At 44.2% G+C, this 486,700-nt stretch overlaps 6 protein-coding genes and 1 pseudogene across 16 annotated transcripts; 2 read left to right on the top strand and 5 right to left on the bottom strand.

Moving 5' to 3' along the window:
• The first annotated feature begins 16,955 nt into the window (after positions 1–16,955).
• On the top strand, positions 16,956–21,394 carry SRSF5 (serine and arginine rich splicing factor 5). Of its 3 annotated transcripts, none has more exons than XM_074909680.1 (8): positions 16,957–17,098; positions 17,618–17,763; positions 17,972–18,042; positions 18,240–18,335; positions 18,669–18,738; positions 20,022–20,095; positions 20,387–20,497; positions 20,631–21,394. In XM_074909680.1, the coding sequence occupies exons 2-8, from the start codon at positions 17,638–17,640 to the stop codon at positions 20,875–20,877; spliced, it is 795 nt and encodes a 264-aa protein (XP_074765781.1). In that variant the 5' UTR covers positions 16,957–17,098; positions 17,618–17,637; the 3' UTR covers positions 20,878–21,394. The 3 variants fall into 3 exon arrangements, 2 of the variants coding, with proteins under 2 accessions (XP_074765781.1, XP_074765780.1); XM_074909679.1 differs by having other exon boundaries at positions 20,628–21,394; XR_012633857.1 differs by lacking the exon at positions 20,631–21,394 and having other exon boundaries at positions 16,956–17,098; positions 19,011–20,095; positions 20,387–20,462.
• Positions 21,395–23,723: 2,329 nt separating this feature from the next.
• SLC10A1 (solute carrier family 10 member 1) lies at positions 23,724–28,780 on the bottom strand. The gene is given in 7 exon segments (XM_074909166.1): positions 23,724–23,761; positions 24,850–25,049; positions 25,203–25,306; positions 25,950–26,162; positions 27,634–27,817; positions 27,819–27,845; positions 28,437–28,780. Coding segments are annotated over 7 exon segments (1,110 nt in total).
• A 39,497-nt stretch (positions 28,781–68,277) lies between these two features.
• Positions 68,278–201,866, top strand: SMOC1 (SPARC related modular calcium binding 1). Of its 2 annotated transcripts, XM_074909105.1 has the most exons (13): positions 68,278–68,563; positions 111,553–111,724; positions 119,711–119,823; positions 129,913–130,012; positions 132,569–132,616; positions 152,426–152,482; positions 157,231–157,311; positions 175,324–175,516; positions 176,404–176,486; positions 180,078–180,183; positions 189,670–189,917; positions 196,381–196,431; positions 198,417–201,866. In XM_074909105.1, the coding sequence occupies exons 1-13, from the start codon at positions 68,456–68,458 to the stop codon at positions 198,431–198,433; spliced, it is 1,377 nt and encodes a 458-aa protein (XP_074765206.1). In that variant the 5' UTR covers positions 68,278–68,455; the 3' UTR covers positions 198,434–201,866. The 2 variants fall into 2 exon arrangements, with proteins under 2 accessions (XP_074765206.1, XP_074765207.1); XM_074909106.1 differs by lacking the exons at positions 152,426–152,482; positions 196,381–196,431.
• Positions 201,867–209,879: 8,013 nt separating this feature from the next.
• Positions 209,880–325,062, bottom strand: SLC8A3 (solute carrier family 8 member A3). Of its 7 annotated transcripts, none has more exons than XM_074909672.1 (8): positions 324,543–325,062; positions 302,296–304,107; positions 235,978–236,084; positions 225,093–225,110; positions 215,136–215,260; positions 214,505–214,604; positions 211,956–212,188; positions 209,880–211,580 (listed from the first exon to the last, which is right to left on the bottom strand). In XM_074909672.1, exons 2-8 carry the CDS (start codon positions 304,059–304,061, stop codon positions 211,032–211,034), a joined length of 2,898 nt encoding a protein of 965 aa, XP_074765773.1. In that variant the 5' UTR covers positions 304,062–304,107; positions 324,543–325,062; the 3' UTR covers positions 209,880–211,031. The 7 variants fall into 7 exon arrangements, with proteins under 7 accessions (XP_074765773.1, XP_074765774.1, XP_074765779.1 ...); XM_074909673.1 differs by lacking the exon at positions 235,978–236,084 and adding an exon at positions 234,495–234,598; XM_074909678.1 differs by having other exon boundaries at positions 302,296–303,974; positions 324,543–324,617.
• A 24,091-nt stretch (positions 325,063–349,153) lies between these two features.
• On the bottom strand, positions 349,154–349,278 carry LOC141962237 (U2 spliceosomal RNA; annotated as a pseudogene).
• Positions 349,279–358,459: 9,181 nt separating this feature from the next.
• COX16 (cytochrome c oxidase assembly factor COX16) lies at positions 358,460–406,883 on the bottom strand. Of its 2 annotated transcripts, XM_074909668.1 has the most exons (5): positions 406,779–406,858; positions 403,746–403,863; positions 395,096–395,173; positions 373,097–373,159; positions 358,460–358,874 (listed from the first exon to the last, which is right to left on the bottom strand). In XM_074909668.1, the coding sequence occupies exons 2-5, from the start codon at positions 403,809–403,811 to the stop codon at positions 358,758–358,760; spliced, it is 324 nt and encodes a 107-aa protein (XP_074765769.1). In that variant the 5' UTR covers positions 403,812–403,863; positions 406,779–406,858; the 3' UTR covers positions 358,460–358,757. The 2 variants fall into 2 exon arrangements, with proteins under 2 accessions (XP_074765769.1, XP_074765770.1); XM_074909669.1 differs by lacking the exon at positions 403,746–403,863 and having other exon boundaries at positions 358,464–358,874; positions 406,779–406,883.
• A 3,849-nt stretch (positions 406,884–410,732) lies between these two features.
• LOC141962082 (deubiquitinase DESI2-like) lies at positions 410,733–470,806 on the bottom strand. Its single transcript, XM_074909666.1, has 5 exons — positions 469,376–470,806; positions 433,321–433,393; positions 431,912–432,005; positions 430,734–430,875; positions 410,733–413,792 (listed from the first exon to the last, which is right to left on the bottom strand). The coding sequence occupies exons 1-5, from the start codon at positions 469,412–469,414 to the stop codon at positions 413,550–413,552; spliced, it is 591 nt and encodes a 196-aa protein (XP_074765767.1). The 5' UTR covers positions 469,415–470,806; the 3' UTR covers positions 410,733–413,549.
• Positions 470,807–486,700: the final 15,894 nt, after the last annotated feature.

The following is a 486,700-nucleotide window of genomic DNA, read 5'->3' as shown; positions in this document are numbered from 1 at the left end:
AAGCAAAGTCCTTGAAGTTATGAGATTTTTGTATGTTTACATAGATGATTTTATCCTCTGCAGAAGAACAGGCAGGTTAAAAAGAAGGGAAGGGGTGACATCTACTTTCTGCCCATTTCCATTTATTCCCTAAAATATTCCCACACAGTAAACTGATCTTGCTGTAGTTTTGTCACTGTGAAACTGGAGCTCTGTGGCCTGTGCCTGCCCTCCTGTAGCAGACAGTTGGCACGTGGGAGTCAGTGGCCTCCAGGATTTGCTTTTAAATTATTATTGTTTTTCACTGGGCTGTGGTCTCCTGCCACAGCAATTCTGGCAGCCAGGAACGTGCCCAGTGTGGTTTGTTCTGCACCTCTTATCTATTAGACACATTGGGAGTTATTTGTCACCTCTGGTTTGTGCCTGTAATGACTGTGGGAGCCAAGCCCGAGGGAAGCCAGCCTGAGGTGGGTGGTCTGGGAAATCCTCCTTAACCGTTGGCTTTTTGGCTGAAGGGCGGAAAGGCCAGGGCCTGCAGGAAGACCTCCGCTTCCAGAAAAGCGGCCCCGCCACAAAGCCGCTTTTGCTCAGGAAAGGGGATAGATGGGCTCCTGCCCTCACCAGGCGTCCTGCCAGCTGGCGCGCTATATGCCCAGCTCCCAGACAGGATGTTCTGTACGTGTGGGTTTTCCAGGAACACACCAGCCCCGTTACAACCACATGCTTTAACTCTTTAACAGGACCGAGTGCATCTGGAGCCTTTCCTCGCCACCTCTGGCTGCTGCATGTAGCCATGTCCCTGCTGGAAAGCTTTGTGGAGCGGGATTGTGTTATCAAATCATCCCTTGATGTACTGTAGCCTTGCCCCTTCTGGAGACATCCCCTGCATTAACAGCTCCCCCAGCCTCTCACCTGTTTTAAGGGTGTCACAAAATGCAGATTCCCCCTCCTGAAAGCAGAAGAATGCCAGCAGGTTACATGCCAACAAGTCCTATGCTTCACAAAACAAGAGTCTGCGCTCTCCTCACCTGCCAGGGCCGTGCCAAGGGCCCCTTACAAGTGCAGCCACTGGAGAAGAGAGCTGGGATACGCTGCCAGCCCCCATCCCTCATCGACTGCGGTGCTTGGCGAAACTGCAGTGGTCTCTCTCGCAGCACCAAGCTGGCATCTGAGAGTGCAGGGAAGGAATGGAAAAACATAATGGACTTCTGATTCTTTTTTCCCTTTTGCAGGAGGAGGATGTTTACCAGCAACCTTCAGTGAGAGCTGGGCTGGGATGCAGCAGAGCCAAGGAGCCCTGAGGGTACCTGGGCATTAGGTGCTTGTCCTTTGGCACCTCTCTCTCATCTGGCCTGCACTGAGCTCATGGTGGGTCTGTGGTGGACAGTTCAGGCTTTTCATGTTACATTCATGGGGAAAAAAAGGCAAACCAGATTTTGGGACAAAGAGGAGACAGAGTGGTGCCAACACACTGGTGTTGAGGGCACAAACACTCTTATTGGCTTTGAAACAAAGAGGTTCACTCAATGGTCAGGATCGAGTATAACTGTTCAGCAGGGATTCTTTATTTGCAGCACCGGGGATCCCTCCACCACAAGTACCACACTTACTAACAAAACTCTCTAATATACACAAAAAGCATACATATGCATTAGATTTCTTAGAAAAGGCAGTCTTATGCTAATGGGTTCTTCAAATTTATTTGCATAGTCTTGAGCATGTGTAGTTAAAATAGAGTGAGGGTCTTCTTCCCTCCTTAGGGGTCCACACAGCCTTTCTCACACTGTCTGTTAGTGAACATCAGGTTTCTAGTGTCTGTATATGGTCACAGAGTTACTTCATTCGTCCTTCAGCTCCTGTTCCAAGGTAGTTAGTTTAGTCCGGTTTTCAGTCACTTATCTTGACACTGGCGTCGTCTTAGGCACTTGTTTTCTTTAGATTCCTGCTATTAGGGATGTACTCAGGGAATTTTTTTCAGACTGTCCAAGGTCTGTCTTATCTTTACTAGGCAAGGAGTTAAAGGTTTTAAAACATCTTACAAGTGGGTAACTGGTTAATGACTACAGAGAGTAGTTATGAAGAAGTATAAATGAAATTATATACATTACAATAAAATACAGGAAAAAGAAAAGCTAGTAAAATACGAGTGATGTCTAATGTTAAAGCTAAATGTCTTATATTACAGGTCCCTGTACATAAGCAGTTTCAAGTATACTTGTAGCAACTTCCCTTTAGCTTCTCCAGGCATGCTGCTCAGGTGTCCTTGTAACTACCTTAGGGGGTGTTGTTTGATACCACGCTGTGTTTAGCAGCTCTGCCTATCAAGTGGGCTTTGTCCTCCAGGCCTGTGGATCCCAAGTGAGGCTGGGGGACCTGCTTCATAGGGCCAACATGTCATCCCTGTCCCCACATGTGCCAAACCACAGTGCCCAGCAGCCCTGAGGCTGTCGGGTGCTGCTGGGTGCAGGGCTGAAGCTCTCAGGGAAGGAGGAGGGACCCACAGTGGGCTGGAGCATGCTCTGGACACCTGTGAGCACCGAGGAGGCCTCAGTGGCAGGTGGGTGTCTCTCCCCAGCCATGTCTAGGGCTGCCACCTCCCCACAGCTCAGCAGCAGCTGGGGCTGGGAGAAGGATAAAGGACGGGTTGGAGAGCTGGCGGTGGTGGTGCATGTTCCTCCTTCCAGGTCAATGGCAGCTGGGGCTGGGCTGGGCAGAGCGGCTGGCTGCATCTGGCACACAGCTGGATTTACTTCTGCACTGGCTGTGCCCATCAGGCAGGCCGTCCCTTGGGAAGGGCTAACGCGCTACCCATATTTAGAAAGTGTATAATGTTCATCTTCAAACCCAAGTTTAAAGTCTTATGTTGAGGAGACCAGAAACCAGGTTTGGGAGTAGCAGAGTTTTCCTAGGGAGGAAAACTTAGGCAGTGAAGCCCTCTTGGACAAGCCCGATGGAAGCCAGAAGAGGAAGCCTAACCCTGGGTTGCCCACCTCACGTTCCTGTCCCTGGGTGCCGCAGGGCAGTGTGGGGCTCCCTGCGGGTGGGACGGAACAGCAGTCTTGCTCAAATGACTTTCCTCCATCTCCATGAGCTGCCTGTGCAGGATGGCAGAAATGTCCCTGTGACAGCTGTTTTCAAGAGATTCATGGTCCTGGGTTGAGCTGTGCAGATAAAGTTGTTACCATCCCACAGTCTGTGTCTCCCTTCATAAACATAACCTGGCTCCAAATAATTGCTTCCTCCGGGAAGCTTTACAATAGTTGATTTGTTACAGAAACTGTTCCGTATTTCTCTTGTTCTTCTGTGGTGCTTTTTCAACAGCCTTACAAATAACTGGGGATTTATCTTCATGGCATCTCAGTGGGTGGAAAGGCCCACGCTCTCCCTGTTGATGGGAGTGGGGGGAAATAAAGCACAGCAAACTGAAGTAACCTTCTCCAGGTCATACCAGAGGCTGTGCTGCAGGCAGGGAAACAAACAAACGCTCTTAATGACACCTTCAGCACGTCTTCTTCCAGCGCTTTGCTTTAACCACGAGCTCCTGTTACTTCTGCATGTGGTGATCCAGTCGTCGCCCCAGGGAGGGACCAGGGATGGCCCCTTTATTCTGGTGCAGGCTGTGCCCAGAGGGAATAGCTGAAATGGTAATTCAGAGATATTGATCCTCCTCATCGTGGAAGCGTAATGCCAAGGGCAACACCTGCTACATAATCGCCCTCTTCTTATTCTGCCTTGTGGCTAACGAGTTTGAGATAAACCAGTCAGGGCTGTGCCCTGGGGAATCAAATGGAGGCCCTGCTGTTCCCAGGGTAAGACAAGTCAGCGGGCCTCTGGGAGGGTGGTGCAGGGAGGTTAGCTTGCTTCCTCGCTGCACTTTGGCAACAAAATCGGTCATTTCAGAACAAGGTGGTAAAAATGCAACTGAATGGAGCACGGAAGGGGTCTGGATGCAGGGGAACGGCATGTGGTGCTGGGATACATCTGAAGCGCTGGAATTAGGTTTTCTGGCTTACTAATGCAATAGGGAGCAAAGTGTGGTGGTGTTTTGGTTGGTTTATCAGTTGTTGGGCTGGTCCCCGACCCTGTGAATTGAGAACAAAGGATTAATGCCTTGTAGTTTGCCCCTGTAATTGGCAGAAACAATTATGAGAGATCAAGGCAGATTATATGTTTCTTCCTTTGTTTCCTGTCCTGTTCAGTGTTTGTACAAAGCCATCTTCATCATTTTATACCGGGGATTTTTCTGTCGTTTTTTGAGGACGCAAATCTTGACCTTTCCCAACAGGAGCACAAACCATCTATCTTATTGCTAGCCCACAAGCCGAGGTGGCAAGGAAGGGGTGTAAATGGGCTGAGAGGAAAGCAGTCTTTCCAGACTGCCTCTAGCAATGTCGGGGGTGACACCGTGCGACCCAAACGTGACCTTTTGGGGCGCTGGGGGATGAGGGGGGAGTGCTTGTCCCACGCAGTTGACCTCAGTCTAACGTCATGAGGCTTTCTTTCGCCTGAGTTCCCAATGCTGGTTTGAAACCTGTCGGGGATGGTCCCCTCTCGGGGTCACCGTGCCGGGCAAACCCCGGACGGGGAGGCCGGGGGGCCCTCGGCGCTGCCCCGCGGAGCGGCGGCTGGGCCGGCCCCGGCGGTCCCACACCCCCACCTAGCGCCCGGCCAGAAACGAAAAATTATTCTGGGAGGGAATAGAGAAAAGGTTATTCGTATTTAAGATCAAAATAATGCATGTTTTGGGGGGAAAAAAAAAAATCACAACAAATCTACTTTAGCAACCAGAGCACTGTTACAGAGATAAACGGCTCTAAACCAGCCCTGATGGACATTAGGCCAGAAATTAGGATCACCACCATCAGTTAGATACTAGCGAAGCCTTGGGGCAGGCGTAGGGGAAGCTGACTGGTTTTAAGATGTAGTGTGATCGCTTTATGAAATGTCAAACGCTTGCCTGAGAATGGGGCCTTGCAAACCTTATTCCTAAGCTGGACTTTCTTCTTATTGTAACAAGCCTCCGTTAGCACTGCCAGATGTCTTCAGTGGTGCCAGCAAGAGTGGCCAGGTTGAAAAGGAGCAGGTAAATGCAACTGCCAGGCCACCTAAGCCAGAACAGACTCTCAAGATGACAAAATCTGAAATAGCGTGGCTTGGGTGCTCTGCTGCCGTTGTGGATGGCAGCAGGGTTGCTGCTCCTGGCCCACCCGGAGAGAGCATCTCGGGGTGCGCTGGGAGGCCGCTCCTCTCCATAGGCTCTAGCCTGGCATGCCCATCTGCAGAGGGCCGCAAGCCCATCCTAAACATACTCACCTGGCCTGGGCCAGAAACTCCTTGGCAAGAGACCTGATGGTGGAATGTGAGGGGTTTTTTTTGTTTTGTCAAGCAAAACCCTGCTTATTTCTTCAGTGCAAGGGTGTTGAATTTGTTTGTAGGATCTAATGGCCATTGGGAAAACAAATCTGTGGCTGCGCAGGGTGATCAGCTCCTCCCTGCAGTTAGCAGAGCTAGCTGCTTGCTTTGCCAGAGCAACGTGCAGTCATTTTTCTTACACGAGAGGAAACAAATTTTTCAGACGTGATGCCATTCTGGGCAGTTATTGCAGTTTCCTCTGAAATTTTTAAAAACACAAAATATGATTTCTTTGTTTTGATTTTCCAAAGCCCAAAATATTTTTCTTATTTTATTTGGTTCCATAACCGAAAAAAAAGGTTATTTAAAAATTTTATGTGTCTCCTTTTTAGTCTGGTGAGGGAGCAGGGGGATATTAATGCTTGAGGGGGATTCCCTCCCTCCCCTGTTTCTCAAAGAAAGCTTGCCTTGTTTTAAGTGTTTTCCTTCTGCCTGTCTCCATAGAAAATATTAGGGATATGGGGTCTGGTATTCATTATAAGCTCCCAACAGAGCAAAAGATCAATGAAACTTTAAATAAAGCAGCTGTGAGCCAGTATGTCATTTAGCTGTTGAAGTTAAAAGAATGTATAACAAAAATGGAGTGTAACCATTTGGTGAGGGGCTTTGTTCACTCTTTCAGAAGCTTGTGTGATGTTGTCATGTGGTGGCTGCTTCATGGTCACACAAGGCAGATCTTGTCTGAATTTTCATCTGTGTACCTACCTACCTACTAGAGCATATTACATAGCCATGACCACTTTTACCTTTGCATCTGGGTTGCCTGATGGTTTAGCTACAAAGCTACCCTTTTTTCCCTTGAATAAATAATTAGGTAAACCACAAAAGCTTAAAAAATGTCTTTTCTTTCAATAGGGAGTGAAATGAAAAAAGTCCTTTTTTTATTTTCTTTTTTTCCTTATTTTTGTTTTTTCTAGCTTTGGGGAAAAAAAAAAAAAACAACAACAAACCGAAGATAGGACCCAGTGCAGTTGTCAGGAATGCTCCAAGTTTTCCTGCACACACTGTGTAGTCACAGCATGTCACACACGGAAAGCAGAGCCCAGCAGTATTTTCCCTGGGTCACTATTCCTCTCTGCCTTGAAGCTGCCTGCCAGAGCCAGTGCCGTATGTCCCTGTGTCCATCCCAGTCGGACAGCTGAGCTAGGGTCACAGAGAGCTTTTTTCACCGGACATGGAGTCCATTTTCCTCCCTCTCCCAGCAGTGCAGTTCAGAGCAGCAGAGGTTGATCAGGCCAGCCTTGTAACACAAATTCAGCCCTGCCTGAAAAAAAGCCCAGAGGGCTGCCTGGAGGTTCACTCTCACCAACAGATGGGAAGGAGGGGTGGGAGGCACGCTGGGGAGCAGCCATCTATTCAAGCATTGTGCTATCTATCGTTTTAATCAGCTGTATTGCACTTTAAGTCTAAGACACAGGAAAACAGAGGTCACACAAGAGCAATGTAATGATCAGAGGCTGTAAGGACTTACAAGAAAAGCTGAAAAGGGATAAATATGCATATCTCAGCTGAGCAGGGATGGCTAAGGAAGCTTGATATTACCATCCAGAGGGAACAGTCCCCAGGGAGGAAAAAGGAGCTTTTGGCCTACTTCAAGGGCTTGTAATTCAATGTGACAGGAGGAATTTTGAAAGGCAAATATGGGTTAAAAAACCATTCCTTGTGATGTCGTCTGTTAAATTGATTTCCCACAGGGAGCAACGGAAGCCCAGGTTCTCACCTTGTCTGTACGCTGGGAAGGGGATGTCCTTTCGTGTGCTTTAAGAAAGGCAGGAGGTGGTAACAAGGAGACAGGGTAAGTACTGAGTGATGGACTGGCCTGCCAGGCTCTTTGTCTTCCAGCTTTCTGCCTGCCAGAAATAATGGCCTGTCCTGTTGCTTATCCTACATGCCATCCAACGCTTGAATTTGACAATAGTAACAAAAGAAAACTCTTCTGTGGGTGTATGTGCTTGGAATTAGCAACTGGGGATGTTGGAGGATTGTGTAGCAGAATCAGACCCCTGGAAAATCTGATACAGCTTTATATAATGCACTGTGCAGCTCAGGAGGGTGCATGAGAGATGCCTGGGCTATTTCAGAGCTGCAGAAATGGTGCCAAATAGAAGACATCTGCATAATCGTGTCTTTTGTTGCTGGCAGACACAGGGTCAGGACATTGTGGTGGCCAAACACTTAATTCTAGAGCGATAGGTGTAGTATGTGGTTCTGAATGGTCTGGGGGAAAGAACAAATAGAAAATGTGCCTATTCCCCGAAGTGTTTAATCTTACTAAAACAGTGTAAAGTGTGATTTAAACAGTAGGTGTTCTGGACATTGTGTTTGTGAGCAAAGCTCAAAAAGTATCTGAACAAAGAATTTTTATCAAAAGGGACATCCTCAGCTCAGTGCTGAAAAAGTAGCAGAGTCACTGATCTGAGCACAGAATTTGGGAAGGCAGCTGCACCATCAACACATCCTTCTGGGAGGCGACACCAATTCCTGTGCCAAGCAAGCAGGCATTTTGGAGCAAGAACTGCAGAAGGAGCAAAGCTAGTGCAAACAGATAACGACTCACTGGCAGGAACCAGACAACAGCACTCCTGGACTCGTCCTCTGTGGTGTCCCAATAAGCTCAGGGTGCCTTGACTGTGCATTTGTTTTCTGAGCTGGAGCAGGAAAGCTCTGCTCCTCTCTGGCTCTGCAAGGAGAAGCCACACTGCGCAGGCCCAGCACATGGTGCTGGCAAGCCCAGGGCAGTGCAGGTGCTGCTGTTGAAAGGTCTGGGAATCAAGCTGCTGCCTTTTCTGGAGTAAGTCAGGCAGTGGCTTTGCCATTGCCTCGTGATGGCCATGGTCCTTGTGCCTAAACTCTGCACGAGAAGAACCCCCATCTCTGAGGCTGAAAGTTTAAGTTCTGGCACCAGGTTAACAGGATGGCAGATAATTAACCAAAAGCACTGGATTCAGATAGATGTGGGTCTGGGAGCCAGGCTGGGATACCAACCTGCTCAATGGGAACCTAGTCCATGGATGTAAACTTACTGTCAAATCTAACTAGCCATGTTAGTAAACTGCTGAAGGAGGTGAAGGTTTGATAACGCTGACCAGCTCCGTGTGCTGCTTATGCTTCCCTGGCCCCAGGTGGGTGACAGCCAGCCCCTCAGAGCCCCACTGAGGTGACAGAAGGGGAGGCAGTGCTGGAGACATCCGTGACCTTGGGTTACTGTTGCTCTGCAGCCTGGCATGCACAGCAGCTCACTGCGCACTGATGTCAGGGCTCTGAGGTTAAACTTGGTATGAGCTGACCCTCACACCCTAATAATAGCCTTTAAGGTTTATACAGAGAGTAGCACCGTTCAGTCAAAGCAGTATGCCTAATGATTAAGAGATGCATGTGAAATGTTCCACAGAGCCTTCCAGCTCTTGCACCCTGGAGACCGTCCCACTTCCACCTCTGTGTTTGCTGGCGTAAATCACTTCTTAATGCCTGCAGATGAGAGTGCTTTGTAGCACCAAACTCCCCGTGTGCTGATGGAGTGCTTCTTGCAGAAAAAGTCTGTGTCTGAGGATAATATGAGCCAAAATCTGCTGAGTCTTATCTTTCATTTAAACAATCTTTCCAGCATTTGTGGTTGCAAGGGGAATATTCAGAAAATGATTTGTTGTCTTCTTGAGGGGTTGGGTTGCTAGTGTTACAGGATAGGGGAAGGGTGCGTTCCAGTGTCCTCCCTAATTATTCTAGTTCTGTGCTGTTATACCTGTCACATAGACCTCAGGATGGTTTAAAGCTCAGGCACATGGTGGCACAGTGCCCAGCAGAGAAAGAGCACTTCAGACATAAATTCTGTGGTGTGGATACGGTGAGGTCTAGGAACTACTTCTCTGACAGCAGAACCCCATCAAGGGGAGGAATGATAATTCTGGTTCAAAACCCAAAATAGTTGATATTACAGTAGCCCTGAAAGTTGAGTCAGTAAAACTGAAGGAGAGAGAACAGCAAGTGGGAGAATCTGGGAGCAGAAACCTCCTGAACCAAGTCTGGCACTGAACTGACTGTAGCATCAAATCATATCTATAGAAAGACCATGTATTCCTGTATCTTTAGACAATATGAAAACAAAGAGTTCTGTATTGGTATGAGTACTTTCAAAGGGTTCTAATGCTTAAATATATTTTTTCAAAGTAACTATAGTAGCATGAAAATTCCATATAAGCTAGGCATAATTCCTGGATGGCTAAACAGTCAGTGAAATTACAGCTTGTTTTCCAGGAACATCTATCGGAAGTTTGGAGGAACCAGGATGTCATATGGATGTGTCCTTTCTGGTTTGTATTTTTATCTGTGTAATATGACAACTAGTTTAAACAGCCTCTTGTGATTACAGCTTAATGAGAGTTTTTCTGGATTGTGCCAAAACCACTAGTGATGGGACACATACCATCCTCCCCAGACTTGAAAAGCATGTGAAAGGTAGGTGATATAAGCATGACAAGACACTTAGAGCATTGATAACACTCTGGCCTTTTACAAGGGTTTGACCTCTGCTTCTTGAAGATACCACAAAGCAATGTATTCTGCTCTTCAGGAACCGCCTGGCAGCCATATGCGTGTTGGAGTAGTATGGTGCCATAAGGAAACCGTTAAATCTGACTTACCTTAAGGTCATTAAGTATATCATCACTTGGCCCTTAAATATCATGCCTTATGTTGCCATATTCCAAAATAGGTTTTACCTATTATTGTTTCCAAAACAGGTTTTACCTATTATTGTTTCCAAAATAGGTTTTACCTATTATTGTTTCTGCAATGCCAGTGTGTTTGTTATTTTCAGGTTACAATCCACTTTAGCTCAAGCCTTTACAGATGTTGCTACTCCCTAAATGGGGTTTCTGATTTTGTACTAGTGGATTAGACTTCCTAAACAGAGTCTGCTCTTGTTCTTGCAGAATTTCATCTTGTTGAATCATTCCTTTGGTTTCTGAGACTAATATTGAATTTCTGTTCTTGTCTTCAGAGTGTTTGAAACTCTCCCCAGACTGATTCATCTGCATGTTTCAACACTGCACGCTCTAATCTGTTTAACAAATTATTAATGCAGGTATTGAATGGTCCTGTGCTAAGAAGAGATCCCTGATTCCCCAAAGGAATTGTCCCCAAGTTTGTCAGGGAGCTATTTTGAATATAAATTCTGAAAAAGTTTGGTTTCCAGCTTACAATGAATTTTAACGGTATTTTCCTGTTTGCTTAAGAAAGATAGACTAAAATCATTATTGTAGTCAGGTTCAACACATTTTTTCCATTGCCGGATAGCTTAGTTGTTATAATAAGGAGTATTGGATTCATTTGAAACAGCTTGTTCTTGATTGCCTGCTTTGTAGGCGTGAGCAGCTTACCAGTGTACTCAATGAAAGTGCTTCTAAATTGATGATTTAATCTTTTGTTTCACTGCCTTTCTGACCTTTGAAGTTAAGCCTGCCAATCAAATAATCACTGCTGTCCCAGGAAGCTAAGCATTCAGGATGGTGCTAGAGATTTCTTAGTGATGGTTCATTAGTTACTTCAGGGAATTTCTTAGGGATTAAAAGCACTGTCTGCTTGAGAATATGTGAACTTTCTTCATCCTGTTTTTCCCCTTCTATGACCTATGTTCTTCACATCCTTTTTAAGATGAATATTGGGTCTCAGTTAAGCAAAGGTAAAGATGACATGACATGCTCAGTGTTTGCAATCTGCCATCTGCTGAAAACAAAAACTGCTGCCAATGTTAGTCCCTGGGTCTGTGTAAACAAAGAAGATGGTTTGTCAAAACAAAGACATGGCATGGTTTGAGCTGCTTGGAAATGTAACGGCAGGCCATGACCATGAGTGCAGTGGTTGCATTTGGGGGTACATCTAACATTGAGTTAAATCACAAAGGGGCTCAGGTGGCTTTCAGGAGAGGTCTAAAAGGGCCAGCTGAGGAAGGACACATGATCCTACAGAGGCTCTCCTGTTACCCTCTGAAGGTTTATAAATAGCTTTGACCCAATAAATTGTTTCTGTAGCAGTCTACGGCTTGCTCTCACAGCGCTGTGAGATTTCCTCATGAGTTCAGATTCAGCATCTACAACTAAACATGCTGAGCTGCTGTAAACTTGTTCTGATGATTGAAATATTAACCTAAGGAGAAAAAAACTATTTTCCACTTTGTACCTGTATGCTTCATGTTGGACCAGGTACCACCTGTCCTTCTGCAGCTGGCACAAATTCAGCATAAAAACGTAAAGGTAACCTAAACTTTGTCGCATGCACTAGGTAATGTAAAAAAAATGTGATGGCATGTAATGCCTTGTTGGTACTAAATCTCCACTGGGATGTGATCTGATGTGATGATGCAGTATGCTGCTGTCAGTCTGCCTTAACTGCCTCACACAGTGGCAAACCACAGAGACATAGGCCGTGCCTGTTCCATATCCTAGAGAGGAGGAGATGGTCGGATCCTGCCTCTGCTGCTTTTTCCTGGGCCACAGCCATTAGCACAGCCCTGAATAACACTCACCTGAACTAAGAGCTAAGGTCTGCAACTTCAGTGATGAGCTACAGATCCCCCTGTTACCATGAGGTACTTCTGGGACTAGTTGAATATTGCTGCTGAGCTATAATTAATAGGATGTTACTTATGTTTGGCTAGGAAAGATGTGTGTGAGGAACTGTATCCAGGGGTTCTACCAGAGCCAGCTGAAACAAGGTCAGTTAGGCAGTGAGGGTCTGTTCAGACTGTGGAAAAGTAGCCCTTAGTCAGCCTCCTTAACTCTACCAACTGCTTAGTAACAGCCCTGCGACAGCATGTTTCTCTCTGTATTACAGTCTAGTGCAAAAAAAGGTGCTACAACTAAATATATTTCTGGTTGGCAGGCAGGGAATCTCAGTCTGGCAGTAACACATAAGAAATCTATATATTTGGATTTGAGCAATTTGAAAAGTTTATCTTTCCGGAGAAGTGGAAAAACAGAAAAACCCAGTGACAGTTATGTCTGAATGTCTGCTATTCTATTATTTCTAGGTCAATTTCCATTTTCTTTCTCCAAACATTTTGAAGAAAACCAATTGGTGCTCAGAGATTAAACTCTCTGTTTAGTTTTTGCTGTCTCCTTGAGACTTTTGCAAAGCAGCTCTTGAGCCCTCATTGCTGCTACCTTTAAGAGGGCTATACTGAGTCTAGCAGTAACAGATCGCAGAGCCTTGGTAAAAAGGGCAGAGAATGCATAGGTAAATAAATGTACAGAAAAGGAGAAAGTAAAGAAAGGTAGAGTATATTAACATGGAGAACCACAGTGAAAATAATAACAAATATATTCACCAGTAGCAGGAGCCAGCTACATTTCTGCTTCCATTCACAGAACTGCTGCAGAACTGGGCAGGTGTCGAGTCTTTGACTGTATGGCTCATACAAGCAGCCTCACTGTGGATCTGAGGGGCCATAGTTTTTGCAGAGAGTCTTTGGCAATGGCAGGTAGAGTCTCTAACGTGGAATCTGTCTTTTTACCTCTCCCTCACTCCTCCATTTTTTTCCTGTTCCCTCCTCCGTGGTTTAAAGCTGTCTGTAGGGTGAAGTCCTATAAACTTCCTGTATGCAGAGCATACTCCAGCAAGTTATGCCAGAGCTCCTCTACCAGTTGGTGAAGAATCACCTCCTTTTGCATGTTTTGAACTTGGGCTTCATTAGTTTCATCAGATGACATCTAATTTTTGTATTTGTGTGAGAGACTGAAATGTCCCATGACTATCTCAAAGCTTGGTTGTGTCTGTGCAAACCTCTAAGACCAGCTTCTGCAGCCTGTGGATTGGTCTGGGGAGTGTCGCCCAGGGAAGCAGGGGTGTATTGATGGATGCACCCCCCCCACACTTCTTTTCGGTTGCATTGTCCCGACTCCTTAGACAAGCCTCAAAAGGGCAGACATGCACTGAGATATCCCCATCATGTAGCCATTAGTGGTTGTGCTGTGTAGGCCAGACCCCATGCATGCATTGCTAATGAACTGCTAAGGGTCAAACGTTCCTGCCCAAAAGCCAGATCAACAAAACCTGTAGGACTAGAGAAAAAAAACCTAAAGGTGGGCAGATATGCCAATCAGCAGATGCCATGAACTTAAAAAGGCAACAGAAACTTTGCTCTGTGTGCATCCACCATCGAAGAACTGAAGATTGAGGACAAATGGAACACCGCTGGGTCCATGGTGGTAACTATTCTTGCAGATCTATCCCGCATCCTTGCTTTTTTTCTGTCTTTTCCTTCCATTCTGTCCTATTGTTACCCTCCCCTTCTTTTTTTTTAATAATAAAAACCTGTTTTGGGTATAAGGCATTTAACCTTGTTTGTGTCTTAATCTCGCTCTTGGGATTGTATCAAAACCTCCCCTGATACTGGATCGGGACAATTTGGAAGAGATGGTGAAGAGTTAATCCCTACTGACTGTTTTTCACAAGTAGTACCAGAATGTAATGGTGGCTGGCTGAGACTTTATTTCTGCTTTCATTTAGTCTTCTGCTGCCTCATCGCCTTCCTACTTCCAAGTAGTTGCTGTATTTACCTAGTTACCTTGATGAATTAACTAGAGGGATTTCAGCCTGCTTGTGTGCCTTTCAGCAGCCCAGGGAGTTGCAAGGAAGGTAGAAGTGTGGATATTATTGGGCTAGCCAGCAGCAAGAATATTAACAAGTCCTAGGTGGTTTTCAAACAACTTCAAGCCAAAGGGAGAAGTACTCCTTCCTGTTAACAAAAAACTCAGAGACACTGGGTAGGAAACAGATGTGCAGGCTTAGACCCTAAGTGAGAAGCCCATGTGAAGAAAAAAGCAATATGACCTTTACGTCGGTAACACAGTTGGGTAACACAGGAACCTTTTAAAGAGTGATTGTTGTTTCCTGGATCCCCTCCTGACTTTTATTTCTCTTCTTCCAGTGGTCTGAAAATGGGATGCAGAGAGGAGATTATTGCCTTGCAGTAACAAGGACAACGCTTTTCAGGCTGCAGTTTCACAGTGCTAAAATGAACAACTTTTCCTTAATGGGGTGCTTCTGCTCCTTCCTCTACTCTCTGTTCATCACTAACCCTTGTTTTCATCCCACTACAAGCTGGTTTTCAGGGAGTTAAACCAGCAGAAATCTGCTTGCTGCCTTCGATTCACGGAAAAAAGGCTACAACTCTATTCGAATAGAGTTATAAAGCAGGTATGTTTACTGCGGCCAGGGTGCAAGGGGATTTCTCCACAAAGCTTGCACAAACCACCACCCATTTTACCAAAACTTATAGAGTGTGGATATCCATATTCATTGGGTTACATAACACAAACATACATATGCATGAGTAGGGCTGGGTTAGTTAGAAAGCATGGTGTCAGCAGTTTATGTTATCTTTGCACCTGCGCATTGCCTCCTGGTGGTCGTCTCTGGGAGGAAGGCTCGTAGTCTTTCTCACCCTGTTTTTTCCACGGAGCATGCGCAGATTCTCTTGGCCAATTTCTTGAATAACAAAAGTGGTTTTCAGCTGGTTTATTTTTCTATCTTATCTAAGAGAACAAATAGAACTTCTACCATTCGTCTATGACTATCTCTATTCACTAGCAAAATTCCAACTAGTTAGAGCCACCTGTTCCTCAAGGACAGAGCATAATATTTTGCTGAACATTGTAGCCCTTGGTAGATTTTCACAGTAAACTGTTTTGTTTTGATGAGCACTGTAGTCCTTGGTAAAATTTCACAGAACAGTCTGAGCAAGCAGGATTCTTAATATTAAAAAAACCACTGTAAGTAAGTAAATAAGTTGCTAAACACTTTTCTATAAGTAAATAAGTAAATAAATCTTAAAACAAGTAATAATTTTTCTGTATCACCTTTTCCAGGGCTAGCTTTTGCTGGTTTAGCTTTGTGGACCAGCTCACTCTGCAGAAGAGTCCCAGTGTTGACAGGAACAGGACTGCCTGTTCCCCTGGCACCTGTTAGAGCACTATAACTCATTATGAAATTAGCAGTGTTAAATGTTAGATGGCACATTTGAACTGTCTTCCCCAGCAGGTAAAGGTTCCCTTTATCCACAGGGATAATCACAAGTGTTGTCTTTCATTGCTCAAAATCCTCCCTCTACTGCAGATTCTCCCATGTGTGTATCGTCTTTGATTTTCTCACAGACCCAGATGTTGCTCAGAATGGAAATATGCATCTCTGTAATTCGGGAGAAAAGCAGGTCATGCTATCAGTTGTCCTTGCTAAACCTTCAGCTACACTGTAGCCTTTTTCATCATTGCCTGCACATAGCAGAAATAACTTTCCCACTTTGGGGACTTTGTATACTGTTGCAGTTTGAGGAATGTGAGTGGGAGCAGTCATATAAAGCTATGATATCAGTGGCATCATGCATAGTATTGTTCCAGGGAACTTTATGTCAGTGACCAAGCATGAAAAAAGAGAAGCTTGTCCCTGTAGAACTGATTAATAACAGACACTGGGTGTAACCAAGATGGCATTTCACAGTCGACAAGGGGCGTGGGTAGGGGGTAAGACTCCAGGCAGTGTGGGACTCTAGGTGATGTCAGGGAAATGCTATCAAAAGGGTCATGCTGTCCTCAGGTCAACCTGATGTAGCTATAATTGCTGGCTAACTCTGGGTAAAGCCAGATGATCCAGCAGTGCACAAATCTGGCAGTGACGGTCACAGAGCCACAACCTCCATCTGTATTAGAAAACTAGCGGGTGTATCTTGGACTTCCAGATGTCTTCTGCATTTTGAATGCCCCTTGGGATAGTCCATTGCCTTTAATAATCTAGAAGCCAAGGTGTGATAAATTTTGCAGTTATATAAACCAGAAACGAAGTCCAGCTATCTATCTTGTCATTACACACTTGATTCCAAATGAGGATGCAAATAGTTCAGGTGCTCCTTACATATTTTTCTCTCATTCTTTTCTCATCATGGCCAAGAAACGCCTATTCCTGCAAGACCTTTCCCGCTACCGTGCCTGCCTGACACACAGACGCAGCAGTTTTTAGTCCGTTATGTACTGTACGAATAAAAGAGCCTGATGGTTCTGTTTGTCACTTCAGTTTTAGTGACAGTCCTATACTATGCAACACTGTGAAAACCCAGGTTTGTGCTTTTACTGCCTTCTCAAAATGGCTTCCAGATGAGGTAACACACAGTGCTTTCCACACTCCGGACCAGCATTAACGCCATTGTCCGTTTTCTCCCCACACAGGCAGCTTTAGCTTACCGCCACCAGCTACCCAGCCCAGGCCGGATGGGTTGACAAGCGAAGGTGAGCACGCCAGCGGCCATCCTCCCTCAGCGCAGCCAAGGTGGTCTCGGGAAAGCCCGTTATAGGGCGGCAGGTACCGAAGCGCGACCGCCCCCCACTCCTCGGCAGGCAGGGCCGGGCCCCCGGCCCTACGGGAGCGGCGCCCGCCCCGCCGCGGTGCCTCGGGACCGGGCCCCGGCACCCCCTCCCCGCCCCGGCCTGGATTCTCTGGGGAAGGGGCGGGGCCACCGCCTCCGCCAATCGCCGCGCCGAGCCAGCGTCACGTGAGGCGGCGGTGACGCGCGGGGCCGCCTCCATTTTGCAGCGCAGCGGCGGAGCGGCGCCGCAGTCCGGAGCCGGCCGTCGCGGAGGCAGCTGCCTGTCCGCCGGTCCGCCGAGCGCCGACCGCTCCGCGCGCTCGCCCGGCTCGGCCCGCAGCAAGACTCGCAGCCCAGGTTCGTGACAGGCCGGGGCCCCAGCGTGGCGGAGCGCGGGGCGCCTCCCTGTGGAGCGCAGCGCCGCGCCGCGGGCGGGCGGGCGGATGGCGTCGGGGGAGCAGGGTCGATGGGGCAGGGAGCTCCCGGCTGCTCTGACCGGCGGCCTTGTGCTCTCGTCCCGCTGTTCTACTCCGGTGTACCCCGCGGGGTGGGCGCCGTTGGTGGTGGGTGCGGCCCCGGGCGCCATTTTGTGGCGGAGCGGCGGCGTTCGCTTTTCTCCTCTTGCTCGAGGGCAGCGGCGCGCGTGCGCTGGCAGGGAGGGACGGGCCACGCCGCGCTCGCGTGCTGTGGGCGGGGCTGCGGGCCCAACCGCAGCTTCCTATTGGTTTAGGCTAAGGCGGGCCCCACCTGGCTCCTTCCTATTGGGCCGGAGCGGGGACGGGCCGCGGGTCCGCTGGGGGCTGCGCGAGGCGGGGGCTGCTGAGTCACCGGGCAGGGCCGGGGGCACTGACGGGCCGGGGGCCGTGTCTCCCGCAGCGAGCTCCGCGCCCACAGCCATGAGCGGCTGCCGCGTCTTCATCGGGAGGCTGAACCCGGCCGCCAGGGAGAAGGATGTGGAGAGGTTCTTCAAGGGATACGGCCGCATCCGGGACATCGATCTGAAGAGGGGGTTTGGGTTTGTGGTGAGTGCGCCTCTCCGCAGGGTTCCGCCGGTCCTCGGCGGTCACTCGGATCTCGTGCGCGTTTGATGTGGACGAAGCGACTTCTAAAAATAATGCCCTTAACGTGCTCAGCTAAGTAACCTACGTGGCAAATAAGTATTTGTTAATGCTTTAGAGATGTAGTATTTTTTTTTTTTACTTTTCTGTTTTTGCTGTGGTGGTTTTGCAGGAATTTGAGGATCCAAGGGATGCAGATGATGCTGTCTATGAATTGGATGGAAAAGAGCTTTGCAGTGAGAGGTGAGGTACCCTATTTCATGTATGTATAAATGTGAATATCTAAAATAAGAAGTGAGTCAGTTTTAACTTACGTTATGTTATCAGTACTCTTTAAACTATTTTGTGGGTTGTGGTTTTTTTTCCCTGTAACTATGAAGGAATATGGAAGAAGGAAAATGTAAAAACGTATGGGTTTTAATTTCTTTTTTTTCCCCCAGGGTTACAATTGAGCATGCAAGAGCACGCTCTAGGGGTAGAGGCAGAGGGAGGTACTCTGACCGTTTTAGTAGCCGCCGTCCACGTAGTGACAGGAGGTATGTATAGCTTTGAAGTGACATAGTTTAAAAGAAATACTGTGGACTCATCTGATCCCAGGAGCTTGAGCTAGAGTGAGATGTTAAATGGTATTTTTATTCAGTCATTGGATGTGGCAGTAGGATAGTGATGATTACAAAACTCGTCTTTATGCTTCCCCTTGGCCCTTAAAGTACTTAATCCTTGTCCTAGATTAGTCGGGGCATTCCATAGTTAAATTGTGTAGTAATGGTGGTATGCTGAGACTGGTTATTGGTACAGCCTTTATTAATATTTATATGTGGCTATATTTTAATTCCTAATGAAAGTCTCAATTGTTTATTTCCAAACAGAAATGCTCCACCTGTAAGAACAGAAAATCGCCTCATAGTAGAAAATTTGTCTTCCCGAGTCAGCTGGCAGGTTTGTTGAAACACGATTAACTATTTTGACTTCATTTAATGGGTATGTAATGTAATTATTTTGTAAAATAATTAATTAAAACGTAAATATAATTTCTTAAAAAATGTTTATGTAATTAATGTAATTTTAAATAATGTAATTTAAATATTTTGAACGAAACTAGTTAATTTAAATTTATAATAATAATAAATGTATATATTTGAGGATATATATTTATTTTTTCTTGTTTTTTAAATCCATTTTAACCACATATTAAACCCTTTATTTGCCAGCCTATCTGTGTCGTTGGCCTTATGACGAGGAGTGCCTGTGGGTTATCCTAATCGTTCTGTCTTGGTCACTCTTGGTTGGGCCTGGTTGACTTTCCAGTCAGCTCCTACAATGTCACTTGGCCACCTCTAGATCTGTGTTTGCCGGTCTAGACGTAATCGATGCACTCCTTAAAGTGCCACATTGCAGCGATCCCAGAGCGTTAACGAGATCTGATTCCTAAGTTGAGAGCTGTTCTTCCTGTAACGCTTCCGAATAAAGAGGTCCTGGTCGAAAAGAGTTGAAAGATACGAAATTAGGTGGTCGTTGGAATCCTGATCGCAGTAAAGTGGTCCTTGGTAACATCAAGCATAGAGAATGTCTGGATCCATCAATAGTCTCCTAATAGGGAGGGCAGTGCGATTAATGGCTTCCATCGACTGGGTAGTGTTCGTCAAGTGGGTGGCGAAGAGCCAGTCGGGCATATATCATGACGGTATCTCCGGTCGCTTAATGCAGTTTGCTGCTTGGCTAGCCTAGGGAAATGTTAATAAAGGTAAAGTAAACTATATTTTTAATGACATATGGGGCACAAAATAATTGGTGTTATGTAAATGTAATTCTGTATGTATATAAGATTCGTAATATAAATGGTGACTGAAATAGTACAAAAATATATGGGTAGTATTTCACACTCAGTCCAGAATATATACAAATGTACTTTTTTTTCTCTCTCTCTCTCTCTTTCTCTTTCTTATTTAATCTATATGATCTTTGTAGACTAATATTTTCCTTAATGTTAAGACACTTTATTAGCATTTTGCTTAAAGCAATATGCTTTTTTCATTTATTTCGTGCCCTGATAGAGATAATTCAATTTTGATAGAATACAAGGATGGCAATTGCCATGTTTGTAATTTATCTAACATCTTCTCTTTCAGTAGTCATAAGTTTCTTTTGTTTGTTTTTAACTATTTTTATATAGATAAGTATTAATTTCACTTCTTTGCGTAACATAACTGGTCTTGTGTTAGGATCTCAAAGACTTCATGAGGCAAGCTGGGGAAGTAACCTTTGCAGATGCACACAGGCCTAAGTTAAATGAAGGGTAAGCTTCTGAAATAATCTCTTAAAAGCTGTAGAGTAGTATTTGTATCTATAATATTTGGGGAGGATGCTCAGCAGCTGTTCATGGTTTAATTTGGCTACCCTTAGAAGGTGCATTCTCTGGTATTTGTGAAGGGGAGTTCTTCAATTCATGCTTGAGTTCAGGCAAGGGATGACCATGCTGAGCAGTGTGAGGTGTTTTTTTGTTTTTTTTTTTTTTCTGTCATCAAAAATACAACTTGTAATAGTGAACTCTGTGCGCTGTTTTTTGTTCTGGTTTTTTTTTCTGTAGGGTGGTTGAATTCGCCTCTTACAGTGATTTAAAGAATGCTATTGAAAAGCTTTCTGGTAAAGAAATTAATGGAAGGAAAATAAAACTAATTGAAGGCAGCAAAAGGCACAGGTATGGATTTCTAGTCTCTTAAATACACACTAAGAAAGCTTTAAAGCCAGTGACCAACTGGAGACCAGCCTGGTTATTGCCATGGTCTGTGACGTTTCATTGCTGACACTGCTGCTCTTTGTTTCCTCAGTAGGTCCAGAAGCAGGTCACGGTCCCGTAGCAGAAGCTCATCCAGGTCTCGTAGCCGTTCCCGTTCCCGCAGCCGCAAGTCTTACAGCAGGTCAAGGAGTAGGAGCCGTAGCAAGTCTCGATCAGTTAGTAGATCTCCAATGCCAGAGAAGAGCCAGAAACGTGGTTCTTCCAGTAGATCTAAATCCCCATCATCCGTGGATCGACAGAGGTCTAGATCGAGGTCCAGATCTGTTGACAGTGGCAACTGAACTATAAGTAACTTGCCCTGGGGGCCCTTTTTTAAACCATACTTGCTAAAACTTGTGGTAAGTATGTGACTTTCTGTGGGGAAGGGTTTGGATGGGGAGGGGGGAGGGAGGGGGAACTTTGTAGATGTGGACCATGGTGGGAAGGGTTATTGACTAATTGTATTAAATGTTTTTTGATAACCCTTTTCTTGCTCACATTTTTTTGTGAATGTCTGAAGTGTATAGTTTGTGTATATTGGCAGAGCTCTTTATAACTAAAGCAGACAACTTAAATTTTTTTGTACTCCAAAAAGTCATCTGAACACTTAATTCCCAGTAAATGCAACTGTGAATAGCAACTCAACATTAGTTTAATATCTCAAACTAATAGCTTTAGGCATCTAAGAGCTCTACATGTGCTGTACATAAAGCTTTATTTCAGAGGGTATTTTTTTGTGCTTTTGGATCATTGTTTCACTTATAGGTCAGCAGATAAAGTGCTGGTCAGTACTGGTAATAAAATTTTATTTTAAAAGCTTTTCATTTGATATGACTTGCACTACACTTAAGAAAATGCCCATTTCACTACCCTGTGGTAATAATATTCTATAAAGCACCCTAATTCTTGATACCTAAGAGTTAAACAGCTCAAATAAAGTACAAAGAAACGTGTCTCTGCTTCTAGTGTTAATAAAGTGTGACTGCGCCTCGTGTTGGACAGTGTTAAAATGTTTCTTAAAATGTGTCTGTAGCAAGGCTATCGTTGAGTGTTTCATGTGTGCCATTTTAAATACATCATGCTGGGTCCTTAGATATCTTGGTGTTCTGAAATAACCTTGGTAATAAGGAGAATCGTGCTGTCATAGTTCATAGCAAAAGGTGGAATGGACAAGTTGTTCAAGTTCTAATCAGTGTTTGGCTGATAGGCATGGAATATAAAAGATGGGTGTATTGGCATACTTCATCAGCGTGCTTGTGCACACGTGTGTGAGAACATTGAGGTGTGGACAGAGCACTTCATAGGCACTAGTGCTGTTCTGGAGGAAGAGGAGGGATTTTTAAGTTGGTGGGTGGTCATACTGCAGCCAGCATTTGGTGCTTGTTCCTTACAGGGGCAGCAGCCCTCTGCAATCCCTGTGTTTTCTCAAGCCCTCATGCCACAAGAGAGTGTGTTAGAATTTAGTTTTAAAAATAAGATGCGTTTTCTTTATACGGTGCTTTACAAAGCTACTTCAGTAATCCACTGAACCCTTTCCAAAAGATCTCGAGCTCAGGCTGGGTGTTGGATGAGGTCCTGGGAAAGGCGGGGGGGCTGTGTCCGGAGCAAGGTGGGTCACTCGGTGTCTGCAGGCCGCACTGTTGTGCCATTCTCGTAAATGCGTCCCAAGAACATCTGTCCATTAAGGTGGTGACCCTCGCATCTCTCCTGGGAGCAGGCAGGGAGGGGTGCTCAGATTGGTATGTGGGTAACTGGCTTATTGGTAGACAGCTCTGGGGAGGGGGAGGCTCCCTTCTTGGAGGGTGGTTAAGATGCTGGATCACCTTGAGGCATGGAAGAACAGGTCTTTAACCTCTAGGTGAAGGCAGCACTGCTGCTCGCCCTGGTGCAAGGTTAACTGGGTTACCTCATGCAAGGTTAGCTGGGTTACTTCAAGTCAGGATCCTTCCTGCTCGCTTGAATGATTACCAGCATCTGTGTTCAAGTGGGACTTGGCTCCAAGAGGAGCCCGGGTGGCTGGAGGCACCTGATGATTGGAAAGGGGGGTGGGACACTCTCTTCCTCCTGCTAAATAGGAAGCGTTGCCTGCCCTGTAAATTCAGTTCCCAATGCTGTATCTAAACCACAGCACTTGCCTTGCAAGCAGCACGAATGAATTTCTGCATTTTAGGTGGCGAGCTGGGTGTTGAGAGGATGAATACACAGTTTAAAACAAACTCCTAGGCTTTGCACTACAGAGGGTTACAGTGACTCTGGCCAGAAATGATTCTGCATTTTTGAAGTGTAGGTTCTTGGTATGAGCCTCTTTATTCTTAGTTAAGATTGATTACTTGAGGTTACAACGTGTCCTTTGCACACTGGAGGTGTTAATGCCAATCTTCCCTTGTACTCATAAGCCAGACTGCGGCCAGAGCAGGGGGTGTGTTTAGCTCACTGACTCTGCAAAGCAGGGCGGCTCCAGGCTCATCTGTGTTGGGACGTGCAGCTTGCTGGGCCCACACTTGATGTGTTGAGGAGTTGGCGTAGCTGCAGTCAGTTTTTGTGGCCTCTGCTATGTGGAGAGCAGTGGTGTCCCACGCAGGGCTTGGGTTTCGGAAAAGGGCAGTGACCATGGGCTGCTCGGCGGCATGCTGGGACTCTGGCTCCTGCGCTCAGAAACTTTCACACCTCATTTTGAGACTTTGGTAGAGAAATTTCATTATTCTTCAGTGTCTTTGGGAGCTGCCGGCAGGACAACTACAGGTAAGTGATGTTTAAAAAAAGGGAACTGATGTGGGCAGTGATTTTCATATGGGCAAAACGGGACAGTCACTTGGGAGTGTAGCCCTAAGCTGTCCCAAAGGGTTGTCACTATGACTTGGAAATCACTAGAAGCGTCCCCTGTGGGTGGGCAGGAGAGGCTTCATCCGAAGCAAGGTCTTTGGGAAATAATGGTGAGGGTGCAGATAGCTCTGTGGCCATCCCTGTCTCTGGTGTAAAATGAGCATGGAGATAAAAAGTCTGACACAGAATTTCTGGAGACCTGTAAGCCGGCTGCAGGAGGTAGAGCTCAGAGGGGTTGCAGCAGTGGCTGCTGCAGTATCTGTATCATTTGCCTGGTTTCCCACTGTTTCTGCAGGATCTTGACACTGGTTTCATTTCTCAAGCACTAACTGTCCACACCTGCATAGATAATTTTTGCTGCATCTGAAGGAAAAGGAAAATGTGGTGAGAATAGGCAGCTCTGAAACCAGGCTGTGGGAAGATTCTGACACAGCTACAGTTAGTGTTGCTGGGTGATGTAAAGCAAAAGGAAGGAATGTGGAAGTCCTGTCAAAATTAAGCCATTTTTGTTTCCAGTCACTTACAGATCAGCCTGAAAAGTCATCCTTTTTATAGCAGTCTTACCAAGCACCTGTATGGCTTCTCCACTATCAACTGCGTTGTGCTGAAGGCACACCTGAGGATCCAAATTGGGCGGGTTTTCTTTCCCCAATAAGTCATCCTTCAGCTAGAGCTGTAAGATATGGTAAAGTGCTCTCGTAGCAGCCCTGTGGCAGCTGCTCAGCTGCTTCTCTGTCCCAAGGAACTGGAGAAAGCTGGTCTGGAAGAATCAGCGGGATAACTGGTGCAGGATGCCATTCAGCAGTGCATTCTCCAGCCATCTTCACAGACACTCAGCTGGGCTTTGGCATTATGGACCTGTTGAAGTTGGAGAGGTCTAGCTTGCATCTATACCCACACTGTATATGTTTTAATTAAGCTTGAATCTACTTACATATCTTTCTAGCAAAAGATCTACGTTTCCTTCCTTCAGCTGCAGTACTTGACAGTTTTGTTGTTTTCCTTCTCCCCACTCCAAAAGTGACACCCTTCAGTGAATCTCAACAGTTTACAACAAAGCTGGAATTCGTTGCATTAAAGCATATCTAATGTCCTCGTGTAGTTTTAGGGGGGTGTGTGACTCTTCTGTGCATGTGCTCAGTGCCAGTCATAGCTCTGCAGGATGCCTGTCCTAGTTAAAGCATAGGACTCTGAAAAATCACTTGAGAGCTGATATTACAGATAGTATATTGCTATATGAAACATTCTGCTGATGAAAAAAGTCATCATTTCTAATGTCTTCAGTTACCTGTGGATTTTTGACTGATTTGTATTTAACACATTGAATACTGTAACTGAGTTAAAGGACAACCTGATTCTGCCCTTTAGAAAGCAGCAATTCATTGCTAATTACGTGTAAGCGTATGTGGTTTGGCTTGGAAAGTGTAAGAAATTCAGGAGCGAAGCTGTACTTGCCATTTGTTTCTTTATTCTGGCATGGATTCTGAAGACCAGGATCAGCAGAAGTCCCTCTCCAAGCTGGAACAGCAAGTAGAGCAGTGGGAAGAAGTGCAGGGGGCTGATGATTTCTGGGGCGAAGGTGAGTTTGAGGATAGTTGAGCAAAGCTGTGTGTTCTGGCAGCCGGTTTCCATGCACATTGTCTGCCTGCATCTGAAGGAGGAAAAGTTAAACAGATTGCATATTTAATCCACTTTTAAGCAATTTAAAAAGAAGCCTGCCTACCTTGCAGTTGCAATGCTTTGTGCAGTTGCCTGTGCTAAAAGCTGCGTTACTGGGAGCAATACTGGCATCCCTAGGTTTTGCCTCGTGCTCCCGTTGCAGTGTGCAGACAGATCACGTGATAAATGTGGACTTCGTGCTTGGAGGTGTTTGGAGGCCTTGTGCCCCACTCTGGGTGCTGCAGCAACCTGCAGGGAAGGAATCTGCTTCCAAGGTAAAAAGAGGAGTCCAAGGTGCAAAGGTAAAAAAATAGTGAGGAATAGTGGATGTTCTACCTGGATTAGATAGGATGAGAAAGGGAAAGAGTGGGTTTTATATGCAAGGTTTCCATCCTAAATTCCTGGGGTTTCAGCTGAATGCACTGACTGGTTTGGGATAATTATCAGCTGAGGAGCAGTTGTGTCTCTTGGGGTTTGGTCTCTGTTGGTCTTCCCTAGTTCTTTGGTGCTATTCATTCTCCCCCAACTTTGTTACTGAGAGCAGAGGCTGGTAACGTGTGCTTAGCAGGTCACTCATGACCTCAAGGCAAACCCATCCATCTGCTTGTTCAGTGAACCTGCATAACGGACTTTCACCCCTTCTGTGGTGATCAGACACCTGTGTCAAAAACTGCTCCAGGTGCCCCTCCCCTCTTGATTTTGCTGAGCAGAGGTTGGAGTCACTTCTCTCCCAACTTGAGGTGTGGGAGTATTGATGTGGGACCAGCTTGCAGTGTGTCTGCTTGTACTCCTAGGGCTTGCTTTGGAGATGGCAATCAGTGTTTATTCTAAAAGTACATCCATGTTGAAACCCATGTTTTCACCATTGCTCCATAGACCAGAGCTGTCATACCTCTCTATTCTTCTGGTGATTGAGAGTGAGGGGATGGGGGAGTGAAGGAACACCATGGGAGGGAACATAGCCCAGCAGGCATCCAATAAAAGGCATCAAGGCAAAAGATTCCAGGAGGGATGGTGAGAAGACGACCATGATACTACTTGCCACATAGGCCACAGACAGAACAGTTATTGCAGCAGATGACACTAGAATCACAACCATTCCTGCCTAAAATAAAAGCGGTCAAGACATGGACAACAGAGAAATCCCCAGCAAAATCTGCCTCAGCTGTTGGGAGCAGCTGTGTCCAGTTCCCTGTCCATCACATATGTAAGTATATAATGAGGGTGCACAAGTGCCTTTTGTGGACATAAATGTTACAATTAATCAACAAGAGACCATCCTGAGGTAATTACCTTGGGCCTTAAGTAGCCAAGTATCTTTCTGGTGCTTGCTCCACCAGCCACTTGTTTCTCATCCATTGCTATGTCCCAGGTCCCTTTGTGGCTCTAGTCCACCCAAAGCAGGTGGGGAGGAAACCACTTTACTCACAGGTAGAGCCTGCCTACACCTACAGCAGGTGTAGGTGCTGGTGGCTGTTTCAGATCGTCTCATTGGTGTCTGGGGATTTGGCAGATGAAGGAGCTGGGGAATTTTGGGAGAAAGAATACAGCCTCCTGCCTGTCTCTCCACTTTGGAGTCAATTTGGATGGAGTTCCCCAGATGTTTTTTAAAAGCAAGTTTCTGCCCCCTTCCTCTTTTGTAGAGAAGATAAATGGGAAGGTGGTGTTATCAGAAAGGAATATCAAGGGTCAGCTGAGCCAGTGTAGGTCATCTTACCATGCTAGGCTTTGAAAGCTTCTTTTGAAACAGTCCAGTCATCACTGCCCTGTGCTGGGTAAAGGAACCTCCGAAGAGCTCTGGTCCTCCTGCGTCTGCTCTAGCATGGGTTCCCGTACTTCTTAAAGGTTAGTGATTCCTATTGTCATTTTACTGGGTCTGTTACTGAGTCTTGGCACCCATTTCTTGCTGTGTTTGGTTCAGATTTCTCTGAGATGAAGCCTTAGTGAAATAAACTATGAAAAACAGGTTTACAAAGTTGTTAGCAGCTCTCTGGGTACTGCTAGTGGAGCTCTTGAGTTAGACAATGGTGTGTAGCTGGTTGGCTGGATTTTCCTTTTGCTCTTTAAATGCCTGATGTACAAAGGAGGCAGGGAGATGATTCCAGGCATAATCGAGTGCTTAGTGATCTAGTGGTTTCTGCTGGATAGATCTCTCCCTGACATAAGCAGCAACTTTGTGATGTGACTTTTGCCCTGTGCTAGACCTCTGAGAGCAGTGGAGTGAGTTAGTTGTTTGTTTGTTTGTTTTTTTTTAAATCTGGGGTCTGCTTTGGTTACAGCAGTAGTCAGGGCAGTGCCCTTGAGGTTCATTAGTGCTGCCTGTAGCAAAAGAAAACAAAACCGAAGCCAACAAAGGAGAGCAAGGTAGGAAATTGCCTACAAAATGTTGTTTGTCTGGAGAAGGTGGAGGACTTCTCTTTGGGCAAATTTTGTAATGATTAAAGTGGATGTCTTGAGTTCTACTCTCAACCCTTTCATTGATTTGTGGCATGCCTTAAAGAAGTTAGAATTTCTGTGCCTCTATTTTTGGAAACTTGCTTGAGGCCCTTGGGCAACCAGCACAGGATACTTCTTACTTGATGATACTTGATGATAAAGCCAGTGTAATGTGGTTTCTTCTCATTCAAGATGATACTGACAACACAGGGGATTAGCATTAGTACCAGGGAGGTGACTGTTCCTTTGTAAGGTACCTTACCCTCCAAATCTCCCTCCTGTAATTCTCCTGAGTGAAGGTACAGAAGCAGAGGCGTTAGCCCAGACTGTTGAGCATGTGGTCATTACAATGCTGAGATGAAGAAAGAACCCCTCAGTGGTAAGACACCTTTTCTTACTAACCTGGACGCATGTAAAGCATGTACATGTTTTAATGTAAGACTTACATCACTCTTTCGCAACCTATCACTGACATTTCCCCAACATCACTGTCAGGTTGTAGAAGGATGTGATGTGTCTAGAGAAGGGAGAAGATGACTCAAGTTCTATATAAACTCAGAAAGGACCCTTGTAATGGGTACAGCTCACATTTCAGAAATTCGCAAGCCACAGACAAAGTAATACTTCATATTTTCACTCTGGATCTTGTTTAATCACTAGGGTTTGTTGGAGAGTGGTGTTCTGCTAATAGTTCAATGTTTCTCACTGATGCAGCCTCTTCAGAGCAGTATGCCATATGCTTCAGAGAAAAGTACAAACTCCCATTTTATTGTAAAACAGGGACAAATTTGCTCATTGAGCAATAAGGGTGCTTTAAAAATATTCTAGAATTAGTATTCCAGTCTCGGTCCAGCTTGTTGGGGATTGCTAATGTTTATTAAACTAGTTTCTGAACCAGTCATATGACTAGATTGGCCTGTGCAATGAACCCAGCTTTCCTTACCTGAGGTTCATGTCCCCTCTCAGTGCCAAACTAAAGACGTTGGAGAGGTTTCCTCTTGGGCAGCAGCTGCGGGTGAGGGCGGCCAGGGATTCTGTAGCACCCAACTGGAAGAGCTTGCCCAGTATGAATGCTGTTAAGGGCATGATGCCGTACTGAGCTGTTACGGCAATTGCCATGCCTTTGTGTTTCCTGAGGTGAGTTGTGATCTTGGCTATCTGCATTGTACACCCCAGAAATACCATGATCAATAAGACCACAATAAGGATCACATTCAGGGCTTTGTCCATGGCCTGCTGGCTGAATGCAAACAGTGGTGCCACACAGGTCAAGGAGGTGCTCTGCATGCCACCTGGGCTCTCAAAAGCTCCCTTGATCTTGTTCACCATGCTGAAGGGTTTAGAGGTCCCTTCTTTTGTAAGTTGTTGGGAAGGTGAAGAAGGGATTGATTCAGAAGTCCAAATAACATCCAGTTAAAGCAAGCAAAACATGAGCTCTCTTTCAGGCCACCACTCTTGTTCAGCAGCTGTTGAACAGAAATCCATGTTTGGAGCAATCAATCGGCTGTAAACCCCACTTACTTCAGTAATACCTTGTACAGTTTGTGTAGCTTCTGCTCTGGTCCCCCACCTCTTCCAGCATTTGCTCTCACTGTGAGAATGGGGGCATAGCTGGTGAGAGCGAGAGGGAGACTCGTTCCAGACTAGTAAAGGCTGGCACTTCATACAAAGGAAAATGAACCACAACTCTTCTCCAAAAGATACTGCCAAGGCCAATGCTTAAAAGCAAGATGCATCCAGGGTACTTTATTTTTAATGAAGGTTATAAAATACTTCTGCTTCTGGCCATAAATCAATCTCTCAATAGGAGGGCTAGGAATAAACTTTGTCAGTGGACAAGTAATTTCTCTAGTGAACTCTTAGTGGCCTTCACATCTCTTTTCCTGATGTGTTAAGTCTGATACTGTCTAGAAATATTTTGATTGCATACAGGAATGAATTCTCCAAGCCTTTCCAACATCCAAAATATTATTCCCTCCTTAGCACTGAGGGGAGGTTCTGCATGGCAGGAGCCTCAACCGGCCTCTGTAGTGCAAAGCTGTGCTTGCTGCGGCACAGCAGTGTTGCTTTCAGGACCTGAGGAGCTCTGCACCATGATCCAGCTAGGGTTGCAGGCATCGCCCAAGCTCTGCAAGCGAAGCCAAATATGCAGCTTTTACCCACCCCAGCCTGCTACCTGCCTTGTGCTTTCAGTACAAGGATGCACGGCACGATGTACGCTTGGTGCTCTGGTGTGCAGGGAAACAGGAGCAGGGCAGCTGGTGCTTGAGCAGGAACAGGGGCCAGAGAGGTGGCTGATGAAGATTGTTCCTCCAGCTGCTGCAGAGGTGACCTCCCTGCCCCTGGCTGTACAGGGGACATGCTTCCCTGGGTCTGCCATGCTGGGGAATTGCATGTTGCCTGCCTCGTCCCCTGGTGCCACGCTCCCTGGTCCCTCTGCAGGTTTTGCCTTCAATTAAAGCATTTATTGCCTTCAAGTTGACCTGAGCCAACCCCTAGGTCTGGTGTGGGTCTCTGGAAACATACAGAGCTGAACACATTAAACTAGAGCAAAATGAATGCCATTACCCTACATGCCTGTGGATATGGCTGTAGGAGGCTTTGGTGAGATTACCTGCTGCTCCACCCCTTCCCGAGTGATAGCGCTCTTCAGTCCTTCTGCTTCAAGAAAATCTTTTGCCCTTGGCAATATCTTGTCCTTTGCTCGCAGAATATAAAGCCTGGGTCTAAGAGAGCCTTGTAGATAGGGAAGCTCTTATATGATAGTTGTGTTACAAGACTGGGGAAGGGATTTTAACAGTGAGGTTTGCTGCAATATGGCTGAGCTCTAATCCCTTTGCTGAAGGGCATTACAACACTGCAGTAATGTGTCCATCACTCCTATTCATCTGGGAGCTCAGCAGGCTCAGCCTCTCCAGCTCCATTGCTCTGGAAACACTGCTGGCGCCAGGCAGGAATGTCAGAGCTGTTCTCCCTGTTCCTCCCCACTTAATCTCGCTTTGATGAGGAACTTTGTTCTCCAAGCTGGCAGCCAGGCTGGAAAAGCACCAACAACGGCTCTGGAGCCCAGCATGGACATCCCTTATCAAGTGGGGAGGAGCGGTGCCTGTAGAACCCTGGACAGCCGTGCCAGCAGCTCCTGGTGGCTCTGCATGTCCATGTCTCTGGCTTCTCCTCCACCCTTGTGAGCACCACACCACCGTGCCTGGAGACAAGGGCCCTTCCTGTAAATCACAGATGGTGTTTTGAGGCCTCTGTGTCACTGTGGTGGCAGAGAGTACTGCCTTGCCTCATTGCTGGCTAAGCAAGTGGGAGGAGGTGGCCTGCAGTACTGCACACATTTTATTTTTCCTTGGGTATCTGCAAGATTTCCAGGCACAAGTAAGAGCTGCCCAAGTAGCACATGGGCAAGATTCATGGGAATTAGAAGAAAAGGTAGGAGCAAAGCCCACAGAAATTCCTTCTTTCTATCCCTCCCTTCAGGTTTTTTCCTGCAGATCCCCAGCCTTCCTAAAGAAATGCTTGTTTTCACTGTGTTTGCCTTCTAGCTGTGTGCTGAACTTTGTCAGAAGATGTGAGAAAGGTCAAATCAAACAATTAAATGGTTATAAACATCACTGCCTCAGCAGTGCCTAGACCCCACCCCAAGCTTAGTGCAGCTCAGGGTTTTAAAATGATGATGTTGTAATGCACTTACCCTTTGTCTTTGCAGGGCTGTAGAAGAATGTTTCAACTACCCCAGTAATTAAAAAAATGCCTGCTAGTTGTTTGCTCTTCAAGCGTTCCTGCTGGTTCCCAGTAGTTCATGCAGGAAACACCACAGGAGCCAAGGGCGAGACTAGTCGAGAGAAACAGAATAAATTAGGATCATTATTTTGACCCTGATTCATGCTGGGACATCCAGTTGTTTTACACGGGTACTGGAGCTGGGAGCTTGCATTCAGACGTATCCAAAGAGCCGCCTCGCAGCTCTAAAGCTGCTTCTCCCCGCCGTGGGACCTGGGAGGTGGGACTGCCGAGGAGCATGGCCGGAGTAAGGAGCAGGGTCCCGTGACGGGAGGCACTGTGGCCCAGGTGGTGCATGGGCATGCTGCTGGTAGCCCACGATGCTGACCTCATGGCTGCATCACCTACCTTGGTTCAGAGGAGGCTTTGGCCTTGCCTGTCTGGCAAGAGAGCCTCTAGCTTCATCCCTAGGCAAGGTGTGCCTTTTCCTTCCTTTGACCACTTCCTGGGCTCAGTTCTTAAAATTTCTAGATGTTCTTTTAATAGTTTCTTTTTTATTTTTTTCCTCACAGCTCAAATATGCTCAAGCAGCTTGCTCCCTGCACAAAGGACTTTGCCTCTGTCTGTGCCCTTGTGCTGCGCAAAACTAAGGAGCTTCGTGGAAGGTCCCACACAGCTCATGCCACTTGAGGGCAGTGGTTGCATGCCCAGAACCTCGTTGCTTTCTGAGGATAAAAGACCTCATAAAACAACAAAGTCTCACCGTAGGTGCCATCGCTTAGATCTTTTTTATTAAGTCAGATACTCCCAAATTCAGAGATACAGTCTAATACAACAGGCATCACAGGATGCTTAACAATCCTGAGGCGTTAAAGGAGATGTTTAAAAAAAAAAAAAAATGTAAACAAGATTGCAGACTTCCTGTTGGAGCTCAAAATGAGCTGTGTTGTAGACTCTTTTTTTTAAATACACCAAAGGAGTCAGTGCTTAATGCTTTCATAATGCATCTTCATAAATTCACCTGACAAATATGAAATGGTTCACATGCCCCTTTCAATGGTGGGGAGCTGAGGTCCAGTTTTCTGGTTTGCAGCTGGGACTGCCATTTCTTCTGTGTTTTTACACAATTTAGCGTAACTTGAGTTTAGCCCAGTGGTTGCCCAAAGGCCGTACCTCAGCAACGTGCCCGACAGGAGTGGTGGTGACTTGATTTGTGCCAGATTTCACACTGTTTCACTGTTGGCCCCCAATCCAAAACATGACCTTGGCATCTGGTGTTTGTATTTTGTTCAGGTAAGGTTTTCTCACTGGCTCATAAATTTGCTAACTTCTGTGTGATTTTGAGGCAATTTGCCCACCACAGCCCTGCCCAGATGGTGGGTGCTGTGCTGGAATATCTATCAGAGGTTCGAAGAGGGAAGGCTTCTGCTGGGACAATCATGACTTGTCACAATATGTTCCAGCTGTGGCTCTCCATGCCACAGTTTTGGTCCTATCTATGTTTTTTCACTTCTGTCATCACCAGAGGATTCAGCCCACTTAAATGGGATGCCCTCCAATTAAAATCTAGGTTTGGTCTGCCCTGTCATGGGAACAGTTGTGTGTTTGGGGTGGTGGTTAGCTCTGCTTGTGTCTGAGCCCCCTGAGACATAGTCAGAAACGAGAACAAATTGAATGGGCTTGTCTTGAGATGCAGACCCCTCACCACCTGGTGTGGAGCAGTCTGGCACAAGCTGCCATGTCCCATTGGCCAGGGCAGCTGTAGCCTGATGCCGTGGTGATGGCCACACTCCCCTCTCCTGACCTCCATGCTGGGTGCCATCGTGTTTCCATGCCAGCCCCATGTTGGGGATGGCTACCCAGCGTGTCACAGGGAAGGGGCACATCTAGAGTGGGACAGGGTGAGGCGGGGCTGGAGAGGCTCCCCCAGGTCTGAACAGTCCTGCTGTCTCCCTGCAGCAAGGCTGAAAGCCCTGCCATACCAGCCGCATGCCCTGGAGGCCCCCTGCAGCCGCCGGGGATGTGCCAGAGATGGACGGTGGTGTGATCCATGGTTCACTGTCCAGCTGTGTCTGCTGTGGCATCCTAGTGTGGATGGGGGCCCCATCCTGGCAGCCCATGGCAGGGTGTCTAAGGCCGTGCACCCCTGCCTTCCTGGTGGCAGTCATGCCCTGTCCCCCACCGCCAGGCATTCAATGGCTCCCTGCCCCCACAGTGCTACTCTCTTAGAGGTCCTGAGTGCAGACAGGAGACAAAGTTGTTTATATTTATTCAAATCCCATTTAGCATCCATCAGGCTTAAAAATCCCATGACTACACTCTTATATAATTTTGTTTGATAGGAAAATAATTAATTTTGCAATTAAGCTGTGCCCGGAACAAATGATGTAAGAGCACTCCCGTATGGGCTAAATTAGTGCCTGCTGAGACACAGCGCCAGCATCTGTCTGGTTTAGTGACACTTATTTTCAACAGCCAGAGGAAGGGATAGTGTACCCTCCTCTGACTTCACTGATGACTTCGTCTCAGACAGAGAGGACTTGGCAGTGTCATCTGGAGCACAGTTTGGTCAGTCAGCAGTGAAAATCAAGCTTGCTCTGATGCCTCTTCTCTATGTTAGGGAGGTGGTTTTAAATTTGAGCTTGCTGGCCAGGTGAGCATTGCTTATGCCTCAAGTGGTGTGGGGAGCTCTGGAGAAAGGAAAGCTGTTCCCGAGTGAGGCACTTCGGCCATTGAGACCACCATTTCAGTAGGCAGCCTCTTCCTCCTCACTTCTACAACAAGGTTTTCCACCAGCACTGTGAAGTGCCAAAGGGGGTCGTCCCCTGTCCTTTTGGTGGTGTTACTACCCTAAGTGATTTTGTTACTCCAGAGAGAGAGCTCCACTTCTGGAAAGGGGTGATCTTACAATTAGCAAACATGGGCTGCCATGAATTTCTGACTACTGCTTGGTTTTCTCTAAGAAGCCCATAGCAGCCAGCGCAACGTGGTGGTACATGGGAGAGACTCTATTTTCCCTCGGTGGGGAGCAGTCTGCAGGTCTGGGGTAGAAACCCCTCTGCTGATGGGAGAGAGGTACTTGCATGTGTTGAGGGGAGCACTGGGGGCACTCCACATTCCCTGATGCAGAGGGTGGTTCTGGCTTTGCCATCTGTGCCCACAGAAGGGTGTCAGCAAGGTACTGGAGCAGGTTCACCTCAAGGGTGGATGTTTTTGGTGGGCAGCTCCACAGAAGGAAGTCTGTTCATGTCCATGATGCTTATTTCTCCCTGTGGGAAAAGAGATTTATTGTCTATTGTAGTCACTTGTTAACTACGTAATTAGTGGGTCTAGTTAATCTTAACTGTTTCATTTCCTCAGGGACCAGATGTCAAAGACAGCTTCATAAAAAAATGGACAGCTGAAGTTTCCTTGAAACTTGGGTAAAATGCTGTTGTCAGGCCAGTAGGACCTTCCTTAAGCCTGTATCCAATCTGTATAGCCTTGACTATTGCTCCTAGCTTTATGGGAGAAATGAGCCTTGTCTGCAGTTCCTCTGATCTTTGCAGAAGAGTGATAACTTTGGAAAATGCTGTTTTCTCTGAGTCAGGTGAGAATCTTCTTTGGCAAGAGCTTGGGAGGGCTGATCTGGGTGGCAGAAGGTTCCCTAGTCTCTTGTCCAGCTTCCATCTGTAGATGCCATACACCTGTGAAGGGCAATTACACCTTGAGCTGAGGTGAGTGTGCTTAATTTGTATCAAAGCTTATATTTGAAATAATTTCATTGGGTAGATTGTGCTCAAGTTCTACCTCCATAGCTTTAAACAGCTCCATCAGTGACATGAAGTAGCTCTTCTTCCTACATGATGAATATGAAAATTTAATAAAGTGGGAATTAAGAAATAAGGTGATCAGTAATGGTCAAGGATTTCTGAAAGAGGCTAAGACCCTTATGCAAACCCCAGGGGTGAACCAGGAGGTCTGTGAAAAGGCAGACTCACCTAGTCTTTCCCCTCCTGTTTGCTCCCCAAGTTCCCATCTGAAGGGCAGCCAAATTGCCTTTTATAAGGAGGGGAAATTGTCAGGTCAAGGAGAAGGTATGGAAACTATCACTGGGGTTTAGAAATGAGTCCCCATGTGGCTGTGTGGGAGACTTCTAAAAAGCATGTAAGTGCCAGGCTACGTAATGGGGATTAACTCCAAGCAAGGTGCTCCAGTGGGTGCAGAGCAGCAGTGCTGCAGAGCCACTCAGCTTGGTGCCTGCATGTGAGGGCTCAGTGGGACAGCCAGGGGTTTCCTTGCATCACCAGAGAAGAGCATCCCACTCTCCCACAATGCCTTGGCAGATGTTGGTGAGATGTCAGCAAAGCCTAGACTCTGGAGACCACCCCTCAGCTGCTGAAACAATGCTTCAGCCAGCAACCAAGCAGCTTGAGCTACCTGGAAACTTTAATCCTCACCTGCAAATTCATTTGGGTAAATTATCTTTTGATATGCTGGCCCCCATATCCTCTTGTCTCTCAACTCTGTTGTGTTCTCCTCAGCCACTGTTCTTCCCAGCATGAGAAGGAAAAAATCTCTCTTTTGGAAAACAAAAAGAAAATATAATTTAAGGAACACAGTCCAAAACAGAGCTATATTTAAGTACATATCTGATTTTGTAGAACTACACTGACACTTCAGAATTACAGGGCTATTTAGGAGGGAAATGGTGCTGTCACTCTGGAGACCATGGCTTTGCCTGGTTCTTGTCTGCTCCTTCAGCATCCTTGCATCACTGACTGCTGTGCCTGGAAATGGCCTTGTCTCTCTTCTCTCTTCCTCTTGTGGTTACTCACAGACTTTGCAGAAAATCTGTAGATGGTGCGTATTAGGAGATCAGACTTCTCTCTCTCCCATAGGTGTCTTAGGAGCTTTGAGAAGAGGACATGTTAGCCTACTTAACAGTGAAGATCTGTCTCCCTGAAGGCAGAAATGGCTGCAGCAACCACATTGCACTTGTTCATGAGGCTCAGGACCAAGCAAGGCATTGAGTGGATGCCTGGGGTTGGTCTGGGCCTTGCTCCCTGCTTTATCACAATCTCTTGTGTGGGGAGAGCAGTGGGGAAAGCTCCTGAAGATATCCAAGCTTAGTGAGAGATGAGCGTCGCACATTTTAGCTACAGAAGGGTTTTCTTTTAAGCCTGATTCAATTCTCAGCAGTCACAGAAAGGCCAGTGTGAAGGCCTGGCTCTCACAGCACCCCAGGGCACTCCGAGTGTGCCGTCCCAAGGAAGCACCCTGAGCAGGCATGAGGAGCAGCAGTGCTTCACAGGCAGCACTGCAGCTGAGCTGGGGCACCTGAAACCACGTTCCAAGGGATGCCTGAAGCCTGTCAGTCCTGGATGATTGGCCCAGCTCTTGCACGATCTGTAATCAATCAGTGAGGTAATCCTAAATAAATATCTGGGTGTAGAGCAGTGCTTGGATATGGTCACCTCTTTGGTTACAGCACAAGCTCTGTGAGTGCTCAGTGACGTGGTTATGCCACTGCTTTTTAGTTTGGATCTGGGGGGAGTTTTGCTCTTTCCCCCACACCCTTGTTTTGTTTCCTTTTTCTCCAACTTCAGTGTTAGGTTAATGGTTGGACTGGCTGATCTTCAAGGTCTTTTCCAACCTAGACGATTCTGTAAATTCTGTGAAACTTGCACCTTTTGTGGTGGGACCCTGCTTCAGCCTGAAGAGGCAGGACATGCAGAGGGTTATGGTGCTTATTTGCAGGAGAAGAGAGCTGGATTTATTTCCTTGCTTACCCCTGCTGTAGGACATAGGTAAGCAAATTTTTGCCTCTCTCCCACCTCTGCATTTCACTTCCTGGTGGTGTGGTGAGGATGAAGACCCTGGAGGATGGGTGACATGGTACTGGGCTCCACCTTACCTTGATGCAACGCTGGGAAGGCTGGGAGCTTGGATGGGCTCTAGGTGCGTCCTTTGGTCCGAGGAGGGCTCAGGGTCCCCGGCACCCTGGGAGATGGTGTGCACCATCCCACAGAAGTCCTTTTGCCTCCTGCCTGAACTGAGCCATTGGCCTTTCTGTGTGTTGCAGATGGGTCACAAAAAGGTCAAGAGGGCTGTTGAAAAACCTTTGCTTATTTATGTACTTCACCATCTGCCTTCACCTTTTGCAGTCCCTTAGGCCCACGTGTGCTGAGCTCTGCCTAGTGCAGCACCTCCAGGTGCTGGATCCCAGCCTGGGCACCGAATATATTTTTCATCCTCCTGGATGTTTTGCCGGGTTCCTGGGCTGGTGGAAACCTCGTGACTTTGAGTTCCACCAGTGCATTAGGCACCGTTGTCTTTTGGTTACTGGCATTCCTGTGGTTAGCCCCCATGCTCAGCCTTGTCTAAGCACCTGGGCAACAGCAAGCCAAACCCAGAAGCGCAATGCTTTTGTCTTGCTTTAAGTAGAGTAGGACACAATTATTAGTGACGTGTTTTTATTTCCATTTGTTTATTCTGACAGCAACCAAAGGAAGCCATTATCATCACAAGAAGATTTTTCAGCAAGTGTTATGGTAAATAAAGCTAATAAGATCAGTGCAAAAGAGGGTATCATGTTCTCTTAAGGGCAACAATTGATAATCAGGCTGTTACAATCCAAATCCTTTCAAGAGGCACAATAGTGATTCTGCACTCTGATCAGCCTTTAATCTTGGAGGATCACTGAGCTCTTTACAGACTGATACATTTACCGCAATCTGCCCTGTAACAGAGCTATCCCTGTAAAGACATTACAGTTCTTTCAGCGCCTTTGGAGGTGAAGAAATGAAGTTGGATGGCACCCACCTACCCTTTTTGGGCAATATGTTTCTGTATGGATCAGTCTAAAGATGGAAGGTCAGGTCTGAGTTTGACCCTAGATAATGTTTCCCAACCTCCCCTGCTCCATGAACAGCAGCAACCCGGAGCACACAACATGGTCTTGGAAACAGTGCGCTCCTCTGGTCTCCTTAGCCTGGGGCAGCAGCCGCAGTTTTAACGTTTCTGCAGCCCTTGGCTGAAAGCAAGATTGTTCTTGGAGGCAAAATGTCAGTTGAAGACCTGCTCTTCATGCTGGCAAACAAAGTACTTAAGCAACACAGTGTTTGTTAAAACAGCAAAATATCTTCTAAAAGTGTTTTTGCGCAACACTGGAGAAAATGGTAAGAGACACGTACACTGCGGGGTGTTCATTCTTGAGATCTCCAGTATTTCCTATTCTCCTCATTTTAGCGTAAATCTTTTGATCTTTGCTGTTTGCCCCAAAGCTGTGGGCATTAGGTGAGCTTCTCAACTTTATTTTATAATAAAAATGTAGAAGTTTGTAGCCCTCAGGGATTTGGAGAAAAGTTTGAAAATGCAATCATAAAGTTCAAGAAACCAGGGTGCAATTAGGAAAAGCTCAAACATTTATAATTTTCTTTAAAAACCAGAACAAAAACCCTTGTGATTTTTAAGCCGTGATTCTCTGGAGCCTGATGCATAATTTTTGAGTATGTGGGGTTGGCAGTGCTGGAAAGGATGCTTTTCTCTGCCCAGATCATGTTTTTCTAGTGGGAATTTTATTTACCAGCTACTTTAACTGTTTCTGCCTCTCTTTCTTGGTTGGACTCTCCTGAGGCTGAGGAGCCCTCTCCATCTCTGGGGGCTTGGAAGGGCAGCCGGAGGCAATGGTGGCAGCTGGGATCGCCCCAGCAGCAGATGCCAGGCTGCCTTGTTGTGGGTGTGTCTGGCTGTGGGCTTCAGCCCTGCCAGGCAGCAAGATCTCTCAGAGGTCTTGAAGCCCACTGTTCTGGTGAGGAAGGATCTGGGGACCTCCCTAGGGCAGCAGCACCTCTTGTCCCCCACTGAGTGGTGCACGGCTGCTCCTCTGCGAACCGACAACTTTGCTTGGAGGATTATCTCTAGTCTGGAAAACTTGCCGGAGGGATGTGAACTCCCCTGAAGGCTCAGGATGGGAAGGGGCTCTTTCTTTCAGCTGCTTGTTTGCATGACGTGGTGGTTTCTGTGAGCAGGCCCCCCATCATGACCCTGCTCTTGGTGGGGCACGGAAAGGCATGGTCCCTTCCCAAAAATCCCACAGTGACAAGGCTGGTCTCTTCCCTCTGCTTCTCCCGCCCCGGGCAGTCCTCCCTCAGGCACTGCTCTTTTATATTTTTAGAAAGCATAGTTTATGTTTTTCAGTGGTAGCTTTGCACGTCAGCAGCAACTGCACAATGAGCTCTCAGGGGCCTGTTTATTTTGCAAGCAAGGGTCGTACCCTGCAACAGTGTTTTCTGCCATATTGTCCTGAGCACCCTGGGCTCTAGCTGCTTCAAAATGGCAGCCCATTGTTCAGTGTCTTAAGCCCTGCTTGAAACCAGGTCCCCTGGCACCCATTTTAATAGCTTCTCTCTGTGATCTGTTTATCTCCCCAGTGCTTTCAGGGTGAGTGGGGAAGGGCTCATTCCTTTTTTAGGGACCTATGCAGCAACATGCTGCAAGCAGCCCCTTTCTCTGCCTCCCTCCTAACTTTTTGGGGTAGTCCTAGTTTAATCCAGCGTGAGCCCCATGAAGAACTGGAGGGTTTGGGGGCTGGCCATGCTTGCTATGTCAGGCTTTTTGTTGCAGGGGCATGGCACAGCACTGCCTTTGCAGACTGATGACTGCAATAAGGAAATTATGTTTCCACCTGCTCAGTCAAAGACAGTTTTGAATTATAAAAAAATATATATATCAGCCCTCTGGATAGAGAAGGGTAGTGATGAGCAGGGCTTTGTTCTGCAGCTTTAGGATGACTGTGGAGACCAGGGGAGCCATTTACCACCTTTTGTCAGAAAAGATGGCAGGATCAATAGAAATGTTCAGAGGCTAATGCCTAGATGGACAAACCCAGGATCTCCTCCCTTGCTGGCCAGGGTCTTCTCCCTCACTGGCTTTGCTCATGGACTCTGACAACTCTCCTTAGAAATGACCATGTTCCACCTACCCCTGACTCCACTCCACACACCCATATCAACATTGTGTACTCATATTTTCCCACAAAAATAGTTTATTATAAGAAGCTTGTTTCTCCACCCTCCTCTTGTAAGCACCTGTGAGTTGTGTGGCCACTGTGGAACACCCTTGGCTAACCCGTACCATCTCCAACTAAGCTTTCAGGGCTCTGAATGTTTTCACATTGTCGTGGTTTAACCTAGCTGGGCTGAGCGCCCTTCCAAATCATCAGGCTGACACCACTCATGATGATTTATGTTCCCTGAGAAATGCAATTGTAACTATTTCCATTAAGAAAGACCTCAAAACCATAAATGGCTCCAAAGTTGTGAAGAATGCCCCAGTCTGGGACTGCAGTGCCTCTGGCTCCCTAAAAATTGCCATTATATTTTCCTGAATTTGGCTGTATCCGATGCTTCAGCTAAAATAGTGTTTTTACTTCTAGCACGTACACATGTGCAAGGCACACCATTTTCTTACCCTAACGTGGTGCCCACACCTTCAGACTCTACCAGGACTCCTTTCTCCCACTAAGGCTTCTCCCCAGGTAAAGTTTGTCCTGTTCCTTCCTGTATTTGCTCATGCACTTTCAAAATAAGCTCTCCAGAGCCCAGGATATTATTGGTGTTTATTCTGGGCTTGTTCATGGTTTTGCTAGCAAAGAGGGCACAATTCTTGGATGGTTCATGGGACAATGAACTTTATTTCAGATGCAGGCAAACCCTAGCTTGCACTTAGCATGTGCAAGCTGCTGTGCAGCGCTGCATTCACCTATGGCGGTATATAAAGGGTAATGATAATGTTGCCCAGAAGGCTAACACATCAAAGGCCAAGGAGCAGTTAAAATGTATTACGAGCTGTTGGCAGTGATTGTGGGGGGTATTCGTGTGTTGCTGGTTTGGACGGCCCGAGTAAATGAAAACCCTCTGGATTAATTGGTACACCAAAGAGATTTGGAGGAAAATGGAGGCTGACGGAAAATGACAAACAAGGAAAAATATAGATATCTGGGTGTGCTGACCTGTGGTGGGGCATTGCTGATTAACTTGTGGCTCCCTACTGTGCCCTCAGAAGCTGAGGAGAGCTAGGGGTGCCCTGCCAGCAGCTTGCCTGGGGCTCTGGTGGGATTGGGCTGAGCCCCACGGGCAGCATCTGCAGCGCTGCTACCAGCACAGCCGAGCGGGTAGTTAGAGGTGAGACTTACCAGGTGTCTTGTGACACCTGGACACCATGGGACAAGAGTTTAATTATTTTTAATGATGTGGGGATTGGGGGAGGGAGAGGAGGCCCTGTGGTGCCTGGTGTCACAGAACAACTGGAGCTGGGAACTTCAAGATCAATTTGCAGAGACCACTGGCTGAATCGGATGATGACCAACATGGGGAATATTGGATGATATGGTCCTATCTTTTACTATGATACCCACATTCCAGCTACTATTACATGTTTTATTACTAATGCTTCAGTTGTGCACAAATAGCATCTCACCTAAGTATTACAGTGACAGCCATACCAACACCAATCATACCAGCTTATTCACATGCTAACTGACTGGCTGGAGCAGGACCGCCAGTGCTCAGCACAGCATGGCTGCACCGGGTAAGTTGTGCCCTTGCAGACCACCTGACTGGTGATTGAGGCAGGGTACACATGCTGATGACAGCTGGCAACTGGTACTGACCTGGGGGTCTTTCACCCATCCACACTGGGGCTGCAAGGGCAGAGGCTCCTTGTCTTTCTGATCAGCAACTGGGTTCACCAGTGGGTTTCAAATAGAATTTCCCCAAAGACACCCTGCCACAACTTGTGCTTGAATGAGTGATCTCTCATCTGGATATCACATGGGTCATCTGCCAGGTAGTTCCTCAGTCCTCTTGCCATGATCTTACCTAGTCATTGCTGACTCTGATAGGTCACACTTTTCTACTGTTAGTCTTAACTAGACACCTCACAGTTTGGATGGTTTCCCATTCTGTTACACCAATTCCCCTGCAGCTCAACAGTTTGCTTCATTCCTGTACCCAATATATGGACTCTATGTTTCACATATTTGTCTCTTGCAGACTTGAGGAATCCTTGTCATAGGAAGAAAAGCACAGAAGGTGCTCCTGGTCACATGATGATTTAGAAGCTTTTTCTCCTTGCATTATCCATTCAGTGAATGGAAGAGGGGAATGAAGAGGCTGCTCGAACTGGCAGGTTCTCCCAACCACATGTCCTTCTTCTGGCAGCTGTGTGAGTGTGATGGGGATGGAAAGTAAAAACATGGGGTGGGGAAAAATTCCAGAGGGGCCTTTCTCTGTCCTTTGCCTGGATATACTTAGGAGAAAATTATATGAGTACACTGGTTGGCAGAAAGACAGAGAAGGAAAGTGTGATATTGTATGCATCGGTACTTGCACAGGTAGGATCGCTCATCTCCCTGAAAGCTTGACTCCTGCTGACCCAAGTCTGATAGGCTCCCATCTTGTCTCCCAGATCATTGTCGCAGATGATTCAAAGCATGGCTCAGCTCTGCATCCTCCATCACTACCCATCCCACTGTCCTGCTGGCAATATCTCCTTTATTCCATGGGTGTCACAGGAAAACCTTGTTTTCTGCTTGTACCAGGGAGCACTGTAGCAGAGTGGGAGCAGCAGCAATCTTCTACACTTTTTTCATACAGTGGGGGCATAAGAATGAGCATCACCAATTTGTTCATGTTCATGAAAAATTTCTTGCTTTTCCCATAAATCTGAGACATATATAAAGAATCGGTTTTCAGTCTTAAAGCTAAAGACAAGCATCAATTTAAAAATCTATTTATAAAGTGAATTGCATTGTAATTTATAATATTAAACTGAAGTTTTTAAAGTGCTCTCACCCTTGGAAAAAAGAGACCATTTCAGTTTTGGTAACTAATGATGAACTGTTTTCTATAAAGGTGACTGAGCATAGCACAAAGAGTCCTAAATTTATTTATTAGCTTATTAAACATAATTAATTGAATCTGGTTGCTAATATTAGCTATGCCTCTGTAAGTGAAAAGCACTTTTGGTTAGCTAGACAGTTTCTTATCAAAGAACAAAACCACAACATTGAAACATATGCAGCTTACTGAATAATCATGTTATTTGTTAGACAAGCAGAAGAATCATCACTGAAGTGCTCTCAAAGTGCCAAATTGGGTAATATACATAATTAGGCCCCATTTGATTAGATATGTGCCCATGGTAACAGCCACACTCATGATCTACGTATTAGTACAGCCTTGAAATAATCTTCAAGGGGGATGATGGCAACAGAACAATCGTCTGAAGCTTCACCGAGGAGACTTTTGGAACATAGCCTACATGCTGATTTCCTCTGTTCCTGTGGTTATTATTTATTTTATCTTACTATCTTTTATTTTTGAAACAATGCATGCCTTGGTTCTCAAAGGTGATATACTGCTTCCATGAAATGTCACTACACTTTTATCCCTAAAAGGAAGATCTCCTAATCATCTGCATCGCATTTTAAAGCCTAAAACCTTCCTATATTTAGGGACGCATCCCAGCAATTGGCAAGGCTGCTGCAAGCTGTTCCTAGGAGGTGGGAACAATCATCATCTGGAAGCTAGCCCATCTCAGATCCAGTCTCCTCTCGCAGCCTAGGACAGCCCGGTGATGGATAAGGCCTTCTGGATGTTCTCTTAGGCTTTTGCAGGAGCCTTGTGAAGAGACTGCAAAGTCTCAGCAAGAAGACTGATCTTGCATCAGATCCAAGCTCCTGAGAGAGCCTACAAGCACTGAGCTACTGCCAACCCACAGGGAATGAATCTGAAGTGTACTGTTTGGGTAACAGTGGAACCCAAGAGAGTTTGTTTAGCTGTAGATGCAATATGAATTGTTCCTGCAGTTTATTTTTACATGCTTAGAGGGTGAATGAGTTTGGAAGAGTTGGAGAGAATCGGAGAATTAGCAGAATGAATTATTATTAGGGGTTATTTATACAAAATGAGGGAAATACATCTCCTGGTGCAACACTGTATGTCCAGGGCTGATGAGAGTTGCTCCTTTTGCAGTAATGCCTACTGGGAAATATTTAAAAGAAGCTTTTTCCCCCAATAAGGAAGAGAGCAAGATATGGAAATGTTCCCCCAGATGAAGGCACCAGGGAAAGACTGGTCTGCAGCAGTAAAACCTAGGCAATGGATGCTGAGGGTCTGGTAGGAGGGGAGTGTGGGGCCCCACTCCTGGTCAGTCCAGGCCACAGGGCTAAGGTGTACATGGCTAGTCTGGTCTTGTCAACTGTCCCACCAGTACGAGAGAGCCATAGCATACCCACAGATGAACACCTCACCCTGTAGAAACAAGATAGGACCTGTTGTCAGGGGATCCTGTTTAGAGAGATATGATGGAGAGGAAATCAACACTGAAAGACTGTGGAAAATAAATGAACAATGATGATTTTGGATGTTTTTTAGCTTTGGGGAAGAAGAGGGCTATCCCAAGCATATGGGAAACACAGAGCACCTAAAAAGCGTTGATGATGGGGAGCACAAGGGAAGACTTTATTCCCTGCTTTGGCTGTTACCTGGCACAGAGGAGGGGAATGCTTTCTCCGAGGGGCCAGTGACACAGATAGCCACATTGGCAGCCTTCAGCTGGAGGGCAAGAACACCGTTGTGTCCCCATAAAGTCGTTGAACTGTTACTAGATGCAGTGTTAGGATTACACCTATTGAGGCAAAAATAGACCTGTGGATCCACCTTGGGCATGTAGTGCATGATTAGGAGCGTATCACCTTTTTCCATATTAGCGTGCTCTTAGCAATGCTCAGGACACAGGATCCATAAATCTCAGCAGTATAAATTAAGATCACCGGTCAAATTACACTAAAGTTGTGAGATTTCCACAGCCTTCCCTCTTCTCTTTCAATAAGTGCTGGTTTTAGCACTACTCTCCGAAGTGGGGGATTATTCAAATCAGTTCCTCACTGTTCACATTGGCACAAAACTATGAAGTCTGAAATGGGTCAGACCAAACCCTGTGTCTGCCCTGGCTGAGAGCATGAGGGCTCTAAAGGAAATTGGGTTGTATTTGAACCCTGCGGTGATGGTAGTGATGGCTGTGCCAGCCCTAAACACCCTGTTTTTAGGGTACCTTGAGGACAGTAACTGCTTGTGTTTGACAGTGCACTTGTACTGGGTATGCCAAGGCACTTGGGACCTCCTGCAGACTGAAAGGAGTCCCGCAGTGATGGGGACGAGGCCTGGCAGCTCTATGGGTGGTGAAACCAGTCTGGAGAGAGGCCTGGGGGTGCCACTGAAAGGCACAGTGGCTGTAGTCTGTGTGCAAGTGAGACTGCTCACGCACACTTGTGTGTACAGCAATATTGGTCCCTCCTGTGATAAATGGCTCTAAGTAGAGCTATGTGAAATTTGGATTTCTCCTTCTGTTTTCCAGAACAGAACAAACTGGGGCAAAAAATAGGAAAAAATTGTTTCCTGGAATTAAAACAGTCATGTTCAGAAATGTCTCCGTGTTCTGTTTTGACAGTTTTTGGATCAAAGTGAAGCATTTTGACGTTTCTGAGGTAGGAATGTTTTGTTTCAATTTGTTGAACTGACATGAAACATTTAGTTTCAAGTCTGCTTAACATTAAAGTAGGCAGCGCCTTTCCTTGGGTTTGGGTCCCATTCTCTCCTCTGGGCTGTGCTCCCTGGGAGCTCTGCCCAGCTCCCATAAAGCTTGGGCAAGGTCCACGTTGTTCTCAATAAAGGCAGCTCAGCCACAAGCCCCACACACAGGAAAGAAGAGAGGCCTTTTCGGGAAAGTTCGTTTTGATGCAGGACTTGACTAAAATGAAAAATGTTGAGGGCAGTTGAAGCAAAATGCTCTGTTCCGGTTCACCTCCAACAAAACATCATTTCTTGTCAGCAGCATCCCTGTCTTCCCACAGGCACTTTTTGTGTTGCAGAAGCTGTTTTCTGGTCAAAAAAGAAGGAGATCTCCCAGTGAGTGCCTGCATAGATGCTGACATGATCTACACCAATAAGGTCCCCGAGGTCTGCAGACTGGTCCCCTGGACTTAGCGGTGAACCTTTAGTGTCAGCCAAGCAGATTCTCCAACAGTCTAAAGACTAAGCTCACCTGCTTGGGGGCTGGCTGAAGCTGGGGCAGCCTCTGGCTTGGCTGTCCCCAAGGGGGACGAGGGGACTGCAATAGAAACAGGAGCTTCTCTTAGGACATCAGCAGAGCCTGCTCTTTTTATAGAAGTGACTCTACGGTCTTCTTGGGATTTCTGAAGAATTTTACCTAAAAGTCGTTCCAGAAGTTGCTTTGGTTCATTTTCAACAGCTCTCAATAGCACCAGGCAGATCCTACTACTTACTGTGGGGGATAATTGAACCCTTGTCCCTCCCCCTTCCCTGGGCAACAGCTTCAAAAGATCTCTGATTTTGCTCGCCAATCAAACAATCTCATTTGCAAAACAACTGCAAGGGCCCTTCGAAAGCAGAGGGCTGGGTCCTTTGTTAAATAGTCGCTTTTGGTGCCACAAAGGAACCATAAAGGTGATGGAGCTGCAGCCTGGACAGCCGCATTTCCTGGACTGTGCAGGCTGGCCTCCCTCCCCACCCCCCGTGTTGTAATTTCAGACCCCGAGACTAAGGATTATGCAGGGCTTGAGCCCACGGAGAACAAGGTGCATTGCAACTATTCTTAGCTCCAAAAATTATTCCTGGCTTTGCTTTGAAATCTGAACCAGGGTTAATTTCTCTCCCCCTTCCCCCAGTCTGTTTCCTCTCCTCTTTCATGTACCTATTTGCATAGACTGTCATCGTAAGAATCTCCATTAAAATTGAAAGCCTCCTTCCTGCATGTCACCTCTCGCAGCCCCCTTCCGCTTGCCCTGTGTGACTTTTGGAGGGCTGGAGAGCAAAGGTCCCGCGCTAGCATCACCTCCCCGAGCCCCGCATTCCCCCTGCCGTCAGTCCTGCTCCTCCGTTGCTATAGGAACATGGATCAACTTGGGAGTGCCAGAGAGAAAGAACAGAGAATTATCTTAATTATTTAATGATTGATTAATATATGTTTATAGAGCACTTCAAAACCATGCATCTTTCTGTAAATTGTTTATTAACTGGGCAAGTGGTGTAATTTGCTGAACATCCTCCACTCTCATTGGTTTCAGTGGGAGGAAACGCTGGTAGGTGGCTTGCAGGTTTTGTGATAATTGTATTACTAAGAATACTAGTAGTTCTGCTTCAGGAAAATAATTTAAACATGAGCCTTCACTTCAAGTTTTTGTAGGCAGGGCTGCTCCCAACACCTGCCACTGAGGTTGCTCAAATGCCTCCATTATAAAGACCTGTGTTCAGCTGTTCTTTGGCAGATTATACACACCTGGAAAGAAGGGTCAGGTTTTCTTCTCCTTGAGGCTGGACAAAGAAAGGACTGGGAGACTGTTTGCAGTTGGTGGTGCAGTATGGCTGGTTGGTATGAGGAGGCTTCTGGCTAAGCTGCTCCTCTCCTGTTGAGTGATAGTGTTTTTGGCAGGAGGCTGTCAAGGCTGTTGCTAAAATTTGTGTGCTGTGTGCCTGTAGTACTAGGTTAGAAGGACTGTACATGCAGGCTGCATCGGTCGGGTGAGGAAGTATGGAAAAAGGAGCATGGTGCTGGTGCTGTGCCTGCTGTCTTGCTCCCATGTCCAGTTGAGTAGACCCATGTCTACTGCTCATACTGGTTGTGAATCCTGATCTCTGCCTAGCCTGACCCAGGTGAGCTGCTGAAGCTGGCCTGCCTCTGCTCCCTCCAGCTCCCAGGACCTTCTTCAGGCACTGTAAACTGTGAGTGCACGAAATCAGCCAGCACTAGTTGTGCAGCACCTTTTCTGTTATGCCTGGCCTCTCTCCAGCTTCCTCCCTCTCCTGCTAACGAGCAGAGACAATCCCAAAGTGGGATGTAAGGTAAATGCAGACCGGTCACCTGAAGAGCTCTGCTTCACTAAACAGGAGAGTCTGCGACAGGCAACACACTGCCCTGCATGCTGGAGAAATGAGACTTGCAGTCTGAACAGCTCTGGTGTGAGCTGTCACACACCTTGGAGTCCTGTAGGGCTGGTATGACCTCAGGCTTCATGCCTGATGGTCCTTGTAGGTGCAGGTGGTGAGATGGGCTGATGCAATAGGATACAGGCGGCTGCTGAAAGCTGATGCTCCCTGTCTGACGCAGGCAGGCTCTTTCCCTGAGTAAGGCTTGCAGGACCACAGCTGCTGTGATGGAGGATGATTGGGAGGGTAATAACTATAGCTGCTGCTCTTGGAGGGGTTGCTCTGTACAAAGCATGAAAGAGCTGTGATGCCATGGGATGGGCATTGATCAGGTGTATGATGTGCACAACTCCCTAGTTTTTAAGTGGAAGCACAGAATGAATAAGGAGACTTGCAAAACAAAACAGATTTGCCCTGGATTCACATTGATATTTAGGATGTCCTTACTCATCTGAAGGACTCTCATGCTTGTTGGCTCCTGTGAATCCATTTGCTGTAGAGCAGTCATCCTGTAAAGATGCCTTCACATGTGGCAGCCACCTTCCTGGTTTGTTTATGGGGCTTAATCATGCGTTGCTGCAGAAAAGTCTATGCTCCAGCTGAAGAAAGCAGTAGCAGGATTAAGTTGTTCCTCTGTAGTGGTTCAGCACTAGAGGGGGATGTAGCATGTGCTTTCCAGCACGTTTCATATGTGCATGCATCAATATTTTACAGCAGTATTTATGAGGAGGCTGTTTTTTTAATTGCCAACACGAAGATTTTTCTGTTGCAGGACAATAGGGCAATTTTCTTACATAGGATGAAAATCAGAGAGCTGCTATTTTCCAAGCCTTAAAAGACTGCTTGTGGCCAATGAATTCTGTTATGTTTAATGTGTGTCTTAGATACTGGGGCCTCAGAATTTAAGGTGATTCTCGGGTCTTTTTTTTTTTCTGTCTGACGTGAGCAAACAGCACATAGAGGTTGCTCTTGAGCTTGGCTGTAGCTCTACTCCAGGCTGCCGGCTGGAAGGGTCTGAGCTCTGCCCTTCTTGCCGTGGGGACACTTTGTGTGCTGTGCTGGAGGGCTGCAGCCCAACTGTGGTAGTGAGTCCTGTGAGCAGCTGAATGAAGGCGTAAAGCCAAATCCACCAGACTCCACTTGCTCGGAGAGCTGCACATTTCTGTTCTCAGCAAAAATGGTTCTTTGACTTTGCAGACATCCCAGTAATAAAAACCAGTTGTCTGCTTCATACACAAGCAAAACACTTTGCAAAAAATGCTGCTGCCTCGTGAAGGTTTTGCAAAAGCTGATCAAATTCCTGTCCTCTTCTCTTGTTTTCCTTCTCATCTCCAGTGAGCAGTTCTCATTCCATGTTTTACTCCACAGCGCAGGAGTGTTAGTGCGGAGAAGGGACTTGCTAGCCCGTTTGCCCAGGGAATTTCTCCCTGTGCGATGGGTATGGTATGCTGGGAGAAGAGCAGCCTGGCTGGTGTATGCCATATACAAGCACAAACGCAGCTGTAGAATGTGGGAATGCCACTTGCTGAAGAAAACCCGTATTCAGGCCAGTGGATAGAGACTCCTGCAGATCTGGGTTTTGCCATTTTGCTCTATGGGAAACCTTCTTGTGCAGCCTCGTGCCCTCCTCTCCGCCTCATACCCTGGACATCACACGGGGCTGCGGTTCCCACCTCGCACTGAGGGCAATGTCGGCTAGCCAGAAAAGATGTCCTCATTCACATTTCCACATAGAAACTTTTCTTCCCCTACTTTTAGTGCCTGTAATTACCTCTTTACTCCAGTGCCAGCAACCTTCCATCAGGCATCGTTATTAACAGAGAGAAAAGAGAAGGGGAGGGAGGGAGGGAGAGAGAGCGCCACAAAACTTAATTTAATCGCAGCACCCCATGCTCAATTTAACAGACACAACAGCTCAGAATGGGGTCCCTGTGCAACGGGAGGGCAGGCAGTGGAGCGTCCCTGGAAAGAATTAATTGTGGATGACAATGTGTAAACAGTGCAGATGAATAGGGCATGCAGGTGTGAGGCACCGGGGCCATCCCGGGGACTTTTTCACACGAATTTCAGCTCCTTCACTGCTGACCTGCTCCCAAAAACGTGATTAGTGTCGGCGTTGGGAAACCATTCAGGGTGTCAGGATTTGGCACATATTAACTAGCCCCGGGGGAGAGGGGAGGGAGTGCATGGGGGCTATGAAAGGAGGAAGTCTGGCGGACAAGGGGATTGTTAAAGGGCCAGAAAATCCTCATTGCTCCGAGGTGCCCTTGCTGCTTGGAGGAAAATGGAAGGGAGCTGAAGCAGAATAGAACTTTGATGCATCCTAGCCCTAACCGAGCTATGTGTAAAGCAAGGTATTGCTTCGTGGAATATTTTTCTCTGGGTGTCCATCATAAATATTGATGATGTTTATATTACTGACGTTTCCTTGGCTGTGGCTTTCATGGTTCTAGACACTTCAGTTTGAGAGATAAACAGTCAAAACAAGCAGGAAAATAAATGACACAGCAGCACCAAGAACAGGAAATATCTCCTGGGTAACATATGGATGTTATTCAGCATGCAAAAATTCCCCTTCATCAATATGTACTCTATGTGTAAGGTGATACACACAGACTGGGGGTTGTATAATGGGCCCAATTTACCAAGCACGAGGCTAGACGCTCTTGAATTATGTTCCCTAGGCCAGCCTGGCTCTCTGCATCCAAATGGAGGATTTCAGTGCAGAGAGCAGATGAGGTTACTGATCTTTTTTCTCCACTTGGGAGAATGATGTGAGGAGAAGGACAGAATTTGGTGAGGACTACTGTGAATACCAGTGTCTCTGCTGGACTCTGTTACACTCTTTCTCGCTTGCTGGGAACCCTTTCCCTGACTGTCCCATGGCTTGGGCAGCATGGCAGGGCTGCTGTGCAGATGTCTGCTGAGATTCTCAGCTTTGCTCTCCCTAGACTGCTGCAGCCCAAAGGCTCAGGCCTCATGTAATATAACAATAATAAAAGTTATTCTAACTGTAAACACACCTGTGGATGTGAACGTGAGGCTGGATTCTTGCTGGCCCAGTGAAGAAAAAGGGCATTGGGACTGATCTGGTTTGGTAGAGTAGACAGCTGTTCAGGAGGAAGGGTGGACCAGTCCCTTGCCAGGCTGTTTCAGCTTGGAGAGATAGGTGGTGAGGAGAAAGCATGAAATATCAGCACAGAAACCACAAAGGACAGTGAACCTAGTAGAAATCTCACCTCACATTCAGAGTTGAACTTAATTAATCACTGTTGGAGAATCAGCTGCTTACTTTGCTCAGTAACCTACACATATGCGACTGTTCAGCACCACTTTTCAGAAAAGTCTGGTGGTGGCTATCGCTGCCTTCAAGGGGTATTGTGGGGCTGAGGTCACGCAGGGAATTACTGCACTCAGGCTGTGGAAGTTTTGCCTTTGGTTCTGATTGTGGCAGCTGTAGATGATTTCTCTGGTAAATCACAGCAATGGATATGTGGGAAAGGTATTCCATAAGTACTAATATGACCTGGCAATGCTTTTATGCTCAACTAAATTGTTAGCAGAAGAGCAAAACTTGTTTGCTGTTAAGCCCTGTGATATCTATCTAAATTCATAAGCAGTAAGAAATAATGACACAGGCTTTATCCAGTGTACATCTGGGGGAGTCCAACCCTGCAGCTCTTGAGATGGGACCCTCCCCACCCAACAAGCTTCCCAAAAGCTGGGCACCCAGCTGAAGCCATTCATCTTGATTCTCTCTGGGACTCCAAAGTGTGCAGCACCTCACTTATTTTACATGGCCTCAGCAGGGACAAATGACAGTTGTACTGCAACCTGCTTGGCTGGCTGCTGCCACAAATCATAATCACTGCTACTAGTGTTTCTTTCCCTGGTTTGTCCCCCCATCAATTGTTCCTGCCTCCCCCACCTGAGGAGAGGCTGCTCAGAGTACAGCTACCCCTGTGAAAGCTGATGCTAAAAGGACTTTCTCCCTATGAACTGTGAATGGTAGTTATTTTAAAAAAACATCGGAAATAAGTTGATTCTGTAATGGGTGTTCTCGCCAAGGTGAAGGTGACATTTTTCAGAAGGGTGAGTTAGCCTTGTTGCCCCAGACAAATTCCAAGATACTGGCTTTCTGCAGTTCTCAGGAAAGGGTGTTGCATTTGCTGCAATATGGCTGTTTCACAGTGTCCAGAGTTCCATGCAGTGATGCCTGTGTTTGGCCCCCTGATGCTCATGTTTTTAAAGCGCCTTTTTTTGTTTGTTTGTTTTTGTTTTCCATATCATTTGCATTGAACCACTGTTTTGAGAGGCATTTATTCATCTTTTCATTTTTGCTTTTCACTGAGGAAGAATAATATGCTAGAAATCTCACCAGCTGGACAGCTGGTAACTTACTGGAAGGAAGAGGGCTGCAGGAGCCAAGGAGAGGATCAGCTCCCAGACACCTGACCTAGGGACTGCTACAGGCAATGCAGGACTGTCTCCAGGTAGGCTCTGTGTATCCTACAGTATGAGCTAACTGGATCTTAATTGATACACCAACAAAGACTGGTTTCTCAGAAAGGCTGTAATACTTCATCAGCTAGAGGACCCAACAGATGTTCTTTATTTGTACTCACAGTTGGATCACTGGATCTTCACTTGCACTGTATTTAAGGTTGTACCCTCTATCCATGCCCCTGCCATAACTCTTTGTGGGAAGCTTTTCTTGAGGCTACCCCACAATGACAGTGCTCAAGCCCTAAGGCATTCCAGTTCAGAGATGTCTGGATAGCAGGACTGTGTTGGTTTGTTCCTGGACCTTGGTCCTAGCTGAAGGACCTGGTGCCATGCCTCCAAGATCAGCTCTGCTGATGTTAGCCAGCTGAGGACTGAGGTAAAGTGCTGACTTTTCATGACTTCCTACATTTTTTTGTGCAAGATCTTGCTTTACAGTCACTAGCTGCCATAGAACCAAGGAAGGCTATGCTGAAGTTGCTCTAGTTCAAGAGCGGAGGAGATGGGGCTCATGGAAGGTCAATAATTTGCAGGCAGTGAAAACAGGACAGCTGAAGAAAGTGAGGATGTGGCTCCCCAATCAGCTGTGTTAAACTGAAGACCATAGCTCTAGCTCAAATTTTTACAGAATCCTCACACCACTCTAAACTGATACTGCATAAGAAATACGCTCTTGTGGTGACAAACTGCCCTTTTTTGTAGATTCTCCAGTAAGTGCAGACATTCTCAGGCTTGCTGAGAAATCAGTGCAAGGAGGGAATCTGGGAAGTTTAGAAGTCATATGTGGATGTACCTCTTCTCCAGCCAGCTCCACTGCTGTCTCTGGTACCTAGCATGGGATCAGAGCCTGGCCAGGGTGGTGGTGAAGGGGCTGGGCCGCTCAGCACTGTGACCTTTGCAAAGGTGCTGATCAAGTTGTGGTGCAGGTGGGGGGATCTGCTGCCCTCCCAGGCTGCAGAAATCCTTGCATACAAACATGTTGTGTCTGTGGATTGAATGATGGATTTACCTACAAAAATCTGAACATTTCACATCAGAATTCCTGATGGTATTCCTAAATTATTGTGCAGTTCATGCAGCGCTTCTTCTCACTGCTTTTTCCTGACATCAGCTGCCCTTTATCAAGCCTATCAGCTTGTTGACTGAGCCTAGATCCACATGTCTCCTGAGCCGTGTCTTTCTTCAGATCTGTCCCACTGGTTAACCAGGGAAAGAGCTCTGCTCTGGAAGCAGATGTGCCTGAAAATGAACTTGTCTGCCTGACAGTTCTCTTTTATGTGAGAAGGGAGCTTGATAGGATAAAAGGAGAAACCTACCCTTCCCCCAAACCAAGGCAACAATATTGAGAAATCTCCGTAACAGTGAGAAACCCCCCCCCTGGTGTGGCCAATAGGGATGTTGCTCACAATTAAATAAAAAGGCAACTGAATAAGTAGTTCAAATGGTGTAGAATTCTTCATGGTTGTTCCTTTTGCCAGCTGTACTAAAGGTTTTCTCTTGCTTTCTCACAAACACTTCTGCAGTGGATATTGGTTATCATATCTGATGAATGTAATGATATACTGAGTCCAGATTTGCAAATGTTTCTGTTGTGCAAGAGAGCATTCAGCAAAATATTTGGCTTTTTTCAGGCCCCTGCCAGTGTCTGGCAACACTGGAGTCTTCCAAAGTGCTCTTAGATACAGAATCTGAGTACTTATTTTCCTTGTATCGAGGCTAGCACAAAAGCTGCCTTCAGAAGAGGTTACAACAGAGGGCAAAGAAACAGGAGCTCTGGAGTGAGAGACAGTAGTCTGCCCTAGGAAAGAAGAGCTGAAGCTCTGGGTACTGAGGGCTACTGGATTCCCTACATAAGGTCCAAGCTAGGATGAAGTCTGGACCTGCCAGGGGTAGGAGACCTGGGAGCATGGAGGAAAGGCTGTGAGGGGAAATTCACTGCTCAATATTCAGACCAAGGAGAGACGTCTCACAGCTTAGTCTCCAAGGGGTCATTCATCACCGTAGCTTAGCCAGGCTGCTCGCAAGCTGTGCTGGTCTGGCTGTAGCACAGAAATGTAGTGGTATGGCAAAAACCAGTATGGTGAAATTATGAAAAGCAAAGTCTCTGCTGGTTTATAGGTGATCTGAGGGGTGGTGAATGAAATGTTGTAGAGCTTAAAGTCAAAATGTATTTCTTTAAAGCTGGAGATGGGTTGACTAATTCTGGTAAAATAAGACTGTGTCAAAGCTTCAGCCAAAACTCAGATTAAGTAAATTCTGAGTAACTTGCTTTTCCTGACATGTTTTTGAAGTCTGCATTTATAGATTCTGCTGGGCGTACTTGCAGAACTGCTAAGAGATAGGCTTACTGCATATTTTGTATTTCCTAATCAGTGCCTACACTAAGGCAGAAGAGAGGCAATACTGATTTCTCAGTGCAAATTGTTTTCCTGGAAGACACTGTGAGTCTGAAGGTAGACAGGGCACTTCCTTTAGTCCCAAGAGTTTATCTGTATTAACTGAACCGAAAACCAAAAAGTCAGAATCCCCCTAAATCCTATCTGTTACACAGGGGTGGGCAGTTGCTAATGCAGTTTGATCTGGAACAGGCACCAATGTGGTGATGCTGGGATGTTCAGTCTGTCTGTCCAGGTGATTAGTTGCCAGCAAGTGAAAGAACTCCCTTGCACTGCCAGTCCCTAACCTTTGCATGGGGTGGAAGCAGGTCTGATTCTGCTGGCATGGCCAGAAATGCAGGGTTTGTTTTTTCTGGCTCCAGCTGCAGTGATCAAACATAGGGCTGCTTGACAAATGCCCCCAGACACCCTCAGTCACATGAATTGCATATCTTGTTATCTGTTTCTGTGGGTTTTGTCCCCTGTTTTGTCGCGCCCGAATCTCCCTTTCTTTTCCTCATTCGAGAGAGAACCTGCACCTACTACTTTTTCCTCCTTAGTTCTAGTTTTGCCATATCCATACCTGAATTTGTTATTTCTGATACTGCTAGCCAGGTCATCTCAGCCTTATGTGCTCTTATGGGTGTGTTAGCAGGCAGATTGGTCTGGCAAGGTCCCATTTCCCAGAATGTCCCCAGTGCTCCACTCCAGCTATCTGTGGTTCAGCTGTTGCTCACACACCTCCCCCTTAACCACCTGAGGGATCCTGCCAGCCGTCACAGCATCATCTGTAGCTTTTGCCAGCTTCTCACAATATTCCCTCTCACATCCAGCTTGCCACATATCATATCCGCCCTCACGTCCATTAGCTTCCACACCTTTTCCAGGTAGCTCAACCTCAGGCCAAGGTCCAGCTGACAGCCTGGTGCTATCCCCATCCCCATCTCCAGGCTGCAGCATTATTATTTGCTTGTAAATCATCTATATGAAGACTATTAATATATTTATTTGACATCATAAATTTAAGCCATTGCTGAAAAGTCTTGGATTTTTGAAGGTATATGATAAGAAAGTCAAGGCAGAGGTCGCCTCTGAGCAGTTGTATGTTCAGCTTTCCAGCTAATGCTAAAACCCATGGCTGTTTAATAACAAAGCAGACTCAAAGAAGGTGGTCGTGAAATGTTTGTGGATGTCCTTGCATGTTCCTTGGCAAGTCTACGGTATCACCTCTAGTACCCTGAGGGTGGTGAAATGATTCAGCTTGGTTGTTTCTTTCACACCTTCAAGAATGTGTGAGGTGTCATTTTGGATCTGCTAAGCGATGCTGGATGTCTGCCCAAACCAAAATGCTGGCTGTGGGAACAGTTGAAGTCCTTATGAGAGAGACTTGGGGGAGAGGAGGTGAAAGCAGCCAATGGCAGAAGGGAAGAGCACTCGTGAGATGATCCCTGTGTCTCTGCCCTTCCCCTGGCACTCCAGTTTTGCATCTCTGCTGAGCCCCAGCGGAGCTGGTCCCTCCTGGCTAGCCGAGGATGGGGAATGTCTTCTCCACTCAGGGGTGCTGGGCAAGATGAAGCCACCTTGCAGCCATGCTGCTTGCTCCCAAGAGGGCTGTGCTGCTGCTGGGGGACAGAGACCTGCCGGGGGTAAAGCCCTGCCTGAGGCAGCTGCTGTGGTTCAGCTGCAGCTGTAGTTCTGCTCTCACCCTCCTGCCATCCCCTGGCTCAACTCCAGGTTCCGCCAGCAATAGCAGACCTCTGCCTGAGACTGCTGGGCTCTTTGGGTCCCAGAGGCTGGCACACCTGGGGAAAAAGATCCTTTATGAGACCAGCTCTCATGGATCTTGGGCATTAGCACCACAAAAAATTGTAATATGGTAAAGAACTTGTTGTGAAGCCACAGGTGTGAGGAGTGAGTAGGTAACACACATCTGAGAGGAAGGGGTCTAGTTCAGGCTACTGTTTTTGACCTCAAGAACTAAGTGAAACTATCCTAGCTGTGAGTGCCCACTGGATTTGTATCAATCCATAGGCTACCAATGGATTGCAACAGCATCACTGGTTAATGTTCATGTTTCAGACTAAACTTCTGCTGGTTTAGGCTTACAGAATATGAGCACTTTGGGCAGAAATCATCTGCTTGTCCACTGTTTGCATGGCAAGATCCTGACCTGTGATTATTTCCCCAGTAAGAATAATATAATTTACATCACCTACTTAAAAAAAAGCCAGAGAAATGGGACTTTTTTAGAGAAGCAGATTATGGTTAGAGAGAAAGACACTGAAATGTCTGAAAACACCTACTAACAGAAATACACAGAAACCTCTGTTTAACCTCACCAGAGTCCTATTTTCTCCATCGGGGCAACTTTATCTTCTTTTGCGCTTATGAGAAGTGAACCATTTGGCTAGTTCCCACCTGAGATTGCACACCCAGGATTTCACCCAGCTTCTCCACTTCAGTTGTGCAAACAGATTTACCTGCTTTGCCAACAAAGGCACTGATGGGGTGTGCAGCCTTGGCTGGTGTTAATTCCTGGCCTCAAAAATTTGAGTGGTTAGCTGTCAGTGACCACACTCTGGGATGGCTGCAGAAAGTTTGGCTGAAAATGTTTTCTGGAAAATGTATGAGGATCAGTCCTCTGAGAGTATATACATATGTATGATTCTCCTTTGCTCTACCAACTAGTTGTTTAGGTAGTTTACTGGAGAATCAACTTTTTGTTTGATGTATGGAGCCTGACAATGTATCTTCATCTTGGGTCATGTTCAGGAGACATTAATACTGCAGACAATGAGAGATGACATTTTACAGCAGGCCTGCTGGCTTACACAGGTATTCAGGGGCCAGACCAAGAGACTAGTGCCAGCATCTGTCTCAGCTGGTATTGCCAGACCTGAGACAGGCCCACAGGTATCCCACAGTGATGCCCTATCTGCATTTTGGAGGCCAGAAGGGACTTCCAGGTTGATTCAGCCATCAGAGGGTTACCCCACATTAGTAAAAAGGGATGTGTTGCACATGTAAGGGGAATAGCTGTCTCTTGCCGCTCACAGTGGAGGACAGTGAGGAACCACTATGCCAGGGAGCTAGAATGTGAACAAACCTTTCTGTAGCTCGAAGGTGCAGAGAGGCCTGTGATTCTAATATAATGCCTGACCAAAAGCTCATCTGAGCAAATGGAGAGCACTCAGAAAGCTTTGTTCCAGGCCTAGAGCAAAACCACTCATGCTTTGGGGAGGACCTGCATGGCCCAGATGCAATGGAGGCTCTTCACAGGCGTGGGGCAGGTCCTGTGCTGCCAGTCAGTTCCTGCACGCACGTGGCTGCTGTCAACATCACCTACTTGCCTTTTCTTCAACATGCGGCTAAGTGGAGGAGAGGCTTCTTTGACTCTGCTGGAGTGGCATGGGAGTGTATTCCTCCTGCAATCCAGGAGCATTTCTGCACGTTTTCACAGACCATGTGGGTCAGGAAGAGGCTGTGCAATGGGCATGTTTCAGGAGACCTGCAAGTTCAGAGGAGACCATAGATATACCCCCAGGAGGTCTTCTTTTAGTCAAGTTGCATGTGCTGTGAGGACTCTTGTTTTCTCAGCAGGGTGGGAGCAGCCTTTGGCAGAGCTGTCATATGCATGGGGCTCTGGCATTCACCTGCAGTGCATTTAAGGCAGGTCTGCGTATTTGGGAGGCATTTCCACACATGCACACAGGAGGGGTGCTTGTACACAAATATATGTATATGTATATATAGCTCATGTGGCTGTGTTTCTTTGAACTGATCCAGTATCCCACTGAAGTGAATGGGAGGTGGGTAAAGCCTACAAGCCCACTCATGGAAGTAGCAATTTGTATGAGCACGTCCTTGCTTTTGAAGTAGACTACTGTTCTCAGCAGACTGCAGCCCTTTTCACATCGCCTTTTGTATTTTTCAGTATGAAAATACTACATATGCTTTGCCTCTCTGAAGCCTCCTCTTGCGATGCGGAAACACATCTCTGTCAGTGCACTACGCATCCTCAGCACCTGAGGAAGCAAGTGGCAAGCAGTGGGGACTGATGGTGCTCAGCACTCTGCTGGGAAGTCTTCTGGATCAGCTCCATAAGCCATAGTCTCTCTTCTTGCTCTCCGCTTCATCCCCAGTGTGTATTACACTTGCCCCAGCTTTGAAGAGATAATTTGCACTCTCCTAGTTCATTAGCTGCTACCCCCTCCTGTCTGTGGGCAAAAAAAAAAGCCCTTACTGTTCAAAAGAACACATGCAGCAATCATTAATGCTGACCCTAATTGTGCCAATTCAAACCACTCAATAGCTCTAATTAAAACCTCTCTTGTGCAGGGCACTGAACAGTAACAAAACTGTCACCCCAAACAATCAAATCATGGAGCTAAGATTTTTTTTTCCCCTGTTGTGTTCAAATGTTGTTGCTGCTGTCGGAAGGGTCATCTGAAGGGATTAAGTATGGGGCTTTGTAGGTTGTAAAGTAGGGGCGGGGGGGAATATCTAAACCCAATCAATATCTTTTGGTCACAGTTTGAAATCAGAAGACCCCAACTCTTTTCCAGGTCTCCTTTCATCCACATTACCCACCCCCATGCAGCAAGCAACACCTGCAAAGTAGACAGGCTCTTGGTTATGAGACACATGGACACCACAAGTCAACTTAAACATCTGCAAAGGAGGGGGTGAGGGGGAAACCCAGGCGTGCCTATCCCTACAACCTTGTTTCTCAGGGTCCCTGACTACACTTTCCTGTGCGCCATAAATAACTCTGCAATTACATTAATTGGTTGCATATTTGTTGACACAGGGGTGGACAAGGGTAGGTTATGGTGGGAGGATTTTTGCTTTCAGTGCAATTTTATACTGCTTTCTTCAGATGTCCCTTAATCCCCACTCTCCCCTCCCCCATTATTTAGGATTCGCATGTCTTCCAGAATAACTTTATAAGCCTGTGGGTGGGAAAGGGGGGGAGAAAGAGCGTTAAAATTCGTTTGATGGCACCCATGCACACACATCTGTTCTGCCGTGTTTCCCTAGCAAAGTCTATCAATCAAAAGAAAAAGGTTGATATGTATCACAGTGGGATATTTCAAAAAGCTGGTTGTAGGCAATTGTGTGCTAGAAGGTTTATTTCTGCACTGAGTTTCTGACGGGTCAGAAGAAGGAAGCAATATACACGTACACCTATATTTTTTTGTACATTTACCACTTCTTTTAAGAAGGTAACAAAATTAATAGAGCAATAGCATTAACTACTGAAATTCCAGCACCGGTATCTTTCGCTCTGTTTATTGTTGAATGTGTTCTGAGGCCCAAATCTGGGATCAAATGTAAGAGCCTGAAAATGCTGCAAGCACTTTTGTATCTGTGGTTCTATTTTAGATCATTACAGGCACACATGCTAGCTACCATATGTGGCTCTGGGTTCAAACCACCATCTCAGAGTATTTGGTATGGGGTACTTGACTGAGTCTTTCCTTCCAGTGCCTTCTTGGCTTGCCTTCTTTTGCTAGCAATCAGAATTGAAGTAAGAAAGTTCACGGCATGTTGTGTTTCACCTTTCCTCCTTTCATCTCTCCTGAGCTGCTGTCCCAGCTGAGGACTAGGGAGTAGGATGATACCCATAGAGCCCTGGCAGTCTGCCTCTTCAAACACCCTGAGCGCTTTCTGTTAGAAACCACCTTCGTTGTTTCTTGTTCCGACTGCTGAGTTGTGCCATGTGCCGTTACAACATTGCCTTGTCTCAGCAGTGAAGCCGTTTCATTTAGCGATCCGTAAAATAGCCCACATTTAGAGTACAGCTTGACTCAGCCTTTAAGTATTTAGCCTTGGTTAGCGACTAAGCACAAAACCTTGATGTATAAACATATAAACACACATTCTTCATGTATAGAAGCAACTGGATAAAACTTAAGAATGTTTTTAAAATGGTTTGAGGTGAACAGTCTCCTTTTGTGCAAACTCATAGCAAACTTGGGCATCTGAGCAGATATGTTCAGGATAAGGTCGATTTTCACCAGTTTGCCTCAGACCGTGTGAATCCTAACCCAGAGGTCAGCAGAAGGGCCCTGCTCTTTTCTAAACGTGGGGGTGCTGCACTGTGATATGTGACAGCGCTGATCTGCTCCTGTCTTTCTGTCACCACTGAGCGGTACCGCAACACTCTATATTTTTTAAGGGTAATGGGCTTTTACAATGTGATGAAGAGAAACAGGCCAACAGTACTATATGGCATTCAAACCAGTGCTTTTCAGAGCAAGGTCCTTTCAGCAGCAGCACTGAAGAAAACAGAGCTCGCTCTTTGACAGTTCTGCTGTCTGTCAGAAGCTGGGGGAGATAGCACAACATTCATGTGAGGCTCTTCTTGACATTTGCTCAAGAGGGGGAAATAAGGCACAGAGAAGTTTTTTGACTGTCTCCAGGTCCTTTTAGCAATCCAACAGCCAAGCTGAGAACAAACCCTGGGACCCCAGTATCATGTCTAGCCTCTGGAAAGCACCACTTCCTTTTCTGAGCTGCTTCTCGCCTGTCTTCATACGGGAAGCACCTCTGTTGATCTGCGAGCTGAGGGTAGGGGATTTCTGTAAAATACACTCTGGTGTAGATTCCCATCGCTTTCTGTATGGATCTCCCACGGTCTTTTGTCTGCACTTCCATCCTCATTTCTTGTCCCCATTTCTTAGGCAGCAATGCTGGAGCCTATCCTCTTGACTAAGCTGTTACACTTTAATTTTCAACAGGCCCCTATTGCTCTTGCACCTTGTGTGTGGTCTTTGAACGTTATGTGGCTCGGCAGCTGGGAATAGTGAGTGGGTGGGCAATTTAAAACAGAAAAGACTCTGTATCAGCACAGGGCTGAGGTTTGAACTCTGCTCAGCTTTGGATACGTGTAGCTGGTTCTCAGGGCTGTGATTTAAGTGCAGTTTTGCTGGTGTCAGTGTGAAGCCTAAATCAGTGCTAAGAAACTGGTAGGGAAGAAAAAACAAACTTTGTCTGTCCGATAACGAGTGTTACTCTTGGCCCTGATGAAAAATTGCAGGATCAAGGCATCTTAGAATTTGTATCTCGCTGTTTTGTCACCTTTTGCCTCTGCCACTTGGAAGACAAAGAGTGTCTAATATGATGCCAGGACTTCTTTGCTGGAGCATGTTTCTGAGCTGCTTTCATGCCATTTAGGACACAATTCTGATTCTGAGTTTCCTGAGGATCAGGAAGGAGGCCGATGAGGGGGGTGCTGACCCATGACACAAAATACTTTTTTCCATTCATCTGAGCATCTCTCTAAGGAAAGGTAAATGTGCTCAGGTGACAAAAATAATCCCAATGTCATGACTTGTTGAGTTCACAGGGCCTGACTGTTAGCAGCTTCCTCCTCCTCCTTTTTGCTATTGTCTGTGCTGGTGGAGGATCACATCGAAGGGACGTCAGGCAAAAGACCTTGCCTTCCATGTGCCCTGGCATGATTCCCCCCTCCTCTCCCCAATTCTTTTGCACTTTCGATGGTGACCCCACTCTGTGTGGGCAGATAGCTCTCATGTACGGGAGATTCACCACCTTCTCCCCCTCACATTTGCAGCCCAGAGTACCCAGTCCTCAAAATTTCAGCGCGGAGGTATTTCTTTCCCCACCCACTTTCCATCTATCCCACCCAGGTAGACAGGATGAGCAGAAAGAATCCTTGCCTTGATAAGATTGATAAATGAGGTTGGAACAGAGCTCCTCTCTTCTGGAGTCCATATGGAGTCCAACCCAGCTTCAATCTCATAGCTGATTAAAAAAAAAAATAAAATAAAAAAAAAAAAAAATTGGCAAGTGCCTAAGTACTTCTAAAGATTCTAAAAGTTAAAGATATGGTCGATTGGCATTCTTTTTAGAGCCTGGAGTGATATTTAATTTACTTCACAAAAATTTTAAAAAGTGCACAATGAACATTAGAAATTTGTTGCATAGATTATTGGAAGAGTCATTTAATTTTCCGGTGCCACATAAATACTCAGCATTCACCATCAGTGCACTGGGCCTCAATTAATTCTCAACATTATACCCTAGAATTTGCAAAACACAGGTAAGAGTAAAAAGGCAAAAAAGGAGAATACCCTTGTTTTCAAGGAGCTGGCAGATTACAGACTAACATCATCCAGGTCATTGTGAAAGTTCCATCCTTAAAAATAGGTATGTGCTTCAGCACCATGAAAAAGCATACTGAAGTCCAAATGGTCTTTACTACCTCCTTACTACATCTTGCACTTCATTGCATTCCTTTTTGGATTTTGTTTTGTTTTCATAATAATACTGGTGTATGGCCAACAGCCTCTTCCTGTGGTGGAACAACATAAGGGCATGAAGGTATGGCTGGGTAGTAGGATCAAACGGATGGGCTCTAGTGAGAGGTGAAGGTTTGGCAGTGATGGGGAACTAACCAGAACTACAAGCAACTCTTTGGGAAACCGGAGAAGTACAGCCAGGACCCACACAATTTAAGATACTTTCTAGAGAAAAAGTCTGCACAGAATTTCTATATGAAGTGTAATGAATGAAGTGACAGACTCTAGATGGATTTCATGGAAAAAGACTTGCAATCCTGTCATATTCTTAACAAAAGGTTTTGTTCAAATATAAATGAACATTCTGCAAAGAGCTTCCAGGATGAAAAGCCCAATAGGTCACTTACTATTACTAACAGGGTTTTTGTTTCATCCAGGCATATATGTAATTAGCTTTCTTAAGAAGCTGAGACTCCTTTTTGTTGACATAATCCAGTAACTACACCCCAAGACATGCTAACAGCAGTGTGTCTACATCTTAACAAGTGTGAATACTTTGCCCACAGCAGCAACTGTGCTGACAGTGGGATGACACTGTAAAATTGCCTTATGCTGTGATGTGAATCCTTTCAAACCCAATTACTTTTGGTTTCCAGACTCATAATCACTATGAGTCAAACTTACTCCTCCCCACTACCCCCATATTTAATCTGTTTCTGAGAAGCTCAGAAATTGTATTCTACCTCATTTTATGGTGACTGCACAGACTCTCTCATCCTATGGCTACTATTCCAACCTGCAGAGGGTCATGAGTGTGCTCAACTGTGGCTTTTCAGTCTTTATTCTGGGCTGCCATGAACACGCCTTTGGATGGAGATTTGGGGGTGTCAGCATAGTAGAAAAGACTCTTCCACTGCTGCAGATTCTCAGCAATTAAGGCCTGGCAGCAATGGATAATTCTCTGATTATAATTACTCAAATGATGTTAAAAAAAAAATAGCTCTTAATTCTGCATCATTACAACCTACAACGATCAGTCTCACAGCAAATCCCCCCTGTTCTTCTCTACTCCTTTTGTGACAAAAAGTGAACTAAATCTAGACCTGCTGCAGGAACAGTTGTAGCATCCACTGACTTAAAAAAGAACCACTAACATTAATTTAGTCCTTAAAAGCAATTAGCTCATATTTGGAGGCAGCAGATCACTCTTTATTGGAAGTGTGAGTAATCATTTCTGCTAAACATGTACAAGAGGGTATACAGATCTCATGACAGTTCTGTTGTGAGTGCCAATACTATTCAAAAGAGGACAGTGATCTTCTTAAACTTGTCTGAGGACAAGACAAGTAGATGCAGAAGCAAATAATCAAAGCAATTAAACGGTTCTCCCTGAACAATTGTCAGGACCACCAATACACACGTTCTGTGCCACGGGTATGCGGTGGTGTGCATGATATGCATGCACCATAGCAACAAGATATTAATCATCAACACATACAGGCACATGATGGGGTAAGTCTTCAGAGGTGCAAGTTGTAGGGTGTATCTGGTATAAACAACAAGCCCCAACGGTACCAGTTTCAGTGCTACCTCTTGCAGCATTGCATAGTTGAATTCATTATGGCTGGGCTTAAATCTTCCTCAGAAGGACCTGAATTTTGAGCCTGGTGTACAAATGCCTGGACATGAAGAACAACTTCTCTTCTAGTTCCATGCCCCTCTCTCTTTGTAGTTTTCAGTTAAACACCCTGGGCAAGTTCTTTGCTGGTGAGACACCACTGACTGAAGTGGCACTGTGCCAGTGCAATGTTTGGCACTGCATCCTCAGAAGGATGGCAGGGATTGATTTTCGGAGGAGCTCAGGTGAGAACGTTAGGCACCCAATTCCTCTTATGTTTGGACACTAGCCTCCTCTCAGCTCATCAGCATCTCTGCAATGCCACCAATGCCCAAGGCAGGCACCTCCTGCTTGCCAGAAACCTGGAGAGAATGAACAGACAATTTAGTGGCACAAAACTTTCTGTTTCAGCCATTTGTTTCATTTACCTAGATTTTTCTTTGAAGATGGCATATCAGTAAAGTGCACCCATACTGACTGGAGTATCAGGCCCAGTATGCCAAAGAGTCAGGCATGCAATTTCAATGGTGACGGTGATTCACCACTGGAACAAAGACATGTATTCTCTCTCTTGACTGTGGGGCTGAATGTCCTCCATCCACCTTTGCTAAGGTTTCTGGGCTCAGAACAGCTCAGTGAAATGTAATGGTTGTGATACATAGGCCAGGTTATGGAGTCTCTTCTGGCCTGATTATTGCACTAAGGCAGTTACTATCTGGAAAGGAAATGCACATCCCTACAGAGAAACACCTGGCCTTGGGAATATTGATCAAGTCTAGAAGTATATGCTGCAAGGTTATGAACAGCTTTGACCACAAAGGGGTCAAGGGTCCAGTTACTGGGAATTTTTGAGCCTCTCTGGAACTTCTACTTGGTGTTATGACACTGCTGGTTTCAGGGCCTCATAGGCATTGAAGGGTAGGCTTCCAGTGTAGCCAGTATTCTCTGTTAGAGAACGGAAAAACAATAATTTTTTCATGGTGTTAATGAGCATTTATGCAACAGAGAGATCCCAGTATCCATGGGTTTGTCTGTGGAAAATACACCAAGGGAAGACATAATTGTTTAAAGTGCAAGTGATAAAGAACACATGAAAACACCACACAAAATAGGTCAGATGCAAAAAACCTCCTGATGAAATTGGAGAGAGGAATGTAGGCAAGTGGGATATTGTTATCTGGACTGGAATTTAATCAAGACTTAACTATGAGATGATGTGGTACTTCGGTGGTGGGATCACCGCCTCGACAAAACTGTACTAGATTCTGCCTGTCTTTTCACAGATGTCAGGTGTGCACTGGTATAACTTGTCCAACCTCAACAGAGCTGATCCTGATGTACATAAGGACACTCATATTCAGATTTCCCAGCTCTCCCCCTCCTCTTCCCCTCAAGGTCTCTCTGCTCATGTCATGTGGAATGGCAGAAGTTCAGGTGTGGATCAGAGAGACTTTGAAATGGAAAATCAGAGGATACCGCAGGCCATATTGAAGAATTGTTGGCAAAGCTTAGGACTAGGATAGCAGAGTGGTGAGGGTTAGGACTAAGGTACATCAGTAGGCTTGTATGGGTTGCTGGGTTTGGAGCTCCGGAGAACTATGCAAGCCAAGAATAATGAATACTGGCAGAGCTCCGCGTGAGTAACAAACGGCTTATCCTGCCTAGGCTAATGACAAATGTTACGTACTGGCATTTTTTAAATAAGTACTTTTTTTTTTTTTTTTTTAAGAAAAGAAAGATTAAAGCAACCGCTATAGCTAAACAGTCTGCTTTGCTCTGATAAGATGCCAGAATTATATGACTTCTACTGTGTAACAAGGTTCTTCATGTGGGTGTAGCAGCCCCTCCCCATACCTAGCGGATACACTCTAGGGAATTTTACAAGTGTGAGTATTGCCTCTTGTAAGGTCACTAAGAAAGTTAAATACGTTGTATGAAGAAATTGCGTGTCTTGTGTGTTCCATAAAAGCACCACAAAGCAGTCCCTTGAAAAGGTTATTATTGCTATTATGTGCACAGCAATGACCTTCCATGCATATTATTTTGCAAATGTTGGGCCACTGCCCTGCCATGCCCTCCATCAAACTCATGCTAGTAATTTAAAAATTACAGGAGGACTCAATGTAAATGCAAGCCAGGCCAGTTCACATGGTACCTCCATCACTTCAGCAGGTAGAGAGAGGCTTGGCTTTGCTCTCCAGCTCCACTACTTGGGTTCTACATCTTACTGCCATGGTACTGCTCTCTCTGTAGCTCCTGATCAGACAGACATGCCTGCAGAGACTGAGCCCTGCCGGTAGATGCATCTCCATTTTTCCCCTTCTCCTGCTCTGGCCCCACAGCTGCACCCGCTTGCCTGTTGTGTGACACAACGCTCCCTTTCTACCCAAGCTTCCCATTACTGAGTGCCTGGTTGTGCCTGGACGTGCCGGGACCCACATGCAGCCTAGAAGGGCTTGTTGTCTCAAGAGATGTTGAACCTGATCTTGATGGTTGGGCTTGCTGTCTCAAGCGATCTCAAACCGCATCTGGTGCAAAGACCCCAAGCACGTCACCTCCACGAGGTCTCTGGGCTTCGCTGGGCAATGCAGAGCAACGGGCTGTGGGGCCGCTTTTGCAGTTGCGAAAGCTGGGGAAGATCTTCAGGGATGGGCAGTTTGTGTGCCTGTGGGTCAGCCACGTTCTGAGATGTGTTCCGAGCCACGGAGGTGACAAGGGGACCTACACACCCCGAGACGTGAACTTGCTGCTACAGCAGCCTTGGCCCGAGAGTGCGAACCCAAGGAAAGTGGTGTGAGGACCGTGAGGTAATTTCCTACGGCAAATTTACTTGCTCGTTGGCCCGACCCGACCGCACGGCTCAGCTGCCACCGCCACGGTCAGCCGCCGCCGCGGGGCTGGGGCCGGGGCTGCCCAGAAAGGCTTCGGGCGGGCGGAGGGGACGAGCGGCGCAGCCCCCCGGTGAGTGCCGGCCGCGCTGCCTCTGCTCGCCTCCCGCAGCGCCGCCGGCGCTGCCCGGCTCCCGCGCACCCCGCCAGCAGCCGAGGGCGCGACGGCCGCTCCAGTGCCGCCGGCACGGGGAAGCCGCTCGCCCCTGGCCGGGCCGCCGGCAGCACCGCACCGCTCCGCCCGGGGCCAACCTGCGCCGCCCGCCTCACGCCCGGGAGCGGCGGCGGGGCGGGGCGGGTGGCCCTGCCTCCTCGCCATTGGCCGCGGCTCGCGGCGGCTGCGCTGCGATAGGTGCGCGCCGCAGTCAGTGGCGCCCGGCCCCGCCCCGCCGCGGCTTTATAACGGGCATCCCCATGGCCGAGGCGGGTAACCTGCCGCGGCGGGAGGGGGCAGAGCCGGCCCGGGGCACCGCGCTCCGCCCGTCAACGGACCCGCCGCCGCCGGGCTGAGGGGCGGCCGCCCGGGAGAGCCGCCTCCGGTGGCCGCAGAGCCCCGCCGTCCCGCCGTTACCCCGCCGCCCTCCCCGAGGGACGATGGTGCCAAGGGCCTGGCGCAGCGCGGGGGCTCGCCCGTTCCTGCTGGCGCTGCTGCTGCTGGTGTATCTGCCTCAGGGTCGCGGCCACCGAGCCACGGGGCCCCGGGTAAGTGAGTCGCCACCCTGGCGGCGGGGCGGCCCTTCTCCCGCCCGCCCTGCCGCGGCAGGTTGCCCTGCCCCCGGCCCGCCGCCCCCGCGCCCTGTCAGCGCCGCAGGTGAAGCCCCGGTGCCCGCCGGCGGGGAGCCCCGGCCGGCCCCGGCCCGCGGCGGGCGCGCAGCCCCCCCGGCCCCGCGGGCCCAGACCCTGGCGGGGCCTCCCCGCCCGTTAAAAGCCGGGTACCGCCGAATGCGCGAAGTGTGTGTGCATCGGCGTTAACTTGTTGGTAGTTGGCGCAGGGGAAGAAAAGGGAGGGAGGGGGGAGGTTGGCAGGCTGGGCTTTTGTATTTGCTCTTCTCGCATTTAATGTTGCCCCTGTGTCCAGCCCATGCCTTTAGGACTTTTTTTTTTTTTTTACGCTCCAAGTAGGGATTAAAGGAATCCCTGCAGTAAAGCTAGATGCCTTCAGCCCAGACTTCTCCCTGTAGGAGTCGAGCTCTGTTTTTTTCAATCTGACAATGTTTGCCTCTTACTGGGGCTCTTAATTTCACTTACGAAACTATTACATTGCTCTGGGGGACAACCCAACATCTTTTCTAAATATGGTCCTCCCAGTGAGCTAATATTACCGCTGCAGCACCACTACGGAGTAGCATGAGAGCTTTCAATTATAAAGCTGCAAAACAGTAGCTGTTCTTCAGCCAATGCTGCAATAAAAGCAGAGCTCTGGGTAAGTGGAAAAACTTGATCTCTCTGCAGGCGTGTTGGATGCATTGACCATGCGCATTCTTGACCCATCAGTCTGAAATGCTATGAAATGTAGTACCTAATTAACTTACGCCGTGGTTAGGCAAGACCAGGAGTCTTTGGAATCTCTACTCGGCCGAAGTATAACAATAAGGGACTTGAGCACAATGTTCTACTTTTTTAATAGAAGTGCTGTTTGACCATGGTGGCAGTTAAATGCTTTTCAGAGTTAGGGAAAGTGTACTGGCTGCACTGGTGTCCTTGTGTTCAGCTGTGCTGTGTAGCCTCTTTTACAGCCAGATGTGTAACAGCAACTGTAGAACGTGGCAGATCAGAACTAGTGTGTGTGCCATAAATTCTTGGAGACCTGCTCTAAAGGATGGGGAAACATAGGGGTCTTATGCATATATCTGTATTACCCGATACCAAGCATAAACCTCAAAAGTGGAGTGGTGCCAAGTAGAGAGGAGCTTTGAGGTGATAAGTAAGAGTCTGGCTAGATGTCTAGGGCCTTTCATCAGCACCCGTATCTAAATGCTTTAATGAAGATCAATTCAAACAAAGAATAAAACAAAAAATTCCAATGGCAGTGCATAATTGCAAAATGAGCCTGTCTATCAAACACTTTTCGTATATGCCATTTTCATATACTGCACTTTACAAGGTTGTTTAATTGCTCCCAGTGCTGTGTCGTCTTTGGAATGGGAGCTACTTCAGGAGAGTGGAAAACCAAATACAAAGGACTACTGATTTAGCTTTTGCTTTAAGTGAACGGACTTTGCCGTTTCTCTGACTTTGCCATTTCTCCCTTCATGACTGGGGGAGAATATCAGCTGTGAGCACCAATGTCTACAGTTCTGTAGAAAGATGTGCCTTAAAGTTTTAACTGCTTAAACTTATGATCTCTTAAGTGGAAGGCTGTGAACTTGCAGGCATCTTAATTGATGAAGCCTGTCTTCTCACCCTTCTAAATGTCATGCTTAAGTGCACGTGAAGGTGGGGAGTTTGGTTTGCTCATTTGCAAACATGTTGATTGATATGATAAGCCCCTGAGCTTTATCTCTTCTAGTGATTAGACATTGACAGTAAAGTTGTCATTAGTATAAAGGTGCCATACTTTAGATTCTAATGTACGCAAGAAAATTCTTTATTATTCATTTTTTAATGATGATTACTAAGTTACATCAGTCTCTCTCATGCTGACTTGTGATCAAGATCATATTTCTGTCAGGAACGTTCCCTGGATGGGGAGGGGGGTGTCAGTGTTGCAGTTCTGGGGTCTGATCATGTAGTTGTTCAATTGCCAAGTGTGATATTTACCCTTTCACATATTCTTTTCTGTATGGTAAGCACTAGAACTACAATATTTGCAAGCTGAAATACTCTTAAAGGTGAACAGCAGCTTTTAATCCTACTCAATGAGCTTAAATGAGCAGCAATAATGCTTGAAGCAAGTTCTTGATCTTCCTCGCATTTCCCTTTTATTACTGTAGTGTTGCTGCTAGACTGGGCAGCCAGTACTGTCACTGAATACATAGGCAGAGAAATATGCCTTGCTACTGTTTGAGAAAATGATGAAAAACTAGAGAGTATTGAAATGAAATAAGTACATCTACATATCTTGTGCCAATAAGGGATCAAACTTTAGGATGAAGTGGGTTAGTTCAAGATGATTACTTGAATACCAAGGTCAATTACAAGTGCAGTTAGTATCTAATGGCCTGCTGAGGTACTTCTGGCTCTCAAAAGCTGTGCAAATCTTGCTGTTTCCTGTTATAGTAAAACTATGAGCAGTGACATGAATCCCTTAGACTTGGGAATTGTCAATGACCTGTAGGAAACATCTGGCTTTCATACATATGTTGTGGCCCACCAACAGTTAATAATAACTGTCTCAAGTGAAGCCCCATAGTAAATCCAATACCATGGGTGTCCTAGAAATAGCTTGTTTCCTCACTTAACAGACTCTAGAAAAACTTCTGTTGTGTTACACAATTGCTTGGTCACTTCTCTTGTAGGTCTAAAGAGCACAGTGAAAGTAGTCAACTGACTATACTTGGAAAATGTCTGTCTGAAGGATGTTATCTTCTGGAAAAAGATAATCAGCCTTTGCTTTCTATTCATATTCTCTTCCTGTGTGCTTCCCTCTCTGCTGGCATGACATCTGTGCTTGTGTGACAAGCCAGGTCTTTCTGTTTCCCTTCCTTGACCCCAGAGTGATAGATGGGGAGCTTGACTGGGCTGGCTCTTGCATCTCCTACTCTGTGGTACATTTGAGCAGTACTTTCACAGCAGGTTAAATAGATTGTGCCACTAAGCTATTTTCCCTCATCTGGACAATAAATTGTGACCCTTGTCTGTCTTCTAGTTCAAAAAGATTGATCTGTGTAGGCCCCTTGCTTTTTGAGTATAATGCCTGACTATTATGAACTTGCTTCATTTATGGCAGAGAACTGTTGGTGGCAGTAATGACAATACTAGCACAGGAAAATGGTGAGTGCTAGCAAAAGGAGCAGAACATGACTGTAGCAGTCAAGCTGTCCTAGGAACAGGCTTGGATTTCTGGAATATTGGAGATCTGTACCCCCCCAGTGACAGCAGAGGACTAAGGAATGGAGGAGGAGGGCAGGGCAATCACTGTAACTTTCTTCCTAGTTTCATGTGTGGAAACATGCCCTATCTGTCCTTGAAAGACATGCTGGTTGGAGATAGGGAGGGACCTTCCAGTTCAGTGCTGTTGTAAAGGGGAGTAGATAGTAAAACTGTGAAGATACCCACATATTCCAGTGCATAAACTGGAGTGCCACAGAGCAATGGGAGCTCTGTGCTGCAGCTGGCTACTGGTTAAAACCCCAAATAAAACCTCGATAAAAAGTGCTGAAAAGGCTTCTGCAGTTTTGCCATTCCCTCTGGAGGAGCAAGCAGTGTTGTAGCTTGTGCCAAGAAGCTGCATGTATGTTCTTATTGGAGCCCTGCTGGGAAGGCTCCACAAAGCAGGTATCTTTACAGATGCTCTATTAGGGACACTGCTCTTCATAGTGGGAGGAAATCAGAAAAGGATGTATGATAAAAATATAAAGCAAGGGGCTCTATATGAAGGAGAACTAGAAGAGTGAAACTTAGGATAGGTTTTCAATAGCTGTATTTTGTTTCTTGCTTTGAGCTTAATCATCGCTCTGCATTGCAAAGGTCTATGCTGATAAGTAATAACTGAAGCATTTTAATGTTTTAGATTTCCTTACTGTTGGAGAGTAATTTTAATGAAGGAGTAAGTACCCAAAGGCAAGTCTTTAGACAAGCGTCCCCTGACAGGACAGATTTGTTACTCTATGGCAAATAGCTTTTGGTTATAGACACTCTGTTTTGGTTTGAGAGATGTTCTTGCCTAAGTGGAAGCTCTAATTATATAGAGAGTATACTAGTTATTTCTCCCCCTCCTTGTTCCTATTTAGAAGTTTAGTCAACTGAGTTCCTTGATGTGTACCAAAGAAACTGATCTGATTTGCTTTTTATATGTTATGCTACTGTTGAAGAACAGGATTAATTCTTGTGTGGAGAAATACTAAAATGTTATGTTCCAATACATTAGTATTAGAATGGCAGGTCCTGTTCTAAACAGGAAAAAAGTGTGGGATCTGACTTGCTCCATGTAGTCGTCGAGTTGGTGTTTTAACTGCCTCAGCTTCTGAGTTTGCTATGAGACTATTTCACTCAAGTTAATGACCTATGATGCTAATGAAAGATTTCTGGCCACCAGAAGATTTGATACAGAAAAAGAAACTGCTCATGTATTTCTGCTGGGGGTGGCAGCAAGCTCTGTAGCCAGTAGAACACCTACAATGATAACCTCTTGGACTAGTTCTCAAGTTTCTAGCACTAGTCATGTGCTAAGGTAATCTTCACTGCCATCAGCGCAGAGCAGATGCTGTCTTGGCTTCTTTCATTTCCAGATGGCCTGAAGCAATTGGTAAGATGACTGTAAACCTCATTTCAGTGGTATAGTAGTTCTGAAATATTAATACTGCTGTTTAAATATCTTAGATGTTCTTATCCTGCCATCTCAAACTAATTGCGACATTACTATGTCAAAAAACCCCAAACAAACAAAAACCCATTTGTCTCCTACTTGGCTGCTGAATCCCCAGTTCTTTCTGGGGCTGGCACATCTGACAGTGCAGTTAAGTGTTACACAATAAACTTTATGCTCACATTAAAAGCTAAGCATGGAGCAATACAGGTGAAACTGAACCTAACCCTTGAAGGCTGCTGTGCTGACTGTCATACAGCCTCCTGTGTGACAGCATGGCTTTCTGTCAGAGCCCCCCCCCACCCCCCTGGCAGCTGCCACAAGGTCTGGTGTTGACCCAACATCCAGGGACTTTCTCACACAGCAGACCTTGAGCTGAGCTTGGTGTGCAGTGGTGGGAGTTAACTGCATTGTCATCAAGTAAAGTTCTAGCAGAGAAGTGGATGTTAAAACTTGTGACTTGAACTATGAAGCCTACTTTGTTGTGTTAAAAGTTTAACTACTGTCATTGTATTGGTAGGACTTTAAGCTTCCTATGCATGTTTGTGAGAAGCTCTTCCATTTGTGAAGTCCTTACCCCAACACTGAAGGCTGCTGTTGCTGTGGGTGAATCACTTCTGTGCTGGAGCTTTCTGGGTAAGATGTGAAGGTCAGTGTGAGCTGTTTGCTTACACAGAGAAACTACCAGGATGTGACAAATGTGGTATGTAACTGTCTCCCTCTTCTGACTGGCTCACAAGGCTTGTGTTCAGCAGCTTACATGTGAGCCCTGTGAAGCTTTCTCTGTGTGGTGGCTTTACTGCCTGCAGGTACAAGGAGGGAGTATTCTAGCACCAAAACCCTTCTGGTGATGACCGAGAATGTAACTCCGCCCCCTTTTTGGGGGGGCGGGGGGGGGCGCATTGTAACTATAGGAGAGTAACAGCAGGAAAGCATAACTAGTTACACCAGAGTGTAAAGCTTGCACTCAGGGCAGTGAAAACAACCACCCACCATACAAAGGAGCTCTTTGTATGTGACCTCATGTAGGCTATCAGCAGCTCTTCAGCCTGAGAGCAGTCGGCTCCCTCTGGATGAGGCCTTACCTTGAAATCATGCTCGTGGCTCCTGTCCTGGATGGTTTTTCTCTTTATCACAGTAGCCTCTTGATGTGACTTAGACTCCTGTGGGATGCTGCAGTAACACTGTAGATAGTGTTAGTGATATTCATGAGTATTAGAGAGGAATCATCTGCTTGTTTGGTGAGGAAAACACTGTCTTGTATAGTGGGCCTGCCCACTCACAAATGTGATTTCTTATGAAATTGAGGAGACAAACATGGTTGCAATGCTCCCCTGCAGGAATTGCTGGGGGAAGCCTGTACTATCTGAGTAAAAGGCCTACATGCTGGAAGTGCAGTCCCTACAGTGAGGGGAGGGGTGATGGAGCAAACAGAGGCTTTGCCTTATGAAGGGGTTCATTCTCGTCTGTGTGACCCTTCCAAGGTAGTCTTAAGGGTGTCCTGGGAGTAACTGGCTGATGCTAAGGTGCCAGCATTAGCCTTGGTGGAAGGCTGTCCTGTCAGATGTTTCTAGTGCTGGTGTCTCTGGGGTGGTTGTGCTTCTGTCCTCAGAGCAGTGGCCTAGGAGCCCCCATAAGTCTCAACTGCCTGTGCTGTCAAACTCTTCCCTGGTGGTCTCCCAGCTGTAGCCTGCTTGGGAGGACATGCCTGTGTGTTGAGTTTGTGCATTTTTGCCTCCCCCTGGCTTGTGGCTGAGCCAGCTGCTTTTGAGGGCCCACTGACAGGTGTGTTCTCATTTGGAGTGGCATGTAGCTATGCAGTGGGGAAGTGAGTGGTAGGTGTGAAATGAGAGCAACCTTAGACCTTGAGGGGAAGCACCTGTGCCTAGAGGTGGGAAAATAACACTAGTTACTATAGGAACAGAGGCTGCATCAATAAAGTTTGGCTCAGGGTTTTGTTAAGTAAGAGTCTGGCAGCAAAGCCTAGGCAAGCTACCCCACCAGTGCTGCTGGCAGACTCTTCCATGCAGGTGGAGGAAGCCATGCAGAAACTGATGTGTGTAGGCAGATAACTTGCTCTGCCATGGGCACCCAGACTCCTCTCCTGGGATGGAGCTGGAGTTCCTAAGGAGTAATTACTACTTCTGGATGAAGAACATGAATGAATGTGGGCAGGACAGTAGTATACAGGTAAGTGCTACAGAGTACCACACTGTTCAGTACCTGAGTGTAGACCCAGACCATATGCCATAGTTCTGTAAACTGGGTTGCCTTGTCCCAAATGCTCAGACTTGGAGTGACTAAGGGGAAAGAAGAAAACTGTCTGCATTCAACATTCTCTCTGTGCGATGCATAGACTCAGTCTAATGAGACTAGTTCAGTAGGCTACATGGCACCCTTGTCAGTCTAAAGTTAAATTTGACCCATTGCTGGAAGAGCATTGGCCTAAAAATTTTTCTGTGTTCCGAGTCCTGTGGCAAAGTGGAAGAATGTAATTTCACCCTTTTGAGAGTAGAAGAAGCCTGCTGTTCTGTGCCACTGAGATAGCTGGTAAAAGCTGAGGTTACAGGGTAGTAAAGGTGAGGACTTTTTCATGGATGGGCTTCTGATAGAAAGAATCGTAGGAAGGGAAGGTGTGTAGGAATAAGGAAGATGGGGAAGTAGAACAGATAAAACTCAAAAAAGCAAGTTGTTTCTTCTTGGCCACTGGTCCAGTTAATGATAGTTGGAATTGTATCCAGAAGGAAGTGCTGATCCTCAAATAGGGAGGAGAGGTTCCAGATGCTTAGTGGGTAGATTCTGTTTCAGAGTTTCTTTTGGCTACCAGTCATCTCTAACCATTAGCTGGGTCATGGACTAGGAGGAATGTGGAAAATGTTGCCCATCCCTGTTCTCTTCCCTGTTCTATGACTGAGATCAATCACTTAAATTGCTTGGAGAAACCATACTCTGCCTTCTGATGAGAGAAGTCCGCTAGCTCAGCTGCTATACTTAGGCTTGTTGTGATGCATGGAATAGTCCTTGTTGTATACTCTTGTGGAGTTCCAGAATACTGGGTTAAGAACTTTTGTTTTGGCTATACAGAAAGCCTGAAATATGAGATCCTCTGATCTTTCAGTTGTAATTCTAATACTTTAGGGTTTGACATGCCTGCAAATTAAAACAATCCAATACAGTCTTAATGTAAAGGTGACTATTCTATATTCTACAGCCACTGTGAAACTGAGTGGGCTCATGGCTGTTCCTTGGGCTGCAGAGGCAGCAGTATGGCTACATATAGAGGGGGAGTTAACCAGGGATCAACTAGATAAGGAAGCATCCTCAGGTGAAAACACCTGGTAAAGGTAGTGGTATCCTTTAATATACAACAGGGACACATGCCTATTGGAAAGATGTCCAGATGTACACTATCTCTGGATCTTGCTTCTGTGTGTACCAGATACACACCACTCAGAAGCAGATAGGACGATAATCTTTTGTTGCAGCATAGCATCCCTTGCGTAACATGAAGATTAAAGAGCCTATTCTAGCTGGTACATCAAACTATTTCCCTTCCCATTTCTTTGAAGCAGATTTACATGCAGTCTACACTTAGGTTTAAACAGATACTTGGTGGAATGAGGTACAAGTTAAGAACTAAAAAGCCAGAAGCTCTTGGGTGTAATTTCCAAGTGGAGGATATTAAATGAGTTGGAGTTTGTGGATACTGGCCAGATAAAGGGGTTTCTGTCTGTGCCAAGTATCTACTTCTGATTTGGGTCTAGTTACCATACACAATGGTGGTAACTCTTGTTGGCTTCTACCTGGAGCTTTTTGGCTTACTCCTCTGCTCTTAAAAGTGAGCCAGCAAGTGCTGCAAAAGTAGATAGGCTGTGTGCAAAAGTAGCTTTAAAAAATGTGCATGTGTCTGGAACACTAGAGGATAATCTGCTCCAAACTTGTAAGGGAAAGCTGAGTTTTAATATATACAGTTCTCAGTTTTAGTGGAAGCAAAATAAATCTAAGGTAGAAGTCCATAAAAGACTGACATGTATAAAATGAGCAGGGCTGTTCATAAAGTGAACACTGTTTTTTTGCTACAGAATTCTAGAGATTAACTTCACTTGCTTCACTTTCTGTGTCTTATTCTAAAAATATGTAAATCTAGAAGAACTTGCTCCACCCTTTTAATTTAAAACCAATACCAATATCTACCTCCAGGGCTTTGGTGTTCTGTCTGGTAAGGAATCTAGTGTAAGGCAGTAATGCAGCACTGCTGCCATATCTTCCTGCTGTTTTAACAAACTGTAGCCAGTTGGATTCCCAGTGCTGCTGCTGGTGGTGTTATTTGTTCTCAGTTGGATGCAATGCATCTGAAATATTCCTGAGAATTATGCTTGATGCAGAAATCTATCCTGTTAGAGCTTTAACTTAGCTTCTGAACACAGTTGCCATGGGATAGGATATCCTAAGTGTACTGCATGTATACAAGGCCATGTGTTTACTTCTTGACTGTAAGAGAATGGTGCTTCTGGCTGCTGTACCTGAACACCTCAGGTTAATCTAGAGATGCTGTCCTGTAGCTTTGTAGGTAAAATATGAAATGATGGCAGAGCAGCTGCTGCTTATGAATAGGTAATACCCAATGGTGGAAGAAGGTATTTTAGTGATAGCTAGTGGCTGTGCTACCCAATGAGTGGCTAATGCTTTCCATAAGGGGATAAACAATTTTTATCAAGGTTGCTACTAGCATTCCTCTGACTTTGTCAGTGTCTATAGGCTATCTTTCCTTCTTTACTATTACACAGGTACAGACAGTATTTTTAGGAGCAGAAATCATACCCTTAGGTGCAGGATTGAAGGTCAAAGCTGTCTTCTACAGGCTTTAGTTTGTTAGGTGCTCTGTAGAGCCAGTGAGGTTCTGCTGCATCGAGACAAGATGTTCTCTTGGTGGCAGTAACTGGTCTTGTGCTTGCTTTACTCTTCCTAGTTTAATCTTGAACTGTAGAAGGAGTAGTGGTGCAATTTCTACAGGCATTTACAAAATGGACATAATACTTTGCTGGTGATAGTATTAATGATGGTTAGACCCATTGTCTGGAAGTATGTCAGTCCAAATTTATTTTTTTGGATGCCGATCTTCAGGAACTTCAGGGAGCTGAGCATTCTCTTCACAGTGAGCTCTGAAAGGGCTTTATGCTCCAACTTCATGGTGGTTTTCTTTTTTAAATTAAGGACTCTTACATTGAGGCAAGTCAGTTGGCTCTGAAGTAGTCTGGATGTTACTGGCTATAGCTGTTGAAGTCTTGGAAACCTGAAGTTTTCTAAGGCTGCCAGGTTTTGTCCTCTTCTCAGTTCTCCTGAAGTAACATGTGCTGACAGAAAAAAAATTGTATTCTGCTGGTCTTGAGCTGTCACCTAAGATACTACCCTTCTTAAAACTTGTAGAGTTATTAAAATCTAACTGCAGGAACTCTCCTGAACTTCACAGCTCACCAGTTATGCACACCCTGAAAATCAGAATTATATTTAAGGTGGCTGATGGAGCTTTAAATAACTAGTCAAGTTAAACTTTTGCCATGTTGTCGCTAGTATAGGTGACTCTTGAGGGTGAATAGGATGCGGAGAAGGAAGCAATCAGTGTGAAACGAGGGTTGATGATGCTGTTGTCCTTGTCCTCAGTTGTCAATGAGACTAATTTTCAGGATTTTTACTGGTAATGATAGATACTTAAAGGAGTTCCAAACTAGTTGGTTTGGGAACAGAAAAGTTGAGCTTTTCTTTACCACAAAAGAAAGTGCTTCTTTACCTGAAGCACTTTGACAGCAGTATCCGAACTGAAGCTAGCTGTTGCTCATCCACATACTTCAGTGAATGGTTTGCAGATTTCTACTTTGGATGTAAAAGCATCCATAGGACAAAGTACCTTAACTCATCTGCTCTGTGTTGTAACATCTGTCAGTGTATAAACAGCTATAATGTGTAGCTATATTAACCCTTATCCTAGGAGGATGAAGCTATCCTGGTTTGTGTGTGTGGTTCTTGTATGAAAGTAATTAAAAAAAATCAGTCCCAACTCCCAAATTGAGTTTTGCCTGTAGAGTTAACTTCAGAAAAACTCAGTATGTTTTCTACAACACTATAGAGTTTTTTGATGTTGAATTTGGAACTGAGTGGGGGGAAGAAATCTGCCACACTTGGGTAAACTTAAGCATTCTTAAAACCTGCCCTTCAACATCTCTAATTGACCCAGTTGTATGACAAGTACATTTTCAGCCGAATATGTGAGACACTGATCCAGGTTGAATAACTGGTGAGTGTCAGAAGTAAACAAAGTTTTTGTTTTCTGTCGGAACTCTTAAAGAATATATGTAAAAGTCTCCAAGATTGGCTTCCAGTTCTGCTGGCATGAAGACAAACTGAAACCAAAAAAAGCTTCTGCAGTTGCTTCACGTAACCTAGGGACTTTCCTTCTCAGGAGGCCCAGAATAGATGGGGAGAGTTCGGTAGGAAAATCCCATGCGATTTGTGAAAAGAAGGATTTGATTTTAGTTGAAACTTTAAAAGCTGCAAGCAACACTTGTGCTGTTGGGTGAATGACAGTCCCAAACAGAAAGTCTTGGCTGTCAGCAGGTTTTTCACTGTAGCAAAGACTGAGTTCCAAAGGCATATCTCCCTTTCCCTATGTTAAAAATGGTATGCATCATCACAGTAACTGTTCTTCCTGTTAAACTTGGTACTTTCTCAGGTGTCTCATGCAACTCTTAGCTCATTATTGATTTTCTTACAAGTGTCCACATCTGACCTTACATGAGCCTCCACTAAAACTACTTCTAAGTTAACCTGCCCACTGATAGTATCACCCTGATAGTTATACACGAAAAGCTTCTGACTAGCTTTTTCCTTATGTCCAGACTCTTGTCAAAAGCTGCTCCACACCCTCCAAGATATGTATACCCTGTGTGTGCCTCTGTTCATGCAGGGCAAGGAGAGTGGGAGAACAGTTCTGAACTTGGTAGTTCTTGCTGAACCCTGCCTGAAGCCTTCCTCCTGCCAAAGGTGAGTCCAACCTCAGGAATTCATGCTTTTCTTTGCAAATCACTGGTGCAAGTAAATGAAGTTAAACTGCACATAGATTTTTCCACCTGACATGCTTTTCTTTGGTTTGTTCAGCTTTGATAAACTCTTCTCAGGTGTAGAGATGTAATCAACCTTTCACTGCAGTGATTAACTGCAATGTGTCAGAGCAAAAGCTAAAGATGACTTTCACTTCTCTTTCCTTGTCTTCACCTTGCATAAGACCATGGAGAATACAAGCGTTTATATTCAGGAAGTGCCGGAAGGCTAATGGTAGACATGATGAGGTCACCTTAGATTAAGAGGACAAAATAGGGTGTTATCTTTGGCTTGACTCTGGTTAGTATTTATTAGAAAGCAAACCTAGGGGTTACCACAAACAACCTAATCCAAGCATGTCAACTCTTCCCTGTATGGCAGACTAATGTTCATGCATATCCATACATTTCCTAAGGCAATCAATTAGGATCAAGTGAGAAGAGATAATCTTGTTAAATCTCATTCCAGTGTTCAGATGGGTAGAACCATACTTATCTAAAATTGCTTTAGTGGGACTTGCTAGTGGCTTTTGTTTCACTAGCAGATGCTGATGTAAAAATACAAGACTCTTGGCATCAGTTTTGTTGTGAGGTGATTGATGCCAGTGCTAGGCATTGTTTACACAAAGTGTCAGAATGAAGTCACTACTGGATTCAACAAGATACTTACTGAAGACAGCACTTACAAATGCTGGCACTGATGAAGTTTCCTTAGTTAATGCCTGTATTAAATTGCAACCAGGATTTGATGTCTCTGAATAGAGGAAACATCTTAGAATAGGCAGGGGACAGTGTTCAAGGAAGAATTTCTTTTCCCAAAGAGTAAGGAGTACTTTCTTTTTCCTCATTCCCCAGCTCTGTCCTTATTTTTGCTTATAAAACAGGGCTGGATTTCAGTATCAACTATTTAACTGAAACTTGTCAAGCTGCTGCCTGGCTTCTTGTTCATCTTGAGCACTTGGCTTGGAACTCCAGATTCCTGAAGTGAAGGGAAAGCACCAGGAAGTTTTCCCCTTACTTTAGAGAGAGACATGCCTCTGCCTTAGGTATTTTCTGGGGAGGAAGCTGATGGTACCCAGTGCAAAGGCTGCTCAGCTTGAATGGTTTTAGCTGGAACTACTACTACAGTGAATTTGACTTTGTAGGAAGCTTCCCTTTAAATGTGATTTTTGACTTCAGGAGAAGTCTTTGTGGAAATTGAGGAAGATATGAAGTCATCCCACTTTGAATCACTGCCAGTTGAGATTTAACAGACACTACAAGCTGCTAAAGAGGCAGTTGTGGAAGACTGAATGAGTAACTTGCAAGTGTGTGTCTTGGTTGAAGCTTGGAATCTGCTCTGGTAATTGCAATATAAGCTCTTAGGCTAGAAAAAACCCAAAATGCAGGTGTTTCTTTATCAGTCTGGAAGGTCAACAGTTCTCCTGGATAGATGGGAGAGCTCAGAACTTCTGAGTTGGTGTCAGTCAACATGAGAAGATTAAACAGAACTAATTAATCATTTGCATTCATTTAATTCTCCATTCCTTTCCTTGGTTGATTTATTTGTTGTTTTATTAATTTATGCAAGAGAAAGCTTCCTTTTTAGATTTCAAACTATCCCTGTATTTCTTAGGTCTGTCACCTCCAATGACAAGCAAGATGGCAGTAAGTTGTCTACAGGACTAAATGGCATGGGCGGCTCTTAGCTGAAGTGTGAGGATGGTGACTGAACTCTGCAAACAAGAAAGGCTTCTGCTGTATTATAGGCTGTTTATGGGATGCAACTTCCTTCAGGAAATGACCAGCTGCTCTGGCATGGCATCATCTCCATGGGCTGCAGGGCAATACCTGCTCCACCGTGGTCTCTTGTATGGGCTGCAGAGGAATCTCTGCTTTGGCATTTAGAATACCTCCTTCTCACACTTCCTCCCCCTGCCATGTGACAGTCTGCCTTTTAAGTATGCTTTTGGAGGCACTGCCAACTTGGCTGATGGGCTCACCTTTGGTCGTCAGGGATGTGTTGGGGAACCAGCTGTGTCCAGCAGAGAGCAGCCCCTGACTTCTCACAGAGGCCACCTCTGCACCATGCTGCTGTCAAAACCTTGCCAAGTAAGCCCCACACAGCTGATCAGACCAGGTTCTACACTGTTAGTCTACAGGTTGAAGAAGCAATTCTGCCTTGGCCTGTCAGTGGATGTGCCTGTGCTTCTGGAAGTACCACCAATGTGGAATTCACATGTCAGTCAAACTGGTTGTGTCCTGAAGTCAACTGCTTTGACTCTTCTCAAGGCAGTGTAGGTGTTTTACAGAAGTTGCATATGGTTTTGCTGTGAAAGGTGCCAATGTACCTAAATAAACTCAGAAGATACAGACTAACATGTATTCTACTGTGTTTTTCATTTTTAAGATGTTGCCTCAAATTCACTGAGTACTTTCAGGTTCTGTTCACATATGAATGTAGATTTCAGTATTGATTGTACTACTGTTTTTTCCATATGAGTGCCTCAGCTTCCAGAGTATTGCTGTTCTGTACTGATTGTGAACAGCTGCTTTGCAGGCATGTGTGTGACTTAGGGGGAGTGAGTGACTTCCACAGTAAGGGAGGGGAAAGTGTGATCATCTTACTTTAAGTTCTTTGGCATTCTAGCTTCTACACACTACTGGTATTTCAGATCATGGGGTACTGATGTAGGTTCTCTGGTAGTGAGTTGGGTGGGTGATGGGTGCTAAATCCCAGAAGAATTTAGGCACCTAGATCTTAATTTCTGTAAGTTCTGGCTCCTTAAGGAGCCTCTAAATCTAAAAAGCATGGTGCTGCAAGGCTGTCACAGACCGACTAGGATTGGCTCTTCACCTTCCCTTTTTGGAAAGGGAAGAGAGCACACAGTTAACAATGGGAAGATGTGATATTGCTGGTCCTGGTATTGAATAATTCTGAAAGAGGAGTGCCAGATACTGTAAATCCTGGGAAACTTATTCTCTATAACATCTGGATCTGGTGTTCTGCATCCTTGGGTGTGGACAGGCCCCTATGCTTTGATTCCCTGATGAAAGTATGTTTGGCCCTTATCAGCAAAAAGCCTATCTAGAGTCATGTGAGTGTTATCCAGTGAGATATAGGATCATGTGGAAAAGAATAAAACTTCACACTAGTTTAATTTATGAGCAGTTCTCATCTCTTAGAGTTCAAGTTGCAGGTGCTGAAACTTGATGTCTAATAGTGCTAGTGCTCTGTGCCTGCTAATGGAGAGGAATATGAAATACTTGAACAGAAGTGGCTTCAGAGAAAAGCTACTGCCCAAATACTTGTCTACTTAACTGTAAATCAAAGATTAAAACTTCACTTCTCATCTCTTAACAAGCCTGGGGTTTTTTTTACTGTTGCTTGAGGCTAAAACCTTTCTCTGATAGTTGTCTTTAAACTGTGTCTTTTGCTGGACAGAAGTTAGTAATTTTGGTCACAGTCTCCAAACAGGATAGAAATAAACCTTTTAAAGTTTCTAGAATCTGCCAGCTTCTCTAACATTTTAATCTGAGGGTTTAGGCCTTTACAAAATTGTTTCTCAAAGCCTCATGAAGGCTATGCCACTGCAGTAATTCACAAGCACTTACTGACCTTACACTTTAAAGCGATAATAAAACTGTATGTACTTTCTTGCATTGCTTGCTGCCTTTTAACAGGATTTTGTACAAGCTTTAAGTAAAACAAAGAAAAAAAAAAAGGGCTTGTCCTAGCTGTGGATGTATCGATGGTTAAGATTGTTGGCAAAGAAACAACAAAAAACAAACTTAGTTGTGTACTCCTGAGCTGTAGCAGCCTCCTGTTTCTGGTCTCTTTTCAACCCATAAACAATCATTTGTTAAATGCATACTGTTGGTTTGTCTCCAGGCTCATGGCTGAGTGTGTTTTCTGATCCCCTGCTATGTATTGAACTTGTCTGTCTGTAGCTCCCAGCAGGACAAAGCAACAACTCACTCCTGTGGCAGGACTGACACTTAAATTTTGCCTGCCAGTTTTATGGCTGGAGCTGGATTTAGTCACTTGCCTTGGTGGTCAAGTCTGAATGAAGGACAAGTAGTGAAGGGACCCTAGACAGCTCTAGCCTCCTGGTTGAAGCACTGACATAACTTGGAATTTGAGCAGCATTTAGATAAATACAGGAGCTCTCATTATGATATTGCAGTTCCTAGTAGTCTGCCTGTGCTGGCTGTAGGGATGGACCACACTGAAAATGAGCTCTTTCTGTTCATACTGACTTTGCACTTCTAGTTATTAGGCAATTAAGACACTTAAAAGTGCTTCAACTGTTTAATTCATGCATCACGCGAGTGAATTGAGTAAGGTTAACCTTTGAAATGGCATCTAAAAGCACAGTAATTGAAAAATCCATGGCTGCTTGCAACTGTTACCTTTTGGAGACTGGATGCCCAGCTTACATTGAGAGCAGATGCATCTCTCCTGTTTCAGAAGCCCAGCTTCTTACCTGCTCTCAAAGACTAGTTCCCTAACTCTTCCCATCATGCTACTTGGACTGCTTGTACATCCCTGGATTGGAGATGTTGGTTCAGTAGTAGTACCTGGTATTTACTCTTAAGCAAGGGGCAATAACATGACTAATGACTACTGGGTAGGTACACAATGTGCAGTAAATCCTAGAGTTGTACTTCAGAGCTCCAGGCAAAGTCTGGAAGTGCTAGTTACGAACTTTAATGCTGTACCATTATATAACCCCTGTGAAAAAAAAAAAAAAAAAGGAGTTACAGCTCTCAGTCTCTGCTACAAGCTAAACTCTGAAGTGAAAACACTGCTTTCCTGTAGCATATACTTGGGAGCTACACTAACTTACAGGTATGCTTCCTACCATCTGCTCAGAGTGAAGTAGTCTTTTTTTTGTGCTGTTCATAATGCAAAGTTCTTCCTGCTGTCTTCTTAGCAAAAACAGGGTTTGTGTGTACTCTCACCATGAGTTGTGATAGCTGAGAATAGGAACAAATGTTAACATCTACTAAGAAAATACAGTAGATCCCTTCCGCCCAGGTTTGTGTTAAGAGTTGCAGTGTCCTGGTATGACGTTCCAGCGAACTGTAAGAGCAGTCTGACATACATGAGGTGTAACTTTATTGCCAAGGATGTGCAAGACAAACAGATTATTTCTTCAGATTTTTAAAGATAGGCTAGGTTAAGACTCTGCATAAAGCTTGCTGAATAGGGAGGATTTATTCCTCCTACCTTGAATAGGGTATATGTCTCAAAGCAGTAGTAGCTTATTTCTTTGCTAATGTGAAATGAGGGAGACTGTTTCAATGTGTGAATAGTTAAGGGTGTCTGGGCTAACTTCAGCTGAAGGTAAATCCCTCTGCTTTTAACATAGGAACACTTTTCTGGTGTCTTGTGCTGGCAGAGCTTTCTACCCCTAGTGTAGGTATAACTGAACACCAGAATTGTCCGGGCTTGCTTTAAACATCCACATTGGCTATCTACAAGAACTTAAAAGGAAACTATACATCTCTCTGGCAGAGATCTGGGGTAATTTGTATGTCCCAACCTTGGCTTTATAATTAGTTTTATCCTGCCACTTGACTGGAAGCTTTCCCTGCATACCTGGTGTAGTGGTGGTGGGTAGATCCGATTTGTTGGCCTGTGCTTTTGCACTCTGCAGGGATGCCCATCTTTGCCAGCAACTGTAGAAGACATGCCTATGATCTGACAAGAGCATTGCCTGGACTTCATGGAGCTGGGTGCACAACCTGGAGATGCTCTAAACAGGCATACTTTGTCATGTTTTCTCCCACTTACTGAACTGCGCAAGGGCAAGATGCAATTCCTGGAATAGTGTGGTTGTATCACACTGGTTATGATACTGCTGTGTAATGCCCTGGGCAAACTTGTTTCAAACTGGATGTGAAGCAACACTTGAGGGGTTTATGTGTCTCCTCAGAACCTGAAGACTTATCTGCAGTGCACTAGAAACTGAATTTTCCAGAGGTTTTTGGTGGATGGGTTTGACCCTATGTTCCCTGAAAGGTCTTTGTCTGAATAAGGGAATGAAACTCTGAGCCCTCAGGTGTGGGTGTGATAAATGAGATTTAGCCTAGCTAGGGCACACTATTAATTTAGGCTTTTAACATCTACATTCTCTTTGCTATTAAGTCCCATGGCCAACCTGTGCAAGGTTCTTGACAGCTGCTTTTTATTCTCTATTGTCAAATATTTAAGTACTTGCTTGAAAGAGAACAGTGAGATGATTCAGTTGAGTGCAGGGCTTCTCTACTCATCTGTTGCTTGTTAAATCTGAATGCAGGATTGTCAGTCATCTTCAGTTCTCCTTGTTTAGGTTTGCAGTATGAGAGTGAAAATCTGTCATGGGTGTATGTAAATACAGTATATTAAAGCAATCACTCTGCAGCTGTGAACAAGGCACTTGATGGGAATAAGGAAAGCAGGTCTAGAACATGTAGCGACGTTGAACTTAGCCTAGAAGGGAAGAAGACAGTATTGCTATCTGTAGATGGGGCAGAGAATGCTCAAAAATCCTTATTGCCTTCCAAATTGTCAAAAAATTGAAATGAGATGTCAAAAACTTGACCAATATACAGAGTGGTGTGCTGGGGTGGGAAGATAGGAGTTGATGTGATTTGTGGCTTGATGAGGTGAATTTGCTGATGTAAGCTAAAGGCTCAAATCTCACATTAAGGCAGTTATCCTAACTGTGAGATGTCTTTCATGTGCTTCTAGGCATGAGCATCCAAGTGATGTTGTGATCACTGCGGACAGTGAACTTTGAGAGAGAGAGAAAGCCAGTATCAAAAGTCTCTGACTTCCCTAAAAGCATAGGGCAAGACCTGTCTCTCACACTGAATCCTATTTTCAGAGTAAATGTCAATGCCCTCTAGTGGCTTTAGCTGTACAAGGAGTGGCTGGCTTGTTATCTAGAACGCTTACCTCGGGTGTTTTGCTCAGCAGGAAGAGGTAGCTGGAAGTGTGTTCTGGGGACAAAGCTATGCTGTCACTATATGAGGAGGAACAATGGAAAACACCCAGAAAATACTTCCCAGCTTGAATTATTTAAATATTATGGAATGTCAGGCATTCCAGAAGTGAGATCTGGGGGTACTTTTGCCTTTTTAGGCTGGGAATAAACCTTCTCTGAGGAGCCCACTGCAGAAGAGTTTCAGCATTCCATTCTGTAAGAGCCTGGGTTTTAAGAAAAAAATCAGATACTCAGATACTAAAATGGGAATCTAGCCAAGACAGACTTTCAGAATAGCACAGTGCAGAACTGCATCAGGAGCGTGAGGTAAAACAGGTTTTACCTCATACCATGTAGATAAAATGCACACCACTTTACAGTGCAAGAGCCATGGAAGACTGTACAGGCTTGGGGACTCCGAGTAGTTGGAGGTCTGTATGGGCAAATCAGCTACAGGTTTGAGCTCCTAACAGTTAGGTTAATCTGCTAAAGTAACTGCTTAGCTTTGAATGCTGTTGCCTGTGTGCTCTCTAATACAGCTTCTTGTTCTTTTGAGGAGTAAAACCTGGGATGTTCAGTGTTTGTGTGGCTATAGAAGGTAAAAAGGTGTTTGGTGGCATAATTGGCTGTCTGCACTTGCTTACTACCAAGAAGGAAAAATGGAATATGCCTTAAGGAGTTTTCAAGATCAAAACTGCTTGCGAGACTCTTGCCTTTAAATCTGATCTTTAAATTTACTGTGGCTTCTAATAATGTAGTAGTTCAACTTTCATTCAGAATGTTGTTGGTGAAAGTTAATTAGATGCTTTAATTCCACTTGAATAGTCTTCCTGACCAATGATATAATTAATTGGCCATTTGTGCCATTTGGAGGTGTATGCATTGGTGTGCAGCATACTGATAAAGTGTTTCAGAGATGGCTTTCTTGCATGCTTAGTATAAAGTGCTTTGAACTGGAAATTGAGCAATTACCTCTGGAAGCAGCTAATAAAAGCAGTGGAAGTTGTAGTTAGTAGATTGTACTGAATGAACAAAGATTGGGTTATGCATCTGGCTTTTGAAGGCTTAGTCTGAGTGTGCTTGTGGATTGGAGAATCTCTGTCCTGGTAATTTGCTCAAGTTGTGTTTTAAGTTAGAGTACTCTAAATAGTTTCAACATGGTAAAAAAAAAAAAAAAAAAAAAAGCTAAAATGCAATAAGACTTGTCTTTTCTCTTTAGATTGTGTTCTGTGAAGTGGTGCTCCCCCAGTGTGTTAAGGCTTTGTTCTAAGAATTGAAGGATTTCGTTTCACTAGGCTTAGTTAGGATCTTGAGTCACTGTTCAGTGAAGTAAATCACAGGCTTGGTAAGAACTTCAAGAATACCTTGTCCTGTACTGTTACAGTGGATGTATACCTGCCAGAACACTTGTCTGATCCTTCTTTTTTTGGTTCAGTGATTTGTTTACTTCAGTAGGAAGAGAATAAAGCTTCCGAACAAACTCAGTGTAGTCCCTTTCCCCCATCATGCCTACTGCAGCTTCCTATTTCCTAGTTCTAAAGTATCTAAAGTTACCTTGCCCTGTAGTACTCCTGCACAGATGTGACTAGATGTCTGAGGGATTAACCAGATGCCAGCTGCTGCTTCAGTCTGTAAAATGTGGACTTGTCCAAATAAGAAATCAGATAAAAACTCATCAGGCTTATGCTCAAGTCTAGAAACTGAATCATTATTCAGCAGATGGGGAAATCCTTTAAGGTTCTCAACCACTGTTTCAGCAGATTTGTATTCCAATGATTAAGCATTTAGCTGGACTCTTCAGCTTCTAGATTTTTCATGGATACTACACTTGATTACACTTGTGTTGCTGCGTTTATCCAGTCAATCCTGTTTGATACAGAATTTGTGGACATTCCTGTGCTGTATAGGGAGGAGCAATACTGAGATGGCAAAACAATTGCTAAAGCTGGCATGAAACTTCTGTAGCCTCTTTGAGCAGTTGGCTTGGGTGCATCTGCCAAAGCCTATAGCTATTGGTTTCCCACAAAGGTACATCCCTTAGATCTGATATTTTTAACTCTGAGTTTGTCAGCAGCTGAGTGGGTTTCTCTGTGAAAGGGAATGATGTTAACAGCAGTCCTACTTGATCTTCTACTCATATCCTAAGTGTACTAACCTGGATTGTCAGCAGGGTGTATATTCTGCCACAGATTTGCAGGGTGGGAACACTCCAAAGGAATTGCCATGGAAGTATTCAGGAAGAATATATGCAAGCTGTGAGTTGTCTTGAGAATTAAATGCTGCATCAGGCTGACTACTTTTTCTGGCTCCTTTCTTGTCTGCCCCTTGTAAATTAAGAATTTGAAGGGGGTTTCTGCCTTTTTGCATGTGCTGTCCCATTGCGTGTTTTGGGGTGCCTTACCCTTTTCCTGTTCCTAGTTAGATGGATGATTTTTTTTTTTTTTTTTTTCTTACAAAGGACCTTCCATGTGTTTCTAGACTTGCAGCTGAGAGAAAGTGCCAGCACTAGAATAGAAAACAAACTCATCCTTCTCTGCCTCTCCGAATGCTTTCTATCCTGCAAGCCAGTTAGATGATGGCAAGGGACAGTGCCTGGACCTCCTGTGTTGTGCTAACCTCTGAGGGCACAGGGTACTCCTTTGAGATTCTACTTCAGCTCTGCTGTAGTTGGGTTGGTGCCATGTTTATACTTATCTTGCCCCAAAGGTGGGGAAAGGGAAGGGAGGAATGCCAAGTATCTTCAACTTTTCACAGGATGTGATTAGGTAACTTAAGAGGATTTTCAAGTCTTTCAAACAACCAGTAAACATGTCAAATGTGATGGAAAGCTCCAGAGTTTTATATGGAGAACCTAAGTCTCTCTGTCAAACTTGGAGCATCAGGTTAGTGTTGAATTTCTACTGTTTTGACCCCTCTCCTTTGAGGGGGAAGGTACCAGCTGTCATGGGAGGGGGAAGATGGTCTTTGAGGGCCAATAAAGGAATAACTTGTCCCTTCACTGCTGTATCTTATGGTTTTGGGTAAGCTACTAATGAAATCATAACTTAGTTTTATAAGAAAAACGGTGGCATGTTACTCTTACAACTGCATGGGTCTGAGTCTCAAATTCCACTTAACTCTTAGACTTAAATTAGTATGTACATAACTTCTTTAAAAGCCCAAAGAACTCCACAATAAGCATGCTGTGTATTCACTCAACTGGACTGACTCTAGCTTTTGTACCACCTTTTGCATATTTCTACCTAACGTTTCATTGACAGGTGAAAAATCTCAGACAATGCATAGTGGTGTTCTGCCTTGTCCCCAGTGTGGTACTCATGCAGGAGTTAAAAGCACAGCAATAGGTTCTTGTTTAACTCTACCCTATTGAAGACTGTTTGCTGTACTGGTTAGGTTAAAGCAGTAGCACTGCTTCATTCACTTCTGTCCAATGTTGTTCATCCATTTCCTATGTTAGATAGCCAGGCTGCATCAGCAAGCACTTTAATTCAAACACTGCATGTAAGTGAAGCCTGTGTTTCCTTCACAGCTGTAATTGCTCAGAGGTAAGAGGCAAAAGCTCTGAGGTGTAAGGAGTTAACTACATACTGCATCTGACCACAGTGATGCATTATTGTACTCTTTTCTTGGATGTGCATTTGGTGAGTAACTATGAACGTGTCTGGAGGCTGGGGGAGAATAGCTTTCCAGGCATAAAATGCCTGGAGAATGGTGGTAGCTTGTGCTCTCTTTTATCTTTTCTACTGGCTTGTTTTGTGAACTCGAGTGAGTTACCATCTCTAAAGCTCTTTAACCTAGAGTGGGATAATGCCTGCCTTACAGGTATGTGGCGGAGCCTTTTTCCTAGTAAATATGCTGTAGTCCACAGATAAAAGAAGTCTTAGAAGTGCAAAACCTCTGAAGCTGCACAGCATGCTTATAATATATCCCCATTAAACAGCTGTTTGGCAATGTCTAATGCAATTTCCAGTTAATGAGGGATGTTTTCAGGCCCTGCCAAGAGAACAGGTGATGTTTTGAACTGATATTTTTAATAAGCCTTCTTTATTTCATAAGACGCAGCCACGTATATATCCTGTTGCATTTGATGAGATCCTGGCCATTCTTGTTCTTAAACAGGACCCCAAATTATTCTTGTTCATGTGTTGCACGGCACTTAAGAGAATGTCTGCCTTAAAGCTCAAACAAGAACAAAGAATGTCTGGAGTGCTTTTGTGTTGGTATCGGTTTAGGAACTGCAGAGAAGAAACTCTTCCAATATCTTTCCTGCAATCTAGTAAAACTTGGAATAAGATACACTGGAGGGTTTGGTATGTCCTCACTTAATTTTAAGTGCAGGAACGTGCTCTATAGGAAAAACTGTTCCTCCAAATGGTTTTCCTTGTCACTTATGTGACAAGTGCTTATCTTACGCTTTCAAATAAATCTGAAAAAGGGGTGGGGGGAAGTAGAGGGGTGCCAGGCCCATTTCATTTAGGATAAATGGTGAGCTTGCAGTTTAAGGAACTTGATAAATATGCTGATGTAAGTAAGTATGGTCCTTTGCCTGTAATTCAGGGAGCAAATAAGGCTTTTGGACTGGACTGCCTGGAAACATGGGCAGGGGGATGAAAGCCACTGTCTGGGAGAGAACTGAGGAAGTAGCATCTAGTGAAGCCACTGGCCATTAGGAAATGGAGAAGGGCTTGAGGGCGGGAGAATGAGGAGGGAAGCGTATCTGGTGCATAAGGCTTCAGTTGCCTGCAGGCAGCCCCGTCCTGGTTCCTCGAGGCAGGTTTGTAGCCTCTGAAATAGCAGTGTCGTGGGGTGAAGGCGTGGATGCATCCCTCCCCTTTGCCTCAGGGGTACTAGGGCTGTTACTGTGATCACCGTTTCCATTGCATCAGTACACAGCAATGCTCTTTCACTCAGAGGTGCTGATTTACTCAAGGGATGGGCTAATATGGTAGAATTTGCCCTGCCTCTCACCACAATGCTCCTGCACCCCAGAGCCCCAGTGCAAAGAGTATAGGCTTGCTGAGTGGCAAGAGAGTATTTGGCTGTCTTGGGGGCTGGATGCAGCCTGTAGGCTACCAGTCGAAGAGTCCTGACAAGTTATCTAAGAATGCCTGAGATGGCAGTAGTCTCTCACTGTTTTCTGTAATCCTCAGTTATTTTGGGCTGTTTATTTATAGGGTTTAAGTATCTGAAGCAGGATTCATGCTAATTGTTGTATTGATTTGCTGCAGAAGCACATGCTTGCCATGTAAGAGTTCTTATGGAGGGGGAGGGAGGTAAGAGGTGGAGGAGTGATACTATCTGTGAGCTGCCTTGGCACTAAATGTCCTGTCCTCTCACTGCTTCTAAAACATCTGGGAAGGAAAAAAGGCTTATTCTTGGCATTGTCTTCTCTTGATTGTAAAGTGCAAGGAGCTAAATCTTACAGACGATTGTGGACAAGACACTTAGACTGAAAGACTCAAGCAGATAGAGATCACTCCTGATAAACCATATTTGGGTTGGGTAGAGATGAGAGTAATTAAAACAACCTTTGTGATGGACGCTGTTTTGAAAACAACATACAGTCCTAGGAAAGATCTTTACAGTTAAATACTCTGTGACTTTTGTACTGGGCTTTCATTTGACCCTTTCTATCTTCGGTCCTTCAAAGCTCTCTCAGTATCTTTCCTGCTGCTCAGTTTGTTTTTGCAGGTATTGTGCTTTTTACTTAAATGCTGAATTGAAGCTCCTTGCTGATGCTTAGCCTCTGAGGCTAGAATACCAAGCTGGCGCCACACATTATCACAATGTAAAGCAGTTCTTAAGACAATCAAAAGCTACAGTGTTTCTCTGGTGTTCCTGATTAATTATCAATATCGCTTCATTAAGGCTAAATAAGTTACCTTTCTCAGGCAACATTGCTCTGCTCTTCTTGAAAAAGAACTTAAGCTTGGTAAACTGAAGAGATCAGTTGACTTGAGAATCCCAATTCCCTGTGGTTAAGACACAGACATTCTTCCAGCACTTGAACCCAGTGCAGAACCCAGTTTAGTGTGTGGGGAGAGGAAGTCCGGAGGTCAGTGAACCGTTCTGCTAACAATGACCGTAAGAGTAAGTCCTCCTACAAGTAAGCTGTTGAAAAAACCTCAAACTGATTCCCTTGTTAAGTTTTCTTGTTGGTGTATGACTTCTTATGGGAATTGCTTTCCATGCAACTACATACTGTTTACTGACTACTGGTTTAATTCTTTCATTTTTTGTAGAGTCAGATATTAAAGTATCTTCTGTATTTGGATAAACATCCTTTGCATGCATGGACATTGCTTAAGGGTAATACAAATATGTGACTCAGTAGCCAGAACATCTGTGAAGAAAGTTATTGTAGGAGCTCATGATCAAGTGCTTATTAGGCGTCTTGAAACAGACCTTTTGTGATACTTCTGCAGTGTAAGAGTGCTATTTATTTGTGTTGGGGCAGATTGCTTGTGGCTCTTGCATCCTGTATTCCAGGTAGTGAAACTAGACGGTGTGCTTGGGAAAAGCACTGTCTTCTGGACTATGGTACTGCTGCTTTTCATGAGCTGATCCTGATCAAAGGGCTGGGGGAATCTCTTATTCTTGGTGCTTATGGGAGAAGGATAACTAATGTAAGCCAAAAAGTGGCAGATTTTATCAGAAAAAATGGTTATGCTGGGGAAATCATTATAAGTAGGAAATGGAGTGAGATGCCCTGGCACAAGGTGACAAATAAAAGTCAGCAAGTTGTCAGGTCCCTACCTATGCGTTGCCTGCATTAATCCATCCTGGTACCATTGTCTTTGGGTATCTGTTGCTATGATGTTGACTCCCTTTTTTGAGGATTCCTGGCTAACCAGTACTGAAATGAAGATAAGCAGTTCCAGTATCATCTAGTTGTGAATCTGTCGTGTGGCACCACCAGCAGGACCAGTAAAGTCTCATTCTGCCTGAACTGCTTAGTAGTATGTGGGAAGAATTTTAGCTGAAAGTAATGTCTGTCATGGGCTGCTTCTGCTGCTAAAGATGACTTCTGCTTAAGTAGACAATAGATGAGGAAAAATAGGATTAACTAGTAAGAGTGACTTGGTGTATTTTTCCTGTGTACTTACTGTGTACCTAAGGAATTTGACCAATGAATTTGGGTTAATTGCTACCCGTTGAACAATATGGTCTAGCCTGTAAAATCCTGCAAAGGCTAGCTACTGATTTATGCATCCTCCTATAAAAGCAATCTCCTGGTTTTGAGCTAAAAAGGAGTCTCTTAGATGCTTTTCCTTGCAGGCTGCAGTTCTGGGGAAGGTAGACTATTTCTGCTTCTTTGAGTTGACATAAGTATTAGACAAGAGCTCTTCTCTGCATAAAAATATTAAAATCAGCCATCATTTCACAGAATCTTCATGTCCTTGAATTCTCCTGGGAAGGCAACAGTAAGACAACCATCTTCTAACAAAAATCTCATCTCTAAATTCACACTATACTGATTTTCTGTGAGGATTCTGTGTTTCCATTCCTTGGCTTGATCTCTTCCCAGTTCAAGCTGAGCCTTTTTCATAAGTACTTAGCCATCTGAAGCATTACACACCTTCAGAGCTTGCCAGTTCAGAGAACTGACTTGAATAAAAGTCTTTGGGGAAAGTGTCGTTAGCATATGGTGACCTGTTATTTAGGTGGACTAGGCACTCCGACTTTGTTTCCTGCTCTTTAACAATTTATTCAGTAATAGACTTTTAAGGATCCATACTTAGATTTTGGCACTTCTGAAGAAACTTCCATTCCATACTCAAGGATACATGCAGGTCCTGCTTCAAGGCTGTCTCACGTAAATTATCACATAGTAGTCCATTTGTTGATTGCAAACCTGGGCTTCATCCGATTTAGAGAATTTTAAGTGACTCCATTTTAAGAGTAGTGCTCAGTTGAAGATCTCTGCTCTGAAGCAGTCCTCATACTCTGTAATAGAATCCACTTCTGGGTATGAACATGGAGAATGATGAAATCAGCAAGGGATATAAATCTGTGTACTGGAGCCAGATACTGCCGTCAACTTCTTTGCGTGCAAACTTCAGACCTTCCCTCCCTTAAACCTTGCTCACAGGTGTTCAAAATCTGGCTCTGGTTTTACCTACTGAAACTTTCCCTCCCTTTTACCTAGGAATTAACGATGACTAAATTACCCTGCAAACTTTTCTAAAAAGTTTGTGTTGGGCTCCGCTTACAAATGAGGAAATTCCAGTGGTGGGGGGAGAGGGAAGAAGGAAGCTCCTTGGCAGAGACTTCACAGCCAGACTTGGGAATTGCAATGAGCCCTAGTCCTGTGTGAGCCCTAACATACCTGTGCTCTTAGCAGGCTCTGTGTACCCAGGGGGAAGGTAGCTGAATTCAGAGATGGGTTCTGTACAGGACAACTTAGTATTGTTTTCAGATGGTTTGTGTTTTCTTAAGGATAATTTGTGTTTGCATTTTTTTCTTGCTCTTTTTTACTCTGCTTTTATTTTAGGTAACGGTAATGCCTTCTTGGCACTGTGTTGATATCCAAGTGTAACTGCAGTGTGGTGCTTCTAAAAGATCTTTGCAAGAAATTGAGCTACTGTTTCACTGCCCTCTGGCCAACAACTATGTGATATCCAGAGGCTTGTTAGCAATAGGAAACTAGGCTATGCTTATCTTGCTCTGTCACTGAAAATAAGAATAAATAAATAGGAATAAAATCTGCTTTCAGAATTTAAAATTTTTATCTGGCTTAATGGATCAAAACCAGGACAACATTAAACTGACATTTCTCTGTAGTTTGGAGTCAGAAGTCATGTGAAAACAAAAGAATATGCTGGTACTTGAGCTGTAACCAGTAACAGAGGATTGGGCGTTGAAGTAGTATCCATAGAACTGGATTACTGAGTATAATTAGGGTGTTTGAGGGTCTGGTTAATGGCTTCCTCTTTCTACTTGAATTTTAAATAAGAAATTGGCTAATGAAGTTGTATGGGTTTGTAATTGGTACTGGGAAGAGAGAAAAAGTCTAGGAAGCTGGACAAGTTGAGAATGGGAGGGGAGGAGCTGGAATAGTGATGAGGGATGGTAATGAACCAGCAGCCTGGCATGTGAATAAACCTGGGAAGAAGATGCCTGGTGCATGAGCTGGTAACAACATTTGTGTATGTAAGATGTTAGTATAATTGCTAAAGGAAAAAGTCTTTCAAAGTCAATTATAGGAGTGGTCTTTCTGTGTGCAGGAACTGGCAAACTTCAGCTGGGAGGAGCAGACATGACTCCTCAGCTTTAATGTTTTCTTAAAGGTTTCAGTGTTTTCCAAGTAGGTATTGGAAGAGAGCTGATTAAATGTGTAGGACCTCTCTGAATCTTAAGAGACTGGAATTAAAAAAGAGCAAAGACAAAGAGTGAGCAAGTAAGAGTGAGAAACTGGGAGTGTCTGGTTACAAGGAGACTTGACTGGAGAAATGTGTAGAGCAGTCATGGCAAAATCAGGATTGACAAGGATAAGCAAGCTGATTCAGACAGAATTAGGCTAGAATCTTTACTGGCGTCCACATCTTTATTTTTCAGAAGTCTGTGAAATCTTACAGCTAGGCCAGGTATGCAGCTGTTTCTCATGCACCTACAAAACCAGTTTTAATGTGACTGTCAGACGAATTTCTTAAATTAAAAGTTATTTCCTCTTGAGTCACAGTTGACCTAAAATGACTTAGTGTCTGCCTGTAGTCCTATCAAACAAGATAAAATAATTTTTTTTCTAACTTTTCCCTTCCTACTTAGAAGGCTGAATTTCCCTGGATTTCTTAAACTTGATTTTTCCTCCAATTACCTCTTGCTTCCTGGTGTGGACCAAAAAGCTCATAAGAAGTGGGGTGATATGTGATTCAGTGTGTCAAGATTATTACTTTTTTAGGTGAAACTAGGACTTCTCAATGTTTAAGACAGCTAGTGCCTGGGATAACTTTAAGCTTGAAGAGGTTGCTGAGCTCAGGGGAGGGGAGAAGAGAAGGGTCTTTTGCTTCAGAAGAGGCTGCTCCTCAACCGGAAGCCCACTGAAAGTTGCCCTGGCTGCTGCTGCCACTAGTCTTGCTAATATTTAGATAGCACTGAGCTGCTTTTTGTGGGATGGATGCCAACCACCACAGTCTAATCCTCCATTGTTGCTATCTGTCTACCTATTTGTAAACAAACCTCAAGTGGGGTCTGCAGCACTTTATAGCTGTAGTGACTACAGCTCTCATGAGGCTTATATTTGAGTAGAGTGAGGGAGTGTGATTATTTAATGTCGTCTTGTTTGGATGAGAAATGCATGCTGTAATTCCTACATGGGTGGCTGCAGGTGGATGGGGAGAAGTGATTACTGATCCTTCATCTCCTTTGTTCTCTACCAATGCATTAGCTTGCCTGCTATCCCCTCAAGCAGTATTCTATCACATGAGCAGTAAGCAGCCTACCCTTCAGTTGTGTTATTCAATGATAAAGCAAGTCCTGCTTCTTCTGATCCTTCCTACTGGTCCCACTTCTTCCTGGGCTCATCTTTTAGGCCATAGTCCAGGCTGTTGGAAAGGTGGGCAATATCCTCCAACGCACAGAGGAACTTTGGTGTTAGAAAAGCAAATCTTTTCAGTGCGATCAGGCCCAGAAGCCTGGTAGGCTATAGAAGGTATGAAGACCCTGTGCAGAATCTCACTGTACTCTTCCAGATGTGGTGATGGTACAAGTACTACTTACTCTTTGTAGTCTGAAGCAGTCACAAAAAAACTGTATGTGGAAGCTGGTATCACAGCCTGCTTTAAGTCTGTCAACTAAAAATGTCAGTTTGATCTTTGTCCACTGTGAGAAGTCCGACCAGTGAGCCTGGGTATGTGTTTGTACTGAGGCCAGGTCTTAGACCAGACAGAAAGAGATCCAGAAAATCTGAGGAATCCAGATAAAGCCACAGCTGTTTTGCCACAGCTTTCTCAATAACATGCCCTGAAAAGGAAGATGAGAGTCTGCAATAATCTTGCCAATTATCTGTGTCAAAGATTTGTTGTGCAAAGGTCTCATATTTGGTTATATTAAGACTGATACCGTGCTCCCTTCAGGGAGGCAGACAGCAAAAATAGACCAATATGTATGTTGGATATTTTTTTTTTTTTAGCTTCCACTAGAGAGATACATACAAATTGCAGCACAAAGTTAGCCGAGCACTTCCAGACCCCAGTGAGTGCAACTGCAGGGAAGTTAACATGAGGAGTGCTGTGTAAATTTGGACTAGAGGTAGCTACTTGTATGAAAGGCTGTCAGTCCTGGACCAAACAGCTCATGAAGATACCCCACTAACTTGGATGGCTTTTAACTGTGAGGGTCTTGGTGACAATGAAAGTTAACTTCACTTGTGTTTAAGGTGAAATACTGTAGAACTAGAAATGCTCTAAAATTTTTTCCACAAAAAATAAGGAAAGCATGTCTGCCTCTAGCAACAAGGAATCAGCATGAATATTCTGCAGCTCCTCACTGAAAGTGTGAAAAATAGTTCAGTGTAGCTGGAAGCACCCTTTCTGCAAGCTGAAAGTAAACAGACTAAAATAAACAGTTCTATAGTACAAAATGTTGTGAAAAAGCTGTCAACCTGAGAGAGTGAACAGCCTGTATGAAGATCAGTCACTAGTATCTTTCTGCTGGGATGTGGGGATTAAGTGTATGTAACATGGGGGGAAGGGAAGTGCTTTGGGAAAGGAATTTTATATCTTGCTGGTGAAACTCATACCAACAATCTGGGGTAGCATCAAGATACCTGTAAATGTTTCTTCTTTTGAAAACGCCCCTGTTCTTGTTTCCACTTCTACGTACTGAAAACTGCAGACCTCATATCAGCAACCCTGACAGCTTAGTGATGTTCCCCCTCACTACAGGAAAAACACTGAGGTGCTGGAGCATGTCCAAAGAAGAGAAACGAAACTGGTGAAGGGTCTAGAGCACAAGTCTTATGAGGAGCGGCTGAGGGAACTGGAGTTGTTTAGCCTGGAGAAAAGGAGGCTGAGGGGAGACCTTACCGCTCTCTACAACTACCTGAAAGGAGGTTTTAGCGAGATGGATATTGGTCTCTTCTCCCAAGTAACAAGCAATAAGACAAGAGGAGATGGCCTCAGGGGAGGTTTAGATTGGATATTAGGAAAAATTTTTCACCAAAAGGGTTGTCAGCATTGGAACAGGCTGCTCGGGAAAGTGGTTGAGTCATGATCCCTGGAGATATTTAAAAGGCATGTAGATGTGGCACTTAGGGACATAGTTTAGTGGTGGACTTGGGCAGTGTTCATTAACGGTTGGACTCAAGGGTCTTTTCCAACCATGATTCTATGATTCCTTGTAGATCTTGGTGGGAGAGGTTCAGCTGGGAACATCATACAACCCATGGCTGTCATTTCAGTGCGAAAAATACTCCTGACCTCTGTAAACAGATTTTCATGCTAGTGTAATAGTAATATTGCTGGGTAGTTCAGCAGTAGTGATAAAATACAACATCTTACTCCCAAGCTATTGGAAGGCATGTGAACTCCACTTGAATAGGCTAGAAAACCTTGCACACTAACAACTTGCTAGTTTGAAGTGGTGTTGCATAGTTCAACTCTGCAGTAAGTGGCAATGCTGTAGTGATGCTTGACCTGATTTTTTTTCCTTTCAAATTCAGTGATCAGCAGCTCAGTTACTTTGAAGAAAAATGCAAGTAACTACTGTAAAGGAATCCTGTCTGCAGAAATGGGAAAATGTATTTATTCTTCAGTGTATACAGTAATGCTTTTCTGAAAGTTGTCTGTCACTGACAGCAGATGATGGCATTAAAGCTAACCATGGTGCAGCTTACAAGAAACTTTCATTCTTGCCTCACACGAGCACTTTATCTTAGAACTGTCTGCAGCTCTTCCAACTCCTGAAGCAACCGGTACACACATCTTGTCTGTTGTGGAAAGGTTTTTTTTCATATAGTTAGATAGTCATATTAAGTTACTTTTTTTGAGGTGGGAGCAGGAAGCAAAGAGTTAGCTTCATACCAGCAGAACTGAAATTCATATTTTGAGCCTTCTGTGTACAGCAGGTTCTTCCATTTGTGATTCAGAAGGACTTCAGTAGTGGGGAAAGCTTCTCTGCTACTGCCTGTGCTGTCCCAGAAAGCTTTGACTGTCTGACAGTCCAAGGAAGCATTGTCCGGCACTTAATTCATACATAGGGCAAAACTCTGCGGGTGGTTACCCTTACAAAACTGAGGGAAGCATTTGGTTTAAATCTAAGTAGAAAGATGAGAATTACTGTAAACACTGTAAAATACAATGCAAACAGAACTGCAGAACAAAGTAATGAAACAATGACTCTTTCCCTTAGGGAGTTAGAGGGAAAAGTTTATTTTTTTTTTCTGACTTGTGACAGGAGTTTCAGTTCTGTTTTGTACATCCTTTTCTGATTCTTTCCCTCTTGCTCTAAATTCCTGGCTGGCATATTTCTCTTCTTGGTTAGCAGGACTGTTTTTTTGTTGTTCTGAATTTAAACCTTGCCTTAGACTTAATATTTCTGTTTGGGTCCCTGTAGGATCCACCAAGGTGGTTTTGGCACTTGAGGCAGTGAGTGTTAAGAAGCCAAGCCTGGAATCCTTATGATGACAAAAGTACCCCACTGGAGAGCTATTCTGAAAAGTCTCTGCTGGCCTGCTAAAACAAGAGTTAAGATTTCTAAATGGTGTCTTTAAATGTAATAAATTTGACTTGTAAAAAGTTGAGTCTTTGAAACTACATGTCTGCAGATCAAACATGTGCAATCTTATTGTCAAATACCTGAATGTATTGGTAGGTGGACATCAACACTGGAGTGTTCTGTAGTGGGGGTAAAGAGTACCTACCTCATAGGTATTAACTACACAGGTAATACTTCTGCTAATGAGTATGTGTCTTTATTTATTGTTGCCTCTTATCCCTAGATTTACAGCCTATGGATTAGCACAACCTCTATGATAATAGGAAAACCCCCTTTCTTTTTAAGAGTACTGGAATAATGTTAGCCATAAATGTTGAGAAAGCTGCTGTTTTCACAGTATCGGCAACATGAGCCACTCTGTACTTAATATGGGAACACGATATTATGTATGAACAAGGTGAATTTCCTGTCTTTTTTTTTTTCTTTCTTAATTTTCATGATCTTTGACACTTCAGAGGAGTAAGAGTGTAAATAGGAGCAACCTCCTTTATTATTCTGTATAGCTGATGGGGCCAGAACCAACTCTGAACATGTCTCTGGAGATGGCAAGGTAGGATTATAGAAGGAGACATGTCAAGATAGTTATGTCCCCAGACAGTAACAATATTGCTTCAGAAGCTTTGACACTGAAATGTTGATAGTACATGTAAAGTCAAATGAAATGGGGAGCAGCCCCTGATGCAACCGTCTTCCCCTGAGAGTTATCTTTGGTTAATTATTTTCTTTGGATCATGTAGGGGTAAGAATATAGTTAAGAAAAGCAAGCCCTTTAATGTTCACAGTACCTCCTTTTTTAATATCCCTCCTGTGCAATGGAATTTCAGTCCTGGCATTCAGTTAGTATACCTATACTGATGGGCAGCCAGCCCTTGCTGGGTTTTGGACTAATGAGCTCAGCTATGTCTAATATCTACTTCTTGGTTCTGCTGTTGGCAGCAGTAACAACCACCATAATGAAGGCTGGATGCCAGCTTCAATCTGAATGCCTCTTTCAGCATTTTAGAAGAATTGATTTAAGAAGGGCTGAAACTTGTGGAGCTATGGAGTTTAATGGGTGGCATTGTCCATCCTGGAAGATCTACAAGAACAAAACATTTGTGGTCTAAGGAGTGCCTTTGTACAGTTTTATTTCTATTGGAGCTCAACTCTGAAGATATGGCTGCCAAACTGTGTTTGTAAACTATGTTTAATCATCATGTCTCCTCATGTGATGACCTCCTATCAGAGTAGAGCAGTTCCAGAGATGGTAGATCTTCACACACCTGCCTTGTTTACAGTAACAGTGTCTAATACATAAGTCTATGAGTGAAGTGAGACACTTCCTGTGGTATAGACTAGATAGTGGGGAAAAAATATCTGGCTTGATGTAAGTTCAATTGTATTTGTTTTGCTGTGTGTGCTTACCTAATGTGCCTTGTGTGCATGCTAAAGGGAACTGATGGTACCCAGGAGACAGTGTTCAGAGGGTTTCAAAGCCATCTTTGGTAAGAATTGATATCCACTTTTTGTAGTGGACAGTGGGCAGTCTCTGTCATGTACAGAAGGTTTTTGTCTTACTGGGGAGAATGAGTGATGACGGGAGGAGAAAAGGTGTTTTATATCTTATTGTCAGTTTGGGATGTTTAGAAAGCTTATCAGCTGACTTGGAGACTCCACTTAACGTAGGTGCCCTGGTCTTCAGCAATAATACTGTGGAAGGAAAGGGCAAAGTACTTTGAGTGCTTGAGAGAAAGATAGCATGAGAAGGTGCTTAAGAGAAAGGGATGTGGATGAGATGGTATCTGGTAATGAAGCCAACTTTTAATGGAATTGGATTTAAAGGGAATACCTTTATAGCTATTGGGCTACTGATGGAAATGCAATAGAGAATTTGTACTTATCAAATAGGTTATTCATTTAAGAATGCTTCAGCAAACCTTGATTGTAATCGGACATACTTGCAGTTAATGTGTATCCTTGCATTACATAGCAAAGACTTGAGAAACTTACTTGATATCAAGACTCTTCTGCCCTTTGAAACGAGGAAGAAGTGTTATGCTGTTCATTACAGCATAGTGAAAGGTATTACTGTCATGTTGGCAAATGCGCATTCGTAGAAACTTAGAGACAGGGAAGGGTCTTGCACTAATGTTCTTGAGAAGCAATAGGCCCCAGCAAAGTTCTGGTGGAATTATTAGGAAGGAACTAAATGTAGGTGGAGGGGAAGATTATTGTGGATTACACAACTGGATCTAATTGCATCTTCTAACACCTCAAGAGCTCAGAACTGATGACCCCAATTTCCATCTGTCTGCAGTACTCCAAGCTCTTGTAAATGGGGAAGAAACTTTCTTAGGCTGACTGCGTAGCCAGTACTACTAAAGGTAGTACAAGGGGAGAATAGGGTCAAGAAAGTATTCTTTCATAGCCACTTTTTGTATGTGGCTGAACTTCCATGTGAGTGCACAGAACTCTACAAATCCTGGAACTGACTCTTAGTGGTTTATACAGTGGAGGGTAAGAAAGCATGTACTTCTATCTTCTCTATGATTCAAGAGAATCAGGGCCAAGAGGATTTGCCCCAGATCATGAAGAACACATGCAGTGGTTTAAAGCATTCAGCATGATAGCATTTGTATAAGGATAGGGATCGCTTTTTTTAGAAATCTTGCTTGAGATACTGTCCTTTGTTAAAGTATGCACCTGACATTACTTCAACCCTTTTGCTTTCCTGAGAGCTTCTTCTGAGGAAAACATCTCATTACAATGGAATAGCTGACTTCTCACCTTCTAGTGACAGCACAAAGTTGTGACCCTGCTACATTTGCTAGAGGAGAACAGCAGCCTCAACTATCATTATGACAAACTAAACCGGGGGATATGGTTACTCAAAGGAGACTAACTTGGCATAAATTATATGGAAGGGTGTTTTGAGTTTGTTTTCAAGTTATGCTGAATAAGCAGAGGATTCACTAAACCAGAAAGACTGGATCGGGTTATTAGACAATACAGTTTACTAAAGACAAGATCCCACCTTTTATGTCAATGGAAGTTTTGCCGTCATTTTCTTTGGGACAAGAAGTTCATTGCCTGACTATGCAAACATCTGGATTTTCTATCTGGTTCAACATGTATAGTAGCAAAGCTAAAGAGAAAAAATAGTCCAAGTTAAACATGCCTTCTCTTGTCAATGTGTTTGACAAATTAAATTTAATCTCAAGTTTGTTCTAGGCTTACATGTCATCTTGGCTGCAAGAATAATCTGAGTATAGGAGAGTGAGCTTTGACAGAAACTGAAGTAATGTTATTTCAAAGGAATTAAATCAGTCTCTACCTTAACATTGCCAAACTTACTAGAAAGGTTTAGAAGTGTGTTAGCAATGTGAGACTTGAGCTGAAATTTCTATTTTGTGTTTTAGGGTTTTGGTTTCCTCCTCTTAGTTGATCAGTATACTGATCTGTGGTACAATTTAGGAGATGTTTAAACTTGATGTTTATAAAATCAAAGTCACTTTTTATAAAGGTGATATAGACATGTGGATAAAAATTCTGTAGAAGAAGGGATTATATGAAAATCTGAAATAAACTTCTTGCCCTTGATGTCTCTAGCATTTACCTTCCCACAAGTCAACTGTAGTTAAACACTTGGATAAACTTGCACCTCAAAAGTAAAAAGAGATAATTTTAAAAGTTCACTCCCTGACTGCAATGGCTTTTTCTGTTAAACACAACAACAAAAAAGCCAGTAGAGCTTCTCTGTGATGTCAGATTCTAAGGGTTTGTCCTGAACCATTTGTCCTAGGTGGGCTTTTCAAATATGCTGTTAGGCAACTTGTTTGGATCTAGTACCTCATCTTCTAAAAGCAGAGCACAGCTGCTGCATCATATTTGGGAATCAGTTTGTGTTGAAAACCAAAGTGTTTCCTAGCTAGAAGTCATCTAGCAAATGAAGCATCATACTTGAGCGCTCTCCTTCATTGTAGTGACTTACACAAAACAAAGATTGAGGGAGGATAGTGGGGGGAAGGGAGAATCACTGTAGAAAAATGAGGTTTCTAGCCTGTAGGGGCAGAAAATTGTCTTGAATTCAGCTCATAGAAATACATCTAGAATTTGCCTGCTTTGTGGTGTGATCCTATATGTTTGCCCAGCCTTCACCATCCTCAAGCACAAGCTGTGTTCTTTGAACCCATTCTTGTTTGCACAGCTGGGGGCCTGGGATTGAAACATAAGTGATGCTTTAACTTAGGCTGGATTCTTCTTCACTTTGCAGGTGGGATGACTCAAAGAATAAAAGTATTACAGTATCCTTCTTGTAAGTCCCTCCTGTCTGGGGAAGGTGCTGTGCTCTTCTGAAATTTGTTGGGAAAGCCTTAAGTCTTGGTATAAAACTGTAGGGTGCTAGAAAACACCCACACAAGGACTGGAACTTAAGATGCAGTACTTCATGAAACTTGGGTTTAAAAACATATTGTTAAACCGAAGTCATCCAGATGCAAGTGAAATACAACTTGTGAGCATTTCCAGAAAGGGACTATTAAAATAAATCTTCCTCCCCATGTGCCAAAACACATGACAGACTTCCCAGGGAGCTCACTTAGAAAGCCTTTTTTCAGTAGATAGGTTCTGAGGCTGCACGGGCACTTTCAGGACAGAGGCTGGACACCCTGGTCAGCTGTTGAGAGTTGTGGTGGCTCTGGCTGGTTGATATCTTTCTGTACATGGAAGACTTCAAGTCCTGATGGTCCCATCTCTGCCAGAGTTTCTAAGGCTTTCAAACTTTCTCGTATTTTTAGAAGCTAAGCTTTTGGGACTCTGGCTTAGAGCAGGATCTTTGACACCTTTGAGGCCTGCTAGGCTTTTGGTTCCATGGCAGGAAACTTGGCTGAAGTCCCAAACCCATGGTTGAAGTCCTTGTGCCCTGTAGGCAATCTGCCATGGGGCTGAGAGTGTAGTCATGATTAAAACTGGGACTTGGCTCCAGCCCTGTCTCTAGTATGGCTGGCTGCACCAGTTTGGAGGCTGAAACCAAAGCATAAATCTGTGAGGTTAAAACTAGGAAATGTGAAATGATGCTTTCCAACAGCAACAAAATTGTCCAGAAGTTTATAGTCTCCTCTGCTGTGTAAAATGGTATGGTTTTCCTGGGGAATTCTCCCCAGGAAGGACTTGCTCATTTGTACCTAAGACTGGACAGTCTGAGTGCTTAGACAAATGGGTGGGTGATCTGTGCCATATGAACATACCTAGATTGATCACTTTTTCCAAAGATGTATTCTAAGAGTCTTCAAACTTGAAGTCTGCCAAAACAGGAGTAAGGCATTGCACATGCTCTTTTCTTGATCTCTCTGCTTCTCAGTTTTGTTAGGCAGCAGCCTGCAGTCCTGATCGGAAGTGAAGACACTGTTTAGTGGAGGCGTCTCTGCTTTGGTCTGTAGTGGAATATTGTCTTCCAGATTTGTTTCTTAATAGAATTCCACTTTCTCATGTTCATTTCACTCGTGTCCCTTGCTCTCCCTTTCCCCTGAAGTCTTGCTAAGGCATGTTAATCTGGACTGCAATGCTTTGGCCATTTTTCGTTACCTCCATCACAAAGGGCTGTGCTGTTCTGTTTGTGCTTATAATGTACCCAGATGGTGAATAGAATGAGTGACCACCAAGCTCATTTTCACTTGTGGGGTCAGACCTTTCTCTGCTAAATAACACAAGTGTTCCCAGCTGCTGTGCAGCTGCAGGGAGTCTGCTTTCCTTCACAGGCATTAAAAACCCTTTAATCAGTGTTTGTTGTTTGTCAGCAGTGGTGTTGAGGTGTGGAGAAAAAGAACAGATATGCTTTGTTGGCAAAGTTAACTTTGTTCTGACCTCTTATCTTCCCTTTTTCTTTTCAAGTCTGAAGAAGCAGAAAGTAGTTTGGGAAGTGGTTTCTGCAAGCACCTGTGTAAATGTATTTGCTAAAGGAGGTTTATGTCCTTATACAGATACAACATTTGACATAAAAAGATGCTCTGAGAGCTGCATTGAACTGGAAGCTCTTTAGGGCAAGGACTCAAGTTGGTTGGTGTAGGAGCTGTGCAAGCCTCTTTAATGTAAGCAAATACTATGAAAATACAAATACTGTTGTCTAATACTAGTGTTACTTACATTTTAGTATTGAGTCTACATTCAAGGGGTCCCATTTGCAATCTTGTCAATTTTAGTATTTATCTGGAAAATAGATTGTTCCTGCTAGTTTTTGTGGGTTATTTTGTGGGGGGTTGTGTGTGGTTTTGGGTTGTGTGTTTGTGTGGTGCTGTTGTGGTTTTTTAGTTCTGCTTTTAATAGTTCTTCTACTATTAAAAAAACCCAAACCCAAAAAACCCGATAAGCCAGTGACACCATTTCCAGTCTCATTTGTTTTGGATGTAGTCTGTTCTGAAACAAATGGGAACACAGATATCAAGAAGTGGCTTTGAGAAATCTCGGGGCTAAAATAATTGTTTCCCTCTTCTTTCCAGATGACGCTTGGAAACCTGCTGGTGCTGCACATGTTTACAGGGTTACTTTTTCCCTCAGTCCAGATCTGTTCATGTTGCGTGTCTGTGTGTACAGCACCAAGCACTACTCTGTTGATTCTGTTTTTTGCAAGGACTGTTTGTGGGGGTGTCCTGAAGCTGTTAGGACATCAGGCTTTGATCTGAGCTTCAAGGGTCATAATAGGACATCTGCTGTTCAAGTCAGGATACTTTATCTTGCTACTCTTCCCCTGAAGGGACCAGTGAATCACGTTACTGCCTCACCTGTGTTTGGGGAAGGTCAGTACCAGGTGTCTGGGCACCCTGTGCATGTTGCTCACAGCCCTCTGCCTGGCTCAGCAGACCAAGATGCCTTCAGTGACCAAAGTGTTCTTTTGGAGCAGGTCTGTGCTCCTTGGAAAAGCAGTGCCTGCTTGCATGAAGTGGGAATAAAGAACTGGGAATGAGTAATTTATGAATCGTAGTCCTAGCTGTTAAGAGATTCAAGTGCTCTCCCCATGGGCAGACACATTTCAGTGTGTTTCTTCTTCGGGTAGCTGAGGCTGTTTATAAAGGAGGGCAGTTGTCATGCTTTCAGACAGGCAAAATGCTAGAAAGAAAACTCTGCTGGACAGCAGGGGATGGACACTCAAAACAGCTAGTATGTTAAATGACTCTGGATGCTCTGTGTTGATCAGTTCTGTAGCATGAATGCTTACTAGTAAGAAATGGGACAAAGAATCACTATTTTAATCTCTGAAAGCTGGCAGGGCTGCCAATCAAAGACAAGGGCTCTGAGCTACAGTGGAGCGGGTGTCCTACTGTAAGGGGGATTTTTTTGAAGCCCTTCGGTAATATCTCCAGGAGATCCAGCCTTTCTGGCAGTACTTTCTGATCACGTGAGAAGAACCCTGATCAGACAGGCATGATCCTGGATCCTTCTGGAAATTAATGCAGACTTTTACAATTATAATCTAGCTGAACAAAACAAGCACCATCTTGTGCAACTACGTAAACCATAAACTTTTTTGGCAAGGCAGGTGTGGCATCTTCAGTGTCTGGAAAGCACCTAACATGCTGTGTGGGCTCCCTACTGTAATCCAAATTACAAACACTAAAAAGGCTTTGATTTTTTTTTTTTTTAATATATATATATATATATAACATGGTTCTCGGCTTAATTTGGGTAGGCAAGAACTTCATAGACTGCATTGGGGTGCTCTGCATGTTTTCTCAGGCCCTCATAATTAATCAATGCCAAGCTGTTCCTCCTCATCCCTCTGCGCGAAGGCACTGGAGGAAAGCTGTTCAATAGCCTTAGGTTTAGCTCATTTGTCAGCCCTGAGAAGGATTTTCTATTCTTCAGAGATGCCCTTTCTGGAAGGAGGGGCATTCCTGGCCTGCAAGTCCCCTCTATACTAAGTATTTTGGTACAGGCTGCAGAAGGCTTAGGGGAGTTTTCATGATACAAGCTGACTTTTCAGTAAGTTCATAATTTGGTTTCATGCTGGGAACCAATAGCTTTTTTGGTGTACCTCTGGGTAATTCTGATCTGTGGAACTCAGCTTCTGACAGAAGGAATTGGCAAAAAGTCTCATGCCAGTAGCTCAAGCCCTCAAAGTTGTGATAAATGGCAGATGCATGCATTCCTTCTAAACCAGAATGGCTTCTGTGTTTAACTGAATACTTAATCGCTATATGTGCACTATACTGTGCTATCAGGCAGCTCTGCTTTTAAAGTCTGTTTATACAGACAGCTGAAAAGCCTTGCGAGCCTTTCAGGGTCTCTGACATCACACTCTGGGAGGAAGCTTCAGCATCTTCAGTTTGCTGCTTTTTGCTGTGTGTTTACAGTCGCTGGTGATCTTTGCACCTTGGGGGCTACAGAAAGACATTACTGTAGCCAGACCTGTTCCAAGCTAACTTGTGATACTCCAACCCCTGACAAGAACTGGACAAAAATCTGGTCCAGCTTTACAGTGTTTTTATAGTCTACTCCAGGTCTCTATAAACCATTTAAAATTGCCTTCAGGTTTAAATTTTCCAATTTCCCATTTGGAACAGGTGTTGCCAGGTTATAGAAAGTGTTGCAGAAAAGGAACAAAAACATTTTAAAAACTTGGTGCTGTTACAAATTTTGGCAAGTCTCTGACAGATGAGATTTAAAAAAAAAGTTTGCCCCACTGAAATTAAAAGTGCAGATCTTGCTTACTTTTCCCAGCTGTCATGTTTACATAGAGGTTTTAGTAATGCATGAGTCTTCAAAAGATCCAGCAGTACAGAGCTAATATGTTTTTATATGAAACTATGCAACTTCTCAATTGTTTTTCATCTCATTTAATTGGGGAGATAAAGAAGGTGAAGAATTTTTTTTTAAAATGTCAAAAAACAAATTTCAGAGATGCATGTTCTTGGAGTGGTTAAAAACCAACCCAAACTAGGCTTCAGGCAATGTTTTTTCAACAGCTTTAACCTCAAAGCATAGAGCAGACAGCTTTGTAGGCAACTGTAACACGAAGGTGATTATGGCAGTGACTCACACTTCCCTGTAAGGCATCCAGCTATCAACACACTTGGAGAGCCGTGGCTTTGTGCATGCAGGCAGGATGTCAGTCAATGTCCACTTGCCAGCCAGCCCCGAACTGCTGAGCTCATACCTGCTCTGACAGCAAGCTGGGATATTGGTGTATTAGAGAGCAGCTCTGGTCCCCCCAGGCTTGTAAGAGGCTTAAGAGATGGGAGCTTGGGAAGGGGAAGTGCAAGGCAGGTTTAACTTCCCTTTTCTTTGCTTAATCCTCATGGGACTTGTTTCAAGAGTCCCCTGAAATCTTCCTGTGAGCAGGTGGTTGGGTTTGGATAATAGTTAAACATCTGACTGACTAACCACTAAGCCGGGTAGCATGGAAAGTGGAAGGAGCTGCTACTGTCATGTCCTGCTGAAACTCTATGCCAATGGTTATGGAGAGGACTAGGAGTCAGGGTCCTCAGGAAGACAGTATGACTCTCAGAAAGAGACCTGGGTTGCCCTATAGCCAGCTCAGAGTACAGCTGAGGCTACAACAGTAAACTACTGCCAGATGTTGAGATTTGCAGGGAACAAGTGGACAGAAAATGGGGACTCATACGTGTCCATTGTGGGTTTCCTCATCTCCAAAAGACAGGGCAGAATCCAAGCTGTCTTCAGAGAAGGGAAACAGCAGTGATGGTGCACAGAGGAAGTCTTCTGGGCAAGGAATTGGGAGACTGGGGTAGTTCACATTGAGAGACTTAACAAGAAAAGAGTTTACACAAAACAGGCTGCATCTGGACTGAATGCTTGGGAAGAAGAGGTATTCAGAAAGATGACAAATTCAGACTTCTGAAAGGAAAAAGCTTTTCACATCATGTGCAGTTAGATTGTGGGATGCATGGAATGCAGTTGCCAGCTGGGCAGGATGTCACTGGGAAAGAACAAAATGTGGCTTTAGGAGTGTGCAGGTATGCTGTTGCAGGTGGTATCCACAGATGACATAAGTAATGCTTTAACAAATAACTTGTGATATAAAGCTGGCCACATCCATGGTTCAACCACCAAGTTCCTCTGTCCTCGGTGATAAGTTTCTTGCACCTCTGACTAAAATTGTCTAGTACCAGATGCTGTTTGTGGCAGGGTGCTGGGCAATCTGGGCTGTTGTGACTCAGTATTGCCCTTCCCGTGTGGGTTGTGTTTGGCTTTGCACATCTTATGTTTTCAGAGGTGAGGCAGAGTGAGTAATGTTTCCGTTCTATTAAAGAAAATGGAATGGCAAAGACCCTTTTTTTTTTTTTTTGTTTTGTTTTGTTTTGTTTAAGATGTACGTCTTTCATTTTAAGTCCCCTTCAGGCAAAGTCAGCTTTGGTAGGTAGCTTAAACTGCATTATAGACCATATTGCTATTGTCATAAAAACAAAATACACTTGTTTTGTTTTGGGAAAACAAACAAAACCAATATTTTTTTTTCACTTCCTCCAGTTTTTAATAAGTGACCGTGACAGAGACCCTCAGTGTAACCTGCATTGCTCCAGGTCCCAGTCCAAACCCCTCTGTGCCTCTGATGGCAGAACATACGAGTCAATGTGCGACTACCAGAGAGCCAAATGCCGGGAGTCAAGTCTGAGTGTGACTCATCGTGGCCGGTGCAAAGGTAGGTGAATTTCAAATACCTTTGAGGGGAAGAATGGGAGTCCTACCTCATAAAAAACTGGATTCTTAGACCCTTGAGTTTAGTACCATGCTCTGTGAGTAATCTGATTGGAATTGTACATTCGTGTGAGCATGGGTATCTGGGTTTAGGTGGCAGGAGTAAGAACAGACTGAATTATCAGTGAAAGAAGGCAAAGAAGCCAGACACATCACTGAAAAAGGCCAGAATATGTGGCTGCAGAGCTGAAGGAGCTGGCCCCATGGAAATGCAAAATCAAATCCTGAAAGAGCAGCTCTTTCTTGCTACCTATGCTGGTGAGGAACTGTGATACCTTCGAGTGATAGGAATGTGGAGTGGGGAAGAAGTACAGTGCATGTTAGACGTCTAGTCCCTTTTCAGATGTACACAGCCTTTCTGTGCTGAGCTAATTAAGAAGACGGAATGCATGCAAGGCTTTACATGGCCTCTTTTCTGATTGTTTGCTGTTACACATCTACTTTTAAGTGAGAATATTGTTTGTCTCTCAATTCAGCTCTTCTTCAGCATAGTCCAAAGATGAAGTTGAAACTTTTTTAAGGAATATTGGTGTCTTGTCACACAAATGTTTTGCTTCTACAGTGAAGTGAAAAATCAAGTTGAGTGCATTTTCTGAGAACACAATTGTATCAGAGGGCAGATGGCACAGATGTTTTTAGCAATTGGTTAAAGTGACAGGAGAGACTCATTAAAATCCCAGTGGAAGGATAAATAGGTGTATATTTAAGCCTAGCTTTTGTTTATAAAAGCTTTTTTACTATTATAAAAATACCTCTTTGTCAGAATTATGTGTCCTAAAATGGAAATCGCTTCTCAATGTATTGACAAGCTTTATAGTTCAGGTGAATTATGAGCATGACCCCAAATATTGCTCTTTTTATAGACAGTTTCTTATTGGAAAAAAAATTACTTGTATGATTTTAATTTTTTTTTTCTCATTGCTGGGTTGCTTTATGGCAGCTTCTCTTCTTTTGAATCATGCTGCTTTCTGAGTACTGAAAACCCAGAAGCTTTCTTCTCAGGGCCTGAGAAGCAGTTGAACTGTTCTTGCAAGTGATACATTTTTGAGTGTCACAATAAGAAGTGGTAGGGTGGGAGTCCTGCTTTTGCTTTCAACACTTGAGCAGAGTGGCTTAGATAAGCAACTCCATGGCTGATGGCATGTAAACTGGCACTGTTCAGTTACTTAAAACATGGGATCTGAAATGTATTACCTCCATGTACAAAAGTGTCTGTTTCTGGAAGTAAGAAAATGTTGACTGCCAAACTACACAGCCTACTGTATATCGTGATTGCAAAGAGTCCCAAAGAAGTAACTGAAGACTTTGTCTTAAGCAAGGTAAGACATACTTTCCTTTCTGCTCTCTGACACAGCCATAATGTTTAGCTGAAACTACTCACATTCTCCTTTCCTTTTTCCTCTTATTCTGTGGTACTATACAGTACCTAATAACCAGGGAGTGTTTGACAACTGCCAAGTCTTGGTTTTAACCCATTAACAGTCCCATGAATCACTGGGAAGTAGGAATATTCTTTTAACTATCACATTCAAATTTAACCTTTCTGGTTATTTCCCTCTGTGCTGCTATTGAAAGGTATTTTGTTTTTCTAGTTGCATTAGGAATATGACCTCTAGTTGCTCATAAAGATCATGGTTCTTGGCAAGTACAGACAGTTGTGAGACAGGTGAGCCTAACTACTACAGGAGGTTGGCCAGGTCTGTATCTTGTACTCACACAAAGGAAAGTATCAACAGCAGTGTTCGAGCACCTTCTGCTGTAGTAGGGCACCAGGTTTACCCTGAATGGCTTTCATTCCTTCTGCATGATTGAGATGCTCTACAGGTGAACTACTATAGAACTGGAAGGGATCAATCCATGGGCCATCGAGCCCAGTCACATGCAGTTGTGATAGATACTGTATCCAACACTTTATCCTTATGAAATGAGCAGTTCTAACTTGTGCTTCCTTCTCTGAGGTGGGAAGAAAGCCAGGTGACTAAAATAAGGTAAAGAGGAAGTATATTGTGGACAGCAAAGCATAGTTTTGCACCCCAGATTACAATAGGTTTCCAATTTCATATGCCGATAACTTGAACTGTACTTGTGTCAAGGCAAGCAGAATGGTTTCTATAGTGTGAACAGAACCTTTTTGATTCAGCTAAGGACCTTTAAAGATTAAATCTTGCCAGCCCTTTGGGAACTATAACTCTTATTCAGCTCTTGCTCCTTGCTAGCTTCCTCATGTGCTTTTCAATGAAATTCCTTCAGTGCTAAATTATCTTAACTCCCTCTGAACCCTCACTCACACATCACAAAGGGTTAAAAGTCAGGAGTAGCTTAAAATGATCAGACTGTGGCATCCATGACAAATGGAGCCTCATTGATGAGAATCCAGAGAATAGTTCCAGATGGTGTAACTGCGTGAAATACGCAGCCAAGCACTTCTACCTGGATCTTTTGTTAGCAGACATCTTAAGATCTAATGTCACATAAGAGTTCTGCCTCAAAACTTTGCAGGGATGAAGGACAAATACTTGTTAAATGAGTCTTGGCAAGCTGTCAAGATCGTGCAGTGATTGTTAGGGTACATTGGGTATCTGTGACTTAAAACACATTTCTTTGTTAACTGGTTGGTTTCTAGGAACTTGTTTGGCCTATTGAATTAAAAAAAAGGGATGGGAGTGTTCTAAAAACTTCCCTTTAGACTTGTAATGATTGGTTTTTGAAGTCTTCTGATAGGTTTATTCTACATAGTGACTTGTGATCTAAGAACAAGCTATCTGTAAACTACTGGTCAGAATTGTAACAGGGATCTTCAGTCTTTCTCCAGGGACACATGGGTGAACACAACTTTGGCTAATGTCCTGGGAAGGGAAGGGAAGTCTCCTTCTGCCTAATGATGGGGTTGTTTGAAGGTAGTCTTTTTCCTCCACCTACGGTTCTTGTTGGACAGGAGATAGTATTTTGAAATAATTTTTAGTCCACTTTCTAGATCCATGTGTTTTGTCTTTGAACTTTCTTATTCCTAGTCAAGGGAGTGGGTCCCTCCTTGGCAGCAGTTAGTCAATAAAATCTTAAATGATGCTTTCAATCACTTTGCAAGTTTAGTCATGTTTTTAGGTATGCTCCAAATAACTTAGGGAACTCTGGAGTAGAAATGGTATGTGGGTATCAAAGGAGGAGCAAAGCATGTTGTTGGAGATTCCAGGTGTAGGACTTGTCAGAAATGAAGTGGAAAACAGTGGGGAGAGTGAAGAATGATTGACTCCCTGTGGGACAGATGGGCATGTGTTTGTAGTTTGCTCAGGTTCCATTTTTTTGCCTGTTTTATGCAAAGACAAAGATCATTGGCTGGAGTAAATGGGTATGAATCTGCTGACTTCAGTGTAGCTGGACTGCTTCGTGTCTGGTGGGGACCTGGCCTGTATGTGAGACAGTTACCTAATGAAGCTAGAAATAGTTCACAAGCTGCTTGGATCAATTTTTGCCCTTTGAGCTTTTGATAAAAACAAAGTAGAATTTAAATTAAATAGCTAAATTTTGGGGGTTGCATCATATAGATTTACTGCTAGTGTTGTGTGGATGTCTTGAGATGTTTTACTTTATATTAGTAGAATAGCTTGGGTCTTTATACCATGATGCCTAGTGTCAAAACTGCCTCTGTCTGTTGAAGAGAGGATGCTGGAATTCTCGGGGCCCATTCAGGAGTGCACTGTGTATATTATGAAGGACACAGTGGTCTCATTTGAATAAACTGTTCATGAATAAGATCAACCATGGTAACTAGCCAACTTCATTGCAAAATCCAAAATGATGTGCACCTGCATTTGGCTGCACCTCGATGACTGTGTCAGTTTTGGGCCCCTCACTACAGAAGGGACATTGAATTACTCGAGCGTGTCCAGAGAAGGGCAACAAAGCTGGTGAAGGGTCTGGAGCACAGGTCTGATGGGGAGCGGCTGAGGGAACTGGGGGTGTTTAGTCTGGAGAAGAGGAGGCTGAGGGGAGACCTCATCGCCCTCTAGAACTACCTGAAAGGAAGCTGCAGAGAGCTGGGGATGAGTCTCTTTAGCCAAATAGTAAGCGACAGGACAAGAGGGAATGGCCTCAAGTTGCACCAGGGAAAGTTTAGACTAAATGTCAGGAAACATTTCTTTACAGAAGGGGTTGTTGGGCATTGGAATGGGCTGCCAGGGAGGTGGTGGAATCCCCATCCCTGGAGGTGTTTAAGAGTCGGGTCGATTTAGAGCTTAAGGATATGCTGTAGGTGGGAACTGTCAGTGCTAGGTTGAACGGTTGGGCTAGATGATCTCCAAGGTCCTTTCCAACCTAGATGATTCTGTGATTCTGCATTCTGCAGATTAGGCCACAGATGTCAAAAACATCACTTGTAGTTCACAGTCTAGTTGCCAGCTACCAACTCAAGAAAGAATTTTCTTTAAAAGGCAACTTTCTGAGCTGCAGTAAATCTGTCCTAAGATATTTAAAATCAAAATATTAAATGGCTCTGTTTTTAAAGAAGTCACCCTGTTTAGGTTTTTCGCCTTATGTGAGGGGAGAAATTCCTATTTTGTCTGGACCATGAAACTGAAATGTATTAGTGGTATTCTGTTTTATAAGCTTAGTGTTTGATACTCCAGAGAACATTTTTAAGAAGAAGGAAGGAAGAGTTCTGAAACACTCAGATTCACATATCTATTCTGAATTTCAATTGTTAATCTACATCATAACATCATGCTTCAGTAAAATTTGTAATGCATCTGATTTGGGGTGAGCTATTTGGCAGCTACTTCTTGGCACTTATGTAATATTTTACATTTTCTAATTAACAAAGCAGAAATAGCAAGGTGAAGTCATCCCACTGAAATCACATGTTGATGCAAACATTATAAAAATACCAGCCTGTAGAGTGAGGAAGAAAAGGATTGACAGTCCTTTTAAAAACAAAACTGGTAAATGTTCATATTAAAGGCACTGTTTTTACTAGTACTGAACTGTGAAATGACAGACAAAAGAGACAGCAGTATGCACACACCTGTCCAACCAGGGTGGTATATATGTGGTTATTCCAAGTTAAGGCTGTGAAAGGACGGGCATGACCTTTGGAAATTAATAAAGGAGGATGGGAGAAGTAACCAGAGCTGAGCGTTCATGAACAGGAGAAAAATTGTCTTGTCTTCTCTACCCTTCAGCAACAATCTGTGAAGAGACATCGCTTGAGCCAAGGGTTGAATTGCAACACAGGATGCAGTGGTGTAGTGGTGGTGTGCTACGCAGCGTGATAGTAGAGTTCAATCTATGAAGGCCAGTTAAAATTGCCAGGAGAGACATAGTCGCCTTAGCAGTAACATGTTTATATTGTCTTCTCCTTATAATAAGGGCTTGATTGTATGCGTGTTTGTCTGCTCATTAGACAAATTGGACAAAGATCTGAGTTAGTCTTCTTCTGCCTGGGCTCCTAATGTATTTATACTACAGGGGATAGCACAACATGTTTGTTCCTACCAGCTATGTGGTGAAGCATCCAGTTTCAGTCATGTAGGTGTGAGGGTGCCAGCACTGAAGTAGGTGCTATGTGGAAATGCTTTATGCTTCTGTTTTATGTTCAGGAGAGGAACCACATATGCCTGTCTGCAGTCCTGTATCCTCAGATGGAGAGACTAGAAAACACACTCTCATTTGTGAATCTGTGGTTTGATTTTCATGTGAGAAATTTACAACTCTTTTTTTTCCCCTTTCCTTATTACATGCAGATCTTCATAATCTCTGCTATTTTTTTGCTACTTATTTGTCTCCTGTGGAGCAGAACTTGAAGGTGTTTCTTGTCAGACAGCTAGCTGTAAAACAGAAGGTGCAGCCACACCATCTGGTTTTGCAATAATGTCCTATGTCATGCCAAGCAAATTAGACTCTTAAGCTTGAACAGGAGATCTGCAGGTGATGGTTAGGTGTTCCATTTAACAGCACTGCCAGTGCTTCATTTTGAGCTGAAAGAACAAGCATGTGTTGGAAGGGTCAGTACTGCTGACAGGACCATCCTCCAGTGGAGGTGTGCAAACAAGGTCTGATCATCTGGTCACTTTGGCAACCAGGAGAAAAGGAAATTCCACTTTAGAGGTCATATCATGGTTAATTAGAAAACCAAATACTGCTTCTCTAAATTCAGTGTAAATTTTATTCAAGAAAGTCTTCGCATTCTGTGAATAACAATCTTGCTCTTTATACAAGCTCATAGTAGGTCCACCTGAGATCAAAGCTCCATGTGCTACGTGTATTGTGCAAACACCCCACAAATTAGAGTCTAAAGATGAGTGACATAGGATCAGAAGGGACACAAGGTCATAGGGAGGTGAGGTGACCAACTTGTGGGTCAGTGGCAGAGTTGATACAGGCACTCTTGCTTTGTTGACCCAGTGCCTAAGCTACGGACATCTATGCTGAATACTACTGCTATGAATAATTACTTTTTCCAAAGAGTAGGGTTTGATTTCCATAATTTCAGAAGACTTATGAAATCCTTCTTGGGGAGTAATGTAATGTGTTTAAAAATGAAACTATGTTGGCAAACTGGAAACTTAGTCTTCTGTGTCACCAGTTGTGTAAATAAAGGACTGGGCTTGAAAGTTCTGCTCTATGTCTTTATCAAAACTATTTATAGCCATGTCACTGGTTTCTGCATCTAGATATGCTTAGATGGAAATTGCTTCTTTTGATATGCAGTGTGAATTCAGTTGATCTGAGAAGCCAGACTGGCTTTCTAATTCAGTACTAGTATTGGTGATTTTGTTGTTGAAGTTCATGCCATCTGTGAAGCAGAATATGGGATCTTCAGGGATCCAGTGGAATTTTTTTGTTAAATATTGTGATTTCTGTGCCTGGTAGAATGAGAATTCAACCTTAATCACTCTGTGGTGCTGCTGAAGGATTCCAATGATCAGATTTTGAAGTTCCTGCACTGAAAATATTTCAGTCAGTGGATTCATCAGAGAAGGAAGAAGGTGCTAGTCCCTGTGTCAGCCCCATGGAAACAGATGTTTGCTTTTTTCTTCTTTTTCTAGACTGAACAGCTGTACTGTTAGACATCATGTTTTTAAATGTAAACATTGAGTCAATCTGTATCTCTGCAGGGCAGAACTCTCCTCTTTGACTCATCAGTCATCAGTGTTAGGCTTATCTGGGTCTATGCTCTGTAACAGTGAGCTGGACCTGGAAGGGGTTAAGGTCATGCTACATCCTGCCATCATCTGAAATAACTGCAGAGCTGAGTTTTTAACCCCTGCAAGTTCTGCTTGCAGAGCAATGTTTTTTCTTGGAAGCAAAGTAGGAGAAAATATAATGCATACCTGGCTGTAAGCACTGGGACTAGAGGTAGAAGCTGGCTTTCAGAAAAGCACAAGCAGTGGCATATCTACCTCATCTGAACTGCACAAAGGTGGAAGTTCAGATGGGTGGCTAGTTATTTTAGCATTTACTTTGAGTTGCTCAGAGAAGGAGGTTTGCTGGGGCAATCCCTTCTTCACATTGCTCGCTTCCGGGCCTGAATTACTTGGCCTGTGCTCAGCATCCAGTTTCAGGCTGTTAATACTAACACAAGCATAACTCCCTCTGGGAAGACCTTTCACTGCATGGACACTGTGCTCCAGCACTTGTTGGAAGAAGCTTCCAGAGCTCTTGGATGACCATAAAAACCTAGTAAATCAGGCAGCTCTTCATTTCCTGTCTCATAGTTTGATTGTCTAGGTTCATATTTGTCTTTGGGATCGTGAGTGTGAACTCCATAGCTGAGTTGTTAAAGTACAGGCAATGCTCCTTGATGCCTTATATTTGTTTGCTTGGGGTCCGTCCCCGTCCCGTTCCCCCCCATCCCCGCCGTGTGGTGCATCTGGTACCTTTTGAAGAGGCCAAATGGTGTTTGCAATCTAAGTGGGTTTTGCTTTCATCTTTGTAGATGCTGGCCAAAGCAAGTGTCGATTAGAGAGAGCTCAAGCACTGGAACAGGCAAAGAAGCCCCAGGAAGCCGTCTTCATCCCTGAATGCAGTGAGGATGGATCATTCACGCAGGTAAAATTTCTATTGGCTTCCTTCAGCCAGGTTCCCAGTGACTGCAGGAGATTCTCTGTTAAGGCATAAGCTGATGATAGCAGCATGGGTGCTCGCTCTGACTTGGTTAGGTGAAAATGTTGAAAGCTGGGGACTTGTTTAACCAACCGGAAACTTTGATTTGGTCACCATACCCTAAGACACATACATATGTAATGGCATCCACCTCCAATGTAGCACAGAAACAAATGGCATCAACCTCCAGCATAGCACAGAAACAAAAACAAGTTGCAGGGGAGGTCAATTATTTCCCTGAAGATGAGCTGCAAAGCAAGCTGTGGCTCTCACAGAACAGTGTGGACCAAACTTCTTCTGCTGTACTATGGACCTGTGCTTCATCTATCCCAGCAAAAAAAGAGTGGTCTGTTGAGCCTCTTCACTCTGCAGGGTACTTGTTAATGACAGACTCCTCTTTCCTGTTCTGTGCCCTGTTGTGGTTTGGGGGTCTGGCAGAGAGGTGATGAGACTGCTTTGTTTGAGTTTTTGATTCTTCACTGTTCACTTGCTGAAACTAAACGATGTACTGGGATTGCAGATGTGTTTCATAATGCTGCTTCTCTTGATAAGCAGTTACCTCAGGCAGGGGTAGCAGAGGAGGCTTATGATTTGTTGGCTTTTAATACCTGTGAAAAATGAAGAGTTAGTCCTGGTCAATGAGCATCCTTCAGAAACAGTGGGACTGGGAGAGGTCATACAGAATTCCAGAGAAGTTGAAGTATGGCAAAAAGAAAAAGCTCTTATGAAGGAGATTTTGAGAGTAGTAGTTTGCTGAGGCAGGGTGGAAATGAAGAGTGATACTTGGTTCTGTTACCGCTAGCTTACTGAGTAGTGTCCCAATGCTAACCGAACTGGGTGTTAAAAATGGCTCATGTGCAGTTCCCTAACAGGTAGGAGGGGTATGCTATCTGCTCAGTTTGGCATGCATCTCAAATGCCAAAATCCTGCAACCCTGATGACCTCTACTTTGTGAACTCAGGTAAATCACACAACTTTTTTTGCCTTAGCTTCCCTATATCTAACACTACTCTAGAGATCTTGTGCCTAAGAGAAATTTTAACATTCATTAGTTATTTTTTGCAAAGTCTTTTGAAGGTAAAAAAAGAAATTCCAAAATATAATCAATATTGGCTTCAAAAAGATGAGAAAGACAAAAAGCTTTGGGGTTGGTTCAAACACTTTGTGATGCCTGGGGGAAGAGGAGAGGAAAGATTTTTCTTGTGATAACCCACCAAAAATTTTTATTCCCCCCCTCAGCATTACACTCCCATTATCTAGTGTGTGGGAGTGTTTTTGTTTTGTTTTTGATTTTAATGGTGAAGTGAGAAGTTTTATCCATCCTGCCAACTCCGCATACTTCTTTGGAGCAGCATCATATTTGTGTACAGTGTGGACCATCTTGGGAAGGTGGGGGTAAGAGAGAAGGTGTCTGCAGTTTCTTGCAGTCCAACTATACTCTTAGATGTTGAAATTTTATTTTGTGTAGAGCTGCTCAGGTTATGTTGGCACTGGAGGGGAATACCTATAAAACCTAGTGCAGTGGGCCAACTAAGTGTTCCATGTTAAACTTTATAGTTCAAGAAAACATGGGGAAGGAAAGCTGACTTTCCAGTGTCTCTGTCATCTGCCCATCAACCTCTCAGAGAGTAAAGTAGGGGTGAAATTTTTATCCTAATAATCTGGACTGAGAGTGCAGTTGATAAAGCTTTGTTTCAGACAGGTTTGTTTGCAAGGTTGGTACTGGTGTCTGGATTGCAGAGCAGTTGCTGGACCTCTTTCCTGCACATTCCCTGGCCAGTGTGGATTGCAAGTGGAGGGGCAGCATGAAACTGCTTACAAAAACAGTGTGTTTTCAGCTGTCAGCCAAGTGATATTTCACATTCTTCTTCCATTCAGTCCTATCTGTGAACACTGAAATGCTTTTGTTTTACCTGGCATGATGAAGGAAGCCTCTGATCTCTTTGTAGCTGGAATTAACTGGAATTCATATCATTCCTTGGATCATAAAAATACCCCACGTTCCACATACCTCAGGAACCAGCTTCATTTATATTGCAGCATTTAAGGTCACTGTCCCCGCATAAAGTGTGAATGAAAAACAATGTCTGAGGAAGCTAACTGGTTCAATCTGCATTTGAGACAAATATTTCCTTTAGTTCCTGGTCCAAATTAATTAAACTTTGATTTTAAAAGGATGTATAAATTAGAATTTTGGTGAACAGTCTAAACAGTTTTTGCTTCCAGCAACTCATCAATTTCATCTGGTGGAGGTGGTTTGAATACTGCATCTCTTGTGCAGACAATTGGCACCCCTGGGTTCTGCTGTGCAGGGGAGCTGTGTAGGCCAGTTCTTGAAGTCCCTGAGACCTTGCTGAAGTCAACTCTGAACTGTTATTATCTTATTCTGGTTCGGTACCCAGAGAGTTGCTCCATCCAGACTCCAACATCTCAGTCGGGAAGTCCAGAACACAGCAGCATCTCTCAATGAAGATTCTATGAAAAACACCCACCATGCTCTTCAACCTTGAATCCGCATCCCAACAGGAATCTAAGCAGATGCATACTCTTCAGGGTATACTTTGCATGTAGAGTTGGTTAGGGAAATTTTTTCAACAACTTTCCCCCTTCTATGTTACTGTTATTGGAGGAATATTTTGGGTAGAAGAAAAATTCTTCTCAGAGGGGAAACAAAGATGCATGAATATATTTAGAATATTAAATGTCTTAATTATTATAGCACTCACTCAAGATGCAGATAATTTTCTTTCAGGTCTTGAGCTGACCCTCTTTTTTGTAGATGCATACACAGTAGGTGTTCAGGCCTACATCATTGTCCTTGCCATCAGACTTCAAAAGATCTGGGTTTTTGTTTAATTACTTGTTGGAAATTCTTGAAAGTTTTGCAGGAGTGAAAAATACAAACAGCACAGGATTGGGAGCTGCATTTGGTAGTGGTAACTGCATGTTCACAGAACCTGCTTGGTCTTAACCAGATTGAACTGTTGCTTTTGTGGTTTATCATTTATCCTCTTGATTAGAAGCTAAATTGAAAGCAGCAATGACTGAAAGCAGCATTAAGTGAGGCTCTTTCTGCTGAAAGTAGATCAAGTCTGCCCTTTCCAGCTGTGGAACTGCATGCAGTACCAAACTGAATTTGGAGCTGGTTCCAGTGTAAATTGGATGAGGCTATAGGGTGGTGAAGAGAACACGGCTACTCTGATGTTCTGTGACAAGCAGCGTGTGCTGCATGGGGCAGTGGCTGCAGAGAGGAGACCATGCTCAGCCTATCTCCTCCTGCTTCACTGCAGTTGAATGTAGCAACAAGGGTGAGAGGAAGGAGGGTCTGAAGACAAAAACCTTGGTTTGTCTTGCATTTAAACCCAGTATTAGAGACATCCTCTGTGTCTTAAACACTTGTATAATCCGTGGGTTTTTTCATTGTCTGTAAAATCTAGACTGAAAAGAAGTGCTGCCACCAATTCTGTTGCTTGGATGGCCAGTTTTTGTAGGCATGGCTAGTTATAACAGATTTTGTGTACTGCATGAAGGGGAGCAGGCACCTGTCAATTCATTGGTTTTCTTAACTTTTTCTATGCACCATGTGTGCTGCTCCCCTTATTCTGGGAGCTTGTGTATTGCAAAGATCTTAACAAATCCCTTTTTAGCACCATTTACACATGTAAAAATGTGGCATGGATTTGCAGCATGGGAGAGCTGGTGGCATTGCAGGCATGATAGGATTACTGTAAAAGGTAGCATTGCTCTGGAATTGCTGTTTCTTCATATTTGAGTCTGTGGGGTTTATTGCTTCCTATAGGAAAAGCTCTCTGCACTTAGCCCATAGTAATATAAGCACGCAGATAAAATTTGTGTTATTTGCAACATATGATGTTTGTTTGGTAGGAGTAATTTGATTAATTGCATGAAACTGTGATCATGTACTGTGGTGCAAAATTGGACATGACTAAAACCAATTTCTGTTCCCAAGACTTGCACTTTCCTTTTTGCTGTTATGCTGCATTTTGCATAAATGCCATTCCCTTTCCATGCTGAACTTAACCTGCTGTGATCTGTTCTTCATAAACAACAGGCTCTATTGGGTAATCTGCACACTTTCTTTTGCTGCTTAGTGCCATTGGGCTTGTTGCCATGGGCTGAGAGAGACTTGCATTCTTCATAGTTTTCCCCCAAGCAGTTTTTTAAAAAAGGTTGCTGAGGTTTTAAACGGGATCAGTTTCAGACAGATTAATATGAACATGAAAAATGTTAACCCTGCGTTGGGTGTGTAGTCTTGTGGGGCTTTTTGTGGTGTGTCTTGCTATTTGCCACCACCTTCCACTGCCTAGCTGTGGTTTCTCTTCCTTGCAAGTCTGCAAGTGGCTGAGAGCAAGTCTTCTTGGAGAGTTTCTTTGAGTTTAGGGCTCTCAAAACTGCAGCTGCTGGCAGTTATGATTGCAGCCCTGAGATTTCTCTTACAGCAAGTGCATCAGTCAAACCTGTTGTCTTATGATGGGATCAGTGAGTGGGCTAGCTTTGTTAGAACAGTTTTCCATAATCAAATAGCTTCCAGAGCACTCCCATGTCTGGTAATACAAGTCTGTTTGGAAAGAGTGATCTATATTATGGTCCATAGCAATAGTTTCATTCTGTGCTATGCTAATGCGTGTACAAAGTACTGCTTTCTCCTAAGACCCACAAACAGACCCCTTTCCTAAGATGTGGGGAACCCTCTCAGCCTTCAGCGTGACTTCATGATCCAAGTCTGTTCCTCTGCATTGGCTAGTGTGGCCTGATGCTGGGCAGGATTACAAACCCATTTCTTAATGCAGCACAGTGTGTAGACATGTCCCGCATTCCCTGGATGCTGTCTATTATTCCACTATTCAGTGCTCATACTCTAGCACTACTAAGCTCCCAAGGATTTAACCTTTCCATTCAGAAGGAAAGAACACAGTCTGTCTTGCTAGATTAAAGAAACTCTTTCTTCCTGAAGAATTTGGACTTTTAAGCCAGAACCATCTACTAATTAAAGACACCCCTTCTGTAAAAGACTGTAGCTGGAGCTCTCTGAATACTGCTCTGCAGATTTGTCTGCTACTTACACACTTGCTTTCTTCCTGCAGCTCTCACTGTATTTCTTGTTTGTATATTGAGCTAAAGATAACCTGTAGATGGGTAAGGAGGTAGCAACTTCAGTTATATACAGCATTTCTTCAAAGAAGTACCAGTCAAGAGAGCAAAAGAACAGATTCTTAAAGCAGGAGTGGACATCCCTAAGGAAAGTGACAATGTAAGATCCTTCTTAACTTTAAAGGGTCACATTCTGTGTCAGAAGCAGAGCTTCTCTTGGGGATCCCTCTCCTGAGCTAAAAATGGTATCTGTGCCACAGTGTGCGTTGGGAATGCCCTTGACTGTGGCTAAGATTCTTTTGCCACAAATCTCCTCTTCCCCTGGTTATATGAATAGTGAAGTTCCCGTGGAGCAAGCATTTCTTCAGTGGTGCATAGACTTGAGGGAGGTGGCTGCTGCATAAAGCCCTGGTGGGAATATTTGTCTGTACAACATCATCTGGAAAGAATTAGATGTGAACAAAAAAGTGACAAAAATTATTAAAGGGGTTACCGTCCCAAAGAAACTCAAACTTAAGGTGCAGACTAATTCACAGCTCCCTGAAACTGTCTGTAAGGGCAAGGCAGGCTTCTGACAGCAATCAGTTGATTCTTAATCTAGCAGGAAGTGTGACAAGATCCAGAGTCTATGCAGTACAGCAAGGCACTGAAACCAGTACAGAGGCATCACCACTTAGAGTTAAGATAAATAGCCATCAGGCCAGTGTGCTGATTGTGTGCTGTAACTTGGGTTCAAGAGGACTTTCTAGATGAACCTCAGTGGCTCAAACAAAGGAAAGGCTTGATTAAAGAATTGCTGTGTGACACTGCAGCTTCTGCTCTCTGGGTCAGGCCAGATGACCTACTGGCTTGGAACAGTTTAATTAGCTGTTTTCACAGTGTTTACCAGAAGCAGTTGGGTGCACCCAGGGTTTGGAGCCTTGCCTCATGCTGTGAGTGTGGGTAATAGCTTTGCTGCCTGCCCTCACCCTCAGCAGTGCCATTCAAAAACTCAGATGTGTTTTTATTTCTTTCACAGAAGTAATGCTTTGAATGCAGAAGAACTGTCCTTCCCTTCTCTTCTCTGCCCTCCACTATGGAAGGAGCCAGGAAATGTTTGTCTGATCTGTGATGGGATAGGAACTGGTTATCAAACTCTTCATCTGAACAGCAGTGAAAGGCTAGTCTGAGCATTGCTGTTCCTGTGCTCAGCCCAGTGTTTGCCCATTTCCAGTTTACCTTTTGAAAACAACCTCTTGATCCTCATTTGTCAATTGGCTGTGAAGGGATGCTGCTGCTTTCTTGTTGAGAAGCTTTGGACTGCTTGGGAATCTGGTTCTGGCACTGACACTGATAGATTGAAGAAACCCAAACTGCAGCATTTTTTCCCTCAGGAAATTAAGAGGCAGAGTTGTCTGTCAGTGACTACACTTTCAATGGTTTTTTATTATAATGAACTTGATGAGAACAGGTGTTTATCCATGCGGCCAGTGGCTAGTACATTAACTGCTGTTTCATTTCACACGTAATGGCAGGGGGGAATAGAGGAGCTGCTGCTACCCTCTTAATTTGGGCAATGGTGGAGGAGCAATTTTTGTTGGGCTTATCCCTCGTGCTTTTCACCCTTCAGTTGAGGCACAGTTGAGATGACTTATCTCTTACTCCTGAAAAAGAGGAACAAAGTCGTCCTGCACTATCAGGGATTTGGGTGCTTGCAGAGCTTTAAACTACAGTTTGGTTTTTTTGAAAGTGTAGCTGTTAATGGAGAATCTGTTGGCTAGCCAGAAATAAAACCTGCAAATCAAAAAATGATTTGCAGGTTTTATTTCTTTGATTCCCTATTATGTAACTTAAAATGTTCAGCTGTTGGACAGGTGTTTCTTAATTTGAGATGTCAAACTCTATCTGTCATGTGCTTTTCCAGCAGTAATGAGTATTATGTAGCTGAAGTTTGGTTAGCAATCAAGTTTATTTTGTATATAAAATTGATAATGTATTTTCTCTGACACAATGCTTAACTTTAGAAGACTGAGAGCCAAAAATGTCAAACACACTTTTTCTAACATGTATGTTGATACAGCTCAAATTAACTCAGTAACTGAAGATTAGATCTCTGCAGTAAACAGACGTCATTTTTACACGGTTACTCTTCTGATTATAATAGTATTTAAAAATCTTGCTACTATGAGAGTATGATTAGCATGAGGTTGAATTTCAGGTAGGAGATTTAAATGGAATTTAGAAACAAACTCAAACCTAAGATCTTTGGAAACTCATGGGAAAAATTTAAAGTTAAAAACCTGAATTTTCAAGATTTCTTGCTATATGTGCTCTGGAATAGTTGACACTTTGCAGAGTTTGTGTTTACACACACTGTTTCGAAATGGTGCTGGATCATCTATGGCCTTTACATTTTGTTAAATGCCATAGCAGTGTGATGTAACTGATGAAAAATTTACCAGGTTTTCTTTCCCAGCTGCAAACTCTAGGCTGTAGGCCACTATTGTTATGACACCTAAATATGCTGAGACCTGGTTCAGGTATCATGGTGAGAGGTAGCATCTCTCAGTATCTCATGTGATTATGAAGACATTTAGGAGAGCCAATTGCAGTGATTTTTGAGGCTTCCAAGGTGTCTGTTCTTCATGGGTGGTTGTTTGGCCTTTAGGATAAGGACTGAGATTTAGTTGCTGCTATTATCCATAGTAGGGAGGTCCTTTGGTGCTGCAGTAGAACCAGAAGTAGTTGGTTGCAAAAGTGCTGTCAATCTGAGATTTCTTAGCTTAGTTATTTATAAAATTACTTTGCTTTTATAGATGTAATGTGCTTGGCTTGCATAAATGAGTGTAGGTAATGAGTACCTCTTCACTGAGATGAATTGCATAACATGCTCTTAGTTAATGCATCTATCCTAAATTTATGTCAGTACATTTTTTGGACTCCTCTGCAATGTAATTTTTTTTTCTGAGGACTTGGCTGAAGGACTGTCAGGTCACTAACACTTAAATTTTTTTAAATGCTGGGTACGCTGGATTTTTTCTGTAATGTAACATGGAATGACCTTGCCCTGTGAATTCAAGACCCTATCCTGGAATTTGTCTTCATCTCTGGGTAAGATTTTTACAATTAATGCTCAGATCTAAAGATAGCTCCTTGTGCTGTTGGGAATGCAGTAATGTGTGTGTGAATCAGCAAAGATAAACACAAACCCAACCAGCTCCATAACACTAGTTTTGAATGTGCAATTGATTAGGTTGAACTATAAGAAATATTTTTCAACGTGATTATTGCCAATTATGTTCATAGGACTTTTGAATAATTTGCAATCAATTTTGTGATAGAGAGAATAAAAATGAAAGTGTGCAGATAGCAGTGACAATGACTTTAGTAACATGGGTACATGAGATTGTTGTTGATTTTGGCTTCTAAAAGTGAACTTGCTTGAGGCAAAATGATTGATTTGCACTTTATTAAAACCCAAGATAAACACGTGGTACCGTGTTATAATTGCTCTTAGATCATGTTTTATGGGATACTCAAAGCCTTTTAAAAAGACTGTCATTAACTCTCTGAACAAACTCTGCTACCTTAGGGAATCGAAGCCAGCTGTCAGCAAGGGGGAATGACTGGCTTAGTTCTGAAGGTTCCCTAATGAAGGGAATGGCGCAAACACCCCATCATTCTTCTCTTCTGTGTGGTGAGGACTGGAATGGGATATTGGCTTCAATGAACTTGTTTGGAAAAAGGGAGAATGGGCAGAATTCAGTTTACAAGTAAAATAATAAGGCAGTGTCTGAAGTGATCTAATTTCATGGCTTTTTTTTCAGAAATATATTGAAGGAACCATCTCTAGCTTGTAGTAACAAAGGCATTTCTATACCATTTCAAGATGCTGGAAGTGCTGATGTGCACACCTAACCACAGCTGAAAGTGTGTTTTATTAAAAAAGATTTTGGAACCTGTTAGTATTTACACAGATGCCTGTATGATGATTATTTACTTTTGTCTCAAGGGAAGTGAAAAGCATCCCGAATTTCATCCAAATGCTGACCACTCTCTGAAAGCTGAGGCAAAGGCTGTAATTAGATTTGTTAAGTTGGCTGAAACTATAGTACCATTGAAGCAATATCTGCTTAGATGTTACTAAGACCAGTCTGCTAGATTGAGATTTATCTGTTTTCACTTTAGAGGTCCACATCTGAACTAGTTATTCTGGTGTCCTTCCATGGTGAAGGAAGGAACTGGGCAACTCTAGATGTTTAGTTCAGAAGTAGAGCTTTAAAGTTAAGCAAGGTGAGTCTTATATTGTGTACCTTTTGGCTCATTAGAGCCTTCATCAAATGTTCTTAAGTCCTTGTCAATACATAAAGAGCAAGCATGTTGGATCTTGCTCTTACTGCCTAGGTTGACATAGTAATGGGAGAGACCTTAAATCTGTCTGGAGAAGGTTTGTTAACATAAGTTAGTGTTGTGTTTTTGCAGTCATGTTTACTGAACAAAATGCTCTCGAAATGCCCACAGATGTTGTTCTTAAGCAGCAGATGGGGAACTGGGCCAAGGTGGCCTTTCCACATCCCTGCTGGGTTGCAGTGGGACAACTATTTAATGGTAAATAGTAAATGGGATTTAGCAGAGGGTGGAATGAGCTGAGGCACAAATGCTGCATCCCCAAACTGAAGTGTTCTCAGCTGACTACTTATAACATTTTTGCCTCCTGAACTGCAGCTAAAGGAGTTGGAGGAATAACCTTTCTTTGGGGAGGGAGGTGAGGGGAGAAAGAAAAGATAATGATATTGAAGATACTCTTCTGTGTGACCTTTTTACTCGGAAGCATGTGTTTGTGGTGCATCTGGGTTGGGATTTACACTAAGATACTGGATTATAATAAAAGCAGTGGGTGATAGAGTGAGAAATGAAATGCCTGCTCTTTGTTTTATTAAACAGGTGCAGTGCCATACCTACACTGGATACTGCTGGTGTGTGACACCTGATGGCAAGCCTATTAGCGGCTCTTCTGTACAGAACAAAACTCCTGTATGTTCAGGTACTGTGGGAGTGGCTTCAACAAATACTAATTTGATAACTGAAGGGGGTTGGGGAGAATGCATCCTGTGAGAATGCTTAATCTTTTCAGGTGACTTAGCCAGTTTACCCGATTTAACACTGCAGCTGTGCTTATATTTTCCTGGGTGTTTGCTGGCATTTGGAAGCTGCAAGAGAGCTTTGACTGTGGCATGTCCACCCCGCAGTTAGGGTAAAGACACGCCTGCAAGGCTCACTGAGAAAAATCACTGAGGTAACAGCCTGTGGTAGCCAAGGCAAGAGTCAGAGTGTTGCTGTGAACACCGAAACCAGAGATTTCTGTAACAGATGGGGTAACCTTTTTCCACAAGCTGTATTTTAACAAAGTGGTTCTCAGACTGTGTTAAGTGGGCTATGGAGTCATTTTGCTTTCAGTGACTTCAGTTAAAAGTTTGATAAGGTAGTTCTGTGAGAAACTGGTTGTTGTCGACTGCTAGCCCCCAAATCCGGGGTCCTGCTGGTATAATGGATTTGGGTCTTCTGGCTGTGTTGCTCAGTTCCAGGATCCCCATGTTTGTGTCATGGGGCTGGACAGCACTGGGCTTGCACCACAGCTCACAAGAGGGAGGTCCAGAGCTAGGCCTGTTACTCATGGGTTTATTAAGCGATGTGCTTCTGGGCACTCAGCCTGACACTGCTTTGTCACTCTGTGGTTTACTGGACAGAGTGATCCTGTTTTCTTTTTTTCCACACCATTCAATATGTCAGTGCAAGGCTCAGATGGGATGAGGTTGGGCTCTAGATTTTCATATGGCCCTGATCACTAGTGTACAATCTAGCTTTGTGAGCTGTGGTGAACACAGCTGCTGTGGCAGCAGCACACTAGGCACAGGGAGGGGTGGGAGACTATTCCATGCTGTTGGGAGAATTCAGGGGCAACGCTAGAATTGTGCTGCTCCCCTCACTCCCCCAGCCCCACCTCAAAATAAGAACAAAAGTCAGCAAGCATACGATTGTGTTTCCAACATGTTCAGTGATGCAGTGTAAGCACTGCTGCTGCCTCTGGCTTCATGCTCTGCAATCTGCTCCCCATGGGTGTTTAATGTATTCCTCCTCTTACACCTTTCAGTGTTTGCCCTTTAGATGGATGCATGACAGCAGTCAAACCTTTGGTTTTGTTTTTTTGTTTTTTTGTTTTTTAATCCTTCTCACCTTATTCAGGGTCCTCTTGGCTGTAGGGTGTTCTGTGGTAATAAGCAAACATAGTGACTTGCATGAGGGTTTGAGCTGAGTGAGAGAACTGTCTGGGAACCAGTGAGTCAATGTAGCATAGCTTGAGGGGATGCTTGGTATTTCACAGGTACATGGAAAGCAAATACAATTAATATCCTGTTTTAGTGTAAGGTGAAATATTACAGTAATTTGGCTTAAACCTTAGAATATGACTTTCTTCCACCATTCCCAGTATATGGTTTTGCTAGGACATGTTTTAGAGTTTTGCTGATCTGTTCATTGAGTTTTGAGCTCTTTATAAAATTGTGTTACTAGGAAAATAAAGTCATGGTGTATTGTAGGACATGCACACGTTAGGCCTGTGACAACTAATATTGGGTATGTACTTCTTACTTGTAATTCACCAGTAGATCTGTGATGAACTGATCTGCAAGTGAAAGTGCCTGGACAATAGAGTTTGTCTATGGTTTGTCTTGACCAGACTCTTGGGACTGTCAGAGCTGCCTCCTTTTGGAGCTGACTTTTGATTCATGTTTCCTGAAGGATCAGTAATTGCTGGAACTGTTTAGTAATGGTGCACAGAAGAATCAGTTTCCTGAGAATAAAGGTATTTCAAAAAAGAAACAAAGAAAAAAAAAAGGTTGTCATAGATTTTTATACACTTTGGTAATTGATTTGTTCAAAAAGATTTTATTATCAGTTCAAGTTTTAGTGGAAAACTGTGTGATGAAGCACCGAAGCAAACTGCAGAAACAAGTTTAGAATCATGTATATAGTGTGAAGATCTAAGTTATATTAAAAAACCTGAGACGTGTTCTATTCAGCTACATGCCGGATCTTATTCAGTGTCCCTTTTCAAACAGCTGGGGATGTTCAGGCGTTGGTTGAAATCCATTTTCTGCAAATTGTCCCTCCCACTTAATCCCTTTCCTTTAGAATACTGCCCTTGCATTCCCTGCACACTCTCCCCACCTGTTTTTGATTTGTTCTTCCTGACATTTGCAAACGAAAGAAGTGACTCCTATTGATCTTTCCTTCTTGCCCTTGGATTTATTCCAGCTTTCTTACTAGCACACTGCTCTGAGCTCTTTCAAATCACTGGAACCAGCTACTAAAGATTTCTTGTTTACCCTCATCCTGATTTAACATCTTAACACATAAAACTTCCTTATTCTATCCCAGGTGGTTGAAGCACAGGCTCTGAATCCTCAACTGAGCTGTTGGCAAGTAAAACAGACACTTTGTGGGCTGAAATATTGACTGTATTAATGTGACATTAGATGTTCCGTGTGATTGTGCAGCATCTAAATAGATGCCTTTTCTCTTTCTTTTTCCTCCCCTTTAGGTTCTGTAACTGATAAACCATCAAGCCAGGGTAATTCCGGAAGGAAAGGTGAGTGGAGTCCTGTGCTTCAGCAACTTGTTTTCTGTTAGCAGCTGCCCAGCCAAGTCCCTTGAGATAACTCAGAATCTGGGTTCCTCACTAGCTCAGTGTGTGAGGGGGTTTATGTGCCGTTAGACCTTCCCCCTCAGTAAGAGGAATAAGATGGCAGTCTGTTTGTGCATTGCCCTGTGTGGTAGAAAATGGTGTGGTCTGCTCTGTGCTCATCAGCTGAGATGTAGTATGTGATGTAGTACAGCTTCCCATAGGGGTGGCGGGCATGGAATAACCTCTGCTTGTTCACCTTGAAGTTAACTACTGAGCATTTGTCAGTGTAATCCCTCAAGATTAGGAAGGCTATTGATGACTAGTACACTAGGAGTCAGGATTGCGACTTTATATGCATTGAAAGGTGGATTTTTTAACAGAGCATAAAACCCTCTGGGCAGCTGGAGCAGTGCTGGATTCAACTCTATCTGGGCTTAGAAACCTCACTGTTGTGCATTAGGCATTGGTCCTCCTTCTTTACACTCCTTTCTTCAGTCCTTGCCTTTCCTGAGCAAGGCACTAGATGTGCTGTTGTTCTCCTTCTGTGTGTATTTATAGCCCTTCTTTCTCTGTGTCCCCTGATTTACATTCATCGAAATAGTCTTGAGAGGGGTGACCACTGAAGTATACATTGAGGAGCAGTCAAGTTTGTCTTTAGGCCTTCTACACACCCTGATTTTCAACCCTTCTTCTCTCTAACCCCCATTCAGAGTCAACGTTTGTGTTTGTCTCCTTATTACAGGAAAACAGCACTGAATGCATCCTCACTCCTGCTGGTGAGGGTGAAGGCTGTTTCCTGGGAGAAGTTCCTGGGTTTGATATCTGAAGTGGGATTTTTACTGTTGACTCTCTAAGCCAATTATTCCTGACACTTCAACGCAGGGAAATGCCTACTTTGATGCCAACACTTTAATTTGAAGGACATCTTCCATGCTGGGAGTGTCAATCCAGTCCTGAAAACACTTAACGGGAATTAGATTGCTATGTGCAGAGCCGTGATGCCTTTTGAGCACATCCACTTTCCAGTCTATGGTCGTGTATCGTAGCTTAGGAAAAGGTAGGCAGAAAATAGATGCAGGGAAAACTACTTAGTTAAGACAATGCTGAAGTGTGCTTCTTATTTTAGATAAGGATATGTCTCTGTAAACCTGTAATTACATGTTAATGTATAATTGGCACCTGAATGCATTGTTACCGTTCTGTTAATGCAGTCATTGCCAGTCTAGCCTGAAATACAAGCAAATCAAGTAGCTCTTGAAATCTGCATTATTTTTGAGTGGGGGTTGTTTGTAGGCTTCCTACCTGAGTAGTCCTGGTCTGTTCTTCTAGAATTAGAAGCAGCTGACAATGGATTTCATAAGAAACAGGAGCAAAACGGGAAAAATCTGAACTTCTTTTTCCTACTTCACTCTCTTTAACTCAGAGATTGGAACATGCAAAAAAAGAACTGTAAATGGAATTAATTATCTAAAATTTGTAATATAAATTGATTCTCCTTGGTGCTGCTTGTGGCCTCCTGTTCCAAGGATGTATGCTGCGTCACGTGGCTGGGGAAACATCCTATGGAGTAGCTGTCAAGAAAGGGAGAATGTTTCCCTTTGGGCCAGCATGCTTTGAGCAATCATGTAAACTTTCTGTCCCTTCAAATTCTGAATCTGTTCATACCTGTTGGAACCCCCTGCACAAGCCACTTTGGCCTTTCTCCATCATGTTAGAAAAATACTTGTGAGCAATTGTTAAATAGGTCTTTTTAAATCAAGAGGGCTCTTAGAAACTGAAATTATTTGGTTTAAAATTTGATGGATTTAGCATTACTTTTTCAATTAGAGCTAAATGCCTAATCTAAAAATGAATTTGGCATTCTTATCAGTGTTTTTTCTTAAGTTACCTTGATTCAGAATTCCAGTATTGAGTCCTTTTTTAATGAAGTTGGAAGCAAGAATAGCCTAGCTTCCTTGAAGCAGTGTGGTTGCTGGAGGTCTGTCTTCTTTGAAGACTGATGACTAGCCAGCATGCATATAAACATCCATTCTAGCTGAGTGTTCACGCTCTTTCTGCAAAGACTGCCCTTTGCAAGATGACAAAAAGTCAGGATGAGAAGGGGTCCAGCAGGAACCGGGTCAGTGATGACCCTTCTGTTGTAGAGGTACATCGTGGAACTTCTGACATCACTTTGGGCAACTGCCATGTGACTCGGGAGCTTTTGGACTTTTCCCATGGCACAGCAGACTCCTCTCTCCATCCCTGGATGAGGGTCTCTGAGTGAAAGAGCATTATCTGGCACAGAATAGGTACTTACAGGAGGAAAAGGAATAGCTAAGGCTCTCAAAAGTCATTTCTTTTATTCCACTCATACAGGAATGTAAAATATGGAGCTAATAAACTTTGCATGATGCTGGTGCCTTTCAAGTCTTCAGGGCAAAATATTTTTTTGGATGAAGGCTGCTCTGCCTTAGTGCAGATGAGTAGGCTTAAGCCGTTGGGTAATAAATGAAGACTTCACTAGCATATTAGCTCTCCTTTAGAAGACACAAATTAATGTTGTAGGGAGAAAAAGCTGGTTATTGGTAATAACTCTCTTTCTCCAAATGTTTTGGCCTCTTTTTCATCCTGTTTAGCCCTAATTTCTAGGGGTCAATAGATATGATGGAGTCACCAGAAGATGTGAGATAACATGCAATTCCACTCACAGGCTCTCTTACTACTGATGAAAAGAAAATGAAATGGCTTTATGGTCATATGGCTTGGCATGTAGTTCGAGAAGTGGCCCTGTGGAGCTTTCTGTACAGAACAGCATGAGTGCTGGCAAGAAATCCTTTTTATTTTTAAATCCCATGCTCTGGTTGCCCATGTTTACATTACTGCTATTGCTGTATGATGCAATGCCAGCTACTCATACAATTTGCCCTGTAAGGTAATTTAAATCAAATTAAATTGGCACCAAACTTAAAACTTGAAAATAGGATGTATTGATTTGTTCTGTGTCTAAGAACTGTTCTGTTGCTGGAAGGCAGAGCAGACCTGGGCCTGGGGAGATGGAGGCCTGTTCATATGAGGTGGGATAGAAACCCAGGTTCTCCAGAACATGCTTGGTATATGGACTTTGCAGCTCAGCCTGCAAGTAGAGAACAAGTTTCTAGGACCTTTGTCAGGGAACACAGTTATTCTTGGGTGAGATTAGGTTATCCAGAACCTGCAGGTTTCCGTTGCTGTCTGTTCCTTATTCCACTTGTTCCTTGTACAATCCTCTCTTGTAAAGAGATTCTTGCACTAATTTACTTCAGTTGCTGCTTAGTTTGAAAGGCCTGAGCAACTTGGAAGATGCACACTGTCGCCTAGAGGGATAGATCTGCCCCCTCTCTCCCACTGGGAGGTTGTTAATGTTTTAAGAAGCAGTGAAAGGCATCCTTGGAGCCAACATGACTGGATTCTTCCCTGCCTAAAGAATGCAGAACGTTCCTTTCCAGCCAAAGTGACATTGTGCCACATGTTTGAAACAAAACAAGCAAACACGAAACAAAACAAACCTTTATTTTCTTTATCTGAGGAATGCTGGGGCTTTAGGAGCTCAAAGCTACAGATTTATCATGTTGCAGCCATGAGTAGTGTCTTTTGCAGTCACCAAGCTTAAAAGTAGGCTGGTTAAGAGACAGAGGGATGTAGAAAGCAGCCATGTCATTGCTTATTTCCATAAAGGCACTTGGTCTTCCTTCTTAAAATTGGAAATGTGTGAAGGGGGGAGGGGGGAATTAAGGGGGGATGATGGTTAGTTAATGGTTGTTAGCTGTTCTGGACTGTGTGAGAGGTGTTGATACCATTTTAAAATCAGCTGAATGAAGGAAATGGGAAAGGAAGCTTGGTTCTTTAATCTGGGATTAAAATATCATGCAAGTGCAGGGTAAATATGGGCTGGATAAACTCTTAGTGTCAGTCATGAAGGGTCTTGAGTGGGATGAACTCCCTTTTTCTTTCATGAAGTCTCTTGCAGTGTATGAAGTTCTAGGCCTGTTTTGACTTGCTTTGTTTCCCTGTTGCAAAAGCTGACAATAGCAGCTGCAACTCCCTGAACCCAGGACAGGTACAGTGATGCTGGTGAAATGTGAGCTCTGATGGCCCCACAGAATGCAAAACCTGTGTTGAGTTTGTTCTACATTTGCTATTTTACATGTAGACATGACTCTTGTATAGAGTTGTGAAAAGGTTTGCTCAATGAGTTTGCAGCCTACAAGAAAACACTGAAGCAATTTAAGGAACCTAAGATGAACAACTTAAAATTCTTGTCAATTAAACATCTAGAACTGGGTTCCTTTTTGTGGGTTTAACTGCAAGAGATGGTCTTAAATACAGGCTTCATTGTAGGGAAAATCTCTGCTGAAGTTGTGGGCAAGTTGGCCCATTGTGTGGCTCTATTCCTGCTGGTTTCCAATAGTCTTACCTCTAGAAAATGTTAATGGCCTAGTTGTGCAGCCAGTAGACTGAACAATTTGAATCAGTAATGAGCCATTAGTCTGAGTCAGTAATTAGACTGAGCAGTAAAGGGTGAACACTCTCCTCAGGCAAACCCAAGTGGAGGATGGCTTGTGCTGGTGGTAAGAAGTCAGGTGCAGCTGGCACTAATTCACCTGCAGTCCATTTGCAGGGAGGGGAACATGCTGCTTCCACAGTGGTTAGTCTCAGAAAACAGATAATATCTTGACATAACAGTCAAGTTGAAATGTGACCAAAACCTGAGACTGGGTCTTTGGTCTTTACCTTCTCTGGTTCTTTCTGGATTCAACCACGTACTGATGAAATCTGAAACAGCTGTGCTGTTACACAAACCAAGCTTCAAGTGCCCTATTATTCCTGCCTCTCCAACCTCATAAATACCGAGAAATGGTCTGTGATGTCTTTAGCAGCTTGTGGAGAATATAGGAAATCTTCATCAGTAAGGTAAAAGAAATACAAGTTTATTGGAGCAGCATGAAGTCAAGTGATGGTTCTAGCTGTTGAATACCATCTTACCATGAATTTATTGCAGAACATTAGCAGGTACTAAGTCTGCAGTGCTACTCAAACAATTCTTCTGGATCCCTTATGTTACATACTTATTTTAAAATAAATAATATACTAGTTTAAAAGTCTGTATGAAAGAGAATTTTTATGCAGAAATTGCTTTCTGAACTGTTTAACTTTGTCACGTAATATTCCTAAACCAGAGCTGACATGTTTGTCAGGCCTTTTCTGGTAAAATATACACAAAGTGTGTGCATATAGTTTGCTTCTGGACAGAGCTGTGTGTGTAGTGTAGCTGTGTGGAAAGTCAGACTGTGCTATGCATATATAAATCTGTTTCCTGAAAGCAGCAGATTTGCTCGGCATGTGCTACGTGAATGCTCCAAGTCCTCTGGATTTGCAAAAGCTTGATTTGTCCTACCACATGCTGATGGTGACAGTTTCTCAGTCTACCCTGATGAAATTTAACATGGGGCAGGAAATAATCTCTAGGAGAAACATGAATGTGTGCTGCTTTTCATGAAAGTGGAATAAAAACTCAGGTGACTGAGAAGTGATTGAGAGATTAGTGCAACAAAACCATTGTCTTGCAAAGGCCTGAGTGGCCTGTGTATAAAAAAATTCTGTAGATAGAATTTGTAGAATGTAAGATCTGTCTTAGCTCGTATGTATATTTTCAAGCAAACTTAGTGGTGGAATTGAAGTTTGCTTCTTTATTATAAAAATAGTTCTGTAAAAAATACCATTACTTCAATCACTAGGTTTGCCAGGTCATATATATTCAAAGTTCTGTCTGGTTCCTATCACTATCCCTATACTGTACCTAATCTACAAAATTGTTTATTAAATTCAAGTTAAATATAATTGTAGAAAATAAGTTAATTTCACGGGTATGGCAGGTTGTAGTTTGCCAATATTACAGATTTTATAAGAGAGAGACAACCCAGCTTTTAACTGGGAGTTGTGATCAATTTTTGTGAGAACAAAGGAATGTAATTTACCATACTATGTACGCTGGATCACTTTTCCAGAACAGAGGAATGTTCTAAGAAACAATTAGATATATCTCATAAGTCAAACAGATTTTCAAAATATTAAGGTTTGGAAGAAAAATTCAACCTGAAATTCGCTACATAAACAGTAGAATTAAAAGCAATCCTTTTGGGTCCCCACATCACTGACTTGTCTGAAATTGTTTAGTTTCCATCAAGACACTTTTTTGTGGGCCTCCGAACATATGTATCAAATTTGAGGCTGAAGAAAGTTTCATTGGCAAGTTTAAGCAGAAGGCAAATTCTGTCTTAAAGTATATTTTGTTTGATATAATGCAAGAATTCTGCTTTCATCTATAAAGCAACAGTTCTAATCGGTAGGTTAGTCTATATAATATGACTTAATAAAATTGTAGTTTACAAGTGTTGTTATAGCAATCTACAGACTACTCATGTCTGTAATGTCTTAAGGACAGCTGTAAAGGTTTTTAAATTATTAAGTCATAGTATTGAGCAGCCTGGTGAGTAGATCTAATAAGCAGACTAACAATTGATTAAGCAACATCTGTTAAGGTATTATTAACTGTTTATGTGCTATACACGGATTTCTGGTGTCTGACCAATTACAGCTTGCAGAGAAATGGAATGGTTCTGGGGTCTGTGGGTTGTTTTTGTTGTTTAAATACTTCATAGCTATGTGGCCTCAACACCTTTTCTTTTTTAAAAGAGTTGTTAAAAAAATTCTTCCCATGCTCTTTGAGTGTCTGGATCAGCATGCCAAGATGTTACACTATTACACTATGTATTTCTCTAGATCCTTTAAAACAACATCATTATAACTTTGAAATTAGTAGTCCTAGACTTCCTGTCTTCTGTAACTGTTTCTTAAAAATAAACCTGAGGATAAATTGGAGGAATTGCTGGGTTTGCAAAGAAGTGAAACTAGAAGTTGTTTTCTTGTACCAGCCTAACATGACCCTGTTTTGTTTGAGTATTTGCATCCTGCAGAAGAATCTAGACATCTGACCATTAGTGTTTTCTTTCAAATCAGTGTAGTGCACCAGGAAATTTATTTTGTTGTGGGTGCAGGGTTTGGTTGAGGGACTGGAATTACTTTCAACTGTTTTGTCCCATGAGCTCTGTCAAGGTTTTTCTATAAGGGATAAACTATGAAATTGTGATGGAAAAGCTCAAATGCATGCAGAGCATATGTGCTTGTAAATAAGGTAGGAGAAACTGGAGAGACAACCACAATGTTTGTTCAAGTTCTTGAGACAGTACCTATGGGAATTAAAGCTTCTTTTGAACAGATCTAGCTGGAATAATCGCTTCCCTCAATGTCCTCATCTGGGGTTTTGTTTTATGTTGACAGCAAGAGAGATGTATTGCAAAATGGTGTGATAAAGGCTAGGGATAGGAGAAGTCTTCCCAACAGACTGAATTTCTCTGTGCTGTGTCCATATCTCTTATGACATGTCACTGTGCTCAGCTTGGTGCTCAGATTCTAATGGGACCTTTAGATGCTGCAGCAAAACAATTCTCAAGTATGAGGGCTTCACAGTTTTCATCTTGACTATTCAGCTGCTCACAGTATGCCTTTAAATGATGATGGTTCTTAAGAGCAGTTGCCTTGGGCTCATTTTGAACAGTCAATGTATAGATGTCTGGCAGTCCGTAACTTTGAGGAATGATCTTCCTCCTTTTAAAATAAAAATATTTTCATTTTGAGAATGTGGTGTCACTTGCACCCTGTGTACATTTTTGATGTGCTTTGTTCTGCAGGTACAAATTTCCTTTTGAAGCACATTAGATCCTTTGGAGATCCTTCTAGCGCTACTCAGTTACCCTGCCTATCTGCCTCCCACGATTCTTCTTCATTCCTTCCCTCATATAGAAAAACTATTCCTTCAGTTTCATAATCAAATACAAAAATTCCTTTACACTAAATTCAGATCTTGGGGTGAACTAGGTGGGGCAATATAGTTAGACAGCAGAGTTGTGCTTGCTCACTAAAGCTCTGAACCTCTACTCTCAATGATCTGGGGGGGAAAAACCTGCAGAAAGAAGTGTTGAAAAAAATATAGTCAGGTTTTTTTCCCCTTTCCCTCATTTGCACACATGCAATACAGACGTAGCAGCGAGGTATCCATTCTCTTTGCCTGCGAGGAAATGAAAAGGCGTATTGTAAGCCCAAGACTGGTCTGGTTGTCAGCCAGGAATTAGTCCTCTAAAGGAGAAAGGGAGAGGGGCTGGCGAGAGAAGAGGCTGGGCAGGGGGAAGGGGGGAGCTGGAAGGGGGAAACTACACTTTGAGATAGGTTCAGTGCACATGGCTAGAGATGGAAGGGGTCTTGTGCTTCCTCAGCATGCAGGTGTCAGGAGAAAGGAAGGGAGCTTGTGTTCTTATACATGGGCATGTGTCTGGGGGAGCCAGGTCAAAAATTTAGACTATTTACTTAATCCCTTGGAACGGCTTTTTTCTCTTCTGTTTTCTTTTTGTGTTTAACAGACCGCTTTACAGGGGACACGTGTGGTAATTAACACATGCAGCTGTAGGGCTTCAGCCATATGTCTGAATTTCAAATGGCCATTGATCTGGGAAATTTGCTGCCGTCTCCACCCCCCACTTATAGACCGTACTCCTTGAAGATGTGGGGGAATTTATAGAGTCTTTACGTTGAAGAGACCAGAGCTGGAAGGAGAGGAGTGAAACACAATGTGTGTGATGTTGGGGAGTGCAGGAAGAGAGACTGAGAGATTCCAATGACACCCTTCATGCCCCTTGCCCCAGGTCACCATATATTTCAGGTAGCTTCTAAAACATTCCAAAAGCTAGGGACCTGATCATTACTCATATAAAGCTTGCATAATTTTTTTTTTTTTCTCGTTCAGCAAAGCAGTCTAAGATCAGAATCATAATGTCCTTGTGGGCTTTTCAGATGTGCTCCCCTTTTCACAGCTGCAGGTATCTGGCCTCTTACACAGCCTAGAAGTGGCAAGGTGGAGCTGATTGTGGACTCTGAGCAGCCGTTCAAGAGACGTAGTCAAGGAGGGTGTGTGTGTGTTGGGGGGGTGAACAGAGAAGACTTCACATCAAAGCAGAGGCTTCTGAAAGAAGACTTGATATATTGTAGGTAGAATCAAACCAGAGGGGCTAAACTAAATAATCATGCCAACAGTGATCAAGCAGCTGTTGACAGTGCTATAGAGCTTTCTGCAAACTTCTCTCCAAGTTTGGGGCAATGTCAAGTGCTAATATCTTGTTATGAGATATGGTGTCTTAAGTGAAATATTTCTTTGTGTGGAAACTTTTTTGCTCCCTGTTTTATTTCAAATGTCACTCAAGGCGTTGACCAAATGGAAGATGGTTCAAAATTAAGATACTGTGGTTTAAAATCCTGCAGTATCTGTCATACTTCTAGTGCTTACATGGTGAGATAAAAAAGTATTCTACCAAGTAGGAAGCTATAAAAAAAGTAAGCCTCTCTTCCTCTACTTTCCCTCCTTCAATCTACTTTTAAACTTTCTCAGTGCTGGCTGTTGCTGATTCCTTGATCTCATCACTCACTCCACAGTGTCAGTAACACTGACACTTTGGAGGTGTTTCTGCTCTGGAAAAAAACCCCAGCAAACATTCCCAATAGCATGTACTCCAACTCATGCTGAAGGGGGACTGTGATATACCCAGCCCTTAAAATAGTGCTGGTCTGTTTTCCTGCGTTCTGCCTGTCCTGTCCACTTTCCCTGTGAAGCTTAGTGCCAGGACTGTCTGGACCAGCCACGTACTGTACTACCTCTTCTGGCTCACCTTCCTTTTCTCACCTCGTTACTATGGACAGTGCTCCTTCTTGGGACAAGATGGCCTAATGTCCCCTCTATGGATTGGCATGAACTTTTCCAAATAATTTGGTTGTAGCCTATGTTGATATGCACTTGGGTAGAACTTTCGTTACATAGATGCAAGGCCTAATTCTTCTTTATTCACTGTTCATTACAGCTGGTTTATTTCCTTTCAATTGTTTATCTCCATGAAGAATAAGGTTATTCCTGTTCTTCCTCTTCATTACCTCGATCCTTTTTTTCTAGAGATTTACAGCCATAGAATTGCTGGGTTGCATTACCACAGCAAGGCTTTTCTACACCACTTGACCCGTGAAGGTGTCAGCTGGTCAATACGAGCCTTGGAGACTCAGTTCTGAAAATGAGTGCTGTTCCCACAGCCACCTGCCATTGTCCATTAGGAAATACATCATGATTTTTAGCAAGCATTGAGTAGTCAGTTTTTGGTAACAGGTAGTTTTTGGTGCTATGTGTTATGCCTAGTCCCAAAAGCCGTCCAGTCCCCATGGTTCTTTTAGCTATCCCTCTATTTCTCCTTGGGTATGTGTATCAGTAGGGGACGACATTAGACTTTTGAAGTATGACTAAGTTCACAGCTGAATGAAAAATATTATTTACTTCCATAGAGAGCCTGTTTCTGCTTAGCCTGTATGACTGCTTTAGGTTTGAAGATATTCTGATAGCCTTCCTGTGTGGTGTTGTAGCTAAGCTTTTTATGCCACTGAAATTGCTTCAGGTATGTGAGGAAAATAGCCATGCTCAGTGGTGGTTGCAGGTTCTTGTCTTTAGCTGTGCAGAGCATTGCTAGAAGCTGTGAAACATCAGTTTGTGACAGGCAGGCCACAATCCTGTTTGAAAACTTACCAGATGATGGAAGCAGAGCCTGGAAACTGAGCTGGGGCTCTGAGCTCTCCTCCACTTCTCATTCCTCAACAAGTAGTTGAACTAGTGTTTTTAAACCATGCTCGCATGGCTGGTGAGGATGAATTTGCAGCCTGTGTACTGCAAAATGCTGTGTTCTGAAATGATCTGCTGTGAAATAAACAGGTTTACATGTAAATGTGTGGCACTTACACATAGCATTTCTAGGTGAGCTGTACAGTGGGGCCAATGGACTCTAGGCCAGAGAGGGATTTTAATGTTGTCCCTGCTGCTGCCAGGCTAATTTCATGAGGTATATGACAAATACAAAGGAGGACGAATTCTGACACTGTGGGATTGGGAATACGTTTGTTTTTCAAGATAAAAGTATTGCATAGTTTATATAGTCATTAAGAAATTAGTTTATTATCTCATCAGGGTGGCAAGAACAGCAGTAGGATAGAAAAGATGCAGCAATACCAGGGAAATACTACTTCCAAAGAATTGTGGCACTTTGCCTATGAGGAAAGGGAGGAACTTGGCTCAAAGGGAGAAATGGTCAAATCTGATACAGTGGAAATGGTAGATTAACAAAAATATGACTTGCATCTTAGCAGCTCCCTCAAGAGCCTTTGAATGGATGATAAGTAGGTTCTTTTAAGTGTCCTTATGTCCCGTCTGTCCCCCCCATTCCCCCCCCCCCCCCCTTTTTTTTTTTTCCTCCTGGTAGTCTGAGCCACTCTGAGAGCAAATAAAAAATTTTGACTTAAATCAAGACAATTAAAACCATTTCCAAGCTAGCTGCCATTCTCTTTGGGGCAGGGACATAACTGAAGGAGTTGAGACTTGTTTCTGTAGGTCAGGTCAGGGCTGGTGACAACAGGGCATATTTCTAAGTCATACAACGCTATGTATTTCTGTCTAGCTTCACAAATGAAACTACTGTGGGGATTGTTAGGGGAGGGTGGGAATAACAAGTCTCTGAAAATGGTAGGGACATAGCAGGGGGATAGGATGGGACAGTGCCTTCTCAGCTTGAGAGTGGTTCCACATTGATCAAAATAAAGCTTTTTGTACAACTCTAAACTGGAGATGGTCTCAAACTACCTTGACCTTTATTACCAGCTTCTCATTTTAGTAGATAAGGTTAAAATCTGGCCTTGGGCATTTATTTTCTCACTTCTTCAAAATCTTTGAAGAGACCTGTTTTGCCTTTTGGGTAGGAATCTGGCTGTGGAGTCTGAAAGTTTTAAAACTGCAGAAGGTAGACCGATGTGAAATGACAGGTCTTCTCCATCCAGGTTTCCTTGCATTTGACCTTAGAAATGCTCTATTAACCAAACTGAAATCTGATCGTCTGCTTCTCTGTCCATCTCTTATGGACAAATTGCTTTGAAGAGAAGATGATCTCTGTGTTGCACTTTGGCCCAAAAATGAACTTAAAATTCTAGTTAAGTTCAAAACAGCAGGACTGTGTGCAGTTTCCTTGTTCTGAATTACTTCTGTATTCAGGCTACTTGAGAGATACTGCTGCTGCTTGTTCAAAACTCCAAGCCTGCAAAATTAGTTAAAACTGCGGTTTACTGCTCACAGTTTGGAGGGAAACTGGCTGAAAACCAAGAAATCTTATTTCTCGGGTTTCAAGGTTTTAACCCTCATTTATTACTTGTTAGAACAAAAGAGAGATCACATAAACTTGTGGCTCCCTGCTGTCCTCCCAAATTAGTTGATAGCACTATAGTTGGGATCTCAGCTTGACAAAGGAGAGAGCAAAGCGTGAGTCTCAAGTTTGAATCAAGTGAGTGCTCTAAATGCTGACTTTAGTTATTTTAAAGTTCTTGCTTTGTCTTCTTCTTGAAAGCATGCCTGTATACCTGAGAAGAAATACTATTTGGAATGCCACATTTCTGTGCGTGGGTTAAAACAACTTTTCACAAGTACTGAAGCAAATTTACATCACTAGAAAGTTCACAGCCAGCTCAGCTTAATTCTCTGAGCCTTCATGGCTGCTGCTTGTTCCTAGAATAAGAAATCTCTGCATTTCAACAAAATTCCATCAGAGTTTTGCTATCAAAGCGGTAAAGTATGATGGTTTCGTTTTCAGCTGTATTGACCTCTATATAGCAGTTCTAGGAACATTTTTTCTTTTTCCCCCTGAAAGGTTTGCATAACTTAGAGAAGTGAGTCAGGTATTTAAGTGGTAATTACCATAGGGCTTGGTTCAACCTGCAAAGTTCAAATCTGAATCTGGATCTGAACTTTCCCAGAGGCAGGGGGTGTGTTTGGATATTGTGTTGGTTTACCTATTATAGTGCAAGCTCTGAAAGGCAGGTCCAGATGTGGATGGGGATTCTGTATCTTCCCAAGTACGAGACATTCAGGGCCACTTGTTGTTTAAACTGACTCCTGTTAAATGATAGATAATTGAAATAATATAAAACTGGATCTCATTCTGGGGAAGGTGTTTACAATATTGTGTCTGAAAAGTATAATCTTGTATGTGCCTTTATTTTTCAAAAGGAGCTGTTTGAAAGCTGCAAAGAGGGAGAAGTTAGAGGGCAGATTTGTTTTGGCTAATTACTGTAGAAATACCTTGAGAACTTAAGCAGTAAATGAGGACTTCAGATTTTAGAGAGATCCTATCTGAATCTTGGGATTCAACAGTTTTAAAGCCACCAAGTCCTAGAGACTAGAGCATTGCGATTAATACAGAGTGTTGCTCCAGACCCCTTTTGACACTTTTGCTTTTGAAGGACCAGGCCCAGGAAGAGGGAGCTCTTTGTTTGCAGTCAGAATAAACTCATTGTACACCCAGACAATTAACTCTTCAATCGACTTGCCAGCCTCTGTAAAGCACTCCGGTCCCCTCTCTGTCTATCTCCAGTTCTATTCAGACACTTAAGCACACTAATGTTTTTTGTTTATTATTCTGAAAAAGTCCTTCACAAGAATAGTCGAAGCGGATCAACATTGTCCTCCTAGCAGCATTTATCTCCGCCTGGCAGTGAATGTGTCAATCAGGAATCAAAAAGCCAAACAGAGGAGGCTTTGAATTGTGTCACGGGGTCAGAGTTACTTCCAGCTGTCTGTGCGTGGGATAGGCTTTCTCGAAGGGCGAAGAATTGTGCTGCCATACAAATGCACTGACTACATTGGACCACAAAGTCCTTGGGGCCCGAGTGGCTTTTTTCATGTTGGTGCACCTGCGAGGGAGATGTGAGGAGGAAGCGGGGGGAACTAATGCCTTCCAGAAGGCGCAGGGGAAGGCTCCTTGTCTTATCTGGATGATGCCTGGAATGCAGCATTGAAGTAAACACTGCCTGTGTCTTTACAGCATACAGAATAGTTGATGTAGGAAGGGAAGAATCACTGCAGTGACAGTCCAAGTCAACCTTTACAGTTAAGAACTCCTTAAGCCATACAGAGCCCTTTCACGTTCAGTACTTAGGCAGATTTTCACCTTTTAAAGCAAAACTTTTCTGTATCTTGGTCTGTGTCCAAGAGTTTGTGGCTCGTTATATCCAAAGGGAGCACATTGTTGCTATTTCTTAAAATGAAGTAAATGGTGAGAATGTGCTTTTGCTGATTTGGTTTGAAAAGTTGGAGTTTTAGCTTAACAGCTGTGGGATGTCCATGCATAGAAGTGGTTGGATTCAATGATCTTAAAGGTCTTTTCCAACCTAAATGATTCTATAATTCTATGGAAGGGGGTGTGAAAACCTGGCAGGGAAGTTTATCTGCACTGGTACATTTCCATTTCAGCTGCTTGGCAAGAAATTATCTTGATTTGGCTGGACTGTAAGAATTTCACATTATTTCTGGCATGAATGCTAACTTTCTGCATTTATATTGGCGATATATGTCTCTGCATAAAAGTTGCATAGACTATTAAATTAATTATGACTTGCTGAAACTGTTTCACTTAGTGTAGGGAAGGATTGTGATTAAGGCAACAATTTGCTCCACCCCTAAGGTACTGGAAGGGACACGTATATTTTTTGTGTAAGACTCTGTGTGGTGCAAATATAGGTTTTGTTGTCTCTTTTTAATACTTACAACAACACCCCCAAACCTGGGGGTAATACATAGAAATGTCAAAGTTGTAAAATTGCATCTTCAAGATTCAGAAACTGCACAGATACAGGGAACTTGAGTTGACCTGGCAGGTCTTTGTTGCATCGGACAAGAGTTACTAAAGCCATCGAAAAGTGTATGTATGGCTTAAGTCCCTCAGGAGTGGTCAAGCCTAGGAAAGCTCTTCTTGCTTCCCTTGGTTTGACAGACTCACTAAAGGTGGGCTTTTCTGTGTCAAACAGAACATGCTAAGAATTCACTCATTGTCCTGGCTATCTGTGATCTACGTTGCTTCAGCTATGCTCTGTAATGGCTCACCCAAAGCCAGATGATGGTAAGCAAAAGAACCACTTGAGACTGGAAAAAGGCCGCCTCCTCACAGGGCAGAGCTATGCACTTAAAATTGTCATCCTCTTCTTCTACCAGGCTGACTCAAAGTCTGGGAACCGTTGATATTCAAGTTGCAGCCTTACGAAAAAGACTAGATTTTGTACAGGGCCTGTATGGTTGATCCCATAAACCCTTGTGCTCTTTAAAATGGTAGAAATGTTTACAGAGTGTCTCATGGATTCTCATGGATTCAAGTGAAAGCACAAAAGTGATGTACCAAAGGTTGAGGTTAGGAAGAATATAGATCTTGGTCTGTTAATGTGGTGATGCAAGTATACAAATGACTTTTGCTGTGGGTGTATGTTTTCCTGGGTAGGAGATGTGATATGGGAGGTTAATTCTATCACCTAACTTTTTCCCTTTCTCCTGCTTCTGTTAAGTGGCTTGAGGCAAGAACAGTGATTCACAGCAGCAGAGAGTTAATTCACATTTTTTTGTAGTAATTTATACTTTTTCTGTGTCAGGGAGTTTACTTTTCTCCTGACATGACTTGCTTATGGCCTCAGTGCCTGTTGTTCAGAGTAAAACTGAACTTTAACAGTCTTCTTTAGGATGAACTGAATTTCTTTGTCCCTCAACATCAGTGTATACTGCAGTCATTCCAGATGTGGATGCTTGCTAGACACTCTGCAAGGATAAGGCTAAGAGAGAAGAGTCTTAGTGGGAGCTTAAAGAGTTCTTGCCCACCTCTAGCAGTAGATCTGGACACACAATAGTCCCTGTTTTGAGTTATTGTCAGGCTAACCCAACAAAAACTGTTATCAAGCTTATGAGCCTCTGACAGCGCAAGTGGGCTTCTGGCTTACAGCCATTGTATCTTAACGTGCAAATGGCTTAGGGAGAGTTGTTTGGACCTGCCTGCTCCAATCTTACCAGTGATAAGATAAAAATACCATTTTTAAGTTGACACCAATTGAGCCAGAAAAATCAGTTCAACTTTTGCAAGTGTACCCTGGGAAAAGGAGGCTTACTGAAAAGGAGTTTTATGGCTTTAAAATGGTGTCCCATTGGGAGGTATTCTGTTGAGTGATGCTGTCTGTGTTCAGTGGTTGTCTTGGAAAAAGAAAGTGGTATTCATGCTGGGTTGTAAAACACAGAAGAGAAGGATGCCAATGCACTCTTATTCGGGGCTCTGAGAATATTATGCAATCAAGGGAAATTATCTTTGAAGGTTCTGCAGTGTGTGGGTTCCTGATCTGGAAGTATTGCCATCTAGAGGGATTAGGAAGCACTTACCTGACATCTTTGATCCCTCCGTTGGTGACATGCTCTGCATCAGAAAGTTATATGTTACAGTTAAACACCTTTTTTGAAAGTGTGGAATTTAATAGCTTTTTGAAGAAACCAGTAGATTGTACTTGATGAACATACTTTGTTACATTTGGCTTCAAACTAACAATGTCCTGTACATCTCATGTATTATCACAGGAGACCCCAGGTCTCTGAAATAAATAGTCCGGATTTTCAGAGAAAAGAAAAATGCTTCTTTAAGAAATATAAAATGTTTGTTCAAAATTTTCAGGTATGTGAAGTAGAACTTATTCTTTATTTACCAAGAGCAAACAGGCCAGTGGAACAACTGTTCAGTGTGATGAACAGTATATTGAGTGAGAGGAAAAATCAAATGAAAGTAGACAAGTATTAGGGTTGTCCTTCTGCCCAAAGGGAACAGCAGTGAAACTTTTTGCCGTAAGCTAATTTGGAACACTGAGATCTACTGAGAATTCTCCAGTGTAAGAAATAAATTTGGTATTTTCAGAGTAAGAAGCTGGCAGCTGGGAAGTGAGCATGGTGTTTTTAATAAACTGCAATTTTTGTCTTTTATGTGACTATTTCATGACCTTTAAAAAAATAATCAGAAATATCCCCTGGCTTTTGATTTTTGAAATATGGTGAATGTAATTACAGGGCTCTTGTCTATTGCATTTTTTTCTTGTACATGTGATGAAAGAACTGTACTTGCTCAAACAACGGGGGAGTAATTATACTTCCCTCTATTTGCAAAACCCTTAATACTGTACTGGGTGCTGCTACAGTGTGGATTTAGTGACAATTTGGCCTTAGTAACCGAGTGAGGAAAAGATTGTGTAGTTCACAGAGCCATTTTACTGAGATTGTTAAACAAACCCCTCAGTTCAAAGGTTAGTTTGGTATTTTTGTCTGTTTGCTGCATTTATTCAGTCACTGTTTAATACTCTCCAGTAGCTTAATGGCTAACTTTATACAAAAGCTGCTACAAAATTCTCTTTCTTAAAGAAGAATATGTTTCCCAAATTGTAATTGCTACTGTCCCTGTTATTCACACACACTCATGAGCCTAAAAGAAACCCCCTGAACCTGAAGCATCCTGAGTTCTGCCAGATTTCACATAATGGTTTGGATAAAGTGCTGTGGCTCAGATCCACTTCTAATTTTTCTCCATTGTTGGCTTCTGGGTTGCTGCTTTAAATCTGAAAAGCAATTCTGTAATTACTTGGTGCAAAAGCATTCATGAGCACAATGGGAATAAACTTATTATCATACTGGTAATTTTTTAATGCCAGGTCTCTTCCTAGTTTATGTAACTTAAGAATTATTCACCTTTCCAGTTGTTCTGTAAGTATCTTTTGCAGTTTTGGATTGGTTTCTCAATCTGTAAAGCCAATCATGCTGATTACATACTGCTCACTGCTTCATTACAGTGTGAAGTGTCATCCTAAATAAAAAGCCATAGCTGTGGTTTCTGGGTTCTTGCAGAAGTGGAGCAGCCTATTTTGACAAAAAAAGTGAGGGTCAACTATTTACCTTCTATTTACTTTTATCCAGAGATTTATTTGAAGGGCAAAATCTTCCTTCTTTTAAGTAAAGTTTGGAGAATTTGTCAAAGGAATCAGTTCCTCAAACTTTTTTAAAAAAATACTGCATATCCATGTTACTAGTAATGCCCCATAACAGGAAAACTCAGAACAAGAATTGACTGAGGAATGGTAAGTATTTTTCTTCCAATTAATTTTTTTCTATGCTTGCATGTAGCATAAAACCGAATACAGTGCTGAAGAGGGAAAATGACAACAGGGGTGTCTCTCTTGCTCATTTCTGTCAACCTCCTTTACTTCAGTGGATCTCTGAGGTTGAAATGGAATTACCAGCACATTTTTTGTCTTCTGTGAATTACATTGCTTTCTGTGGAAAGGCATAAAATTAATGATCTGTGGAAGAGGTGTTCAGGCTTTTGCTCACTTTATAAAGCTACAAATACAGGTATGGGTGGAAAAATAGTCTACAATCCTCTGTTTTCCCTCTATGCCCTTCTTTTTCCCTCCCAGTGGTCTCTTACTTGTAGTTGGAACTAATATAAGGGAAGGTTGAGGGCAGTTACTGCTGCCTCTAGGAGGGGCTGTCCCATGCACCTTTCCTCCAAATGTTGTCTGCCCTGTGCATCTGATAGTCGTTGAGACAGTGGTAAGCCTGGCTTTTCTGGAATGGGTCTCCTCCCTCCAACTGATTTTCATTGTTTAACTTTGCGTTTTAGGTTACTGTCCACTTCAGTGCCTAGTGTCAGCTTTGCCCATAACATATGCAAAAAGTAGTTACTACAATTTGTAAGTTTTAAGAGTCACTGTATTCCAAAAAGGGGAAAAAAAAAAAAAAAGCAGCCAGTTCTAGCCTAATCTCATTTTAGTTTGCATCTCAACAATATTCTGTTTTCTAGTCTTGCAGTGTAACAAAAGACTTTCCTCTACAGTTTGTTCCAGCTTAGCTTGCCCACATTCAAAAGTTTTACCTCACTTAATGTTATGGTACTGTTCTAGTGCTGCGTAAAGATGCTCCAGGCTGGGGCTTGAAATCCAGATCTCTCTGTATGCTGAGGAAATAAGACTCAGCCTGAATCCAAGCTGGGCCTGTAGGTATGATGGATAGGCTTACTAAGCCAAACAGAGTGTAAACTGAACACTTTTCCTTGTGGTCCATCTCTAAATATTGAGTTTTATATTTCCTGTGGAATCTTCTTTGGTTGAAGCTTTTAATTATGAAAGACTTGTGGTCAGAAGGCATGGCGTGCTGTTGCACATGAAGAACCTAATGGAAGATAAGTTCTTTTTCCACAATTTTGCAATTAGAAGACATTGTAAGAAAAAAGATTTGCTATTGACCGTTCCTTTCTAACAGCTCTGCAGTGAATGCTGGTGCCAGGTTCTGCACAGGTAAGTTTCAGAAGAAGAGTTTTTCTTTCGAACAAGAAGAATAAGGAGAAATACACAGTGGGACAGCAATCTCCAGACCTTTGCTGTCACAGGCAATGACCTGTGTGGGATATATAGGCACCTGAAACTAAAAAGGCGATTGCCTGATCAGTGCAACAAAAGGACACTGCTAGGTGATGAGCACCAATGGTTTGTGGAGGGAGAGGGGAGGGAGGGCGGGAGGCTTCTTTTAAGTTTAAGGATAGTGCTTGATGCATGCTTGCTGTGTAGAATGTTATTACTGATAGTGTAAACTGTTTTCGATCTGTCTGTCTTCTCTCTCTTCTGGACTTGGCCGGGCCATGTACAAATCCCAATCATTCAACAGTACTGGAGAGTAGATAGTATTTACCTCAATAATGGTAGTTTCTTTTCGATTCTTTTTAACCCTGAATTCAGATGATGGTTCGAAGCCAACACCTACCATGGAAACCCAGCCTATTTTCGATGGAGAAGGTAAGCACATCCCTTAAAATAACAACCAAAAAAAGCTACTTCCCACTCCCTTTTCCCTAGGATTTATGGCTCAAATGCTTTCTTTATCCTGCAAAGCAGAAAAGCCAGTGAATCTCATAAGTTATCCAAATTTCACAGTGCCCTTGGGACCTCAGGCATTTTCCCTAATCCTTTTACATCCTCCCTTCTTCACTGGAATCCAACAATAACATCAGTTGACCAGATTCCTGGGGTAACCTTGGAGGGAAAGGTGTCACAGAAAAAAAAATGTATCGAGCCAGAAATGGCAACTTCCTTTAGACTGTCCGTACTCCCTCACTCTCTCCACTCTTATGATACCATTGCTGGGAGTTTCATAACCTCTGCAGTGTGTTACAGCTTCATGAAAGGGGGGGTAGTGCTAAACCACAGCTTGTGAAAGTTGACTTGGAAGAAAATTGCTGGGAGGTTTCTTTATTTAGCAATTACTTTCATTGACGCACATACTATTTAAGCAAATGAAGTCAGTGTCCTGGGCCCATTTAATTCACAGCCCACCAACAGTTTCCTTCTCAAATGGGCTAATCTTGCAATTGTAGTATTTTGGAGGGGAAATATCAGACCTTACTCCACTAGAAGCCTTGAAACAAGGATAAAATGGCTGTCATCACAGACCATTCAAGCCTTTCACACACACAGACATAAATACCACTGGGGATATAGTGGTCCTTGTGTAGTGAACGGGCCTATTAGCAGCTACTTATATCTTGCATATTGCTTAGACCTAGTGCATGTTTCCTGCAGATTTAAACCCACAGCCATTATAGTCAAGCTATGGGCTGAAGTCCAAACCACTCTGTGACCCACCTGAAACTGTGGATCATAAGGCAGTGAGGGAAAGCCTGTGCTTTTTCATACTGAACTGCTGTACTTGACACTTTTTTAAAAACTGGATCAAAGGCAGCAGTGGAGACTACTGAGCAAGGGTAGGTGAGGCTGTTGATATCTCCTCCCTTCTTGTAAATCAGGTGATGGGGTGCAGTGTTTTTATTGCTGAAATAAGCTTATTTAATGGCAGGATGCTGTAGTCCTGTCACTTCCATTTAGTGATTGTAGGTTTGTAAGAATCTTCTTGTGAGCTTTAAGAAACAAAGCAAAGCCCTCAGAGCAAAAAGCATTCTCAGATAAACAAAGGAGATTGAAGCCATGCTGTCTATCTCTTGTTTATATCAAAAGAAAGTTCCTCCTGGCAGCAAGATGATGCTGTATTAAATTGCTGTTTGTAATCACAAACTTCTAGCCTTTAAGTTTTCCCCTGAGAGGGTGCCCATAGGTATTCAAAGGAAAGAATGCACTAGTAAAATGCAGGAGTGAGCTGATCTAGTTAATACAGCATGTTCAGAAGCTCCTTCCAGGAGAGATTCAATATTTTGGTCATTCAAATTGAACTGGGCAAAGTTCTTGAGAAGTGGTGTAGTGAGCAGACCTTTTCTGGTCCTTGTGATGACAAGCAGGGTCTGAAAAAGATCTTATCCTATCTTAGGTGAAAAACATTTTCAATCAAAAACCTTCACATTGATTTGTAGGTGAAATCAAGCCTGATAAATGGACTTGGACTGTAGGATGAAAGATTGCCTCTTACAAATCTTGTAATATATTATGCAAGACCTTATCTCCTAGACTTCTAGAGAGCATGACTAATACAATGGCTTCCTGTTGTATTAGCAGTGTCCCTTATGACTTGGGAGAAGAGAATGTGACAGGCAGGTTAATCAAGCTATGCTTTAATGAATAATATCTGCTAAGTTTGTCACTCTGTATTTTTGTCATCCTTGTTAGTAAAATAGGACTAACTAGATTTCAGTGGTGGTTTTAGCAATAAGCACAAGAAAATTCATTCTGGGTCTGACCAGAAGTTTGTGTAATCCACTACCTTTGAGCGTGTTGTCTCCAACAGTGGCTTAAAGATACTCAGGAAATGCGTAAGAAGCATTTAGCCTGGAGAAGACTTAAAGATGACCTAATAGCAGTCTTCCAGTATCTACAGGGAAGTTTATCAAGAAGATGGAGCCAAGTTCTTCATAGTAATGCATGATGAGGGACAACAGTCATACACTGAAACAAAATGTTTGTAGTGGATATAAGGGAAAGCTTAGTCACCATGAGGACAATGAGGCAGTGGAACAGATTGCCTAGAGATGTGATATCCTGTCCTTTCTTTCCAAGCCAGTTGGATAAAGCTGTGAGCAACCTCATCTGTTCTTATAGCTGACCCCATCTGGAGCAGAAGGTTGGACTAGACACCTCAGAATGTCATCCTGAACAGTCCCTTGATTCCATCTGAGCAAACATATCATGATACTTCACTAGAATACTCTTCCAGTGTCTTGGGCCTTCCTGAGGAATGGCTTGTACTTGGTGTCTGGCACAAATGTCAGATAACAGAAAAGGGCAAAACCAGTTATCCATTCACCTGTTAGGTCTGGACTCTTCCTAGATGTTCAAAGCATTTAAAGCCCAAATGCCATTCATTTTCAGTGGGTCTGAGATCTGATGGACTCCTGAAAAGCTGTGTATTTGAAGTCAGGCAAGGGTGGAGCTGATAGTAACAAAAAAATGTGAAATTTCTTTTCATGATCTGTTTTTGGGCGCCTACCTTCAGTCCACAAGGGGTTGACTTTTTTCAAAGGGCATTAAATATTCAGCTGTCCCTGAAATGTGTGATACCACTTAGACCTCAACATCTCCAAGACGAAGGTTCACCTTTCTCATGTTTTCACCTACATTAGAGGATAATGAAAATTCACATTTCAGGCATAATAAGTTCCCCTCCCACTCCCTACCATCCTCCCTGAGGGCATAACAAAGCACTGCCAGAGATAATGTAGATCAGATAACTTAAACTCTGCTGTCCAAGGTTTGAATCATAAAGCAGCCGTCTCTTTAAAAATTATGTCACTTCATTACAATGCAGATCTCAGTGATGTTTATAGTGAATCTCTTTTTAGGACAAGGTTCTCCTCTGCAGAGGAGTATTTTATTAATGGTCCTTGCTATGGTTTTAAATGAAAAAAAGTTTTATTCCATCCTGCACTTCTAGGCTGTTTTCTTTTCATCCACCATTTATTTAGTTTCAGTGTGGAAGTTGTATTCATAGTTGAATAACTTTTTTAAACACCTTTTTCATAAACTTCACCTCTTCACCCAGTGGGAATCTTACTCTTTCCACAGATCTGTGGTTCAGAGGAGTCTATGTTGCTTACCTGTATTCAAAAAAATGTCTAGGTTAATTGGATGGAAAATACATTTTTATGATAGATCCCAAAGGATTAATTTCCTTTTATTTTCCTTTCTCCTCTTCTCCCACAATGCCTTTTTCTGCACCTTTCAACCTCACTTAAAGTCTGAAACGGCTCTGGCCCATTCTTAGGCATCTATTGACTCTGATTGTCCCTCCATCTTCAGCTGTAGACATATCCTGTCCATACAGAGCAGAGTCAGCTAAATTTCATCCCAGGAGTTTGGTTTATGGACTTTTTCTACTTTTGTGCTTCTCCCCTTCCTAGCTCTCACCCAGTGTTTAATTTGATGTAGTTTTCCCCCCAAAAGGCCCAAAGTACATAGGTATGTGTATTTATAGGAGCACATCATGTCTGAGTGATGATAAAATAGTGTAGTGAAACCTGCAGATAAGTCAATCTTTGTTAAGTAAGCTTTTGCTACTGTTGAAATATCAACCTATATTTCCATATGAAAAAGTGCCCTGAACATGATTACAATAATGCCTACAATCAATGTAGCTGAAAACATTTGGGAAGGAAAAATTCCCTTTCGTTTTTCTTTTGTGCTCTTGTAACGTATAATCATTTTCTCTTGTACTCAGCCAGCTTCTCCCTTGCTGAGCAGATCCATGTAAATGTCAACAAAGGAGCAGGAAAGCTCTTGTAAAAGTAAGACAAACTCCAGGATCTAGTATTTAAGGCATGTTCTTGTGGAAACGGAAACTTTTTCAGAAAATATAATTTCTAAAAAGGTCAGTTTAGGAGCTCTAGCGCATGGTATTGAGTACTGCTTTGCTCAGTTCTGATCAGATGCTGCTGTTGTGTCATTTCTGTGGCTTAGGGCACGTTCTGCTGTGTTTTTGAAGTTGATTGTTATACCTCAGAGGAGGTGCTCTAAGCACTTTTTTTCCCCACAGATTTCTGTTTGGATCTTGGTTGTAGTGCATCAGGCATGCTTTTCTAACCAGAACTTGTTTCTTTGACAGACTTCCTTTCAAGTCCTTCCAGAAATATCTTCATTTCTCTGCCTATTTACTTCAGATTTTGTTGTTGCTTGTTTTAGGGAACTGACTGTGGTCAGCTCTTCTTGGGTTGTTAAAGCAATATTTAAGGTCTGGATTTACTTTTTTTTTTAGTCTGGATTTCATATGTATTTAAGTGGAAACAAATATGTACTATAGCACACAACATAACCTTTGAGACCACTAAGTCTTGAGAGGACTTTAGAAAGTTGGGGTTAGAGAGAGGGGGGGAAAAGTTTTGCCAACAGAGAAATGCTCTCTGGAACAGGAAGATAATGAGATAACCTTGTGGAAAATTTACAAATGGTGGTTCATAAGAGGTGGAAGACCTCACCAGGAGATAAGCCGATCTCCACAAAGATGATGGATCAGTTAAGGCCTGATTGTAGCAAACATCTTATCCTCATGAGTAACAACCATATTCACTAGTTGCTGTACTTTAAGGCAAATCTTTTTTCTCTTTCAGAAATCACAGCACCCACCCTTTGGATTAAGCACTTGGTCATCAAAGATTCCAAACTGAACAGCTCCAGTATAAGGAATTCAGGTAACGTTCCATCTAAAAAAAACCCAGGTTTTTTAACTAGGCTGCAGTCCCTCACCATCTGTTCTTGTTTCATTCTTTCTTCGTTGTAGCTATCCTGCTGCTTTTCAGTGTTGCAGGATTTGAAGTGCAAGCTACAAAACAATTTTATATAGCATCCTCTTTTGTGTCCAGAAGTCCGCAGTCTGTGTGTGATATGTTTCTGTTTCCCCAAACCACAACTGTGGAACCTCTAATTCCTGTTAATTCATCCCAGCCAGCTGACATCTTTATTATGTTTGCTGTTCAGCAGTTTTTCATGGATGTACAAACCGATGCGTGTGGCTGTGATACGTGGACTGTGGTTTTGGTCTAAGCAGTTGAGAAAATACAGAGAGGGGCTTCTTTTCTAGCAACTTCAAGATCCTTCTCTGCAGGGGATATTATTTGATAGAAAAATGATTGGATTATTTCACAACTGAAAATAGGTTACTTATGTCTGGGCCTAAGTAAATGTTGAGATTATTTTTGTGGGTGATAGAGTCGATGAGGAAAGACCCAAGCATAAAAAAATAGCAAAGAAAAGATCTTGAACATGAGTGGGAAAAGGGGGAGCGGAAAGATGTGAAGTTAAGGTGTAAAACTTGAAATTGGAGATGAGGGTGAAACTGTATGGAGTCACTGAAATCACAAACTGAAAGAATCTGAAGAGGAACTTTAGGGAGTCTTGTCAAGAATGTTTTTATATGATATATTTTAACTGATGTGGGAGAAAGGAAGAAGGTAAAGGGAATATCAAAAGCAGAAAATTGCCTTAAGAAGCCATGGGTTTACTTTAAATTTTAAATAGGAGCTGCTACTATTGCATATATTTTATGAAACAATATATGCCTAGAACAGCTGTTGGGAATAGCTCCAGTCCCCAGCACAGATAAATTGTGATAGCCTGAAGTACCTCGTCACCTCATATTTCTGGATTAGCCCGAGAGCATTCATGGCACTTAGCAGTTCCTTTGCCACTTCCCAACTGCAGGGTGAAATCAGTGAGAGGTTAGGTGAGATTCTCTTGCTGCAGAGTGGAGAAGGGCTCTTAGCAGGCGGACATCCATCATTGCCCAGACCCCAGTTTTAGCAACAGTTTCCTATGCCTCACTTCCTGACTGTTTTTGTAGTAGGGTGGTCTGTGTAGGAACTGCCAGTGAGAATCATCCAGAAGCTTCAGATGACATAGGAGTATCAGCATTCTTTTTTAAAGATGTCTTTCATGGGAGAGCAAATGCAGCTTGTGTTTTGGGAGCTGCTGGGACAACCAGCAGCTCACAGTGCAATTGAAGGTGGCAGTTTAATGTTAAAATCCTATGAAATGGGTCCTACCTGTGTTGGAGACTAACTTTCTTTCTAATGCAGCAAACCTGGTAGCTGTGATGGAAATAACCATTCCTAAATCTGGGTTCCAGGAGGCTACAAAAGGATGTGGGAGCAGGAAGGTCTGTCTCCCACCCTCTCTTGGTCCAACAGAACCAAAGCAGGCTGGCTTTCACATTGTAAAGGCAATCGGTTTGTTCAACTGTTTAGTCGGGAAGCTGCCTGAGGTAAACTGGAGTTATGTTCATGGAAGAGTTCCTTTTGTGAGTTTCTTTTGTCCACTTTTTTCTTCCATTTTCTCTGATGTAATTTCTGTTATTCCAACAAGATTGTTGTGGGTACATGCTACAAATTAAAAATAAATGATCTTCTGGAAAATTCAAGAGTTTCGTAAGAGGTGGTTTCTACAGCAAGCTAAAAGGAGGTGTGGTTCATCTGACTCAGTCTTACTGATTGCCCTGACAGACACTCATCTGGTGCAGGATATCATTAAGGACTGGGCTGCCAATTTTTTAGCCCCAGATTTCCACATTAGACCCTACAAATACACAGCCATCTCAATTTCTTACACCAAATTATCGATGTCAGGAAATGCTACCTCATCAAAATAAGACTATGGTTTAGCTGATATTAGGTGCGGGCTACTTTAGTCTGTTTCTTTCAGCCAGTGAAGCCTAGTCCCCTTGGTAGGTACCTTTCATTCTTTTCATCCCTTGTCATATATGTTATAAAGCAATTAGGGCAGGTGGGATCAAACAACAAAGAGTTGGGAAGGATAATTATCATTTAGAATCGGGTTCTTTAAATGTCTTCAAGTCTGTCTGCTGAAGATGATGAAACAGCTGTCGAGATGGGCATGCAAAATTAGGGGATGTTTTAAATTGCTTTTAATTGTTTTAATTTTGCTCCTTGTCAGCTTGAAATATTAATGCTCAGCACATTTCTGATTTTTCATTTATTTTTTAAAGGGTTAAGGTAGGTTTTGCTAGTGCAAGATTGGATTTTTGTTTTTGGCATTCACTCAGCTATATTGTTTCTCTGAGCTTGCACTTACTGTCTTGAAACAGATACAGCCTGGTATCCTCTTGCAGCAATTTAATGGGATCACTGAAATTAGATGTGAGAGAAGACCTAGTAGGTCATTTAATCTACTGCCCTAGGGCTAGTGAATGTTGGTACTGTATGTAGAGTGGCATTTTCTAGTGTAGCATAAATGCCTTAGGCAATAAAGATTTCACTTCATCCCACAGAAAGCTGCTCTGCTGTCTCAACTCAGTCTCAGGATTTTTCTTTTTGTAATATCCAGCCTAACTCTTTTTTTTGTTTCTGTTGTTTTTCATTAGTCTTGAGTTCTTGAAAGCCTGCCCTATCCCTTGGAGTTTGTGTACTGAAACACTTAACCCTGATCTCTCCTCCCTGTGGTGGTTATATAGCCCTGTTCTTTACAGTGAAGAAAAGTCCAGTAGATACTACTGTTAGAGAACGTGTGCTGCTCTCTAATCAGCACTGACACTGGACATCTTGGAAAACTAGTACCATCACTGCTTCAACCAGGAGGAGGATTTAAGAATTGCTACATGGAGACAAATAAGCTCTGTTATTTGCTATCATTTGTCTCTGGTCAATGTTAGGCTTCAAGGTGAACCAACCACCAGGCAGCTGAGCATTGCAGAGCTGATGACACACCCTGTGTTGCATACACAGCTTGTATCTTGTAAGAGCTGCATTTGAAATCTGAGCATTCCATCCTCCATTTACTGTTGACAAACAGAAGAGGTTCTCCTGAAATAGTCTTCTCTCTTGGAGCATTTATGCTTTGCTTGGCATATGTAAATACTAATTAAGCTAGGGATCAAGAAAAGCAGAATGACTCTAGCCTGGTGATTAGAGCACTTGACTAAGAATCTATATGTCTCCAGGCATATTGCCAGTGAATTTTTCTATACTAAGTAAAACAGCATTGCTAGGAGAGATTGCTAGAGCTGTTACCCCAGCCCATCTTAAAGAATGAAATGACGACTGGATCTCTTTCTCAGTAGGGTGAGATGCAGGTTCAAGTCTTCTCAAACAGAGGCAGAAACCAAAATATAAACATCCTCTAACATCTGAATTGTTAAGCAGCAGAAAACTGGTTTTCTACATTTATGCACTCAGTGTTCTGCTTTATGAATCCTAAAAGCCCAAAAGTCAGTTTTTCTTTTTGGGGTGAGTGAAAGATCTAGGTAAACACAATATTTTGTTTGCTGCGGCAAGATTGCAGAAGCATTATTTGGTATTTGCTTTGAACTGATTTTCACCTTCCCTTAACATGTCTCTTAACATGCACACCTGCATGTGCACACACATGGATACCCCAGACTAAGCCTGTTATTTATCACTGTTCTCTGTGATGTGTCATTTACTTTTAACACTGTCAGAGCAGGAGGTGATACAGATGGGACCTCTGCAATGGCTGTTCTCTAATCAGCATGGGTGGGAACTGTTTTTTCATTCTACTTTTACTGTTTCAGCCTCCTATTTTCCTATACACACAAACACACTCCCTCCCTCCCACCAGCCTATTCCAGCCTGCAAAAGTCTGAATGATTGTTCTTTTACAGTTCAATCTAGGGAAGCACTAATGTATCCTGTTTCCAGGAAAATAAATCTAATGGCTGCCTGTTTGGGAGCACCCATCTCTACTGAGGAATCCATAGTTATTCTTCATCTCCAGAGCTGAGTTATCTCCAAATCCATTTGTGCTACTTAGTGATTTGGTTTTAGTTAGCAAGAGATTCCAGCCTGTACCCAGCTTACCCTGACAACCTTTAAGAAAACCACAAAGTGATGTAATGAGCTCATGCATGGAAAAATAAACAACTCTAGAGAAACCAGCAGTAGCAGCCTCAAGTAAATATTCTGCAGTCACTGGGGTTTTGTACATGACGTTATTTGAAAGGAAGAATGAGTAATATATTAAGGTTAGCAGCTGAAGACAGGTTTGTGTGTGCCTAGCTAAAAAGGAAAAAAAAAAGAAAGAAACAACCCACAGCTGTTTATTTCAAAATCTTGCTTGTTGAATGGGGGCTAACTCCATGTGGCCTGCTCTGTTCAGCTCTGGCACCCAAGCATCATGCAGACATCTCATGTGACAGTTTTCCAGTGATAGAGCTTTCTGGTGTCAGGAGCACTTAGTGGACAGAGTACAACCGTAAAAGAGCTTTGAAAGCAAGAATGGTGGTATTCACATTTCTCTGTGTTAATTAAATTCACTTGGAGCCCAAACTTCATGGCTTCTCAAAGGGAGAAACAGCTTGAAAGCTGCATATACTTTTGCGAGAAGCAGAAGCACAACCCACCATGCACTCCAAAGGGAGTCTATGTACTCTTGGATGTGGTTTGTATCCAGAGATCTGCACAGTGAAGTGGGATGTGATTATATCACGTGCCCCGCCAGGATCTGGGTTCTTTGGCTTGTCTGTATTGATTTTTTTTTTCCCCCACTTGCAGGAAAAAAACACAAGAAAACCCACGTGGCACCCCAAAATAGCTGCCTCTTTTCTAGTACCCACCTAGGAAATGATACCATTTTGCTGTATGCCTTTGTTAAGGATTAGGGACAGTAATTGCTCCTAGGGGGAATGTACTCACGGTATGTTGCCGTAGCCATATGGAGTCTTTCTAGGATCCCATACATTTAACAAAGAGTCTGTTTTTAAGCCACCTATATGGAGGATCAGTGTAGTTACTTGAGAGTCAGATTGTCAGGTGAAACCAACCAATATATAACAGGGCAGGGCCTGCTGATTTGCCTTTAAAAAGAATAAACCATATATTATGTTATTATTTTTTTATTATTATTTTCGGGATACATCAAAAATAGCCAAAGTTAGATAAAAGTCCGGGTTGTTATTAGGACTTCCCTTTTTAGTAGTGAGGACTAACCCCAAGGAGCTTGAATGCCTGTATTATTTTCCAGAGTGGGGAGACAATGCACTCATTTGTGTTGAATGTATAGTTATTTGGAGTGGGAGCAAGTTTCCTTGTGCCTTAGAAATGTGGAACACTGCAGAGACCAGGGAACCACAGGTAGATTCAGGTGAGGCTCTTGAAAAGCAAAGCACTGTTTGAATGGGGGCAGTTTCTCACCTGTCTCTATCCTGTCTTCTCAGCCTTAGTCCTTAGCTGTCTGGTCCTACTCTTGGTGTACAGCCCTCTCACCTTGTTATTTAAACATGTGTGAGACCGGGGGCTTCTGCTTCTCCTGATACTTTTCTCCTACTTTTTGCTACTATGAAACTAGTTGTGTTAGTTCCAACTGTCTGGCTGTCTCTTCAAGCCAGTTGTGTTAATGTTACTTTCCAAATGTCTATTACAGGATTGTAGGCTCTTCCCCAAAGTCTGTGGCTGGTTAATGTTGGTCAGGACACCAAGCGTAGTAGCTGGGTGGAAGCAAAAGCTCATCTCACTTTAGCAGAAAAGCAGGTTGAGAAGGGAAGATAGCCAGGCACAATTGTGCTTTAGTGACATCTGAATAAGATGTTACAGTGGCAATGGAATTGGAGAATTTTGGTGCCTGGAAATGGCATTCTAATGCTGATTGCAGTCCTCCTTGGTGAACATTTTGGTGCTTCCATGTCCTGGACATAACACCTGGCAGTAGTGAGCTTTGAACTTCCCCATAGCTGAAGAAGAAAAAAGAAGTGTCAGTGATGATGTCAAGAACAAGAGTTCATGGGAGAGAACCAATGAGTCAAAGCTTTTGCCTTTTCTACTGTCTTCTGTTAATGTGTCCTTGGCTCTTGTCCTGTATCTTGAGTCAGTGCCTACTAATACAGTGCTCTTCTGACCTGTCAAAACGATTGGGCTAAAATCTGTCACTTTACTGTCCCACCTGCCAGAACCACTTGTCTTCAGACCTTTGTATTAGTCCTCCCACCCCTTCTTGTGAGGGTTTGTTTTGATTTGGTTTTGAGTTCATTTTGATTTAGGTTTTGGCTTGGTACCAAATGAAGCAATCTCAAGAGAAGCTCCTGTTGAGTATGATGTGAAAACTTACAAATTTCCTTGTCATAGCAAATCCCTGTGCTCTTCTCTGCTGAATTCTTGCTTCCTTGCAAGCCAAATGTGATGCTTCTCCCTTACTTTCTATCCCTCTTTCCCCTTTGTCTCCATCTGTGGTACAACCACCCCTTCCTGTCTTGACTGCTGCTCGGGAGGTCTCTGTCTCTTCCTCCCTCCTGGAAGTTCTGAGAAGGTACGATACACGTGATGCCCAAGCGTGATTCTCCCATGGTCTCAGTGTGACAGATATGGTGAAGAAGGGAGTATGTAGGGGAGAGCAGAAGCAGGGAGAGTGGAAGAATCTAGGAACAGGACCCTTCTCAGACAGCCAGCAAACAAAGTCATAAATAACATGCCATTGGGGACCAGTTAATCTGCTCTATGAAAAGGTGCAAAGTATACAAGTGGGAAAAATAACATTGTATAATAATCAGCATGCAACTGTAGGTGTTAAACCATATGCAGCTAGGCAAATAAATGAAGCTCCCCCTGAGTGCTGTGTGATAAATCATTCCCAAAGAATTCAGTCACTCCCCCCTCCTTATCCCCAAAGAAAGAAAACAAATTACTCTAGACATGGAGTCATAACTGCTACTCTACAGCTGCCAGTTAAGGCGAGTGGACAGGGAGCAGTAGGAGAGGGGGAAGATATAAGAAGCTGGGGTAAAAGGGTAGAAAGAACAAACCTGCATTTAAAACCACTGAGGATTTGGAAATGCATCATTTAGAAAGGAAATTAGCTCCAGCACCAGACATTACCTGGACATACAGGGACAAGCAGAGAGTGGAGAGGCCAACTTTATGAAGTTTATTTTGCTTTTTAGCAGAAGCTGGTTCATATTGGAGGGATTGCATTGGTTTGCTGAAGGTAATTCTTTAGCAGCAAAGTGCTTCTTGCTGTATGTAATAGCAGCATTCAGCACAGGCTTATATGTGGATCTGTACTTCAGACGGTCTATTTGAACATATATCCTGCAGATAGACTACACATATTGAATCCCCTTCCTGCCTCTCTTGAAATGTTCCTGTCATCTTCACAAGAAAGATTATAACATTTCTAAGGTGCCATAAATAAGGAGGAGCTGTTTCAATGTAAGGGCTTGACCTGCGCTCCTAGATACCCTCTGGAAAATTTTGACCTAGGCTTCTTCTGAAACCAAATGCCCTGGTGGGGCTTGTAAGTGATTTTCAAGGCGACAACTGAAGAATAAAAGTGTTCAGTGGTATGCAGATCAGTGTATCCCTAAGAGTGTCTGCTGCACCCAGCATTGTCCAAGGAGGCAATGGCTATTGCCCAGTAGACCACAAGGCTGTGAGGGAGCAGATCTGCATTCCAGAACTGATGGAAAACCCACCCCCACCCCACCCCCCCTCCATGAAGGCTTCCTCCTTCTGGTGCCAGGCTTAGGGTGAAGAGGTTCTCTACTTTGGTGGGTCTTAGAGAGGGAGTGAGTAGATGATAAGAAGGGAAATGTGTGAAGCCCTGCAGGAATATCAGTAGGGTTTGTGGAGCAGCAGCATAGGATATTTGAGGAAAATGTCATAGAATCATTTAGGTCAGAAAAGACCCTTAAGATCGAGTCCAACTGTTACCCTAACACTGCCAAGTCCACCACTTAACCATGTCCATAAGCACCATGTCTACACAGCTGTTAAATACCTCCAGGCGTGGTGACTCAACCATTTCCCTGGGCAGCCTGGTCCAATGCTTGACAACCTTTTCAGCAAAGAAATTTTTCCTAATATACAACCTAAACCTCCCCTGGTGCAACCTGAGGCCGTTTCCTCTCATTCTATCACTTCCTACTTGGGAAAAGAGACCGACACCTGCCTTGCTACAGCCTCCTTGTATGTTGATTATGTTCTCTTTGCTTTCAAACTAATGTCAACAAGCCTGTGAGCTGTTGTAACAGTCCTGTGTATATTGGGGGGGGAGGGAGCAGAAGTAAAAGCTGCCATCCTCATGTTCCCTTTCTCTTCATAGTCATCTCATTTTTGCGTTTTGCCAGACCACCAAAAGTGGTCAGTGGGAACCAGTCAGTACAGTTTGTGGTACAGTTCAGGGTTGGCTTAACTTGATGCTTTTCTGGCTGTTGAAGTGGTCCTGAGTAGCTGGAAAGACCTTTTGGTAGAAGGTCCCAAGGGTTATCTCTAAAGAGTCAGGAAAGCAGACTGGGCAAAGAACCCACCTTCCGAGCCAGGCAGAGATGGGAGTATGTTTAAAAAGCAAGGTAGTGTTCAATCTCCCGGAACACTTGAGGAAGGAAGATCTGTTAAACTGGCTACCATCACTCTGGTTGAATGGAATGGCATTTCTCTGGTTTCACCACTTATAAGGCAGGGAGGCCTGTAATCCTGCTGTTGTCATTGTTCTCCCACCTCATTTTAGGCTCATTGAATAAGTTCTGACAGCACAAAGTGGTAGCTTCTCTCTGGAGGTGGGCCCCCCAGAATGCATGAGGTCCCACAGCTGGAGGGACTGTTCCCTGTGTAAGGCTGCAATTCAGGGAAATCCCACTGGGAAGAACACTAACCTGAGTATCACTGTAGTCTTTCCCTTGCCTTTCAACACAGAGCGTGGAAGAGGGCTACCTCCATGTCATGACACTGATGAAGTGGGAGCAGTTTCTCTGTCTGGTGGCTGATGTCTGAATCCCGTATGTTACATTGTTGAACTTCAGTGTTTTGCCTGGAGACAGCTGACTCAAGTTAAATGTCCAAGAGTGAGTGCTAGCACTCCTGTCAAAGGCAGTTCCCTCTGCCTCCTCGTAAAGTGCTAAATACTACAGGAAAAAGTAGATCTGTCATTACATGAAAAGACTCATCACACTCTAACCTGTTTCTCTTCCCCCCTTTTACTCACCAGCAGTAGCATAAAAAAAAGAATGTTACTGTAGTTAGGAAGACCAGTCTGCAAGATTTTTTACCTGCCTGTGACAGTTTTCAAAAGCTTTCTATTTCATGTCCTATAATTATACACTTACAATACTGTAAAAATAGTTGCTCGTATACTCAGCCAGCAGAGGTAGGCAAGTTCTCCAATTGCTGTGCTAGTTGTTCCAAACACTATTAAAAACAGGTGTGGAAGTGAAAATAGTTTCCCAATAATGTTAAGGCTCTAGTGGAAACACCTATGGCTTCTCATTTTATTGAATAGCATTCCTCAGTGTGGAAAGAGTGCAGTGAGAAGGGGGTATAGGGAAAATGAATGAATATGTTCAGAGACAGGTGGCTTATCTCAGAGCTAGGTATGCCACAAGCTAACAGTGCTTGGAAACTATGTGAAATGGAAAAGAGGAGTTAGGGAAGAAAAACCCGCAGACTCAGGGTAGCTTCCTCTCATAATTGCAAGAGCAGTGTCTAAGGCTGAAAGCTTTTCTTCTGCTGAGGAACCATGCTGATGTAAAGAACTGTGAGGGCTGCATTTTGGTGCCAAACTTTGTCTGCTCAGACTGTGGAAACAGTTGTTGTGCAAAGGTACTGCACAGCTACAGCTGTCATGCAGACTATGGAAGCCAGGTGCATTAGGAAGATTAGACCTCAGAATCTGAAAACTTAAACCAGCTCAAATATCTTCAAGATTTTAGGCTGTGTTTGCAAAGAGGTTGCCTCAGTCATCCTGTATCTGCTGGAGCTTCTCAGTCTGTGTGAGGAGAGTAGAAAAGACCTGAAGTGGCTGCATAGTTTTTTTCCTCCTCGTTTTAACTCAGGGTCATATCATAACAGCAGCTCTGACATTTGTAACCTGTTCCTAATGCAGTGACAGGGATCCCACTGCCTCTTCCTCTGAGTGAACAGTTAATCACCAGGGCTTCTTTGTATCAAACCTAAATCTCCTTTCTTCAAGTAAGCTGACTGCTACTTGAACTACCCATGGGGAAGAAAAAAAAAAATCTACAACCATCTCTTTTTATATAACAGCTTTTATGTCTCAGAAGACTAAATGTCATCCCTAGACTAAACAAATGGAATTCTTTCAGCCTTTTCTCATAGATCAAGTTTCCTAGTCCTCTGCCTGTTCCCTTTGCTCTCTCCTGCACTCTTGCCAAATGGTCCAACTCTCCTTCAAAGCACAGTGCCCAGAGCTGGACACAGGGCTGATTTAAAGGCTCACCAGTCCTCAGTGACTGTTTCTTATGTGAGGCTGCTGTCACTACATCCCACAGCTAGATTCACCTGTTTTGATTTTGTTGTTGTTGTTGTTGTTTGCAATGTCATGAAATTGCAGACTTTTTTGTGGTCTACCTAAGCTCCTGACCATTTTTTTCCAAGTCTTGCTGTCTCGCCAGTAATTTCCTCTCTATGCACTGAGTTTCTCCTTGCTGGTGGTTATGGTTTGTACTTGCAAGTTGTGATGACACTGATTTAAAACCATTTATCAAGATTACTTTGAATTCCTTCCTGAATTTCAGTCTGTAAATTGGATGCTATATTCCACTAGCCAAACTGGTACTTTAATTTGATACAAGACAAGTCTCATGTCAGCTTTTAATACTCTTTCACAGAGAACTTTTGAGACCTCTCCTCTTGGAGCATGTTTTTCTTAATCTGCAGTGCTAGGCAACTATCTCATAGTAATTGTATGCAGTCTACATTTCTCTCATTTACTTATGAGAACGACACAACTTACGCTCTAATGAGCCAAAATTAAATCAGAGCTCCATCTAATGCATTGTGTATGAACATGCAAATATTTCTGCATTTTTTTGCCAGGATGAGGTACTGTAGCCATAAAAAAAGTATCATTCTCTTTGCTATCCCTCAGCTAGTCTGGCTACAACTCTAGGAAGACTAGGACTGTGTGAATGACTGCTTGAGAGATGTGGTGGTTAGAATTGCAGGGCCAGGTAGCTTTCAACTGTCAGGCTTCAAGATGTGCAGGCATGGAGCTTTATTCCTGTGTGGTTTGGAAACCCTGTGGAGCAGATTCCTTTCCGAGCTGGGCAGCACCCAATGCCCACAGGTTCTGCAAAGTGAGCACAAGTTGTGTATCAAAAAGTCCCTCGACAAGTTCACTGTAATCCCTGAGAAAGTGCTTCCTTCAGCTATTCCCCCTTATTTCAAGCTAGAGTGTAGGTATTGAATAGACTTCTCATCACGTAAGACTGTCAGGAGTGCAGTGCGGCTTTATTGCTTTCAGCAGAGGAAAAATAGCAGGGGAAGGATGTGTTCCTGGATAGCTGAAGTTTAATGAGCCACTTGGAACAATGCATTTTTTAAAAATTATAAGCCACCTGTTAAACCTTTGTATTGTACTTGTTCAGCACTGGAACATGTAGTAACCTCTGCTTCCTCTGTAGCCTACACTTTGGGAAATGAAATTGAGTGAGTACCAAGGTAAAGCAAGGACTGCTCAGCTGGTACAGTGTGGGAGCACCTGCAAGGTCTGTTTTTCTCTTTACCTGTATGTTAGCCAGAATACCCTGGAAGGACCACAGTCCCAGACAGAACAGGGTGGAGCAGGTAGCAATACTGATGACTAGCAGGGGTGCAGAGAGATTTATGCTATGCCTGCGAGCTGTATTTGCTAAGCTGTTAACGTGCTCCTAGTAAACGCAGAAGGGGTTGTTTCCCTCCACCCGCAGCCTCTGCAGGGGGACAGGCAGGTACTGCCTATTCACCACATTGCTTTGCTAGTCCTGCCAGCCCTTGTGTGTGTCCATACCCAAGACTTTTCAAATTTTCTTTTCCCTCTGAGGTAGAAGGGATGCAGGTTTGGGATGCTGATTAAGCTGTGCTGAACTTTCTCTGTGAAATGAGGCTGGGCTTTCTGACCATAACTTTCCTAGGCTCCGAACTGGGAGGAGGCACCTGTTCTCTCAGAGCAGACCTGGGTCCCGTTCGCATTAGAGCTCCCTTATGCAACTTAAAAGCACCTTTAGGCTGGTGTATGTGTTATGATAACATAACCATTTCAAGGCTCCTCTTCTCTGCCAGAGCAGTCTAAAGACAGGCTAAATAAAAATGAGAAATCAATCCTGTTTGAATTAAGCTTCCCTGAGAGACAGGCAAACACTTTCTTTCACTCAGGAAAACTGAGGCACAAAGACACTTAGTCCTCACTTTTGGGTTGGCATAGGATGTCAGTAGGAACTTGGCACTAGATATTCATACTGCTGCCTTTCATTTTGTGCTTCACTAGTTCCTCATGGAGGGGAAAGCTGGGAGTTGAACAAAAAAAATTTAGGAGAGGCATGCGTTTGATTTTTCTGAAATGGTATTTTAAAGTCAGGTCCCTGTTGTGGCATTAACAATGGGGATTGGTCAAGAATCCTTCAGTAAAAGACCTTTTCCTCCCCTTGTGGTGAATGCTTGTTCATTAAAACTGAAGCTTTTTGTGGGAACTGCATGGGAAAAGTTTCCCCAGTCCAGACAGAATTTCTGGTCAAAAGAAATGAGAACAGGAAAGAGAAGGAAATCTGCCCTGCCTGGCATAGCCTGTAGCTCTGGGGTTAGGCTATTCACATAGGTTCATTGGGGCTGGACAGCACAGAGGGATATTAGACCTTCTCTTTTGCCTAGTTTGGAAGGAGGACTCCTGTCTCAAGGGTGTAGGGATCTCTCCAAGGTGTTTGGTTTTGGTGTCACAGTCTCCTTCTTTTAATCGGAAAAAAATTGGGTCAGAAAGGCAATATTAAAAAAATAATCTGCTGTGGTTGGATGGCAGATCTTCCTTATGTCCCACCCTAAACATCCACAGCATCCTTGCAGCCCCAGTGACTGATGCTTGGTGCTTTGGCTCCGATAGAAATGAGAGTTTCTGTGTGTCAGGAGAGCAGCTGGGGAAGGCTGTCTCATCCCCAGAGCAGCGCATTAGCTGCATCTAGCCCTGCAAGCTGAGCATGAGAACTGTTAAGCACAAGCCTTTGGTTAGATGCTGCTAGACATCCTCTCTTCTCAGCTTTGTAAGGTAAACAAACACCCCATCTCTTTAATAACTATCTAGTTTATCAGACAGTCAGATGAGTTCCTTACCTCATCCATCATTTTTATTTTTATTGTGCAGACACTGGATGTATGTTTGAATGTGTGTACTTAAGAGACCGAGAATGAGAGACCTTTTTATGAATCTGACGATGTGTTTCTCAAAAGGCCATTACTAGGAGAATATCGTTGCATAAATAATGTACAACTGCAGATGTCCAAGCCCTGTTTTCCTGCAATAGTTCGTGGCTTCAGAGACACTACTTTAAGAAATGTTTTAAGGAGTGTTAGAAGCAGTCAAGAGTAAGAAGGAACAAGCAGTTAGCATTTTAGAGCTGAGCAGTTAAGGTAAAATGGATATTTCTGCCAGTGATTCTCTCCTTTTGCGTGTGCATGCATTCCCTATCTTTTTTTGCTGTCACTGGATTTGTTGTAATCTAGATTTGCTGTCTCCCAAAGATTTCGCTCCCCAGCAACAGCAAGTTGGCAAGTGTTTCAGCTTCTTTGCTGATGGTTGTCTTAAGTCAAGGCAGAGATGACAGAAAACAGGGGAATGTGACAGTGCCTTTAAAAAAAAGGGGGTGGGGGTGTTGGTCCTGGGAAGACTGTTTCTGTCCCAGTGTCTTGGTGTCTTAAATGTTCTTCTCTCTCTAAATGTTTAATATAGGGAGAGAGGGAAACCTTTTTTATCTTTCTGTGCCTGCAGCCCCCATTAACTCAAACAGGGAATAGGCTTTTAAGTACCCTGCATGTATAATAAATACATGCTTCTTTGTAAGATGGCAGCTTAATTTCATAGCTGGAATTAAACCTTCTAGCTTGGTGATAGGCTTTCACTGTTCTCCATAAACCTGGCCTTGGCCTCAAGTTTCCAGAAAGCAGTCTGACTGGAACAGGCTGACTTCAGTGTCCTGGAGGTGGGATAGCATTTGATGTCCTCTCATTACCCATGAGACTGTCTTTCAGGGTGACAGTGTATGCAGCTCATGCCTAGTCCCATACTAGGGAAGCTGGTGGTATGGATTTCCCAGCTGATTTTGCTGGCTGTTGAAATACACCCCAACTGTTAATATTCATGTTTATTTTTAAAGGGAATTAAGTGCTGTTAGAGTGGTAGCCTAGAGGAAAGAGCCTTTCTGGGCACTAGTGCTAGTTAGTATTTTTTCTGCTTAGTAGACAGATGTCACTGAAGGAACTTTCCGCAAGGCTGTTGTCAGAACCTCCATTTAGTGTCAACGTGTTTGCTATTCTGATCCCCTCTAGCTCAGGGAAAGTATGGTGGATCTGGAAAGGGTTCAGAGAAAGAACTGGGTCGGCTGGGACTCTTCAGCATGTAGAAGAGGTGACTAGGAATCTCTAAAGCAGTGAGGGGCAGGGAGAGACTGCAAACTGTTCACTGTTTCAGCTTTCAGAAGAACTAGGGTCAGCAAACAAAACTAGTTGGAGCCAGGTTTAGATCAAACCAAAGGATGTGCTGTCTTCCACATGCAACATGTAGTCAAGCCACAGAACTAGCTGTAGGATGTCATAGTCAATAAAAGTTTATGAGGGGAGACATAGCAAACTGGTGGAAGGGAAAAACCATTGCGACTCACTAAGTACAAACTCTGTGTCTGTCTCTGCAAGTTTCTGATCCACAGCTGGTTGAGACATGAAATACATGGGGTAAAGAAGTATGTGCTTATTCTGTCCTCTTCTGCTCTAAGCTCTTGCTTTTGGCCGTGGCTGGAGGTGAAACAGACAAGTTAGGCTTTAGGTTTGCCCCAGTATGTCTGGTTTATGTTCTTCAGGATGTAATGGAATAGATGAGACTTTCCTAGTGACTACTTCTAGATGTATGCTAGAAATGAGAAAAATCTGTTCTCCTTGCTATTTCAGTTGGACTGCTATCATTGCTAATGACAGGCCACTGAACCACAATCATCAGATGGCAGATTTTACATCATTACATCTATTTGATGTCAACTGAATAAAACCTGTTATATTCGTTTCACTCAGCCTTTAAACACCTTTCAAACAAGAATGACTACTAATTAGTTCTGTATTCTGGTAGTAAATGCTGTGACTATTCAGTTCCCAGAGATTTTTGTTAATATGTGCAGAGAATTTTTTGCCATTTTCTATGGCACATTACAAACGTGTGTGAATATGTACATTTACTCTGTGTAACTTGCATATGTAACTGCAAATGTATGTCAAATAACATACTCCTTAAAATACACTTTTTCTTTTTTTTTCAATAAAAGTGGCATGGTTTTTTGATAAGACATGCACAAAAAAACACTTTTTTTTTTTTTTTAGAGTAATTTTTAGTGCTAGTTTTGAAAGACTCAAAGGAATTGAGAGATCTTGGTTTGACTTTGTACACTCAGGAAGCTTTGGGTATTTAGACAGAAAAATTCCTGGAATGTAGTTCTCTTCAGGAGAATTTTTTTCTTTTGCTTATTATATAAAACGATGATAGGGTTTTCTGCCCCTGTTTTTTGCTTCCCCAAGCTGCATGAATGATCCTCCTCACCTGAGGGCCAAGGTGTGAATTGCTGTCGGCAGACCGTGGGTAAGCGGGGCCCCTTGTGATGTAAGTGGTTTGTTAAGAAGCCTGCAGGCCTCTAGCTCAATGACTTCTCTGTCCACGTACAGCTTGGGAACAGTCATGGGGCCTTTTTTTCAGATATGAAATCTGTCAGCAAAGTGAAGTCAGCTTAAATATCAGCTGAGGCTTGAGCTCCCTTTCAGTTTTTGTTGACTTTATCCCCTCCTGCTCCTTCCTGATCAAGTTTCTCGCTGCTTGAGTCAGACTTGCCGCCACTTAAAGGTTTTTACTCTGTGCTTCGGTTGTGTGGATTTGTGTGTGGCAAAATTCAGGTGCCCTTCACATTCCCAGCCTTGACAGTGATTTGAAATGCTGGAGGGGGAGACCATTCTGGGTCTCTGAGACTCTTAAGCTGCCACAGTTCAATTAGAAACCAGTAGAAGTGCCTTTGGTACCCAAAGCGTGCTGTACTTAGGTGATGCTGTGCAGACCTGCTGGAGTTTTTTGTGTTGTACCTGCTGCTACCAAGCTGAGGAATTCAAGTTGTGAATCAGCACCCCTTCCATTCCCCAAATATGGAACAAAAATTGCTGTCTGCATCAGAATTTATCACCAAAATTTTTAAGTCGTAAGTGATGGGGTACAGGCAGTCAGGCAACATGCACAGAAACAGTGAGCATGTGTTAGTTGTGTGCTTAGCCTGTCCCAGGGGCAGGATGCTGAGGTCATGCCATGTCTACTGGCTGACTATGCAAACATCTGCAGGTTTGGGATAAAAATGTGGTGTCATTGCCTGTCAGTGTTGAAGCATTTTATGTACTGAAAGCTTGAGGGGATTCTTGGCTGTGGCAAGGAATTTCAGATGTTGTGGCTTATTTATAAAAAGAAAAGAAAAAGCACAGTAAACTGCAAGGGAGAGGGAAGCTAGGGAAGGAAAGAACAACTATTCCTGCTTCTTTTTTGTCACTCTCTTAAGGATAAAAGTCAGGAGTTACATTGTTGTCTTTTTTTACCCTAGACTTAGACATGTTTTAAATCCTATGATCAGCTGCCTTGACTGCTTTCTGCCCTGCGTTCATACTTCTTTTCTTTCTATGATACCTTCAGTGGTTTCCAAAGTTGAAATAATTTTCCTGCTCCTCAAAGGGCCAGAGTGTTTGAAGACACGTAATGTGGAACTTCTGGCTGTTGAGCCAAATAGGTCTTAACGTCTCATGGGTACTCTGTTCATGTCTTCCTGCTTTCGTGGCTGGTCCATATAAGAGGCAGCAGCCTGGCACCTCTCCATGCATCCATCACTCCTCTACAGGTCGTAGTTGAAGAGGCAGCATTAGGGCCAAAGGTGCCAGACTGGCTGCAGAAGCCACTTCTGGGCTTCTTTCTGTGCTTTGATGCGTGCCAACTGTGTACTCTGTTCTCTGGTTGATGATGTCTTTGGAAATAAACTTTTCTGTGTAATAAGCTATTAAGTGACAGGGTTCTACCTATCCCTCAGTAGGAAGCAATGTTGGGTGCCCTCTGTTTTCCAGGTGAGGGCAGTGGTGGAGTCTGCTGGAGAGGTGATGGCAGCATGGGTAGAATGGGATATCCTGTTCTGTTCCAGGCTGAGGTGTGTGCAGGTGCTCTCTGCACGGGAAAAATTATGTTAAAACATAACCTTATTTTCCTCTTGGGATTGTGGTGGAGAGATGCTGTTGAGAGGGAAAAGTGTTTTGTAGTCTGGAGAAAAAGATAGTGGGACAGGGCAGGGTGTTTGCTTCCTTTGTTTAATTGGAAAATACAAGTCGCAATTTAGGATCTCTCAGTATATGAAAACATCATCTGGGAAATGATTAACCCATGACTGCAGTAATAGTGACTTATTGTTGTCTGATAGCTCTGTTCCAAAACCCAGGTGAACCGGAATAGTTTTTTCTGCTGTTCCTGGCTTGCTGGGCACTTGGAAGTCAATGTCTATAATCCATAATCTTGTGTCACAGCTGAATGTAGGAGGGAGCTCTCGACCCAGAAGTCCCTGAGTCCTTAAGGATGTAGACATCTGGTATTTGCTGAGAAGGAAATCCACAAAGGTCTCCTGATGTGAAGGATACCCATAGCCTGCTGAGCTGAGGAAGGTGATCTTGATGTGACTTTTTTTCTCCTCCCCCTCCAACCTCCCTCTCATCTTCCAGACAAAGTTCACTCCTGTGACCAGGAAAGGCAGAGCGCCCTGGAGGAGGCCAGGCAGAACCCCCGCGAAGGTATTGTCATCCCTGAGTGTGCTCCCGGAGGGCTCTACAAACCAGTGCAATGCCACCAGTCGACTGGGTACTGCTGGTGTGTCCTGGTGGACACAGGACGCCCTCTGCCTGGTACTTCCACTCGGTAAGAGCTATAGGCCTGATGAGATGCCTGCCTGGAAAAGATGAAATATAAAAAAATACTGTTGCTATGTTAAATAAGTTTCTACTTCTAGAGCAGTCAGCTCTGTACTTACTTCTTTGGAGCCAGGAGTGCCGTACGTGATGTTCCCTATTGAATGTTACTATGCAGCTCCCTCTCTGTAGGAGTTGGTGTATAGTAACTACTGCCCTTGCTTTCCTCTGTATTAAGTACTCATCCAAAACAGACTATTTTTGACTTGCAGCTTTTGGGTGGTAGCTGGAACCACGGCTTTGCTCAAGAGTACAGATCAGGAGCATGAGCAGTGAAAAGACAAGTGGCTTTGTTGCGTTATCCTCTGCTTTATACTTCCATGCCGCAGCCACTTGGATCCTGACCAGTACAGATTTAGAAGACTGTTTGGTTGTGAGTTGACAGATTTTAAGCCAGTGGTAGATTTTTCTTTAAGTTACTCTGTATCTTAAAACTACTGGGGGAATCTTTTCTCACTTGGGGTTTGAAAAAAAATGTGGTTCTGGCAATTATAAAACCAGGTCAGTAGGAGTTGGGACCTGAACTCTGCTAGATACAGGGATTCTGAAGAGCATGAACGGCTTTGGGAAAAAGCTCACCCTGTGCCCACAAGAGTGCTATTTGTGAGTTTGGGTTGGTTGCTGGGACTGGGCTTCAGAGTATGCTCTTCCTTCTCTCTCCATTGCTGCTGCTGTTGCTGACTGTCCATAAACAGACAGATGCTTGAGAATAATAGTTCTTTTGCAGGTTTATTGTTTTCCCCTGCAGTAAGCAGATAAGACACAACTCCTTAGCAACCATCTGATGACACTAAAGCTGTATCACATAGTTGAGCATCTGCTGTTCTCCTTTTTCAGCTATGAGACCCCTGTGTGTGAAAGCGATGCCAGATCGAAGAGCACAGAGATTGATGATCCGTTCAAGGACAGAGAACTTCCAGGTCAGAGAGGAACAAGATCCTGTCTCTGCCTTCTTCCCTTGTCTCACCTTGGGACTCTTAAAGAGGCCAAGAATATTGTTGAGGAGATGGGGGATTTCCCTCACCATGTATGTTTTACCATGGGTTTTATTCGGTGTAATTTTGGATCACCTCCAGTTTCAGCAGTGAATTGGAAAAAGCTGGGAGTGTCCTGGGGGACAGTTTATTGCTGTCTGCCCTTTGAAAACATGTCTGGGATCAGAATTTTCAGGAAAGAAACCTGGATGCCTGGAGGTCCCCTGAGGGAAGAACGGGCTCAGCATTGAAAGTTCTTCTTCAAAACCTGGCCAGGACAGGATCCTTTCCATTTAGCAGGACTTTTCAGCAGCTTGGTGCCCCCAACCAATGAAATAGGACACACCTGGAAATTGTCAGGGGACCAGCTGGCTCCCTGACACTGCATGGACCGGGCAGGTCAGCATTCCTGGTGCACTAAGGTCCCTTAAATAATGCTGGCTCCTTACTTAGCTGGACTTTATCCCTCATTTTCTGCCTGAGACCCACTTTATCTCCCATTGCTGCTTGTTATATGTTCTGTTTTTCCCCTCTTAACAGAGTTGACAAGCCATAATTTACTGTTTGCCTACCTTATTTCTGCTAGGAGGATATACTGGGCACAGGTGTGCAGCTCTTAAAAATGCTGTCCTATCTGCCTGTGCCCTGTTTTTTCTTCCTGCCACCTTTTGAAGGAGCAGAGTGAAGCACCCTCACTGACAGGTCAGCCATTGCTCTCCTGGGTGGGAGCTGACTGCTTGAAAACAAAAGCTACAGTGGGTCCCTCTCCACCATGAAGGAGTGGTAGAGACCGAGAACTCTGCAGAAAGAGCTGGTAGCTCTGGATCCTTTTAATTTTCTCCTGGCTGTTTCTAGGACTAGCATAAAGTGAGTTGTCCCTGAGCAGGTTAGCAAAGGAAATGAGATTTGTTCCAGATATGCCTTCTGTGTCTCCTAATTCTCCTCCTGCTGGCTCCTGACCTCAGGCCCCGTAGCATTCTGCTTAGCGACTCTGCCCTCAGCAGGGCTCTCTTCTATGCAGCTCCTCATTTTCACAAGTCACATAGAAATTTCCTATCTGCCCCCCTCTTAGATTCGAATGACACTAGCCAATTGGTTCAAGTATTACTTTGGGGGCTAGGGTGAGGGAAACCAGCTAAATGATTGCATTAAGGCTCATTTCCTTAGGAAATCATGCTAAAACAGAATAACCTTACTTCCTTTCTTCCCCATCCTCTTCTCCCTTTGCTTTACTGCCTCTCCCTGCACTTCCCCCTGGCCTCCCCAGAAGTCCTCTGTGAAAATCCTTTGCTCTTGGGTTTTTTGTTTGAGACTATCTTTCTGATCTCTCAGGGAAGACAGAATGATTTTGTTTCCTTTCTCCCTTCCTTTCTGCACTGCAACTGGATGAGGGGGCAGGAACTGCTTGACACAGAAGAGGACATATGATGCTCTGTAGCTTAGTGGTCTGGTCCCAGCATCAGACTCCAGGAGAGTTCCCCTCTCAGCTCAAGCTACTTTTCTGTGCCTGAGTAAACTTTCAGCTCTGTGCTTGGCTGCATTGGCTGGCATGATGGTTCCTGTCACTGAAAATATCCTTGTCTGTGGAGAAACTAGGAGATGGAGGATCTGATCCTGGTTTGTCTGCCTGAGAGATGCTGTGCTGCATGATCTTTTGATACAGGCTTGAGGTTTGTTTGATTAGCTGCTCTTGTATGCAAAAATTCACTGGTGAACCAGAACTGCAGGGAGTGAGAGAGGACGTTTCACTTTTTTCTGCTCATTTCTTAGCAGAACTGAATATTAAGAAAACCTCCTGCTTTAATTTGAGACTGATCACTCCATTTGCACTCAATTCTGCAAAGGGGACCCCATACCTTATTCCTTTTCTAGAGGTTTGCCCATTCTTCAGACTCTTACTGCTGTAGGCAGTGTGCTCCTTGGCCAGTGTGAAGAGACCCTGCAGAAGCCAAGGTGGGGGAGACGTAAGTCCACATCCTTGCATACCTACACATACCCTCTTCACAAACTCTGTCATGGCTGTGGCCAGAAGAAAGAAAGAAGGAAGGAAAATGTTGCTTGCACATAGAAAATGGCAAGCTGCTAATTCCTGCAGACGGTGAGATGCTGAGGCCCCAGGGAGATGACTTCTAGCAAATGGTTTTTCAACCTTCTCATTACTGCAACAAAAAGCTCCTTTAAGTGAGTGGTCTACTCTGGCTGCCATAGCAGCTTACCCATTACAATGCTGACATTTTCTGGACCATGTGCCAAACAAGTGCTGAAGGGTGTGCGTGTGTGTAATGCACATAATATGGAGACAGGCAAGGGACTGTTGGTTAGCTATTGCAGAGTACTGAGCCTGTAATACTGCAAAGGAGGGAGTTTTGTCAGATCAATTTGCAAGCTGCTTTCAGCTGTCAAGGGATTACAGTAAATTTCTGGTGCTCTGTTTGGGGTGCACGTGCTTCTCTGCTTGTCCGAGAAAAGCAAAAAGTGTTGATACTGCTGTGTTGCTGAGGGAGGCTGTTTTCTGATGTCTGTTGCCTTAATCAACTGATTAGTGCATTGTTGTTTGGGAAAGAGAAGAGGTGAGGGATTTGGTGATGGCTTCTCTGTCATATCAAGATGGGAGGGGGTGGGTTTTGGACAATAGTTTTGGAGGTGGTGGGTTGAAGTTAACAAGTTATGCTTGTTCCTGTATAGGCTAGAGCAATTGTTGCAGTATTAATGTGGCAGTAAATGAGACATGCTTTTGGTCCTTTAAGAAGCAAGGAAACAGCATAGATTGCTTCATAGAGGTGAGGAGATGGAGAATTTCATCTCAGCTGTGCCATAACAGGCTGGCACTGTTAAGGATAGGAGGCTCTGTCAGTTTGTGGTTATGATGGTGGGGAGCTAGACTACCTCAACACTAGGTAATGGAAATCGTTACCAAGTTTGTCTTCAGCCCACTTTGTCCTGCTTAAGCCAGCAGTGACTGGGAGCGATTACCACGTGTTGATTTAGACTGACGTATTTCCCATGCAGTGCGATCATGCAAAGAATTGAATTATTGTGGTAGCTGCTGGCAGGCAACACTCTGTGCCTGAAGAAGAGAGTGCAAGAAGCAGTTCTCACTTTGGCCCGTGCTTTGGGAAGCTTTAAGCCGTCAGTTAGGACCTCAGAACAGCCATGTTTGCAGAGGAAGATGATCCAGGAGGTAATGAGTTGTTTTGTAAACTTCTCTGCAAGTGTCACCATGGGAACTCCCGTCTGCCAGGCGCTTCCAGCACATCCCTGTGGTTATGCTGGTAGAGAACTGGGAGAAGCCATAAAGCTAACCACATGGTCTTCCTGCCAGATATTGTTGGTGACCCTGTGTGTGCCTGGACAGAAGCTGCAGGACAAATTGCGACGCAGAGAAACCCACTGAGGGATTCTTCTGCCTTTCCTTAGGGACTGTGATGATGGCTGCCACGTTACAAACAAAGGAGGTTCTGGCTGATCCTTGCTGAACTGGGGTAGGAGACCAATCCTGTGTGTTCTTGCATTAAACCTCCTCTTTTCTTTCTGCAGGCTGCCCAGAAGGGAAGAAAGTTGAATTTATTACCAGCTTACTTGATGCTCTGACTACGGACATGGTACAGGCTATTAACTCAGCAGCACCTACTGGGGGTGGGAGGTGAGTCCAGAAAGCACTCAGGCTGAATGCCACCAAGGTGGCTGCAAGAGCTCTGGGTGCCTCTGAGGTGGGGTGAGAGGGAAGAATGCTGATCCGCACTGGTTTGGGTTCCACTGGGTTGCTGGGAGAGGAGCTGAGGCTGCGTCTTCAGGCACTTCTCTGTCCTGTCATCCCAGCCCTGCCTGCCTCCTCCCGCCCCTCCTCCCTGGCAGCTGCTCCGTCATAAAGGTTAGTATAGTCCATTTGAAGTGTGAAATGAGAGCTCAGTGGGAGGAAGTGGCTTGTTCTTTTGTCCCCTGGTGCATGAAAAGACCTAATAAAATGCAAATGGATTGGAGGAGACCGTGTGGCCTAGTGGCTACCACAGGGAGTGAAGAATGCGAACCGAATTCTTGGCAGTACCAGCGCTGTGGTTTTGCTGTGGGGTTGGAGCCAGCCTGCCGATGAGGAGAGGAACTGTTTTTCATGGCCCTCCCCTCTGACCAGCTGCCTGTTCGTCCCTCGTGGAATGAGCATCAGGTCAGGCCTGTTGCAAGAGGTGGGCAGAAGTCTGCATTTCTGGGGAACTGGAGAAAAGCTGAGGTCTTGTCTCCCCCTTCTGCTTGATAACAGCAAATCCCCTTAGTGCAGCTGCCACAGTGCTGTGGCAGGACAGGTAGGACAGACCATTGAGAACGGGCTGTGACAGTTGTAAAAGAAGTGCTATATTGCCTTGGCTAGGCAAGGCTTCTATGGTTGAATTCCTCCAACTATAAAAGGAGTCAGTGCTGGTTTAGCATGCAGGGATGCCACAACAACTAACATGCTCATGTTCATAGGGGTGTAGAGATGAAGGAGGTGCCTCTGTGCATGTGTTACTTTCATGGGTATTGCTCCAACCCATCGAGAGTACTGTTGATCCCCTGCTTTCCGCTTTCAAAATGTAGAAGAAAGCAGTGCCATCTTTACTCAAAACAAAAAGCTTCCTGGGTGGCACCTCTGTGCCACTTGGTTTCAGTATGGATTGCTTGTGAACCCATATGGTTTTAACTTCACATTTGGACCTTACAAACCAGGCCAGTGGCTGAGTGCCTGCACACTGAATATTCTGTAACCCATTGAATTAGCAGTATATGCCTAGCATGTCTGTATTCATATAAACAGGATGAAAAATGCCCCTAGGATGGGAAATACGTTGTTCTCTCCCAGCCATAAGCATTCCAATGTCAATTCTGTCTAATTTGCATGGTTCAAATGCAGTGGGTAGGGGTGATGGGAAGCCCTGGAGAGTATTTGATATTTATTTGGCATCTTTGGCACTGGAACTGAAACTCAGCCAATGTAATCATCACTCTTAGAATAAAGCTTAATATAAACTAATATTGTAGACACCAGAGATGTATGCCCCCACTGCACTTCTATAAACCAGCAGGCTTGCTTCCTAATGTTCCCCAAGCTTTGTGTATTTCTCAGCTTTCAATAGAGGCCCTTCTGGTAGAATTTTGCACTGCCCAGCTCTTCACACAGTCGTCATGTTGATTTATTTTCAGCTCCAGTGTTGGCAGTCCAGTTGCAAGGGGAAAAAGAAATCTTTTAGCAGTCTGTCCCTTGTAAGGTGGAAGACTGCTACCACCCAAATACTTTGCGTGCCCACAGCCAAGATTAAATTCAGGAAACTGCTCTGGAGTGAACTTCCATGTGCATCAGTTAAACTAAGCAGATACCCCAAAGAACACGTGTCAAGCTTTTCAATCCCACCATGCCATGATGGGACCATTTATTTTTCAGAAAAAAAGCATTTCAAGGAATTTATGTTACTCATATAAAAATTAAATCAATACAGCTTTCATTTCACTTGAGTTTGCGGAGTTGGGAAGCTGTCTCTGTGCAGTGAGTCCTGCTTTTCAAGTTGCTTAATGGGAGAAATGTCATGAGTCTTCTCTTCAGAAATATCTGAAATTGTCTAGGTGACCTAACATGACTTTGGCACCAGAAAGAAAAGTTCTTTTCCAAGATGATGGGATATTTTACCTATAGGGTTAACCATAGCGCTAATTCATTTCCAACCTTAACATCTAACAAAACGCTGGATTTATGACAGGGCTTATCCTGTATCTCCCTGGCCCAGGTTTGCTGAGAAGGTCATGTTGAATTGAAAAGCTGTAGATCTGGCTATCTGATTTTTCTTAATGTCAGTTATGTCACTTTTAATGTCTTAATGACAGTTTTCTTATTTGTGAGGGAAGCTTTGATTATTGCAGGCTCTTCTCTATCTTTGCCATAATGATGGCAGAAGAGGTTCTGCATTGAAACACACACTGGTTCCCTCTGTAGCCTCCCTCTTTCTGTTCCTTTACAGCATTCAGCATTTCATCCTCCTGGGCCTTTTTTAGACTTTGAACAAATGCATCCAATGATCCAAGGTAAATTTTTACGTATCACCAGCAAAGCTTATGCCTGTTGCAGGGGGCAGGCCAGGCAAGTAGCAAGCCATATGTCAGTTGGCCCCATATATTGTCCTAAATATTTTAATCAATCAGAGAAGCAGCAGGTAGGAGTTTTAGGGAAGGGGGGGACTATTCCTATTTCTCTGTGGCAGCAGAGAGAGGATACTGGCATACAATATGTGTCTTTAGTATCAGTGTTAAAATATGGGACCAGATGCAGAGAAGAGCCTTTCCAAAGTGTCAAGGACTGAAAAAGCCTAACGGTGAGACTCTTAAGGAGTTCAGCCTTCCTTAGGGTATTAAAAGAAAGAAAGAAAGAAAGAAAGAAAAAAAAGGTTGTAAGATGATTTTGTGTAATCTGAATATCTCCATAGGAACAAAAGCTCTGCAGGCTCTTTAGTCTAGCAGAGAGGAACACTATTAGCTAAATATAAACAAACTTGTGATCAAAATTTCTTTAAAGCGAGGTCAGTTCTAAGTCAGAATGAAATTATGAGGGAGGTGACAGATTCCCTTTCTCCAAGGCTTTCATCTTAGGCCTGATGCCTTTCAGAAAGACTTGCTTTAGTCAAACCCAAGTTACGGTCTTAAGAGTAATTTGATTCACATTCTGTATGATATACAGGAAATCAGATTAGATTACCCTGCCGCCTTCAGTCTGAATCTGGATATGCGAGTGAAAACTTCTTGTATTTGCTGAGTGTGTTCATCTTCAAGACTTTACCTATTTATGTTACAAAGCTATCTGTGGCTTTGTAATTAATGTCCATGTTAGCTTTTTTTGGAGGGGGGGGGCAGGGGGGAAGGAACATGAGGAGAAATTATAGAGATCTGCATTTAAAACACTACATAGAGCTGTGCTAAATTGCACACTTTATACTTGGCACACACAAAACCAGTCTAGTAGCAGCAAAGTGAGGCTGTACAACTTGGATTGCTGCAGGCCATGTAAATAAAACCTGATAAGACTTTTTTTTTTTTTATTGGGCATGCTTAAAACAACCTTGTAATCCCTTATAGGTCTTGTCTCGTTTAAGCAAGTTCAAAGCTATTGACTTTAATTGAGTTACTCTTGCTTTACAATAATGTAAATGAGATGAGAACTTCCCTTCCTCATGGCCCTGGTTTATATTACAGAAAAATAGCCAAGCAGACTTCATTTAGACTTTTGAAACAGAAAATCTCTGGTAAAATTCATCTTAATTTTAAGTTTATGTAATAACTCCAAGGCACATCTTGTTACTGTATGTTTTCAAAATAATTAAGGGAGTGCTTGTAGGAAATCGCTTTGTTAACCAGTGTTTCGTTTCCTTTTTGAAAAAATGCATAGTTGAAATTGTTCACTTATAAATCCTATATAATAGGAGTAGCACTTTTTAAAATTTAGGCTTCACTTTAGTACATTTTAGTCTATTTTCCAATTTGGACATATTCATATCACACAGGGCCTAAACTAAAACAGTTTAGTTGCCAAATGTATGCACTGTGGCTTGCTACATTATCAGCAAAACTATTACTGCTGTGTGGAATTTAGGGTTAAAAGGGCAGCTTACAACAGCCATCCTTATCATGTAACACAGCGCTATGTCCCTTCATTTTAAGTTGCCAATTATTCCCCATGTAATAGCCCTAAAAAGTACTTCAGAAAATTGCCCCCGAGGTTCCCTTTCATGCTCTAGTTGAGCAGTTTGAAGCAGGCAAGCACAGCTCAGCACATCTCCAGGGTGTTCTGAAGCTGAGCCATGTTTTAATAAAGATTGACACTTTCAAACAGTGAAGGGAAGTTAATGCCCAACTCCTATTGCATTTCAATTGAAGTTGGATACCAACTTCTCTTTGTGCTCCTATGGAAATTCTAGCCTAATTAAAGGTACGGGAGAGTTCATGTAAGAGGAGGATCTTTGAACAGTCACTGAGGAGTGAAGAGAGGAGATTCTTAAGCCTTCTGAATGATTTATCCCACAATTTTGAGAAAAGTTGTGTTCAGAAGAATGTTTCATACACAGCTTAGCTGGAGGAGAGGAAGAAACTGGGCCCTGTAACAGGAAGATAACTTAAGTTTTAACTGTAGAGGAATTATGCATTCCCTGTAATGAATTTGGACTGTGTAGTATCCTTTTGTTTAGTCTGAACACAGCTTAGTTTTTTGTTGGCTTCTTGATTCTTTGGCTGCAGGAGAATAATAAAACAAATACAGGATCCTTTTGCAATTCCATTAGAGTAATCCTCTTTGATTCAAGCCGTGTTCCACTGTTACAGCCTTTAACTTAAGAATAGACAACCACGAAGAGCAACAAAAGGAGAGTAAGAAGTGAAAGCAGAGCAAGAACAATTCTGAATTTTACCTCAGTTTGTTAAACACATTGCTTTCCACCACCCTCTGCAGGCACCTTGGGGGACATCATCAATGCTGTCATGGGGTAGGGTTAGTCCTGTCATTTCTTTCGCTTCGCTCTCATCCATTCTTCATTCAGCAACAGCACCAAGCTAGGTACACGTCCTTGCAAAATATTTGCAAGTCATAGAAACTTGCAACTTTAACTCCTGTAGACATCCTGACCACAAACATACCTTGCATGTTAGGAGTGGAAGGTGGACTAGTACTTTTTTTTTTACTCTGTTTCTTCTGCTAACAACTTCTTGTCCATCAGTGTTCTTTCATCCTGGAATAGCTCCTGGTTTATAGTCTCTGTTTGCAGTCCAGTTGGGTGATGTTAGGCTGGTCTTACTCCACTTCCCTCCTTCTGCCTCAGCTGCTATTGTTGCTACATAAAGTTTATATTACAAAAGAATAGATTTTCTTAAGGTCTTCAAACAGGTGATCATCTGCTGGGTACTTCAAATTGCAACCTTGCTTTCTGTCAAAGTGGTATTTTGTACTGGGATTTTCTGTCACTGCAGTGGTATTGTGGTTCCATGCAGCCTGTGCAGTGGGATGCAGTGGGGCTGCAAGTGTTCAGGGAACAAAGGATCTGCTTTGGTAGGAATGGACTTCAGTTTATTTAGTAAAATTTAGTGGGACATACTACACTTCAACAGCACAGTTCTATGACGGACGACGTGATTGCACACTGTACACAGTTCTGTATGTGAGTAACGTCCGATATTTGCTGCTCTTACGTTCTTTACCCAATATACCTCCTCTTCTTCACTGCTCCTTCCCCCTGAGTTAACTCGTCCTTTCTTGCAAGGGGCCTCAAGGGCTGGAAAGCATTACAGGCTGCATGCAAAGTGCATATTCAAGCTGTCTATTTGATATTTTGCCATATTCTTCTCTCTCTGCTCCAGAATTCAGTGCAGCTGCAAAAGTGCATGTCCATGTTTTTTCATAGCCTCTTTGCTTTCTGCCTGTACCCCAGGTACACCAGATGTGATATGTTCTGTGGAAGTGCATCTCGACTGGAAAATCAAATTGTTAAAAGTAACAGTACCTTAACCCACATATCTCCAAGCATAAGCGACGTAAGAAATAAGTATTCTCCTCCTATGAGGGAGCTGATAGCACATTATACAGGAGGAGGAGTAAAAGCCTACTTAGAGAAGATTATATACTTGATGCTAACAAATTTGTAAGAAAGCTGAGAGCAGGTTCCCTGTCCTAGGCTGTTAATGACAGACCATGCTTCTCTTAATTGCTGGACTGTGGGTGGGCTTTTGCTGCAAAATGGAGCTAAACTTGCTGGTTTATGTGCAGAAGCGATCTAGCAATAGCAGGTTAGATTTGGAAAATCAGCTTGCACAGAGCTCTTTGCTTACCCAGCACTCATTCTTTAGGATTGAGTGTTTTGCCGTAGAGTGCTAAAGAGAAACAATTAGGAAGAAAAGTAAGTACAGCTGTAACGTAGTCAACAAGAGGAGACTGTCTGCATTTTCCTCAAGTCTGTCTTTACTAGGTTGTACAAAGCTGCTACAGCGCTGGTGTGAGAGACTGGAATTCAGCGGATTTTGTGTGACTAGTGTTAGAGCAAGAGACAATGTTTTTCTGGGAGTTGAGAATATACAAAGCAGCTTTGTTCTCTCTTTGTTTTTCTGATTCCTTTATGGTCTGAATGAGTAGAGAAGCAGCCCAAGAAATGAAGTTTTCATCTGAGGGCTGATATATTTCTCTTGCAACAGCAGTGAAGAGGTAATAGAGGGAAATTCCCCTGGAATATTCCTGCGAAGTCTGTGCTTGTAGGACAATTAGAGCCCCCAGATTTATTTCAGCTGACCCAGCAGGTATGGTTGTTGTCATGGCACATCATCAAAGCTAGGTGGCTTAGCTGTGCTGTGAAGTTGCATCAGTTCATGTTTCATGAATGGTGCATAAGTGTCTTGCATGGGCAGCCATCAAAGTCAAGATAGTTACATACGGTATTGTAACCTCAGCCTTCTTTAGTGTATTATGTAATTTCATGAGCCAGGGAGATATGGCTGCACTGGGATGGTGTGGATCCTTCCTGTGCTGGAATTCTGGATGATTATCAGAAAGGGCAGGCAACCAACTCAGGAACTACACTCCTGCTAAACCAGCCAACATGAAGTGGTAAAAACTCAGAAATAGCTATCTCTTCCTTCCTCCTACAATCGCATCAGTTAAACTAATTCCCTTTTGCTCCATTAGCATGCTGCAGTTTTCAGCATGAGCTCTCAGCATGTTTGTAGTGGCAAAAATTGATGTATCATCACCTCATGAGTCAATATATTTGTATCAGCCGGTAGATTTTCTTTATGACAGCGCTGAAGAGAGTTGTATTGCCTCTTTCAGTAACTCATAACAGTTCCTATTTGGTGTGCCTCTGAAAAAGTGATGCTTTTAGGTCCTGCTTCTGAGTGTCTCTGCAGCAGGTAGAGAGAAGCTTGTGTTCCTGTTTGTTGTCTTCTTGCTGTTGGTTCTAAGATTCTATTATCTCCATTTCTGGCTTTCCAGTTGTGGGCCTTCAGGAAACAAAGGGCAAACCAAGTGTGGACAAGGGGAATCTCACATGCAAAAGCTCAGGTTTTATTCCTCTATCTCAGCAAAAGCAGAGTATTGTCCCTTGCAATACATCAGTTTCATCTGGCTGTTAGAAACATGCTAGACTTCAGATGATAGCCAGCTCATTTCCAAAAAGGAGAGAGGCCAATTACTGTGTTCATAAATGTCATGAAAACAAGCCACAGGATGTGTTTTTATTCTCTCCTGTCATCCTGGTCTTCACATACAGTTTGAGGGCTTCGAAAAATCTGGGCACTCCTTTAGCTTCCTGGGGAGATTTTTGCAATATCTGCTTGTCCAGGGGCTTGCCTTGTATTTTGGCTTCCAAAACTAAGCCAAACTATCTTCCTCCCCCACAGTGTTTATCCCACTGTACATTGACCAGATGCTGTAACTGAATGCCAGGCTGCTTCTCAGCTAAGAATTAAATGATGAAGGAGATAGTTTCAAGCAAAACCTTGGGAAAAATGTTGTGCAGTTTATTTGCCTCTCCCTACTGTGTGTGTTTACTTGTTTTGAGGATCCAGATGTCTCTGGATAGGGGCTATCTTTCTAAATTGTATCCTCATTTGTAAAAGCTGTCAGAGAAGGTTAATGGGGATCTCTGTTCTCTACCTAAGCTCCAGTGCTTGCTTTCTGCATGTTGCAGACTTCCCTTCGCCAGTGATATAAATTACCATGGCAGTAGGGGTGGGGTTTTTGTTTTTCAGGCTCTGTAGCTGCGTTTTACCAGCAAAACTGGTCATACCAGAAGGTCAAAAGAATTTTCTCCCTTCTAATTCCCAACAAAGAAGTTTTCAGTGACCATTTAAATATATATCCCACCAGTTTCTGAAGCAAGGTTGGTGACAGTCTTAAAGTGCATTTTATAAGGTACCTGTGTTCATATTCCCCCGTCAGCTAGAATGCCCCAAAATCACACCACAGTCTGGCTGCCTGCAGCGCATAATGGTCCCTCTCTCACTGCTGGAGAAGGAATTAGGCAGCAGCTGGAGGTGTCTCCTGGAATAAGTCAGAGCAACCAGTGCCAGTGTAGTGTGTCTGACTACCTATCCACTAATTTCCATGCACTGAAATGCTTTATTCTTGGGAGGAAAAAGGCTCAAGTCTCAGCCTCATTTCAGCTTTCTCTGTTGGCACACTCATCACATGGAGAAGATGGACTAGCTTAGTGCAATTTTTAAAGAATTCTTTAGAAGGAGTTTCTTTACTAGTTTTCTGTATCACTGAAGAATAACCCCTTCGTCTGCTGCTGCAGAGCACCAGACACCACTTAAGTGCCTGTTCAGTGATGGCTTGACATTGAATGGCAGCATTCTCTATTCAAGCATCTTCAGCTGTTGCTTTTCCTCCTGCTCCTCTTCTACTCCTCTCTGATATTGTTTGTTGTTGTCCACAGAAGGAAAACGTGGGCCAAATAACGTCAAACTTGTAATATCACAATGAGTAAGAAATGAAGCAAGTTCCGTAGTATTGCTTTTAATGGATTTGTGGTGCTTGTCTGCTGTGGAATTCTTGTGTATAAATCAACCATGTGAAAAGCATTAAATATGCTGAAAATACAGCACAGGAGTTCAGATCGTATAAATAGATACAGCAGGAATGTTGCATCTTGCCAAGGACATTTTCAAATAATGAATGTGTCTTGCATTAAATGAATTTGTTCCCTTTCTGAAGTCTAGATGTTACTATCACAGAAACTACCACGACAGCTGACACTCATGGCTCTCCCACTGGTAACTTGAATGGGAGTCCAAGGGTCGAAAGGACCATGGAGATTGCCTCTTGCCCTCTAAAGAGGGATCCTTCTGGGATTAAGGTAGAGTTTCAGCAACTGGTGTGAGGAGAACCAGAGCTACTGAGGGTACCAGAGGAATCTCTTGGGACCACCTGTTAATGCTAAAAGACATTTCTAGAAAAAGTTCATCTCTCTCAAAAGAGCCCAGCTAAAAGGAGGAGATTGTAAGACCTGTGTGTTTTGCCTGCTTTAAATATGGCATGGTGTGTGTGTGACTCAGTGAGCAGCTCTGGCTCCTCGGCATGTGCTTGACAGTGTTGGTGAGAGCACCCACTTGTCGGGGGCCTGTGCTTCCTCTGTTCCAGGTTCTCTGAGCCAGACCCCAGCCACACGCTGGAAGAACGAGTGGTACACTGGTACTTCAGCCAGCTGGACAACAACAGCAGCAATGACATCAACAAGCGGGAGCTGAAGCCTTTCAAGCGTTATGTAAAGAAGAAAGCCAAGCCCAAGAAATGCGCCCGACGTTTCACTGACTACTGTGACCTCAACAAGGACAAGTCGATCTCACTTCAGGAGCTGAAGGGGTGCTTGGGAGTCAGCAAGGAAGGAGGTGAGTGCCTTTCCTTCCCCACTTCATGAGAATAAAAGACTTACGTGGAGTTAACAGCAAACTCAGGAATCCATAGAGTTACTTCAAACTCAGGAATCTGTTTTCTCCCAGGTGATTCAAAAGTGCTACAGTTTGTGTGGAAAAATGATTGGGATTAATACCCTGCCATGCAAATGTAATTCGTTATTTGAGTTATGGCTCTGTCTTGCATGCCTTATCATGGAGCTTTGTGCTAAGCACTATACAGAAACAAGGCAAAAAGATGAGCCTCGCCCAGAACCATGCCTGTACTGTAGAAGTCTTTGGAAACTGTAGTTCAGATCAGGTCCTTTCTGAGTAATACACTGCTAACAATATTCTGTTGTCTCAACCATGTAGGTTGGATGATGTATGAGCCAGCACAGACCCAGTCTTTCTCCAGAGACCCTGTTGACTAACAGAAATAATATTTTTCATTGCTAAATCCAGCATGCAGGAAAGTAGATGACGCAGAGAGAACAACTCAGAAAGAAAGCGCAGAGCTGTACTGTTGCCTTTTTTCAGAGTTAAATTGCACTTTAAGGTTGGGGGAGAAATAGGGGATATGAATAACGTATTTTCCTTTCTGTTTAGTGCCTGAGCAACCAACCCACCCTCCTTCCTCTTCTTCCTCTTTCATCTTCACCTCATCTTCTGTTGGGACCTGGACCAAATTGATATTTTTGGAAATTTTATGAATTGAAACTGCTCAACCCAAATTCAATAATTATCAGTCATTCTTGACTGTGGGCAGACTTGCTTGGCAGGAGAAGGCAAACAGGGACATTCCAGGGGACTAATTTCCTGTGCAGGTGTTTTGGCTGTGCAGACAGCTCTTGTTATAACCATCGTGCCAGTTGGGAAGGCTGGATAGCTTTATTTCTCCAGGCTTAACCTTCCCTCAGGTTTAGCATGAGTGGGAAGGGAGTCAGTGCATATGGTTATTGGGAAGTTGCCTTTTCTAGGTGTTTTGCAAACATCTTAGTTATCATAATAAGCTGTTGCATTACTTGTCAGCTGTGAGAAGCATTCAGCTTCCCTAGCTTGGTGGAAGTTTTATTTCTTAGTCATTGGTACCTTACTGAGGAATGACATACCAAAATAGCAACCCCGTTCCTTAATTTTATTACCTTCCCAATAAGATGAATATGCCAAATGAGTTTTATTGCTATTTGGCCTGGAATAAGACCCTCTGGAATCTGCTGCCTCAGCCAAGCAACTGTTCAAAATTTATTTTATGGAAAGGGGAAAAATAAAGAGAGAAGGAAGAAAATGTGAATCTTTGAGCCCATGTGAAGGGGAAAGAAAGCAGCAAGACATTGTTGTGAGTGCTTAATTGCCCAACTATTTGCTGAGAACACAGCCTTGACTTTTCATGGTTTCTTTCATTGTATGAGGACAGGATTGTGTGTAAAAAGGGGCTCTGACCTTGTTCTATCATGCAGTTCCACATACCTACTAAAGGACTGATAGGCCTTGAGGATCAAAGATAAATGGGTAAGTTATGTGGAAGGAGGACCAAGGGCAGCTAAAGGATGGTTAGGGCTAAAAAGCAGTAGAGGGGACAGTGCAGGGAGTAGGCACTAACATGTAGGAAAGAACTGAGAGCACTCTAGAGGTGCAGCAAGCAAGTTTGTGATGGATCTGTTTTAAGAAGTCATGAATTTGTGAGATGGTAGATGACATGTTTGCTCTGCTTTCTATTCACAAGACCTTCTAAATTAAGGAATAACCAGTAGCTTACCCCTTCTCCAACTTCCCCGTATCCTGAACATGGGTGCATGTAGTCAGTCAACTACTCTGTGTATTTACTCTCTGTTTCTTTCTCCATACCATGGCCTTCAGATATCTTCTGGGGTTGAGGTCGCTCTGGGTCCAAGCCAAGAGCTAGGTGGGAACCTTTTTGATTATGACTGCCAGTCATATGAAACCAAAACTTTTCACAGAAGTGTTTCTGTTTCAACAAAAGATTTGCTGGAAAGGTTTTTCTGGTCTGGATTGGATGAGGAAGGGTTAGAGAGAGGCAAGGAAAGTCATCATTTCCCCTTTGATACACTTCATTACAAATGAACTTGCCTCAGATGTTCCAAATCCTGGTTGGGTATCCAGCAGCATAAGGACTAAAATAAAGTGGGTCATCATTCCAGGTGACTGTTCCTCCTGCTAGGCAAACTGAATACTTGTAATGATTTTGAAAATAAAACTTAATACAAATTTTGGGGGTTTGGGATGCTGAGGAAAACAAATGTTAAGGTTTGTGCATTTTTTGTCAGTGTTTTGCTTTTGGGGTTTTTCTGTGGCCAGTTCCATCCAAACGTGGAAATCATGTTGCTTGAAGGAAGCACAGGGCATAGATAAATCAGCACCATTACATGCCTCTTGGGCACTAGATAGTCTAAATAAATAAGATTTATGTGAGAGGATTCAGCTGGGATATTCATAAGGACAAACCTGAATCTGAGTTCTTTCCAGCTTAGGATCAAATCTGTCTGAGATGCATAGTTCTGTTGGTTTTCCCCTCCTCCGCAATTTCTTGATGCCTGTGGTAACCTAATATGTGGGTGCTGCCTGACAGTGGTTCTTCAGTGAGGAAAATAGCTGTCCAGTCCACCAGCAACCCTTCCTCTCTTCCATCCTTATGCTGACTCATTGTTTAACCCCATCTGGCAACTAAGCCCTACACAGATGCTTGCTCACTCCCCATCCTGGTGGGATGGGGGAGAGAATCAGAAGAGTAAAAGTGAGAAAACTTTTATGTTGAAATAAAGACAGTTTAATAGGTAAAGCAAAAGCTGCATGCACAAGCAAAGCAAAACAAGGAATTAATTCACCACTTCCCATTGGCAGCCAGGTGCTCAGCCATCTCCAGAAAAGCAGGTCTCCATCGTGTAACGGTGACTTGGGAAGACAAACGCCATAATTCTGAATGAAAACTTCTCTGTATTATCAACACTGTTTTCAGCATAAATCCAAAACATAGCCCCATACTAGCTACTGTGAAGAAAATTAACTCTATCCCAGCCAAAACCAGCGCAATGACCCAGTAAGTTGCCAAGAAATCTTCTAGGTCTGTGGCCACTTCGCACAGCTCTTGACCCTCTGATTAAACCAGTTGAGTTTCTGTCAGTGGCCACTTGGATGGAGAAATGCCACTCCTGGATCTCAGAATGGAGTAGCCACATAGAGCCAGCCTTTGAGGGCTTGCAGAAGCCTGCAAATGGTTTCTTAAACAAAGGCAGAACAGGCAGAGAAGGGCTCAGAGTATGCCAGCAACAGTCTTTTCCATTATTTGATCTAGGATTGTCTGTTTGAGGAATTGTGGAAGGAAAACAGACTGATTTACAGCCTGTTAAAAGTTAGCATTCATCAGTGCAGTCAGCACAGCCTGAGTTAAAGGGAGAGGCATCTGTGATCAAAGAACAAATTTAGCTTTCTGCATAGTCAAAAGGCAGGGTCCTTGAGAGGAGATAGACATGCACTGTAAAGCTTTTCTGGAAAGTTGATGGACCCAAGATTAATTGAAGTCCAGTGATCTTGGAGAGGAGGACTGTAGATCTGAGCAAGTCTTATACTAGTTGTGCTGGCTGAAAAATGCTGGAGCTGAGTTTTACCTCCATATTCTTCCAAATTCAGAAGACAAAGTCAGCATTTTGTGCCTGCCCAAAGAGGAGCTAAGGGATTAACAGTGAAGAAATGTCCCTCCGCCAGCTGATGGGAAGTTCAGATCCCGTGATTGCTTTGCCATCCAACAGCTTGTCAGATGGTAGGTGTTGGGTGTGCTTCACAGGCCATGAGGACTTCTGGTGTGGAACCCAGCCACTGTCTGTGCCAACAGCCAGCTACCAAGAGCACAGTCCAGAAACAGGATCAAAATGTCTTCATTAAAAAGTGTGCATGTATATGTAATTAAACAGCATGTCATTTTCTACTGGAGCTGAGCAAATATTACAGAAAGAAGGAAAAATAATGGACAATCTAAACAGCAGATTTAATTCAGTGATGTTTGTGATCCTTATTATTTGTATCCACATAAGTAGCTGATTCTCTGCGTGCTTAGGAGGCTTCTGGGAATGGGATGCACTATATCGATGCTGTGTGAGCAGTTGTGTGGGAGCATCACCTGGGAAAGGCCTCTGGACTGATGATGGTAGAAAGCTGACAACAGTCTGCGAGGCTATGAGAAAACTGTAACCAAGTTATGTCTTTGTTAATAAAAAGGAAATTCAGAGTACATCTAATTACAATTAGATCAGAATGTAAACAAGCTCCACTGGTTCAGTGCTTGGTTTTGTTTGTCTTAGATATCCCCCAAGGGAGCTCAGTAGAGGTGCTGTAGTTTGTCACCTTTAATCTTGAGGGAAATTACTGGTGGTTAGTATGAATCAGGACGTCAGTGGTGTACTGAGGACATAAGATAAGGCTTGTGGTAGTATGTTCCTCCCCCATCAAAGGTGAGAGCTTTACTCCGTAAGTTCTACCTATAAAAAGCTGCCAGGGTTTCTTAGGGGCTTTTCCTTTTGAAAGACACCTGGCCTAATCCAGTGTGGCTGTAATTGTTACCCAAAGAGTGTACTTGTGAGGCTGAGCAAATACTCTGCAGTATGAAACTTACTGAATGATGGGATGTTACTATACTACCTGAAGGCTTCCCAGGTCTATGTTAGTAACCCACTGTCACCATCTGCCATATTCCTTCCTCTGTTTTCTGTCAACTTTAAGCTTGGTGCAGTGTTGTTTTGGCAGGGTTTTGTCATCTGTAGGTAAATGTGGCTGGCCTGTGCTTACAGAGAAGGCAGCCAGCTGAAGGCGATGCTCTCTGCCTCGAATGGCAGGTGATTAAGACCTTCAGGGCAGTTTCCCCGCAGGGATGTGTGGGGCCATACCCCTGGCGAGCACAGAGCCCGACCTGGCTGCTGGAAAGGTGTGTCCTGCCCAGCATGGAGCGTCCCGGCCGTGTCAGGTGGCTTCCCTGCCTTTTGTATCAACTTACCTGCGGCTTCCTGCCTCTTTCTGGAGGCAGATGGGTCTCATTCTCAGCACCGCACTGTAGGCTTAACTGCACTGGACGCAAAAGGGGTTTTATTGGGATGCCTTCTCGCTTACCCGGGCAGCGGCCGGCCGTGTGCGGCCCTGCAGCGCCCTCCAGGGCCCCGGCGTCAGCGGCTCCAGTCGGCCAGAGGATGCTGTGGCTCGTAAAGGCTCTGGGTTTTTACTGCCAGCCCTCCTGGGAGAGTCCCAATTAGCTCCGGAGGAATCTGCCTCTTGGCAACGGAGCTCTGCTTTTTATACACGGGCACAGAAATAAGTGAACAACGGTTCCTCTGATCTCCCCAGGGCAGATGGCCGATAGGAGGTGGGCATTTGGGGGCCTTGAAATAACTTACTGTGTTTATACAGTTTCTCTTATTAACGATCTCCAAAGCCAACAGGTCGTGCTTTGTGACCCGTTTCGAACTCAGCCACCACCACCTTTCTTTTCCCCCTCTCTTTCCCTTCCCAGGGGTTCTGCTTCTGTCCAGCAGCCCAGCCTCCTGTCCCCGGGGCTCCCCCAGTCTCACCCCAACTCTCTGAGCTTCTGCTCATCTTGCTCTTGCACAGAGCAAAATGTGCCTTAGCTGCGAGTGTGCAAGTACTTAATGTGCAAAGCAAGCTGTGCAGTCAGGTCAGACAGATGCACAAATCAAAGAGAAGCCGTAGGCTGGGCTGGAGTGAAGAGTGGCAACAGGCGTGCTGCTGCTGGCTGGGAGCAGGAGTTCCCATTTCCAGTTAATCCCTTGTCTGAAATCAGACCAAGCAGCTAGCAGGAAATGTGACATGCTTTCGAGAGCGCCTGTAATCCCTGAGCTGTCTGTACCCAGCACATGGTAGGAGCAGGTTTATTGTTGAGTTGAGAGCCCTTGCCATGAGCTCCATCTGGTGTAGGGTGCATGTGCCTGTATCTCATAACGCAGTCACAGCTCTGCAGTCTGTCCCTGCCCTTCTGCTGGGTATGAGTTCAGGTCTTTGACTTTAGGCACCTGTTTGATTGTTTGGTCTAAGCTAAAGATTTAGTAAACTTGGTCTATCTGTATTGCCTACACCTTCACTTTTTTCTGGCTGCCCCCTTCCTACATGACTTTATTTTGCTTGCTGTTAGCGAAAACTGTTTGGGGAAACTTCAAGGCACTACTTGCATCCTTCCTTTCTTCTTCTTCCTCCTTCCACAGTTTAGTTTAACCTTGTAATTGTTGCTTCTTGCCCACACCGAACCTCTGGATTTCATGATGTTCAGCTACTACACCACCAGGTATTTAACCTCTCTCATCCCAAGCACATTAGTCTGACTCTTGCATGTGAATCTTAAGGAGTGCTGGCAGGGACTCACTGTGTGCACAATCAGAGGAGCTCCTTTGAACTGTCATTCCACGGCATTTATTGCCTTTAACGTGGTTCTTGGATTTTACAGGTAGCCTGAGCAGTTTCCCCAATGGAAAAAGACAAGGCCTTAACCCTTTCAGTGAGTATCCTGTCAAAATGTTTCCTTTTTTTCTGTGATAACCATATGTCCCAAAATTCATTCTCCCCTGCTCTCTTGTATTCACAAATAGCAATATAGAAACATCTGGAAGCCAGTGTTCATAAGAAGTGTGAATATAATAACATGCAGCTCCACTGCATCATCTCCAAGTCCAGCACTGTGTCTTTAGCTGGGACAGACAGTACATTGCTAACGAGTTAGAACAGGATACAGCAGCTAGGAGATGAGCACTCTCCTACCCTCTTTTGCGTGCTTCTAGCAAGCAGTGATTTAGGTGATTTGTTGTTTTTACATTACATTACTCCGTGGACAAATTCCCATGAAGACTCTTCTCTTTCCTGGTGAAGGTCTGATCTCCTCTGTATTTTGTGGCAGTGAATCACACCCTTTCAGGCATGAAGAACAACTTTTATTTGTTTTGCTTTTAGACCTGCTGCCTCATGGTTTCACTGGGTGCTTCTCATTTTGGAATGTGAGAAACAGTGAGCAGTTCTCCCCTGCTGTCTTTCTCCTGCCACTTGTTGTTCTACAGCCCTCCAACATGTCTGGTTAGACTCCTTTCTGTGTTGGAAAGACCTAGGCTGTCTATTTGCTTAATGACAGAAGTCTTCCCATACCTTTTGCTATCCTCCTTACCTTTCTGGGTACCTTACCTCATCCTGATGTGTTGGGCTGAACAGAGAACTGGAGATAAAGATAGCTAAACCTTATACATTGATGTAGTGACGTTTCCTGGAGTGTCCTCAGTTCTGATCATGTATTTGTTTTTTGTCTGCTGCTAAGAGCTGAGCGGAGGCATTGAAATTACTGTGTACTGTGACTTCAACCTCTTTCCTAGGCACTCAGGGTGCTCAGTGTAGGACGGGTCATCCCTGCTCACACACTGCATTGCATGTATAGACACTGAAGTCAATCCGCTAATTTTATGAGCTGGCCATTGGGCACTTTGAGCGCCTTTTGCAGAGGTATGCAGTCAATTTCAAATATGACTATCTGAAATAATTTTGCATTTGACCATATTTACACCCCCGTGGAAGGGCATGTCGATGAGCACCAATCCCTGTGAGGCCTGCCTGCTAACCTTTCTCCTCTCTGCAAACCAAATCCATACTTATGCCTAGTCTTCAGCATGTTTTCACCTGTAATTAATCCACAGAGCTTTCTGATCTCATAAGAGTTTTGATTCTTTAAGAACCTTTGATGAGGGGCTTAAGAAAATCTTTCTGAAGAAACAAGCATGGGGATGTGCGCATCTATCTGAAATGCCAAGCAGCGCCCTTGCACCCTCCCCTGGGATGCTAATAGCTCAGCAGGGTGATGGGACCCCCAGCTCCCAGCATGCTGTATCTCCACTGCAGATGCAGGAGCTTGGTAGGCTTCAGGGTGCCTGGTGCAGGCAGGTCTCCAACAGCCATCAAGCAGGGAGAGCACTCGCTGCTTTGTGCCGTTGCAGAGGTGGGGAGGGGTGGCTTGCCCTTGCCCTGCACGCCTGCCTCCTTCGAGGCTTGCTTCCCTGCTAGCGAAGGAGGCAGCTGGCTGCGGCTCACGGGGGCGATGGTAGCAGGGCAGCCCAGCACCAGCGGGCTTCTGCGTCAGCCGTGGCAGGTGGGAGAGCAGAGAGAGATGTCGGACCAGTGGTCTCCCCAGACTGCATGCCCATTTCCAAGGAGAGGGAGGGAGAGGAAAGTGGTGGTTTATGTTTAAAAATACGTCAGTCCCTATGGCTCTGTGTGACTCATTCAATGCTTTTTTCAGCAAGGCTGTCTCATTAGCCTCTGGTTGTTTTCAGCCTCACAGCTTACTCTGGGATCTCAGCCTTCGGGGGACGTGACTGCAGCAGAGGCTGTACTGCTGTATCTCTATCAGTCAGGTGCCCTTTTGAGTTTAATTTCCTTTTTTCCTCACTTTCCCTGCTTCTGTTTTGTTTTTGTTTTTTTTCCTCCTTGCCCACCCCACCCTTTCAGTAGGTCGCCTGGTGTAGCAGCAGAAGACAGAAAGGGAAGGCCAGAGCCAACCCAAAGGAAAGAAAGCTCCAGGAACAGACGGGAAAACTCCGGGAACACCTTGCTGCTTGTGAGCAAGCGTGCAGCATCAGCAACATCCAATGTAGCAGAAGTGGCACCCAGAACGTTTGCACTTTTTAATAATTGGTTTGGGTTTGTTTTTAGTTGCTTTTCAATGCCATTATCTAATACTTTGGAGAACGAGGGGAAACAGGATCATGACTTTTTAAAATTGGAACAGCTACTGATGACGTAAAATTGAGTTCACTGGGACTCAAAGAAAGATAATTTTATATACTGTATATAAATATATATGTAAATTGTACAGTTGTCTTGTACAGGGGTTGGAGTCACTGTTCCGTTCCTCCCTTTGCTTTTGAAGGTTGTTAGGGTTAGAGGGACACTTTGCATTTAATGGATTTACAGTAATGCATTCATTTCTGCCACCAAAGCATGATTCAGTTGCAAACCTTAACACCCCCATGCAAAAAGGAGCAAATGTATCTGCATGACTTGTGCTTGCAGATGTGCATGCAGTGCCCCAGATACCAAATACTTCCTGGGATCAGCTGAACTCCTCCTTTTCTTACTGTAAAGCCTTGTGCAACTCAAAGGCAATTGGGCTTTTGGGGGAGCACAGATTTCACTTAAGTGTTTGTGCACTGCAAAGCTGCTTAAAGTAGGGGTAGAAAAGGGTTGTATTAAGGACATACAAAAGTAGTTTCTGCACCTGTTGCAAGGTGGGCAGAAGTGAATTGCAAATGCAGTACTATCGAGGCTCAGAAGACATGCTTGGCAAAGATGTGTCATGCCTCGGGATCTTAACGCTGTAGGAAGGATGTGGGAGCCATAGGCCTAGCAGAGTCAGCAGAGTGAAGTCTTGCATCTTCCTCTCTGACAAAGTGTTCATCTATATGTTGTACAACAATAAAAATATTGAGAAGCCTGCTAAAAGGATCATTAGCCTGCCTATTGCTTTGCTGAAGAGCAAAGACCATATTTGTCAGTGCAGAAAGACACAGTTATGCTGCTGGTCCCCAAGAGTCTGGTTTACTTCTGTTTTAACACTACAGCTTGGGCTCACTGCTGAAGGTCTGTCTGCAACGACTATCCTGGCCTTTGGTGGTTGTGAATCCCAAGCTCCTCTCCTGCACAGTGGTGTGCCTGCCTAGCTTAGAGTATCCACCCGATTTGCCGTTACCAGTACCTCCTGTGTTAATCACAGTCAGCATCACATTGCAGTAACAGCGGAGGCAGGCCTGCATTGAGGAGCCTGCTGCTCCTGGAGGCCAGAGGGGCTGTTTCAACTACCAGCAGTTTTTCCAAGGTTGTTTCTTACTTAATCTCAGATACAACTGTAAAGTCAGCATCAGGGCAGGGACACCCGTATCAGCAATCCTAGGTTTGGGCAGAATGTGATGGGACACAGTGTTTTGCTTTGTGCATTTCCAACCACTGGCAGCACTTGCCTGTTCATCAGAAGCATTCTGAGCAGCCTCCCACTTCAGACCTGGCGATCCTTGTGCCAGTCATCTCTGGACCAAGAACCTGGAGTGGAAGATGCTGACATGCCATGCTAATATGAGATCACACCAACAATTGCTTGTAACAGCACTACATTATTGTAGACACTAGGCTCGTACTTTGAGGCTTTGTTGCTTTGGTAAAAGATGTTGCAGCACAGCATCTTCACTCTGTGGCATGTCATCATGATGACAGCATGGGGTAAACACATTACAACAAAAGTGTCCTGATGCAGTAAGTTAGTGCCTTGTTGACAAAGTGAAAAGTTTAAAAAAAAACAAAAATCTTTCTATAAATAACTGTTCAACAGTAGTAATAACTCTTCCTCTGGGAAGTAGATTTCAGCTAATTAAAGCATCTGGCATGGTTGAAAACACCTCTGGTAATCTCTGAAGTATACATCACACCACCATAATATAAAGAAGTTGTCTCTTTAGCAAGAGCAGATCCCACTGCTGGACCTTCATGGTTTCTCACATACAATGTATGTGGTTTTTTGCCCTGCAGGCTCCTATCTTCTTGATTGCATCTTCTCTTTTTAAATGCCCAGGGTGCATCTTCGGTGTGTTGAAATGATTCGGTGTAGTGTATAGTTAGAAATGTCCCTGTTGCTCATTAATCCTGTTGTAGGAGTAAAGAATGAATCCAACTGTATAAAAAAAACCCCCTCTCCTTTTAAAATATACTAGTTTTAGGAATTAAAATCTCTGGCTGCTGGGGTCGGTTTGGGGTTTTTTTAATGTATAGTTGCATCCATTGAATGCAGCCAATTGGATGTCTGTAGGAGTTCTGTCGGCCAGCCACTGGGGCTGGGCAGTGCCCCACGAGACTGGGTGGGTGGTGCAGAGCTGCTTGAAGTCACTGCATCTTTTCTTGGGGAAATGTCAGTAAACCAGCCAGCCAACATTCCTGCCTGTCACATAAATCCTTCTGCAGACCTCCTTTTTCTCATCCTGGTGTCCTTCCTTTCCAAAAGGCCTGCATTCACATGTAGTTTGCAATTCAAATGGGGTCAGTTCTTCAAGGAAGCCAAACAAGGGGATGGCTGTTGACATGAGCTTCGTTATTGGTGGGTATTCATGTTGCTGTGCTAGAGCAGACTTTATGGATGGATTTGGGTCCAAGCATTATATTACCTTCCGTTTTACTTCTGTGAGACGAAGCCGAGTCAGCACATCCTGACTTGCTGGGTTTGCACAGGCCTCTGAGCAGCTTCTGGCAACACTTGTACATTGGCATGCAAGACCCAACCAGGGAATCAGGTAACATCCAATAGAGGTTAGGTTACTTGTTCTGGGTTGGTGTGTTGAAAGATCATGCAGACAGGATTCATATAATCAGGCCCTGATTCCTATAACCCATCCTATGAGTTGTCCAAATAGTCTGTATTCTCAGAAGAGAGCAGTGCCTCAGCTCCCCTCTTCCTTTGTTGCTTTTATCGCCAGATAACTGGCCAGTCCACCTGGCTGAAAGGCTGAACGTGTCCTTATCTGGTGGTGGTAAGCAGTCATCTGCTCTGCCTTGCATCAGTAGCATCCTACTGAAGCTGGGGCATGGGGAGTGTCAGCGTTGTGCCTGGAAGCAGACCCTGGGCATGTCTCTCCTCATCCTTCAAGTCCTCCTGGGCCTCTCCAGCTCTACTTTGAATGACAGCTGAAAACAGCTGGGACAGAGAAGAGAACCAGGGCTCCACAGTGCACATCATCCACTCTTCCTGCCAGAAGCAAGAATCTTTCTTTTTTTGCTGATCCTCCAAGGGCATAGTATGTTGGAGGAAACTGTTTTATGGTGGGATTCATCTGTGTGAAGGCACCACTTTCCATGCCTGAGTTTGTACTGAACTTACCCTGCCCCTGCACATTTCTGCCTAAGGCATTGTTTGTTAGACTGAAAGGCATCTGTTTGATTTTGGTTTTGTAATAAAATAGATAACTTTTGCTTCAGTGTCTTGTGGTGGTTTCTTGTTGAATCCTGATTTCCAGAATTTCTCTGTTCCACATGATATTCTGTTACCTACGCAGTGCCATAGGAGAGGGAAGGGGACTTTTCTGCTCACAGTCACGTGTCCGTCTTTGGTCGGGATCTGAGATCCTTGGATGTTTCTCTCCTGTATGTAAGCCTCCAGGCTGCATAAAAACATGCCCCAGAGTGCTTCTGTGTGGTTTGATGACAGCTGCTTGAATCTGCCCAGGCTGCTTAGAAAGGCTGTGAAGCTTTAGCAGGAGAGTAGAGGTGACCACAGAAGGTGAGGTGAGGAGAAGTAGGGGTGATCCACAACCAAGTGGGATCTTGTAGTAGTCTTCCTAAACCAGGGATAGAAGACAGGCCCTGCACCTTGCATCTCCTCATCCCCTTTCATATGGGCAGCCTTCAGGCTTGACTTTTGCAGGTCAGGCCTTACCACGCAGTAGCCTGAAATAGTATCTTCTAGATGTTGTCCAAAAACTTTAATCGTCAGAGATGACAAGTAATGAGCTATGCTGGAAAGCTGCTGCTATTGTCGAACATGCTTTTTCCTAGGCTACAGGAAGGTGGTATTCATCAGAGGCTGCAGCACCAGGTCCACGACAGAGGATGCCACGTGTGGTTCCCATCAGATATGACCAGTTTTATTATCACTGTCTGTCATTTCACTTGATCACATGTAAATCTCTGGCAATTAATAAGGAGCCAACTCATTTATTGCACATTGAAGGGAAGGTTTTCTGCTTGTATCATAGTCACAGGCTGAATTGTTGAGGGACCTGCTAAGACCGTTGTCTTTAGATGCAAGTTCAATGATGAAAGCAGAAAATGCAGGGATGAGTGACAGCCAATGTGGATTTGTCAAGAATAAACTGGCAAACTGAGGTAATTAGTAACAAGTTTTGGGGCTAAGGGAGGAGCAGTAGTTGTCATCTCTGGAGTTCTGCAAGACTTAATTAAAAATAGGAAAGGAATGTTTCAAGAAGAAAAAGCAATTCTTTGGCCATGCTTCCTGTTTCTGGGGTCAACGTAAGGTACTCTGAGAGGCCTTCACCCTTCTGTGGCAGTGCAGTCATTCTGTAAGCAAGTCAAAACCACTACAAAGAGCTTGCTTCTGCCTCTGCTTCCAGCAGTGATATTGCTAGAAGATTTTTCCTCCTTCCCCCTTATCTTTGACATAACTAACAAAATCCACATGCAGAATGCCGACCTTCTGACTTGTCAGCAGCTAGCCCTTACAAGCCATTTCAGACAAAATAACTTGGCAACCCTCCAAAAGCTGATATTAAATTGGATGGCGGGATCTGCAGAAGTGGCGCTCCTTAGTTTGGAAAACACCTTGAAAACAAAGTGTGTAAAAAAACCCACCACCACCTCAGGAAGTAGGAGTATAACAGCAAGTATTTTGTATGGAGTGCTTGCCAGAAAACCCAAGGCTGGCTGCTTTGGGAAGCAGTGATGCTTTCTGCCATTCTGTATCCAAGGGCCTGCTTAAAGGTTTTAATAGTGGTTTTTATTTTTCAAGGGTACCTTGCCTGTGCACACCAGGCAGTGTCTAGCTTTCATTCAGAAAACACCAAGAGCTCTGTGCTACGTGTTGTAGCACAAACCTATATCCCCACCTCCTGCAAAGGCATAAATGAACGTTTATTCCACATTATGTTTTCTTTCAGCACATTGGGACTGGGCTGAGGGTCTACCGGCTCTCAGCCCAGGCAGAGGAGCCGTGGTCCTGCTGTGTACTTAGCCAGTCAGCACCCCCTTGAAGACAAGGCACTGGTGGTGGGTGGTACTCTGCTCCCTGCTTGAGCCAGACCTGCACTGGGCTGCAGGCAGAGGGGTGCCCAGGGTGTATGTTGGGAGGCAGAAGGTTGTGGCTCCTGCAGAAATAGAGGTTTCCACACCTTGCCTCCTCTCTGGTGCCAGCAGGAATAGCATGCCCAGGTTTTCTGCCTGCAGTTCACAACTAGGTGGCCCTAGTTTGGAGCTCAGAGTAGCTCTTTGGAGTCTGGAGTAGAGATGAATTCAGCTTACCTTACTAAAATAGACAAACCCAGTCCCAGTACAAAACAGATCCTTAACTCATTGCTTTTTTGGTATGTGAACAAAGGACTTGCTTTGGTGAAATAAGTTCTTCTGTATCAACTCTGTGCTGTGCTTCAAGCAATAAATACTGTATGTTTGAATGCCCGGTGTCCCATTATACAGTGCAGCTCTGGCCTTGCGTAGCACCAAGTACCACTGCTAGCTCCCTCAGTCACGATTTTGGCTGGGACCACTGAAGTAAACCCTGCTGACTTCACCATGTCAGGAAAGAGTTGATGCAGCATTTGGCTGAAGAGACAGAGCTATTTCTGAAGTGACTTGGATGTTCTCGCTATGAGCTGGCACACAGAGTTGTAACAGACAAAGATGTATGAAGGTGGCTGAAGTTGGCTCTGTTCACCTGCAACCCAATGTGAATGTGAATTTTTGCATCTCCTGATTGTTTCAAGTGTTCAGATGTCTGCTGCCAGCTTTTTCTCCTTAAAATGCAGTTGAATACCTTTGTAAAATGAGATAATCTAAAGTACTTCAAAAAATAAAATACCAAATATCAAAGAATTCAGAAAACTTGTGGGCAGGATCTGTGAAGAGATGTCCGAAAGGATAAAACAGAGCTGCGAACTGGTAAGAGGTGGGGTCAAAGTCCCAATAAGAAACTATCCTGCTGCAAGGGAAATGAAGGGAGCGCAAGTAGAAGACCAGTAAAGGGGATCAAGAGCTCTTCAACATCCTGAAGCACAAAAAGTACAAAATGTGGGATGGGTATTGGAGCATTGTAGATGACGTGAGCTTCCACGGGACTTAGGGATAGGATGGCAACATCACCTAACTAGAGATGAAGAAAAAAACCTAAGGAATGATAGACCTGATGTCCTAATAACTCTATGTGAATACTTAAAAGAGCAAGCTACTGACCACTTACTCTCTAATCTCCTAGACAGATTTATAAATTGGTAAAAAAGTGGCTGAAATGGGTTTGTTGATGTTGTGCTGAGGAGAAATCATATCAAACTAAGTTAATTCCATTCTTTGACAGGATAATAAGCCTCATGGCTATGGGGTGTCATCACTAGATGTGATATGTCTTGACTTTGGTAAGGCTTCTGGCACTGTCCCAGAAATTCTCGTAAGTGAGCTGAGGAAACACAGCCTATTTAGACTCACAATATGTTCAGTTCAGTGTCAAAGTCAGAGATCTTTCTGGGGAATTCTTTCCAGTGGCTGTCCAGAGCCCAGGTGTATTCAGTATTTTCACCAGCAGCTTTAGGCCTTTTTTTAGCAGCTTTGCTTTAAAATTTCAAGTGGGGTGTGGGGAGGGTTGTAAGCATCTATGAAGGGTAGGACCACAATGTTTGATAGGTTGAAGAAATAGTCCAAGTCAAACAGGATGAGTTTCAGCAGAGAAGCATGTGGTGACCTGTCATGACGCAGCCAGTGTGAGTGTGCAAACACACAGTGAGACCCAGCTGGCAGCAATCCAACAATCTCGACTTCTCAGAAGCTGGAAGAGGAGAAAGTAGAGGAATCTGAAGGACTTTACTATGTACAAAATTTTCTTATGGCAAGGATAGTAACCAGTTGTTTTCCATGCCTTTCTGAATAAAATAAGAAGAAAAATTATCAGTGCAAAAAAAAACCCAACCCACATTTGGGTTTGCTGTTAGTTTCTACCCAAGATGCTCCTGAAGAAGAGGAGGCAAGCGAATCTCTTTTGACATTTTTTTTTTTTTTTTTTTTTTAAGAGCTTATTGGACAACCATGGTGTTGAGAGAGGCATGGAGGTGCTCTGTATAGTATGCCTTAGTGCCAAGGGGACTTTCTGAGAGCACTTGAATCTTTTGTGTTGCAATGTGGAGGGGAGGCTGAGGGGTTTTGCCGCTGGCAGTGGGGACAACCATGACCAACCTCCCAGCTGCCTGCCGGGGTGCCCTGTGGGCCTGGGGGGCTGGTCTGTCCCTGCCACCACACACTGCTGGGCAGAGGGAAGGCAGGACAGGTTGGGTAGGTAAATCTACGCATGGTGTTAATTATCTACATATTTTTGATAACTCATATGAATACTAGGAGGTCCTTAAGCTCCTCCCAGTATGGAGGCAAGTTGGGAGCACTGTCTTCTCCCCTGGGCACTAAGCAGCACTGGCACATATAGCTCTGTTATTAACAAGCTGGGTGCCTCTGGCATATGCACACAGATGACAACAGTCATTAAAAACATTTTTTTCCCATAGGTTATTCTTGGTGACAAGTGCTTTCCAGCCTATGGCCCACTGCTGCTCCCAAAGTGCTTTCCAGCCTATGGCCAGGGCTGAGCCACTGCTGCTCCCATTTTCAGGCTGGCTCCTGCATCAGGGTCAAGGCTGCAACTGCTTCTCGGCAGAATTGACCCAGAAAACCTGTTGTCTGTTTTTTTTCCTGAGGGAAAAAAAGGCAATTCCAGGTGAATGATATGAGGACTGACCTGCCACCACTTAACATAAACGTTCAACTGAGGATTGGTTGAAATTTCCTGGCTTTGAATGGTGGCATGTTCAAGCATGACCAGAGCTCCTGGATGCCTTTCTCTTACTATCTGTATCTGTCCTATTATGCTGTCAAGAGGTGGATGATGGTCGTTCCTCAAAGGTCTTGTTACTTACACTTTTATCTCACCAGTGTCCAGGTGCACCAGTACTGGGCATCCTCCAAAATGCATTCCCAAAGTGCTATGCTGGTGGGGACATGCAGGTAGGCATCATCCCACTGCAGCAGTGGGCCGGGGCAGCTGAAGCCTGACGTGGCACATACAGATGTTGCGAACTTCGCCTTGCAGATGGTGCTGTGAGGTCGTGTTGCTACTTGGGGATGGAGGGAAGTGGTGGGGTTCTCCCATACCAGGGACAACTGACTTACAAACCAGTCCAGCAGCCCCAGCCATGGAATCAGAGGAAACGTGCAGTGCAGAGTATTTTTATATTTAATCTGTGCTTGTCCAGAAGAGCCCTTATCACCCAACACCACAGTAACTGCCAAAAAGGTGACAAAACGCAATCCAAGGGCTGCAATTGCCTTTTTGCTTGTTTAAAACCTTTTCTCAATGGCTCTAACAAACACTTCATTCTCACCATACTGCACCGCAGCCAGTTCCTGATGCCTGCATGCTCTGCTTACTGAGCCCAGCTCGCTCTGGGATGGCACCCTTCCATCCTGAACCTAAGCCTCAGCACCTGTGGGGACTGTGATGTTTCTGTTCAGGGGTGGCAGTGAGCCACACCCCCCACCCCACCTCACCCCCCCACCCCCGGCCTCCCTCCTCCCCCCCACCCTTTCACTGAAGTCGAAGGCAGAAAGGCAGTGGGTTCTTTCCCGGAGCCAGAGCTGGTGTGCCTGCCCAGGGTCAGGAGCAGACATCCTTGCTGTGGGTGCTGCTGGCTCATGGGGGGCATGAGCAGGGCGAGGGGTGGGAATTGGCCCCAAAGGCCTGTGGGGAGATGGGAGCTGCAGGACCCAGTGGGGCAGTGGCCTTTTTGTGGCTTTGCCGAGCTCTGGCCACCCTGAGGGAGCAATGTGCAGCACAGCCATCCCACATCCACTTGCCATGGCTACATTTCCCACAGCACAGGTGGCCAACTAGGGGTATTCTCACCCCCACCCCCACCCCCCCCCCCGAGCACTCTGCATTGCACTGTGAAGTGCCCAAGCCCCAGTCTCCCCCCAGCACCCCATAAGTGAGCCCCGTGCTGGCAAATAAAGGTGGAATCCCAGGGTTCCAGGCTGCACCAGCTGCCCTTTTTGCTTCAGAAAGGCACATGGGGGCAATTCTACCTCAAGGCCCACTGTAAAGGTCACTTTTGGGGTCAGGGGCCCAAATACAAGTGGAAAAAAGCAGTCAGTGCTGATGCTGGGCGAGGAGGTAGCATGGTACCAGCCAAACCTGAGACACAGCCAGCCATCTTGAGGAGGATGGGTGAGTGACTCTTCTTTGCAAAACTCTTCTTTACCCAAAGGCTGATTTTTGACCAGCATCCATGTCTGCAGCATCACTGGGATGGCAAAACCTGGGGGGGTGCTCCCTGTGGCAGCAGTGTTGGAAAAGCAGCCGGAGTGTTGGAAAAGCTGGCCCTGCACCACGTGACCCTTAGACAATGCTCCTGTGCCATGACAGGCCCCAGGGACAAAGCGGCTCCTTTGATCACCTTGGCTTTTCCCTCCTGGTGTCAGGATGCTTTACTTCTCCTCAACCACAGCAGTGACAGGGCCTCGGTGAGGAGCAGGATGGCGGGGAGGAGGAGGAGGCAGAAAGGTAAGCATGCACACACACCCCCACCCCCAAAAGCATGAAGGCTACTGAGAGAGGCCAGCGGCTGTTATTGCAGGCTGCCACGGGAAGCTGATGGGAGAAACAAAGGGGAAGGAGCAGCAACAACAAAACCAGCAGCAAAATCTCCTCTCTGCCAGCCAGCCAGGGGCAAGCGCTGTGGGGTGCTCCCCGCAATACCAAACCAGAGGGCCAGGGTGGAGGGGAGGGGGGGCAAACCAGCCAGAGCCAGTGCAACCAAGTCCAGGCACTTGCCCAAAGGAAAAGAAGAGCAAACTGATAGCTTGACCCAAAATGAAACATAAAAAAAAAAAATAAAATCCCAAAGGCACCAAACCTGCTTTGTTTTTTAGCTTGCATATTTTTTAATGAAGTAAAAAATAAAAAGAAAAGAAAGAAACACGCCACGGATGTTGTTGGCCTGGCACAGATTGCCCTCGTGCATGGAGGGCACCAGGGTCCCCATGCAGTTGGCACTGATGGCAGCCAGTCCTCCCCCCCCCTGCCGTGCCCCCTCCCTGCGGTTGGCTGAAGAGGGAAGCGGATGAAAAGCACATGGTGGGTACAGCACAAGCAACAGAAGAACAGCGTGGCAGCTCCCCACGCCAGCAATACCCAGGGCGGGCGAGCTGGCACAGGTTAAATCAAAGCTCAACAGACTTTATATGTCCAAATTAAGAACAGTGATGAGAACAACCTCCCCTTGAGAGTTGCACTTTAGATCCCCCATACATCATTTGGGGGCTTTTGTGATTTTTCTGTCAGTGTCACATGTGTGAGTGCTGGGGTCCTCGGCTGGACCTGGTGGCGGCGGTAGCTGCTCTCGGTGGCTGTTGGCACAGCCGGAGGCCAGAGGGCCCCGCAGGCTCAGCAGTAGTCTGGCCTCGGGGGTTTCTTGTCCGTCATTTTCAGGCTCTTCCCCAAAGGCATGGCGAAGGGAGGGTGAGGAGGCAGGAGGTCAGATGCTTCTTGACGTCAAACCCAATGGCTTTCACCCATGGTGGGCTTTCACCAGCAAAGCTCCTGCTGCTCCTCTGAGAAGGCTCCTTCTTCTCTGCCTTACATGTATACACATTTAATAGAGATATCTGATAAACATTTTGTATGAAAATAAATACTTCATCTGTGTGTCAAGGACCACTATCACTCTCATCTAGTCACCTGCTATAATGTTACATCTCTTTTTGTCCATTGCAAACTTGTTCCCATTGCTTTTTTCCTAGCCCGTGGACACCTCCTCCCTGCCTCTTGGGGCAGCAGAAAGTACTGCAGCAGGCAGAGACGTACCTTTTGGCAACCCCTCTCTTACTGACTGCCTCCCAAGGTTTGGCTTATTATAGGGAACTTTATCAAGAAAATGTTTCCCTTTACAGCACCAGTTGATAGAAGAAATTATCTTCATGTTGAAAACACTTCACAAAGAGTAAGTTTTAACATTCTCTTCCAGGGCTCTCAATTAAGAAATATGTTTCTAGATAGCACTGCTTATATAGATATAGGTATAGTTTTTATTTATTTTTATTACCAACCCAACATTTGAATTTGCAGCCATTGATGTAATTCATGACATACTCTCGTGGTGGTTTGTTTTGTTGTTGTGTTGTTTTTTTTTTTTTCTTTAAAAAGAAATGCACTTCAGATGAAAAGGATGCTTTTCTGTCTGTCTGGTGTTCCTAAAAGGTACTCAAGATGACACAGGCGTCCTGATGTGGGTGGCAGTTTTTAAGCCTGTACCTTTCAATGGCTTGAAGACCACCAGCGAGATGCAGGTGCTGTGAAAACAATGGTAGCAAACGAGTGAAAGGGCAGCCACGCCACAGCTCGGGGTGGGGTGGTGCTGGGAACATACGGGCACACTATCCGGGTTTTCCTGAATTAATTTCCACCTCCAAGCAGGAGGACCACACAGCAAACCTACCACCACCACCATCCCAAGGAGCTGGTGGTGCTTTCCCTGGCCCCCTCGCTCCCCTCAGGGCAGGCTATTCCTGGGTAGCCTTTTATTTCTTTATCAGTTGTAAATGAACATAATTTTCTCTCCCTGCAGTACCACAAGCTCTAAGTCAAATATACAAAGAGAAATGCCATAGTCAAAATATACATGATACGTATTATATTAGAGGGGTTTTTTCCTCCTTTTTTTCTTAGCCCAGGCAGGTGATTGAGATGCTACATGCTCCAGCCTTTGTCACTACATGTGTGTGTCTGTGTGTCTGTGTTTGCATTAAAAATATATCAGTCTTGTGATGTTCTTAAAAAAGAAAGAAATGGAAGGTGGCGGGGGAGGGAACGGGTAATAGTGAAAAAGTTCTTTGACTGTGTCACAGTCTTTTGTGGCTTCCGAAAATATACATTTCAATTCCAGCACTGACGGCAGCTTGAAGCTTTAAATTTTTAACATTTTTCTGTTTAAGCAGTAAAAAAGAAAAAAAAAAATAATCAAGCAGCGTGCTCCCCCAAACCAAAAAAGCAACAAGCAAACAAAAAAAAGAAAAAAACCCCACAAATTCCGGATTCTGCAATTCCCAACCAGTAAAAATAAGAAAACATCTCCTTACAGCGGAGGGGTGCTTGGGAGGAAAGGAGACTGAGGGAGAGGTGGCCTTTGGAGATGGCTGAAACTTCATAATCTCATTGAATGGGGTCAGTGGCTGGGTTTATTGTGTTTTGTTTTATTTCAACACTTGCCATTGTTGCTTTCTTTTCTTTTGTATAATTTTTGGGTGGATTCTGGCTGTTTGTTTTTTTCACTCTGGGATGGTTTTGCCCTTCTTGGTGCCCAGCCATCTGACCGTCTGGGCAGCGGCAGCCCCTGACGGACAGCCGTCCCTTCCGGTGAAACTGGGCTTCCAGGACCAGTGTCCAGTGAGGTAACGGAGGAGGGGGTCCCTCCCCCCGGCGGCACCGTTCTTCCACCGCCTAAAACCCCTTGATGTAGCAATAGGCCTCCAGGGTGGCGAAGAGGATGTACAGCAGCCAGAGGCTGACAAAGAGCAACGTTGTGGCCAGTTTGCAGCCCCGAGGGCCGCCCAGCTCCCCCCCGAGGTGGGGTCGCCGGCGATAGAGGAGGACGCTGATGCAGATGAAGGCGAAGATGGTGAAGAGGGTGACGGAGAAGGCCAGGGTGCCTGCCGACACCTGGAACTCCTGCCCCTGCGATGCCCAGTAGATTGCCGCCACTGACCATGCCAGCCCGATGCCCAGGAAGACGTTGACTGCGTTGCTGCCTGTGACGTTGCTGATGGAGGCGTCGGCGTACACGTCCTGGATGGCTGCGGCTTTACTGGCGAACGTGTCTGGAGTTGGGGGAGGGGGGAAGGAGGAAAGGAGATATCACTGGGGGTCCAACAGGAGAAATAGGCAACCTTTCACATCTGGGGGACAGGGGAGGCTCAGGTGAGGCACCAACCATGTTGGGACATGGCCTTCTCCTGGTGCACACCTCCCCTCCCAGGTCCAGGGACCCCATATTTCCACCAAGTGGGGCGCAGACCTTGCCTGGTGACAGGGCTTCATGGAGCACCTTCCCAGCCTGAACCCCATCCCATGACAGAGCTGCTCCCCTTGGGGCAGGAGAGCCACCAGAGGACTTTCCTCCCACCCCATTCCCTCCCTGTGGCCACCCCACCTGGTACAGAAGTGCCAAAGGCGACAAAGACGACGGCAGTCACCGAGTCCTTGAGGCCAATGGTGCAGCCAAAGTGGGAGGCGAGATCGCCAATGACGGCTGTCAGCATGCCGATGATGAGGATGGAGACGACGAAGCAGGCCCAGCCATTGCAGTACTCGGTGGGGGGCACGCAAGCAAACAGCACCTTCCAGAAGACGGTCAGGAAGTGCATCACGTAGTCAAAGCAGGATGGCAGGCGCTCCTCACCGGACTCATCCTCGTCCTCATCACCCGCTGCAAACAACATGGTGAAGTGCTAAGGCTTGGACAACTGGCCCAAGCCAGAGTTGACCTATAGATGAATCCTGTATATTTTAGAACTCAAAACCATTGTGCTAGTAGGTATTGTACTAAGTTACAACAACGCACTCATGCTGATGTAAAAAGTGCTAAAGCATTGAAATACTGCAGCCTGAACAACAGGCCCCAAGCTGAAGCTGCTAACTTAGTCTGGAATCATTAACAAAGTATGTAAACTCGCTAGTGAAAGAGGCAGCTTAGACAAAATATAATCAGGAGTGAGGAGAAAATATATCCAACTTCCCTTGTTTAGCCTTGTTCAAAGCTAAGAACCCAAGTACCTAGCCTTGTTAGAAACTCCCTTGGTTTCCCCCCGAGCCCTGGCCAGGCCTTGGGTGGAATCCAACAGGAGAATGAAACCAGAAATTTTCCAGTCAAAACAAAGGTGCCAGCTATTCTGGCCTGTTGACCTGGTATATAAGGCTGGGCCCGTTTACAGCGACTTTGGAAGCCTCACCTACGGGTGGACGCACCGCATAGGATTTCCCACTTGCCGGGACAGGCTCTCCAAATCCTCGCTGTAACTGGGGCTCCCCAGCGACTGCAGATCTAGATGATGATAATATATGCAAGTGGTGATGTATTTTTCTTAATCTCCATTCTCTCTCTCGTGTAGTAATAATTTAATGCATTACTCTGTTTTTTGCTGTTTGCTGCTTTAAGTGCACTTTCTGCTTTTTCTTACTGCATGTTTTCTGTATTACACTGTTATCACTAGTAAAATACACCTGCTCTTTTCACTCTGGTGTCTGAGTTGAATTGGTATCCTTAATCAGCAGAACACATGGAAGGAGAGATCCAGCGCTCATGATGAGGCAGATCAAGATTAAGGGGTGGGCTGCAGCCCATGTTTGGCCCCCTGCCAGGCCTCCAGAGATGCTGATCTCCTGGGACAAGGTGGCATGGTGCTGGCCACAACAGTGGGCTCAGGGCACACCAGGTCCCTCAATGATGGGTGAGGCTTGGCAAGAGGGGTGCCTCCTGGACACCTGCAGGGCTGGGGAGTGGCAGGGAGGTGTGTTGTACCCACAGAAGGGCAGTCCTGTCCCCATCCACAGGCAGTCACATAGCATGTACTCAACCTCTGCAGATCACCATTGAGGGGCACCATGAAGTTACACAGGCAAGTAATGTTTTGAGGTGAAAAATAGCAGAAAGTGATAGAAACGGGAAACTGGAGACACCTCTTGGTCCTCCTGCCCCAGAGCACAAGCTGGTCACCCAGCAAGAAACTTCTCATCTGTGTGAGGCTATCAGCAGCAGCCCTCAGAGGGGTCCCCTCTTTAGCCTGGTGGTACAAGAAGCACTGCTGGTCTTTGTGCAGATACAGGACAATGGAAATAAACTGGAGGAGGAGAAAGCAGATAGGGAGCACAGGAAGATGGCAAGGGAAGGAGAAAGATACAGGAAGAGAAAAGCAGGCCTGGGAAAAAAACATTGCTCCAAGAATGGAGGTACTGTTTCCACAGAAGCAGTTTCTCTTAATTACTAAAATTAAGAAAACCGAATACCCCACATCTCTTCTTTCACTTCAGAAGAAGCCCTTGTGGCCACTGGTAACAGCTCCCACTCAACTGCCTGCCTCCCTGCTGCCTGCACTACGGCTGGGTGGAAAGCCAGCCCTTTAGGGAAGGTGTCAAAACATCAAGGAATGGTTCAGAAAGGTGCCCGAGTGCCATTAATGGCATGGACATGCCTAAAATGTCTGCTCCACAGCTGCCTGGCTCTGGAAGTGCTGAGCTCTCTCAGGCTCCCTGAGCAACAGCTAGCAGTTTTCTGAACCTTTCCAGATGTTGCCTCGTGGGGTAACATCTCCCGTCCGCATGTGGTAACACTCCCTACTCCTGGCCGTGGCAGACAGGACATCTTCCCGCAGCAGGAGCTACCTGAACAGGACAGCACTGGGCACACCAGGAGCCAGCAGCCCAGCCAGGATGGGATTTTTGCTGCCTCCATGCTGCTCATCAGACCACTGAAGCAGCAGGACCACCGCCAATGGACATAAAGCCTTTGAAAACTGGCCTCCCAGATGGCTCTGCACCAAAAGATGGATCTCCTGAGCTCCTGGCTAATGCATCTGCAAAAGTCCAGTATATTTGGAGCGGAAGAGCTCTTTGGACTGGCTTTGACGATGCACTCAACAGCTGAGCATCTCTGGCTAGGCAAACGCTATCTCCTGAGGCCCGACGGCTCTGACACCAGGCAGCATGAACTCTGTGGATGCTGGTGTGGGTCTGATCTCCCCCTCACCTGCACTGACGGTAATGGCCTCCATGAACTGGTCCCTCCAGGAATGTGTCCCTACAACCAAAGCCAGGTTTGTCTTCTTAATCAGCTTGTCCACGGTGCTCTGTTGTGGAAATAAAGACGCACAGCAATTAAACTGGCTGCTAGCAGGCAAGGCTGATCTTGAAGTGCACTGTGGTCTCACAGACCCTTCCCAAACTGTGGAAGTGCCACAAGCACTCTCCTACCAGCCAGGTAAGGCCATGACTGGACTTGGGCCCACCTTCTCCCTGGACAGGCTGACCCAAATCTCACCAGAGCCACCTTGTTTGCCACCCCTTAATCCTGATGAGGCTCCTTCTTCCTTCACCCTTGCCTCACCAGAGACAGCTTTGCTCCTGCCCTCTCCTGCACACTGACTTCTTCTGCTTCCAGCAGGGCTCCATTTTCTTCCTCCCTCCACCTCTGCTACTTCCACTGGCATTTCCTGTAGGTTTCCCCCACCCTTTACAGCACTGCATACTCCTTTTCCTCATCCAGCAGCCCTTTCCTTGCACATGCAGCCAACCCTGCCGCCTCAGTCCTTCTCTCCATGGCTGCTCTTCAGTGCCGCATGGCTTTCCCCTCCTGGAGGACCACTAGAACAACTACTGACCTTGAATTCGTAGGATTCCTCAATGATGACTTCTAGTTTGGGATGCTCTCCGAGTATTGGTTTGCCCATCTCTGCAATCCTCTTGGCTTCCTCCTCTTCAACCGTCAGCTTCCTCTCAGCCACCTCTGTGAAAGCAAGGTCAACACCAAGCTGTAGACAGCAACCCTGGAGCTGTGGGGCACCGCAGGGGCTTGTCTGCAGAGCCTGAGCACAGGCTTCTGCAGCCCCTTCACAGCTTGCTAAGCTCACGCAGCAATCTGGGGGGTGGTGGTGGGGTGCTGGACCACAGAAACAAAGGACCAAGATTTCTGAATATCAGTTATTCACCAAGAACATACATAATATGGTTTTAACTTAAAACCCCAAATGTTTCTTCAGCCTGCACTGGTGCTCTTGAATGACATATGCCCTCCCATCCTCCCTGCAGCAGTCATATCTTTGGGGAGAGCGAGGTACCCATTCATTCTGTCATTTGGCGCAAGCGTCCTTTAAGACAGCTTTAATGCCCTGGTGTGTTTCCTGGTTTGAATGAGCGAGAGACATCACTGTTGGCACCCTGTGCCACTCAGTTCTTGATTTAACACTCCAACAGATAAACACAGTTACAGCCACATGGTCACACATGAACACATTCCTAGTATTTGGAAAAATGAACATGAAGAAGTGGGGAACCAAGTGTTTTTATCTTTCATATTACTGTATGTTTAAAACTAAACCAGGACCCCAAGTCAGCAGCATGCTGAGATGACCTTGTGTCGAGCTCATCCTGATGCCCCAGTCAACCCAGTGAGGTGCCCAGGGAGGTTCTGGTTGCCTGGCACCATCCCTGGCCCTGACTCAGGTTTCTTCTCCCAACCACCCACCCAAATGCGGGCACATGCTGATGGGCTCTCTGAAAAGCCTTGACATCTCAAGAAAGAAGCTGGGTTTCCCCTGGCCTTCCTGTGCCTGAGCAGTCAGGGCGTACGAGCTGCAGCACAGGGCCCAGCTGAGAGTGGGAGCAGGAGCTGGAGTTCTGCAGAACCTGGGGGGGTATTACAAAGGCAGACCACCTTGTTCTGGCTAAGCAGTGGGTCAGACATTACCCAAAGTTTGCGGTAGAGGTTACAAACGCCTCAGGTGTGATTAGTCCCACATGGGTCCCGGCAGATCTCATACTCTGCACCAAAAATCACACAGAAATTACAAAGTCCCAGGGAAATCTAGTTATAAACTCTGCCTTCTCTTCATCAGCTTGGCTAGATTGATTATAAAGACTGTAAGCCTTGCAAGACCTGCAGAGTTCATAAAATATATAATAACTCCTGTGGCAGGTGATGTTATTATAACCCATCACAGAAGCAGAAACAGCTGCATCCATCATTTGAAATCAATGACATACATCAAGACCATCCCTGCCTAGCTCAAAGAAAGTGTACTCTGGATTTGAGAATCCTCAGTTTACAAAAAATGAGAGAGACAGGGGAGCACAGTGCCTGGAGAAGATGGGCAATGCAGGATACCATGGGATGGGGGGACAACTGCAGGCAAAGACCAACTGAGCACAGAGGGGAGGAGGCAGCTGAGCTGGAGATGTGCAGAAACAGGGGTGAACGTGGAGAAAATGTTCTGCCTTATGCTACATTTGGAGGCATGAACTGATGATTATCAAGAACAAGATTCAAGTTACTTCAACTCACTTGAGCAGGGAGTTAGATGAAATCTACATCTTTTTTTCCAAGACAGAGATTGAGAAAGTCCAGTCTCTGCCTCTACCTGGAAGTGTTTGAAGATGACAAGCTGTATCCATTGTTGAAAATGCAGGTGCTCACACATCAGTTGCCATACCACATATGTGGCTCGCTCCTGCCTGAGCTACCCCATAACCTGAAGCTCAGGGGAGGAGGCACCCCCAGTTCTGTGAGGCCCAGACTGGCAGATGAGCTGAGCACGTGCTGACATGTGCTGACAGTACTGAGCTAAGCAAAAGCACAGCAGCCATCCCAGCAGGGTTGCAAAGCTCAGACCTGGGGACAGTCTGGCTCACTACAACCTTCACTGGGAAGTAACTACATTTGAAAATGTGTGGTTGCAGCTGGTGGCACAATCCCTTGGGCTCTCTTCCACTAGCTGCATTTGCACAGAGAAGAAAGCAAAAGTCTGGAATAAGAGGTGCTGCCCTGAAAACGGGGACTATGAGGCAGAATTTTCTCGGCTTAACAACTCCAGGAGAAATGATGTAACAAAACCTCAGTCTCCACTTTAACTGATTTGACAAAAGCCTTTGGCATATTAAGACAACATGGAGTCTCGTGCAAATATTAACTGTCTAGGCAAAGCTGAGCTGCAGGTAGGTCTGTAAGCACACGCAGTGCAGAAAGCTTTCTCCTCCCTGTAGACAGTGGTGTCCAACACAGAAACCTGGCATCTTGCTCTTGATGATTTATATACCTGTGCCAGGCAGGACAGCGCACAACCCGAAACCCTCCTTTGAGGAGGAAGATCTCCTGCATCTCTTCTCACTGTGCACCAGGCCCAAGGCTGTTGGGCAGGCTGCATGGCAGTGCCTGTGTCCACAGCCAGAGGCAGGACCTTCGGCTGCTAGCAGGTGGCTTTGTTGTCTCTGCAAGCCACTTGCGGATCACCTACTGATTTGATGAGCCTGGAAATCACATGCCAGGCAGCTCTTGGAGCAAATCAAGCTACATGTCCATGTCCGAGAGTGGAGAGATTGCTCTGGCAGCCTGGGGGCTGGATGCAGAGTGAACATGGGACCAGGCACTCCACCAAAGTGAAGGTGCTGGCGCTTACCACAGCATTGAAGGGCTGTGGGAATCGTGTTGTTTTCAGAGGGCACCTTGCCAGCAGAAGAAGTGCCACCAGAGACACCTTCAAGCCCTAGGTAGGCCACTCGCAGTGAAGGGACAAGCTGACCCGCAATGGAGACCTGCAGCCTGCTGACAGCATGCCCACGAGACATGAATAATGGAGGCCTTGTGTCACTGGGCAGGTCCTCTGCGGTGAATATGGTGAACTGGGGCACAGAGAGAAGAAACACAGTTGTCCAAGAAGGCACATCAAGGATGTCCTATGGGGGCAGATGATTGAATGCCACTGCCAGGATAAGTCTTTCAATGTCAGCTGCAAGCAAACCCCAGGAAAACATACAGGCAGCATGTCCAAATGGGTACCTCACAGAAATGTTATGTCCTGGTTTCAGCTGGGATAGAGTTTTTTTTCTTCCTAGCAGCTGGTACAGTGCTGTGTTTTGGGTTTAGTGCAAGAATAATGTTGATAACACACTGATGTTTTAGTTGTGTTAAGTAGTACCTGTCCTACCTTAAGGATTTTTCAGTTTCCTGTGCTCTGCCAGCAAGCAGGTGCACAATAAGCTGGGAGGGAGCATGGCCAGGAGAGCTGACCCGAACTAGCCAAAGGGATATCCCATACCATAGAACGTCACAGCCAATATAGAAACTGGGGGGAGTTGGCCTGGAGAGGAGGATCACTGCTTGGGCATAGTTCAGCAGGTGGTGAGCAATTGTGTATCACTTGGGCTATATTTCTCTCTCTTTTTGTTATATTCTTTTTCACTAAGATTATTGTTATTATTGTTATATTTTTTTATTCTTGTTATTGCTATATTTTATTTTAGTTATTAAACTGTTCTTATCTCAACCTGTGAGTGTTACTCTTTTTCTGATTCTCTTCCCTATCCTACTGGGAGCAGGGAGGAGGGAGCAAGCAGCTGTGTGGTGCTTAATTGCTGGCTAGGGTTAAACCATGACATGATAATAGAGGAAATTTGCAGATAAGGAAAAAGAAGTAATTCCTTCATGCCTCATTAAAAAGCAGCCACAAAGCATTTGTGAATGTGCGACAGGAAAGCAAAGCACAGAAACCTAACAAATGTCAAAGGTGCATCTGAAAACATTTAACCTGCCATTGTATTTTCACTGAGCATCTATCCTAATGTAGGAGACAAACAGAGATTGAGTCATATAGAATCATACAATGTTTTGGGTTGGAAGGGACCTTAAAGTTCATCCAGTTCCAGCCCCCCTGCCACGGGCAGGGACACCTTCCCCTAGCCCAGGTTGCTCACAGCCCCGTCCAACCTGGCCTTGAGCGCTGCCAGGGAGGGGGCAGCCACAGCTGCTCTGGGCAACCTGTGCCAGAGTCTCACCACCCTCACAGTAAAGAATTTCTTCCTTGTATCTAACCTAAATCTGCCCTCTTTGAGTTTAAAGCCATTATCCCTCGTCTCCCCAGAGCCTTCTCTTCTCCAGGCTGAATAACCCCAGACATTGAACAACAATGTGTCAGTATTGTGCTGGATCTTACTCAATGCACTCATGCAAGTGACCCATAGGTGCCAAATACCAGGCTGCTGACTGTCCTCTGAAATTAAGGCAGTGCCATTTGTGGCAGGGAGGACAAACTTAGGAGCCCAGTTGACATGTCTTTTGCCCCAGCCGATATTCACCATACAGTTAAGGGGGAGAGCTAAGCACCTCCAAAGATCAATACAAAGCACCTACATGAATCCTCCACTTCTCCCCACCTACTGTTTAGGATGCCTTAGCACCCTGATGCAGGAATCAGTGCCAATCTCTGCAAAATACCAGACCCCAACCTGAATCTGTTCCAGGCCTGCTGAGTCTACCTGTTCTGAGTTGAACCCCGTGTGTACAGACCCAGCAGCTGTGAGGGAATAAACTCTTGCAGCATCCCAGTGGCAGAGCACACTTCCAATGCTCCTGCCTTTCAGGGAAACGCTTCATCCAGCAGCAGGGCACACCAACCTGCATTTGGAGCTGCGGGAGCCTGCTGTCTCCACAGCAAGCATGGGACATGCTCCCATGCAGTCTATGGTAGCCACAGAGACTACCTCCCTCCTGAGGGATCGGGTGCAGAGCTGGGGTCTTGGAGGGCTCTCAGGAAGCAGGGACAGGGCAATGGTGAGGTGTGTCACACATCACCCCAGTGCGGTAGCCTGCAAAGAAGACTGCCAAGGGTTGTGATAAATAAAACACAAGGGCTGTTGGGGAGGGACAGATTTTTAATTGGGAAGGTCAAGTCTGTCAAGGTGAATGCCCAAGCTGCCGCTCAATTATTAACTAGTCTGATTTCTGTTTGCATCAGCATCAGTACCTACTTTTCAATGCGGATTGCACCCTGGACTCCCTGCTGTCAACCCCAGTTAAGCCTGATACGGTCTGGCTACACCCAGCAAGAACAGGAGCCTGCCAGGACCTGCAGGGCTGCCTCCACCTCCTCCCTGGGAAGGGGAAGGTGGCGAAAGAGGGCTCCCCTAAACCCTGCCTGCTCTGGCACACAGGTGTGTGCTACCACTGAGTGCCAGCAGCCTACCTGGGCTACAGGAGCAGGCACAGGCTGCTAAGACTAGGCAAGCTGGGGCTGCTGCACCAAGGTACTCTGCTCCTCGTCCCAGGGAGCCCACGGGTTAGCGAGGAGATGCCACAAGCAGGGGAGACAACAGGTCTGGTGAGATCAAAGGCTAGGTGGGAGGAATGAGAAGGAAGTTGGCTTTTGCTCAGGCTGTAGCAATGGCCACAGCTGACGTCTGCTAGGCACTGGACCCAGTGCCTGCCTGCAGGAAACAAGGAGAGGTTTTTGGTTACACCACTCTGTGCTCTCACTTATTCTGCCTTATTCAGGGTCAGTTCAGACCCTTAAAAGTAGGACAGACGAGGGGGTCCAGCCACTTCTGGTTATGGTCCTGCCACTGTTGTGCTCTGCAGCCCCGGGCATGTCCCTGCTGTGTCATGCTCACTCCTCAGCTCTCTCACCCATGCCTGCAGGGATATCCTGGGAGTTGATATGCAGCTATTTACGAAGTGCTTTCAGACCTACACATGATGGGAAGTTTCTTGGGCTCAAAATAGTGTAAGTGTATCCCCTCTTTCTCTTATTTCTTTCAGGGGAAAGGGGAGCACTGAGCAGTGTTCCCACATCATGCATTGCTCCTGGAGGGTACATGGATGCTTGCTCACTCGACCTCCTTCAGACCAGGGGCACCAAATGGGAAGTGGATATTGCCTGCGGCCTCCCGGACACATCATAAATCAACATTAGATAAGGTCCATTTCCACAGGATAGTCTGGCCACTGCACCTTTGGAGCTGAAACAGGCAACAGGAAGGCCCTGTAACACTGTCAGAGAGGTAGATATCCATCCCTAGGCAATGCTGCAAGACTACCAAGCAGCCACAGACCAGTTTGTATTCCCTGTCACTTGGTGAATAAATTGGATTAAAACCAGAAATGTATTCATGAAAGATTGCTATGAAGGCCAGTTCACACCCCTTGAGCTATCTCATCTCCATCCATTTCTAGAGTGGGCATGTATCTGCATGAAGGTCACCCCTTCTGGGGACTGCGCTGCTAGGAAGAAATTAAAGCGACAATTAAAATGGGATTTTTTTGTGGCGGCTCAATAAAATATAATCCTGGCTAAACAAAGTAAACAGTGAGCATGAATGAGTTCCTCTCTCCAGAGCGCTGTCAAGTCATCAATCACAACTGGGGAAGACTGCTGGCTAAAAGACACTCCAGCTTTTGAGGTTAGCATATGGATATGCCCTTTACTGAAACACATGCACAAGCACTGGCAGCCTGGGCTGCTTTCTAAAAAGGGAGGAATCTGCTTACTTAGCCCCGGAAGCTATTTTTGAGGCGTGATACATCCCGTACACATGCCCCAGCGTCCTTAATGCTAACTGGGAAACGCTGCACATTCGTAAGAGGGAGGCTAAGGCACAGGGCTGGGAACTGCGCATTATTCCACTGCTGGCTCTGCCTTGAGATTGCTGTTGACACGACCATCCCTGACAGGCCAGTCAACTGGTGTCTCTGCTCCCCAGACTCTCCCACTGCAAAGTGGACCCAGGAGCTTTAATGAATAAATAAACATATTTAGAAATATTTTCTTTGATCTGGGTGAATATATGGAAATGAGGGTAGAGAAGTATCCACCATTTAGACAATTCCTCATCCCTTTAAAGATCTGGACCTCCTGAGCCCAAGAATTTGCAAGCAAAGGCTCTGCTCAGGCTTTCAGTGAGATTTGTAAAGGCTGGGAAGACCATTAAGCAGCTCGTCCACTGCTGGCAATGGCAGGGACAACTGGAGTAGCTATGCACTTTGGTATTATTTCCCTGTATAAAGAGTATACAGAGAGATCATTACCAGCGCCAAAATAAAAGGTTATGCATCAGAGAAGTTAAAAAAACAACAGGTTTGACTCTCAAGTGACTCCACAGCCACCCCATACTACTGTGGTCCTCTGCAGCCCCAACAGCTGGCACTGAACACTTGGCCAAACCAGGCTTTCAAAAGCTTTGCACTGCCTTGCAAGGCTGGCTCAGAGTGCCCCACTGGAGGAAACAAGTGCTGAGCTGAACCTGTGTCAGAGGTTCTCCCCTGTCCAGTTACTTTGCTTTGTGTAAAATTCATAGCTCTGTTTGCCCAGGGAGGGATCTGCAAGGCAGAGTCGGGGCAAAGCCAGGATCTTCCATTTATTCCCAGGTAAGAGCTGCTGGGACAAGGGAGGCATTTTCACTGGGGCTCATCCAATGGGCTTCTGCAAAGAGATGGGGCCACCACAGTGAGTGGGGGCAATGTCGCTGCTGACCCTTTGGGGCCTGCCAAAGACGCAGGAGGGCGAACACCCACCCTACCGCTGCGGAGGGGAGACAGGGTGCCCAGAGGTCCCAGGGATGCAGCCCCGGGGAAAGGGGTGCTGCCCATGAATCACAGAAACACAGAATCGTCTAGGTTGGAAAAGACCTTGAAGATCAACCAGTCCAACCGTAACTTGAGGCCATTCCCTCTTGTCCTATCCCTTGTTACTTGGTTCAAGAGACTCATCCCCAGCTCTCTGCACCCTCCTTTCAGGGAGCTGTAGAGGGCGATGAGGTCTCCCCTCAGCCTCCTCTTCTCCAGACTAAACACCCCCAGTTCCCTCAGCCGCTCCTCGTACGACCTGTGCTCCAGATCCTGCACCAGCTTCTGCACCAGCTCCGTTGCCCTTCTCTGGACACGCTCGAGTCATTCAATGTCCTTTTTGTAGTGAGGGGCCCAAAACTGAACACAGGAATCGAGGTGCGGCCTCACCAGTGCTGAGTACAGGGGTAAGATTCCTTCCCTGTCCCTGCTGGCCACGCTATTGCTGACACAAGCCAGGATGCCATTGGCCTTCTTGGACACCTAGGCACACTGCTGGGTCATGGGTGTCAATCAACACCCCCAGGTCCCTCTCTGGCTGTGTGACCTGCTCTGGGAAGGAGGGTACAAGGAGCAGGATCAACAGATTCCACAGAAACATTCAATAATGCAGTTTTTTCACACAGATTCCTGTGCGTCCGTGTAATCTAAATCTAACATGACACGGACTAAACGAGGACGTCACTTCTCTTCCCGCTGATTAGCCGTGATGGCCGCTGAGTGACACTCTGGCATATGCCTCTGCAGTGAGCAGGGCTCTCCTTGCTGGCCAACCACTGGCTTGAAGTGCATGCAGGGGCTGAGCACTGCGAGCTCAAACCACAGGCACAGAGGGCAGTCCAGCAAGGAGGGCACCCCAGGGACCCCTCCTCCCCAGCAGAGAGGAGGCTCTTCTTTATTAAGTGGAAAGCAACTTCCCATAGCTGGTGAACAAGTTCTCCAATAACAGCTGCCAAAAACAATCACACTGGATCACAACAGAGGGAGAAAGTTATGTTATTTTAATAGAAATTGTTTGGTTCCCGGGGTTCTGATCAAATTAGGCAGCTACTGAATTAAAGCAATGAAATTACTGGGAAGGAGGCTGCGCTCAACTTATTTCCAGTCCTCCCGGACCTGAAGAAGTAACAAAGGAGAACGTCCAAACAGCTCTGAGGAGTTTTCCATAAACACCCTAAGCTGATATTTGGGGAGCTGGGGACTTCTGCCTGCCACTAGCAATTTCCTAATTAGCCCAATATCCGATGGGCTCAGGCCATCCCTGTGCAGCATATTTGGCATCCTCTGAAAGGAGTAGAGATTGAAGCTTGCATGGCAGATGCTACTCCTTTGATTTGCAGCACAGCTCAGGCATGATGAACGCTTTGGTTTTCAGCTCTACTTGCAAACCTGTCAGACTTGAGCTCCTCTTTGCACCCTGCATGCCCATCCTTATCTTTTGACAAATGTTTCTTTAGTGCAAATTCAACGGTAATCATATCTGGAATTGAAGGAATAAGAAAAATACAGGAGGCGTACATCGCACCGCAGTGGGATCAAGAGAGACCAGCCTAATGGGGATTTTGGGCAAGGAAGGGAGGGCTCAGTATTAATACACATAAAATCCTGCCACGGGGAGAGAAGATGAAGAGAGCAGAGTCAGAGCTGAGAGTGAGGAGGGAAATGGTGCTGGCGCTTCTTGTACCCTGGTAGCACTGCCCTGGCGCTGGGCACACTCCCAGGACCCTCCAGGACAGGAGGTGGAGAGCACCCAGGTGCAGGAACTGAGGGGTGATGCATGGCCTGATCCTGCATGGGAAGGGGACACCAGCGCAGCCCTGCACCCTCACCCACCCCAAGCAACACTGTCTCGCACCCCAGGAGTGCCAACCCCCTGCAGAAAAGCCCCATGTGACCCATTGCATCAGCACAATCCACACCCCACAGCTGCCCAAAGAGAGGGTTAAGTCACAAACCCAGATCAGTCAGAGCTGCATGATCTGCTGTGCAACCCTGGCTGGGTCATTTCACAAAACCACAGGGAAATATCTGGAATACAGGAAATGCTCTTAGATTTCAATCAATCACTGTCATGTTCTTAATGCATTGCTCTTAACTAGTTCCTTCTGGACACAAACACCATGAGCTTCGGTTCTCTACAACACAGTAAAACACAAACATGGGGGCTGCCTGACCAAAGGGGACGAAAACAGAGCCAGAGCAGGCAGAGGAAAGGAGAAAAAGCACTTACCTTGGGTGAGCAGCAGGGCTGTGGGGAGAGAAGAACATGAGAAAGACAGGGAGAGAGAAGAGGGAAAAAGTTAATATCCAAGGGGAAAAAGCTTTTTGCAGATGACAGCTGTCAGTGAGCAATGGACATGGTGCAAGGTGGCGTGCGAGCTCGCCGGGGCCGCATGCTGGGCACAGGCTGGGGAGCAGACACCAGCAGCAAGATGGCGAGGAGGCTGGTGAGCAACGGCGAGCACTGGGGTGCTGGCTCCCCAGAGTCACACCCCCCCACCCCCTCCTCGAGTGAAGGCAGAGGGATGGGATGCAGGCAAGGAGTAGCGAGGAGGGGAAAGGAAAAGTCAGGGGGGACAGTTAACACTTGCCATCGGGCCCTGACGTGACCCAAACCGACGTGAAGGCACAGGAGGTGCCCCTGCTTCAGCAAGGAGTGTGTGGCTGTGGTGGGGGTTGGCACAGCCAGGGAGCCCCAGTAAACTCGTGAGTGGCTGAGAGGGTGACCAGGGGCAACGGGCAGCTCAGTGAGAAGAGCATCATCAAAGGGAGGTGTTGATAAAATGGCTGCTGGCCTCCAGCGTGAAACAGAGCAGGGGGTAATGCAGCCACGTGTCGTCCCCCAGGACACCCTGGCTCTCCTACACCTATCCCACGCCCCACAGGTACCGCTCCCAGAGGGTCAGGGTGCCGAGAGGTGCACAGGCACACATAAAGCATCACCACTTTGAGTCCTCCTGGCTCTCTTTTCTCCCAGTTGCTGGTCTGCCCAACAGTGCTGCGTGGGCATATGCTGTGCAATGTCATTACAGCGGGACGCAACGGCCTCCTGGGAGATGTGACCGTGTGGTCCTGTGAGATTAGAGGTGGGAGGAAGGGAGAAGGCGGCGGTGAAGGTCCTTGCAAGGGACAACCTCACCCTGACTTTCAATACAGGCACAGGCCAGCCCTCTTGCTGCCTTGGGCAGCGACCTCCTGGACTTCCCCTGACTTGATTTCTTCACTCCCCAGAGCTGTCACCAAGAAACATCTGGCTGGATCGCTCTTAGGCATTACCCTTAGAAAGCCGCAGCCTGCATCCAAGGTTCAAACAAACTACAAGAGAGTCTATATAGCAAAAAATACCAAACCTTCTTTGAGAAGGGACAAACACCAGCTCTGTGCCTTAGCTTTGACTTCTACCTGACCTTCAAGCAGCAAACCAGTCCCCGAAGACTTGGTTGCATGTGACGATGGTATTGTAATTACTAACGTTTATTATCATGCACTTTTAGTCTCAGAAGCTTAAAACTCTGTACAAAGACTGAGTCAGTATTAACAGCCCCATTTGACAGATGGTGAAGCAAGGAAAGAGAGGCTGAAGGGAACATTCTGCAAACTCAAGTGGGCTGGAGTCCAAAAGTACTAATTTACCCGGACTTGCCAGTTCAGGCCTCTGAAAAGTAGGCACTTTTATACAGATGCACCTAATTGTATCTGCACTGTTTGAAAGTGATTTCCTAAGCGATTTGTCAAAGGTCACACAGCACATCAGTGGCAGAGCTGGGAAAAGTAATCCTGAGTTCTGGCTGCCAGTCACTTCCCTGCTCCATCAGGCAACATCCATCGGCACAGCTTTCCCAACAGCCTGCAAAGAGGCATCAGACCAGTCAAGATCTTCACCCACCCATCCACCTCTCCAGGTGAAAATACCGTGGGCACTCCAGGGGATCTCCTTTGTCTGTGCAGGTAGGTAGAGGCACAGTGAAAGGGGAAGGGGCAATGAAAAGGCTCCTTGCTGAGCATCCCTGATGTTTCAGGGTCAATCCCTTTTGAGAATCAAAAACCTTTGGGCAACCATTCGTGAATATGCTCTGCAGCACATACAGTGCCATGGAGCCACGAGAAGCAATGGGCTGTTTGCTCTGCCTGCACCACCTGCTGTCCTCCATGCAGTTCTGCCTGGAAGTTTCCAACAGGTTTGTCACTGCCCCTTGTAGCATGAATCTTGAATCTCCTTGTAGCTCCATCCTGCTGCAGCTCCATGCTACCTTGTGGCCGCCTTCCATGGTCTTCTGGTTCTCCAGACAATGTGGGGAAATTTAATTTGCCTTTTGCAATTACAAGCATTAGTATAATGGGTCGATTCAGTGTTCAAATTTAATATAATGAAAAATTACTGGGCCCCTAAGCTACTGTGGTTATTAAAAATAAAAATTGGTTCCTCATGTTTTTTAAAACTGTTATTCTAGTGCTCTGGGATTTGAGTTTATTTTTTCCCCATTTGCTTTTGAGCCTGCAAAAGAACTATTTTTCTCCCTTTCACTTATGATATGATACATGAATATTTGAAGAAGTCTATAAAGCTATGAATGAAACATCAAGAATACAGCACGCAGAAAGCCAAGGGATTATTTTATCTTTATGTTTCTGAGTGAATGCTGTGCATGCAAGCAAGAAAATGATTTCACGGACTAAAGCTTCCTTCCTGCATGTGCATCTGCTAATGTGCCCTTAGCCCTGACCTGTAATGTTTCCTGACAGTCCATCTGGGGATGCTGTACCTGTACCAGCCCCACTGATGGTCTCCATGCTGTTCCCATCCCACAAGCCTCCCTCAGCTGCCTCAGCCAGGTCTGCATCCCTCCATCCCTCCACGGGGCACCTCTACCCCTCAATGCATTCCTGCTCTGCATGTCATGCTCCTCATGGGGCCAAGCCAGGCCACCTCACTGCTGTCGGCATCTCAGGTAGTCTCAGAGGCATGACATGTCTATTCTTACAGTGAGCTGCTAAAATTATCTCCACAGTCAAATCCAAACCAGCAGTCCCAGTATCCCTGACCGAACCCTTGCATGGCGTGGATGCAGACAAACACGCGTGCCCACACACAAGGTAGGTGATGCTGACTCTTTCAGAAGACCCAAAGCTCTGGATCCCAGTTCCTCCTTTACTGGGATTTCTCTGCTCTGCAAGCCTGGCGTTTACTAGACAAAGACAAAATTGTGTCTGCTTCCCCTGCCAGCTCCAAAACCGGACAGTTTAGACCTGAATTTAGCTGCTAAAAAAAGCTATTTACTAATAAACTATTTCATCTGCATGTTTTCAGTGACCTTTAGGGTCCAATCTTGTAATGACATGCATGTTGGTGTGGGCTACAGATCAGAAACTGAGTTCTGATTCCCTCCTGCTTATACTCTACTGAAGACAAAGAAGGTTAAGCCAAGAGGAACCAAGCCTGAGATGGGAGCAGGCCAGAAATTGGGCAATCTGTAGTTTACAGCAACCCAATGTTCTAAATGTGTCCCAGCCTTTTTCTAAACAGTGAAATGCCTTTTTCTGCTGTTTACCTCACAGAAAGATTTGACCATGCTGCTTGCTTTATTCTGGACTCATTCTTCATTAACATAAATCTTTTCTAATCAATATCCCTAAAGACTCCAGGAAGCCACTACATAGATAAAAGGATCCCTGTTAAAGGCCTGGGATTTACAGAATGAACTGAAATGAGGGAAAAGAGGCTGGATTTTGAGGAGACCCTTGGTGACAGCAGGGCAGTCACAGGCAGCCAAAGGCAAGGAGAACATATTGCCTGCACCCTGCACACACCCAGAGGAGCTCAGTGACCACACAAACCGTGGGCTCAGTTCCCCAAAGAGGTAAGGATCCCCTGTCATTCAGACATAACTGTCCACCAGCTTTGCCTCCAGGTTTGCTCACTCAGGTGAACAAATCTTGTTCCTAATGGACTGTGAAGAGCTATAAACATGTGATTTTTATAGGCTAAACAAGGCAGAGATTTTGCAGCATTAACCTGAATGCTGTTATTATTGAAGTCAACAGCAAAGCTCTTGCAGACTCCAAAGCGACTCCTCTCCATCAGGAGAACCAGCAGCATTCAGCTTAATCACAGAGCTGCAAGCAAATTATTACACCTTCAGGGAAGGAGGTAACAGCAATCTAACATTTCTTTGCTATTCCCATCAGCAGCTGATGAAATGAGTTCCTTAGCATCTGCCCACGCTTCAGGAAAGTGCAGCACGTGTGCTCATGTATCGATGCAGCTTATCTTATGCAGGCATAGATCTTTGTATCAAGTCACATCATTTCATCAATATTTTGATATAGATAAATTGCTGGATCAATCCAAGCTAGGAATCCTTCCTTCACAGTTTAATCCTTACTCCGTGACTCCCAGCCACATCCACCCTCTGGGGCATGAAGGTTTCCCATCAGGGGCGCTGACACTTGATTAAAAGGAGATTTGTCCACACCAGTTGACTCTGGGCTGGGAGGACTAGGAAGTCTTCAGACAAAATCTTCCCAAGATGGGCCATGTCAGCAACCTATTTAATAGTGCTCGCCAGCCATCTGGGCTCCTGTTTTCAATGAAGTAATATCTTGTGGGAGATATGCTTTCTGAAGCAAAATTCTGCATGAATGATGTCGGTCCCTTTTACAAAGCGTAACCCTCAAGACTCAGCCTTCACACACCAGCCCTGAGGTTGAATATTCCACTGCTGTGCCATGAGCTGAATTCTCATGAACAGACTCCCAATTACCCTCATGAAACACAATTTTCCAAATGCTATTTTCATGATTATCTGCAATCAAGTGAAATCTTCCAGAGTAGCTTCACTTGCTATTCGGGCTCCATCAACACTAAGCTTAACCAAAATTTAAGCAGAAGACCAACTTCATCCAGGGAAAGGAAAACAAATTTTTCTTCTGTAGTCCAGGACTGCAGAAAAAGTGTGAAAGCTGATGTGTGAAGAAAGTATTTCTCAAAAATCCTGCTGGGCTGACAGCAGCAAAATCCTCATTCTGAGCTGTGAGCTGATGCGATACCAGAGCTGCCATGTGAGCAAGACTCAAACCAACAGACAGCATCTTGTCATAAAGGAAAAGACTGGTTTCACTGCAGGAACACTTTAAAAGGTGCTGAAAAAAGGATGGCCAGAATGGTGGCTCAAGGTGCTGTGAGGTTTCAAAGCCCTGCACAACTCAGTAGACAGGGATTTAGTTTACGTGACTTCACATGCAGAGGAAAGGTGAGACAATAAGGATTCAGAGATTACTTTCTTAGAAATGGAGAAGACAAAAAAAATCAGGAAACCTGGGAGACGGCCAGGAAGATAGAGAAAAGCAACATTTACCATCTTTGCCAAGCAAAGAATGTGAGTCTCTTTGATTTCTTTTTAGTAACTCACTTCGATATAACAAGCTTGCAGCAAGCGCCATTTTTACCAGTGCTCTTTGCATCTGATACGCCACTACTGAGTCAGTATTGGTCTTCATCACAGACTGGGCTGGCAAGATACCCATCTCAGATCTATTCTCATCTCTTTGAATTACTGTAGCACATCAACAAAAAGAGCTGCTGAAGTAAAACTACTTGATGTGATTTGTTTGGATGATCAGAAAGGCTTTGAAAAACTCCAGCTGCAGAAAGCAATTGGTGAAAAAGAATAAATGAGCTTCAAGACAAAGTTTGGTAGTATAGATGTAGCATTTATATAACAAGTGGTCAGGCTCTCCTTATGGCAAGGGTTAACAACCGAGTGCCCCGAGGCTCAAAGCAGCATGGCACTGGTATAATTGGGAGTGAACAGTGAGGAACAGCATCTGCAAATGATGCAAAATGTTTCAGTCAGAAGGCTGTATCAGTGACTGTTATGCGCTATGCAAGCTCTAAGCAACCTGAAGACAGGAATTCATGTTTGGACCACCGCAGGTACCTTTCTGAGTAGAGATGTTTTTTCCTCCAGTAAGATACAAACAGTAAGAGCACTAGGATGAATTTCCTGCTGAGCTCTGGCCCTCACAGAGACCATCCTGGAGATACAACCCCCTGCCCCACAGCTCTGATCAAAGCCAAGGAGATGTTCCCTTGGTCAGAGGTGACTGCTTTGTACTGGCATGTGTATGGGCAGCACAGCCAGTAGTGCAAATCAACCGTCCAGTAGCGCAAATCAGACCTGCTCCTGCCTGCTATCCTCCTCCACTGCATGTCGATCAGAATGCACCGCCAGCACAGCCAGCAGCAGTGAGGGTACCCTCAGAGACAGCACACTGCATTTGAATAGCACAGGGCCTGGGATCCAGTTCTGCATCCCAAAATAAAGTGTCCGAACTCTGCCCCAGGCTGGTTTGGGAAGAACATTTCTACTTGTCCCTGCCATCAGCTCTGCCTTCCCTTCAGGCCACCACATTTCATCACTGATTTCATCACTGCTACCTAGCTTGTATCATTAAGGTAAGCTAGCATGGGCAGGTCCTGGGGCGAGTGCAGACCCTGGGTACAAAGCTGTGGTAGTGCAGGCATAGCTACGACAGACTGGCTGTCTCTGCGCAACCCAGATCACAGATTACTTGCAAACATGACTGCCAGTCAGCTGAGGTGCCCAACACTGCCCTGCTCCCAACAGGGCCAGAAGAGATGTTTTGAAGACACGATGAAGAGCTGTCTACAGCTCCCTAATGCACAGGCTCAGCGTGATCCAGCTAATTGGTGAGTAACAACAAAACAAGAACACACCATCAAGAAAACCACATCTTTTGTGGTGCTGGAAACAAATGCGTGAGTAGCCAAAACCCAGAGAGGCTCTTCATCAAAAGCAACAGAGCCTGAACCTCCCATGAGAGGCAGAAGCTGTGCTTTGCCCTTGCCGTGTGAGTCACATGGGGGCCCATCCATCACCACAGCAAAACCAAGTGAAGTCCCAGCTGGATGGCTGTGGTTTGGAATTTTTCCCCCGGGCAGCACTGCAGGGGCCCGTTTACACCGAGGTGCTGTGTTGACCTTGCAGCCTGCAGAGCTATATCTGTCATGCATGTGTTTTGCAATAATAATAAGCCACCCAAATTCTGCCCCTGCAATGGCGCGATGGCGGCAGGAATGCGTGTGCGCGGCGTCGGTGTGAGCATCCCTTCCCGACTGCCCAGCGCTGCACAGCAGGTCGCTGCCTCCTCTCCGCTGGGGACGGCTGCTCACGCGTGCGCCCCGTGAAGCTGCTGGCAGCAGCGTTGGCTGCCGATTGCTCCCGATGCTCTGCATGGGAAAGCCTCATGCAGCTCCTTATTCTTCATCCCAGGCACAAGGTACACTCGTTGGAGATGCCACAACATGCAGCACTAGGGCGCTGGGGATCTTTCCAGATGCCCTGGATTTAGCGTAGCGACTGTGCCACCTTGTGCCAGTAACATTTACAAATGTGTTTTAATCTTCCGCCTCTTAGATTTTAAAACCACCCTGACTTTTCTCTAACGAGGCCAATCAGGGCTCTGTGTCTCCTCCTCGGCATGGTCCTTTACTTCCTCCAGGTAAAGAGCGTCCGTCCAAGGGTGGCGTGCAGGCTCTGTGCTGCTGATCACTTAGTCCAGCTCTGATGTCCTCTCTTCCTGTTGCAAATCAGACAATCCTATTGACTCCAACTGGTGCTGGTGTAAATGAGACACACACAATACAGCAAACTGGCATTGTAGTCCTAACAATAATGAGGACATTTTACAGCTGAACCATCTTAGGGGCTATTTGGATTTTTTTCAAATACATGTTTTTATTCAGCCAAATGCAACATGGCCTATATGGAAAAAAGAAATGCAGGATTTCACAAAAAAAAGAGTCCGAACCTGATTCTGTATCCTGAACCTGTATCACTGGTTTAGAAAAGGATGGTAGGATTCACAGAGAGCAGACAACTGAGCAGAAACTTCAGTGTGATGCTCCAAGCTGCCAAGTCCATGAGCAAGAGAGAACCAGAGGTAGGTGATTTTCCTCCTGTACCTGCTGAGATGGAAGTGGGAGCCCCGTGGATGGGAAGGGGCACTTGCAGAGAGGAGACCCCAGGGTGATCCTAGGGCTGAAGACCTTGATCTACGGCTGAACAGATTCTGTTGACACAGATTCAAAGGTCTTAAGCGCCCTAAACTCCCAAGAATAAATCTGGGTATAGTGAGCAAGTACCTACACAGAACCTGCAGCACACTATATAGTTCTTTCATCTGATGGAAAAAAAAAGTAGGAAAATAACTAGTGGCTACAAGCTCAGACCAAACAACTGCTACTTAGAAGCCATGATGACATCTTTACACTGGAGGGCAAGCAACTGCTGGGACGTACCCCCATGGGATACGGCAGGTTGGTTACTGTTTCCGCTCATGGACTTTGGTGAAACCCAGGGGCCTGAAACCCCAATGTCCCTCATTGCCTGCGGGCTGCAGGAGGCAGTCTAACGGCATTAAACTATGAATCCTCTTTGGGTTTACGTTTTACAAATCCACGGATGCTATATGACATTGTCATGCTAATGCAAGCTGTGCATATCCTGAACATCCTGCAGAGCTGTGCATGGGAGCTCGGACTGGCCAGAGGGCAGCTGCTGTGCTGGCGAGATAAGAGGCAGAAGACATTTCACCACTGGAGAGCTGTGCGATGCAGGGGCAACTGCCAGGTGTTCCCATCACCTGCACCAGCACACAGGAGCAGGAATAAGGCCATGGGCACACATGCCTGTCTCTACTCTGTATCAGACACCCAGAAGGTGTATTTGAATTCCCTTTTGTAACATGCTTCTGTTTAAGGCTTGGCCCTCCCAGGACCACCCCAAAGCTGGTGAAGCATATGGCAAGACTCACTGAGTGAAAAAGAGGTCAAACATGTCTGAGGACAAAGATACACGTAGGCAAGGACAAAGATACATGTAGGCAAGGCACAACTGTAAGTCAGGGTTTATTCCCACTATAATCCTGCTCTGCTGGGAGATCCTAGATCTCAGTGCTGATGAAGCAGGACCTCAGCAGAGTTCCACACCCTCTGCACGACAGACTCTGATTATCAGTTTGTGACACATTAAGGAGGTTTTCAGATGAAAGACATGAGAGAACCAGTTTTTTTAAAAAAAAACAAGACACCTCACACCTTCCCTCTTCTCCGCTGGGCTTTTCACAGCACCTCATAGGGACCCAAGAACACGAAGGCAATGCCACTGGCAGGCAACAACAGAGGGAAGGACAGGGGGGCGTACAGAAGGAGCCAAAGGAGCAGCCATGCACTACGCCCTTCTCTTGCTCTTCACATTCCCCAAGGTCCTGGCAAAGGAGCAGGAGAGGGGAGAACAGCAAAGGTGTGCTTAGAACAAAAAACAGATAAAGACAAGGAAACCCAATCAAAATAATACAGCCTCCAAGGCTCAAGCATTGCACAAAAGGAGGATCAGAAGTAAGCTGGGCTCTAAAAGGCGGAGATGACACCGAAACAGGGTGAGAGTGAGAATACAGGAGGGCAGAGAATAAAAGTTGATCCATCTACAGGAGGAGGAGAAAAGGAGAGAAGGGAAGGAGGAGAAAGAGGGTTATATTTTCTAGATTTGGGGTTTGGAGACTTGATTCTGATTTTTTTTTTTTTTCATTTTTTTCATAAAGGATCTCACACCTGATATTCCTCGTTCCATCCATTTCGGTTCACCAAGGGCAATGAAGAAATTCTCCTGCCTTTCGTATTCCTCCTCATCTACTATCTTAACCCTTACGGTCTTCCTGTAGGGACAACAAGAGAGACAACCATGTACAGTGGGTTGGCTGGCCGGAGGCGAGGCGGCAGCAGCAGCAGCAGCGGTGGCGGCACAGGCTCCTGGCACGCAGCCCCTTCCCCTTCCTCAGCCTGCCTGTTGGACATGGGCATCCATCGCAGCTGCTCCTTGGGGAGCGGGAGGGTGTTAGGAGGAGAGGGGGCTGGCAAGGGGAGTGAGGAGGGAGGACAAGGAGGAAGAGGACCTTGCTGATGGTTAGTGGAAGGCGACTTCTGCAGCGCATTTTTTTCAGTGTCACATGGTAATGGAAAAGGTATTGGCTGCCTGGCAATCACCAGGGACCACCCTGGGGTATCCACTGCGTTTTCAGCTGGAAGATCAATTGCTTCTGCTGCCCCCACAATTAATAACAAATCTGCAGGGATCCTGGACTGGGAGCCTGAGGAGAAGAGAGAGAGATGGGCACTCATAGACAGGTTCCCCAGTAGGGTGAGGTGGATCTCTGCCAGCGGGCTACAGCTCTGTCAGCTGCAAAGGAGGCTGATGATTCTAATTTCCATTTTCAAAATGGCATATCTTACTGCTTTTTCGCCTCGACAGCCTCTGCCTCTTTCCCATGCCCTGTCCCCCAAGCGAGGACACAGCTTTCCCCAGGAGCAGACAGCTTTGCTGCGACCTCGAGGGGGCACAGTGGACTAAAATGCCTCCGAGGCTCAAATGGAAGTACCCTGGGTGCTGGAGCAGGGCTGGCCCTTCTCCCTGCTGCCAGCTCACCGGGCTCCCTCCAGAAGTGCTCACAGCCACTAGGAGCCCTCAAGCAAACCAAAGCAGGGTGTCAGCTCCTCTCTGCCCTCATCTCCCGCTCCCAGAGTCACCCTGAAACAACCGGACCAGGGGCTGCACAGCCTTTGCTGGGTCCTTCTCAGAAGTTACAGGAGCTGCTTCTCTCTGCCAGGCCTCAATTCCTGACTTTTTCTAACACAGGTCTGACTAGGACACCCTGTAGGACCAGGGCTGTGCAATGACCTCCTGAGATGCTGAATGAGTTTCTAGCCAGCATCTTCCTGCTGACACTATAGAATTTGCTCAGACCTTCCAGTGGGGTTGGCAGAAGGTCTTTGTCAAGCCTCTGCAGAAATATGGGCAAGCAGGAGGCTCTCCATCATTCTCTCTCTGCCCCCCTCACCACTTTGCCTCTCCCCAGCCCCAGCATCAGTCCCCATGCCGCCCCACGGGTACCATGTGACACAGTGTGTGCGCACAGCAGGGTTTAGGGCAGAGCGGTTGGAGACAGAGACAGCAGAGGAAGAGGAGAAGAAGAGGAAGGAGATGGAAGAAAAGAGGAAAGAAGAATGTTAACGTTAGTCTGCAGGGCCAGTACTACACCTTTCTGTAAACTCATATCCACCATGCGGGGGCTCATCAGCTCAATGAAGAAATTCTTGTTTTTTTCATACTCCTCATCATCAATTACCTTGATGTGAACTGTTTTGCTGTGGATGGAAAAATAATAAGGGTCATAAAGAGGAGAAGGGAACAGAGAAGCAAAAGTGGAGGAAGGAAGGAGCTGAATGGGTACATTAGAGAGTCAAAGTTTTCTCACCCACAGAACAACTCAATGTAGCCCTTGAGAAAGGCTAAAGTCCCACTCCTGCAAGTGACAGTGGCCAATTTTCTGTTTAACCCACAAGTAGGATGGCAGGCCACACTGTGCAAAGCAAAGTTAGACCAAACCAGCTCTGATCCCCCAGCAAACCAGCCAGGGACTCAGGAGCCGCCGGCACAGAAGCTCATGGCTCAGAGTGCAGGCAGTGAGGTCTGGCAGCAGGCTTCCCTCACCCTGTTGCCCACTGCACACACACACACAACACGCAAAAGCAGACACACAAGCACATGCACCCCGCAGGCACCATGCTGCTGCCTCCCTGCTGGCAACACCCACCAGCTGGGCAAACACCCACTGGCTGCACAGGCCGTGGGAAAACTCTGCAACCTGCAGCTCCAACGCGATTCACGTCAGAGGGAACCCTAGGTGATGTGGGTTCATCAGCTGCTGAAGGGACAGCTTCATCAGTCTGCTCTGAGAGGTGCTGGCTGCTGGAGCAGCCAGGCAGCACATCCTACGTCTCTCCTTCAGCAAATTTCTTATGAGTTCTTGGAGCATCTTGTAGGCAAAGAATTGCTCACTCTGCCATGGTTTCTTTCACAGCAAATACATGCCTCAGGCAGAGGTCACTGTCCCTCAGCTTTTGCATGCAAACAGAACAAGGGAAGAATGGAAGGCTCTTCTGATGCACTGACTCCTTCTAGCCAGGGCTGCACTGACTGCTGCAGGTTGAAAATGACTCCTGCGCTTCCCTCACTTTCCTGGTAACTGCAAGGCATCATACAGTCTCGCCCCTTGTTCGTGATGGAAGGCATCAGTGCTTTTATTCCAGGCTGATCTCACACCCTCTTAAATGCAGCATTGTCTGCATGTGCATTGATGAGCATATATAATTACATGCTCATATAAATGCAACTGCTCTAAATGGGCATGCGCTTGCCATCTCTGGTCTCCGGGACTTCCAGTCTGTCCCAACCCCAAGCTGGAACTGCATTTTTTAACCAAAAAGATCCACATAAAAAGCATTTCCCTTACCCCAAAACAACTGTCCCTGAGAGCCTCCAGACCAGCTGCCCGCCTCCTGCCAGTGAATGATGTCCTACTTCCCACAGCTCTGTACCCACGTGTGGCCCTGCAGCTACAACTTTCCCACACTCCCTCTCCATACTCAATGTTCCTGGTGCATTTTGTGCACAACCAGTCTTGGCTGGGGATGGAAGGGAGGAGAAAAGCAGGACTTGCAATCAAAATGCTGCCAACTGTCAGCAGTTCCCTGAAAATCAACAACACTGAACAGGAGAGTTGATTGTCACCACTGCAGCTTGCATTCCTACTGATATCATTAATGAATACAAAATTATCCAGTCATCCTCCAGTTTGACCCTCATAACTGCTCCTGCACTCTGACTGCAGAAATCCCATTCCCTGTGCTGGCTCTTGTTTAGGTCTTGGTCCCAAACCCTGTCTTTCAAATGATGGCATATGGGATTAAGGGGAAGAGTTTGGACAACCTCTGCATCAGTGAAAGAATACGCAAGAAAAACTACCTCGAATTCTTCTTTCTAAGCTAAATCAGCTTTATTTTTGCCAGTGTTTGCTCTACCCCATCCTGCGCTAATGCCAGCAAGCCTCCTTTCCCTTTTCTAGACCCTTTCAATCTCCACTAATCCAGCCTGAAGGATGTAGGATTTTAAATGATACATCTCTGGTGTAAACATTGGTGCTCTGCTAAGACTTCTTCATGATGATTTTGTTGCATTTTTATTGTAGTGGTTGACTGCATTTGGCTTTTGAACCAGATGTTGTCTGGGTCCCTGATATTTTGCAAAGCTTGTTCAATTTGCTGAGTTAAACCTACAGCAGATTCATAGCTCTGATCTTTTCCTTGCTCATACACTACAAAACAGAAGGTGGGATTTTTAAAAGCAGCTAGTGCTTTCTGAATGTGGGTTGCTTTTAAAAATCCTATTCATAATTACCATTACTTATGGTTTCTCCATTCTAGTAGCTCCAAATTACTCAGTATCGCTTGTCTGCAAAAATTTGGGAAATCAGACTCTGTTTCCCAGGGGCCAGCTTAGGTAACACAACAAAGCTATTCTAAGGCTTTATGCAATGAATATTATGCATGCACACCATTTGTGTTTGCTTTCATACAGCAGCTTTCTTTTTTTCCTTCCTTCCTTCCTTCCTTCCTTCCTTCCTTCCTTCCTTCCTTCCTTCCTTCCTTCCTTCCTTCCTTCCTTCCTTCCTTCCTTCCTTCCTTCCTTCCTTCCTTCCTTCCTTCCTTCCTTCCTTCCTTCCTTCCTTCCTTCCTCCCTCCCTCCCTTCCCTTCCCTTCCCTTCCCTTCCCTTCCCTTCCCTTCCCTTCCCTTCCCTTCCCTTCCCTTCCCTTTTTTTTAATGATGTGGCTCATTCATCCCTGTGATGACTGGTGTGTGCACATACCAGAGCAGAGCACATACCAGAGCAGAGGAGAAATGCTCATTTAATGAGGACGTGTGCCCAACAGATGATCTCCCTGGCCATGTGCTGTGTGTATGGAAAGCCTGATTTCAGGCAAGCCCCTCATCTGTGCAATGAATACTCAAAGCTGTGGACTGAAGGAATAATGACTCACTGTGTGCACATTATGTTAAGTACAGAGATCTCTACACAGCCTACTAAGTAGTCTCACAGCAGTGAGATTTCCTTAGAGTAGTCTTTTTTTAACATTAAAAAAAAAAAAAAAGTAGTCAAGAAAAAGAAAGAAAACACAGTGAGGATCCATAGAGAGCTACACAGTAAAATGCTGGCTTTGCAGAAAGTCCCCTTGGGGTCAGGAAACCAAGATAGCAAACCCTCCAGACTCCTAAACCAGCTCAGCTCTGCTGCAGACTGGACCATTACCACACACTCAAGCCTCAGGTGGCTTTTAAAAAGAAGGTGTCTGAATTTGATGAACACTCCGGTAAATTCCTGGTTTCCTACTTTGCTGTGAGCCATAGGGAGACCACGGGGATCTTTTACCTGGCTCTGAAACAAGAGGTGAGGGGCAGAACTTCCACAAACCAGAGCTGAGAGTGCCCTGCATGGACACGGGCAGGGCCTTACACCCCTCACCCAGTCTGACTCAATCCAAAAAGAGGGGAAGGTGCCTGACCTCCGCCCCACCTTTGCTGAGAGTGCTCAGCAGGTCCACAGTGAGAGCTTTGGGAGCCCAGCGCAGGAGCCCAGGGGTGCGGGCTGTGTGGGCAGGGGACCCCGGCACCACCGCGGCTGGGTGCTGTGGGATGGAGGGCTCCAGCCAAACTGCACCCACGGCCTGCTCTTGCTCCAGAGCCTGTGCATTGCCAGACCTCCCCATGCAAGGAGAAAAGGAGCATGGCAGAAGTTTGCAGGGACTGTGCAGTGACACGGGGAAGTAGGTGAGGGCTCACAGACCCAGTGCCACATAATGGGGAATGGTTAATCTTTCTCTGGGATTTTGCGGTAGAGAGAAGAGCAGCATCCATCCCTGCTCCCGGGTTGCTCTGCAGCCTGCAAGGATGGGGGCGTGGGGCTGGGATTCCTCCCTTGAGGGGAAGCGCCCTTCTCTCAGCTGGCTGGCTGCTCGGGTGACTGTCACTGTGCAAAGATCAGCACTGATGGAGGGTCATTGCAACGGCCCGTCAGGCCACCCTGCCAGCCTGCTGCAGCTGGTGGGGGCTGCCTTTTCCCAGACTCTGCAGTTTCCCTAGCCACTGTGAGCATCTCGCTCCTCTCCAGAGCTATGAAAGCAACCGTAACTACAGCTGCATCCTGAGCTGTCATAAATCATCTGGAGGCCAAAACACAGATTGCTCCTGTGCAATCTCATATCTCACCTGCAGCCACACTGGGAGCTACCACCTCGGAAGGCATGGAGAGCGGAGGAGATGGATGGGGAGAAGGGCTGGAGCGTAACACTCCCCCAGGAAGACATCACGTTAATGCGAGAGATGTGACAGGAGGACACCGAGAGGCAGAGAGTGTGCGGGAGCGGGAGTTTTGGGAACGTTTTGCTGCAAGAACATCCTGACAGCTTCTTGAAATTAATGGAGGCAGAGGCGGGCATGAGAGGGGCTGGCAGCACAGCAGCCCTGACAGGCAGGCTCACTGCGACGAGAAGCGAGGGATCTGAAGCCCACCTTGCTCAGCTGAGCAGCTTTCATTCCCCAGCCTCTGGCTGCTCCGTGTGGGGAGAGTAGGACACATTCGACCTTTCCCCTTTCTCTCTGACGGCTTGATCACAGCCAAGACATACCTCAGACAGCTCTAAAGCAGAGAACAACAGAGGCCATCCAAAAGCCTCTCCTGGCAGCAAGGAGTCACTCTGCAAACCACAAAGTGCCATCGCCATCACTGAGCCCCAGCATAGTCCAATCTCAACCCCTGCATGGGTGCCTTAGTGGGAAGAGCTCTTTAATTCAGTCCCATATTGTGTTTTCAGCAGACTGAGCAAGGCTTTCGCTTTGAGCTGTGACACAGCAGGGCAAGCTGAGAGCCAGCATTCCTGGGGAACACCTGGCCATAGAGAAGTCAGGACAGCTGCTTGCTTGTTCCTTTTACTCCGGGATCATTGCAAGCTGACACCAACAGCCCTCAGATGACGGCAGTCCAGGCTCTCCTTTCAACATGCAGTTAAAAACAATCACTGGTTTTAAAAGTTAGGGATGGTAAAGCTCCTCTGGGGACCAACATTAAGTATGAGATTTCCCTGAGTAAGCAACAGAAGATGAAATGAATAGACATCGATCTTCTCCTAAAGGACTTTGTGTACACGATGTTGCTAAATTCCCCATCTGGGAAGTACAGAGGATAATCTATAAAATCATTTTATTTGACAACACGTCCACTTCCAACACACAAGGCAACAACTGGATGGTTATTTGATTAACGTGCTAGAAAATATTGAGTATCTCTCTGTGTGGAGACTCTCATTTGCAGAAATTATTGCTGAGGAGGTTAAGAGGATGTGTCTGTGTGACTTTGGAATGTGAAATAAGGCTCAGCTCTAAAAACAGCATAAGTCAGGAGATGTCACATAGTGTATACCATTGAAACAGGTAGGGCTGTGCAAGGGCAGGATTTACTGTCCCTGGTGGGATGCTGTTAGCCAGGATGGAAAGCAGCCAGGACAGCAAGTTAAACATCCCTGGGACAGTGAGAGGTACCAGGAGATCTTTAATAACTCATTAATGTGAATCATTAGCGCATACACCTTGGGTCAAGCCACAATGTTCTTGACACATCCTGATATACCCAAATCCTCATGTGATCTGTTGTGGGTGCAGGTCCCTGCAGCACGAAGTTCAAAGCATGTGGTGCCAGTCTGACTCTTCCCCAGAGCCCTGCACTGGGCTGGGGTTTCAACATGAAACTACAGATAGCACCTATTCGCTCTGCCAGAAGATCTCATTGAGAAGGTCAACTGCAGAAATGCTGACTAGGTAAGATGTCAACAACTGAGACAAACCAGAGGGGATTAAATAAGGCTATATAGTGGGGAGCTGTTTTTGCCCAACTCACTGAGAGGTGGATATTTAATAGATCAACATGACAGCGCTGGCAGGCAAGGTGAAGAAGTCAGCAAGAGAAGCCCTGATATGATGCACACAGTCACATAGAGTTGCACATCAAGTAAATCAGAGTGGGACAACCTGAGCCATTCTGAAGCAAAGAATTATGCTGTCACACAGCACAAAGATGAGAGATGTTCGAAGGGGGAGAATCATTAGATCCCAAAGCAGATTCACTAAACTCACCAAGGAGATGCTGAGTGATCTTAATTTCAACAGGAAATTCTGGTAATTTAGGAACCTATCCAGAGTATGGCCAAGACAGACAGGTTGCACATTGGTCTTAAGCTCATGCCCATGAAAGAAGATTTTTTTGACTCCCATGGGGTTTATGAAGGGTGGGAAGAGGTTTTGAAGCATCCAGCTGAAGCCACTGGTAATGGTCAGTTTGTTCTAACAGCCAGGTCAGAATTGAAGGTGCCTCTACAGTCAGAGCAGACATCGGTACCAATTTCCTAAGCAGATGTCAACAGGATAGACGAACTGTCAGGATAGAGTTTCAAGCAGATCATCGATGTGCAGGTTACAGAAGAAGTGGTGCTAGTACAGAAGCTGGAGACAAGCTATTGTGGGCCAATTTCCAGGAACTGGCTGTCACTCATGAGGACCTTGGAGGAGCACCTGTGCAAGAGCCATCCCACTTTGTGTAGCAAACACATGGGGAATGGCCTGAACAGCTTCACTACCAGACCAAGAGGCTGTAAAGTATCATAGACAGAAGCTCCACCTCCCCAACTGGATTTTTTTCTCTTTTGTCTTCAAGCTGGCCTATGGGACAGCCCAATGATAACTAGGTATCATCTTATCATTAAAATAGGGTTCTCTGCAGTACCATCTAAGCAAGTCACTCGATACTTCTGTGCTTCAGTTTCTATATTCATGCAGTGGCTGTGATCCTTATTTCTCACAGGGATTTGACAGAGGACAGTCCCTACTTGCTTTGAACTCCTAATCTGAAAGATGTTACAGTGACGCAGCCATAAGGAGGGTGAGAGGGAAGAGAGCAGACAGAGCTTGAAGTGGTGATGGAAGCATCACTTATTCATATGATTATCAACTTAATCTGCTTCATCTGATTTGGTTCCCCTTTGAAGGGAACTGTGCATTTCTCTAGGGCATCCCCTACTCCTTGCTAAAGTTTCTTTACACCATTAGGGAACCAAAAGACCTCAGAAAATAGGGCTGGAAGCAATAGTTTGCACTCAGCTATCGCCCTTCTCTGGGCAGAGCCAGCCCCACCAACACATTCCTGACACGTAGGTGTTTGCCCAACTGGTTTCTGAAAGCTTCATGGTAGAGATGGTTTTCTGGACAATCTTTCCCCATATTTCAATTCTTTACCCCAAGGAAGTCATTCATAATGTCCAGCCAGCCCGACAAGGTATAAATTGCTTGGGAAGGGGAGGGGAAAGAAGCCTTTGGCACTGTCTCCTGGCTCACACAGCAAGGAGGTCTCCCTATGCCCCTGCTGTCCCTCCACACACAGGCAGGGGCTGGGATCTGCCCAGGTGACCCAGAGTCCTTCTGCAAACCCCTATCCCTGCCATGTGTGCAGCACCCAAGGGACCTCTACTCTATTCCTGTGAGGACCAGGACCAGAAATGTCCATCTCTGCTACAGGGACGGGGAAAAAGGTCCCCTGAGGAAGACACCATGAAAGAAGTGGCTGTATTCCAAGGTGGAGGTGAGGACTCCAAGTCCAAAACCCTGTGTGTCCCTTCATGCCTACCTTCCTGGGACTGTGTGGGACTCTGCTCAGGACCACCAGGAGCTCAGGGGTTCTGCCCAGCTGGCTGTTGGCAGCGCAGTTTGTTTATATCACACCAGGTCTTTATAAGGGATAAAGGAGGAAATATTGACACAAAGGCATTTTCCCTTTTGTGTATTCCCCATGTAATCTTGGCTAATTAGTAAATTGGCTCATGTTTCCATTAGAACTATTGAAAACGCTTTAGTAGCTGACACATGATAATTAAAGGGACATTACCAAGACTAAAGCCATGGGTTTTTAAAGCCTTTACTTGATTAGAAAAGTTTGAAGTGTTACCAGTAAAAGATTTATAGTTGATAGCCAGTGGAAAAAAAAAAATCTAAATTAAAAACCAAAAAACCCCATTTGCCTAACTGTTATTCTTCCTCCGTCCTCGATGGCAAACCTAGAAGGGTCACTTTGTGTTTGTGGTCATCTTCACTTCTCAATTTGTGCTTGTTTCCTGCACAGCAGCCAAGCCCTCACTTGATCACTTCCCACTGCCACCCAACCCCGCAAAGAACCATGAAATGCTGCCAACCTCACATGACAGTGTTTCATACCTACTTTGTACCTGTGCAAATAATTGTACCAGCAATAAGAAATCAGAGCTGCTAAGCAGAAGGCAGGTGAGCCCACTGTCAGGCCTTGCAAAAGAAATCCTTAGTTACCTGGTATGTCATTCAGGGCAACTCAAGAGATGCTGTATATCCACATGTGTCAGCCATGGGAATCAGCACCAGAGCTAGTAAATGGCAAATGTCTCACACTCAGCTCGGAAGCCCTGAAGAGCTGGAAAAGGCATGATAGAGGAGCACCAAAAAACACTCCAGGAGCTTCCTTAATGCAGTCAGCCCTGCCAGACAAGCAGATTTCCAGAGCACTCTATATTTAACTTTGTTCAAACATGATAAAATGCTCTAATATGTAGAGTTCTTCAGAAAGATGGCACAATTTTGTTTAAGAATTTCTGCAAAGAGGGGAAAGACACAGTTTGTTAAACACCCTGTCTCTCAGCTGAGTCCACACTGCTGATCAGCTGAGTTGAGATATTTAACTTGGGTTGTACAAGCATAATAGCTCAGCTCCACAGGTTTTTTTCTTTATTCAGTTTAATAAAGCTATTTTTTTTCCTGTTAAACATTTTTAGCTACAATCTTTGTTTAAGTTCCTCTTAAAAAAAGAAATCTAGGCTGATCTTCCAGCCTGTTGGCTCCAGATACTGAAGCTGTGTGTAGAAACACAAGCAGGCCCTTGCCTGGCCTGCTGCAGGTCAGCTTTTTATTGCTGACCCTACGAGACTTGATGCTTCAGGGCCAGGGGAGAGCAAAGTCTTGACAGCCTGTGGAGCTATTTGTTGAGGTCTGTACAATAAGCATTTGTCTTGTACAAGCAATAATTCAACTTGGCAGCCCATGAAACCAGACAGTTCTGGTGAGTATCAGCTCGGTGTAGGTGCAAAGCAGTGTCAGGGCCCTGGGCATGGACATTTCTCTCCTCCCTACCTTAGGCAGGTTCCCAGGGGAACAGCTTCCCTGAGAAGATACTGTGCCCTTTTTCTCTCAGAAAGGAATTTTTAAAAGAGCAAAACCTCACCCACAACCCCACTGTCATCACAGAGTACAAAATTTAAGAAAAAGTAGATGGTGAAAAACAAAGGAAGGAAGAGAATTTATTCCTTACCAAATTTTTCTGCTTTCAGCTTAGTCTAACACACTGCAACAAAAGCCTATGATGTCAAAACCCATTATGGATGTTGATGGCCAAATGAAGTACTGGAGATGCTTTTGTTTGCTCTAGAGAATGGCTCCAAAACCCGAGAGTGTGTGTGGGAGTGGGAGTGCCCTGGAGGGTAGGCTGTACTACCTCAAAGCCCCTTGAGATGTCCTGAGCAAACACAAAACTGGCGTTCAGCTGGTAGTGACCTCCGTCCCACCACAGTGCTCCCGATTCCCACCTGCAAAACACTCATCACTGGCTGGTATTAGCAGTCCAGTACTTCAAGCTGTCCCCCCTGCTTTTAGACTTCACTGAAGGCATGGAGATTTGGAAGCTATATTTAGATGTCTTCTCTATTCTTCAGCAACAGGGTTGCCATGGAGATGCTGGCGAGGACAAGAAGGTGGGGACGGAGGGGGAGAGGAAGTTGAGGAATGAGAAGTGCCAGATTCAAAACAACCCTCACCAGACTGGGAAGAGTTTAAATTCCTCCTCAGGCAAAAATTGCTGAAGCTTGTTAGCCAAAATGAGCCCCCGACACTGCCCAATGGCGTGGCCCTGCCATGCATTGCTCAGTGCTTTGTCACGGCAGGTTTGAAGACACCCAAAGCAGCTGGCCTTTGGGCACTGTCCTTTGAGAGAACATGCCCGCACCCACCTGTGCTTGCTGCTCTGGGGCATGCACTGAGCACTGATCCCTGCCTCAGCTCATCACTCCTGTGAGTGCTGATAACCACCTGCACCCTCAGGTCATCCACCACCGGACATCCAGAGGACAACCACCCACGTCCTCCTTTTTGGGCACAGCTCTGGAGGGCTGCATGACACCCACAACCAGCTGTAGCTCAGCTGAGCTCTATGCAGCCTTATTTGATCTCTCTTCAAAATTCCATTCTCTGAACTCCCAATGGATTTGCAAAAACCTTCTGATGTGGGGTACCCAAAACTAAACTTGCAGCGTTGCATGGCATCCCAGAAGAGACACGCTAGCCACTGCTGCCTGAGTGCCAAAAGCAGCCCTCTGGGAGCTCCATCTGTGCCCTGCTGCTGCATGCTGCTTCATGAGCTCATATTGACTCTGTACTCAGCCGGCTCCCAGCATAGCTGGGGTGGTTTTGTCTCTGCCACCGACAGTGGAGGACACCACAGCTGGGGACAGAGCTGCTCAAGGCTCCCCAGCAACATGGGCAGGGGCATGCTGGCACACTGGGGACGAGCCACCCAGCACAGGAGGCTGATGGCCACGGAAACCTCAGCTTGCTGGTCCTACTGCCACAGGAGCCAGGCTGTGGTGGGAATGAAGGTGGATTACAGGTCCTCAATCTCCCCCATGCCACATCCACATGACCCTAGGCTGTCATTAGCCGCAGGCACGGCCCAGAGGTGCAGCTGCACCTACTGTCCACAATACTGGCAGCACAGACAACATAAGTGGAGACCAAGGGCCTCTCTTTACATGGCTCTTCCCAAGGCTCACTGTCCTACACTTACTGCACTGACAATGAAATCTGGCTTTCCAAGAAAGGTCAGAATACTCCCTTCAAATCCCAGTGTGGGAGCTGGCATATCTCAACCCCTCACACCTGCCTAGACCTCCCCCTTGGCTCCTGCACATGACAGCATCCCCAGATTTCAGCGCTCAAAGCACATCAAAGATGGTGGGAAGTGAAGCAGACTTTCCTATCACAAACCTCTCTGGACAGTCCTCACGAGTCCTTCTTTCCCCTCCCTTGCCCTGCTCTTCCCCTGTAGCAGAGGCAGTGCTTTCAGCTCAGCAGGGTGACGTTCAGCCCAGTCACTGGAGTTGCCTACATTCAATGGAGTAGCAAAGCAGCAATCTGTAGGAAATTAATGAGCTGCAAACAATGCTGTGCAGCTGCCAGCCTGAAACAAGCCTGCTCTGCTCGCTGCAGATACAATTATTATATATGAATAAAAGGAGCTAGAGCTGGGGTTCTTTGGCTCCAGTCACAGGCTTCCTGTGACCAAGACAAGGGACAGCACGTTGAATTGCAACAGCAACATTAAAGTTGCATATCCAACCATTTACACAGAGCCAAGATAATGCATCTTTTTCCAAGGCCACGTGCATTTGAACATCAGGCTCACTGTTTTCTTCTCTTCTGTAGCACTGAAAATAGGGTAGAGAATACTCAGTTACACCATTTCATTTCACCCTTTGGGGCTGTTTTAGTTCTATTTCTTATCAAATGAAAACACATCGGGAAAACCAAACAAGGCCACTTGCTAGTTTCCAGGAGTGAATGCCCCAGGAGGAGCTGCAGGTTCCAGGAGGAGGCCAGCTCTGTAGGGCTTCTACTTCCAGAATCCAGAGTTTTAGACTATAAAAAAGCCACCTCTTTATTCATAAACTGAACAAAAATCAGGTCAACAGCCAGCTTTACAGTGAAGAAGAGTGTTACAGAAGGGTTAAATCTAGGAGCAGGGCAACCTTCAAGCTTCACTTAATTCTGCCAGTGACCCAGCTTCAACTCCCAAAGAGCTGGGCTGCCAGTTGCTCCCCTGCCTCGCCACAGCTGGTCCCTTCACTGGACAGCCTGGCTCAGCCAGAGACAGGAACAAGTGCTGCATGCTGGCATGACCCCATCAAACACACCACAGCCCTCACTTGCCTAAGCTGCTCTCCTTTAATCAGCACACTCCTCTATCATCTTACTGGTATAATTTCCAGCCTAACACTTAGCCCCATCTCAGCCTTCACATGTGGATCCCGCTTAGTGGGAAGTGCTTTTGGCAAAGCCTGCTGACCGATCCACATCAGAGGCAGCTTGAACTCCTCCCGGGGTCCCTGGCTGACAGACAGGAATCTCCTCCTGCCTCCTCTACCTCGTGACAAGAGTTAGCGTCAAGGCCCTTCACCCTCATCCCAACATGCTTCTCAACACTTGTTTCCCTTCTTGCTGTCTCAGCTCTCCTATTACAACTCCCTCAACACCTCAGACTTTAATAAATGATGCCCTGTCTTCTCCCTTCCAAGTTTTGACTGCATCACTGAACTCTATGACTTGACCTCTCCTGACAAAGCCTAGCCACACTCCTGATACACATTGGTGTATATCCTATCTTACTCCCACTGAATGTTGGGTTTACAGGCTGGTCTCACATACTTTTCTCCATGTGGTTAGAACTACAACCTGATAACAAAAAATAACCATTCTCTGAGCCCTGGTCTTCCACTCAGCTTGGTGCTGGGTGCAGCACTCTTCACCCCAGCATCAGTAAACACATCTTTGGAGATTTAGTAACATAACACCACCGCTCTGAAGGCTAAAACCTCATGCAGACTTCTACAACAAATCCCTTGTGGTTTTAGAGGAGGGGCTGTTGTTTAATGAGCTCCCCCTTTGCCCTCCTAGCCCTCTCACCTTAAAAATGTAACTCCCTGACACCATCAAGAGTCTTTCCCATTATGGGACCTAGAAGACTTAGGACTTGAAATCTCAAGACAAAGAGCTCCTGAAGAAAAAGGAAAAGGTGCACTTGACTTTTTTCAAGCTGATTTTTAGTTCTTCTGAAAGGAGGTCCCATCCCAGCTCTCTGTCCAGCCAGAACGTAATTGGGTTGCAATCCCATTGGTGCCCTCCCCAGTCCCTGCCCCAGCCTCCGCTTTCTTCCAGCTCACTTCACATGTGCCCTGCAGTGAGTGTCAGAGCTCTTACAAGGAAACAGCTACATGCCAGGGAGACTGTCAGGAGCAGGAGCCTTCTGCTCTGTCTGTTTACCAGGGTGTCTGTCTGTGTTTATCAGTGGCTCATTCTATTTTTCAGATTCTGTCCCTAGCTCTGCTCCTTGCTATCATGGTCCCCCTTGCTTCCTTAGCCACCCCCAGAAAGGCACTGGGGTAGAATGTATGCTGAGTAATAAACTCTAAGTGCTAAAAGCCCCTCAAACTGATGCTGATCACCCACAAACTGGATCTGAACATGTGCCTCTTTGGTCTGAGGTTCTCCCCTGGCTTTACACCCGTAGGTAGGCTGCACTTATCTTTGTTCTCCAGAAGCAGAGCTAAATCAGAGGATATCAAAGACTTGTTTGGCTTTGTAGGCAGCAATCAGCTGGAGAAGTCAAGAATGAAACACATGAGCAAGAGCCCCCCCCCCCCGGTCACTCCCGGGGCGCTCTCCCAACCTTCCTGCTGCCGGGGAACACCCCTCGCACCCAGCACAGTGCTGGCTCCACGCTGCTGCACAAGCAGCCTATTTCTATCCTGTGACCCATCCACAGCAGCATCACTGGCGCACAGAGGCTGCAAGAGCGCAATGAGAAGTGCCTTGGGCCCCCCCAAGTCCCCACCCCACACATGCTCTCCTGGGTTAGCTGGTGACACCAAGCAGGACCTCACCAGCTTGGGTCTTTGAATCCAGAGTCAGGGCCTGAGCAAGAGTCAGAAACAGAATTTAAGGCTTTCTGAAGTAATCTCAAAAGCCCACTTTCCTTCCACTTGAGCTGTCCAAGACCCAGAATCATGACACTGGACAAGGAGAAATGAAGCTGCCTGGGCAAACATCATTTGCCCTACTCTCATAGCAAGGCTGAAGGGGAGTTGTGCATCCTACAACTGTAGAGGAGAGCCTGCAAACCCCTGGCATGGACTTTTTCACTGTCCTAATGTTGGGAAGGGTCTGCAGAGCCCGCCTTGAAGCTGGAAATAACTCCCCATGGAGGACTTAGAGATGGTCTACAAGAGAGACATCCTGCAGCTGCAAAAGCTGGCTTTGTCAGGCACACACACCTATAACCAGGTCACATCCCACTTCCAACAAATTAGAAATAATCCTGAGGGGTTTGTTTTTTGTTTTTTTGGGTTTTTTTTTTAATGTTTATTTACCAGTTGGTGCCTCCTACAGAGACAGACATTTAGAGATCTGTGACTGTGGAAAAAGGAGGAAAAAAAAAGCTTCTAATGATATTGCCACCTCTTTAAAAAGCAATGATAGTAACAGTCCCTACTAGCCCTTGGAGCTTCACATATGACTTTGCTCTGTTGGAGTGTGACTGTACAGGATGGCAGTGTTGGGCTCTATTTAATTTTAGCCCGACTGCTCCAGATCAAATTTTCATAGGCTCCAAAGAGAGAAATAGCTTTCATTAGAGACAAGAGTTATTACAGTCAAGCTGGACTCTTTCCTCCTCATGCCTCAGAACAAATAATAGCAGATTTGCAGGCTAAACAAGGCTCTCATGGCCATCTGTGAGACCCACTGAAGACTGAAAGATTGCCCAGGTGTAATTCAGGATAAAATCTGTGTTTTGGAGCATTTAGCACTGCTGAGATTCAGTTCTGAAAGAGAGAGAGAGGGACCAGCCCCACATACTGAGCCAAGAAATCCTCATAGTGCTAAGAAACACTTAAAACCTCCTCTTTTTTTGTCTTCCACTGCCAGCAATCTGATTTGAAGTGAACACGTAGGGTGTTTTTTGGTTGTTTTGTTGCTGGTGGTTTTTGGTTGTTTTGTTTGTTTGTTTGTTTTTTTACAGTTAGCGCACCTTTCCGATCCTTCAGTGCCTTCTGTTCCTCAAACAGGGAGATGGGCTCAAATCCAGTCCTTCCAACCATGGATTTAGGCAAGATTGCACCCCGGATTGGATTCACCCTCAGCATCTATGACACCATCTAACTTAATTTCCTTCTTTTGGGAGCTATGCGCTTATATGTGGCATTGCTTTCCCAAAAGTATTCATGGCTAGGAGTGCAGTGCTGTTCTTTAGCTGCACTCAGATGAGTTTTTTCCTATCCCTTCAGGTGTTAAGGTTTTGCTCAATTCGGGAGAGATTTGTTATCTTTAGTTTAATCTAAAGAGACTGCCATTCTTTGGAGCCCCTGGTGCCCCACAGAACTACGCCACCACTCAAAAGCTTGCTTGGCCATTAAGATCAGCTCTGTGTGCTGCATCTCCACCATGCTCAGCTCTAGCAACACCAGGGGCTGCCAAGGGCTGCCTGGCCCAAGAGAGCTTTCCTGAGCAGGACATGTGTTTTGGCCAGTGGTGGTTCTGGCAGGCCTCCATCAAAGCAAGATGTAAGGCACATCCCAGTCCCATCCTGCCCCTCTTATGCAACCACCACCAGCTAAAAATACAGCCGCAGCCCTGGCCAGGCGAGATGCAGGTTTAATGAGGCTTCCATAGCAACGGGCTTCACTTCGGCAGGGACCAAGGATTCTTGGGGGGAGAGGTGCTCCTCAGCCAGGGGAGAGCTGCATCATTAAAATCTTGCAGCAGTGGGGTTTGAGGTTTTTTCCTCATTGGTACCAATAAAATTGCCGGGCATTCAGTTCAGTCAGCTGCAGCCAAAGAGGCAAGCTGTGCAGTATTTTTAACAGACAAACCTGGGCCTATTTCTGTCATGAGGATAAATATTTACTAGTCAGCCTTAATTAAACTCAATCACCCACAGGCAGAAATGTTAAAACAGGGATAAATCAAGGAGCCTGTTTCAGTCTACCAATACTATAAACAACCTTTTCAGTAAAAATGGGCTTCTGCCAGAGTTCATAAAATACAGTGGTAGAATTGGCCAATGTGGAGCTAGGAGACCTGAGGACAGCTAAGGTCAAGGAGGAAGTGGTGTTGGTTTATGTTTCATGGATGGTGTCCTCTGAGCCAGTGCAGGGGCAAAAAACACACAGAAAAAACCCTACTGTTGATGAAAAATCTGGGATAAAAATATGTTGTAAGCCTGATTTTCAAAGAAAAATAAAACTGAGACAATTGCCTTCTGGTCTCCATACTGATCCTCTTACACTGTGTATAAGAGTAAGGACACATGCTGGCCAAAATCCGACTTTGGTGTGCATAGCTCTAAGTATTACATCAGCAGGGGCTGCCCTGTGGCTGACAGATGTTTAGGGATCCATCGCTTATTTCTGTGAAATGTGGAAAATACCTCTGAAAAGCTAGCCTATTACTAGTATTTGATATTCAGCAGGTGACATCTCTGCTGGAAAATGCTCATGGGGTCACAAATCAAAGCCCCTGTTTCCATTATAAATGTACAGTATTTTTCCAAAGTGCAGATTTTTTCAAGAATTTCTTATTTCCTTCACCGCTTCCTATCAAAGGATTAAGAAGAATATAAGCCACTCAAAAAACAAAGGTAAATATTAATATTTTCATTTCAGTCATGAGAAACTGAGGCATGGAAAATATTCACAGGGAAAGAGAACGCCCAAGCCCCACCCAAATCTATGTATTTGGCACTGGGAACACATAAATCAAGGCCCTCAGAATTGCAGCTTGTTATTGAAAATTCTGGCAAAAATCAGTTGCCTCTAAACTCAAGCACCCCAGCCAGGCACCCAAACCTGGTTTGCATCCCATTTATCTGTATGTTAAAGCCAATAATCACCGTTTCCTACTTTCAGCTTATTATAGATCCTTGTATTCAGGCATCCTTCAGTTCAGAGCAACCTGCCAAGTACCCTTCCCTCCAGAACAAGCCATTCCTGTTGATGCAAAAAGTCATCACTTGGAGGCACCGAACCCTTATATACACTGATTTAGTATACATTACTTTCCATCAGTTATGTCTCTTCTGCTAAACTGCATTCATGTGCTGTTACAAGTCTACTGAAGCACCACATGAAGCATTTCACAAACTATAATAGAAAATCATCTTTCCACCCCATGGAAAGTACCTGCTGCTAGGATGAAACATGGCACATGTTAAACTACACCCAGCACCAAAGTTAAGATGCCAAAGCCTCCAGGAAAATTTAGGGACCCATGAAGAAAACTAGTTGTTGTCACTTGCTAATACAGTGATGTCTCCAGCACTGCAGCAGCCCTGATCCTGACCACCTGTGGTCATCAAGCTGGAAAGAAAATGCTGCCTGTTCAGGTTATCCCCCTTCCTTCCTGCTTCCCATGTCACAAGGCTGTTTGGCTGTAGCCTCACCATCAATCTCCCTCCAAGTTGCACACAGAGGGATAGACAGGACCTCCTGCCCCTCGGCACCATGGCTCACGCCAGTTCAGTGAAGCCAGTCTCTGGAGCTTGCTCTGGTCTGTACGCTGTCTCCTCGGAAAGGTGATGGATATACAAGTTAGCCCATACAGACCTGCTTTCTCAGGAAACTGTAGTCTGAACCATAGTGGTCACGTATCCTCAAGATTTTTCTCCTTTCCTCTTGAGAGCTCTATTAAAAATAACTTTTGACATGAAATAGGCCTGGGCAGTCATTTTACGTCATATAGCGATACAATTCAACAGCCAAACCCATTACCCCACTGAGTTCCGAAATAAATGAACGGACATCAAAGTTCTATATGCCCTTCTCTGAGATGATGGAAGACAGCGCAAGGGAGGAGCTAGTGCATCTTCTTGATCAAAAGAGGTGCCTGGGCTCTGGGAGCGCAGCACTGGTGGGGAATGGGGAAGTCAGTCACGTCCACACCTTCACTTAGATGAAGGCCAAGTTTAGTTTAAAATTACAGGATAATCCAATATCATTCCCTGTAACATGCAGTTAAATTATGAATGGCACGTAGTGAGACCATAGGCCTCTTCCATTTCAGGCTCCTTAGCTTAACCTAGATTTCCTAATCCAAGGAATTGCAGTACTGGAGATGCCACCATGTGGTCCTTGCTCTGCCTCTGCCAGTGTCCTCCTTTGCGACTCCAAGAAAATAACTTCTTTCCCCAACTGCAAAATGGGAACGAATGTTCCTTTGCTTCTGAAGCACGTCATAAGCAGGAATGCATTAATATTTCAAAACACTTCAATATTATGGGGGAGAGAACACTTGGAATGTGTAAATAAATAGAAACAAGGTTTTTAAGGAGAGGTAATATGTTTTACTAGCTCAACTAATATTGCTGTATGAGCTTTTAAGTATAAGGGATTTGTACCCAAAATGTACTCAGTTTCAAACTTGGGATTTCTGTTTAAGTCTGTTAGAAGTTTTGCATTGCCTCAGATTGCCTTTTCCTGGGAATTCACACCAATCAGCTGGGCTCATATTTCCTCTCCCTAGAGACTTTGCCACTCTCATATCCTTAGGCCATCACAGTTTGCCACAATATAAATAGCTAATTAACTTTTTACTTAAAAGTAAGAAAGCAATCAAGCCAGCATCCTCATCAGCTTCTGGAAATACTTCAGCTCTCCACCACAGCTCTGGCTTCAGACAATTTAAGATTCAACCTAAATTATTTGCTGCAACAATATATTCCACCATTACTGCACCATACTTATAGCTCCAGTCATAGGGAAGGCAGCACAGAGAGATAATTTGCACTATAATCACCCACCTTGCTACACAAGATCATACAACCTGGTGAAACAAACACTGACTTACAGGAAACGGCAAGACATGGAACTTAATAATAATAGGCCAATCCCTTAAGAAGGTACCTGAACATCTGTTCAGTCCTCACCAGGACCGAGGAGAGCCTACCCGAGAAGAACTCCTATAAAAACTGACCTCAGTCTCACAGCAAGGGTGGGTGTTAGCTTTTAAGAAATACAAGGTGCTCCCGATCTCTTTAAAAGAGCAAGAGCCCAGATGAGTCTACCAAGGACACCAAAAAAAAGTACAGTATTTTTGGAGACGAGCAGCCACGCTGCAGGAACTGGAACTGTGTAAGCCATCAGAGAGGCTCCCCTGGAGAGCCCAGGGCCCTATCCTGGAGAACAGGAGCAGAGAAGATGCCCAGAGGGCGTATCCCAAAGCACCATCTCTCCTGCCTGCCTTCCTCCAGCCACACTGCTGAGCACTGTCATTCCCAGACAGACTAGAAATCTTGCTTTACTACATACACAAAATAAGGTGACGCCTTTTTTTGGCCCCAAAGCAACTCTCACAGGCTGTGCACGTGGGTTGTTTTCACACCTCAAAGTGAGGCAGAGAACTCTGGCAGGTTTCCACCTCACCAGAGAGCTCAGCCACCTGGCTTCATACATCCTCCGTGGCTTTTTGTGTTCTCTCCCTTTCCAGGATTTTTCCTTAGGGATGCTCTTAGCAGGGCAGTCTTCCTGGACACTGGACCCATTTTCCTTCTCTTCCCACCTTTCCCAGCTCCACTCCCAGCAGTTCGTGTGGAGGGACCTCTGGATCCCCAGAAGGACTAACGTGGGACCAGCCAGCAGCAGAGGCAGGCAGGGGCAAGGAGGATAAAGCTGTCAAGAGGAGACAAGCTTGGCTTCCATAGACATTCCCTCCCCACTGGCAGGAGGGTGTCCAGCAGCATGACACCAAGGCAGGCACATGTGGCAGGTAACCCGAATGAAGGCTGGGGTCAGCTCAGCTCCTTAGTCAATTCAGCTGCTTCCCCAGCTCTCACAAACCAAGAAGTCAGCATATTTGTCAAGAAAGACAAAACCTAGCCACAGACCCTTAGACCTCTGCTTGTTATCAATTATGAGGCTTGCTGTGAACAGGAAGGCTGCAGCCATTTCTAGCAATCTGGTCTCTTACAGGACCCCTAACATCTTAATTGTCCATTTTCAAGCATTTCCCCTTGCAGCATGCCAATGAGATGGGAAGGAAAGAAAGAAATTAAGGGGGGAGCTGTCACTCCCATCCACAGTGCCCAGCAGGCACCACAGGGCTCCCGGCCACCAGCTCCTGTGCAGGGAGAAGAAGGGTTGCTGTAAATGGCAGCTAGGGATGGAAAAGGATGCCTGAACTCTGCCAGGGTCTGATGCCTTCAACCAGAACGTCCAGAGAGGATTCAGTGGCTGAAGCTCTCACCCCATAAGGCAGATGCCTGCGTAGCTCCCTGTGACTGCATCAGCCCATCAGGAATGAGCCCCTCTGAGTGGGGCCACACTGGCTCCTGGACAGAAACCCAGTGTAACCAGGACCACCGGAGTTAGAGCTGAACTTATTGAACAGGAATGTCTTTAAACCTACCAGCTAAGAGCTAGGCAGCCTGCTTCTTGCCTGGAGCACTCAAAGATGGGTGCCAGACTTGGAGAACATGTTACAGTTTTAAAGCACTTGCAAACACATCCCTACTATTTTACTGCTTTTCAAACACTAGTAACATGTGGGCAAGGAGGAGTCAAGCTTTGCTTTTGCATTTGGCTTAATTTTCAAGAGCTCGTAAGACAAGACACCCAAAGAGAGAGAGAAGTGGGGTTTTTTTTGTTATTTTGTCTTATGAACAGGCACACAATCTGGTATGCTGGCTGCAAAGGGAAGTCTGTAGTATATTACACCCTCCTTGCAGGCTGTTGTTGCATTTGGGTCAGGCACCGGGAGAGTAAAGAGGGATAATAAAATCATTGCACTTTTTTTTCTCCATACTCTGGATTTTAGAGAATGAGCTAGAGATGAAGTTTGTTAAAGCATGCTTAACAAGTGACTCTGGTCTGCACCTCATATCTAAGTGATTCTCTCATTTGAGTCCTGATCATCTCTGGAGAACAGCCTGCCAGAAGTACCAAAGGTGACAGATTTGTAGTGTAAGTCTTGGATAAAAGCCTATCTTCTGCATAAGATAGCTAAGAGATGATGCCCAAACTGAGCCTCATTTTACTACTCAAAATGAAGGTATTCATAGGCCAAAGAGCCCTGGTTAGCTATTGTTTTATGAAAGGGAAGGAAAAGTTAATCCCTGTGATGGAAGAGGAGGAAATATCAAAGAATAAAGCAGCAACATCAGGAAATCTATAGCCTGAGTGAGAAATAGGATTTGGTCTATGAATATCTGGCTCTTACCGTGTTCTCTTATCTCAGTCAGCTCAATCCTGGGTCTAGGGACCAATGGGAAAGCTTGCTTTTGCCCTTTTGGGATTTGTTTGTCAATCTAACTGCTTGGGTTAAAAGGGGCACCATATATCTAAATTGTCAAAAGGAAAATTATTAGCTTGAAGCCCTAAAGAAGACACTCTTGAGGCCTTGTACCAGGTCCCACATTACTGATAAGATGCCATGAATGCTTTCCACCCCATAGAAACCTATCTCCTACTTTAATGTCATTTTCTGAAGAAGATGAGCAAAAGCTCATGGAAAAGACACGGTGTGTTAAGCTCAATGGAAGGAAAAAAAACCTCACATAAATGTAGTGAAGTTGCATCCACTCCTACAGACACCCAAGGAGCCTGCCATGCTCCCTAAGAATAACTTCTGTTTGTCGCAAGGTGGATCTGCAGTCTCTTTTCTCCTAAGCCCTGACAAAACAGGCTGCAAGGCTAAGTTTATTGCTCTGTCTGGTATCTTCTCATTTGGCTCTAATCCCCTCCAATATATATGCAATATTTCAAATGCTCTTGCAGAGATGTGGCTCTTCTGAAGACCTGACATTTTTATAGTCCTGGCAAGCCATCCATTTCTATTTAATTTAGTTCTCGACACAAATAAATATTATGGACTGAGATTTACATATGGGTAGACTGGCCAATATTTTCAGGCTGGCATGCTGAGGGCTGCATCTGTACTGCAATCACTGCTAGAACTATAGGTGGTGTTACGCTACTCATGTTGGCTATCACCAGCTAGATTGGGGGCTGCCAGCAACATAGCCACAGCAGTGCAGAGCTCCTTACAGGCTAAAAGCTACCTGCAAAGCGGAGGAAAAATTAATTGACTGTATTGCTCTCCAAGCTACTGCAACTGTTTTAAAACTCTCAGGTCTCCTTCTACAAGCTGCAGTCACAGTACAGACGTGCCCAGAATTAAAGGCCTAAACCAGAGGTTTTTATCCATTCTACACCCCAACCATGCCCCAAGATGCTGCATAGACATAGCTCCCACTTCACATTTATAGTCTTGCTACCTCTGCTTGAGAGTTCCAACTTCTCCAGACTGTTCACTGGAGTACACAAAACCCCTAGCAGCCCTGGATGGAGGATCTCCATGTTAGGACCTAGCTGGTGCCTACACTACCATGGCTGCCTTTGTTATTATTGCAGACAGGGCAAGGGAAGGTTGGGGCAGGCAGCACTTAATTTCTCCCCAGCTGGCACCAGTTAGGGCAGCCCCTACCTGTTCTCACCTGGGCTACAGGTGAAAAATTAGCCCTCAGGGAAGTGGTGGGAGGGTCTGATCAGCCTCTCCTCACCCCACAGGGTTGTGCTTGAACTCTTACTGGGTACTCTCTGGGTTGGTATTTTCACTTCCTATCTGGATATAAAATTGCTTCTTTGCAGAGCTCTGTTGTGGTCCCAAGTGCAGAGCTCCATGCCTACAGGTTGGAGTTGGCTTTCCTTGCTAGCAGCACTGCAACAAAAAGGGACAAAAGCAAAGGGAGTGAACAGTTTCAGGAGGCTTGTGGCTACATGGAAGATGGGTAAAGTAATTTCCTAGGTTAAGTGCTAGACTAGTTTTGAGAAAAAAAAAAAAAAAAGGAAACAGAGCTCAAAGCTATGAAAGCAGAGGTATAATCAAGACACTGCCTTCTTCACCTGTCCTGTGCTCCCACCAGCCAAGCCTAAGACTCCAGATGTAATTCTGAAACCCTGCCAGTGGGATTCAGAGCTGCCATTCTGGCATATCTCCTGGGGAGCACCTTCTATGCAGCAGCCTTGCATGGGATGCTGGGCACTGGTGTGCCTGCATATTACAACCATTTCTTTGTTTTGAGACCTTTACTGAGGACAAAATTGTAGTGGAGGGTGACCAACTGATGAATACCTTTTTTACTTACTCACACACTGGATGTTTTTACCCTGGTATGTGTGAATGTACTGGATGAAATTGAATCTGCACCTGGGGAGGAACAACCCCAGGCACCAGTACATGACAGGGGCTGCCTGGCTGGAAAGCAGCTTGGCAGAAGATGAGCTGGGGACCCTGGTGGTCACAAAATTGATCGTGAGCCAGCAATGTGCCCTTGTGGCAAAGAAGGCCAATGGTATCTTGGGCTGTACTGGGAGGTGTATTGCCAGCAGGTTGAAGGAGATGATCCATCCCTTCTACTCCGCACTGCTGAGGCCACACCTGAAGTACTGTGTCTAGTTCTGTACTTGTACTGCTCCCCAGTACAAGAAAGATATGGACATAGAATCACAGAATATCTCAGGTTGAAAGGGACCCATAAGGATCATCAGGTCCAACTCCATGCTCCTCGCAGGACATACTGGAGAGAATCCAACAAAAGGCCACAAGGATGATTATGGGACTGGAGCATCTCTCCTGTGTGGAAAGGGTGAGAGACCTGGAACTGTTCAGCCTGGAGAAAAGAAGGTTCAGAGAGAGTGCAAAGAGGACAAAGCCAGGCTCTTTCCAGTGATGCTCAGTGACAGTATCAGAGGCAATGGACACAAACTGAAACACAGGAGGTTGCTTCTGAACATCAGGAAACACTTTTTTACTGTGAGGGTGACTGAGCACTGGCACAGGCTGCCCAGAGAAGTTGTGGGGTCTCTACCCTTGGAGGACAGTCAAAAGCTGTCTGGACAAATTCCTTGGTAACAGTTCTAGGTGGCCCTGCTTGAGGCAGGGGGTTGTACCAGATGACCTCCAGAGGTCCCTTCCAGCCTCAGCCATTTTGTGAAAACTGTGAATAAGCAGGATGCTAAAATGCTATAGTAATGAGCAGTGTGAGATTCCTCCCTCCAATGGAACAACCATTCCCCAAAGAGCACAACAAACCAGAAATGGCTCAGCAATGGTGGCATTTGCTGGGAACAGTGAGAAAACTATTGCAAGTAGAGTACATGCAAGATGATGCTGTGTCTAGGACTCATGCAATGGCCTGTAAGACTCAAGCTGATCATAACAATAACCTCTGGCTACAAGCTTGGTTGCACTAGCCTGCATATGTTTAATCAATACATCAGTATCTGCCTCATTCAGTCCTGAAAAAGCTTGCTATCCCAGATAAAGACAGGGAACAGTCTCTCCCCTGCTCATCTGATTCAATGATGTGCCCACAGGAGAGTATTGGTGAGCCCTGTTCTGAGATGGATTAAGCCACTGTCTGGACTTCCACGAGAAGATTAAGGGAAATTACTGCCCATCCCTCTGTTCTGAAAGGAAAAATACACCCTGCTTGTTATGAAGGCTGAAAATTATTGAGAGAAAAGTCAAACCTTGCACTCCTAGGATCTTGGACTAGAATGGCCAATGCAAAGCAGTAAAAGGACACTAAATATTTCAGTGATTGAAAGAACAGGAAGGCCAAGTTATTAAAAATCCATGTGGCAGACAGTGGCTCTTAGACTGTGGTCTGTGGGGCACCAGTGGCCTGCAGAGTGTCCCTACACGGTTGCCAAACCGGCTGCTGTTGTAATGGCAAAGCATCTGTCACTTTTTAAACAGTGACCTGCCCTGCTCTTTCTACTCCTGTGCAAGATTCACAGAGCTTCCCAAGACTCTTTTTGACCAGATGGACTAAAAGTGAGCCTGAGCCTGTCTGTCTGTACCAGGCTCTCCTGTTGATGCATCCTGTACCTGCATCTCCTGTTGATGCCAAATTTGAAATGCAGAAAGGGAGCCACAAAAAAATACCACACAGAGGACTACAAACCATGCAAGGAACACTGCAACTCATCTATCAAAGGGCCTGTAAAGAAAGTAAGCAAACAGTATAAGCATTTTGTTGGGCAGGGTGCTCTAACCAGGCAGTTGTGCCCACTGCTCTGAGAAGATTTTCACCTCATACTCTTCATATAATGTTCATTAATATTTCTTTTTTGGGTAATTAGCCCTGGCATTGTATTTACCTCAGGGAAGGAATGGGGTCAAGAACCAAGAAGCTGAAGAGGAGAGGAAGATCATGGGGAAGCTAAAAGTGTCAGGATCAGCTCAAGGAAAACCTCAGGTGCCATCCTGGTGGATGATTTTCAAAAGCAAAAGAAGAGGAATTCCCAAACCTCCTTCATTTTCAGCTCACTTTGAAGTGCTCCCTTACACAGTTGTCTTGAACAGATGCATCTCTGATAGAAAAAACTGACCTGAAATCTTGTAAGAACAAGTTCTCTTGTGTTTCTTTAACTTCAGGGCCAGAAAATCCATATGAGTGGCCTTCATCTATTCAGGGTCTGTGAGTGCCTTCTAGCCCTTCATTAATCAACATGACCAATGCTTGTCACGTGTGCTTTTTTTATCACTCCTATTCTTCCTACGGGCTCTGGATGCAGGCAGCTTTGGACACAGCACAGAGTTTTGTCTTGGTAGGCTTTAGTGATTTTCTTTCTCCAAGGTACTTGCTGCTTCCTGTTGGCCCCACAAGCCGCAGGAAGGTACCCTGCATTTAGTGAGGGAGGGGGCAATGGCTGCAGAAGTCCCTTCCTCCTGTGGGAAGTCACTCTACTGCCTGGCATGGGCTGGGCTGCAGCTGGCGGAGCAAATGTCACAACACCTTGGCATTTAATTCTCCGCAGGCTTGAACTGTAACCACAAGCATAGCAATAACGTGTTATTGATCCTGAGCATGAGATTAGAGTGGGAGATGCCTCTTGCTGGAAGAGAGGACACCTATACCTGACAAACCAGAGGATGTTCCAGGATGCTTTACCAAACACCTCACATGCCTAAGCACAACCAGCAGTGAGCTAATATCACCTGGTATATCAAAACAGGCTAGCTCAACACTAATTAATTCTTGAATCTCCTGATACATGTAGTTTTAAATCAGGCATCTGAATGAAGTCAGGGCTGTTAAGCAAGGGATCTATCCATGGGTAGGCATGTAAAGGATTTTGTTTCCTTTTCCGCATGGGCAGACAACATTGTGAAAATCCCAGCTACTTTGATTTGGTGACCAGAGGCACTAGGTGACCTTATCTCCCAACCAGTCTTTGCAGTGGCTCTGTCTCCCTCCTCCTCCATGCTAGGAATGGCAGAGCAGTGCCACTGGCACGCACAGCAAGTCAGCAGCCCCACAACTCCCCTATCATGGAAATGTTCCTGCTCCCATGGCCCCATCACTCGCAGCTTTGCAACTAAGGCAGGGCACCCCAGCTTTGACAAAAAAATACCTTACAAGGAGGCAGGTCCTCTAATGCAGTCAACTTGCCAGTCAATTTCTCTGTCTGGGCCAGGGTATATGTGAAGAGCTGGTCCTGACTGCAGGCAGCCTGCAGGACCCCCGCTGCAGGCTTCCTTCTCCAGAGAGATGAGCTGCCTTTCCTCCTGCTCGCAGGGCCCTCCAGGCAATGGCCACGCACTATTTCTGAGTAGTTGAAATCGGTCAGTGAATGAATGGTGTTTTTGAGTTTCTCAGCCAGTGCTCCTGGGAGTAAAATGTTATTATATCAAGAAAAGAAACAATCTCTGAACTTTTGTTGCTAGCATCTGAACTGAACCCCACTCCTGAGATTTCAAAGGAGTTTCTTTAGCTTTTTAACTTTTCACTTCTCTTTGCATTTCCACACCCGGACAGTGAAAAGGCAAGTAGACTAACACTATTTTCACAGTGTGCAGATCATGCTCAGCGTCATCCTGACAACACCAGGCCTCTTGAAGTAAAGTTCTAGTCTCAGTCTCTCTGAAGAGGCCTGAACTCATTTAAACACTCCAATTCTGGCTATACTTTTAATCAAATCCTTTGAGATCACCCTTAGTGCTCGCTGCCTTTGTTCTGCAACCAGGAGCACGTCCCACACCTTTATGCCATTCTGACTTCAGCCACAGTCAGCGGCTCTCTCCAGACTGAGCAGCACGACCCAGTAAGGACCAAAACCAAGGCTTCTGTATGTGCTTTGTATGGTACCAGCTAGTCCTGCAGTAATGAGGCCTCCACTGCATTTCCATCACAGCCCAGCCACTGTGCATCACGGTCCTCTAATGAGGATATTTCTGAGAGAAGATGGGCTGAACTCTGCCCCATCACTGATGGTGGTGGTGTGGCTTTTTGCCTATCTCTTGACATCCCCTGTGAGGTCTGGATGCCTCTAAAAGGAGTTAACCTCTGTGATGGACTTCTGTGGTTTCACCTCCTCTCCAGGCTGGCAACCAGACAGTGTCCTTTACTAGCCATTCACATTCTCGCCAACGGAGATGTCATGAGGAAAGCACATTCCTTTATGTCTTGCATGGGAGGTGTTGAGTCTCATAACATCAATTCGAGGAAATACCACAGAATTACACACACTACTTCCAAGTAGTTTGTGTTAATTCTTACTGACTTAACTACTACAATTTCTTGTGTGGACAATTAAAATGGGGTTAAAATCCAATAGGCTTAAAGTGCTGCAAACCCCAGTAGAGACACTAGGTAAATCCCTAGCTTACATATATGTTTAAAGAAACAACATAATGAGTTAAAAATTTGTTCCTTTATGTACAAACAAGCTACAAGGCTAACCTAGTATTAACATCCATAACCTGTTTAACATTCAATAACCTGTTTGAGGGCTATCTGTGCTAGATCTGACTGTTGTTCATTCTTTTAAATTTAAACAGCAGCATATTATGGTCACTATTAGCAGAAATGGCTATATAAAACAAAAATATTAAATTATTTCCATCAGTCTTTAGAGACCCTGATTATACTTTTGAAATTCATACTGGTCTCAGAATTTGACTCCACATATCCATCCCCTGCTGTAAATTCACTCCTGAAATAAAATCTGTCAATGTCATGGAGTTTTAATTTGATCTTGTGACTCTACAGTATTTGTTACTGTGCTAACACATTACATTCTGGACAACATATTAAGCTGTGATATAACATCAGGGTCACACAGACTTGAGTAAGAAGCAATATGAGAGCTTGTGAGTACCCTGATCCTTTGCTGCTGGCCATGCTTTGAGTTACTCATATTCTGCAAGGGCAGAAAGGTGATACAGATTTCTGCTTAGAAGCCTGAACCATGGTGCGATAATCAGATGCCAAAGGTTAGTTTTAGCCCAGCACAGAGGTGGCCGCTGAGAAATCACCCTGGTGGAAAAGAGAGAGAGATGCATCTGGTGTTCAAGCACAAGCACCCCAGCAGGCTGCACGTACAAACCTTTGGCAGCTCATAAAAAGCATTCATCTACACATACGCCTACTCATCCCTGTGGTGCAGGATTCCAGATAAGAGGTAGTGCTTCTCTATAGAACAAATGATAGGTGTGGAGATACACACAGCAATGCATGCTAACAGAGTGTACCAACACTGATACCTACATGCTTAAACATCATCCTCACCAGGAGATATGAATCTCCTGCCTGCCCACATTGTTTCCTCCAGGAGAGGATGTGCTGGTGTGCCAGCCTGCAGTGCTTTCAGCAGCAGCATCACACACTGATGGCTGAAGGTGGGGCAGGGCGTTGAATATTAGGCAGAATATCTTCTTTCCTCCTTGTTCCTGCACAGGAGGCCACTGTGAAGAGGAAAGAAAGGGAGGAGGCAGAAGGACCCTGGATCCATCAAACCAGGTGGCCTCTAGAGGTTTGGCCTTGCACAGGGTGGTGGGAAACTTGCATATTCAGAAAACCATCCATTTGGCCTAAGATCCGAGGCCAGCAGGAGAGAAAAATGAAGGAGTCTGTGAGGTCTTTATGGTTTAGACCCATCCATGCTGCAGTTACACTCAGAGGGAAGGGCTGAAAGACAACTGCTTAGTTCCACCATACAGACAGGGCTCCACTGTTGCTCCACCTTTCCCTGCATGAAGGAGAGGGACAGGTCTGAGCCACAGAAGAGAAACTATACCTCACAAGTGGGGAAGCATTCAATTCCCACAAACAAACAAAAAAGAAAGAAAAGAGGAAGCCTTGTCCCCAGTGTCTGTATCAGACAAGAGTTTGGGCAAAGCTGGATTATTAATAACCCCAAGAAAAAGTTCTCAGAGGGCTCCTTCCCCCAACTTTCATATGGGATATATGCCCAGGAACAGACAGCGCACTCATGCAGAGTCTTCCTCCCTCCTTCCATCATTTATTTAGGCCTCCTCTTTGAACAACCTATCCTCAGTCACCCAGAGAGCTGAGTGCTCACAGAAATAACCACTGTGTATTTTCCAGATACAGTGCCAAACCTACTAGAAACTCAAAGAGACCGCAGATCTCATGTTTTGATTCCTTATTTCAGAGCAAGAATGATCAGATCTGGATCTAGATCAGAAATGTAGATCTGTCGGTCTCTGCGTTGCTCTTGCTGGACCAGCGTGTGATAATACTGGGTCACTGCAGAGTGAAGCGACCCTGGCTTATGTGGCACTGGACACAGCAACTGCTGGAGAGCTGGGCCAGGCACTGAGGGGCAGATCTGAGAGCACTCTCTGGAGCATTTGGCACCTGGAAGACTGAGGAAAAAAAAGTCTCTTAACAAGCTTCTTGCTGGCTTCTCTGTCTTGGACATTTTTGGCTCTCATGAATGCGAAATAAGCCTTTTCTATAAAGATGCAGATGACGCAGATGACAAAATCCTTCCTTGAATGTGGTTGGGGAAAACTAAGGAAAGGGGAGGAAATGCCATTTCTATGGGCTCCTTTGGTCCTCTGTATTGACCACCACACAAGGCCCGGAGTGAGCTGCCCCACCTCCCCATGCTCCAGGCTAGCCCGCCAATGAGACCTGCTGTGAAGGAGCAAGCTAGAAGCAGCCTCAGCAGAGCCACCCCAAACCAGCTCTCCTCCAGAGCCTCAGCAGAGACCTTCATCGGATGGCTGCTTTTCAGCTGGGGCTCTTGACCCCTGTTCCTACGTGAGCTACACTGCAGGTATGTATGTATCATGGCAGTGCCTGGCTGCACATACCCTGCCATCACAGCCCAGACCCTGACCCACTCCCCATCCCTGTCCCACCACCACAGACCTCTCTTCCCACACATCACAGCTTTTCCATCACCTGGCCATGCTCAACCTGAGCAGCTGACGCTTACCACTGACATTACAGACCACTGAGCCCCCCGGGCCTGTGCACATGCAGGCAGCTTGTTCTGCCTTCTGGGCATCAGAAACCAGGATACTAAAACACATACACACGTGTGCTTTCTGCTCCATCCTCCTACATGTCCTGCCAGATGACCATCCACAGCAGTAAGGCAGCCCTCACAACTTCAGCTTGATATTACTCATTCTTGCTTTCCAGAGATGAAGTCCAGCCTGGGAGCAAGTGAGTCTAACAGGTCAGTAAAGCATCCCAAGGTGCCTACAAGAAAACTGGATATTTATAAAATATAACTGTGTGGAATATCAGCTGTATTGCACATCATCATGCTAGCTGCTGCTTGCTCACACCCAGGTAAACAAAGAAGCCAAGAGTGCGCAGCCATTTCATTTTATTAATTAAAGTGACTGGCATTTATACAGCACCAGAGCACTCTGCAATTCTTAATTAAGCTTCACAGCAGCCCTGCGAGGTGAAACGTGTTCCCATTTACAAACAGCAAAAATGAGACACAGTGAAGTAAGTAACCTGCCAGTGTGCTCAGGAGCTCAGTGGGAAAACCAGGAAAGAATGGAAGATCCTGCCTCCTTCCTACCCCCTTCCTTAGCCCTTACTCCTCACCCCGTGTGCTACCTTGCGGCTTTAACCCTGACTGGACACCACAGGGACCTCTAGCTCAAGCAGCCACACGTAGGTGGAAGTAACACCAGCACAAAAAGCTGAAATGTTCTCCCATGCCTAAGAGATGCCTCAGGGATCTATAAAAATTTTATTATTTTTCATATATTGAAGCAGGTAGAGAATCTACAGCCAAGGCTTCAGTACGCCTCCAAAGTTCATTTCACACTGCCCAGGGCCACTGATTTTTATTGTGCTAACACTGAAGACGACTAATAATGGGTGTCTGGGTGCAGAGTTATTCCTGCTGAGAAACATCCCCAGCAGCCAGGGGAGAAGCAGGAAGACCCTGTCCTCACCCGCCTGCCTGCCCTGTCCCCGCGAGGAGCCCCCACAGCCACACCAGTGCCGGGGGGCTGCCTGCAGTGGCCCTGCCCAGGCACCACAGCCACCTCCAGCCATCGGCATTGAGGGACAGATGGCAAGGGGGTGGCTGAGGTGCAGAGGGGTACAGGGGAAAGGGGAAGCCCACCACATCAAACAGCATCAGGAGGAGAGTCTTGTTGGTTCAGGGGAAGGCAGAGGAGTGGGGAAGGGGCAGGCTGATGCTCTACAGCCATGGCAGGGATCTGTTCCCATTGCTTTTTGGGTGAGACCTCGCACTGAGAGCGGCACCCTGGAAGCAAATGCCTGCCTGAGGGAAACAAGCCTGACAGATATTTTGCACAAATAATTGAATTATTTTTAGATGCTCAACACATCCACTCACAAGACAGCTAGCCATGCAGAGATGAACAGGTCTCAGCCCCTTACTAATCCACTGAAACACCTAATCTCCTTAACCCCTGTAGCTCATAAATAATGGCAGACACATGATTTCCTTTGAAAAGGCATTGCACTTTGTTATTTCTACCCCAGACACTGTGCCCAAAGGAAGGAGACCTGCAGCAGGGCTATTTTTTGTGGGTTTTATTTTATTGAAGGCAATGGTGGGTCCAGATAGGATGCCAGTAGAAAGGGACCAGGACCAACCAAGTGGGGAAGTGCTCCTGCAGCAGAGAGACCTTTCCTTCCTTCCCTCCTTTCCTGTTCCTTGCAGCTTGACATATGCACAGGCATGATTCATCCTTACCAAAGCAAAACAGGTCATCAGCAGCCATCCCAAAAGCAAGATATAGCTAGTTTGAGGGAGAAGAGATTATTGTCCAAGTGTCTCTAGGAGCCCCAAACTTAAAAGCCAAAGGCTTGGTTTGGCTGAGCATGGAAAAGAAACCCCTGCAGTCACCTTGTTTTTCTTTGACTTTTCATTACTTTCGCTAGAACAATCTGAAGCATCTTATTTTGAAAGACAGCTCTCTCACAGTGCTCTGTGTATACCACTTATGCTCAGTTCTGCCCTCACCCTTCAAAAGAGCAAGGGTAGGGTCTGATCCCAAAGGCTGTTTCATCACCTTTTTGTTACAATGCATGCTTTAAACAGCAAGTCTGTGAAGTCTTATCAGTTGAAGTAAACCTGTGAGATAAACAGCATATGGAAAAAGAGATCCCTAAATATATGCCTATACACACACAAAGCTCAGGGGAGACAGGGGCTGTATCTTGGGCTTTCTTTTCTCTACATAGCCAGGACACAAAGATAATATCCTGATATTTCAGTGCTGCTGAGGAAATATCCCAGCAAATATTCAGTTTAGTTGTATTTCAACCAGCTCTATCAGCAAACCTGCAAAATTCCTGGAATTGGGACAAAAAGGATCACACAACAGATTCAGTGGCAAACAGATGTTGCTGCATCCAGAAGAGATGCAGAAATTGCCCAGCCGTGGATGCTGGTATGGCTGTATCAGTTCTGCTGCTAAATGCTTTTTGGAAAAGCCTCTCAACTGCTGCAAAACAGAAAGACTTGCGCTTTTCTAAAGCCCTTGTTGCATAACACTTCCAAATAATCACATAGCTGGGTGAATTTCCAGCACAGTTGGGGTGTAGAGGCACAGGGGATGGGGGTGAAGGGATAATTCTATGTCTTATAAAATTTGCAAAACAGATCCACAAAGGTCTATGATTTATTTTATCATGCCCTGACCTAAGCATATCCCTCCTCTGCTTCTGGGAGAACCTGTGCTGAGATCGGCCAACCCAGCCCTGCAGTGACCCAGCAAAACTAGGAATGAGCCCTGTCAGCACACCAGTGCATAGGACAAGGCCTGGCCCTTCCCAACATCTGGCCACAGCACTGCAATCCTGCTTTATCAACAAACATCCACCTAAAAGTCTCAAAGTTATCTGAGCCCAAGCTCAAGCCAAGGTGCACTGAAACAAATGCCAAAGTTAGCCCTGACTTCTGCAGAGACAGCACAAGTCCCATAGTTGGCAGCATGTCTGCAGCAACAAATCTAATTTATAGATTCCTTTTCCAAATCCAGCAATATTTTCAATGTAATTACAGTAGTATGAGGCTCAGTGTTCAGGTCCTGAAAGATCTTTAGGCATCCAGTATCCATGTATGTCTATTGTCATCCCTGCTGCTGTGGGAAGTGCCTTTATGGAGAGCCTGTTTGCCAAAAAGTGGTGTTACCTACTCTGGAAACCTGGACCTGCAGAAAACCCTCTGAGATGCCATACTGACAAATTAAATTGTTCCCTCTGGAATGACTACAGCTTTTTTTCCTAACTTTAAAAAAAAGACAGGAAGTTTGGGGTTTTTTCCGCAAAGCTTTTCTATACTATACAAAAAAAAAAAATCAAAATGGGCAAATAGACAAATGAACTACAGATTTTCCATCAGTTTGCAGAAGAGCACAGCAAAGCACCTGCTCTGTCCTTCCCATCTTAGTTTTGTAAGACTAAGGTGTCTAAGAAGATTTCACCTTCTTAGGAGTATCACAGTAACACCTCCCACCAGCAACAAAGTCAAAATTAATGTTAAATTAGCATTAATATTTAAAATAAGTTATTCTATTCCATGCTTCTCTGTTTGTGAGGATATCAGGGTAATCTCTCTGAGGATTTCCAGTCAGCTTCCCTGCCAGGGCATCTGCTAGATGAGAACTGATACTTTCCAGCATTTGATCTTGTTCAATATTACTGGAACAAGTATCTGGAACATGGTCGAGATGCACGATTTCTTCAAAGTAGTCCTTGCCTGGGACTTCTGAGCAAGGAATGTAGTTGGATTATAGTTAAAAATTACAGATTTTTGAGCAAGAAAAGGTCTTTTTTTCCCTGCTTGCCCTTTCCAGCAGCCTTATTTTATTCCATCAAAATAAGCCTGCAGGGATCATTTCATTTATGCTGCTCACCACTACCAACTCCAGTAACATGATTATTCATTTTCATGACCAAGGGATGTAAATTTGCCCCAAAGAGCCCATGATCCACCCACAAAACTCTCCTCTGAGCCAAACAGAAGAGGAGCAGAGGGAAGAATGTAATGGCTGGGACAATCTAGAGGAATGGGGAAAAAATCCAGGAGGAGAAGAACAGTGACAAAAGGGAGCAGGAATAATCTGCAATACTACCTTACGGATTCTTCAAGAAAAGCTGAAAAATACCATATTTCAAAAACCACCTCTGACTTGGGCACACCTCTAGCCACTGCGTTCTGCCCCTGGAGCCCTGCTACATTCACAATGAAACGTGAACAGAAGCATGGAGAAGTGGCCTGTGGAGCTGGGATGCTGGAGTGTCACAGCTCATCACAGGATGGAGAAAATACACCCCAGAGCTCTGACAGCTCAGCTCTGCATGTCACATCAGTGCCCATTGAGGAAAGCAGGCATAAGAGATGTCTTGGTACAAAAGACACTCTACACAACAAAAGCCATGTCTGTGGGAGGGGGAGGGAGATCAAGAGGTCAGTACAGATATTTCAGAGAGGAATGAAAGATTCAGTTTCAAGCCACCTAGAAGATTAAAGTTAAAAAGACCACGTCCAGCTGAACAGCTTCCTACCAAGGACTGAAATTTCTTTTCCATCACATTTTCCACAGTTTTGATGGCCAAAGTATCACACGTGATATTTGTGCTGTAGTTAACAACCTTCCAGGAGGTGGAGAAACAATGAGGTTTGGAGCAGCAGGCTGGGGTCAATGTGTACATTTGAGTGGCAAAACCAAATTTTTATGACCCAAGCCTGACTTCCAGAGGAAAAAGAGGGTACCCTGCGGGCTCTCATTCACACAGAACTTGCTCCTGGCTAGGAGTCACTGATATAGTGAATGGCATCATCATCCCTCTTTTGCACAAAAGACCTTAAAGTGGGTGCACCCGAAACCCAGCAATGCATGGTCCATGCAGGACCCGATGAGGGAACAAAGGGAGAAGAGCTGGGACTATTCCTCACCACTTGCAGTTTGGGGACCAAACAGTTACAGATCCATTACAGCATCTCTCCCCCTGCCTTTGGCTCCTGGTCTGACTGGTCCCATCACAACTGCCATATAATGTTATCTCCTTTGAACTTCAGGCATGCGCCACATAAGAGCTCACCACGGGAACTGAGACAAGATGAATGTTTTCAGAATGGTTTCCAGGTCCTGGGTAACTCAGAAGGTTTCCAGCAGATCTGGGGGACTTTAATCTTGAAGTTGCTGGCTCCTACACAGTCTTACTAGGAAGGCAAACTGACAGCTGATGGCCAGCTTGGGGTCCATCTCACATACAATAAATATGACATCCCAGACAAAAAGAGCAAGCTTCACAGAGGCAACAGACATGCTGAGCGTAACAAAGATACACAGTTAAAAATAACTAATGGTAGAAATGCTGTGTAAAAGCAAATATTACGCCAATCTCCAGGAGTGATGTTTTAGAAGATACTCGTGGAAGCAGTCCTGTAAATAGCCACAGTGAAGTTTTGCACACTTCCCTATGTCTCAGAGGGGTGGAAACAATTTTGAGATCTCTGCATGATATTTGCCGTCAAGGTAATATCTCCTAGAAGTGCCTCCTGAGATCTTCAAAAAGGCAAGAGAGTGAAGGCATCCCAGGCAATCACTCTACGTCTTCGTCTGCAGTTGCCACTACCAGCTGTGCCTGCTTTTCCAACAGGAAAAGCCAGCTGGAATTCCTTACTTCCCAGAACATGCTAGACAGTCCCTGTCCTTACCCTACCACCCACAACAGAATAGCAGATGTCTGCCACATTGAGCAGGTGACCTGTTTGATCTACCTTGACATCCTGGCAGTGCCCAACTCCAGCAGGTTTGGACACGGTGCCTGCAACACACCCACCTGCTTTAGAGGTCTCTAAAGCTTTCTCCTGGCCCTGGCTGGCATTCAGCTCCTATCTTAAAGCTTGAGGACTCCTTTCATCCTAATTTGTACAACTGGTGATGCTATTCTTATCCAGAGAAATGTCTAATTCATAGAAACATTGTTCACAAATGGGAGCAAAAAGCCTTGTGCACTGGAGGAGAAACTCTTACCAAATACAGGGTTGCAGCAGAGCTCACCCTCCCCCCTGCTACAGCCTCGTCTGTCATGGCTTTGCTACCCTGATGCCATTATCTGACAGACCATATCCACCCGTTCCTTCCTCCTCATCTTTTTTCACTAGTCTCTTTCCTTAGGTTATGTCTAGTCCCCAGGCAGATCCACAGACCAATCTAACCCATTCAGAAAATCTCTTCTCCCCAATTCCTTTCCCAAAAGCCCCAATGCTCTCCCCAGTCTCTTCCCAATTATTTTAATGTCTCTTCAACTGTCTCTTTATTGATGTTGCACAATACTGAAGCCAGATTTAGCACCAAAAAGACTCTAAGAAACACTCAGCCCTACCACCTCACTCAGGTGAAACAAACTCTTACTCCTTTCCTTGTAGCATGTCTGGGGAGCTGTTCACACATCCCTTTGTTACCCCAGCAGTGCCTGTGAGTAGCTTAGAGGATTTCTGGAACAGATTAGTCATACCTGGTGCCACAGGTACTCTGCCTGCATGCAGCTTTTTGGGGATGGAGGATGTGGTTAAGGGATGGCATCCCCATCTGAGTTCTCAGAAGACCTACACAGCTAAGTCCAGGCTATGTCAGTAGGTCAGCTAAACCAGAGGTGGCAATTCAGCCACCTTGTCCAAGCTACTTCCAATACCTTCATGGACACAGATGAGCTAGGGTGAGACAGAGAGTGAGAGGAGAAGTGGGAGGAGGGAATAAGGAGAGGTGAGACCCAGGAGAATTTAGGGATTTGCCTTATGCTTCTCCCAGACACACTTATCCAGGCTTACACTGGAGGCAGCACAGATTAAAAAAAGATAGGTGATGCTGGCCTGGGCTCACAGGCATCCACTTCTATGGAGTACTGCTGGCACAGGGATAAACTCCTTTGATTCCATGAGCTGTTCACTCAGGCATGAGCCCATCATATATGAATGGAGGAAATCCCACAACAAAGGGAGGCACTAGGAGGGGATGCACCCTGCTAACCCTTGTGAGCATGGCTGTGTGATGTACCAGCATCACCCCTGCATGGGGAGTCACCAACTGCTCTGCAAACACACAGGACACCACAGTGCCTCCTGTCATCCCTGACATTTGTGGCTGGAGAGAAGCACATTGTGAATGTGCCAATCCCACCCTGAGGTTCCCGAGTCTGCAAGGGGACTAATGCCAAGACAGCACAAGTGACAGCAGTGGAAGACATGTCCTGTTTGATAATCTCCTTCTTGTTCTCCCACACAAGGAAGAGCATACTGGTCTCCTTGCTCCATCTTCAAACCAAGGCTTAGTAGGAATACAATGTCCCCTCAGACACACCAGGAAGTTTCCTAATTAGCCAAATGATCTTCCAAAAATATGAATGCCTGTCCCAGACCAGTAGTATATTTCAAAATATTATCTGGGTATGAAAAAGGATATTTTTAGTACATTACAGACTTCACAGTTCTTCAATAAATTTAGAGAGTTCAACAGGCATTAGGGAAGTCCTCCCTCCCACAGGCAGAGGGGTGACAAAGACAATTCAGATGCAACAGGAAGGCTCAGGGGTCATTTGCAGCAGCCAGTTAAGGCTGAATTCAAGTACATCAGGACAGATGGATCTCCAACAGCTTCATAATACACCTTCTCATAGGCAGGGTATGAAGTGAATAGTCCTTAGGCCTGAGGGTTTGCGCTCAGCAGCTGGTACACCCTGGTAGAAGCAGAAAAGCAAATGTCCTGGAGAGGAAAGCATCAGGAGAGGCCAGAAGAGAGGACAAGGAGGACTTACAGGAGCACAAAGCTGAGAAGGAGGAGTGAGAGCAGGAAGAACAGCCACAGCAGGTGTGCCTTCAGCCTCAAACTTTTGCTGACTGCACTGCTAATTAAAGACAGATGAGAGCCACTTTTAACTGGCTAGGACAGAAGGCAGAAAAAAACAGTTGGAAAGAATGATCTACCAGCATGGGCTGGCATGGCCTATAGAAGGTGACAGAGGTAGTCATGGACCAGCTGTCCTGGGACCAAATCCATCTCTCCATGCTACCTAGAACTAGAAAGGCCTCAGCTGGAGTGCAGTGTCCAGTTCCGGGTGCAGCACCTCCAGAGAGACATGGACCAAATGGAAGAAATCCATAGAAGAACAAAGAACAACTGGAGGGCAAGCAGGGCTGGTTTATTTGAGGCAAGGTTAAAGGAGCTGGGATTACCCTACAGAAGAGGAGAATATGAGAGGGGAAGTGCAACTTTCAGGCACAGCATTCAAAGATGTAAAAGGCTTATCCAGGAAGAACGAAGGGAAGACAGAATCAGCAAAAAATTTATTTTCCATGTCCCTGATGGACAGAATAAACAATATGAGGCTGGAGCTGGAGCAAAGCCAACTTAGCTTAAAAATTAGGAATGTCTTTCTAATGTGTTAGGGTAGTGAAGTCCTACAATAGATTGCCTAGGGATACTGTAGATGCCTCTGCACCAGAGATCTTCAAAAACAGACTGAACAAACATCTGTCAGAAATTACATAGGTGCAAGTGGCTCTGCCTTAGACTGAGATGATGTTGCATGGTGCATCTTCTAGATAGCCATGCTATGTCCATGTTTCTCAGCTGAGCAAGCAACAGTCATTGTGCTTAGCTGGGACAGCAAGAGGGATAGTCCTCTCTTCAGAGGAATCATCTCAAACTTTGTAGACTTTACCATTCTTGTAGCTCTCCACAAACTGAGCTGCTTCTCCAGAGGGAATTCACCAAGAGCCATCTCCTTGCCTGCCCACCCTCCCCTGTAAGACAGGGCACTGAACTGACTGCGGCAGCTGGGAAGGAGTCTGGTAGTGGGGAAGGGAGAAATCTCTTCCAAGTCAAAGCAGGCATTAATGGTGACTGTTGATGTTAAACTACAACAGCAGAGTAGTGGCATTCTCCTCTATAAATACCAGAGCAAACAGAGGATGAGTGACAAGGCTAATTTGAGAGCTGGCTAGTTGGGAAAAGAAAAAGCCCTTTGCTTACCCAGCTTGACCTCAAAAAGCCAGAGCACTACACTGTGTGCACTGTGGTAGAGATGCTGTCAATCACCTGCCCTGCCAAGACATTTGGCCCCACTGTTCAGGTGGTACAGACTATGAATTAAGGATGTGAGAGCTGTCTTCACAGAACTGAGATCCATGTCCATTTTTGTAACATCACCAGTTTTAGAACATCATTAAGAATCTGACGTTTTTTACATTTCCCCCGTTTCTTTTCATTTTCTCTTGCCAACAAACTGTCAGATCCTGGTCAGAAACGCAGTCAGTGTGCTGAAATGTAATTTGATAGTCTTGCTTCTAGCTGAATTACTATAAGAAGTATCCAAATTTCACAAGAGACAGGAACGTCCCTTCTAGGTGCAGAGCCAGCATACAGCCTTCATAGTCCAGCATTTATCTACAGTGGAGAAGAAATAAGAGGAGTGTAGGGAGGGGACACAGACCTCTGTGTGGGTCTCTCCTGTCCAAGGATGGGGGTGTCAGACTGCAAGGATGCTTCATTATGGGTGCAGAGCCACGTTTGGAAGGGTTCCTTAAAATGGTAATTAAGGGACATTAAAGCCAGAAGGATGATATACAAGCCACATCAATAACTTCTATGACACAAATTATAAAAGCTGGAATTTCAAGATTAAGTACTAGAGAGTCCCTTTGCTAGACTTACATTTTGCCTCTACTGCTTATTTGAATGACCCAAAGGAAGAAGTCATTGCTAGAGAGACCACAACCAATTCTGTCATCAACACTGAGCTGGGATTCATGCTCCCTTTAAAAGAGAGCAGGGAAGAGCTCACAGAACCAAAGAGATGGAGATTCTCATCTAACCTGCTGGACTTACAGAATGGGTGGGTGGGAAATTACATTCACCGAGAAATCCAAGGAAAGGATCTCTTACAGGCAGACCTCTCTATTATTTGTCTGTCATGGACTGCAGGTTAGAGGTTTTATGGCTTATCAGCAACTGAGAACAGCATTCCAGCCTTACCCTAACAGCAGGATGTTGGTAGCTGTAGTGATCCCTGGACTTTGCCTGGTTGACACAGTTCTAATGGGCCAATGCAAAAGTAAGAGACAAGACATCATCATTCTTCCCAGCCTAGAGGAATCCAGGTGACACACATTCCCTATAGTGTTCTTACTGAGGAGTCTGAGAAAGTCTCTCAAAGGAAATCAGAGGATGTAGTTATGTATACATATGCTAAGGTTACCAAGTGCAAGTATTACACTGCAGCCTCACATTTAAATGTGACAAAGTGGGAAGATCTACGTAGATCTCCCCTGGTAGATTTACTGCCTAATAGCTTTTTTTTGAAAAAAGTTATTCATAAGTATTTCAAATACTATTTACAATGTTTTAGTAGGTATTAAATACTTATTTACTACAGAACGCTGCTGTGAAGGACTGTTAACACCTGCACTCAGAGCTGACATCCATGTGATGACCCTGAGGTCTGACTGCATTAATGCTTTCTGAGAAGATATCCAGGGCCTGTGCTCCAGCTGCGTGCAGGAGAGGCACGGTGCAGCACTACACGTAACTCTGCATCCCCTCTCTCCTACCCCTCCAGCTGCCCAGGCTGGATGGACCCCACAGTGCTCTTGGAGCCACAGCCTGCATCCTTCCAGGACACATGGCTGCAGATGCACTGACTTTGCTCCAGCCGTGATGGTCCCCTCTCCATGCTGCAGGAAACACTGGTGCCGAAGGGCAGGCATCTCAGAGGAAATTCAGGAGAGCTTGTCACCAGCACTGGCAGCCACCTCCTCCAGGCAACACAAATTTTACCTGTGCCACTCCTTGACACAGAGCAATCTAATCTTTTTTGTTTGTTTGGGGGGGGGGGGGGTTTGTTGTTTTTTGTTTGTTTGGGATTTTTTTTAAAATCCTCCAACAATAGAGACTGCACAAGCCCCACAGGCTATCTGCTCTGGAGTTTAAGCATCCCAACAGAAGCATAGAAAGAACAGAGATTTCATTGCTATCACAGTACTGCTATCAGCTTTAATTAGACACCACTGTGTGCTGTGGCACTGGGGGCTGCTGGGGCCAACCCTGCCAGGCTGCAGAGAAATGTGTCACACACCAGCCCCACTGATTACATACAGTGCTTTTGAAAACACAGAGAAAGATTTAACAGAAAAATATATAGTAAGCCTAAAAAAAAGATAGTTTGGGCTTTGGGGCTGTAGATTAAAAAAAAAAAAAAATTGGCTAAAATAACATAGCTAGCTGGTAACCCCCTGGGAGCCCAGGCGGCTGAGCATTACAACAGTGCCAGCCAGGATGTTCTAGGGTAAGTTTTTCTTCTGTCAGATTTATATCACTCCTGGATTGCTGAAGATCCGCAAAGACACACTGACCTGAGCCCCGGAGAAGTGGATGACCTGTCTCGCTCGGCTGCACTAAGGCTGTAAGCCCAGCTCTGCCCTGAAGCCGAGCTCTGTCTGCTGGTGGGTCTGTGGACGAGCAGTGATCCCCCAGGGACTGGGCTGGATCCCCACCAGGGACTCGGCGCTCTGCTCACCAATGCCAGACCACCTCCCGCTTCAGATTTACTGCTACTTCTGGCAGTCAATAAAAGCCTGCAATGCACTAGGCGGGAAACCTCCCCTCTCCATCCCTCCCAACTTTCCAGCTACAGAGATCCGAGAAGATTTATTACAGCAATAAAAACAAAAGAGACGGAAAGATCCAGGGGAGTCTCCAAGGCAGGCAGTGCTTCAATAAAGCCCAAGCAGGCTCTTGGGGGGGATGCTGATCTCCAGGAGAGACCGCACCAAACAGCAGCAAGCAATTCATCCGCTGGAAGGGGAAACATCAGCCCACGCGCATGTGATACCCCAGCAGGAGGGCAGGAGAGATAATTCAAACAGGAGGGAGTATTGGGCTCCAGGTTTTTAAAGCTCCTGCGTGGAAGAGGAACCAGATGGGAAGGGAGATGCTCAAGCAGGGGAGCCAAAAAAGCAGCCATGCAAGAGCACTTCCACCCTCCTTCTCCCATCACTGCATCTCAGGCCCAGGCCACGGTGATAACCATTGCTCTGGTCCCAAAACTTCACCCACTCCTGCCAAGGCACTTCACCCATGGCACAGCACTGCCCACTCTCCTGGGGCAGGGTGGCTCTGAGGGACTGAATAGTCCCCCTGTCACCATGCGCCTTGCAATGCTGCTAACAGATTATATAGAAACTCCTCTACAAAGGAGACTTTTACTCACCTCTGCTCCTAATCTGCAGGAGAGACAGTCAGTAAAACCAAACACCAGTCCCTCCTTCCCAGTCCCTGTGGTCCCTTACTGAAGCCCTCAGGTAGATGGGACATGAGATCAAGTCTCCCTGGCTCAGAGCAGGCACCACACAGGGCTTGCAGCTCCTTGCCTCCCTTCACAAAACTCCTTCAGGTCCACATGCTCCCACACTGGGACCTACACACAGGCAGCCCGAAATTCCCTGGGAAATGCACTCCCCACACAGATCTCCATCATCCTCAGCACCCAGATTGGCTCCTCATGGCCAGGCTGGCACCCACCAACCTTCCCCCTGCACAGATGCTTTTCTGTGCTTTTGCATCTAAGGAGAAGTGAGAGAAACCCTTTAAATCTGAGAAAGGGTTAAAATAAAAGGTTTTCCTTGAAGAGGGAGGAGGGAGAGTTTTGTAGCACAGAAAAGCCTTGGAGACCCTGGAGGCTTCTCCAAGTTCTTTCCCTCTGCAGACCTTCATGGTTTAACCTCACAAAACTGCCTCCTTGCCTTAGTTTCATCTGCAAAACAGGATCTTAGATCTGTAAGGGATGCTAGAAGGTGCTACTGAAGAGCAAAGTTGCTGCTCTTACACAGGCTGTAAGGCAGGCTCCCTCCCTGCCTGCAGTAGCATCCCTGCCTGCTGCCTCCCGCACTGGCACTGGGACATTTAAGTGTCCTTTTACTGCTTGGGATTTCCACACCTACAGAAACAGATGTTCCCTGAGGTTAGCCACCAGTTACCCTGAAATTACTGTTAACTCAAGCCTGGATTTCCATATAATAAGGTAACACACAAATCTCTGTTAAAAGCTATTCTGTACCCCAATCCTGACACATATGCAGATGTGCATTCACACTGCATTTTCTGACAACACAGAAACATGTAATCAACTTGTACCTCCTAAATGACTCTAGATGAAGTGGGTCTAAGGGTCTATACTGGGGTTGTGTTAACCAGGCCCCCATCTCACCTCAAAGATCAAGATACAGCAGTAGCATCGCTCCAGGACTGCTGCATTTCAAGAGAACAGAGAGAACAGACATTTTACACTTTGGAAAGCACAGCACTAAAATACAGTAACCCCTTCCAACACTGATTTACTTGGTACTGTTGCCTAGACAAAAGCAACTACCAAAAATCAGGTAGAGAATAAAGAAGTGATTTTCAGTCCTCATTTTCAATAAGTAAATGTATCCATGCTCAGAGCTTACTGTGCTCTTAAATAATTGGTTAATTCTTTCCCCCGTGCAAAGCTCTTCAGTTCACCTTTAAAAGAAAGAGATGGATGATTTAGATTCCAGCATCCCAAAAGCAAATCTCTGCTCCCCACGCAAGAGGCAATAATTCAGCACAGCTACGCTGCCATCAGTCATGCTTCTCATCTTCCCAATGCACCTTTCCTGTCACTCCCTGGCAGGGGGAAATGGATGGTCGATGCTCTCTGCTGTGTCAATTCTGGGGGTGGAAAAGATAGGAAAGGGGTGACCTTGCAAGCACTGCCAGCAAGTCACATATGTCTAGCTCAGAGATGGCTGGTGATCTCCTTTGCGACTGCCTGGCTTTGCTAATTACACGCTTTAAATGTTAGAGGGAGACATATTTAGCTCCCCAGAGCGTGGTTAGTGTTAGAGGGACTCTGTAATTTGTCTTTTTTTGTGTTGCTGCGTTATGTGGTTTGAGGTTTTTTCCTCCCAATGGTTCCCATATGAAAGAGGCTCCATTTTCAAGTAAAAAGAATACTATATTTATTTATTTTAAACTGCCACTTCTGCAAGCCCAGCCTAGGATCAGAGTCAGACAAAGCCTTGTCTGCTTTCCCCTGTAATAAAGGCCTTTAATTATACAGGAAAGCCTGGTGCTAACAGACAAGCCAGAAGGCATCCCGGTCTGTTTTTCTGTAGCTACCCGCTATCCTGTCTATGGAAGACTGAGGATAGCTTATCCATGCTGCCTGTGCAAACAGAGGTGATTCACACAGAGAGACCAGGCCTTGGATAACATTAAAGCTGAGAAGCTGGTGGAGAAACGGAAAGGACTTTTTTTTTTTTTTTTTTTAAGTCCTGTGTCCATCATGTCCCCTGTGTATGGCACAGCTAGGGAAGCATGCCATGCCACATCATCAACATCATGTTGACAGCTCTCCCACAGCCACTGATCCCACCTCTGGTGGGAAAAGCCCACCACTAAGCCTGGAGGAGCCAGGGCACCATTCCCACCACACTTCCTGCACTGGTACCTCATGAGGAAAGGGCAGATCTCAGAGGCTGCACCCTCTCCAGCAGGCTGAAATGAGACCCGTCTCTGTCAGGGGAAAATTCATACCAAACCTTAAGGGGATTTTCACAAGGCTTTGAGTTGCCACATTAGTCTCTGCTTACCCTGTCCAGCTGTCTAATTTAAACCAAGCACAAATGCAGTACTTCAGCAAAGAAATGCTCCTATTGATCAAACCTCCATCTAAAGACAAGACTATTCTTCTCCCCTCACCTCTTCAAACAAGGCCATTAACCTCACTCCAGTTAACCAGGGACATCTCATGCCTGTGGACACATCTAAGCTAGGCAGTATCTATACCAGGAGAGTGGGGAAAGTACAGGTCCTCACAGCAGCACATGACTTCAAGCAAGTGATAAGATGTAGCTCAGATTTCAAAAATTATCTGGTTTAATTACACAGTGAGATTTATAATGTAGGTTATAACATTTAGATAGCTGTTCAAACACTCCTTTAAGAAGTACACTTTTGAGATTGTTAAGCTGGCAATACCCTGAAAGTAAAATTTAAAAGATCTTTCCTCCTATCTGAAAGAAAATGTTCTTCTATGCTTAACATATAAATAAATACATTAGACCCAGGGGTGTAATGCAGCAGGTGATTTCACTCCATTCAGCCCAATGCCAAGTGATAGCTTTCTGCATTACTGATGAAAGATGCTAAGCTGTGAGCTAATGTGTAGTTCAATGAGTGTACTTGAAAAACTTATTTGGTCCCCAGAAGGAAGGGATGCTCAGTCCTGTGTGGACCATAACACTGAAGATATCCTGCCTTACATGAGTTTTGGATTCTGCCATTGGATACATATAAGAACCTGATCTTACACAGGGCTCTGCTGAAGGCAGTGCCCTGCCATACTGGCACCCAATGAAGGACAGATGCCTTCAGTTTCATTCCTAAGGCATGCTAAGGCAGCCGTCTCTTCTGACTCAGTGCCAGTCTTCGTCAAAACCGCTCTGACCCTTCTCACATGTCCTCTGTTAGGGCAGAGGTGGTCAGTCCTAGGCCTCCCTGGAACAGAGCGGTGCAAGAAGCAGTAACCAAGGACAAGACCCAGGTCAAGAAACTTTCCATGATAATGCAGCATTAAAAAAGGTAATGGCTGCTACATTACTCCTGGTTTTCATGTGGAGAAACTGAGGCACACACAGAGCAGTGATGTGGCTTCCCCATGGCTGCAGAGCAAACCAGAGGCAGGTCCAGAAGCAGCAGCCAGCTTCCCGTTTCATGTGCTACAAAGCAATGGTTGGAAGAGGGAACCAGTCAGGCAGGTCTACAGTAGCCACAGGCATGTCAGCAACAGATTTAAACAGACTTTCCTGCTTCAGCTGCCTCAGCTTCCCTGTGAGTGCTCCCAGCTCACCAAGTCTGGCCAGTGGAACCACCACTGCACAGCCTTTATGCTAAACCAGAAACCTTGGTCCTGGGCTGGACTAGGTGCCCCTCTGTTTCACCACTGTTTTACCACAAGGACTGCTAGTAACTCAGAGACACTTACTAAACTATTCCCCTTAGAGCTGCATCATAAAAGGATTTTAAGCATGGCCAAGATGGGAGATGTGCAAATGTATCATCGTTGGGAAAAAATCCCAACAAATTTTATCTAACCTAATCCTAGCCCACTCAGTTATGGCAAATGGAACCATAATAAAGGTGTGATTTCTCTTCTTGCCAGCAAAAGTGAGTTTTGCCCCAAAACTTGCCCCTTGCACTGTCAAGGAGCTCCACAGTTGCCAGAGCCCAGGGGTGCTCCTGGGTGCCCCAGTACAGTGGCAGTCCCAGACAGTGGTTCCAAGTGGTCTTTGCCAGTTTCTTTGAGGACTGTAGACGTACTGCAGCTGCCCCCCCCAACTTCTAGGTTTATCAGGAGAGAGGACACGTGCTTCAGACTTCACATAAGAAAACTGCAATCCAGCAACACTGGGAAGGGCTCGTCTGATGGGGATGCTCCAGAAAATTAAGCTGAATTAATTAGGAGTGGGAAGTTAAGGCATGAGAAAGCCCTGTGTGGACACTTATGCTCTGAAGTAACATGACCTCAGTTCAGTTTAGCTTAACTAGAGTAAGGTCCCAGGAATAAGCTCATCCACACAAGATTTAACAGACTTTAACATCTGCAGACAAACCCTCAGTCAATAAAACTACAACTGCTCCAGCCTGGTTCCAAGAGACTCAAGCCTGACTGTGCTCAGTGCAGGGCCACCAATCTAGATACCAGTGGCACTGTGCTCTGGTTTTGTTCCAGGTTTTCCAGTTTCTGCGCATATCTTCATCTCTACACAAAGAGCCAGATATTGTAACAACTACCAGAAATTCATGTCCATCATCACAGCAGAGGCCAGAGCCACTGCAAGTTTCCTGGAGAGCAGCACGGCCATAGCCTGGACTCAAACACTCCAAGCACACAGTTGCTACTGATACAGCTCCAGGGTGTTTAAATAGCTTATTAAACATGGTGATCATGCTCTATCCCACCAGCTCTGGTCAGCACAGAACATTTCTAGATGCCAGCCTATCACTATCATTTGGATGCTATTTTATTATTGTGTTGTGCTAAGACAAGCTCTTGTTTCTTGATTGCAATTGTAAATCAAGAGAAAGATGTCTGCACTCAGCCATTTGGAAAAAAAAAAGATCCCCACTAAAAAGCACGCTAGAGTCTGCAGTCTTAGCTCAGCAGCATTTTGGCACATGTCTTACAAATTAAGGGGTGATATCAAGGAGAACACTATGATGGCAGAATTAATTTTGTCCCATGGCATGACAGAGATGCTTACCCAAACATAATTCCTTCTCTTCACACACAGTGTAGACATCAGATAGCCACGTCTTGTTATTTAAATACCACAAAACCATATTATATCTGTAAATGCAGTACCTCAGTACAGTGAATATATATTACAGACCAAACTCCAAACTTCTCAGAGTCATTCATGAGAAAAGAGTTTAGTACACTGCTCTTACATAACATACTAGAAATTAAATATAAAAGCACATAATGAGAGAAACGCTGCAGGCATATTTAGGCCACCTAAGTTCTGCAGCTAAAATCGCTCCAAAGTTAACTGTTTCACCCTCCAAAGCGGAGTGCTAATGGACGGTGAATGGCATAACACACAGCCATTGACTTGGAAAGGAATTTTTGCCTAAAAGGCTTAGAGCAACTGCTTTCAGCCTGCCATTTTGATGGCAGTCAGTGGACTGCTCCTGAGGGATTCACGAAAGGTTACTGTGAAAAATGATCGCTATACACTATAAAGCAAAGTCAGGTGTTTCTAAAGGGGCTCATATATCCCCCTAGAATATTCTGAAGGTGCCAAAAATTGAGAAGGGCTGACAAACCCCTGTACATGGGACAAACTCCTTATTTTATTTTGCCTGGTTTACAGTGGTGTAACTCAATGCAAAGGGAGCATCTTCTGATGTATGCCAGTTGTCCAGTAAAAATTAAGAGAGAAAGGCATAGATAAATTCAGCTGCATGTGGCAGGATCAGCATAACTAAACTGGTGAGAGTACAGCAGACGGCAAAAATCCAACAGGATGTTTCATATATGAAGCTCTGCATGTAGAAGACACAGAGTACATTTGATTATCAGATAAACAGTTTGTAATTGTGTAATTAAATATCATTTTATAACTATACACACTGGGGGCAGAATTAATGTTCTGCTTGGCATTATTGACTTCTAGGACTTAATCATGCAAATGGAACATTCTCTTAACGAGATTTTTTAAAATAGCCTCTCTTGGGTTTAAGTGGAGAATGCAAGAGAAGAAAGGTGGTGCTCTGTCCCAGGGGAGGATTTTGCACAAAAACACCCTCCGTTGGATGTGCCACATGCGCACCCCATGCAGCTGCACTCAGGAGCCACAGGACAGAGGTGCACCCCTGCAGATCTCCTTGGAGAGCATCCTACCCCAGCTTCCACTTCAGGCAGCCTGCACAGGTGTGGGTTACTGGGGTACGGTGTAGCCATGCTCAGCTCCACACAGATTACTACAGAACAAAAGTCATGTGGAAAGGAAGACTAAGGAGAAGCAAAGAAGTGTTCATGAACATCTGTATCAGAAACTTAGCTGTGCCCAAAGTCTCCATTTTGTGCACTTCCCACGGCTGAATGCAGTTCAGCAACCACTAGTGCAGAACAAAGCTATGTTCCCTGCCTGATGCCAAAAGTGCCATCAAATGTCTGTCCTGCTTACACGTACTGAACATTAAACACCATTTAGCTGGGCCCAGCAATGTCCCAATTTGCCACTAATGGTGCTGCATCAGGGTGCAGCACTCCATGCTCTGCATGGATAACTAGCAGTGGCAGGAGGTAACTTGGCCCTGCACAGCATCAAGTCTACTTCAGGAAAGAGCAGAAGGGAACATGATGGTCTGCCCTCTGTATTTCAGCTCCCAGTGAGCAGGAATTTAGGGACCATCTGCATCCCAGGCTGTATCTACCACAGCATGCTCAACACAAGGGGCTGTGTGAGAGACTGCCCTTTCTAATACCTTAAAACTCACTTACCAGAAGTGACACCAACATTATGTATGATGTTCCTCAGCTTTTCTTATATTTGCATTACTTGCCAATTCTGGCTCCCTTCTCCAAGGACTTCTAAAGCATATGAAGCAGAGGTGCACTTGGAGGCAAAAACACAAGGGAATTGCAAAATGAAGGAGGGCCAGAGAAGGAGAGGAGATAAAAGATGCAATATAGAAGTATACACAGAGAAAAAGGGGGGGGGCGGGGGGGGAAGGAATATGAAACTCTGGCTTCTTTCAAGAAAAATGAAGGCTTGGTCCTATTCCCAACTGCACAAGCCCCTATTGTTCAATGAAGAATCAGTATTCAACCAGTGAGCACAGTCAGCCCCACTGTACAATACCCAGTTGTTCTCCATCCTCCCAGGGCATGTTTGATGAATTCAGTCAATGCTGCTAACCTTAGGCTGGAGTGTGGGTGGCTCTGTCACCGGATGGCACAGCTTACACAGGGCCAGTGCCAAAAGCACTAATTTCAACACTGATCTCTTACAGCATTGGTCTGATAGCACAACTTGCTGCCATGCCAATAGCCAGCATCAGAACGTCCCCTCTGAGATTTGCAGGCTGCAATTAGCAGGTGAATGTGCCACTTTCCTTGGGGCTGGTGAAAGCACCTCAGTTCCTATTGATTGCCAATCAATAGCTGCTTCCCATCTCTCCCTCTCAGTTTCTGCAGTAGCAAGTGTTAGTAATCAAATAAGAGTGGCAGGCTGATAAGATCCTGTTATCAGTGCACCAGCAAAATGGGATTCTAGATCTAATCTCCCATATCACATTTCCAACCCTGATCACTGAGATTTAACCCCTCTGATGACTGAAGTACATGGCCACAGCTGCTTGCGAGAAAACTTCCCAATCTCCAAACAGGCCAAGAAAAACAAACAAACAACCAAATTCCTGCTCCCACTGAAACCCAGGGAAAGCAGGAACAACTGCAGGAAAGGCTCCTAATGGTAGGGATTACTGTTTACTGCATCTTCTCATTGCTTCCTATTGTGCTTCCAAGTCACCGCAAGAAACAAAAATGCCAAGCAGCCAAAAGGGTCTGAACTGCCCTTTTATTCCATTTTTCACAAAGAAACACTACCAAAAAATTCAGTTCCCAAAGAATATTTCACAGAATCTTCTTCTGGGCCTGTGAAATCTCCACACCTTCTCAGCTAGGAAAACACAGTCCTTCCACTCCATAGGGGACAAATATTTCAGTGCTTACTTGCACCCCAGTCCTGGCATACCTTGGTTAAAATCTCATGTAAATAGTCCAATTTCATGGCTATTTACTGACATGTCTTCATGGCACATGGCCATCTAGAGACACCTGGATTGTCTGAGAAGGGAAGCTCTAAATAAGCTGCCATGACTGCATGGCTTCTGCTCCTCCAAATGACATGGAAGTAACTTTGCCAGCAAAACAGCAAATACCAGCAAAGAGATGGTTCACGCAACTCCCTCCACCCACTCTAACTGCAGGAGTCTTTCTATCACATGTAAGAGGTTTGAGCTCAGGCCCTCAGAGGACTACTCTATTTATAATTGAATGCTAACAGAAAAAAGAAGGAGAAATTCAACCACACAACAGGGTTGAAAGACACGCAGGCTGGCTGTTGTGTTACTCCTCATGAAATACATATCTGAGATGTCAAGAAGATGGTGCTCCTTCCCTCCTTATCATTAGCACTTTTTTTGACTATTATTTCTGGAACATCTCTCCTGATTTTTCTCCCCTTCTGCCAAATCTCTGCCAATTCTGCTACAATGCTGGTGTCTGGAAGAGAAACCTGATCTGGGGTCACTACTGCTGGACCCCAGCTAGTTTCACACAATGGCATAGCTTAGGGGCACTTGTTTCTGCCCCCACAACCCCAGTGTGCACCAGACTCTTAAAATTTAGAAACACCAGCTGAAGGTCAAAGTGACAGATCACCAGGACAGTATGTTACTGCACGTCCTCAGCCATTTCCAGCAATGAAGAACACCTGCATACAGAAAATCTGCAACACATTGCAAGTACACACCACATGTAGCCATCATGCAAAGGGATATCCTCTAACAATGTCCAGGGGGTTCAGCAAGGAGGACACTTGCTGGACTGGGATATAAGCTTCTACTGCAGGGATGTGCTCTCCCTGGGAGCTCTGCTATGTGTCTAGTAACCAATACCTCAGCTGGTCAGTATCTAAGGGCACTCACCTGTTTCAGACAGGAAAAAGGCACAAAATGAATTTTCCACCCAATGTCCATCAGCTTTGCCTGGACATTCTCCACAGCAGGGGAGAAGGTGGGCAGCCCTGGAAGACCCTCCCTTGATACCCCAGCAAGGGCCAGAGCTGCTCTCACCTTTTACAGGGACTAAGCCTCTGCCTACAAAATCCCAAGTCAGTAGCAGTGATTTATTGGGTTAACATTTAAGATGTGCTATGCTGCTGACTCACATTCACAGGGACCATCGTGTCTGCGGGGCCTCACAGGGCCCACCCTGGGCAGCAACAGCCCTTAAGACAGTAACACCATGGGGGCATATAACTCTGTGAGCATAACTTCTGGGGATCAGTTACAGAAGGGCGCTTAGAAATTTGTGGCTGAACGTCAGCATCGCGTAGGTGTCCAGCACTGTGGTTTCTCTACTGTGTTGCTGATATTGATCCTCCTTATATAGTTCACAGATTGCTGGCTAATTATATGTCACTGATAAATCAATGCACTGCTTCAATCCTGATTTGGTTTAAACTGCACAAACTGAGCAGTTTTTCCCTGCAGCACAGCTCCTTCCCTGCAGAGCCACTCCCAGCCAGCTGGCCCCCAGCCTGCACCAGGGCAGCAGCCGACCCCATCCCACACACTGGATCTGCATTTCTCTTGCCCAGCTTTCCAAGGCCCCAGTTGGCCTATTTCTGCTGCACGCTGAGGCCTGTCCAGTCAGCAACCCACACTCTAGTGTACCAACCTTCCCCTTGGACCACGGTACCCATGGGCTCACTGGGGTAGGGCTGCATGTCACCCCATCATCCCTGGCATGGATAAAGATGCTAAACTGTTAAGGCCTGATGTCAACTCCTCAAGGTTGTGACTAGGAACTGGCTACCCATTAAACCTCAAAGCACTGACCACTACCTTTTCAGCCTGACTGACTAAACAGCTTTTTAATACATCCTGTAGTCACCTATCAAGTCCGCATCTTCCCAGACTGGCTATAATGATGCTATGGGACAACACATCAAAAATCAAAAGCCAAGGTAAATGACACCCACTGCTCCCTCCACAGCCACTGACTCAGGTATCACAGAAAGCAATCGGGTTAGTCAGGCATGAACTGTTACAGTAAACTCATGCTGACTGTTCCCAGTCACCTTCCTGCACCTAGAAATAGCACAGTCTAACATATATCCACTCCAAGTTGGTTGTCCTTCACTGTAAAAAAAGCTTTTCCTTGTAGGTTCTTAGCCTGGTCAAGGCTAAAATTAATTTAGAGTTGCTAAGGGACCCTAATGGTCTCTGGAGAGAGGCTTGGGTGAGCAAAGGCTTATTGCACAAGTCGAGATGGGCATGTACCCACGTCACACACCCTTACATCAACTAACCATCAGGCTGTGAGCAGGTCCATGCCACCTTTCAGTATGGGTCTTCAGTCTCCAAAATTCAGAGGTACTCACCAGGGCCTGGGAGCAGGTCCTTACAGGGGACAGTACAGGCAGCATGAGTGGAGGAGACAGTGACAACACTTGCCCACAAGACAGGTGGTGTGCATGTGACAGAGGGGACTGCATGCCCAGTTGTTGCAAACAGGTAAAAACAGGTTTCCACAGCTGCTAAGGGGTTAGCAAGAGGTTGATGCTTTAAATGGCAGAGCTCTGGTGAGACACCACAGCCCTGCAGGAGCCTCGCAGCAACAGCTGACATTCAGATCCAATCGGGCTCCTTGGAGAGGGCTGTGGGAGCCTGGGGTGGCAGGGGCAGCAGTGCTACGGCATGACAAAGCCCACCAACCTACCTCTGTTTCCAAAGACGACTAACATTCCCCATCTGGGCACAGCAACTGAAGCCTCTCAGAGGTGACCCTGGACAGGCCACCCCAGGGAGGCTTTGTTCCCAGCGCCTGGTGCTACTCATCAGCCATACAGGAAGGCAGGCTGTGATTTCTGCAGCTGTGCTCTTGCTGAAGAAAAGCATCCATTTTGAGTCTGTGCATCCCAGCTGTGCCAGCCACCCTGCTCTCTAGAGCCTACATTTTCAAGCACACACCACACACATCCTCTGATCACCCTTCCACTGCTGAAGGATGCTCAGTGCCCAGGCACTCACACCTCGTTCACTGCACACTCCCCAAGAATGGCACAGCCCTCCGCATGGGACAGACACACTGCTGACAACCGTGCCAGCCCCAAACCTGCCCACCACAGGCATCTCCCTGCCCTGATCACCCCCTGCCCTACAGTACCTCAGAGGACTAGAGGCTGCCAAACACAGTGTGCCTACAGGCACTTGCTTTTGCTTGGTAGATAAAGTGATCCTCCTGCCCAATTTGTAGAGCAATTTGGGATCCCTCATGTGAAGGGAGAAAAATAAATGCAAAATACCTTTAACTGCTATGTGAAACTGACTGAGGTAACCAAACAACGTTATCTCAATATTCCTCAGGCACTCTCCAGGCTCTGTCTACAGGAGGTCAGATAACTTTGGGCATGCTACTGTCCCACTGCCTCATTACAGAAAAAGCATAACTGTTCCTAAGGCCAGGTGAAACATGAGACAGATGGTACAAGAGGTTTCCAGAGGACCAGAAAACCAGTATGTTGCTCCTCAACAATTTCCCTGTGCAAATGCAGGTGAGCAGTGAGAATTACTCCAGAGCTGTGGTGAAAATACAACCCTAACTCAGGCAGGGAGGAGTCTGCTACAACCGTTTGCCTAAGTCTCTCTCCTGCTCTCAAAGATGCAGTGCTTGAGAGCCACCAGGATTTACATGATAACATTTTCTTTCATGCCAAATCTCTGGCTTTGCTGCAATATTTGAAGTTGGGGATCATTATTACAGATACCTAGATGCCAAGAGGGAAGATGATGAGCATAGAGAAGAACACTGCTTTTCTCTTTGCTCCAAGACATACTCAATTAAAGGCAGTGCTGCCTGAAAAAGATAAGATTGTTTCCCAGTGTCACCTGAAACATTTACTGGCAATAGGTAGTAGTAGTAGGTAGGCTCCAAGGTGCTATGTTTCTTGGGTAGAGGGGAAGCAGAGGCAGAGCAGAGACAGCAGGAGGGAAAGAGCAGGAACCTCCAAGACATCCCCACTGACTGAGAGGTCCTGGTTGAAGTACTGGCCTTGCAGCAAGAATATGAGCCCCAGCCCCTGATTAGGGGAGAAGACCAAGGCCCCATTGTTGACAGCAAATAACTCTCATCCTTTCCTTTTCCTCATTCCCACCACACTGCTCTCTATCTGCCCTTCTTCAGATAGTAAGCAATTAGCATAGCAATTCACAGCTAAACTCCTTCAAGCCCTGGACGTACCCCCACCAGGGCCCTGCTGGACAGTGGTTCCTCATGTAATTGTAACCAGGGAGAGAACAATGCCATTTAAACACACCTCTGCTCCACCTTTGGCGATTCACTCCCAAAATGCCGACCATGGACATGCATTGGGATTCAGCTTTCAAGGTGAGGAAAACATTCTCCTGTCTCCTAAAAAGGGCAAACCTTGCTTGTCTGCTGCCTCTTGTCACCTCTCAAAGGTCCCTTCCCTATCTTCTTCCCTGCTTCCATCTCGTATTCCAGAGGTGTCCAGCTCACTCAGAGCTCTAGGATTTAAGGGCAAAAAGACACTTTGGGCTGACAGCCAGCAACACAATGGCACTCACAGCAAGTACAATCTTGTGACAGGTAGATGGATTTATTTGCATGGGTGGATAAACTTTCTGTGAGAACAGTCTGAAGCCATTGAACTACAGGAGGGCTGGGGGCAGTACAGTCTCAGCACTGTATTGTCAGACCTGTACATACTAGGGGTATCCTTTGATCATGAGGCAGCTAATGCTGTTTCCCAGCAGACTTTTACTGTGGGGAAGGAAATTCTTCCACATGATTTCTATAGGTACTCAAAATCACTCCAAGGCCCCACCCTGCCCTCCCTCCTCAGTTTTCTGCAGATTGATTTAAGCCGATGCCTCTGGTGAGAGTTAATTGGAATTACAGTATCCCGTGGAAGTCCCCTACATGGTGAAGTTCGGTGTTCCTCACCTCTAGTCTTAAATTGTTTCAGACACTGTGATGCTGCAGTTCACACTGGAGGCAGCTGTGTTTCAACTGTCACTGCAGTTAGTTCTCTGCCCAGAACATCCCAGCTTATATCCAAATTTTACAGGGTATCAGGAAGGTAGGACACTGCCTATTATGGAGCTCAATCCCTTCAGCACACTGTATCATAGACTATTACTACCCAACAAGTGTCATAAAGACAAGTTTAAAGGGTTAAATAAAGCTTCCCATCCTTCAAAATTCCCAGGAAGCTTCAGAGAGGTTAGTGAGGGTGGAGGCGAGCATCCCTGGTTGAAGTGGTCCGAGGGCTGGGAAGAGGGATGCAGGGGCAGCAATGCTCACGTGCTGCTAACAGGTTTATTCCGCTGGCAGGGATTCCCTTCAGAAGCATTTGGGTAAGTGCTGTACACCGCCGAGTTCAATCTGCACTAAGCAGATTAGTTCCTTACCGGTGAAAGGTTCTGGGCAGCAGCAGAGAGTTGCTCACCATGTGATATGAGGGGGCTGTCATTACGTTTCATAGATATGATATAATTATATGCTCCCTGGAGGGTACTTCTAATTGAATTATAGGGTGTCTCACAAGTATTCTGGGCAGCAGTTCGAGGAAGCTCTCACCGCCCAGAACAAGATAGAGATACCCTTTAATTCCATTAGATGTACCCTCCAGGGAGCAGGCCGTTACTCTATGAAGCAATTCACTTAAAATCATCTCCCCCCAAAATTAGAAGGGAGGTACCCTTAGCAGAAGTTTGTTGTTGCTGCGTACTTCTTCTTTGGGCCTCTCCTCCACAAGCTCACAGGCCTGTGAAACTCCCTTGCATGCCACCTGGCACAGCCCTGCATGGAAAGGGAGAAATCCCTCACTGAGGGCAGTAGCCATCCCCTGCCCGGGGGGCTGCTGGGCTCCATTTCCAGCATGGAGCCAGGAGACATGGCACCACACAAAGGGTCACATGCCAAACTAGATGTACAAGGGAGTCTCAGCCTCCTTAGGAAAAGACCCTGAGAAGCAGTGCCCAAAACCAGGACACTAATAGTCCCAGGCCAAGCCAAACAGGGGCTTCAATCATTACAGCACATGTTGGTGAGGTTCGCCCCTTCAGCCTGCCCATCCATTTGTCCTGCCTTCAAACACCTACCCTGATCCCTCAGAGACAGCCAGAGCAATGCCTGGACAAGGCAGTTTTCTCCCCTGAGGCTGGCCATGCTTCCATCACTTGGGCATCCAAACCTAGGCTCCTGGGAGCATATTTCAGCCCTTGGATTCTGCTCTCCATTTTAGTCCAGACTTATTCAGTTTTTCCTCTTGAACCAGACCTTCCCAGAGGAGCTGCAGCACCAGGCTTGCAAAGCCAGCTGTGTGTGCCAGCACAGCCAGCCTACGAGCAGTGCATCAGGGACTGGTACCCCTAAACTGCTCTGCACCATGGCACCTCACCTCCTCAGGCTCCCCACTGGTCAGTACTGTACAGGAACATATATGGGACCTACTGCTCCCACAGAGCTCAGAGAAGAAAAAAAACCCCACCTGTCCACTTACTGATGTTCTCCCAGCACCAAAGGCTTTGCTCTTTACTCTCCCCTCCAGGGCCTGTGCACCAAGGAAACTGCCATGCCCTTCTCCCCTGCTCCACCACTGCTGTCTACAACTTACTGTCAAGTCAGGGGAGATGTCACATCTGCTATGCCTTTTTCTGCTTCTATACACCATACAAAGGATGGAATAATCAGGCCCCTGAGGCTTTTTTCCTTTGTCACCTCAAGGGAAGGCCAGCACCAGCTGCCCACCACAAAGTCTAATGACCTACTGAAGCTGCTATCAGGTCTGACTCCCACAGACCACATCTAGCACTGCTCCACTTGTCAGGCCACAAAGAGCAAGAAAAACAATCATGCCAAGAACTTGCTAATTATAGAAAATTAAGACTTTCCAATAGGACAGGCACCACGGTTGCTGCTGAGATGAAGCACACACAGCTCCTTACACTTCCACAGTGCTACCGCCTCACACACCAGCAGTAGCCAGGCATCTGACATGCTCCACCCTGCTCCAGCTTTCAGGTATTGCTCTGCAGGATACAGCTGATGAACCCCTAGGAGCCTGACTGCTAGGCAAGCAGTAACTGCTCATACATAGTTCACTGTGCTTTTGAATTATTCACAGCTCTGCCCACCCCCAGTGGTGTCATCTAACAGGACACATCTGGGAAATACTGCCAATTCACATGTTCCCTCTCCCCAGCCTACTACAGGAGGAGACAACTGGTGTGAGCTTTCAAAGCTAACCACAATCCACCCCAAAATAAAGCAGCATCTCTGTCTTAGAAAACAGCAGTCAGTGCTTAGTCCTGCACAGTCAATACACTGGTCCTGGCTCATCCTTCCTAAACAGAATCATGGTCCAGTTGTCTTTCTAAGGGAGGTGGAGATAGCAGTGTTACTGAAAAACTCTCAAGCAGATGGGGTCCAGGAGAGACCAACCCACGAGGGAAGACAGGTAAAGCAGAGATAAGCAGAGCAGAATTGCTACATTAAACACTGATAGCTTTATCATGTTTTCTTTTTCTTTCTCTAAAGGATAAAAGCAGACCATTGCGGTGCTCAGATGGTGGTTTTTATGAGGGTAGGACCTGTCTGGCTTGCTTATCTCAGAAAGAAACACAGAGGCACAAAAGGATGCATTTCACTTTAACCACATACTTTTACATGGAGCACTGAAGAGGTGCAGCAGCTGAGAAACCATCTACAACACACTCAGCACAACAGCCACAGGACAGGCAGGAGCAATCACTCCCAGAAACTGTTTGGAGAGATGAATGGAGGAGAGAGAAAAGGCCTCTTTCCTCCCCAGCACCTAAAAACACTGAAGGAGATCACCACCACCTAACAGCAGAACCAGGAGATTGGAGCCATGGCTTTTGCTTACACGGGGTAGAGCATCAAGTCCTGGCCTGTTTTTAATACCCAGAAGGGCTGCATGCCAATGCCTGGAAGGAGAGCAGCAGGACATAGTGGAGGATTTGATGTCCAGAGGAGGGTTTCCAGGTACTGCTGTCCAGCTCCAGGGCTGCACCACATTCCACATGAGGCTGTTCAGACTTCGAGGCAGGCGGGCAGACATCCCTGTCAGCCTCCTAAGGACAGGTCCTGCAGATGCTGGCAGGAAGACCTGGTCCTGTCTGATATTCAGACTTTCACCTCACTGCCCTTCCAGCAGAGCCCAGCCCGCCAAGCAGCCAGGGCCTGCTCAACACCAGGACTGCCTGCAGCAGTACACGCTGGCACCCAGGCAGAGAGCTGAGGAGCCTCATCTGTCAACAGCCCATCTGCTAGGACAGCTGTAAATATGTACCAGTCCACATTCCTCCCAGCTTTAAATCTGCTGTTTTCACTGAAGCTAAACAGAGGATGAACTTGGTCCCCAGTGCTTCTATCAGCTAGCATAGCAAATTCTCTTATCACCCTTTATCCTGATAGGAGGTAAATAAGAAACAAGCCACACTACTAGCAACAGGTAAACCATCTCTTGAAACAGCTGCCACCTTCCACCAGGATCAGCTGCTTCTATTTAGCCACAAAAGTAAGTGTGCTGGAGGACCTCTAGCTAGGATACTTCAGACTCTGCTGTTCTCATTTAGATAAGGATAAGCCCATATTTAACTCCAAAACTTTGCTGGCACTCTGATCTGTTAGAAGGCACAGACACATTACAATGATGCTGTAAGTAACTTTCCCATTATGCGTTAAAAAACCCTCAGCTTGTAGTGATATATGGTTTATCAAGCCTTGCCACCAGCATCTCTTTTTATCCCTTGAAGCTGTATCATTCAAACTGTGCCTTCTCCTCCTTCCTATAGATGGAAAACAAATATGACCTGTGCATAAAGGGCATGATGTCCAAGGCACTTATTTATAAAAATACTCCACACAGTAATGTACAAGTCAGTATGAGTAAAGGAGGAGCTCACCCAAGCTACAGTAAACTTGTTTTATCTTGGAATCGTTCTGGTCTGTTTGTTTTTAAATGCAAAACTTGGTTGCGTCATTTGGCAGAGTTAATTTCCCTGTGTTTGCTCTAAAGTAGCAATATCACTGCCGTCTCTGATACCTCCCAGAAGATCCTTTCCAAGGGTCTGCTAATTCAGGAACCCATGAGCTTCCCAGGGGCTTTTCTGCTGCTAGATCAGAGCACACATCAGCTCTGAAGAGATGATCTCTACCACATGCCTCTTCTGAGCTGGGATCCCAGGCCTCCCCTGTTTAATGCTGTCCCAAACTCTAGAAATGCCTCCTTTGATGGGCAAGAAGTCAGTCTCCTAGACAGGATGTCCTTTGTCCTTCTTTATGGACAGATGGCAAATATGTCCCTCTGACACCTGCCAACAAGACTATCTGGGAAGGTAAAGGTCAACTCAGGGCTTCTCTTCTTCCCAGGATGGTGCCATGGTCTCACATTTCTGCAGGCTGATTTAACATACACTCCAGGAACAGTCCCCTGACACCTCACGCTAATTCCCTGCAGGTCACACCGCCAAGACCTCACAGTGGGACTACAGCAGAAACCCAGAGCATGGTGTATGTGTAAAGGACTTCAGTTAAATTAGAAACTGGTACTGTTAAGAACACTAACATGAGAATTTCACAGCAAGAAGCAAATACACAGCAAGAAGCCTTTCACCACTGGCAACATAGTGGGGGAAAGGTGTTTGGTTTGGGTTTGTTGTTTTGTTTGGGTTTTTTAACTGGAGGACAGCTGCTGTTTTCCCTTAATCAAAATTAAAATAGGTATCAAGAACTTCTAATTAATGTGAAGGCACAGGAAGAGAAACCCAGAAGGATCTTACCCACTGATGGAAACAAACTGGAAAAGAGTTTGGAGGATTCAGTCTCCAGCTCAATTTCAAGAAGGCTCTAATGGGAAGGAAGCATGTCATGAGAGAATAAAACTGTCAGCCTCAAACAGCAAATTCTCACTGCCTGCAGTCCCACTGATTACTCTTAATTTTTGAAGGCTGTTCTCCTCAGAGTCCAGAGCCTTAGGATCAGTGTGTGTGGTGTATGACAGCTGTTGAACAACAGTTCAGACTAGATTACTAGATTAATTAATTTTGTTATGACCTCAATCATTAATTGGAGTCATCATCAAGGTCTTGCAGATGTAGCACACCTCCATGTCTTGTGACCAAAATTTAATTTAGGAAAACGAGCATCCCAAACCACACTTACTGTTGACAGCCTGGAGGAATAGTGAAATCACAGCTGCTGCCTATACCTGTACCAATGTGATTTGCAATAGCTGGGGAGAGGTCAGTGAATCTGCATAAATTCACTGTGGTCCTGAGTAAAAGAAAATTACAAGCTTGATGTACACAGACATTCTTCTGGATAGAGCACAGGCTAGCCATTCAGGGAGATCAGTTTTATTCCTGTCATTGATCTGCTGGGTAATCCAGATGGAAGGGAATTCACTTTATCTGTATTTTTTCCCTTGTCTGCAAAATGGGAGTAGTGTCCTTCCATCTCCTTTGCAAAGTGCTATAAGAACTACTGAAGAAACACCATGCAAAATAGTTAAATATCATTAAGAGCATTCCCCTCAAAATGCCACAGCCATGACTGCGTAGGTTATCAAATTATAAAATTGACAGTTTCCTCAAGCGCTGAATGGCAAAAGGGAAGGACAATTAATTACACCAAACCTCAGTATGACATCCTTCAACCCGTAAACCACCACTCACCTTTCTTCACTATCACCTTCACCAGATCTACTGGGGGAAACTAACAGCCACCATGGCAGGACCATAAGCAAGGGGTTAGGGCCCATTGAGGTGTCCAAGTATGGGTGGACAGGAGAGGAAAAGGAGGAGGAAGGAATACTGACCTTCCCACCAAATAAGGGTGGCACAACACACAGGAGAGAGGGCAGTAGCAGTAGCACATGGTGGCTGCCAGACGCAGTTGGTAACCAGCACCAACCTGACCCAGACAGGACCACCTCCGGCACAGACCTGCCTTCCTGTGCATACATACATGAACACCCCTGGCCGAAAATGCCTGAAGCCCCCAACAGGAAGAAGTGCATGTGATTTTTCACTGCTCATGTCACAGCAGCACTTTGGATGACCAGCCCCACCTAGCTAAGCCCACACTGAGACAGCCCAAGGCTCATGGTGACTCTGTGGAGCAGTCACAGCTATGCACACAGCAGCCTGGGGGCTTCTCTAGGGAGAAGCAGACAAGAAGAAACAACATGCAATTTACACAAAGTCCTCCCCTAAAGGTGAAAATAAAAAAAACACAAACCAAAACTCACTACTTATCAAGGCAGGCTTAATGTTTGTCTCCAGCAGTCTCTACAAATGGAGGAGGCAGCACTTCTGTTCTTGAGAGCTCTAACACATGCATAGAAAAGTGACTGTGGGTTTCCATGTTAACGAAGTTTGGCCATGCTGACTTGGCAGGCCATTTAATACCAGTTTGACACCATGGCATCTCTCAACACCCTGTTCCTTCCTGAGCCACAAGCCATATTTGAGAACTATGGACTCAGGGCAGATGACTACTCTTCTAGTAGACTTCAGCACCTGCAGGTAACTGAACAATCAGCAATAAACACAAGTAACAAAGTAGAACTCTTGGCCTAAACCTTAACTCAGTATAACTGCTGCAAGTGACATGGCCACAGCAGAACTTGTCACTTTATCTTCTAGCTGTCATATCAGTTACACAAGTTACCAGCAGGTATCTTCCTAAACTTTCCAAAGCAAGACCTAGACAGATTTCCATATGAATTTAAACAGTTTTAAACAGAGGAAACTATTTAAACGGAGAAAATTTAAATTAAATTTAACGACTTCCTGGGAGTTCCTTATATTACGCAAAAAGAAAATCCCTTAAAACCCAATTCATTTTTTGCTGCTGGCTCTTAATGATTTCTTTATTGCATGGACATGATAAAGCAGCTGGGTCAATCATTATTCTACACTTTCATACCTCCAAGAGCCTAACATTTATTTCCATATCATTTAATAGAAAAGCATTCCATCATCTTGCAAAAAAAATATCTAGAGTTTTGGACTTGACTTTTTGAGTTTCCTTTTAGTCAACAAGAGAGCTAAGATTCTGCTCCAGCTGCTGAGGTCATATGCAACCCTCACTGGAGCAGGAGATCAGAAATAACAAATGCATTGAAAAAGAGGCAGCATAATCTAATATTTGAGACCTGATCAATTCCCTTCTCAACAGATAACAGCATTGAAGATTATATGGCTTGATTTATAGCTATCCAACACCCATACACATCCATACACACACACTGCATGAGACCATATTTCAGTAATGCCAGCATTGTTTCAAGCCTCTTCATCTCAGCCTGCTTTCTCTTGCGCTCCCACCCAAAAGTGAGTAAGGAAACTTTGACCATGTTAGTCTAGAAAGAATCACTGAGGCAGTAAGCAAGACCCGGTGGCAGGATCCCTTTCCCTCTCATTCTGTAACGTTTGCATCAACTCATCTTTTTTTAGTCCCACATATTTTAGGGAAAGCCTCTTAAAAACAACCCTGAAATAGTTTATTCCATGTTGTTATATTTAAGTGAAGATGACTTCTCTGTTTAGTTTTCAGGGAAAAGTGCTTATCCTTAGCCCTAGGGATTTGGTAGATGGCAGCACCTCTCCTATAGTTTAATCTCAAGGATGCTGTGTAATCCAGTGCCCCTCAGATTAATCTTAGCCATTGCTATATTTAAGGAGGCTGACATACAAACTACTTACAGATTGCCTGCTGCTGCAGAATGCAAACTGAAGGTTTTTTACTCATGTATCAGAGAACAAGCTGAGAGCATGAACTGAAGCTTTTACTCTCCTCCAGTTTACACCAATCGGTGCTTCTCTGCAGCTGCAGTTCTGCAGATTACTTTAGCATACATGCACAGCCACAGCAAAACTTAGCACTGTCTTAGTGTTTGCAAGATGCTGTTATTTCTTTCCTCTGTGAGTCAAAAATATTTTCAAAGAGACTCCATGAGGAGAATGGCAAGGTTAAACAGTGAGGTAGGCAGGTCTTCATCCATGAGCAGCTCCTACACCAGCATGGAAACTAGAGCCCAAGTTTCACCTCTCCTAAGCCAGAGCTCAAGCAGTAGGCTAAAGTGGGGAAGCACATAACTTCCCACTGCTTTCTGACCCCCCTGTCCTTTGCAGTGTCTACTGACTAGCTTAGCCTTCCTGCTTTTCCCTCGGTTCTGCACCAGATTTTGTGGACCCTCAGTCCTCCCTTCAGTGCACATGGGATGTCAGTACTTCATGGTGGATCTCCCTTGGGGGCAAGGCATTTAAGAGACAGAGCGTCAATCATTCAGCCACGCAACTCTCTAGCTATCAGGTGACCCAGTGTCTTCATACAGCCTTGTACAAAGTGATACTATGAACAATCAACTCATACACTGTCCTCTGGGTCAGCAAAACTGTCCCAAACACCCTATTCCACCCATCTTCCCAAACTGAGCTGACCAAAACTAGACAGTGTTGGAATAGTAGCATTATGGGTCTAAACTCTCAATTCAGACCTGAGCCACCTCAAATTTGTTTGGAGCCTAAATATTTGCTCAAAATTATTTTTCTGCATTCAAATTTAGAAAGCAAAAAAAGGTAGAAGAGATTAAACTCACCCATTACTGCTTCCAGTTTTCTACATACTACCTGCACCTCAGAGAACTGGCAAAGCACCACAACTAACCTGAGTTCACTGAATTTAAATGCAAAGGCTGATTACTGAAAACTACCTTCACATGTTTCCAGCCCAAAACTCCATTCCCAGAAGACCTGGTGATTTAAAATGAAACCTGGGAGTGAATAAAGGCAGCCTGCTGGTTGACATGATCTCCTTCCTTGTTAGGCTTATTAATTTGATTAAGTGCTATGTTGAGCCAGTTACACCAGTTCTAGCTTCAAAAGAAATTAATCTCTGCTAGCCACATAGTCTCCATGGCCACTGTAGCTAGCAGGCTTTGTTCCCAGCAGTTTTCTGACAGAGAAGTGCAAGTCACATTAATGTATTAGATGTAGGCACAGTTTTAGGTACACTGCAAACATCTCATCTGTGCTCCATGGCAACTTCTCTGGGACACAAACCACAGCATTAAGCAATCTACACATATTTGTTGTTTTCTGTACTGCTTTCATTTTCATTAGAGTATGTCCCACAAGGATGCACATTGTCCTGCTGAATGTGATCAAGTGAAGCAACTATGTGGGTATGCTCTGACCTTCTGTCACACTTTTCAAAGACAAAAAGAAGTCTTCCATCAGCTGGAAGATAAAAGAGATAGGGTACGGTTTGGAGTATGACATCTCATGGGCTTATTCTCTGGTACCCCAAACCTGCTGGCCTTTCACTCATGGGTCATCTTCAAGCAAGAACAGTCTCCTTTCTTCAAAACCTGGATGAAACAAGGTAGTACCCATTATATTTTAGGTAGTCTACTCACAGGAGACTATAACCATGCATCTGACATTCTTCTTCATTTTCGCTAGACAAATCAGCTTGTGGCTCAATTAAGGAGACTAACCTGTATGGCCCGTCTCCCTGAAAAGGCCAGATGAGGACAATTGATCCTCTTCCATCTCTGATAGTGGCTGAAGCCAGCCAACCAGGGGCTTTCTCTTCCTTTAATAGGAAGAACATGTACTTATAATCAAGCATCAGGATTGTGGATATTATCTGGATTAAATGGTTTAGTGGGCTAAAGCAGAAGGTGCTATTGAATTAGGGCATCCCTACTCCATAGCATTTAATATATTAACATCCTCTCAGGTACTGTATTGAGAGGCTTGGTACAAAGATTTCCTTTCTCTGATGGCAGTTGCAAGTCTGCACAATTCTTCCTTTGATGGCTCAAGTGATTAGGTGTTAACAAGAGGAACCTAGGCACTTAACACTAGAGAGTTTTAGCACCGGGCTCACACCCCTCTCCCTCTCTCTACTCAGCTAAGGGATTTTTCTCATTCTTCACTAATGTTAACAGCAGGTACTTAGAGCAATTAGACATTATCACCTTTCTGGTCTTTATTACTTCCTAGCTTCCTATCAGCTACTTTGTACGCAATAAAAGAGCTGAATTAACAGGAGTGGTGCAGACTATTCTGCTTCCCTTCTTTATTCTGTATGAAAACACTGGGTCATGGAGACACATGGACAGGCTGCGAGCTGCACTGCTTTAGACCATTATTGCCAATTGCCATGGCATTTTACAAGGGGAAAAACCACAGGCAGTAAAAGAAACAGACATACGGAGATCATAGAGAAGGTGATGCGGGGAATATGGGTAGACCATAGGGACGTAAAGGCTGGAAGGATTTCACAAGTCCAGCAGAACAGCTTGCAGCTGTGCCTATGCTGTGAATTAGCTGCCACACGGACCTGCAAGTTGCACAGGTAGTTTAGGGACACAGGTATGATATGCTACTCCTGTGAAAATAAAGCCCCATGTCTACTGAGCAGCTCTTGCTTGCCTGGGAATAACTGTTGTAAACTTTTCATCTAGGGATTGTAATAAACTCCTGTGTGCTCAGTCTGGTGTTCAAAAAGAGGCTTTCCCATATTTGCTCAGCCAGGTAAAGTTCATCCTTTTTCTTCTGTCTCTACCTTAACTTGTTAACCCTTAGTTTTAGTACAGGACCTCAGAGAATTATGTATTTTCCTCCTATCCCCCTTCCCCCCCAGTATTTATAAGCTTCACTTTGCCATTCCCAAAAGGGAAGGGACAAGAGCTTTGAGCTCTTAAATCCTGCTGTCGGTTCTTGCCTGAAAGAGGTAAGTAGGGAAACTGATGGAAAGCTGAAGAAAGGAGCCTGTCCCTTGTCAACATTCACCTGTAATGGATGCAAAATGTGGGGTTAAACACCAAAACTAGACCCAGGAACAGAAACGAATAGGGTACTTACACGGTTTCATCATTCTTGAACTCCAGCTCCCCATAAGTGTCTTCAAAGTCTTCTCCACCTCCTTTTGCTGTTCCTTCTACTGTTCTAAATGGCACTATGACTGTACCCCGAGCACCTGATGTCCTTAGGACTTTGACTTCCATCACACCAATGCTCTCACTGACATGTATAACATCACACTCAAATGTGAAGATGCCAGCATGGTCATCATCCAGTATAGTCACTGTGGCCACACAAGGAGAAGCTAAGATGGCCTTTGGGTATGGGGAGTTACTGAGCTCTGGAGGTTCCTCGCTCTCCACCACACGGATGTTACTGAGCCGCACAAAGAAATGCTCATCTTCCTCAAAGATGTCATCATCAATAATTCCCACTGAGAATTCCTTCTGGGTCTCCCCTGATTTCAAGACAACAGTCCCCTCTGTGAACTCATAGTCAGCACCAGCATTGGCAGAGCCATCTTCTGTTTTATAGTCTACATAGATTGTCTTGGACACATCCCCTCCTTTCCGCACCACCGTCAAGAGAACGGCACCACAGTTCTCAAGACACTGGTAGGAGCACGGGTCAAAATATATTTTGGAGATGAATTCCTCAGGTTCATCTGGCCGCACCTCATGCAAGCTGCTGCTCTTCTTGGCTTGCTCAGCTGCATGCTTCTTCAGGATATTGCCAGCTCCCGTCATCATTCTGGTAGCTTGAATGCGATAAAAGGCTCTGCTCTTTTGCTGATGAGACAAGGCATAGTAGTTAGCCATCTCTACCAGCTGGTCCAAGTCCTTTTCTGGGTGCTTTTGCTTCAGGTCCTTAAGGATCCGGATCATCTCTTTGCGAGATTCATCCACCTCCTTCCCTTCCACAGTTACTAAGTTTCCATCTAGAAAGTGAGAGTTCATCATCTTGCCATCCATCTCAATTCCCTTGGGGTGATCACCTTCTGATTCTATGATAATGCCCCTGTGCTTGTCAGTACGGTACTTTTTGTGCATATACTTATAGAAAAGCAGACGTCTATCTGCTATCCAAGCCAGAAGGACGCAAAGTGGAAAGAAGAAAAGTGTGAGCAGACCTTCCCAGACCTGAACCACACCTGGAGAGAAGACAGCGAGGATCATGTACAACCAGATGTAAGCAAAGATGCTCCATGCAGCTGTGACAAAGAAAACCCTCAGGTGTTTTATCTTTCTGGTTTCCCCATCAGGGATCACATAGACACAGATGGCAATGATGATAAACATATTGAATGCAGCGCTGCCAACAATTGTAGACGGCCCCAGGTCTCCAGCTATGAATCCATGTCCACACACTTCTATCAGAGACAGAAGGATCTCAGGAGCAGAAGAGCCCAGAGCCATGAGGGTCAAGTTGGAAACAGTTTCATTCCAAATCCGAATGGTGGTTGTTGTGGTCTCTCCATTGGGTTTCTTAATTGTGATTTCTTTCTCTTGCGATGTAATGACCTCTATAGATGCCATGAAACGATCTGCAATGATGGAGACTCCAAGGAACATGTAGATCAGTGCTACAAAGTACACGATAACACGGGCAATTTTGTCCCCAAGGGATGGGTTTTCTGGGTACCATATTGGCAGGATAACACCTTCCTTGCAGTCAAAAGATCCTGAACACGAGCTGTTTTGTACTGAACTGGTTGAGTCTCCCGTCAGGCCAGCATCCACCTGCAAACCATGCAAAAACAGCACAAAAGTAACCAGCCCAAAATGGAGGAAGGCCGAGGTGACAGGCTGCAAGCTTAACCACGCCATACACAAGATGCAACTTCCACTGTGTAGATCCAAAAAGGCCGAGAACCTGAAACAAACAAAACAGAGAGGGGGGAGGGAAGCATGAGAGAAAAGGAAGATGCAACATTTACCCAAACGCACTTCAGTATCTCACCACTGAAGAGTACTGGTAGAGATGCATGGGTTGTCTCTCTGTCACTTTGAAGAAGGTATTTAGCAGGGACTCTAACAAACTGCAGCATTTACATGCCCAGCAGATGAAGATCAATTGCTAGAAAAGTAACTCAGAGGAAAAGTGTATATATATAATAGCCCACTCTTAACCTACAACACACGCAATAGGAGTACTGAGTGCTCAGCTGCCACTCACCTAATGATGCCATGGTGTTCCCCAGCACATAGCACTTCAATTTAGTACAAGAAAGCAAATTTAAAGGCTCCCCTGTCTCATCACCCAGGGGATAAGACAAGTCAAGGAATCATTAGCAACACAAGAAGCACCATTTAAGGCCAGTGAGCAATCTCCAAATGAAGTCTATTTGTAGGACATAATTCAATTATGAATTATGGAGTACCATAGTGGTCAAACTATCCCCACAGCCAGCCCCTCTTAATAGGTTGCAGAGTCTCCAGGAGCGTCCTAGGGCTCCCCTAAGCTTCTGAGGCACAGGGCCTCCACGTTGGGAGGTAAAGATGTCAGCCCAGAAACAGGGCAGAGACTTCTGTGCTTGGCAAAGCACCAAAGGCCATTTTTCACTAGCCTTTCCACTGTGATCTGGACAATCACATTTTACATCAACAATCCCACTTTTAAATGGTCAAAGAAACCTACAAAACCACCACAGTTAGAAAAAAATCTGTGCTCATGAACCCAGAATATAGAGTAAAATGTATGTACCCACCAACATTGCATCCCTAAGAAATGGATATATTTTTAAATACCCTCTAAAATTAAAGTAATCTCTAACCTAAAATACCATGCAAAAGAAAAGAGCTGATCAATTGCCCAATAATGCCTTCTGTTACTTATGGACTACATTGCTGTAAGGCTTGCACCACTTAAAATTGGACTCTGAACCTTTCACATTGTCAGGGATCACACTATTCTCCTTCCTTTATAACAGGCCTCAGGAAGAATTTGGTCTCAGGCTTAGCTGACAAATCATGTTTGTGAGTACAGACACAGCCAAGTATCTCACAGGAAACATCAAACTTAATAGCGACATTATCTACAGCACTTGGAAGGTTCAAGAGCCTTAACTCCTACTAACTTTCATTGAGGTTTGTACTGCCAGATCAGTAGGGCTGGGATTCATTTCCCCTACTGTAACTAAATCTTGGGCTGTAAATCAAATGAAGTAATTTGGGCTCCCTTTGTAGTCAGAGGAGAGACAGTCACTTCCAGGGGATGATCCTTCCTGTCCCACCCTGTTCTGACCCAAAAGATGTATTTAAGACACACATCTCCAGAAGGGATTTTGTCCCTTCCCATCTCTCTCCATGGACTCGAGAGGGTGCCCAAACAACCAGTTCAGCACAGATGCCTAACCTTCAGAAGGCAGCAGTTCAAAAAGACTGAGTGGCCCCCGAACACTTGAGGAAGTCCCTCCCCTCTCCCTTGCACTGTAAATATTCCAGGCAACATTTTAATGCTATCAGCATTAATAAATGCATGTTGAATGGCTATTTTATCATCATGTTGTGTCTCTCGCCTCTTTCCAAAAGCGGGTGCAATCTTCCTGATATCAACAAAAATGTTTTCAACTTTCAGATAAAAATCTATAAAGACAAGCAAAACAGGAAGGAAAGCATGAACAAGGACTGCAAATGAACAAAACCGCTCCTGACAAAGCACAGCAGAGGCGAGATAATTGATTATGCAGTATCAGGATCACAAATCCATATCTGACACTGTTGATATGAAAAAAACAATACAATTCTTCATGCTACCTGGACTAATTCAGAAGATCGAGATCCTGCCACATTAGCCTACTTACCTTCTCTCTCCAATGCCCACTTCTCTGCCTGCCTACCCTAGTCCTGGTGTCTGACTGAGTCTCTGGGGATCAGAGGCACCTCAGCCCCAGTGAGGGCTGTTAGCCAGCCCCAGCCCTAGCCCCAGCCTTGAAGTCTTTCCCTCATAGTCCAGGGCAACAGAGAGGACTGAGCTACCCAGCAGCACACATAACTTGGGTTCAGTTTGACACTCCCGTTTCACCTTCCCTCCCGCTCTGCATGGTATTTTACCAGATTTCTGCAGGATGTTGGGAAATCCCTGAGAAAGGGCCAGTGAACATGTGCAGAGTGACTAAGCAGCAAGCCCAACATCTCTGGGCTGCAAGGTGGAGGTGTGAACACACACAATAAAGATGACACGCTCCAGGTGCCTCTGACTCGAGGTGCACACAGGGACCAACTGCACAAGCACAGCAGCTCCAAAAACACCCCAGGCACATCAGATTATCCTTTTCCATCCTGCAATTGCTGGCAGGTATCCACCAACCTCTTGACACTTCCAGCTCTCACCTCCTACTTAACTGTACAGCAGCCAGGACGTGCTCTGTCTTCCAAGATCAGCCATGTAGAAATGGCTGACAGAAAGACAGGAGTAATTTCAAAAACATCTATATGACTCAAGAACCTAAATTTGGTTTCAAAAATTACTTAAGAGTCTAAGTATCACTTAAATTCAGAGCCTTGTCTAGGAATAGTACAATGACTAAACTGCCCTCTGAAATAAATCACTGCTACCACCAACCTCCCTCTCCGTGGGACAACCACCTTCTGTAATTAACATTATCTGTCTACCCTCTCTAATGCCGTGATGGTTTCTATCGCTAGCCATTCCTCAATACACTCCAGGACCTTGCCAGTCCTTCTCAAATTTTTAATTTGATTTTAAGCAGAGGGTAATTTTACTATTAGTCCTCAAACTAATCATATATTATTTCAAAAACAACCTCTACCAGGGTAGTCTCTATTTAGGTGTTAGGACCTCCGAAGTCAGGCTATGCGTTGTAGACTAAAATCCCAGAATTCATGAATACTTTTCTCCACTGGCTTTCACTTGCTTTGACAAACGTTTTAATGTTAAGCAGAGGTCACAGTCATTTTCTAACATGATACAATAATGACCTAATCCTGTAATTCTTTGACACAGATGAAGCTCCCCAGTGGGATCAACAGGAACTTTGCCCATAGACACAATGTCTAATAAGATCTTAATATGTGTTCATTAACATGAAAAGCATTAACCTAACCAATCTGAAAAACACAGTGAAGCATTCTTACTGTCATTCCCCTCCTTGGGAACTACTGCAAACAACAACATAGAATAAAACTACTAAATTTTAAAACTGCTCCTAATAAAACATTGGAGTAACAGTTTTAACATTCAGGTGACAGAGGACAGAAGAGTTAAAACTGACTCTGTAGCTCTAGGTCAGCAAGGTTGCTTATATAAGGCACAAGTTTTCCCTAAGATATATCTACTAAACTCAGTCCAGAAATCACTGGAGGGGATCTACATAGCTCTGGCCTGCCCAGAGTGAAGTAGACACATTCCCCTACCTCTCCTCTAAGTAGCAGCATTGATCTCAGCAGGGCTAAGTGTGGCAAGAGCCACCCTCCAGTGCAAGTCCTGCTCTGAGGACCAAGCCTCCAGGTGGGCTTGCAGCACAGCCCTAAGTCACTGCTAGTAACCCAGCAGGCATCGTGGTGTCACTCCTCCAATGCCAGTGCAACAAAACACATCCCCATCTGGTGCAGACAGGTGTCATTCCAGCAGCGTCACTGCCCTGGCCCTGCAGGATGCAACAGGAGGCTGCAGCAACAGTGGAAAGTCAGTTAGCATTGGGTGATCGTCAGCTTCATACCATGCAGATCACAATTTCCGCTACCTCTTTGCTATCAGACATCATTTTCTCCCACAGGTCTCTGCCCTGCTATTGCTATCACATTGAATACATGTAAATAAGGGCACTGGTAGTGGGGGGACCAGGTATCTGTTAGGATAAGTTCAAAGCATTCAATCAGTGGAAAAGAGAGACAAAATGCTGTAAGTATCACTGCACCAGAATGAGTTAGCATTCAATAGCAAGGATCTGGGAAGATGCATAATAGTTATTTTAGCAGGGGGAACTCCTTCTGCAAGAGTTGACAATGGCCATGTGATCCATAAATCCATAAATAGAACCCATAAATAAAAAGATCGGTTCTTGAAATGCTTCTGGAGACAGTCCAGAAGGTAGCATGGGCCACACGTCACAATTAAGCCTGCAACAGAAAATTACTTTCAGACAACTATCTAGCTCCTTACATCTTTCATAATAGCTGAGTTTCGGAAGACTGATGGTTTGTCTGCTGTGGACCTATAGTAAGATAGAAAGCTCTGAAGGATACATTGATCCCTTAGAGTTTAGCTTTTTGTATACAGCTGCTCACATGACTCTAAAGGCAAGGATATTTTCACAAGGAAGCATTCACAACAAGAAATCAAATCAAGAGGCAACATAACACAGTGATGGCTGCTAACACATAACCTCCAGTTCCCAAGATCACTGCTCAGTAAATACAAAACCAAAGGCAAACCTCTAAGTCCCTATTAATTTGTTATTTAGGCAAAACTCCCATTAAATCATCATAAAAAACTTTGGATTTGACCTGCAAATAACATTAGGTTGTCTGGCAACTCCCTCTCCTTCCCCTCTCCCTCCCAGACGTCAAATAAATCAGACACACTAGTACATCCGTGGCCATATATCCTCTCTCCCCTGACCCTACACTAGCCAGGAAAGGCTGCTGATTAGATCTGAGTGTGGGGTGAGCCACATTCAGGCATGGGCACTGCATGAGGGCCAGACAGAGACATCTCAAGATCAAGGGTTTTGTCTCCTTGACAAGCATCTGTCCCAGAACAGAGCAGATACAGCACTGCTATTAGTGTCATCCTATAGCCCCACTTCGAAGCTGGAGGAGACAGAAATAAGGTTCAGCTTAAAAACAGGGCCTCACATTCCTCAGCTCAAAGCACATAAAAAAGCTTTTTGATTGAGCACACATTTTTTTTTATAACCATCAGCAAAAATTGAAATTATAGCCTTTCTGCCAAAGAACACAAATAACTGAGTTTTAACAGAAGAGGTATTATACCTAATTCACACTCTTCCCCCCCCAAAAAATAAAAGCATAACAAAATATTTAATACAAGGCGTATTTTTCAATTGTCTCCATTCAAACACTATTGACCCCTTTGCTCGCCACTGCAAGAGTAGTACCCGGAGTGTAAGGTAAGATTTACCTGCAAGCCAAAGGCCAGAGCAGTGTTATTAGAATCGTTTTGCCAGATAAATGCAAATTTCCAAACACAGACCAGACCTTACACTCTGATGGCACATGCCTATCTGATATGAGCACAACCAAGGACCCCAAGCTGATTTTACATGGGTTATTGCACAGCAATAGGTAATTTAACTCCCTACTACCACACCAGTTGGGTTTTATGAGGAAAAAAGCACCATAACTCATGCTTAGGCCATGACAGATCTTCACAGCTTGGCTCTATGGAAAAGTTATGGCAGGAAGCTAGAGATGTTTGTTGCTTTGCACTTCACAGTAAACATGCCAAAACCCAGAATTAGCTGCCTACAGAATAACCCCCTTGGTATGTGTTAAAAGCAGCCTTTTTTTTTCTCTCAAGATCATGCAAAAAGCTACCATAAAAAACCTGAGCTCTGGTAGCAAGTCTTTTAATATTTACAAGCTGGTGTCTCTACTAATTTGAGCAATTCCTACCATTTTAGCATAGCAAATGGGTGTTAATTGACATAACGACTAAAGTCTATTCATTCCTTATAGAAATGATGCAGTGATGGGATCCAGTTACATCTGGTTATCCCAGGGCTGACCCAAATGGAGCACAAGTCTGTGTATGGCTTGGAGCAACCTCCAAACACTCAACTCGCCCCATGGAACTGGTCCATGATGTTTTTTCTGTATTTTAGTATCTATGATGCTCCTGGAGAATCAGTGCCATAAATACCTAACCCATAAAGATGCCTTGTATCTAATTGTCCCCTTCCAATACCAGACCAGCTGCACTTGACTGGCTGGGCATTTTATTTCCTACTTTCACCCCAAATGAAAAATAACTGTACAGTATAGACAAATATATATGGATGTAGGAGCTGTGGTTTATGCTCTATGCACAGACATGTAAAGGAGGAGGTGGCAGACACAGAAGGAAACCTGTTGGATAGCCACAGCAAAGCTCTGAGTGACATCTGAGAACCTTTATCATTATTATTATGCCTTCCTTTTCTGTCCTATTCAAATGCCTTTATCTCAACCCATGAATTTTACTTTTTTTCCCAATTGTCTCTCCCATCCCACCCGGGCAGAGAGGAGAGAGCGAGCAGCTGTGTGGTGTTTGGCCACCTGCCTGGTTAAACCACAACAGTCCTTTCTGGTGCCCAACGTGGGGCTCTGAGAGCCCCTGGTGCAGGCTAGTGCAGCCTCCTTGGGAGCTGTGGTGAGCCTGCTCTTCCATTCCCCATGCACATCTGTATGTTTGATATTCCTCAGGCTAAGGGACAGCAAGCATTACCCTTTTCCTTTTTTTTCCCCCCAGAACTGTAGCCTTTTTTACATTCAGAAAACAAAATCTGGTGTTTAGGCTGACATACAGATTAGTAGTGGCCATCCTCCTGCTTAAAAAGCAGTATTATATGCTCTGATACAGATGAGGTTTCTTTTTTTCATGAATATTACATGATCTCACTGTTTTTTTTTCCGGGACTTTCAAGTGGCCAGCTCACACAGGAGATAGCAGGGACCTCTGGAGGCCATCTAGCCCAACCTCCTGATCAAGCAGGACCACCTAGCCAGTTGCCCAGGACCACATCCAGTTGGCTTTTGAGTATCTGGAAGATATTCAAGCATGAAGGATGGAGCCTCTACAACCTCTCTGGGCAACCTGTGCTAGTGTTCAGTCACACTCACAGTAAAAAACGGGCAGGTATGGAGTCCAGGCCGGCCTGTGACAACCACATCCAGTGTTAGTGCATGGGAAGCCAGAAGAAGCTCACGCTGCACACAAACTGCACGAGGAGCTCGCTGTAGTGCTTTGGTGGTAACCACACATATATATCTGGCAAAAAGTCACTGTCGTGACCTTCTGCAAGTTGCTGGGAAGCTCCCATTGCACATTTAGAGACAGATCTTCAAACATCAGCCTTTTTGTTGCATATAGAGTTATTTCTAAACACAGTTAAAGCCTTTTGGTGCTTGATACCAGTGCACATCTGAACACATCATTCTGAACAGCCTGAACAGCCCCAGATTGAGAGGGCAGGTACTTTCAAGTACATCCTTCGGGCCCTTGATTTTATGCCTATGATGTGACAGGCCCAATGAAGAGGCTGAAAGTCTTTCCTTTGAGTTTTAGAAGGCTGAGGGAAATAAAGAAGTGAAGTTACTGGGTCACCCACGCGGTGGCCTCCCTGCCTTTTCCATGGACTGCAGCTGATGGAGAAAACCTGGAGCCAACGCCACATGGGGTTGCAAGAGGCACTGACTCCTCTGCTGCAGCCTTCAAGGCGCTGGTTTTCATCTCTCTCTGTCTTGCTTGTTTATAAAGAACAGCAAAGACCATTTGGGGAGTGGGGGTGAAGGGGAAAAAAATTATTCCAGCAGTGTGAGGAAAACTTGTCAGTAAAAGACATTTTATGTACTGCCTGTGGCAGCACGCAGGGTGTGTTATTTACTGCTCCTGCTTCCCGGATATATTATACTGCTGGTTCAGGTGCCACCATCAGAGCGCAACTTATCACCTAGTGACTCACAGCATCCTAGAGGAAAGATGACAGCAGCAACTCGTGACGTTTCTTTAACACTCCAGTGACAGATCTGCAACAGCTACAATTAAAGACCCTAGGATCTGTTGTCAACAGTGCATTTGTGCTGCAGAGCCAGTAGTTACTTGTACACAGAGGTGGGCTAAGTGGTAAATAAGAGGGGAGAAGGTGGTGTAGTCATACCTCACCCTCTTCAGATCCAGAACTAGTTAAGAAGAATACAAGTTTTGTGACAGCAAACATTCATTCGAGGCAAACCAAACAAATCATGTGATGTGCTGGATTTGATGCAATAAGTAGCCAGGCAGGGAGCCCTCCCCTGGCCGGCTCCTGGGCCAGCCACCAGACAGCCACTCTGGGTGCTAACCCTGGCAGCTGGGGCACACACTGCCCCAATCCTCCAGAACAGGCCTGTTTATTTCTTAACTTCTCCAAGAAAAAATAAAAATTCTGATTTTTTCTTTTGTCCAAATACAGCAAAAAATATGTTTTTACCAAGAAAGCTACATCACACACAACAGAATTGTTTGCCCTTCACAAGTCTATTCAGAAGGGTTCATTCCTGGCTCAGTGAGAAAGAAAATATTTTAAAAGTGAATGGAGGCAGAAGCAGCACAAACAGGGCTGTGGGATACTGGGCATAAAACAGGGAGTGGAGAGGAAGAGGAAAAGGCAACACTTCAGAGATCATCTTTACCACTGCAGCAAAGAACAAGCAATTGTCATTTGTCATGTTAGACTGAAGAATTCTACACTCCTCTGTGCGACAGGCACAGAAATGGGGTAGATAGGAAAGACTCTTGCTTAGCTCAATTAGCACAGGTTTCACTAATTTCAGAATTACTTAGACCAGAGCCAGAAGAGTTGTCTGGCCCATGCCTCAGGGGCCGCCACTGCATCGTTCCCCTTGTGAACATTATTTCCTAGTACTTTGTCCAGCCCAGTTTTAAATTACCCAAGTGACGGCATTTCCACCACTTCCCATAGAGACTCTGCCATGATGTAATTTATCTCAGAGGTTTTAGCCGTCTTCCTTATATTTAGGATGAAATTAAGAAAATTTATGCTGCTAGTTCTCATTATCCTGTCCTTGGAGCACTCTCAACCATTCTCCTCCCTGCCTGAGATTTACATGCTTCAGATACTTGTAAATAGCTGCTCTCCTCCACAGTTATTCTTTGGCCAAAGCACACAAATTTATTTTAATCTTTATAAATTAGCCCAAGCTGCCCTTTAATCATTTATCTTCATCTCCTCTTGGTTCTCCATCTTCAAGGCGTTCAGAAGCAGCCGGGTATCTGGGAGAGCCATACCTCAGTGCCTGCTCCCACTGAAACAGCAGCAGATCTGCTCTCGTTGGAGCAGGAAAGCCAAGCCTGGGCAGTGAATTCTCGCCCCTCAGCTCTGCTGTACAGCAGGTTTTCATGAGGTACTGGACTGTTACAAAGATCAAATCGAGATTGATATACAGGAACTCACTGTGTTGCTCCCTTTCAAAGGTTTCTCCGCCTGTTTGCTATGTCCCCAGCGTGATGGGGCTTGCAAGAGGAGCACTGTGCTGACTGGCATGTGTGGAACGAAAGCAGATATTTCCAGAGTTTCAACCAAAAAGTCAGGGTCTCCAGCTGAGAGGAGGGAAATACACTGTAACGCGCTCGCTGCTTCTGCAGATCTGAGCACAGCAGGAGGCATGAAAAATGCACTGAGCTACGGGTTATCCTCAAAATACCTCCCACTTCACTTGGAAGGTGCCAAAACCTGTAAATTTATCCATTTGAATACAGTTATCAAATAGGATTTCACACAGCAACCTCATCCTTTACTGACGCATCTCTTATTGACACATACCTCTTATTGACAATTTAGATATCTTAATCCTTCGGTGAAAGCTGCTAATTCTGCAACTGCTTTAAAAAAATAAACCCTCACATCTACCATGATTAATTCATTCTTCGTAAGACCGGGCTGTTTATTGTTCTTTGTTCATTTATGCACTAGCTGTTTACAGATTCTTTCTTAATATTAGCTCTGTTATTTGTTAGAAACACAAGTCATATTTACCATATGATAATTGCAGAGATGACATGGACAACAAACAGTTGAAGATGAGCTACTAAAGCAATTACAGAAAGTGGCAGCAGTCTCCAGGCTATCCGCTGCCCCACCTTCATTTCCCCCACCCCTCAGTGGCTTTCCTTGTGGGCTTTATAATGCCATATGACACTCTGATCTCTATAGCAAAGACAGGCAGAGGTTTGTTCTTCACTACGGCATTACCAGGCAGGATTATTTGCCTTTTTCCTTTCAGTCTGTGTTTCAGCTGCAGGTCTGCCCTCCCCGGCTCCCTGTCCCACTCTGTCCTGTCAAGGGTAGGCAGTCTGAAATATCATCTAGAGCTAGTCATCCTCAATACCACATTTTCTTTCTCACTGTCACAACAGCGCTAACTTCCTCCTCTGACCCATCCATGGTCTCAATGTGTCTCAGATATTTCACCAAAGTCACAGAAGACCAGATTTCACAGGGTAGTTAGAAGCTCAGTGAAGCAGCTCTTTAACCCATGTGGACACCCTGACCCCATGGATATCAAGATTTTCCACTGGACATCTAAACATCATTCAAAATTCCAGCAGAAAAATAAACAGATGACTACAAGAGGCCACTGCTGTCTCCAAAGACATGAGGTTTATTTCTTGATTCCTGCCTAGAGTACTGGGTAGGTCCCACACCCAAAAGGCTAAACCAGGTAAATATGTGACTTGAACCTTCAAGGAGATTTAAAAAAAATCAAGATTACCTGTATGTGTATGTCAACTTGGGGGTGGTGCATACAACAAAGCACCTTGTCCAAAAAGGATGAGGCTCCTCCCATGCCATTTCTAACACACCTGCAATGATATTCTCCTAATTCCCAACAGTCAGCAAGTCTCACCTTAGACACTAGTGAGGGACATTTGAAAACTGAATGCAGGGCATCATGTATCAGAAGAATTTCCCAGCAAAGTACATAATAATCATGTTGTTGTTTATCTCCAAAGCGGAAGAAATATCATTTTCATTGTATTCAGAACACTACTTACACCAGCTTCACTCACTTGACCCTTCCCTCCAAAAGCCTCCTTTTACACAGACATCTGAAAAATAAGGACTGTCTTTTCAGTGCAGTCAACCTGCATACGGTCAGCTGAAGGCTGGGAAAAGAGAGAGGATCCTTAGGACCATATTTTCTTTGGTGTAAATCAGCATAGGTCCAATGAGCCCAAATCAGCAATGCCAGCTTATTCTATTGGAAGACCTGCCTGAGGAGCTCTGGCAACATTTCATACAACATAAACCTCCAAAAGGAAAGCTTCATCTATTTCCTCTTTGCAGCTCATGTCACACACATCAGCTGGGGAGCATCTTCCTGCTTCTTCCATACCAACTATATTCCTCTCCATCTTGCCCTGGTTCCTCCCTCCTCCCAGCACTCCATGCTGGCCCTGGATTTGCTACAACTAGTCCTGCCAACAGGAGCAGCTGAGTCATGGGAGATGACCACATCAGCCAAATGCACTGAAACGAGACAAGGGAAGGAGAAAATCCTCCCTCCCCCCACAAACTGAGACCCCACCAAACAAGGCCTGGAGCCTCTCTTCTCCACCACGTGCCCTGTGCCACTTTGGACCAGCATCCTGAAGTGCCTCATCCTGGAGGTACAATGACAGGAGTCAATGGCTTTATGTAGGTGCTTGGATAACATGCTCATCCCATGCAGCCACCCACTGTATGGTCTATTTAAGCCACCAAGGCAAAGATAGATAACAGCCTCTATCTTGCCACTGAGGGACACAGCCTCTGTTATGGATGCTAATGGTACCACATCTCCATCAGTTTTACTGAGAAGCTCGATTCCCCTTCAGGCACTGCAGAAATTATCTTTCCATCCAGTTCTGCAAAGAGGAGATTAAAACTGAGATGTGCTTTACTTGCTTTGAAGTCCAAATCGCTCCTAAGACAAGGCTAAGGCAAGAAAATTGCAGGGTCCTTCTCTTGCTGGACCTTTCAGTGGAGGACTGACTTGAACAACAGCTAAGGCAGGAATGAAGAGCCTGTTTTCACACCCTTACTCCACACTCAGTTCTTGTCCCCTGCTCTCTCAGCCCAGAAAGCCTTTCCTGCTCAGCTGTACTTCTGTGGTGGTTCCCTGAACCCAGCTCCTTCCACCATCGCTGATGACAGTAACTCCTGATAGTAACTAACAGAAAAACACTTTGCCCAGAACAGGAGCAACAATCCCCAAACACCAGTGGGTGAGAAGCAGTGGGACAGGGAGAGCATTACCCTGAGCAGAGCCACCATTACTATTTCATTCAGGTCAGTGACACAAATGGGTAAAGAACAAGTACAAAAGGTCTTTGGCAAAAGGATGGTTACTTTTAAAGACAGGCGAGGCTTTGAAATAAATTTATTTCACTGTGGGAGCTCAAACGAATGAAAATGGTTTTTTAATGAATTTGAGGCCTGTATCCCAACAACCCTCCACTCTGCAGTAATCCTTCTTCTGCCCATTCTCCCTGCCATCTGAACTGCCCGCAGACACGCACACAAACACTTCTGTGCCCCTTCCCCTGACCTGTCCTCCTACAGCACCCACGGTCCTTCCCATTCCCAGCTACCAACCAAGCAAGAGGCAGCAGGTCCTGCAGCCCGTCCTGAGCTCCCTGTGCTGCCCAGGCAGTCAGAAAGCCACCAGCACCACTGGTGCACCTTTCATGAACTGCATAAGAACGTGGCATCTGAGAGACCACCATACTTTTGTCCAAGGTGATTGCAGCCAGTCCGCTGTACTGTTTGCTCCCACACATATACTTGCAAATTATGACCATGCCACTTCTTCATGCTCTCTTTGCAATGGTAAGTAGATGAGATTTCTGGAATCCTGAGCAACCAAGCACAACTCCCACGTCCACTCCCTCAGCCTTCCCTGGGAAATCAGCTTTGGTCAGAGGGACTGAGCTGGTCAACCAGGCCAAGAGAAGCTTGAAGCTAACACCAACAGAAAGCTCCCAGGCTCAGGGTATTTTATCTTGTGAGCACTAGAAACTTTTTAAATTCTGTGCTGTGCATTTGTGCAATCTGTGGAACTCAATGCCATATGAAACAAATTAAGGTAAGTACTGGAAGACTCAAAGGAAAAACAGATGTGCATGGAAGTCAGTTCCTAACATGCATGTACAGTGAAAGCTGGAAAGGCCCTTCCTAACTGAGCATCTGCTTCCTAACTGGGCCAACCTCTTGTTTGTCACAGCAACCAAGCCCACATTGACCCGAGAGACTGGCAGAAAGCCACACACAGAGGATAAATGGGGGGTTGAACATGTGAGGGATGCTGTTACAAGAGTGGGAAGCTAGAAGGCATGGAGTTGTTGAGGGAAGTGGGGAGTTGGGGCAGTTACTGGAGAATCATAAAGAAATCTATATATTTAAGAAGGAAAAGTAGAGTAGGGAAAAGGCCAGAGCTGGGAAAAGGAGTGGTGGCTGTGACTTGGTGGGATGCATGAAGCAGCAAGGAGATGGATCTAGGCAGGGAACAGGCAAGCCAATGGGTTTTTTGGGCATGGTGTAGGTGTAGCAAGTGCAGCCGAGCATCTTCTCACCTTCAGTCATGCGATTCCCCAGAGGGGAGGCAGCTCTGTTGTGCTCTGAAGGTTAAGCTGTGCCTTCTGCCTGGCATAAAAGCACAGTGCAACCAATGGGTAAAACTGCCTACCTACTTAAAAGCAAACCCCAACACTGCCAGGAGGGACAGGCTTTATTTTTAGCTGGGACACCAGCAGGGTCACTGCTGGTGCTGCATTTCCCCATGGAAGCCAGGGTTTCATGAAGTGTGCTGTGCGTGCAGGGTCACTGCAGGGGAAACATCTGTCAGGTCAGCTTTGGGGAGATGGATTAAGCTAAGGATAAGCTAAGTTAGAGAAAAGGAAACATTTACTAGAAGAAGTGAACCTGAAACTACTCTAGAAGGTTAAAATGGAAGGAAAAAATGATGCTTAAAGAGTCAGAGCAAGTGGTAATTTATGTGAGGGCAAAGTCTAGTGCACCCATCTCCAACATTCTCAGACGGGAGAATACCCCATCACATCTAACTCTGGTAGCATCCCCTCTGCTCGCCTCCTGTAACCCAAACTTTGAAAGGCTCACTCTTGCCTGGAGGCTGCCAAAACAAAAGCAGCAACATGTCATTATCCCTCAACGAGATCCTTCACAGAGGAAATGCACATGCAGAGAGACTCATCTTGCCTTGAACTTTGAAGACAACACCACTGAGACCTCCACCTCACTCTGGTCCTCAGGTCCTCACACATGGGACCCCAGTTAGCCCCAAGGCAGGCAGCTCCCCCAGGACTCACATACTGGCCAAGCACAGCACCCTCAGCAAGCGCAGGGCAGCAGCACAGACAGCCTGCTGTGGCCTCCTGAGAACAAGGAGTCAGGTCCTTCCCTGCCAGTGGGTTTCATGGGTGCAAACCTAATAAAACAGTTGGCACCACTCCCACTTGCACTGCCAGGGAATGCAGTTTGGAGGCTTCAACATGGAGAGATTGTTGTTGACAAAGTGCTGAGTGCTAGTGTGAAGCTTTGAAGGGACTTGAAAGAATCAAGAGCAGAAGGAAGTTCTCATTTTATTCTCTTCCTTAAAAACCTGAGCCCATTTGGCATGATGCGTCTGAGAAATAGCTTGACCTAGACTCTCTGTTCCATTTTTTTTTTAAAAATCAGGATCGACCCCTGTACATGTACTTGGGAAGATTTTATATTTAAAATTATTTTGTCTTTTTTTTTTCTGCTGATTCTTGTGCCTCTTAATAGAGTAAGAAGCGCTTTGAAGACCCTGTCACTCTTAGGTTCTTTGCAACTAATTTGCATTCAGGACTATCGTCTAATCAAGAGCAGACTTCAAGGCTGAACCAACTCCAAGCCTTAACTGCTTCAGGCAATTCAGGCAGCATCTTTACAGGTGGAAGCAGGGCTTCTTAAGCCAACCTGAATGTTTCCACCTCTGCTCATTTGTTCCCATGCTGCACTAGCTCTCCCTCTTTTGTTGGCATAACTGTCTGCATGGCTATGCCATGAGTAAGACTGGGAACCGACCTGGCTGAAAAGCAAGCTGAACCCACCACCTGGCCCATGTGCCACTGTGCCAGTACCCTGCAGCGGTGAGGATGGGAGCAGGAACAAGCAGCCAGGGTGGGAAGGCTGTAGAAACCAAGGTACAAATGACAAGCATGGCAGGGGCATTAGCTGTATGGGCAGGGGCAGATTTGCCTTTTGCAGCGGGGAACCCTGCAACACCTCCTGGACCATTTAACAGCCTTGTCCCACTATGCCAAGGCAGAGATACATCTCCACCTGCATTTTTCCCAACCAACGTGCGTGTTCAAGGGTCACTGAGTAATCCCTGCCAAAACCATGGAAGAGGATAAAGGTGTTTATTAAAGTGAACTTTAAGCTCAATGTCGAGGTATTACTTCCCACCAAGGAAAAGTTCACCTCAAGGTGGTAAACCAAGACATCCATGCCTTAGTGCCCCAAAACAAATGTTCCCGTCAGCAAACGGTATGGAGGACAAAAGGACAGCTTCTTCACACAGCACATTACACCAAGTGCCCATCCATCACCAGCCAGGGTGGGCCAGCAGTGCATGGCAGAGGCAGCGCTGCCTTCCCGTCCGGGTGTGGGGACTTGTGGCACTGGGGCAGCCGGTGGGTTTCACAGCCTGCCTGGACCCTGGTGACAGACTCTCTCCTACCACTACTTGCACTGAGGGGAGCTAGGACACACCCAAGGGGATCTGCAGCCCAACAGCAGAGTGAGGTGCAGACATGCCCAAGCTCTCCCTGGTTTTGCCCCCGCTCTGGCCTGGGGAAGAAAACCAGCTTTCACCAGCATGCAGCGTATGAACACGCTGGCAGGGCGCCTTGCGCTGTCAGCAGTGGAGGGCCCCATTCACTCCCGGACACGTCACCTTCAACACAGCTTCAGCAGTCAGCTCTAAGTGCCCTCTCACAGGTACATCCCTGCATCGCTACATTTCTTTAGATTAAAACCATATTCAGCGCTGCTGCTGGAGAGTGCTGCTGTTTGCTTTGAGACAGCCTCCAAGTACCAGCCTAGGAAAGGGTGAAGATGAAAGCAATGGCAATGCAGTCTCATATGTCTATAGTTTCTAAAACTCTTTGACACCTCCCCGGCTGCAAAACATGCCCAGCAGCATAGGATATTTAGTATTTCTGATTGCTCTTGACCTGGCTGTCTCTGCTGCTGTCCTGAGTTAGGAGTCTTAGGTAAAAAGACAGCAGAGTAGAGGAAGGCAGCAAACAGAGCAAGTCCAGTTTTGCAGCCTTGAAATAATCTGCTCATGAATGGAAATGCTGAATGGAGACAGAAGCTTCTCCCTAAAGCTGAGTGCTCTGGAAAAGCTCCCTGTTTTATTATGATGGAAAATCCTCATTGGAGTGTTTCGTTAGAAAACAAGCTATCATAAAAGAAACATTAAGAGGCATAAGCTCCCCTCTCTCCCATGATGTCAACTGTCAGAGACATCAACGACAGCTCAGATGTGTGATAAAAGGCTCCAGCAAGCAGATTTAAAGACAGAATTACCAAAAAACTGAGAGTTGAAGGAGCATGGGGGCATGATCATCACCTGTTTAGAAATGCATCTTATGGGGTGAACTAATTACTTTACAACACTGTACCGCAGGAACAACGGCACCTGGGTCTTCTCATTGCAACACTGGCAAGAAGGGGTGGTGGTGGCACCTTCAGAATGGTATGACACATCCCAGACACCTGATACCTTGCCATTCCTGCAAAACCCTGTGACAGAAATGCCCAGAGGGGAGACTGGGAGGCCATCGTGCAGAACTTTGTGCACACACATCCTTGACGGCCTTCAACCAGAGCCTACAGTTTAAAGCATTAAGGCAGAGAGAGGAGAAGGAGGGAAGCCAACTACTGTCTACACCATGTTAGTCCCCAAACAGCCCAGGAGCCCACTGACACTGCAGGAAACTGGAGGAGGTTCCTGGATTTCATTCTGGAGGTGAGCAGGGACAGAAATCTCATCTTCAGCCCCAAACCCCATAGCTCCACGTCACTTAAATCACCAAATGCAGAACCACGAGCTCAGCAGCACAGAAGGTGTTTTAAGGGTGCCCCAAGAACAGCTTGTGATCTCGTGTTTTTCTTGATGCATGAAGCTCTTCAGGACAAAGACTATAATTTATTAGACATTTGTATGGTACTTTGAAACACAGGCCCCCAACCAGGCTGATGCCTTTAGGAGTTACCGTTATCTAAACAGTAAATCAACAATAGTATTAATCTATGCCATGATACCTAAACACAGTGGGTGATGGTAGATGGAGCATCACAACTATCAATTTCCTGGCTTCAGAGATTTTTTTTTTCCCTATTAAGAAGATGTTTTTGTCTGTGTAATTTAATTTCCTTCACTTTTCTTTTTTTAAATATAGAATTAGGTATTACTGCCTGATTAAAAAAAAAAAAAAGAAATTTGGCTGGCAATCAAAGCCATCTTTTTAACTGTTGAAGCACATGAAAGGCATCTGAAACACGACAACAACAAAGAACAAGGCACTATTTGTCAACGCCACTTGGTCATTGGGGAAGCTTAGGGGAGGGGACTGATGTTGTTTGTTTAAAACAAGCAAACAAAAACCTGACAGACAGACCATTTATCTGTATAGTGCTTCACTTGAAAATATTGGCGGAGGGAATACATCTTAACTCGGTTTCTAATAAAAAGTGCTGACACACTCCGTTATGGCACTTCCCTGCCTTGGGGAAGGAGGATGCCTATCGCAGAAAGGACCCTCTGAAACTGAGGGATACATGTAGGATCAGGGACAACACGGCAGCAGGTCAGCCCAGGCCCTTAGCACTCCTCTGCCTGTCCAGACAGCAATACCACAGCATCTGCCACGCTCAGACCAGTCTCATCTGATGCCAACTCCAGAGGAAGGCAGAGGAAGCAGGGAGGTTGGATTCATTCCTTTCCTTCCTACAAGCCAGCCAAGCCGAGGAGCAGCACCCCGAGACCGCCATGCAGAACAACTGCCCGTGACTCCCACCAGCAAAGTCTGCTCAGGTGGGATGGGGCAGCTCCCACCCTCGCACTGCCCTGCTGAGGGCCTGTGGAGCACAGAGTGGTGCGTGACCCAGGCCAGGCTCCGCATCCTGCTCCACGTGTGCTCTCCTGTTCTGGGTGCTGCTGTTCAAGACAGCGCAGAGCACGCTTCCCACGCTGCCCAGGGCGATGGAAATGACCATCCCACCTGGAGACAGCATTTGCCACCTCAGGTGCCATCCTGTCAGGTGGCAGCTTTGCAGAGGAAGGGGGCAATCTCTCTGCCAGGAAAAAGTGCTACACAGAGTGGCGTTAGGATGGCTACACACCCGCCTTCCCTCCAGCACCCTGTCACCTGCTAATTATCACAACCATGTCCTCACCAAATCCCCACATGAGTAGAAAGATACCATTAACGATACAAATGAGACCCAGTGAGATGAAACAATGTGCCCAGCAGCGGACTGGCAGCGTGCCAGCGACCAGGAGCCTACCTGCTTTTCCACTACCCTTGCACAGGACCTCAGCAGCGGGATTACCACAATCTGTCGTACCTTGGGCATTTGAGAAATGCTTAAACCACCCACTTACTAGAGCAGGACTCATATTTGGCTTGGGGGAAAAAAAACCCAGACTGCTGTACCGCACCTTTTACCTAGGGCTCTCTATCCCCATTCAGTCCTCTTCTTCCCCACTCTCTTTGATATTACACCCTTTTATTTACAACAGGGGGTAACCGAATTGACTGCCATCACATTGCATGCTCACCGCAGAACGGAGAGCTCCTGGGCTACTCTTGCTCCTCCCCAGCCAGCCCTCGGCAGCAGCTGGACATGCTCTTTTCTAACATCACTCCTCCTGTTCAGGAAGCAAGTCTTGTTCCAGTTGACCACAGAAGCCTGAAGGTAAGCACCAAACATGACTTACTTTCCTAGCTAAACCATGATCAGGATAAACAAACGCCTGCAACAGCTGTGGATAGAGCAGGATTTGGGACTCCCCAGAAACGCTTGTGCTGTGGGGGAGCAATGCCTCCTGCTGCTGCACCGAACTAACGAGCACCTTCAAGGCCTCTGTGTCTCGGGAGCCCTCCCAAGCCAGCTCTGCTCTCCCAGGCCTCCCGCCAGGCTCACAGAGAGCACAGGATGAGTGCTCTTGAATGGGAAGATGCTGCTGTTACCTAAGTCTTCCAGCCCTGTCCTCTCCAGAAATAAAAAACAGCTCAAACAACCCACCCTTTTGTTCTATAAAGAGATGGGAGGAATTAAAGGAATATACATAGAAGCATGAGGAGGGGGGATATGCACAAGGCACCCCTTCTCACCCCCACTGTTCCTCCCGCATCTCACCTTAAATCTGAAGCTGATTTTTAGGGTGAAATCCCCAGAACAAGCCCAGGAACAAACCAAGGAGCCAGGAACCCAACCATTACACTACAGCTCCACTTGGGGGGGCAGAGGGGAAAACGGCCATAACCTCACGTTTTAAAATAACAGTGAAAAAAAAAACCGAAACACTTGAAACGGTGTCATCTCCCACGCAGGGTGGTCGATACTTTAGACACGGAACATAAAGCCCTGAAGCAAGGCTGGGAGGGAGGAAGAGTATGAAATTACCCAACATTTAGGTCAGCCCGTGTGCGTGCGTGCGTGCGTGTATCGCTTCTCTCCCCCCGCCGGCCGGGGCCCCGCCGGCGGCCCCGTGCCCTATTTAGGGCAGCGCCTGGCGCAGCGGCTATATTTGACACCCGGGATAAACAAGCCGGCCCCGGCGGACGGAGGGCGACAGCTGCCCGGGCCTCGCCGCCGGGGCTGGCCCGGCCCGGCACCCCCGGAGGGAAAAAAAAAAAAAAAAAAAGGAAAAAAAAAAAAAAAAAAGAAAAAAGAAAAAAAGGGGGGTGTGTGTGTGTGTAAATTTATAGCACTGCATGAGAGCCGCTTCCCGCGCCTGGCAGCCCCGGGCAGAGCCGCCCCCCCCGGGTTCCCCGGCATCCCTGCGGGCCGCGCCGAGCCGCGCCGAGCCGGGGCACCCCCGCCCGGCGGCAGGAGGGATCCCGGGGCCGCCGCGCACGGGGCCGCGGGCTCGGGCTGCTCGGTGCCGCGCACGCCCCGCCGGAGCCCGGCGGCGGCTCCCACCGCTCCCTCCTCCTTCCCTCCGTCAGGCCCCGGCCCCGCAGCGCCCGCCCGGCTCGGCCCGGCCCGGCGCATCCCCCGCAGCGCCCGCTCCGCGCTGTATGCAGAGCCCTCCCCCCGCAGCGGCACACACGCACCCCCCACCCCCCAACACACACACACACACACAGAGCCGCGGCGGCTCCGCGAAAACAGCAGGAATGAAGGCAGCTCCCAGTGCTCGGGCGGCGTTAAATCCCCTGCACCCCCCAGCTCGGGAGATGAGCCCCCCAGCACCCCCAGCTCCACGGCCTTTCCCACGCGAGGCACGGAGCCCCACTCGAAACTTAACCGCCAGCCTTGCGTCTCCTACGGAGCAGGGGGGGAGCACCCTCTTACTTACCCCTTCTGGTTGCTTTCCTGACTTTTTTTTGGAGGGTCGAGCGGGGAGGCGGGGGGGCTCCGCTGGCTCCCCAGTACAAATCCTTCCGGTTCCTAAAGGGAGCTCATCGCACCTCCCGGTGATTCACCGACGGTGTGTGCGGGTACGGGGGGGTTCGCCTTTGCATGTCAGTCCAAGTTGCCTTGCTGGCTACAAAACCTGTGCTCTCTTTTGCAGCTGTCAGGGTGAGCGGGGAGGTGCATCTGGAAAAGGGGGTGGGGGTGGAGGTAAAATGTTGATAAATCCACCAGCCTTGATCTTCAGCTCCGTGCGGTGGAGTTTGGGGAGGGAAAAGAGATCTGGCGAAGGGGGAGGAGGACGAGGAGGACGGAGATGAATGGGGGTCGAGGGAGGGGGGAAGAGAAAATGGATTGTACCCCAGATTGCCACTGAATCTGCTGGGCTTCCCCCGCTCCCGCTCTCACAGCATCGGGGCTCGGTCCAGGCTTCCCAGCATTACAGCGCACGGCAAAGCGCTGAGCCCGATTTCTGGGAGCCAGCGAGGTTTGCACAACTGCAGCAAGAAGCCAAATCAAAAAGCCAATCTGCGAGCCTCCAAACTCCACGTCACCCTATCAGCTGGGAGCTAGAGCTGCAACAGAATTACAAGCCATGCATATTTATTCTTCTGAATCCAGGGGGGAATTTTCAGATCGTTTAAAGCAAGGCACGGCGAAGCCAGAGCAAACCCTTTCCAAAATAAATAAAGGCAGAGCATGTCTTGCATGTAACACACACACACATCTCTATGAGATCTCCGTGGGCATCTATAGGTAGAGAGATACGCTCACTGAGTGGCAATCGCTCCTGTACCCTCCAGGTATATTGACTTGACTTTGCGATTTCAAGCAAGGGAGGGGAAGAACACGGTAGTTGAGCCTCGGAGGAGAAGATATTGATTGCATATCTGAAATATAAAGCATCTGCCAAACACTTCTGAGAGATTAAATATAGGCAATGTAATTACACAGGCAGAGTTGGTCCTGGTATACATTTGAAATTGTATGCTTCGGACTGTGCTTGCAGAAACCACCCAGTCATCTTTTTTAACCAAAGTCAAATAACAAGTTGTGAGACAGTAAGTCATTTTAAGGTAAAAAATACACGTTGCCTCCAAAGTTGCTATTTGACTTTGGCAGAAGATGACTAGGGTCAGGTTTCCAGGGCCATGGAACAGGACAGTAGCTTTATGCCTTGCACAAGACACATCATGATGTTTGCACACAGGCTTGTCTCTCCTTGTGATCCCCTCTATTTTCGCCACAGCAGTTACGAGCAGACGTGCGCTCCAGGCGATTTACCTTCTGGCATAGCTTCTCACTTCTTTAAGGAACCCACAAGCCCATGTACTACAAGGCAACAATCCCTGACACGGGGCTATTCCACCAAAGGGTGGGCTGTCTCATCCTCCAGAGAGAAGCTGTCCCCACTCTGTTGTCCCCAGCAACCCCTCCTACCCCATGAGGTGATAAGGGAGCAGAAGCTTTCTGGTGAGACCCAAGCACATGCACAAGTGCAAACCGTCCCTGTCAAAAGCAGCTGTGTAAACTGTCACGAGAAATCTGAGCCCGAGTCCTACACTGGACAATAGCTTTTACTTCGGCCAGGCACAGGCAGGAGATGTTACAGACTGGGAAGGGGAAAGGGCAGCAAAACAGTTACTGGGAGGCTGACATGGAAAACAGTTGCACCTACTTCATGCTGCCAAAAACAGGTATGGAAAGCTGCAAATGGGCTGTGGTGCTCCTCAGGAAAACACAGACCACCAAGTCCCTGAAAGTCAGCTGGTACATTCTGGTTACAGCTCCACAGGTTAGCCACTGGCCCCACACCTCAGCACAGAAGGGATCCAGAGACCTGAAAAAGCAGTTACCAATTCTGGTCTGGCTACTTAACCATTACTAGTTAGAGCGGGGAATGGAAACCCAGCAACAGAAGGGCAGCCGGAGGAGGTCACAAGGGGACACAGTTGGTGCCAGGTGGGGTGAACAAGTAGGAGATGGTGGCACAGAAGAGTGCAGAACGTCCCACAGGTCCCAGAGTCAGCCCTGTATCTCCCCAAATGCCACCCGCTCCTCCTGCTGTCCCCAGATAACCCAAGCAAGGTGGTGAACGTGGCATGGGAAGCATGTGGGCCAGAGGACAAGGCGAGATGTAACGTGTGCCGAGGTGTCTGAGCTCAGGGTGCCAGCCAGCCCTGCACAGGGCTGCACGCCTAGATGATGCTCTTGTGCGACTTCAGGGAGGGGAGGGGCTTCCCGGTGCCTGGGGGCACACAGGCAGATGTGCATGTGTGGCCCAAGCAATTAAAGTGCCCAGCAGTCTCATCAGAGCTGTGGAAGAGTCCTTATTGACATCGAAACATAAAATTAACAGCGCAGCACCAATGGCTGAAACCCAAGACCAGGTGGATGCAGGGACCCTGGTGCTGGCCAGCATCACCCACTCTCCAGGTGACCACCTCCAAACCTCACACCCCTGTCAGGGAGCACAGACCCCAAGGCTGACAACTCTCCAATCGTCTCCAACATCAAGCAAAGGAAACTGCCCTGGCCAGCTGGGGGAAACTCTTCTCAACCGGTGGCTCCTCATCAGGCAGCTCCAACCACCCAGCTGTGTTCAATGGTTGGTGAGAGCAGGTCTGGAGTTGAGGAACGGCTGTCCAAACGTCAGTGGGAACAAGCCCTGAGGGCAACACACAAATTTACAGCTGACAGTAACTTAAGACAGACAGAGCTCTTCATTGTACACAGATGTTTCATTTCACCTCATCTCCTCAACTCAGTACGTAAAATCATTCCTAATACATTTTAGAAGTGCTCCCAGGCATTTCCCTCTTTTCTTCCCTTTCAAATGGGCCCAGTCTCACGTTGCTCAGCTCAGGCAGAAATTGTTCATCACAAGAGGGAGTATATGAAATTTCCTCCCTCATCAGCTTTCATCAGGTGCCTGCTCACGTTCATGTCAGAAGAGATGGGATAATGTGACATTTATTAGTATGATGCATCTACAGAGCCTTGAAATGAAGTTCCAAATCTGAGAAAAAATTACTTTCCAGGGGAAAGAGGAAAGGAACCACGATGTAGGAGGCCGCTTCAAGGCTATCCGTGATTACAGAGCAAATGAACCCAGTTAAAATGTAAGATTTCGTGCTTTATTTTTTCCCCCATAAAAGCCTACTTTGCAAACATGACTGAGGCTCTGAGAGCCAAGCTGGGCTTTACTCACACATCCTCAACAGTGCACAAGATCCTATCAAACAAGCCCCGAGACATGTGGAACTGTCCATGCTCCCTTCATGCACTTCCCGTGAGCATTGGGCAATTCCTCCCCAGGTCCTAGCAAATCGGTTTCTGCCATAGATGCACAAGGAAGGATGAAGGATTGTTCGTTCTTTGTGTATCCTCTGCGCACTGATCGGGAAGGAGTGAAACATGGGTCTAATCTCTCTGATCCACAGATGTGGCTGTGACAGGTGTTGGCTGTGATAAGATCCTCTAGTCTCATAGCAGAGCTTCCCAGGAGGTTTAGCCTGGGGTCAGAGGCCACGTTCCTCAGGTCTGGCTCAGAAGGAAGGGCAGTTCTTTGTGCAATCACGTTCACGATCGCAACTGAGTGCAGAGCAATGTAGAGACAAGACCGCATGTAGATGACTGATACCAACAAAAAAGTCTGTGCTTACCAAGGGTATTCTGTGAAAGTGAACATGGACCTAAAGGAACGCAGTGTTCAGTACAACCCCCCCAAAAATAAAAAAAAGCCCTAAAGATACCAGCTGGTCATTGGGAGTCCAGGGCAACTCAAACCCGTGAAAACTTTTGATGAGAAGTGGCACTTTCCAGAGAAGCCACCTGACAATGAAGGGGAGTGAGGGAACACTTCAAAACCAGACTTTGATCATGGTGGGATCAAGAACACATGTTCATTCAAAAGATTTTCATTTTTGCATAGGCTTCAGAAACTGTGTTGGTCCATAGATTGACCACTACAGGGTGCGGAGAAAGTGGACATCTGCGGTGGAGAGTACCCACTCAGGACAAACACTCTGGGGCAAGGCCTGGCAAACCAGTGCATCCTGGGGCAGGGAACAGGCACTCATTCAAAGGGGATTTTCCCAGCATTTTAAATGCTAACCATGAGTGGTGTTCAGGGGGACCTTCTCAGGTTGAGGGGCTCTGCGGCTTTCCTTCTTTCTGGCATCTTAGAAAAACAGTTAAATAGCAACTCTTTTACAAACTAGCTTACATGTTTTTGGAGGGGTTTTATAAGTTTTTTCCAGGAAAGACCAATGGAACTCTATTGCTTACAGCACTGGGGCACGTGCCAGGGCAAAGGGCATATCCAGAAGGTCCCTTTCAACTGCAGTGACTAGTAATTAGCAACCAGCACCAGCACTGCTGGCGATACCCCCATTTTCTCAGCTGCAGAACAAGAACACGAGACAGATTACAGCAGTGGATTGGATCTGCTCGTCTCCCCACTCCCACTGAGGACCAAGGAGCCCGGCCTCAGAGGAGGAGGTTTGGCATGACAGACGACAGCCACAGATATTAGCATGGCAAGAAGCCTGCAAACACATCAGCAGGTTCAGGTGGGTTCTCATACGTGTCTTACAAAGCCCTAGAAGAGGATTTGCCTCCCAACGTTTTCTATTTAACAGCTTCCCAAAATAATTTTGAATTCCAAAAATCAATGGGAAAAGCTCATATTTCAATGATTTTGAAACCCAGCAAAGACAAAAATCAATTGTACCTCAACCACTCTGGTTTCCCAGTTAAACACTGGCACCAAGATTGGTTTTTTTGTGCTTCCTGTACCGCGTACTGGCTAATAGCACGAACAAAAAAAATCCATGTTTCTAAAACTAAGCCAGTGCTTCATAGGGGAGGATTCACAGTGATTCTAGAACAACAACTGGTGCTTCAGCCATGTGCCACACACAGGCTGGCTTTCTTACACCTCTCTCAAATTCTTCCCCTTCATTCTGTGCACGTCCCTTCAAATCCTGGGCAAGCTATTCCCTGGCCAGTGTGCTTGCTAACAGGCTAAATTGGGCTGCTATTGATCACAAAAAATGATTAGGGTTATCTTTATTGCAGACAGCATATAGGTAGCAGGAGCATGTTGTCCCCTGTATTGGCTTCCAGTTCCTAAGGAACTTCTACAGCACCAGCAACTCATACTCTCCCACCCATTTTTGCAGCCCAGGTGGCCAATGGACCCACAGCCACCAGCCTACACTAGCAGCGCCCAGCACAGGGCTGGGGGTGCTCAGCTCATGGGCAGAAAATGTTGGTGTGGCTGTGGGTGCCCCTGTCCTTAACCTCATGGCAGTGTCTGTGGGGGCTGCAAACAAGGTTTGATGCTATGGTTTGCCTCCATTTGGAGCATGCAAGGTGCCAGAGCTGAAGGCCCTCGAGCTCAGGGGATGTTACCAGACAGCACAACTACAGACCTTGATAGCACAGTCCAGCAGGGATAACAATAAAAGCTGGATGAAGATAGAATAAGATTTTACTGTTCCCCTAAGGTCAATGTAATAATTTTCTTAGCAAAACAGCGGAGACCTACCAAAAATGAAAAAAAAAAAAAGTCTCCTATGCAATAGTATCTTTTCCTTTAAAAATGTGGGACAATGTAAAGAGTGCCAGATTGTCTCTTCCACCTGAGCAATTAGCAGAAAGCCATGCTTCCCTTTAGGGGACTCTGATCCTGGTTTATAAAAATCAGGGGAAAAAAAGAACTATAAAGTAAAATAACATCAGCTGTTAATGAAAGTTAACAGTTTAATTAAAGGAGCGAGTGACTTGTGCACAGAACCAGCGGCTTGTGCATGGAGGGACTGAAGAGATGCATCTGTCTTTAGGATACATGTGGCGTGTATCTCCAGTTTGGCAGGACCCAGGGTGACATTAGGGTTAGGGTTTGGATTAGGGTTAGGGTTATGGCAGGACCCAGGAAACACATATAGGATGAGTGTTCCTGGTGCAGGGTCTGACCCCAGACTGCTCTGGTGATGGCAGCAGGTCAGAGAGCATCTCCCTGGGAAGGGGCCTGCCGCTGGGACTCCACACAACATCTGCCACCCTAACCCTACAACTAACCCCTAACCGTAAATGCTAACCCCTAACTCCTAACCGTAACCCTAACCCTAACCCTGACTCTAACCCCTAACCCTAAACCTAACCCTAATACTAACCCTAATCCTAACCCTTAACCCTAAAGCTAACCCTAAAACCAACACTAACCCTAATAGCCCTAACCCTAATGACCATAACCCTAATCCTAAACCTAACACTAACCCTAACAAACCTAACCCCAATCCTAACCCTAACCCTAAAACTAACCCTAAGCCCTAACCCTAAACCATATGACCCTAAACCTAACCCCTAACCCTAACCCCTAACTTTTGAAGTCTCTAGTTATGTTGCCAAACCATCCTCCTGATAGGTGTCATGTTTTTGGGTTAAGCGGGTGATAAAAACACTAGTTGTCCCATAAATTATTAATTTATTCAGGTTCTCCTAAAAGTTGAGTTTACAAGAGTATAATACCTTGTCTCAATGTTTAAAAAGAATGCACAATCACAAAAGGACATAGGTGCATGCAACATATATCTATATATGCTTAGATCCTGCTGAATACAACCCTCTTGTCCCAGGCATGCCATCAGAGCCCAAAGCAGTCCCACAGTATTGCTCTGACAGCAGGATCCCACCCTTAGAGTAGTCCAAAGTATTCAGATGGAAGAGATTTAATTTGTGGAGGCACACTTAGACACATGCACAAAAGACAGGCGGTCTTTCATAGCCCAGCTTTTCTTTCTCAAAGGGTTTCTTTTCCACACAATGGGTATTTTGTCCTGTACTTTGTACACAGTCCTACCTTTGGCCTGTGCCCTGCACTCTGCTGCTTTCCGTACACCATCTCCTACCTGCTCATGTCTCTTGCCACACGCACTCTTTAAGCAACCCTTTATGTTGTTGCTGTGGGAACATGGGTTTAGCTGTTGCTCTTTGTCAACACCTCGCATAAACTGTGAACTTCAAGTAGCTCTGTCTTTCTCTCCAGGATAACTAACTTGCATCCCATAATGTGCAGAAGGATTTTTGCTCTGGAGATAATAGGTGGAATAACTGTGGGCAGCAGAAGCACTTCAGCCTGGAGAGTCTCAGGCGCCCATCTCCCACCCACAGTGTGCTCCTGGCGGGGGGATGCTATGACCATTTTGCACAGCCTGTCATCCATGCAATTTTTTTCACATTCAGTTTTGCAATGTTGTCCATCTTGCAGCTACAGAGAAATATCTTCCACCTCCGGGAATCCTGGCTGCACGGGGCTGCTCACAAAATTGCTTTCTGAATACACCAACCTCACTTTGAGGGCCATGAGCAGAAACACCAGATGATAGAAAAAAACACCTCATCTCCACATGCTGGTAGGAGATTTATCAAGGTTCACAGCTGCTGCAGCCACCTGAACCATGTTTGACAGGAGCAGCCCAATGTCACCCGGCACTGGGCAGACAAGACCCAGCTGGCAACACTCAGTGTCTCCCAGTAGAGCCCTAACGGACTGGGTTCTTCCCTCAGCCTGGGGTTCCCAAGCCTCTCCTTCCTTCCCCCACCTGCCTGATTTCTTACAACTTGGAAATTAAGATTTTGGGAATTGTTACCCAGCTACCAAGTTTCCCTGCAGTGGGTTAGCAGGTCCCAGAGCTACAGGAGGAACTGCCAGACGAGCAGGCAGAGGTTCCCACTGCCAAAGCAAGACCATGCAGCCTCCTTGACCCAGGAACCCAGCCCAGAAGTCACAAGAGGGCTCTCAGCATGTATCATACACATGGATTAAATGCCAACCCCACAAGGCTAAAGCATGAGAAAATGCCATTTACCTCAATGCAGCAGAACTTCATGCAAGCACCAGAGCTTGGAGAACACTCTGCGTCCCAGAGGCCCACAGCATGCCAGGGGTCAGAGCGGTGCTCCCCGCAGCGCTGGCAGGAGCTGAAGCAGTGGCTTTGTGGTGCTCAGGGAGGCTCAGCTCACCCGCACAGCGAGCGGGTGCGTGCTCAGAGCAGCACCCCGGCAGGGTGGGAGAAGGGTGGTGACAAGCCACAGGTGGGGTCCAGCCCCCCCCAGGAGTGTGCTGCCTCCCTAGAGGGCGATGGGTGTTGCCAGGGAGCAGGTCCTGGTTCAAATACCTGCCTTTGCTGTGCACTAGGAGTGTCCTGTAGGAGTCCTTATGTGGTGGCAGAGCTCTCTCCCCTGTCCTGCCACCAGCTCCCCTCCTCCTGAGGACAGGGAGAGTCTGTAAAGCCACATGAGCTGCCCAGCCGCTGCCTCCAAGTGCCGCTCCCTGCCCCAGCCTGCACTCAGCTCACATCTGCTGCATCCAAGGTCCTCAGAAGGGCCTGGATTTACTTCGGAACTGGAATTTAAAGGTACTGACAATGCTGGAAGCAATTTCCAGGTACATCTCACTGTCATCACCCATGCAGCAGAACAGGGTCCTGAGTCCCAGTTGCATGCAGAGACCAAGTCAGTTGACCAGGAGCCATGAGACCTGCTGCCCCCAGCCCTGCCATAGCTTATTCCGGGAACATCAGCAGTGCCAGGCAACTCCTCAAATGCAATGGGGCATTCCTAATCTCCCAAGGCTGCTGCAAGGGCTAATTGCTTGACACCTGGTTGCAATGCCCTCCAGAGGATGAAGGTGTGGTTCAGTACGCTCATTATGTGGCTTATTATAGACGTTAGTATTTACTAGAGAAAGGAAGGGGTATCCCAGGAGTGACAGCATTGCGAAGCAGCCCCCTTCCCTAGCATCATGTATTTTTGCTCACACGGCAAGAGCAGCAGGGCCTGAAGTGCCTGGATTCCCTTTCAGCTGGTTCTGCTATGAACTGCTGCGCCCCCCTGAGGCTGCTGTCCCTGCTGCCATCGTCTCACTGGTTTCAGCTGCACCTAGAAACGGACCGAGCCCTTACTTAGTATAGTTATATCTCCATGGTATTTCACTTAACTTTCTAGAGCCTCTTAACATACTTTCTTGTTACTGAGGAGAGTGGAGGGATGGCTCCATGTCCTACAGGGCACAGGCAGAGCACTGTGACTGTTGCAGGGGGACTAGGGATGGCCAAGCAATCGGCTGATACAGCCACCCCTGGGCAAAAGACCAAGGCACCCCTCTTCTCCACTGGCTGGTGGAGAATTTTCTCTGTGCCTTCCCTCTGCCCAACACCATCCTGCGGATCAGCATGCCTCCAGGCATCTGGGAAGCTGCCTGTCACCTACTGCACTCAGAAATTTCATTTTGTCATGCCTTCAGAAAGACAGAAGCCAGCAAACACCCTTCATCTAGCCTCTGCGTAGACACATATTTGTCCTCATTTCTTTATTGGTGGTTTCATGGTTTACTGCCTTCATGAGACAGAGAGCTGCTGCCATGTGGTTAGGGGACAGGCTGCAAGAGCAGCTCCCTTGTTAGACTGGTTTGGTGGGGGTATTGCGATTTTAAGTCCTTTGCCAGCTCCATGAACAATGAATGCATGTTCAAAAAAGGGAAAGAAAATAAAGGGGAAAAAGATATTATTAGAAGGAGCAAAGCCTCAATGGGTCCCATCACTTCCCCCAGCTGCTGCTGTGTCTAATCATTTTCATAGTGTATCAGGAAGTGTGAAATCACCGATTAATTTTATGACAGAGATTTTCATCACAGAAGGTGGGGACATGAAACCTTTCTCTTCTGAATGCAATTGTAGCTGCAGGTTCATTCTCAGCTACCAAGTCTTCCCCCTTACTCCAGGTACCACTGTGGAAAGCAGTGAGACAAAACACTCCAAACCAGGTCACCTCTTTTCTTTCATGGAAACACGCAGATGAGTGCCAGTCCTTGTTACAGAAACCTCACAAGATGCTGAGCAGGGGAAGTTCCCATCACAAATTTCTCACCAGCAGACAGGAAAGAAGAGACATATGTAGGCTTCCTCCAGGGCTCTGCTGCCTGGAAAGGGCTCTTGCACCTCTCAGCAGCAGCGAGGGCAGATCTTTGAGCCTGGGTGCCTTGGCTGTGAAGCATCAAGCACCCAAACTCAGCCCCCAGACACTGTCTTAACTATCTGAGCCTTACACTGTCCTCAGACAGGCCAAGGGTCTCTGCCTTTTGTAGGACCAATTCAGAAAACACAAATTCATGAACTTTGGACAGCCTTCTCTGGGCTGTTGGAGGACCTGAGAATAATCCATCCTCACCCCCATCCACATCTGCCAGTGAAGGACCTCTCCCTCACTTGATGTGTTTAGAGACAAATGCAATGAGGTCCTGACCAGCCCAATGTTACTGCAGCGCACAGCAGGAGATTCAGAAAGCTTCCCGTCGCTTTAGCGGAGTACAGATTATGATGATATCTAGCCAAATCCTGATCCTGTGGAAATTAGCTGAAACTTTGTCACTGTGAGCAGTATAGTCCTACAGGAGCTGCTGAAGAGCCTGGGGAAGCAGCTCAGAGCAGCAGAGGGCAGGAAGCGAAGTGTGCTGCATCCAACACCTTCCAAGGGGAATTTGCAGAAGCAGAATGACATTTGGACTCTGTCCAGAACACGACAGCCACCAGCCCCCTCGCGGGGTATAACTGACCTTAAATGACAACTGCTGAGTTGATGTCTGCTACTAAAAGGCAAGATCACAGGCAAACAGGTCATTAGTTTGCTCCTGACCTTGAACTGGACTGGAAGCCATTACAGTCCCACTGGCACTGTCTCAGCCTCTCAAAGAGAAGAGTGCAACATGCATGGAGACCTTCTGACACAGCCTGCAGCCCCCTTGCACACTGCAGGACCTCCTCCTTCACATGCCAGCCCAGCACAAATTCACTGTCCGCCCTGGCATTACACTCCAACTTTGTTATTTAATGAAGCAGGTGGGGAAGGGGATTACCTGGGGCAGCAACAATTCTCCTGCTTCCCTGGCATGGGATGGTGTTAGCCAGGATGGGTGAAGTGGCAGTCCCACAAGACACCTGCCCTGACCCTGTCCAGAAGGGAAGGCTAGCGTGGGCCAGGGTAGCACACGTGTGCAGGTACTGCTTGGTTTCCACCAGTGTCCGGACAGAACAGAGCAAATCAGAGCACTGGGACAGAGAGAAACCCTTGAGACAGGATACAAAACTAAATCAAAGTTTTATGGGCTAGGATGAAAGGGGAAGTACTTCAAAGACTGCAAAGCATTAATTTTCCTTTCTGCTGTGGCTTCTTCTTCCTCCCTGTTTTAATATGATGGATCACCTGATAATGACAGGCAGTTGCTCTGACTGACGCGTTCACCCAGGATAAAGGAGAGCAGGAAATTGGATCTGAGGCTCTATACTGTATTTTAGCAAGTTCTGGAGCCACCAGAAAGAGACACTTGGTTGTATTACTAATGCCATCGCACTCCCCGCAGCCGCAGACATGCAATCCTGTGTTCAATTTCCTGCTATCACTCGTTGTGCCCAGTGCGCAGCTGAAGAACAGGAGTATGAAGTGTATCTGATTTAGAGATGTACATGAATGAGGCCCAAGCTCTGGATGCAGTAGGAAATTGAACTGTTGATGAAAATGGTTTTCACCAAGGAGACTAGTTTTTCTCTCCCTGCCTCTCCCATTCTGTGTTGTCCGATTCTTAAGGTCACAACTATTGCGTCTTTCACCAAGACACCAATGAACTGTTCTAGTATTTGCATTTCCAGCCCCACCTTTTTTTGTCCGCTGTGAGGAAAGCTCTCTCAAAATGCATAGAGCCCTTTACCTTCTCCCCCCTCCCCTGTCCCAACTGCTCTGTGCCATGAAGGAGGTAATCTGCTGAGTGCACAACCTTAGTTACCATCACCCTGCTGCCTTCTGCATCCTACAGCAAAAGCTGACTTGCCTGCTGAAGGGAATGGAGAAGGGAGAGGGACCACAACAAGGCCGGGGTAGATTTTCTAATACATGGTGAGATCTCCTTTGGGTTCAGATCTGGCCTTGCAGGAACTGTCAGGACATTGGGAATCCACTCCTGTTGTGGACTTTACTGGGTCCTCAAAGCCAAATCCCATCACACCCTTCCCCAGCTGTTAGGAAGGCAGGAGGGCACTCTTCCAGAAGGACTTCAAGACTTGCAGGTGCAAAGCCAAATGCTGATTGTGGCACTAGGGTGCTAAGTCCTGGATCCTATCCTGCTGATATTTTGAAGAAGACGAAGCCTGTGAATCCCAGCCCGGAGAAAGGCATTGCTACTGGTACCTCTAGAGGTTTTGCAGTCTGGACCCTGATTTACAGCCCTCACTCATCTCTGGCTGCAGACAGCTATGTGCACTTCTAGATTACAGCCTGGATCAAAGACAGATACAGTGAAATACTCAGGCAAGATTTTTGCTCAAGTACAGCCAGTCAGTCCTAAGCAAAATACCATGGATATTTTATGAAAACAGTGTATTTTTATTTTAGATCTATGGGCTGACAAGCATCTGAACATGCATGAGTTTAAATTGCTTCCCAGCTTGGGGGATCTGCACTACATCCCCCTGGAAAGCTATTTTAATTGCCACACCACCTGGAAAACCACCCAGCAATAATATTCTTTGCCTCGCTGGCCCATCAGGCTGGACTGTAACAGACAAGATATTGTTGCAGCAACCTGATGTAATCAAGAGCTATAAAAGGCAAAGCAGTAAATCATTTGGATGCAACAGTCTGTCTGTGCACTTAGCTGTTCTTTAAAACATCCTAATGTTCCTAAAACATCCAATAAACAAAATTGCATTTAACTATTAACAGTCACACAGCAATTTTCCTTGCAAAACTTGCAGTCTCACAGACAATGGGTGGTGGTGGGGAAGGAACATGGCTGGGAAGTAGATTGAGAGTGTCCAGAATTAAGAAATTTTTTTCATTCCTGCAGGTGGTGAAACTTATCTCACTGTTCAGCACAGGTGTTGGAAAGGGTGGCTCTCGCTGCTCCTAGGGTTAAAGAGTCAACCATATTCTTTACTGAGCTTTCCCTCAGTGCTCTTAGGACACACCAGCTAAGCCTGCTCATAAGATCTAAAATGAGAGCTGCAGCTCTGAGGGAGACTTGCACAACACTAACTGGAAATGAGGAGTTATGTCTGTCTCTTACACCTCAGTTAGGACCATCAAGACCTGCCCTGGAGGGGGTAGAGGCGGAAATACTGGCTGCAGATTCCCTCCTGAGCAGGAACTGCCATTCCCCAGAGCTGTGAGTTCAGATAAACTGTAGAAATGCACACCAGAGTGGTGGCAAGAGAGGTTCTTGCTAGAGGGCCAGGAGGCCAGAGTCCTCTCCACAGCACAGAAGTGGGTCAGAGTCCCCTCCCTGTCAGGGACTTGGTATTTCAGCACAACCCTTGGAAGCACAAAGCCTTCTTATAGAGATTTCAGATACACTAAAGCACATTTTCATTTCAGCTCGTGAGACGAGCTTTGCTTTTCCTCTGTATCTCAAGACTCTGGTTTCCAAATAAAGAATCAGTCAAGATATACAGAGAGTAAATGAGATCAATAATTTCTATCGGCTTTTAAAGTGACTAAAGAGACAGCCGAGGAACTGGAAAGAACTGTAGATTAGACAGAAATTGAGGCATTTTCTCAGCTGCTTCTTTACCAGAACTCCTGAGAAGCAGGGAAAGACAGAATCTTTCTCTTTACCTACCTGGCCTCAATAATGAAACAAACCCTGAAGTCTCAGGAGAAGGAAAACAGTAGCAGCAGCTCAGGCTTTCCTTAAAAACTGTGGACCATCTCACCAGCCTCACCCCAGCAAAGTCATTGCAGCTGAGTGCTGTTGAACCATCAAGGTCTCAAGGTGCGTATTTGGTGGCCAACTGTCCTTGAGAGCTGTGGAGCTACTTTAACTTAACCCAGATGAAAATTTTCCCCATTGGCTGACATTTAACTGCCCTGTTTTTTACAGGATTTATCAAGAAGTCAGGCACTCAAGGTGACTCATCGCCAGCTAAGCCAGAGCCAGCAAGAGCTGTCACACTGCGCAGCACTCTGGCTGCCCCAGGGGGCTGTCAGTGACACCGAGTGACCAGATCTTCCCTTGCCTTATTAACCTGGGCATCAGCAGTGTGTCGCTGGGCATCAGTCAGGTTGGATAAACCCCTCTTGTGCACTCAAGGTGTGGATGATGGGGAGCCTCTCCCTCTGTATTGCAATGGGGCAACATTCATACTAACACAGCAGCAAAACTCAGTTACACCAGGGCATGTACAGAGAGTCCAACTGGTTGGTAGGCAGCTACACCAGGATAAATAGGAAGAAAATCTGTAATTAGAATCACCTGTCAAATACCGTGCACCTTCCCCCACTCTCCTCCATTGCATTTATAGCCTGTCTCTCCCTCTGTCAGCCTGCTCTTGATTTTCAATGGGTTTGCAGTATATTTAGATTGAGAATAAAGCTCACATGTGAGCAGGTGAATTGGAGGCAGCAGAGCAGCACCCCACAAAGCCTGGAGGAAGAGGTGGCATGTGCTCCCAGACGAGCTGGGCACAGTGCTCAGCAGCAGATCCTTCATGGCCAGGTTCTGATAATGCACCCATATCTGCATACAACAGATATTTTATTTACTCCACTGGCCCCCTTCTCCAAATGCTGGGCTTGGACCACAGGCATTTCTCACTAGAGGGCAGCAGGATGCATTTAGAGATGGACACAGCAGATCCAGCTGGGGCAGAATTCAGTCCAGCCCTCTGGATCCCCGAAGACAGTAAATAGGATGATACACAAGCCACGGTTGGGATGGTGCCACCACGACAGCCTGCACATGGGGCCAGGAAGGAGCTGGCCCAGCAAAACCCTGGCCAGGTGGGCAAAGGGAGGGTTTTGCATTCAGAGTTACACCAAGGGGTCTGTTCAGGGCAGCAGCCTGATATTAATACGCTTGGCACAGCATTAAAAAGAAGAGCAAATGGGATAGGAGGCCAAAGCAGCAGCCTTGATGTAGAACATGAAGGGAGACATTTGTTATCAGAATATCAGAGACAAGGAGGCACCTCTGTAAAAAAAAAAAAAAAAAGAAAAAAAGAAAGAATGGCTACAGCGGAGGGTTCAGCTGCTGAAAAACCACTTGATGGGCAGGAATTTGAAAAGACCTGCTTCTCTGTCAAAGACACACACACACAAACCTGCCTTTCCCTGGCTTGTTCCAGAGAGAGGAGTTATGTGGGAAGGAGATGTGGGATGAAGCTGTGTTCAAACAACAGAGCTCCTAAAAGCTATGGAAAACAGAACTGAGCGTACACAGGATGAATTGAACAATAACACTGAAGCAACACAAAGTTTGTCACTGGGATCTCTGGAGTGAAAAAAAAAAAAGAGAAGTGGAAATTACTTAGTGTGGGCAGGCAATCCTCTGTTTAAATAGTGGAAACAGCATTTTTAGGTTTACTGTGAAAGCCAGATTAGTCCAAGTGCCCTGAAGGTAGCGCTCATTTTGTGGGCCAGGGATCTTCCCTTCCAGTGCAGGCTGGAGCAAGCACCTGCTCCAAAGGTGCCTTTTCAGATAAGTGGTTTGATTCTCCTTAAATACCAGGTATACTGTAGGTGACATCATTAAATTGTTGTCCAAGCTGGTTTGTGCTTTATTAGAGAGAAATTAAACCATGAACAGCTCGTTGCAGAAAGCAAGGGTAGGTACCAGCTATGATACAGTTCATCTTCTCCCAAGGATCAAAGAAAATCTTTGTAAAACTACATAAACCACCCAGAGTCACTCCATTCACCCTGGAAATGGAAGGGCCTGGAGGAGCATAGCAAAGATTTCATTAGCAGTAACCATGACACCCACTTTAGGATGGGAGCTGAAGAAGGCAACATCCAAATAGCACTGGGGGGTATGTTTCTGCAAACAAACGGAAGTCACCATCACTGGACTTGGCTAGGAGAAAGATTTTAGGGCACGGTGGGATTTCAGACCTGGAAGTACCTGCATAGACAAGTGAAGTTTGGCAGGAGCCAAGAACTGGATAGAGTCAGGCCCCAAATATTGAGTTGTGGAAGCAACCAACCACTGATACAACATGTTCTGGAACATTGCTATCTTTCGATAACTTAAGATTCTAAAATGAATATCTAATATTTAACTGATCTGCTTTATTTCAAGCAGAAATTTTGGTCTTGAGGCAGGGATTACTCAATGGGGTTAGATGGCCCAGCTTGTGCAAGAACACAGCTTGGAGAAGGTTCTTCTAAGATTTTGTGACAATGCTGACATCAGAAGAGAGGATTCTCAAATGACCCCTGCACATGCTCACGACACCATCTCTTACAGCTCTGATCAGGTAGTTACACAGCCTTCTGTCCCTGAGACGTGGGCAGAGGAAGAGTTGCGCACAGGAGAAGGTCCACACAGTGGTTCTGGCCTACCACCACACCGCACCTGCAATAACACCTCACTGAGCACAAAGATGGAAATGGTGATGCAAGAGGCACCACAAAGGGCCAGGCCCCATCTGGACAAGAGAGAAAGCACAGAGCAAACAGACCTATTAAAAAAAAAAAAAAAAAAAAAAAGGAGAGCAGACCTTCTCTGAGCTTTGGCAAATTGGCCCTGAAGAAGCAGTGTGAATCATTAGAAGAAAAGGATAAACTGCCCCCAAACCTGCCTCTTGTATTTAAAAATTGTATTTAAAAATCGCATAAACACCAAATAGGTTTTAGCTCCTTATTCCCCATCTTTACAAATATGGATCATATAGACATAATGAGAAAGATGAGAGGGGTGACAAGAAAGGAGAGCAGCAGGCATCCCCAATGTGCTAATTACACAGCACTCCTTTCCTTAGGAGGCAATACATCTTTCTTCTGAACGGCCCCATTCTGTAGCCAAAGCTTGCCAAAAATCAGATAAGGACTGGGGCCCTCTCCTTCTGAAAAGCACTGTTTGGGAGACACCAACATCTAGGAGATGATGGACATGAGACATCGTCTGCAGCTGTTACTGGTTCAGGCCCGTTCCTGCTCAGGAGCTGCTTCTCTGCCACAGTCTGGATATCGGAGCAAAACTGGTCTCATTCTACACATGGGTGTCTCCACTGGAAGGCTGTGGTCATAGTGGCCAGTCAGCCCTCTTCATTTGTAGCCTTCAATATTGGTTTAACCATAAGGGAGGGGCAGCTTGCCTTGCCCCAGTGCTGTCCCCCTGGGACACCAACAGCAATTTGGAGAAACCACTGGCAGGGTTGTTACATGAGGGCTTTGGTCTGCAAAGCTGAGCTTGCTAAACACCAAGCAGTCCTTGGCCAGGTGGTGATTCTGGGACACAGCCCTACCAACAGAGGCAAAGATCCCTTGAAGAAAAGCCTGGAGTTGGAGGACAACCAGGATTCCACCCTGTGCAACATTTAAATAAGCTGCTTCGGCAATATTTGGCCCTCTGGAATGCTGCCATGTTTTGGGATGGCAATGAGGTGGTCCTGTGGGTCTGTATGCTCTGTCTCTCCTACTGTCTCTCTTACACTCTGATCCCAGTGGCTGGAAACATTACCTGGGCAGAACAAGACAAAAGCACAAGTAATTTGCCTGTGTTGTTAGGGAAATGGAAGCAGGACAGCAAGCCCCATCCTACAAATGGTTATCTTTGAGCACACAGCTCTTAATTGCATACTTAGGCAAAGCCTAGGGTAATTTAGTAAGTTAAGCATGTAATTCCACTTTAACTGATGGGTAAGTCCCTAAAGCAAATGCTTATGTGTACACAGGGCTGCTCCCTAACTTGGCCAAGATTTGCTGGGGAGCTGGAGAGACCTGGCTTGGGTGGCACTGGGGATGCTGCTTTGGCAAGTCACCATACTGATGTACATGATGTACAAAGCCATGCCCCAAATTTGTACGGCAATCTCATCACTGAGAGAGCAATTCTGGATGAGAGTAACCCACTTTTAGTAGAAGAAGGGTAGATGGGGGGACAGATGAAGGCTGAGGGCTGCCCAGCCCCATCCACACACTGCAGCAGGGAGCCCTAAAGCCTCCCCCAGCAACTCTGCACCCCTCCAGCTGCCAAGCACTGCCCCAACAGCTGGCCAGCTTACCTCTGCTCAACCTGGCACAGCTGTGCTTCAAGAAATTTGTTGCACAAACCTGTCTACTTCTTAGTTTCACCATCTATAAAATTAGGTTAAAAATAGATACCAACCTTTAGAAAAATATCTGGAGATCCTTTAGGTGAATGCTGTGCAAATAGAAATTGTCATTGTTAACAACCGGGTAAGATGAAAAAAGAAGCTAGGGAAGGGAAGAGATCTACACTGAGCTTTTTGATGGATCTGAATTCTCTGGAGGGAGGAAATAGTCTATTAAAGCCACATTTACTCTTTAGAAAAATTTCCTTATCTCTGATCAGGAAAAAAAAAAGAAAAAAAAAAAAGAAGAACGATTGGCAAGGAACGCTGGGCAGGCAGCCTGACTGTGGCTGCCTCTGAACCCACACCCCTCCCCAGGTGCCAAAGGAATGTCACCTCACCCTGGGAGATGGGGCAGGGCACATATCTTGTCTCAGGAGCTCCAGGGGCAGCACAGTGGCTGCAGGACCAGGCTGCCTTCCCACCCAGGTCAGCTCCCTCCACTGGTGTTTGCTTGCTGTTCTCAAGGAGGTCCCCGTACTTTGGTTCCCATACTTTAAGTGTGAAGTTTTCCATTTCTGCCTTCAGTCAACTCATGAAGCTGTGTATCAAGTGAAAATACGCAGGAAAGAGGAGAAAGTTACCACATGGCTTAATTAATCTTACGGGTGGCTGTCATGCAGCAGGAGGTAGTGTAAACAAGAGACTAAAGTCTTGGCACACTGAAGAAACATCACATTTCTGCTGGTGCCAGTACAATGGAGAATGGATTTAATATAATGTTCAAGGGAAGAAGTAGAGGGAGGAAGGGGAAAGAGGTGAGGGTTGTCTGCAACTCTCAGGCGCATAAAGGAGGCTCCAGGACAACAGGACCCATTTAAAAGATTACAGCACTAATTGCACATCCGCCTTGCTCAGTAAGGAAGGTCACCTGCACCACAGATGGCACCTTCACCAAGGCACAGAGCGCTGCAGTGAATGGTCTGGCATGCAACAGTCAACCCTCCTGAAGTAGTTGTGTCCCTTCTGCTTCTTTACCTTCCAGGGATGAAAACATCCCGCTTGGTGCCAAATGATGTGATGAAAAAACAGTGCAAACCGCTCCTCCAATTCTCACAGCTGATGCCTGCATGCCCCTGCCGGAGCCGAGCTGGAGGTACAGGGTGAACAGCTACAAGTGACCTCTAACAGCTTGAGCTGCATGCTAACAGCACCAAGGAATTTATTTACTGCAGAGGATCGTTATTCTGGGTCTTGTGTAAATTCAGAGAAACTAGGTTTTTGCTTTCTTACCAGCCTATGAAGGCTAGGCAAAGGGTGAGAACAACAGGGAGTTATTCCCTTTTCCTGGATGTAGCAGAGCAATGACATGATCTATCCATTATTACAGAAGGAGACTGTGACAGACCTTTTCTACCTCCTTAGAGATAAAGGACAATTTCTTTCAAGAGCAGCATCAGTAATTTCTCCAAGGCCAATAGTCAGTTCAAAGTAGACAGCACAAATGCTCATTGGCATTTCAGAGGTGAACAGCAAATAAACATTCAATGTTGAACAAGATGCCCCCCCTCTCTTCCTCATGTTAGATCTGCTTTCTTCTTAGGCAAAAAGATAAAGGAAAAAGGCATTGCTAAGTAGCTTTCATTAAGGCATGTAATGTCGTGCCCTTGCAAGGGCTGCCTACCCCCTGAGCAGGACTGTAGGTGAACATCCCAAAGCAGCTTGCATGTGCTGGGTTTTACTCCAGCTGGATATAGTTTGGAGGGTAGAATCACCTGGGAAAAGATGCATGAGGAGACAACCAGTAGAGTGGTATGAAGGAGGAAGCCAAATAAAACTGAGGAGATGGAAGTGGGAGGGAGTGTGCAGCAGGGAGGAGATGGGTCTACTCTGGCCAGCACCAGTATCAGTCAGTCAATGTGTGACTCAGTCAATCCACTCTAAGCATGACATTTCTCTTGGTAGAACATGTCCTCTCCCCAGTTTCTCTGCTCTAATGCACTGATGCTTTCATTTCAAAGGGTGACATGATTACAGGGGATGCTAAAAATACACATGGGCTTTCATTCCACTCCCCCGTCTCTGGTGGAACAGAATTTCCAGCTTTCCTCTTAGCCAACAAACAGTGATTTAATCAGAAAGATGTCAGGGGGGGAGGCGGGGGGGACGGACACGACAAGACCATATCTTTCTTTTCATTATCTCCTTCCTTTATACAACATTTAACAACCAAGGCTCAAATTTACAACCCAGTCTAGTTCTTTGGGTGACCGTCAGTTAGCACTCCCAAAGGAAAGAGAGCCTTTCTGCTGCACATCCTTCAACGTGCCAGCCCTTCAGCATGATTAAAGGTCTAGGCCAGTAATGCCCAAGTTTCCCATGCTGTTGGCAACCTTAGCTACTCTCTGAGTATACAACAAATACACAGAGCTGGGGTTCACCACACGTGCAGCAGCCAGATGCTCCCCTGAAACACAAGCCTTAAAGTAGATAGGCACCACAAAAGCTCTGCCAACTACCTGCCACTCCCGGGGGGCCCTGGGGAGAGAGGAGCCTGGGGACAAGTACACAGGCTGGGTAAGTTGTCCTTCCACTCATGGATGCATAGATGAGGTACTCCAGTTCTCATTTCAGGGCAGAGATGAATGTCCAATCAGCCTCTACTGCACAGAGCCCACTGAGCATTTAAAAACAGGAGGTTTTAGATAATAAAGAGTTAATTAAACAAATGTTAAACTTATCTTGCTCCAAAGGCTCAATGTACTTGCAATTCGGCTAAAATAAAAGTGTATAAATGATATCAGACAGACTTGATGCAAGGAAGCTCTTCAAACTGGTGGGAAATTATTTAATAATATTACAGTTTATTCATATAACATTAGGTCAGTATAAACTTTCTCTAGCTTTAAATGCTTTTACCTCACATCTGAAACATTTTCTTTTTCTGCTATGGTTTAAAAGACATAACCAAATACTAGGTTACAGTCATTCCTGCTTTTGCATTAGGTATTCAAAATAGAAGTCTTAATTGCAAGTTGCAAATGCTATAAATGGTAGGCAATAAATCTCAACAACAGAGGATCAAAAGGGAAGAAAAACCAGTAACATGGTTGTTTTTTTTCTAAAACCAGGACACATTAGTCTGGTTACAAGACCTCAGTTGTTAGAGGGAGAATTTTACCTCAAGTGACAGATTCTATGAAACACTTCTGTATCAGGAAGATTAAGAAAATACAAACATTTCTACTCAGGATCATTGTCAGTATCCCAAAACTCAGGAACTGACATTGGCTTTTCATTGTCATTTCAGAAGAAAATGCCCTTATGCCTCTGATCTGTACACACAGAAGTGTGGGATATTGAAAGATATTTCTTTTAATAAGCACTCCAATTTCAAAAGCTTTAAAATTTTAATTTCAAAATTTCATAGAAGAAATAGATGACTGAAAGCATTTTAACCACATCTTTTGCGGTCTCCGAATTTTTAATTCACTTAAAATCAGACATTTACTCTTACAAATCAGAAAACCCTTTTGAGGTGGATGTTTTGTAGGAGCATGCAAGCCTCATAGAACAACTTAGTAGTGAGGTTAGATGAAGACAACATCTTTATGTACAAAATCATCACACACACTTTATGTTCTAGTTACTGATCAGAGATCACTTAAGTATAAAATTTGTATTAAGAACTAATGAATTACTCCTTTGGGAACATGGAAGCAAGTTCCTTAGTAAACGCAGAAACATGAGTTACCCCTCCAGAAGAGTCAAGCAGAGGGAAGATGGCTTTCTGTTTCAGTTACAAGATAGAAGAATTCATTACTTTTTAAGAGGTGACTTTGATTTAAAGACACTTTTATATGTGCTTGGACCAACTGAAACAGTGAACTGGATATATATTTTATATGGTTTTGTATATGTATAAATAAATGCTAAGAGAGTTTCAAAAAAATTCCAAAAACATTCTGCAGAGCTGCCACCATGCAGCCAGTGCACCCTGCACTCTCTCTGCCCCCTGCTCATGGTGAAGGATTCCTGCCAGGACAGAGGCACTGAGCTGTGGTGCCCGTGAGAGACAGACAGCAACACTGCCAGGCCCCCAGTGCGTGGTATATTCCATTTCCTCAAAGACTTGGAGAAAGCAGATGTTTTTCTTCTGCTGAGCAACGGGCAGCGCTCTGCCCGCCCAGCGCAGGGGCTCACCGTTGTGGCAGTATGCCCACTCTCGCCGCTGCTCACCCCAGCCCACCTGCGGCCCTGCAGCCGGCCAGCACTGTGAAGTGGCGGCTTCCCAGGTCGGCACCATCTCCTGACACGAAGACGTCCTCTGACCACAGCATCAGGAGAAACAAGAGGCTGGCAGACAGGGCCGGCAGCTAGCGTGACACTTCTCTAACTCAGCTTCTAATGGGATAATGAAGTGCGATTTCAGGTAGTAACAGCTTCTGTTGGACATCGCAGGCCTGAGGCCATGTACTCACAGGGAGAAAGAAGCTACCCTCAGTAAACAGATTTCACTTGGACTGACAATTTTCAGTGTTTATTCACTGATTTGTTTCAGGAAAGCTGTTTCAGTGGCTTCCCTGCCATTATTGATTCAAATACTTTTGCTAATTATTTGGAACACAGTTGAGATTTGCCCAGCTGCTGCAGTTATATGGGATTTACCAAACTAGAGTCACCAACTGGTGAATGGGGTTTTTCTGTCAGAGAACTCATCAGATTACCTACACTGGAGCAAGGCTCACTGCCACATACGGAAATGAGAGTTTTGCTGTCCCCTAAGGAGAGCTCAAATGCTCCTAGATCTGTTCAAAGCTCTTCAAAGAGACACAGAGACAGACATTGCCTTCAAAGTAACCATGGTTTGTTATTTATTTCTACCTTTTCCCTTTTTAGTAACAAAACAGTCATAACTAATAATCATTATTGTTTTGAGTGAATCTAATTGCAGTGTTCCCTAAAGCACAGCAACACTCCCTCCACGCCCAGCCAACTGAAATAGAAAAAACGCATCCCAAAAATAGCAGCAAGAGACAGCTAACAAAACCTGGCCTCCCACAGTGTCATTAGACCAGACAGATCTTTGAGACAAAAATCAGCTAGGAGACTAAGACTCTGGAAGACATTGCTGCCTTTCTACAAAAGCCAGACAGAGGTTTCCTGCAGCAGAAGCCTCCTACACCCCCCTCTATGCCAAGGGACGTAGAGCTGGCTGGTGCTACCCCAAAAGTAGTTTTGGAGGGTACATGGGCAGACCTCCCTAGGTGGAAGGCAAATTCACAACATCCTCCATGTACCTTCTCTACACAGGGTAACTGCAGAGACAAAGGTAGAGTTTTTAAGTGATCTCTGCCAATGTAAAGACTGGAAGATACCCTGTAGTTACTGGGCTTGATCTAGGAATGCTGGAGTGAAATTCCTTACACATGAGGTTCCGCTATATCATTTTATGGTCTCTTCCAGAGATAATACATATGATTTCCTGTTTCATGAGTGACTTAGGCAAAAAACCCCAAGCCCCTTGTGTATCACGTAATCACACTGTTCCATCTAATCCCTGAAGCCAGTCCACTACAGAAAGCAAAACATGGACTGCTCTGAAAAGAATCTGCCAGAAAAATGTGCACAGATCTCTGGCCAAAATCTGCTAGAGGAGAGCTCCTCACTTGGAGGTTAGACTGCTGCAGTTGCATCAGGATGAAAAACAAACTGGGAAGGGACATGCCACCTGCATTGTATCACAGGCTCTAACAGAGGCACCCATCTCCTGTCATAGTAGTTAGAATGGGTCACAGCTCAGGAAGGCAAGACAGGGAAAAACCCAGCATCCCAACAAAATAACATCCAAATGTTTTTATCTGGGACATCAGCATCTTCTACTGCCCCCATTCTGATTGCCCAACAAACTCTTTTTCATTGCAAATCAATAGATCTGTCTGTAAAAGCCAGGATTAGATATGGTCTTCAGGCACTGAGGCTAGCTGGCAATTACAGTGTCCCTTGGGGATACTTAGCTTTGGATTTCAGAAGTTTACTACCACCAAAACTATAAAAATATGGATATGTTATCACAGTATTTTAAGGTCTTCCTATGTAAGATATGTTTTTTGCCTGATCCTAGAACCCCATTGATGCAGGGGTGCAAAGCTCTCAGAGGACTTACCGGTATCATCTTCCAAAAATTTCTGATTTATATTTCCTCTAAGCATTAAAGTAAATAAAAAAGGAAAGACTCTCCTGTTACAGATAAATGTTTTTTGTTGGCCTTCAACAGAAAGGAACCAAACCCACCAGCTGTACTATAATTTCTCCTACTCCAGAAAGTGGAGGCCCACCTGCCTTTTGAAACAGAAGCAATTCAGGCCAATGCATCTCAGCTGTATTTGCAAGGCATGTTAAAGGGAACTTGACTACTAAAAGCTGCCAGGTCTCTTAAAGAGCAGGAATGAGGTACTCACAGACAAAAAAGAGCTAGGAGGTCACTGAGCCCAGCTTGCTGCCAGGGCAGGCTACAGTCCCCAAAGACAGAACATGCCAAGACTTCAACTGATGCTACACTTGATCTTAGCCAAAAGGCCAAGAAGTGATAATGGGAAGAGGACTGAGGATAAAAGCGACTGGCAGCTGCCTCTATATGCTCTGCAGAGAAGATTCATGCAAACCTCTTTGGAATAATACTTAGAATTTATCACGTTAGGCAGATGGTATTTGACTTGCTGCTCTTAATACATAATCCTGAAAGGTCTGTGCCAGTTTGCTACTGTAATAATAATGCTGGTTTGCATGTTACAAGAAACCTTAAGCAGCATCAATAAAGTAGTCTCACAGGGCCAGTTTGCTGACACACTGTTCATGCCCTTGCTGTACACAAGGTTATCTTTAATGGCAGAAAATATCTTTTTATTGTTCCCTGTTGACTTGGAGGAGACTATAGATCCTCTGACCTTATTGCCCATACAACATGAGTTTTAGCTGAAAGATGGTCTAAGCAAAACTTTGCTTTTGAAGTAGGAAAGATGTATTCCCTTAGGTTATTTCATCCAGCAGACAGGACTGCATTCAGTCCTGGCTAAGAAAGCCCATAGTATGACTTCCCCTTGCCCGTGCCATGATTTCCCTTGTCAGAAAGGTAGCTTAGATACATTACCTCTGTAGTAGGCAATGCTGGCATTGTAATTTCTATCTAAACACCAGTGTGACAGAGTAAGGTATTTGCTGACCTTTGTAATAATTTGCTGAGATAATCTTTATTTAAGCTGTCAAGAAACTCAGCAGCTTCTCAAGAGAAACAAGAAATAATACATTAAAAAAATTATGGCAATATCAGAGTTGCCCTAATTTCAAACTCATTCAGAGCCCTTAACCCTGTTCCAGAGAGTTCAGGGAGAGAAGCTTAAAGGCATTAGCAGAGGAACACAGGCCCTTGCTGTTTTTGCAAGCATCCATCTGAAGGGTTTCTCTTAACTTTCATGAACGCCAAAAGTGGAGCACCCCAGACCGCTTACTAAATGAGGAGACTTCTTGGGATCCAGCTCACCTTTATAAACCACCCTTACAAAGGCAAGGTGATCAAACCTCAACTAAGTGCCTTCCAAGATCAGTGGAAGGGAAGAAGCAGTGGAGCACAATTGAACACCCACCTTGTCAGGCCTTAAGGTATCATGTATTTTCCGAATTTCAGATCTTCCGCTACACCTCTTCACGTAAAGAAAGCAGAATGGTGAATCCTCCGAGGGCAAAAGAAACTTCTCCAATGACAAAAGAACTAGGCACAGGAACACGTTGCTCGAGTGTTGCAGGGGTTCCTAGATCATAGTATCTCTGGGCAGAGAGCACAGAAGAGAAGTAACACCTCTTTTGCTAGCTGCTTGGCACTACCTGAACACACAGAAAGGGAAATGCAAAAAGACTGTATAGAATACATGGCAGTTAAAGTGGATAGTGTTTGTCAGCAACAGAACTTAAAAACGTTTTTTTGAAGAAAATATCCTTTTTGGGAGAAAAATTATAGATGTTTTTAACCTGAGGAGCTGTAGAAAATCCTGTGCATCCTTCTACTACTAGTGAAGAAGACAGGGGGGAAACAATAGACACCTCAGGGATAAATAACTGGGAGACCTGTGTATGAAATGATACATGCAGAGGATGCTATCAAGTTAGTGAGATTAATCTAAGGGTAGTAATGTGCAAATCTGGTTTCACCAGGAAATTATATCTGCACTTTTAAGATCATGTGCAGAATGTGTTAGAAAAATGGACCTGTCAGATAACATTGCATAACCCTGGGTAGCTTCAAGGGACAAAGACTGCTCAATTTTTAATTTCTGTTGTGAATAATTCATTACAGGGGTAAGAAATCTTCATGGATAGATGAATGATAAGAGATAAAGGTCTCCTCCTCCTAAGCTGGGTCTGGCCATAGAAAGTACAGCTTCTCATATCCAGCTTTTTCTTGCAAAGTCTAAATAACCTGGACTAGTCAGAAACCTCAGTCCACTTAACAAAAAAGTACATGTTCTATGCTGTTCATGGGAGATACACTAAAATGGACATTCAAACAAGCATTTAAGACATTTATATTTCTGATTATTTAAAATATAGGGGGGTTATCTAAACTGAAATATACCATGAATGTTCCCAGCTGTTCCTCTGCAATGACTTCCCTAAGTTGCAAAACACTGTCTGTCATAATTCACTTTTAAAACTCCCCAAAAAAACCCCTTATCAGGGGCCAGGGTGAACTTTAGAAAATTTGATCAAACTGCATTCAAGTTCATCTTGATTTAAAGGATGATAGAAATAAAACATACGATTCTGATGTCTATTATTCCAGTACAGCCAATAACGCTGTTTGCACTTCACAGGGAGCACACAGCCCAAAAGGCCCATTGTAAGAAATATGTAATCTCAGACTTTTGTACTGAAAATATGCGTTTCAACTTTAATCACGTCTACACCCAGTCAGGATGTTCACAAGCATCTGCAGTGGGGTGGAAAGCCAAATAATGGTAAGACATGACTTCAAAATTGGATGGACTGTAGTCACTTCAAGTATATACGACCGTGAGTAGGACTGGAGTCTCTCTGTCTTACCAGTTTGTTGCTAGATAGGTAAGTTAAAATGATGGAAACGCTAGACCTAACACTTAAACAGGGGTGAGGCCTTTTTTCAGACTGGGAAATGTGCTGGGTTTCTTCTTCTTATGACATATGAGCATGCTGTTCGACTATCTAATGAAAAAATGACATTATTTAAGATGAACTAAACAGAAATAAATTTAGGTTGTAGTATTAGCGACAGCTAATGTTGCTAGGGAGGAAGGGGATCTAGTTTTTAGAGGCAACTTCACTGTAAAAACAGTTTATGTAAAAGTTAGTGTCCTTACCTGGGATAGCAAAATACTGGATGCAGTAAGGGGTTTTATTACCAGTTATTGTGTAGCAAAATCCTCTGTAAAATTGCAAGCATGCAGCTTTCTGAATGCAGATGTGTGCATCTGATGGGAGGAAGGACAGTGTTGCCAGCCACAGAGGTGTGCACTTGCACACTCACCAGCAAGCAGGATCAGCACTCACCAATTAACGAAGGAACTGACAAGTACAGTGATAAAGGGTCTTTCTCAATATTTGTCTTTTTTAAATCTGGTTGACTGACATTATGCAACCTGTTCACTGAGAGGGATCTATTTTGATAGATCTTTACTGTTATTGTGAACAATTTTTGTGAAAAGTTTTGGAAACTGTTGAAACATTTTATGCTGACAGTCTTTTAAGTGAAAAAGCATGCTTTTAAGATCAGAGGTGGCTTTTTGTTACCTGAGGAAAAAGAATCAAGAATTGGAAAAACACAAAAAGCAAACTACAACACCGCAGTTCACCCAAACAAAAGTATTTCTAAAACCAGTAGCTTGCAAAATAGTATACTTGATTTTTCATTCTGACTTGAGACAAGTATTTTTGAGCTCAAAAGTTTTTCCTGAGACAGAAACAATTTTCCTCTCTACTCTATCCAGAGGGACCAGTCAGAAAGAACAATCTGTTTTCTATTACTATTTTTGTCCCTAAGCTTTTTTCTTTCCACATTTCTTCTTTTCTCTTATTTCCTTTTTTTTTTTTTTTTTATTTTTTATTTTTCACTTTCATTTTCCTTCCTTTTCTTTCTTAGAATGCCCTATCTATTGAAAAACAGAAGAAACTTGAGTCTGGAACCCAAGATTCTTTGCTCTTGCTCTCCTCTTTGCCTCTGTTTATTCAGAAGGAGTATGAAAAGAACTATATTAAGCTGAAATTTTATTCTGCTGTCCTCTGTTCAACAGAAGATAGTCCACTAAAGCCACTAAATCACAGATAACACTTCTCTGTGCAACATTATTAGGAACTGACAGCTAGAGATGGATGAAGATCTCATCTTTTAAAGAAAAAAGTACATTTCATTTCCTTTGTACATAAAATAGAGAGCACAGCATTGTGTATCTAAAGATAAAAACAGACCCAGCGTATTCTGGGTGCCATACTTAAGGGGATATAATACTGGGTCTGTGTTTCTGGGCTTACATTTTACAGGATATCTTCAAATTAATTTAGAAACCACTATTATTCAATTCATGGTAGACAATGAACTTTTAGAAAAAGAGGGTGACATTTTACAGCCAGCTACATTAGGAAAGAGCAGCTCAGAGACTGAGCTGTTACTTTTTAGGAGGAACACTGGAAGAAAGGACAGAAATAGGAGGGAGAATGGATTTGTAGGGCAGAGACAGGTTTACCCCTGATCCTGCCTGGGATTAAGCCATATTCCTGGGAGCTACTGGGCCTCCTGAGGTTGATACCACAATGGATGTGGTACTGACCATGCACAATGGAGTTGGTATTGAACATCAAGGATCTCATCAACTACCTTGGAACACACATGCTAAGTAAGTATGGTCATTTTTTTCCATCAACTGAGGCACAGTAAGCCAGACTCCAAGTATGCTGGGTGAAAGCCCATAAATTTCTTCTACAGAGGCACTGGCAATACACAGTATTCCCTTATTTCTGTTTTTTGGAGGTTTTAAATTTTTTTCTTTCTCAAATGACCTGTGACTATGACACATATACTACTTTTCACATTTGCAATGTATAAACATATTTAACACGTCCTTTCTGCAGCACTACCAGCTGTTGCTTTGGTTGAATCTAATTTTAACATACCTCCCAAGCAGCACAGAGATGGTGAGGGTGAAACTTTAATTGCTTGTCTGTGTTAAGCAAGACAGTTAAACATGCACTTAAAGCACATGTCCAACAAGAAAATACGGTCGGTCCGATTCCAGTGGTATGAAAGACTGCTTTGGGCTCCTGGGGTGAGGACAAGTTTAAGAAAAACATGGAGTTTTTGTTTCTAAGTCTAGAGACTATTAGTGTGTTGGATGGGTCTGGCTGCAAGTCCTTGTAGGAAAAGGCCTACCAGTGAGCAATTACCTTCGATTACAACCTTCTAGTTAGCTAGTCTAAAATAGAATGGGTATTTTTTTGTGAACCTTACTCCACTGAAGGATAAAAAGAGGTTTTCTACTGAAAACACTGACAAAAAGCAGCCTTTCTAACCACAGAAGTTTATGGAAAATTCTTTGACCATCTTCATATAAAAATAGTTATTCTGTTTTCCCTAAGACTTCAGGTAATTCCCTCTTTGTTTCTTTTTTTTTCCTCACTGGACACAAAGTAGTTAGTAGCAAAGTATAATATTAGGCTTTCCTATTTCTTGCAGAAAGAAAAGGCTCTGAAAAATACAAGATATAAAAATGAAAGTTGTCCTGGACTTGTTCTGGAAATTCAAACATAGTGACTCAGAGCAAATAAAAGAATCACCAAGAAGTACAAGGGCTTATGTAGTTATTTCAGAAGGTGAAACCTACTGATTTAGGTTCCACCTATACACAGGCACATACAGTTAAACAAAAAGTGTTCATGTAAACCATCCAATGAACAGTGACCTCTAAATCACTCCAAGTTGCTGCTTCTCTGTGAAGAAATTGATTCCTTCCTTTGCTTTTTGGGATTGGTCCCCAACTGATGATGGGGTATATTTAAATTATTTTTCAAAAATTTCTGCATTCTATATTCTGGTCTAAAACTTCCATCACTCATCTTTTATTATGCCATAACCTACCATTTTTTTGGGTAGCTGGAGCCATTTTCAAGACCATGGAGGATCACTATTGGCAAATTTGTTTTCTGCACCTTGATTCTAGAAGTTTTTAACACTCAGGTGCTCAGTCAGGTGCATTTAGGAGCTTTGAAATTCAACTGCTATGTTATTGAGCAGGTTTTGAAACCATTTTTTGACCATAGTACCTACAGCTTTCATTAAGCCTCTTTTGTCTGTGTTATAAGATATTGAGCATTTTCTCTTTTGAGTCACCCATGAGTTTATAATTCAAAGTGCTATAGGAGAAACACTCAATAAGCAGGATCCACAGGCTGATATCATGAAAAGATCTTGTTAGTATTTTGGGTGGCAGATAGCTGTTGCTGGGAACCATCCAGCTGGATACCCACTGGTGCTGCACTGAGCTCTCCCTATCCCTGGGGACGGTGCCCCACATTCTCTTCACTTCTAGGCCCTACTGCTTTTCTTGTTACAGAAGATCCCAGAGACCAACCTTGCACAGTTTCTTTGAAAGAAAAACACTTTCTCCTTCATTGTCGAAACAGATATTTTGATTTTTAAGTCCACATACACAGAGACACCTAGCCAAACTTCCTTCTTTTATTTCTAATTTCATCAACACTGACTGGAATATCTGGCTTCTTCAGTCCTCTCTTTTACCCCTTTAATACTTCACACCTCTCACTAAAGCCTTGTTTTCATTCCTCTCAGACTGGTATATGCCAGTTACCAAAGAGGATGCAAAAATGTCAATCAGTGTCTGAGACTCACAATTGCATTTATTTACCTCTGACACCACCGCCACACACACACACACCCCCCCCCCCCAGTCACAGATATTTAGAATAACAATTCAGGAATTCAGCAAGGTTGTCCGCAGGTGCCTTAGAGATAACCAGAATGCTGTATCATGGCTTTCAAAAGGATAGTTCAAATAAGGAGCCAAACTAAGCATGAGTCCTGAACCAATTTAAGTTTGCCTCTCTTGCTAGTGTTGTGAACAATAATTCTCCACATTTCTGGAGTGCCTTCTACTTTAGGACACATGACAACTTAAGAGACTTTAATTGACTCTCAACACACTTTTTGTAAGTATTATTTCCAGTTCAGTGGCTAAGAAAAGCACAGCATAAACCGTGAAGCCATTGTCCACGTGCATGGCAAAAAAAGAGAAATTGCTGATACAGTTCTCCCCATTTTATGAAAAGTACAGCTTCTGTACCTGGCAAAAATTATTGTTGGGTGTTTTTTGTTTTTTGTTTTTTTTATTCATAAATGAGTCAACAGCATTAAAAAAAAAAAAGTGGGATTTTTTTTTTTTAGTGGACTGTCAATTTCTTAAAAGGGAAGTTGAAGGACAAGTTAGGAAGTTTTCCAACTGCATGTCAATGTTTCTCAGAGATGCTAAGATAAATCCATCTCTTTCCAGAGATGCCACTTCCAAGGTAGTTACAAATATGCCATCAGAAACTACAGGAAATTTAGTGCCTATGAAAAAGGAGGGATGGAGGTCCCCACAACCAGCAAGCAACCAACTAAAACTGGATCCTAAGTTATGACATAAAAAGTGTTCTTTATAGAAGTAATTATTTACAACTACATTCCAGCCCTGTTGAAGTAAGATGACCATTCCCAAAACAGCCCTTGCGGGATATCAAATTACTAAAAATACCCAGGATATTTCAGTGTTTTGTTCATCAAGAAAACTGATAAGCCTAAGGGCTTCATGAAAGAGAAGTATCTGTGCTTTTTCCCCTAGTGGAAGGGGTGGTTTTTCCTACACATGTTGTTCCTAGAATGCCACATGTTATTTCAGGGGTTGTGTTGGTCCATGCTGTGAGGCAATGCTGCAAGACTGGGAGCTGATCATGCCTCTCCATATGCAAAGCAATGGCAACCTCCTCTCTCCTTCAGTCAAGGCTGGGAAAGGGAAGATATGTATCCTCTGGAAAAGAGATAGCAAATTTGCAGAGTCCACACAAGATGGGTCTACACCAGGGAAAGTAATCAAAGAAACATTTCCAGTAGTCCAGCTAGTACTGCAACAGTAGCAGTGGTGCTGCAGGAGCCCTAACTCAGAGAATACTCTGTCAGTGTAGTCAATGCACTGGTGTCCTTCGAGCAATCAATTTTGCTCCTGTCAGTGGAAATGAACCAGGATTTGAATTTAAAAGTTGAAAAAATGCTAAGCAAGGTATGCAGTTCTAATTACTCCTTATTTGTCCTATTTTATATCTTATTTGTCTAAGAATATTATCTTGTAGGTAAAACTAATGACAAAACATTTAAACCTATTTCCTTCTTGTTTAGGTCTAGCACAGCTTAATGTCTCCATATTCTAGTTTTTCAGTTGCTCCCCTATAGCTTTTATGATTACCTTATTCTTTTATTGCTCCTCTTGTTCCTCTCCTGGTTCGTTGAATTTGATAATGCATTTATTTAGAACCAAAGACATATATGATATTGAACAGGGCAACACACAAATACACAGCTCCAACCTTGTTCCAGATAACATGCAACACTTTCTGATGGTCTTCGCAACTCTATCAGAAGAAAACATGCACAAAATATGGCTATTTCACGTAATGCTTTATGAAATGCTTTAAAACTCTCTCAAAATCAGAGTTGATTTTTCATCCTGAAAGACTGGACCTCATCACTGAGAAACTGAAGAAAACTAAGTGCCGAGGGAAGTTTTACCTGAGGGCAAGGAGGCTACCCTAAATAAAGTGTCCAAAAGGACATTTAGATTGAAACTGACACTCTTGAAGAGAGGAGCAAGACCACACCTCTTCTAAAAACAGTTCCAAAAAGATTTACATATAGGTGTCACTGAATGCTTTGAAACTAGAATCTACTGTTAATATGTGCCCTGCTACTCCATTACTCTGAAGAGGAGCTCTACAAGTCTGTTCTAGCACCTCATCAAAAGTTTCATTTCATTTGAAAAATTGACTAGGTGCTTCTCTTCACTGAACTGTCTCAGCAGAAGGGCCCTGAATTAGCATGGTTTCCTCTAACAGCAAATCATTGAGCACACAAAGACAAATATAAAAAGAAAAGCATTTCAGAAGAATTATCAAAAGATAAAAATTTCTGTGCACATGCACAAAGACACATGTATAATACAGGTAAGATGAGCTTTGCCACTGTATAGTGGTTCAAGAAGATTCTGATACAATACTTACTCACAGAGAAACATCACAGTTCTGAGTGAGGAAGAATTCTTCCAATTTAAACTGAGAAGTTCCAATGCAAAGGTCCTGCCTGCACAAAGGTATGAAGAATCACAAAAATCTAATCACATCTAAACAAATCTCATTTGACCAATTACCAGCTGACACTCTGTATATGCCTCTTGTACACTCAAGATCCTGGAAATGAAACACAAGAATATATTTGGCCAAATATGGACTCACTGTTCTGAACAGCTCATATGCCTCTAAAGTTCCTTCCAAGCTTAAGTCTGAAGTCACACAGGGGCTCCCTGAAGCAGCATTTATCTGGTCACACACATCGAGATGACAGCACTGTTGTTCTCATTACGACAACAACTTCTGGTACTGACAAGTGACTCCTGCAATGTTATTCCTCGCTGAAGCATCTCAGTTTTGAACGAGAAGGACTGAAAAACAATGGGATATTCTCAGTAGAATAATCAGCTTTTTTTTAATTGAGAATTCATATATACAGCCTCCGTGGAACTCCGTGCAAATGGATGCAAACAAAGAGTTTCAAATAATACAGTGCATTTTGGTCTGATCTCACAGTTACTTAAATATACACCAGCATGAATTGCTCATTGCAATCTACCCCTCTCATGTCTGTTCCTGATACTGGATTAAAAAATAAGGCAGTCCAGCCTGAGACTTCTTTTTTTTTTTTGCAGAGGCACCAAAGTAGGCTTGCTCAGTCATTCTGTCTTGAGACGGACTGCCTCCCGCTGTTGCTTCTGAACAGTCCTGGAATCCTCCCACAGACGGGGTCCTCTGATGTTCTCCCAGTTATCCAAGTCAGACTTTTCCAGCTTCTGCAGATAAACAGCAAAAAGAAGTGTGTCACTTTGACAGCCCCATGGTTTAAAGTATGTATGATTCTGAATTGTTTTATTTTTGCACAAGAAACTCGGTATCAGTATTGGGTTGATGAACTTTTATCTATCCTGCAACCAAAGTTCAACAGCAAGAAAAAGAAATGTAGCTGCATAAATGACTAAAGTGGGCATTACTGCATCTGCTTATCACCAGATACGACTGAAGAAATCTTCACTTTTTCTTTCTTCTCTCATGTTGTCTTCCAGATCTGTTTTTCAACTGCAACTCTGCCAAGTACTGAAGTAGTAGGAGTGATAAGCATTGGTATAGCTCAAACAGTGACCTGAAGTATCCTGTCAGTGCAGATACCAAAGCATACTGGAAAAGATGAATTATCTAGCACAAAGAAAGACAGTAATAATGCAATCCCCTTCAATCCATGTGGTTTTAACTTGAAAGGTATGCAATGGTTTCTGCTGCTGAGTTTCTCATGGCACACAACCATCACAGATAGGTCCCTCACTAAGTCATACATGAGATATGCTAACTGGCTGAACTGTCAGATACTTAAAAACTATCTCGATTTTAATTACCTCCTTGCCTACTCCTATCATTCCCACTCAGAAGTACCAATGACTGCAGTATTTATCTAGCCTTAGATGGGCACAAAATTGAAGAACAGGTGCCCTGAATCACCTACCAAGTGCTCAGTTGAAGAAGACAAACATATACTGCATCTTCACAGTCGTACTGGCAGAGACATCGAAGTCCTTTCCCAGCAGACAAAGACCTCAAGTCTCACATACCAGCCTGCAGTCTGGAATGATACATCAGACATGATGGGGCTCTGCTGACAGGAGACTGAGGAGAGTGTCTGCACCACGGCCAGGAACAGGGCTATTCTACATGCTACTGAGCAGGGCAATACTGCACACCATTAATGACATGTACTGCAGTGGGATTTAAACCTCTGATTTGTGATCAGGGCCTCATCTCAGCAAATGCTGTAAAAACACACCAGAAAATACTTAACCCTGCCCTGAGCTTGTGGTCTAATTTGTCTGCCATCCATCATCCAAATAAATGGCAAATACTGAGGGACCTGAATAATAGTCACAGAATAATTCAACAGCTAGGACAGAACAGACCTGCTGCTATTAGTTCATGTTATGTAAAAATTTTCTGCCACTTCTACAATGGAGGAAATTGCAATGAGTTTAGTCAGATATCAAAAGAAATTAGGCAACATTCAACAGAAGATACATGAGAACACATGCACAAACACAGCAGACTTTCACAAGGTAGAAGCAACTGAATTTTTTATACAGTGGAGTTGGCATAGGTCTTTCTGAAAAACTGTCTTCACTACTTCATATGTTTTATGATTAGCTGGTACTTCATTTCAGCCGGAAGGGATCTGAGCTGACATGGAAGGAGAGAGAAGGAGGGACGGCACCCATCATCCCACACAGTAGCAACTATCCACTCTGACTGCAAATACAGAATTTAATGTCTGATGCTAATGGAAGCTTCAAGGAAACTACACTGAAAATAACCACGTGCTTTAACAAAAGGGAAGCATGCTGATTTTATTGAACACAAAGGTACCACACAGCTGTGAGGATCTAAACTATTTCCAAAGGCGTTCAGCTCCCAAAGCCTGAACAAGAATCAACATTTAAAATATATACAAAACCTGTAGTATCTAAAGACAGGCTATACAGATAACTCTATCAAAAGAGTCAGGTATACTGGAGATCTTTACCAAAAGTTCATGTTAATCTGCCCTGAAATTTCACAAAGGCTTTTCAGAGAGGTTTGTACAAAACAGGACATGTTTCAAAAACACAATCTAAACAAACCAGTACAAGAAAGTATTTCGGCAGTTTCCAACAGAAAGTGTAAGGTACCTGGAAAACACACTGTGATATACTGACAGAATAAAACAACCAAGGGTTATGTACAGCATTGCCTCAAACTACAGAACAGATAAGATGTATTGACAGAGTTAATTTTTGCCAATTAAAGCATAAAGAATTAAAGATTCTAATGGATACATAGAAAGACTGTATTTTTATTTTTTATTTTCACTATATTTCTATAGATTGTTAACATTTTGTGTCATGTGTAAAGATTGTGTTTGATACCTTGCTGCAATTCAAGAAGAAAGCACCTTCCCTACTGGCACGTGACAGTTTCTGCAAAAAACAGTGGCTTAACGCAGAGGTGTATGTTCAGTTGTCAGAAGGCAGCATGATTAGACAAACCAAATTTCTAAACTGATTCTATCAAGTATTGAAAGAATAAAGGACTCCTGTTGCATGTCGATAAGCATAAGAAGGAATATCACCAGTGAAAGAAGACCCAAAAATCTGTTCCACAATGCTTTCCTACTGTACCGCACAAAACCTGTGCTGATTTTGGCTGGGATAGAGTTAATTCTCTTCACAGTAGTTAGTACGGGGCTATGTTTTGGATTTGTGCTGAAAACAGTGTTGATAAGACAGGGATGTTTTAGTTACCTTTGAACAGTGCTTATGCAGAGTCAAGGCCTTTTCTGCCTCTCACCCCACCTCACCAGTGAGTAGGCTGGGGGTGCACAAGAGTTTAGGAGGGGACACAGCTGGGACAGCTGACCCTAACTGATCCAAGGGGTATACCACACCGTATGGCTTCATGCTCAGCATATACAGCTGGGGCAAGAAGGAGGGAGGGACGGACACTCAGTTATGGCATTTGTCTTCCCAAGTCACCGTTACACGTGATGGAGCCCTGCTTTCCTGGAGGTGGCTGAGCACCTGCCTGCCAACGGGAAGTGGTGAATTAATTCCTTGTTTCGTTTTGCCTGTGTGAGCAGCTTTTGCTTTACCTACTGTCTTTATCTCAACCCATGAGTTTTCTCACTTCTACCCTTCTGATTCTCTCCCCCATCCCACTGGAGGGGGAGTGAGCGAGCAGCTGTGTGGAGCCTAGTTGCCGGCTGGGGTCCCAACACTACCTCATGTACAACTAAACAAAACCTAACCTTTTGCTTGACCGCTGACATGAAGATTCTTACAACACCCCAAAATAAATGGCTATATTAGATATAGGCCAAAGACACATATGTAGATGAGAATATGTCCTTCTATTGATTAGTTGCAGCACAAGCTACAAAGTGACACAGCTCCTTGAGACTGCCTGAGCTGTACAGTGAGAATTCAGGCAAGCAGCTAGTTCTGCTCTCAGATGAAGTCAACCTCTTTCACTCTAACTGGCTGGGTCTTTTAAATTTCTTATTTTATTTCTTTTTTTCTTTTTAGCCACCTGGACCCTGCGTACCTAGCTTCATGGAGACATCATAAATATGGTAAACTACTTCCAGCTTTCACTAAACTGAAATCCATATGAACTGGCAGTCTAAAAACCAAAAAGCTATTTCTTCCAATTCAAATGCACTAAATAGCCAATCATTGGAGACTACCATGAAATGTAATCAGATCAGACCAGCACCACTTTTCCTCCTTGTCTCAAATAGCCCAAAGGATACTGAATATTAGCTGTTTAAAGTAAGATCAGTGTAGTCCATTAAATCTACTGATTCACTTCCTAAATCAGCTAAACTGCCTCTTAAAAGTACAGGACTGACAGAAGCTGTAAATTCAAGAAAAAAAATGCAGCTATGCAGACAGGCACAGCGGAAAAAAAAACAAAACAAAACTTCAACTGTTTGCCACACACTTGTCTTTTGAGACTTTTGTTAAACAGCTTGCCTGGTGCAAAAGCACCAATAAGGTTGTATTGGTTAATTGCTGATTCAAATGCCTGGCTTGATATTAAGCAAATGTCTGGCTTGATATTAAGCAAAAGCCATAACCCTCTGAAGCCTTAAAATAAAATAAAATTTTAAAAGGAGTGTGAATTCTACTCTTGCAGGATAGTCTTCATGCTACAGTAAACAAACTGAAACCTACAGAAATTCATTCAGAGCTACTGGTGCTCAGGATGAATTAATTCAAGGCAGGCACTTGCAAAAAATGTTTGACTTTAGTCTCTGTTTCCCGCATGTGAAAGGAGGGATAAAAAAATCCTGTTTACTTTACAGCTTGATGCAATAAATTCTGTGATGAGCACCACAGAAAGAAATTGCTCTAATTCAGAGACACAATTATTTCCCATCGTTACAGTAAGCAAACCCATCTGTGGATAAAACATGTGCCAGGGAAGAATATCCTCATCGCTGAAAGATGCAGCAAAAGAAATTCGTTTAACCAGTCTGTTTTTGCAAAGGTGTCAAAAACAGCTTGAAGATCATAACAGATATATTGAGGAACTCTATGATGATGTATAGATGCAGAGGTACAGAATTAAGGCTAACACTGAATCTGTTGTCTTGTGCGTGACTCAAAATCTTAACTTTAGCATCACACTTGTACAGTCTTACTGGGTTTTTTTACAACTCTTTCCCAGAGCCACCTTTTTGACATCTCATTTTCTTAATATAAACTTGGTGCTACTTGCTTTGTTTAGCATGTGATAAAATGTAATATCTGCGATTAGTGATTTAATAGCCCACGATTAGTGATTTAATCCTCAGATTAAAAAGAAGGTTTTTTTCCAACTAGAGAATGTCTAGTTTTTGTGTTACTGTATACAAACAAGTCAGCAAGCAGCATGCTATGGCCAGAACAAGGTTTTTTTGTTCATTAAGGTAAGAAATGGGGGCATTTTTGCATGTAAGCATCCAAACTGCTGCTTCTCTTTTTGCCTTTGCTGAAGACTGGCAAAAACAGAAATGATGAAACCAAGAGAGGTTTTGTTACTTACTTCAGTGGCATCCAATACCATGGCACAATAAATTAACCGATGGTGAACTGGTTTAAGAGACTCTTTCCCCATAGGTTATTTTCCCTTTAATTATGCCAATTCAACATGATGTGGGGCTGCGTCCCAATCAGAAAAAAGAAACAGATTGGGAAAACAAATACATACTGTTTAGGAATGAATCCTATTTAAGTATAAGACAATGCAAACACCTGAACTGGCACAGCTGAAGGAAGCACTGGGTGGAGAAAGAACAGAAACATCTTTAAATGGCCATGTTGTAAAAGATGTGTATCAAGGAACTGCACCAGCAATTTGTCTGGGCATCTTTTTTGCAATTTGAAGAATAAGAACAAGACTTGCCTCCATCTCAGCAGTGTCACAGAGTTTAATTAATGTTCACAGAGTGTTCTCACAGTTTTGCGTGAAGATGCTACAGTGATACCAATTACTCAGTACAGCAAACAATTACAGCACTCAGTTAAAACTACATGATTACACAGCCTTCAATTTTTAAAGTAACAGAAAATACCACTAGGCAGATAGACTTCCATCTAGGAATTGGGGATTGTCATGATTTCCTTCTAACAAGCAGTTTCCCTTGTTAAAATGAAGAATGTCTTAAAAAACACATTAAATCTCAGAGTATAACCCAGTGCCATTTATACATTACACCTTCAGGTCACCCAAGATGGACTTCTCAATCCAAAGGATTCACAAGCTCTATACGGGTAAAGTCAAGAGAACTCATGCATGGGTCATTTACTTTCAGCTTATCTTCTTCTCTTGAGCAAAAACGAAACTCTGAAACATCCAACATAAAGAATAGCATGACTCCAACAGTACACCTTCAACATCAAACATTCAAAACTCTGCAAATTCCACTTTTAATTAAGCACTAAGTAGATTTAGGATAGTTTTCATTTCCCTTGTATATGGAACTTTTTTCAAGCTATGGTTAATGTGCCCCAGAAAGAGAAGTGGTGCTTATTATGGTTTATCTCAGAATGTATAGATTAGGAGACCAAACTGAGTTAATTGGACCAAGGAATTTCCCAAATTTGAGTGCTTGAACTTGCAAACTTTCTATCATATTAAGCTTTATAAAGGTGTCCTAATTACTGCAGCACAACCCTCTAGAAGGGAAGCAGCCGGGGACAGGCTTCTGGGATGTTTGCAGGATCTTTTTCAAATATACAAAGGTGAGCTTGGCTGAAGGGGATATGTGATCTTTTATAGTGCAAGGACTGCAGTAAAAACAAAAAAACAACAGTTCTGTGGCTAGTAGGATGAGCATATAGATTTCCACAGCACGTCCCTGTCTAGAGCCCACAAAAGCCTCCTGACACCACAGAGATTTATTTCAAACATCTTGCTAGGACTATGAATACTTAGAAGTGTGGACAATTTTTTTACTTATATAAAATCTGTATATAAAATGTATGTGAAATTTGGCATAGTATGTCCTTCTAATAATGGTAAAAAGATACTCTAATCAAAAAAGAAAGAGGTGTATGAGGATCAAAATATATTAGATCCATGAGTCACACATGGTGTTTTTTCTTCTGAAGTGATCTGAAAAGTAAGTTTTTACATGTTTCTTATGTGAGAGGGAAAAGCTGTGATGAATATCACAGCAAAGTGCTAAGAGATTACCACAACAAGAAATGATCAGTTGCCACTATGAAACTACTAACAGAAGTGTGTGGGTATAAGAAAAGAAACAACTAGAGAAGGTTTACAACAGTAACGTTAAATTAAACTTAAATCCAGGCCATTAAATAACTACCTTAAAGTAACCACACTCCTTCAAATCAGCAGTCAACCTTATTAAGTAGTCAACCCTTCTGAATTGGCAAGTTAAATCTGCCTCTCACATGCTGCTCCTCTATCCTGACCTCAGTTCAGGTAACATTCACACAGAGTTAGTGCAATTTAGGACTATTTTCCTGCTGATTCTCAACTCACTTCTCTTCCAGAACTTGTTCATCAACTTATATGCTGAAACAAAATGCTTTTCTCTACGTAGAAACTATGTTTTTCACTAAATGTAAACAGAGTAACTTCAATCCTTTTAGCCATAGTTTTTTTCAGTGACATCAATGGCTACTGTTTCATTTGTGCTGTTGGGCAAATTTGTCATAGGAAAAAAATAAATCCTCCTGTTTCTTCTCTGTGGTTAACATCCCCTGTCTATTTGATGAAGACAGTAATGAGTGTTAGTCCCCCGCTATATTGCCAGTGACAGTAAAGCTACTTCTCAGCAATACTGCTGAATTTACAGTACACAGATAACTTGTGATCAATCTACCTTTCATTCTATCAGAACCAACAGGTCTTCAAAATCAAATCAGAGAGACTTCTATCTGGAAAAGGATCAAGGCATCTATATAAACTTTTACAAGAATGAAAAGGAAGTTTTAGAAAGTAAGGTCCGGGTTTCTTTCTATGGCTGAAGTGTATTTTGGTTTTGAACCACCTTGTGCTTAAACACTCTTTATTTTCAAGTTAGAGCTGTAAGATGGCACAGCGTGACACTGGCTCTCCAATGACTTGCTAGGAAGATGCTATGAACAAGACGGAGTATGACATATGGAATTGCCAACCGCATTTCCCCCAGCCTCTGAACTTCTCAGTGATGTCTCCCAGCTATACTTGGGCAAAACTCATCTTACCAGATGTACAATGAAGTCAGGGGTTGAAATAGGGAACTTTTCTATTAATTTTTAAAAATTTGATTATTTAGTTAAAAAGTGTGCAAACTCCATGGTCAGTCTCCACCATCATCTCGCATGTCATCTTTCCATTTGACCAGTAAGCCTCTTAGGACAGAGAGTGACTCACTCCCTGACAGTAACTTGCTACTGCAGAGTACATTTGTACAGTACACTTTTAGCATTAAATAAAGATGGGTAACAATAATTTGAGAAGTAAAGAACATGCAAGAATCGTATAACAATCTTTTAAAGTATTTCACATTTAGTCAGAGTGTCCATGCAGGCATTATCTGGAAGTATGCTGGCAGTCACAGAATAATCCAGATAGAGTTTATGAAATTGGCCAAAAAAAAGAAAAAAAGCTAAGCAAAACAAACAGGAGAACATTCTTGCAATAAGTCACTTTGCCTGACTGCTGAAACAAGAGCTTCCTTCAAAACTATCTGCTTTGCTGTATCCTCTTCAGAGGCAATCAATGAGAGGAATGTATACAGCCTCAGCTGTGTAGCTAAATTTCCATACACTATATTAAAGTTCCTTCAGAAATATTTCATACCAAAGATCCAGCAATTCCCCACTGTGGGCCCATTACTATGACAGAAGTGCTTAACATTTCCACCTAGTCAGATGCATAAGGAAACGTTCCAAATACTGCCGGGTGGAAGCTAGCAGCCATGCTAGTGGATGCCACTCTCCCTACTCAAACTTTTCTGTGGCTGAGACAACACACTGTGTTGGCCCTAACATGGTAAGAGTTGGTTCCTCTGGGATTAAAAAAAAACACCCAGGGGGTGCAAGCAAGTACAAAGGATTCTATTTTGAAGAGAGGAGAAAGGGTGATGAGAAGAGATTATAAAACAGGCATTTGTACATCCTGACCACTTTTGCTGTCTGATTGAACTGTTAACTGCCTTACTTTGTTTTCCATCCATGAGAAATCAGTGTCTTCTTGTGGGATAAGAAAAGTGCAAATGCAACACACATGAAAGAAACAGCTCACAGTTAAGAAAAATCCTGTGCAGAGATATTTTTATAAACATGACCAAGAAATAATTTACAGGACTATTTAATAGAGATGAATTCCAGAAAGATCAGTAAAAAGCAATACCCTGTGAACTTTTCTCTGGAGGCTAAGTATCTTTCTTCCTGCAAGGAGGCTTTCCCATCAGAACTCCTCCTGTGCCATACCCATCACCAAATCCCATGTCTCTCTGATCACATTTTGAACTCTGGCACACAAGACTTTTGAGATGTCAAGAAGAAAAGGAGCAAACTATAGCTATTGTCTACGGATTTTACATCCACTCAGAATAAAACACTGAGCACAAACTATTTCAACTAAAAGCCTTTCCCATGGCAGTTTCCATTAATGATAAACTAACACCACTTCATCCTTATCTACAAAACATTAAGTGATGAAGACAGTGAAATAAAAACTCTCAAGACCATTTCACATGTGAATAAACTGAAATGCAAGAAACTCCACTTGTCCCAAACACAACCTAGAGGATAGTCGGAATGTAATGGCTAGGCTGGACACGCACCAACAAAGAAGAGAGCATGGAAGGGATGGAGTGATTGAAGGGAGAAAGAACAATATCTCCACCTCATATAGTGTCACAACAGTCACTAAGGAGGGATTTTTTCCCAACATCTTTGTAATCTCTCAGACAGCTCAAGGTATTTAGCCACTAGTATCTTCACAGATACGGAAGCAAATCAATTCAATACGCTAATCTATTCTTAAACAATAAAATCAGTAATCCTCTGGTACTGATAATGGCAGCAACAAGATACCTGCAGATTTCAACTACTGACGTTCAGGAATTACCTTCCCTCTAGAGTAGTCCTCATGCCCACACACTTCAATGCATCCATTTAATACTATAAATTACTACATTACTGCAATGTCCTTTCCTGAAAAAGATGTTTCATCCATTCTGTTGGCGCTACAATCCCCGAAGTTAAGTTAAATGAGCATTAAGTGGCTTGAATCTTTTTTAGAAGAGCTTATTCAAATTATTCTTTGAACTGTCCTGCATAAACATTTTAATACTGCAGTTACAATAATGTAGTTCTCAGGACAAACAGCTACACAACTTTTGTCCAGAGCTAATGTTGACCTTTTGTGATTTATCAAATTATCAGGAACAAAAACTGCTCAATATTCATACACTTTAAGAAAGCAGTGTTCTCTAGATTGACTGTTCGCAGACCAGCATATTCCCGTGTTTATGTCAAGCTGAGTCCAATAGCTGGCAACCAGTTGAAGGAAAACTTTAAAAAGAATTACAGTTTTGGTATTCTGAAAGACAGAGAACCCATTTTCTTGCTGTTGTGTTCAAATGATGTTCTCACATATTAATAATGGACCCTACTTCTAATTTTAATATCTTTGCTGCAATAAAAAAAATCTTCAATAGCTAGAACTTTCTTCTTCTGAAGGTATGTATATATAACATTCTTTTCTGTACCTTCAAAAAAAATTAAATCTTTAAGTTTCTTTCAAGCCCTAAGTTAATATATTCAGCTTGTTTTGCAATCTATCCCATTTTAAAAGCCCTGTACAAAACGTGGACGGCAGAAGTAGATCCAGTGTTTCAGTACTAGCCTCATCAGTGTCACACGCAGAAGTAAAATCACCTGTTCCTACCATCTGCCATTCCTGTTTATATTCACAGACTGAATTAGCTCTTTGTGCCACAGCATCACAACAGAAGATCAATCTGAATTATGTATTCAGTGACCCCTAAATCTTTTCCCAAGTTGCTGCTTTCCATAATGCAGTCCACTCTGGCCTGCATTTCCACATTTTAAATGAATAACTGGCTACTTTAAAAGGTCCTTTGCTCATTTAATAGGCCTAGCTTATCAAGTAATACAAACAGCTGTCTGTTCCTTCCTTGCCATACTTTTACTATTTCAATACTTTCTTGTCACTTGCACATCGGTAACAATTTCATAATTTCTTCTGTATCACTGAAGAAAGTGCTCAATATTGCCCAGATATGTCCCAAATCTCACAGAACACTAAAACATATCACTTTCCTGCCCAGTAATGATTCCCAGAGAATCATCATTCCCTGACTGAGATTTTCAGGAGCCACTGAAGTCTTTCAAGCATTTTCTTGGAACTCAGCTATAAACCATCAGAGCCTAATAGATATTAATAACAACTTGTTTGGGTATTAAGAGGTTTGGAAGTATATCCCTTGTCTCTTCTGGTTTGAATACAAAGGACTTTTTTCTCTAAAAAAAATACACATACATTTTTTGACTGTTGCTACTTTGCCAATGATCATGATTTGACATCCTTGTTATTTTGTTCTTAAGTTTGCCGCAACAGCATCTTCTTACCCATATCCTTGTCAGCTTTTCTATCAGACGACTCTCTGATGTCCTTAGCATCTTTTATCAATCTTCTCTGCTTTATAACTTCTCATTTACTGTTTCCATAGCAATCCTTCACACTTCTTATTATGATTTTTTTTTTCCCCTCTGCCTTCAATTGCCATTGGTTCCCATTGGATATCACATATTTAACTCAAGCTTAACTGATTTTCCATTGTAAAATGTTAATAAATTCTTCTTAAAGATGTTTTTATTTGCTTGAAAAACCCTAAACATCAATTCTTTATTTTGGGGTCTGATGTAACTGACTGAGGCCAGATTTTTTAGTGTGTCCTAGACCATTAATTTCACAGAAGTACAGAAATCAAGTGCTGGAATAAGGAATGTTACTCTGAGATTGCATTTAAACAAATGAAAATGAATGTACTGTGATTGTTAAACATACTTGAGAATGTTTTTCACTCATCACATTTATCAGGTTTTTTATCCCCCTCTTTCAAACAGTATTTTTGTGCTTTCACATAAAATACTGTAGGCTTCTGTCACAGGTCAAACACTTGACATTTTTTACAGTGTGTTCTACAAGGCCCAGCTCAGCAGCAGAACTACATTCACATTAGTACCAGTGTCACTAGTGGACAGAACTATGATTTATTAAGCAAAGGGGAGCAGCAAGGACTAATTGGCCATATGAGGACACATAAGCTTGTGAGAGGAATGCATAAACAACAGAGGATGCATGCAGAGGTAGCTTGCTCCTCTGGCATGTCCCGAGGCACAAGATAAATGGCATTATTAACAGATCTGAGGTATATAAAAAAATGTAGTACAAATTACACATGTAAATTCTTTCTTCCTCAAAATAGTATCCTGGCCAGAAATACTCCTATACGAAATAAAGTAAATTTTGTATAGCTTGAGAAGATATAATTTAGTAAATTAGAAGGTGAGAAAATGTCTTTATGTTAATTTCCTCTCAGTAAATTGATTAAATCTGTGATTACAACTTTCTTCATCACCACCACCACATTGGAGACAAAATACAGACTTCAACATGTCTGAAATAGTGGACATGTCTTTATCTTTTCCAATATGCCTATAAAAGTGTATGCTAATAATAGAAATGGTGACATTCTAAAAGAATTCAGTATGTATTCAATATGTACACTGCTATAAGGACAATAAGATATTTTTAAAAGTCTTAGGGAGGGCCAGTGGATATTTGCATGCATCAGGCAACCATGCTTCAAAAGAGCTGGCTTGGTATCCTCAGTAACAGCTGCAGATATAATGCTAATAATATTGTAAAATAAGGCTTTACATATCAAACCAGCAAATTTTTTTAAACTGCCCTTGATCTCTTATCATACTATATTTAGTAACAGACACTAGGGTAACCCTTCAATGTGACCTATATATAGAATTAGAAGATGTTCTTAAGAGCTGTATTTTTGACAAGTAAAAAAATAAAGGGGAAAAAACCCCACCCAAACCCTTCTAGCTTGGAATATGTGGGGTCAACAAAAAAAATCACTCTCTTAAATGTCAGCTGTAACACTGTGATTGGTTAGATTTTGTCCACCAGATTACAGAGGTAACATTGACTAAAATACACACACATTCAGTGTGGATCCTGCAAAGTATGTGCATGACGGTTGGTAGTTCCACAAGTTTCACTGAAGTAAGAAATGAATATGCCTAGTGCTTGCAAGTTGGTGCCTATAGTAAAGAATATATTGAGATTAGAGTTCAAAACAATAATCTGAATCTATTTTCATTATGTGGAAATGCAAACACATTTTTTTGTTGAACGGGTCTGCCCTCTATAACACACAAACACTACTGTGGAAGAATTTCTGCCTGGGAACACTCTGCAGTTTAGATTAAGAAAAGAGTAAGATTGCTTCTGTCATTCCTGTCCATCAGGAAGGAGCCCCAATACCCAAGTAGGCTTGTAATATGTTGTTATGATACTTGTATTTTATTACCATTGATTTATCCATAAAGCTAATGCAATTACGGCTATTTAAATATTATCCTTCAACTATTTACTTACCTTCTGGAGAGAAAGCAAGACATATATGAATACAGATCAGTTGATTTTGAGGTTAGGCAGTGAGTTAAACAGAGATGTGGTTCTTTTTACTGCTTGTGGTTCTTCTACGTAAATAAATCAGAGCAGCCTTACAGTAAATTCTGTGGGAAATGGGAGACACAATAATCCCAGCAATAACCAGAACTTAATGGATTTTTACATTTTGAGTTTCCATTGGAGCTTTCCATATGTACTCAGGGATCAAATCTTTTTATTCCCTACACCATAAACCACAGTTCTTTATAGAAGGGGGCAGCCCATAACTGTTTGCAATAATGGTAAAACACTGTCACGAACCTGGCAGGTAGGCAGATGTTCCATGAAATTAGAGATGTAAAAATACAAAAGGTAAGTTTTATTTTTATTTCAGACAAATCACAAAAGAGTAATATAAAATAGAAATTTTTTATTAGCAAGACCATGTACTGCCATTTGGACACCTTAGTATGAGAGCTATGGGTGCAATCAAGCTCCTCAAAGGCGTGTGACAGAAATGTGGTACGGGAAGAAAAAGAAAACCTGTGTTCAGCATAAAGACTGTAAAGATCATATTAGATGGACATTTGATCCAAGTAATTTTAAAACATAAAAAATTATCTTAAATAGCTTTATCCTTTGTTTCTGGATACAGGGAAGCTTTTTCCAGTTTTTCTAACATGGATTTTTGCAGACATGAAGATTTATGAAACTCTGGATATTAAACGGGCAAAAACAGCCATCTCGGAGGTCAGTAATGTTTTAAGAAAATGCATTGTTGAGGAAAGAGTGAAATATTTCTCTATAAAATCTTCTGAAATAGTGAAAAAGGAACAGCCGTTGTTTGAAAGATACAAACAATTTTCAGAAGCAAGAAATAACAGAACGCACATTGTTCTGCAATTGCAAACACATTGTTCTGCAATTTGGTCTAAAGATCATCAAAACTCATGCAGCAGAAGTGTTGACATTTACACATACACATTCTCAGGCCAACATCAGCTCTACATTTATAGACTAGGTTAACCACAGAAATACTGGAATGTATTTGTACCACTGTACTTGGCACCTGGACATCAAAGTAAAGCTGTGTTCAGAAAGAAGCACTCCATGTTCAAAAACCTTTCTTTACATAAAACCTTATTTTTATTGGACATCAGTGAGTCAAAGGCAGATGGCTGATCTAATTTTAGTTAGGGACAGATACAACCCACCAGTGGCCAGGGTAATCAAGGGTAGCCAAGGTTATGAGCCTCAAGCAACAAATTTATTTTACCTCATACTCAGATTCCAGTGTCACAGTGTTCTGTTTTAATTTTTCTTTAAAAGCTGGATCAACCTGCAAGACAAACAAAAATACAGCAAAAATGTTTGCACTGAAGAATTTTTTTAGAAGAAACTTAACCTCTGATAAACTAAATATTGGTACACACAAACCCTCCTCTCCTCTAAATGAGTTTATGTGCTATTTGTTCAGATACCAGGATGAGGAACACAACAATTGGGCTGAAAAGAGACAGGTTAACCGCCAAACTTTTCAAATCAAAAAGGAAGCACATTTGTAACTAGCCCTGCACTTTAACCTAGACACTTAAATCCATAACTGTTGAGTTTGAAACTGTCATACTAAACAAAGCCTTAAAGGAATGAAACAAGAAAGACCAAGAAAGCGAAAACTGTGATTATGTCTTTTACTCCTGAATGTTGTGTTGAATGAATATACAATATATTCTGATTTTCAAAGTCTAAGGATAAGTCAAACTTCCAATTTTCTGGTAAACACACAGCTCTCTTCAGATTCTGCCCCAAGACAAGTGCCTGATCCTCAGAGGTACTTAAAATACACAACTACTATCTGTATCGATGGGAATTGCTCTGAGGAATTTCCCTAGGCCATAGTGTTCCCCATGATTACAGGCACTGCCTGCTAGCTAGTATGCGGCCTGTGAGACCTCAGCTCCTACAGATGCTCAGACAGGCAAGTCTAACGCCATCTGTGCATGGCCAGAGGTTTGATTTCCCTATCTGATCAGAGCTCTGGCTATAGAAACACATGCATTTGCAACCTCCAGACTCACCACACTTGGGAACTAAGCCAAAACATCTAAAATGATTAAAGTTTGTACAGGATACAGCTCCCACCTTCTTTGTAATATTAAAAAAACTTGTAAAACAAGGTGCTGTCTCTGCGCTGACCCTCTACATCAAATAAAAAATGAAATGCTACATCTCTGTCTTGGCATTCAAGGCCTCCACAGCACTGTCCCTCATTAAAGATGGATTGCCTCTCTCCTCCTGTGACCACAACCTCCAACAACAGCCATGCTTCATTAGAACAATGAACCCATCCATCACACATGCAGAAATGTGAACTCTTCGGGCAGCCAGACAGGCTTTGGAGCTTACTTTCACACAGAGATAAGAGTGATCATGGACCTCACTGTATTCAGAACTAAATGCAAACACTATTTGTTATGCTTGGTGTTCTCCCAAGACACATACGGACAAGGGGAAATAAATGCTCCAGCAAGTAAAGAAGCAAGAGAGTTTTATTTCCTCCTGTGTTTTCCCTTCATTTAATAGTAACGCACTCGTGATAATATGGTTGGAGCAGCATTTTTACTTGATTAACCACAGACAGAATTTAACTCACAAAGACAACTCAATATCCCCATTATCGAGTTTTATTTTAGCAATTTTTAGCATGTTTTTTTAATGTGTGGTGGTTGCATGGCCACATTTGTGTAAGGTAAAGGGAAACAAGCAGTGAAGTTACTGCTGTTTCTCCTCCCTTCCAAGCCCTTCCGTCCTCAGACTTCCTCAGATATTCATTCTCCTCAACATGCACAAAGGGAGAAGACTAGCTAAAACTGAGACACAGCATCCCAATACTCATAACTGTTTGATGTTGTAGATTTAATATTGACAAAAAACACAGAAATTAAGAAGGCTAGTTGAATTTTCTCAGAAAAAAAATTATCCTGTAAATGAGAAGTGAAAAGAAATTCCTTCTTTAGAAGCAGGAATTTTATTCAGTAAATTAACTTATCAAAAAAGAATAGTTAAACCCTGTTCTGAGGGCAAACTACACACACATCTTGGCAAGCTCCTAATATTTAACATAGAGGTACATGAAAGGCTTAAGTCCACTCTGCAAAACACGTTATTTTGCTCAAAGTTCTACCAAAAAAAAAAAAGAAGGGAGCAAGTATGTATTTCCTCATATCTTTACCTTTTTTGTTCCCTACATACTTACCCACATAGAGTAATTCAAACATACTTGACTGCACACAGAAATTGAGTCATCTGCACGTTCTAAAGCCTTGACTGCAAACCCCTGCTTTTCAGTTGCCAAATGGAGACGGACAGGTTTCATATTGTTTTCAGAACTAATATGGCAGTTGAGAAAAAGTGTATTATAAAGTTCTGTTTCCACAATGTTTGTACCATGCTGCACTACCTTTGCAACGTCACAAGAAAAAAAAAAAAAAAAAAAAAAAAGAAAACCGAATGGTGCTATTTTCATTCTAAAAAGGCAGATAAACATCAATATGAGCCACGATCACAGATCATAACCAGGGAACGCTTAAAATGTGGGCAGAGCCAGGAAAGAGGCCCTGCCAAAGTGGTAGCTCCTTTATATTACACATCTGCCACAAGATCCAAATACAAACACATACATTTTGCTTCCATGATGACTGCTATGCCAACACACATACTGCCAAATGAGCTGAAAGTATTCAGCTATGTACTGGCAAATGAATCATGAGCTAAATTATGAATACAAATCCCTATTAGTAAATATGATGGGGAAAGCAGACAAAGCCCAAATGCCGTTACAGCCTGGCAGTGTCCTCTGCAACATTATTTAGGAGGCAGGAAGAAAGAGAAGACAATATCCTTTTACACTGGAGGATGACTCCTTGTCAGGCAAAATCTCAGATTTAGCTTCCATTTAAATTCAAGCTTTGTATCTAAATATGGAATTCAGAGATGTGTGGACTTCTAATTACAGCATAACTTCACATTAAATTCTTACTGAAAAACTATTTAAATACTTGATGTGAGTATTCAAGACAGCTTTCATGAGAAGCTGTCTGTAAGGCTTCAAAACCAATACTATACATATAATTTTTCTAGGCTTTACTATTTTTTATTCTGGGGCGTTGGGGTTTTTTGCCTTTGTAGCACTTGCAGCAAAAATGAATGAAACATTCTCAGAGTATTTTGCATTATACAGGCTTATTTCATATTACATCAATTCAAAGTGCAAGGACAGGTATATAGACAAACATCAAAAAAGGTTTAAGAACAAAGTTTTCAAATTAAAATTTTGTCCCATTTCACACTCCACTGTTCCTTCAGATTTACCCTTACTAAAATTCAAAAGGTTCCCAAAGAGGAAGACTTAAAAAATATTCTTAGATGGCTAAAAGTAATAGGGGTTAAGCACAAAATTATTCTCAGAAATCTTCATAGTAGCTATTTGGGGCTGTAAGTACCTAAAATCGTATTAAAATCTGGGTGCCACTTCTCATTTTAAGGCTGACATTCCAGATTTTCAATTAGAACCTGGGCAGAATTTCTACATGGAAAAAAAGATGTACCTCAAGGTACAGACAAGGGGCATCACTTCAGAGCAAAGCAAGAATACCTGGTGCTTGCAGCCCCTACCAAACCAGGGACTCCTCCAGTGCACTGTGATAAACTGTTGGCCTCTCTACACTCTTTTCAGTAAAGGGAAATTTTTGTCTGTAACACAAACATTTCTGGTACACTTGTAAACCTACATGTGCTGCTACTGAAAAAATTCTCTAGCTAACAATTTCCCACTGATCCTCTGTGACCACAGTTCATTTCAGTTCAGAAGCAAATAATACAGACAGAGAATGGCTGTGAAAGTCACATATGTCACTAACTTTTCCTTCAGGATATGGAAAGAATAGCTCTTCCACAAAGGAACCTAAAGAACACCATCACTATCCCCTCTTTATGTTCAGAGGGATGGAGCACCTCTCCCATGAGGACAGGCTGAGAGCGCTGCGATTGTTCAGCCTGGAGGAGGCTCCAGGGAGACCTTATAGCGGCCTTCCAGTACTTAAAGGGGGCTACAGGAAAGATGGGGGAGGGACTCTTGATCAGAGAGTGTAGGGATAGGATGAGGGGTAACGATTTTAAACTGAAAGAGGGTAGATTGGGATTAGATATAATAAATTCTTTACTGTGAGGGTGATGAGACACTGAACAGGTTGCCCGGAGAGGTGGTAGATGCCCCCTCCCTGGCAGTGCTCAAGGCCAGGCTGGACGGGGCTGTGAGCAACCTGATGTAGTGGAAGGTGTCCCTGCCCATGGCAGGGGATTGGAACTGGATGATCCTTAAGGTCCCTTCCAACCCAAACCAATCTGTGATTCTATGAAATGTAGGAATACAAAGCAGATTAGCGATGTCCCTCCTGTTCAGCATTCAGAGAGGAGGAGCAAGTTGATTCACATTCTGTTTTTCAGGGTAGCATCCCAGTCATCCGCAATACACGTATACCTGGATCTGTAATTTAAATAGTCCCCTTTCACAAGCAGGCTCTCTCTCAGCTATAACCATTATTATTTGTTTGTCCACTTGCTATTTCTGGCCATGGGTTTTAGCGCAAACCAAGTCTCGAATATATTACATCTTCTAAAATTAAGGGTTCAATTACTACACAAGGAAACTGTCAGGAGACAACCATGTCATGAGAAGAGGACTGTGCTTTTAACAGTCTCCTCTCACATAAGTCAGTGCAGTAAGTTGTATACTTCAGTCCAGAGACTGGAATGTACTGACCAAATATCTGTATACCAACATCTTACACAACCTTCCATCTAGCAAGCATTTCCAGAAGGCAGTAGATGATGTTTCTACCCTAAAACCATTTAGTTATTTTTACTAAAACACAAGTATCCTTTCCTACCCTATCGTCCATAAAATAATATCCCACTGAGAAAGATTTCAGCTTTTACTTTGGAAATGGGGAACGGCAATGGCTTGAATGTAACGAACATGAATAAAGCTTTTTTTTTTTCCATCTGCTCACACCACCATAAATAGATGGGACACAATTCTTCTGCAGTATCCACAATGCAGAGAGTCCACAAAATGAATGTTTATATGAAATTTTTCATTTTGTTCTCCCCACCCATTTTTTAAAACTAAGAGTAGGCCAGAACCACCAGTTCTGCCTCTCCCAGTAAATTATCTTCTTTGAAAACATTTATCATATGCCTAACTCCTCTAAATGGAAAATCAGCAATCTTGCATGGATCAGCCGACTTTAATTTTCCTTGAGAAGAAAAGACTCCAACAAATTGTTACAAAAGTCTGTGTCATAAATATTCCAAATTGCGGTTTATGAGCAGAGCGAGAAGTTGTAGACAAGAGAGGATAAATCCCAGGACTCAGGAAGTGCAGTATAAACTACAACCAAGCTGACTGCCGTTCTACTTAAGGAATTAAAGGAACAAAGCTTGTAAAGGCTGTAAAGTACAACAAAGGTTGTTCTTATGCCAAACTCTTTTGCATACAGTCTTTGGTAACAGAGAAGGGCAAGCCAAAACATACCATTTTGTGCAATTTCATTCACAACATTCTTTATCTACATTATTTATAATATTTAATACATGAAAAACACTTTGGTAAAGCTACTGCATACACTTGGATAGGAATACTTCTGAACACTGGGGAGACAGCTGAGACTAGATGCAAAACCTGGCATTATGTCCTTTGACTCTTTCCTAAAATCTGCATAGAACAGACACAGTTAAACAGAAAAGCATTTCTTCCAGCCTCTGACAGAAATCAATGCAGACATTTCCAAAGCAGCAATATAAAATGTTATTACAGCAGTAGTTCCCAGAGTTACAGTACATGGTGCACCAGTGATCTCTCAAAATCCAAATCTTTGGCTTGCTTCCAGATGCATCAAAAAAAGACCCACAATCCCAAACTCTGGACCATACATTTTCACATTATAATGCCATGGAAAATGCAAATAATTTAAAGGCTAATATGATGACCAAATCATCCCATACTTCAGCAAGCACTTAAGCATATCTAGATTTCTCATATGTAAAGTCATCAAAACCAACAAGAATTCTATAGCTTTCAGTTCCAAGAAGATAGTACTCAAGCATTTAATCAATGATTTGTATGCTTTTGCATCCAGCTTGATTTGCAGGTGCACATTTATTTATTTGATTTATAAAACATAAATTAGTGCCTTAAACCTTGGCTCTGAGAATGCTAGCATAAGTTTCATTTCACAGTAAAATTCAGTCTAAAAACTGTTAATTCCAGTACAAAATAAAATATTCTAACAGGAAAAACCCCCACAAGTCTGAACTAACAGTAAGACCCTTGGTGGTTTTTTGAAAGGTCCCTGCAAAGAAAATCAAATTTTGCTACATGCATAAAGATGAACCAGTTCTAAGTATAGACCCAACCACACCTCTCATCTTGAGGTCAGAATAGCAGAGCTCTCCAATACATGATCTCAAAGCTGGCATTCCTGGGCTTTGTTACATTTTGGTTTCCCTGAAACCCAGTAGTACAAAGGGAGGAACTAGCAAAATATTCTGTGCAGTTTTTCCCAAATGTCCTTTTTACTTTCTCCCAGACAAGAAACAAAAGTGTAAGACCTCCCAGGTGAAATGGATAGAACGTGCTGAAGATCCATGGTGTAAACTATGCAAGAAAGGCATGAGTGGTTCAGCCTAATTTCCTATCAGAGGATTTAATGCATCTTTTTTTTCATCACAGAAAGGGGTAAAAAGTAAGGCAATAGCATGTTCTTTCCTGTGGGCCAAAATGTAGACCACTGGTCACAAAAAAAGATTCTTACCCTGAAAAAACAGTTGCAGAATTTGTGGAGTCAGCCATCACAAAACACTGACAGAGAAAACAGCAAGAGTCACATTTTTAACAATATTAAAAGACAATTTCTCAAGGTGCTTTGTAAAGTCTCTTCAGTATGCTTTACCTGTCCTGCTACAGCCACTTAAACATTGTGAAGTACAGGACATAACTAAACACCCTTAAGGTATCAGTTCAGAGAAAGGAAGTGTTACATAAAGCAGTACTTTAAAAATTCCTTTTCTTCTTCTCAACCTGGGGGTATAATTTTTGAAAGATTAATGAAATCTACTAAAAGATTTTAAGTTTTTAAATATCGGTTTCATCATACCTTAACTTACAAGTGAGCTCTTTGCAATGTTTTAACAAACCTCTCAACGTTTCTTATAATGTGTCTACTGTTAATATATATATTTGACATTTACATTTTCAAATGCGTTTTCAGCGTATTTCAGTTACCCCATCACCCTGTTATTTAGTTACTATTAGTACAGCTTTAACCAATATATGCAAAAGGAAAGTCCAGTTCCAATATGAAAAATGTTGAACTCCAGCATTCATAATCATGTGACCTTTACTGACAAAAGCAAAAGCTTTTACTATGAAGAAAAGTTGAACAAACACAAAAAGAACTTTAATAAGAGTTCCTGAATATTTACTAAACAATGATTTGCTGTATCCAAATTATAAGGTTAATTGATTCCATCTCAATTAACTTTCTGAGACTAACAGTCATGCTACTGAAAGCACACCTAAGGTATATGGAAGGACTCACACAGAGTATGAGAATTTGTGATGCCAGTATTAAGGCAAAAAAAAAAACAAACCTTTTTGCCTCTAAATGGAAAATACTTAATAGCTAGAAATAATAAATACAAAATACAGCTTTTGGATGCAACTCCTGCAGGGTCAACATTTTTTATCGTATTTTTAAAAGATTGCTTTTTAATGGCTATGTACCTACTACGCAAAGTTAAAGATGGAAAATCAGTGCAAATATAGTTTAAGTTTTTCTTTATTGCTACCTTAGTCATATCCTAACTCTGGACAGGATCAACATCTTTGTGGTAACTCTGAAAAACAGAAAAGTCACTTAAGTTTCTGTTAAAAGCAAGTAACTTCAAGAGAGAAATTATGAATTGGCAGTTGAAGTTAGCATGCAAGCAGGCTGTGTTCCTCTCGTCAATCTTTTCACTGCTGTAATAGCAGACAGAATAGAATTAGAGAGGGTGTCATCTTCAGTTCTGTACTTCAGCAGAAATACCTGTGTTCAGGTGTTCACTGACTCTTCAGCTAGGCTTATCCTGGTAAACTAGTCCAGGTAGCAGCTTACTCTAACACTGTAGCAAAACCAAAAGGACCATACAATATCTAAACCACCACCTTTCACTTGGTGTATGACTTCAGAAACATAAAAGAAGTTATTTAAAGGGAAAAGTCCAACTATCTCACAGGAGACCAAATCTTAAAGCTTCAATAAAAGCATTGAAGCTTCAATAAAACAACAAAAAACACTCAAAAAACTCCAACTCATGGAGGAACAGAGATAGTCTGATTCTTCAAAGACCATATAAATACAATACAGTTAAAAGAATGCACAAGCACACTTGAAGATTAGGAATACTTTCCTTAACCAAACTTAAAAATATATAACGATATATGCATTTTTTTTTAAATGTGTAAGCTAATGCCTAAACACTGTCTTGAGCCATGTGAAAAATATACTTGGTACCCTCATGCAAACAAATTCAGTTTTCACAAACCAACAGCAAGAAAGTATGTTAAAATTTTTGCTGACTCAAATCAACAATACATAACAAAACCAAAAAGTCTGGTTTTTGAACCCTAATAATTGCTTTTAATTATGTTTTTTAATGTAATTTTGATTTATAATACAAATCTCAAAACTTTCTGTAAGTACCAAAACAATTTTTTACTTTATGTCTTTTTAATAGAAACAATTTCCAGACCCCATGTGTACTTATAAGAATTGCTTTCATTGTTCTGAAACCGCACTTCTACAAATTATATACTGAGAAACCCCCCAAGTACCAAATTCTAATAACTGCCATCCTAAATACGCATGTGTTAAAGGAATAAACACTTCTCGTCCTGCAGTTCACATAGCATTTAAGTAAAAATACTTTCCACACTGACATCTAGTGAAGTTTTAGAGTAAAAAGTCTATTCACATACTTTGTACTTACAGAAAGTGTTTCATCTTCCAAATTAAATATTTTAGATTACTAGAATTTGCAATGCATTTGTACATCCCACGCTATTTTCTTTTGAAAGAGTTTGTCACTTTTAACAAATAACACGTCTACCTGTCACAAAGGCTCAGACATTCTGATGGGTACATTAGAGAAAGTTATAATGGTAAGATCTGGAGTAATTAAATCTAAAACACGAGTAGCAAAGTTACTGTTTTCCTATTGTTCCAGCTGTACATATAAGGGCTAAACATCCAACATTAACAAAACAACTCTACTAAATTCACTGGGTATTATGAATGCAGAAAGTTTAATTCATACATTTTAGATAGTAATAAGACAACTCATCTCTCTATGCAGCACCCAGAACGCTTGTATTCCTAAATTCTCTCTGTAATCAATGAAGACAGAAAGGTTCCTCTAGGAATACCTAAATTAGTGTCCTGCTTGGAATCACCCCAGAGCTCACTCTTGGTAGGCTTTATGAACAGCACACGTCGTCTTCAAGGGTGCAGAAGTGGAAGGACTTTAAGGGAAAGCTGGTGAATTTCTTGATCCCATAGCTGCCCATCTACTCGCACAGGGACAACATATACAATCTCAGACACCTTCTACCCTCCTTGAGCTGTGCTCCAGGGAGGCAAGACATGATGTTGTACCAGCTACAACACTAATTTCAGCACTCATTAAGGTTTTAAAGGCAAAAGTCTCATTTTTATGCCTCATCCAAAAAAAGCAGTTAAGCATTGCCTGACACAACATACAGAAGGTTCAGTGGCAACTCTGGGGAAAATGTACCACCTATTGAATCACAAGCAAACCTGCAAATGCCTTTTGCAGTGACAAATATTTGAAGAGAGACAGATTATGCATTCTCCCCTCTCATTAGTGGTTGTACTCCAGACATGAGTTGGGCTCTGCTTTTTCAGACTGCTGCATAGCTGTAGTTTGCAACAGAGCTAACTGACTTGAGTTTCTAGTCTCAAAACACAAATGAGAAGAAAGGGAAGGTCCATTTAGAAAGAGATAACACTTAAAATGGAAACATTCCTGGGCAAAGGGTTTTCAACAATTTATTGGAAAAAACTGTAGTGATCTACAAGTCTAGAAGTACAGAAAATCCTGATCTAGGGACTGGGACCCCAGTAGATCCGTTTGAGCTTCAATCTGCTGACACCATGGCTACTGGCTTCACAAGATGAGTCTGGAAGGCTAGATGTTTTCTGGTGTTTGAGGGAGGTGAGGGGAAAAACAGCTGGATATTAAATCATGTTTTGGCTAAAAGCTGCCTGAAGCTAAATTACACACTCGTAATCACTTCAATTGCAAGGCAAAAATACTAGTAATTAATTGTGGCGATGTGACAGGATTTAAAGCAACCAAACAGAATTCTTGGTAGTACATGAAATGTAAAAATCTGAAAGCTATCAACATTTTACGTACTGAAATTAGTTCCACTTGCAATAGCATCAGAATGAGTTTCTCTAGTTAATAACCTTCTCTTCATTTGAATCTAATCTTGAAAACAGAAACACCATCAAGAATTATGAAATGGAAAAATGGCTTCTGTTTAAAACAAGGAACTCTTAATACTTGCACTCTATGTTTTATTTCATCACAGAGAAGCAAATAATCTGAGGTAAAGCTGCCAGATGTCCACGTTTCTCCAGACACAGCCCTTTTTTTCCACACAGAAATTCTGTCCTGGCAAAAAAAGGACAAATTTGGCCACTTGCCTGGAAATTTCAGATGATGGGCAGCATAGTCAGGTAGTAATGTGGCTTGGAAATCCCGGACAATGTATATCCACTGGCACTTTTGTGCATCTAGAGAGTTACCTTGTATGGAGAACATACCTAGCATGATCCCTTTACTGAGTACTCCCAAGACATGCCAGATAGGACCCAAATTCAGTCCCAAATTTCTCAGACATAAATATGAGAGCCCTCACATGAGGCACTCACTCTAAGTCGATTTTCTAAGTGCATCCACAACTTGCATATGCACATGAGAAAGCTGGAACAATGCATAGGGTCACCAAGGTATTTACTAGTTCAAGATAGGTAAATAGCAATGGGCACATATGTGTTAGTACACACATCTGAAGATTCAGAACTAGATTTACAGTGACCGAGCACCTGGTTGTGTAGCAAAATCCACAGCCTGAATTAAGATTTCTGGATTTTTTTTTTTTTTAAAAAAGCAAGATAATATTTAGATGCTTAGAAAGGGGATACCCATTGGGCAGCAATTAGAGCAGCAGTAACTACAGACAAGAGGAAAGGCTGAAGGGTTTGTAAATACTAGACAACTTGTGCTGAGATTCAAGATACCTCCTTCCAGTTAGGATTTATAGTCTTTAGCCATCTCAGAGTGAGGAGGACCAGGTTTTATTTATTTGTTGTAAAGAAAAAAAACAAATCCCTTATTTCAGAGAAAGAACAGTGCCCTGACAAAAGGGAGCCCAGCTTCAAGATGTTTAATATCAAATACTCATTTGATAAAAATATAGAAATGCTAAATGGCACAGGAATTAAAAAAACAAATTTCCCCTACCTCACATATATAATCTAACCACTAGCTCACAATCATATCTCCTCCCTTATTCTTCCAATTTCTTAACTGTTCCATACAGAGATGAGTATTAAAAAATAAAGTTGATACTGCCTGCAACTCAAGGCAACCCACACAGTTACAGTTATTGCATGCTTCCCAGAGAAAGGAGATGTGCCTTTAAAGTCTCATCCATATCCTGGGTACCTGCCCTCTGGCTGAACCAGCAGGTCACAGGAAGCAGGATCCCTGCTTCTACAGCCATTTTGTGTGAAGCCTCACAAGTTGTACTCAACAGCTCACTTAGTGCTCACATCTCAGCTAACACAGACTGAGGAACATCTATTTAATGGAGCCTAAAAGGTTTTCTATATATTTAATAGGTGCCAAGCTATGCAGCACCATGAAAACTATGGTACTAGACACCTTGACCCAAAGCAGAATTTTAGGTATGTAAAGGATCTTCAGTCCAAAAGCAATACACATCCAGGTAGCCACAGAATGGAAGCTTTAAGAATCAAAACTTTAGATCTAGACAGATATTAAGCCCCTGAAACTTTAAGTCAAATTTTCCAGTCTTTATAAAAGGCACAAGACCTCTCTGCCTGTCAGAGACCTGCAATTTTTGACTCAATGTTTATTAATGTATCCTTACACAGAGGATATAGCATGACATCCTAGCATGGATGGCAGACAAACCCTGCTATTTCTACAGTTGTAGTAACCACTGCATACATGGAAACTGATAAGTAAGGGCTTTTCTTCATTAAAAAAACTTATTAAAAAAGCTTGACAAAGATTCAGTGAAACACTTCACCATGGAAATCCTGAATACTATCTTTTTAGGGTCTCTGGCCAAACTCAGTATCATTAACAATAGCTTTTCATATTCATTGACAAAAAATTATGCTGGCACAATATTACAAGATTGAAACTAAAGATTCTTTTAAAAACCAGATATTTCAAAGTTAAAAATTAGTAAAGCTTTACTTCACCAGTGAACACACATATCACCAAAATAATCTCTGTATTACTATTATTAACATCATCCCATCCAGCTTTAATGTGACTGTCCCAACTTTTAATAACCATATAGTGATTTTGAGAGCCCATACCTGTTTCAGGTTATTAATAGAAGTGTTCTGGTACTGACAGGTCTGCTGGTTTCATCAGAACAGACTAGATGGCTTTCGTCTCATTTATTTCAACTTGCCACAAGATGGTATGAAATGGCAGGTACAGGCAATACCCTATCTCCAGGTTGTCTTACAGTGCTTTAAGCTGTTTGTGGTAACAATAAGCAGTGGGTCTAGGTAGATAAAATCACTGGAAACTATTCAAAAGCATACACACAGTGTCAGCCTCAGAATGGGGCAACAAAAATCTTACTGTATCCCAGATTGACTACATATTTGCCTTTTACAAAGAAATGGTGGTTAATATGCTAAACCAAAAAATCTGAAACATAAAACCATTAAAAATCTGAACAATGAAAACATACACCTCTGTCTGGTATCACAGCAAATTCAGTAAGCAGCTGTTTAGAGACAGCAGGAAAGGCATCTGAGCTCAAGCAAAATGGATTAGTTTTTGCTGAAATCAGTGCAAAAATATGAACCCAATGCTAGCAGCTGAACCTCAAAGTCTTGAAGAATAGCATGGATAAAGAGCTCATTTCTATACAGTCCCTCTGGACTGAACTGAAACAAAAAAGAAAACTGACGTCTGAACATCTGGTACCACCACAATACAGAGTATGAAAAGCTCTGCTACCCTTTCATTTCTGTGCCATATTGCAGGACTGAAATTACTACCCTGGATGATTCTGAACCACGGTCAAAAAATGTAACAAGTTCCAAATTCCCCCTGCCAACAGAAACAAAGACACTATAAGGGCACCTGCTTTGCCATCAATCAGGAGCCAGGCTGCCTCACTTAACATCCAATTCTAAAACCCTCCACTAAGCAGGCCATGCTTGAAAGCAAAGTCTGCTTTAATTTAGTAAAATGCACTTCATTACATAAATGACTGACAAAGATCTCTTTTTTTTTTTCTCCTATAAGTAATCATAAATGTATGCCCCTCACATTCTCTAAAGCACCCAACAACATTTCAATGTATTATCTTCTTAATCTTTGAAGGACTTGGGGCCAAGCTCATTAATGAATTTAGTCTTTGAAAATCAACTAAATCTACTTACACAAGGAAATTAGCCAAAGTTTGTCTTTATTAGACTTGAGACCAGGCCAACCTGACCTGCTTAAAGAAAAAAGAAGAAAACAATAACTACCAACATCAATCCCTTGACACACTGTAGTTGTATAATTAGCTTACTGAAACCAATTAAACACATGAAGATGCATTTATAAATAAATAAATGCTAAAATGCTAGATGAGAAGACTTAATTATTCTAAAATGCTAAAATGATTCCACATTCCCTTGCTGACAAGCTTAGAAAAGATACCTCTCCTATGTAGAAAATTCTACCAGACACCAATTAAAGATATTTTGATTTTGATCACACTCAAATCAAACAGGATGTTTTTAACACAACCTCTTAGGAAATCATGGAGGAAACTCTCCAGAATCAAAGAACGCCTCAGACACAAATGACGGATTAAATAAGAGTTCCGCTACCTTCAAGCCATCTGCTAGTTTGCCAATGAAGCTCCAGGGGAAGAATATTTAGGACAGGCTTCATGTCACCTAATTTTATCCATCTAAACTTTTGACTTGAAGCATAAAGTCTCTATTTATGCTCCTCTTACAGTCAGCTGAATAGAGATGAACATTTATAGAAAAAATAAATCCCCCTTTAAGATGGGCGTCCAAAAACCTAACCTGTCTGCCCCTGAAGTTAGGCAGAGGTTTACCTCACCTAGCATTCACTTGTGAAATATATTCATACACCAAGGATGGTACTCATCTCACTGAAATGTGGCAATAATAAAGTGTTGAGCTCAATCTCTCTACTTTTCCATCAGTCAAAAGAGAACAACTCATTTTTCCAACATCTATTTTAAAACTGAGTGAAGCATATTATGGGGGCATTTCTCTCTCAGACCATATATATGGGCTGCCTGGATAGCTATCTCAAACTAGGCATTTCATTTAAGCCAATGGAAACATGAATAAGATGGATGTCTGCCTCAGTGCACAGCATCACAAACATACATTTAGATTTAGCTGAGCAGATACTGAGTGTTAAAATTTCACTTTCCTAACTCTAATATTACAAATAACCCATTTAGAGTATTTTGAGTTAATTTAAATTGACCTTAGTACTGGTAGGGGGTGTTGGCACACCAGGAAGTCTAGAGGATGAGTCTAAATCCATTTGGAACAAAATCAAGCAGAAAGCCTGTAGAACACAGAAGATAACTGAGTGCATGGAAAGGCCTGGGCTGGCAGCAATAGTGTTAACTCCATTAGTTGTCGTTAGAACAAACTACACCACCACGGGCTTTTCCAGTCCAGTCCAATCACAATGACTTGGCCTATCCAGATTACGCCTTGAAATGGTGAAGTCACGTCAAGTTTTGGTCAGACTTATGATCTCTGGGAACACCAAGATGTAATATGATTTGAAGCATTGATGCTTATACATTAAGACCTGCAATGAAAAGACCTTTCCATTTTCAGTCAATTGAAAAATTTGGGGGAAGTGAAAAATACACCTTTACATCCTGCTACAATACAGTTTGCTACCTCAGTTAAATTCTTAGTATCTCTGATACCTTTGCAAATAGAGCAAATACTGTTTTCTAACACAGATGCAGGTCCTCAAATAAGATAGCTTGCAGTAAAGCAGCTCTACCCAGCACTAGTAGCTCACAATACGTTTAATGATGACAATCTCCTGACATCCCACGACTATAAGTAAAAAATAGCATTATTTGTGTAATTTTAAATGCTGCAGACATATTCAGAAGTTTAGGTGATTTTCTTTTAAAATCTTCATCTCATAAAACACATTGTTTAAAGGAGTAAAATGATGCAACATAGGGAGACACAACAGATTGTTCAGAAACCATACTAACTTTATGATAACCTTTTAAATTACATTTAATTCTGTAATGCTTCTTTTTCAGAAAAAAAAAAACAAACACAACAAACCAAAAAAAACCAAAACAAACTTCTGCTGAGGCACAGAAGTCCTATCCAGGTGGAGTTCACAGGCAGGTAAAATAGAAGCAAAAACCACTAGACAATTTTAGTTATAATACTTCAGGATATGCCGATGTGTGCAACTCCTGTAGATATACCTGAGTTGGTTTACACAATAGCAGCAATATGAACGTGTCAGCCAGCAAGTCTTGTCCAGTCACTTGCAAATTTATTCCCCTTTTTGGGTGGATGTTGTAACCTCATTTAAACACTGTGCTGCTGCAGCTGTCACCATCTCAACTCATCAGTTTGAAACAAACTGCATTATGTCTGTGAACCAGAGTAATATTTAGAATGCAACACAAAAGCATTCTAATAGGTAGATACCAGTTACTTCCCAAGTATCTACTTAAAAATGACAAAATGCTGGACTGATTTCCTGGATCTTCCTGAGGCAAATGCCAGTTATGTTCTCCCCTGATATAAAAGCCTTGTGGAAACTGGTCAGTCCTCTGCCCTCGGCTCCCGATTCCTCCTACAGTATTTCTCCCTGACCAACACACTTGAATTAATGGATATCACCTAAAGAAATATTTTTTTAAATACTCTTTTGAATTTAAGTAATTCCTTCTCTTTGAATTAATTAACTTTCCTGTTCCCTACATAAAGTAGAGCAGCAATAATTAGCTCCTTTTTACAGACTGAGCAAGTGAAACTCACTAAAATTCAGTGACTTACTCATAGGCAGAGAGGAGCTCCATGGTAGAGGAGGGAACTGAAGCAAGAACCTGAACAAGATGGAAATAAAATTTCCAGTGAGATCAGTGGAAATTATTTAAATGGCATGCGGCTGTGGGTTTCCTGACAGCCATTCATGAGCTTCAAGACATGATGTTAAAGGACAACACCAGGGACCCACCAACAATATTCTAAAACTGTAATACTGAGTATAATCAACCAGACAGTCAACACACTTAAATCACTATCAAACCCAATTACGAGACCAGCTGTAAAGTAATAAAATGTCAGAGTGTCATAAGTGATTGTATTAGCTTTCTCTTCCACTTCTCATTCTTTTCTTTTTGAAAGGACAGCAAGGCTTCCAGGATAATCCTCTATGCACCATATGTGCTCTTCTTTCCAACTCCAAGGTCTAGGATTATAAAACGAAAGCTGAGATCCTCACAGTTATATCATTTCATGAGTTAGGACTTCAAGACACCAAGTAAATGCAATCAATGAGAACTGATAGTGGCAACACTAACACCTTGCAGGTGTCTAAGCAGTGTCTCATGGGTAATTACATGCCAGTCAATTGGTCAAAAAGATTAGCTAAGGAGCTCAAAACACTGCCATTCTCTTTACAGAAATTTTAAAGGCAATCTACTCAGTCTGAATAAAGAAAGCTTTACAATCCTAGCATGGTTACTAATGAGTATGCTTCACAGCACCACCATCACTCCTTTAATACTCTTTCTGGGTTTATAGTTTTATTGCTCAGAGGATGGCTATCTAAAAGAACAGGTCAAGTATTTTCATTTTCACCTGGATTTTAACTCCCAGAGTGCCACACAATGGTCATACATATTTTAATGCACAACAGCCAATTCCAGGGCAAAATTCATGTAAGGAGAAAAGATTGAACTTGTGTCATTTTGACTCTTCACTGCCTGTACTTTCTGCCTCAGTAAGACAGAAAACACTATAATTCTCATTTATTAGCATTCTACTTCTGGGGTGCACTCACTTTGCATAGGACAAAGGAAAATTGAACAGAATCTACATATCTTGTAAACACTAATGAGGTCAGTATAGTAACACTATCATACATAATCCACAGCAGGAACCATCTGCAGACTTCAAAAGCTAACTGATGTTTTGTTTCCTGACAAAATGACCTAGAGATTCTAGCTTTCCTAAGAAGTGTTCCTGTTGCACGTTACCCTGGAGGAACTTGTTCAGTCCTATCCCCTGCCCATACTCTGAGAACCTGTCTTGCAATAACACTTCTTCAACAAAGCAGTGTTGGAGCTTAAACACTCTTATTAGTCTAAATGGTTTGCTGATGGTCTGAAAGCCTAGATTTTCCCAGGTAGTTAATATGTTGCTACTCTTCAACCCTCTACAGTAACTATCAGTCAACAGTACAAACCATTCCACATGTCCATGATTCTTATATCCAAAATTAGATCTGAATCAGCACGCCTCTACCATGCCCTGAATGACAACAATGGGAACACAGTAAATAAAAATATTTTGTTATTATATAGTTGAAAGGAAGCATCTTCTGCGTATTTAATAGAAGTCATGTTTTCTGTAAAAAACCTCTTTAAATAAACATCTCTATTCAATTACATACACAACGAGAAATAAGACAAAGAAAGGGCCTAGTTTTCCATTTGAGAATAAAGGGATTTGGAACAATGCCTACACAAACCTACTTACTCCTTCTCCATTAATTCCACATGATTTTCCTGTAAGCGTACCTGGTTTAATAAAACCAATTTTGACTTGCATAAATTCTTCTCAGAAAATAAACAATTACCTAACCTAATGATTTCTCCATTAATGGACATTTTGGCAACAATAGATAACAGAGAAATCTTTGATTAGTTTCAGGACAATTCTGACTAGCATAAACAAGCATTTACATCAATAAGAGTTTCAGTGTAAGTTCACTTTAAATGCAGAACATTCAGTGTGCTGAAGGAATATGACTAACCTGGGTATCCTGAGGAAATTAAGGGGTACCCAAAATTTTTTTTTTTACTTTTGCAAGAAACAGGCATATACAAAGCCCTGATATCCAAAGATACAATACCAAATGGATAAAATATCTGTTCATGAGATGCTAATAGCCCTCTTCAACTACATCTCTAGGCTCTGTCTTTCCACCCTACATACCGGCTAAGCCTCAGCCCAAGATCCTAAGTCACAGCCCAAATGAACAAGGCAACAAAATTCCTTTTTCAGTCCCTTCCCAGCCCCACTCCAGATACAGCTGTTATAATCAAAGCCAATTTTTATAAAAATATATATATTTTTATTTGGGTTCAATCTATTTAGGGTGGGAAGCAATAGGCAAAGCAGCGCTGGGTGTATGGAGAGCTGCAACTCTGCCACACGCACACCGAGTTCAAAAAAACAGAGGTTTTTTATACTTCTGTGCCACCGTCTTTAACCAAACCTCTCTCATCAGATGATTGTCCTGCTTTTTCTCCATTGGGTCCTTCGAGATGCTTGGGTCTTTGTCCTCCTCCTATGGGGTCTTTTGGAAGTCTCGAAGCCTTCGTCTCTTGGCGCGCTTTTTTCCTATTGGATCTTTTAAAAGCCTCATGATTCCATCTTTTGGCGGGCTTTTCTTCAAGCAGCAGTTACAGGTTATCTCTAGGGGGTGGGGGGGGTCCGAGAAGCAGTTACATATTATCTCTAGGTGATGGGGTTTCCGAGAAGCGGTTTACCTATCAGCTCTAGGTGATGAGGTTTCTGAGAAGTAGTTACGTTTTTCCAACCGAATGGCATACTTTATATTTTATCCATATATATTCAAACATTCATTGTAATATAGGTTATAGTAACTGCAAATCATTTCAAAACCCACACAGGGTACCATATTCTATTTTTACAATACTTTAGACAGCAGGATAGTGCGGTTTAACATTTACAGATCATTCAAACCTATCATACCCGCCTTGCTTAACTTAGCAAATTAGTTACAATAGTTTATTACTCAGCTCTAGGCTCTGTCTCTCTCCCAACACTAATCCTAGGCCCAGTCCAATGCATCACCGCCAACCCATACTCCCTCACAAATCCAAACCAGCATTTTCTCTTGAATTTTAACGCCTTTATCAAGGACTGTTCTTCAAAAGCCAGTTTGACATTAACAGCATAAGCATTATCACTAACGCAGCTTTTGCTCATTAAGCCACCAGAACACAGACAAAGTGGCATTTAACCCCTCAGTCACTGAAACAGAGACACTAGTTCTACTATAATGTTTCTTTCGAAATACAATTGTCAACTGAGAACTTGCCTACTAATGTCGCTTCCCTCTCAACACAAAGAGAATGGTTAGACTGAAAAAGGAAAAGGACAAATATTTTTGAAGAGAAGGAATCATAGTTTATCATTTGAAACATAGTAGAGATATACCACGAAAGGATTGTCTAAATTCTGTCTATCTAGCAGCTGAATTAGCAAGAAAAAAAGTTTGGGAAGTCATGCTTCCCGAAGTCAGAGGGCATGCTATAGTTTGCACATCCTTAAAACATGATCAAGAAAGATGGACACTCAGGTATTACAAATCCTAGTCTACTTTTGCATTTGTTGCTTAACTTCTTGCAACCTCTTGTTTTTTCAGCAGTAAAATGGAAATAATAATCCTGCCTTTTCTGACAGTAAGGCTATGAAGCTTAATTCATTTAAATTCTGTTAAAGTCTTTTGAGCTCCTGGTATGAAAAGTGTTATTTAATTAAACAGTTATTATTCCAAAAGAACAACTGTAACAAAAAAAAAAAATCATCTATTTATGTTATTGCCTATTCTATTTGCATATAACTGCCCAAGCCTCCAAAAGGACTTCTTGTCCCTGTTCTGATAAGGACTTATACTAGTCAAAGTATGTTATATGAGAAAAGCATATTCTACTCAAACACAAAAACATTCTAACTAGTGACAAATTAAACAGATATTACCATCAAGATTTTTAACAGTTTTAAAATTATTTAGATTAATGTTTTTTTCCTGAATTTCATGTACATTTTAAACTAGGTTTCTTTATCAGATAAAATATATTCTAATCTCTTTGGCTGTCTTACTTAACAAATTAGAATGGTTCTTAACTCTATTTTTATGGACACAGAAATAGAAATTCATGGGACATATTGCTTTGACTTGCCTGTCTACAAATGATCCCAAAGTTGGTGTTGCTAGCTCTCAGCCAATACTGCACTGTTCTTTATTTAAATTTCATCTATTCCTAAATAAAATCATAATGAAAAGAAAAAGAAAGCACAAAAGAGATGCTGCAGCCTTAAGTAATATCAGTTAGCACAGAATGCAGATGTCCTCTTTCAGCTTTTCAGAGCTTAGGAACTCCAGGGTGTAGTAGCTTCACCTCAGAGCTTTCATGTACTGCTGTCTAATTCAATGATGCTTTCCTTGATTATAAATGCTGGGACAAGGAGTCTCATAGATCTGAATGAGCACACCTATTACTGGGTTTTTAATCTGGGCTGTAGTCACAGTGCAGATCATGAAAGCCAAATATAATTCACTGAGTATGAATCTGACCAAAACCTGACAGAAACACAACAAGCAAATTCTTGCCCCTGATAGGATCATCATCTGGCTGGCAAAAAACAAAGGGTACAACTGGTCTTAAAAACCCAGGACTAATTGAAAATAACTACTCAGAAGACATCACTGGAGGAAAGATTTGTAAGATTACTCTCCCCTGTCTACAGGCTATGTCAAATACAGGACTGAACAAGAGTGGGCCACATGGTGCTTCAAAGGCTGCAGCTAGGTATGCAACACAAGGAAGAACAGTGAGAACGATTAATGTAATTTAGATGGCCCACAATTGTAAGACAAAACAAGGGGGTCTCCAAACTCTCAACAGCTCAGGATCTCAAAGATTTGACCACAGTAGAAAGCCACAGCATCCAGAGTCTTATACAAAATTTTTTTATATAAAGTGCCATATAGTCTTTAAAAAAGCTTCATGCCACCTGCAAGTCAGCAGCACTGAGACCAGAAAGCCTCTGCATTGCAATGGCAGAACTGCACCTTACAAAGTTATGGAAAGCAAGCCATTTTTATTTTTTGCTGAACTGACATGCTCCTTTCAGATCATATCATATACAATTTGGAACTAGTGCTACACTTGGAGGTGTTAGCAGCACTAATAAGCAAGCCACTTCCCTCATTCACAAGGTTTCCAGTTCTTTTAAAGAAAGGCTTCCTCCATATAGTATATTCTGACATACTGAGTAAAGACTAGCTACTGTTTCTTTTATGGAGCTTAAAGAACAGGATGTAGCACAATGTTAAAGTTATCTGCTTATCTCTGTCACCACAAAGCCAAGCCCTCAAAACCATCTGACATTCTATGCTCAATTCCAAATACTGTTTGAAAACAGAACCTTTTAAAATATCAATTTTCTTAGTCTAAATCAGATACAATATCTCTGTAATAACCTCCTCCTAGATATGCTACACTTCTTCCTCAGGATTCAGAACTGCCACTTACAATCAACCCACAGAACAAAATTTTTCAATTATTTATGTTGATCCATTTCACAGACAGTAAAAGGATTCATCACCATGTCAGCCCCTTTGTTGTTACCTACAATACTCACTGCCTAAGAGCCTCAGCTGCAGTCCAGGGCCCAGTGGTGAAAGGCAAATTCCCAATACCAATAGTTTGCTTGTTCTATCAATCCTTTAGAAGACAGTACGTACACAAAATGAAGTTAAAAGGAGAAGTGAAGAAAACCATTTCAACTACCTTGCCATGTAGTTTGTGGACATCATATCTTATTTGAGCAAATTCACGGAGTCCAAAAGATCCTCCAACAAGATACAGCTGAAAAAAAAGAAAATTAAAACAGGTATATTAGGACTATTATGAAAAAGAACACTTTGCACACTTGCAGAGAACAGTTTGCATACTGACCCAATTCATATACCAAGGGACCCTACTATTATTCCAACAGAAACACGAGGAACTTAAGACAATAATCAGTTTATGTATAGGAGAAGAGGGAGTATATGTAAAGTCAGAGCCTTCTTTCAGTCTCTGGGACTGGATTTCACATATTTCCTCCTTCATACAAAGACAGCTGCTTCATGACTCACATTTTCTAGGGAATTCCTCTCCTCTTACCCCTTCTTTTCCCTCCCATATGGCTTCCTGACATAACTGCAGCAAAGGAACATTTACCTTACTACCACAGGATTTATTCTCATTGCCAAACTCTATGGGGAAGTAACAATGCCACACTGACTTAGTCTGATGTCTGTGTGTAACAGATCTAATTAAGCTTCTGAACAGACCACCTGATTGGAGCTGTAGTTCAATGATACATTATCACACAGGCTAAGAAATTATATCCAGCACACCTGCACTTTTATTATTGCCTCCTTGGTTGTCTTGCAATTCCCTCCACACCTGTGAAGCTTATGAATAAGAATAATAGAAGGAGAAAGGGGGGAACAAACAACTTCACAGCCACATAAAGAAATCATTAAATTATTCTTTCTTATGACAGAAGGATATCATAAAACTGTCTATGTATTTTTACCATTACAAATGGACAGACCAAACAAAAGATCAAGTATTGTTAACAAACACCATTAAGAACTTGAAAATTAGAATTCTAGCTACTTTGTGGAAGAATCAGGCCTCTTGCTCCTGCTCTGACCTGACAGACTCTGTCTGCTGTTCTCTATTAAGGCAGATGCATAGGAGGTCAAAAGGTTTCATATCTAGAGATGTACATCTAAGGAAGGTGGAAGCATGAGGAAGCTCTAAGGGACTGAGTGAAAAAAAAAAACCAAAACCAACACCAACCTATTTTATCACACTGCACTGCTGTTACAGTCCTTCATTACAGGCTGTTGTTGCACTGGTAACCATTTCCTAGACAATGCTGGTTGATTTCTTGCTACATATTAGCTTTGCAGCAATGGCCTGTGTCCAAGAATTGTTAAAATTATGTTGCACAGGTAGTCAAAATGTATGCTCTTTCCAAAAAGTATGTTATCCAAAGTTCAGGTCACTGAGGCCACAAAGCCATATTCATTCACTTAAAAAAATCTTTCTACATTCATTCCTTCTGAAAGTTGCAGGACTACATGATTTCCCATCAAGCAGGTAAAACTACTCACAACCACATGAACACACTCCACACACACACTTATATGTTGCTAAATTACAGACTGGTACCCAGGAACTAACATGCTCTGTTCACATCACAGGGAACCCTTCACCAATAGCCAGGCATTAAAGGCTCCACAGTCTCTTTCTGGCCTGGCCCTTTCAATAGGTCTAAGAATCTAGCTGATAATTAGAAACAAATAGGCCAACATTTTTGGTCTATCCAGCTGCTAGGCCACAGAACTCAAACTTCAGAAAGCCAATCAGAAAATCATCATGTGGTAGCAACTAGAAATTTGACCCACCAAAAACTGGATGGGACCATACTTGTATCATAACTATTCAAGAAACTGATGATGCTCTTGCAAATATTGAAGCCTCAAAATACAGAACAGAAAAAATGGTATTCATATAAAGGGGAAAAAATAAAGTCTTCCTCATGTCAGTATTCTGTTAAGAAAGAATAACAGAAACAGAAAGTAAAGTACTCAAATGGTTAAAAAGAACCTGAACATTATTCAAAATTTAGTCAAAGCACGAGATTTGTCAGCTGAAGATATGGTAACACATAATGCTGAAGGACTCAAGAATAAGACTATAATTTAATTTCAATATGGTTGACACCTCAGCATAAATTTTCATTACCTGATGTTCCTTAACTCCTAACAGGTATTATGCTAATTAACAGCTAACGAGTTAATTTAACAAACTTTGAGTGTAATGAATGGAAATCACAAGTGCTATAGACAAGTTTATGGCTGTTACAAACCACAGCTTATTGCCTCTGTGTATATTAGTATGTTGACAAAGAGTGGCTATGCTGAGGCAAAAGCAACTCCACTAGAAATGGTTCAGTACACAACTGTTAAACCAGGCAGAAAGTAGCAATTACTTGTGATATCAATTAAATATTAGTTTGCCCAACAGCAAACCTGCATGAAGCATATATCGTTATGAGATGCAATATGAGTAAGTGCAAGACCTTTAACTGGCCTGTTCCTCGTAACCCAACTATTGTTTAACATAATGAAAAGGTACACTGCAGCTACCAAAGCCATGCTCCAAGATAAAAAAGAAATATCACAGTCTTTAGTTCTGATCATTTAAAGCTATGTAATATACACTGTAACTACGGAAAACCAAGTAGAAGGTTGTTGCATGACATGTCATGTGCTACTCACTTTGTCTCACCACATCGTATCACTCCTTTGACAGCAACCATCTATCATACCGTGCATTTTACATTTGGAGCTATACAAATGATAAAGAAGTTGATACACACACATCTCTCAGTTTCCTTAGACAGGTTTTGACCCAAGACTAACATTACTCATCTCACCTTTATACTACTAAAAGGAAAAAACCACTTGGTTTCTGATGTACTTTTCATCCAGCATAAGCAACATAACTAGCCTGGCAAGTTGGCCCATGTCGCTTATCAGCCGTTACCAGTATAGTTGCCCTTACACTTCCAATACTGCAATGGTTGATTTATCTTATGATGAAACATCAGTTAGGCTGTGTCAGAGTCAAAGTACATTGATGCTGTAAGAAATTACAAATGTCACTGAAATATTACACAGTGTAATGCTTGAAGGTTAGGATGAAGATTAAGTAATCTTCAGAAGCACAGAGTACACACAAAAATGTTTTCAAGTTTACTTGACCAATGTTCTAAAGAACAAAACATGATGTCTAAGACTTCACTGCAACACCAGACCAGAAATCAGTCATATTCAACACCTATTTAATCAACCAACAGTGTGTCAATACAGTTAGCTGACAGCCCTAAGGATGAATTGCCTTGATCCACAAAAGCCAGAGTAGCAATGGACAGCTATTCAGTTGATCAGATTTTTGAAAACCGTGTTCAAAAGCCAATAAAAGAAGGTATAAATGAATTTATGCAACTATAATAGCAATAAAGATAGTAAAGGACTCAGTGACTGACAATGCACTGAGTGGAAATATTAGTCTTGGTTTAAGTGTTTCCTTTCTCTTTTTTTGCATTATTAAGAAAGATGTCGTCACTATCTTCAATGCATACATAAAAACAACAATGAAGCATCAAAAGTCACCAGTCAAAATAATTAGAAGCAGGATAAGACTCAAGTTAAAGATTCCAGCAACATTATCAGCTTGTTGGCTTTGCATATCTTTATGCCTAGCATACATTTCTAGTTCTCCAATTTGTAAAATAGAGATAACCCCTACATTCCTTGCAAAACACTCTTCAGTTAAAAAAGCACTACAATGGACAAATTTGCTCAATGTAAGCCAAGGGCAACAGTGAAGTCCAGTCTGTTCCATCCACTAGTCCAGACATAAGATAAGACAGGAGAAGTTATTCAGGGTGCCATATAAACAAAAGTTAGGTTGACAACATTCTAATGGAAGTCAAGCTCAAGTTCACTCTCCAGTTAAGTGAAAGGGGAAAAGTAATGCCACATATAATGAAAATTAAGATATCTCTATCTTCATTTTTAGGATCATACAGATATTTAACTTGCATCATAAAATGTTAAGACACTGGCATATGAAGTGTACTCAAGCTGGAAAGTTCAAATACACCTGTGTTCTTTCATTGAGAGGCAACTATTCATTTTATATGCTTCAGAATGTGGAACAAAAAATGTTATTTTATATTAAATATCATCTGTCTAGTTACTCGAATGCATTCAACAGATTGATGACTGATGAACTTCTCACTTTTTCCTTTACACCTGAAGTTTACCTTAAGAAGCCAAAAATCATAAAACATACTAGTCGGCCAGCACTTAACATCAAAGCAAACAGCTTAACAGCACTGCTAGCACAATCCCCCATTAAAGATCTCACACTGGATTATTCCTTTATGTTTCAGTGAGTACACCAAAGAAACCCTACAATGTTGTAATGCAATTATGCATGCATGGATGACTTGCATGTTCCAAAACAAAATGAAAGATAGGATCTGACATAAGAGCACCATCTGTCACATATACTCAGAAACCTCAATAAATGTTTTATGTAAAAAAATGACATAAAATTCTCTTTAATAACATTCTTTTAAAAATTCTATTTGTTCACTTCTCCACTGGGAAGTATGTTATGCAATCAGTTATGGATGGCAACAGACTGATCCCTTGAACCGCATCTTGGGATGAGAAATACTTGTATTTGTCACCAGCTACAGCAAGATGGTCACTGAAAACTACTAACAGCAGAACTTACCGCAGATCGCTACTTTTTTAGTTTCCTACATAGTCTAAAGCAGCCATCCTCAGCTCCTTGTGTTCACAAAATAACAAGTAACTATTTATCTGACAGCACCAGCTACTTGCCATAGTATAGGTGTCCCTGTTGTTAGAGAAAGCCATTCCTGCTATAGTACCAAATATGAAAGCCAGATGACAAAATTACATGTCATAAGCCCCTAAATTGACCAAATAATAATATTTAGTGCTGGCAACACAGATTATGGAGTGGTGGAAAATGTTATGATACATATCACTGGAGAAGGAACATGATAATTTTCTAAGCTCTTCTTCAAGACTGCTGCTGCAAGACCCTCCAGCTATTCATCAGGAGCTTCAAAACTAGAACAGCCATGTGAATCATTTTATTTTAGTCTGCAGTGATCACAGTATAAAGGGTTTTGGAGTTTCCTCTTTAAGGAACTGTCATATGTGCAGTGCAAGACTGGTGAAAGATGGCAATCTGACAGCCCAGAAGACTGAAGTCTCCTTTTTGCTCCCCAAATAAAGTAGCAGGGCAAACTGCCAGTCCCAGAAAAGACCCAGGCAAGTCATCTTAACCTGAAGCGCCCCCCTCTGCCAGATCTCTCTCTCAAGAGTTTGTTTTCCACAGCCACAACAGCACTTGGCTCTAACGTTGAAACTGCGGAGAAGAGAGAAAAACGTGCAGTCTTTTCAGAAGCTTCCTAAATCCTCTCCTCGCCCTCGATGGGAGCACAAGAGGGTCTACCTTTTCTTCTTGTCTGCAACAAATGGAAATCATTTTTATTTCAGATCAGAGACCTTCTTTGGGGGGAAAACAAAACCCAAAATTATACGTGCCTTAGTAGTTATTTCATTCAGAAGTACAAGAATGCACCGACTTAATATGTATACTAGAATTCCCAAACTGCAGAAAGACTGAACTGCATTACATTCAAAAATGGATAAAATATGCCATCAGATGACCCCATGGATAACATGCTGGCAACCCAGGAGAGCAGCTGGTACAAACTGGAGCCAACCATAGCTGACTGATAAAGCAGAGGAGTGTAGTTTTCACAGCATGTAGAACTCTGTGCAGAGCATTAAACTTGACCCAAGGTCTCAGGCTAATTGGCTTGATACAGAGTATGTTCAAAGCAGTGATTTTCAGGATTGCAAATATGAATGGCTACAGTACTACAAAACCTGTCCCTATCCTTTCAATGCTACCATACTACATCTTAGGAAGAAAACAAAACCTCTGTTTATTAAAATGTCCGTTTAATACGGACATTTTCATAACACGTTGGAAAACACAGAAAGTGCATTTAATAGAAACCAATCTAAGAACAACACAGGAGACAGAAACCTTTATGTTCCTTAGCATGAGCATTAGAAAACAAAGGGCATTTTCAACCACAGCATTGTCATTTTGCATTACAAACATTGCTTGGGCTGGTTGGATGACAGGGAATTTCACTCAGCAGTTACAACTGTTTGAAAACCAAGGCTGTCATGGTGGTCAAGCTGCAGTTTCCCCTAGAAATGGTGCAGTTTGCACCATCTTCTCTTTCTTCATAAGCTTCTAAAAGCCAAAATTTCAATTTCTTATTAAAATTATCATTCCCATTGCTCACAGGTTCAAATCTAACCAAGGTACACTACAATGAGAAACTTTACATCCTACAGCAACCTGGTGTTCTCGTGATGTGTCAGACACAGCTCAAAACAGCAATAAACTGAAATCTTCAAGTAAAGAACATAAAAAGAAACCACTGCTGGTCAAGTAATACTTCCCTACTGACAACACTGGATAGGGGATGAAGATTAAATATACTTTATATTAAATATACTCTATAATAAATATTAATCTTACATCTTTATTTTCACCACCTCTCAAAGAAGGCGGAGACTTAGAGCAGGACTAAACACACAGTGAAATTGGGCCAGTCTGTACTTATGTTACTGTTCTGAGGCTCAACACAGAACCTCAGCTCCCAAGTGCCAGATTAGTCCATTGGAACAGCATTTTCCATATTTCTCAGCATTCTTATCATCTTTCATGGACAGATCCTCCATACCTCAGGACTCAGAACTGAGCAGCTTTTTATGAAACTGTATTTAAAGAAATCTTTGGAAACTTAAGTTATTTAAATGGTAAAAAAAGTTTCCCTACTCATTAACCCTGTAAAACTTTCAGTGACTCACAGCACAATAAAATACCATTTCACAATGTTTGCAAAACATTTCCAAGCGTCAGTCCAGACGACCCTGACTTCACCAGTGACAAAACTAATCCACAGACATGTAATTTCATGTCCCGATGTCTGGTAAAAGTTGTCTGTTAAAAAGGTTGACAGACAACTGGTTCATTAACAAGGGCCTAACATGTCACTGACCTTCTCCAAGGGTGCCTGAAAGCACAGACCACATTGCTGCAGCATTGTTAGGGACTCTCTCTAAACTCATCTTTCTTCTTGTCCTGTACATGACATGCATTCTTGGTGTCTCTTGATGAAGTGTTTATCAAAGTAAACTTGCACTGTTCAAGGCAGCAATGTAGATGGCATTGTAGCACAGTCTGTGTGCATAAACACTGATGGAAATATATTTTAGAAACATGTTTAATCACAGAAAAAACTTTTAGTCTTCCAAACTACCCACATCCTCTCTTTTGGCAACACTAGGCACAGCACATAAAACACCAAAGACAAGATCTAGAAGGAGAAGCAAGGACCTTGTACAGTCATTACAGCATGAGGAAAAAACACAGAAAAATGAAAGTAAGTCAAGATCTACAACTGTAGATACAGAGAATGTTGCAACACACTGCAGATTTGAAACTTGCAGCACTACATGTATAGTGCAATATACTTATTTTAGGTATGCAATAAAAATCATCAAATGAGCCACAGGCTATATTTTCTGTCTGCTAAGATGCCACTTCAGATCCTCAGAACTTAATTCTTCCCTTGTAACATGTTGACAGCAGAACTGGAAATGCATCTATACATTCATTTTGCAACTTAGATCCTTGTCTCAAATAGGAGAAACAGAATCACAAATGCAAGTTTTAGAAAGTGGTGTGAGCACATGAAATAAATTTTTTTTCAACATGCATTTTAAATCTATTGCTGCTTTGCAGTCTTTAAATCCAAACATGTTTCCTCCATGATCTAGAATCACCATTCATACTTGTCTGAAAAAATAACTTCCAGCAACCTTCAAACATTCGGACTGCACTAAAGAAGTAACCTTACATGTTCAGTGTCTTGTAAGAAAGGTATGACACTGGATCCACCATCTGTAACACTGAAAAGCCTTGTTCTCTCAAGGTCTTACAAAAGCGTCACAGCAGCAATAGAACAACTGACAGACCCATCTCTTTTGGTCAGGTAAAGTTGATTTTGGAATGTAAAGCAGCAGTGACTGAAGCTCTTCTGCAACAGAACTGAGTATCCTGAAGACTCGTAAGTTAAGCTTCATGTGATAAGGGTTCCCATAATCATGACAGGAAACAGAGATGTCAACATAGCTGACAAAGATGTTTAAGTTACCACAGAGGTGGCACAGCCCTCCATTGTAACAGCAAAATCTGTAAGGGTGCTGGAGCTTACCCCAATCTACACAGATGTTTCCATTTTTATCAGTGCTTTAGGACTATTCACCCTGTAGCGCTCAAGCTGTTAAGATATTCCATGCCAGGCTACACCACTCTCTCCTGCATACTTACTATTTTATGCCATGCAGAGATCTCTTATCTGCAAAGTTTAGAGTTAAAGGAAACATTCACAAATCAAGGTTTCCTGCAGGTTTAATTCCTGCTTCCTACAGTCTTTTTGGTGCTCACAAAGAAACATTATCTTCTGAGAAAGTATGACTGAAAACTGTGATTTACACATCTTACTCTGAAAGCTGTTGTCTGTTTGAGCTTAAAAGATCAGCCAAGAAAATTCCTTCTGCACTGAAATATTCTAACAGCCCCCAGCTGAAAAGAACAAAGGATCAAGATAATTTACACTCAAAAGAAATATTTTTTATATACATTTGTGCATGCATGTGTATAATGAGACACGCACCTTTCTTTGAATTATATTCTCTTTAACCTTGGAGCCTTTAGAAAAAGTGGCACAGGGATTTTTCATTCAAATATGCAGTGTAAGAAGGGAAGATATGAAAGAGTCTGATTTTTTTTTCCTGTAAAAAAAGCAAATATGGTACTGATAAAAAATCCAGCAGTACTGAATAATAAAGTCCTGTACCTGTCTAGTGAAAAATATGATGTACAGGATGCAAGAATCTAACAGAAGCCTTTGGTTTCAGTATTACCAACAAATTCAGCAGAATTTAAAGGGTTACGAAGGCATGCTCCTGATTCTGTGCATAGATCCACTGTCTTTCTGCTGCAATTGACCTCTTAGCACAATTTTGTTCAGCTTCAGAGATGCTTTCAGAGTTCAATAGACAGCTGGGGAACTGACAAGAATTGCATGACTTTTTTTAATTCCTTGGGAAGACTTTGGGCAGCAACACGGAAACTTTCTAAAGTATTCACAGGAGATAATAATTTTAGTCAGGGAGACATTAAACCCTGGAAAAAATATAATAAAATATTTCTCTATATAATATTGTCTCTGGAGGAAAGAGCTCTGCAGTAACAGAAATGGAATGAAATCAGGCAGTTCAAAGTCAGAGAAACCAGTCTCAAAAATTTCTGCTATGACGTGTGGCAAAAACCCTCAGAGGGCCAAAAGGACAACCACAGGTCTACCTTGGCCTGGGAAGCTGAAGTCCTACCTCCAGAACTGAAGAAGAACTGAGAAAATCTATACCATTGCTGCCAGATGGTTGTTTAACCTCTCCTTAAAAACCCTAAGGATGTATCACGAGTGCTCAATCCTTACAAAGTTTAGTATTTTCCTAACATCTGATCTAAAGCTCTATTTATTTTGGTACTTCTTTCCCAAGCTATGGAAAGTAATTGCCACTCTCAATATATGATGTACAGAACTTTTCACACTTTTCTAAAACAAAGTCAATTCCTTCAAGTAATCTTCAACAGTAGAATGTCTGCTGTATCTTTTATGTTGTTCTCCTCTAGACTTTACAGTTTTTCTTCATCATCTCTACAATGGCATCACAAAGCTGGAAAATTACTCCAGCTGAGGACTTTGAGTAGACTGGAAGAGTCCTATTCCATGTTTTACTTTACTTTTGAAAAGTTTCTGTGTCTTGCAGGACCCACCCACCTAAGATACCTTTCAATTTGGAAGGCATCTGATAACTACATTTTCTAGTATTTCCTCAATCCTTTGAGAACACAAATTACAAGAAGCGTATCTTGTGCGTTCTCTAATGTGCAGTTCTCACTGCGAAGGTAATGGAGGAAGCTTTACCACAATCAAGATCCTGTGTATCAATATCATCTCCTCACCTACTATACCAGTTAACCTATCAAATAATCTGACGTATTTATTGTTGAAAAGCTGTGGTGACTTTTTTCTCTACAGGTCACCACCTGTAAATATCTACAATTTAATCACATAGCATTTTCCCCAAACCTTTTATGGAGTTAAAGCTGAGCTGGAGTGTACAAAACTGACTGGGCCCCTCATTTTGAAAGAGAAGTTGCAAACCTCAAGTAATTACATAAACAATAGGACTGTGACCAAAAACTATATGCAACCTTAAACATCTAAAAAAAAAAAAAAAAGTGTTATTAAACTAAAGAATAATGTCAGCGCACTCATAAAATGACATTAAAATGTAGAGAGCAAAATAAATTGTCTAGGCATGAAAGCATCAAAGTTCTAAACAGCTGTTAACACTACGCTCTATCACTTTATGCAAGGTGCTACACACAGATTGTCTGCAATATCAGGGAGTGAGGTTGCTGATGCAAATGATTCATACAGTTGTATTATCATATTCGTTTGTTGGTTTGGGGTTTTTTGAATGTTTTAATTTCTTACAAAAGTCTTCATCAGTATTTTGATAGAAAATACTTCAGTGTATTCAACTGAATTAATATTTACACTTAAAGTCCAGAACCTCCATATTGTCATTCAAAATAAATGGCCTTAAAACTTTTTTACCTCTGACAAGCGTCACTGTCCTTTTTGGACCTCTCCATTTTTCTGAGGCATCCTGCTGAAGATATCAGGAGGATGACACTAAGTTCTTCAGTAGTATTATAAAAATGTGGGAATTATCCTTTGCCTGACTTTTTATCCACCTAGAAATGAGCTTACTTTTTCTAAACCAACTGTATATATAGAAAATGAGACATGAACACAAACCACGCTCTCCTGGCTATTGCTTTCGTCTTCCTTCATGAGTTTTTATCCGTAAGTGTGTCTGAGTTCAATTTTTCCTCTAGTGTGCACAGGTACTCAGGATAGGCGAGTGCAATCTATTAAGCTGTGTGTCCTAGAAATTTTATTCCTTTGACTTTATTGATCTTTTCTAGTCTTGACTATTCCAAATAGTTCTCCCTTTGAGCAGAACTGTGTTAACCTATCAGCTCATTTAACTCAAATTCTTTCCGTTTATTTAGACGTACAGATCATCAGTCCGACGTTGATGCTGTAGTTTAAAATCCGCTGAAAAGCTAAAGAAAGTTAGACAAGCACATAAGCAGGGTTTTAAAGAAACACCGAGATGCATTATTTTCCTCACCTTGCCGTTACGAGTATCTTGAAGAACATGCTTCAGAGCCCTCCCCCTGCCCCCAGAGGCCGCCACTGCAGCTGCAGGCAGAGCGGGACACGCGCCGCCCGCCCCCTCCTCCTCTCCGGGCACACGCCAGTCCCCTACCGGCGCTAACACGCCCGGGCGACACGAGCACCGTCCACCGGGCGACACGAGCACCGTCCACCGGGCGACACGAGCCGCCGGCCCCGCGCACGGCGGGAGGGAGCCCCTGGGCCGCGCCTCGTGGAGCCGGACCCCCCTGAGGCGGCGGCGGGACCGCGGCAGCCCTAGCGTCCGCTCGCCCCAACAGGAGCCGCGGGGGCGGAACCTGGCGGGGCACCGGCCCGCCCTAAGCCTCGCCTCCTTCCCGGTGCCGGTGCCGGTGACGGTGCCCCCCCCCCCCCCCCCGCGGTGCTCACCAACAGGGGGACCCCGAAGGTCATGGTGCGGCCCCGCCACAGCTTGCGCAGCCTCTCCATCCCGCCCCTCCCCACAGGCCGCGGGCGGCGCCTCGCGCCTCCCGCCGCGCTTCCGGCCGGGAGCGGGTCCGCCCGCCACAGCGGCCCCCGCCGCCGCGGCAACGCGCCCGCGACAACCTGGTTCCGCGGCGATGGTGGCCGCGGCGGTGGTGGCCGCGGCGCGTTTGGCGGAAGGAGGCGGCTTGGGCGGAGCGGCCTCGGCAGGCAGCCGGCCGGGCCCCGCCAGCTGCCACCCGCCTTTCTGCAGCCGTAGCGATGCCTGCTAGCAGTTGGTGCCTGCAAGTTGAGGCCCGTAAGAATTACTGATAAAAGAAGCATCCCATTATGCCTTACATGGTCATGCTGTACCCAGTTGTCTATACCTGGAAGTCGACAGTACTATGAGAATTATGCGATCTGGGTGAAGCTCCTCAAGAGATCTTACTTTGGAAGTCTCGAAGGGGGGAAGTGTTGAGAAGTTCTTTTGCCGAACAAAATACTTAGGATTTAACAAGTGATTAAAGTGTACAGAGCAGATACCCTAACCCGGAGAATAGATACATGCTGGCAGAATCGGTCAAACAAGACAGATATGAAAGAACAGCTTGGCCGGAACCACAAGGTTGGGAAACACGCAAGGAAAAGAAATTGCCCTCAAAAGACTCACAACCATAAAAGGGAAAAAGGAGTAGGGGCTAACTCCCCAAAACGACCACCCGAGACCCCCACACGTGCATAGTGTAGTTTTGCAATGTCAGCATTATGTAAATGTTTAGTAGATAGGGGAAAGGCAGAGACTTCTTGGAAAATGTATGAATATTCATTTCTTTAAGGGATATAAAGGATGGGCTTTTGTTTTAGACTGTGCATGTTAGGAGGAATGATCCCCCATGCATCTGGCACCAAATAAAGAAATGCCTGCTTCTTAATGCTACGTTGATGTTAAGAGGTTCCTTCCTAATTTTGGTGACAAACAGCTCGTCAGTCGTGGAAATAATCCACGTGAAATAGCACGGTCAGACTCACGCAGCGAGCCAGGTGCTTTGGCTGCTGTGGCCAAGTTACCAGTTGTAAGGCCACAGGGTACTTCAAGATTGTGTGTACACACACACACAGACACACACGGACAGAGCTTCCACTGTATGGGATGAAAAGGATGGGGCTGGAGCCATGCTGTCACCTGCATGAATACACAGCTGGGATCCAAGGCCAGGAGATGCCAGTAACAGCACATGTGTGCTGACAGAAGGATCGAGGCTTAAAATGTCCTGAAGCCCCTCTGAAGTTTCTGCCCCTGTTTTTCTTTTCATCTGCCATCTATGGCATGTGAAATGAAATCTCCCCACCGGTTATTCCTCCTTGAAGCTTTCTGTGCAAACATGCTAGCTTTGTTAGGTGTTTGTACCACACCTAGCACAGTGGCATTCTCATTTTTGGCTTAGAGCTGCTGCACATTATGCTGTTACTCTTACTGCTCATTACTTCTGGTACCCCTGAATGCCCATTCACTCATATCACAAAGCATTGTACTCAACATATTGTGCTATTATATTAAGGCAATTACAAGCATGAGTGGCAGTTTAGTCTGCCTGTATTATGGGACTGAAAATTCAAAGTTAGTTACTGCAGCATAGTCCCTAATGGTGAGATGAAAGCACCATCCACAAAACTGCACTAACCCAGGCCTGACCCTGAATTCTTCTGCTAAGATAAAATTCCCTTTAGATGTATGTGGGGAAGGGGAATAGGAATTCACCTTCAGTGAAGCCACCACTGAAGTCACAGAAATGAGAAAATAACAAAAAACTGCAGGGCAGAAGACTCTCAAGATAACCCTGAGACTGATGGAGCTCAGTGCTAGCACATGTCTGGGTGGTTTGCCACAGGAAGTCCCTCAGGAGATGTTCCCTTCAAGAACCTCAAAGGTTAAAGAAGAATATGTTTCTCTGGATCAATCCATTCCAGCAGACAGAGGAAAAGCCTGCAGTGAATAGTTTGGTAAGAAATGAAGGTTCATGCTGTGCATAATGAAGAAAAATCCATGTGAACATCAATAGCTGTCACAGCATTCCCAGCAGTGAAGAGAGTGGTCTTTCACCTGTCAGCAAGGCGAGGATTGCCTTTTCTTGCATGAGGAGCAAGGCAGTCTGGAGGCTAGAGAAGATTTAGCACTGCATATACCTACTTTTTAAGGACTTCCAGCAATAAAGATGTATTTCACATATGTAGGGGTACTAGCGTCCCTGAGCCTACCTATCTGTTTTGTGTTGGACATGTACAAAGACTTTCAAGTGAGAGGACTTGACTCAGACTCCTGACATTTTTCTGTGTTCTGAACTTCCTTTTGTGCTTCCATGTGGTATTTGGTAAAAGAACTTGGCCTGGGTAAAGTGGACCTCAAAGGCAAAAATCTGCCACTTTGCAAAATCATGATCAAATAATGACCGGTTCAAATGACTGACTACTTCACCAAATCTCAACAGAGCTAGGGATTTCACCTCCCTCCACATGTGGGAAAAGCCAGCCTGCAGAACTGAGATCAGGGACATTTCAGGAAAGCAAGTGGCACAGAGAGACTAAAAGCTTCTACAGCTTGTACCTGGGATACCTTGGCAGGGTGGGAGAGCAGGGCTGAAATAGCAGGAAACATTGCCACTCAGGATTGGTAGACATGGAGGGCACCACTGGACAGAGACATACACAGGCTCTGCTGTCTCCAGTGAGAGCTGAAGGCTGTGTTAGTATTAACTCTGTGGATGGCCAGAACTTAGACAGCTGAATCTTTACTTGCAACAAGAGACAAGCCAGCTCAGCAATGTTAAACTGCATGTGTAGTTCCCACTAGCTTTTGTAGGTGGACGCACATCTTTACTGAAGGTCACCTTCTCTAATTTTGAACTTTGAGCTCGTTGATTAAAAGCAATTGTGAAGACCTGGTCACTAGCTATGCCTTTCATTCTGTAGCCTGGTTTCCCAAGGAAAGAAGATTGCCATGATCATGCTGGGTTTTTTCCTGCATTGTTATCCCTTATCCCAATCATACTCGACTCCCCAAAACTTTTATAGCCTTTTCAAAACAAAGCTGTCTACAACAGTGGTAATGTAACAGTCCTATTCTGAGATTTAGAGCCATTAGTCATTCCTTCATGTTAGTAATTAAATGTGCCACGCCATCCACTCAAATGCCTCTCAGCTACAGCCACATGCACAATGGTGGAGTGCTGACATGTTAGAGACAAGAGCACATATTCTCCAGGCATATGCTGTGATGTTTTCACATATTACTGTAGCCAAAGGCTCTTCCATGTTCTGGTAGCCTGCAGCAATTCAGGGTGCAGCTGGGAGAATGAAAGCTCCTCTTTTAAATACTTCCTAAGTCACTACACAGCTTTTCCACAACCCAAATCAGTGCCTGATGGCGAGCATAGCAGGGACAAAGTGGAACAGGACACCTGCTGCCTCAATTCAAAGAGTAATTTAAAACCATCTGAAAATGAAACATTGATGATTACTTCCTTTGTCCTTCTCCATTAATCACATCAAGGAATTGCTGGAAGTAACCCACAGCTGCTGATGCTCAGGTGCAGAGTTGGTGCCCTGTCATTCCAACTTTTAAAAGGGCACCAAAAGTCCTCACAGTAGGAAAAAGGGTTGAGTTTATGCCAGTGCTATGGGATGCTCTTGTTAAGATTCAGAAGCTGCTCTTTTGTTTTCATTGATAACTGTTGGTATCTAAAATTTTCCGATGGTGTTATACTCTAAAACAGCAAGAGAAAGCAAATGTGTAACTTGATACAAATATGATATAATAACAACAATAATTTGGTAATACTTGGAAGGATAAGAAAAGTACCTAAAAACAAACAGGCTGTGCCAGAGATGATCAGTAAATTAGACTTTTAAAATGTCTTCATGTTTAATAATCTAAAATGCTGTTAAATTACAGAGGTAAAGCTATCATCAATATATATTTTATTTCCACAGTGTCCTTTTGTTCTTGTCATTGTTGGTTGGTCACCTTTAACAGAAAGGGGTAGGGAGAAACAAACACTTTTGAAGATTGGAATATATTGTGGTTTTGATTTACGATAGAGGTTTGATGCCTCCTTGATGTGACCCCTACTGCCATAAACAGACAGACAAACATAAAAGTAGATAAACAAACATCTCTTTTATGACATTGACAGCTCACCCCAAGTGTTGTTCCCGATACTTCAAGCACATATTCACGTCCCCAAGGAGGCTGAGTGCAGCTTTCTTGTCCAGATTACCATACAGCCAGTTAAGCATTTTTTACTTTGTGAAATACTGTGAGAGGTTTTTCTGTGTGAAATGTGCCTCTGGAGCCCTAATTCTCTCCTAGATGTATACATGGTGCTTTATCTGGAGCTCAGGTGCAAAGTAGAAACACGAGGGTGATGGCTGGCTGGCTTTTGTCACATCAGGAACTAGGTGTTTCTGACTGCAGTTTCCCTGGCCTAGAAAAAAGCTCTAGGAAAGCCTCTTCTCACTTTCTTCCAGAGAAGGATCTAAAAAGAGATTTTAAAATTCACTGCACATAATGTGCTGATGGCTATTGGCAGGCACCCTGGGAACTTCAGACAAATGAAGCTTGCGCTGCTGGTTTAGGCTGCAATGACTGCAGGGGCATAGAGTGCAACAGTACATTGTGTAACGTGGTTTCTGGGCGGTGGGATGGAGGACAGGATGGAAATCTTATTAAACATCCCTGGACAAGCTGGAGTGATCAAAATTGGTGCTGGACTGGATACCAGGAGCTGCAAAATTGCTCACAATGTGGTATTGGCTGCGAGTAGCCAAGGTTAATAAGGAATATGACTTCAGTTCAGTATAGAACTTGCAGCAATTTGTTCAGAGGCTGAAAATGAGAGGCGTGTTGCAAAGGTTTTGTTGCCCAAACATGCATCACTTCAGGAGGTAGTGGAGTGAGGCCATCCTGTGAGTTACATTTCCATCCAACAGACCTCCCCAAAGCCTCCTGCTTCACTAAGAGCGTGCACACGTTAACAAACCATTAAGCGCTGTCTGTGTAGACAAGATGTACATCATAGCCAAGACCTTCAGCCCTGAAAGCACACACTTCTGTATACCTGAGCTAAAGAAACAGTTGGTTGGACTCAGCATGCTATTGCGACCAATAAAAGGAAACAGCCACGCATTTTAAGGGCTTGTAGTTCTTTCTGGTTGGGGGGTGGAAGTCCTGACTTGGTAGTAGCTGTTGAGAACAGCATTTCTAAAATGGCAATCCCCCTCTCAACACTGTGCCTGTTCCTTTTTTCATCCTCCTTTGTGTAGCCAAGAGGAGTTGCAAGGGGCCTGGATTTTCCCTTTGATTCTCTCCTACATCTTTTGACTAGAACTCCTAGTGAGGTAATTGAATGGAAGAGTTGGTGTACTTGTCCTTTCCTCCTCCTCTGCTTTCTCGTCAGCTGTCAGAATGAGCATAAATACATCCAAGGACCAGATTCTTGTCAAGAGCCAGCCTGGAGAGGCCAGTGAGCCAGATGCGCCTATTTTTCATGCCACTAAAATAGTGCACACAATGGAAGGCACGATGGTGGCCCATGCATTGGAAGGGTCATCCATGCTTTCCAGATGTGGCCCTAAGTTTCCCCCTCCACCTCCAAAAAGAGAGAAGGAAACAGGTTGACATGCTTTGGATTCACCACTTTTTTACCTTGAGTTGGCTCAAAAACAGGCTGGGGAACGGTGGCTCTGGAGACACATTTTAGGTCTATGAGTGCAGGAGGAAAAGCAGAAGGAAATACCAACCTTCCCAATATATCCTCTTATCCTTGTGCTCAGGAGGGCTGTTCCCCCAAAGACAGCCAGCAAATTTCAGCTAGGAGGGAGATTCCCCAGGGAATCTGGGGAATAAAGGAAACCAGGTATGCTGCCTAGAATTAGGGGAACTGAGAGGGGTCTGTGCCAAAAAGCACCAATATGGTCAACAGTCATCTCTGCACCTACTTAGTAGCTGCCTCTAAACACTAGCCCCATCCTCTTTTTGACCCCAAAGAAAAGCCACGGTAACACATTCATTTTCTAGGTTCTTTGTTATTATTTTTAAGAGCAGGACAGTCAACTGAGCTCTTAAATTTGAGTACTGAAAACTGGCGGTTGTAGAACAGCAGCACCTTTCATTTGTCCTTCACATGAGTTAGAAACCTGATAATTACAAAAGGGATGGGGCTGAGTGGAGCTTGTTGCTGGTCTAAGAGATGAGAAGGTTGCGTTCTGGCTCTGCTTCCTTCACTGGGTGTGGGCAGGAGATTTGCGATAGGGGAATGGAAATGGCAAACCCAGCCAAAATAGAGAGGAGGCTGCTGGGCTCACATGAGGGGGGACGAGATAAAAAGATAAAACAGTTCCAGAGAAGGAACATCACAGTATGGTGCCCCCCTGCCCCTACGCATGCTCTCATGCCCGAGAGAGCCAGCAGTTCTCCATAGATCGAGGAGCATGGGGGCCCTGGAAGGAGAATCCAGTTTAGTTGCCACACTCCTCAGTTCAGCACTGGGGTTCACAGTCATTTTGCCAAGCAACTGTAGTGGCAGCCCTTGGAAAAGGGGCTGAAGCTTCACCTTCTTAGTAGAAAGGGTCTTCCCTCTCCTGTGTTGTCCATTGAAGAAGAGAAGAGAAAAACCAAGGTGTGAGAAAAAAATAGTACAAGGGGGAGAGGGATGTTATTTGAGTGTATACTGGCACAGTCTAGACTCGGGTATGTCTACAGGTTCGCGATGTGCCTGAGGCTGAGGGGGCTGCAGAGGTGGAGGGGGCCTCCTCATCCGTTGTGTCCCCCTGCTCCTCCTTGTGGAGGCCGAGGCTGATGTGGCTCTGCAGGGCTGCTGGGGTCAACCACTCCTTGGGAAGGCAGCTCTGGAGGAAGGGGATACACGAGCTGAAGTAGGCCAGGCGGTTCACCCAGCGGGGGATCTCTTTCCCACATAGTATCTGTGGAGCAAACCAAAAAGGAGCATGGTTAATAGTACTAAAACACATGCGTGGTGGCAATGTCATCCCCATCCGCACCACCAGCTCAGCGGAGTGAATTCCCTGTTGCTCAGAAGAGAGCTGTCTGAAGTGTAGGGAGCATCTTCTGCAGCCCAAAACAGCTATAAAAGCAAATGACTACCCAATGCTCGACACGCACAGAGAGCCCTGCCAGCCACAGCCCTTGCCAGCATCATAGCAGAGACTGGGGGAAACAGTTCATGGTCCTCAACAGCTCTGGCCACTCCAGGCAGTCCATGGGTAAAAGGACAGGCCTGCTGGTGCTTCTCCACCACGACAAAGACAAATTTTCCAAGTAGCTCAAAAATTTTGGAAAAATATTTAGGCTGTTGCTGGCCAGACCTTGAGGAACCCAGAAGCTGAGCCTGAATAGGTGGATAGGGATGCCTGCAAAGCTGTTCTTGCTGCTCAATTTTCTTCCTTGGGCTGACACATCAGGTCAGTCAAGTTACAGTATCTGAGAGTCCTTTTCCTGTCCTAGCACATCACCCTTTGATTTCTCCTCATATGGTATTTCCTAAATGTGAGAAACCAAGCAACAAACAGAAAAATACTAGCCTCTCACTAGGCCTGTGTTTCATCACAGATGCTCCTTGGCACTGTTTTGCGTTACACTCTACTAGCATAGATATTGTTTTGCAAGGTCATCTCACATTCAGCACAATGAAACAACCCGCTGCATATGGCATCTCCTTTCTTCTGTAGCATTTGACCACACATAGAGGACAGATTTTAGTAGCTGTACCTATCTTAGGCCACATAAGGAAAGTTTCCCTTTACATTTTTCCAGACACAAAAGAGGCACGTGGAACTGATCAGCCGGGGTGCCTCAAGAGTGTGTCTTTAGTAAAATATACTGCTTTTGTGGCCCTACACCAGTATACTAGAGCCTGAAGTCTGTAGTGGGTACAGTAGTCACAATACCCAAATTCACCTTCCAGCACTGTCTCCCATGGAGCAAGACAAGCAGGGAGGAAACTCCACCCCACAGCTTTGTTCAACAATCTATCTGGATTACTGGTTCCAGGTTTGCTCATTCTGCACCTTCCACCAGGACTAAATTCCTTTGCTCTTCCTCCCATCCTCTTTCTGTCTAAAACTACACTTCATTTAATACTAATTGCTGCAAAAACTAAGAGAGTGTCTGTAATCCATCAAGGAGATTATTTAATGAGATATCTGTTATTGACAATGGAAATGACATGCTTAGAGGTTTCAAGAGATTTTCAGGGAGCACAACTGGAGCAGTTGCTAGAGGATAGGCCATGCCACATTATAGCTGTTATGGCTGATGACCAGCTGGTCCTTCATGAGTATGGCCTGGGCAGAACAATCTAAGCCCCACTCCAACAGTCACCTTGAGGATAAGGGAATTAGCTTGCTTCAACACCATGGAGTTCCCATTGAACTGTGAAGAAGGTGGCAAACCTATGACCATGCTAATTTGGCTGTGGAACTCGCTTTATTTTGACATGCATTGTTTAAAAATCAATGTGTGAGACTGAAGACATTATCATTAGGTATTAGAAAATGAGCAGAGCCATTTAGCTGCTAAAATTACTTGCAAGCATAGACTGTTCTTTACTTAACACACCCCAAGGACTTTTGTTTCAGTTCTTACCAGTGCTGCATTCTACTTAACCTCAGATACAGCTATATGAATCTGTATTTAAAAAATTTTTAATCTGGGGATAATTACTTTATTAGCAATTCTTTATCTCCATCCAGATCCCTGGTTTCCACTGCTAGAACTATTGCCTGAGCCTGTAAGTAGATGACCTCTTCACCTGCTTTTAAGATTGATTCATAGAAAATTTGCTGATCCATCTGATTTTCTCACCAGACATATCTGACCGTTTTCACAGGAATACTGCTGAATTTTCAAAATTGTATTCAGTATGTTCTACTCAAACACTGAACCTGAGCCAAAGCCAAAAAAATGTAGCACAACTGCCTCTAGATTTTGTAGCATTTCTCTTTCTTCCTCTCCAGGAGTTCAGGCGACATATTGCTAGTGTAGAAAGTGACTCAGTTTAGGTTCCTTGTGATGTATGCGTGCATGTGAGCTTGGTTCTCAAGCAGTTATCTTATTAAAGACTTCCCTCCAGATATTAATAGGAAAACAAAACCAGGGTATGATTCTTCAGGTAATTAGCTGAAACAACAGAACAGGTAAGACTGCCTGAAAAAGAAATACTCTTTTAAGAGCTGACTATCTTTGCTGAGCAGATCCCCTAGCAACTGAAATAGCACTTCCCAATGTGGAAGCAATGCTGAGATGTTTGTCTTTGTTTATGGGAGCTTCTTCAGAATGAATCAGTGATGCAAGGAAGAGCCAGAAAAAGAATAGAGATGTGTGGGCATCAGGCCATCAATCACCAAAGGGCAGTTTGCGGAGCTTAAGGATAATGATGAAGTCAAAGTGGTTTCCTTTTCCTCAGTCATGTTTGTCCTGGCCTCTTGTCAGTGAAGCCTCGTTACTATTCCACAGCAAAACACAATGCTCAACAGGAGCAAAAGGGCAACAGCATGGTATGCCACTAACTACAGCCTGCTCCTGTGTTTTTCACTCCTTGCCATAAAGCATATTGTGCTGGAGCATCCAGCAGTACTTAGCTAATAGAGAAACATCAAATAAACCTGAATGCAATGGGATTAAGCCAACTGAGTTTAAATAAAACAGCACAAGCAAGATGAAGTGGGTGTTTTCCAATTGCGCATGAAGACACAGAAAAATCTACTTATTGCAGCTTTTCAGGGCAATTCTCAACTGAAAACCGCACACTGGAATAATAAACTCACAGAAGACTGATACCATCCATTGTTTCCACCAACAGAACTCTTTTTGAGAGATTTTTAGAGTTTAGGATTTTAGAGGTTTTTTTCTTGTTTGCTAAACAAGTGAGGTTTTCTCTTTTGAAGGAGGTAAACTTCTCTGTTATGGGTCACGTACTTGTCCTGTCAGACTTAGTGGATGAACTGTTATGGGTTAGAAATCACTGGTCCTGACCATCATATCATATTGTCCTGCTACCCATCCCTTCAGGAACTTAACATAGCTGTAGTGGAGCCTGAGCTTGACACTGGACAAGAAAGCAGCTGAGCCTCTTAAGCCGACGGGAGAAGGAACTTTCAAGAAATGAACAGAATTACAGATGGACTAAACCTGTGTGGGATGTGAGCCTGAAAGGTAGCTCAGGATTTACTTACAGCTTCTCTGCGGCAGAAAAGTGTTTGGGATGGGAAACCCTGCAGAGTACATGAGAGGCTGGACTACTAGCAGCAAAGCCTGGAACACCTCAGCCCATGTAGGGCTTCCCCAAGCTTTGTAAACCTCCCGTGAGTAGTGTCCAGCTACCACTGCAAGGCATAGCACTTCCTCATCTTTCTGTCACTGTCAGGTCCCTGAAGGTGTGAGTTATTCTCACCCCACAGAGGCAGCCAGTCCCTGCCACAGACTGAAATGTAACATTTTGGATAGCGAGCGCAGCTTGTGATTGCCCACCAAGAGACCTGTCCCGGTTTCAGGCAGAAACTTCGGCGGAGGGTGCATGTACTTGCAGCTTCCACTGAGCGGCACCTCGTGATAGAGAGCCAAGTCCCCCACAGCTGCAGCTTCTTCTGGGGACTCTGCCTGAGAGCTGCGAATGACCCAGCTGGCATCTGCAGAGTCAAGTGCAAAGAGCAGCTCAGACATCCGTGGCTGAAGCCAAACATGAGGGAGAAATGGGACATGACAGTTGGGGTGCTATTTCTGGGCAGCTGTCAAATCCACACCAGGATTTCAACTTAGCAAGAAACAATTAATTTGGGATGCAAAAAGATCCTCTGAGCATCTTAAGCTGTGTCACTTTGCACTAAGCAGTCCCTGGTTAAAATGTACAAACTGCCCTGGGAGCTAGGACTGCGCTCCATCACTCCTCCCTCCCCCTAAGCGCCCTAAGAACCAGGCTTTGTTGCTCAGCAAGCCCTTAAAGCTCCCTGCAAAGCTTTACTCTGGGCAGGGGAGCTGCCTAGCAGCTGGGAAACATGGGTTTAAATGAAAGGCCACACAGGAAGATGAGTCTTTGGCCTTGTAAAGGACAACACTATCAATGTGCTGCATTTTGTAAGGGCTTTGGGTCTAGATAGTCTAACAGGCTGAGCCCCTTTCAAAATAAAGTGAAGGGCAGGTTAGCTGTAGATCCTAAGAGAAAGCTCTTGAATGCAATAGGTACAGCGCTGTGCTGGATGATGCAATTGGGGAAAATCGGGCCACTCACAGAAGTATAACTCGAGGCACTTACAATTTTTTTTAAGTGAGCCTTCCCAAAGGCACTATGTAGTGTTCTGACCCATGAAAATCAAGATGAACAGAGGCAACATTACATTCTTCAAACAATACATACTAATTACTTCAATTCTTGTCTTCAAACTGAGGCTCGGAGAGTTCAGCACTGAACATCTGCTGAACCACCCACTGCCACTTCCACTTAGCAGCCTTGCTGAAAATGAGGTGACATCCACGCAGGGCATATATCCATTTGAGCTACTGTACAGTATTCCCCTTGGTGTGTCTTAGAGAATGCAAAGGGCTTTTATCGGTGCCTGAGGAGTCTAACACACACCCCAGAGCACTTCAGGAGCAAAGCCTTTGGAGCCCAAGGGGAATCTTTCCAGTGTTTGCATGAGTTGGTTCCTATGAGGCCTAGACAATAAAGCACAGATGATGCTTAAGAGATTTTCAGAATAAGGCCATTAGATACAAACCAGCACATCTGCCCAGGCAAAGCTTGCAGGCTGTGCTAGGGTAGCAAAAAAGCATGTAGAAAGAGAAACGTGTCAGTGCGATGAATTAGCACTTGGACACATCTGGAATAAACCCTGTGCATAGGGATATCTTTTTTACCACCCTGCAAAAACTGAACTGGTAATATAACTGCCCAGTGCTGGCAGAGAGAAGGGAGCCTGAGTGCATCAGTGAGGAACATACCTCTATCTCTGCACTCCTGAGCAGCTGCTGCACATGGTGTGTACGTGGGAAATAACATTCCTGAAAGAGAATGGACCTACAGCCCTCGCAAAACACCTGAAAGCACAGTCTCACCTTGGTGGAGTTGGCATGCTATGATCAATTGCTTGAAACAGATTTAGCATATAGTTACTGTGTAAAAGCAACAATTTCTACTCCAGGGAATATAACTAGCCTGTGGGGATCAACAGACTAGATGAAGGGGGGCCGTTTCACTGAGCTGTGAAGCTGTCTGCAGCATGCATTCAGCAGAGCCAGGAGTGGCTTGCATCTTGCATGGGAAAGGGTAGAGCTCAGAAACTGCAGCTGAGGCTGAATAAGCTCAGTAATGAGGCTGCGTGCTGGGAGGTGGCATCCTCACTCAAAGGCAGGAAGGGAAAAAACTTTTAAATGAATTTCAGCAACTGTCTACAATGCTCCCGTTCTCCTAGGCAATCCCTTTTTGTTCCAAGCAGGCAGGGCATTGTCACTCCTACAGGTCCTCCCCAGCACTGCAGGTGTTTCTCCTGTGTAAAGCAGAAGCAGCACCTGCACTGTCTCCCTGAGACCAGCCAGGAGCGAGGAAAAGGACACATTGAAAGGAGAGACTAATACCCACCATGCTGCTCCCCTTGTGATGCTGGTGTGAATGTGTCAGTCACCTCTGTGGTCCTGCGGCTTGAAGGACAAAGCTGACTCTGTGCAGGAGTCTGCATGCAGAGATGCCAAGAAGGGAGATGATGGAGTGTATAGCTCTGGGTCAAACGAGACAGCTGGCTTACAGCACCTCGGCACTCACAGCACTATTTCAGCTTCACTGGCCAGGCCACCAGTGGAGAGGCACAGTGGCTGCAAATGTGATATCTTGATGAACCGCATTCAGAGCAGCATCACTGATTAGTTATGTACCAACACTGCAGTATGGCAATACACTCTCTGAGCATGAAGTTCCTTGTAACCAGCACTTATACGTACATCCAGCAGCTGCAGGATGACAAGCTAGGCAGCAAGTGGCCTCATAACAGATAACCATTTGGGGAATACTAAATATAATTAAGCCTGGGCTTGTTAGTGACATTTAAAATAATGATTTTACCACCAAATGAATGAACAGTTGCAATTCATTCATATTATTGTGATGGCCTGAAGAGTAACTGCCTTCTAGCAGATGCTGTTTCAAGACCAGTGGCTGAGAACAGCTGTTGCCTAATAGGGTTGTGCTTTCCAGTGTTATGGACATGCTGAAGGTGACCAGGCCAACTCAGATGCATAGAGGGACGAACATCAAGAGCGTCTATTTTTTCCTGAATGGCTAACCAAGGAAATCCTGTGTTTCAGTCTCAACCCTTGTTTCCTAACATTAGGGAGCAGCAGGTTACTGTGGATGGAGATACAATTTGAAGAGAAAATACAGGAACTCATGAGAACAGGGAGAGACTTTCTGTCTGGCAGTGTTGGCAGGACTCCTAGGCTTTAGGGACTAGAACCTTTTGCTTATCCAACACACTTAGACAGTTCATTTACACTCCTGACACTTTTCATTTATCAACAGGCAGCTGGTGAAAAGGACCGGGTGTTTCCTTGTCACCTTCATTCCTGGAAAGGAGGCATCTGTTCTCAGGCATTTGCACACACAAAGGCTCAAAGGCTCCATAATGGTGCGACTAGAGATTAATTCCCCAGATAGTACAAACTAACTTAGCTCCAAGGTATTATGCTTATTTATAACAGGTAAAGAAAGGGGGCTTTTGGTTTGGGAAGACAGATGCAAAGAGCAGGTAAAATAAAAAAGATGGTGCAAAACACCCACATTACACCAGCCCCAAAGAGCTTGAGATAGGGTGGGGTTTTTTTCAAATTCACTCTTAAAATATCTTCACATCTAATCTGTTTGGCTAGGTGGATCACTTTAAAGGGAAAAACCTAAAATAACTACAGAGGCACATGTGGCAAACTCAGACCATTTAAAAAAAATTGAAATGCTGTGCTAAAAACTTGCCCCAGGGGGGATTTCTGTTTCAAATTACTTGCCACCTCATACTATTCCCCTGCACATGTAGATAGATAAAGAAAATAGGATGGACTGAGAGAGCTGCAAGATCCATGTAAGAGTTATTCCACTAATCGTTTTTGTTGGGCTATAAGACTCATTCAGGATGGCAAGGATAGCTAGAAAGGTTGATGGCGGAAAAAAGATGTTTATATTTTTATAGCAGCCTGTATTCTAAGAACTCCCCAAATACTTCAAATTTTAACTAATACACAAACCACCCCTAGAAATCTTATTTTGCCACAGCAGAGAAGCTACCTCTGGAATGCAATATAGCAGTTTATTAACTGCATGCAGTCAAAATTGTGCGTACCTACAGGCAGACACAAGAGAAAAATGACATCCATCTGAAACCATGAGAATAATTCACGGGTGCAGGATGTCTTTATTAATAAGCTGCTTCTAAATGTATGTGGCAGTTAAAAAATAGAAAACTAACACAGCCTGTTCCCCATAGAGCTAACAACCTTCAAAGGCTGCTGCAATGAAGCAAGTCTTTCTATCAGCTTCAGTGAGGACTGACTCAGGCACCAGGAAATAAAGCTTTCCTAACATTCTTTCATGCCCTGTGGTTGGTTGTTGTTTTGTTTTTTCATTTCCTTCTCTGCCTTCTGTCTGTTGGGAGCGTTGTGCCCCTGCTAGTAACAGAATCATGTAGGCTTTTATGCAACAAAACACCTATCTCCTACAACAGAGGCAACTGAAAAGCAATTGTTGACCAAGTAAGACACGGATATTACTTGTCTACTCAGGATCTACTGATGACTGGTTTATAAAAACTTCTGCCACTTTTAACTGTGACTTAGATGCCACCTGAAGCTCCCTTCTCTGGTATTTAATCCTTTCTCTCTGATAGCTTTCAGGCTAAGGAGAGCTTCCATAGTTTTTAATAACATTATGATGAGAACTCACATGTGCCAGGGGATGGAAGTGAAAAGACTTAGGCTTGAATTATTCACTGATGATTAAAAAGTGCCCTCATCTGGTCCTTGATTCAGCAAACATGCCTTCAGAGAATTTACTGGAAGTCAAGCTCCTCTAAGGAAAGCAGGATTCTGATGTAAGTTTGTTACATGCTGTCAGCTTTGCCTTGGCTGGAAAAGGACAGGTGAATCGCCAGAAAGAATATGCACTAGCTACCATCCCCTGTCACTTCAGTACAGCTCCACACCCTCTACCAGTAAAGTAAGATCCCTCTGTTCTACCAAAGCTCCAGCCATACTGACAAATAACCAAGACAGCCATACCATCAAGTAAGTATACGTCAGACATAGCTCTAAAGCCCAGCACAGAGATATCTTACACTGCACTTCAGTTATGAGATGTGTATTTCCTGCTATCACTCGGACACACAATGACAAAGCCTCTCTCTGCTACTGTCAATACTGTCAATCTTTACCAATAATACAAAGAAAAAGGGAAAGAAGCCCTAGCATCCATGCTAGATGTGATCTGCATGTAAACAAGCCTGACTGCACCAAGATCATCCCCTGCCTCCCAAGGAAATTCAGACTGTGTGGCTTCACCAAGTATTTCCATCCAATCTGGCATGCAGGTTTAATAATATCACTGTGGTGTCAGCATCAGTAGTGGGTATGCGAGATGCCTACTTCAGTCCTCTGTAACCATCAGGTTGTAGGATTCACTGCAGACTCCATCTGTTAATCTTCAAGGTATTTCCTATTGGAGAGCATCCTTTTAGGCTGATTTGAGAGAGTCCTACTGACTTCAGGAGACTGGGAACTGTTTACTTCCCAGATTGAGCACTGCACTGCTGCAGCTCTAAAACTCTGGCTGCAAAGCATTTGACTGTGACAGGGCCCATGATCCCTGCCCTGTAGGAGACAGCCTCATCTAGGATGCTAAAGAATTTTCCAAGGCTGACCTAAGCCACCTCAGATGCTTAGGAGATCCTTCCCTCCTTCCCTCCAAAGAATGGGCCAAGCTCACCTCATTAACCCTCAGGCCTATTTTCCAAGACCCCTCATCCCTAGAACAAGACCCTCAGTTCCCAAAAATATTTTTCTCTCTGGAAATTTCTGCAACTCAAATCCTACAACTTCAGAATGAGCTTCCAAAACCACAAGCACACAAATTCCAATTTAGACCTCTCTCTTCTCCTGCTGAAATGTGTTATCTCTCCGTTTATGTAAATAATCAAAGTAGGACAGTCCCCACAGGAAAGGCTGAGGGACTCCCTGCAGCAGAACATTTTGTGGCTGATATTCAGTTGAATTTTCACTGAAATGGAGGAGAAAAAGTAAATAAATCTTTAGTCCACTTTGCTCTCTCACCCCCCAGAAAGCTTCTTTCTGTCCAGGAAGCTCTCAGTTACTTGAGGATGAGTATGTCTCACTAGCTAGTTCTGCCTGAATTCACAAAACGTCCTAGCAAAAGTTTTATTAAAACTGCCAGATCCCTCTAAAAGACTCTGGTTTTGATGACTTGGTTTACTCTGAAAATCCTAGTTCAGCTCTAATAATTAGTTCAAATTTTAGCCATTTACCCAGATGGCGTCTCTGAGCACTGTCCCCTGGATCCAATCCTTTGGATCAAGAAATGCTGAGAAATAAGGAAACAGATCCTTTAATATTTAAAGGAATAAAGGGGTGAAAAAGAACAGTGGGTACAAAAGGAAGCTGGATAATGAGATACCAATCTGTTTTCCTGAAGGGTTTTAAATCCTTCAAATCCAAATGACCCTAAAGAGCCTTCTAAAGAATGTTTACATGTGGATGTCAACCACACACACTAACTTCCGAGTTGGTTTTCATCTTTTTTAATAGATTTTTTGGGGTATAAGACAAAGTTGTGATAATTTAGGAAGGAAATAGGGATGATTAACTGTGCTTCAGCATCCCTCAGTCATGCAGCCGTATTCTGCTTTTATTGACTCAGGAAAATTGTACCAGATCACTCGAGTGTTTCTGAGCCAGGTTTGTCCTGGGGGCTACTGCAGATTCTCTGACCATACTCTTAAAGATACAAGCGGGTCCTACTAACACAGCCTTCTCCTGCCTGTCTGCTTTTTTTTTTTTTTTAAAAAAAATAAATAAATAGGGTAGTTTTAGAGCAGCTGCAAAACAGGTAAATAACTCCAGGCTGGGAAACTGCTATAAAATGCAGAGGGTTTTTGACCTTTTCTCCTATTTAAGATAAATTACACATACAAGTCAGAAAGAAATCATTCCCCTTTTAAGAACAGGAAAGAAAGACATGGTAAAAGAATAAAACCTTCTGTCACTGCTGTCCTCAGGTAAAGTTCCAACATCAACAGTTTTTAAGGTGAATCAAATCAGTGCATCTCAATGAATTTCCTAATTATGATGAGCATCAGCTTCTTATGTTATCAAAAGGGCTCATAACACCCACTGATTTTATTGCTATTTCACCACTGGTAAGGCTGTTGGGGAATAAAAGGCCATCTTCCCTGGTTGCTCAGAAGCCACACTCCTTTGATAACTGTGTCCTATAACAAGGTGCTAAAGAGTTTCCTTAAATAGGGATCATTCCAGTTGCTTGGCAGTAATCACACTGATGAAGGGAAGAGTGGTTTCCTTGAGTCATTCCACTTATCTTCCAGTTCTGGTGCTGATTCAAAGGTGTTTTTCTCCCTTCCTGTGGTAGTTTGCCCTTTTCTGAGATATGCTGTAGCAACTGTCATCACTCTGGTAAGAACATAGCTCCATAGCTTATCTTAGACAGGAAACTTCAGAAGCATGGAAAATTGCTGGTGGGAAGTCAAATGAGTCATCTTCTGTTTGTGAATGGGCGAAGCAGCACAAGCTTTTTCAGAGTCTTTAAGCTGCAGTGACATGGTGTGATCGTTACACTCAATAATGTGGAATATCACCAAACTGAAGAACCTGGAAGCAGAAAACCTTCATCCTCTCTCTTGATTCTCTAGTTACTGTTATCTTCTGTAAAGATGTCCTCAGGCACTGTACACTCACCATACGCCTACACATTGGCAGGGCTTATACTCTTATATGCCTATATTTGAACACCTGGCAGTCAACCTTTCTCCTTTACACAGATTTTGGGGTACAAGCTGAGCCAAGTTTGCTTTTGCTTTGCCTAGTATCTGCCATGCACAAGCCCAAAATGTATTGTAGACTTGGAGGGCAAGCATGAGCTATGCTCTCACATTGAAAAGAGCCCTCTGACAGCAGCTTCACAGTTCCCTATATCTGCATACACCTACCCTTATCAGTGCCCAAAGAACAGTCTTGGTGACGGTGTGGAACTCCATGTCTGTCTTGGCACCTCATGGCATACTTCCTTGTTGCCCACTGCTGCAGTGACAAGTGCTCCTGCAAAGCAATGCCATGGCTAGGACCTCAAACCTGCAGAGTGGGGGGAACTTACAGCCCAGGAATTACTCTTGAGTATGGCTTTTTCCAAGAGCAAGAATGTATTCCTCTCCCTTTACGTCTGCTTTATAGTAAAAGGACAGAAGTTACAAATTGCTATCTCACATCTTATTCTGAAAAATCAGGAAAAATCACATTACAGAAAGAACTAATTATTTTAGCCTTTCTTTTTGTTTTGAAAGGTTTTTCTAATGTTCAAAAGCCAATATTTTTTTCCATCTGGTAGAGTTTAAATAGCCTTTTTCATCAGCCAGGACAACTCATAAAGAACATAAATATTTTGCAATACCTTGAAGGGCCATCTGAACGTATTGCTGTAAGTATACATGGGTGATTGTTAGGAACATAGGGGCTTAATAACAGATGATCAAACAGAAGGGCTTTGCCCAATATTGAGGCGGTCCTAACTGAACTACCCACACATGCATAACCTCATCAGCATGCTGGAACCCCTGCTGTGTGCCAGCACATTACCTGCCTGGAATACTGACAGGCAGAAAGGCACAAAAGCTCAGAACAGGATGGGAAGTTTGGGCTCTGCTGCTGATGGCCTGACTGATTTTTCTTTGCAGAAATGACAAGCATAAGTTCCCAAAAAGGATGCCCCACCCCTCTGGACAGTTTCTTCAGTGATAGGGATTTTGGGGACTGTCAACATAAGCAACATGAAAGGAGTAAGTTTGTTGTAGGAAAATTACTAATTCCTGTTTGATGAACTTCTTCATTTTAACCCACAAACAATTTTCTTAAGTGGTTTATAAATATAGGTACCATGGCACCACATTTCAGGAGCCAGCATTTCATAGCTGAGATCAAGCTCCCCTCACCTTCCCACACTGACATGGGTTGTGAGGGTAAAGGGAAACCACAAAGGGGTATTAAGTGGTGTATGTACCAGCAACCTTAACTTGAAGCTGGACAAATGCACAGGGAGTGCATCTGATTTCTTTCTCATGACTATCCACTAGGAAATTCTGCCCTGCTTTACATCAGAAATTCTAGGCAGAGACTTATGCTCTCTGGTAGTTCTTCAGTTCTTAAATAACACCACGTTAACCAATGAAGAAGAATTTCTCAGGAAATCCACACAAAAAGACTCCTGATCATGCAGCATGTCCACTAAATCACTTACTGAGAAGGCTGCCATGAAATAGCATTGGAGAAGATGAAGTCTGAACTGCTGCTGCTGAAACCAGGGCATTCTCTGTTTTCTTCCCACAGGAGCTGCTTTGTGAGTAGACCCAGGTGCCTTTTTGATCCAGTAGCTGCTTGTTAGAAGTCCATAGGGAACTGGCAAAGCGGGGAGAGATCTAAGTCTTGAGCAAGTGTGAATACGCTTAGCAGTCTGCAGTAGGGAGTAAGGAAAATTCAGAGCTATAAGTGCCAATGAGGGCATAACAAAGCCCCTTGCAACTTACAAGTGAATGTGGGCAGGAAGATCGGAAGACTTGGAAGAGATACATGGCATTGTAGGGAGAGGCTCAATGCCACAGCAGCACGCAATTAGGCAGCAATTGCACTGGAAAGTGAGTTTTTTCAGAAGTAGGTAGATATCAGGTCTAAGGCATGCCCAGTGGTTAAGTAGAGCTTATCTGCCTGTGCTGGACTTGTCCAGGGATTTTTCAAGATGCATAGCCAAATGGAAAGTCATGAATATAAGTCTGAACATGCCCCTAACCATTAGAGTCAGCCTACACATAACTGTTAAATATATCAGTTACCAGTTATCATGGTGGGACCTGAGCCATCATCGTATTAAACAGAAATTTGACAGGAAAATCATTCATTCATAAACAGATGTAGATGGAGGATTTCTGAATGGATGTTCTGTTTGCTGAAAAAACACTGGAAAAGGACAAGAAAACAAAAATTTGAAAGTAAAGCCCGACTCCTGTGGCTTCAGCAGTCCTTCTGTGAATGGGGAACCTTACAGGTCCTGGCAGTCGGACATGTGGCCATTGTCTCATGGTGTGATCCTGAGAAAGTTGATCTGGGAGGCAGAGCCAGCCTTATACCTCCTTCCCATTCCCTCTGCAGAATCGTTACCTCAGCCAGCAGGACACGTGGCTGCATCTGCCCTCAGTCCACACGACCAGATGGTGACCTCCCAACCCATAGCCCAAGCACCAAGGCAACATCTATGGGTACTAATTAGCAAGCCCATGGCCAGATGAGAACATTAAGGCAGGCAAACACAGCTACCTAGCACATGGCTGTACAGCCAGATCTCGAAGCCTGCCAGACAGATTTGTGTAACACACATTAACTTACACATCGCTACACAGCTGTGAAGCTCTAGCTTTGGTTTTGTGTGCTGATACAGAACAAGTCACAAATCAGCCAGCTTGGCAGATAAGAGACCTGTCATCAAAATATTTCAGAGCCCTTCCTGAAGGAAGGAAATAACCCAGCATACAAGGAGGGATACTTGGGCACAGGACAGGGATGTGATTTGCCTGGTATTACCCAGGACTCTTGAACTCACCACACTGCTTACGCTCCTGGGCAGAAAGGCATAAAGGGCTGTGGGGCACAGAGCTTGTCATTGCCTCTTTCGTGCTAAAAATTAGCCTCCACACCCATCCCTTTCTGTGGTAAAAGGGCATTGCAGTACTGATAGCATCACCTTTCAGCTGGGCTACAGCAGCAGAGACACCAAGAACTTACACTCACTTAAAATGATTGGCTGCCTTTTGCATGCCTGGAGTTAAATCCCAGTTCTAGTGAGCAATTTTATTCTGTTGAACAGAATTTCTACATCTTTTAATTCTTTGAAAACCTTTTCCAGTTTCCTGTCTTTAACTGCCGCATAACATGACTTTGCATAAATAGATGCTAATTATCATTATTATTGCTGCTTCACAGGTGAAGAGTCTGAAGGAAAGGGCAGTACAAACACTAAACAGACTTGTCTCAATTGGTTTTAGGGCACAAACATCAGTTCTGTTTTCTGCACTCTATGGTGACACATATCTACACAGTCTTGAGAGCCACTTGTCATGTAGCCAGCACGTTCTGTGCATTATAAGGCTGCTCTGTATAGAACTACATGGTAGACCCTGTGAAGCTTCCTAATGTGGTGACTTTTGTTTTGTTTAGTTTTAATGGGAACTACGGCAAGGGGGAAAAAAAAAAAAAAAAGGCACCAAGGCTGTAATGTTAAGCAAGCATTCAGATGCTGGGAAATGAGAATTGAAACTTTCATTGCTTTCAGTTCAGGCAGCTTCTGTCCCAACAGGTTTCAAGCAGTCTTTCCTCCAAGAGGTCATAAGTGTCCCAAGGTAAGATATGCTACTTCTCACCCAGCTCTGAAACACAGTGATTGCCAAATTACTGTGTTTACTAGAAAGATTGGAGACATCTGTCATCAGGCAGCCACATGTATTTCTCATGTTGCTGACTGAGGCATGTTGAACAGCACAGACTTTTGCTTAGTGTCTTAACACCAGCTATTTCTTTAAAAATTTCAGCTCCCATTTTCTGTATCTTGATGCTAGAGACTATCCAGGGCCTTCTGTTCCTGGGCCTGAAGTGCACCTGCTTTGGTTTTCCATCTGTAATACCTTAGAGAGGGATGATAAACACAGGCACATGTGAAGAGCAACATCAACAGAAAATCCTGCTTGCCTACAAAGGGTTTATTTAAACTGACCTAAATCCTGAGTCAATTCTGCTCCTGGGAGCAGAAGTGTCAGAACTAACCATTTATGCTTTTGTTTTATTATCTGGACATGTTATGGGGCAGTGAATGAGCACACAGAATCCACCAAGAAAGCTCTTGCAGGAAAACTTCACCATAAATTCCACTCCTGTAAAGATGTTCACTGCAGGTGTATTGGAAGCAAAATTTAAAATACCTTAGTAGTTTTTTGTTAATATCTCTTATTTGACTTGTGTTTGGAAGGTTGGACAAGGAAGAGGCAGTGAAGGGTTCACTGATATGTAGCAGTAGAATCAAAGAGAATAGCTTTGAGCTTATGGCTTGGACATGAGACAGAAATTTTACATATTAAAATACATAACAAGCAATGACCATATTTCACTGCTGCAGGTAAAGCTTGTTTTTTTTCAGCTTTTGCTGATCATCACACAGCTTTCTCTTGGGTTTTCTTCATAATTTTTAAAGTTTTCATTTTTGTTGTAGTAATTTGATTATTTGACTCCAAAACAGTAGTGTGGCTAACACTGATTTGATCACTGTACTGTTTGAAACTTCATTCTCTGTTTGTATCAATACAATTCCTTCCTGTTTATTTTTATTTGCTAATATTTACAGAAAGGACTCAGTCATTTTCTCTTTCTATAATTAGCAAGGATTAAGCCAATAGAGAACTGGTTTCCTAAGAGGCTAAGCAGGTCCCTTGTAAATGAATTGCTGGTTCTTGAATTCCCTAGGGATTTTCTTACAAAATCATACAGTACTTTTTCTATATAATCTCATCTCACTGAGAATCTGTGATGGGCCTGTTTGGGGATGAATAGACACTTGTGACAGAAGAGGTTATTGGCATAGGACTCTTGCCCCATATGATGAAGAAAGGTGAAAGATGTGAACGAGGATGGGGACTCCAGAAAGAGAAATGAAAGTTTCACAGCTAAAGCAGCTGAACTCCATTGTGAAGAATTATATTCTCTCCTCATGTTTGCCATAAAACACCTATTGAAGCACTGAAAAAGTTTTTATGGAAGGTCACTTCCATTTTCTACTTATCTTTTTCTGACACTGGGTCAAGATCCTGGGCAAGTGCTGAATACTCATACCTTAACTGAAACGTGCTTTAAATATCTCATCTGGGGGGTGAGGAGGAAGGCAGCTTGCCCCCAGAATAATCAGACCTTCAGGAATGGAAAAATCAAATATAAAAAATTAGCAAATAGTTGGGATAAATTTGTGCTTCTCTGTGCTACAATTCTCTTTGAAGAGAAATAACAGTGTAATTCACAGTTATTTTGTGAACATTAAAATGAATAAGCACCAAAGATTTCTATGAGAAAATCAGTACTTTTTTTTTTCATAGGTTTTGGATGGTGCACATTAAATAAGGAAAAGGGACACCCACTTCCTGAATACTGCAAATCTTTGTTTGCAGAACACTGACAAGCCATTTTTATTTCTCTACAGATCATGTAGGGTTATTTCCAATTGTTATTAAAATTATGCACATTTGCATGCTAGCCAGGTCTGTCCTTCCAATTCCCTCTCAGGGCCTATTCAGTGAACCAAAATGCAGGCACTCCTAATTTCCCACACAGTTTAGACCAAATGTGTGATAAACCTGCTACATCTCCACCTCCTGATCCCATCCCTTTCAACAGCAAAGGGCTTCTAAAAATATTAAGGGCAGAGACAGGAGGTTTGACTATGGGCTCTAGCCTGGCAGGCTGTGTTGACCCCAGTTCCCTTCCTGTGAGCACTACTACAGATCTGAAGCAGAAAACAAACAAACAAAAAAGATAGCTGTGCCCACCTCAGCCAGAGCAGCAGAGAAGTGATTACAGTTCTTGTGCATCAGGTGGTACGCGTTTCCTTTGTACTCCTTGCCCAGTTCTTCCATAATCTTATCCACGTCCTCTTCTGTGAAGTCTGTGGTGCCCAAGGCAATCGATTCTCTAGTTAAAAACAAAACACACAACAGGAGACATGGAAAGATACAGTAAAGAGAGTGATACATACCCAGGGAGAAGGAAATGATCAGACATTGGCAAGAAGGACAGGCTTAAAACGTGGAGAAGCATATCTGGGGCTATCAGAGACTCTCACTAACAAAATAGCACAGTAATATCACCAGCTTATCCACAGAGCAGGTCACAGCATGGGAAACAGCCCTGAGAGCTTCATGCTCACCACCAGGAAAGTCTTATCTCTGGGAGTCTGCTCCCACTCTGCCCAATGTCCCACCATAGAAATTTCCAGCAGGACAGAGGAGATGCTTTTTTCATGATTGAGAGGGTTTCCATGAGGTGGGCCAGGAGGGAGCAGACTGAGAACTTTATGCAGAAACCTATTGCTTCTCCCAATATTAACTCCACAGAACTTTCTTCTAAAAAGTCTCCAACAATATCAACATAAACTGGCAGTTTGGGAAGGTCAAGTCCCATCTGCCATGGGCAGTTCCTTGACTCACAGCCCCACAATCCGAGCACCTTGAATAACACATTAATGCAGCATCCTCTCGGACTCCTCTAGCAGCTGGTCTATCCCTTGTGACAGAGTAGCAAGAAACACAGAAGATGACTTCTGGTACTCTGTGCAGTATCCACAAATAGGTGATACTCATAGAAAGACCAGGTTTTGTTTTTTGCTCCTGTGCATTTTCTGTAACACACAGTTACATCCATTCTTGCTGACAGGTGAAGCTGGGAGCACAGAAAACAAACAAAATGAGAAGAGAACTGCATTCATTTGTAACTATACTTTTAAACCCTGCCAAACACAGTTCAGGACTGTTCCCTGTTTGGTGTACACGCTCTATTATCCACCTCCAAAATCCCTGAAGGGCTGCCTTTGAACCAGAATCATGTAAAGGACGCAGTGAAGGTGCTTATGAGGAGAGGGAAAGGGGGACCCAGAGGACAGGACTTCCCTGCTCCCTCTACACTAATGGCTATGGGGGGCAGAAAGGAAGACTTAGAAAAGGGCCCTTACTTGAATTTAAAGGTCTCGCCAAGTTCTACCGCACTGCCAGGTGTGATCTCGAAAATCCCACTGAAAGGGTAGGGATGCCCTCCATAGGCAAACTCTGACAAGAAAAGAAACAGACTGTGAGTAGTTGAATGAATGCAATGTCAGGAAAAAAGTCTATGGCAGCTGTCTGCACAGCTCAGTATCAGGGGCAAGGGTATTGCCAAAATCCATTTCAACCAGACTTTGAAAGCCATTTTCTCTGTCCTGTTGCCTACCAGGCTGAGGATGCCCTCAGAGCCTCCCTCCATACTAACACTTTCTCACATCTCCAGGAAAGGGCTCCAAGTCTGTCTCTGTGCCCATCCAGGTGGCTTCCCCTCAGTGCAAAGTTCTGCAGTGGAGGCATCTAGATACACTGAGTTTCTGTAGTGTGGTGGTACTGAGCTGGAAGAAGTCTTTTCCGGGATAGGGAGAAATCAATTCTTCTAGAGGGATTTACAGGCAGTGAGGGGAATTCTTCGCAGAAAGCCAACTGCTTGCACTCCGCTGCCTCAGCACGCAGGTCAAGCCAGAGGTCCTTCCGTGTCATACAGGCCATCTGGCATGGCCTGTGAAACACAGCCTGTGGACCTCACGGCATCACACACGCCGTCTCACACAGCCTGTGAAAGTTCCTGTGCTCAAGATGGAACATGAGACCCCAGGGGGTTTGCTTACTGCATGCCACTGGCTAAAATACCATGAGTGAGTACCCGAGCCATTCCCATTTAATGCTGAAGAAGGAATCAGAAAGTCTGTGATGCTAGTTTGTCCTTCGCTGTGCTGCAGCTGTTTTCCCAGATCCCTTGACTGCGCCTTTTACAGTGGGTGCTCTAATCAGCTTCAGCTCCATGCAGACTGTTTCAAAAGTAATTTTCTTTTCCTTGCAACTCTGCTTTCCAAAAGAACAGTTTCCAAGATCTGGAAATTCAGATTCCAAGATTTCTAGACCAGAGACATTCTTAAAGAGTTACTGCAAAACAGATTTACCCTGGCAGGGAATTAGCACTAACACGCATATGCAGGTCTCAAGACAACCACTGATCCACCTCTACCCCTTCTCCCATTTGTCCCAGTCTCTCTCCCCTTCCTTCACTGTGGAATGGCTTTCCAACACTGGTCCCTCCTATCTGCCATCCTGCTACACACCTGCACAAGCTATAGAGGCTGCAGTTACATGCTGAAAATAAGAAGGGCTACATGGTTCATGACAGAACTGCACGAGTTCCTGCTGGGCTCCACAGTGGCCTCTAAAAAGAAAACTGGCTGTGTTTGTCATTCCTCAAAACATTCCTTGCCAAAAGCTGTGAGTTTGCAGTGCTTTTCCGTATCAGACTAGCCATATAGTTGTCTCCATGTTCTGCAGGTAGTGAAAAGGAAATACTTCATACCTCTGCCGTAGATCTCGATGCCAGAGTGGAAGACACCAATCCCCAAGGTGGAGGTGTATTCATTTATCCAGTACTACAGTAAGAGAAAAGCCACATTTGGAAGCATTAGTGGAAAAGAAACACACTATCTTGGTCTCGGGTATATCCCCCATCTCCCTTCCTCAGGGTAACTTAAGGACAAGAGGGATTTTGAAATTATCTTGAGACAAATAAATTGAGACTCCTTACAGACCAACAGAAGTGGGCACTGTGTTTATACAGCTGGCTGGGATTAGGTCTCCAAAAAATGCTCATCTAATCCTTTCCACATAAGGTATTAGCCTCTATTAAGATACAACTGGACCTGAAGCTGCATAAACCCAGCTGATACAGGATGTGTGATTATTTATCTATCTTCTCACACAAATAAGCTGACACTGAGCCAGTTTCACCAATCCACTTGTCATATCTGATCTTCAAATCTTGAGTTCAAGAATCTCCAAATAATTTCCACACACCTTTTTACATCACCTCCCAACATCTACTTTTTATAAAGCTAGTTTTAGGCAATGAGATCATAGAGACAGATGTCTGTTCCCCCTGTAGGTCAGGGGAGGTAATTATCTATAATGACATTGGAAACTGCTTTACAGAAAAAAAAAAAAAAAAGAAACTCGGAGCATGCTAGTCAACATTTTGTTCAGAGGCACCATATATGATCAAGCACTGTTTTCAGAAGAGACAAGGGCACGCTGCTCCAGAATTAGGTCCGAGGTGACCACAACTTCACCCAAGTCAAAGACAAATTTTCAAGAGGAGCTGTTAAGTGACTTCATTGCTCTGGAGTCCAGCACTTCGCCATCACATTAAGAGCAGAGCAATACTGCAGGCCGGTGCGCGCATGCAATGCTCCTCCACCGAGCACTGCTCAGAGCCTGTTTCCACCATACCGTGAAGGACAGTGCAGACACCCAAACAAGTCCCAGCTAAGCTAATCCTGAAGCGGGAAGCCATACAGCCATGCCAGGGCAGTGCTGCATTGGAGATAATTAGCCCTGCTCAACACCAGTATTTATTAGGCTAGCTGCAGAGCTGTGCTGCTGCAGGAACGATGTTTTCAGGCACTGCCCATGCCTGGTGTATTTCCAGTCCACTTATGGCTACTGTGCAGTGAAGATGCATCTCTAGTAACTCAGAGCAACTAAATTCTTATTTTACTCAAGCACTGCAAGGAAATGGAATCTTGTTCTCTTGTCCCTGTACAAGGACATGACAAGTTCACTAAGCTAAAATTCTCTTTTGGGTCTGGCAGCTGCTTCTGGTAGAGCCAGAATAAGCTGCACTTTCCCTGGTGTCTGGCATCACTGAGCTGCTGTGGTATGAGTAAGAACCCCTCTGCTGTCAGGTAAGCAGAGGTCTGGCACACTCCACCTACTTTCCTCACACTGTTTGCTTATGTATTTTTCATGACTGCAGTAGCTCTGTAAATCACCTGGAAATGCTTTCTGAGACCACCGTTACTGTGAAAAAACACAGTAGCTGTGATACGAAAAGCACAGTTCCAAGCCTGACTTAATGTACGGCCAGTTTTCATACCTTTAAACCATGTCCCCAAAATGCTTGCCTCTGGCAGTACAGCAGTTCCCTTTCCTTCCAAAAAACGCTGTAATGCTTCTTGTTCTTCGCAAGTTTTGATACCACAAATGATGTATTACTGCAGGAGGGCAGCAAACCACCTGACCCCAGGTGGATCCCTGCCCACTGCTCTCTTCAGACCTTGTATAACCTCCATTTACCTCTTCACTTGAATTATGCATACTCTTGTTTTTAGGATACATCAGAGCACTGGACTGGAGCTAGGTTAGGTAGCTCTCAACCTCTGCCAGCTGAGACAGCACGTTAGCAGTGAACCCTCTGTTGAGCAACATGCCTGGTATTCAGGGACATGATGTGCCCTTGCCTTTTGCTGCCTTTCTCCACAGTGCTCTTGCCCTATGTTCTGCAGCAGGAATATCCATGCTCTGACTGGGGAGGAAGATACAGAGGTAGAGACAGCATATGGGAGCCCATATGACACCAGCCACATCTGCTGAGGAGACCAAAGCCTGTCTCCCATGGACACATAGCCTTCAGTTCAGTTCTTGGATCTCCCAAATCTCATGGGTTAAATTCTCAGCCTCAGATAGTCTCAGTAAGCTTCAGAGAAACGCTGGTTTCTAGAGTCCCCGTGTAACAACTCCCAGAGGGTATGGTAAGTAGGTTGTCTTCTTCCCTCGGGCTGAGCTATTGTCTCACAGCAACAATACAAGCATGCCCAGATCATGGGCTGCTAAGGGAGACTTTTTAAATTAGAAATGCTCTTCCCAGTTATCAAAGTCAGGGCCATCTACAGAGGTTGGTCTGCATCAGGCTTTGTATTTCAAACAAGAAAGTTAAACTGAAAGTCATGTTCACCTACAGCTTTTTCTTCTTCCATGTTAAACTTTATGTTGGATCCAAACAACAAATGAGAAAACAAGAAGGAAAAAACCAAAAACCTCTCCTTGATTAACATGTTACAATAATGCACGGAGACCTGATCACCTCATATGCGCAAAGTGCTGTCAGATCACAAGCCTGCCCTGTCCCCCAAACCACTCTTGTTCCCAGCACACAGCCACAGCTCCCAAAACCCACCCTGCCCGACTGTGGGAGCCGAGAGCCAGGCTGTAGGACAGCTCTGGAAACACGAGTGATGAGGAGGCTCCACCAGAGATAGAGAGAGGAGCAGAAGTGTTTCTCTGGCTGATGCCAGGTGTTGCAGGATTACAACCATCCCATGGGCATTTCTGTATTTAAATGGTCTATTTTTCAGTATTAATTCCTTTAATGAACTATTATGGACTGAACTGAAACAACTTCAGCCATACCTGAATTTGAACTGAACAGAAGCTATACTGATTTAGTACTTTCTTTCAAATAACTAATTGAATTGGAATCTGATTTGCATCTTGGTTCACTGCAAATAAAAATTTTCAGTATGATTTATTAGCAAGACCAAAACACAAACCAGTTCTGAATCATGGCTGCTACTGTCCTCATCTCACCCCTGTCTCCAGGGTGCTGCAGAATCTGCCTCCGGTGTACAACTGAACACAGAGTGAACGCCTCACGGCATCTTGGCACAGCCTACGGCTTGTCTCGGGAGGAAGCTATGCTAAAGTGAACATGTCAGTCACTTGCCGAGCTGGAAGAGAGAATCCAAGCCAGATTTGAAACCAGGTTTGTACACACATGCAAAAGCTGGCCTCGTTTTCCAAGGGTTTTGAAATTCTGAGCATAAGAACAGCAGCAACAGTCAGCAAATACTCATCTCTGGAGTAAATTGGCTATTGCTTAGATTAAAAACAAAAATCCGCAGCCTGTTCAGAGTCAGATGAAAAAGCCAGGAATCGAATACAGCAATATCTTACAGGGAGCTGTGATTCATGCCTGCATCGCATACTGCCTGCAAAATCATGCTGTAAACCTTACACAGAGGGACTTGGAGCATTCTGTCTCATTTGCATCTTCAACACAGACAGAGAACAGCTCAGAAGCAAAGAGAGGCAAGAGAGGAAAGCTAACCAGACTGTAGCTGCTTCACAACAGCTGCAGATAGCTCAGGATTCAAAACTCAAACCAGAGAGGGACCTCGCTGCATTTACAAGTTTGTAGTGTATCAGTTAAGAGCTTTTAATGCAGGTCCCTGATGAAGCAGAATTCGAAATTTTCCAGTTTTTATTCAAGTCTTCCCTGATTTCCTGGTTGGTTTGGTTCAGAGATCACAATAGATGGTGAGATAGTTTAGATTCTGGGAGATACTCTGAGCCAGCTGTGTTATTCACTTCATTTAGCCATCTTTCACACAGAGGCAAAAGTGAAAGTCTCATTGGGACAGTGAACCATGCCTTAACTTTCCAGAAAGGAGAGAAACTAAAAAGTTTGATTATATTGAAATACTCCTGGTAGGCCTAGGATGGAGAAGCAGATGGTGTGATACTAGCAGATTGTCATCCTGGGACTTTTCAGAGCAGGAATTCCTGGGAACTCCTACCAGAAACATGGATTTTCAGAGAGAAGAGGCCTATCCATTAATTTCTACCATCAATTAGTATCATACTATAACATTGATGTTTCGGTCACTAACTTTGTCTTTACCTCCCTACTTCAGACTGTTATTTTCTATGGTGTGTCACCAAAATCTTTCCTGCATCACCACGCTGAGCAGCTTAACTAACTAGCTCCCTAGAGCCTGGAGACAAGAACACCTCTGTGAGTATCTCAGATATTACTTTCTCTGAGCAGCCAACACACTAAGCAATTTTCCATTTATCACCCCAGAACAGATTGGATATTCCACTCTACCAGATCCATCCACTATTGAACAGACACTAATCAATCCGAAATTTCTTATGATCTGTATGAACATACTTATGATCTGTATAAAATCCACTGGGAGTTGCTAAATAAATCTGATTTCAGCCAGTAGTTGCAAACTCTGACCACTCAGTGTAGTACCAGGCTCTTATTTTCACAGATGTTTCTTCTCTGTAGGATGGGGGAGCTAGCTCACTGGCTGGCTCGACAAATCCAAGTGGAGGACACTCAGGGCTCTGGCTGCTAACTGGTGTGCTCCAGAAAGGAGCAAGACTGGCAAGGGACATGTCTTCACACATCTGCCTTTACACACTGTGTGAAGGCTTTTCCCAGAGACTTCGTCTTGGACTTAGCAGCCTCGGCCCCTGTGGTCAACTTACCTAGGCAGTCTCATGAAAACATGCAGGAGTGTGTGTACTAATAAATGCATTAATAAATCGGTCATACCTCAAACAGCAGGAAAATCCTCTGTGATGTTAAAGCTCAACACAAAACACCGTATTAAAGGCAACATCAAATTGATGCAGGAGACCAGCCAGGGAACATCAAAATAATATCTCAGCATTATTTTCTGAGATGCATTGATTCAGATGTGAAATATGGGAGCACAAAAGACAAAACTAGAAGGGAAAGCTAGAGAACATCACTTTAGGAAACCAGCGAGTAAAATCCCAGCCTTATACAGTCAGCAACTTGAAAAAGAGTTTCAGTTTCCCCCAATACATTTTCCTAAAGCAGGATCCAGAATCTTGAAGGCCCACAGAGGTGGAAGGAGAGAGCCCAAAATAGATCACAGACTTTATTACCTGAGTGATGCTTGCAGGGATGAAGGAAGCATTACCTCAACTACAGGCATGCAGGACAGGGGGCTTCCCATAGATCTTTGCCAAAGTGCTTCAGTCATATTGCAGTAGCGCCCGCTTATGTTCCACAGCCCTAGGCACACAGACACGTGGTGTGCCAATATGTCTCAGTCCTTGGGCTGCTCACCCCTTTTGGCCTGGAGCTCTAGTAATAAAAGCCACTATCATGTGGGATTACATCAAATTATATAGCATGGCTGCTATTAGTAAATTTTCTTTAGCAATTGGATGAAACCTGAGCTCATTTCAGTGTGACCTGTGTCTCTTACACTCAGTTCTCCAGAGGTCCAAGGCTTGTACATTCACGAAGCCTAAAATGCTGTTTTCCTAATATACTGTGAATATAGATTAAGCAGGAGAACATTTAAATGCATGTGGGCAGAACAGCAACTAAAAGAGAATCTTAACAGAGTATTGAGAAAAGGAGCAATGACACAGAAAAAGCTATCTGGGTGCGTCCTCACTCCAGCACACACAGAACATGCTTCTTCCCAGCTGGAGGATCACCTCCTGTGTCAGGACCTCTTCGCTGTTGGAAAAATCTATCAATCTGCAAGTCATGGACCAGGGTGCAACAGACCATCAGGTTACTCCAAATCCAATTAGCCAAAAGCACCTGCTTTAGTTAGATGTGCTAACTTTCACTTAAAATGCTAGGTAGTGTTAAAGAAACAAAATACTGAAGTAAGCAGGTCTCTTTTACAAACAGGCTCAAGCCTCCGGTCGCAATAGGCAGTAACTTAAAAGTCTCAAGAAAAACAGTCCCCAGAGTGTGGGCATTGGCCTGTTTGCAAACAACCCGACTGGCAGAACTGATCAAATCTTGAGAAACTACAGGTTTTCTTCTAGGAAAGCATCCAAGTACTGAGAAACCTGCAGCCTCAATCCAGCCAGAGAGCTTGATGTAGCTCTGATAAAGCAGGGATACAGCATTATACAAGGAGCCCACTTCAGATCTGGACGGGGACACTTCAGACTTGGACCAGGACAGGAGAACTGGCTGGAGAATAGACATCTGAGGAGGAGAGTCACATTACAGAAAGAAGAAAAAGACAAGGTGTCCCTTGGCATGCAACTGACTCCACTCTGCCGCATTTTGAATGAAAGGAGTTTCTGCCAAGGACAGTTCTCCACCCTTCAGGTTAATACACTCTAATAGACTGGGAATTTCCTGGGAAATAACAGCCTGAAATTTACAACTTATACTGCTAAACATATTCCCTCATTCCTTCATGCACACCCACAAATGCTAAGAGAAGAAACACAGGGCAAGATGCTCAACTGAACCTTTGAGAGGAATGACAGGCCAAGCCTCTGTAGGACTCTGACAGCCAGCTCCGACTCAGCAGTTCTTCTATTTCAGCCAGGTTCTGCTCTGCAATGGATCTCTTCCTCTCCGGTTGGGCTAAATGCATTCCTCAGCTGTCTCTTCAGGAAGAATTTCTCTGGAGGTTGCTGTGGCTTTTCAGACATTATGCTTCTGAGTTGCCTGATGCATGAGGCAACACTAAAATCTTTGCAATCATGAAAACATAAAGAGCTTATTTCAGTGGCTTCTAAAATGCTGTATCTGGATTAAAGACTGATGCTGCTGCTGAGGGAGCTGGAAATCTACTTAAGCTTCAATGTTGTGACGCAATGAGATTTTACTGTAGCATAGCAGGACAGAAGAAAATATTTATCATGTTGCAGAAAGGAAACTATGCACTTCAGCAGTTAACTTTTGGCTGTATTGAGAATATTTTAAATATCATAAACAAGATTTAGCTGTGAGAATGGGATACCTTCAGTGTTTCTACTTACAGCCTCATCCTACAAAAGGGCGGGCACAATCCTGGCTCAAGTTACTGGTGTTACTTGAAGTCTCTTATTTTCTGCTTTCTCCGTTACTGTTCCACTTTCTACCCTGTTGCATTGATGGCAGGTCTTGTTCTGAGCAGAGCTTCCTTCCTGCAGCCCAACTAGGAGGAAGTTTACCACTGTGTATCTTTTGCCTCAAGCCACACACTTGTAGCCCACTATTCAGAAGGTAGCTGATCCAACATGCTCTGTATTAAATACAGTTGACTCTTGTTGGGGACAGTGAACACTCATCCAACCCATGTTTCAGAGTTTGAGTGGGAACCTGCCTTACCAATGGAGACATAAGGCAATTAGCTGGCTACATTAAGCAACTATTTTCTGTCCCTGCAGAATGAACATGCCTGTCCCTTCTGTTTACAAGTTCCACAGAAGCCAGCAGAAGTTAATCCACCAGCCCAAGGGTTTGTCACACCAGTCATGACACTAATGGCTCAGCTTGGGTGTCTGTGTACACACCATGGTATTTGTAGTAGACTGTTTGTGCCATATGAGAAGCCATATGCCATTTTCCCAACCTCCACCTGCTTCACTTAACCTCAGTCCTGACTCTGCCTGAAGGAGTCAGCTGAAGGGGCCAGGGTGGGACTGGGGGCATCAAACAGAAATCACTAAGAGGGAGTTGCTGGAGATAGCTGCAGCATGTGTAAGTGCCAAGAGCGGGTCCCAGACAGTGGTCTCATAAGCAGCTCTGCAGAAGGACTATCCATGCTATTGCACACCACCTCACATGCTGCATCTCATTAGTTTTGACAATTTTCATGTATAATCTTAATCTCAAATATATGAAGCCAGAAGAAAAAGCATCTATTTGCAGGATTACACTGAAGTGTACGTATTTACACAGGGAATGTGCTTGAGAAACTTGGATGTGTTATAAACCTAGCAAAGTGATAATGCCTTTGCCTTAGATGCATTCACAATGACAAATTGAGAGATACTCAAAAAGAACAGCAGCAAAATTATCAGGGATATGGTGAGACTGACTTATAAGGGAATTAATTCAGAAGAGTTAATAGCTTGGCAAAGCGATGACTACAGATGACAAATTTGCAAACATTTGAAGGGCTGACATGAATTATGGTAGAAGACTTCTTAAGAACGATACAAAAGGATTCAAGTAGGAGTAACATACTCAAAAAGTATAGAGACTTTGTCTAAGTGTTTAGAAGGTTTCTGGCAGTAAGAAAGCACAAGAAAACATGTGTATGACTGAAAGACAGATATCAAGAAAGCCTCAGTGTGTCTGTGCAGGACAGAGTAATGAACAGCCCAAAATGTTTTCCTCTGCTAACGTCTAGGAGGCTATTAACATCCTCAGTTAAGCTTATTTCAGACCCTGCACACCTACATGCATCGGGAACCATTAGTCCAGTTTTCAGAGCATGTCAGGAAGTAGGCTTCCTGTCAAAGAGGATTCAGGTGACTTGAAAAAATACCACAGGGAGATGAGCATCTCCTGATGAACCAGAGCGCAGGGTATCTGAAGCACAGTGTAGATGCTTTGGCTCTGAAACTAACTTGGCCCTGACATGCCTGGTAGGGTCAGCAATATCGGCTCAGGGTGCTCTGCCCTTCAAATCACAGGAAAGATGTAACTGAGAACTGTAACAATAAATAGGGCTGTATAATGATTCCTCAGCTGTAGAGTAATGCTGTGGCTAGGCCCTGCTCAGGCCAAGAAACCTCCTTCTCCTTGCTGGTAAGGATCTTTGATGTCTTCTGTGGACCTCTACCAGTCTTTCTTTCCAAATAAGAGACTAGTCCTGTCCCAATGTTTAGCATTACAGAGGAAAACCAGACATTTAGTGCATGATTTGAAAATGCACTCCAATCTACATATCAATCTTACCTAGGCCAAAGCATCTGCCTTTGTTCAGAGAGTTGGGCTGCTGGCAACATGCACCCCAAACGCTCCACAGACTGGCTGATTGCCCAACAGCTGTACCATGTCCCTGAAGTGTTGAAAAGCACAGTTCATCTCTCTGCTTTGGCAAATTCACAGAATCACAGAACTGTCTAAGTTGGAAAAGACCTTGAAGATCTTCCAGTCGAACCATCACTTGGTAGCAGGGATTTGAAGTTCAGCCTTTCATGTCCAAGATGAACACCCTAACCACCAACTATAGCTTCTCCATCAGTGATGCATGCCCATGTAAACAGCTCCAGCAGAAGAGATTGAGATCCCTGCCACCAGATAAACTGGCAGTTAAGACCTTTCTACCAAGAGCACATCTAGGTCCCTGCTCAGGTTCCTGAATTTTTCTCCCATTTTAGCAAAATGCTAATATGACACTGATTCTTCCTCACTGGCTTGCTTTCTCTTGGAATGTTCCTGCCTGGCCAAACAGAAGTACCTATTTTTGTAGGCATTTTGTTGGTGTGCTAGCTCAGACATACCAACAGTCCATGCCTGGCCACCTAAGGCAGATTTCTTGGGACCTCTTCTCAAGTTTCTAATGAGAACATCCAAAACATTAATGTCTTTCAAGCTATGGCACAGTCTGAAACAGTAGTTTGAAACACTCTCCATTATGATGTCTCCATTCGTAAGTAATTCAGGAACAAAGCATTCCTCAGCAGGATCCAATTCATAGGTACAGCCATCAGAACCTTTTGGGGAGAAAATTAATACTGATACCAAGAAAGTCTGTCTGCTCATCCTGTTAACAGGGGGCAGAGCTCCATGGCTTGGTGGACTGGAGCATCTGCTTTTCTTCCTCAATGATGTTTCTTTCAGTTATACTCTGACAGTTACTGAGACCTGCCAGGTGATCCAGACAAATATAATCAATCCTCATTTCATATTATAAGGCTTGCTTACCTGCCAGATCAGTCTGCCTTTTCTCCAAACCGTATCTAGTCACTGGTAGGGGAAGGAAGACTCACCTCCCCAGTGCCAGGCTGTGAGACCATCACAAAGTAATGGGATGCAACAAACTAACAATAAAGCCCCTATCGTTAGACATATGACGTGAAAATATTGATTGGCTGTATGCAGGTCACTTTCAACTTTATTTTGGCAGGAACATTCCCTCAAGTGCTGCCATCTGAAAGCGTATTGTGCTGAGGTAGAACAGGAGCAGGGAGAAAAAGAGTCAGAGACGACTACCAAATGAAAGGAATTAGGAAATCAAGCTTGACTCAAGAGCTGGACATTTCTGTAGAGATGAAAGGATTAAAAACCAAAAATAAAAAAGCAAGGGAAGAGAGACCAGGTTCGTCATCATCTGGCTCTTTGCCTATTCCTGGAGAAGTAAACCTCTCTGATGTAATACTAGAGGGGAAAGTTGCTCAGGAATTGCTACTCTGGAAACCACGAGGCTGAAGGTTGTTCCTATGCCTGGCACAGAAGGCAACTATTGAGGTATACATGTTCTATAAATTTAAAAATATACACAAAGGGTTTTTTGTTTTTTCTAATGGTCTGTGGTCAGGGGATTCAACAACACTCTGCTTCTCTGCTTTGCAATTCTTCCTAGGATCTCAAAATACTTTCCAAGCATTAAATTGTTAAGCCTCACAGCATTTGTGTCAAGCAGAAAGACTCTTCCTTTTAGAAGTAGAGGAAGAAAATACTAGCATGTAGCTTGTGCTATGACTATGAAAATACAGCAAATCAGGAGCAGAGATAAGCTCAACATCCTGGCTCAAAGGTTAACAATCCAACAACACTTCCACACTGCTCACCGAAAATAAGTGATCTATGGGATGGTCACAAGGTATGTTGAAGTGGAAAGGAGTGAGAATGATCCACCACAGCTCTTCTTGAAAAGGGGTATCACAGTGACTTCCTTTGCCAAAGACACTTACTGAAAAACTAGCATCATATTTGACAAACAGAATTAGAGAATAATAAAATGGAAGAGGCTTTTTAAAAGTTTCACCTGTGATTTTTCAGCTTGAACTGTCTCTTGAGGAGTACTAGCCTTAAAGGTCAAACCTCTTATTGACAACACTATGCGTATTTGCATTGCAACCCCAATCCATTAATGCTTTCACCAAGGACAACAGCTTCCTAGATACACAAGGCAGGGACATCTACTCTCTTTATACCAAGAAAGTGTAAGAAACTAGTTAAAACAACTGCTGACTTCTTCCAAGTTCCCACATGGATAACTACTTGGAGAAGACTGAGGTAACAACAAAGTGATTGTAATTATAGCCATCAAAGGGATGAGAAGTCCCTTTATGATGTCACAGAAGGACCAAGAACACCACAGGCAATGGAATAAATAGCTCCTTTTGTTCCATACCATTAATACAGAGCACAATAACATTGTTTTCAACCTGTTGTGCAGAGACCCAAGGGAGACAGCAAACTACTTCAAAGGAATCTGCAGGCTGGCAGGCTTACATTTGTTATACAAAAGCTGACATCTTCAGTAGGGAAAAAATAAAAATAAAAATGAGAGATACACAGACATTAAAGGAAAGAAAATTATTACAGAGAAAGCTGAGAAAAAATCTTGGGTTCAAACAGGAGGTGGAAGCATGTTTGAACATCCATAGATGAACTGACAAAGGACAGTCCCATAGCTAGGATGACAAACAAGGACTTGAGAGTTTCATATTCCCTGCTCTGCTATGGACATACTACAGATTTACTTTGGACCAGGTCAAAACTAAAATTTCATCAGTATAATACTACATTCAAATTCAAAACTGTAATCTGCCAAACTCTTCTTCAAATTTTCATTTACCATGAAATATTTAACACCATCAGTATCAGCAAACTGAATGGAAGACCTTCTCACTCAACTACAGATAAAACAGGTGGGCTCCACACTCAGATAAGGCGAATCCCCAGTAGAGATGGGGATCCCAGCTCTCCTTTCCAACACTGATCGTTTGCTGCTGGAAGTCCACAGACATAGGCCTCACCCTGGGGTTCCTAATGGCAGCAATTGCACCTCATAGCCAGCGGTTAAACCTATCCACAAGCGAATCTGGATTCCTACAGAAAATAGAAAAGAAAGTAACGCTCCCAGATCTCCTCTCCATGCAAGTGCTATGTAAGGCCAAAATCCAGTCCATCACTTAGATGTCATATAGGCATGTAAATTCTCACTCCCTGCCTCATTCCCAGTCGCCAAAACCAGTCATGCCTGTCCTGTGAGCCAACAGTGGCACTGTCAGAAAAGAGCAGGGTGGGGACTGTTTGCACCTAAGGAATCTATACTCCATGCCGGCTCTGGTGCCACCTGTTCAAAATACCTCATAGTGCCCCTAACAGAAATTGACTGCGTGCCATTAACATTAGTTTGCTATTGCAAAAAAAAAAAAAAAAAAAATCAATATTTATCTCTAAGCTTCTAAGAAGGGAGTCTCTTCTCCAGCATGGATGGGGGAAACCCTTTCACAACATGAGCTGAGATTTTTTTCCTGGAGAGGTTCCAGGGGCCATGCCTGGCTGGCAGTGTGCCTAACAAGCTTAGCTTAGAGAAATATGGGGAAATACAAATCCCTGCAGCTAGTGACTTGTCCTTTTTCCCTACAGTGCTTTGTCCTGTCTTGGATAAAATTCTTCAAATACAGTACCAATTTCATACTGTGTCTCATCTCTCTGCATTATCTTTTCCTACAAGAAAAAGGATATGTGTGTATTTTTGCAATAATCATACACTTGCTCTCTGCTGTTCCAGCACAATTACCAAAGAATCACATTGGGGGGGGGGGGGGGGGGAAGAGTACAGCAAGGAACATTTTGTTGAGAAGGGAACCGCTTCAAGAAGGGGTAGCTGTATAACCTAGCCAAATGCCAAATTGGGTTACTGGGATAATTATCTTCCACAAAGCACAACACTTACATAAAAACAGTGATCATGGAAGTTCAGATAGGAACTCGTTTATAACCCCTGACCCAAGGGCTTCTATGCCAGTGATTTTAGCACTGTTTAAAATAACCAAAGATACTAACCACTAATAGTTTTGGAAATGAGTAATCATTTCTGATTTTTGGCATTTAGCTCTTGAATGCTGACAAACTGCTTTAAGATACTTTTACCCCCCATATGAAGATGCAACACAATGATTAATGTGTGCAGCATGCCATGACGGCTGGGAAAAAATTAAAAAGCTAATGTAATGTGCTCTGCTCTGGTTTATCTGTGGGCTATGGGGATTTTTTTTTTTTTTCCCAAGAATTCCCACTCTATTTAATGGGCAGCACCAGACATGCAACCCTGCATGACCATTTAATAGCCATCCATTGCTGAAAGACAGAGATGATGGTTAGCAGCAGTGCCTGGCAACAGATCATCAGCATTTAGTACTACAAAGATACTGTTCTGGGTGAAAACCATTTCACATTAAAATGTGGGTGTTTGTCCCTTCAAAGGGACAGCCTCTGTGCTTGCTTCTCCCAAGAGTCACACAAACACACCAGTACTGCTTCTTTGGAAAACACTAAATTATCTTTTCTTTCTTCTCCTTGTCCCCACCTCCTAAACAAAACAGCATGTATGAGACTAATGTTCGATAGCATTTTGGCTGCCCTAAATATTTCCATTCTGCTGGGCACAGTAATAATTTTTACACTTGTGCTAAAGCAAATCTTCTGTGGAAGTCCGCTGTGTGTTGCATACATCTAGGAACAGACCTGAAATGACCCTGGTTTCTTCATGGACATGAATCTTACGGTATCTCCACATCTGCAATGTACCCAGTGAGATCAGGGATTGAAGGAGAAGAGTGAAGATAAGGAAATTACATCAGGAAGATCAAGAAGAATTTGCCTTATGTAGCAGGTTTCACTGAAAATACTTATTCCTTTTTCTCCTCTCCATTTGTATTTATTTCTGTAAAAAAAAACCATCAGATACTGCAACTACATCTTAGCTCCCATTTATTTTAGTGAAAAGAGAAATGACTGTATATTTGTACCATGGCATGCAAATGGTATTGTCTGCCAGATCCCTCGAACACCTGCCAAAAAATTCTCCTGCATGCAGAGTAGACATCTAATCTGAACTGTGGCCAGGCTAATGTAGGGGAAAGAGGTAAGCACTGTAAATGTCTCATCTAGTTCACAACATCATCTAATATCAAAGACATCTGCTCTCAGATTAAACTAACCCCCTAGTCTGGCCCTTTTAAGAACCTGCTATATGCCCAGTTATCTACTGTAGGAAAACAAGGCTTTATTCAGCCCTAGCTGACAATGGCCCACCACCTTTCTCAAAAGCAGATTGTAACTCATTTCTAGGAGTGAAGAAGCACACTCCGAGCCCATTTTGATTAGTACAAAATAAGAGGCAGTGCTTTGAATATGACACTACACACATAAGTCATATTCCATATTCACAAAAAAAAATGCTTTCCAGAGAATCAGAGACTTAAAAAAATCACCACACTCTTTCCAGAGTGATCCATAGGGCAGGAGAACAAGAGCAGAACTCCATACAATCAGACACAACTCCCACAAGAGATGAAGGATATTGTACGACAGATGTGGTTCTCAGTTCTCCTGGGTTGTTTTTCTTTAAATTCACTCATGCAAGCTAAGGAATAGAAATGGTCATAAACCTATAAATTAAGCTAATTATCCTGCAGACCAAGAGAAAAGAAAGCTTTGCATTCCTTCATAACAGGGAAGTATCTGGACATTCCAGTAATGAAAGTCATGTAAGGGATGCATCATGCAAGTGATGAATGGATAGGTCTGAGACTATTCAGTTCCCACTCCATATATTTGCCTTCTTCTGAGTTAGATGGATGCATGCAAGAGGTAAACAGATTTATCAAACAAACAAGATCAGCAGACCAGCCTGATATATTTCATCTTATGTGAAACTTTTGTTTGCTCTATGAAGTATGAGTTTGGTAGCATTTATATAATTCATTTTACTGTGCTTCCCTTTACCTTTAACACCTCAAAAATCTTGCTCAGCCTCTCTTACTGGAAGAGACCAATAAGGAATAAAAAAAAAAAAAAAGGCAGTATAAAACTTAATAGAGAGAACAAAGTTGTATTTGACTGGGTATTATGACAAAAGGAATGTTTGCATCAGTGGGAGATCTCATCTTGGAAGGGGTTAGAGTTGCCAGATGGAGTTAATAAACCAATCGCTGTTTGCATGCATCCTATCAGATCTAGATGAAAAGTAGCTTGTTATCAATTTGGAGCCAGAACTCTCTCCCTTGTTTCCATTTATACAGTGTCTTCATGAAATATGGTGGAATCCTAGTTGATGGCTGGGGCTCATATTTGGTATCACAAATAATTCATTATCAGCAGGACAAGGCAAACATCAGCATGTTGTAAGCAGGAGAGCGTTATTACCTCATTCCACAGGAGAACACAGATAAAATTTGCACAAGCAAATAGGATATATTTGCTCATGCACCACATGTGCAAACATAAATACAGTCTGTACATATACAATGAAGTCTTGGAGAACAACAGTGTTTTAACTCTCAGGTTTACATGAGGTATCCTGCTAGCAGTAAGCAAACATGCCCAAGAGCATGTACAAAGCCAACCATGGATAGATTGACAATCAACTTCCTTTCACACATGCCATTTCAGTCATCAAGGCTAGAAACAGGACCAGTATTGCACCAAAGGTGCAGCAGTATAAATTTGTCCTTGGCAAGTCTCCTTACGGGAACAAGTTTCTCCTAACCATCCTCTTCCAGAACATGGTCACTTTGCACAGGAGTGCTGCTGAATCCCTAGAAATGCCTATGCTTTCTGTGGCAATAGTTACCTGCTCAGAGGACAGCCTCTTCAGCAATTAAATTACAGAAAACGCAAATTTACCTCTCTCCCAGCTTACTTTATCCTTCAAGGTGCATTTGTACATTGTGAACAGTGAGAGGAAATACACAGCTTGGTTTGCTACCCTTCAGCAGCAGCAACTTCCAGGTAACCAATCATGAAAACAGTACTGGATAGATACTGGCCATCAATGCACCTTTTTGCTCTCTCTTTATAAAAAAAAAGACCACACACTGTGACATGAGCTTCATTTCTATTTTGCGTAATAGTGTAGCCATGGTTTCTACCCCACTTGAACACTAATACCATTGGGGTTTGTGCACCTGTGCTTGCACATACCTTCTTTGCTTTCCCTTCCAATTCAGTCCTAGCAAGGCACAGGCTCTTTTTCATCTGTTTGATCAGATGCCAATACAGAATGGATGTGAGCAAGACCAGCCTGATTCTGAACTGCTGTGTTGGTGCCTTTCTAAAGAAAAGCACTCCCTCCAAGAGGAAGAATACCAGCTAGGTTCAGCAGAGAGATGGTATGGAGAATAGCATGCTTCACATCGCAAGTGAGCCTTTGGAAGATGGTTGAAGTGAACGGGAATCAGTCTTGAGTTTTAAAGCCTTAAGAATACCCAAGCTTTTGGAAGCAGCCAGATGCTTTGTTTCTTTGGAGTGTGGAACTGCTTGGCATCATAGCACCCAAACCTTAGTTCAAGCGCAGTCGCATAAAAGATTTAGACAACACAAACCCACAAATTAGGGGTGGGAAAACCCCCAGGTATCCAGCAGAGAGCACTGCAGAGAGGGAGCTCTCTTACTGATCATTCTTCATCCAGATCGTCTCAGGACCCTGTGCTTTCAAAACCATATGAAAACATTGTCACTTTTGGCTTCTAGATAGACCCCAAAAAGATAAGGATAGACTCTCCAGTAACATTTAGTTATTTCTTCAATCCTTTCTCCAACATTCATAAAAGAAAAGTCTGTAGGGCCAAATGATAGCAAAGCTGTAAAAGGATAACTCAGACCTGACACTGCTGCTGCAGAGACAATAAATTAAATCTTTGCATCAAAGCTTTCTTGTTTCTACCAAAATAAAAGTGGTGAGATTCCCATGCCTGAACCTCCCACTTTTATTTTTGTAAATGGAGTAGGAAGAGTAAAGAAATAGGAAGAGTCTCTGTTTAAAGTTGACATGGATGACTGTACGATACAGACAGAATTAGCCCTGGAGGATCCCAGGAGCAGAACACCACTTGCCTAAGAGTAACAGAGGAACCACAGGGACAGAATAGCTGAATTACTAATGATTGTGGGCAGCTTCTCATGTAAAATGTCTCTGGGATCTGAGCACCAAAAGGTAGCAGCGGTAATGCTAATATTCAAACACAGGTCCACATGACGGTCAGGGAATTGCAAGTCTCCATCTAAGGAACCTGAAGGTGCACAAGTCCATGGGACCTGTTGAGATGCATCTGCAGGTCCTGAGGGAACTAGCAGATGAAGTTGCTAAGCCACTATCCATCATATTTGAGAAGCCACAGCAGTCAACTTAAGTTCCCACTGACTGGAAAAGGTGAAATATAACCCCCATTTTTAAAAGGGAAAAAAAGAAAGCCAAGGGAACTACAGGCCAGTCAGTCTCACCTCTGTGCCCAGCAAGATCATGGAATGGATGCTCCTGGAAACTGTGCTAGAGCACATGGAAAATCAGGGGATTATTGGTGACACCTAACATGGCTTCACTAAAGACAAATCATGCCTGCATCCGGTGACCTTCTACAATGGGGTTACAGCGCTGGTGGATAAGGGAAGAGCAACTGACATCATCTATCTGGACTTGTGCAAATAATTTGACACTGTCCTGAACAACATCCTTGTCTCTAAATTGAAGAGACATGGGTTTGATGGATGGACCACTCAGTGGATAAGGAATTGGCTGGATGGTCGCATTCAAAGAGTTGTAGTCAACAGCTCAATGTCCGAGTGGAGAGCAGTGACAAGTGGCATTCCTCGGGGGGTGGTGTTGGGACTGGTGCTGTTTAACATCTTTGTTGGTGACACAGATGGTGGGATCGAGTGCACCCTCAGCAGATTTGCTGATGACACCAAGCTGTGTGGTGCCGTCGACACGCTGGAGGGAAGGGATGTGCCATCCAGAGGGACCTGGACAGGCTGGAGAGGTGGGCCTGTGCATGAAGTTCAACAAGGCCAAGTGCAAGGTCCTGCAGATGGGTTGGGGCAATCCCAAGCACAAATACAAATACAGGCTGGGCAATGAGTGGATTAAGAGCACCCCTGAGGAGAAGGACTTAGGGGGTATTAGTGGATGGAAAACTATGAGCCAGCAAGGTGCGCTTACAGCCCAGAAAGCCAACCACGTCCCTGGGCTGCATCAAGAGAAGTGTGGCCAGCAGGTCGAGGGAGAGGATTCTTCCCCTCTACTCCATTCTCATTGAGACCCCCCATGCAGTGCTGTGTCCAGCTCTGGAGCCCCCGAGATAAGGAGGATGTGGACCTGCTCGAGCAGGTCCAGAGGAGGCCACGAAGATGATCAGGGGGCTGGAGCGCCTCCCCTGTGAGGACAGGCTGAGAGAGTTGGGGGGGTTCAGCTGGAGAAGGCTCTGGGGACACCTTTTAACTTCCTTCCAGTACTTAAAGGGGGCTACAGAAAGCTGGGGAGGGACTACTGATCAGGGTGTGTAGGGATAGGACGAGGGGTGATGGCTTTAAACTGAAAGAGGGTAGTTTTAGATTAGATACAAGGAATAAATTCTTTACTGTGAGGGTGTCAAGACACTGGCACAGGTTGCCCAGAGCAGCTGTGGCTGCCCCCTCCCTGGCAGTGCTCAAGGCCAGGTTGGACGGGGCTTTGAGGAACCTGGGATAGTGGAAGGTGTCCCTGCCCATGGCAAGGGGGTTGGAACTGCATGATCTTTAAGGTCCCTTCCAACCCAAACCATTCTATGATACAAAACCTATCAAAAGGAATCCATTAAAAAAAAAAAAAAGACTTGGTTTTTCACCACTAGGTAATAGACCTGCAAACTCCCTGGCAAGGCATGTTGACACAAAAGGTTAGATTTGTTCAGGAGAACTGAATGGAAGAAAGAGCCATCAAGAATGAGTAAAGAGACTGAGGTCAAGCTCAGAGAAGCCCCAGAGCTGAAAATGTCTGGAAGCTGTGAAAATATTAGAAGGAAAGGTCATATGTACTTGTGCTGCTGTTTCCAGCAGTGGCCACAAGCAGGCACTGAGGAAAAAAGAACAGTATTGGACTAGATGGACCCTTGGTCTGAGCCAGTTTGGCCATTCTTATGTTCATGTGTTCTTCTGTGTGAAGAAGAATGAAAACATTGAAAGGAGCCTTAGAAGTGAGTTCTCCCATTGTAGCACAGTGATAAAAAGAAAAAAAAAAAGTAACAGAGAGGTTTTATTTCCCAGAAGAAAGGGAATGATGAAGAGGGCAGCTATTTCAAACACCCATCTGAACGACTCTGGGCAAGTCTTACGAACCACTGGCAAAGAATCTGCCTCATGCTTTGATAGCCAGGATACAGTTTAAGCAAAGGTTTTGAGATTACATTGTAATTGCCCAATTAGCTCTTGCATGCAAAAGGGATTCTCTTGCATTTATCCATATCCAGCAGGGCAGAAATCCAAAGCTTTTTGCCCACTGTGGATTTGCTCTTCCAATTCATTAGGATTAATTTCTTCACCACCCACACAATTCTCTGAAACTCTTCCTCCCCTCCTGCCCCATTGCCACCTGTCAAAGTTATAAAGATGATTGGTGCTTCTTAAAAGCAGCACAGAGCATCTTTATCCATCTATTTACTGACAGATGCTTTCTTTTCCCCTCTCATTTGCTAGACTAGTTCTTTCCAAAAGCCTACAGTCTGTCAAGCTGTCCCCAGAGCACATATGTGCATGCAGTGTTTAACCACATCACCTCCTGTAACCCTAGCCTGTAATGTAACTGTGTTCCTTTCCCCCCAAAAATCCTAGGTAGCATTTTATTTTGACAAGCCCCAAGTAAAACACAAGATTTTCAAATCTATTGGCCATCTAATTCAATGATAACCTGCGTGACCTGGCCAGGATAAAGACTTCAGGCTGGGCCAGAGCAATCATTTTTATTTCTAAAGTAGAGGATAAATTTTGGTAGATTAATGTGTATGCAATCCTGTTATTAAGTCACTGGGCAGAACTAGGACTGACTGTTTCTTCTTACCTCTTCCTATCTCAGTCCAAGGCTTGTACAGAGTCATGGGAAACAAGGGGGGCATTAATCTTTCATGCTCCAGCTCACCCACCCCTGTTTACTAAATGACATCTTTTCAGAAAGTCTCTTGAACTATATTACCAGAGCTGCTCTGTAAATTAATTGGTTTGGGAAGAACCATCTCTGATCCTGTTGGCATCACAGTATGACATGAAATCCTAGGAGTTTTCTTTCAAATTGTAAATCATAATAGCAACAGAAAGCCTGCACTTTCATTTTTAAAAGACTGAGCACTGGAATTGTGCTTCTGACCTGCAGTTCCCTCCAGTGTTGGAAGCTATCTGAACTCCAGAGGGGAGCACAGGTAAACTGGAAAGCCTCAATAAAATGCTTTGCTTCAAAACATCTATCACAGTCCTTAAAAAGAAATCAGAGAATTTTCAGCAGCCGACGCTGGAGAATAGGAAAAACAGTCTCACAAACATAATTCCACATCAAAACCGAAGAGATAGTACAGCAACAAGGCACCTAATCGTAGAGTATCTCAAGTTGGAAGGGACCCATAAAGATCAAATTCAACTCCGTGCTCCCCACAGCAGTACCTAAAACTAAACCATAATGACCAAGAGTGTTGTCCAGATGCTCCTTGAACTCTGACAGGCCTGGTGCCATGACCACCTCCCTGGGGAGCCTCCTCCAGTGATCAACCAAGTGGTTCTCAGTGGAGAACCTTTTCTTAATGTCCAATCTGAGCTTTCCTGATGCAGCTTCATTCTATTGCCTCTTGTCCTAGATTCAGACAAGTCAGCCTTTCTGCACGCCAGCAACTCAGCTGCAGAGTGGGAATAATAGCCTTTTCCTTCTCCAGAGAAATACCGGGAATTACACTAGAGAAGACTGAGAAAGGATCATGCTCCGGAGTGGAGAAGGCTAAGCAGGTCTTTTGGATATCCTCCTGTTCCAGCGCCTGCAATGGCAGCACAACACGGACATGCTCACAGTTGCTTTGAACTGGCAAGTGCCATCAGCAGGCTCCAGGGCACAGAACTGCTCAGCAGGAGCTAATGTATCCTGGCAAGAAGCAAAGCACCACAGCCCCCTTGAGCTGTGTTGTTTCCTTACCCACTGCATCCTCAATCCCTTGAACAATATCCACCGTGCTGCAACATGCATGTCTGCAATTTGCACACCATCATCTCAAGTTGCTTGGGCTTTCCTGACAGAATTAAATGAATATCAAATTGAGTGCTGTCTTTCCCTCCCCTTTACTTCACTCTTCCCTTGCTTTTGTACATGCTGAAGTAAAAAGCTTCACTGGAATCAGATTTCAGCTGTCACAAAGCCAGCAGTTTTCTCCTAGGAAGTCTGGGTGCTAATGACAGAAATAGCAGCTGCCTCTAAATACTTCATCTGCTATATGCAGTTAAAGGGCAGTAAAAGCCAAGGCCGGGAGTGCGTGTCAGGGGTGACCGCTTGCAGAACCTCCCCATGCAGGCTCCGGTGTGGAAGGGAAGGGGGACCACCACCTCCTGCCTGACAGGAGGGCCAGGGACAGCCGCCGAGGCAGCAGGGGTGCAGCCGCAACAGGGCACGTGCTCACCTGGGCACAGGTCAGGAGGGAGCCGGCAGCAGGACGCAGGGCTGCTGCCCCTCAGCCCACCACCCAGAAACCCTGACGCTGCCTCCCATTCCTATGGGAGTCACATCAACCCAGGCAGCTACATCTCAGACGACAAAAAGCGGGTGGGGTTGTAACCTCCCAAGCATTCCCCGAGCACCTCCTCCCATCCCAACAAGAGCACTCTTTCCCTTCATAGAGGGAAACCCAAGGCAGAGATTGAAGTGACTCGCTAGAACTGCAGTTCAGGTGGAAACTAGGACTAAAGCTTTGGTACTTCTTTTTCTCAACATCCAGTGCTTTACTCAAAATGAAGGTTTGGTTGTTCTCGGCTAGGGTCCAAGGACATGCTTTGTTGGCAGCATTACACAATCTGTTTAGAGCTTTTTGATTCCCACATGTTCAAAGCACTTGTACTTTTCACAAAACATTGTGGTGTCATTGAGCACAATGTTATGTTTGAACTGAAAGGAGGATAAAAACATCTCTATCTATTATTACATGTAAATAAGAGTTCATCTCCTACAACCAAGGAGTACAGAATGAAATAAGAGTGAGCTTGACCCTAGCTGTGCTAATTAGTGACGATCATCAGTTTACTGAGATAAAAAAGTATCCTGACAGATCCACCATAATTTCTTTGCGTGAAGGCTTCCTAGGATAGAAGGAAGGGTGGAGGAGAACACAGAAACACCTGAGGACCTAATCGTGTAAAGAGCACAGTTTAAGTCATGTGTATGATCCTATTTTAATGAGTTCATTTACATGCATCACCCAAGACTTCCCAAAACAGGATTTTAAATGGTGGCAGAAAAACTTAATATTGCCTCCAGCTGTCCAATTCAGCAACTTATTAGAAACATGCTTTTAATGGCGAGAGCCTTCGGAGTACTCCAGAAAACTTTTACAAGTGCACATGAGGCTGGCAGTCTTTAGTGAGAGCTATCACAGTGCCAAGTGCCGGGTTTGAGAGAGTTTAGTGAACGCATCTTGTGCAATATTGCTAAGAGAGACCTCAGGACGTAACTTTTTATTTGGGTGATCCTGAGAGTATGACATTATTTAAAATGCTTCTTCTGCGGGTAAGCAGAAGGAAACAACTATATTCCTTGTAAAAACTGCCCTACAAAGTGGAAAGTAGCCAGGATTTTGTTTTGTTTTCAGATGTGCTTCAATGTATGTTATCAAAACTAAACCAGAAATAAAGTGCCAGTGCCATTCCATTTCCACTAAAATAGTCCCAGCTAGAAAGAGCCAGGGCTCAGGTTCTCATGTCTGAATACTCACAACAGTGCCTTGATACAAGCTGAATGATCTTCTTGTTTCTTGCCTACCTTCTGGTCTGTCTCTGCTCAGTCTCTCTCTTTTAGAGTAGCATACAAGCTGGATAGAGAGAGCAGGCAAGTCCTAGAGCCCCACATGAGCTCGGATGTCTCACTGTTTCTAGAGCAGTGGTAAACAGCAGCATCCCAAAGAGAGGCACAACAGCCAGCCAGCCAACAGTCACAGGAAAATAGTTGTGCTCCTCAGGACTTAAGGGCCCACCAAGGTATCTTTGAAGAGAGCTAAGTACTTAGGTGCTTTTCCTAGTAGGTGCTCATAACAGGCAATATACTGATACTGCAGTAGCATTACAGTTCTAAACGTGTCCAATGGTACAGCACCAGTTCTGTTGCAGGACCCATGATACAAGCTTAACTTTCTCTTCTGGTTTCCCACTTCACACGTTTATTGCCCCTGCTAGCTCCAGGTCATCTGTGTGGGGCTCAGATGAGGTAACTACCACTCCTGGGTGCTTAAGTTCTTTGACAGAACAACTACTTTACAGACAATGAGTGGCAGGGCACTAAAACCTTTCTGACTCAACTGACAAAACAGTTCTCCATGCTTCATGGGCAGTTCAGATGCTTGACATAAGGGATATTGTGATGATTAATAATTAACTGGCTGGAGATGCTGAGAGCCCAAGGACAGATGCCTCCCATCTGCAAGCTCTGGGAGCTGAGGCTGCACTTTGCAGGAGGGAGGGGAGCTGGTAGGGTGAGAAGGTGACAAGGTTGGTGTGCCCCTGGAACTCAGCAGCCTTTGAGACACTTTGCCTTTCATCTCCCAGCACAGAAGGTATTATCCTGCATTTCCCCAGGTGGCTTTCACTATCCTAGCCACTGGACGACCAGAGCAGCAATGATCCCTGCCAATTCCTGGTGACAATTCACCTAAAATGAGATGCATCATTAGAAGCTACATTCATGTATTTAATAGGCTTTAACATCAGCTTTAATGAGACACCTCTGAGACCTCAGGAGAGGTAACAGACAGCTGGAAACATGCTTCAAAGTCCTGTAGGTATGAGAAGTAGAATTCAAGTTCAGAGGTACCAAGTACAGGATTTTTAAGCACCTGGTGTGCGAGAGACTATTAAATTGGTTTTTTACATTAAAATCTCCTTCTGCATAAATTTGTTTGATCTAGCAACAGCTTTAACTGTATCAAGATTATCACAAACAGCAGCTGCAATAGGCGCTGAACTGCGTATCTCGGAGTAATTACACATTACAAAGGGAATCCTTGAAGCATTTCAATAACGTGCCATATTACAAACAGCACTTAAAAAGCCACAGATGGACCTGTGAGCCTGCTAGCTTAACTTTACTGCAGAGATGGATTTGGAAGATAGGATGTCACTTTTACTTCATCTTGCTTCCTGCTTCCTTGCCTTTCTCTTAGAATTAGAGGGCGTTTTAAAGAGTGCTGAAAAAGTTCAAGTTCTGGTTGATCCTGTGGGGTTGAATGCTGTGAAAGAGAAAAGTATGTGGAATCTCCCTCCCCATTCAGTCTCTTGCCTCCCGGTGCAGCTCTTGGATGAATTGTTCCCTCCCATTAGCTCTGTCTGAATGCAAGGGATAGAAGAGTATGCTCAGCGGTCAGGGGAATGTATGACCAATCCAATTAACAGGATGCTGGTACGAACGTCTTTCTGTCCTCTCTTGCCCCCCAAGGTCCTGCCTGCTGGCCTGGCTTTTTCAAGGCCTCTGGGTACCGTGATGCAAAGCATCTCCTGATGGCAGCACTCTGCCCAAGGGAGGAGACAGAATTTGGCCTGGACAATAAAAACAACTGAAATTTTCATAGATCCATGTGGGTTGCACTTGTTTATCCTTCCAGAGTCTTTTGCTCAGTAGAAGCTCTTTTGCTTATATTATGAGACCTATAGGGAAAAAAAGGATTTGTAGTACTTACCTTCTTCTGGTCCCAAGAACACCTGAGCTCAAAATGGACTCATTTAGTTTGCTCTTGTTTCTTCTTGGCTTACAGTGGCATGAATCTGTTCTGTTTCAGTTCAGTACAACACATTCCTTAATGCACTGGTCCCCAATAGTCTCACAGTTGCACGCACACAAGGCACAGTGCTCTAGCAGCAGAAAATAAGAGGTCTACGCCACATCCCGAAGAACTGCCAAAGAGAAGATAGCCAGCTGTCTTGGATAACAAGCAGCCATAAAAATTAGAGTGAACAAGGGCACAACAAATGGCACTGCAATCAAGAACAATGAATGTTGGAACTGGAGACAGATGGTGGGTGTATTTCAGCTCTGGACATGCATTTTTGCATATTTAGCTCTGGCCTCCACAGATTTGGAAACCTCCAGCACTGCCTTCACACCTTTCCACAATACCTCCATCACAGAGGTACTCTAAAGATGTACTAGCCTGTGTATTCTTAGTGCTGGGACAGACTCAGAAAAAAGGCTGCACAAGTAACTGACTCTCCAGGTTAGGTAGCCAATAAAGGAGGAAAAGGCAGAAGAGATCTTACCAGGGCATCAAATCGTAACATCTGTTTAAAATGCTCTGAATGGAAACAAAGCAATAGGAGGAGGGAAGAACAAGGTTGGTCTCTATTTACCTGGAGGAGCAAGCGCTTTCTGCTTGTACCTGATAACCAGGAGTCCAGATGCTCGTCCAGGAGGGTACAAACTAACTTTCTAACCACCTCAGCCTGCCAGAGGAGATTTGGTTCTCCACCTGCCTCAGAGGGAAGCAGCCTGGTCACCCTCTCATAGTGAGTGTATCTGGAGTCAGGCCTTCTCCGTCCTTCATGGTGAAGCCGTTTTTTTTCATATAAAGTAAAGATTCTTTGCATATAAAATACACAAGAACAAGGCCAGAGAACAACTGTGAGTAACACTATAGTCTGACTCTAGCCTGGACACCCTCCTGGAACAGCTAGGATCCACTGAAAACATTCATTCTTCTGCTGAGTATTTCAAACAAAACCTAAATGTTTTGACACAAGAGACCCAGAACAACCAAATCCAGAGTTTCTTGCTGTCTGCTTCTATGGCAGACCTGCATGAAGGGACAGTTGTGTTTGAGTCCCTCAGGGATTTTAACCAGGTCTCTGTCACTCCAGATGCATCAGCACACTAGATGATAGAAGTCAAATGCAGAACTACTACTGATCCTCCCCCCAGCACATAAGTAGCGCTCATGTCAGAACCTCTGGGCATGCCATGCCATCTCAAATGCCCTAAAATATTCAAGACATCTCTGCAAAGTTAATAGCTACAGAACAGGATCCATGAGGGAAGAGACCTGGACCTTTCCTGAGAGGGAGCCAGAGGTCAGATGAATATCCTAAAGTGGCCCTTGATGTCTGTGCCTAGGCAGCTGAATGAAGCCTTTCATTTCCTAGATAAGTGATAAGAAATACCTGGAAATACCTACAACTTAGGCCTCTTCTTCAGCAACTAGAAGCAGTCTGCTTCTTTCATGTACTTGCCTCAAGTACTGTCCAAGGAGTGCAAGTTAATGACAGAGGTAATGACTTATCAGATTAGTCCCATGCTTAACCTCTTGGTTCTCTCTGTCACTTCTCTTATGCACCAGACTAACCCAGAGCTGGGGGAGATGACAAATACAGGGCAATTATAAAATCATCTGCTCCAAGTAGTCCCAAACAGAGCAAGACACACAGATGAGCCAAGAACAAATGTCTCAACATAATGTACCTAGGGAAAGCTAACCTATGGCAAAGCCTATAACTCACTCTAGAAGGCAACACTGCACTCCTCATGCACTCCAAACCTCTGATTGAGGCAGTAATCAGCATCTAGGAAGCTTTTTTTCCTTGCATCAGTATCTAGTATAAATCAATCCCTAGCAGAAGATACCGATGAGAACGGCAGGGGGGTTGATAGTTCCTTGTGGGTTTAAGTAAGGCTTCATGGAAAGCACAGTAACAATCCATGGTTGAAGGTTCAGCAAACCACATTATCAACAGAGCTTGTGCTGTGCCAGGTACTCCATCTCCCAGAGATATGGATCTATCAGTAGTCACACGGCATTCAACCCACATGTTAACCCATATGATGGAGGCGCTTACTAAACAGGCTGAAATACTTTTAGCATTTCCAGCATCTGACACTTTCTTCTGTAGATAAGCATTCCTACCTATCAGAGATCATCTGTAACCCACAGCATTTCTTCTTCCTTTATCATTGCTTTTCCAGACACCTTAAGATTCATTGCTGAAAAACTAAGTTACCAATTAAAACAATCTTCCACTCCTAGGACATAGGCTCATATTTTGCTCTGAGATGAGAAGTCTCACAGATTCACGTGCTGATTAAATAAAGCTTTGAAGTAAGGAGATGTCTACTTTCACTCCTCTAGATCTTTCATACTTAAGACATCTAGTGTTTACCTAGAACAGTATCAAACATTTTTTTCTTTCCTAACAGTTTGATTCCATTTGCTAGAGAAAGAATCATCAGACTTGTGAATTTTGTTTCTTTTCTTCCCCAGCAGAAATATAGATTTTATGTATTGATTGATCACTGCCTCCCTCCCCAGCTTCAGCTATGTCATCTTGGCACAATGACAGGAACGAGAGAGACCAAAACAAACAGAAAATTAGAATAAGGGCAACCCCAGGTCACTAACGTAGCTTTCAGCCCTAGGACACGCATTTAAATTTTCATTGCACTAATGCACAACCCACCCATCACCACGCTTTGAAACAGCTCTGACAGCTGTTCCAACTTAGTAGCACTTTTTCTGTCACTAATGCTCAGCTGTCCTCAGCAGAAGCTCCCACCACATGTATAACTGGTCCCTGTGGGCTGCCACAGTAGGAAGCTGGATGACCAGCTGAGCCATTACACTAGAGCAGATCAACCTACAAACAGGGGTGAGGTGCAAAAGGCAGAAGGGTCTGCTTTGCTACTGCCAGTATAAATTCATTTGGTAGGAGAGTGACAGTCTCCAGTACTGTCAACACATCAGCTTTCATCATTACTAAGAGGGTTTTGTTTGTTTGTTTTAAAGAATAGCCAAGTGACATTGGGAACCTTGACAGCCTGATGAGCCAGAGGCTAAATCTTGCTGACAAAATTGTCATGTTCTAAAAGGAGTCTGCCTTGCCATTTGGGGAAACCCCCAAAAGCACTAAAGAAAATTCACTGGAAACCAGTTTCCATATGGTTTCAAGAGGAATCAATTGTTTCTCTGAGTTGCTCAGAGACAGGCCAGGGGATTGTGACTTAGCCTGTAGATGGGGTTAAAGGACAACTTCTAGTAGGAGCAAAAGTTTTCTGTATCTCTAGGTTAGAGCTGACCTTACCTTGAGGCCCTGAAATTACACCTGAAATCCTGCCTATAAGACTTCTGACTCCTCAGGAGTTCAAACTGCCTTGAAATGAGTACTTTAGAGACACTAAGTCAGATAGTCACCTGCAGGAACTGACTCAAGAGCACTGATGTGCGAACTCCACAAATGACAGGACCTATGAAGCTTTGCTCCATAAGCAGAGTTCACACACTTTGTATGCTGTGTTAGCTTTCCTAGGTTCTCCTTACTCATAAGGGTTTCTTATATTTGCTGATGTAAAGGCGAGCATGTTGTTGAGCAGCGTTCCTAGAGGAGGCAGGACTAACAGAAGTGAGAACTCCCATGTTGCCCTGGATGAGTCAGTTCAAGTCAGTCCACTGAGCAACGGAGCAAGAGTTCAACGAGTTTGCTGATGGGATGAATGCCGTAGCTGGAGATAGCAATGCTCTGTGTACAGTCAAGAGATGGCTCTTAAAACATCTCATGTATGAGCATAGAGGAGCCAGCTAAAGAACTGCAGTGATGGAGAAGATCAGCAGTAACATGGACAGGTAGCCAGCTTGTCACCCTGACAACATCAAAACAGACTGTTCCCCTGATGGATAACACATCTCCAGGCTGTTGCTAAGACAACAAAAGTCTATTTATTATGCATAAATGGGCACACTTCATCGTTGGATTTATTAACCCGGGCCATGTCACTTACTCTTCAGGCTTCTTAATTGGTTTAGACCAGATGCCATGTTTGGATTCCTCCTTCTTGAAGGAATGGACTCAGCTGCAGCCCAGTGTATTAGCTTTTTTATCTTTTCTTCCTCCCATTGATTTCCTCTCTCCAAAGATATAAGACAGAAGGGACATCTTGTTGCATTTCATCATTTTCTCACAGGCTTGAACTAGGCACTGACTACAACACAGTGCTCTGCATCTCCAGACTGCTTTCCTTTTCCCTCTGCTCCCAAGTTCAAGCACGGCAGGGCAGCAATCCCACTCTGTGACTGGCCTGCCTGGGATCAGCCTGTTGTCACTCAAATTAAATTGATGCAGTCTAGGAGGAAAAGAGAAGCAGAAAGAAAGCCTAGTTTTCCTCACTTGCACACACTGTCAGGCTGCTCAGCCTGATTTATTTGAAAACTCTACTGTACTGCCATCAGATTTGCCATAACACTTCCCCCTCTCACCCACAAAGTCAAGAGCATTTGCACTGGGAAATGTTGCATCCAAGGAAAGTGAAGCAGTCTGGATGGCCCTGACATCCAGCGAGAGCAGCTTTCTCTGCCTCCTGTCTCATTCACAGCAGTGATCTATCTGGTCTGTCTGGCATCTAACCAAGAGTCTTCCCAGAGAGTTTTGGGGCCCATAATAGCAAGTATCAGAGTATGACATTACTGATACAGATTTTGCAGTGGAACCATTACTTTACCTGAATGATTATGAACCCTGGACCTATTATGTATCATAAGCATAGTTTAACAGTCTAAATTCAGTCCTACAAAAAAATCCAACCCATCACAGAAGGCCAACTAAAAGCTCCAGAAAGGTACCAAAAAAAAAAAAAGCATCTGAGGTCTATCTGATCCCTCACACTACTGCTTGTGACTAGCACCATGTTCAACTACTCGTACAAAGACAGTTTAGCACATATGTAGGACATGTTACAGCACTGTGGGGAACCCATTACTAGACATCAGGCACCTGCTCTCACCAGTCTGTTATCCCGTACGCTGCACTTGATATGGTTTGAAGAATGAATAAGGCTTTGGATAAATGAAGAGTCTGTGATAAAGTAAAATTCCAAACCCAAAATCTTCCCCTTTTCCTTCAGGAATTTAAGGATTTAGCTTTGACCTTACCCCCACAATGAGCCTGTGAAGAAGATAAAACACTGCAGATCTTCCTTAGCCAGGGCTTATTCATGGAAGAGGGAATTCTTACGAGCTTTGAGAATGGCCACAGAATAAATAAGAATATGATACACCTACCACACCCTTCCAAGAACATGGCAAAGTTTTGAGTGAACAGTGTGTTTTGGAGAACTGAAATGATTCAGCTTTGGCCAGAGATGATTGGCAAATATTTTAAGGAAGAGTCAAAACATTTCATTTAATGTGTTTTTAAAAGCGTGTGGGGTTTTTTTTTGTTTGTTTCAGAACAACTTTAAATATATATATTAGGAGTTGTCAGAATTTAATTAAAGTCTCCCAAAGGCAATATTTCGCATTTTGTTCTCCATTTGTTAAATACATTCAGTTTGGCCAACATATGAAGGAGGAAAAAGAAAGAAGAGATTCTAGTGACTCTCCATCACTTAATCTTTTAAGACCACAAGTTACTCTATTGACTTAGAGCATCTCTTCAGCTCATCACAGCAAGAAACTCTGCAGCTATCAACCTACTTGACAAAAAAGTCCCCTGGCTTTCCATGTGGCTGCCTGGAATACCAATCAGAGTCAGGTGATGCTGCACTTCTCCACACATAGTGGCTCACAAACAACTGATGAGTAGTGCAGAGATGGGACCACGACCTGCAATAGGATTTCTCACTCTTCTAAGTCAGCTGAGAGCATCTAAGACCTCTACTAAGAGTAATCACAAAAATGTTGACGTTTTTCTGAGTAACTAGACTTATTCTTTCCTCCAGAGAGATAATAAAATGTTCCATGATCTAGTCAGCGCTTAAAACAATCACTTCAAAGAATTAAGTGCTCTGCTTGCACTCCTGTTACTGCTTCTAAAATAGACTCACAGGCTCCCTATGTACTGAAGCTACAGGTAGAAAGCACCTCCATTCCTTCAGTCTTAAACCATTTAATTATAGTGGCTAAGAGTCTCATTCCCCCTTTTCCACTTGCATAAGAAGCCAAAATAGGGGTGCTAGGACAGTAAGTCTGTGTGAGTTTTCAATGGTACACACAGGCCATCACCTCCAAATCACACATGAGCAATGGATGTTAAACCAAAATACTGGAAATGACAGAGCTGAAACATGTAAAAGAAAAAGTAACTCCCAGCTCTGTAAAACTATTTTGTATCAGAAAAGCTGACATAAAGTGCTAAAGTTTTATGCGTTTATTCTGTGGCCGTACAGACCCTCTAGCCTTATGCCTTTCCTCACAGATAGCTGATGTGTCCTCTTCATGTAGAAACTCTCTCAATCCTTTCCTCAGAGCACATAAGCAAAACCCAGCTTTGACCCTATCCCAGAGACTGCTGCAAAGTCCCACATACAGGTCCCACATCACAACTGCTTGTCCAAAAATCCTACTGACCTCACCTCCCTCCTGGGACTGACAGAAAAGCCAGACGACTTCTTGCAGCTTCTTCTTGACCAGCACCCTCCTGCCAGCCCCTCAGTCCCTGAGCCCAACTCCACGTAGAAGCAACTCTAAGATGACAGACGTTTGTAGAGACAGATGGAAACAACCTCATCAGAGCTCTTCACTCACCTAAGCCACTCACAGGCTGTGATGAGCCTCTGCTGGGAGACCACAAGCTGATTGGCTACAAAGAGAATGGTCAATGTTTCCTGGTGGTACAGCTGAAACTACTTCTTCTCTCCCATGGAGAAGATAAACCCATTACAAATCTTTATGGTTTGTAACACCACCTTCCTCCTTCTCTCCCTCCCCAGAAATGCTGCCCTCTGTGCAGATGCAGCCTCCCAGGATGCTCTGTTCCACCACACCAATAAAAATCAGGAGTGATTCATGTTCCTGGAACTCTTAGAAACTACATGAGTGACTATAAGCTCTTACATTCTCAGCCCAAAATTCCACCCCTACTTCAACACAGGCTGCTTGCTGTAATGTCACAAACACAAAACAGGGGCCTTTATCACCGCCATGGAGACTAGAATGCTATTGTGTTTGGTTTTCTCTCCGGGCCACTTGGATGATCCACTCAGTGGTGTGATGGAGAAATCAAATCAGTGACAGAATCAGCCACTGATCAGTGAAGCAAGAGAGACGCCAGTCAGTCACCTACAGGGCCATCCTTTGCCATCAGTCATTGGCCTTCAGCCATTTAGCTGGCAAATTATATAAATTATATACAGAACTGAAATAATATGGGAGGATTATTATAAATAATTACATTTTGGCAGCCTCTCTGAAGTTGGAAGTCACAAGGAAAAATCTCAGAGCTAGCGCAGCTACAGCAAGCTGAATCTTGTTTCCCTCTCATTCACTCCAGATATGGCGACAGTAATGTCAGTGGAATCAATGGAATAAGAGTGGGACAAGGCTGAGAAAGAGACTCACCCCTCTCCTCCAAACAGACCCTACATCATTGCTCCCTGCCTCCCTGCTGACCAGGGCTCTCACTCTCCTCTGCAGCACATCTCAGGGGCTCATTTTTCCTCAGCATAAGGAGTAAGCAAAAATACCAGAAGATCAAAATGACGGTTTTGTATGTTATCAGCTGCCAAGACAGTGGAAATTCAGGACAACCATATCTGTAATAAAAGAGGGACAGCAGTGATATGAATATCTTTGCTTTTAATTCAATAGCATGAATTTGCTATGCAATAAGCTGAAAATATTATGAGAGCCCCCAACTTGAATGTCTGCCAAGTGAACTATTTTTAGTGGAATGTGTTTAGCTTGCTTGTTAAAGATTTCAACTTAGGCAATAATTGCAGTTACTCTTCTGCCTGATTTAAGTAGGCAACATTTATTAATGTACAATGATTAAGTCAACTGTTCTGAACTAAGCTACAAAGATTTAAAGCGATGAGGAAACAGGATGATATTATGGCTAGAAGAAAGTCAACCCTGTGATCTAAGCAAGATCTGATCCACGATAAACAGCTTATTAAGGCAGAGAAGAGGGAAGAGACCTGCAAGTTATGAAAGGGAATTTGATTTTTCCCTCTGACAGCAAAGTGATAACTGACTGATCAGAGCAAACTCTGTCATAGATTTTATAGACCCAGTTATTTCACGCAGGTCTATGAACAGCTGTTAGCTTAGAGTAAGTCCACGCAAAAGCTGGATTCAGATTGGGAAAGAGATTCATCCATGATCAAATCCCTGATCCATGTTGTTATTCGGTGTCCACACACCTTAAATCAGAGTTTCATACCCTGCATATTCACTCTTTAAAATGTCCTGGTTGAGCCGCAAAGTTCTCTTGCCCTGACTGTTTTGCAATTGCACAGGTGTGTACAATTGCAACAAATAAAAGAGGATATAATCACCCTGCATGCTGGGGGAGATGGAAATTGCTTTTGATGATGACATTCTGAACACTCGGAATACCCAGAGATTTTTGCTCAATTCTTTTATTTCGAAGAAAATAAGTCTACAAAGAGATCTACCTGCTTCAGCTACGTGTTGAAAGCACTCATTAAATAGAAACACTTTTTTCCTAAATAAGCCTGTTACATATCCAATGGGTAAAAGGATAAATGGCTATAATCTTCGAATATGCAAGACTACACAGAGTGGGTATTTCATTGGTGCACAAAGCCCATAATTGAACTTCTGCCCCAGCGGCAAGTTTTCCTGCAGCGTAAGTGCTTCCAGATGCCATATAGGGGTCATGTTCCTTGTCAGGAAAGCAGAGCTTTACATCCAGTTAACTGTTATCCCCAGCTGTCTTTTTTTTTTTTTTTTTTTTTTTTCCCTCATTCAGGCTAGTTTTCCAACAGTCATTCAAGCAAATGTGCTCATTTCCCAGTTCCCCCGCAATTCCCCACCACAGTGTAACAAAGTGCAGATTTTGCATGGCTACATTCCAAACTCCGTGGTGTTAAAATCATAGCAGCAATGGAAAAGCATATAGCCTCAATAATCATAATGTAGGACTTGAACTAGAGGTGACTCAGTGGTAGTCAAACAGATGCTATATGAAAATAGAACGGTTTCTATGTAGAGGGTGGTTAACCCATGGAGTTAGCACTCACACACGAAGGTTTTCATGGCTTGCTAAAGCAGCAAAAATTACTCAGTCTGAATTAAACTGATGACCTCAGTTCAGTTCATTGTATCTGGGTGTCCATCTCAGAACACAGTGACCATGAACAGCAAGTCCCCTTCTCCCATAATTCCTTTGCACTTCATCTTTGGTGTCAATCACACACAAAAAAAAGCAAAGACCATGTCCATCCACTGTTTGGATCTCTTCAGCTCAGTAGCAAAATATTCACTGATTTGGGATAGTTCAACAGAGATAGTTGGCTGCGAGAGGAAAGCTCAGACCACAGCCTGCTGCAGAACAAACTTAAAAATTTGCAAGGAAGACAGTGGATATAACAAATGGGCAACACAACCCCTTCATCTTCCTCGAAGCATTAATGAGAAACTCTTGTGTGTGCATTTGCAGTGCCACTCCCTTGTTAGCAAGCACTAGCTACCGCCTGCTTGGGCTACCAGACCTGTTGGTTGAAGAACAGCTTGGGAGAGTTCACAGTTCAGGCTGCCAAGCAACTGACCATTAAACACTCAGGACCAAAGTCTAGGGAAGGATTTTCCACCAACTTCCTCAATTTTACCAATAATAGCTCTATAGAAGAGGCAGCTTCAAGCCACTGTAGTTGTGCTTTTCAGACTGTCCATCAATACAGACACAGTCCTACCTAAATAGCCCTCACCACTCCCTTTTCTCTCAGAAAAAATCCCAGCTTTTTTAGTCAACAAAAGATCACTTAATCTTCATAATAAGAAGAGGTTTGACATTTACAGCAACCCACTCCTAATCTCTTCGGTGTCTATTCTCTGGATTCCCCCAACAGGGAAAACCCACACTATTCTGTGGGCTTCCTGTTGAAAGTTGTCACTGCTTGATGGCAAAAAACCGAATGTAAACCATGATCTTAAAGGTCTGGAGCTAGATATTTAGAGCTCAGTCTGCAGCTGGGCCTCGTAAGCTTGTATTTTCCCCAGCTAAATTCACCAAATTTTTGGAAGATCTGAACACTACTTCTTTTTAAATCACAGGTTCATAAACAAAAACTGGAAGGGAACTACATCATCACCAAAACGTCCCTCATCTGAACATGCTTCTGTTGGAGGAGAAAGCAAACTGGTTGGTCCAAGCCTTCTTCTCTTGGGGGCTTCCACCAAGGCTAGGATTTGGATCTTCTGATATGTTAGCACAGATAATTTCCACTCATATTCCCCCTTACAGGAGGAGGGCAAGGAAAGCCACTTGCAACACTGTGAACTTTGAGGAAACACTGCAAGCAGCATGTCCCTCTGCCTCTCCCTGTGCTGAAACTTCATCAGTTCAGATAATTTCTTACTCCTATTGTTGCAATTAACCTTCAGAGAAAATTATTAACTACAGTCTTATGCATATGAGGGACTGATCCAGATTATTAGCCTAGAAACTATGTCCTTACTGCAATTGTACAGTTGTTTCTCCTCCCTGGATGAAATCCTGACCCCTTCCCCACAGCCTGGCAGTGCTTGCTGACTCAAAATTAAAGGACAATTATCTGCAACAAAGAGAGAGGTGGTCACATCTCCTTCTTTAACTGGGACACTGGAAATTAAAGAGTCCTTCTCTCACCCAGTGCTGCTCCTGAAAGATCCTGCAGAAAACCGGGCAGAGTTTTACCTATAATCTGGCCCAGTATGCTAAACGTTTCAAAGAAAAAAGCCGGGGTCAGCATCATCTCTGACAGCCAGAACATGATCTGCTTGGACGAGGAGGTTGGGGGGTGGGGATCAGCCTCTCTGGGCATCTGTGCTCGGCTCCTCTTCGTAAGACACCCGCTTCCTAGCACAAAGTCCCACCCGGCCCCAGTGCCCCCCCTCCCAAAGCAGTACTGTTTCATACTCACCATGTCATACACATTCAGAATCACTGGTTCATTTGCCATTGTTGATTGCAGTAGAGGCTGGATTAAAACCTTTCAGTCCCTGCCAGATGTGTGCTGCTGCCCCCAGGGTATGCTCTTACCCTGAGCCAGATAGAAGGAAATGCCTCATCCTACAGTCTCCGAAGGAAGGAGCGTGGAGGGAGGAGGAAAGGAGGGAATTCTCGCGGTTGGGGGGGGGGGGTAAAGTTGGTTGCAGGGAGGCAGGAAGGCTGGGTTTGCTGGTTGTATAGGGTTTATTTTACCCCTCCACAGCGCGACAGATCCGAGGTTTCTTTCGAACTCTGTAGCACACCTCGGGGTCTGTAGACTCATACAGCACCGTAACCAGGCACAGTCCAAGCTTGTAAATCCCGATCCACAGAAGACAAGCAGACTCTGAGCCCAAAGATAAGCCCTCTTCTGGCACCGTGAGAGAGGCGGGTGGTAGCGTGGGGGGGATGTCTCGGCGTCCTCGGCGGAGCGGCGTGCTGCCACAGCAGAGGGCTGCCAGCAGCACGCAAGACACCGGGGCCCCAAGGCACGGAGCAGGTCCGGAGCCGGGCGCCGGGGTCCCTTCGGCGGGCAGAGCCCCCGGGCCGAGCCCGCCGGGAGCCGTCCGCGGGGCTGCGCTCGGGCCGCGCTCAGGCGCTGCGGGGAGGGCTCTCCGCCCCTGGCAGGACACGGCGAAGAGGCTCTTCCAGGGGGGCTCCAGCGCGGGGCTCGGCCGTGAGAGGAGGAAGAGGAAGGGGCCGGCTGCCCCCGGGGCGGAGGGGGGATGCCGCAACCCCCATCCTGCCCGCAGCCGTGCCCGCAGACCTGGTGGCGGCGCCGAAGTTAGCGGGCAGCTCCCCGCGGGATCGCCGGGGCCGGAGGGAGGAGGATGCCGGGCGGGCGATGCTTCCAGGCACGGTGCGGGGCCGGGGCTGGGCACCCCCAGGTACGCGTGCTCTGCTCTCCGCCAGGGCCAGTCCTTATTTTGGGATCAGCTCGTCCCGAGCCGGGCAGCCCCTGCCGACTGCCAGCCGGGGGGACCTGCCCCGTCCTCTACCGGCTGGATGCATCGCTGCACGGCACACGGTGGGAGGGCGGGGAAGGGACGAAGCGACTGGGCAGGGCGAGTAGTTTCACTTCTGACAGCTGCAGGGTCTGGAGTTTCTTCCGTCCTGGAGCTACTTTGCACTCGCGTTAGGCTCGGGCAGCTCTGCAAGGTCTTGCCCAGCAAACGTTCTCTTCTGACCTGGATGCGAGAGTCAATTATAAAATCCACTGCGGTAAATTCATCTTCCTTTTGCTCCTCCTCTCTCTTTAAAGGGAGAGCAGGGTCTGTGATTGTGCTGGGAAAGGGTGCAGCCGAGGGGGTGGGAGAAGGGGGTTCCCGCACCCAGAGATTTGCAGTGGTGTGGGAATTAGCACGCTGACCTTACACGCTCAGACACCGCAGACTCTCAAGCAGCGCCCCCCCCGCCCCCACCCCCCCCCCCAAAAAAAAAAAAAAAAAAAAAAAGCAGGGATGACCTCATCCGAGTTGGAGGCGTATCTGAGGCTCTCTGCCAGCTCGCAGCCAACCAGATCTGAATGAAAATTGCAGGAAGCCCGTTACATCAGCAAAGCCCAGCATGCCCCAGCCCTTCCCAATGCCGCCTGCAGCCAGCCGCATGGGGACCATCCTGTCCGGGAGAAGGGCTCACCTCCCTTTGTCAGGAGTGGAAGGACAAGACCATAGAGCTGCAGCCTTGTAAATGACTTGTTACACAGCGTGCAGAAGGATTTGTGGTGAAAGCAGGCAGCACGAAAGGAAAGTGAGGCTATATCCTGCATAGCTAAGTGCCAGCCCGACAGAGTCAGACATAAAACTTTTCCTCCAGCCCGTGCAAGGGAGCCCCAGGACTGCTTTGCCCTAACAGTATGCAGCTGCATCTCCAAAGAGCAAAGCCACGGCTCGGGCCTGAGCATGACGGCATGCAGCATGGCAGGGACTCCAGCACCGTAATTGCACCCGGGCTTGGCATTCCGTGGGTGGCTAGGCAATTCCGCGCACATGGCATAGGGGCTGGGCCACCACCCCAAGCGTCGCGCCCCCTCCCAGCAACCCACCACCTCTTAGGTGCCATTAACCATCTGACTCAGCAGCCTGGGGCTGCAGGAGCAATTTGTGCAGGTGAGAAAAGGTGTCTTCTCCTCTTCCCTACCACCTCGGAGTCCAGATACTGCTTAGAAGAGAGACTGAGCCCCCATCATAATTTTGAAGACTATGAAGCAATAAAAAGCTCCCTCAGGAAGGGGCTAAGCACCATCATTCATGCCCTAACTTGTAAAAAAAAAATCCTACTGAATCCCACAGGGCTCCTGCTTGTCTGTCAAAGATACTCTAAGACTGTTGCTTTTGGGTATGTGTCCTGCTCTGATGATGGTGATGTTTTAAGGAGACTTGAAAGGAGGGAATAGCCGATATTAGACTGACGGATGTAATTGCAAAAGAAAAGCAGCACATAAGCTCTTCCCACACTTGTCCACATGCTTACTTGCTAAATTAACTCCAATGTTTGCTGTGCCCAGAGTTCACTAAAATAAGAGACTTAAACCAGATCCACATTCCAGGGACAGACATCTCTAAACACCTAGGATTCAGGAAAGGTGACAGGCAGCCACAAGCTTAGATATTTTGTCCTGTAAACATTTCTAAAATAATCACCTAGGAGAAAAAAAAAAAAAAAAAAAAAAAAAAAAGCGGCTATAAATTAATACCAGAATTCCACTTCTGAATTATAGAGATAAAAGAGGGAAAAAAATTAAAACTAGAAGCTTGTCTTTAAACTCGTTTTCTTACTTTAAGAGATCAAAGCCAGTATAAATGTGCATTTGTTATTTAAAGAACTTTTGCTGTAGGAGAGACAGTAAATGTCACTTGCACATTAAGACCTGGATTCACTCCCCCTAACTTGAAACATAACTGTGAGAACTACATGACAAATGTCATTGCTCTAGGCTCCCTTTCTTCCCCTTCACGGAAAGAAGTTGTTCCACACGGTGACAGCCTCATCAGTGTTTCAGTGATCCTTTGAAAGTTCCTTTTTCTACCCCCTTCTATCCTAGGCGTCTTATTCTAACTCCACATAGGAGGGATCAGTCTGAATACAAATGTTCTAACATTAATGTAAGCTGTTTAACAGACACATAAACTCTTTACAAGGCTTGGTCTGCTTTGGGCTGTGTTGGAGCGTTTCATCAACAGCTCAGGCTGATACCAGTCAAGAAACTGAACTGTTTATTTCAGGTGGGTGAATACAACCCTGCAGATAGCCCTGCTGCCAACAGGCACCAGAGTCCAAGTCTTGCCCTGTAAAAGCATTAAAATTTAAATGAATTGCAAATACAGGGGGAAAAGGGAGATTCTTCTTACTGCTGGTTAGGGCAGCTGGAACTAGAGCTTTGGGATCGTCTTTTAACCACTTACGTTACTTTCAGGACATCAGAAACATATTTTTCCCATATGTATGCCTAAAGCTAGACAACACTTTCATTCACTTTTAAGCAGCCTGTTGCAAGGCCCAATTTTCTCAGATTCTTCACATCCCTGGCACTTCCTTCACATGGATTCATGTATTTGAGTTTAATTGCGGTCATCCACCCTTACTATTCATGGCATAAATAAGTGTGCATCTTCAAGGATCACTGCCTAAAGCAAACAGTGTGGTCTTACATGTGTTCTTAGATTAATAAGTGAAAAGGGTTAAAAGGAAAATAATGTCACCATCCAACATTGATTAGAAAACCACGAATCAGGTACAACCTTCAGTAATTACCTGGTACATTAACCAAGGCAGTAGCTGAGAGCTTCAGCCACCTCCTCCAGGTCCCAGTCACAGAAGTGGCAGCCCTGAGCACTGTAGACAGTGCTGTGACATTCCACTGGGGAGAGGAACAAAAGAACAGCAGTGCAAAAGAGAACTAATGGATGTATTAGAGATGATGGTCGTATCTGAGGGTCTGTCTACTTGTGTTGCTATTCAGGATTTCTAGTTTAAATGAACACCTTTCCTTAATTTACCCTCATGCACCTTCAAAGGCTCCTTAGCAACACAGTAGACAATGGAGCTTTCAAGCATATTTCACAGCAGGCCTGCTCAGTTTAAACTTCAAGACACTTAATGGTCTTGTCTCCACATCAGGTACACCACCCCTGGCTGTCCATTATACTTTTTGACAACTTGTCATTTTGGATTGTATATAGTGCTTTTGCCCATGTCAAGTTGTCATTATTATCCCATTCTGAGTACATTAGCCAAGACAATCCTTTTTAAAGGAAGTATAAAATGGCCTTTTAAAAACTAGAGACAGTATTTTTTCGTGTCCCTAAGAATGGTGAAGGGTATTTGAGAATGTAAAGAGAGTTGCATTGCCCTTCTTCCATCTACAACAATAAATCACCTCCTGGGTAGGTACTGGAGCTCTGTAGCCTTACTCCAGGAGTGTCAAAGGAGGTATTTTGATTGTAAGAGTTTTATCTTGCTTATACCCAAGAGAAAAGATACATCATCAACCCTGTGTCACAGAGGTATGGAGAAGCAAAGTGACCAGACTTCAGCCGAACAGCAAATCTGCCATATGGTCAGGAGAACTGAAGTGAGGTGAAATGCGCACTTGTAAAGGAGATAAGAACTGACACAAGATCTGATCCAAAAAGCCAGGTGCTACTTAATCCTGAATATGGCTGAGCTGCCTCCCTATTGGACCAAGACAACTTTTGTCCCCCTGCAGAGCATGCCCCAAACTACCACAACCAAGGCACTGTGGTTCTTCACCCCTCTTGCAGTCTGACAGAGACACAGAAAATCAGCATGGTGGCACATAATACCCCCAGAGAACTCGGTCTGCCTGATGTGCTCCCATCTCTCCTACCACATGTTGGCAGCTGAACACAAAATCCTGAAGAAAAGGCCAAGCTCCTTCAAAAACACACTGCTGTGCCCACTGACTGCTTCTTGTATAATCACGTGTTAGATTACAAGGAACTGGAAACCTGGGCTCTTTTAGTTTTGCAGATTTAAAGCTCACTCCATCAAGGAGAGTACCCAAACCTTCAGATTACAGCCTGGTGTAGGCATCTTACATCCTTCTTGCTCACCACACAGCAAAGGATGCAAGAGCCTTAGGCTCCATTCTCAAAGCAATTTATGTATTTGACATTGCATGAAGACAATCCACAGAAAAGGAGATGGGACCTCTGGCACTTGCTCCTAGACATGTGCCCTCGCTACTATGCTACACCGTTCCAGCACCCTCAAGCTGCGTATTGGTTAGTGTCCAGGCATTAGATGTCCAGGTCTCTTTTTTAGTCAAGCTGAGTATCATATTCTGCAGCTGCATCGTAGCTGCATTCCAGTCATTATGGAAAAGTTATCAAAGCTAGTGGTACAGGATATTGATTAAAGAAATGCATATACACATCACAACTTTATTCACAGAATTCAGGTATTCCTTATTCTATACCTAAGCCCCTATTAGCAGTCCTTTCATAAAACCTGAACAAAAAGGAAATTAAGAAATCACAAAAATGTTGAAAGCAATCTCAAAACTGCTCCTAAGTTTTAACTTTTCCATTGAGTTTTTTGATTTTATGTGCAAAGTAGGATAAAATGCAACTTGCAAACTAGTTCTCACAGGTTGGTAACAGTGGTTAGCAACTACAAGCACTCCACTGTCTGTACTTTGTATTAATTTCTTTACAAATCACTGTGGTTGGTTGTTGTGGGGTGTTTTTTTCAGAATATTAAAATTTAATTCCCTTTCCTTATTTTACTTGCCATTCATACTGGACGATTAGCCAGCAGATTAAATAGCATGCTGCAATTCTCTGGGGCTATTACAGCATACAGACAACACAAGGAACCTTTCAGCTTCTAGAGTACCACACCAAACACCACATCTGACAGCAGGTGCCTTCTGATAGGTTCAAGACCACTCTGCTCTACCGACCAGCACCACCTATAGGTACCACCATGCCAGCTTTAGTTGGTTCATTTTTTTTTTTTACTAGTTTTAACCCCTGGCACTCAAAAACCTCTGTTAATTTTAAAGAATGACGTATCAATCTATGCCTAAGCAGAGATGGTGGCTCTCTAACTCCCCAGGAGCACTCGTCCCTTGCTTGGTTAGATACAGAGTGTGGGCAGCTCATTCCTCAGAACAAGAGGGTGCGGCTTCAGCGTTAGACCCTTAAGTTGAATCATTGGATCTGTAAATGTCGATAGCGTTTTACAGCTTTACAAGGCTTAGTGATGGGTTTTGTTTAACTCAATACATTCTGTAAGACATACCCAGAGGGCTCTAACAGGCCCTTGCACATAATCTGTATGAGCAAACAGGCTGTGGCTAAGCATCAGACACATGTACACTATTCAGATGATTCTTTAGTCAAGCCAAAACCCACTGCAGTGTCTTCTCAAACAAAATTGCTCATACGTAAAAAGATAATCAAATAGTGAAAGAAGGTCTGCTGATAAAGAAGAAAATCTAGTAGGATTTGGAGATGGTACTCAGTAGATTTTTTTTCCCCTTAGTCCTCTGATCCCCAGATTTTCATAAGTCTTCTGTGACACACATGGCATAATCTGGCTACCAAAGTTTTTGAATACTGCTATAATGTAAGCTAAAATCCATACCAAAGAGAACCAGTAACGGTGTCCCACCCCACCCACATTCACTGCGCTTAGTTTGAGGATGGACTTGGCAACTGGCAAACTAATTGAAAAGCCCACTGCACAAAGGCAGCCTGTGGCAGCGAGTATTTTCTGCCTATTTTTGTTGAACCATGGAAGGGGCCTCAGTCACCATTTGCAGTCCTTCACAAAGGACCTATGTGCTAATCTCTTTCAAGTCTAAATGCAGGTAGATTCTGGTTAACGGTGCCAAAACAAAAAGCTATGTGGTTGTTTCTACAGAGCTACTGAAACCTAAAGCTTTAGATTAAGTACATTTGTTATTTAGGAAGACAGAAGCTATCATAGATATCTTGGAAGTGTACTGGTCAGAAATGGATTATTTGAATTTATTTTCCCCATCACTTATTAAAAATCCTGTAACACAGGAGTCAGATCATCATCTGAACAGCAAGCAAAAAATGTGAATCCAGCTACCCAAAGGGTGAGGAAAAAACAATTCCGTCTTGCAACAGTGAGGGAAAAGTGTCAACTGGCAGGTAGGCAGAAAGAAGCACAAAGACCTCTTGCAAAGTTGGTGGAGTCCATGGATGTAAGGATGTGTTTCTTACTCTTCACCGACCTCCTGCATTCAACCTGATTGTGGGATGCTGTTCCCACCCTGCATCCTTGCTAATGTCTCAAGCTCCTCCTCCAATTCCAGGATCACGTCTCCCCATGAAACGCAGCCAAACAGCTAGCTACCCTGTGGTAGCTCCTCTCCAAAGCCAAATACACCAGCTTCCTCTTACCCAACAGAGGATCAGGGAAGGAGGAGGAATGGGAAAGCAACAGCCCTGGCTCCCAACAGCATGCATGGGCAGGGTAGGGTAGCCAGCAGAGCCTTGGTTCCCCAGGGCCGTTTTTCCCCTTGGCAGTCTGGTCTGGGACCCCCCATGGCCAATTCTGCATGACTTCCTCAGGTAGCAGAGATGCTGATATCGGTGTTGCAGCAGAACTCCCTTTGCTGCCTTCATTTCCCTGCATACTTTTAACTGTGAACTACTTTTAACTTTATGCTGTGAAATGCCACAAAGCACTAGTGGTATGTCACTAACGGCTCCAACTTCACCACAGAGATGGCAACTCCTGACGGGACTACTATCAATAGTCTCTGAATCACTTTGAGATGAATCAGACTGTTAAAATTTTTAATAGTCATGCACCAGCTTGGCTGCTTCCTTACCAAGCTCAGACCTTACAAATTATGAGTAATACTTGCACCGAACAAGGAACTAACATTCTGAAGAAAAATAATCTCTATTTCTCCCCTGTTTTTTCCCCCCACTGGCTAATACCAGGGCAACAATTTTCAGACTGCTGATGAAAATCTTCTGATGAGATTGAATTATTGTATCTTTAAACAAAGGGGGAAAAAGATCATTACATGAATGTTTTCCAAATAACTTTTAACTTTCTAAATATTCACGCCATACTTCCTGCTCTCCAAAGGATGAGGAGGCTAGGTGGCACTGCAGGCTAATGGACTAACTTATTATTGTAGGAATTAATTAAGTGAATTTGGTGGTCTTATCAACAAGCTCCATGGCTATTAGAGATTTCGTCAAGCCTCAATCACTGAGAAATTGAAGGCCAACAGGCCCAAGTATATAATTTTGCAAGGTCAGTCCTGGAATGAATGGTCAGTAGGAGCCCACTTTGCCTGAAGTACTGCTCATCCTCATAACTTTCCTTGAAGTAATGGAGTTAAGTATATAAAAATGTCAATATTGCTTCAGACCTATATCAGAGTTTTCCTGTTCTTCCAGTTCCTCACTGTAGGTGTCATGAACACTAAAGCACACACATTCCCACCTACAGCCATAACCAAGCCTAGCAGAGACAGTGATATCTGCTTCTTTCTGGTTAAAGCCCTGAAATAAAAATAATAATAAAATAAAGGCAAATAGCATCATTCTTCTTGTGTTGCCTACTCTGCCTAAGCAGCATGCCAGTATCTGAGGCCTATCTATGTTCCTGTTAGGAAAAAAATTATTATATCAGTAAAGGTGTTACGCAGGTACAGTTCTGCTGACTCACAAAAATATACACAAGGTCCTATTTCCCCCAGCAAAGCAAAAACCCATATCAGGCTTGCTCCTCCCAGTGAACTCTGTGTCCTGCTCAGTCAGTATCATTCCTGACACCTCCTCTCTCAATCCTGTACCCCCCCACGCACACATGCGTGTGCAGCTTTGGTTCTTTACATTTTTAAACGCTCCCAGACCACATACTTTAGCCTTGCTCAGGCCCCATCTTAAGAGTCTACTGCCTGCTTATCATCCCTATTGTCTCCAGTTATTTTATTCCACAAAGAGATCTAATTTATCTTTCTGCGTGTCTTGGAAAAATAGATAGTGCCTGCTGTGACCTTACTTGCATCTTTGCACAGCAGTCACCTTCTGTAACAACAATAATTCTCATGTATAGAATAACTGCAAGGAAGGGTGTCCCGCTCTGAATTAGGGTGAAGATATTAGTTTGAAGGACAGGAGTTTCTAGAATAAAAGCTCCTGCCTGATTATTACTTAGAAAATTTCTTGTTATTGAAAAGCAAAATATACCCTTAGCAGTATTCTAACAAAGGCAGTGTGAGTACAAGACACAGCATTTGGGAGCACAACAATAGATTGAGATAGCAAAATCTTCCAGCTTCTCAAATTTGACACTCTTATTTGTATAGTGTAATTTTTCTTCCATGCTTTATGACTTAGATTTAACACATGACAATCGAAATGTAAGATTATGAAATGCCTTACAATGATATGAGAATTGTACCTTTCATCCTCTAATAGATCTTGTCTACAGAACCTGGGGACTTAAATTATGCCATCTGCTCTTTCATATGCTCCAATAGAATAACCATATGATCCTTAAAGGACACCGCCTCGATTTCACATGCACTTTTGTTGCAGTGACAGGAACACTCCAAAATATATAACAAAGCCTTAGCATCATTGCACTTAACTCAAGAGACAAAATGGTTGTCCTTATGCTAAGGCTCCAGTGATACCAGTTATACCCAGACTGCACTCATGTACTTCACAGGGCTGTGGATTTATTGGAGCAGAAGGGTCTTAACCCCCACTCAGCCCTCTCCCTTTCTCCTACCAGGGGGCTGTGAATGCCCAGACCACCACATCTCTTCCTTTCTAACTCCTGATCTCACCCACCAGATGTGGGTAAATAGCAGAAAAACAGTGACAGTGCTCTGGCAGAAGAAAAGCAAAGCTCTTTTCTTAGGCAGAATTTGCTGAGTAGGAGACAGGCTGATGTGGCTCCCACAGGGTCTGGTAACAGAGTTCTGAGGTAAGAAGCATGCAGGAAAAAATAGCCTCTACACATCTCCTTTACCCCCCAGCCAGCATCACTATCCTTTCTCACCAACATGACAAGACAATATCCTTCAGCTCCTCTGTGTTCTAGTCTTATCCATTTTCCTCCCAGGTTCCTCTTGCTATAGAAGTTGTCTTTGAGCCCAAGAGTTGGTCCTGGCCAGGGAGCTCACGCTGTCCTGGGGCAGATCTCAACAGGTCTTTTGCAAGGACAGAGGGCAGCTCCTCTGCTTCTGTAATCCTGGAACAGCCAGAAGGGGAAGATGATTTACAGAGAAGCTGATGAGAAAAGGGGAAGGGGATGGAAAAGGGGGGAGGCAGCGGCTGGAAACTGACCCTTTTTGAAGCCATCCTGTCAGAGTCTTGGCACACTTGTGTCTCAGATTTTCAGAGATTAGAAGACACCAGGCTTAGCGTCTGTTCTGTTCCCAACCTCTCTCGATTTCCACTAAGAACTCCAGTTAGTTCTTTTTATCTATTATTTGATGAAGGGTAGGGAACTGATCTTGCTGCTGGCAGAATTTCTTTTGATTTTTAGATGTGATAAAAAAATGGTGGAAAAATAAATCCATTGGGTTGTAAATCAGTTGAGTTGAATGCTTGGTCCTTGCTGACTTAGAAGGCAAAACATGTCAAAGTAGCTGTGGACATGGCAACTGCGTTTGGTACTTTTCAAGAGCTAAAAAGCTCAGTTACAGCACTGCTGCAACACCACCTGTAGTCTTCAAGAAAATAAAGCCTAATGGGATACATAGACCCAAATGGTGTGTCCTATATCACTTTGTTCTCGCCACTAAACAAAACAGATGAAAATGGCTGGCAGGCAGTACCACACAGGCGCAAATCTGCCTAAAATGTTGCAGATGAGAAGCATGCTGCCTTAGCACTACAAGCAGATCACCCTGGCTTGCAGACACACCAGCCTCCTAGTGCCTGGGACATAACTCTTTAAGTGGGAACCAATAAAGACTGCAATTAATATATTTATACCAAGGGGAAATGTTGCTACCTGGGTAAGAATGCAGACACAGTTCTCCCAGAGCCAAAGCAGCAGAGCTAAGCCATGCAAGGCTCTGCTGTAACACAAGGGCATGCTCCTGACATTGAAAGCACTGCGAAGTGACTAAGCCAAGGATACAGACTAAATAGGCAGGGGAAAAAAAAAAAAAAAAAGAAAAAAAATTTAAAAGATACAATGGGAAGATCTGCTGTGTTGAACTGGGTGGGTGGAGGGTAATGAAGGAGAAGCACATGATTTGAATTCATCAGGCCTCCTCATCTTACCTGCCCCATCCAATGACCATCTGCAACGCTCTGGAGGCCCCTCTGGGATGCCAGAGGCTGTACCAATTTTAGCACACAAGGATGCAGAGACCATAGGCCCAACATCATCAGAGAATGAGGGAGAGGGGAGCTAGACAATGAATGAATTTGATCCAACATAGAGACTAAAGCCAGTTGAAGAGTAAAGTCACAGGTGCAGATTTTGACCATCCCCATTAGAATTGAAAAAGGAAGTCTGATGAAACTGAAAATACTGGCATGGACATTCTTCCACATATTCAGGAGATTTCATTATACATATCTTTTTATATGCATGCATGTGGGTGTGTATTCATATGTATGCATAGATTCACATATATATATAAAAAAAACTTTTGACAAGAGTTCAGTGCACCATTATTCTCACTTTGCTAAAATCCCTTTACCTACTCCCCAGAGTCTCTCCATGGACAACAGAGAAGGGAATTTTCTCCTTTTGGTAAATCACACTGAGACTGAGTGGGAAATCAATGTTTCCTGAAAAAAAAAAAAAAAACCAAAAAAAAACCCAGACCAAACAAACCAAAGAAACCCAACCAAACAACAACAAACACCCCCCCAAAAAACAAGCAAAACAAAACCAAACTCCATAGCCTTTCAGATGAAAAAGACAGCTTTTACTGCAAACACATTGCAGCAGAACAACTCCTGCCATTATAAAGAGAGGAACCACTTGCAAAATGGAATCCCAGCAGGTGCTCAACCTTTCTCCTTCTCCAGCTTAAAAGCATCCCAGCTTCATCAAGCATCAAGGCCTCAATGAATTCATCCTTAGAAATTTAAGCAGCACAACTCCACCTTTAGCCACCAAGTCACACACATACACATCCTCTCTCTTCCACTCAGGGAGCTGTCATGCTAATGAATGCAAGGGGGTTAGCTGTATTTTGTATTCCAGGCATACTCCAAAGGGGCTCTTGAGATCTCTCTATGCTGATGGAATTCAGCTTGGCCTCATTTGCAGCTGTTACTGAGATCCCAAATGGAATCAGATACAGGTCAGGTGTTTTCCATTATATTGAACTGCATTGCTTTTGAAATCTCTCTGCTAATCATGTCTCTCCTACATGGTATGAGAAGAGATTCAGATGCCACATTCCAAAAAAACGTTGGTTTAAAGGAAATTTCTTAAAATCTGCTTAGTGGCATCCCCTGTCCCTGCCACTCAGTTAAACTCATCCAACCCAGAAGTACATCCTGACCCCAGTAGCTGGGGGACAGTCAACAATATCCTGTTCAGCTATGTTTCTGCCAAGATATGCCTGTAACCACTCAGAACACCTGAATTTTCCATCTGTGAAACTCACTACTAGCAGTAACAAGACTTGCATGTATGAGGTCTTTTTAGATATGTATAGGGTGTGTAACAGCACAGGAATAACCCTACCTTCCATTCCAGCAAGGTTTTCATCAAGGCTATCCCCATCTCCCTTGTACCTACCTACTCCACTACTCATCACTGGCAAAGATGAGTTTACCTCCCCTGGGACTACAATGCAAGAGAGGACCAATCATTCCTATAGGAACTAAAGAATCCACAAAAGAATATAATATGAAAAGGTCACTATAAACTGCCCTGTGTTGTCTTATCACAGCTGTAGGAATCTGTGAGGAAGGCAGCATCCAGAAAGAAGAAAGTAGGATAGTTCAAACCCACCATCCAGCAGAGTGCCCAAGGTTACAGAGACTGGCTCAGGACAAGCACCTCCCTGTGGTACACAGCAGCAGAGCAGTGGCAATCAATGGCTGTAAGTAGAGCAGACAGGCAAGAGGCAAGGATTTAGGAGAAAAGAGACAGAATATGGAGCTACAGGAATCAACGTGCAACCATCAGAGGCACGTTTCATGTGTGCACAATGGCATCTCCATCCACTCGGGACTACTAGGGACATATCTTTGTGTACATCTTTGTACACATCTCGAAGGTCCACTTTTCCTTGATGTGCATTCTACTGGAACAGTTACAAAGTCAAAATACTTCAGTAATCTCATCGTTAGATGTAGTCAACAAGGATCATACCCCATCCAATGTCTGACTCATTGAGGCCAAGCTATAAGGAAACAAATACCTTCACTCTCATTCATACCAATCCTGTCCTTCCATTGTGCCTGGCCCAAAGCATACCTTGTTCTTTCATACAGAGCCAGGAAAACACCAACAATATGCAAGTGTTAAGAGTTATGATGGTCCCTGTACCTGGAGCTTCCCAATCTCATTGAGTTGCACTAGTTTCTCAGGTGAAGGCAGAAAATGCATAGGCTCAGCAGGAAACATTCTGTGCTGCTTCTGGTGGATACAGCATATTCTCTGGAGGGTGATCCACGAGCAGTGCTGCAAGCATGATGCCATTTTCCACTGTCTTCCCATTTCCCCTCTGACCAGCTCACATTCACACCGACACTGCCCGACAAGAACAGTGCTCACTTTTGAGCAAAGTTTGCAGACTGCAGCGGTTGCTGCCCAAAAGGAGCCGGCAGGTGGGGCAGGGGGCACTTCTCTGCTCCTCTCTCTCAGAACTCAGCACCAAGGTGGTTAGATTTATCCCTGGACCTGGAATAAGCTCTGTGTTGACAGCAGTGAGAAGCTAAAAGAGACCAGGAGATGTGAAAACTCTCCAGGGAACCATTTCAGAGCCAGGCCCTCTAGGAAGGCTTTTGCCTCTCTCAGAGAAGCCCTGGAAGGTCAGGAGATAAAAGCTCTGTATCAGATATCCTTTGCTCAGCCTGCATGTCTGAAGCCTCTTCTGTTTGCTGGAGAAAGGCCAGGACAGAGCTCTGAGCGCTGACAGGAGAAACCCACTCCTGCTCAGGTAGGAAGTCAAAGTCAGCAGGAGCTGAGGACATGGCCACAAACATTTTGCCTTCTGGCAATTCAGTTCTAACCCAGCTCACGTCGTGCCTCCGAACTGCACAGGTGACAGATGTGTTCTGCTTATTGCTTACTAGAAGAGCGTCAAAGAGAAAGGATTCACTGATCATACCCTCTCCCTTTTCTGCTACCAAAGAAATTGCTATTTACCTAAATGAGGAGGAGGTATTCAACCACACAAGACAGCTACAGGATGGGTGCTCAAGGAACCGATACACTCAATTGAGCAATGTAGAGCATGTATGTATAAAACAGAAGCCTATTTCCTGAATAAGCCATACCTGCCAAGCAAACTACCTTGTTCTAACACATGGTGTCTTTGACATTTACCTTCAGTCGTGAGGAGACTTACAATTCACGAGTGCCATAACCATGTATGATTCATCAGCTGTCTCTGCAGGACTGAAAAGTAAATCAGATTGAAACCATCTTCTATTTTATAGATGCTTATTAACACATTATTTAATGTGCCAAGTTTGCTTTGATTTGCATAGTTGAAGGATTTTTTTAGGATTTTTTTTTTATTTTACATACAGCTCTAAAGCACTTTGCCATAAAATTAATTACATCTTAAAAGTGCCTTCCTGCTCAGAATTCATGTTGTCTGCTCGGTTTTTTTTAAAAAAATTTTAAAAATGTCCCTCTTCTAATTTAGTGAAACTATGGACAGAAGCCCCATGAATTCAGAAGCAAAGCAGACCCAAAAGAGAGAGGGGGCAAACCAGATTTTAGTGCTAAGAAACGGCAGCAATTTCACAGGTCTGGGAATCATGGCATGGGGCAACGAGGAAGTGTCCTACCTTACTCAAGGAGCAACACAATGTGTAGGGAAAGAGGGAAGAGCCCATATGCCCGTCTAATGTGGGTGATGAGGTGCAGTCCAATGCTGCAAGGTGCCGAGGGCCTGTCAGACAGAGATGAGAACATCTTGTGGTGCCAAGTCTCTGGTCACTGAAGCAAATGCCCCTGTAATATAATACTCTTAAAAAGGATTTGCAAATTATTCCCACTAGAAGAAGAAGAGAAAGAATGTCCCTATTCTCCCTGCCACTGGGCTTTCTTGCAGTTTTCAGCATGTGCCCACTGGCTGATGCCCACTTAGCCTAGATGAACTCATCATGCTGTTTATAGACAGTAGCAAAGACTGGATGGGGCCATGATTCTGGAGGGAGGACAGAACAGGCCCTGGGCAGCAGCCCCTCTGTCATGCCACAAGACTGCATCACCATGCACACTCTGCTACATAGAGGGGATCCCTGTTGGTGCTTCTACTGATCTCCAAACTGCAAACATGCTTCCTGTGAGGCTTTGACTCACAGGCTGTAAGTGAGCAGCACTCCTCCGCTTTTAGATGAGCTCATAAAGGCTGTAATTCCTTTTCATGTCCTGAAAACCTAGAGCACAGTGACATGAGCACTACAGAAAGTCCATTCAGTAAAATTTCACTGGCACAGAGTGTCCCATCCTCCATTTCCTCTGCCTTTCCAACCCCAGAGCACTGCAAGTGCTCCGATTCCTTCTGCTCTGTTTCTAGATGGCTGGGTACCAAAACCCAGGAGCACCAGGTGTGACCCACAGGACTGGCATTGCATGGCCACTCCATCACAGGGGAGGAGTAAGAGATCCCAGGAGCAGAAGCTAACAGCAGCCAAAGTAAAGCCTTTGGCATCTCAGTGCAGGCAGCAGCAGCTGCAGTATTCTGGGATGCCCCAGCACTAAAAATGGTTGTGACTGTAGAAGTGCTGTTTTGTTGACACATGCCACCATACAACTTGACACATGCTGAGCTGGTCTTACCCACTACTGCTTACAACAATTATGTTTATAGCTGCAACCTGGGAGGTATTTTAGGGTTAAAGCCCAAGTCTGTCACCAAACACAGACGCGAGCACACACTCTCAAACCTTGCACATCTAAACATTGACTTTCAAATAGTTCTCAGACAAATGGATTTTGAAGGTAGTCCATCTATAGTGCAGGCATGCAGAGTCCGTATATTTACACTGTACCTTCACAGGGGACGCTTATAAACATAAAGCTGAGTGCACGAAATGGAGATGAAGTAGTTGTCAGCCAGAAGTGACAGCCCTCAAATGCTATCACCCCTGGTTTAACTTTCATTAAAAATGACAGGATAAAATGGGTCTCAACTGTGGTACTAGAAGGAACCACTTCCAGTGCAGGTATCTCCTAATAGACAGCAATATTCAAAGAGGAACTCAGATTATCAAACTCACGTAGGTCTATTCTGCTTAATTAAAACATTACTAGTAATTAGGAAACCCCACTAGCTTCCCTCCTCCCTCCCTCCCGATCCTCTCCATCCTTGAAATTCAAATTTGAACCACTCTGCAGCGTAGAGGGTGTTGCAACTCCAGATTCATTTCAAACCAGTAGGCAGATAAAGCCAAGCAATGGAATATGGATTTAAACTCCAATCAAAACTTCTTTAAAGTTCAGGAGAACGGGACTGAGATCTGAAATTTGGAGCATTCACCTCCATTCACAGATAAGTAAGGACATATTCAGCCTTTCCGTGCCTTTCAATCACATCAAGAATGAATCTGTCCCCTTAGACCTGGTGAATCTGCACAATTTAAATCTGGGGCCAAATGAAGGTAACAATTACCAAACATTTTCACCTTATTGGCACACCTATTGTAAAGTATCTTTTTTTAATCCTATCACAGGGAACAGTCTGAAGGAAGCAAACTCTCTGCAGACAAAAAAAGAATAGATTGAAGCATAATATAGATCTGTCTGAAAAAGAGTCTGCAGAGTGAGTGTCCAATAAAAAGACACCAACAGCAGGAGGGGATAAAATACAAGTATATTGGAAATCAAACCCTGGAACACTAGTATCTAACTCCATAGTTATAAAACTTACTTTTTTTTTCCACTCTCACTTGTGGAAAACCTGCTAGGCTAAAAGAAGGATATTGCATTAAAGCTGGGTAAGAAAGGCAACCATGATGTCTTTTACTTCTTGAAGTAATCCAGAATCAGCCACGAAGCAGCTCCTTCAGTCCTAGTTTTGCAACCCAGGCTATCTTTTACCATTTTGTTCTGGAAAATAAATAAA

Source organism: Athene noctua, chromosome 6 (assembly GCF_965140245.1).
Source record: "Athene noctua chromosome 6, bAthNoc1.hap1.1, whole genome shotgun sequence".
Lineage (NCBI taxonomy): Eukaryota > Metazoa > Chordata > Aves > Strigiformes > Strigidae > Athene > Athene noctua.
Note: the sequence above shows the minus strand (reverse complement) of the source record. Positions and strands in the feature narration are given on the sequence as shown.

Bases quoted from the DNA above. Each gene is read 5' to 3' on its own strand.
- SRSF5 (XM_074909679.1), top strand. From the start codon at position 17,638: ATGAGCGGCTGCCGCGTCTTCATCGGGAGGCTGAACCCGGCCGCCAGG. The intron at 18,043-18,239 runs GTGAGGTACCCT...TTTTTCCCCCAG, and splicing joins AAAGAGCTTTGCAGTGAGAG to GGTTACAATTGAGCATGCAA. The intron at 18,336-18,668 runs GTATGTATAGCT...ATTTCCAAACAG, and splicing joins CGTCCACGTAGTGACAGGAG to AAATGCTCCACCTGTAAGAA.
- SMOC1 (XM_074909105.1), top strand. From the start codon at position 68,456: ATGGTGCCAAGGGCCTGGCGCAGCGCGGGGGCTCGCCCGTTCCTGCTG. The intron at 152,483-157,230 runs GTAAGCACATCC...TTTCTCTTTCAG, and splicing joins GCCTATTTTCGATGGAGAAG to AAATCACAGCACCCACCCTT. The intron at 189,918-196,380 runs GTGAGTGCCTTT...TGGATTTTACAG, and splicing joins GGGAGTCAGCAAGGAAGGAG to GTAGCCTGAGCAGTTTCCCC.
- SLC8A3 (XM_074909672.1), bottom strand. From the start codon at position 304,061: ATGGCGTGGTTAAGCTTGCAGCCTGTCACCTCGGCCTTCCTCCATTTT. The intron at 236,085-302,295 runs GTAAGTACCCTA...TTCCATCCACAG, and splicing joins TTCAAGAATGATGAAACCGT to CAAAACAGTTCACATCAAGG. The intron at 214,605-215,135 runs GTCAGTAGTTGT...TTTCCACAACAG, and splicing joins AGGAATCCTACGAATTCAAG to AGCACCGTGGACAAGCTGAT.
- COX16 (XM_074909668.1), bottom strand. From the start codon at position 403,811: ATGAAAAATCCCTGTGCCACTTTTTCTAAAGGCTCCAAGGTTAAAGAG. The intron at 373,160-395,095 runs GTAGTTGAAATG...TTTGTCTTGCAG, and splicing joins TCCACAAACTACATGGCAAG to GTTGATCCAGCTTTTAAAGA. The intron at 358,875-373,096 runs GTAAAATAAATT...GTTTATCTGCAG, and splicing joins CACTGGAATCTGAGTATGAG to AAGCTGGAAAAGTCTGACTT.
- LOC141962082 (XM_074909666.1), bottom strand. From the start codon at position 469,414: ATGGCAAATGAACCAGTGATTCTGAATGTGTATGACATG. The intron at 432,006-433,320 runs GTATGAAGTATT...TTTTCTTGTCAG, and splicing joins CATCGAGATCTACGGCAGAG to AGTTTGCCTATGGAGGGCAT. The intron at 430,876-431,911 runs GTAAGGGCCCTT...GTTTTTAACTAG, and splicing joins GGCGAGACCTTTAAATTCAA to AGAATCGATTGCCTTGGGCA.